This window comes from Bos indicus x Bos taurus, chromosome 5 (genome assembly GCF_003369695.1).
Source record: "Bos indicus x Bos taurus breed Angus x Brahman F1 hybrid chromosome 5, Bos_hybrid_MaternalHap_v2.0, whole genome shotgun sequence".
NCBI classification, from domain to species: domain Eukaryota; kingdom Metazoa; phylum Chordata; class Mammalia; order Artiodactyla; family Bovidae; genus Bos; species Bos indicus x Bos taurus.
In genome coordinates this window covers 109,906,972-110,483,687 of record NC_040080.1, presented here as the reverse complement: position 1 = coordinate 110,483,687, position 576,716 = coordinate 109,906,972, and the positions used below count along the sequence as shown (strand labels likewise).

The 576,716-nt window shown below is 37.9% G+C and overlaps 4 protein-coding genes, 2 long non-coding RNA genes and 1 other non-coding gene across 17 annotated transcripts; 4 read left to right on the top strand and 3 right to left on the bottom strand.

The window, feature by feature from the left end:
• The first annotated feature begins 29,866 nt into the window (after positions 1-29,866).
• On the top strand, positions 29,867-203,879 carry OTOGL (otogelin like). The gene is made up of 58 exons (XM_027543285.1): positions 29,867-30,011; positions 31,021-31,060; positions 32,003-32,051; positions 38,541-38,607; positions 40,262-40,360; positions 45,603-45,757; positions 51,138-51,259; positions 54,863-55,068; positions 61,156-61,283; positions 61,644-61,750; positions 69,415-69,521; positions 70,262-70,387; positions 71,696-71,804; positions 72,880-72,926; positions 73,404-73,549; positions 74,662-74,785; positions 78,334-78,511; positions 82,092-82,216; positions 85,449-85,658; positions 88,803-88,968; positions 89,750-89,824; positions 92,329-92,381; positions 94,508-94,670; positions 108,579-108,686; positions 109,446-109,584; positions 120,568-120,702; positions 125,906-126,055; positions 126,994-127,113; positions 132,386-132,502; positions 133,346-133,502; positions 134,159-134,185; positions 139,831-139,998; positions 141,745-142,023; positions 144,254-144,371; positions 149,309-149,388; positions 150,070-150,111; positions 154,863-154,936; positions 159,000-159,177; positions 159,405-159,547; positions 159,806-159,829; positions 159,921-160,013; positions 165,939-166,128; positions 168,421-168,635; positions 173,147-173,288; positions 175,772-175,957; positions 177,361-177,573; positions 178,048-178,152; positions 179,123-179,230; positions 182,696-182,797; positions 183,626-183,730; positions 183,816-183,856; positions 189,072-189,135; positions 190,249-190,427; positions 191,005-191,109; positions 193,351-193,470; positions 194,842-194,887; positions 201,320-201,399; positions 202,291-203,879. Exons 1-58 carry the CDS (start codon positions 29,933-29,935, stop codon positions 202,489-202,491), a joined length of 7,035 nt encoding a protein of 2,344 aa, XP_027399086.1. The 5' UTR covers positions 29,867-29,932; the 3' UTR covers positions 202,492-203,879.
• A 26,149-nt stretch (positions 203,880-230,028) lies between these two features.
• Positions 230,029-526,193, top strand: PTPRQ (protein tyrosine phosphatase, receptor type Q). Of its 10 annotated transcripts, none has more exons than XM_027543277.1 (63): positions 230,029-230,168; positions 231,909-231,956; positions 233,675-233,809; positions 234,202-234,337; positions 234,808-235,062; positions 237,274-237,488; positions 241,215-241,404; positions 241,502-241,807; positions 243,320-243,595; positions 248,669-248,938; positions 256,307-256,567; positions 261,478-261,608; positions 261,847-261,976; positions 263,199-263,349; positions 263,773-263,879; positions 270,121-270,218; positions 283,657-283,822; positions 284,792-285,052; positions 293,998-294,158; positions 294,958-295,069; positions 295,753-295,979; positions 298,640-298,709; positions 303,524-303,723; positions 304,800-305,049; positions 307,000-307,128; positions 309,566-309,712; positions 315,766-315,938; positions 326,735-326,918; positions 328,340-328,501; positions 328,600-328,779; positions 329,370-329,477; positions 329,612-329,893; positions 342,069-342,251; positions 342,601-342,702; positions 355,439-355,559; positions 366,997-367,157; positions 368,148-368,293; positions 372,476-372,641; positions 374,128-374,418; positions 374,688-374,963; positions 375,326-375,477; positions 379,607-379,748; positions 382,981-383,250; positions 417,746-418,069; positions 441,833-441,954; positions 448,637-448,823; positions 452,336-452,580; positions 456,333-456,399; positions 459,164-459,322; positions 459,859-460,081; positions 461,649-461,722; positions 473,030-473,129; positions 475,446-475,574; positions 492,232-492,313; positions 495,325-495,415; positions 500,369-500,445; positions 509,271-509,405; positions 509,838-509,963; positions 510,795-510,943; positions 514,792-514,870; positions 514,956-515,012; positions 524,560-524,683; positions 524,926-525,261. In XM_027543277.1, the coding sequence occupies exons 2-63, from the start codon at positions 231,909-231,911 to the stop codon at positions 524,961-524,963; spliced, it is 10,119 nt and encodes a 3,372-aa protein (XP_027399078.1). In that variant the 5' UTR covers positions 230,029-230,168; the 3' UTR covers positions 524,964-525,261. The 10 variants fall into 10 exon arrangements, with proteins under 10 accessions (XP_027399078.1, XP_027399076.1, XP_027399079.1 ...); XM_027543275.1 differs by having other exon boundaries at positions 230,063-230,168; positions 231,665-231,956; XM_027543278.1 differs by lacking the exon at positions 230,029-230,168 and adding an exon at positions 230,185-230,353.
• LOC113893331 lies at positions 386,154-421,378 on the bottom strand. Its single transcript, XR_003511289.1, has 3 exons — positions 421,284-421,378; positions 411,289-411,400; positions 386,154-386,568 (listed from the first exon to the last, which is right to left on the bottom strand). It is a non-coding gene; the product is annotated as an uncharacterized LOC113893331 (long non-coding RNA).
• LOC113893825 lies at positions 503,328-503,432 on the bottom strand. Its single transcript, XR_003511353.1, has one exon. It is a non-coding gene; the product is annotated as a U6 spliceosomal RNA (small nuclear RNA).
• A 6,832-nt stretch (positions 526,194-533,025) lies between the features above and the next one.
• Positions 533,026-549,294, bottom strand: LOC113893330. Of its 2 annotated transcripts, XR_003511288.1 has the most exons (3): positions 549,146-549,294; positions 541,079-541,310; positions 533,026-533,777 (listed from the first exon to the last, which is right to left on the bottom strand). It is a non-coding gene; the product is annotated as an uncharacterized LOC113893330 (long non-coding RNA). The 2 variants fall into 2 exon arrangements; XR_003511287.1 differs by lacking the exon at positions 533,026-533,777 and having other exon boundaries at positions 539,371-541,310.
• A 370-nt stretch (positions 549,295-549,664) lies between these two features.
• MYF6 (myogenic factor 6) lies at positions 549,665-551,511 on the top strand. Its single transcript, XM_027543273.1, has 3 exons — positions 549,665-550,286; positions 550,577-550,667; positions 550,883-551,511. The coding sequence occupies exons 1-3, from the start codon at positions 549,768-549,770 to the stop codon at positions 550,999-551,001; spliced, it is 729 nt and encodes a 242-aa protein (XP_027399074.1). The 5' UTR covers positions 549,665-549,767; the 3' UTR covers positions 551,002-551,511.
• Positions 551,512-558,643: 7,132 nt separating this feature from the next.
• MYF5 (myogenic factor 5) lies at positions 558,644-561,990 on the top strand. The gene is made up of 3 exons (XM_027543272.1): positions 558,644-559,411; positions 560,264-560,339; positions 560,745-561,990. Exons 1-3 carry the CDS (start codon positions 558,911-558,913, stop codon positions 560,933-560,935), a joined length of 768 nt encoding a protein of 255 aa, XP_027399073.1. The 5' UTR covers positions 558,644-558,910; the 3' UTR covers positions 560,936-561,990.
• Positions 561,991-576,716: the final 14,726 nt, after the last annotated feature.

Genomic DNA, 576,716 nt, shown 5'->3' with positions numbered 1-576,716 from the left:
AATAGTACATGGTTATACTGAAACAAAGAGCTCTTGATATAGTATATCAGTTGAAAAATAACTATATTACAGTGTGGCTGGTACCCATAGAAGTAGGATGAAGGCACAAAAGGGGGTGTAGTCATCTTTTAGGTAGAGGAGGATTTAAAGAGAAGGGGACACTTGAGTTGGTCTGGAAGGAATATTAGGAGTTTGCCATGTGGAAAACTGATGGAGTAGGGATGGGGTGGATTGGTATTATAAGCTGAAAGAATTGTACCTGCAAAGATGCACAATAGTACCTTTAAGTAATTATAAGAAGCTCAGAATGGTTGAAGCAGACCATTCACAACAGCAGTTAGGCTAAAGCAGAAAATGGAGAGCTTTATGTTCCACTGAAGGAAAATCATGTTAAAGTTTGCATTTGGAAGATCAGTACTACAGCAGTATATGAATGGCTTAGAGGAAATGTCTAGAAGCAGGGAGGCCCAAGGCTATTATTAGCCCATGTGAAACTTTTATGAAAATTAGATAATGGTATCCTGGATCACAGCAAACTGGACAATTCTTAAAGAGATGGGAATATCAAACCACCTTACCTGTCTCCTGAGAAACCTGTACGCAGGTCAAGAAGCAACAGTTAGAACTGGACATGGAACAAGGGACTGGTTCAACAAGGGAAAGGAGTACATCAAGGCTGTATATTGTCACCCTGCTTATTTCTTATTTAACATCTATGCAGAGTACATCATGTGAAATGCCAGGCTGAATGACTCACAAGCTGGAATCAAGACAGCCCAGAGAAATATCCACAACCTCAAGTATAGAGTTGACACTACTTTAATGGCGGAAAGTGAAGAGGAACTAAAGAACCTCTCGAAGAAGGTGAAAGATGAGAGTGAAAAAGTTGGCTTAAAACTCAACATTCAAAAAACTAAGATCATGGCATCCACTCCCATCACTTCATGGCAAATAGATGGGGAAAAAATGGAAACAGTGACAGATTTTATTTACTTGGGCTTCAAAATCACTGCAGACATAAAATTTAAAAACTCCTACTCCTTGGAAGAAAAGCTATGACAAACCTGAACAGCATATTAAAAAGCAAAGACATCACTTTGCTGACAAAGATCCATCTAGTCAAAGCTATGGTTTTTCCAGTATTTGTGTATGAATGTGAGAGTTGGACCATAAAGAAGGCTGAGAACTGAAGAATTGATGCTTTTGAACTGTGGTGCTGGGGAAGACTTGAGAGTCCCTTGGACAGCAAGGAGACCCCCAGTCCATCCTAAAGGAAATCAACCCTGAATATTCATTGGAAGGACTGATACTGAAGCTGAAGCTCCAATACTTTGGCCACCTGATGGGAAGAGCTGACTTGTTGGAAAAGACCCTGATGCTGGGAAAGATTGAGGGCAAGAGGAGAAAGGGATGACAGAGGATGAGATGGTTGGATGGCATCATATGCTCCATAGACATGAGTTTGAACAAACTTGGGGAGAGAGCGAAGGACAGGGAAGCCTGGAGTGCTGCAGTCCATGGGGTCAAAGAGTCAGACACAACTTAGCGACTGAACAACAACAACAATCCTGTCTCAAGCTATCTTATTTATTGGAAAATTCACATTGCTGATTACAGTGGATGTTTTACTGTCAAGTGAGAAACTTTTGTAAAAAAACATATAAATATACAATGCTCATAAAGTAAATGGTGCCTTCATCAACAATCTCAAGTGTGGTGAATGTGCAGAGCACAACCTGTGTGAGCATGCATGTCTATTATCTGTTAAAGCCAGTAGCAACACTATAAAATGATATAATCCAAGGGCTTGATGATCTATGATTATTCAGACTTGAAATTCTAGCTGTAAAATTTGAAAAAGGAGTAGGACTCTTAAGAAGGCTCCTGTCCCTTAGGAAACAGGTGGATAATGGTGTCATCTACTAAAATGGATAATAATAAAGGAAACAAAAGTGGACTAAGGGAAAAAATTAAAAAAGGAAACAGGGTGGTAGTTGGAGGAGATGTTTTAGGAAATGATTGTTTGGCTTAGTTTTAGACATACAGAATTTGTAGTGTTTTTGAATTTACCTATAGGAGAAGGCAATGGCACCCCACTCCAGAACTCTTTCCTGGAAAATCCCATGGACGGAGGAGCCTGGTGGGCTGCAGTCCATGGGGTCGCAAAGAGTCGGACACGACCGAGCGACTTCCCTTTCACTTTTCACTTTCATGCATTGGAGAAGGAAATGGCAACCCACTCCAGTGATCTTGCCAGGGATGGGGGAGCCTAGTGGGCTGCGGTCCATGGGGTCACACAGAGTTGGACACGACTGAAGCGACTTAGCAGCACCTTAGCAGCATAGGCAGTTAGGGTCTTCCTAGGTGATGCTGGGTAAGGAACCTGCCTGCCAGTGAAGGAGACGTAAGAGATGCAGGTTTGATCCCTGGTTCAGGAAGATTCCCTGGAGGAGGGCATAGTATGCTTGCTTGGAGAATCTCATGGACAGGGGAGCCTGGCGGGCTACAGTTCATCACGTTGCAGAGTCGGACACAACTAAAACAACTCAGCGCACATGGACAGGCAGTTAGATATGTTGATTTGGAACTCAAGAAGAAACAAGTAGATTTAAATCACAGACTTAATAGTCACCAACATACTGGTAGTCTTGAGAGTCCCTTGGACTGCAAGGAGATCCAACCAGTCCATTCTAAAGGAGATCAGCCCGGGGATTTCTTTGGAAGGGATGATGCTAAAGCTGAAACTCCAGTACTTTGGCCACCTCATGCGAAGACTTGACTCATTGGAAAAGACTCTGATGCTGGGAGGGATTGGGGGCAGGAGGAGAAGGGGACGACAGAGGATGAGATGGCTGGATGGCATCACTGACTCGATGGACGTGAGTCTGAGTGAACTCCGGGAGTTGGTGATGGGCAGGGAGGCCTGGCGTGCTGCGATTCATGGGATCGCAAAGAGTCGGACACGACTGAGTGACCGAACTGAACTGAAAAGACATGATAATATGTCATGCTTAATTACAGGAAGTTGCATGGCTGAAAGAATCAAAAGTAAGCATGGTTCCTTAATCTCTTTCTCCCATTTTTTCTGATACTGTCTCATGGTTCTTGTATGATTTTATCCAGGGAGAAATTGAGTCTCCCAAACAACTGGTATCGGATTGTCATTCTTCTGCCCTGACGTGTGGGAGCTTGGAGACAGATTTAATTCAGCTTTGAAGAAATGAAGCACTGTGCCTTCTCTGGAATCTACTAATTCATACTCTGTATGTAGAGGCAACAAAACCTCCTGGTTGAAGACACTGGCTCTGGAGGCCAGTGTTCCTTCAGCATGAGAATGAGGCATCCTAAAGTGGAATATGGCACATATAGAGAAGAACCAGCAAAATGGGGGTAACGCAGTGATAAGGGAAATCGGGACAGAGAAGCAGTGGGCGAAGTGGTTAGGGACCTTGACTCTGAGATCAGATTGCCTGGGTTATAATGCAAGCTCTGCCTCTTACTTGCTATATTAACATGTTAATTCATTTCATTGAGTCAATTTCCTCATCTGTAGGATGGGACAATAATGGAATGACCTCATAGAGTTGTTTTATTAATCATAGGATTCAATGAAGTGATGTGTATAAAACTTTTAATTTAGTGCCTACCAGATTTGTTTTTAGCAAATGCTAGTGATGTGCATTTTATGTAAGGAATTACGTGCTTGCTGTTGGTGGCTGTGTCTTTACAGTCTGTAAGGAAAATGTACCTATAATTAATTAATTGATACTTTTTCTAATTTATTCATAAAAGGATTTGATGTGGCATTATCATTAAATATAAAGAGATCAGAATGAAAGGACAAATAAGTTGAGTCATATAAAGCCAAGGAGACACAGAAGCACATGCCATAAAGTCCAATACTATATCTGCAAGTGGCTGTAATTCAACTTATCAAAGTAAAAAGAGTGGAGTATATGTTTTAGGCTGTTCCTTCTTTCGAAGATAGTTCCTGGGGTTATGGCATTTGTATATTTTCACTCTGCACTCCTTTCATCTTGGCAGTAACGTTTCACTCTTCTTGAAGAGAAAGTGTTTTCAGAAAGGTCTTTTCTCTGGTCTTCCCAATTGTGATTATGTGTTCTACCATATGCCCAGCTCAGAAGTAAAACTTTGGGCATATCTTGGTTCCTTTCTCCCTGTATCTCCTCCATGTCTTCCTCCTTTGCAGTGCCTCTCCCATCAGATCTCACCTTTCCATTCTCACCATCATCCCTCTGGTTTAGATCTTCATCATTTCCTGGATGTCCTTTTATTATTTCCCTGTTTTTTTCCCCTCTTCCATTTGATCTCACCCTATGTCAGTCTCTCTGATAAAAACATCCCTACCAGATGTAGCTTCCCCAAACAGTTCTAATCCTATTATCCACTTGCTCAAAAGCTTTGAGTGGCTCCCTATTGCACTCCAAGTAAAAGATAAACACCTGATGTTCAAGGGATGCTCACAATCGAATCCCACTTTTTATTTCCAGATTTATCTTTTACCGTGTTCCACTACATAGCTGTGTTCTAATTACTTCCCCCAGTGCTTTCTTCTTTCCTGTTCCTGCATGTTTAGAGCAATGTCTTAATTGTCTCTGTGTTCTGTGAAACACAGAGCAGAATGCCTTGCTTCAGGTAGAGAGTTCAGCTAAACACTGGAGTTTTGTGTTTTGTGAATTCAAAACCCATGGAGTGCTGCCCTCTTTTGGTTACAGTAGCCCAGGGTCCAAACCACCAAATAGGGCATGATGCTGAGTGACTCATCTTTTCCTTTTGGTTAGAACCCTCATGGAAACAAACAAGGCAGGGTGAAATAATTCCATCCTCTTTTCTCATTTTATCTAGCTTCACAGATTGTTTGTTTAGGAAGATAGAAAGAAGAAACAATTCTGTATAGAAAACTTGGACCTCTACTGATTCAAAATCATATATTATATGTAAACTCAGAGCTGGAGTAAAGCCAGTAGTACTTTGAACATTTCCAGAACTCCAAGAATATTCAGATTTTAACATAGACTTTTATGTAAAGATTAGGGGATGATCAAAGAACATATATTCCCTAAAGGCTTTCTAAGGTTAAGGACAGGCTCCAGATTAAAAGGATACTGAGGCGAGTAGCAAGGTGAGTTTTTCACGCTGACACTTGGTATTTGATCAAGTAAGAAATAATGTGACCTGCCCTAGAATAAAAACAGTATTTCTCCTTTATTTCTTTAAATTAATTTTTTTATTGGAGTATCGTTGATTTACAATGTGATAGTTTCTGCTGTCCAGTGAGTCAGTTACACATATACGTATATCCACTCTTTTTTAGATTCTGTTCCCATATGGGTCATTACGGAGTAGTGAGTAGAGTTCCCTGAGCTATCCAGTAGGTTCTTACTGATAATGAGTACCTCCGCAGGGCCTTGCTGGGGTCCCAGTTTGTGACCTCACCTGAGCCAGTCTTGAAGACCCAGAAGAAGTAGAGAGGGAGAATGACTCCAAGTCTAATAAGAAAGATGGTCATATTTTAAATAAGGGATGACAGGATAATAGATGCTCAGGAAAAAGATCCCAAGTGAATAAGGTCCTTGATTATGGTGTGAATGTCTAGGGCTATTAATTTTAGAGCTTTGTAAGTATGTCTTTGTGGTGAATCACATCGAACCTCACTAGGTATGAAGACGGAGAAGGCAATGGCACCCCACTCCAGTACTCCTGCCTGGAAAATCCCATGGACGGAGGAGCCTGGTGGGCTGCAGTCCATGGAGTCGCTGAGGGTCGGACACGACTGAGCGACTTCACTTTCACTTTTCACTTTAATGCATTGGAGAAGGAAATGGCAACCCACTCGAGTGTTCTTGCCTGGAGAATCCCAGGGATGGGGGAGCCTGGTGGGTTGCCGTCTGTGGGATGGCAGAGTCAGACATGACTGAAGCGACTTAGCAGCAACAGCAGCAGGTATGAAGAATACGAATAGTAGATAAGCATGCACTGTAAAGAACAGGAAATCTCAATTAAGGCAGGCCTTCTGCTTTATCTGAGATGTCAGTAAAACCAAACTTCCTTGGATCTGAAAGGGAAAGGCCTTCTAACACTGAAACTCAGTGGGTGACAGGATGCTCCACACCTCTCGGAGGAGGATGGAAAGGCTGCTGCCTAATGCAATCTTGGCACCATCTTTGATGAGGAGCTAATGTTAGCAGAAAGATCAGGTGTCAGTCATGACCAGAGTTATTCCTTACTATCTTGAGAAGGTCACCGGATTGCTGCCCCTTCTTTTTTGAAACCTGATCTGGGGACCACAAACAGCCACAATGAGTTGGATCACTGCCACGTGTTCTAAATTGGGCTGACAAGGCTGACTCAGTGCCAGGAGCAGACACAGGATGCAGCTTGAAATATTCAGATGGAAAGTGGGTCGGGTTCTTTTTCATTTTCAGGAATGCTATTTGAGGAGATAGGATTGTATAAGAACATCAAAGAGTAGATTGTTGATAAATGAGATTTGTCTTGCATTTGGGTAGAGGAGATCCCCAAACGTCTACCCCTTTTCCATGTTAAATTTTAGGTTGTGGATTACTGTGCTGTCTTGGGAGGCTGCTGTTTCTTTCCAATGTGGTGGACCTTCTCTTTAACATTGTAAATTTAAAATTTGTTGGTCTGTATGAAACAATGGAAAAATCCTTCTTGTGAACAAGGATATGTACAAAGCCATAAATACAGTTTCTTTTATTTCTGTGTGAATTTTCAAGCAGCACCTCACTAGAGTTGAACTTTTGCTATGTAAATAAAGCCATCTGGTGTATCCAAAGAATTTCAGTCTCTAGAGAACAGGATCATAAACAATTGATCCTCCCAGAAATTTCAGTATGTAAGTTTGAGTGGTGCTTTCCCACAGCACTGCTTTAATTATTTTATCTGGTTTTAATCTTCTAAGGGCTTGATAATGTGGTCTCTCTAATCTAATGTTTTATTGTGGGTATATAAGGGAAAAGTCTACCCCACCACTTTTATTAATGTAAAGAAAAATGCATCCTTTTAGGTATTTTGCTGAATGGATCACAAATAGATGCTCAGATTAAGAGAGTTTGGAAGACGGAAGTATATTATTCCATTTTTCTGATGGGAAAATGAGACATCGAAGGGATAAGTTCAAGGTCCCACGTACCACAGCTATTAACTACTAAACGTGATCCAGATTTTGTGAATTCCAGTTGAATAATCTTTTTACTTAACACTGTCTTCAACTTGATGTTTATTTTCTTTGAGGGATGAATATCAAGCATGTCTCTTAGCAAAACAAAGAAAATCCAATCTTTGACCAATTGACCAAATAAGACCCACCAGCTGGGAAACTGGTTGTCTCATAAAAGTGAAATTAGCTTTATTCTGCTTTTCTTTTTTCTTTAACCTCTCCTGCCCTCTTTAGTAGAAATTGTTTAGTATTGTTTCATTTCATGGAAGAAATGAATTTCTGGGAGGCTTCTGAAACTAGAATATGTTTGTCTAGAAGACCAAAAGGGATTGGTCACAAAAGTCTTATTCACTGAATGCTGGCCAGAGAGTGACTCAATCCACAAAGCTGTATTAGAATCTTAAAGATGAACGCTGCTGCCTGGGTCCCACACCCCAAAAGTAGCATTTCTTTGGTCAGGGTTGGGCTCTCTAAAATAGTTCTAAACATGCAGGCCAGGTGTGAGGACTACTATTTGATGCACCTTATTCCACAGAGACAGTGAGCTTGTGGATTCCAGTCTTTCTGCTAGGGTGGTCTTCTGAGGAATAATTTTAAGTGAAGCTAAGAAATCAGGTATCAATATCGAATGAGGCTCAGGAGGGATAGAAAACAGCTGAATGTAGTGAAAAGACTCAAAACCTGTTTCCACTTTTTCCCTTAGGTTTGACTAGACCTCCAGTAAAGCTTGGGTGGTTGGAAGTATGGAAGGAACATAGATTGACAGGGCCTTCTGACCGTGGCCCCTGCCAGAACTGGCCCCAGCTCCTCCGGCACCATTTTCATAGCAAGTTGAAATACTATGGACTCTGCCTTTTAAATTTGGATGTATAACAATGCTGGGGGCTTTCCAGGTGGTGGCTCAGTGGCAGAGAGTCTACCTGCGAGTGCAGGATATGAGTGTTGGATCCCTGGGTCAGGAAGATCTCCTGGAGAAGGAAATGGCAACCCACTGCAGTATTCTTGCCTGGGATATCCCATGGACAGAGGAGCCTGGCGGACTACAGTCCATGGGGTCTCAAAGAGTCGGACATGACTGAGCGATTAAATAACAACAGTGTAACAATGCTGTTGTTTTTATGATTTATTTTGGCACACAATGGCATTAATAGCAAGCATCTTCACTGAAATTATATTTGGATGTGACTTTTGCACACACTGATATCTGCTGAGCTATTTGTTTGGGAACAGAATGTGCCCTGCCTCTTAAGTGACCCACAAAAGAGCCTCCTGGGTCCAGTAGAACATATACTTCAACTAGTACAATTTTTAAATACCTTAATGCTTAGAAATAATACAAAGACATTCAAAGGAGTATAAAAAATAGTTAAAGCTGATGTGTACTTTTTCTCCTGGACAAGAAGATATCACTGGCATCAGGTCAATGTTTTCAGTTTGGTAAGAAGCTATTCAGGAGTTTATTTAATGACAAAACCATGGACAGAGTGAACCTTGTAGCTTGGTATGAGAATTCAAGTTTCGCTTAGTGTTAGTATTCTTAGTGGTTCCTCTTTAACAATAGTTCTTCCTTTACTTTCCCAAGCTGGTGTGAAGGAGTCTGGTGAGGCTACAGCAAAGAGGGAGAGGACAGCTCTCTACCTAAGGCAGCCAGTTCTCTGCTCAGAGACTCTGTTCGCGTGAGGGACTGCACTGGGAAGACTGCTCTGGGGGTAGTTTCATCCATAGGCGTGAGACCACTACCTCTTTACTTTTTAGGATAGATCCGTTCTGGCCATAAGACACACTTTAAGTTTATATTTATATTATGGCCTTATAAATATTGGATATTGCCAGATACCTATTTTAGAACAAGGCAGGGAAGTGCTAAGTGAATTTTTTTTTTTTTTCAGAAAACCACTCGATGTGTTGCTTAATACATTTAAATTTACTCAAATCTAATTCCTAAAGTTTTGTTTTGTTTGTTATCTCTCCTTCAAAATAAGAATGCCAGATCCAAACAGTTAACTTGTTATTGAGATGGCATATTAAGAACCTTTTTGACAATTGGTTCTTTAAAGACTTTGCTGTTAAACTAGTTTCTAAAGATTCATTGTAACACATAATATACAAGAGTGATGCTCAGGGCCAGCTAGTGTGAGTGAGTTCTGGTCCCAGCTCCTCTACTCACTAGGTCTGTGACATTAGCAGCAAATCATCTTGATCTCTGTTCCTAGAGCTACAGAATGCACAGGAACTGCTACACTGACTTTAAATACTATGGTGCACTTAAACACTTTGCATTTCATTGAGGAAATTCTAAAATGAAATTTCATACAGATTTGCTTTCAAAACATTCATCTCTGTGTAAATTATTACTTTATAATAATTTATATAATATATATATATAAATAATAAATATTTATATAATATATATATATAATACTATTTAAGTAGTCATCACTTAGAAGAATCACAATTTATACTCAAGAATATGTACCAAATTATTTGTGAAAGAGGTAGCAAGATATATCCCCACTGACCCCCCTGCCCAACCCTCGCTCTTTCCTTCTATGGGAAAAATCAGCTTTCCTGGCCTGTGTCTCTTGGAAGTTCTGATTTTGTCTCTCATGGATACTCTCAGGACATATGGCAAACTTTTGATGAAACTAGTGTGACAAGTCAGACTCCAGAGCCAGACTTTCTGCTTGGCGACTGTTTCCGTTCTCACAGACTTTGCTGTGCAGCTGGTTTTCTACCTCCAGCAAAACCAGCGCAGTGACGCGAGGGCCCGGCCTGCATGTGCAGTCACTGTCCGCTGCGTTGCCCTGATTGGGATGGCCTCTGTCCAAGATCAGTGGTCGCCCCCGCCCCCCCGAATTCTCTCTCAGAGCCTTACTCTTAGTCCCTCCTTCTTTGCTGAACCATATGACCTTACTTTCTCACAGAACTCTATGGGAAAATAGAGGCTACGTGTGTGCTCCATTTGGTTAAAAGTGAATTTCCATGCAGGAAATGTTGCTTTGTCTAAAATAAGGTCCTGGATTTAACATAAAAAGGGAAGTTTCTCCAAGATTCTGTGAAGCATTACCCAACTGAAACTCTTGTCGCTTAAAAATAGCCTGTTCTCTTAATAGACAGGTCTTTTTGAAGGAAAATGCTTTGTAATCCTGTGTGAAAAAGGATATGTATATTTTTGTCCAATGTATTATTACATTTTAAATGAGGGAAATAGCTGTCAAATCAAAAGCTTTGATAATTGATGAAAATAATTAAAACCTAGTAAGTGGTTGTTAGAAATTATGTTTAATAATTTTTAACCATTAAACTCCTAAAAGTAAGCACAGGGAGTGTATAGTATATATCTCAATATTTCATGAATAAAAAGAAAATTATTACTTTGATAATCAGTTGAAATTGGAGAAAATGTCCTCTTCACTGTTACACAGTATGGGCTTATTCAATATGATTTTTAAAACATATCTGTTGTTTTAGAAAATTATTGGTAGAGTTATAGCAGCAACATTTAGATAATTGGACATCTGTAATGGACCCTCTAACCCCCTTAATCTGGAAAATATAAAATGTCCTCTAGATGGAGCACCAAGACTTTCTTTGTTAAGATAAGGAAGTCTTATTTTTGTAAAAGGAACCCCAGGACTTCATTTTAAACAGAAAATAAGGAACTTTTTCTTAACTTTGGCATGTATTACCCGGAAAACCTACTATTAGATGAAGGAAATGTTATATTTCAGGCCATTTATCCTTACATGTAAAATGTGTTTGATTTTTAATTCTCTAAGTGAGATCCACTGAGTTCTGGCATATGCATAAGCCAGAAAAGCTGCACATGTTCTCTAAAGACTTGAGTGTGAGTATGAGGGGGGATGGTGAAGGCTTAGAGCCACAGAGGTCAGGAAACGGCCCTTTACTAGACAGAAGCATCTCCAAAGGTGGCTGCAATGTGTACCGAAGAAGTAAGCATGAATGTGAAATATATAAAGGAAGCTAGAAGTCACCTAATGCATTCCTCTTATTTTGCCAAAGAAGAAATTGAGACCTAGAGAAGTAGAGGTCTTTCTTTTAGCCTGATGAAAATAGATGGGGAAACAATGAAAACAGTAACAGACTTTATTTTCTTGGGCTCCAAAATCACTGCAGATGGTGACTGCAGCCATGAAATAAAAAGACACTTGCTCCTTGGAAGAAAAGCTATGACCAACCTAGACAGCATATTAAAAAGCAGAGACATTACTTTGCCAACAAAGGTCCGTCTAGTCAAAGCTATGTTTTTTCCAGTAGTCGTGTATGGATGTGAGAGTTGGACTATAAAGAAAGCTGAGCACCGAAGAATTGATGCTTTGAACTGTGGTGTTGGAGAAGACTCTTGAGAGTCCCTTGGGCTGCAAGGAGATCAAACTAGTCCATTCTAAAGGAAATCAGTCCTAAATATTCACTGGAAGGACTGATGCTGAAGCTGAACCTCCAGTACTTTGGCGACCTCATGCGAAGAACTGACTCATTGGGAAAAGATACTGATGCTGGGAAAGATTGAAGATGGGAGGAGAAGGGGACGACAGAGGATGAGACGGTTGGATGGCATCACTGACTCAATGGACATGAGTTTGAGCAAGCTCCGGGAGTTGGTGATAGATAGGGAAGCCTGGCGTACTGCAGTCCATGGGGTCGCAAAGAGTAGGACATGACTGAGTGACTGAACTGAACTGGATTAGTGATATCACAGATAAAATTGAATGAAGCTTTGTGGTTTTAGAAGTCTGAAAACACATTTTCTTCTAAAACACATTTTCCTTTGGGAATTATGTTCCCAGAAGTGTATGAACTCTCACGATGGAAACTGACATGTACCATGAAATTCCTTCTATATAGCCAAGGTTTAGTCTTATAACCTAGTCTTTGAGGAACTTAAATCTTGAATAGAGTTTTGTTTTTTTTTTAGATAGGAAACTGTGAGTTCATTTCTTAGATAGCCTTATAATCTAATATGCATTTTACTAAGCATGATTCTTTTTTCCCCTAGCTTTACTGAGATATCATTGACATCGTGTAAGCTTAAGGCGCACAGCATAAGGATTTGAAATCCATATACATTGTGAAATCTAAGCGTGATTCTTCAATCTTCATATTAGTTCTGTGAGATGTCCAGTAATCCTTTTGCTCTGGTTGCCCAGAGTTAGTTTCTGATACTTGCAACTAAAGAACCTTGTGATTCCAGCAGTTACCATCTACTCAATAATGAACTTTTAAATTTAAATCACCCAGCAAAGTTGCCTTAACTGAATAATTTAAGAGTATTTAAGACTGATTTGTATAGGAAACATTAAAGCACTCTTATCTAATTGCCTTGACCAGAAACATAATCAGAATATTATGTTCTAGATCTTTTGAACAATGGCAAAAGTTGAATTCTAGTCATTAACCTCACAACACTATTGTAGTAAATACTTCTAAGAAAAGTTTTCCCTTATGTACTATTATACTAGAGAATGCTCTAAAATTATATTTAAGATAGCATTTACATTCTTTTCTGATGATAAAAGTAATACAGATTTATTTTGCTCAGGCTTTTTCCTAAACCTAAAAATTATGTAAAATGAATATTGCCTCTTTTCCTGTTAGAAATGAGAAAAAAATCCTCCAAACTGGTAAAGTTGTACAAATAGTAAGCTATAGAAGTATGTGAGTCAGACTAAAATAACAGTGAAATATTATGGCTGTTGAGATATTTTCCTTGTTCAGATTCCTTTTGAAAAGCATTTGGCTTAACCCTGCTATGTCAAAAATGTGTATAAAAACCTCATTTTTCTTTCTAATGTAATTTCTTTTAATATACCCAGCAACTAATCACTCACTTCCACCCCACCCCCATTGGCTAGTATCTCAGAATATAATTTTTTAAAAGGAGTTTGATGTTTATAAAAGTTTCTTAAGCTATTATAACTAATCTTTGGAATGATGCAGTATGATATGAGTTATAACCTGACAAGTGTCATGTTTTAACAATGAAATCTACTGGAAACAGGCCATTCTTATCTTAATGACGTTTTAAGACAAAATTTGCAGTTTGGCTCAGGTTGTGAAACAGGGGAAAAGAATGCTCCAAAGCCGGAGAGCAGGCACACTGGCTTTCCGAAGTGCGCCAGCAGAGGGCTTTCTGGGCTTGCTGCGCGTGCCTTGTTAATGGCAGATTTATAGTGCAATTGAAGAAAAATTACCTCATAAAATATAAATTCAGATTAAAGGGAAGTCAATTTCCTAGATATAAGCTACCTAATTAGATAGAGAGGCTGGTTGTAGATTGAAATTTATATGATTTATCTCAACCTAATGTTTGACGTTTTGATGTAACATTCTTTTGAAGGTCACAGCGTGTGTTAATCCGGTAGAAGTGCAGATTGTGGGGTCCACATCTATTAGATTTGGATACTGGGGTGTCTTGCTGTGACTGACACTAGAGTGGCACTGGAGCCAGGTCCTCCTGACTCAGGAAAGACTATTGTTAAATTTGCAGGAATTTAATGAGTCAGACATGAAATTAAAAGATTCTCACTCCTTGGAAGAAAAGCTATGGCAAATCTCGACAGCATATTAAAAAGCAGAGACATCACTTGGCTGACAAAGGTCCATATGGTCAAAGCTATGGTTTTTCCAATAGTTATGTACGGATGTGAGAGCTGGACTGTAGAGAAGGCTGAGCGCTGAAGAATTGAAGCTTCTGAAGTGTGGTGCTGGAGAAGACTCTTGAGAGTTCCTTGCACTGCAAGGAGATCAAGCCAGTCAATCCTAAAGGAAATCAAACCTGGATATTCACCCTCTGCTGGCTTACTTTTGAAAGCCAATGTGCCTGCTCTCAGGCTTTGGAGCATTCTTTTCCTGTTTCACAACCTGAGCCAAACTGCAAATTTTGTCTTAAAACGTCATTAAGATAAGAATGGCCTGTTTCCAGTAGATTTCATTGTTAAAACATGACACGTCTGTTTATAAACCATATCATACTGCATTATTCCAAAGATTAGTTATAATAGCCTAAAAAACTTTTGTAAACATCAAACTCCTTTATAAAATTGTATTCTGTGATATTAGGGGTGGAAGTGGGTGATTATTTGCTGGGAAGGACTGATGCTGAAGCTGAAACTCCAACACTTTGGCCATCTGATGAGAATAGCCAACTCACTGGAAAAGATCTTGATGCTGGGAAAGACTGAAGGCAGGAGGAAAAGGGGGTGACAGAGGATGAGATAGTTGGATGGCATCATTGACTCAATAGCTTTGTGTTTGAGCAAACTCAGGGAGACAGTGAAGGAGAGGGAAACCTGGCCTGTTGCAGTCCATGGGGTTGCAAAGAATCTGACATGACGTAGCAACGCAACAACAAAAATGAGTCAGTTGGTTTCACATTTGTAGCTCAAAATTGGCGATGGTGGGAGTATTTACATGATGGAAATCTGCAAACACTCTAAATCTGGGCCCTCCTTTCCCCGCCGAACTGGTTGATAAACATTTACCAGCACATCACTGGATATATAGATTTGAAAAAGGGGGAGATTTTCTTGAGAATCATGCCATCTCAAACCATTTTCATGCCCATACATGCCGCCTCTGTCCAGCTTGGCTGAGCGCAGAGAAGATCGTTCCTGAAGATTTGGTTTCAGTGTATTCAGTATTGGGAGGTCAGTTTGGCTGGGTCTGGAGATGGCTCTGGAATACCTGTGGGGTTTGGTGGGGAGGGGGCTGGGCGGGTGAGACAGTGAGTGCAGGCCTCCGTGTATCTGTGAGCACTGGACTGCTGCCCCTCTCCCCTCATCCGTTGTTTATTTTCTCCCCTCTGATCTTTCGCAGGATGTAGTAAATGAGATTGTCCCAAGTGAGGTTAACCTGTCTTAGTTCTGTCTTGTAAAATGCTGTAGCCTTTCTGCTTCACACTTCACATGCCTTTTGGCATTGATGTAATCATATTATTTATAAATGTGATGGGGCCTCAGTTTTATGGACACCACACACAGATGTGCAATAAAAAATTAAATTCTTAGTTTTTTTCTGTTGCTGACCTTATTATGAACACCATCCAGGGCTTCTCCTTGGTTGGCTTAGGTTAATGTCCTTTAGACTTCCAGTTCCTTCCCCAGCTGGCATCTGGGTGTGGGGTTGCACTTGTCTTGGACTGTCTGTGGGACTCTGAGATTTGTGCAGCGTTCTCTGAACTAGTGCAGGTCTCTGCTAGGAGTCGCTGGTCTGGACTCCTCAGCAATCTTTGCTATATAATCAGTCTTATCCCTCATGTTTTTCTGATGTTTGCAGCTGCTTATGGAAGCTTCTGTAACTCTTGCCTTGTTCCTCTGGTTGTTTTCTCTGATGGTACTGGGCTCTGATTCAGCTCTCACTGGCTTTGTGGAATACTTTAAAGTCTGAAAGTATGGTCATGCAGTCCAACCCGCAGATTTCTGCTTCTGAGGCAGTTCAGATAACTACCGTCTTGAAGGTTCCAAAGTCAGCCTCTCAACAACCTTCTGCAGCATTCCCGTGGAGGCCTGGTCTCGTCTGTCAAGTGGCATCTGTCCAGTGGCTGGGAGAGCGCCACTCAGGTCCGCCCTTGACTTACTCCAGCTTGGCTCCTACCTTCAGCATGTCCTTTGTGGAGCCACCTTCTTTCCTACCATTGGTTCTTTCTCCTCCCCACAGTCTTTCTGGATATGTGTGATGACCTGTAACTCTTTCCTCTTGCCACATTGGGAACCCTATATAAAACTCTATGACCCAATTCCTTAGTCCTGCCTCTTAATATGTAAGAGTGGGAAATAAGTGTCTATAGTATAGAAAATCTCCTTCGTCGTTGGAAACCTTGGCTTTTAAACTTATTATCTTTTGCAGACAAAATATCCTATTTTGTAGGCTTGAAACTGAATATTACATTTTCCTCTTTTCCCTCTGAATAATATGAAATCCCAAATGTGAATGTACGCCTCCTTCTAACTTGGGAAGGGTCATACACATAAAATTGCAAAGGAGTAAAACATATTATTGATAACATATTTAAAACATTATCCCTGTTACGTACTTGTCACTTCGCTCACCCTCTGGGTTATACACTTCACGAAAGAAGGCTTTCCTTTGGCTCAAGAACGGTTCTTTCTTTTTTTTTTAATTAAAAATTTTTTTCTCTCGGCCATGCCTAATGGCTTGTGGGGTCTTAGTTCCCTGACCAGGGATTGAGCCTGGGGGCCCACAGCAGTGGGCGCCTAACCCCTGGATGCCAGGGTACTCCCCAAGAGCTGTTCTCTTCTGAGCAGCCTCTTAGGGTTTGTGTTTTTAGTAACTCCCTCTTTGTGGTTTATCCCTATCAATTCTTAAAGAAGTAAATGTATCCCTTTAAATAAGCAAACAAGAAACTCTACATGGGCTTCACATAGGGTCAAACTTGCTTTCCTTCTAGTGTTTCCTATCTCTAGAGACATCACCACCCACTCAGTCTTGCCAGATAACATCATCCTTTACACCTTCTTTCCTCTCATTCCCCATGGCTGATTAACTAGCAAATTCTATTTCTCTACTTACAAATGTTTCTCGAATTAATTTCTTTTTCTCACTTCTCACATCTTTCACCCTAGTCCAAATTACTATCATCTCTTAACCATTTCTTAACATTGGTCTTTTGCAGCTGTTTCCATGCATTTGCTTTCATTCCCAGTGAACGTAGAGTAATCTTAAAACAAACAGATAAATAAAAAATACAATTTATTGTATGCATGTGTGTATATTTATGTGTGTATATTATTATATGTGCACACATACATACATATGTATACATACATATGGTGTTTTAGTCTCTAAGTCCTGTCCGACTCTTTGCGACGCCATGGACTGTAGCCCGGCAGGCTCCTCTGTCCATGGGATTCTCCAGGCAAGAATACTGGAGTGGGTTTCCATTTCCTTCTCCAGGGGATCTTCCCAACCCAGGAATTGAACCTGGGTCTCCTGCATTGCAGGCAGATTCTTTACCAACTGAGCTATGAGGGAAGCCCACATACATACACATACATATATATATAAAATCCTGTTTATGTTACTCCTTTGCTTCAAACTCTCCACTACTTTCTATTCTTCTGAAGATAAAGTCCAAAATTCTTTATTGTTATTCAGTCACTCAGTCGTGTCCAACTCTGTGACCCCATGGACTGCAGCATGCCAAGCTTCCCTGTCCTTCACCACCTCCCAGAGTTTGCTCAAACTCATGCCCATTGAGTCGATGATGCTATCTAACCATCTCATGCTCTGTTGTCCCCTTCTCCTGCCCTCAATCTTTCTCAGCACCAGGGATTTTTCCAGTGACCTGGCTCTTCGCATCAGGTGGCCAAAGTATTGGAGCTTCAGCTTCAGCATCAGTCCTTCCAATGAATATGTAAGGTTGATTTCCTTTAGGATTGACTGCTTTGGTCTCCTAGTTGTCCAAGGGACTCTCAAGAGTTTTCTCCAGCACCACAGTTCAAAAGCGTAAAAATTCTTACTTCTTCTTCTTCCCAAAGCACTTGAATGACCTCTCTTTGCTGCTTCCAGATCTCAAATTTGTTTTCTTCTCTCCCTGGCTCACTCTGCCCAGAGGCACTAAGCCTTTTATTTCTTCAAATTTCCTGTTCTCTCTCCTTCTTAAGGTATCTACATAAGCTGTTTTTTTCTGCTTGGTAAAGCCTTGGTTCTCTCTGGTTAACTCCAGTTCTCAGTTTAAAAGTAACCTTCTCTTAGAAGTCCCTTCTGACCCTCCCCTTTCCTGCAAGTCTCTTTCAAGACATCTTGTGCTTTCTTTAAGAGCACATATTGCAATTGCATAATTTCATAATTATTTTAATGTTTTTTACCTCACTGAAGAAAGAGGCTAGCATATTCATTTTTCTTTTTTTTTTTTTGCCTAGAATTATAGTGCCCTTTTAATTATAGTGCCCATCAATGAAGAGATGCTTTGAGTGTTTTATCTTTATATGTTTTATCTTCATACTAGCTAACATAGTGGGAGAAGGCGATAGCACCCCACTCCAGTACTCTTGCCCAGAAAATCCCATGGATGGAGGAGTCTGGTGGGCTGCAGTCCATGGGGTCACGAAGAGTCGCACGTGACTGAACGACTTCCCTTTCACTTTTCACTTTCATGCATTGGAGAAGGAAATGGCAACCCACTCCAGTGTTCTTGCCTGGAGAATCCCAGGGATGGGGGAGCCTGGTGGGCTGCTGTCTATGGGAATCGGACACACACAGAATCGGACACACACAGAATTGGACATGACTGAAGTGACTTAGCAGCTAACATAGTGTTTTACCCCCAGTAAATGTCCTAAAACTTATACCAACAAATAATTATTTTCTCTATATTTTCCCCTCTGCCTCTTGCTATCTTCTCATCCATAGGAAAAGGAGAATTCTTTGTGAGATATTTCTGTGAAGATCAAAGCAATCAAATTCGAACCAAGAAGTAAGCCAGGTGTTAGATTCTGAAATATTGAATTCAACTTCATGTAGCAGTTTGCTATCAGAGACTTTTTAAGAAAATGTCCTTTGGACCTTCTAATGGATCTCAGTTGCCTCCAGGAGCAAGTCCCTTATATTTAGCATGGAACATAAGGCTTTCCATGATCTGGACTTTGCCTCCCTTCCTCGCTTTCTTTTCATCACACTTCATCCTGCCCAGCAATCCTACCTACCAGACCCACGCATCAGGAAAGGGAAATGATCATCAACATCATTGTTACCATCCCCACTAACAACATTTGTTAGGAATTAGTTTATATCAAACACTGTGTGAGGGCTTGTGGGAACATACAAAGATGTAAGTCAGAATCACAGCTCTCAATCACCTCTTAATCTAATAGAAGTGACAAATATGAAAGATAAATTGCAATATAAATTAGTTTAATAGCAAGTGCCAAATAGTGGTTGAGAACAGGAGTACAATTTCCTGAGATGCTAACGAGTGATCTGCTTTGGTTTTATCTTTCCTCAAATAAATGTGACTCTGGGAGGAGATACTTAATGTTCTGCCCATCTCTTCAAAGATAAGTCCTATGATTTATCCACTGCTTTGTGTAATCTTCCTTCTTCCTCATCTTCAAAATTATTGCAATCATAATCTGAGTTCAGGATACAAAGAAACGGATATTTGTCAGTGACCAATGGGGCCTCATCCAAGATTCCTTGAGCCCTTCGCTCACTAACTTTACAAACTCCACTTAGATGTGGAGAGCAAATGCGCGGATTCATTCACATGGTGGAGTTAACGAGATCCGTTGGATAACGGCATGCATTAAAACACAAAAGTAAAGAGCCTTTGAAAACTCTACTTCCCTAAGGGTCTTATAGCAGAGGCATATGTTAATTAACAAATAGTTTTGAGATGAGGAAAGGAAGTGATCAAACTGTGTTCCATGCCCTCAAAACCCCACAGTAGGTGGGAAAGACCAGTAAATATATAATAATATATTGTTCTGAGAGCAATGACAGTGGTGTGGACGATAGGACTGAGCACCTTATCACTGGAGAAAGGCTACACAGCAGAGGTGATGTTTAAATTTAATCCAGAAGATGAGTGAAAATTAGCTTTGGGAATTCCCTGGTGGTCCAGTGGTGAGGACTCTATAATTTCACTGCCAAGGGCCCAGATTCAATCTCTGGTTGAGGAACTACCTGTTGAGGTAGTTGAGGAACACAGAAAAGAGAAGACATATGATTCTGTAACTTGGAGAATATGAATGAAGAACTGGAAACAATAATCTACCCAGGGGTGTTCCTACCTGTTGTCTGCTTATACCACATAATTTGTAGATGAAAGCCTTCATCTCCAAGCTACAGTGCTGAAAAATGTCTCTCGAATCCCCAGTCTTGTCACAACTCCCTGTGTCATTGAAGTTGCCACGGCTCCTACCAGTGAAGTACTGTAAAAGAAGTGTAACCTAGAGGTTCCCCTGGATCTGGCCTTCAGATAGCAGGAGAATAGCCGTATTCAGCACACTGCTTGGTGAAATCTATTTCATGTTGCCTTCCTTCTGTTTCTCTTGGGCTTATCACTCATAACTCTCATCTCCCACTCTTATCTAATATTTTTCAAGAAGGCTTTTTGGGGAAAATGTAACATATTTGGGTATATATACATCCTAGTTCTCCAGTTTTCTCCTGTCTAAGCAGACAGTTTGGGAACCTTGGAATAGTACACCACACCTAATTTTAGTATCTCTTACAGTTAAGCAGAAAGTGAAGAACAGCTAAAGAGCCTCTTGATGAAAGTGAAAGAGGAGAGTGAAAAAGTTGGCTTAAAGCTCAACATTCAGAAAACTAAGATCATGGCATGAGGTCCTGTCACTTCATAGAAAATAGATGGAGAAAGGCTACACCTCTGCTGGTGTGGTGCTGCTACATCACAGCAGAGGTGATGCTACACAGCATAGAAAATAGATGGAGAAACAGTGGAAACAGGCAGACTTTATTTTTGGGGGCTCCAAAATCACTGCAGATGGTGATTGCAGCCATGAAATTAAAAGACGCTTACTCCTTGGAAGGAAAGTTATGACCAACCTAGACAGCATATTAAAAACCAGAGACATTACTTTGCCAACAAAGGTCCATATAGTCAAGGCTATGGTTTTTCCTGTGGTCATGTATGGATGTGAGAGTTGGACTATAAAGAAAGCTAAGCGCCAAAGAATTGATGCTTTTAAACTGTGGTGTTGGAGAAGACTCTTGAGAGTCCCTTGGACTGCAAGGAGATCCAACCAGTCCATTCTGAAGGAGATCAGCCCTGGGATTTCTTTGGAAGGAATGATGCTGAAGCTGAATGAAACTCCAGTACTTTGGCCACCTCATGCGAAGAGTTGACTCATTGGAAAAGACTCTGATGCTGGGAGGGATTGGGGGCAGGAGGAGAAGGGGACGACAGAGGATGAGATGGCAGGATGGCATCACCGGCTCAATGGATGTGAGTTTGAGTAAATTTTGGGAGTTGGTGATGGACAGGGAGGCCTGGTGTGCTGCAGTCCATGGGGTCTGAAAGAGTTGGACACGACTGAGCAATTGAACTGAACTGAACAGTTAATAGGAGGTCATTCCCAAGATCTGTAGTTGGCAAGCTAGAGACCTGGGAAGGCCAATGGTATACTTCTTGTCCAATTCTGAATCTGAAGGCAGAAGAGGACACATGTCCCAGTTCAAAACAGTCAGGCAGAGACAATGAATCCTTCCTTGCTTGCCTTTTTATTCTATGCAGTTCTCCAGTGGGTTGGCTTGAGGCCCACCCACACTGGGGAGGACAATCTGCTTTGTTCAGTCTACCAATTCACATGTTAATCTCATCCAGAAATACCTTCACAGACACATTCAAAATACTACTGATATTTAACTGAATATCTGGGCATCCTGTGGTTCTGTCAAGTTAACACATAAAATCAGCTATGGCCATCCTCCATTTTCTTAGTTTCTCTGTTTCAGTTATGGATCATTGCATGTCAAGGAATAAAACCCTAACCAAGTTAATTTAAGTAAAAAAGGAAGTGATCGGGTAGATGTAGTCATGGAAACTAAAAATGTGGTGAAGCATCCTCGCTATCACTTTCTCTGCTTCCTTTGGAACATCTGTTCCATTCTCCTATTTCTTTTTGCAGAATAGCTTTCTTTGCTTATGTAACAACATACATGACTGGAAAATAGCTGCCATCTCTAATTCTGTGTGAACAAAATGTTCCAGGGCCCACAGCCTTATGACAACATGTGACTTTTGTCTCTATGATTTGTGTTTCAATACCTGAGAAAGAGAACTGGATCCATTGTAGGACCACCATGTATTATTTTGCTTAGAAGGCAATGGCACCCCACTCCAGTACTCTTGCCTGGAGAATCCCATGGCCGGAGGAGCCTGGTGGGCTGCAGTCCATGGGGTCGCTAAGAGTCGGACACGACTGAGTGACTTCACTTTCACTTTTCACTTTCATGCATTGGAGAAGGAAATGGCAACCCACTCGAGTGTTCTTGCCTGGAGAATCCCAGGGACGGGGGAGCCTGGTGGGCTGCTATCTATGGGGTCGCATAGAGTCTGAGACAACTGAAGTGACTTAGCAGCAGCAGCAGCCTGTCCCCAGTGGCCAGAGAATGTAAGGGCACGTTAGTTCCTGTTGCTGCTGTAACAAATCACCACAGACTTAATAGCTAAAAACAACGCAAGTTTGTTATCTTTTGGTTCTGAAGGTCAGAAATCTGAAATGAATTTCACTGGGCTAGAATCAAGATGTTGGCAGAACTGCATTCCTTCTGGAAGCTCTAGGAGAGAATCTTTTCCATTGCCTGCTTCTAGAAGCTCCTTGAAATCCATGGCTTATGGCTGCTTCATCCCTCTTTGAATCTCTCTTGCACGCCAATTCTTTTGATTTCTGCTTTCACTGATAAGGACTCAGTGGTTACATTGGGCCCACAGGGAACTAAATTAACTAACTGCATTTCATCCATAAATCTCTTTTGCAGTGTAAGGCAAAATTCACAAGCTCTGGAAATTAGGACATGGATGTCTGGAGCCATTATTCCACCTATCCTAGTGAGAGCTGCAAAGATAAGATCCCAATGGAGCAGAAGCTATGTAGCCTCTGGAAGGAATTCCTCTGCAAAAGAAGTGTCGAAAGAGGAGGAAGCAAATTAGCAAATTAAATAACAGACCCATTTCATCTTCCCAAACAAAGGACTGTTTACTAGTAGGTGATGAGTCTGGCTCTCCACCTCCACTTAATTTTTCCAACCTCTGTTTTGTTCTCCTCCAGGGGATCTGTCAGTGTCTCCATATGTGTAATTCACTTGCATTTCTTTTTTTGGAATAGAATGGACTAGTTTGGTATTAATCTCCCCAAAGCTAGATTCCTTTTACAACACAGATGCCTAACCTCCTTAGATTCATGGATCAGAAAACACTGGATGTGATGGAGCTGGGTTTGAGAATCTGTGCTTATAATACACTCCCTAGGTGATTCTCGTGTACACCAAAGTTTGAGAACCACCTCTGTATTCTACAGTAAAGTTGATAAACTTATCTTGTCAGAAGAGAAGACTGAAAAAAACCTTCCAAGGGAACTAGTATGTTTTCACTGCAGCTTTTGGGAGAAACTGATAACAATTTTGCATGTAACTCAGTAAGACTAATTCAGGCTGGGAGCCAGAGAAGAGGTCATGTCAAGATAAGGGGGAAACACTTTTTGGGGCTGATCTGACCTTCATGTGACTCTCAAATCACAATAAAGGGCTTAGGTTTTTTTTTTTGAGTCATGTTTTCATATTGATTTGTGCTCTGCTGAAAACCACAACGATGCCATGTCTCTAAAGGCAGTTTTTCTGTGTTAACCTTGCCAGCCTAGTAAAGGTAGAAGATGATAAGCTGATGTTTGACTCTCCAGGCTGCAGACTGCAGTGGCTATTGTAAATTTTCGTCAGATGTCTGAGTTGGAATCTTGGTGTTATATGAAGCCATCTCAACCATGACATTTAGGGATCTGACAGGTTTTGATGTATTTTAAATAATTTGATCCAAGTAAGAGATGTTCTCCAAGCCAGGCTTCAGCAATATGTGAACCGTGAACTTCCTGATGTTCATGCTGGTTTTAGAAAAGGCAGAGGAACCAGAGATCAAATTGCCAACATCCGCTGGATCATGGAAAAAGCAAGAGAGTTCCAGAAAAACATCTATTTCTGCTTTATTGACTGTGCCAAAGCCTTTGACTGTGTGCATCATAATAAACTGTGGAAAATTCTGAAAGAGATGGAAATACCAGACCACCTGATCTGCCTCTTGAGAAATCTGTATGCAGGTCAGGAAGCAACAGTTAGAACTGGACATGGAACAACAGACTGGTTCCAAATAGGAAAAGGAGTTCGTCAAGGCTGTATATTGTCACCCTGCTTATTTAACTTATATGCAGAGTACATCATGAGAAACGCTGGACTGGAAGAAACACAGGCTGGAATCAAGATTGCCGGGAGAAATATCAACAACCTCAGATATGCAGATGACCCCACCCTTACGGCAGAAAGTGAAGAGGAACTAAAAAGCCTCTTGATGAAAGTGAAAGAGGAGAGTGAAAAAGTTGGCTTAAAGCTCAACATTCAGAAAACGAAGATCATGGCATCTGGTCCCATCACTTCATGGGAAATAGATGGGGAAACAGTGGAAACAGTGTCAGACTTTAATTTTTTGGGCTCCAAAATCACTGCAGATAGTGATTGCAGCCATGAAATTAAAAGACGCTTACTCCTTGGAAGGAAAGTTATGACCAACCTAGAGAGCATATTCAAAAGCAGAGACATTACTTTGCCAACAAAGGTCCATCTAGTCAAGTCTATGGTTTTTCCTGTGGTCATGTATGAATGTGAGAGTTGGACTGTGAAGAAAGCTGAGCACTGAAGAATTGATGCTTTTGAACTGTGGTGTTGGAGAAGACTCTTGAGAGTCCCTTGGACTGCAAGGAGATCCAACCAGTCCATTTTGAAGGAGATCAGCCCTGGGATTTCTTTGGAGGGAATGATGCTGAAGCTGAAACTCCAGTACTTTGGCCACCTCATGCAAAGAGCTGATTCATTGGAAAAGACTCTGATGCTGGGAGGGATTGAGGGCAGGAGGAGAAGGGGACGCCAGAGGATGATATGGCTGATGGCATCACTGACTTGATGGACTTGAGTCTGAGTGAACTCCGGGAGTTTGTGAGGGACAGGGAGGCCTGGTATGCTGTGATTCATGGGGTCGCAAAGAGTCGGACATGACTGAGCGACTGAACTGAACTGATGAGATGCTTTGATATGCTTTCTTTGTAAGTTTGTAGTTGTTTTGAATAACTTGGATATAATTAATACAAGAGTTAATGAGGTAAATATTTACCTGTGAATCATCAGTTCAGTTCAGTTCAGTCGCTCAGTCGTGTCCGACTCTTTGTGACCCTATGAACTGCAGCATACCAGGCCTCCCTGTCCATCACCAACTCCCAGAGTTCACCCAAACCCATGTCCATTGAGTTGGTGATGCCATCCAACCATCTTATCCTCTGTTGTCCCCTTCTCCTGTTGCCCTCAATCTTTCCCAGCATCAGAGTCTTTTCCAATGAGTCAGCTCTTTGTATCAGGTGGCCAAAGTACTGGAGTTTCAGCTTCAGCATCAGTCCTTCCAATGAACACCCAGGACTGATCTCCTTTAGGATGGACTGGTTGGATCTCCTTGCAGCCCAAGGGACTCTCAAGAGTCTTCTCCAACACCACAGTTCAAAAGCATCAATTCTTTGGTGCTCAGCTTTCTTTATAGTCCAACTCTCACATCTATACATGACCACTGGAAAAACCATAGCCTTGACTAGACGGACCTTTGTTGACAAAGTAGTGTCTCTGTTTTCCAATATGCTGTCTAGGTTGGTCATAACTTTTCTTCCAAGGAGTAAGTGTCTTTTAATTTCATGGCTGCAATCACCATCTGCAGTGATTTTGGAGCCCAGAAAAATAAAGTCATAGATGACTCCATATTAAAGTCTAATTCAGTTGAGAATGTATGTTGCAAATATACAGAGTAGTAGCCTAGAAAATAAGAGCATATAATTTTTGATGTTGGTGGTTCTGTTTTTGGCAGTACAGACGATTAAACAACCTAAAAATTTGTCAGCTATTAAATACTTGGGCATGCTGAATAAAAAAGTAGTCATCTATCTAAGTGATTGGATGGAAGTAGGGAATATCACCAGAGGCCAAAAACAAAGCAGAAACTAGATTTGGCATTCCCTCACTTTGAGTCTTGGATCTGAATTTATACTTAGTACATTGGGAACTCTCAAGTTGAGAAATTTGCATGAAATTCCTTACAGCAATTGGCAGAAGCAGATAGAAACTCTTTTTTGGAGGAGCACATTTTCACCCTTGGCAGTAAAGAATCATCATAGAAAATGTTGTACCATACATGGACCCCAAACTCAAAATTACAAAATCTATGAGGTAACTTACTCTAAGTTTGAGAAGCAAACACAGCCAGCAACAAGGTTAGGAACCTCCTCCCCTTGAGAAATTCAGGTAACTTTATCCCTCAGCAACTCTAAAATAAGTAAGTCCAAAATGATTGAAGATTAAAATGGAATTGAAAACATGAGAAACCAACTTAATTTATATTGTTATACATACATATAGGGTATTGTGTATTACACGATATATTATAAATGCACATGCAATGTGCTGTAGTATGTAAGTACTTTAGAAAAAAGAACTATAGGAAATACTGGTTTTATATCTTGAACTTGATGCTAAAATGTTGGCAAGATGAAACTTTAGTTGTAGGAACATTACTTCTTTCAAGATGAAAGATAGTGGCACCATAGCAACTTGAAAAGTGAATGTCCCTATAAAATAATACAGTAACTTCTGTGGGTGAGCTTTAAATTGAAATTATGGCCAACATAGATCTACTCATGACACACAGTCTGTATTTAGAAAAGTTAAGATAGATGTCATCTGCAAATTAAATTACAAGAAATACCAGCAAGTGCCAAACAACACACTTTGTGAAAGCATAAATAGAACACTGAAAAACTACTTTGTAACAAGGCAGTTACGTTCAGAGTGGTTAAAATCAAACCAAAGATATAGGATTCTTTTTGCTGCTCAATGATAACGTAATTCCGGATAAAATCACTAACCTGAAATGTGTTAGGTTTAGTAGAGCAAGGGAGGAATAATTGCATTTCACTAGTGAATGTGATATGATGGGAATCAAATGTTATCTATTTTAGATTTGATTTCAATGAATGAAAAATGAGTGCTATACGAATCACCAAAGAAGTTAATTTTTCTTAAAGATGATAAACTTAATTAGAAACGTTCCTCTATTATTGATGGATAACTGTAAGCTCAGCAATTCCCCATACCTGCCAGTTGTTTTTAATGTGATGTGTTGAAGCCAGTAGTTTGTCAGGTGTCAGCTTTCTAAAGATCATATTCCATGTGGGAAAATCAGAAAGGGAACTGCTTATCCCATGCATTATGTAGTCGCCTCAGACTTCTTATGAACTTAATATCTCTTCACAAGCAGGCGACTGACTCACTCTTTGCCAGAGTTCCTTTGTCAGGGTAGAATGAAATATAAAAGCTGTCAACTAAATTTTGACAGTAATAACTTCATGTGGCAGCAGTTATAAATTCTTCTTTTGTGTGTGGTTCTGGGTTTAATCTTTCATCTAAACTCTCTATTGTAGTTATCCATGGAAGTCTATTTTGCTTATTTCATGCAGCCTACCATTTAATGTAATGACTTCATAAAACAGTTAGTTGAAAAAGAACTTGCAATTTCTGGTATTGTTTTCTCTGCCATTGTTCATTCTACTAATCTCCCACCTCCTCTAAACCTGGATGCAGGAAGAATAGAAATCCAGCATACACTAAACCTCTAGCTATAAAAGAATGGTCACCCTGAGAAGTCCCACTATAATTTCTACTGTTTTCTTTACTAGACAATTTAATTTATAGGTTTTAAATACATAGAGTTCAAAATAGAATAAGAGTAGTAAAAATGCCAGATGATATAGCCTTGGAATTTCCAACTTTAACTCGTGAAAATAGTTGCGATGCTTTTGAATTGAACGTTTAAAGATACTGTATGAAATTTGAGATGAAAAGTTGAGAGTTCTTACATTTGAATTAAGTACGTAAAGTATCTAAGTATTATATTAGAAAGAAATGCTTTTCTCAGGCTTTATATTGCTGTTTACTTATCCTTCCTCACCAAGTTCTGGTAGTATTTAGAAATAACTGTAAACATTATCAAAATTTTTCTTTTTTGAACCATGAAATTTAACTTTGGCTGCCATTTTTATTTTTCTATAAGTATGACACTTGTGAAAAGTTTTAAGTCAAGCAGTTACCAGAGTGAGGAAAAAATAATCCTAAAATATGATTTATAGAATCTTCACATTTTAGGTTGATTTTTATAGGAAACTATGAAGCTAAGAGAAACGGTTTTAAATTAAGGTGGGAACTTAGTAATGTGTATGTTATATACATTTTCATGCTTTTCAGAAAGAGGTAATAAATATCTTGTGTAAACAAATTTGGTGCATTGAATTAAAAATTTTTTGTAGGAAAATTATTGTTCTCTAAACAAATTTCAAGCTTTAAAATTTATTCTGTATTCACATCTTAAGTGTGTAGAATATTAAGTTTAAAAGGTACATATTTTTAGACCAATAATTAGAGTGTAAATATAAATAACTAGGTCTATCTGTTTAGAATTGTATTAATTTATTGTCTAATTAGTTTGAGTAATGACCAATAACCTTTTGATAAATATTTATTAAACACATACTACACTTAAATTATTTAAAGTAATTCATCAAAATTTTAAAATGAGTGGTACATATATGTGTGTGTGTGTAGGCATAGAGCTACTTGTATTTTGAGGGAGTTTATGTGTTTCTTCATGCTTAAAATATGAAGTTAAGGGAAACATCTTCTCTTGGCTCATAGAACTGGCAATTATATAGGCAGTGGAAAGGCATTAAGATCATGTAAAACAAGAGTAAAAGATTATTAAGTTTGAGACATAGACAATAAACTGTTTATATAATAGGTGTTGGGCATGCAATGTATCAGGATATCAAGAATATTTTCACAGAAAAGACCTGAAAGTCACTGCATAAAAAGTATCTGAGTACAGCAAGATATGAAGAACTGCTGTGTATTTTTGTCTCAAAGGTAGTTCTTGTGTGGTTAGAGATTCTTTACTACTGTGACCCATCTGCTAAGTGAGTCTGATACTTGTGCAGGAAACAGGGGATCTGTTATGGAAATGTGCACCCACTGTACAATCATGGCCTTCACTCATTTATGGGCTTAGCTCCTTTCTTTGAAGTTGGTTGTGAAATATTAGAGCTGTTCTCTGATACTAATCCAGGCAATCCGTCGCTTCCAGAGAAGAGTGCACTTTCTGCTGAATTAAGAAGTCCTTCCTTGTTGTCTAATTGGGTGCATGTCATAGAGGATGGAAAAACAGGGTGTGAAGGAAGGTTTTCAGGATTAAGTGAGTTACTTATTTTCTGTTTAAAATCAAATATTAGACTATCATCTTTTTGTATTATTTTCTGCTTCAATTGAGGAATATTTAATAGAAAGATCTGTGGGCACATGAACAGATCAACTTAAACTACACTGTAATGGGACTAGAGTTGAAAATATATGCACATAATTTTAGTTTACTTATAAATCTTAAAGAAAAGTTTATGAGAACATTTAGACATTCTGGGAATGACTGATAGGATTGTATTTCATCTTCCTTCAAAGGACAGTAATTATTTCATGAATAAAACATGGAAGAGATCAACAGTTAGGAATAATGTTTATCTCTCATGACATCAGGAGATAATAGTGTTTTTTGTTTGTTTGATGCTATGTCTTTCGAAGTCATAAAAGGCTAATGATATAGGCTACAAAGGGTATGCTGTGCGGGAGTGGGGTAGGGTGTAACACACACGGGCTCAGGTAAGAAGCTGCCATGCATTGCTAATGAGAGCCTCAGCCAAAGGGCTGCCTGCAAGTCCCAAAGCTTCAGGTGCTCTATGTGGTTAGAAAGGCTGGAATTCCTTTTTTAATTCCTTTATTACAAAGCTATATTTATAAGAATTAGAGCCCTCTACAAATACTCATACTTCTAAGATGCCATCATAGTAAAGACCAACAATTTAGTTACATTTCAGGGGAAAAGGCTATACTGAAATGAACATTGTGAGAAAACTCAATTTAATGATACCTTGGAGTATATTCTTGCTTCATATACTGCTGTTTTCATTACAAGGTAAGAACTCATGTTAAACTTTTACCTTATCTTATTGTTTTTTAGTCTTTCTTGTGAATGGTGGAAACTGTCTCCTCTTATACTGTAAAACACTTTGAAGTCATTGGAATGGGTATATACTAAATGACACTCAGATCATTTTTTGGGAAACTTTTTAATAATGTGGATAATTTGGAACTTTTAGTTTTAAATTTATGAGTATCTTTTTAAAATGTTAAAATCATGATTTTATTATGCTATAAAACTGTACTCGAAGAAACTCTGATTCCCTTTCTCTTCTAAATAATGGTTTAAAATAGTTGTATAAATTAAACATTTGAAATTTTACAGTAGACAAGGAGACATTGAGTATTTAAACTTTCTTGATGTCATCAAGTCAAAGAATGGCAAAAGAATGTCTTAAGAAGGATTTAACATTTGAGACTAAGAACTGATTTTCAATTATATCAAGATATTTATAAATTAATTTTATAAAGTATTTTTATGGCAGAAAGCATTTATTCACATTTAGCCATACATTTATTTACATTTAATCACTGAAAAGGGCTGTATATTTTGGGACTTGTAGAGGAAGTGGGAAAAATTACTAAAGGTGAAAAGCTAGCATGGTTACAGACACTATCTTCCAATCCTAATAGTGACTGAAACTCCAAGAAAAAATAGTCTTAGAGTGTTGAGAGCTGGAGGGGACTTTGAAGATCAACTTGGCCCCCACCATCATTTTGTGATGCGCTTGCTGAACTTCGGTATTTGCTACGTGGTAGGATGGGACTAAAGCTTGGATCTCTGTCTTCAAGACTAGTGCTTATTCCACTGTATCATGCCCTTCTATGTGCACTGCCCATTCTTTCTGGGTTACTGGTCACCCTTATGGCTCATAAGGAACTTGCTGGTCAAAATCTCAGTCTGTATTTTAGAATTACATTTAAACTTGTTTTATAATCAGAACATGTGGCCAAGATATTTGGATAATTTTTTCATTCTTATCACATATGTTTATCTCTGGCAGGCTATATTTGTACATCATCCATCTTGACGAGAACATCAGAGTGAGTATTTCTTGTTCTTCATGTCCTCTGAAACATAAAGATAATGGGAACGAGCCAAACTCAGCAGACTGTGCATCTGCTTTCAAAAAAATTAATGCAATATTTTATAAAACAAGGGCATGAGATGTAGTTCTTTAAACATTTCCACAAATTAAAAATTATTAAGTGTTTAGTTCCTTATCAACAGAACAAAATTATTTCCTTTTATTTTAATTATAAAAGGAATTTTGGTGATATCCAATGACTGTGGATACTAAGGAGATATTATTTTCATTTCAAAAGAAGTTATTAATATATTCAGTAATTTCCTATTGTTATCATTAGTATGCATCATTGATTAGAAACGTGCAATATTCTTAACAGATTAAAGCAGTTTTTAATGATAAAAAGAATAAAATGGTTCTAGCAGTCAGTAATGAAAATTATTTTTTGGACTAGATTGATCTGTTTAATGAAAAGCAGAATTATACCTATTTATTTTGATAATGTGGTTTGATGCACTTACTCACAGTAATGTTAATCTGAACACATGGAAAAGAGAGAGAATTGAGTATTCCATTTGAAAAAAGTCGACGTGCACTTGCCGGATACTTATGAAGTATTTTATGAAGGCATGTGGAGCAATTATCGTGCATGTTGGTGCTACAGTGTTACGCTATTTTGTTTATTTCTCTATCTCAAAGTTCCTTCCTAAAATGCAGTTTACATCAGTGACTGAAGAGATCTGGGGACACTCCCGAATTTTGTAAAATGAGACAGCGCCACCACACAAATCTAACCCCTCCAAAAGGGGGAGGGGGACCTTTTCAATGTTAAACCAAGAAAGACCTCTTTGATAAAGTGATGGAAATCTGGAGGAAAACATCAGCTCTCTCTTGGGAAAGGCTTGTTCAGGTTGCCTAGGGGCCTTTGACTATACAGGTTCTTTTTGTTTTCTTCCAGAAACAGGTTTAATGAAAATCTACAGAAAAGAGCTCTTTTAGCAGCCCAGGTAGGTTATGCCTCAGATGGAGAGAGAAGCTGAGAAATAATCCATTGTGCTCTGGGCCTCTGCTGTCACTTCAACAATGAGACCTTTGTGGAGGCAAATAAAATGCTAAAAACAAGACAAGGAGGAGGAAGAGGCAAAGTAACTTCTCCAGCGCTGTTCTGTGATGCTCCAGTTCAGGCTTAGCTCACAATTACTTGTTTGTGGTCAAATGCTTTTCTGCTATTCATCTCAGTTCCCTACTGATAGGTTACCACAATTTGTGAGAGATTTAATCTCATTACTTGCCAGAACATTTTAATTGGTTTAAAAATTAAGTACAATATCAGAGGACAATGAAAATAGGACAGATACAAGCAAACAGGAGCAGAGAAAGGTGTGCATGATCTGAGTTAAGCACCACAAAAGGGCCCCAGAAGTGTCCTCCCGTCCTGACAAACAGGTTTTATATTATCTAATAAATCCAAATTATAGGCACTGATGAAGAAGTGACTTTTTTTTTTAGAGGGGTTGAGTAGCACTGAATTTGAGGACACCTTTTTGCTTGAGTCCTTTTATCTAAATGATATTCTGTGACATAATCGTAGTATCTTCAAATTATGGTTGGAATGTTTAAATGGGTGGATTTTTAAAAATAGTTCTCTGTTAAAGATGGATGGTAAGATAGAGAATCCTGACTCAAAAAGGTATTTCTTTGGAAAGTAATATGATTTGAGTATTTATGTAGCAGACAGCTTATATATTCAAGGTCTTTGTCAAATGCTGAATTGTAATCAATTTCTGTTAGCATTTTCTGATGGATGCCTAATTATTTTATATTTAAAGATATAAATATATCTGTAATATATTTTAATATTTAACTTAATTAAAGATAATTGGGAAAAAAGAGATATGATATGCTGTTGTGACAATTCAGAAGACAGAACTAATTTATCCTCAACAAGAATGAAGATCTTTCTTTGTACTAGTACAGGCAAAGAATTGTCTTTGAAAGGGAAACACTTTTTATTTCTAAAAAGTATTTTGTGTATGTAAGTACTTAATGTATCATGTGAAGTGGTTAAAATGGTTTTTCTCTGAGAAATGTTAAGTACATGTTTACCAGTAGGCCATGTTAGCCACAAAAAGACATCCACACAACTCAGTAGAAAATTTAATTTTTTTTAATTTTATTTTTAAACTTTACAATATTGTATTGGTTCTGCCATATATCGAAATGAATCCACCACAGGCATACATGTGTTCCCCATCCTGAACCCTCATCCCTCCTCCCTCCCCATACCATCCCTCTGGGTCGTCCCAGTGCACCAGCCCCAAGCATCCAGTATCATGCATCGAACCTGGACTGGCGACTCGTTTCTTACATGATATTTTACATATTTCAATGCCATTCTCCCAAATCATCTCACCCTCTCCCTCTCCCACAGAGTCCAAAAGACTGTTCTATACATCAGTGTCTCTTTTGCTGTCTCATATACAGGGTTATTGTTACCATCTTTCTAAATTCCATATATATGCATTAGTATACTGTATTGGTGTTTTTCTTTCTGGCTTACTTCACTCTGTATAATAGGCTCCAGTTTCATCCACCTCATTAGAACTGATTCAAATGTATTCTTTTTAATGGCTGAGCAATACTCCATTGTGTATATGTACCATAGCTTTCTTATCCATTCATCTGCTGATGGACATCTAGGTTGCTTCCATGTCCTGGCTATTATAAACAGTGCTGTGATGAACATTGGGGTACACGTGTCTCTTTGAATTCTGGTTTCCTCGGTGTGTATTCCCAGTACTGGGATTGCTGGATCATAAGGCAGTTCTATTTCCAGTTTTTTAAGGAATCTCCACACTGTTCTCCATAGTGGCTGTACTAGTTTGCATTCCCACCAACAGTGTAAGAGGGTTCCCTTTTCTCCACACCCTCTCCAGCATTTATTGCTTGTAGACTTTTGGATCGCAGCCATTCTGACTGGCGTGAAATGGTACCTCATAGTGGTTTTGATTTGCATTTCTCTGATAATGAGTGATGTTGAGCATCTTTTCATGTGTTTGTTAGCCATCTGTATGTCTTCTTTGGAGAAATGTCTATTTAGTTCTTTGGCCCATTGTTTGATTGAGTCATTTATTTTTCTGGAGTTGAGCTGTAGGAGTTGCTTGTATATTCTTGAGATTAGTTGTTTGTCAGTTGCTTCATTTGCTATTATTTTCTCCCAATCTGAAGGCTGTCTTTTCACCTTGCTAATAGTTTCCTTTGATGTGCAGAAGCTTTTAAGTTTAATTAGGTCCCATTTGTTTATTTTTGCTTTTATTTCCAATATTCTGGGAGGTGGGTCATAGAGGATCCTGTTGTGATGTATGTCGGAGAGTGTTTTGCCTATGTTTTCCTCTAGGAGTTTTATAGTTTCTGGTCTTACGTTTAGATCTTTAATCCATTTTGAGTTTATTTTTGTGTATGGTGTTAGAAAGTGGTCTAGTTTCATTCTATTACAAGTGGTTGACCAGTTTTCCCAGCACCACTTGTTAAAGAGATTGTCTTTAATCCATTGTATATTCTTGCCTCCTTTGTCAAAGATAAGGTGTCCATATGTGTGTGGATTCATCTCTGGGCTTTCTATTTTGTTCCATTGATCTATAAGAAAATTTAATTTTGAGATAAACTTTATTCTGGTAGAACCTACTAGATTGGAGAACCTGTGAAACATACCCCACAGCTGTCACATTAAAGCAGCCTATGGATGGGCTTATTCTATTGACCATTTGGATTTTTTAGAATTTGTATAATTTACCCCCCAGAGGTATGTTAATGCCTGCATTTTGTTTATAAGTGAGAAATGCACTTGTCTTGATTTCTTTTAGAGAGACTGAAGAGCTGGACACTTCTATTTCCTGTAGCTGGAGAACATGCACCAACATTATTTAACATCTGAACAAACTCTAAGAGAAGAAATGTTAAAGAAGGGCAATGAGGTTGCAATGATGCCTTGCACAGTTTAGGACTGAAATTTCATCTGTGACAAAGGCCATTCTTGTCCACAGATTCACTTCCCCACTCTAGGAACACGGACTGATCTGTGCACCCAAGGACTCAGGAGTACGTTGACAATGAGTTAACAGTGAGCAGAGGAGGGTAGACACACACTTCTGTGAATGTCCCTATAATTGTGCACGGTCCCTGTGCTGCCCTTGTGCAACTGTACCTGTCCGTGTGCACTGCAGTGACTTCTCTGTGCTTCTCGCCCTCCTGTGGGTTTGTAATTGGCACTGAAGAGGAATGGGCTGTCCTCTTTCGTCAGTTATGTGAATACATGCACCCACAGCTTGTAACTTTTCTTTGCATTTGTGTCGCATTTCAAGACTCTTCTCCTGAAAGCAGAGGCAAATTGTTTATTAGAGGGTACGGGCAATTTGTATGTGCAGGAGCGGGGTAGGGGGAGGAAAGGGAGCCAGGGAAGGGAGAAAATCCAGCTCATCTCTGTCAATGAGGGGTCTTCCTGCTTTAAACATCTGGGGCTCAGTCTTGCGGGCATCCCTCTGAGGAACTGTGTAGAGTGTTTTAGAATTGTTTCTCCAAGGAATCGGGTAGCTGGGATACTTATCCACCCACACCTGCCTCTCATTGATGGAGGGCAGCTTCTGGGGGCACTTAAATCTCCTGAAAGGCATTTCTCTTGTCTGTTCTGCTTGGACTCTACCCTAAGGCAGAGACGAAAAGAAGCTCGTGCTTGAGAGTTTCAATATGCTCAAAAGCCCAGATGCAGGGAAAGTTCAAGATGGGCTAAGAGGATGTGAGGAGGGGCATCAACAGAACATTTTGTAGTCATGGTTCTAAACAACTTTGGGAGGCAGATCACTCCCATTTGCGTAAGGTCTATTTTTGGTTCCGTTGGTATTTGTTGACAACATAAAAGGGGCCGTGCTAGAGATATAACCATGAACAGCAGCGCTTGTTTTCTAGAAACTCAGTGTCTAGTGGAGGCAGACCTGTAAAGAAGTCCTTTTTGTGTAACTTGTTCATTGAATCTAAGACACCACCCATTATTTGCTATTGTTTGTATAACATGAAAAATGAAAAAAAAAAAACAAACCCTCCAATTATAGACATAAGCTATGCCATTCTGAGTTCAGATCTGTTATAAAAATAAAAGCTGTGTGTCATATCTTAGCATTAGTGAAACATCATGATGCATGGAATGTCGCAGTGAATAGGATGTTGTGGTGACCAGGAGGTGGGTGTCCTAGGTAGTAACTGTGATTTCCATGGAGGAGGTGTAGCCTAAGTTGAGTGAAAAACAAATTGTGTATTTTTGTCTTGGTCTAGTGTTACCCAGTGTAATTAGTGAACTTTAATCAGTTTTTGCTTAATAATGTAAGGAGGTAACATATTTACAAAAACTTATTATGTGCCTAGCACCATTCTTGGTGATTTACTTATCTCATTTCATTTAGTTCTCACAATTCTGTGAGACAGTTATTGTTATTCCATTTTACAGATTGGGAAACTGAGACTGAGCAGGTTAAATAATTTGTTCTCATTAATGAGCCTGTAGAGCCACAGCTGAAGTCAATATATACTGTTAGTGAGCACCAGCAATGATTCATTAGCACCCACATGAGAAGAGTTTGGTGCCCGGTAATATCGGTGGTTGTGTTAGGTTTAGGCAGTCCCAGACAATATGGCTAGAGAGAGCATAAGCCTTGTCTTGGGGGAATCCAGGTCGTAGACAGTTGTGAGTCTGACTTAGTTGGAAGAGAGAGGAAAAGGTAAAAAGAGGAGGCTGAACAGTGAGGACAAAATCTTGGAAGAATGAAAGCAGACAGCAGTGAACCTGGAGCCGTGATACGGGCCAAAGACTTTAGAAAAGAGCCTTGAAGTGGTGAGTGTGGGTGTCCTTTTTTCTGCCACGGGGCAGCTTTGCCTGTTAAAATAAGATGTTACCATGTAGAAAGGAGACCAGAATCTGTTGAAAAAGGGCTTTGTACCTGAAATCACAATCTTTATCCTGCTTTCTTCTTATCCTTCACTCTTTCCAGTTTTTCTAACATCTTCTGGTAGTCAATTTAACTATTACATGCCAAATTTGGGGAATACGTATTCTTCTGGTGAATGTAAAAATCCTGTTGGAAAGGACATTGCCCCAGATCATACACTAAACTGGCATTAAATTGGAATAAAAAGCCATAATCGATTAGTTTTAATAATCCACAATTATTTACTACTACTCCTCAGTCATGTCTGACTCTTTGCGACCCCATGGACTGTAGCCTACCAGGCTCCTTTGTCCATGGGATTTCCCAGGCAAGAGTACTGGAGTGGATTGCCGTTTCCTTTTCCAACTACTCCATATTAACCTCTCTAAATCTTATAATTTTATCTGGGTTCCTTAGATTAATATAAATCTCTTTCTTGCTAATCTTCTATATGTGAGGTATTATGCTGGAGCTACATAGTGAAGTATGTATCATTGTTCCCATTTCACAGACAAGTAAAAGAAGGTGCTAAGCAGTTAAGAAATTTGCCTTGGAGTAAAAAGTGGCAGAATCAGGCCTCTAATCCAGAACCTTTTGATTCTATAATTCATGCTCTTAATGAATACCCTGATGTCCTTTGGGCTCTATAAAAAGATACATCTCTATGGGAGAGGGAGAGGGTGGGAAGATTTAGGAGAATGGCATTGAAACATGTAAAATATCATGTATGAAACGAGATGCCAGTCCAGGTTCGATGCACGATACTGGATGCTTGGGGCTAGAGCACTGGGACGACCCAGAGGGATGGTATGGGGAGGGAGGAGGGAGGAGGGTTCAGGATGGGGAACACATGTATACCGGTGGCGGATTCATTTTGATATTTGGCAAAACTAATACAATTATGTAAAGTTTAAAAATAAAATAAAATTAAAAAAAAAAAAAGCCACCACCACCACCACCACCAACAAAAAACACACACACACAAAAGATACATTTAACTGCTCTGTGAACTTTAAAGTGGCAGCTCTTTGGAGACTCAGGATGGCACACTCACACTTCAGCGGCTGAGGTTTCTGTGGATGGTATCTTGCCCAGATGGGTTGCAGATAGCGGGTACATCCCTGTCTGTTGGTCCTTCAGTCCCATGCATTTTTAAATATTTAAATATTTAGAAATATTTAAAAACTGCTACTTCTGCAGGCAAGGCAGTCAGCTAATGCAAAGATTAGATTCTAACCAGGCTCTTTTCCAAAGAGGGCAGGGAGGCAGAACTGAGGTCAGAGAGGATGAAGGACTTGTCAGATTCAGGAAACAAAACCAAACCTTGAAGTCAAATCTAACTACAACCCAAGAGGAGCCCTTTCTGCCGCTCCAAGATTTTGCCTTAATAGTCCAAGGAAAAATGGAGTCAGCTCTTTATGATTTCTGTGTTTGTAGCTGTTTTCCAGGTTTTCCAATTTGCATGTTCGCCTTGAATTAAGTAATTTAATTCTCTTGAATTCTGATTTCTTTCTTTTAAAGTTTGAAGCAACTTCTCCAAGATACTTCTTCCATGAAGCTATTAATTGGGGTGAGAGCAAAATAAAAGGTCAGTGCTAACTCTATGGTTTTGTATTTGCTTCTCAAAAGACCCCTTTGGGGCGTATAGTGAATGAACTCTATAATTTCCATATAATGCATGATGGAACTGAGCCAGGGTGGTAATAGGATCAGTTTAAGTTTACTTCACATAGAAATATGAATTATATTTGAAAACAAGCAAGGCTAAGCAGACAAAGCTCATAACTGTATGACCAGGAAAGATATCAGTGGATATCAGACTTTTTTTTTTTTTTCCTGAATGGACTCTTTGACATTGCTCTTTTTGCTTACCAATTTCTCATTTCCATTTAGCAATATGCTAATGGTAGTTTGAAATTCAATTTGATTTTTTTTTTTTTGTATTTAAAAAAACAGGGGTTTCTGACCAGTTTTGTTTTGGTATCTGTTTTCAGGAGAATAAACAGGGTTGTAAATAAATTTTTGAAAGCGATAATTATGTGTGCTTATGTAATTCCTTTGACATTTATTGATTGGAAAAATACAATATTGTGACTTAAGATAAAATTCAAAGATATATGTATATATGTACCCCCACCAGAAAAAGAGAACTGCATTTAAATTTATGACAAATGTCATTTTTATCTATATTTATGATCAAAATTAAGACAGCTCATTCCTCCTCAGTTAAGATATAATTAGAGAGTTGTATGTCTTTAAAAGTGGAGACATTTTAGATCAATGGATCTTAAGGTGTAAGGGTAATAGAGTTTTAAATTCTTGCCTTCTGCAGAACTGTGGTTAAAATACCACAGTTAGACTAGTGCCTTTCATGACCTTACCATATTCCAAAGAGAGCCAGTCTTTAGTAAACACTTTATGGTCACTCAAAGATGTTCTCTAGTTCTCTTGATGTGTTGCTTAAATCCTTCCTGTTGAGCTTTGCCAGGGTCTCTTGTCCTCTCCTTATTAGAGGAGGGATTTTCACTGTGATTCATTTGCAGCTTTCAAACTCACTCAGGAACTCATAGTTTCTTTCTTTCTCTTTCCAACATAATCCTTCGGGGTGATTTTTCTTTTCGTGAAAGAAAAAATATTTTTCATGACAACCAGCAGCAGCTTTGGCTTCTGCCCCATTAAAATTAGCTATGGGTCAGAAAGAATGCGTCATTTGCAATTAAGCCTGACGATTAATGCACAACTTCAAATAGAATGTTTAATCGTTCTCTTAAAAAATAAGAATTTCTTTTCGAATTCTATATTGTGCTTGATCCCTTGAGCTAATGATGGATGTTTTTCTTTAATACCACATTTGCTCCTGGAGAAGTAGCTGATCAGTTGTGCAGCTGGTGCCAAACTCTGTCAAGGGAATCATCTGCAGCTTGTGTGTTTCTGGTTCTCATCATCTGGGACAGGGATTCCTTACATGGGAACTTGACCTTTCAATTGCTTGAAGGAGGCTAACCTTTGCTCTCAGGGTAGTTTGAGATGTGAAAGCCTGTCTTTCTTATTTCACAGCACACATAATGAAATGAACTAGAAAGAGACTTGAGGAGCTTAATTCTTTAACTTATCAAGGCAATAGGCCCAGGGTTCTATTTGAGTTAACAGAGGTTACAGTTAGTCCAAGCTAAATCTTGACAGATTGTGTTTATAAAAACAGATGCATGCCAGAAGATAACTAATTTTTTTTTGCCCTTCAGGTTCTTGTCCTCATGAATGCCTTAACGGAGCTTTTTGTTCTAAGGCTGGTACATGTGACTGTCAAATATTTCAGGCTCTTGGGACACGGTGCCAGATTGGTAAGTTTCAGGGATACTTCTGAGAGAATTATGAGGTGCTACAGAGAGCATGAAGGCATAATTTGCTGTATTAGTGTTCATCCTTTGGGATTTGGGACAATCATATTGTGTTTTAACTAGAGTATACATAATTTATTTCCAGTAATTTTGAAACAATGTGAAAGAAAATGGATATGCCCTCTTTCATTTCTCATTGAACTCTACTAGTTCAAGTATTTTTTGTTTTTAGATTTTTTAATTTAATTTTTAAAGTATCAGTTCAGTTCAGTTCAGTCGGTCAGTCGTGTCTGACTCTTTGCGACCCCATGAATCGCAGCACGCCAGGCCTCCCTGTCCATCACCAACTCCTGGAGTTCACTCAGACTCACGTCCATCGAGTCAGTGATGCCATCCAGCCATCTCATCGTCTGTTGTCCCCTTCTCCTCCTGCCCCCAATCCCTCCCAGCATCAGAGTCTTTTCCAATGAGACAACTCTTCGCATGAGGTGGCCAAAGTACTGGAGTTTCAGCTTCAGCATCATTCCCTCCAAAGAAATCCCAGGGCTGATCTCCTTCAGAATGGACTGGTTGGATCTCCTTGCAGTCCAAGGGACTCTCAAGAGTCTTCTCCAACACCACAGTTCAAAAGCATCAATTCTTCGGTGCTCAGCCTTCTTCACGGTCCAACTCTCACATCCATACATGACCACAGGAAAAACCATAGCCTTGACTAGACAGACCTTTGTTGGCAAAGTAATGTCTCTGCTTTTCAACATGCTATTAGGTGGTCATAACTTTCCTTCCAAGGAGTAAGCGTCTTTTAATTTCATGGCTGCAGTCACCATCTGCAGTGATTTTGGAGCCCCAAAAAATAAAGTCTGACACTGTTTCCACTGTTTCCCTATCTATTTCCCATGAAGTGATGGGACCAGATGCCATGATCTTCGTCTTCTGAATGTTGAGCTTTAAGCCAACTTTTTCACTCTCCACTTTAACTTTCATCAAGAGGCTTTTTAGTTCCTCTTCACTTTCTGCCATAAGGGTGGTGTCATCTTCATATCTGAGCTTATTGATATTTCTCCCGGCAATCTTGATTCCAGCTTGTATTTCTTCCAGTCCAGCGTTTCTCATGATGTACTCTGCATATAAGTTAAATAAGCAGGATGACAATATACAGCTTTGACATACTCCTTTTCCTATTTGGAACCAGTTTGTTGTTCCATGTCCAGTTCTAACTGTTGCTTCCTGACCTGCATACAGGTTTCTCAAGAGGCAGGTCAGGTGGTCTGGTATTCCCATCTCTTGAAGAATTTTCCACAGTTTCTTGTGATCCACACAGTCAAAGGCTTTGGCATAGTCAATAAAGCAGAAATAGATGTTTTTCTGGAACTCTCTTGCTTTTTCGATGATCCAGTATTATATTGTTTTTTTTCCGTATTTTTTCTATCATGGTTCAAGGATATTGAATACAGTTCCCTGTGCTATACAATAGGACCTTTCAGTTTACCCATTCTACATGTAATAATTTTCATCCTCTAGTCCCAAACTCCCAGTCCATCCCTTCCCCATTCCCATCCACCTTGGCAGCCACAAGTCTGTTCTGTATGTCTACGAATCTATTTCTGCTTTGAAGATAGGTTCATTTGTGTCATATTTTAGATTCTACACGTGAGTGATATCATGTGATATTTGTGTTTCTCTTTCTGGCTTACTTTGCGCAGTGTGATAATCTCTGGGTCCATCCATGTAGCTGTAAATAGCATTAGTTTATTCTTTATTTTTATGCTGCTAAGTCACTTCAGTCGCGTCCGACTCTGTGCGACCCCATAGACGGAAGCCCACCAGGCTCCCCCATCCCTGGGATTCTCCAGGCAAGAACACTGGAGTGAGTTGCCATTTCCTTCTCCAATGCATGAAAATGAAAAGTGAAAGTGAAGTCACTCAGTTGTGTCCGACTCTTAGCGACCCCATGGACTACAGCCTACCAGGCTCCTCCGTCCATGGGATTTTCCAGGCAAGAGTACTGGAGTGGGGTGCCATTGCCTTCTCCATTATTTTTATGGCTGAGGAGTATTCCATTGTATATACATATCACAACTTTATCCATTCATCTGTCAATGGACGTTTAGGTTGTTCCATGTCTTGGCTATTGTGAATAGCACTGCTATGAACATAGAAGAGCATGTATCTTTTTGAATTATAGTTTTTTCCAGATATATGCCAAGGAGTGGGCTTGCTGGGTCATATGGCAACTCTATTTTTAGTTTTTGAGGAACCTCCATACTGTTTTCCATGATGGATGTACCTATTTACTTTCCCACTAGTGGAGTAGGAAGGGTCTCTTTCCCCCACATCCTCTCCAGCATATTTGTTATTTGTAGACTTTTACATGATGGCCATTCTGACCAGTGTGAGATGGTACCTCATTGTAGCTTTGATTTGCATTTCTCTGATAATTAGTGATTTTGGCCACCTGTATGCCTTCTTTAGAAAAATGTTTATTTGGGTCTTATGCTCATTTTTTTATCGTGTTGTTTGTTTTGTTTTTTGTTATTGTGCTGTGTGAGCTGATTGTACATTTTTGGAATTAAGCTTTTGTTTCTCGCATCACTTGCAAATATTTTCTCTCAGTGCACAGGTTGTCTTTTCTTTCTAAGCTTTCCTTTGCTGTGTAAAAGCTTATGTTTGGTTAGGTCCCATTTGTTTATTTTTTGCTTTAGTTTCTGTTGCCTTGGGAGACCGATCTAAGGAAATATTGGTATGATTTACATAAAATAAAGCTTTGCCTGTGTTCTTCTAGAAGTTTCATGATGTCATATCTTCTATGTAAGTCTTTAAGCCATTTTGAGCTTATTTTTGTATGTGGTATGGAGTGTTCTAGCTTCATTGATTTACATGTGGCTGTCCAGCTTTCCCAACACCATTTGCTGAACAGACTGTCTTTTCCCCATTGTATATTCTTGCCTCCTTTGTCAAAGATTAATTGACCATAGGTATATGGGTTTATTTCTGGGCTATCTATTCTGTTACATTGATCCATCTGTCTGCTTTTATTCCAGCACCACACTGATTTGATTACTGTAGCTTTGTGCTATTGTTTCAAGTCTGGGAGGGTTAGGCTTCCTGCTTCGTTATTTTTCCTCAGGATTGGTTTGTCAATCCTGGACTTTTATGGTTCATATAAATTTTAGGATTATTTGTTCTAGTTCTATGAAAAATGTCATGGGTAATTTGATAGGGATTGCATTAAATTGGTATTTCACTTTGGGTAGTATGGCTATTTTAACAATATTAATTCTTCTAACCCCAGAGCATGGGATATTTTTCCATTTCTTTAAATCGTCTTCAATTTCCTATATCAATATCTTATAGTTCTCAGGGTATGAGTCTTAAACTTCCTTAGTCAGGTTTATTCCTAAAGTACTTTTAAAAAATGTGATTCAAGTGTTTTTTTCCATTTTAAATTGTATTGCCCCATTAAAACCAGGTTTCCATTCATCTTTCTTTTGCTTTATAAATTAGATTTTTTATTTGAAGCCACTCTTTCTTTTCTGACTTTGAATTAATGGCATATTCTGTACATGGGCTTCTCTGGCAGCTCAGACAGTAAACAATCTGCCTGCAATTCCAGAGACCCAGGTTCGATTCCTGGGTCAGGAAGATCCCCTGGAGAAGGGAATGGCTACTCACTCTGATATTCTTGCCTGGAGAATCCTATGGACAGAGGAGCCTGATGGGCTGCAGTCCATAGGGTCACAAAGAGTCAGATATGACTGAGCAACTAACACTTACATTTTTTTTAAGAGAGAAATAGTATTGAGAACTCTTCAAAGCAGAGGGTTCTTAAACATTTTTTTTTATTCACAGTATCTAATATAGGAGCCTATATCAATAATAAATAATAAAATCCATTTGTTTAATGAATATTTACTGAGCATCTACTAGATCCCAGGCTGGACACTGGGAAAAGTGAATAATATAGACATGTTTCTGCCCTGATGGAGATTACAGTCTAGAGGACAGGACTAGGATATAAGATAACAGTAATTACATTTATGATGTGCTATAAAGTGCAAGATTTTATGAAAATATGCAACAGACATAAGGCATACTACCAGAAAAGACTGCCTGAATAATGAATAGCTAGCTCTGTATTTTTTCCTGAACAGGTCTAAGTTGGCGAAAGCTAATACATTTACATAAATTACAAAAAGAAAAGATACGATTGTGCCTTCTCTCTATGCTACCTATAAAGTATATTAACATACTCTAATGTCTTAATCAATGAATGCTCAGTAAATGTCACTGATTCCCATATTAATCTAGAAAGAAGGGTAGTGAAAATAAAAATGGGCCATCCACAAAGGTGTAAAGGGAGATAGACATGAAGGCACAGGAGATGAAGTTGCATGCTTTAAGACAGACACTGCTTACAATGTGACCAGTTTGAGGTCATGAATTCCAGTATGCTTTGGGTGACTAATGCTCCTCATTCCCAGGTCCTAGATTTATAAACATGACTTTTTGGCCAATGATTAGTTTTCTCTGTGGATCCTAAGTTATTTTCAAAGAATTGCAGAGACCAGAACATTCTAAAGCTGCCAGTGTTAATTTTTAGGATACTTTGTGGTGACATTTCTCTTTTTTAGAGCCATTATATTTGCTTTATCACTATCACCTTCTTTTACTGTATCATTCTTCCCTCTCTTTCTCACCTCCAAAGTCTTTGTTTGAAAGCAAAAATTAAGGAAGTTTCTAACATAAATTCTGTCTTCAACTTGAAGACCATGTTTTTCTTCAGGGGAATTTGATAGTTTTGAGAGCTTTATGTTAGGTATTTTTTCCTGTGATGTTGTCCACCAAAGAAGTAAACATTTATTTTAATGAAAATTAGAATCACCTACCATGACTGATGGAGAAGGCAATGGCACCCCTCTCTAGTACTCTTGCCTGGAGAATCCCATGGACGGAGGAGCCTGGTAGGCTGCAGTCCGTGGGGTCGCTAAGAGTCGGACACGGCTGAGCGACTTCAATTTCGTTTTTCACTTTTATGCATTGGAGAAGGAAATGGCAACCCACTCCAGTGTTCTTGCCTGGAGAATCCCAGGGACAGAGGAGCCTGGTGGGCTGCTGTCTATGGGGTCGCACAGAGTCGGACACGACTGAAGCGACTTGGCAGCAGCAACAGCAACCATGACTGAACTTAGTAAGAAACAGGTATCATTTGTTTTATTCTACTAAATATTATCCTCTTTCTTTTCAGTGCCAAACATGGGCAATGGCAGAGATGGGATTTGCAAAACCTGGGGGCAATACCACTTTGAAACTTTTGATGGCATCTACTATTATTTCCCAGGAAACTGTTCTTACATTTTTGCAAAGGACTGTGGTAATTTGGAGCCTCAGTATACTGTGTGGGTAGGTGATCCTACGACATAATTAACTTAATTATTTATGGCCAAGTCTGTATTTTTAAAGTACTAGACAGATGATGAAAAATATATAGTAATCATAGCATGAATACTTAGCGCTCTTATTAGGGAAGGAGGGGGCTGATTCTGAATGGGAAGGGCCAAATTTGCAAGTATTTTGAGCATGTTTCTATGAAGATGGGCCCTAGGATTGGGAGAAGACTGGTCTGGATCCATAAGGTAGGGACGTGTAGGCAATGCAGGAATGTCTGTATCGTGGATATCGTAATAAGAACTCCAGTTGATATACTAATTTTTCAGTTTTTATTTGATCAATTCAAAAAGAGAAGGTAGTTTCAGGCATCAATCATGTTACTCGTATATGCTTCCTTCTTGACATTTCCAGTGTGATGGTCATCTGGATTTCCTTAAAAGACATATCTCACTGTGAACTGGGGACTGGAGTTTATGAAATGGAGTGTATGAATTACATAAACACAAGCTAGAGGATAGGTAGCTAATTTCTAGGTAGATTATACTATATGATTGAACTCAGAGTTAGTTCTTAGTTGCAGCATTCTTACTTCAGAAGAATTCATAGGAGAAACATCTCAAAATGTAAGCTTCAGAGTGCCTCTGGCTGTTGTAAGGAAGTCAGGAAGGGACCTTTTTCCCTGCCTGCGTTTTCCTCTGAATTTTCTGATATCTCAGCAAAACCAGAAAACCGGAGTGCTGTCCTGTTCTAAATCTAAAACCCTCCATAACCATCATGTGTTTGAAGCTCTTTTTGAATCTCTCTGACGTGTCGGAGTTGCCTGAATCTCCTCCTCTCTTAGACGAGGGAAATATTAAAAATTCAGTCCTGATGCTTTTTAACAGTAACAAATCCCTATGACCTCAAAAGAAAATGAAGTCTATTGAAAGTTAACTTATGGGACATAGGGATAAAAAATTGGAGGTCTCTTTAGATAGGGGAGTTGATGATATGCGTTTTTAGTTCATACAGGGCTCCTGTTCTCAGTTCGCTGTTGTCCTTTACTCCTCCGCTCTGGGAAGGAGTTACTGAGTTTATCACTCAAACACCTTCTGACTCACATTGAAATGTTCTTGTCCAGTGGCCCTTTTGAGGACTAAGGTGTCAACTAGATAATTGAGAGAGAATAACACACAAAGCTCAGCTGTGCTTTCAGAGTTAATAGATATTGTTTCTACTTGGCTCTGTTTGGTTGGTAGAATTTGTTTTCACATCAACAAATCCATTTATTTTAAATGTCATCTTTTCTCTGATTGTCAAGTTGTTCACCTCTTTTGTAGAAAATTGGAAAACTTCAAAGAAGTCTAAAAATACTATTAGAATTATCAGTCAAGACTTACTAGTGTTAATGGCTTCATATATTTCCCTCTAAATTTTTCCTCTGGACTTTATACACACTTATAAAGTTGAAACTTTACTATGTATAATTTTCTTCCCCACAATTTCACCTAAGAACTAAGAACTATTTTCCACGTCCAATGTTTTTGACAAACACAAATTTTGTTAGCTGTACTTGTTCCAACTATGGAGTAATGAAATTATTTAATTATATTCTGTTTTAGACATTTAGATTTTAAAATATTTCAGTATTTTAAAAGACATGTATTTATAAATATCTTTATGCCTATATACTTTTATATTTTTGACACTTTTTCTTTAAATTCAATTTTATTTTTATGAAAATAATATATTTAGTTTAAAAGATTGCATCAAGATACATGAAGGTAGAAATAGCCCCTCTTTCCTTCACTCCTTGACCCCAGCTAAAATCTGACTCTCCAAAGGCAATTACTTCATTTTTTTAGCTATTTCTTCTTGTTTTTACCTAACACATTAAAATGTGCTATTATTTCTTTATTTTTCAAAGTTAGGACTTATTTCTTCACTTTTTAGTGTGCAAAATGGGAAGTCATCTGTCACATTATCCTTCCTGCTTCTACTATACACACACACACACACACTCACACTCACACTTTCCTTCCCTCTTGTTAATGGAATTCTATCACTGTTATTGGTTACATCATATGTGGTTTTTATATTGTCATTTACATATTTTACATATATGAACAATAGCTATATAAGTATTGTTGAGAGCCGAGCCTAATGTTATTGTGGTTTCATATCTCTTTGTACAGTTTTATGGAATTAAGTTATCTCTTTTTTTTTTTAACTGCATTTTCTATACTTTAATCATTTTTTTCCTCTAACTCTTCTCAATATGGTCAGATAAATCAGGCTGTTTTGGTTTCTCTTTCCTTCCCACGAGTTATCCCTGTCTCAGTTTTTCATTCTCCTGTGCCAGTTGGGACTGGTTGCTTTTGAGCCTACTGTACACCTAGCATTTGGAATTTCTTTTCACATTTTCCTGGTGAGTTTCATTCTTCTCTCTCCTGTATTGGATTCCTTGTTTCTTGTGCTTAGTCACTCAGGCATGTTTGACTCTCTGCGGCTCAATGGACTGTAGCCTACCAGGCTCCTCTGTCCATGGAATTTTCCAGGCAAGAATAGTGGAGCAGGTTGCCATTTCCTACACCCGGGGATCTTCCTGACCCGGGAATAGAACCCGCATCTGTTACATCTCCTGCATTGACAGGCAGATTACCCCTAGAGCCACCCTTGTTTCTTAGGTCCTGTGAAATGTCTAGCAGTTCTTGAATTTTTGTTTATAATTGAGACATAGGCTCTGACAAGCTTATTGGACGCTCTGCTCACGGGGACAGTGCTTGTTTGTAGTGCTTTCTGGAGAGGGACACTTGTGTGTGGACACTTGAAGGGGCAGGAATCCTTTCCAGTCTTAACCAGTTTAACTCAAACTAGACACCCCTGACTTGAAGTTCCTGGAAAACAACTTGGGCAGACATCTTATTGTTTAGACTACCTGCTCCTTGGAGTACATGCCTATCTTTTGCAGCAACAATTAAGATGGCCTTGATTAGTGAAGGCAAGTGATGGATTTGACTAGTGGTTACTCACATCTCAAAGTGCACAGGAGAGAAATTTTTGAAGTCTTGCAAATCACTTTCAGAATTTAAAAATTCAATTCCTTCTGATTTCTGATCATTATGTGTATGATCTTTTAAAATGTACCCTCTCTTTACAGAAATTTTTAGTTATTCTCTGTATCCCCAACATTCTGAGATGTCATGTGAGTTGCTCTTTTTTTCATACATTGTGCTGGGTACTTTATGAACCCTTTCTAGCATTTCAAACAATTCAGTTTTGGAGTAAGATTTATTTCTTAATTTCCTCTCTTTTAGTAATTTTGTAGCTCAGATATTGGAGCTCCTGTTCTGAGTGACTGATTCCTTAATTTTCTCACTGATTCATTTCTCTTTTCCATTTTTATGCTTTTTTGTTTTGATATTTCTTTCCAATTATTAGATATTTATTTTCCATAGTTATATTTCAATTATAAGTTTTTCCTATATTATCAATATCTAATCGCTTATTTTTATTCCTTGAATTTCACTTTTAGCATCATTTTTTTTGTTTGTTTCATAAATGGCATTTTCTCACTTTTCTCCCTGAAGATACCAATTATGGATTTTTGGAAGTTTATTTTTCTGAATTGTTTTTGACTCCTTTAGTCTCCTTATTTTGGTTTATTTGGCATCCGCCTTTCATGTTGAAGGCTTTCATCAAATGATCCATGAATGTTTATTCACATTTGAATATTAAGTTCTAAAAGTTGGTTAGAAGCTCTGAATATGTGGATGGGGACTTTCTTGCCTAGTGGGAGATTGAGCAGGGAACCTCTAGTTTCATTAAATAAGCCTCAGATATTGGTATCTGTGGGGCTTCCCATGTGGCTTCGATGGTAAACAATCTGCCTGCAATCAGGAAACCCAGGTTCAATCCCTGGGTTGGGAAGATCCCCTGGAGAAGGAAATGGCTTCCCACTCCAGGATTCTTACCTGGAGAATTCCATGGACAGAGGGGCCTGTACAGTCCATGGGGTCGCAAAGAGTCAGACATGACTGAGCAACTTTTACTTTCACTTCATTAGTATCTGTACATCTTTTTCCATTTTGTTTCTTTAAGGAAAATCTTCCATTATCCTGCCTGAAGTCCTGTGTCTGGATTCCTGGATACTGAGAACATTTTTGTTATACTTCTGCTTTAGACTTTTGCATTTGCTATTCCTTTTGCCTAGAATGGTCTAAATATCCATATGGCTTGCTCCTATAGCTCCTTCATCTTTACTACTAGAATTTCCTCTTCTCAGTGAAGCTTTTGTTGGCCATTCAACCTAAACTCCCCCTACCCCCACTGCCAACAACCCTTGATAGACACGCTCTTTGTCTCTTTCCTCCATTTAATATTTCTCCACGTCATTTAGCCCAGGATATATTTCAGTTACATGTAATTTTATTTTTTATTAACTGTTTTCCTCTAATGAAATTCATTTCATGAGGACAGGTATTTTTGTCTATTTTGTTTGACTAATACATTTTCCAGAATCTAGAACAGTCCTCAGTACACAAGTGATCGGTAAAATTTGCCTATTAATCACTAAATTAATATATATTACATTCTTGCAATATTAAAATTTCATATTATCATTGGTGATTTTCCTTATCACTTTTCGGCTTTGAAAGTTCTTTCCTATCTGTAGTAGTAGCTATAGATAGTACAGTAGTAGCTATATTACTATAGTATCTATCTGTAGTTATCTATATTTTTTTCAGTTATTTTCTGGTGTCATTATTTGGACCTTTAGAGGTTTATGTTGGTGGTGGAGTAAGAGAATCTAATATTCCTCTTCTCCTTTCTTCCTCTCCTCCTCTCTTTTCTTCCTTACTTAAACAGATTTTTTTTTACTAGTAAACTAATTTTCTCATCAAATTTTTGATAATTGCTCTTTCCTAAAGTGCCCACACAATTTTATTTTTAGAGAGTTTTAGTTACTTTTGCAACCTTTAAACAGTACTCTATGTAGAACTTCATTTGAAACTCTATTTCATGATTTTCTGTTTCATGAACAGGTAAAAATTATGGACATGAAAATTACAAATGTGTTTCTTGGTGGTGCCCTACTATCTTCCTATCAGAACTATTTTTTTTTTTCCGGTACATACCACTTAGTTTTAGAATATTACATCCTGCATGTAAAGATTCAGCTCATTTACATAAGTTACGCTTGTACTTTATGACGCTAATTCTGTTGTCCGATTTCTGAGGTCAGTATCTTTTTTTCTCTTGGAAATCCTAAATGTAGTCATAATTTTGTGAAGGGTCGTGGAACTAATGCCGTAACACTGTAGACATGCATTGTGGACTTAATAACACAAATGAAAGCATGTATATGTGTTGTTGTTGGTTTCTGTGCTTTCTCTTTTTTTCTCCCTTTAAGGTTCATAATAGCCCTAAATGCCTTGGTTCAGTGTATTATTGTTATCGCTCGATCAGCTTGTTCTTTTCAGACCAAGAAGAAATTCAAATTTATGGGCATGAAATAAAAAAGAATGGAATCAGGTAAGATATGATAAATGATATAGTGAAATCATCACAGATTAACAGAATTTCTAAATATCTCACTCTGGAACTGAACGTGGAGAGTAGGAAGAGAGGATTTCTTCAACAGTAACCTTTGAGTTGGGCTTCCCGGGTACTGCTGGTGATAAAGAACCCTCCTGCCAATGCAGGACACATGTGAAACACAGACTCGACCCCTGGGTTGGGAAGATCTCCTGGAGAAGGGAACTGCTACCCACTCCAGTATTCTTGCTTGGAAAATTCCATGGACAGAGGACTATGGTGGGCTCTGGTCCATGGGTCGCAAAGAGTCGAACACAACAGCAACCTTTAAGTTATAGCATTTGCTGTTGTCTTTTAGTTGCTAAGTCATGTCTTTTGCGACCCCATGGATTATAGCCTACCAGGGTGCTCCATGCATGGAATTTCCCAGGCAAGAGTACTGGAGTAGATTGCCATTTCCCTCTCTGGGGATCTTCCTGACCAGGGGTTGAACCCATGTCACCTTCAGTAGCTGGTGGCATCTTTACCACTGAGCCACCAGGGAAACCCTGAGTTAGAGCATACAGACATCAACATTTCGGTAGCTCCAAAGCCAGCCAGGTAACAAGAAATCTTAACAGTTCAGCCTCCCTAACGTGCACAAACGTGCAGGATACACATACACTTACATTGGTAGAAATAAGATTGTTACATCTACTTGTAAGAGAGATTAAGGAGAAATCCTCATAGTTCAACTCTTAAATTATTTTTTGCCATCTTTCATAAATTTTTTCTTCTTCTTTTTTAAACAGACAATCAAAATAAAACTAAACCTCTGAAAATCCTTTCCAAATTGTGTAAATGAAGTTTAGGCGTCACTTAGGATTTTCGGTTAGAGTTAGGGTCAATAAATAACTGGTCTTGAATAGATAAGAGAGGGACCCACTTCTAGAATTGAAACTTTTGGGGAAATGGATGTTAATTTATTTGATAGAAGGTTTTGTACATTTTAAAGTAGAAGTACAGTGTAATAATCTATCTTCCCAAGCTTAATAAGTATAGAAATACCCAATTTTAAGTTGCCTCTCAATCCTTGACACACTCTCTTTTCTCTGCTTAATATTTCTCCATGTCATCAAGCATAGTATATATTTTAGTTACATTTTGTCATAAATTTTATTAACTGTTTTCCTCTAATAAGGCATATTTTATGAGGGCATTTATTTATTTATTTATTTTCTGTTTGGCTGACATTACTTTGTCAAGAAAAGTAAATTATGTGATAGAACAATTCTATCCATCATTCAGAATTCACCAGCAAGTGTTTGAACCATGGGAATTCTTTCTGGTACAATAGCTGTACCAACCTATGAGCTTGCTTTCTCAATTTAGAGTCCTCAAGAGGCAGCAGGTGGCAGCAGAAAGGCTTTAGATGAAGCACCAGGGGAGGCAGGCTCTGACCCAGGGTTTGTCATAGGCGAACAACCCCAAGCAGCCCCTCCTGGGCTTATTTTCTTGATCAACTGGGTTCTGTACTTTTCAATTTCTTATAAAAGAAAGCTTATCCATTTGAATGGGAAGATAATATATTTACATATATATTTCTTAGAGCTGAATTTAAATAGTGGTTTAGGATTTTTATATGGAATTTGGGGTAGCATAGTGGGCACTTAAAATTATAGTTTTATAAAACAAAAGTGTCATTCGATTAGATTTTCAAGAATACTAATCCTTTGTTAAATCTAGGAGATCACATTTACATTTTAACTCAGAGAAAATATTTCTTTGAAGATTTCCATTTGTATAGTAAGAAGAAGATGGTTTCCTTATTATTCAGCTAAATGCTTATAATAATGCTCTTCTTGGCCTAGGGCCTATCTCATAGCAGGTGCTAGAGAAATGTTTACCAAAATGAAATGAAATGTGTAAGACTCTGCACCTCATCTTTTACCTTTCTCGATTTCAGTTGCCTCCCCTGTGAAACGAAGGGTTTTGGTACATGTGCACCTGTGGATAATTTCCAGAATGAATCTGTGCATTCATTTTAGTTTGCATTGTTATTGTCTCCTGCCTGGGTCACAAGGGGTTTTTCTTAAATTTATGGGAGATTATCAAATCTTTAGAATCACCACTCATCTCTACTAGCATCTTTTATTTTGTTTTCAAAAATTGTGTACTTAATCAAATTTACTGTGAAAGAGATCACGTGACAAATGACTAAACCAAGGAATACGCACAGCAGAACTATACCTCCCTGCAGTTAGCATCCCATGGCGATGGAATATCTTTATAAAACATGACTCACTTTTCTCAAGTATAGCTTTTGTAAACTTGCAAACTTCAAAAATATTATTCATACTAACTTTTACCTTCAATTTAAAATGAATTTCTTGTGTTTTTAATTTTAATAAGTATAGATTATGACAGGAAAGTCTTCTTATTTATTCTTCAATGTAAATTTTAGTTATTTTCTTATTCTTAAAATGAAATCTAATGACTAGATAATTATCTACAAACATACTTGTGCAAATGATTACAGACATTTGAATCGTTTCTTTGGGGACTGATACTGCTGCTGCTAAGTAGCTTCAGTCGTGTCTGACTCTGTGTGACCCCATAGACGCCTATCCCTTTAACGAGTATTCTTAATTTTATAGTTTTTATTTCATGAAGCCATGTTCACTTCCTGGAGAGGAACTCAATAATTTAAAATTTTTGAGAGAAATATTTGAGCATACCTACTCACCTCTCATCTTACTCACATTATTGTTTGTAATTTTCAGTTAGCGTGGCTATTTTAGTAAAAATGATTTTTCCCCTCATTTGCTTAATTACTAACACCTGCTCTTTCCTGTAATACTTTCTGATGGAAGGAGGACAGTGTTCTTTGCAAAGCATTCTAGGTGACTTACTGTGCTTTTACAACGCCTAACTGTTTCCTTCAGTTCTCTTATGTCTCTCGGTTCTCTTGTATGTGTATGTGTTTGTGAAAAATGGAAAGACTAGACATTGGATCAGGAGTTTAACTATTCGTGTGACCCTTGCTTAAATAGATCAAATTGTGTGCAACTTAAAAATTATGAATATAATCCCTATGCAATACTGCATGGAAAGTATCTTTATTCTTAAAGATATACTTTGCAGCATTAAAGCTGTAAATCATAATTAATCATGCCTAGACTTTTTTTGTGGGAAAATGATGATTTGTATCAAAGTGATATTTTGGGGATAGGAGCTCTTAATTCCTTATAGCCAATATTAAAACAAAGTTAAACAACATCACACTCAAGCAATGTGTTTACATACTTTGAGCATTGTTTATTCTTACTTCAAAATTGTTGAGCAGCATTTTTAGATTATCTTAAACTCTCTGGAAGTATAAAATCTAAATAAGTATGCAGAAATAGGTATAATTTTTCCTGCATTTATTTCAATATTAAAATTTCAAAAATGTTGATATTTTCTATAGGGTGGTTCCTTGGGAACTCTAATTGCATGGTTTATTCAACAATTTTGAATCATAATTATCTTTTATTTCTCAGTCACTTCAAGGAAGAAATAGATTATCTGTAATTGATGTTTCGTCATAATTCTTAGATTGCCTGTGTTCTGTTTTTCAAGTTTAACATTGCCTCAGACAATTGGACAGGTTTTCATTGAGAAACTAGCTGACTATATTCTGGTGAAAACAACCTTTGGATTTTCATTGGCTTGGGATGGAATATCTGGAGTTTACTTGAAGCTGTCTGAGGAGCATAAAGGGAAATCATGTGGTCTGTGTGCAAACTACAATGGCATTCAATCTGATGATTTCATCATTCAGCAAGGTGAGCCGGGGAGGAGAAGAAATGGGTGGGTACCTCTGCGGTCTTTCTGCACCTATCACTGTTTATATCCCCAGCAGGGTACAAAACTTGTTCTAGGTTGGGTAAAAAATGGTAGCTATTACTTGCCTGCTTACATGATTTTAAGTGACATTTGAACAGGAAAATGTTTTTGTGTCATTCTTGAAATCCATGAGCTAATTTACATTTGTTAAATTAATACAACTCAGGTCTTACTCATGTAACAAATACTAACTGAGCATTTACTTTGTGTCTGGCACTGTTGTAGGAGCTTAGGATATGTCAGGGAACAAAGCAAAAACTCCTCCCTTCTTGGGGCTTATATTTTAGTGATTCAAACCCATTTGGGGCAAACTTGTCTACTTTTGGACAAAGCATGTTTTGCTTCTAGTCTGGATAGGAATAAATTAAATGACTGACACACAATAGTTCTGTAATATAATAAAATGTAAGCAGAATTTATAAAAGTAGAAAAATAACTTGGAAAGATTTTTTTTATCATGTATGATGATGTACACATCGTTCACACAACTTCATTCTAAGTCATGAAACGAATCTTGGTGAGCTATTAAAAATAGGTTCTGTTTTAGTATGGGTACTAATGTGCAGTGGCAACAAGACAAGAGAATTACAGGACTCACTCATGATTTGCAGCCACATATAAATGTCTAATAAAAAAGAATACTGTGCTTAGTGCCAGCAGACCTGGCTTTGAATGTTGTTCTAAGTCTTACAAGTTTTATAACTTGAGGCATCTCAATTAATCTCTCTGATACTCAGTTTCTTCAGCTGTAAAATAGGGATTAAAATAATTTGGAACTCACAGTATTCTTAATAATAATAACATAAATTCATACTATTTATAGTAATAGTTAATATGAGTACATGGGCTTCTCAGATGGCTCAGTGGTAAAGAATCTACCTGCTAAGCAGAAGATGTGAGTTTGATCCCTGGATCAGGAAGATCCCCTGGAGAAGGAAATGATATCCCACTCCAATATTCCTGCCTGGGAAATCCCTTGGACATAGGAGCCTGACAGGCTACAGTCCACGCGGTCAGAAAAAATTGGACATGATTTAGTGACTAAACAACAATAACAATATGATTACATAGCTATGTTATTCCCAACTCTTACAACATCATTCATGAAAGTGAAAGTAGCTCAGTCATGTCTGACTCTGCAACTCCATGGACTATACAGTCCATGGACTTCTCCAGGCCAGAATACTGGAGTGGGTAGCCTTTCCCATCTCCAGGGGATCTTCCCAACCCAGGGATCGAACCCAGGTCTCCTGCATTGCAGGTGGATTCTTTACCAGCTGAGCCATGTAAGGTGGGTGGTATTTTCTTAATTTTACAATGAGGACACAAGGGGATGTGCCTGATGTAACATAGCTTGTAAATGGTGCTATCAGAATTGAGCTATAGCTCCAACTCACTCCCAATGCTATGCCTAGATAAACATGAGAGATATTGAATTCAATCTGTAAACTGCTATATAATACTTTTTGTTTTACATTATAAAATTAATAAGAAGAGTTGCCCATATGTTGTGTTTTAAGGGGATGAAAGTCCTACTTAGAGTGTGAGTTCTGGAATCAAATTCTGCTTTGCCACTTATTAAACTTTCTAAGTTTAATGGTATACTAGTAGTGTATACTTCATAGAGTTGCAAGGTTTAAATGAGATAATCTGTGTAAAATACTTAATACAGTGCCTGGCTTGGCAAATTGTTAATTACTGTTATTTACTGTTAATTATTATGTTAATTATTTACTGTTATTATTAATTACTGGCTAATTTATAGTCATCTCCAAGTGCTCTCAATAAGCCTATAATGGAGCTAACAGGAAAATGTTTGATTGAAGACATTGCTTTTAGAGGCCATTGTTAATATGCTAACATTTTCCCTGTATGGTTACTGCTTCATCAGTGTTAGTTTACTAGTAGCTAAAGAGCAGGGCTTCAAGGAGTCAGTTTTCTTACATAAAAAATGGAGATAATAATAATAACCCTGAGGCCTTCCCAGATTGTGAGGATCTAATGAGAAAATGTAAATGAAAGTGTTTCAAAGTGAGCACAGTACAAATATGCAGCATAGAGATCATCCTGAAATGGTGTTTTGCATCCAGTTGGGTATTTAGAAATGAGAGAGTTCACAAAGTTGGCATGTTGAGACTATATTAGGAAGTAGGGTTTTGGACCCAGGCAGAACCAATTAGATGTTAATTATTGATTTCTTTTTCTTCTGTATCAAAGCTTTATGAGTGTTACTGAGAAAAGAGTTAAAAAAGACTGCTATGGGTAACTTCCCCGGGAACATTTAGGGAGCATGGTCCAGAAACTAGGGTAGAAAATAGCATCTGCTCTTGTTAGAGGCAGAGAGATTCAGATTAGGATTTGAGTGAAAAATCAGACAGACTTTGGTAAGCTGGAACACGGAATGGTTGCTCGCAGTGACATAATTGGGCTGCATGTAGAGGACTGTCAGCAGGTTATTTGTGGGAGAAGACCAGAAGGAGGAAACTTGACTGAATTATGGCTGAGCTGGCAGTAGGCAAGGAGGATCCTGGAAAGTATGTGGAAGAAGCCTGGAGAGAGCTTTCTGCTTTTTCACAATTTTATTTAGTGTATAGTGTAAAGCAGGCTTCCCAGTGGCACTAGTGGTAAAGAACCTGCCTGCCAATGCAGGAGACACAGGAGATGAGGATTCAGTCCCTGGGTCAGGAAGATCCCCTGGAGGAGGACACAGCAACCCACTCCAGTACCCTTGCCTAGAGAATCTCATGGACAGAGGAGCCTGGCGGGCTACAGTCCATAGGGTCGCAAAGAGTTGAATATGACTGAAGCGACTTGGCACGCCGTAGTGTAAAGCAGAATTATTTAAAAAAACTAACTTGCAATAATTTATAAGGATGTGACTAGAACTTGCCTATTGATTTTCTTCCATACTGTAATAATGCAAGAAGATGTCCATTGTTGAGCTGTATTACCTTTAGCTTAAAGATGCCCAGTATTCATATATTCCCTCCCTTTTGAACCTTCCTCCCATCTCCCATATGTGTACCTAAGGCTGATTCATGTTGAGGTTTGACAGAAAACAAGAAAATTCTGTAAAGCAATTATCCTTCAATAAAAAATAAATTAAAATAAAAGATACCTAGTATTTTCTTGAAATAGTCTGTACTTTGCTGATTAGATAAATCTTTAGAGGCAGAGCGGTAGTTTGACTGAATACGATTGAATTCATCGTTTCTTAACAGTGATTAAAATTGTATTTCTCTGTGCATTCCTATGCATTCTTCAGGCATGATTTCACAAAGAAATGAGCCTTTTCAGAATTTCTGTAGATATAGAAAGATTTAAGTTTGTTGTCAGATTGAGATTCTTATTCCATAATTCATGTCTATAGCTAGGTACACATCATCATAGAACCCCTGATTTTCTCTTGTTTTTCCAGCATAATAATTAATAGTGTCTCTCTTTCACTCTCACAAGTGTCCCAATATGGACAATAAATTACTTCATTTGTAGCACATTTTATATGAAGCATTTTAATTTTAGTTTTGCAGGCTTCAAGACCACCAGTTGGTTTGGATTTAAAGTCTCATAGTAATGCAATGCAGTGTAATAAAAATAAGCTAAATATGTGGTGAAAAGTTGGAATTAAAATGACCTCTTTAGGATTGCCCAGGTTGTTTAGTTACATTAAAATTTGTGTATAAATATGGAAAAAAGTTGGTCCTAGGACGTATTTTTGATTCTTCAAACCTTTAAAAATATGCTGGAGACTTCCCTGGTTGTCTGCAATTAAGAATCCACTTTGCAAAAAAAAAAAAAAGAATCCACCGTGCAGTGCAGGGGATTCAGATTCAATCCCGAGTAGGTGAACTAAGATCCTCCATATTGAGCAACTAAGCTGGTGCATCACAACTAGAGTGTCCGTGCACTGCAACGAAAGATCTGCGTGACACAACGAAGGTCCAGACGTGAGCGTGAAGTCGCTCGGTCGTGTCCGACTCTTTGCAACCCCATGAACTGTAGCCTACCAGGCTCTTCAGTCCATGGAATTTTCCAGACAAGAGTACTGGAGTGGGTTGCCATTTCCTTCTCCAGGGGATCTTCCCAACCCAGGGATCGAACCCGGGTCTCCCTCACTGCAGGCAGACGCTTTACCGTCTGAGCCACCAGGGAAACTCCTGAGTGCAGCACAAAAAGCCAACGCAGCCAAATAAATAAATACATATTTTCAAAAAGACCTTTGAAGGAAAAACTTACGATGATGCTTTGAAATGAAATGTGACTATACATTTATTTAAAATGAACATTAGTTTTCCCTCTTAAAAATTAAGTATGTTAGATCCAACCTATACTTTGTTGAGTGTGACACATTTCCACAATATCAGAGAATGAGGTGAATCAAACATCTAGGATTCTAATAATCTATTTAATAAATATGGCAAACTTCCTCGTATTTATTTGTTCCCTTATTTCCCTCAAAATATATTTTGAGCACCCACTCTATACAAGATAGTAAACTAGGGATCCAGCAATAGGATAGCTTAGACAAGCTCTCCCCCTTAATTTAGTAGAAGGCAAAATAAATAAAGAGACAAATTAAAACACAATATTTATGAGCAATAGCAGCCGTGAAAAAAGGGGGAAAGGGGACTGATAGAACAGTGTTTGTTTAGGGGATCTAGATCACATGCCAGAGAAAGCTTCTCTGAGGAGGTCATACTGAATAGAATTCCACATGAAGTCAGGGAGACAGCAGAGGGAAAGTTGGGGGGAAGAGTAATTTTGAAGGAGGAGATGCAAGAGCAAAAGCAGAAGCAGGGTGGGAATGAGCGTAAGTGAAGAATGGTGTAAAGCCGGAAAGCTTGGAGTTGGTTGACCAAGAATAGGAGTGGAAGATGTAAGAGAGTTGGGGTGGGATAGAGTGGATGAGGAGGTAGGGAGTTGGGGGAGTGCAGAGGCCAGATCAGAAAGTCTTTCAGGCCCCAGTAAAGTTTGGGATTTTATACTAACAGAGCAAAGCTTTCTTATGGATAAACTTCCACAATCTTTCCAACAATTGGTAGTAGTAAGTAGACATCTTCCTATCTGGAAGAAACTGAGAGTAGTGAACCATTTGACTTGCTATTTTTGATTCTTGTGGTGCAGTAACTTGTATTGCATGGTAGACCTGTGGCTGTGTATATCTCAGTGGTGGAGAAGCTAACACTCAGACACGAAGGCTAGCTGTTAGATGGAACTTCAAGATGTCATCTTGTTTGGATCTGCTAAGGAATCATGGTTTCAGATTCTGCCCTTGTCTGAATGTGGGGCAGAATTCACTTTCATGTCAGGCCCTGAACTTGTCCTTTGACAGGTAGATGGCCCAGAGTGCTCTCCAGCAACTGTCTGCTTATTGCTGCTGTACATTAGCTCCTGCATCTTGCTTCAGAATAATGCTGGGAAGGCATGTGGATTCTTAATCTGTCCTGAGCATCTTTAGAAACACTATTCATCATATTCACATGAAATGAATTCACTTCTTAGTCCCCTCTTCTCCAGCTGTCTTTTCCGGTTTTTCATTGTCTGTATGACCATCCTCTGACATCTCCACGAGGGTGCTAGGTACCCCCTAAATGAAGCTACAATTTTAGTAAGGTTCCGACTAATGTCAACTAGAATGAAAGGGCTGTTTGAAAATTTTTATACCAAACTTTTACTTATGTTTTTAGTTGTATGCATACTTTTCTCCTCTTTGCAGTATACACTGCAGGCTAATTAGTACTTTACTGGTATGCATGTGGTGCCACTCACTTTCAACCCTCCCCCATGTTCCTTCAATGAAGTTTTCTTTTTCTACTCCAATGGTATTATTGGTATTTGGTACTTAAACTTTGTTCAGTGTATCTTTATGGATATTATGCTAAAGTAATTCTATAGTCTAATATCATTGGTAATTATAAAGTTACTGAGTTTAGCTTTTTGACCAGAAATTTTATGTTGGTGAACTGTGTGTTTGTGGAAAGTGATCCTATTACACATATTTTTGTGTGTGTGTTTGTGTGAAATAGAGGACTATACAGAAGACATTGCTGTGTTTGCAAATACTTGGTCGGTGCAAACTCCAGATGACACCAAATGTGTACCCACACCCTCAGATTTTCCAAATCCTTGCTCCAGTGGAATGCCAGCATTTGAGGTAAATATGATGTGAAAAAACTTGGCATGTTGGATACAGCACACGTATAATTGTATTTGTATGTTTCACACTAAACATTTTTAGTGTAAACACAACATAATTAAACACTATTAAATTCCAGAAATGTAATGCAAGAAGAATAAATTTGTGTTTACTTCCAAAACAATGAATGCAATGAGCTTCATAAAAGTGGTGCTCATTATGAAAGTAGTTAGAAAATGTTGTTTAAATTTATAAGCCTACATACCTTCTCTTTCCTAATAAGAACAGAGAATCTTGCAAATAGATCAATGGAAAAAAAATGAGAGTACATGCGTATCATTTAGTATGTTCTAGTGACTACCATCTTTTTCTGCATAGGCAATCTTCTTCAAGTGTCAGATCCTGTTGCAATTTCCCTTTTTGAGCTGCCATGAATATATTGATCCATATTTGTATATTGCCAGCTGTGTTAATGATCTTTGCAAGTAAGTGAAATAATTAGCATTTATAATGAAATTCTTTTATCCAAAAAGAAGAGCAAAAACCATTCTATAACTTTACTATCTCAACAGTTGACAGAATGTAGTGGGAAATGTAAAACATAAGCTGTACTAGAGCTATTAGAAACTTACTGGGTAATAGTCACGTTGCATTTGAAAATATGTGATGATAGTGATGATGATGGTGATGAAAGTTGCCCAGTCGTATCGGACTCTTTGCAACCCCATGGACTGTATAGTCCATGGAATTCTCCAGGCTAGAATACTGGAGTGGGTAGCCTTTCCCTTCTCCAGGGGATCTTCCCAATCCAGGGATCGAACCCAGATCTCCTGCATTGCAGGCGAATTCTTTACCAGCTGAGCCACTAGGGAAGCCTGAAAATATGTGGGTTATTTTGAAATAGCTTTTGATATTGATTTCTAACATAATTCCACAGTGATAAGAGAACATACTTGTATGATTTCAATACCTTTAGGCCGTGAAACTTTTTGCAGCTTGTTTTATGTCCCTGGATATGTTCCAGTGTCTCCTAATTTATAGTCTATGGGAACTTGAATAGAATTTGTATCCTACTGTTGTATGAAAATTGTATAAGTCTTAATTATTTTTCATTGGTTCATGATGCTTTCCAGGTCTACCATATCCTTCTACTTTTCTGTGTATTCATTCTATTAATTTTTGAGTTTGATATTGAAACTCCAACTAAAAAAAGTCTAAATAATAATGAAAATGTGAAAAAATGAGATATGAGTGAGATTGATGATAAAGTTACAGATTCTGCTAAAACCATTGCCTTATGTATTGCCTATGTGTATAACTGAAAGAAATGCTAAATATAAGCAGAAAATTAGGGAAAATAAACATATAATATTTTTCACACCAAGGTTACAGGCTCCTGCATTCACTCCTGGGGTAAGAACACCAGACAAAGGTGGTTGTCTAGGGAGTAAATTCAATGAGACTCATCATAATATATTCATCAATATAGATTACCATTATTGAAGTCTTTTTATTTTTTTCAAAAATTTAACAAGTAAAAGATACATGCACACCAATATTCATAGCAGCACTATTAACAATAGCCAAGATATGGAAACAATTTAAGTGTCCATGAACAGATAAATGGATAAAGAGGATGTGGCATAAGGGGACACATGTATATGTATGGCAGATTCATGCTGATGTATGGCAAAAACCAACACAATATTGTAAAGCAAATGTCCTTGGATTCAAACTAAATTAAGAAAAAAGGTGTGACATATCTATATATTTCATGGAATACTACTCAGTCACAAAAAGAATGAAATAATGCCATTTGCAGCAACATGGATGAACCTAGAGAATATCAGGCTAAGTCAGAAAGAGAAAGACAAATACCATATGCTATCACTTACATGTGAAACCTAAAATATTATGCAAATGAACGTGTTTATGAAATAGACAATCACAGAAGACAAGCTTAGGTTACCAAAGGCGAAAAGCTGTGGGGAGGGATAAATTAGGAGTCTGGGATTAGGAGATACAAACTACAGTATATAAAATAGATAAAGAACAAAGTCCTGCTGAATAGAGCAGGGAACTGTATCCAATATCCTGTAATAAAACATAATGGAAAAGAAAATGAAAAAGAATGTGTATATATGTAGAACTGAATCACTTTGCTATACACCAGAAACTAACACAACATTGTAAATCAATTACACTTCAATTAAAAAAAAATTACCAAATGTATGTGATTAGCTATCTTGAATGTTAGAGAGTATCTCAGGAAATGTTTAATATGCTTTTATTTTTTAAGTATTCCAAGAAGTATAAATGGTACATGGAAACATTGTTATGAAAGACCAGACTAATTTTTTGTCTGAATAAAACCTCTGAAATTAAATCCTGGTAGCTTGTTAGGAGGTTTAAGTTTACCAAAGGTGAAAACAAAGAGGAAAAGTTGAGGTAGTGTGAAATTATGTTACTTATAATCACTCTCAGAGAAGGCGATGGCACCCCACTCCAGTACTCTTGCCTGGAAAATCCCAGTGGACGGAGGGGCCTAGTAGGCTGCAGTCCATGGGGTCACTAGGAGTCAGACACAACTGAGCGGCTTCACTTTCACTTTTCACTTTCATGCATTGGAGAAGGAAATGGCAACCCATTCCAGTGTTCTTGCCCGGAGAATCCCAGGGATGGGGAGCCTGATGGGCTGCTGTCTATGGGGTCGCACAGAGTCGGATACGACTGAAGCGACTTAGCAGCAGTAGCAGCAGCAGCATAATCACTCTGCCTTTAACTAGATTAAGATAATTATAAAAATAATGAATGCAATTATATTTTCCAGATATTAAAATGAGATTGTTTGGGATGCTTGTTAATTTTGAGTTAAGTACAGTTATACCTTTATTTGTATGTATAGTCTAAATTTCAGAGATTTTTTAACTAATGCAGGAGCTTTGAAAGAATATTCCCTCTGCCCAAAATATTGAGTGCTGACCTTTCTTTATATTTAACAACATTCTGTTCTCTATTTGGTTTTACTTTTCATCTAAGTGCTGTATTGTTATCTCTGTTCTATCGGTCTGTTTTGGAGGGATCTGTAGGTAGTCCATTGCCCTGATTTCTGGCAGATCCAGAAAAGTCATTCTCCATTTATTAGTTGGGATATTGTTAGGCTGCTTCAATTGGCAGAATATCAGGGGCTTCCATTAAATTGGATGCTTGTATTTCTCTCACATGAAGTCCAGGCTGGCAAGTGGTCTTGGGTTCATAGTGTGTATCTGTTCCACGAGTTTTCCATTGACTCAGTGATACTATTGGCTATATCATCTCTCAGCGTCTAGGGTATTATTCTCAATTTCATTGTCAAAAACTGTCTCACCACTGCCATGTCCATCTTTTAGCCCTTAGGAAAGGAGAAAAGGAAATAAAGAACTGTCATAGCTTAGTCAGTAAAGAATCTGCCTGTGGTGCAGGAGACCTGGGTTCAATCCCTGGGTCGGGAAGATCACCTGGAGAAGGAAATGGCGAACCCATTCCAGTATTCCTGCCTGGAAAATCCCATGGACAGAGGAGCCTGGTGGGCTACGGTCCATGGGGTTGCAACAGTTGGACAGGACTTAGCGACTAAACCACCACCACCAGCATTTTTAAGGACAAGATCTAGACGTTTCATGCACATTTTTACTTTTAACCCTTTGGCCAGAACTTAGAAACATGGCCACTCCTAGAAGTAAGGACAGCTGGGAAATGTTGTCTTTGGCTTGGCAGCCATATGCCCAGCCAAAGCTTGCAGGTTCTAATATTAAAAAGAAGAGGGAACTGGGCACAAAATGTAGCCTATTGTACCTGCTTCATCTGAAATTTCATCATTAAGAAGTTAACGTTTTTGTCTCTTGAAATTTTGTTGTGTTTACACTTTGAATTTTGAAACCTAGTTGCTTTCTTTAGAGCAAATAAAAACAGCAGAATAGTGAAACTCCTTTACTGGTTGAAATCAACTGACATCTAAGATATGTACTTGAGCTGAAGAAGCCAGGCAAAGCAGCCATGTAAACCAAAGAAAAGACTATGCAAGTGAATAAGTGTGCATTGATAAAGTGGGAGAGGGAAGGTACCAGAGCTGGCCTTTCACTGTCCTCAATAGTCCATCCAGGACTACACCCGCCTACATTCTTTTTCCCCTAAAGGAGATTCTGTTCACTTCTTATATTAAAGGAGTGCCTCACAGGGATTCTATACCATGATTATATAATTATGAATCTGTTGAATACAAATTTCCTGCTTGGATTAGGATAGTATATTGAATTCAGTTTAATACATATTTCCTGAGTGTCTATTCTGAGCTGAGCATTATGTCAAATCTTGGCACAATAGAAACAATTTATTATGTTGATTTTTAATTTATTTTATTTTACTTTAAAATTCTTTTTGTGTGTTGATGTATGGCAAAACCAATACAATATTGTAACGTAATTAGCCTCCAATTAAAATAAATAAATTTATATTAAAAAAATTCTATTTGTGAAGTATAATTGATTTACAATATTATATTAGTTTCAGCTATATAACATAGTGATTGCATATGTTTATGGATTATTTTTATTTAGAGTTATTATAAAATATTGACTATATTCTCTACACTGTACATTACATGCTTGTATCTTGTTTATTTTATACCTAGTAGTTTGCACCTCTTAACCCCTGTTTTCTCCTATTTTGTCCCACCCCACCCCCTCTCCCTACTAGTTTGATAAGCACTAGTTTTGTTCTGTTTTTCTTTTGTTATAGGTATTCATTTTATTTTGTAAAAATCTGACCTATAAGTGAAAACACACAGTATTTTCTTTCTTACTAAGCATAATACCCTTCAGGCCCATCCATGTTTCTGCAAATGGCAAAATTGTGTTACCTGTTTTGGCTGTGTAATATTCCATTTATAATATTCCATATATAATATTGTCTTTATCCATTCACCTGCTGATGGACACTTAGGTTACTTCCATATCTTGGTTATTATAATAATGCTATGTGCTAAGTCGCTTCAGTCATGTCCGACTCTATGGGCTGAAGCCTGCCAGCTCCTTGACCATGGGATTCTCCAGGCATGATACTGGAGTGGGTTGCCGTGCCCTCCTCCAGGGAGTCTTCCCAACCCAGGGATCAAACTCTTATCTATTATGTCTCCTGTATTGTCAGGCGAGTTCTTTACTACTAACTTCCCTGATGGCTCAGACTTTAAAAAACCTGCCTGCAATACAGGAGACCTGTGTTCAATCCCTGAGTTGGGAAGATCCCCTGGAGAAGGAAATGGCAACTCGCTCCAGTATTCTTGCCAGGAAAATCCCATGGACAGAGGAGCCTGGCAGGCTCTAGTCCCTGAGGTCACAAAGTCAGACACGACTGAGCAACTAACACTTTCACTTTTAGTGCCTCCTGGGAAGTATGGCAAAACAAATTTGGAGTGTTTCCAGAACACAAAAAGTGGGGCTGGAGCATGGTGAATGGGAGAGAGAGAGAGGAGATGAAGTTAGAGAAGTAGGCACGGTCTAGATTACCTAGAGTCTTAGGGCTCATAGTAAGGAGTATGAATTGTTGCTTGATCTTATTTCATATAACCTGACTATTCTCAGGAGATCTGAATTTGCCTTTTGCCTAGTTTCTTAACTTCTGCTTATTCCAGGTAGGTGTACTGTGTTTTAGCCTGGATTATGTTAGAATGTCAGTTAATTTGTTTAGAATGTAATAAATCAAGGGGGGAGAAGTAGTACAAAATGAAAACGCAAGGCCCCTTGTTAAAAAAAATTGCTAAGCATTCAAGATAGTGACAGCAGAGCATTAAACGAGTACAGGATCCAACTAAGTGACAGCCTTTTTAAGAGCAGAGCCTGTGTGACTGATTGCACAGGTCACATTCCCATGAAGCTGGTTCTGATCTTGATAAATTTTACTTGAAAAAAATGAATGCCTTCTACTGATGAAAAATTAATGCTGCTGTGAACATTGATAAGCATGTATCTTTTCGAATTAGTGCTTTTGCTTTCTTCAGATATATACCCAAGAGTGGAACTGCTTGATCATCGGGTAATTCTATTTTTAGTTTTTTGAGGAATTTTCATTCTCTTTCCCGTAGTGGCTATACCGTTTTACATTCCCACCAGCAGTTCACTTGAGTTCCTTTTCCTCCACCTCTTCACCAACAATTTGTTATTTGTTGTTGTTGTTGTTTTGACAACAGCCGTCCTGACAGGTGTGAAGTGATGTCTAATTGTATTCCCTGATGATTAGCGACGGTGAGCATCCTTGCAGGTGTCTGTTGGCCATGGAAACAGAAACACTTAGAAATAGTCCCTGTCGTAGGAACTCAGATTCTCATGGGGCAGAAAAACAGGTTCTCAGCAATTGTACATGCTTTAAACGCAAAGTATGGTGAGTGTGGAGGAGAGAACTACTAACCTCCTCAGGGAGTGCCTAGAGAAAATGATAGCTGGGTTGGAATTTGAAGGATCATACAATACCAGTCCTTGAACTCAGGTCCTCCTCATTCTGCTTCTAATAATGCTGAACTTAGCAGCAAGGAAATGCTTCTAATCTTGCCGCACACAAGTCAATTGATTAAAAACAACCGTTACTTAATGAGTATTTTCCTTATTAACGTTAACATCCAAAATGGAAAAATAAGCTAATTTTCCCCTCAGTAAATAATTTGTTGCCCAACTGTTGTTTTTATGCAATGCCATGTGTAATGTGCTTAGTACAGTTCCTAGTGTAACACAGACACAACAAACGGTTTGGATAATAGTTGCGTTAGGTTGGAAAACCAATATTCAGTTACTTTTTTAGCCTTCAAAGCCTCCATTAATTGTAGGAAGAAATGCATATGTTTAAAGTAAATCATAAGTTTAACGTCTTTCTAAGAATTCAACGATTTTAACTTACCCTGTTTTTCAGAGACTTGTTTGGAGATTTAGAATATTTTCTGTGCTTCTGAAGTCTGCAGTCCTTTTTTTTATTCTAAAGCTTAGTTAATTGGACTAGATAATCTGCATGACTCCAGTTACAGTAACACAGGATAAGGGCAATTTGAGATCAGTGGTTTTTACAATAGAAATACTGAAAATGCTAAGGTCCACAAAATACAACATTCTTAAGGGTGTAAAGGTATTTAGCTATTTAGACTTTCAGTTGGGTTGAAAAACAAGCCCACTATCTTATAAACACTGTTGATTTTATAGATGCCTTGTTAATCTGCTTTGGGAATTGGCTGACCTCTTATATTTGTTTGGGGGAGTTTCTAAGGTGATTATAAAAAAATACTTAGAGATTATTCACTCTTGGCAGCATTAGCAAAGTAACTGGCTTTAGTAATTTAAACCTGAAAGAATTAAAAATCTTTTAAATCTCAAATGAAATGCTGTTTATTTAATCCTTCACAAGTGCTTATTATTAGTATTGATTTTATTCCAGCATGTAAACTATCAAGAGCATGGTGAATAGAAATCATTTTTCTATTTAGAAATCTATCTTAGAAATCATTTTCATATTTTATGTTTTTATTGTGATAGAATTATTAAATAGGTTAATTAAAATAATATTGATAAGATTTATTAAGTTTTGAAAGGTCTGGGATGTTTTGTGTGGGAGCAAAAAAATACAAAGATTCTAGAACAAATGTCATAATTAGAATAGAAATCTTTTTCAGTATGGTACTCCGTTGAATCCAAAGAAAAAATGGCCAAATTATTGAAAGACTTAAATGAAACAATTTACTTAGTCTTTTAAATCTGGGATCCCATGTTTATATGTTTTCTACATTATTGGGGCTTCCCTGGTGGCTCAGACGGTAAAGCGTCTGCCTACAATGCGGAAGACCTGGGTTGGATCCCTGGGTCAGGAATTTCCCCTGGAGAAGGAAATGGAAACCCACTCCAGTACTCTAACCTGGAAAATCCCATAGATGGAGGAGCCTGGTGGGCTACAGTCCATGGGGTCACTAGAGTCAGACACGACTGAGCGACTTCACTTCACTTCACTTCTAATATTAGTTGATCAACTAATATTAGAATATTCACCACATAGTCAGCTTTTCTCCAGAACAAGAGCTCAAGGGCACAGTTCCTGTCAATATTTCCTGTATGATTTTTGATATCTTTTCACTTTCCAGAACTCATGATGATGAAACCTATTGTCGAGCGGCCACCGAGTATGCTAGAGCCTGTTCCCATGCAGGCTACCCTATTCAAGATTGGAGAGATGACTTTCCAGCATGCAGTATGTTTCCTTATTTTCCAGCCATGCCTGTGTACTTCTGTTAATTTTAGGCTTATCCTGGTACTTAAAACTTACCCTACTTGTCAAAACTAGTGAACTGCAAAGACTTGTTATTGATGCAGTAATATTGGTAAACTTTTGAATACTTTTAAAACACTCTAATCTTTGTCTTTATCTGGCTTACTTCACTTATTATGATAATCTCTCACATATGTTGCTGCAAATAGCATTATTTCATTCTTTTTATGACTGAGTAATATTCTAAGATAAATACCATACAATAATGTATACATGTGGAATCTAAAAGATAAAAAGAAACACATGAACTTATTTCAGAAATAGAAAGAGACTCACAGACACAGAAAACAAACCAAGGGGAAAAGAGAGGTGGGGGGAAGAATAAATTAGGAGGCTGAGATTAAACTATACACACTACTATGTATAAAATATATAACCAATAGGGACCTACAGTATAGTACAGGGAACCATACTCAGTATTATGTGATAATGTATATGGGAAAATAATCTGAAGAAGAATTTATATATATATATAGTGTGTATAATATATATTATATATGTATAACTGAATCACTGTGTTGTATACCCAAAACCTACACAATATTGTAAATCAACTATACTTCAATAAAAAAATTTTAAAAAACAAACAAAAAAACACTGTAATCTTTCTCAAAGAGAGTTGAGTAGCATTGACTTACTGCTCACCTCTTTGCCCGTTTTAGTCGATAAGTGTGATGACAGCTTTGTCCATCGGGATTGCATCAGTTGTTGCCCACCAACCTGCACGTTTGAGAAACAGTGTCTTGGGAGCAATCTCCATTGTCTTGATGGATGTTATTGCCCAGATGGTAAGTGCTTCGTGAAAGAAACTGTGTCTGCACTCATTGTGACTAGTACCCTGTGGTCCAAGACTCATGGCTTTGTGTCCTCTCTTGGGATGTTAGGGCTATTGCAAATTTTCTCTCCTTTTAGGATTTGATCCTTAAAGTGACTATAAGGAATGGATGCTTTTCTTTAATAAAAGGCTTTGATCCCTGGATCAGGAAGATTCCCTGGAGAAGGAAATGGCAACCCACTCCAGTATTCTTGCCTGGGAAATCCCATGGACAGAGGAACCTGGTGGGCTGCAGTCCATGGGGGTCACAAAAGAGTTGGACGTGACAGCAACAATAATTTATATATTTTCATTTTTTAAAGACAAAATCAAATTCAGAAAAAAAGTCTTCATATCTTGGTAGTACAAGATTTTAGTCCTGATGTAGTTTTAATATTTGTAATTAGAAGTGACATAGCAAATGATAGAGATGGGATTTAAATCTGCAATACAAATTAATAGATATTTATAAGAACATTGAGGATTTATCCAAACTCCTTTATTTTTGCAGATTAAAAAATAGAATCCCAGAGAAGTTAAGTGATTTCCCCACTGTCATGCACTTAATATGAGTGAGGACTACTTAAAACCAGATCTATTGACCTCGGGCCGTTGTTCTGTCAATGCTACTCAAAGCCCATTGGACCAGTGCCAGGCCTGAACTGTTTGCTCCCAGTCAGCGATGTGATAAGGACTTTGCACCAGAACATAAATCCATGCACCAGAATATAATTCCTTTGACTAGAAAGTCTTACTCTGAAAAATGATGAGCTGCATCAAAGAATGTGCTTGGTAACATTGGTTCAACCACCTTTACTTGTTAGAAAGAAGTAACAAATGCAGTTCTACTGTACTAGCTCTTTGAGAAGTGTTTCCTGGCTCTTTATTATCTGTGTGATGACAGTGTATGTCTCATTTTCACATAAACAGAAATTAAACAGAATAAATTCAATACTTTCTCCCTCCTCTCCTCCCCTCTCCTCTCAAAAGCAAAGAGACATTAGTTGCCCTATTTCTGTGTTGTGAATCTTAACATTTTGATAGCAGGTAACGGGATAATAAAGTTGAAAACCTCTGAAATAGACCCTTATAAGGTAGCTACTGATTGAGTCAGAGCAACTGAGCTACTGATTGAGACAGAGCCAGGCTCCTTAAAAGTAATTTGTATTTCTAGCACCTAGTGAAAGCAAGTGTTCGATAAAAGTTGGCTGAATTATTATATTCCAAGAATATCATTCTTCTTATTTCTTTTGTGCATTTGATGTATATTTTTCTTAAATAGGCCTCATAATGGAAAATGGGACTTGTATCTCCTTGGAAAACTGCCCATGCAATTTTCATGGATTAGCTTATTCAGTTGGCTCAAAAATTGAACAAGAATGTACTGAATGGTATGTGATCAATTACAGCTAATTATTTCTGGGTACCTGACTAGGTGACAATTTTACCTTGACATATGTTTAAGGAGATATACTTTTTACTGATTTTTCTTCCAAAAATTCTCAGACTCAGTTTCATTGTATTTAAAGCCTTTGGGAGGTAGGAGGGACCATCTATATTTTCTTTTATGATGTAACTCTTCTCACTTCTGTTGGTAATTCTATAAATTTTTATATCCATGTGATACACTGTTGAATAATCACTAATTTGCACATGCTTTTACTCATAGGATTTGACGGTTCTCTTGTCCTTCTGTATTGAGTACTTTAAAAAGTGACTCTTCATATCACCAATCTTGGGCCATGATTAGAGACTTTTCAACATTCTTAAATTAGCTAACTAGTTAGCTACTATAGCCAAAGATTAAATTCCTCCAGGGCAGTCTAAAAAGAAATAGAGGTATAAATGTCATTAGGCAATTTTCCCTTTGCTGTCTGTGTATATAACGGAAATACAATTGAAAACTAACCCTGTTCTTAGATACTGATTTGAATTCCTGCCTTTCAGAGATTATTCTTTCCTCCAAAATTCATTATCTGTTTGGTGGTAGAAGGCAGAATTTATCTTACAAAGGGGACATCTTTTCTCTCTCTTTTAATGTCTGATGATCTGCAAAGCCAACTTTAAAAGGTTTTAGTAGATGACGTGACTTATTAATCTTAACTCGTTGTATGTGTTTCTCTAATGATACGGGTAAATGCTTTACTGTGTGTGGCCTTTTTTTTTGGTTTAAGCAATGAGGGAAGGACAGAAACAGAAGTTCTCCGTACTTTTGTTCTTGACTAATCTGTACTACCGTTGTATCATCTTCATTGATTTTTAAATATGGCATGCCATAAATAATAATTTAGGTACTGGCCAGTCCAAGTTTATCAGTTAATTGAACTTTTGGAGAGATATTTTTCAGGTCAGATTATTCTGAACCTAAGAAACATGATACATTCGATACGTTAACCAATACATTATTGCAAACATTCACACAATTTCTCTGTGCAGTTAGATTAATATTTTTATCATTCTATTTAGTGTGTGTGTTGGTGGAGTTTGGAACTGCACTGAGCATGACTGCCCAGGTAATCTTTTAAAATGTTTTTAGAGAAAATGTCTTGATTTTCTTGAAACTGAGGAGGAAGCTTGCACTGATGTTTTATAAGGTCTTCTTATGTGTAACAAGAGATGTAATGATCTTTAAATCCAGATATTCAGAGGATAAGTGGAAAATTGAATAAATGATAGCTCTGAGCAGACAACTTTGGTAAAAATGTATGAAAATTGTACAAGTATTATAAACTCTAAAAAAAAGTGGAATAGCCATCATTAAATACATTTAAAATTTAATCAAATAATATAATTTAGCAAGTTTGTCAAACTAGTAAATTTTAAGCACTTTAACTATTCTTTTTGATACCTGAACAGTTACACTATTGGCCTACTGCTTTTTTTTGACCTCCTGCTTTTTAAGAATAAACATAACTTCTTCCTCCTTCTCCTTTCCTCCTTTTTCCTTCCTCTTCTCTTCCTCCCCCAACCCCTGCTTCTCCTTCTTCTAGTTCAGTGCTCCATTGTAGGTGATTCCCATTTTACGACTTTTGATGGTCGACATTATTCTTTCATTGGAATGTGCCAATACATCCTTGTCAAAGGAACTGGAAAAGATAAATTCACAATTACTTTACAGAAAGCTCACTGTGAACAGGTAAGAGCATTTCAAAATGACCAGAGGAGTGTTCATTTTTTTTTTTTTTTTGGCTCAAACTTCTTATCTAGGTTAAAAATAGTAACATGAATGGGTATAGTTGTTTTCTTCAAAAATCAGACACCATTGATTGTTAAGATGCATCATTATTCTGTATACCACAATGAAAAAAACATGTTGATGATTGATCTATGTTTGCTATTAACTATATCATGTATCCTGATTTCAAAGATATCAAAATATTAAAAAGTCTTATATACTATATATTTATTGAATTTTCTTTCTTAAAAATAGTGTTTATATGTATAGATTTTTGAAACATTTCATATATGACTGCACAATAAGCAATGTTTTTTGTTGCCTCAAAACTGCTGTCTTAAAGATGATTTTTGACAGAATTTAACAAGTTTCACATCATTCTAAATAGATATGATGGCTCTTTTTTTTAGCATATGGGAATATTTATTTTAGACCTTTTCTTGAAATAAACACATCTATAATTTGTAAACAAAGAAACACAGGTCTTTCATTTCTCTTTCTAAATCAAGTAGTCAAAATTTTGCCAAAATCTTTTATTCTACTTTTATTCCAACATAAAATGGTTGTTTTCAACAAAATTCCAATCTAGTTTATGAGCTTTTTTTAGTTTGATTTTTTTTTTCCTGTGCAGTATGTCAGAGTCTTAATTAGCTTTCTACATGGAATTGTAATTCTCTTGGTTCTTTTCTGTACTGAATTTTTTACATCTAAATACCACAGACGAATTTGGAAAGGTACTTTATATTCTATGGAAAAGTAATTATTGGCACTTTATTGAAAACATTTCTATTTAATAATCTGTGAAAGGCATATATATACACAAGGTATATTTAATGTAAAAATATAGTTTATTAGTAATGGGGCTGCATGAGATTCACAATAAAATGTGTGACTACTTTATAATATTGCTTATCCTCTAGTCTTCCGTATACCAGAAATTTTTATCTGTGTGCGCTCTCTCCTTTCTTCTCTCCTTCACCTTCTCCCATTTCTCTCTTCCATTGTCCTTGTCCCTGACTAGGTCTCTCTTTTTCTCTCTCATTGCTTTAACTGATAATTTGATTTTTATGCAGAACCTTGGCTTGGTCTGCCTTCAGTCTGTAACTCTGATTCTGGAGGATGATTTTAACAAACAAGTGACCCTCAGTAGGGGAGGGCAGATCCTCACGAGTCCCAACCAAGGCTTCAGTCTGAATGGTAAGAAGCAATGCCAGTGGTATACTTTTCTTACACTAACACTAACAACAACACAACCTCAATGGAGTCTTCTCCATTAACTGACGAACCTAACATTTATGGAGTGCCTATGTGTTTCCAGGTCCTCAGCCAAACTTAGTGGAGACCACCACATTTATGGGGCTTAGTGTTTATCTCAAGTGGCATTAGTGTTTATCTCTAGTGTCATATGGGACAGTGCAGACACAGAGTATTTCCATTGTTGCATAAAGTTCTATTGGGTAATGCTGTGCCTGGATATTTTCAGTTTGGATTTGATGCTGAAACAGTGGTAGCCATCTGAAAAACACTGAAAGAGGCTAGGGAGCTTAAGTGAAAATGGAGATAACTTGAGGTTTTGAAGATTGGCTTCCCTGATAGCTCAGTTGGTAAAGAATCCTCCTGCAATGCAGGAGATCCTGGTTCAATTCCTGGGCTGGGAAGATCTGCTGGAGATGGGATAGGCTACCTATTCCAGTATTCTTGGGCTTCCCCAGTGGCTCAGCTGGTAGAGAATCTGCCTGCAATGCAGGAGACCTGGGTTCGATCCCTGGGTTGGGAAGATCTCCTGGAGAAGGGAAAGGCTACCCACTCCAGTATTCTGGCCGGGAGATTTCCATGGACTGTATAGTCCATGGGGTCACAAAGAGTCGGACATGACTGAAGAACTTTCACTTCACTTCAAGTGGCCTAGAGTTTGGAAGAGGAAACATGCAAGTAAATGACCACTTAAAGATATGATAAACTCAAAGATATGCACAGAGACTTCGGGAGTCTAAATGATTAGGTATGTCTCACCCAGCACTGGGTGTGCTGGTGTGGTCAGGAAGCTCTTCTTAAAGAAAGGATATCCAGTTGAGCTTTTACAGCTGAGGAATTGCCAGGATGAAGGAGATGGGGAAAGTGTTCTAGGCATAGCAAAGAGGAGAACTATGGAGTATGTATACTAGCTTGGCATTGCTACAGCATGAAGAAGCTAAGTATAGAATGTCCAGAGATCAGAACAGGGAAAGAGATGGGCATGAGAATGAGGATGGCCTTACTTTTTTGAGTGAAGTATAGCTGACTTAAAGTTTCAGGTGTACAACAGTGATTCAAAATTTTAATAGATCAAAGCCATTACAAACAATGGCTGTATTTCCTTTTGCTGTACAATAGACATCCTTCTTGCTTATCTAATTTATACATAGTCATTTGTATCTCTTAATCTCATGGGGAAGGCCTTATATATAGGGCATTCATACTTTGTAATTTCCTGGGAGGCTGTGTTCATGCCCATGTTTTAGTGTGGTTACTTATAACAGTCACTTTTGCTTTCAGAAGTGCTTGATTTGTATTATAAATTATACGCTCACTCAGTGTCATCCAAGGGTATTGATTGAACTTGATATGAAATTGATATGCAATTGTTATTATTTGACTTTATTCATGTACAAAGATGACAACCTCTTATGCTTCAACCAAATAAGCAAGTGAGTTTTAATGAGGAGACTGACAGTTCTTTTCTTCTTGGTAGACTACTATAACAACACTATGGACATGGATTTGAGAAATGTTAGAAAGGAGACATGGAGAGTAGTCAGGACATTATTAGAGTAGAGCATCGGAGAAGGCAATGGCACCCCACTCCAGTACTCTTGCCTGGAAAATCCCATGGATGGAGGAGCCTGGTAGGCTGAAGTCCATGGGGTTGCTAAGAGTCAGATATGACTGAGCGAATTCACTTTCACTTTTCACTTTCATACATTGGAGAAGGAAATGGCAACCTACTCCAGTGTTCTTACCTGGAGAATCCCAGGGACGGGGGAGCCTGCTGGGCTGCCGTCTATGGGATCGCACAGAGTTGGACACGACTGAAGCGACTTAGCAGCAGCAGTAGCAGCAGCAGGGTAGAGCATATAAGGATTTGAGGAGAAACTGATACAAGGCAGTGACAGTAGAGAGGGAAAGAAGAAAACAGATTGAACTTTTAGTTAGGAAAAAAAGTATTATCTGCTTGGCGATGGAAGGGCAATTAGAAAAAGGATCTGTTCAAAGAATAATCCTCAGATTTCTGGGGTTGATGACAGACTGATGACAGAAATTGTGATAGGGACTGCAGGAAGAACTTTTATGGTGGCAAAAGTCAGGTTCAGTCTTTTTTTTAAAACTGTTCATTGGAAGGACTGATGTTGAAGCTGAAACTCCAGTACTTTGGCCACCTGATGCGAAGAGGTGACTCATTGGAAAAGACCCTGATGCTGGGAAAGATTGAGGGCAGGAGGAGAAGGGGACGACAGAAGATGAGATGGTTGGATGGCATCACCCACTCAATGGACATGGGTTTGGGTGAACTCCAGGAGTTGGTGATGGACAGAGAGGCCTGGTGTGCTGCGGTTCATGGGGTCACAAAGAGTCGGTCAAGACTGAGCAACTGAACTGAACTGAATTTATTTTAATTGGAAGATAATTACTCCACAATATCGTGATGGTTTTTGCCATATATCAACATGAATCTTGAACACAAGTTTCTCTTCTGTAAAGATATCTCATAAAATGATGCTTCTGTCGTGCTGTGCTCTCTTTTTCACTGAATGTCTAGAGGGAATGGGGAATTTTTGAAAAAGTGCCACTTCCTTATTGAATCATGACCAATTTGGGGGCCATAACACACACACACACACACACACACACACACACACACACACACAAGTAAAGGGACATAGATCTGATTTTAAATGTCTGACTATTGAGTTGTGGTACGTATATACAATGGACTATTACTCAGCCATTAAAATGAATACATTTGAATCAGTTCTAATGAGGTGGATGAAACTAGAGCCTATTATACAGAGTGAAGTAAGTCAGAAAGGAAAACACCAATACAGTATACTAACACATATATATGGAATTTAGAAAGATGGTAACAATGACCCTGTATGTGAGACAGCAAAAGAGACACAGATGTATAGGACAGTCTGTTGGACTCTGTAGGAGAGGGAGAGGGTAGGATGATCTGAGAGAATAGCATTGATACATGTATATTACCATATGTGAAATAGATCACCAGTCCAGGTTCAATGCATGAGACAGGGTGCTCAGGGCTGGTACACTGGGATGACCCAGAGGGATGGGATGGGGAGGGAGGTGGGCGAGGGGTTCAGGATGGGGGACACATGTACACCCATGGCTGATTTATGTCAATGTATGGCAAAAACCACTACAATGTTGTAAAGTAATTAGCCTCCAATTAAAATACATAAATTAAAAAAAAAAAAGTCTGACTGTCTACCCTCACCCCTTATGAGATGCTTGCCAACTGAAATTACACATAAACCTGACATTCTGTTAAAATTATCTGCCCCTCCAGAAAGAAGGACAGAAGGGAAATGGAAGAAAAGAAAGCAGGCACAGGGTGGCAAAAATTGGCTCTGGGGCACAGAGAGCTGGGAAGAAGTCTTTTGGAAGCAGATCCCTGATGTTGCACATTAGCATTTCAGAGCATTGCCTGTGAATCTCAGAGCTGATTTACGTATGTTCTTTTCCTGCAGGAATTGTTGAAATTCAGACTCTGTCATCCTTATTTATTCTTCTAAAAACCACATTTGGTTTAAAGATTCTGTTCGCTGTAGATGGGGAAAGAATTTATATTCAGCTAACTAGTGCGTGGAAAAGAAGAACATTAGGTCTCTGTGGCACATTTAACGGGAACATAAGGGATGATTTTCTGTAAGTATGATCTCTGAACATGATGTGATGACTAGTAACTTAGAGGATATAAATTCTTACATTAAAAATGTTTACTTAACTAATAACAGCTTAGTCATCGCTGTTCCAAGAGCTTGACATGGATTATCATATTTAAATATTGTAGGAATCCCCTGATTAGTCACTCTGTTTTATAGATAAAGAAGCTAACTGAAACGCCAAAGTGACAAATAAATAGCTCAAAATCACTTAGCTCAAATCAGTGGAGCTGACTCTGAATTTAGTTACCAAGACTCAGAGCCTGAGGGCTACCCATGGAATAACTTCCCACTATTCTCTGTCACCTGTCAAGCTTAACAGTATTTTATTTTTCAAAAACTGCTGCCTTAAAAAAAAGCCTTAGTATCATTTGGAATGAATGACAGTAAATTATACTTTAATAATATTGATATCACTTGGTATGAGTGATATCTCTAAAGCAACATTGTGGCATCTCAGTTAATTAGATTTTGTCATAGTTGGTGTTTTATTAGGGGAAAAAAAGCAATAAAATACATTTATATCCCTTGTATTGACAAAGCACTTTCACCTACATGTAGAAAAGCCCAGAGTATAGCTTAATATAAATGCTTGGCACACCTGTTATTGTGCTAAGCACTGTGGGAAAATTAGGGTAGTAACATGTGGTCCCCATTCTCAAGGAGCTGATGTTGCAGACTGGAGGGGACAGCTGTCTTTAAGAAGTAATTCATTCAGAACTTCCCTGGTGGTCCAGTGGTTAAGACTTCACCTTCCAGTGCAGGGGGTGTGGGTTTGATCCTAAAACTGGGAGCTAATATGCCACATCCTCATAGCCAAAAAAACCAAAACATAAACCAGAAGCAATATCGTAACAAATTCAACAAAGACTTTAAAAAGGTCCAGGTAAAAAAAATCTTTAAAAAAGAAACAATTTGTTCTAGGTAAGGTATTAAACATGCATGCATGCATGCACACACACACATACAAACACATAAATCCTGAGGTAATTTCAAAAAGTTGTGTTGACCTGTGTGGCCGTGGCTAGTAGCACAGCAGAATTTTAAGTAGGCAAGTGTGGATTGGGTAGGCAGGGAATATTTCCTGAAGGAGCCATTTTCCAAATGCCATTTTTAAAAAAGCACTTCTGTGTATTTTTCCTGCTTTGGGTTCTTTTCCCTTCCTAATCTTCCTCCTTAACTCCTATTTATTTTTCAAACCAACACAGTCATTGTTTGCTTCAAAAAGTGAGTTTATATCCCATCAAAGTTAATTTTGACTTTATTATCTATGAACATCAGTCATTGATTTGTCTGATTTCCACTTAAAACTGCAAGAGCTTTGAGAATAAAGACGACATCCTCAATAAATCCTTTTATTCTTAACTAGCATAGAACCTTATATGCCCTAGACAGTTGAGCTGAATAGAGATAGGACCTTTGATATAGTACCAAGAAGAAAAATTGCATCAGCAAAGAGAAAGGGCTTTAAAATTTTTTTAATTTCAAAAGAGAGCTTCTTTTATCTTTTCTCATGTGTAATTTATTTGCTTTTAGGTCATTTAGGTTTTTGTTTCATTTATAGGTAGGTCAGAATATTGATATCTTTATCACATTTGTGAAACAGAAATATATTAAGTGACTTGGTTAAGATGTACAGAAGTGGCATTAAGCTTTCTTTCTCTTCCCGTTTGTCAGAATGGGTTAGTAGTCAATGTTTAACAGATGGTAGATATGTCTGCCTCTTTCTAAGGCACCATGTATAAACATTCAGGCCTGGTAACAGTGATGGATAATATTTCAGAGATAATTTTCAAACACTGTTTAGCTTTCCAGCATACGCAGTTAAAATTCCTTGCATCACAAAAGTTAATGTGAATCTTCAAACATAATGGAATGTGAAATATTAATTGCTTGAAAGTTTATTTTGTATGGCTTGTTTTAGTAAGTTAACCATGGTGAACTGAAAGGCTATTTTGTAAAACGAAATGCCGTAAATAAATAGGTCTACATTTTAGCTCCTATTTTTTGGTATTTATTATTTTAAGTGAATTAAGTGAAATAAAAGAGCCAAGCTCTGAGTCAGTTGCTCCTGGGAAGCCTGAGTACACCATCACCTTGACCAGTTATCTTATTGTGCTTTGTAGGGTGGAGAGGGATGGAGAGGCAAAGAAGGAGAAGACCTAGTTCAGGTTATGCGATTCCTGTGAGTTTGTGTTCTCGTTGGGAGCAAAATGAGATTTTGGATTGGGTGTTTGTTATAATTCTATATAGTTTAGAATAGTTTTATTTTGAGGGATAGGAAAAAGAAGGAAAGTGAAGTCGCTCAGTTGTGTCTGACTCTCCGACCCCTTGGACTGTAGCCTATGAGGCTCCTCCATCCATGGAATTTTCCAGGCAAGTGTACTGGAATGGGTTGCCATTCCTTCTCCAGAGGATCTTCCCCACCCAGGGATCCAACCCGGGTCTCCTGCATTGCAAGCAGATGCTTTTACCATCTGAGCCACGAGAGAAGCTAAAAAGAAGGAAAGAATGGATATAAGGAATGAGGATTGTGGAGTGGCTTGTGTGGCTCCCTTTTCTTCTCCTGTCTCAGTCACTGTGATGAGAAGCTCTGTATAGCTTTGTAATGGTGATTGAAATAAATGGTAAGCCAAGTAGTTATGCTTACTAAGACACTAAAAGGGCCAAGATAAATGCTGGTCTACTGTTTGGCCATGCTGTAGCAATTAATGCTGTTATGGCTTGCATTAGTAAAGTTTTGCTTGGTCAGATCTTCCTACAGGAAACCTAGTCCAACCTGATTCTCTAAGTGGTTCTGACGGTATTTGACACAGTTCCAGTAGGGATTGTCTCTCAGTATCTAGTGTCTGAAGAGTTAATAAATCTTGACCGCTGGAGGGAGCGTTTTAGTGTCAGACTCTTAAACATTGTTGTGGCTTATAAGCCTAAAGGGTAGATATTTCTATTCCATTTTGGTTTGTTGAGTAAACTTGGATGAAGAGTGTTACTTATACCATTTCTCCTCAATTTTCATTTTGTTTGTTTGCCCAACTTCACAATGGAACCTCAGCATTTCAGGCCTCATAATGAAAATTGAAGTATCCCAGAAGTATAGACTATGTATTGTTTAGGACATTTGTCTTTACCTTGAAAAGAATCATGTGAGCTCCCTACCCCTACCTCCCTAAACACATTGATGTTTTGGTTGTTTGCATTTTCATTAAGTTGGTGTGAATTACATTTGAATCTCCACTCTTTGACACTGAGTGTTACCAGCTGAGTGAACGTTAATATTTTCTCTAAGCTTCTGCTTTTCCTTCTCTCTAAGTGGGGATAAATGTGTTTTCTTCACAAGGCTTATTGAAGTGATTATTAAATAAAATCATATATGTCCAAGATTTGACATGGTGTAAAGTCTTAATAACAGGAAGCTAAAAGCATGTGTATTTTAAAATGTAATAAAACATTTCAAACTCTAAGATATTCTTGTAGATTAAAAAAGTAGTATTCTTTTTTCAATATCTGAAGACTCTGAAGGAAGGAAATAAGTGGGAGAGACTAAGAGAATATTTGCTTTCTAGTTCTCCATCAGGCATGATAGAAGTTACCCCACAACTTCACGCAAATGCATGGAGAGTTTCTTCAACTTGTTTTGCACCTGTTCATGTTCCTGTGGTGGACCCCTGCAACATTAATCAGCAAAACAGTAAGTCTTTCTGCATGTAAACCTAGGAAAAAGTTCTCTTTATTACTGTAATTTTGTAAAATTAGTGATTTTAAATTCTCATTTTCTTCTGATAAATCAATGCCATTCCTTATGTATTTTTGTTTAATACATATGCGTCTTGATGCAATCTAGGGTACTTTAAAAAAGAACTCCAGAAGATGACTATTTCATTTATTATTCTGCATTCATAAATTTCCTTGTTTTAGGTGCTCAGAAATCCCTCAGTCGTCCTCAAAGGTGACCTAGCGTTTTGTATGTTTCAGATTCTTTAAATGCTAAAGAAAAATCTCTGGAGTATTATAATGCTCGTATAATCTTGGGATGTTCAGTTTTGGTTCTGCAGCATGACAGTGCATGTGAATTCCTGTTTATTACTGTCACATGATGAGTTCCTACTCACAGAACATATTACTGCTTCATAAGCAGGAGGCCAGTGATCCAGAAAGGCTTTGTGCCATCAGGTGTGTGAGGATGTGAGATGCTCACATTCCAGAGTTTCCGTTTACAGCGATAGTGCAACTCACATGCCAATAATTTGGGGCTGGACTTTTTTTTTTACTAAAGCCACAGCAGACCATGGGAAAGGCTGGTTTACTATTCAATAAAATAAGGCACTTTTTTTGGTAAAATCACTTTGTGAAAAAAGTTGATGTGCATGCTTAAATAGACATTTTTATAATTTAATATTGTTCCTTTAATTATTTTGGCTAGCTTACTGTTATTTTGTGGTGGTTTTTCAGAGGGATTCTGTTTACTGTTCTGTGGTCCTTATTATTAACTTGTGGTTTTAGTGTCCTGGAAAGAACACAAGATAATCTTGATTTTGTGTGTGTGTGGGGGGTGGGGGTGGGGGTGCTCAGTCATGTCCGACTCTTGGCAATCCCATGGACTGTAGCCTGCAGAGCTCCTTAGTCCATGGAATTTTTCCAGGCAAGAATACTGGAGTGGTTTTCCATTTCCTACTCCAGGCATCTTCTTTTACTACTGGCTTTTTATCTAGGTCAACTTCTAAACTTAAAGACGTTTGTTAACATCTTGGGTCATTTTTCCTATCTATAGTAAGAGGAATAGACTAGAGTCTTTTGCTTTCTATGACTTAATGCTTTAACCTCATTTCCATTTAACAACACTTTCCTTCCCATTCTCTCCTCAACTTTTTACTAATAGATCTAGTCCTTCTCATTTCATTTTTCTTGCTCAGTTTGTTTCTAAATTTTTCAGTTCCTTCCTTGATAATTCGATAAATATATTTTTAATGTTCTTATTAGTATGTACCTTTTATTTATTTATTTATTAAGCTTATCTTTTATTCCATTACTCTGTTGCATTGCATTGATTATTTTCAAATACTAAACTAAACTTTCATTCATAGGATAAACCTTATTTGGTGATGATGGATTAGCATCATCATTAGCATTTTTATGTATTACTAGATTGCTGTTATTTTGTTAAAGATATTTTACTTATATTATGAAGGACATTTGTTTATATTTTTCTTTCAGTGTCTGTGAGATTTGTGGTATCAGGGTTATGCTAGTCTAAAATTAAGTGGCCAGCATGTTTGATTGAAATTTTGATTGAATTTACCAATGAAGCTATCTAGACTTTGATTGAATGTTTGATTGAATTTACCAAGGAAGCTATCTAGATTTCAAGTTTTCTTCATTAAATTATTTTTGATCTCTTGAAAAAAAACAGCATGTAAAACTTGGAGTAGAGTCCAGTTGATGAATTCAGTTTTTCTCTGGTTGTTTCTTTAATGACTTCCTTTATTACCTGTTATTTTGTTACATATATATATTTATCACTTTTGTCCCCGTATCATATATCTTCTATGACTTATATGTTTTAGATATTCTTTTTCTTCATGTTTGCCTTGAACTATTTTTTTTTTAATTTCAAATAGGTAAATTCAAAAACGTCCCAAGAAAGTAAAGTAAATAGACAAAAGTCAATTCTAATGTGTATTCTGAAGGATATTTTTAAACAAAGATTTTCTGAGTCACCCTTTCACTTAATGTCAGTAGGAATATTTTTTGATCTACAAATCCTTAGAGCATATGATACAAGTCTTTGCTTGGAGATCCTGGTGATTGGAAGTGTGCATGCCAATAGTACACTGTTACATAGTCTGAATCATTTGTTTTCACATGTTATGTGCTTAACAATACAAAAATATAATACTCAGGTAACTACTCATAATTAGCATGTGTTTCCAATAATATTTTTAAAATACTTCACAAAATAAGTTCAGCATAATTCCTTAATAGTGAACAAATTCTAAAACTCTAGCAGCTCATCTTGTCTCTCAAAGACAACGACAACTCCACGGCTGATTAATTTTTCTCCCATGAGGAAATCAGTGCAATTGAGATCCATTACACCAAGAAATCACACTAGGCTTTTTTCAGAAAGATGAAATCTAGATTGTTTTGTCAAACTTGGTTGCTCCCGCTGAGAATTATATCTGATCAGTCTTTCTCAAGGGAAAAAGTCAACAAATTCAAGATCTGATTACACATATCCCCTCAAAGACTTGGTAGTGGTACCTCAGAGCCTTTAGCATATGCTCCATTATCAATTTCTATTAATTATTCATTTATTCACAGATTCATTTATCAAACAGTATTGAGCTCCTAATATTTACCAGACATTGAGCACTGTGCCAGTGTGGATATTGCATTCAGTGATTATGTGCCATCCACCTCATTACCATTTACCTCAGAGTCTCCATTGGGGTGAGATGATTCCCAGTCCTTCCTGGATAATGTATCCTGGGGAGTTGCTGTAACATCCATAACCTAACACTATTTTTATTGTGTGTGGTTGTCTGGAGATAAACCTTCTAATACTCATCAATTATTTATAGCAAAATTGGGGTGATTTCCCAAGATGATCCGCAGGCAATGGGGTAATTGAGGCCACTTCTATCAGTGAACCCTTCTGATACTCAAGTTATTCAGGTATGACACAATATCTTTTTTTGCTAAAAGAATATTAAATATGGAGTAAGTGCTGTTACCAATATTACTGAAAATACCCCCGCCCCCCCAAAAAAAGTATAAGCTGAAGATACTCTTATTGAATGCGCAGTATAGTGTATTTCTAGGAAAACAAGATGCCTTGGCTAGTGCTGGAATTTGATGCTTAGGGGTATTTGATACTAGCTAGACTAGTAAATGAAGGGCTAATGGGGTTCTTTGTCTGTTAGTTGGATATGCAGCACACTGTGATGTTATCTACCAGGAGCTCTTTGCTCCTTGCCACATCTACATCAGCCCTGGGCTATACTATCAGCTGTGCCGCCACGATGCATGCAAGTGTGGAAGTGCCTGCCTGTGCAACGCTCTTGCCCACTATGCCTACCTCTGTGGCCAGCGTGGCATTCCCATCGACTTCAGAGCTCAGGTTTCATTCTGTGGTGAGTATGATGGCAGTGGCCCTGATGAAGATGATCAAATAGCACTTCAGAGATTTTTGCATTTGTAACGACTGCTATTTTTTTTAATAAAAAGTCAACATTTGCTTAAGTTATTTGAAATACTAATATAATGTGTCAACATGAAAAAAATGGGGGATTACTTTATTTCTTAAAATTGGTGCTCTGTTACATAAGAGCAAAATTAGAGTGTAGCTATCCTGGCTTCTCCTGTATTACGAGCAGATTTCTTCTCATCTAGAAGTTGGCAAATTAAACCCTTGGGCTTCCTGTATTTTGTAAATAAATTTTACTGCCCATATGTTTGCATATTTAGCTACAAGGGTAGAGCTGGGTAGTTGTAACAGAGACTGAATGGCCTGAGAAATTTTAACTATTCACCATTTCAGTTCAGTATGGCCTGAGAAATTGAAACTATTCACCATTCAGTTCAGTTCAGTTGCTCAGTTGTATCCAACTCTTTGTGACCCCATGGACTGTAGTATGCGAGGCCTCCCTGTCCATCACCAACTCTCAGAGCTTGCTCAAACTCATGTCCATTGATTTGGTGATGCCATCCAACCATCTCATTCTCTGTCGTCCCCTTCTCCTCCTGCCTTCAATCTTTCCCAGCATCAGGGTCTTTTCAAATGAGTCAGTTCTTGGCATCAGGTGGCCAAAGTATTGGAGTTTCAACTTATCCTCAGACCTTCTAATGAATATTCAGGACTGATTTCCTTTCAGATTGACTGATTTGATCTCCTGGCAGTCCAAGGGACTCTCAAGAGTCTTCTCCAACACCACAGTTCAAAAGCATTAATTCTTCGGTGCTCAGCTTTCTTTATAGTCCAGCTCTCACATCCATACATGACTACTGGAAAAACCATAGCTTTGACTAGATGGACATTTTTGTTGGCAAAGTAATGTCTGTACTTTGCTGTCTAGGTTTGTCATAGCTTTTCTTCCAAGGAGCAAGTGTCTTTTACGTTCATGCCTGCAGTCACCATTTGCAGTGATTTTGGAGCCCCAAAAAATAAAGTCTGTCATTGTTTCCATTGTTTCCCCATCTATATGCCATGAAGTGATGGGACCTGATGTCATTATCTTCATTTTTTGAGTGTTGAGTTTTAAGCCAACTTTTTGATCTTCTCTTTCACCTTCATCAAGAGGCTCTTCTGTTCTTCTTCACTTGCTGCCATACGGTGGTGTAACCTGCATATCTGAGGTTATTGATATTTCTCCTAGCAATCTTGATTCCAGCTTGTGCTTCATCCAGCCCAGCATTTCAAATGATGCACTCTATATAGAAGTTAAATAAGCAGGGTGACCATATACAACCTTGACGTACTCCTTTCCCTATTTGGAACCAGTCTGTTGTTCCATGTCCAGTTCTAACTGTTGCTTCTTGACCTGCATACAGGTTTCTCAGGAGGCAGGTCAGGTGGTCTCGTATTCCCATCTCTTGAAGAATTTTCCACAGTTGATTGTGATCCACACAGTCAAAGGCTTTGGTGTAGTCAATAACGCAGAAGTAGATGTTTTTCCAGAACTCTCTTGCTTTTTCCATGATCCAGAGGATGTTGGCAATTTGATCTCTGGTTCCTCTGCCTTTTCTAAAACCAGCTTGAACATCTGGAAGTTCATGGTTCACATATTGTTGAAGCCTGGCTTGGAGGATTTTGAGCACTACTTTGCTAGCCTGTGAAATGAGTACAATTGTGTGGTAGTTTGAACATTCTTTGGCATTGCCTTTCTTTGGGATTGGAATGAAAACTGACCTTTTCCAGTCCTGTGGCCACTGCTGAGTTTTCCAGATTTGCTGGCATATTGAATGCAGCACTTTCACAGCATCATCTTTTAGGATTTGAAGTAGCTCAACTGGAATTCCATCACCTCCGCTAGTTTTGTTCATAGTGATGCTTCCTAAGGCCCACTTGACTTTGCACTCTAGGATGTCTGCTCTAGGTGAGTAATAACACCATCATGGTTATCTTGGTCATGAAGATATTTTTTGTATAGTTTCTGTGTGTTCTTGCCACCTCTTCTTAATATCTTCTGCTTCTGTTAGGTCCATACCATTTCTGTCCTTAATTGTGCCCATCTTTATATGAATCGTTTTCTTGGTATCTCTAGTTTTCTTGAAGAGTTCTCTAATCTTTCCCATTCTATTGTTCCTCTATTTCTTTGCACTGATCAGTGAGGAAGGCTTTCTTATCTTCCTTGCTATTCTCTGGAACCATTAGCTTATTCCAAAAAAAGTTTGCTGACCTCTGCTGTAGTCCATCTTTTCAGCTGAGTTAGATGATTTTTTTGGAGGCATCGGTTAAGAGCCTATCAGTTCCTTGCCTTGAGAAGGACCAACTTTCATTTTCCATTTCCTTAAGAGTTAAATATAAAGTCAAAAATCACTGTGACCCACCCTCGCTTTCTCTACTTCAAGTTTTGGATTTTTTTTCTCTCTTTACCGCTGTCATCCAAAGAAGTTATCTTCCATTCCCCTCCACCCCGGCTTTTTTTTCTCACAAGAGCAGTTGTACGATTAACATTATTTCAGTTGTTTTACCCAGCATTTCTGAGGTGTCTGTGCAAGTGTGTTTTTAGAATATTTTAGTTTGCCTACTTTAATCAATTCAGTTTTTTTCTAAAAAGAAATTGGAAGGATTTAGCCAAAGATATAGACATGATTTAATAGGCAAAAAAACAGGATCTGTGAGCATAGATCAATAAAATCAAGTTTTGTGTTACTTGTAGATGACAAAGCTTACTTAGGATTAAATAACGTCATAAAGAAGATGATGCCAACATAGCGGTAAACAAGTTTAAAATGTGAGGACAGTAGGTTTATTTAGACGGATAAAATTCTTTAAATATATCAAGAAAATTATAGCACAGGCTGTAAAAGAATGATATGAAATGTCACACTTAAATATAGTTCACATAGAAATTTTATTCCTCTCTGGTTAAACTTCTATTGAGGCAAAGAGTTGCTTACTTATTTATTTATGTTATAGCAGTCGGTAGTGTCCTCGATTTACTGGTGTGGCAGACCTTCTGCTTTCGTGATCTGTGTCTATCGTGGACTCGTCTCCCAGCACACCGTGCTCTGGCCTGCGCGCTCTCTCTCAGTTGCTGCTTCTCCGTCCTCAGGGGTGGTGTGTCAGAAAGGCATGATGTACCATCACTGCTCTTCCTTCTGCCGCCGCTCCTGCGTCTCCCTCTCCGCCCCAGAGCAGTGCAACGATGACTGTGCGGAAGGCTGCAACTGTCCTGAAGGCAAATACTATGAAGACACGCTGAGCTTTTGTGTTCCCATGTACGTCCCAGAAATGTGTTGACAACATCCAGTTTTTAACCTCTTGTCTCCCTTACAGAATAAAGGGGCTGCCATGCCTGTTTCTTTTCTCCCCGTCTTTTTTTAAAAAAATCTAATCGACTCAGAACCATAAGTTTTTTTCCACTATTAAATGTCAGTTTTTCCGTAAAATAAGTGGACATATATGCAAGGATCTGCTTGTGAGTTGTTTCTTTAATATTTCTTAATATCCTTACTCTTATGTATTTATTTGTTAACCCTGTACGTACTCACAAATCGCTGCAGAAAGAGCTAAGGAATCTGATGAGTCACCCCGAAGTTCATTCCCACGTGCTTTTGCCGTATCAATAATAATAGCAAGGTTTATGTTTCTCTGTCATGTGGCAAATTGTAGTAGCAGGATTGTAATGTCTCTCAGCATTCAGAAATTTCTCAAATCTCACATGACATAAAGACTTTGTTGTCTACATAGAGTTACATGATAGATTGGTTGTATTTCTCTCAAGTGCCTCCAGGGACATTTTTGTGAGAGAGACAACATAGTCTGTACTGTGACGAAAACAATACAGAGTATGAGTTTTGGGAAACAAAATCTAAAGCTGCACAAGATTTCACATTTGTTTAACAGAATTGCATGGAATTTTGTGCAGTAATGTTATTGCTAGACTGTGCCTTAAAAGTACCAATACAGCATGTGGTCTGCTTCAATTTCAGTGTTGTTTTTTTTTTCTTAAATATATCCTATTTTGTTAACTTAATCTTTTTTTTTTTCCCCTTACAGATTTCACTGCCGGTGTCATTACAGAGGCAGTATTTACCAACCCGGAGAGCTCATCCCAACACCCTCAGGCTTATGGTAGATTTCAGTAACGGTGATTGTTCTTGACAAATGACATGGAGTAATGTAAATTCTTAACCAAATCCATAAATTGAAATATGACATCCGTAATTTGAAAAATACAGATAACCTTAATATATAAACTTTTAAACCATATGTGTGACATTTATATATATATATGTAACCCAAATATATACATATATACATATGTTCATTAAACCACACACTCACATATATATATATATATATTTCATTTCAACATGAATGCCTTAAACTTGTGCTCATAACTGCAGAAAAGAGCTATGAGTTAAAGTGTCAGACAGTGAAATGGAATGCCTCTGATCAGTTCTCAATAGTTAAGGGTGAGATGGCTCTCCCCTTAGTTCTCAAATAATAGTTAAGGGTGAGATGAATGGTCCGATGCTGTAAGTTACTGAGGCGTTTTAGTTTTGTGGCTTATCCATTGGCTCAGAAAATGCAGTTTCAAATTGGAATTCACCATGTCACCCTCTGGAGTCAGAGTGTTGCCTCCCAAAGGACAGCCATTCTAGTGAGAAAATGCTTATTCATAAGAAAACACTCCTTCGAGTTGTAACCTGTTAAAAATGTAGACATGTCCATGCAGCAGTCCTCGTAGATCTATATCCAACTCCTAACCTCCTTTTAGTTGCACCATAGAACCCACAGATAAGAACAGACGTAAGAGGGTAGTAATAATAAGCATTGCAATAATCATATCTGCCCTTTCCTGTGCACTTTCTGTAGTCCTGGTATCACTCTACGAGTTTTACATCTATTAAAACACCCATCACTCTAGCCCTAAGAGGCAGGTACAGTTGCTGCAGCCCCCGTGTGCAGGTGAGGAAATGAGGCACAGACAGTTAAGCACCTTGGTAACAAAGCCAGGATTCGTTCCTGGACAGCCTGGCTCTGCAGTGCTTGCTCTGTTGTCTGTTTTGCTTTGCAGCTTATTTTGTATCCTGGCAGAATATTGTTTATGCACAATTTGTATTTACTGCTATGTGCATCTCCCTTCCTTTCCCTCGGTCGAGATGCAAAGGCAACCAGCTCTTGGCTCTGTCTACAGTAGGTTGTGCTATTAGCCAGAGTTTCCCAAGCCACAAATCTGGGAGCCGTCTTGACTTTCTCCTCCTCTTCAACACCCCTACCCAGTACACTGCCAATGACTTTAGATTTTATTTTTTCCATGCAGTTGGAATCCATTTCCTCCTTTCTGTCACCACTGTCTTAGCAATGCCTCTCAACATCTCTTCCCTGGACGTTTCTACTTGATCTTCTTGTCTTTAGTTTTGTCTCCTTCCATCCTACCAAGATGCTATATTGTTCTTAAACTTAACATAATTGAATTTAAGTAAACTTGCAAAAACAAAGGAAACTTCCCACCTCAGTGAGAAAAAAAATTCCATTTGTCCCATGGTCTCATTTGCCATTCCTCTTAAAAAGCCCGTGTCCCAGAATCAGTATGATATGAAAGGCCTGGTTCTGTGACCTGAGATCCCTGTGTCTCGGTCCCTCTCTGCCGTTCGCAGTGTGAGTCATATTTCTGAGGGTCATCCTAGTGTTAGATGAGGAAGAAGCATATTTTTTGTATGACATGGCCCTTCTCTGTTAGTCAGCTTCTTCATCTGGGCTCAAATATAGAAAACATGATCTAGTCCAGAGCTCGAGGCAAAACTGTTTATGTTGGGCTTATTGAGAATTGGTGTAAAAATCTTTCCTTATCATGATAACTCCTTAAGTGATTTTCACAATTCATATTGCCTGAATTTGGTTTTTGCCTTATGCCCTGACTTTGGAACTCAGGTTTTAAGATGTGACCCCACTGTCTCTTCTGCGCTGCTGCCAGAATGACTTTCCTAGAATTCAAACCAACAATATAACATCTCTGTTTAAGGTCTTTAGTGACTCACTTCAGGGATAAAGTCTTAGTGTCCTAATGGAAGCTGGTCTTTGACACTTTGCTGAAGGCCTCTCCGGTTACGTTGCATAGAAAGCTATTCCACCCCTACATCTTCACTCAGTGTGACAACATTCCTACTTTATCTATATTGTAACCTCCATGCTGTCTTCAAAATTTTGCAGACTTTATCTTCTTTGACTGCCCTAATGTCAATTGCTAACAGATTTTGAAACATTGTTATGTGCTTTACTTGTATTAATATATCTTAAACATTTGTATGTTTCATGTCACACTGGCTCAGTTATTATTTGTACGTCTTTCTCTCCTACTGGAACGTAGTAGGCGCTTGGGTAAAGACTAAGAATTTTGGTCATTGAATTCTCCATGCTAATCACAGTGCCTCACACAGATACACAGATTTTGATAAAAATCTGTTGAACTGAAATAGCTCTCTTCAAATCAGTTCTAAACCAATAACTTATTTACAAAAACTTCTGGGAAAAAAAATCTTTTTTGTCAATTCTTGCATGTAATATTGTTTTTTAAACAGAAAAGTCTTGAGGTTTGTTTCATGAATTAACTATCTGTTTACTTCTACTAGCCAGTGTTCAAATGGGACTGTGAAATGTGATGAATTAGCAACGCCCTCTACTGGTAAGATCTAGATAGATGTTTTTCTTAGAGAGGAGGCTCTAGTACCGTCCCTACTCTTTGGGCAGAAGTTATGAATTCATCACAGCCCCCCTTGCGAATGCACATGGAGGAATAGCCTTAGGAATGCTTTTCTACATGGTGCTCTGGTGCTTCCTAACTTTTTCACCTCCAGAATTATAATATTTGTTGGACAGTGTGGGGTGAACATGTAAGGCTGCTTAGGGCAGAGCTGATCAACCAGGGAGGCTGCCTGATGCTCCCTATCCCAGCACCACCTCAGGTCTGCCAAACGCTTTCGGGATATGTATCCAGGCACCTGTTGGAAGTCACTTGTGCAACAGCAGTTGGGAAACCCTACTCCAGATCAGCAATTCTTAAATTCCGAATGTACACACAAAAAACCTAGGGATTTTGTTAAAATATTGATTCTGATTCAGTAGGTCAGGGTGATGCCTGCAACATTTCTGTTGATGGCCAAAGTGATGCTAATGATACGGGGTTCAGGGCTACATTTTAAGTAGCAAAGCTTTAGGACTAGCCATCAATTATCAATGGTATGTAAAATGACATCGACTGCCACCTCTTTTGAAAATATATTATGATTGCATATCATTCCTGAAGATCATATATGTTAGGAGACCCTTTATATTACTTATTTTTCACCACACAGAAAGCCTCAAATTTATGGTCACTGGGGAGAAATTCTAGGCAAATACTAAACAAAGCTACCTTCTGTTGATTTTAATGGGTAGCAAGAGTGTAGGCTGATAAAACCAACTGTGAACTATTGCTTTGTTATTTATTTGCACAGTTATAAATTTTCTAAATTAGCTTTGAGTTAATTATATGCCCTTGATTCAGTGTATCAGGATTCAGGCTGTCTAGGGCTTATTTACGGAGAAGACAATGGCAACCCACTCCAGTACTCTTGCCTGGAAAATCCCATGGATGGAGGAGCCTGGTGGGCTGCAGTCCATGGAGTCGCTAAGAGTCGGACACGACTGAGCGACTTCACTTTCACTTTTCACTTTCATGCATTGGAGAAGGAAATGGCAACCCACTCGAGTGTTCTTGCCTGGAGAATCCCAGGGACGGGGGAGCCTGGTGCGCTGCCATCTGTGGGGTCGCACAGAGTCGGACACAACTGAAGCAACTTAGCAGCTGCAGCAGCAGCAGGGCTTATTTACAGGGTATGTTCATGGACTGCACACATAGTTGGAAGCTGTTGGGCCCTCCCGCCCTTGACTCATTTGCATTGGGTGGCTCAATATTGAGGAAAAGGAAGCCCAGGTGGCCAGGCTTCTCGCAGAGGAATCCCCAAGTTTCCTTTTGGCCCCACATAAGAAGTGGTAATCCCTCTGAACTCAAAAGCTTTCTGGAGCAATATGTAGCCCCTGTAATTATGCCCATTTTCTGCACTTCCACATTATAGTGAAAGGAGTTAGTCACTCAGTCATGTCTGACTCCTAGTGGCCCCATGGACTGTAGCCTGCCAGGCTCCTCTGTCCATGGAATTCTCCAGGCAAGAATACTGGATAGAATACAAGGGGGTAGCCATGCCCCCTCCAGGGGATCTTGAGACCCAGGGACCCCAGGTTCGATCCCGGGCTCCCTGGGTCTCCTGCATTGCAGGCAGATCCTTTACCGTCTGAGCCACCAGGAAGGAGTTACATAAACGGTGACTCAGGGATGAAGCAAGACCTAAAAGTATCACATGTTTATTGTAAACACATAGCTTTGTAAAAGTTTAAACGTATGGTACTGTCAGTCTTCAAAAAATGATAATATATGTTTAGATTAATCACAATACCCTGTTTCTTGATTTCAGGAAGGTATATACTAGTTGTTTAGTTGTTTTCTTATGGAAGGCAGCTAAAGTTTTCAAACTCAAAATAGATTTTGGAAATTTAGGTAATTAAAGGAAATCTGGCTAGAGAATGGTTTAAGCTCATGAACCAAACATCACAGAGTAAAATCAGTTATTACTGGGGTCATCAGTAATTACTGGTAAAATATATTGTGTTCCGTAGTTAATTGAGTTTTAATGACAAACGCATGTAAATATGATTATGTGTATGGAGCAAATACAAAGTTAAACATATTTTGTCTGTGCCTTGTTCCTGAAGTTCACATCTGCCCTGAGGGAAAACAGTATTTCGACTGTAGGTTTCCTGACCCTCAATTACCAGCTGGTGGTATAAACTGTGAAACGACATGTGCAAATTTGGCTATGAACTTCACTTGCGCCCCATCGTCACCCTGCATAAGTGGCTGTGTTTGTGCTCCAGGGTAAGCACATTATTTTCCTTGATAATACAGAATGTTTAGGATTTGATAGAAAACACAAGAGCACTTAGAACATTCTTTATAGAAATAGCTAAAATTGTGTTCTGATTGGTGGTTAGCTCTGAACTGGTAACTAGATTACTGCTGTAGGTATTTGTCTGTGCTTATGGGACATATCACTTTCATGCATTGGAGAAGGCAATGGCACCCCACTCCAGTACCCTTGCCTGGAGAATCCCATGGACGGAGGAGCCTGGTGGGCTGCAGTCCATGGGGTCGCTAAAAGTCGGACACGACTGAGGGACTTCACTTTCACTTTTCACTTTCATGCATTGGAGAAGGAAATGGCAACCCACTCCAGTGTTCTTGCCTGGAGAACCCAGGGACTGGGGAGCCTGGTGGGCTGCCATTTATGGGGTCACACAGAGTTGGACACGACTGAAGTGACTTAACAGCAGCAGCAGCAGCATGGGACATATTACATATGTGTGAGATGCATGCCACATAGAACACATGACTAAATAATGTCACAATATGTTGTGTACATGATATAATTAATGCAGTGAATTGAGGGGAGCACTCATTTCAGGAGGGACTTAGCATTTATCCCCGATCCAACTGTGATTTTGGGAAAATGACAGTGAGCCACTTTGCATTCAAAATACTCGAACTGCATTTCTTTTGTATATACTTTTTTTTAATTAATTAATTAATTTATTTTAATTGGAGGCTAATTACTTTACAGTATTGTACTGGTTTTTGCCATACATTGACATGAATCAGTCACAGGTGTACATGTGTCCCCCATCCGGAACCCCCATCTCACCTCCCTCCCTATCCCATCCCTCTGGTTTGTCCCAGTGCACCGGGTTTGAGTGCCCTGTTTCATGCATCAAACTTGGACTGGTGATCTAGTTCATATATGATAATATACATGTTTCAATGCTATTCTCTTCTCTCAAATCATCCCACCCTTGCCTTTTATCACAGAGTCCAAAAGTCTGTTCTTTATATCTGTATCTCTTTTGCTGTCTCACATATAGGGTCATCATTACCATCTTTCTAAATTCCATATATATACATTAATATACTGTATTGGTGTTTTTCTTTATGACTTACTTCACTCTATATAATAGGCTCTGCTGCTGCTAAGTCACTTCAGTCGTGTCCGACTCTGTACAACCCCACAGACGGCAGCCCACCAGGCTCCCCCATCCCTGGGATTCTCCAGGCAAGAACACTGGAGTGGGTTACCATGTCCTCCAATGCATGAAAGTGAAAAGTGAAAGTGAAGTCACTCAGTCATGTCTGACTCTTAGGGACCCCATGGACTGCAGCTCACCAGGCTCCTCTGTCCATGGATTTTCCAGGCAAGAGTACTGGAGCAGGGTGCCATTGCCTTCTCCTATATAATAGGCTCTAGTTTCATCCAACTCATTAGAACTGATTCAAATGTGTTCTTTTTAATAGCTGAGTAATATTCCATAATGTATAGGTACCACAGCTTTCTTATCCATTCGTCTGCCAATGGACATCTAGGTTGTTTCCATGTCCTGGCTATTATAAACAGTGCTGCGATGAACATTGACATACACATGTCTCTTTCAGTTTTGATTTCCTCGGTGTGTGTGCCCAGCAGTGGTAGTGCTGGGTCATATGGCAGTTCTATTTCCAGTTTTTTTAAGGAATCTCCACACTGTTCTCCATAGTTTCTGTCCTAGTTTGCATTCCCACCAACAGTGTAAGAAGGTTCCCTTTTCTCCACACCCTCTCCAGCATTTATTGTTTGTAGACTTTTTGATAGCAGCCATTCTGACTGGTGTGAGATGGTACCTCATTGTGGTTTTGATTTGCATGTCTCTGATAATGAGTGATGTTGATCTTTTCATGGGTTTGTTAGCTGTATGTCTTCTTTGGAGAAATGTCTGTTTAGTTCTTTGGCCCATTTTTTGATTGGGTCATTTATTTTTCTGGTATTGAGCTGCATGAGCTGCTTGTATATTTTTGAGATTAATTCTATGTCAGTTGCTTCATTTGCTATTATTTTCTCCCATTTTGAAAGCTATCCTTTTCACCTTGCTTATAGTTTCCTTCATTGTGCAAAAACTTTTAAGTTTAATCAGGTCCCATTTGTTTATTTTTGCTTCTATTTCCATTACTCCGGGAGGTGGGTCATAGAGGATCCTGCTGTGATTTATGTCAGAGAATGTTTTACTTATGCTTTCCTCTAGGAGTTTTGTAGTTTCTGGTCTTACATTTAGATCTTTAATCCATTTTGAGTTTATTTTTGTGTATGGTGTTAGAAAGTGTTCTAGTTTCATTATTTTACACGTGGTTGACCAGTTTCCCCAGCACCACTTCTTAAAGAGATTGTCTTTTCTCCATTGTGTATTCTTGCCTCCTTTGTCAAAGATGAGGTGTCCATAGGTGCATGGATTTATCTCTGGGCTTTCTGTTTTGTTCCATTGATCTATATTTCTGTCTTTGTGCCAGTACCATACTGTCTTGATGACTGTAGCTTCGTAATATAGTCTGAAGTCAGGCAGGTTGATTCCTCCAGTTTCATTCTTCTTTCTCAAGATTGCTTTGGCTATTCGGGGTTTTTTGTATGTCCACACAAATTGTGAAATTATTTGTTCTAGTTCTCTGAAAAATACCACGGGAAGCTTGATAGGGATTGCACTGAATCTATAGATTGCTTTGGGTGGTATACTCATTTTCACTATATTGCTTCTTCTGATCCATGAACATGTTATATTTCTCCATCTATTTGTGTCATCTTTGATTTCTTTCATCAGTGTTTTATGGTTTTCTATATATAGGTTTTTTGTTTCTTTAGGTAGATTTATTCCTAATATTTTATTCTTTTTGTCACAGTGGTGAATGGAATTGTTTCCTTAATTTCTCTTTCTGTTTTCTCATTGTTAGTGTATAGGAATGCAAAGGATTTCTGTGTATCAATTTTATATCCTGAATTTACTATATTCATTGATTAGGTCTAGTAATTTTCTGGTGGTGTCTTTAGGGTTTTCTGGCCACCTCATGCGAAGTGTTGACTCATTGGAAAAGACCCTGATGCTGGGAGGGATTGGGGGCAGGAGGAGAAGGGGACGACAGAGGATGAGATGGCTGGATGGCATCACCGCCTCGATGCACATGAGTCTGGGTGAACTCCGGGAGTTGGTGATGGACAGGGAGGGCTGGTGTGCTGTGATTCATGGGGTCGCAGAGTCGGACACGACTGAGCGACTGAACTGAACTGAACTGATATAGAGGATAATGTCATCTGCAAACAGTGAGAGTTTTACTTCTTCGTTTCCAATCTGGATTCCTTTTATTTCTTTTTTTTTCTCTGACTGCTGTGGCTAAAACTTCTAAAACTATGTTGAATAGTAGTAGTGAGAATGGGCACCCTTGTCTTGTTCCTGACTTTAGGGGAAATGCTTTCAATTTTTCACCATTGAGGATAATGTTTGCTGTTGGTTTGTCATATATGGCTTTTATTATGTTGAGGTCTGTTCCTTCTATTCCTGCTTTCTGGAGGGTTTTTATCACAAATGGATGTTGAATTTTATAAAAGGCTTTCACTGCATCTATTGAGATAATCACATTATTTTTATCTTTCAATTTGTTAATGTTGTGTATCACATTGATTGATTTGTGAATACTGAAGAATCCTTGCATCCCTGGAATAAAACCCACTTGGTCATGATGAGTCAGTTCTTTGCATTAGGTGGTCAAAGTACTGGAGTTTCAGCTTCAATGTCAGTCCTTCCAAGGAATATTAAGGACTGATTTCCTTTAGGATGGACTGGTTGGATCTCCTTGCAGTCCAAGGGACTCTCAAGAGTCTTCTCCAAAACCACAGTTCGAAAGCATCAATTCTTCAGTGCTCAGCTTTCTTTATAGTTGAACTCTCACATCCATACATGACTACTGGAAAAACCATAGCTTTGACTAGACCAACCTTTGTTGGCAAAGTAATGTCTCTGCTTTTTAATACGCTGTCTATGTTTGTCATAGCTTTTCTTCCAAAGAGCAAGCGTCTTTTAATTTCATGACTTCAGTCAGCATCTGCAGTGATTTTGGAGTCCCCAAAAAGAAAGTCTGTCACTGTTTCCATTGTTTCCCCATCTGTTTGCCATGAAGTGATGGGACCAGATGCCATGATCTTAGTTTTCTGAATGTTGAGTTTTAAGCCAACTTTTACATATCCTCTTTCACTTTCATCAAGAGGCTCTTTAGTTCTTCTTCACTTTCTGCCATAAGGGTGGTGTCATCTGCATCTCTGAGGTTATTGATATTTCTCCCAGCAATCTTGATTCCAGCTTGTGCTTCATCCAGCCTGGCATTTCTCATGATATACTCTGCATGTAAGTTAAATAAGCAGGGTGACAATATACAGCTTTGATGTACTCCTTTTCCTATTTGGAACCAGTCTGTTGCTGAACATGTCCGGTTCTAACTGTTGCTTCCTGACCTGTATACAGGTTTCTCAAGAGGCAAGTCAAGTGGTCTGGTATTCCCATCTCTTGAAGAATTTTCCATAGTTTGTTGTGGTACACACAGTCAAAGGCTTTGGCATAGTCATTAAAGCAGAAGCAGATATTTTTCTGGAACTCTTTTGCTGTTTCGTTGATCCAGTGGATGTTGGCTATTTGATCTCTGGTTCCTCTGCCTTTTCTAAATCCAGCTTGAACATCTGGAAGTTCACGGTTCATGTACTGTTGAAGCCTGGCTTGGAGAATTTTGAGCATTACTTTACTAGCATGTGAGATGAGTGCAATTGTGTGGTAGTTTGAACATTCTTTGGCATTGCCTTTATTTGGGATTGGAATAAACCGACCTTTTCCAGTCCTGTGACCACTGCTGAGTTTTCCAAATTTGCTGACATATTGAGTGCAGCACTTTCACAGCATTGTCTTTTAGGATTTGAAATAGCTCAACTGGAATTCCATCACCTCCACTAGCTTTGTTCATAGTGATGCTTCCTAAGGTCCACTTGACTTCACATTCCAGGATGTCTTGCTGTAGGTTGGTGATCACACCATCATGATGATCTGGGTCATGAAGAACTTTTTGTATAGTTCTTCTGTGTATTCTGGACACCTCTTCTTAATCTCTTCTGCTTCTTTTAGGTCCATACCATTTCTGTCCTTTATTGTGCCCATCTTTGCATGAAATGTTCCCTTTGTATCTCTAATTTTCTTGAAGAGATCTCTAGTCTTTTCCATTCTATTGTTTTCCTCTATTTCTTTGCATTGATCACTGAGAAAGGCTTTCTTATCCCTCCTTGCTATTCGTTGGAACTCTGCATTCAAATGGGTATATCTTTCCCTTTCTCCTTTCCCTTTTACTTCTCTATTCACAGCTATTTGTAAGGACTTCTGAGGCAAACATTTTGCCTTTTTGTATTTCTTTTCCTTGGGATGACATCTAATCTTACCACACTGTTATCAGAAAAGATGCTTGAAATGATTTCAATTTTTTTGAATTTACCAAGGCTAGAGTTATGGCCCAGGATGTGATCTATCCTGGAGAATGCTCTGTGTGCACTTGAGAAAAAGGTGTAATTCATTGTTTTGGGGTGAAATGTCCTATAGATATCATTTAAGTCTAACTGGTCCATTGTATCATTTAAAGTTTGTGTTTCCTTGCTAATTTTCTGTTTGGATGATCTATCCATAGGTGTGACTGAGGTATTAAAGTCCCACACTATTATTGTGTTATTGTTAATTTCCCTTTCATACTTGTTAGCATTTGCCTTGCATATTACGGTGCTCCTATATTGGGTGCATATAGTTATATGTTCTTGGATTGATCCTTTGATCATTATATAGTGTCCTTCTTTGTCTCTTTTCACTGCCTTTACTTTGAAATAATTAAAATTCATTTTATCTGATGTGAGTATTGCTACTCCTGCTTTCTTTTGGTCTCCATTTGCATGAAATATCTTTTTCCAGCCCTTCACTTTCCGTCTGTATGTGTCTCTTGTTTTGAGGTGGGTCTCTTGTAGACAGCATATATTGAGGTCTTGTTTTGTATCCATTCAGCCAGTCTTTGTCTTTTGGTTGGGCAGTCAATCCATTTACATTTAAGGTAATTATTGATAAGTGTGATCCCATTGCCATTTACTTTGCTGTTTTGGGTTTGAGTTTATAAACCTTTTCTGTGTTTCATGTCTAGAGAAGATCCTTTAGCATTTGTTGAAGAGCTGATTTGGTGGTGCTAAATTCTCTCAGCTTTTGTTTGTCTGTAAAGCTTTTGGTTTCTCCTTCATATTTGATTGAGATCCTTGCTGGGTATAGTAATCTGGGTTGTAGGTTTTTCTCTTTCATCACTTTAAGTATGTCCTGCCATTCCCTTCTGGCCTGAATAGTTTCCACTGAAAGATCAGCTGTTATCCTTATGGGAATCCCCTTGTGTGTTATTTGTTGCTTTTCCCTTGCTGCTTTTAATATTTGCTGTTTGTGTTTGATTTTCATTAATTTGATTAATATGTGTCTTGGGGTGTTTTGCCTTGGGTTTATCCTGTTTGGGACTCTCTGTGTTTCTTGGATTTGTGTGGCTATTTCCTTCCTCATTTTAGGGAAGTTTTCAAATATTATCTCCTCAAGTATTTTCTCATGGCCTTTCTTTTTGTCTTCTTCTTCTGGGACTCCTATGATTTGAATGTTGGGGCATTTAACATTGTCCCAGAGATCTCTGAGGTTGTCCTCATTTCTTTTAATTCTTTTTCCTCTCTGCTTCTTTTATTTCCACCATCCTATTTTCCACCTCACTTAGCCTATCTTCTGCCTCGGTTATTCTACTGTTGGTTCTCTCCAGAGTGCTTTTGATCTCAGTTATTGCATTATTCATTATTGATTAACTCTTTTTTTAATTTCTTCTAGGTCCTTGTTAAACATTTCTTGCATCTTCTCAATCCTTGTCTCCAGTCTATTTATCTGTAACTCCATTTTGTTTTCAAGATATTGGGTCATTCTTCCTATCATTATTCTGAATTCTTTTTCAGGTAGACTCCCTATCTCCTCCTCTTGTTTGGTTTGGGTGGGCACTTATCATGTTCCTTTACCTGCTGAATATTTCTCTGCCTTTTCATTTTGTTTAGATTGCTGTGTTTGGGATGGCCTTTCTGTAGGCTGAAAATTTGTGGTTCCTCTTTATTGCCAAGGTTTTTCCCTGTGGGTGGGGTTGGACTAGTGTCTTGTCAAGGTTTCCTGGTTAGGGAAGCTTGCATCGGTGTTCTGGTGGTTGGAGTTGGATCTCTTCTCTCTGGAGTGCAATGAAGTGTCTAGTAGAGAGTTTTGAGGTGTCTGTGGGTTTGGCATGACTTTGGGCAGCCTATACTTTAATGCTCAGGGCTGTATTGCTGTGTTGCTAGAGATTAGTGTGGTATGTCTTGCTCTGGAACTTGTTGGTTCTTGGGTGGAGCTTGGTTTCAGTGTAGGTATGGAGGCTTTTGGATGAGCTCTTGTCAGTTAATGTTCCTTGGAATCAGGAGTTTTCTGGTGTTCTCAGGTTTTGGACTTAAGCCTCCTGCCTCTGGCTTTCAGTCTTATTTTTACAGTAGCCTCAAGACTTCTCCATCCATACAGCACAGATGATAAAATATCTAGGTTAATGGTGAAAAGATTCTCCACAGTGAGGGACACCCAGAGAGGTTTACAGAATTACATGGAGAAGAGAAAAGGGAGGAGGGAGATAGAGGTGACCAGGAGGAGAAGAGGGGGAATCAAAAGGGGAGAGAGCAATCTAGCCAGTAATCAATTCCCTATGTGCTCTCCACAGTCTGGAACACCCAGAGAGGTTCATGGAGTTACATAGAGAAGAGAAGAGTGAGGAGGGAGATAGAGGTGACCAGGAGGAGAATCAGATCAGATCAGATCAGTCACTCAGTCATGTCCGACTCTTTGCGACCCCATGAATCGCAGCACGCCAGGCCTCACTGTCCATCACCAACTCCCGGAGTTCACCCGTGACCCCATGAATCGCAGCACGCCAGGCCTCTCTGTCCATCACCAACTCCCGGAGTTCACCCAGAGTCATGTGCATCGAGTCAGTGATGCCATCCAGCCATCTCATCCTCTGTCATCCCCTTCTCCTCCTGCCCCTAATCCCTCCCAGCATCAGAGTCTTTTCCAATGAGTCAACTCTTCGCATGAGGTGGCCAAAGTACTGGAGTTTCAGCTTTAGCATCATTCCCTCCAAAGAAATCCCAGGGCTGATCTCCTTCAGAATGGACTGGTTGGAGGAGAATAGGGGGAGTCAAAAGGGAAGAGACCAATCTAACCAGTAATCAGTTCCCTAAGTGTTCTCCACGGCCCAGAATACTCAGAGAGATTCACAGATTTAAGTAGAGAAGATAAGGGAGAGGGAGGAGATAGAGGTGACTTGGGAGAAAGTCAAAAGGGGAGAGAGCAATCAAGCCAGTAATCACACCCCTAAGTGAAAATGGATACTGAAGATTAGATTCTTAAAGGTACAAAATTGATACCAAATACCACAAAGCAAAGATTTAAAATCTAGAGGTTAGACCCTCAAAAATATAATACTAAAAATACAAAACAAAGTCAATCACAAAAATTATAAATATATATATATGAAATTTGCTTTAAAAATAAGGCCTTTTTTTGAAAGGTAATAACAGGTTATAAAAATGAAAATTAAATGAGTAATAAAGAACTTAAAAATAAAAAAAAATTTACAAATAAAAAATGACATTGAAACATGTAAAATATCATGTAAGAAACGAGTTGCCAGTCCAGGTTCGATGCACGATACTGGATGCTTGGGGCTGGTGCACTGGGACAACCCAGAGGGATGGTATGGGGAGGGAGGAGGGAGGAGGGTTCAGGATGGGGAACACATGTATACCTGTGGCGGATTCATTTTGATATTTGGCAAAACTAATACAATTATGTAAAGTTTAAAAATAAAATAAAATAAAAAAAAATGATAATAGTAAATATATGTCTAGGAATTTCTCTGGAGCTGTTGTGGGCAGTGTGGGGTCAGTTCAGTTTCAGATAGTTCCTTTTTCCAGATTATACTTCTTCTCTAGGTTTATAAACCCTTTTTAATGCTTAGTCAATGTTAACTACAGGGCTTTAATCTGTTGCACCTGTGACTTCCAGAGCAGTTCCCTCTTCTTTGTTTATTTTGGCTTCCTCTGTTTACAAGTCTCTTCAGTGTCTAATTTCCGCCCTGACACAAGCAGGTGAAGGTGGTCACTTATTTAAGCTCACTTGTTCAGTTGTGTTGTGGGGAGGGAGGAACACTGCAAACAAATTTCACTTGCATGTATGGGGAGTGCTTGCAGTGTATGGACCATACTGGGTTTGCCCCAGCTCATGGAGCGTGTGCTCTCCGGGTCTATGTTGCTCAGGCTCCAGGTTGCTCTGCGGGGGTGCTGTCCAAAGCAGACCCAGCATTTCATGCACTTCCCAGGTCTAAGCCACTCAGGTTCAGGTTCTCGGGTACCCCACAAGGGCACAGACTTGGTTGGGTGTGCGTTTTGTGCCTTTCCCAGGTTTGAGCAGCTCAGGCGGCCAACTGCTTTGCGAGCACACTGTCCGAGGTGGTCTGTGCATCTTAATCACCTCCCTAGTCCTGGCTGCTCGGTTCCCCAGGTGCACTGCGAGAGCACTGTCTCAGCTGTGCCGTGTCTCCTCTGGGGAGCTGATGTCAGGCTTCGACCCTCCTGGCAGATGTCAACCGTCCAGGATCCCAGGAAGACTTGGTTAGCAATTGGGAGCCTGCTCACAGTTTGGTGGAGGATGCCATTTCTGAGGCTGAGATTGCCCCTTGCCTTCCGGCTCTGGCTGTTGCACGCCTGCCTCTCCACCTCTGGCAGAAGGCGTGGAGAGGAGAGGCCTGCACGCAGCCAGCTAACTCTCCTTTGGTATTCGCTCAATCCTTTGTTCTGTGAGCCGGCCAGGCTGCGTGTTAGTTTAGAGCCTTTGGCGGGAAAGTTCTCTTTCTCTGTCTGTCTCTGGCTATCCCACAGTTTGGGTTGCTATCTTACATTAGCTCCCTCAGGTTGTCCTCAGGGCATTGAGGCCCAGTCCTTACCCTAAGCACCAATGATGCAACCCGCGCCTCCCTGTCCAGTCCGCGCTCATGGGTGGCAGATGCGAGCGTCTGGGCTACTTCTCTGCCGGGAGTTGCGGTTAGGCACATATTCTCTGGATTTTGTGTTTTTTCCACACCACCTCTCCCCCTATTTATGTTGCCCTCTGAGATTCCATAACTCCTCACAGACCCAGGGTGAGAGGGTTTACCTGCTATTTGGAAACTTGTCCTCCTTCACGACTCCCTCCTCAGGATGGGTCTCTGTCCTTCTCTTTTGTCTCTCTTTTTGTCTTTTATATTTTGTCCTACCTCATTTTGAAGGGAACAGGCTGCCTTTCTGGGTGCCTGGTGTCCTCTGCCAGCGTTCAGAAGTTGTTTTGTGGAAGTTGCTTAGCATTCAAATGATCTTTTGATGAATTTGTGGGGGAGAAAGTGGTCTCCCCATCCTATTCCTCTGCCATTTTGGGACTGCCCCTCTTTTGTATATTCTGTTGGCTATTACTGTTGTTGATGTTAAGTTATATTATTAATACCAGTTTCCTTATCTAATGGATGTTACATAAAGTGGTGTGTTGAGGTTGTTTAGGGCAGTGGGCAACAGTGGGAGCTCTGGCTTCAGACACACTTGTTTCAGATCCCAGCCCTGTAGGTATTAGCTGAATGCTTTTTCTGCAAGTTCCTCTAAAGACCCAATTAAGCATTGTGAAATGTGGCATGTTTGTGTATTTGTGCACATGTGTGTATACTCAATAAATATGGGTGACTATTTTATGGCGGGCTTCTCTTGTGGCTCATCTGGTAAAGAATCCGCCTGTAATTTTGGAGACCTGGGTTTGATCCCTGGGTTGGGAAGATCCCCTGGAGAAGGGAGAGGCTACCCACTCCAGTATTCTGGCCTGGAGAATTCCATGGACTGTATAGTCCATGGGGTTGCAAAGAGTTGGACACGCCTGAGTGACTTTCACTTTCTTTCACTTTTATTTTATGGAAGCCTAATTTACTCTTACCTTTGTAAATTTCCTTTAGTAGCAGAAATCCCTAGTACTCATGGAAGGTAAATACAGAATCTGGTGGCTATTCATGTCCTCGCAGGCACACGTGGAATCTGGCCTCACTGGCCTTCCCTCTTCTGATGATGAATAGAAGCAGTGCACAGAGGGAGAGCCACCTAAAGCAAACAGGTCACCCATTCTTTCTCGATGAACATATTCACACAAAGTGATTTCTGAGCTCAATTCATATCAGCCAGGAGCAAAGAAGAGAGAGGTTTTGTGGTCTGTTTCCCAGGAGATTCACATTTGTCTAAATGGTCCCCACCTGAAATAGGTTGAAGAGACAAGTAACTTGGGACTGTACCAATCTCTTTATTAAAGAAAGGACACAGAAGGAGTGTGGAAGAACAAAACCTTGCATGGGAAAATAAAGGCAGGTAGAAATCAGACCATAGAGCAGACAAGCAAGGAAGGCATTTTAGTAAAAAGGACAAAGGAAATAAAACCTTTGTTTTATAGTAAACTAATTGAGCCCTACAACATTACTTGATTTATTTGACTTGATTATGACTCAGGGATGCATGGCTGATTAGATAAAACTACGTCCTAATTTTGTTTCATATGCTTGTGGTTGATGCTATTATTTTAGAAAATATCTATTTGCTGTCCTCTTTGACTTTTATTTCAATAATGATTAATTTATTGGTCAAATTTTATTATAAAAACTTAAAGTCATTTTCTTCCACCTTCTCTTGTTTTATTGAAATAAATAAAGTTTGAATTGATGAAGAGTCTTCTGCCTGTTTAGAAATAATTTTGTAACATAGAACTTTCTATTATAAAGTTGCTTATGGTACTATGATTTGGATTGACTTCCATGTGACTTGGGGGGCTTATTTTAGGATGATAAGCCTGGTATCACTTGTTTTTGTGGGGCTTCTTATAGTCCCAGCAGTTTTTCAAGTACAAATGAACTTTAGTTTGGAAATCACTGTGGGTTAAATAAATGTAAAGTAATATAGCAGAAAGAGACATACAAAACCGGGATAAAATGCTGACCCTCTTTCTTATTAGCTAAAGTACCTCAGGGTAAATCTTAACCACGTGGAGTCTCAACTTTGTTTGTTTTTTTTTTTTTTTAAAAACAAATGTACTATCTACTTCATAGATGGTTGAGTATATGCAGCACACCAGTCATATGGTAGGTGCTCAGCAAATGTTTATTTTATGACTAACCCCACTTCCCAAACCTGCTTAAAGCAGACAACTCATAGTGATTTACAGCTCTCTTCTTCCTTCTTCCAGTTTTGATTATGTTATGTTATGTTTGATTATGTTATGTGTTATGAAAAACTCATCAGTCATCAGCATAACCATTTAAAACCACTACTTTGGCTGGTTGTATAAGAATTGTATTTATCACATTTAATGTAGTATAATCTACAAAAATACTGAATCACTATGCTGTACACCAGAAGCTAATATAATATTACAAATCAAAGGCTAACAGAGTTTTGCTAGGAGAACACACTGGCCATAGCAAACACCCTCTTCCAACAACACAAGAGGTGACTCTACACATGGACATCACCAGATGGCCATTAAATCAGCTATACTTCAATTAACAACTGAAGTGAATGATACTTTAGGAAATAAAAGAAATGAGAATTAAAAAAAAAAAATTTGGTGCAGTTCAGTGAGGCATCCCTTATCTAAACAATTCAACATCCAGTGTTTACAAACTACCTAATGTGTGGGAAATTTGTTAAGATATAGGGAAGACAGTACTAGAACACACACATGTAAGAAAACAATAGAATCTACCTTATGGAATTGTCATTAGGATTAGATGAGTCAATGATACATGTAAAGTGAGTGAAACAATGGCTGGGCCATGGTTAACACTCAAAAATACTAGTTTTTGTTATTGTTTTCTCTATAAGACATTTAATGAATTACTTGCAGTTCGTTGGATGAACCCTCCAATAAAGGTTTGTATAGATTGCTGCATATAGGGAGTGTGGTACATAAAAGAATGCACTAAAAAGATTGCACTAAACTGGATCTTCAGTGGTGAGAAAAAAATCTTTTAGTTTTCTAGGCAGAAGATGCTGTGCTCAGGGAAAGTGACTGAAAGTTTGGGAAGGTTAAGGGGAGAAATTATGGGCTTCAGGGCATTGTTGTCTAAAGAAAGCAAACCGAATGAGATGATGCATCATTCATATAGATAGTTTCACACCTTCACCTTTACGCAACTACTGAGGGTCTGCTCTGTGCTAGACATTGGAACACAACCATTAGCAGGATATTCATGGTCTTTTGGAGTGAAACTTAAAGTCAAGTGGACAACATACACATTAAATAAAGACTCACTTTACTGTGTTAGATGAACTGTGAGTGAGGAAGCAGAGAACTAGGGGAACATAGGTGATTATTTATATTTGAGAGCGGAGGCAAGAAGTCAGGATTCCTGACTTCTGTGTTAATATTTGAAGCAAATATTGAAGAAAGGTAGCCTTCCTTCCTCTTTAATTGTCTTTTCAGAATACCTCATGTTACCCAGAAATTTAGGCTCCTGTCTCTGTTTTATTGTACTAAGCGATAGCAAAAAGTTTAAAATATTGCATCCAGTCATTTGCCTGGCCTTTATTTCTGTGATATGAAAGATACTGTGTGGTAAAATGGGGGAGAAAGCCTGGATTTGACTCTTCCACAGGTTAGACAGAACATGCTTACAGCTGTTGTAACCAATGTAGATGATTTTGAATATGGCAAGATTGCTGATTTTTTTAAAAACTGAAATTGGTAGTTGATATTAAATAGCATTTGCTTCTTCACTCGAAAGGATGGCAGAGCACAAAGGAAAGTGTTACATTCCTGAAAGCTGTCCCTGTATTTGGAAAGATTGGGAGTACCTCTCAGGAGAAGTGATTGCTACACCATGCTATACCTGGTAATGAGATCCGTTTATTTCACAACTTCTCTAAGAAATTGTGCTAGTTTCACTCATGTTGTATTTACTTAATGTGACGAATTTCATAAGAAAGCAAACCAAATCTGAGTAAATACGATTTTAAAGGCCTTCAGGAATTAATGGGAAGCTACTACCTACAGGGGGATCATTATTTTTATGCCTATTTGTTTGACCAAGAAGCAAAAAATGAACTATGATAATTTGAAAATATAATAGGAAAAACATATCTCAAATTTATAAATAATAAATGTTCCAAAGAGAAGGTCATATTTGATGGAAAATTTTGTTTGAAAATAATCCAAAAGAATACCATAAGATAAAATTAAAATACAGTATCCTTGAAATGTGGATAAAAATTCAAGCTTGTGAATAAGTCCTGTCTGTGACTGAACAATAACAACAAAAGGTATTGAAATGGACTCAAGGAAAAGAGATAACATTGTAGTCTTTTGGCGACCGGCAGGTATATCTTTAGTTTTTCATTCCATCACCTGTTTTCAAGTGACCCAGGCACAATTTCTAGGCTTGTTTGTGATGTCTTAAGACAGAGTGGTAAATATATGCCTTATCTATCCCTGTAATAAAATGTTATCAGAAAGAATTGGCCATATTTATAAGCGCTATTGACACAGTGAATACCCTTGAATACAAACCTTCCAATACTTATGCTCCCTGAGAAATACTAATTAGAGCCGCATTTCCTAGAAAGGTAACAATGTTGATGTTGTTTTCTAATAGTGTTTGTCGACGAGGAATGTTCAATTGCACATATTATCCATGCCCAGCAGTATGCACAATATATGGGGACCGGCATTATCATTCTTTTGATGGACTGGAATATGATTATATCAGTGATTGCCAGGTATTTTTGATAAAGGTATGTCACAGTTGTTACTGCTGTTTGGTCGCTAAGTCATGTCCTACTGTTTGCCACCCCATAGACCATAGCCTTCCAGGCTCCTCTATCCATGGGATTTCCCATGCAAGAATACTGGAGTAGGTTGCCATTTCCTTCTCCGGGGTATCTTCCTGACCCGGGGATCAAGCCAAGGTTTCCTGCATTGCAGGCGGTTGCTTTTACTGCTGAGCCACCTGGGAAGCCAATGTCACAATTGCTTGCTTTAGTTACAGTTATGTAGAGCGTGTAAAAAAACAAGTATGGTAGACCCATGACATAGCACATCTACATATCATTAGTAAAACTTCTAAAAGCTACAGCAATTTTAAATTAATTTCCTTAACTAATTGTTAAGTTTTATTATTTGTAAGTGATGAGCTAATTTCATAACCTTTCTGTGCCTCTGACTTCTCATTTGTAAAATGAGGATAATAATTGTCCCTATCTCCCAGGGGTAGTTCTCAGGGTTGAATGAAATAAATATATGTAAAGCTTGCATATAGTACTTACTATTTAGTAACTTCTCAGTAAATATCAACCATTTTTATTTTTCTTGGTTTAATTTGGTGAATGTAAATATAGCACATTAAATCATGTATTGGACCATGTATTTGTTTATAGTTGTAGCAATTAAAATGACATTATTCTCATTTCTAGACATGCTATTTTGTTGATATGCTTTGGTTAAACCCTGGGCTTTGTATATCTGATAGAATCCTTAAAAGTTTTAGGAAGAAGTTGCCCAAGAATAAGCAAAATAACATCTTTTCATCCAGCAAGGTAACCTGTGATTTTCTTGAATGTGTGTTTTCTTCTGGGTAAGGCTTTTATGTTTTTAGCATATGTCAGGAAAGTAGGCACATTCCCATTTTGTATTAGTTATTTTAAATAAAAAACAAACAGTAAATCATAGCCTTCCAGACTTCAGCAAATCTCCTGCTATGTTTCAAGGGAAACCACTGAGTTTCCCTTTCAGTACTATTTTTAGCCTCCTTTATGAACAGTTTTAAGTTTCTTAAAGAATAAATCCCTTGGAATGAATTTGGTAGTTAGAAAATTATAGAAGATGACAAGTTGCCTGTAGGGTGTGTGTGCGTGCGTGTGTGGTTTTATCTTGGAGCACAGGAAAGGCACAGAGAATACATATCCATTCTATGAGTATTTGTCCTCTTCAAACAAGTATTTTGCAAATAATTTTACATGAAGATTTTCTTACGTCTTGAAGTTTAGGTTGTCAATTGAGAAGCCTGGAAAAGTAAAAAGCAATTTAGAGATTTGAATGCGTAAACTGATACTTTTTTTTTCCCCCTCATAATGTTTCAGACTGATTTTATACCAAATCCTTGCTTCCCTTGATATTTAGGTGTTCTGATGTTCCTTAAGAACCCTCTTCTTTTGCATTTCTGGCTGTTACGCTCTTGTAGTCCTTCACTATCTCTTCTGGTTCCTTCTTTGTCTCTTTGTTGCCTTTTCTTTTTGCATAAGTCCTAGACCATAGATGACGGAGTTGGCCCCTTCAGGGCAAGGACCAAACCCTAGTCACCATTGTTTTAGTAGCTCTGGGCACCATGCTGGGAACACTTGTCCACTGAATGTTTACTAAACTGGATGTCTGTGCTTGGGTCTCTCTCCTTTTCTCCTAATGCTTAAGTTCATCCACCTCTTTAATCTTAACCTCACCTACAAGCTGATGAGTTCCAAATTGACATGGACAGCTTTGACCTTCAACTTCTAGGCTGTCTTCTGACTCAAGTTCATCCCTATCATAATACATATTTTTCGTTCTGTTAACCTTTCTAAGACTCACATTGCTATCATGTCATTGCTTTTTAAGAACTGCTGCTGACTCCCATTTACTGGCTTCCATAAAATTGAACTTCTCAGGAAAATCCTTCAAGGGTTTTTCTCAGGGTATTTTTCTGTACCTGATTGGCTCTACTCCCTCAAAGTGACTTTTCTAGTTCATATTTATCTGTTCTGTTCTTACTCATCCTACAATATTTGATAGTCCTCATGTCAAAAGTAAGCAATCCATTACATTCTGATTATTTTATATGCTCAGTTAGGTCATGTATCATTTTATGTCAGGGTTCAGTGTTACACTTCTTTTGGGTTCCTCACTAGGGCTAGCACAATTATGGTTGTATTATAAGAGCTAAAAAAATTACTTGCTCTGTTTTTAACCATTTTTTAAGAGGGTAGAATTCAAAAAGTTACACTTAATTAGTAATCTTATATTTGTTATACATGCATACACATGCCTTCAACATGAAGTATATAGAGCAGTGTTCTTAAACTTTATTATGTATGCATATAACTTGGAAATCTTGGTAAAATCTAGGTTCTGATTTTATGTGTTTGGAGCAGTATCTTGGAGTCTGCAATTTTAAATAAACTACTCTGATGTTTCATGTCCATTGTCCACTCTTTGAATAGGAAGAATGTAAATCATTTCCTTCTTTAAAACACCAATTGTAACTATTTTTGAAATTCTCCTCTTCTTCTGAATAGTAAACTTTGTCATATCCAGAAAAAACAAAGTATCATGGACAATACTGTATCAAATATGACCATCAATCATTGACAATACTGTATCAAACACTGAATATATCATTAAGGTTAATTAATGATGCTTTTTGTGGTTTCATTTTAAGTAGCAAAGCAAAAATTCTGCCAAATTTGTTTTCACTTTGTGTATGGAAAAATTATTTAGAAGTATTTACTAAAAGCATTTTAAACCTTGTCCATGTATTACCATCTTTGTAAACATTTTCCAATGTGTGGTCTTTGCCCATATATTATCATTTCATTCTTTAGTACGCAATTTTCAGGGCCTATTAAATGTAAACTGTGTTAGCAAAGACGTTCCTTCTCTATATATTAGGGTAGATTTCTCCAAGAAAATTCTGAAGTTTTGAAAACAGGGATCATACTCTATATTTCTTTTTTCCTTCCCCTCCATCATTTTGCAAAATGCTGGGCATTTAGCAAACCCTTAATAACTACTTATTTGATCTGCCTGGCTCTTCCTTAACTCATCTGTCTTTGCAGTAGAGAAATCATAGTATTTTCCATTGTATTTTCAAATAATGATTTTTCTTAATTGAAGTATAATTAATTCACAATATTATGTTAGTTTCAAGTACACAGAAAAGTGACTGTGCAGAAAGTAGAATATTTGTCTCAATTCTGATTCCTGACAAAATGAAATTATCTTCTTATGTCTGATGCTGAATGATGATAACAGTCATTTTTATTGGTACTGAATATAAGAGTGCCATTTTATTTGGCAGGCGAGAGCCATTAAAGTTTGGTTTTCAGGTTTGTAAACCCCATTTCCTCTCATCACTTTAATTTGCTGCTATATTCTTCTGTAAAAATACATACATCATATTCAGTCCCAAGTTTTAATGAGATATGCCTCCCTGTAAGTGAGAAGACATGTCGCAGGAAGTATCAGTCCAACATTTGGATAAAATGTTAAATATCTGGGTTAAGATCTATCATTAGGGTTCATGTAGCAAAAATTAGGTATAAAGAGTATGAAAAATCTAAAGTTGTAAGTTTTAGAATTGTATATATTTTTTTTCCTCTGCCAAGCAGAATTATGCTTTTTTATTTAATAATGTTCTTTAAAAAAATAAAATGTGCTTACAAAAAATAATCTTTGAAAATTAAGAAAAGAAAACTTATGTTAGTAATTAATTAGAATTATACTAGTGAATTATTGATTGTATTATAATGAGCATATTTATTGAAATTAATAAACCAGAACCAGGACCCCAGAATGGATGGGTTAGTTTGACCAACATATTTTTGACAAGCCAAGAAATAGTTTAGTTGACTATGGAGTAGATAATTATTTCATACCAAAGACAAATTAGTGATTAACAAATGCAGCCTAGTAGTCATGGCTTTGAAATGTTATCATGTCAGATAGTAAATTTTTCAATGCTTGAGATTTTCTACTGCAATAGTTTTATAATTTTTTTTTTCCTTATTCCATCTGCTTCTCTTTTTCATGGCAAGGTTTTTTTTTGTTTGTTTTTTTGTTTTTTTTTGAGAATCAGCATTTCCTTTGAGAAGGATAGAATGACTGCCAACACCATTCATTGACTTGCTGCTTTTTCAGAGGCAGCATTCACTTCTGTGGATAGCATATTTAATTCCTTCTTCTTTGTCAGGCAGCTCTCTTTCCTCCCTGTCTTGATTACAAATTCTAGGCTTTATCTTTGTCATTTGTAAAGCATTTTTATTTGGTAAAACTTATCATTTACTTTTTTGGGCCCTATGAAGGATATAGTAATCTAATTCATAAAAATTTCACTTTTATTTGCCAATTGGACTTTTAAAAATTAATACTTACTCAACTTTATCTTAAAGTATAATGTTACTTGACTCTGACATTCAAAGGAATAGTAAACCTGTTTTTTAATCTCTGGATTGTGGAGTCTTAGGAAACAGTTCCAAGCAAATACTTACCCTATCTTTGTTTATGTTTATCAAACTTTAAAAATTCAGGTTCTCTGCTATTTTATTCATTTTGAGGCTGTTTATGTTATACTGTACTATACTGTAAATAGCGCTTGGAATATAGCCCATTATTTTTTACGTATAGTGAAGCAGACCTATGACAAAGTCATAATTGTATTTCCTGAGGTAAGACTTTTTTAAGAGTAAAGAGAGTTGAGAAAGCAAACAGCAACTTGACCTGTGCTATAAGCTCAGAGAAAGAGAACATTGGGTGTTTTTAGCAAAAGTGAGAAATTTAATATTCCAACTCCCAGATTTCAGAGTCAAACTTTGCTTCCATTGTCTATGACAAGCCACAGCCCTGCTAGTTTTCTTCCTATAACTTGTTCTAGATTTGATTTTTCAGCATTCTGTTCAGTTGATACCACAAACGTTTGGTGCTCTCCTGGTCTCTGAAAACCCTTCTAATACTGCTCTCAAATGTTTATACCTTGCATCATTTTTCATATCACTATTTTTCTGTGTGATTTCTGTGTGTCAGGTCCTATGCTGAAAAGTGAAGGTAAAGGATGTGCAACATAGATATGAGTCTTGCCTCCTTCAAAATTTAGACTGGTGTGAGAGAGTCTAAATCACCAAATCACAAGATTCATATAAAATTGCAACTGTAAAAGTTAATGATGACATTTGCAAAATCCAGTTCAAACTTTTTAATGCTTATCTTCCTTTTTGGAAGTACTTCTTGCTTTGTATTCTCTGAGGTATTTCTTCCGCCTCTGCTGGTCTTTGTCTCTGACCCCTCCTCAGGCTCTTCTGGTGAGCTCTTTCTTAAAACACTAGGTCTCACAAGTTCCATATTTTCATGTCTATCTTCTCTATAAGATTCTTAGTTGCTTGTAATCTCATAATATCTTGAAGGGTAGACCTGTATGTATTTGTATATGTGTGTATGTATTTATCTATTCATCATCCATCCGTCTGTCTATCTAGGGAAATGAAAACAGAGAGGAAAAGAAGTCAAAGGAAATCATTACACTCTATTTAAGCAAATATAAAGATCTAGATGGAGCTTTCTCTGTCAAATAAGAGTAAAATGAAAATTAATGGCACAGTAATTATAAAACAGTGTGGCACTTCAAAAGAGAGAGAAAAAGAAGTAGCATGTAAACATTATATGAAAACTTCACTGTGAATAAAATTTATCCCCCATAAAATAAAAATATTTTCTGTCTTCCAGAGGTTATGAAAGAGATGATGGAATTAACTAGTAAAATTTTAAATGTATATTCAGGGACTATAAGTAAGTGAAAAAGAAAATGATAAAAGTAAAGAACAAATTAAAGACCAAAACACATTGTACAGTTGAGATGTAAGCATTTCTTTTAAAAAATAAGCGTATGATCTTTTGCTTCCTGTCTTTTCCTTTTGGGTGAAATGTGAGAGAGAATCTAATTGGCTAGAGTTGTCTTTGTGTGTGTGTGTGTGTGTGTGTGTGTATGCGCAATACAGTCCCTTGGCCCATCAAAGAAAGTGCTGCTTTGAGGCCATTCAGCTGTGGAACACGAAGCATGGCTGCCTGAGGCTGCTGTATCAGCAGTGACTTTCCGTGGTATAGTTATCCTTCAAAGGGGCTGGGACTATGACAAGTCTTAAACTGACATGTCAAGTAAAATAATATATTACCTTGAGAGGTACTGATGTTTTATAGTTCAGAATCAGTTGGGAGAATATTCTCTATCAATGTTTTCAGTATCTAAACATAGAAGTTTTGAGGAATCCGTGTGGCACATGGCTCTTGACCTTTTTACTCTAGTTTTGTAATCATTTCTTACTGTGTTGCTTGGCAACTCTGTAGCATTATCTTCAAACCTAATATTAGCTTGAAATATATTAGAAATGGAAATTGGAGAAACATGGCTCATAGGAATCGATATTGTTTCAAGTTACTGTCAGCATAACATGATATTACCAGGCAGACCATACAATATAGACTACTTCTTGGCATTTCTGAGTTAATATATAGACTAAAGCTAATACTGAGGCACTTTAATTAATAGTAATGGAAATGTAATGGCAATAGAAATCCTTGCAGCCAGCTTTTCAGATCCCTTAATCTAATAACTCTTGCTGACAAAGGTTCTTATAGTCAAAGCTTGATTTTTCCAGTAGTCATGTATGGATGTGAGAGTTGGAGCATAAAGAAGGCTGAGTGCCAAAGAATTGATGCTTTCAAACTGTGGTGCTGGAGAAGACTCTTGAGAGTCCCTTGGACTGCAAGGAGATCAAACCAGTCAATCCTAAAGGAAATCAATCCTGAATATTCATTGGAAGGACTGATGCTGAAGCTGAAACTCCAATACTTTGGCCACCGGTTGCAAAGAACTGACTCATTGCAAAAGACCCTGATGCTGGGAAAGACTGAAGGCAGGAGGAGAAGGGGATGACAGTGGATGAGATGATTGGATGGCATCACTGATTCAATGGACATGAGTTTGAGCAAACTCTGGGAGATGGTGAAAGATGGGGAAGCCTGGTGTGCGGAGTCCATAGGGTCACAAAGGGTCAGACATGACTGACTGACTGAATAACAACAACAGAGAGGAAGCAAAACAAAACCCTGATGATATATATGTTTCTTCTTTGAAAATCATTCATAAGGGCAGAAAAGTATGGCATTATTTATTTTTTTTGAGAAATACAATGCCATAATCATCTTAATGACCCTTATTATTCTTCTTTTCAAAATTTAGGCAATACTTTCGAAAAGAATTGTTAAGAAGAAGAAAAAGTTCTCAGTTCCTATGAAGGAAGGAAAACTGGGTCACAAAGAGACACATTAATTACTCTGTCAACAGCATTCATGTAAACCTGTCTTCTAGGCAATGTGCTATAGTAATTCCTAATAAGACAGAATTTGGCCAAACCAAGAAATATGCTGTGCTAATATTCATATTGTTGGTGATATAAAAAACTAAGTATGGAGAATTTATATCAAGACCTATATCATTTCCAGACGCTTGAGAGAATTGTCACTTTCCTTTCTATGATATCCCACCTTTCACAAGTTAGTGGAAGGACTCAGAGCATCGGGGCTTTAACTTTCATAGCGATAAGGACTTCAAAGATGTAATGAAAACCATGGCCTTTCTTCCTAGAAAATTATGCATACTCAAAACAATCTTTTACAATGAACTTCCAGGATCTATAGAACTATTGAAACCAATTCATGAAAATGGGATACAAAATCAGAAACCGTGTTTCCAGAGAGTGAGTTCTTGGTAGATTGGAGAGGGGAGTAGCTGAAGGCAGGTGAGGGTGAGGAGATGAAGAGCAGGTTAGATTTAGAGTGTGAGAGATTACATAACATTCTCTGAAACTAAACATTCCCTATAACCTACAATTGAATTTTCTCCTCAACCATTTCTAAACTCTTCCTAATTTCTCTAGAAGTTGCATTAAGAAAAAACAGGGTTTTGAACTCTGTTCTTATTTAGCTAAGTGACTTTGGACATTCATTTAATCCTTAACCTCTGTTTCTTTATCTATAAAATGGAGATAATACATAATTCAAGAACTGTGATAAGACTTAAATGAGATCATGCATGTAAAGTTCAAAGTAAGCCCTCATATCATATGCATTATTTATTTATTTTTTATTTATTTATTTATTATTATTATTTATTTACTAACACAGTATCAAAGTTTTATATTTATTTTGATTTTATCTTTAGGCAAATAATTATTTAGCCAGAGAACTCCTGAAAATACAACAAAAGATATTGTCTAAATGAAAAACATCTCTTTTAAAATTTCCTTAAGTGACATATCTTATTGGATATTTGATGGGAAGAAACTGGTTGATAAATTTGAACTGTAATGATAAATGAAAAGTATGAAAAGGCAAAAAGATATGACACTGAAAGATGAACTCCCCAGGTCAATAGGTGCCCTGTATGCTACTGGAGAAGAGAGAAGAAATAGCTCCAGAAGGAATGAAATGGTTAAGCCAAAGTGGAAACACCCAGTTGTGGATGTGTCTGATGATGAAAGTAAAGTCCAATGCTGTAAAGAACAATCTTGCGTAGGAACCCGGAATGTTAGGTCCATGAATCAAGATAAATTGGCTGTGGTCAAACAGGAGATGGCAAGAGTGAACATCAACATTTTAGGAATCAGTGAACTAAAATGGACTGGAATGGGCGAATTTAATTCAGATGACCATTATATCTACTACTGTGGGCAAGAATCCCTTAGAAGAAGTGGAGTAGCCCTCATAGTCAATAAAGAGTCCGAAATGCAGAACATGCGTGCAATCTCAAAAATGACAGAATGATCTCGGTTCGTTTCCAAGGCAAACCATTCAATATCATAGTAATCCAAGTCTATGCCCCAACCAGTAATGCTAAAAAAGCTGAAGTTGAAAAGTTCTATGAAGACCTACAAGATCTTCTAGATCTAACACCCAAAAAAGATGTCCTTTTCATTCTAGGAGACTGCAATGCAAAAGTAGGAAGTCAAGAAGTATCTGGAGTAACAAGCAAGTTTGGTCTTGGAGTACAAAATGAAGCTGGGCAAAGGCTAACAGAGTTTTGTCAAAGAACACTCTGGTCATAGCAAACACCAACACACAAGAGCTGATTCCAACAACACAAGAGCTGACTCTACACATGGACATCACCAGATGGTCAACACCGAAATCAGATCGATTATATTCATTGTAGCCAAAGAAGGAGAAGCTCTATACAGTCAGCAAAAACAAGACAGGGAGCTGACTGTGGCTGAGATCATGAACTCATTGCAAAATTCAGACTTAAATTGAAGAAAGTAGGGAAAACCACTAGGCCATTCAGGTACAATCTAATTCAAATCCATTATGATTATACAGTGAAACTGACTAATAGATTCAAAGGATTAGATCTGATAGACAGAGTGCCTGAAGAACTATGGACGGAGGTTCATAACATTGTACAGAAGGCAGTGATCAAAACCATCACCAAGAAAAGTAAATGCAAAAAGGCAAAATAGTTGTCTGAGGAGGCTTTACAAATAGCTGAGTAAAGAAGAAATGCAAAGGAGAAAAGGAAAGATATACCCATCTGGATGCAGAGTTCCAACAAATACCAAGGAGAGATAAGAAAGCCTTCCTAAGTGAACAATGCAAAGAAATAGAGGAAAACAATAGAATGAGAAAGATTAGAGATCTCTTCAAGAAAATTCGAGATACAAAGGGAACATTTTATAAAAAGATGGGCACAATAAAGGACAGAAACAGTATGGAACTAACAGAAGCAGAAGATATTAAGAAAAGGTGGCAAGAATACACAGAAGAACTATACAAACAAAGATCTTAATGACCCAGATAACCATGATGGTGTGATCACTCACTTAGAGCCAGATATCCTGGAATGTGAAGTCAAGTGGGCCTTAGGAAGCTTCACCACAAACAAAGCTAGAGGAGGTGATAGAATTCCAGCTGAGCTGTTTCAAATCCTAAAAGATGTTTCTATAAAAGTGCTGCACTCAATATGTCAGCAAATTTGGAAAACTCAGCAGTGGCTACACGATTAGAAAACATCAGTTTTCATTCCAATTCTAAAGAAAGGCAATGCCAAAGAATGTTCATACAATGGCACAATTTTCTTGGACTCCAAAATCACTGCAGATGGTGACCACCAGCCATGAAATTAAAAGACACTTGCTCCTTGGAAGAAAAGGTATGTCAAACCTAGACAGCATATTAAAAAGCAGAGACATTACTTTGTCAGCAAAGGTCCATATAGTCAAATATATGGTTTTTCCAATAGCCATTTATGGATGTGGGAGTTGGACCATAAAGAAGGCTGAGTGCTGAAGAACTGATGCTTTCAAACTGTGGTGCTGGAGTCAGCTCTTGATCTGCAAGGAGATCAAATCAGTCAATCCTAAAGGAACACAATCCTGAATATTCATTGGAAGGACTGATGCTGAAGCTGAAGCTCCAATACTTTGGCCACGTGATGTGAAGAGCTGACTCATTAGAAAAGACCCTGCTGCTGGGAAAGATTGAAGGCAGGAGGAGAAGGGGACAGCAGAGGATGAGATGGTCAGATGGCATTGCCAACTCAATGGACATGAGTTTGATCAAGCTCCAGGAGATGGTGAAGGGTAGGGAAGCTTGACGGGCTGCAGTTCATGGGGTTGCAAAGAGTTGGACATGACTAAGCAACTGAACAAGCACAACAAATAATAAAATGGAAAGAAAGCTTTCTTGGAACAACATTTTAAGAGGAGGTATTATAGATAAAAGTTTAAAGATTGAGCTAAATTGCTATATTTTTATTAAATTCTTTACATTTGAGATCAAAAATGATTTTTATTTTAGAAGTAAGTTGTATTTCATTTTCAATACAATTCATTATAAATCTCAGAATTCTTTAAGATTTAATGAAAGATAAGTAAAAATTATGTATAGTATAGATTTATATTAATATAATATTTTTGACATTTCAGAGTACAGATGATTCAGATATATCTGTCATTGCCCAGAACAAGAAATGCTTTGACAACGATATTGTTTGTTCTAAAAGTGTTTTGATTTCGGTTGGGGCCACTGAAATTTACCTGAATGATTCTCCTTACAAACAGGTTAGTGAATTGTTTTTTGTAAAATCATTTTAACTTGTCCTGAGTATACTGAAAAGGAAATAGAAGCAGTTTTAGGTACTTTTCTTTATAAGAGGTTACTGGGTTTTGATTTTTTTCTTTGTCATTTTATGTGGCTTCAGTAAATCATACTCGATTTGTCTCTTTTGTTTATACTCTACATCCCCATTTGCCAGTTCTTTCCATGCCATCAGTAACCTGGAGTATCTCAACATTATCCAAGCTATCCAAGCTAGCCTCCAGTCTTAGATTTTCCCCTCTGATCCGTCTCGCCAGACTGCAGCCAGGCTGATTTTTCTGAGATGGATATCTCATCTCCTGTCACCCTCGTGCTTTGAAACTTTCAGATGACCTCCCATTGCCCTTACAAGGCCTCCCCAACCTGGCCATGGCCACCTCTCCTGCCACGTGTCTCATCACTTTCTGCTTCAAGCCCATGTTCTAGAAATTGGAGCTTTATCAGTTCTTCAAATGCTCTATAGTTTCCTCTCCCCTCTGATCGTTCATGAATGCCATTGCTCCTACCTGGATCAACCTTTCCACTTAACCTGCTCCTGTGTGACGAATCTTATCTCCTTCAAGGAGATCCTCCTCGTGTGCTTAAGCTCCCTGTCAGCGCGTGCATCACACTTTGGTGAAATTCCTTGTGTGGTGGTCTGTCTTTTCTATTTGTCTATGAGTTCTGTGGGAATTGAGACCACTGTTTTCTTTGTTCACTCTTATATACTTGGAGCCAGTGCAATTTGAAAGAATGAATAAATTTCATTCACTCATTCATTTGTTCCAAATGTTTACTTTATACCAAAATATGTGTTAATTATCGGGGCCACAACAATGAAAAGCCACTGTGCTTTGCCATTAAGGTACTTGTACTCAGTTGAGGGAGCCATTCAAGTAAATTAGGCTGTGCGGTGTGGTATGCGATGGTAGGACTGTGCTTAGGAAAGCAGGACCATCCCTAAGAGGAAGACCTAAGCCAACTTGGCATGTTGAGGGTAGTCGTAAAGAGCGTAGCCTTTGCAGTCAGTCAGTACTCACTGAGAACCCCTGTTCTGTCACCTGTGAACTCCGTCTCTTTGGGCAACCCCTCCAGGCTGCAGCTTTCACATTTGTAAATGTGGGGTGATTATGAAACCCACTTCTTAAGTTCATATGAGAGTTAAATGAAAGATGTATTTCAGGAAATTCCTCTCCTCCTCCCCTTCATCCTCCTTATTTTTGAAGGCTCAGAAGACATGCTTTGGGGAAAATGATTGGAACTGAGTCTTTCAAGGTTCAGCAGGTGTTAGCAAGGTGAGGAGAGAGCATAGAAAGATAGCACAGAGGAACAGTCATGCCAAAAGGAGGAGAGTTGAAAGATAAAGTGGCTGTTTGGAGAACTCAAGCAGTTTAGTTTGGTGGAGGTAGATGGGGATGGTGGATGGAGGGTGAGGCAAAGAAATTCGGGGAGGAGTGTCCACACTGACTTTCACGCAGGAAGCTCAGGGACAAGGCCAGTTGATAGGATGGCTGTGTAATATATTTGAACTTACTTTACAAAGAAGACATTTTGGAATTAAGCAACATAATCTGACATGTGGCCTTTAAAAGTGGCCTATTTCTGAATTTTTAGATTAGCATTTCTAAATCTGGTTTGCAAAAATTCTGCATTCAAATCATCTAGAATATTAATTATAAGAGCTGGTTTGTGAACTCCACCCAGGTATTAGAATGGCTGGAGCTGATGACAATCGATACTTTAATGGTACCCCAAATTCTTCTGTACACTAACATTTGAGAATCGGTGCCCTACATCAGAGCTCATGTCCTAGTCAGGAATGTTGAGACCAAGCAGGCAGTGATCAAGACTTGAGTAAAACAGAGTTTGTATAAGTCATGTTGACATCTTTTTGAAATAATTACTGCAGTTTGGGGTAGCCTTCAGCTGCATATTCATTTATCTGTGAAAGTTTTCTCTAAGAAAAAGGATGCGTTTTAAAAAAAAGAAAAACTGAAAATAGTAAATGCTCTTATAAAGACTGTTTGACACATTTTTGAAGTGGTAATTGCAGCTCTGTGTAGTTTTCGTATTCCAGTTTTCACCTGAATGGAGCTGTTGATGAATCTCCTTCATATCAGTTGTGAAGTATAAAGGAAGATGAAGAAAAATCATAAAATAGTTTGACCCTAACAAATCCCTGGTTAATATTTTTTCTTGAACATCAAAAGTGAAAATAAGTACCATTTATTTTATGGCAGATGGATTGCTCATTTAGGAGAAGGAAAAAAACCTTTTATTTTTTCAATTAATACACAATTCTAATTTTATCAAGTATGTAGGATATCAATATCTTATGAGTTTATTTAAGCTGTATTTTAAAAATTTTAATTCTTCACTTTTATAACTTATTTTTCTAACATCACTAGCGTTTATTTACAGTGCTGTAATTCTCCTCTGAAGTGGAGGTCTCTATTTTGGGCAATGCATAATACTTCATTCTTATAAGAAGAAACATCTTTGCTTCCTAATCTGAAAAGAAAGAAGTATAGTATCTCCTTCTGACCAAAGAGGATTGTTCTCTTGTAGCAAACTGCCCTGTCTAATAAAAATGAAGGATTTAGCTCTACAGGCAAATATAGAGGATGTGCTTTTACATCAGGATAACTAATACAAAACCAATCTGAAGGAAGTCCAATAATCTTGTCCAAAAATTTATTTTATGTTCCAGTGATATGTCAACCAGCCTGAGGGAAGTTTAATAGGAAAATACATGACAAAGTATTTCATGGATTGAAAAGGAGCTATAAGCCACAAACATTTCACTTACTTGCTTTGATTATTGCTGCTCAGGCTGGAAGCTGAGAACTATAAGTAGGCCAATGCAAGAAGGTATTAAAAATATGTGAGTTACCCTTGATCTAGAAGGTGCAGATACTGCCATAAACTTGACAAAGTACATCTTTCTAGGAGCTAACATTCATAAAGGGAGGAAGACAGATAATAAAGCCAAAGACAAATCAGATGATGAAAAGGTCCTGAAAAGTGTAATCAAAATGATAAAAATAGATTCTATGGCAGAGAGTGATACGGCAGCCTGATATGCTACATTTTGTGGACCTAGTGAAATGAAAATGTATACCCCTTTGATGAAAACAGGGATTTTTTTTCCTTTGTTTTGTAGTCTTCTTGACCTGCCGTAGTGTTTTCTCTTTATTACTTAATGCCTTGCTTACTTGGACACAAGTATACTTCCAGGTTGAATGCAGACCCTTACAGGTACTGAGGGCATTGCCCCATAACTCCAACTTGGTACTCGGAAGCAGAAAGAAATGAGGTTAGGTAGAGTTCACTAACAAAATATATACTGTCCTATATAATATACTGAGCACTTGCAAGTATGATGTTGGTTTAGGAGACTGAAAACTTCTTGTGAATGTGAATTTGTTTAATTTCCCCTGTGAAAGATTTATAAAAATGTACACTCTAGTACAGTGTTTCCCAAACTATGCTTTTGTTATTACTTGGGAGAAAAAATAGCCAAAGGATTTCATATCTCCTTCACAATTTAAATTTTGCTTCTAGTTAAAATTTTGCTTTATTTACTTTGACTTAACCATGTATTTTAAAAATTATTATGTGAGTTAATTTCAGTGTTAGAGTCAGCATAGTCTTTTATAGGGTATAGCTCTTACCCATAAAGAACATCACATATTTTCACTTTAGGTTGAAGGTACTGTAAATTTTCCCAATGGATTCCATCTCTAGTTTCTCCCTGCTATTATCCTTTCTAGCACACACATTATTTTCTTTTAGTACGCAAACATCATCTGTCACTTTAGTATTCCAAATCCTCTGTTGAAGGCATTTTGCACATGAAATAACAGCCATTGACTGTAATGGGTAACTTGATGGCAAAGGGTCTCAGACTATGCTTGTATGGAATCCGTGCTGTAGCTCTCTGTGCTTTCTCTAGTTCTGTAAAAATCTTGAACTTCCTGCCCCCCAAGCCTTTATTCCCAATGGTTTCTTTCCTCATTCCATTTTTCATCCCTGTTTATTTTCCTATTTATGATCTCTTACAGATCATATGTCCTACCTCTTACAAGAAGCCTTCCTAGGTTCCTTTGATGGAAATTCATCTCCTCATCCTCCTTAGCAACTCTTTCTCTCTCTCTATAGACACATACACACACATTTTGTGCTTATTCTTTTCAGTTATGCAAAGTCATACATTTTTGGTTGTTGTTGTCTCTGAGTCCTGTCTGACTCTTTGTGGCCGCATGGACTACAGCACACTAGGCTTTCCTGTCCATCACTATCTTCTGGAGTTTGCTCAGATTCATGTCCATCGACATTTTTGGTACTCAATCATATTTATTAACCATCAATATAGAATTGCTGGGTCAGCAGGTATATCTGTTGCAGGAAGGGAGACCCCTTCCAGGGCCCAAAACTGGGTTCTTGTCTAACACTCGGAAATGAATTGTCCGAGGAGACACATGTGCTGACAAAGCAAGAGATTTTATTGGGAAAGGGCACCCGGGTGGAGAGCAGTAGGGTAAGGGAACCCAGGAGAACAGCTCTGCTATGTGGCTTGCAGTCTCGGGTTTTATGGTGATGGGATTAGTTTCTGGGTTGTCTTTAGCCAATCATCTGACTCCTTCCTGCTGGTGCAAGCCTTGTTCAGCCAAGATGGATGCCAGAGTGAAGGATTCTTGGAGGTGGTCGGACATGTGGTGTCTCCTTTCGACCTTTCCCGAACTCTTCCAGTTGGTGGAAGCTTATTAGTTCCATGTTCCTTACCAGGACCTCCTGTCGTAAAACAGCTCATGCAAATAGTTACTATGGTGCCCGGCCAGGGTGGGCGGTTTCAGTCAGTGTGCTTCCCCTAACAAATCCGCCTAATGTACTCTATGCCCATGCCTTGACTGCTCTTCTGTATAACTGAAATACCTTTTTCTCTTTGCCCATTTATCTATCTTGAGCCTATCTACCGGTTTGTGTCTTGTTATCAATTTTATGTTTTTCCTATTTTATTCATTTGTTTTGTCTTTTGTTATAAACTTAAGGAAAGATAGGGGTAAGCAAAAATACTAGTACATAGATATTTATTGACGGATATTAATTTAATTAATGTTTGCATTTTGGTGAGAAAATAAGAAATTCATTTTTTTCTTTATTATGTTTTTTCCCTTTTTTTTGAAGAAACGATCAGGTTTTTTTCTGGAAAATAAACCAACATATCAGCTGTGGAAGGCAGGGTACTACATGGTAGTATACTTTCCAGAGAAAGACATCACTATTCTTTGGGATAAAAAGACAACCATCCATATCAAAGTTGGACCATGGTGGAAGGTAAGTCAACCTATTTGGTAGGTCAGTCCAAATGAGATACAAGAAATGAAATTGCATTGGACTTTTTAATGTTTTATGGAAATAAAATGATTGATGAAATGAGATATTTCTCAAATGATTGAGAAATGTTATATTTTTAGAATAACTAACTCAGATCCCAGGGAAGAGTAACTTTACCTTGTGTTGCATACTCTTCTTAACTTCAACTTTACAGTGTCCAGTTTTCCAAAGTTACTTAGTTAAGCTTTTATTCCCACTCCCTACAGTACGATTATATGATATTGTTTGTAATACGGTTGGATTTATTACAATTTGTGTTCCATCTTTTCCTCCATTTTCCAGATATTTTTAAGCTTATATACAGTAAAATTCTTTAAAAATGTAAAATAATTTATTTTTATGATCTTCAATTCTATGAATTTCAACAAATGCATGGAGCTGTGTATCCACCACCACAGTTCTAGAAAGAACAGATCTGTCAGCTTCCAAATTTCTTCTGCGTTGCCCTTTTTTTGTCAGTGGCTACTTCTTACCCTTCACTCTGGGCAACCGCCGTATAGTTTTCCCTTTTCTGGATACAGTATAAATGAAATCACGCAATATATAGTCCTCTGGGACTGACTGCTTTGACTTGATGAGACCATTCAAGATTCATTAGTATTTTTGAATAAATGAATTGTTTGCCCCTGTTTACTGCTGGGCGATGCTCTTGTTGTATGGATGTACTGGTTTATTTGATCCATTAACGGTTGAACACTCAGTCTGGATTGTTTACAGTTCTTTTCAATTTATATTTGACATTGTTTTAATGATTGCTTATTATTAAATATTGTATTAAATATTATTAGATATTTTTATTATTTTAGATGTTTAAAATTTTAGTCCTTAAATGTTGAAATGAATAAAGAATATTTCATGGTAATTTTCTTTTCCTTTAGAACAAATTATCTGGATTATGTGGAAACTTTGACAAATGTACTTCAAATGATATGACCACATCCAATAACTTGGAAGTGAGAAATGCCCAGGTATTTGGAGATAGTTGGGCATTAGGACAAGTAAGTGGGATATATATATTTTAGAACAAAACAAATATTTTCTGGTGTACTTATCCACTAAAACATTTTATTCTTACAGGAAATTTATTTAGGTAATACTATTTTATGTAGTATTTGTGTAGTAATTTATAGTTGACAAAGTCAAACTGCTTTTACATTTAATTTCTCATGCAATCCTTGTTACAATCTGTTAATATAAAGGGTATTGACTCCATATTACAGATGAAGAAACTGAGGCTTAGGAAGGTTAAATTCCTTGTCTACTATTGTGTTTCCAGAAAGTCACAGAGATGATGTTCAAATTCTCATCTTCTAATCTCATGCTTTTCCTTTCTATCGCTCTTTCAATGTATTTATGTTTCTAATGATGTATTTTTATTCAACTCAAGGTAATGAATAAATGAAGAAAGAATTTCTTAACATTTGTTCTCCAGACATGGCTGTGTGTGGGGTGGGGTAAAGAGTGAATTCATAGCCAACTACCTTAGGGAGCAGTTAGGATGAATTAAGTCAGGCATATTTCTTTTTTGAAGGATTTCTTGAGGCATTATATGCCTTCAGGAGAGGGATGTGTTTGAAGGAATTCCCAAATTTACTGACACAGAGCTTATGTTTTGTATATCAGTTCTCAAAGAAATAGTTTTCTATGGGACACAATCTGAGAAACGCTGAACTAAGAAAACAGTCAAAATGGAAATTTGTTCTACTCTTTTCTTCTTCTTTTTTAAACCTATTTTTTATAACTAAAAATAGAGTCTGCAGCTACAATTTCCTGGTTGGTTACTATTTGATTAGTTGTTTTACGATTTTGCCTAGTTTACTAATATATCTAAATCTCTTTAAAAAATTAAAAGGGGATTGGGGTTAAACATTCACCCAATTTAGTAAAATTTAAGCAGTATATTTCATTGTGGTCTACATTAAAAATTATAAAGATTTTATTTTTTGATATAAAATAAATTAAGGAGTATTTAATTTATAATCATACTTAAATATTTAGACCAAAGAATTTTAAACTCATTTATACCTAATAGACAAAGCTGAAAATTTAAAAAAAAAATTCATTCAGTAAGTTCTGCTTAGCACTTAATGTTTTCCAAGAGATATGAACACATAATGTGATTAAAACAGCCACTGACCTTGGGAATTTGGTTTAGCAGATGAGGTAGAAAAGTTAACAATGGCACTATGAGACAGGTGCTTTGATATAGGTGTATACAACATGGAGTTTGTGGTCAAAGGAAGATGCCGTTGAGTTGATTCTCACAAGACTCACAGGCACTATAAAACGGAAGGTGATGGGAAAGAGGGTGGCAGCAAAGGAAGGAGCAGCCCTTTAGAAGGCATCAGGAAGACTAGAGTGAGTATGGCGCCTGTGTGCTAAGTTGCTTCTGTTGTGTGCGACTCTTTGTAAGTCCATGGACTATAGTCCATCAGGCTCCTCTCTCCATGGGATTTTCCAGGGGAGAATACAGGAGTGAGTTCTCATGCCCTCCTGCATGGGATTTTCCCAAGCCACGGACTGAACCCATGTCTCACATTTCCTACACTGGCAGGCAGGTTCTTTACCACTAGCGCCACCTGGGGAGAAGGCAATGGCAACCCACTCCATTGTTCTTGCCTGGAGAATCCCAGGGACGGGGGAGCCTGGTGGGCTGCTGTCTATGGGGGCGCACAGAGTCAGACACGACTGAAGCGACTTAGCAGCAGCAGCAGCAGTGCACCCTGGGAAGCCTGAGCATAGTGGTTGTTTTTGTTTGGTTGCTCAATCACGTCTGACTATTTGTGACCCCATGGACTGCAGCACGCCAGGCTTCCCTGTCCTTCACCATCTCCTGGAGCTTGCTCAAACTCACGTCCATTGAGTCGGTTATGCCATCTAACTATTTTGTTCTCTGTCGTCCACTTCTTCTGCTTCCAGTCTTTCCCAGCATCAGGGTTTTTTCTAAAGAGTCAGTTCTTCACATCAGGTGACCAAAGTATTGGAGCTTCAGCTTCAGCATCAGTCCTTCCAATGAATATTCAGAACTGATCTCCTTTAGAATGGACTGGTTTGATCTCTTTGCAGTCCAAGGGACTCTCAAGAGTCTTCTCCAACACCACAGTTCAAAAGCATCAATTCTTCAGCATTCAGCCTTCTTAATGGTCCAGCTCTCACATCCATACATGACTACTGGAAAAACCATAGCTTTGACTAGACAGACATTTTTGTTGGCAAAGTAATGTCTGTACTTTACTGTCTAGGTTTGTCATAGCTTTTCTTCCAAGGAGCAAGCGTCTTAATTCCATGGCTGCAGTCACCATCTGCAGTGATTTTGGAGCCCAAGAAAATAAAATCTGCCACTGTTTCCATCGTCTCCCCATCTATATGCCATGAAATGATGGGACCGGATGCCATGATCTTTGTTTTTTGAATGTTGAGTTTTAAGCCAGCTTTTTCATGCTCCTCTTTCACCTTCATCAAAAGGCTGTTTAGGTCCTCTTTGCTTTCTTCCATAAGGATGGTATCATCAGCATATCTGAGGTTATTGATATTTCTCCCCATAGTCTTGATTCCAGCTTGTGAGTCATCCAGCCTGGCATTTCGTATGCTGGACTCTGCATAGAAGTTAAATAAACAGGGTAACAACATACAGTCTTGACATACTCCTTTCCCAGTTTTGGACCAGTCCGTTGTTCCATGTCTGGTTCTGTTTCTTCTTGTTCTGCATACTGATTTCACAGGAGGCAGGTAAGGTGGTCTGGTATCCCCTTCTCTTTAAGAGTTTTCCAGTTTGTTGTGATCCACACAGTCAAAGGCTTTAGGGTAGTCAATGAAGCAGAAGTAGATGTTTTTCTGGAACTCTCTTGCTTTTTCTATGATCCAACGGATGTTGTCAATTTGATCTCTCATTCCTCTGCCTTTTCTAAATCCAGTTTGAACACCTGGAAGGCTCTTGGTTCATGTACTGTTGAAGCCTAACTTGAGAATTTTGAGCATTACTTGCTAGCATATATATGAGTAAAACTGTGTGGTAGTTTGAACATTCTTTGGCATTGCCCTTATTTGGGACTGGAATGAAAACTGACCTTTTCCAGTCCTGTGGCTGCTGCTGAGTTTTCCAAATTTGCTGGCATATTGAGTGCAGCACTTTTACAGAATCATCTTTTAGGATTTTAAATAGCTCAGCTGGAATTCCATCACCTCCACTAGCTTTGTTTGTAGTGATACTTCCTAAGTCCCACTTGACTTCACATTCCAGGATGTCTGGCTCTAGGTGAGTGGTCACATCATTGTGGTTATCTGGGTCATGAAGATTGTTTTTATACAGTTCTTCTGTGTATTCTTGCCATCTCTTCTTAATACCTTCTGCTTCTGTTAGGTTCATACTGTTTCTGTTCTTTATTGTGCCCAACTTTGCATGAAATGAGTCCTTGGTATTTCTAATTTTCTTGAAGAGATCTCTAGATCTTTCCCATTCTGTTGTTTTCCTCTATTTCTTTGCATGGATCACTTAGGAAGGCTTTCTTATGTCTCCTTGCTATTCTTTGGAACTCTGCAGTCAGATGGGTATGTCTTTCCTTTTCTCCTTTGCCTTTAGCTTCTCTTGTCTCATCTGCTCGCTGTAAGGCTTTCTCAGACAAACATTTTCCCCTTTGAATTTCTTTTTCTTGGGGATGGTTTTGATCACTGCCTCCACAAACCTCTGTCCATAGTTTTTCAGGCACTCTGTCTATCAGGTCTAATCCCCTGAATCTATTTGTCACTTCAAGTGTATAATTGTAAGGGGTTTGATTTAGGTCATACCTGAATGGTCTAGTGATTTTCCCTACTTTCTTCAATTTAAGTCTGAATTTGGCAATAAGGAGTTCATGATCTGAGTATGGTACCTTACAGGAATTTTATGTAATTCATTATGGCTGTGGTAGATGGTCTGAAGTAGGGAATGGCTGGAATGCAAATTACAGGGCTGCGATATTCGTGTGCTAGGATCTAGACACGAAGGCTGTTAACTAGGCGGTTGTAATCCAACTCAGAAATGTTACATTTTGAAGATTTAGAAAACTGTTCAAATCTGAGAGACCTTAAACATCAGACTCTGTTGAAAGGGTTGCCAAATGAAGGATTGATTTGGAGAATTCAAGGAAGTCTCCTGTCTTTCTGGATTACTGGTTAGACACTGGTGCTCTTCTACAAGACAGGGCAAAGAGGAAAGTTGGTGGTAGGGGGCAGTGGGGACAAGACAGTGGTGTAGAGAAAAATACAGGTTAGGATATGTTGAGAGAGAAGTGACAGAGATTTTATGTGGAAATGAGACTTCAGAAAAGAGACCTGGGATGGGAATATGGAAATGTCCAAGTTTGGAGATTTCAGAAAAGAGATCTGGGATTCAGCAGTTACTATTATATACAGGAAGCTTCCCTTGTGGCTCAGCTGGTAAAGAATCCACGCACAATGCAGGAAACCTGGCTTCGATCCCTGGGTTTGGAAGAATCCCTGGAGAAGGGAAAGGCTACCCACTCCAGTATTCTGGCTTGGAGAATTCCATGGACTGTATAGTTCATGGGGTCACAGAGTCTGCTGAAGGCTTGAGAAGTGTATAGAATGAAAAAAATAAAGACTTGAAGGTCAAGCCTTGCAGAGAAGGGAAGTGGAATGAGGATGGGGAATAGCAGCGAATGAATCAGGAGGAAACCCACCGGAAAATGTTGCCACCAGAAACACGTGAGCCATGTAAGAAGGATAAAGTACTAAACAGAGTCAGAGACAGGGAGAGATCAGGTGAGACGAAGACGGAGACGTTGCCTTTATATTTAGTAATGAGGAGACAATGATCACCTTTTCCAGGCCGGTTTGAGGGCGGTGGATTAGGAGAGGCAGAGACCAAATTGCTGAGTATCCGGGAGGCAAGCTGTAGCTGCTTGAATATATGTGACTCCTCAGAGGATGGCTTGTGATAGAAATGAAAGCCGTGAAAATTAAAGGAAAAAGAATAATTTGCTTATGGAAAATTTTTAGTCATGTAACACTACAGTGGAGAGTTTAAAAATTATTTAACTTCACTCTCTAATATTGTCATGGCTTTAACAGTAAATTTAGTTACTTTCAAAAATAACATATGCTATTAACATGAGCCAGCTGAGCACAGGTGCTTTCGGTAAAGTCTGTCTAAAAGAATGAGAATATATTAGATATGATTGTAGTGGTTGAAGTCAGATTAGGTTACTCTGGTTTCAGCTTCAGAAATTTCCTCGTTGGAAACTTTCTTTTCTCCCTTAACTTTTTCCACAGTGCAAAACCCCGGTTGAATCATTTAAACCCTGCGAGGCACATCAGAACAAATTTCCTTATGCCAAGAAAGAATGCTCCATTCTGTACAGCGATGCTTTTGCTTCTTGTCGCAATGTGGTGAGTGAATACTTTATTAAACTTTCCAACTTAAACAACTACTGCAGTGTCTATAATACTGAGATTAACTGGACAAATAATTTAGCTGCCCATTGGTTTTTTAGGTATACTACCTAACCCTTATTAGGAAGACCGATTTGGTCATTTGTTTTTCTGTAGAACTGGCACATTAGGTAATTTACATTCTTCCTCATGTCATCTTATTAACAGAGTACATTTGTACATAATATTTGTTAATGGTCTTTTTCAGCTTACGAAACATTTTTATGTCCATTATCAAAACTATAAATCCTTAGTTTTCTTTGGAGAACAACACCGAATGGCATTCTTCTCCTTAACCCAAAGTATAGTTTAAAATGATTATTAGTGGCACATTTAAAATAGTTTTAGAAGCACATCCCAAGATGGAATGTAATTTATTTAGACATTAACTTTCTAAATGTCTTTCCAACATAACAATTTTAGATCCCAATAGAAGTTTTTAAAAGTAGCTTAAGATGTTATTAAAAACAAAGTACGTTTGGAAGCAGAACATTCTTTTAATGCCATGCAAATATGCCAATAATGAAACAAAATATGAATCTGTTGTATTGAAGATATTGAAATTGTATTTGTCAGTCCTATTCCCTGTTTTGCTAGTTCTTTGATCTTACATTTGCCTAATAAATTCTTTTCATTTGGGCAAATAGAGGTTTGAGATATTTAGAACTCTCTAGGTGGCAGTGTTAAGCTGATTATAGCAAATTTTGAAAATCTACCAGTTAGTTTTCTTTTAGAAGGCTGAATTTTAATCAACTGTAGTTAGTACATTTTGAAATTAATTTATCTTTTACTTCATTTCAGATTGATGTCACTTCTTTTGCTAAAAATTGTCATGAAGACACATGTAACTGTAATCTTGGTGGGGATTGTGAATGCTTATGCACAAGCATAGCAGCATATGCATACAAGTGCTGTCAGGAAGGGGTTTCTGTTCACTGGAGATCACCTACTCTTTGTTGTGAGTACCCTAGTTAGAACATCATTAGGTGGGAAGCTTATAAGGAGATTCATGTTGTCTTATCTTAGAAATGATACCATGGAACTCATGGAAATCAAATTTAAGATGAGTAAATTTTATATTCTTTTGATGAGGTATATAAATTGTAGTATAGCTAAAGGACTTATAAAAGAAACTTTGAAGTAAGTTTTTCTGTTCTGTGTTTGACTTATCACTGTAACATTTGAACTATAAATTATATACCATCCTTGGAGAAATTGTTTATAACTCTCTTATGGCTATGAAATTCCACTGTTCTGGTAATAAGAAACATTGTTTTAAAAACATCATTTTGAATTTGTATTCAGATTTGACCTTTTAAACTTTTCATTTACTCCTATAGATAGTACATCATCCGATAAACAGCTTATGATTTTAACCCTTTTAGCGGACTATAGACTGGCTAATATATTTGCCTACCTATAAAATAATCTTAGGAAATTTTATAAATTATTAATAGTACTCTTAAAGAGTCCTCTTAGCTTAGAGAAAATTCCCAAATAATGATGTCATTCTGAGTTCTTTCACCTGGTTATTGGTAAATCATATTTTCCACATATTCAAGATAAGTGCTCAGATTCTTATTTAGTTTAACATTTCTTCTTTTATCTTTTTAGCACTTGATTGTGAATACTACAATGAAGGTATGTGAGAATATCAGGATACTATTTAATTAATGTATCTTTGGATTCACAGTTTTTGAACAACTTTTCTGGGAACAGAGTATAAGTAGTTCATAATTTGTCATACAGTTAATCCTTGAACAAGGCAGGGGTTGAGGGCACTAACCCTCCGCAATTGGTCACCTTCGTATTTACAGTTCTACACTCTCAGATTCAACCGACCATGGATTGTGTTGTTCAGTTGCTTAAACTGTGTATAACTCTTTTGTGACCCCATAGACTGTAGCCCGCCAGGCTCCTCTGTTCATGGAATTTTGGAGGCAAGAATGCTGGTGTGGGTTGACATTTCCTTCTCTGGAGGATCTTTCCAACCCAGGAATCAAATCCACGTCTCCTACATTGGCAGGCAGATTCTTACACTGAGCCACCAGGGAGCCCCACAGTGCTATATGCTTCCTATTGAAACAAATCTGCTTAGAAGTGGACTTGCACAGTTCAAATCATGTTGTTTGTGTCAACTGTATGACTCAGTGAAAGCCATTGCCTTCTAAAATGTATCTAAATTTCTAAGTATTTGTGTTAAAATTTATTCCCTTGAAAAATAATAGTGTTGTAACTAAGTTCTCAGCACCTAGGAAGCTCTTAGTAGTCCTAGAATGACATGAAGGGATGAATGAATGAGTAAAGTTAGCTAATTTTTTTGGTAAAAAGGATGAAGGATATACATACCTTTTAGCATTATGAATAAAAATGGACATTGTTTGACCTCTATTATGCTGTGGAAACTAAAGAAAGAAATAATAATATAGAAATTTGTTTAGCCATCATTTTACAGAAAATAATTACTTATATATTATTAGAATGAGAACTTACTGATTTAGTAATAATGAAAGTATCCCAGTCCCCCAAACATTCAAATTTGCAACTGGAAGTCTAAGAGGAGTCATTTCAGTTCAGTCTCTCAGCCGTGTCTGACTCTCTGCGACCCTGTGGACTGCAGCACACCAGGCTTCCCTGTCCATCACCAACACCCGGAGTCTACTCAAACCCATGTCCATCGAGTCGGTGATGCCATCCAGCCATCTCATCCTCTGTCGTCCCCTTCTCCTCCTGCCTTCAATCTTTCCCAGCATCAGGGTCTTTCCCAATGAGTCAATGAGTCTAAGAGGAGGTGCTGCCTAAAACCAAGACATAGATATAGGAGACTGAGCATTATATCCTCTTTGAAAATGCCAGACATTAGCAGAACCGATGCTGCTTTTTGTCAAACCTATTTGATGAGGAAGGCCTAGCCACTGAAACCTAATTCAGACAAAAAAAGATGATCCAGGGAGGTGTACATTTTATTAGTAACTGGGCAAAAACCCATGATGAACAGGTTAGATTTACAGTTATAGGAGAGCTGACCCATTACAGAAAAAACCCGAACCACCAATCCAAAGTGTTTTTGGTGATTTACTGAGCCAAGGAGAAATCTGTCAAGTATAAAAATACTTGTGTGAAAGTGCTGCACTCAATATACCAGCAAATTTGGAAAACTCAGCAGTGGCCACAGGACTGGAAAAGGTCAGTTTTCATTCCAATCCCAAAGAAAGGCAATGCCAAAGAATGCTCAAACTACTGCACAATTGCACTCATCTCACATGCTAGTAAAGTAATGCTCAAAATTCTCCAAGCCAGGCTTCAGCAATACGTGAACCGTGAACTTCCAGATGTTCAAGCTGGTTTTAGAAAAGGCAGAGGAACCAGTGATCAAATTGCCAACATCCTCTGGATCATGGAAAAAGCAAGAGAGTTCCAGAAAAACATCTATTTCTGCTTTATTGACTATGCCAAAGCCTTTGACTGTGTGGATCATAATAAACTGTGGAAAATTCTGAAAGAGATGGGAATACCAGACCACCTGACCTGCCTCTTGAGAAACCTATATGCAGATCAGGAAGCAACAGTTAGAACTGGACATGAATTAACAGACTGGTTCCAAATAGGAAAAGGAGTACGTCAAGGCTGTGTATTGTCTCCCTGCTTATTTAACTTATATGCAGAGTACATCATGAGAAATGCTGGGCTGGAAGAAGCACAAGCTGGAATCAAGATTGGAGGGAGAAATATCAATAACCTCAGATATGCAGATGACACTACCTTTATGGCAGAAAGTGAAGAGGAACTAAAAAGCCTCTTGATGAAAGTGAAAGTAGAGAGTGAAAAAGTTGGCTTAAAGCTCAACATTCAGAAAACGAAGATCATGGCATCCGGTCCCATCACTTCATGGGAAATAGATGGGGAAACAGTGGAAACAATGTCAGACTTTACTTTTTTGGGCTCCAAAATCACTGCAGATGGTGACTGCAGCCATGAAATTAAAAGATGCTTACTCCTTGGAAGAAAAGTTATGACCAACCTAGATAGCATATTCAAAAACAGAGATATTACTTTGCCAACAAAGATCTGTCTAGTCAAGGCTAGTCAAGGATACTATGTTATTAAAATACTTAAATTATTCAAAGCAAATGCAGAGATAAAAGACTGTGATTCTGTAGGAGGAAATGTTTTTAAAAGTAGGAAACTTCAGAGGTTGCTGCTGAGATGAGTTTATAACCCCTCATACAATGACTTTCTATAATATTTTCATGTTCATTTTTATGGAATTTGCTAAAAATATAAAGGTTCTGTTGCTATAAGGAGTAGAAGACTTCAATATTTTGCTAAAAATTGTTACATAAGTTTTTAAGTTCAGAGTGATTTTGTTGGATCGGATATACTTGTTGCAGCTGCTGCTAAGTCGCTTCAGTCGTGTCTGACTCTGCAGTCCCATAGACGGCAGCCCACCAAGCTCCCCCATCCCTGGGATTCTCCAGGCAAGAACACTGGAAGGGGTTCGAAAATACTTAATACTGTGTAAATAATCAATACAGGAAATGATTGCTTTTAGTATAAGAAATTATAATTCGCCCTACAGAAGATTAATGATAAAGTCAATGACTTTTGCCCTCAATTGCTAGTGAAAATGCTGGAAAATAATTCACATGCAAGATATCCATCAACTGGGAGTCGATTCAAAAGCTTTCAATTTTTATACAAATGGATTTCTCAGATGACAATTGTCTCTTCACATTGCTGTAGGAAGGCACTTGTCTTGTAGGGGAGAGAATATTTTGTTTAGTGGTCTGTCTCCTTTCTCCTATTCTCCTCTTGGACATCTGTGCCTGAGGGTGCTTGGAGCTCACAAGCTGTATTTGTATATGTCTTCTTCATTTTGAATTGTATTTCATAATTTATACATCTATGTACCCATTTGTACATTATTTACATAACACAAATCTATGTATTTATACGTTTATGTATATTTTCTTCTTAAAAGTCTAGGTTACTTCTGTCTTTCCTAGAAAATGAACTTGTAGTTGGTGGAGATGATGATGCAGTTCTCTTTGGATGTTATAGGTATTAACTCCCAGAGAAACTGTGCAGGGTATACATTTGTAACCGCTCATAAAGTCTTCACTGCATCTGATCAGTTCCATCTTGGTGTGGGAGCAAAGGTTTTCAAATCTCCATGTGTCCTCAAGGTGTCTGAAAGTGAAAGTCGCTCAGTAGTGTCTGACTGTTGCGACCCCATGGCCTGTAGCCTGTCAGGCTCCTCTGTCCATTGAGTTCTCCAGGCAAGAATACTGAAGTGGGTAGCTGTTTCTTTCTCCAAGGGATCTTTGCAACCCAGGGATTGAACGCAGGTCTCCCACACTGTAGGTGGATTTTTGACCATCTAAGCCCAACTGTGTCTGGGTCCCTACTAAAGCTCTTCCGTCATGGCTTAGAAGTGTCTCGTTGACGAGTCAGTGGATGGGACGATGCTTGAGAATGACTTGTTCTAGAACCCCTTCTCCTGGCCCTTGTGATGGAAATTTTGGGTCTTGCTCGCCTTCCTGTTTGGAAGACTTTTAAACCCTCTAATTCAATTATCTTCTCCCCTTCTCTTATGCCTGGTCTTGGTCCTGAAAGGGGAAAAACACAGGTGGTTGATTTCTTTTTTTTTCCCCTCCATCTTAAGAATAGGCTGGGAAAGGAAAACTGTCCTTGAGATAAAAACTAGAGAAAAGAGGAAAAATGAAATTCACTGAGGGCAACCAGATTGATCTTTTATGAAATCACCTACCACACCTATATTAGAATTTTATATAACCTACAACAAAAATATCTAAATATAACTGTAGAAAGTACACAGCTAATAATTATGTAATTTTGATAATTCAGCAGAAACATCAAAATTTTATAGTACCTCACTTATTTTAAAATGTTAAATGTCATAAAGATTGGGTTGAAGGTAAACTGACCTTATTGTCATGAAACAATGCATAAGTTTATTTTGAATATCAGTGAGCTTTTAAAATAAATTATATACTTTTCTTTCTAAGATGAAGTTCTTAGAAATATTACTTTGAGTTTCAGGTTTAGTTCTATACTAACTAGTTTATTTTTTACTACAGTATTTTCCACTTTATATGAAGTGATATAAGTGCATAGAAATGATAACATAAGTAAAATGACACTTGACTTCTCTATTCAGCGTCATCTTATTTTTCTTCTCTATAGACATACCTCACTGATGACATTCAATAATTCCCAAAACAGTAAAATATTATATATCATATCTGTGAATTCTGTTTTAATGCAATGAACCTACTAAGGAGAAATGATGTTTAGAAGACTAACAAAATACCTTCCATTGATAGAACTAAACTTAAGTTTATGGACAGTAGAATATTAAAATATCAAAGTGAAAGTTTACCTAGACAAATATCTTCACAGAGGTGAGAAAATGTGAGGTCTAGAAATCTTGTCAACCTTTTATTCATCACTGCTGAGTATTCGTGTATGTATACATATACACACACATTCATGTACATACATATTCTAAATTACATATTCTAGGGACTTCCCTGGTAGTCTAGTGGTTAAGACTTTGCCTTTCAATGAAGGGGGTGTGGGTTCAATCCCTGGTCAGGAAGCTAAGATCCCACATGCCTCATGGCCAAAAAACCAAAACATAAAAACAGAAGCAATATTATAATGAATTCAATAAAAAACTTTAAAAAATGGTCCACATCAAAAGAAATAAATTACACATTCTAAATACATATGTATATATTCCAGATCAATATAATGTATCCTTTTTAATAATTTTATTTACTCATTTATTTTTGGCTCTGCTGGGTCTTGGTTGCTGTGCTGGCTATTCTCTGGTGGAGAGTGAGAGTGAGTCTCGAGTGGCAATATGTGGGCTTCTTGTTGTGGTGGCACAGGCTCCAGGGGTCACGGGCTTCAGCAGTTGTGCTGTGTGAACTCAGTAATTGTGGCGCCAGGGCTCCAGAGCACAGGTTCGATAGTTGTGGCACATGGACTTAGTCGCTCTGGGTCACGTGGGAGCTTCCCCGACTAGGGATTGAACTGGAGTCTTCTGCTTTGGCAGACAGATTCTTTACCACTGAGCAACCAGGGAAGCCCCGATATGGTCTTTTTGAAAAGAGTTCAGTTATTTTGTTAATGATAAATGTTTAAATGCTCAATGATTTTGGAGTACTTTTGTTATTAAAATTTATTCCATTGAAATGATAGCTTGAAATGTAAAAATCCTATGCAAATTTATGATTCTCTCATTTGCATTTGACTAGGGCTTGGAGAAGGACCATATATGCTGGCAAGTTATGGGCAGACTGGCCTTATTCTGGGAGCCAATATAACCAGTGGAAGCATTTTCTCTCTGCCAAGAAGTAGCATTCGTGGCAGTTTATTTTTTAATTTTATGATCACTCCAGGCCTTTTCAAAGAGAAGGCATCATGTAAGTAGAAGTTGCAACTGAAAATAAGGATGTAGTTTACCATTGACTCTTTTCATTTATTCATGCAGTAAATATTAATTGGGGAATTTAATATGTTTATGACATCTTTCTAGGTGCTCTAAATGATTTGAAATAAAATAAGACACTGGCACACGAACCAGCTCTCTCTTTTGTGTATAAAATCATTTCTTTGCTTATCTATTGGCATATATATACATGCAATTAGAATTGCAATTTTTTGTTCGGGTTTATGGTCCTTGGTAAAGCACAGCTTCAATTTTCATTCTATTGGTCACAGAATTTAATTTGAAACTTTTGACTATTTTTAAAATAGTCTGCTGATAATTAACATGTGAAAGATTTTAATACCAGATTAAAGAAAAAAGTCATAATTTAATATCAAGGAAGTTAAATTAAGAGCATAAATCAAAGTCTAGACAGTCATTGAGACAGACTGTTATCCGTATGTGGCCTTGTCTCTCTTGGTACCTGGGTCTACATTTACTGGCTTGCCCCTGCAGATTTATACTGGTTGTATCCACTTGGCATCTATTCTAACTGATGATTTGTGTCTCTTTCTGATGTGTGATGTTCAGGGTACATTGTTACTATTCTAACCCTGCTTAGAACCATGCATGGTGTGTTCTATAAACAAAGGAAATATTTATTGAATGAATGAATCTGACATAACTTATACTAATGTAGAGAACTCTCCTGATTTCCCAGTTAAAATAAATTGCTCTATTCTTGTAAAAAGAGCTCCTTTAGTTCTTTGATTCTATGAAAACACCTATCACAGTCTAAGTTTTCATTTATGCGTTATATGTTTTTTCTTTTATAATTTTTAAATTCTTCTTTTCATATTCCAGTGCTCAATGGAAGGGTTTGTATATTGTAGGACACAGTGAATGCTTTTTGAATCATTTATTGGACTTGAGAGAGCTCTTTATTGTATAACTTAAAATAATTGATGTTTTTAATAGAAAAATCCTTAGGTCAAATTAAGTAAGACCTAAAGAAATTAATGCCTAAGAAATTAAATCTAAGAGCTCAATTAAGAGACTTATGCCATGGGTTTTACAAATACAGGGGAAACTTTTAAAGCACATAACAAAAAAGCATGACACTGCTCAAATGCTTTGTAGTTGTTCATTAGCTTTTTGATCATCTCTAGGGAAATAAGACAATAAGGTTGAGCAAACAGTCATTTCTTAATGCAGTAGAATCACTTGAAAGAACATTTGCTCATTAAGAATTCAGTGATATTGAAATGCAGTGACATGTCTAAATTGATCTGTTTCTCTATTTCTTTTTCTTTTCTATCATCCAATTTAGCCATTTATAGATTTTGTACATTTGAAAATGCTAAAGCTTGCAAGTGCAAATGTATGTCCAATTAGTTATTCAACTATTTGTATAGAGTTGTACATTCTGGGGTCCTAGGTTGACATTTCTTTATTTTTTTTTCTTCCTCCATGAACATGATCAATTATTTTAAAACATAGAACTTGTGAAAGCCTGATATTTTTAGAGCTGTCACTCTTATGCATTGCATGAAAATATAATTTTTTCCTTTAGAGATCTGTAATTCATTCCTAAAATCTTTGAGAATGGCATTAACTATTCATGCCAGTTGTGCATTTCTGTTTTGTTGGCCTTATACATGAATTTTACAACGCCAGTGCTGATGATCCGCCTTCTCCAGAGAACCCAGGGAGTTGTCTAACAGACTGCTCTGTTTTCCAGCATTGGCGCTCGTTTCCTTGGAATCTGCCGAAAGGCCCAACTACTTTCTCTGTGTCCACGATGACGACACTCTTAGTTTGAAACTGTGGGAAGCGAATTCAGCCTTTCATCGGAGAGCTACGTTTTTTCACCATCAGGACCTCTGGATTCCTGGGTACAGCGCTTTTGAGTTATACAGCAAGAAAGGCTTTTTCATTATATTGACAGATTCTAGTGCCAAAGCATCAAAATATGATGATTCTGAAGAATTTAAACGCTTAAGTAGCTTCAGTGTGGAAGGTATGTGTCCTGAGATGTCCATATATTAAGTAGATAATTTAAGGAGTGACAAAAAATATATTAGATTTTTAACTTAAAAATTATTTTAATGTGTATAATTAGTTGTATGACCTTAGTGAGTTTCTTAACCTCCTTATCCTTAAGTTTACACATCTGTCTCATGGAAGAAATAATACCTACTTTATAGGGTTATTTTGCTACATAAATTAATGTAGTAAATTGTTTAGAATAGCCTTAAATGACATTATTTTTTAGGATTGCCTCAATTTTTACTTTCAGTGCTGTCTGAGCTTTGGAAATAGAGCTTACCCATTTCTTCTTCTTGTAGAGTTTTGTATCTACTTTTTCTTTCATAGACGGCTACTTCTCACTTAGTCTGATTCTTTATGACGAAGACGATGTGTTTCTCTCTTTGAATACTTCGAATACTTTGAATGCTTTGAATGTGTTCTTTGAATACTTTGGAGTCCAATTGTACTGACCTCTAGATTTTTCTGGTTCAGCAGAATCCCCGTCTTATTTCTAGAGATCCTTGCAGTTCTATAGCTATTGAATTTTCTAAATTTCAGAGAGGAATCCTCACTGCCTCACCCAGTGTTTAAAAGTCATGCTTTATTTTCAAACCCTAAGAGCTCAATATTTGCCTTGGGTCTCCCAAATTTTTTCATTCTAACCAACTTTTCTAAGTCATTTCTAAGAAAGCTAATCATTTGCTTTTTTTGTTGTGGTTAAATTTCTATAAATCTGTTTGGATGTTAGAAAATTCAAAGTGAGTCACTCAGTTGTGTCCGACTCTTTGCGACCCCGCACCAGGCTCCTCCGTCCATGGGATTTTCTAGCCAGAGTACTGGAGTGGGTTGCCATTTCCTACTCCAAGGAATCTTCCTGACCCAGGGACTGAACACAGGTCTCCTGCATTGTAGACAGACGCTTTACCATCTGAGCCACCAGGGAAGTCCAAATTCAAATTGAGCTTCAAATTTTTTCAAGAAAGTTTCAAGAAAGTTCAAACTGAGCTTCAAATTTTTGCCTATTGAATGGGGTTCCTGGTCTCATGAGAGTCACTGACATGTGTATACAATATTCTGTAGAGTAAGTGTAATAGTTTTACTTGAGTTTAATTAAAAGTTGAATTTTGAGAGCCTGTATTTCCCCTCCATTACACAAATCCACTCCATCATACCCAGACCCAGTGGCCTTACCTGAGCTTTGGACAACTGCAGTCAATGGCATCATCCGCATCTCAGAAACTCATCTTTGTGGGCTTCCCGAACTTAGGAGACACTCTGGGTTTATTCTAGTCTTGGAACCAATCCTCTTTTATGACCCCTGATTCTAGTAACCCAAGCTTAACTATTATTTTAATATTGAGATGCTTAAGTGCCTTCCAGAAAGCCTCATTTTCCTTCTCATACCTTGGAATTAAATTCCATATCTTAAGTCCAAGTAACATAACCTGTTTCCTGAACTTTCTGCCTTACGGAGCTCTCTTCTTCAGAGATAATCTTGGACTGCTGCAGAAGGACTGCTCTGTGACAGGGGAAGGGGAAAGTATTAGCTGAGTTTGTAGGAGAAAAAGCTTCCATTAAGGGAAGTTTTTGTAACTACGAGCATGTATTATTCAAATCAGTTCATTCATTTATGTCATCAGATAATACTTACCATGTGCAATGAGTTAAATTCTATGAGAAGAACAAAGATGGAGTGTTCTCCTTAAGCTTCATGTCAGGCAATATGTCTTTGGTCTTGCCATTTTCCTAATTGAATTTGGCATGTCACTTGGCTCCTGTTAGCCTCAATTCCCTCATTTATAAAATGGAGATAATATTCACTCAACAGGGTTGTTGCAAGGATAAAATAGAATAATGGACAAAAAGCTATTTTACAAAAACTTAAATTCTAAACAAGTGTGTGCTATTATGATACGTAGATCACTGAACACCAGCAAAACATAAATAAAGGAAGGTGATTTAGAATTGTCCTTAGTCTCCTCCTACCTCTTGCTTTTTTAAATATTTGGAAGAAGAACTAAGATTCTGATGTTCAACCTGAGCATGAAATGCCTTCATCACCAAGCAGTTACGCTGTTTCCTCCCCCGCCCCCAACCTCTGCCGCCCTGTCTTTTCAATCAAAAAAGTTTCAAACCCTAAAGGGTTTACTATTAGAAATCACTGCATTCCAAGCTGCCCATTAAAAATATACACAATCTGAACTTCATTTTTTCCCCAGAAATCCAGGCAGCAGTGCCCTACAGGAGGATGTGTGAATGGAAATACGAGCCTTGTGCCACTCCCTGTTTTAAAACCTGCGGTGACCCTGCAGCTCTCGCGTGTAAATTTCTTCCACCGTAAGTCACGTTTAACCACTAATGAACAGATTCTAGCATTAGCAGATTCTGTTCCCAGTGATGATTTTTTTAGCTAAAAAAAATTCTCAAGAATAATTTATTCTAGTTACTCATTCATGAATTTGTTTTGTTTTATTCAAGCAGTAGTTATTGAGAGTCTGCTCTATGCCAGCAATTCTTGTAGCTGCTGGGATACAGTATTGAACAAAGTACTTACCTTTCTTTAGCTTAAACATTTTGCTGCACTGAGGCAAAGAATAGAAAATTAAAATGTAAATATATAATGTGATCTATTGTTTAGATGGATTTATAATGGACAAAAATAAAGGAAGGGAAAAGGGAGCATAAAACAGATGTGCGTGTTTGCTCATTAATATAGGGTGGTCAGGGAAGAACAGGTTGACAAGGCAAGATCTAGTAAGAGATGTGAAGGAAGTGAGGGAACTAGCCATGTGGGTGTCTGGGGAAAAACCCTTTCAACCTGAGAGAAGTATAAAGGTCCAGGGTGGGAATATGTCTGGTGTGTTTGAGGATGAGCACGGAGGCTAGTTAACTGGGGCAAAGTGAACAAAACTGAGAGACATAGGAGAAGAAACCAGAAAAAGTGGCTGGAAGTCACACAGGGCCTTGTATTCTGTCATGAGGACTTTGTCTTATTCTCTGAGTAATGCCTGGTGTACTTCGGGGCAGAGGAGTGGACTTCTTCCTTTGACAAGTTTACACTGGCTCTTGCACTGGCTTTTGCACTGGCTTTGGGGGAGGGGAAGAACAAGGGCAGAACTGGGCAGTGACACAGACAGGACATGAAGGGAATTTCACTAGGTTGGTAGCCCTGGAGGTTATGGGGAGAGTGAACAGATTCTGCCTGCATTTTGAAGTTAAGGCCATAGGGATGCTCATAGATTTAACATCAATTATGAGAGAAAGAGGCTTCCTCAGTGGCTCAGTGGTTAAGAATCCACCTGCAGTACAGGAGATGCAGGTTCGATCCCTGGGTTGGGAAGATCCCCTGGAGGAGGGCATGGAAACACACTCCAGTATTCTTGCCTGCAGAATCCCATTGACAGAGGAGCCCGGTGGGCTACAGTATATAGGGTTGCGAACATTCGGACACAACTGAAGTGACTGAGCATGCACGCATGCACACGAGAGAAAGAGGAGGTAAGGGCTCCAGGTCAGATCTCGGCATTTCATTGATTTCAGAATCATATGAAATTGCCATTTTTGTGGTCAAATCTGGTCAAATATCAACAAACTCAAATGATTCAATTTAATGGAAGGACTGAGTTGCCAGCTACTGAGATAAGGAAGATATTAGGAGGAGAAGTTTAGAGGAAAAGTCAGGAATTTGGTTTCAAGGATTTTAAACTTGAGACTGAAAATTATTCTTTGGATTTGGTAACCTGGAGAATAGGAAGAGGCAAAATGGAGATTGACAGTATAACAGCTATTTTTTTTTTTTTTAAAGCTGTTTTGTTGTAAAGGAGAACAGAGAAATGCAGCAGTAGTAGGAGGGAATATTTTTAAATGAATCATATTCCATTAGTTATTTATGAGCTTCTGCTCTACAACAAATACTGGTACTACAGAAGGTTCTGGCATATGAATAAGTGAGATGCAGTCCCTATTGCAAAGAGCTCAAAGTCTTTAGGAAGAAGACAGGAACACCAACAGATAACTGACCGTACAGGGGAAAGAGGACCAGAGGAATAAATGCCACAAGCGCAGCACATTGAAGTGTTTATATAGAACATGACGCTCACTGTGCTAAGTGCTATAAAATGGGTAATCTCATTGTTCCCGTTGTCAGAAGAGGAAAAAAACCAAGGCACGGGGAAGTTAAGCAGCTTGCCTCAGACCACACAGCTTTCAGGCAGCTGAGCCAGAGTTTGAACACCGACATCCTGTCGGGCACCATGTGCTACAGGAACAGAGGGAAGGAAATGATCAGTTCAGTTCAGTCGCTCAGTCGTGTCCAACTCTTTGCAACCCCATGGGCTGCAGCACGCCAGGCCTCCCTGTCCATCACCAACTCCTGGAGTTTACTCAAACTCATGTCCATTGAGTTGGTGATGCCATCCAATCATCTCATCCTCTGTCGTCCCCTTCTCCTCCCACCTTCCATCTTTCCCAGCATCAGGGTCTTTTAAATGAATCAGCTCTTCGCATCAGGTGGCCAAAGTATTGGAGTTTCAGCTTCAACATCAGTCTTTCCAATGAACACCCAGGACTGGTCTCCTTTAGGATGGACTGGTTGGATCTCCTTGCAGTCCAAGGGACTCTCAAGAGTCTTCTCCAACAGCACAGTTCAAAAGCATCAGTTCTTTGGTGCTCAGCTTTCTTCACAGTCCAACTCTCACATCCATACATGACCACTGGAAAAACCATAGCCTTGATTAGACGGACCTTTGTTGGCAAAGTAGTATCTCTGCTTTTTAATATGCTGTCTAGGTTACTTTTGTTTATTTTCTTAAAAATGAAAACAACCAGTTCTTTCTGAAAAGAAGCCGCCACCACTCACTTGGACCCTTCACATTCACAAACCTATTTCCTGTCTCCTCTGGAAGCCATCAGGAGGCCGGGAAATAACAGGGCCTTCATAGGGAGGAGGCCATGCTGGGGAGTGCTGGGGAGGAAGGGAGAAAGAGAGGCGGACAAGAGCAGCCCTGGAACTGGGAAGGAAATGGAGCTATATTTGAAATGGCATTAGGCTAGTTTGTTTCCTGTGGCATACACAGTCTCCAGGGTGGTTGAACCCAGATCTTCAGTGCTTCCACTGTTTGGTCTATAGATCCCCCGGAGTTTCTGTTTTGGTATGATTAGAGCACGGAGCAGAGACTCAGGATGAAACTTCACCCCTGCCAAGCCAATTCTCATCTCTGTCTTCATCACTGTTTCCTTTCTACTGCTCCCCTTTTCCTGGCTGAGGCACCTCACTATGGCTCCTCCTGGTCCTTGCTGTCCTGAGAGGAGGCTCAGGTACTGGGGTGGCATGTCAGCATCGCCCTGCCTGCCTCCTCCAAGTCCCCACCACCACGCTGGTTCTAGAGGATTTCAGTTTCTGGCACATAGCAAGTGTTGAAAATAAAAATATCTAGTGGAAATGAGAAGTTTCATAAAAGATGCCAACTAGCATACCATAGAGCCCATATGTAAGTAGAGTTATTCCTATTACATAATATACCTATTATAAGAACTGTTCTGCCTCTGAGGCGTGTTTGTCAGTCAGAAGTTGACTAAATTACCAGTTGTATGACAGAGTAAAGGGAACCCTGCTGTGTGCAACCATGAAGACATTTTAACGGAACAAGTTACTGGGTTTGGGAAGATATTTTTAAAAGAATAGCTGTGGTTTTGACTTGCATAAAGCAATTGCAAAATAATTAAGTTGCATAAAAAAGTGGTGTTTATTTAATTTGAGGATAGCCAACTGTCCCTGATATTTTCAGTAATTTAGTAGCTTTTTCTTATGTGCTTGACAAAGTTTAGAGTAGGATAAGAATATCATATACTGGTTAAAGTTTTATTATTTAAGTTCATTTTATGAAATAAATAATTGGTCTCATAAGCTAAGCTGTTAAGTATTTCTTAAAAAAATTTGTGAAGGAAGTATCCAAGAGGTGACCACACAGTCTCCTGTTAAAAGAGAAGTTAGCTTTTCTTGGGTTCGATTTCCTTCCATGAACAAGTGCCCTCTGGTGGCAACATGTGCCCAGAGTATCAAGTTAGTTCATATCCACACTGAATTGGAAAGGGGTTGTGAGTATTTGGGTCCAAACTTTTACTTTATAGTTAAGGCAATTGGAAATATTTTACAATCACTGAGAGATCTTCCTGGCTGTCCAGTGGTTAAAATTCCACTTTCAATGCAGAGTGCACCGGTTCAATCTCTGGTCAAGGAAGTAAGATTCCATATGCCGCATAGCCAAAAAAGTTTTATTTAAATAAGTAAAATATTAAAAATAGTATTATAGCCTGTTGGTGTATTTGAGAGGCAGACAAGCAAGCCTTTTAAAAACCGTATGTATGTTAATTCTCTCTAGTATGTGTGAGTCTAAGAACTGGCTGTACTTGAAGGGTATATTTCTTTTGAATCAAAATAAATTGGACTCTGAGACCCAACTGAACGAAAAGGAAGATGTAGTCTCAGTCATCATCTTGGCTTCATTCCCTTAGAGCAGAAGCATTTCAGGATGGTCTCATCTGTTTTGGGCTGATGATTCCCAAATCCATTCTTCTTGAAATTTGGGATTCTTGAAAGTGCAATGTGCCACATAAAAGACCAGATGTTTCGGAGCTTGAAATTCAGTCTGCTTAGGCTCATATGCAACCACCCCCTCTCTAAGCACTGCTGCTATTTCAGACACAGGCCCTGAGGCTCTTGGGAGAAGTGTAGCCTCGGCCATTCCCCTCCCTGTCCTCCAAGAGCAGCCATGTCCCGACTCCATGTCTGCCACCCAGAGATTTCTAATTACTTTCCAATGACTTTAGGGCTTAATAATAGGCAGAGACAGCCACTGAACATTCTGATTTGGTTCTACCAACATCCTTGTAAATATTCAAATAGTGTGTCTTATCTTCTTATATGTGAGGGAGTGTAGGAAAATAACAGTATGATGAATATAGAGTAAAATCACAATAAAGGATTCTTCTGCATTTCCAGTAATTTATGGAACATGGCCTTGGTGTGTGCCAAATTTAAGTGTATGTTTTGAATGTTCTGTGTTCAAATTCTGCCTCAATCATGAATATTTCATTATCATCCACTAACCTGTGGTTTCATACAATGAGGTATGATGGAAAATAGCAAATGGAGCAATCCTTAGTGTTTGACAAGGCAAATAGAAGAATTATAGGAAAACTGTATCTTAATTGCATATATTAAATGCCATATATTGTTATATTAAATTTTTTTCTTTAATTTTTTTCATGTGAAGGATTGAAGGATGCTTTCCCTATTGCCCTAAACATATGATCCTTGATGAAGTCACTCTTAAATGTGTTTATCCAGAAGACTGTAAGTATGAATCTTACTTAACTTATTCTGAAGTGTAAAATACATGAATATATTTATACAGTGGCAAGTAACTATAAAAACAGACATTTTAGACAAACAACAAACCTTCATAAGATTCTCCTTCATTGTCTTTTTCAAAGTGGTTTTTTTTTTTTTTTTTGGTTCTGAGTTACTTTTCGGTTTAGTTCGGTTCAGTCACTCAGTTGTGTCCGACTCTTTGCGACCCCATGAATCGCAGCACGCCAGGCCTCCCTGTCCATCACCAACTCCCGGAGTTCACTCAAACTCATGTCCATCGAGTCGGTGATGCCATCCAGCCATCTCATCCTCTGTTGTCCCTTCTCCTCCTGCCCCCAATCCTTCCCAGCATCAGAGTCTTTTCCAATGAGTCAACTCTTCACATTAGGTAGCCAAAGTACTGGAGTTTCAGCTTTAGCATCATTCCTTCCAAAGAAATCCCAGGGCTGATCTCCTTTAGGATGGACTGGTTAGACCTCTTTGCAGTCCAAGGGACTCTCAACAGTCTTCTCCAACATTAAAATTATGCAAATTTTTCTTCTAATATTCCTCTTGCATCCTCTCTCCCAAAACATTTTCCTTATATGAACATTCTTATATGAACTGTCTGGGCCTCACTTTAAGCAAAACAGATTAAAGAAGAGTATCTTTGTTTCTTTGTAGGCATACCTCTGATTCCCACAGAACCAGCATTAATTTCACCAGGTAAGCCATCTCTACCCATGTTTATAAGTATTGTAATTTTAGACATTAAACTTAGCATTATGTAACTTAGATCTTGGCATGCTTAAACAGCTGCTGGTGTTAGTTATACCCAGCCCACTGGAGAACCCAGCAGTCACTTTTGTTTCACTGAGTAACTGTTTACTGGATCAACGAGCCACATTTTCAGAATGGTTTCTGCATCTGGTCTGTCTCTGTCCCATTTCAGTTAGTATAGATAATGAGAATGCCTGTCACATTTTTGCCTAGAATTTGTTGTTGTTGAGCCTCTCAGTCGTGTCCAACTCTTTGTGACGCCATGGACTGCAACCCACCAGGTTTCCCTGTCCATCACCATCTCCCGGAGTTTGCTCAAACTCATGTCCATTGAGTCGATGATGCCATCCAACCATCTCATCCTCTGTCGCCCTCTTCTCCTGCCTTCAGTCTTGCCCAGCATCAGGGTCTTTTCCAGTGAGTGAGTTCTTCGTCTCAGGTGGCCAAAATGTTGGAGCTTCAGCGTCAGTCCTTCCAATGAATATTCAGGGTTGATTTCCTTTAGGATGGACTGGTTTGATCTCCAAGGGACTCTCAAGGGTCTTCTCCAATACCACATTGCAAAAGCATCAATTCTTCGGTGCTCAGCCTTCTGTGTGGTCCAACTCTCACATCCATCCATGACTACTGGAAAAACCATAGCTTTGACTAAATGGACCTTGTCAGCAAAGTGATAACTCTGCTTTTGAGTATGCTGTCTAGGTTTGTCATAGATTTTTTCTAAGGTGCAAGTGTCATTTAATTTTATGGCTGCAATCACCATCTGCAGTGATTTTGGAGCCCAGGAAAATAAAATCTGCTGATTTCCCACGTTTCCCCATCTATTCGCCATGAAGTGATGGGACCAGATGCCATGATCTTTGTTTTCTGAGTGTTAAAATTTAGGCCAGCTTTTTCACACTCCTCTTTCACCTTCATCAAGAGGCTCTTTAGTTCCCCCTCGCTTTCCTCCATTAAAGTAGTATCACCTGCATATCTAAGGTTGTTGATTTTTCTCCTGGAAATCTTGATTCCAGCTTATGATTCATCCACCCCAGCAATTCTCATGATGTACTCTGCATATAAGTTAAATAAGCAGGGTGACAGTATACAGGCTTGATGTGCTCCTTTCCCAGTTGTGAACCAGTCGGTTGTTCCATACATGCTAAGTTGCTTCAGTTGTGTTTGACTCTTTGTGACCCTATGGACTATAGCCCCCTAGGCTCCTGTCCATGGGACTACCCAGGGAAGAATACTGGAGTGAGTTTCCATTTTCTCCTCCAGGGGACCTTCCTGACCCAGGGATTAAACCCTCATCTCTTACGTCTCCTGCACTGGTGGGCAGGTTCTTTACCACTAGTGCCACCTGGGAAGCCCTTCATTTCCAACTATTGCTCCTTGACCTGCATACAGGTTTCTCAGGAGGCAGGTAGGGTGGTCTCTTATTCCCACGTCTCTAAGAATTTTCCAGTTTGTTGTGATCCACACAGTCAAAAGCTTTAGCGTAGACAGTGAAGTAGAAGTAGATGTTGGCATAAATCCTCTTGGATGAGGCTGCTATTAGCCCTACCATAGAGACTGTGGGCTCCAGGACTGGGCTGCCTTAGGCCAAGCAACTAAGGGGCCTCCCCCATCAGCAGAAAATTGGATTAAAGATTTACTGAGCATGGCTCTAACCACCAGAGGAAGACCCAGCTTTCCCCACAGCCAGTTCCTCCCATCAGGAAGCTTGCATAAGCCTCTCTTATTTTTTATCCATCAGAGGGCAGACAGAAGAAGCAAGAACTATAATCCCATTTTAGTCTGTAAAAATGTCATATTCTGTAGAAGTTACATCTAATAAACCATGAACCCAGCTTTTAGGACCAAGCAATAGAAGTTTTTATTCTACTTTATGATAAGTTGTTAGAATATATAAAATAAGTTATTTATAAAATTTATTTAATTCTCTGATGTCACTGTGGTAGACTGAATAATGGCTGCCCAAAGATGTCCATGTTGTCATCTCCAGAATTTGTGAAAATGGGACCTTGCATGCTGCAGATGTGATGAAGTTAAGAATTTTGAGATGGGGAGTTTTCCTGAATTATCTGTGTGAGCCCAGTGTAATCACAAAGATCCTTATAAAAGAGAAGGAGGATGGTCAGAGTCAGAGGAGATAATGCATGTGAGAAGTCAAAATTAGCAGGGAAGGACAAAGGGAGAGGGGGAAGAAGGGAGAGAGAGAGACTGAGATTTGAAAATATTTTCCTGTGGTTTTGAAGATGGAGGAAGGGGCCATGATGCATCAATATATTGATGCAATCAATAGTTGGAAAAGCAAAGAAACAAATTCTTCCATAGAGACTCTAGAAGGAATACAGCCATTGATTTTTCCAGGACTGGGCTGCCTTAGGCCAAGCACCTAAGGGGCCTCCCCCATCAGCAGAAAATTGGATTAAAGGACTTCTGACTTCCAGAACCGCAAAATAATAATTTGGTGATGTTTTAAACCACTAAACTTGTAATAATTTGTTTATAGCAGCCACAGGAAATTAATATGGTCATTTTAGATAGTATCAACAATGGATACTTCAATTACAGCTAGACAAAATTTCAGCCCTTCATTTTGGCACAAGGAGTTCATCAAAGCTATATATTGTCACCCTGCTTATTTAACTTATATGCAGAGTACATCATGTGAAATACTGGACTGGATAAAGCACAAGCTGGAATCAAGATTGCTGTGAGATTATCAATAACCTCAGATATTTGGATGACACCACCCTTATGGCAGAAAGCAAAGAGGAACTAAAGAACCTCTTGATGAAGGTGGAAGACGAGAGTGAAAAAGATGGCTTAAAACTCAACATTGAAAAAACAAGGATCATGGCATTTGGTCCCATCACTTCATGGCAATATATGGAGAAACAATGGAAACAGAGACAGACTTTATTTTCTTGGGCTCCAAAATCACTGCAGATGGTAACTGTGTGTGTGTGTGCTCAGTTGTGTCCAACTCTTTGCAACCCCATGGAATGTAGCCCATAAGGCTCCTCTGTCCATGGAATTTTCCAGGTGATAATTCTGGAATGGGTTGCCATTTCCTTCTCCAGGATGGTGAATGCAGCCATGAAGTTAAAAGATAGCTTCGGAAGTTGGTGATGGACAGGGAAGCCTGGCATTCGGCAGTCCATGGGGTAGCAAAGAGTCTGACACGAGTGAGCGACTGAACTGAACTGCTCCTTGGAAGAAAAGCTATGACCAACCTAGACAGCATATTAAAAAGCAGAGACATTACTTTGCCAAGAAAGATTCAAATAGTCAAAGCTATTATTTCTCCAGTAGTCATGTATGGATGTGAGAGTTGGGCCATTAAGAAGGCTGAGTGTGGCAGAATTGATGTTTTCAAACTGTGGTGTTGGAGAAGACTCTTGAGTGACTAAAAAACAACAGTCCTTCAGACTTTGAATATTTTGGAGACATCTTTATTACTAACAAAAAACTTTAGAAGGCATCTTACAAGTATGTTTCCGTCCAGTTCAGTCGCTCAGTCATGTCCAACTCTTTGCAACCCCATGGACTACTGCATGCCAGGCTTCCCTGTCCACCACCAACTCCCCAAACTTGCTCAAACTCATGTCCATTGAGTTGGTGATACCATCCAACCATCTCATCTTCTGTCGTCCCCTTCTCCTCCTGCCTTCAAGCTTTCCCAGCATCAGGGTCTTTTACAATGAGTCAGTTCTTTGCATCAGGTGGCCAAAATTTTGGAGTTTCAGCTTCAGCATCAGTCCTTCCAATGAATGGTCAAGACTGATTTCCTTTAGGATTGACTGGTAGGATCTCCTTGAAGTCCAGGGGACTCTCAAAAGCCTTTTCCAACACCACAGTTCAAAAGCATCAATTCTTTGGCACTCAGCTTTCTTTATAGGCCAACTCTCACATCCATACCTGACTACTGGAAAAACCATAGCTTTGACTAGATGGACCTTTGTTGGCAAAGTAATGTCTTTGCTTTTGAATATGCTCTCTAGGTTGCTCATAGCTTTTCTTCCAAGGAGAAAGCATCTTTTAATTTTATGGCTGCAGTTACCATCTGCAGTGATTTTGGAGCCCCCCTCAAATAAAGTCTCTCATTGTTTCCATTGTTTCCACATCTATTTGCCATGAAGTGTTCGAACCAGATGCCAAGATCTTCATTTTCTGAATGTTTACCCATCATATTTTCCCTTTCAATGGATACCTTCTTTACCACATCCTCAACTGGGGTCTTGATTAGTCCATAGCATCATCTATTCTGCTTGCAAGGAAAACATTCTAGAGATTCACTGGGAAATGAATCAACCTCGCTATGTATTTTAAGAATTCAACAAAATTTGTAACTCCTGAGCAGTCTTTAGTGATACTATTGATATTTCTACCAGTTCAAACAAATGTGTTGACACCATCAAGGCAGTGAAGGTGTTTTATAGAATGGTGCCTCAAAGCCAGTACTCTGGAATCAGAATTCCCAAGTTCAAATTCTGCCTTTGACACTTACCAGCTTACTTCTCTACAGCTTAGTCTCCTTATCTGTAAAATGACAATAATATTATTATCTATACTTCACAGGGTTCTTCTTAGAATTAAGTGAAATAATCTGTATAAAATTTCTGATCATGGTGTCTGTCACAAATGAATTTTATACATGATCAATACCACTTCACCAATGTTGGGGACCTCTTTATTTCCTTCAGGTCCAGAAATGATTACTCCATCAGACTTCACTGCAATTGAGATGCTAACAACAACAACAGGTTTGGAATGTGAGGTATGACTGCATAATATCTTCAGCTATCTCTCATTTCCTGATTGTGTCTATTAATGTTTCTGTATCACTATCCAAACGCTATTAAAATTCTTTTGGTATGCTCTCAAGTCTTTCTTTGTTAAATTAAGTATGCCTTCAGTTCAGTTCAGTTCAGTCGCTCAGTCATGTTCAACTCTTTGCGACCCCATGAATCACAGCACGCCAGGCCTCCCTGTCCATCACCAACTCCTGGAGTTCACTCAAACTCATGTCCATCGAGTCAGTGATGCCATCCAACCATCTCATCCTCTGCCATCCAACCATCTCATCCTCTGCCATCCCTTTCTCTTCATGCCCGCAATCCGTCCCAGCATCAGGATCTTTTCCAATAAGTCAACTCTTCACATGAGGTGGCCAAAGTATTGCAGTTTCAGTTTCAGCTTCAGCATCAGTCCCTCCAATGAACACCCAGGACTGATCTCCTTTAGGATGTCTTCAGTTCAGTTCAGTTGCTCAGTCGTGTCCGACTCTTTGCAACCCCATGAACTGCAGCACGCCAGGCCTCCCTGTCCATCACCAACTCCTGGAGTTCACTCAGACTCACGTCCATCGAGTCAGTGATGCCATCCAGCCATCTCATCCTCTGTCGTCCCCTTCTCCTCTTGCCCACAATCCCTCCCAGCATCAGGGTCTTTTCCAATGAGTCAACTCTTCGCATGAGGTGGCCAAAGTACTGGAGTTTCAGCTTTAGCATCATTCCTTCCAAAGAAATCCCAGGGCTGATCTCCTTCAGAATGGACTGGTTGGATCTCCTTACAGTCCAAAGGACTCTCAAGAGTCTTCTCCAACACCACAGTTCAAAAGCATCAATTCTTCGGTGCTCAGTCTTCTTCACAGTCCAACTCTCACATCCATACATGACCACAGGAAAAACCATAGCCTTGACTAGATGAACCTTTGTTGACAAAGTAATGTCTCTGCTTTTGAATATGCTATCTAGGTTGGTCATAACTTTCCTTCCAAGGAGTAAGCATCTTTTAATTTCATGGCTGCAGTCACCATCTGCAGTGATTTTGGAGCCCCAAAAAATAAAGTCTGACACTGTTTCCACTGTTTCTCCATCTATTTCCCATGAAGTGATGGGACCAGATGCCATGATCTTCATTTTCTGAATGTTGAACTTTAAGCCAACTTTTTCACTCTCCTCTTTCACTTTCATCAAGAGGCTTTTTAGTTCCTCTTCACTTTCTGCCATAAGGGTGGTGTCATCTGCATATCTGAGGTTATTGATATTTCTCCCGGAAATCTTGATTCCAGCTTGTGCTTCTTCCAGTCCAGCGTTTCTCATGATGTACTCTGCATATAAGTTAAATAAGCAGGGTGACGATATACAGCCTTGACGTACTCCTTTTCCTATTTGGAACCAGTCTGTGGTTCCATGTCCAGTTCTAACTGTTGCTTCCTGACCTGCATGTAGGTTTCTCAAGAGGCAGGTCAGGTGGTCTGGTATTCCCATCTCTTTCAGAATTTTCCAGTTTACTCTGATCCACACAGTCAAAGGCTTTGGCATAGTCAATAAAGCAGAAATAGATGTTTTTCTTTAACTCTCTTGCTTTTTCCATGATCCAGCAGATGTTGGCAATTTGATCTCTGGTTTCTCTGCCTTTTCTAACTGTCAAATATTTCTTAATAATTAGATTCTGGTTACACTAAGAAAAACAAAGTGAAATGCAAATGACCTCTTAAAGATGAGTCCTTAATAACAATAATTTTTGTGATAATTAGGTAGAATAATAATTACATGTGTTAATTTAATTAGATAATTTATTAATTTACAATAATAATTAAATGTGATTCTTTAATAATTCTTTAATGATGATAATTCTTTATAATAATAGGGTATATTTTGGGTTTCTCTATAAACTGGGCATTCAAAAATATTTATCAAGCAGGTACTATATACCATCTGTTGATCTGTGCACATGTTCAGTCATGTCCGACTCTGTGCAACCCTTTGAACTGTAGCCCACCAGGCTCCTCTGTCCATGGGATTATCCAGGCAAGAATACTGGAGTGGGTTGCCATTTTCTCCTCCAAGGGATCATCCATCCTGACCCAGAGCTCAAACTCACATCTCCTGCGTCTCCTGCATTGCAGGCAAATTCTTCACCTGCTGAACCACTGGGGCACTGTGCAAAATGACGAAGATATACGAGTACAAGATAATGTCACTGAATCCCAGAGCTAGTAATTGTCTTGGCTGAGACTTTAGAAATTATCTCCTTACTCCAAATATGCCACTTGTTCTGATAAACCAGTTATTTATCCAACTAACATTTATTCAGCACTATTGCTGGCTAGGAGCTGTTCAGGTAAATTACTGCTTTTACAGAGTGTACATTGTATTGGATTCTAAAGTAGACAATAAGCAAAATTAATTTGCCAAGTTATATAAAACATTGTAGAGATTGGTGCTCAGGAGAAAAATAAAACTATTTTTGATGAAATGATTTTCACTGAGCCTCATTAATAGAGTAACTGTTACTTTAAAGAAAAATCTGAAAAAGTTGAGAGAGTTAACCATGCAAAGAACCATGCAAAGCAATCCAAGCAGAGGGATCAGCAAATGCAAAGGCCCTGAGCTGAGAATGTACCTAACAACCTAAAAAAATGAAAGAATAGCAAGGAGGTCATGCAGTGAGTCCAGAGTGAAATAATAGGAAATAGATTATGTAAGGCCTTGTGGATGATTGTAAAGACTGTGGCTTTCATTCTAAGTGACTTCGAAAGAGCAAAGGGAGATTTTTGAGCAGATGAATTATATGATCTGCATATGTCATCTGCAGATCTGAGGTTATTGATATTTCTCCTGGAAATCTTGATTCCAGCCTGTGCTTCCTCCAGCCCAGCGTTTCTCATGATGTACTCTGCATATAAGTTAAATAAGCCGGGGGACTATATACAGCCTTGACATACTCCTTTTCCTATTTGGAACCAGTCTGTGGTTCCACGTCCAGTTCTAACTGTTGCTTCCTGACCTGCATGTAGGTTTCTCAAGAGGCAGGTCAGGTGGTCTGGTATTCCCATCTCTTGAAGAATTTTCCACAGTTTATTGTGATCCACACAGTCAAAGGCTTTGGCATAGTCAATAAAGCAGAAGTAGATGTTTTTTCTGGAACTCTCTTGCTTTTTCCATGATCCAGCGGATGTTGGCAATTTGATCTCTGGTTCCTCTGCCTTTTCTAAAACCAGCTTGAGCATCTGGAAGTTCATGGTTCATGTATTGCTGAAGCCCGGCTTGGAGAATTTTGAGCATTACTTTACTAGCGTGTGAGATGAGTGCAATTGTGCGGTGGTTTGAGCATTCTTTGGCACTGCCTTTCTTCGGGATTTAGTTTGACCTTAAACCTGATTTTCTGTCTACGAAATAGGGAAAAATTTTAATACCTACCTCAGAGGGTGTTTTTGTGGAAATAAAATGGACTAATTAGAATGATGTCTGGAGCATAGTAAGTAGATGATATTTATCATTGCTACAGTTATTAGTATAATTTATATAGAATATAATTTATAAGCTTTGAAAAATCTGCAACTTTATCTAGAAGTCTGTAAGCTATATGTAAAAAAATAAATTTTAATGATTCTATCCAGACATGCCCAACTGATATTTGATTTTTAATGAAATATTTGGATAATATTAAGTTGTTATTTTTAAACTGACATTAACAGAAGTCTTAATCATACTAGCTTTATACAGCATAATATGAAGGGTCACCTGCCACTGTTTTAAGTCTGCTTGCAGAACACTGATCTAGACAATTTGGGACAAGACTTCAGTTTTCTCAGAAGTTGAGTATGTGGGCAGTTCTGATATCAAATCAATATTAAGGTAAAATTAAATGAATCATACTGCTGAGTATTTTAGAGAAGATACCTCAACAAAAGCCACTGTGAAATTTTCATTGTTCATCTTTCAAAAGATTCTGTATTTAGGAAGTGTATACTATAGGCAATGTGAATGAGAAATTTAAAACATTAGTTGAAAATGGAAAAAAATGCATTAATTTTTCTTTTTTATTAACAGCCTCAACAATTTGATCCTGTTTATAACTGTAGCCAATATATATGTCTTAACATGGAATGGAAGTTGTACAACTGGTCTCTTAATTGCCCAAAGGACTTGGAAATGCCTGACTGTGGTTTCCGGGGAAGACCTGTTCAAGTGAATAGTGATATCTGCTGCCCTGAGTGGGAATGTCCATGTGAGTTTTATCAGTTTTAAATCAGGGGGAGATGGTTATTTTTTTGAAGCTATCACTTCATCAAGTCAAAGTTCATTTGACTTATGATTTTGGCTTCCAATAACTTTTAAAGTTGCTTTTTGTCAAACATAATAAAACCAATTTGAAAGATGTTTTTAAAGGAGAAGTTATTACTGTAATACAAATAATTAGTTAATAGACTAAATCTACTCTCTATCACTTTTTAGGTCGGTGTTCCATGTTGTCAGAACTCAGCATTATTACTTTTGATGGAAATAATGCAGCATTATATAGTATGGCTTCTTATATCTTAGTAAGAATTCCTGGGGAAGTTATAGTTGCTCATATTGAAAAATGTTCCATGAATCAGGTAAGTCATAATTTATTCTTGTGTCATTTATTCATAAATCTAGCAGCTGAAGTATGTTGCAACATTAGGTATTCCCACAATAAGAAGGGACTCAAGAATTCACTGAGATTTATCTTCTGGTACTTAAAACATGAATATATTTCAAGTGAATATATTTAGAAGCATATAATATTAATCCAAATAATGTTTTTAAAAGTCAAGTAGTGTATTTTTTTTTAAGTGTTTTATCTTTATATCTTTTTTTTTTTTTTTTCCCAGGATGGAAACTCATTTAAAAAGCTAGTGAGTATTTGGAAAATGTTTAGTAAATTACTTCTATTTATTGCTAAAATTATGTTTAACTCCATAAAGTTTCAATTTTTTTTCAATGAAGGCTTCCTCTGGAAGAGTCTCTGGACTTTGTTTTAAGAAGTTAAATTTGACCACATCTCTACATAAAGTACTTGTCAATCGGGTAGCAAGAAAGGTAGGAACACAAAGTTAAAACATGTCTTCACCTTAGATGAAACTGAGAAATTATGTAAGTACAGTTATTTCCTAAAAGAGGGGAATTAAGCATATCAGTGGATTTCCATTGCTACGATGTCTAATCATTCTTTTTACGGACAGTATAAAAATGTGTTTCATAATCTTATATGTCTCCTACCATAACCTCCCAACTGTTGCAAATGTTTCTCCTTTTGTGAGGTTAACTAAAACTGCCATGTTAAACATTCTAAAGCTCTCTCGAGAATGTGAGTTGCTGAGCTTCCTAGTGTTAGAGTTAATGTTAGTGTTTCAAATTAGACAAAGTGGAAATGAGGTGAAAGAGGGGATCATAAGGTTGCAAAGAGTAGCAGGCAGCCAAGAATACCAGAATGAAGACCATGGAGAGAACAAATGGAAAGAGTAGTTTTGAAATATTGATACTGTTGACTGATAGCTAAAATAAGAAAAAAAAATGAAGGAATATTTAAATTTATTGAAATAAATGGGAGAAGAGCAATGCATCATTAAAAAGCTGGAAAGGAGCCTTTTGATTTTACAGAGAAAACCTTTATCCCAAGGAATTATGCTTCCCCAGTAGGAGTGTTGAGAGCTGGATGACTCACTCAGACATATAGTGCAGTGCGTGCTCAGTCATGTCTGACTCTTTGCAACCCCGTGGTCTGTAGCCCACCAGGCTACTCTGCCCATGGGGTTCTCCAGGCAAGAATATTGGAATACGGTACCATTTCCTCCTCCAGGGGTCTTCCCAACCCACAGATCAAACCCAATCTCCTGCATTGGCAGGCAGATTCTTTACCACTAGCGCCACCTGGGAAGCCCTCAGATAACACATGGTGCTCTCAAAAATAGAAGAAAGCAATATGTAAAGATTTAGCTCAAAATGGCTGAGATGTTATGTGTTTTTCAGAAATAATTCTGTTAGCACAGGCCATAGATTCTGAACTTGAAACAGTGTTAAAGCAAGTCTATATTCAGTAAAATGTCAGAAAGTTTAGGAGCAGTGACCCCATAGGAGACTGACCCAGCCTTGCCTATGAGTGTCCAGGAGTCTACGGCAGAGGCATGGGTTGGTGGGGGCCTGCTGCAGGGTGAGGGGCACTGAGGTCGGCAGTGTGTGCATTGGGATCTTCTGAAGGAGGTTGCCATTATCTTCATTACCTCCACCATAGTTTGGTCTCAGGTCAAACAACAGGGAGGGAACACAGCCCTCCCTGCCCATCAACAGAAAATTGGATTAAAGATTTACTGAGCATGGCCCCACCCATCAGAACAAGACCCAATTTTCAGTCAGTCTCTCCCATCAGAAAGCTTCCATAAGCCTCTTATCCTTCTCCATCAGAGGGCAGACAGAATGAAAACCACAATCACAGAAAACTAATCAATCTGATCACATGGACCACAGCCTTGTCTAACTCAATGAAACTACGAGCCATGCCATGTAGGGCCACCCAAGACAGACGGGTCATAATGGAGAGTTCTGACAAATCGTGGTCCACTGGAGAAGGGAATGGCAAACCACTTCAGTATTATTGCCTTGAGAACCCCATGAAAAGGCAAAAAGATAGGACACTGAAAAATGAACTCCCCAGGTCAGTAGGGGAAGAGTAGAGAATTATGCTACTGGATAAGAGTAGAGAAATACTCCAGAAAGAATGAAGAGACGGAGCCAAAGCAAAAAACAACCCCCAGTTGTGGACATGACTAGTGATGAAAGTAAAGTCCGATGCTGTAAAGAACAATCTTGCGTAGGAACCCGGGATGTTAGGTCCATGAACCAAGGTAAATTGGAAGTGGTCAAACAGGGGATGGCAACAGTGAACATTGACATTTTAGGAATCAGTGAACTAAAATGGACTGGAATGTGCAAATTTAACTCAGATGACCATTATATCTACTACTGTGGGCAAGAATCCCTTAGAAGAAATGGAGTAGCCCTCATAGTCAATAAAGAGTCTGAAATGCAGAACATGTGTGCAATCTCAAAAATGACAGAATGATCTTGGTTTGTTTCCAAGGCAAACCATTCAATATTATAGTAATCCAAGTCTATGCTCCAACCAGTAATGCTAAAAAAGCTGAAGTTGAAATGTTCTACGAAGACTTACAAGATCTTCTAGATCTAATACCCAAAAAAAGATGTCCTTTTCATTATAGAGGACTGGAATGCAAAAATAGGAAGTCAAGAGGTATCTGGAGTAACAAGCAAGTTTGGTCTTGGAGTACAAAATGAAGCAGGGCAAAGGCCAACAGAGTTTTGTCAAACAAAGCACTGGACATAGCAAAAACCTTCTTGCAACAACACAAGAGACATGTGTTAGACATCCCATGGACATCACCAGATGGTCAATACTGAAATCAGATTGACTTTGTTCTTTGTAGCCAAAGATGGAGAAACTGTATACAGTCAGCAAAAACAAGACGGGGAGCTGACTGTGGCTGAGATCATGAACTCCTTATTGCAAAATTCAGACAAAAATTGAAAAAAGTAGGGAAAACAATGACACCATTCAGGTATGACCTAAATCAAATCCCTTACGGTTATACAGTGCAAGTGACAAATAGATTCAAGGGATTAGACCTGACAGAGTGCCTGAAGAACTGTGGATGGAGGTTCCTGACATTGTACAGCGGGCAGTGATCAAGATCATGCCCAAGAAAAAGAAATGCAAAGAGGCAAAATGGTTGTCTGAGGGGCCCTTAAAAAGAGCTGAGAAAAGAAAAGAAGTGAAAGGCAAAGGAGAAAATGAAAGATATACATATTTGAAGGCAGAGTTCCAAAGAATAGCAAGGAGAGATAAGAAAACCTTCCTCAGTGACCAAAGCAAAAAAATAGAGGAAAACAAGAATGGGAAAGACTAGAGATCTCGTCAAGAAAATTAGAGATACCAAGGGGACATTTCATGCAAAGATGGGCACAATAAATGAAGGAAACAATATGGACCTAACAGAAGCAGGAGATATTAAGAAGAGGTGGCAAGAATACACAGAACCATGCAAAAAACTTTCATGACCCATATAACCGTGATGGTGTGATCACTTACTTAGAGCCAGACATCCTGGAATGTAAAGTCAAGTAGGCCTTAGGAAGCATCACTGTGAAAAAAACTAATGGAGGTGATCAAATTCCAGTTGAGCTATTTCAAATCCTAAAAGATGATGCTGTGAAAGGGCTGCACTCAATATGCCAGCAAATTTGTAAAACTCAGCAGTGGCCACAGGACTGGAAAAATGCAGTTTTCATTCCAATCCCAAAGAAAGGCAACGCCAAAGAATGTTCAAACTACCACACAATTGCACTCATCTCACACACTAGCAAAGTAATGCTCAAAATTCTCCAAACCAGGCTTCAACAGTACGTGAACCATGAACTTCGAGATGTTCAAGCTGGATTTAGAAAAGGCAGAGGAACTAGAGATCAAATTGCCAACATCTGTTGGATCATTGAAAAAGTAAGAGAATTCCAGAAAAGCATCAACTTCTGCTTTATTGACTATGCCAAAGCCTTCAACTGTGTGGATCACTACAAATTGTGGAAAATTCTTAGAGATGGTAATACCAGACCACCTTACCTGCCTCCTGAGAAATCTTTGTGCAGGTCAAGAAGCAATAGTTAGAACTGGACATGGAAAACAGACTTGTTCCAAATTGGGAAGGGAGCACATCAAAGCTGTATATTGTCACCCTGCTTATTTAACTTACATGCAGAGTACATCATGAGAAACGCTGGGCTGCAAGAAGCACAAGCTGGAATCAAGATTGCCGGGAGAAACATCAATAACCTCAGATATGCAGATGACACCACACTTACGGCAGAAAGTGAAGAAGAACTAAAGAGCCTCTTGATAAAAGTGAAAGAGGAGAGTGAAAAAGTTGGCTTAAAACTCAACATTCAGAAAACTAAGATCATGGCATCTGGTCCCATCACTTTATGGAAAATAGATGGGGAGACAATGGAAACAATGAGAGACTTTATTTTTTGGGGCTCCAAAATCACTGCAGATGGTGACTGCACCCATGAAATTAAAAGATGCTTGCTCCTTGGAAGAAAAGCTATGACCAACCTAGATGGCGTTTTAAAAAACAGAGATGTTACTTTGCCAACAAAAGTCCATCTAGTCAAAGCTGTGGTTTTTCCAATAGTCCTGTATGGGTGTGAGAGTTGGGCTCTAAAGGAAGCTGAACGTCAAAGAATTGATGCTTTTCAACAGTAGTGTTGGAGAACTCTTGAGAGTCCCTTGGACTGCAAGGAGATCCAACCAGTCAATCCTAAAGGAAATCAGTCCTGAAATTTCATTGGAAGGACTGACGCTGAAGCTGAAAATCCAATACTTTGGCCATATGATGTGAAGAACTAACTCATTGGAAAAGACGCTGATGCTTGGAAAAATTTAAAGCAGGAAGAGAAGGGGACGAGAGAGGATGAGATGCTTGGATGGCATCACTCACTCAATGGCCATGAGTTTGAACAAGCTCTGGGAGTTGGTGATGGACAGGGAAGCCTGCTGTGCTGCAGTCCAGGGGGTCACAAAGAGTCAGACATGATTGAGCTACTGAACTGAACTGAAACTTACAATTGAATGCATGGCTTTTTTGGATGCTAGAATATCTATATATATCTTTGGCTTTCATAAGGTTGGTATATAATAGTGGGTGGGAAATAAGCTTGAACCTGGTCAGCACTATGGTTGTGAGCATTTGGGTGGAAGGGCTTATTTTCAGCTTCAGCTGAACTGCTGATTGGTCATGTATTCAGTTGAAAACTTACTAACTTAAAAAAATCATTTAGTGAGAGTATGTGATAAAATGAAACAGTTCCTGATCTCAAGTAACTTGCAGTTGTGTGTGGGGTGCGTACATGTAATTTTTTTGCCAACTAAAGGCAGCAGTAGCCAAAATGATAAGAGTCATGACCAAGATATCATGGAAACAGAGATAAGGCTCATTTAAATGCTGTGTATAGGAGGGTCAAATAGATATTTTTGGAGAAGTGACACCTGAGATAAATCTTAAAGAATGAGTAGAAATTCAGCAGGCAAAGGATGTTTCAGCTTGAGGGTAGCAGTATGAGGAAGATTTAAAGATTAGAAATTGGATGGTTAGTTAGGTATAAATTTGAGAATTTTACTGATAGTTATATAGCTCGTGGTTCATTGTCATCACTGTTATTTAAAGCACTGTTTTCAAAGTAAAATCCTTAGATTGCTTGTAGTAGTATTACAAAGAAAGCATGTTAAAAATATAAAATCTAGAATCCAGCTGAAACTTGGAAAGTAGAATTTCTGAAAATCCTAATCTTTACCAAGCCTCACAGGTGGTTGTTATGAGCATTATAAGTAAAGAAACACTTATTTAGATCAAAGAGAGAACCCAGATTAAAGACCTCAGACAGACGCTCTACCGTCTGAGCCACCACGGAAGTCCGATAAAAAGCTTTATCTTAAATTTATATTAGGAAGTAATAGTGTAATCAACATATATTGAGGGAAGCAAATTAAAATAGTATAGAACTTAGAGGAAGGCTTGGTTTTGTAGAAAGCAAAGGTCACTGTTGCCGTTTACTCGCTGAGTAGTGTCTGACTCTTCCGTGGCCCCATGGACTGTAGCCCACTGAGATCCTCTGTTCATGGGGTTTTCCAGGCAGGGATACTGGAGTGGGTTACCATTTCCTTCTCCAGGGCATCTTCTCGACCCAGGGATTGAACCCGAGGCTCCCGCCACATCCCCTGCATTGGCAGGCAGATTCTTTACCACTGAGCCACCTGGGACGCCCCCAGATATTGAATATAACAAGACACGAAAGAACAATACAAGAATTTAGGAGTTCTGAGGAACTGACACCACAGGGTGTATATTAAAGCGTAAACATCGCTCTGACAGGTGTACATGCATTATGTCATTTTAGGTAGAGGTGGATTCTGCTGTTGTGCCTTTGCCCTTTTCAAATCAAGATCTGTCCATAGAGGATTCTGGTTCAATGTATGTGATTACTACTCCAGCTGGACTAATCATAAAGTGGACTCATCTGACGGGGATCGTAGACATTCATTTTGGCTCTCAATTTAATTTGTCATCCTACACAGAAGGACTTTGTGGTGAGCACTGCTTTTCAAATATCTGTTTCTTCTTCTTTTTTTTTTTTCTGTTCACATTACACAGCTTTGGCCGCTCATTCCCTGCTTTATTTGGACTGAAGAGATATTACTAACTTTCAGTACCTCATGTGAATACTGAAGGAAACAATGTCTTTCTATAAATGGAAAGGAAGAAGCAAGATAATACAGTTCAATTTGGGTGTTTTTTAGAGATACATTCTTACCACTGTTGCTACAATACTGTTTGCATTCCTACTATCTCATCTTTATTAAGCATTAATGAAATCTCAGGCATTATTTTACAAACTTTATCTCATTCAATTCTAGCAGTAACCCTAATAAGTAGGCACCAGTGTTAATTTATAAGTGATAAAAATGAGGCATAGAATGATGAAAAACTTTGTTTCTTACTTACTTTTTAAAGTTTGACATCAAAGAAAGCTTAGTTAAGTCATCTTGAAAGGTATATTCAGGGAGCACAATGTTCTGAATATTAGTCCCAGTTTTGTTATGAAGTGTAAAGCCTAGATGTGCCTTTATGCTTAGGTTTCATATCACAATATGTTATATAGATACATAGTTACAAGCCAAAGGAAACAAATTAGAAATATCTCTAGGTACATAAAAAAAAAAATTCTGACTGGTGTCTGCTAGGCGATATCCCCTTTACAGATGTTTAAGTGAACATCAGTTTCCTTATCTTTCAGATGGGAATAGTAAAATCCACCTTCAAGATTGTTGTTAGAATTGAATGTGAAAGTTAATGTAACACTCTGAAAACATTGTTTAATGCAGTCAATAAATATTAGCTTAGCACAAATATACCTATTTTAAGCTCACTGAATATTAATTGAGTAAAAGTTTATGGATGAGTTTCTGAGCATCTGACCTTATGCTTCATACCAACGACTCAAAAGAAATAGACCAGGTCCTCGCTCTCAACAAACTGCCTGAAATACCCAAATTTCTTCTTAAAAAATGTAAAGCCTTTAGTGGAAAATTTGGCTAAAGTGGTTGATAATTTTCTTGCCTGCTTAGAGCATGCTAAACATAGCACAACCTTCTCTGGTGACTTAAGTCATCGTTGCGGAAATAGTTATTGAGTATGCACTGAATTGTGTGTGCATAAAAATTGAATAGGTATCACTGAATAATAACTCAGAGACATTGGGAATGCATATGTTTTCTGGTTTATCACTTCTGTGTGCTATGACTTCTGTTTGCTTTTCATGCTTGTTTTCTTCTTTTACTGTCACCTTGTCTTTTATGGAGACAGCGTGCTAACTGGATTCTTAGCTAATCATTACAGAGAAGGGGCTAGGGTCACCTTTTTGCTAACAAAGATCACCCTCTAAACTTCTACAGTGGGAGAGAGGTGGTTTCTTTAAAGAAAAGCAGGGTGCTGGCTGATAGAGTTGTCGTGACCCAAATTGAGCCTGGACACCAGAATGGGAGGTCTATATTGACAACTTGTTCTACAAAGAACTGTGAAGTCTGCAGGAGTGGTGGCTGGAGGTGCAATGAAACATATTTTGACTAGCAATTACCTTTCCCCAGGAGAGTTTAGACTTTTAAAATAGCTGTTTTACAGTATAGTTGGCTTAACTTGAGGTATTTTTATTTTTGTTTGTTTGCTTTGGTTATTTATTTTTTTCCACTGTATTCAGTCTCCTGTATATTTACAGGTATGGCGCAACTATGGCAGCTGAAACCCTTATTGATCTTGATATAACTGCTTGAGGATTAAGATTTGATACTTGAAAAAAATGTTTAATTCATGTTTTTTATAGCTAGGAGTCTTAGGAATTAAGAAAAAATTATATCTTAGAGTAGAGTGGAATTCAGGTAAGGTATGATCAGGATCTAGGTTCACTTCTTTCTACTTTCCTTGGCTCTGCACTTGACTAGATAAAAAGTAAGTTATGCCCACTAGGCTGGGGAATACCTTGTCAGATTTAAGAACTACTTCTTAAATTAGGAGATAGTGGTAATAGTGAAAGAGCACTGAGACAGAATCAATCTTCTCTTTCTTCTCCTATGATCTTTTCACAAATCTTAACTTCTAGGATCATGGTTTCTTTCTTATCTGGCTAAGAAAGGTCTACACTATATAATCCATGTGTAATTTTTAAAAAAAATCCATCAACATTAGAGTCAAAGGACATAAATTTGGTACTTGATTCAGTAAATTATTTATTCATTTTAAAGCAGTTATTGAGTTGATTTATTTCTGCTGGCTATACTAGGTTAAAGTTAAAAGCATTTTCTTCTAAATGTCACACATCTTTTTAGGAATTTGCAATGAAGATCCAGATGATGATCTAAGGATGCAAAATGGCACAATCATTACAAATATGGAAGACATAGAATTGTTTATTGAGAGCTGGGAAATTGAGAAATCATTTAAAGTAACAACAAGAAGGCCTGCTAGGAATTGTACTGAGCAAGACTGCAGTCACTGCATTGAGTTATTAAATAGAAGAGTTTTCACCCCATGTCATGATGCAGTAAGTTGAAAGCAACCATAAATCAGAACTGTTGTGTCAGATATGTTGAGAGTAAAAGCCAATAAATTCTTGTTCTTGCCATGATGTTCTTCCACTAAGAATAGTTTATCCCCAGGGGAATTCAAAATCATTCACTGTTTATTGACTTACAGAACAGGAAGAATAACTATCTTTTCCCTTATGTATTTTAATGACCTGTGTCTCCAGCTTTCAAGAAAAATGAAACATTGTCCTATGAATAAATTCCTACAGAGGAGAGAGATGAATGCCACTCAATAACTCAGTATAAAACCCAAGACAGTGAGGCGTTAGTCAACTCTGAGGTGTAGACTTATAACAGAATCTGCCACATATTTAATTTAATTGTTCTTTGTTAGTCTCTAACTTCCTGACTTTAGGTGACTCAATTCAGTTCAGTTCAGTCGCTCAGTCATGTCTGACTCTTTGTGACCCCATGAATTGCAGCATGCCAGGCCTTCCTGTCCATCACCAACTCCCAGAGTTCACTCAGACTCCCGTCCTTTGAGTAAGTGATGCCATCCAGCCATCTCATCCTCTGTTGTCTCTTCTCCTCCTGCCCCCAATCCCTCCCAGCATCAGAGTCTTTTCCAATGAGTCAACTCTTCGCATGAGGTGGCCAAAGTACTGGAGTTTCAGCTTTAGCATCATTCCTTCCAAGAATACCCAGGACTGATGTCCTTTAGAATAGTGGATATTTAAACAACCTGTATTGTTTTTTAAAAAAGGATTCATTGTTAGAAACAAAGGACAAGCAAATACAGCATTTCATGAATCATTAAATGAAAAGTTGGTGAGTATCAAGCACCTACTAGGAACCGTGTTCCTACTATAACTCCTATGATACAAAGATGAGTAAGACCCTCTCCTTGCTCTCAAAAAGTTTAGAAGGAAGGCAAGTCCGTGAACAGATTCATCACAGTATACACTGTGAAGATGAATAGGAGCCCACATTAGAAGACTTCCCAGAGTTTCAGACATTTGAATTATTTGGAAGGATGTTTGCCAGGAGAGAAGAGGGAGGAAGGGAGACCGAGGCAAAGAAAACAGTATGACAGGAGCTGGGTTGCTAGAAATGACTGTGTTAGGAAAACATTGAAATAGCTTAATGCAAGACTACGGGGAGGAGTCTGGGAAGGAGAGCGAGTGAACTGTCAAAGCAGAAGGACTCCACTCTGCAGGATCTTCTGTGTTCCTCTGCTGACTGTGGACGCCATAGATCTCAGCCTGTGCTATGAGTTTCCTGAGGGAAAGTCATGGGATAAAAATGGTGCATCTTTCTGGGGCTTCAGTTTTACTCAGAGATTGGCAGGCAAATACATTTTAAATGTTTATGTTTTAAAGTGCATGTGTATAAAAATGAAAAAAATTGCAAATAATTTTAAACTCATCTCAGTGCCATTGTAATCTATCTTTTTAAAGCATAACAACTTTAAAAAATTGCTTTTTTAACTGGGAACTTATAAGATTGATTATTAAATCAGGAGACTTTTCAGCTTGACTATTCAAGGCATAGTGAAGCAACCCAAGATATTATTTAATCTCTGATAGTCCCAGCTTTCCCTTCAGATCGTCCCAGTGAATTTGACAGCAAAAGAAGGGGTACTGTTTATTTAGTTTTCCTACTTCTAATATTCATCTTCGTTTGCAAATGTCCACATAGTAGGCAGATGATCTTTTGAAAATGGAAACACAATTGGATTATTTCTCTACCTAAAATCCTTCGGGGTCTTTCACTTACTCTTAGAATTCATTCTTAACTTCTTATCAGGGCTTATAATTTCCTTTGTGCTTTGGCCTGCCTGCTTTTCCAGCTTCCCCTTGTGCTACACTTTTCTGGTTGTCTAAGGTCCAGGCATTTCAGTCTCCTTTCAACTGTTTCACTATTTCAAGATTTTCCTGTGCATGGGCTTTTATGCCTGCAGTGTCCTAAGCTGGAACACTGCCCGCCTCTGATCTCTTTAAGCATGGTGACGCCTCTTGCTTCTATATATAGGCTTTAACTATGAGATCCATCTGCCAGTACAGGAGATGTAAGAGACATGGGTTCAACTGCTGGATCAGGAAGATCCCCTGGAGAAGGGCATGGCAATCCACTCCAGTATCCTTTCCTGGAGAATCCCATGGACAGAGGACCCTTGTGGGCTACAGTCCCTAGGGTCTCAAAGAGTCAGACATGACTGAAGCGACTTAGCATGCACAGATAACATTTATCTTATCTAAACTGTGTGTTTAAACAATTATAAATTCAGAAGTTACATCTAATATTATGCAACTTTAAAGATCTAAGGTCAAAGAGGAACTGTTACAAATATTGACTTGCTACTACCTTTTGATTCTCCAAATAGTTTTAGTCTTGGAGAATCAAAAATCAATCTAGCTTAGGGCCTTCAGTTCAGTTCAGTTCAGTCGCTCAATCATGTCTCAGTCTTTACAACCCCATGGATGGCAGCACACAAGGCTTTCCTGTCCGTCCCCAACTCCCGGAGCCTACTCAAACTCATGTGCATCATGTCGGTGATGCCATGCAACAGTCTCATTCTCTGTTGTCCCCTTCTCCTCCTGCCCTCAATCTTTCCCAGCATCAGGGTCTTTTCCAATGAGTCAGTTCTTCTCATCAGGTGGCCAAAGTATTGGATTTTCAGCTTCAGCATCAGTCCTTCCAATGAATATTCAAGACTGATTTCCTTTAGGATTGACTGGTTGGATCTCCTTGCAGTCCAAAGGACTGTCAAGAGTCTTCTCCAATACCACAGTTCAAAAGCATCAATTCTTTGGAACTCAGCTTTCTTTATAGTCCAATTCTCACATCCATACATGACTACTGGAAAAACCAAGGCTTTGACTAGACGGACCTTTGTTGGTAAAGTACTGTCTCTGCTTTTTAATACACACTCTAGCTTTTTCTTTTTCTTTTCTTTTCTTCCAAGTAACAAGCATCTTTTAATTTCATGGCTGCAATCACTATCTGCAGTGATTTTGGAGCCCCCCAAAATAAAGTCTCTCATTGTTTCCATTGTCCCCCCATCTATCTGCCATGAGATGATGGGACCAGATGCCATGATCTTAGTTTTCTGAATGTTGAATTTTTCACTCTCCTCTTTCATTTCATCAAGAGGGTCTTTGGTTCTTCTTCTGCCATAAGTGTGGTGTCATCTGCATATCTGAGGTTATTGATATTTCTCCCAGAAATCTTGATTCCAGCTTGTGCTTTATTCACCTCAGGGTTTCTCATGATGTACTCTGCATATAAGTTAAATAAGCAGGGTGACAATATACAGCCTTGACGTATTCCTTTCCCAATTTGGAACAAGTCTGTTGTTACATGTCCAGATCTAACTGTTGCTTCTTGACCTGCACAAAGATTTCTCAGGAGACAGGTAAGGTGGTCTGGTATTCCATCTCTTTAAGAATTTTCCACAGTTTGTTGTGATCCACACAGCCAAAGGCTTTGGCATAGTCAATAAAGCAGAAATAGATGCTTTTCTGGAACTCTCTTGTGTTTTTGATGATCCAACAGATGTTGGCAATGTGATCTCTGGTTCCTCTGCGTTTTCTAAATCTAGCTTGAACATCTTGAAGTTCATGGTTCACGTAACACTGAAGCTTGGGTTGGAGAATTTTGAGCATTACTTTGCTAGAGTGTGAGATGAGTGCAATTGTGTGGTAGTTTGAGCATTCTTTGGCATTGCCTTTCTTTGGGACTGGAATGAAAACTGACCTTTTCCAGTCCTGTGGCCACTGCCAAGTTTTCCAAATTTGTTGGTATGTTGAGTACAACACTTTCACAGCATCATCTTTCAGGATTTGAAGTAGCTCAACTGGAATTTCATCACCTCCACTAGCTTTGTTCGTAGTGATGCTTTCTAAGGCCCACTTGACTTCACATTCCAGGATGTCTGGCTCTAGGTGATTGAGCACACCATCATGGGTATCTGGGTCATAAAGATCTTTTTTGTATAGTTCTGTGTGTTTTTGCCACCTCTTCTTAATATCTTCTGCTTCTGTTTGATCCGTACCATTTCAGTTCTTTACTGAGCCCATCTTTGCATGAAATGTTCCCTTGGTATCTCTACTTTTCTTGAAGAGATCTCTAGTCTTTCCCACTTTATTGTTTTCCTCTATTTCTTTGCATTGATCACTGAGGAAGGTTTTCTTATCTCTCTTTGCTATTCTTTGGAACTCTGCATTCAAATGGATATATCTTTCCTTTTCTCTTTTGCATTTAGCTTCTCTTCTTTTCTGAGCTATTTGTAAATCCTCCTCAGTATACTATTTTGCTTTTTGCATTTCTTTTTCTTAGGGATGGTCTTGATCACTACCTCATGTACAATGTCATGAACCTCTGTCCATAGTTCTTCAGGCACTCTGTCTATCAGACATAATCCCTTGAATCTATTTGTCACTTCCACTGTATAATCATAAGGGATTTGATTTAGGTCATCAGATACCTAAAATAACATAACTTATCCCAGGGCACAATGTGTCTCTAGGTTTCACCACGAGACTTTTGTGAAAAGATGTGGATCAATTATACCTATTTTTGGAACCATGAATGTGATGCCCTTTCTGCATATGTGGCTGTATGCAACAAGTTTGGCATTTGTATTCCATGGAGAACACCTGATTACTGCTGTAAGTAGTACAACTGCAAACTGTATTTTCCAACAATCTAACATTTCAGTTTTTTTGCATTCATATCTCTTTTTATTTTCATCACAAAATAATTTTGTAAGAATAAAATGAATGTAAATGTAAACTATAGTTAGAGGTCATCGCTCCCCCTTAAGCAACTTCTGTTTTTATCCTGGTATAAATTTAAAGTAAGGGGGAGGGTCAAGAAGATGGAGTAGCAAGACCCTGAATTCCCCTCCTTCAACAGACGTACCAAAATTACAATTACTTACAGATGAACTATCTATGCAACTGACCAGAACACTAGCCGAAAAGATATTTTACAGATAAAGAGATAAGAAAAGAACAACATCAGAATGGGTGGGAGAGGCAGAGATACAGTATAGTCAGGACCCATACCCCTTGGTCTGTGACCCACAAACAGAAGGTATACACAGTTGTAGACCTCCTTCCTAAGACGTGAGAAGTCTAAGCCCCACTTTGGCCTCCCCAGCCTAGAAGTTCTGCACCAGGAAGAGGGGTCCCCAGAACTTCTGGCTTTGAAAACCAGTAGGGCTTATGCTTGAGAAAGCTGGAGAGCTATAGGAAATAGAGACTTTGCCCTTAAAGCAAATGCAAAAATTGCCTGTGCTCGCAGTCCCAGAGCAGAGGAAGTAGTTTGAAAGGGCCCTGGGGAGGAACGACTTGCTGATGTTGGAGAGCCTCCAGGAAAGGCAGGAGGCACCTAGGACTCCCCTGGGGGTGGAGATGCTGACAGCATCCATTTTGGGAGCTGATTCTGTGATCACACTGGCACTGGCAAAAGACTGTTTTGGAATCCTCCCCTTGTCTGTTAGTTCCAGAAGCTTATCTGCCCTCCAGTGAGCCAGAGCCAGCCTCAAGCCTTTCAGGATCTGCAGACAACCATGCAGAAAGCCTGCCCCAGCCTCCAGTGTCCCCCAGACACTGTGGCATTGCAGCCTCCTGGCCAAGGGCCAGCCTGGCCTACCAGGGCACCCACAGTAGTGGGCGCTGCCACAGCTAAGGCGTGCACATAGGCTGTGTAAGGGGCACTCCTAGAGCTCTAAAGACCAGAGAGAAGTGTGCCCTGATAACAAAAACCAGAAAAAGACACCAAAGAAAAGAAAATTACAGCTCAATATCACGATGAACATAGATACAAAAGCCCTCAATAAAACAGCAAACTGAACTCAACAAAACGTTAAAAGAATCATGCATTCTGATGAAGGGATTTACCCCTAGGGATGCCAGTGATGGTTCAGTATCTGCAATCAATCATTGTGATAAGCCACATTACCCAACTGAAGAGTAAAAATCATCTCAATAGTTTTTTTAAAAAAAAGCTTTTGACAAAATTCAGCATCCACTGATGATAAAACTCTCTCAACAAGCTGCATACAGAGGGAACACAGCTCAACAGAATAAAGACCATATTTGACAAAACTACAGCCAGCACCATACTCAACAGTGAAACATTTTCATCTCTTGCCTCCCCAAGTAGAATACATAGAAAAATAATATATTGGAGACTCTAGTTACATGATTCCACTTCGGAAATAAAGCAGCTCCTGGTGTGCTCTCTCCAGTCCTCTCCTCTCCCCACAGCCCCAGGTGTTGTTGTTCAGTTGCTCAGTTGTGCCAGACTCTTTCTGACCCCATGAACTGCAGCATGCCAGGCTTCCCTGTCCATCAGCAACTCCAGGAGCTTGCTCAGACTCATGTCCATCCAGTCGGTGATGCCATCCAACCATCTTGTCCTCTGTCATCCCCTTCTCCTTCCTTCAGTTTTCCCCAGGATCAGGGTATTTTCCCCCAAAGGTAATCACTATTCAAGAGTGGGGTTGCTTGATTCACTGGGAACATATGACATCTTCAATATCACTAGATTGTGAAATTTTTCTCCACTAATATCTTACTGGTTTACACCCCTGCCATCTGCATGTTCATTTTTTTTGTGAGTATGACTTTTTAAGATCATGTAAAAGCAACACGAATTCTCTGAAACATCATTTAGAAACTGCTCAGCAACAGTAGATTCTTTTGACAGTGAAGGATTAAGCCTAAATATGCGGCATTTTTCTTTTTTAGGACTTGGTTGAGTTGCATAGTTAAAACATATTTCTGTGCTTATTCTGAGTGGACTGTTGGATCTCCTCCCACTGCACAGAGCCATAACTTCATAATAGTTGACTCTATATTTATGCCAGCCAAACTTGGGCTGCCTGTTGGTAGTATTTATTTGATATAAATCAGATGAACTTTCCCTACTGTAACTTAATACTAGCTGGACACCTGGAAGATGCTCAAAAATACTCATTGATTGTTTCTAATTTACGGATACGTAATACTGAAAAATGGATTTGGAAGAGGCTGAAAGTGTGCAAAAATTTACTTTCAGAGAGAAAACTGACATTTCTTCCTCTTACTAGAATTCAAATAGGTCACTTTTATCATTAGCAAATTCTGTCCTCGGTTATTCTTAGCTCTGACTTGTCCAGAGGGGAAGGAATATCAACCCTGTGTGCGACCTTGTGAAGCAAGAACATGTCTGAACAGATGGTTCTATGGACATTCTTCATGTTTGAATTTAAGAGAAGACTGTGTGTGCAAAAATGGAACCATTCTTCACAGGCCAGATTCAACTCAATGTATTCCAGAGAAAGAATGTGGTAAGCAGAAAAGTAAAAACAACACCTTAGGGACCCAGGAAATAAACAAATAAGACTTTTTTTAAATCTTGGAGAAAAGTGCTGAAAGGATTAATTAAAGTTCGCCTAAGTGTTGGAAAGGAAACAAGTATGTTGTTCGATTGTAATATGATTTCAATCAAAGTTGCCCAAACTGGGAGCTTCAGTGGTAATATGTTTTATTTTTACTTATGCCTATAATAACTGGAAAAGAATATGGCAAATTAAGAATGAAGAGAATAGTATGTGGACTGAATTGAAATTCCAGTTATTTCATGTATTAATGACTCTGCTTTACATGAGCCTGAAGTTGTGCATCTGCAAAATGTGGAAAGTAATAGGACTTATACCACAAGGTTAGTGCGAGGATACACAAAAAAATAGAAAGGATTTTACAACAGTGCCTAGGGAAAAATAAGCACTCAAGAAGTTTCAGAAAGTGTTAGTATCTGGGAGAAAACATTGAGTATTTCTGCTTTCATTTTCAACCCATTTTGACACATAGTCTCCATGGTGGTTGTGGATTTGAAAAAGTGCAAAACTGAGAAAATTGCCATACAGCGCTTTTTATCTATCACAGGGGTCTTTGTTATGGTCAAAAGTAAAGATTATAATTAAAGGGGAAGGCAAGCAGCAGCAAATGCATATATAGTTTCAGAAACAAGTTTGTATTTGCCATTGAGAAAATATTTGTGGAAGAATTTGAGACTACACAGGCATGCTTATATTTGTTTTTAGGGACCTGAGAGATTGGTTTGGTAGTAAATAAAGAAAAGTCCATTGGAAGCTTGGAATATGGTGATCACTTCATTTATCTTTATTATCCTTAAAGAACTACTAGAGGGCTATATTTGTCATAAAGTAAAATGTTTATAATAAAATGAACAGAGTCATTAAACAATATTTGCTTGACTGCCTACTTTTCACATGTAGATTTTAAAGCTGGAATTTTTTGAATTGTGCTATGACAAACATGTTAATGTGAGGTAGAGACTACCTTGTTTTCTAATACTACTTAGTTTTTATAGTTAATATTTTAAAACTAATTTAAATTTATGTTACTGAGTTTGTTTAAGCTAAATAAATTGTACTAGCGAGACTTGAATACAAAATAATTAGCAGATCATCTTATTTATAGAAGAGGTCATGCAAATTTACAGACAGTTGTAGAAGGGAAAAATATTTTCCATGGACTACAAAAAGTTCATTCAAGAAAAATGTAAGCTAGCAGTTGATGAACAAAAAGAAGAAGCTGCGAAAAGGTAGATAACATGACGGGTTCCCTGTGCCCATGGACCAAGTCACAGTCTGAAGTCAAAACATCGCAGCTTGATTTATTTTCGTGCCCAAGTTCTAAGTGATATAACATTGACTGTCTTTTTAAGCATGCACTGATAGTGAAGACCAGCCTCGAACTGCTGGTGAAGTTTGGAATGGGGGCACTGACGAATGTGCCCTGTACAAATGTTTCGCGAATGGAAGCATCATTCCCATAGAACCTGAATGCGATGAACAGCCCTCGCCAGTTTGTGAACGAGAAGCTGAAGTCATCCTGGGCTTCACTGATAGGTGGACCTGCTGTTCAAAGGAAGTTTGCAGTATGTATGCAGGCTGAAGCCTTACAGTCTATTAATGCCACAAAATATGTTGATATTCTTTGAGAAAAAACGGGGCATGTATGATGCTTGGTGTTAAAAAAAAAATGTACACGGTTAAAGTAACTATTGCCATAAATGTCACTTACACTTTCTCAAAGCAAGTTTTACCTCATTATAGTTTTGTTGATTTTGCAAACAGACATGCAAAACTCTAGCTATTATAAATTAATAACATTCTGAAAGACATGACAAGATAAAGGGTCTGGGAGTCTTTGACTTAGGATAACCAAGAGTCAAAGACAGCAATCAGTAACCTTAAATCTGCTGCCTTTTCACATATGACCATTCTGTGAGCTGAATGGGTTTAATTGCAGTGTAAAAACATGCATATTGAGAATCCTTTTCTTTCTTTAAGTTAGAACCTCAGGATTTTAGTTGTGCACATAATTTTTTTATATTTCTGATTATTTCCAGGATGTGACATGACTTTGTGTGAAACTGCCATTCCAACATGTACAAATAGTCAAAAACTGGTTGTTGGCCATAGCCCCGTTTCTTGCTGTCCACAGTACCAATGTGGTGAGTAATGAACTAGGAAAAGTGAGATGCATTGTTCACTCAGAGTAGTGGATTAGGTTCTCATTTTTGTGTCTACAAATAAATTTATCAGATTGTAGAACTGTCTTGTAGTTTTCTTTTTAAACCTATGACTTCTTTGTAAATATGTATGTATATGAACTTTAATTATATTTATTATATAGATTATCAGTTCAGTTCAGTTCAGTCGTGTCCGACTCTTTGTGACCCCATGAATTGCAGCACGCCAGGCCTCTCTGTCCATCACCAATTCCTGGAGTTCACTCAAATTCACGTCCATCCAGTTGGTGATGCTATCAAGCCATCTCATCCTCTGTCGTCCCCTTCTCCTCCTGCCCCCAATCCCTCCCAGCATCAGAGTCTTTTCCAATGAGTCAACTCTTCACATGAGGTGGCCAAAGAATTGGAGTTTCAGTCTCAGCATCAGTCCTTCCAACGAACACCCAGGACTGATCTCCTTTAGGATGGACTGGTTGGATCTCCTTGCAGTCCAAGGGACTCTCAAGAGTCTTCTCCAACACCACAGTTCAAAAGCATCAATATAATTAGTTCATTTTAAAGATCTTAATTTTAGTAGAAATATGTATTTTAACTGTGTACATTTGTATGTTTTAAATATAAAAAATCTGCTATTTTCTATATATTTCTTCTGAGATTTTATAGCAGTATATATACATATATATACACAAACATATACATGTATATAGATGATTAATCATGTATATATGATTAAGATAAAGTATATATATATTTTAAATGTCTATTTACATATATTTTTATGTAAAATACTTATTTTTTATATTAATAACCTGCTATTGCCTATATATTTCTTCTAAGATTAAGATTTTTTAAATGAACTAATTATTACTAAATTCAAAGAGAAATGAACCACACTATTTCATTTATTCATTTTACTCTATATAAATTTCCAAATATCTTTGCATTTTTGCAGAATGTGACCCATTCAAATGCCCCAAAATTTCAATACCAGAATGCAGAGAAGATCAATTCATGATTCAGGTTCAAGAGGAAGAGACTTGCTGCTTTTCTCCTTTCTGTGGTAAGTGTTTTGTGAGATCATTTCTTGGAAGAAGAGGAAAGATCAAAGGAAAATCTCTTATTTGGTGTGAATTTCATGGAACTCATGGTAACCAAATAAAATTCAACTAGAGTGGTAGAAAAAAAGATATAGCATTTAAAATGATTATTGATAATTATTACAATTAGTACTACTTTTCCCTATTGACAGAGACTATGTATATAAGTCAAAACCTAATCAAAGATAAAATAATCAATTAAAAGATAAAGCTAGCACATAGTTCTTTTTAGAGAAAAATTTTAGTCCTGACTTTCCTGAAGAACTAAGTAAATAAAGGACTCTACTAAGCAGAGTAACTCTTTAAAACTTCATCTGCTGTATAGGATATGTACGGGATGTGTAAGCACAGTGATCTCGAAAGAGAAATGAAAGGTGTCTAGAAAATGACTATATTTGGTGCTGTATATTCTGTCTGATGAACTGGACTTTCAAAAATAAACAGTTCTCTCTTTTCCATTCCATTGGGGAATTATCATATCAAAGACTGGTGATGAATGTAGGTTTCAGATAAACCCATATAGATCACAGCACTTCTTTTTGTATAATTTAAGTTTCTTTGACTGCAATGGCAACAACTGATTGATTCTACATAGCCTGCTGCTGCTGCTGCTGTTAAGTCTCTTTAGTCGTGTCTGACTCTGTGCGACCCCATAGACAGCAGCCCACCAGGCTCCCCCGTCCCTGGGATTCTCCAGGCAAGAACAATGGAGTGGGTTGCTATTTCCTTCTCCAATGTATGAACGTGAAATCGCTCAGTCGTGTGCGACGCTTAGCGACCCCATGGACTGCAGCCTACCAGGCTCCTCCATCCATAGGATTTTCCAGGCCAGAGTACTGGAGTAGGTTGCCGTTTCCTTCTCCAATGCATGAAAGTGAAAAGTGAAAGTGAAGTTGCTCAGTTGTGTCCGACTCTTAGCCAACCCATGGACTGCAGCCTACCAGGCTCCTCCATCCATGGGAGTTTCCAGGCAAGAGTACTGGAGTGGGGTGCCATTTCCTTCTCCGCTGCATAGCCTATACACAGCCAATTATTGGGAGAATTGGGGGATCAAGATTTTGTAGGATTGAGATGAAGCAGAACAGCCAAACCCTGGGAAGGAGAGAAACCAGCTTCTCTAGGTGGCAGTCACTAATGATTGAGTCAGCCACATCCATTTATTTCCTGTCTTGATGTGCCTCTATGACTCAAAGGCTATAGAAAGATATTCTGACTCATCTAAAGTGGGTTTTTCCTACACAAAGACTGATAAGAGTGAGGCACCTTTACTAAGAGTCACTCTAAGACTGTGTGGGTGGGGCATTTCCTCAAATTCACTGAGAGTTATTATCAAAGTATAATAAGAAGAGATGGCAAGAATACACAGAAGAACTGTACAAAAAAGATCTTCACGACCCAGATAATCACGATGGTGTGATCACTGACCTAGAGCCAGACATCCTGGAATGTGAAGTCAAGTGGGCCTTGGAAAGCATCACTACAAACAAAGCTAGTGGAGGTGATGGAATTCCAGTTGAGCTATTCCAAATCCTGAAAGATGATGCTGTGAAAGTGCTGCACTCAATATGCCAGCAAATTTGGAAAACGCAGCAGTGGCCACAGGACTGGAAAAGGTCAGTTTTCATTCCAATCCCAAAGAAAGGCAATGCCAAAGAGTGCTCAAACTACCACACAATTGCACTCATCTCACACGCTAGTAAAGTAATGCTCAAAATTCTCCAAGCCAGGCTTCAGCAATATGTGAACCGTGAACTTCCTGATGTTCAAGCTGGTTTTAGAAAAGGCAGAGGAACCAGAGATCAAATTGCCAACAGCCTCTGGATCATGGAAAAAGCAAGAGAGTTCCAGAAAAACATCTATTTCTGCTTTCTTGACTATGCCAAAGCCTTTGACTGTGTGGATCACAAGAAACTGGAAAATTCTTCAAGAGATGGGAATACCAGACCACCTGATCTGCCTCTTGAGAAATTTGTATTCAGATCAGGAAGCAACAGTTAGAACTGGACATGAATTAACAGACTGGTTCCAAATAGGAAAAGGAGTACCTCAAGGCTGTGTATTGTCTCCCTGTTTATTTAACTTATATGCAGAGTACATCATGAGAAATGCTGGACTGGAAGAAACACAAGCTGGAATCAAGGTTGCTGGAAGAAATATCAATAATCTCAGATATGCAGATGACACCACCCTTATGGCAGAAAGTGAAGAGGAACTCAAAGGCCTCTTGATGAAAGTGAAAGTGGAGAGTGAAAAAGTTGGCTTAAAGCTCAACATTCAGAAAATGAAGATCATGGCATCTGGTCCCATCACTTCATGGGAAATAGATGGGGAAACAGTGCAAACAGTGTCAGACTTTATTTTTCTGGGCTCCAAAATCACTACAGATGGTGACTACAGCCATGAAATTAAAAGACGCTTACTCCTTGGAAGGAAGGTTATGACCAACCTAGATAGCATATTCAAAAGCAGAGACATTACTTTGCCAACAAAGGTTCGTCTAGTCAAGGCTATGGTTTTTCCTGTGGTCATGTATGGATGTGAGAGTTGGACTGTGAAGAAGGCTGAGTGCCGAAGAATTGATGCTTTAGAACTGTGGTGTTGGAGAAGACTCTTGTGAGTCCCTTGGACTGCAAGGAGATCCAACCAGTCCATTCTGGAGGAGATCAGCCCTGGGATTTCTTTGGAAGGAATGATGCTAAAGCTGAAACTCCAGTACTTTGGCCACCTCATGCGAAGAGTTGACTCATTGGAAAAGTCTCTGATGCTGGGAGGGATTGGGAGCAGGAGGAGAAGGGGACAACAGAGGATGAGATGGCTGGATGGCATCACTGACTCGATGGATGTGAGTCTGAGTGAACTCCGGGAGTTGGTGATGGACAGGGAGGCCTGGTGTGCTGCGATTCATGGGGTCGCAAAGAGTCGGACAGGACTGAGCGACTGATCTGATCTGATCTGATCTGATCTATTATCAAAGTTGGAAGAAGGATACTAAGGGTTCAGAAGAACATGTGCCTACTATATTGTTCATCCATAAATTGGAGCAATCAAGAGTAGTGAATTAAGAAAACTTTAGTAAATGAATGGTATTTTGATCCATTGAGATACCATCAGTTGATGGTATCAATCAATACCACTGATTGAGATCCATCAGTAAGAACAAATTATTCCTGAAATCTCAATGTCCTATACTTCTGGTAAGATGGTTCTTTTATATCACTGTGCTTGGGAAAGTATAAAATAATACATTCAGATAGTATTGTTTTTATGACCAAATAAGGAGATCTGTTTTTAAAATGCGTGTTTTCCTTGTTTCCTGTTTTGTTTTTATAATGTACTTCATTTTGATTTTATATGTGTACAGTAATTTGAACTTATAACTAGCTTGTTTTTAACTCAGCCATGACTTGGCCTTTTTGTTTCATCTTTAGTGTGCAAACCTTGCACTGAACCTGTTCCACTGTGTACTGACGGAGAATTTCTCACTGTGGATCTTAATACTACACACTTCTGTTGTCCTCAGTATTACTGTGGTAAGTATATTTTAATTAATTACAAATATTGAGATATGTTTGGCATTTAAGAAGTCCAGCGCCTCTTTTAAAAATTTTTTAAAGCTACTTTTTAATTATTTGATTTAGTTAGTCTTGGAGGCATTTGGTCTTCATTGCTGCCTGCGGCTTTCTCTAGTGGTGGTGAGCAAGGGCTGCTCTGCAGTGCAGTGCTCAGGCTTCCCATTGGGGTGGCTTCTGTTACAGAGCATGGGTTGTAGGCACGTAGGCTACATTCATTGTGGCGCATGGGCTCTCGAGTGTGGGCTCAATAGTTGATGCTCAAGCTTAGTTGCCCAAGGGCATATGCGATCGTCTCAGACCAGGCATCAAACCCATGTCCCCTTCATTGTCAGGCAGATTCTTAACCACGGGATCACCAGGGAAGCCTCAGGCCAGTGCATGTTAGTCGTTCGGTTATATCAGACCTTAGTTGATTTCTAGCATATTAAATATAGCATGCTTCTTGGACAATTTTGTACCTCCCCAAAATAGATTAGCTATGACGTTTCTCCTCATTCTAGACTTTCCAGATTTCCAAGTGATTCCGTACCCTTTTCATTCCTTTCTCTTCTTGCGCCCCTGCCATTTCTCAGGGCTCCTGAGCAAAGGAGCATGTCCTAGCTGTACTAGTATTGTTGTATCTGCTTGTGAGTCCTTTGTTCTGTCCTTATCGACACATTGCAAATGGGTGGTGGGTGGGCAGCTCTGGGGAGATCCCACTACATCAGTAATGGCAGTGAATGATAGCTAGTGAAAACTAGCATTTAAATGAAATTAATCTTTACCCATGTTATTTTTTTAATTTAGTGTGTGAGCCAAATCTTTGTCCTATGCCTCTATTCAACTGTGCAGAAGATATGAATCTTGTGAAAGAAAATGTATCTGGTCAATGTTGTCCAACATGGCATTGTGGTAACTAATATTTATATTTTAAAATCTTATTACATTGTATTAGTATGTTATGATCAATATAAACATGTTGATTTTTGCCTTTTAGAATGTAGCTGTGAAAATCTTGTTATGCCATCTTGTGAAGTGGTAAGAGCACATATTTTGACTACATTTTAATATAATATAAATCAAATTTTTCTTCCTTTATTTCTGTATTTTCTGATTTCTTCTCAGAGTAAATGGAATTATTCTCTTTAAGTTGTAGTTAAGTGAATTAAAAGAAATCTGCTTTGATATAGGGAGCAGTCAACTTTATATTTTGCTAGAGATAGGAAGTTCAGTTCAGTTCAATCGCTCAGTTGTGTCTGACTCTTTGCCACCCCATGGACTACAGCATGCCAGGCTTCTCTGTCCATTACCAACTCCCAGAGCTTACTCAAACTCATGTCCATTGAGTCAGTGATGCCATCCAACAATCTCATCATCCATCTTCCCCTTCTCCTCCCACCTTCAGTCTTTCCCAGGATCAGGGTCTTTTCCATTGAATCAGTTCTTCACATCAGGTGGCCAAAGTATTGGGGTTTCAGCTTCAGTATCAGTCCTTCCAATGAATATTCAGGATTGATTTCCTTTTGGATGGACTGGTTGGATCTCCTTACAGTCCAAGGGACTCTCAAGAGTCTTCTCCAGCACCACAGTTCAAAAGCATCAATTCTTCAGCACTCAGCTTTCTTTATAGTCCAACTCTCATATTCATACATGATTACTGGAAAAACCATAGCTTTGACTAGATGGACCTTTGTTGGCAAAGTAATGTCTCTGCTTCTTAATATGCTGTCTATGTTGGTCATAGCTTTCCTTCCAAGGTGCAAGCATCTTTTAATTTCATGGCTGCAATCACCATCTGCAGTGCTTTTGGAGCCCAAAAATAAAGTCTGCCACTCTTTTCCTTGTTTCCCCATCTATTTGCCGTGAAGTGATGGGACCAGATGTCATGATTTTAGTTTTCTGAATGTTGAGTTTTAAGCCAGCTTTTTCACTCTCCTCTTTCACTTTCATCAAGAGGCTGTTTAGTTCTTCTTCACTTTCTGCCGTAAGTGTGGTGTCATCTGCATATCTGAGGTAATTGATATTTCTCCTACTGCTGCTACTGCTAAATCACTTCAGTCGTGTCTGACTCTGTGCGACCCCATAGACGGTAGCTACCAGGCTCCCCCGTCCCTGGGATTCTCCAGGCAAGAACACTGGAGTGTGTTGCCGTTTCCTTCTCCAATGCATGAAAGTGAAAAGTGAAAGTGAAGTCGCTCAGTCGTGTCCGACTCTATCGACCCCATGGACTGCAGCCCACCAGGCTCCTCCATCCATGGGATTTTCCAGGCAAGAGTACTGGAGTGGGGTGCCATTTCCTTCTCTGGATATTTCTCCTAGCAATCTTGATTCCAGCTTGTGCTTCATCCTGCCCAGTGTTTCTCATGATGTACTCTGCATATAAGTTAAATAAACAGGGAGACAATACACAGCCTTGAGGTACTCCTTTTCCTATTTGGAACCAGTCTGTTGTTCCATGTTCAGTTCTAACTGTTGCTTCTTGACCTGCATATAGGTTTCTCAAGAGGCAGGTCAGGTGGTCTGGTATTCCCATCTCTTGAAGAATTTTCCACAGTTTATTGTGATCCACACAGTCAAAGGCTTTGGCATAGTCAATAAAGCAGAAATAGATGTTTTTCTGGAACTCCCTTGCTTTTTTGATGATCCAACAGATGTTGGCAATTTTATCTCTGGTTCCTCTGCCTTTTCTAAATCCAGCTTGAATATCTGGAAGTTCATGGTTCATGTACTGTTGAAGCCTGGCTTGGAGAATTTTGAGCATCACTTTGCTAGCATGTGAGATGAGGGCAGTTGTGCAGTAGTTTGAGCACTCTTTGGCATTGCCTTTCTTTGGGATTGGAATGAGAACTGACCTTTTCCAGTCCTGTGGCCACTGCTGCGTTTTCCAAATTTGCTGGCATATTGAGTGCAGCACTTTCACAGCATGATCTTTCAGGATTTGGAATAGCTCAGCTGGAATTCCATCACCTCCACTAGCTTTGTTCATAGTGATGCTTCCTAAGGCCCATTTGACGTCACATTCCAGGATGTCTGGTTCTTGGTAAGTGATCACACAATGTTATTTTTTCCACTGGTGACTGAATCTACCAGTCTTATATCTACATAAGTTCACTGGTCTAAAATGAAGCACAATTTTGAAAATATATTATCTCAACATTGAAAGTGTTCCCAGTGAGTCTTTAAGAAAGTGTACTAACAGTGCATTTGTTTCAGAGGAGGAGGAGGTATAAATAGGTAACTAGCTGTCTGTACCTTCTTAGGAGTTGTCTATGAATGTGCAAATCTTCTAGGAATTACAAAAATGCAACTTATAGAAATAATAATTATAACTCTGGTATCACTTATTTAACTATTTTAGATGGACACTTACTATACGGATAACCATTGGATATGACACTTTGCAAGTCCTTTTTTTTTCTTTAAATATTTACCTCTATGATATGCCTCTAAGACTTGAGAAAGATAATATATTTTTGGCCTTATCTATCAAAGAAGACATATTTGGGCTTCCCTCATAGCTCAGTCAATAAAGAATCTGCCTGCAATGCAGGAGACCCCAGTTCAATTCCTGGGTTGGGAAGATCCCCTGAAGAAGGAAATGGCAACCCACTCCAGTATTCTTGCCTGGAGAATGCCATGGACAAAGAAGCCTGGCAGGCTACAGTGCACAGTGTTGTTTTTTTTTTTTTTAAGTACATTATCTAAGACACTGAAACAAATACTTAATAATATATTTCTTTTTTAGTAACAGCTTTATTGAAATATAATTCACATACCATACAATTCAGCCATTTAGAGTGTGAAATTAAATGGTTTTTATTTTCCTTACAGATTGTGCAACCATCAGTACAATCAATTTAGAAAGCTGATCCTCTGCCCCAAGAAACTCTGTACCTCTTAGGAGTTACTTGTGTCCCTCAAAATCCCTCAACCTAGGAAATCACAATATACTCTCTATCTCCATAGATTTTCTTATTCTTAATATTTCATGTAAATGAAATCATATAAGACGTGGTCTTTTGTGATTCCTTTCACTTAGCATAAGGTTGTCAAGATTCATCTGTGTTGTAGCATGTATCAGTACTTCATTTCCTTTTTCACTCTTAAATAATATTCCATTTTATGGATATAACCAGACATTTGTCCAAATAAAATATGTAGTGGATAATAGCTAATAATAATCATTAACTATTAGTTAGTAACTCAGATGGTAAAGAATCTGCCTGTAATGTGGAAAGAATTTGATCCCTGAATCAGAAAGATCCCTTGGAGAAGGGGGTGGCTACCCACTCCAGTATTCTTGCCTGGAGAATACCATGGACAGAGGAGGCTTGCAGCTCAGTCCATGGAGTTGAAAGAGTCAGACACGACGGAGTGACCAACCCTTTCACTTTTTCAAATGCAAATCAGAACTACAGTGAGAGATCACTTCATACTCACTGAAATGACAGATATTAATACATGTTGGCAAGGATGTGGAGAAATTGGAACCCTCATGCTCTGCTGTGGGAATACACAACTAGCTGCTTTGGGAGCAGCCTGGTAATTACTCAAAAGGTTAAATATATAGCCACCATATGACTCAGCAATTCCACTAGTAGATATACATCCATAAGAAATGAAAACATACGTCGCCACAGAGCTTCAGTGTTCATAGCAGCACTATGCATAATCCCTAAAAAGTGGAAACATCTTGAGGTGACTTTCCTACTAACTGTAAAGGAGAGGGATGCTTGCTTGAGAATAAAAACAAAATACTATCATACTTGATTAATATTAAGTACTGGTAGAACAATGAAGGAGCTATTTCCTCTGATTGACATTGGGTACTTATGAGAATAAAAGTGCAACCAAATCCGTGACTAAGATCTCAGAGGAAACAAGTTAGGAAGGAAGATGAGAAGATTTAAGCCTAAGCTTGAGAGGACACTCTGGGTGTTGTGCTCTAACTATTGAAAAACAGGTAAGTGACTTCAAAGAGTTAGTGAGAGCCTACTTCCTTATCTAATCTTCTGGAAAAGTGTATGCAGTGAGAGAGCTTGATTTATTACTATTTTAAACTGTATATTTCTAATATTTTATTTCCAGTCCCACTGGAATTGTATAATGGCTAAAAGTCATAAAACATCAAATGTGTTAATGTTTATGAAATTACTTTGCAACCCATAAAGCACTATAAAAAGTAGAATATTAATAATTATGGAGGAAGTGCCTTTTATATATTACTATGAATTTATCTGAATTATTTTTTGTGTTGATAATCAAATTAGTGTTTTTACTGTCATATGAAAATTAAAGATACCCGGGAAAAGTTGATGTTTAAATACATTCTTGAAACTTTAGGCCTGAGTCCTACTTGAGAAGAACCAATACAATTTTCCTAGTAAAGAAAAGTTTAAGCGTTACTTGTGACAGCAATTTACTTAGTATCTTGCCTGGAAAATGTTATGGACAGAGGAGCCTGACAGGCTCTAGTCCATGGGGTTGCAAAGAGTCACACATAACTGAGCAGAGAGCAGAGCAGAGAGAGAGAGAAAGATTATAGCACTTTCTGCACATCAGCTTATTTGAAGCCCTTATACATATTGATCCATTTGTTTCTTTCAACAGTTCTAAGAGGCAGACAGTATTATTATCGCCATTTTTTAAATGAGGAAGGTGAAGAGGAGACTGGTTAAGTAACCTGCCCTAGATCACACAGCTAGTAAGTAGCAGAGCAAGATTGGCAGAAGGGCGGTTTTGTTCCTGAGCCTGTGTTATTAATCGTTCACTCTTCTGCTCTTGTTTTATATGCTATAGCAGCATTGCTCTGTGCATACATCAGAGTTCTGGACCACCTCTGTAGAGCAGATCAAGAACATTTTCCTCAAGAGAAGTTTCTAGGATTAGCAAGCATTCTCTTTATCTTGAATTGCCCACTAGAAGCTCGGAGTCAAACAGTATAATTTTAAAGTTAGGACAATCCATAAAGATCATCTTATCCATCTTCACTCATTTAATAGATAAGGAAATTAAAGTTTAGACAGACTGTGTGATCTATGATCATGTTGCTTATTGTGAGTTTTTTTCCTTAGGCTACTAATTAAATGACTGCTGGGTTAATCAAAGCTTGTTTCCTATCAAATATTTACTATGAAGTTGCTATGTGGTTGTGGGGTAGGATACTTATTAGATGTTATATTGTGTATTTTTTTCAATGGTAATACAATAAACTATGTTGGTAAGTCATATAATAATAATATCTTTCTAATAGGGAGAATTTACTGCAATAGACTACAACTTTCAGAGTGACTGTGGATGTGTACAGTATCTCTGTGGTAACTATGTCTTTGAAACTTTTAAATGATAATCATATTATTGGTATATGTTATTCACTATTAAAATTAAAAATTAAATTAATTTTCATTTTTAAGAATTAAAAATTATTTTGAGATATATTATACATTTTAAGCCATTTGCCAGTTTTTGAGTATAAAAACTGTAGTTTTTAATTTTTTAATTTTCTCTTGTGTAATATTCCTAAATGTTCTGAGAAACTTCATAAGTGAAGTTGCTCAGAAACTGCATAACAAGACATAAAAATGATTCTTTGTCCAAGGCTTAACAGAATTTAAAGTTGATGCCAATATTCTTTTTTGTGTATATAATTTAATTTAAAAATAGATAACAGCTAAAAGTGAGAGATTTTTGTTCACTCTTTTATAATTATTGATGTTAACACTGTATGGCATAAGGTTGATTTTTCTATGAAATAACAAATCTTCATATTAAGTAGGTTAATAGAAAATAAACAGTTGTTCAATATCTTGAAACTCTGGTATTTTTATATGAGAGAAGAATTAAATCCAGCATTGGCAAGGCACAAAGAGTTACTCCAGCCTACCTAAAGCCACTTTCAAAGATGTGATAGTACAGTGTATCAGCTGCCTTCATCGTAAAGGATGACTTATATAATTATATATTTTGCAGCACAATAAAATTGAAAATTTTTCTCTCAAAATACCAAACATGAAATGTTACACAATACTTTCATGAAGAGGCCTTCTGTTATTGATTAATATTTTTGCCTTCATTTATATCCATTCCCCAAAATTGTCATGTTATGTTTCCAGAAGAGGGAACAGCAAGTAGCTTGATGATTACTTTAAGTTAATTCTAGAATCTGCTATATATTATAGCTTTTAGAGAAAGTTCAAACAGTAAATAGTAATTGAGTTTATATGTAATTTCTTACTGTATATTAAGGAATAAATGTCACACTCATTATTAAGTGAACTCTTGAGCTATTAACAATATATAAAGTTAAAGATCTTTATTGGTTTTTAAAAAATTGCACATCACAATAAAAACATAGTCTTAAATAAAAGTTCTATTGATTAATAAAAAACCTGAATATTGTACTTTTTGTTGACTTTTTAATCTTTTCTTAGAAAAGGATGATGTGTGTGTATTTCAAGAAATATCAGTATTGAATCCTGGCCAATCTATGATAAGGTATTTGGAAGGGGATTTTTGTTACATGGTAGAGTGTCTCGAAGAAAAAGATAACCACACAGGCTTCCACACTTTGAACTTTACAATGGTGAATTGTTCAAAAGAATGTGATATTGTAAGTATTTTTTCTAAGTCATTCTGGTACAAGTTCATTAATCTTAAAATGGCAGCTGTAGAATTTGAACAATACTCTGTAATTTAAAAATATACACTTGAATAGTGCTTTAATAATCTATTAATTTGTAATGTATCTATATAATACAGTATCCTTTTCCTGGGTATAACCTTGAATTTCAGAAGTCTTATTTTCTATACAGCTTATTTGACCTGAGCTTTTTACATCTGCTTGATGAATCTTGTCTGCGAGATGTAAAGGTTAACAACTACTTCACTTCTAATACAGCTGTATAAAGTTATTTGATGTGCCTCAAATTCAACCTTAAATATGTTTACAGATATTCTAAGAGAGCATAATTTTTAAAATTTATTTTTAACTGGAGGATAATCACTTTACAATGTTGTGTTGGTTTCTGTCATACATCAGCATGAATCAACCATAGTCTGCATGTGTCCTCTTCCTCTTGACCCTCCCTCTGAGAGCTTATGTTATAATGGGAAGCACTTTCAGAACTAATTCATTAAAAATATCAGTACTGTTGTTGGCTAATCCAAATTATTATTACTCTGCACAGCACCAGGTATATACTCCACCTCCAAGTGACTATGATTGTTGTGGTACCTGCAAAAATATATCCTGCAAATTTCAAATGGAAAACGGAACAACAGTTATATATGAGGTATGAATTACTTCGTTCCTAAAATGTATTCCTCTGCAGGGTAGCTCTCTGTGCTATTTTCTGAATAAGGTGTTCACATAAATTTGAAAAATCTCTCTCTCACACACACAGTATTCTACATACAAGAAGCACACCCACATAGAGCACACTTGCAAGACATAGATAGACGCAAGACATAGTTAACAGTTTAAAGTCCATGACTCCTTTTGCGAAGGAGCATATTTAACTGGTTTCTCAAACTTATTTTATCAGAGATCCTTACTTTTCCCCCAGATGTTAGGAATGGGCTTCGAGAAATGCTGATTTCTAATCATTAGAACAAAGGAAAAGAGTGTTATTCACTCATTTGAAATGAAGCATTTTAACAAAACTCTGAAACTCAAGATGTTACTTTATTATTTTAGGTATTGAAGATTTCAGTAGGTAAATATAAGAAAATATTTAAGATATTTGAAAAATTTTAAAAGATTTCAAGAGTAATGAATGCCGTATCACATCTTTCCACAATATAATAATTATTCAGAATTCTTCCATTATCTCATAATAAATAACTCTATGGAGGTTTGCAGACTGACCTACTTTTTCCCTTTTTTAGAACAGAAGAAGGGAACCATGTAATTTTAGTACAGTTATTAGTGATGTCATCAGATTTGGGAGGGTCACAAATTCTGATTATAATTTGCATTACCTGAGGATAGTTCCAATTTATTATTGCTATTCTTAAGTTTTTTCCATTAATAGTTTAATTATATGGAGGTCTTATTTATGGTATTCTTAATTACATGGAATTAACAATATACCCAAAAGAAAAACAGATTTTTCCAACCCTGTGCATTTTACTAAGTAAGAAAAAGTTAACAATTATCTTATTTTATAACAATATAACATATGCTTGTATTGTCCATTTGTTTTATAATTATGTGAAAATAGTGTTATTGATTTAAATAATGTTGATATTACTTATCTGTTTAATCATAGCAATATTTCTGCTTCATATTATATTTTTTAAAGAGGGAGTCTTGAAAAAGCAAGCTTATAAAAATGATGAGGAGACAGGTGTCAGTGAGAGAAAATGAATCAGAAGTTACTTGAAAATATATAGCAATGTGGGGATTTTAGTAGAGTAACATGAACTCTATAGATGTCAATAAGCCAGGAACTATTGGTGTATATAATCAGTATTCACAGTGATAACCCTGATATTTAAATAAAATATTACATTATGTTTAGAGTATTTATTGTGAACACAAGTAATATAGGTAAATATTCATCAAGATTGTTATAATAACTCTTAGTTCTTTCAAAGATAAGTTTTATTTATCTAGAAATCTAATTCCTATGGAACAACTAATTTTTGATTCCAGATAAATTAGAACATACTATTTGAATTGAATATTAGAATTAATATTTGATTTTGAACGTTTTATCTTATTTTAGACCTGGACTTGTAGATCTTTTCCAATTGAGGTTCGTAAGGACCTGAAGACATTTATGAATTAAAATAGAATCTACAGAAAAGGAAGCTTGTCAGAATTTTTGCTGGTCCACAAAGAATCTTCAAGTCAGAGATTGATTAACATTTTAAAATTCAGATTATAAAAATATATAGATTAACAATTACAGCCTAACAGTTATATTATAATTAGTTTCAGCTGATTTTATTTGTAAATAGGAATTCTGAAATCAGGAGTGAAATAAACAGTTACTATCTTAAAAATTTGTTAAAGAATAGGGATACATTTTAAAATAACCAGAAGGTATAGAAAACTAGAACTATGGGTGAATAATCACTATCATCCAAAGATTTTTAAATTTTTTGTTGATAAGGGAGTAGAAGAAAAAACAAACAAGCCTCAAGTGAGGAGTCATACTAACTAATATGATTTGTTGTTTTATAATTAGTGAGGGAATATTAGAGCAAGACCTTTGACACTTGGCCAAATTAGATAATTAATTTTGTAGTAGAAAAAGACACTGAGTTGCTTCTTCCCTCTCTATTGTTTTGTTCCACATTGACATCTCAGTTCTAGTATGAAATCAAACACACCCACCCACCTGCCACATACATGTATTTTTAATCATTTTAGATAAGTTTAGGTACAGTTCCAGACAGACATTTTATGTCACAAGAAGCTCTCTAAATCTTGACTAGACTTTTGATTCAGTAAGATAGGAAACATTCTACTTATGAAATATGGCAGATTTTAAGAAGCAAACAGAATCTTTCTCTTTTATTTTTAGGAGGGGAGCACCTGGCACTATAATTGTACAACATTTGAATGTGTTAAGACTGATGAAGGGGCAATGATTCTTAACTACAGTATGGTCTGTCCACCTTTTAATGAGACTGAATGCAAAATGGTTTGTACTTTGTTATAGCCAAGAAAATTTAGCATTAACTATAATTTTTAAAATGCACATTAATATGTTTTCCTAGGTCATACATACATGCTTTATTTATTTTGGTAGATGTTTATTTTCATGTATACATAAAAGTTTGATTATATTTCCTCTTTGGCAGTTTGAGTTGTATATGGCACTCCAAATAATTTTGACTCTCTCTGAATGCGCATGATACTATCTCTGGGTTTTTAATATGCAGACCAAGGGATTATTGAAAAATCTTTTGATTAGCCGACTTAGCCTCTCTTTCAATATGGATTAATAAACTAATTGATCTGAACTTGGTCAAGTTTCTCTTTCTTAAACCCACAGCAGACTTTTGATGTCATTTGCTTTTCGATGCATGCTGGCCTAAGGGAGGCCAGAGTTTCTCTGAGCATGGACCACTGTGAAGCTCAGCTTATGCTGGAGCACAGCTGATCCTTCAGTTTTGCTCTTCCAATTCCTTATTCTTCCAGAGAAGAGCCCGCTGGGACAATAGATTTTTGAAAGTCACATAGTTTTTTAAAAGATTCTTTGTAGCCTTAATTATTTAGGAAATAATAATCCCTAATGAAAAGTAAACTTTACTCTGTTGTGTGAGGCAATATTTTTCTTTCAGTGTAAAGAAATAGCATGATTTCACTGACTTTTTTCAACATGTGCCCTTTTAGTGATGATGGTTAGCTAGCTGGCTGAATAACAAGATACAGTATGTACCAAGGTAATAGAATTTTAGCTCTTTAAAGAATCTTAGGCATCGTCTTATTTCACAAATCCATTTTTATAGAATAAATTATTTAAATTATAATTAGTGAGTTACTAAAAGCAATCAGGCAATTATGGTAAGAATTCCAAAAGATAATCAATGAAATTTTCTTAATTTAGCCTTTGGCAAGAGACATTCAGAAGTAGAAGATTTGTTTAAAATCATAAAATATTAAAGAAAAAGAGATATCATTTTAACATTCAGTTCTATCAGGAACTCAGTCTAGTCTTGAAAAGTAGTTTATTTCAAGGAGTCTAAAAAACACACTGATCTCTGTTTAGAGTACCTCTCGACTTGGTAAGAAAATCTTTTGTTTTATTTTAAATGTGTTCTTTTAATTAAGTTAATCTTTTTGCACACTTTTTCATAGTACTTATAAAGAAATAACAATTAAAAAAATTTAAAATATCTGCTCCTGATTTTAAAAATAAAAATTGTTATTAGATATAGTTGTTTCAATCTTTTTCCTATAAAAGTCTTTGTGATACTTAGTAAATATATTGAAAAGTCAGTTTTTTATTTCTAATCTAGGAGGAAATGAATAAACATTGAGTTTTAACACTGTTCCTCTCTCATCCTAGAATGAAGGGATTGTGAAGCTTTATAATGAAGGCTGTTGCAGGATCTGTAAGTGAGGACAAATTATATATATTAATTTGATTAGTTTTAATTGTTCATGACTATGATTTTTCTCATAAGATTCACTTCTTACATTGCAATGAGGGAAATGTATTTTTTAATGTATATTATTTAAATGTTTTTATGGCAAGTGGTTGATTATTTTGTAACTTAGTCTTTATCTTCTGGAACATAAATACAGTTTTTAATGTAGGTGAATTTTAATCTAAATTTAATTTAAATATTAGAAATGTCTTTCTTGCTGCATTTCTCCAAAGGTATTGCACAGAATTTCAGTAGGGTTTAAGTTTAAAAAGTACTCTATGACCAAATGTGCTTTAAACTACACAAAATTGTTATAAGACTCCAATAAGGACATAGAGAGTATGATATTTTCCAAACCTATTTGAACAAACCTATGGTTCTATATAATTAATACATTTGAGAAATACCAATTTAGTGAGTTATATTTAAATAATATGTATATAAAATATCCCATAAATATAAATAAACATATTTATTTGAATTATATGGTTTATTTCATGGTGCTTTATAGCACCCTTTGAAGAGTGTTCAAAGTAGAGGAAATGGCAAAGCGCAGTCATAGCACAGGGATGAAAGTGATAAAAGAGGATTAAGGACATTAAAGGTCATGTTAAAGATGAAATAGAATAGAGTGGTATTTGTGCAATTTTTATTTGTATGCTTATGAATTTATTTTTCAACTACTTGTGAGTTTATGTCAAGATGAAAATAGAAGTGTTAGAAAAGTTGGCATAAACAGTAATTTTAATATTGTTTAGAGAAGTTTTTGGGAAAAAGACTTCAACATGATTCAGGTTAATAATGCCATTGTGGAGCACTGGATTCTTAGTCACAAGAATTCTATAACCCCATGTTTTATTATTAGAGAAGTGAGTGTATTTATGTTATCTGAGGGCAGACAAGGGACTATCTGTTTGACTGACCATATTACTACTATTGGTTGTCAGCCACACGCCAACAGTCTATCAAACCCATTGCAGATAACACTGCAACCAGTCTTCACCACAGTTCTGGGAGGTGTGTGGGGAAATAGGTATGATTTCCCTTTCAGTTGAGGAAATGAAGGTTCAGAAAAGTGGATTACACTCATAATCAGTGATAGACTTAAGTCTATCCAGTGCCTGGCATCAGGATTGTTCAGTTTGGCCCAGCTCCTTGAAGTTGCAGAATCGTGACAAGCTGCCTTGTTTTCTCTAATCTGATGTGTAAGGACCTGTGAAGTAGTTTCTGCTTTGGCATTAGAGAACCCCTGTCTGTAGTCTTTGCTTTTGGGTGACCAGGCTTTATCAGAAAGACTGCAGATGTTGGCTATTATCATAGGTATATGCTAAACAACATGTGTTACAATTATAACGACACTGAGGAATGAATAGAAAATGGCTCTTGGCACAAACAAATTCAGTCAACTAGGATGTCCCAGTTTCATTTATTGAATGAATGAACATAAACAAATTTTTGTTGAGTGCCTCTCATGTAGCAGACACTCTTTTAGGTACTGGTACTATGATAAAGGATGAAACAACCTCTGCCTGCTTAGTGCATGTTATCAAGAAGGGGCGGAAACAATAACTGGTAAATATACACCATTACGTCAGTACTGATGAATGGCATAAAGAACAACAGTGCAGAATACAAGGGATGGAGAGGGAGGGGAATTGGGTTGTTCATTAAGTGGGTGATTAGAGAATGCCTCTTTGATGACGTGTCAATTGAGTAGGGACTGAATGTCCTTGGGAGCCAGCCAGGAAGAGTGAAGGGTGTTCAAAGAGGAGGAAGTGGCCAAGTGCAGTCATAGCATAGGACTTAGAGTGATAGAAGAGGATAAAGACTTATAGGTCATGTTAAAGAGGTTTCTTTCTTGACTAGTCTTTCTTTTAAAACTTGTATGACAATAAAAGTGTTAATGAAGTAACCAATGTGTGAAAGCATCGTAAGACACGAAACAGCTTGCCCTCTGTCACCAGCACTGAGTCTCAGGCCATGCTGTAGTTGGGAGGTCCAAGAATGAGAATGACCAAGTATAAGAGACTGTTGTTCTTCAGAAGCTCAGTCATGTTGGACCCTTTGAAATCCCATGAACTGCAGCACGCCAGGCTTCCCTGTCCTTCACCATCTCCTGGAGCTTGCTCAAACTCATGTCCGTTGAGTCAGTGATGCCATCCCACATACATCTCATCCTCTGTCATCCCCTTCTCTTCCTGCCTTCAATCTTTCCTAGCATCAGGGTCTTTTATAATGAAGCAGCTCTTCCCATTAGGTGGCCAAAGTTTTGGAGCTTCAGCTTCAGCATCAGTCCTTCCAATGAATATTCAGGACTGATTTCCTTTAGGATGGACTGGTTTGATCTTCTTGAGGTCCAAGGGACTCTCAAGAATTTTCTCTAACACCACAGTTCAAAAGCATCAATTCTTCGGTGCTTGGCCTTCTTTAGGGTCCAACTCTCACATCCATACATGATTACTGGAAAAACCATAGCTTTGACTAGACTGACATTTGTCAGCAAAGTAATGTCTCTGCTTTTTAATATGCTGTCTAGGTTTGTCATAGCTTTTCTTCCAAGAAGCAAGCATCTTTTAATTTCATGGCTGCAGTCACCATCTGCAGTAATTTTGGAGCATAAGAAAATAAAGTCTGTCACTGTTTCCCTTATTTCCCCATCTGTTTGCCATGAAGTGATGGGACCAGATGCCATGATCTTAGTTTTCTGAACGTTGAGTTTTAGGCCAGCTTTTTTCACTCTCCTCTTTCACCTTCATCAAAAGGCTCTTTCCATTCCTCTTTGCTTTCTGCCATAAGGGTGGTGTCATCTGCATATTTGAGGTTATTGATATTTCTCCCAGCAAACTGGATTTCAGTCTGTGTTTCATCCAGCCTGGCATTTCACTGATGTATTCTAGATGTAAGTTAAATAAACAGGATGACAATCAATATACAGCCTTGACGTACTCCTTTCCCAATTTGGAACCATCCATTGTTCCATATCTGTGTCTAGCTGGTGCTTCTTGACCAGCATACAGGTTTCGCAGCAAGTAGGTAAGGTAGTCTGGCATTCCCATCTCTTGAAGATTTTTCCACAGTTTTTGTGATCCACACAGTCAAAAGCTTTAGCATAATCAATGAAGCAGACATATATGTTTTTCTGGAATTCTCTTGTTTTTTCTATGATCCAGTGGATGTTGGCAATTTGATCTCTGGTTCCTCTGGCTTTTCTAAATCCAGCTTGTACATCTGGAAGTTCTCAGTTCACATACTCTTGAAGCCTGGCATGGAAAACTTTGCTAGCATGTGAAATGGGTGCAATTGTGCAGTAGTTTGTACATTCTTTGGCATTGCCCTTCTTTTGGACTGGAATGAAAACTGACCTGTCCCAGTCCTATGGCCACTGCTGAGTTTTCCAGATTTGCTAGCATATTGAGTGCAGCACTTTCACAGCATTGTCTTTCCGAATTTGAAATAGCTCAACGGGAATTCCATCACCTCCATTAGCTTTGTTCATAGTGATGCTTCCTAAGGCCCACTTGACTTCACATTCCAGGATGTCTGGCTCTAGGTGAGTGATCACACCATCGTGATTGACTGGGTCGTGAAGATCTTTTTTGTGTAGCTCTTCTTGCCACCTCTTCTTAATATCTTCTGCTTCTGTTAGGTCCATATCATTTGTGTCCTTTATTGTGCCCATCTTTGCATGAAGCATCCCTCTGCTCCCTTGGTATCTCCAATTTTCTTGAAGAGATCTCTAGTCTTTCCCATTCTGTTGTTTTCCTCTGTTTCTTTGTGTTGGTCATTTAGGAAGTTCCTTGTGTGCACCAGGACTGAGGGAAAGAAGCAGTGATCCCCACAAGAGACTGAGCCAGACCTGCCTTTGAGTGTTTGAGTGTCTCCTGCAGAGACACAGCTCAGCAATGACCTGCTGCAGGGACAGGGGCTCTGGCTTCAACAGACCTGGGAGACACTGCATGTGGCAAAAGTCCTCTTGGAGATGGTTGCCATTAGCACCACTGTAGAGCTGCTGAGCAGACGACCCATAAACTGGAGAACAATTACACCAAAAAAGTTCTCACACTGTTTCAAAAGTTGTAGGGCCTACAAGAGATTTCCCAACCTGGGGATCTGGCAAAGGATTGAGAACCTCCAGGGAAACAGACTCTTGGAGGGCACAAACAAAACCTTGTGCACACCAGGACCCAAGATGAAGGACCAGTGTCCTCATTAGAGACTGAGCCAGACTTGCCTATGAGTGCCTGGGAGTCTCCAGCAGAGGTGTGGGTTGACAGTGGCCTGCCATGGGGTCAAGGGTACTGACTACTACAGTCTTAGGAGCAGCAGCATGCTGACATAAGTGCTTTTGAAGGAAATCACCATTACCTCCATTACCCCATCAGCAGAAAATTGGATTAAAGATTTATTGAGCATAGCTTTGCTCACCAGAGCAAGACCCAGTTTTCCCCACAGCCAGTCCCTCCCATCAGGAAGCTTCCACAAGCCTCTTATCCTCATCCATCAGAGGGTAGACAGAATGAAAAATCACAATCACAGAAAGCTAACTAACTGATCACATGGACCACAGCCTTGTCTAACTCAATGCAACTATGAACCATGTTATGTAGGGCCACCCAAGATGAACAGGTCATGGTGGAGAGTTCTGAAAAGGGACTGGAGAAGGGACTGGAGATGGGACTGGCAAACCACTTCAGCATTCTTGCCTTGAGAACCCCATGAACAGCATGAAAATGCAAAAATAGGAGACTGAGGAGGAGACATAAAGAGACTGGGGGAAAACCAGAGTGTGCTCTTGGAGCCAAGAGCAGAAATTGTATCCAGGAGGAAAGACTGATGGATTGACACAAATGTTGCTGAGAAGTCAAGTAGGAAGAGAACAGACATAACCTTTGAATACAGCAACTGAATGAAGGTCCTGGATGATAAGAACAGCTTAATCTCAGGCAATCTTGCTACCCATCTAGACTTTAACCAGAGTAGCTTAACTTTTATATACTTCACATCTTGGGATTTCATACAAGCATTTATTTTAAATAAAGATATTGTGACTAAACTCACTTAAAGATTGGAGCTCTAACTCCAGTCTTTTGCAAATAAGGAAATTCAGCAGAATGGTTTAATGGCATTCCTAAAGTGACAAAGCAAATTCTTAATAGTAACAGGGTGAGATAAGAACCTTGGTTGTTTTGCATCCTGATTCAGGGATTACATCCACTATCATACAGCGTTCAGTTCAGTTCAGTTCAGTGGCTCAGTCGTGTCTGACTCTGAGATCCCATGAATCGCAGCATGCCAGGCCTCCCTGTCCATCACCAACTCCCGGAGTTCACTCCAACTCACGTCCATCGAGTCAGTGATGCCATCCAGCCATCTCGTCCTCTGTTGCTCCGTTTTCCTCCTGCCCCCAGTCCCTCCCAGCATCAGAGTCTTTTCCAATGAGTCAACTCTTCGCATGAGGTGGCCAAAGTACTGGAGTTTCAGCTTTAGCATCATTCCTTCCAAAGAACACCCAGGGCTGATCTCCTTTAGAATGGACTGGTTGGATCTCCTTGCAGTCCAAGGGACTCACAAGAGTCTTCTCCAACACCACAGTTCTAAAGCATCAATTCTTCGGTGCTCAGCCTTCTTCACAGTCCAACTCTTACATCCATACATGACCACAGGAAAAACCACAGCCTTGACTAGACTGACCTTTGTTGGCAAAGTAATGTCTCTGCTTTTCAATATGCTGTACAGCATTAAATATATATTATTGGGTATATTATCAAGTGATAATCCATCATGCACACAGAGGCATAATAATATATTACTTAATATAAGGCATTTTCATTAGAAATTGTGACATCATTTCAGAGCCATAGAATCAAGTATGAGTCATCCATACATTTCAACATGGTTGGTAACAATTCAGTTACATTTATGCATAGTTTTACATTAATATCCATTAAGATAAAGTGGTCTTAAATCTATCAATTTATATTTTAAAAGAGATTTATATATGTATGTATGCCTTATTATGTACATGTATATTTACCTATATATAACATGGTTGATTTTTTAATATATAATATTAAAATATACCCTGCACACACAGATTGATGTTAGCATTACTCCATGTGTAGAATATGTTTGATTTATGATCACAATAATTATTGAAGACAATAAGGCAAAGAGATAAATATAAGGCTAGAAAATATGTGAGAAAATATATGTAGAAATTGAAAATAAATATTGAACATAAACTACATAAGAGTAAAATTTCAACTATCTCATTATAGAAATACATTTCATATCAATATATGTTTTCAATTATAAATATATTCATATGTTTAATTGAATTAAGAAACAATTTGACATGAACGTTTGGATGAATAAATACATTCTATGTTTTATCAGGTAAACGAGAAGAAAGAATATGCCAGAAAGTGATTATCAAGTCAGTTATAAGGAAGCAGGACTGTATAAGTCAAAGCTCTGTAAGTGGATAAATATAATTTGTTATGTAAAAGGTCGATGTCTTTCCAGAAGTATATGTGTGTCAGCACTGGTAAGCAAACAAAATGCCAACACTTAAAATATTTAACTTTGAGATTATCCCTACATTCTAAGAGTAAAATATTCTGTTTGTGAAGAAGTGTGAATTTATTCTTGGAATAAATAATCAACAGTTTATTTCAATGATAATTTCAATCCAGAGAAATGGAAATTTAAATCTAAATATACTTGACCACATATTGTCTTAGGTATGCAATTTTAATTAGCAAAAATAGTCTTGTGTCTAAGTTTGCCCACTTTTATAAGACCTATATGATTCTGTAGTCTACTTAGTTGTGATATAATACAACTTAAATAGAATCATTAGATTGTGATTAATACATTCCATAGATCTGTCTAGTTATGTGTGCACATTTCATACTTTGAGTTATGTCAGATTGCCATCTTGGACAATCAGTATGCTACCTTCAGTTCAGTTCAGTTTCTCAGTCATGTCCAACTCTTTGCAACCCCATGGACTGCAGCATGGGAGGCCTCACTGTCCGTCACCAACTCCTGGAGTTTACTCAAACTCATGTCCATTGAGTCGGTGATGCCATCCAACCATCTCATCCTCTGTCATCCCCTTCTCTTCCCGCCTTCCATCTCTCCCAGCATCAGGGTCTTTTCAAATGAGATAGTTCTTCTCATCAGGTGGCCAAAGTATTGGAGTTTCAGCTTCAGCATTAGTCCTTCCAATGAATATTCAGAACTGATTTCCTTTAGGATGGACTGGTTGGATCTCCTTGCTGTCCAAGGGACTCTACCTTAGTGGAATCAATATCACCGTTTTAAAAGTTTTAAGACATTTTTCTCATTGTCTCTCCTTACAGATAAACGTTGCATCTTGCGATGGAAAATGCCCATCAGCCACCATATATAACATCAATATTGAGAGCCATCTAAGATTCTGTAAGTGTTGCCGCGAAAACGGGGTGCGCAACTTGACGGTGCCACTCTACTGCTCAGGCAACGGCACCGAAGTCCTGCACACCCTCCAGGAGCCTATAGACTGCACGTGCCAGTGGAACTAAGCTCTTGGGTTCCAGGAACTCTATGCAGCAGCATAAGGTCAAATGCAGTTAACTTTATCAGCTCTTTTTAAGGCGCCTGGCAGATTTATACGGTTGAATAATAATACGTATTTTTCAGACTATTGGATATGCCAGTTTAACACTTGCTGCAAAATCTATACAATTTCCAAGAAAAATTAGGTTTATCGATTTAGTCTATTTTACAGAATCAAATGAACTTAAGGTGTTCAGCTGAAATTCTGTTATGTATACAACTGCAACATGAAGTTATATTCTCATCTATTAGAAAGTTGTTTTGTAGGTTTCTTTCAGTTCGTTCAATTTTTATTTTATTTTATTTTAAAGTCTTCCATAGATATTAAAATTAAGATACCCTTTTATTGCTAGTGTTTATTCTGGCAAATGTAATCAGCTAATCGTGACAACTTTAATTTAGATAGTCATAAAGAGCGGTCTGCTTAGAGACAGATCATAGAACAATAGGATATTATATTATTTAAATTCTGAGTGGACATTAAGGATGTAATTGCAAATTTCCCTTAGTTTGCAAGTTTATCACATAACCAGAGAAGCTGTATGACTTGTACAAATTCATTTGGTATAATAACGTAATGAATGCATGTTAACAGTTGGATTAAGTCTACATCTTTTGCCTTCCAGTAATGTGTTCTTTTCTTTTGAACAGTATGGTAAGGTGTGTATCACAGAACCTTTTATTCCTAAAGAGTTTGCTTTGCCTAGAATTAATAACTTTAAATTCAGTGCCTTTAAAAAAAGGAAAAATGCCACATGTACATATGTATATACATCCATATAATAGTTAGCTGGATAATAAGGAATAGGGAAACAGAGTATCAGTTGCTAAATAGAGGAGAGAGATCTTGGGGTTTTATTTTTATTTTTTACCATTAAAACTGTTTTAAAATAGGTTGTTATTATTTAATGTTCAGTTAGCTATTTACTAACTCTTAGATGTCTGGTTTTTGAGATGTATTCAATATTTGCCTAATTATTGAAGCTGCATGCTATTTTTCTGTTCATGTTGCTGTTTTGCCAATGAAGGATGAAATAAAGTTGTTTGAATGTATTAATAATTCTACAATGGAATTCTGTACTTTTTAAATACAGTAGATTATTGACATTTACAACGAATATATTCTGAGTTTTTTACAAATCTCCCAATTCTTTGCCACTCCTAATGTATAGTTATAGATTTTATCTGTAAAGAGGAGAGAATGCCCCACTTAGTATGATTGCTGTGAGGATCAAATGAAGTCAAACATCAGTGAGAGAACAGTAAAACTGTACTGAAAAGCAGATGTGGGAGCCTGGTGGACTAGGCTGAGCTAGGTGATTTGTTTCTATTACAAAATCATGCTACCCAGAAAAATTGCAACAGGTTAGATATTTGGGGCCTCCAAGGTTACTTAGAAATGGATAAAAGAATGAAATGAATATTTCATCTTCAAAGCCCCAGTGTCTACTGTATATAAAAATTGATTTTATCTTATTTGTGCATAATAACACTTGGAAGTATTCTAAGACATTAACATTTCAATATTTGTTGACTCCTATTAACATCCAGACTGAATCAAATGCTTTTGGTTAAAATATGTTCACACTTTGCTGAAGGGAAACTGTATGGACCTCAAAGGAGGCACATAATATTGTATATCGTCTACCATGATTTCTTTATTTTCATGTTCTGTTAAATATTTACTATTATATTAAAGTACTTAATTATCTCTAAACACATTTGTGGGGAAAAAGGGAAACCTTTTCCTAGGACTGCATAAACATTCTAAATACAACACACATATATTGAGCACCTCCTATGTGCCAGGCACTGTTCTAAGCTCTGAGAATATGGGCAATATAAATAGACACAGTGCTTACCCTCATGTCACTCACAGTCTAGTGAGAAGGTAGGTATTGGATAAATAAGCACACCTATGGAGAAAGTGCATGAAGGTGAACCCAAATTCTAGTTCAAGGTGGCCATCAAATCAGCAGAGGGGGTACAAATAGACTTTCCATAAATGGTGCTGGGACAACTGAATAGTAATCTGAATAAAGAGATGTTAACTCAGGGTCGATACAGTCTGAGATATGAACTTCTCCATGCAGAACAATATATTTTTTGACTTTTGAACTATATCTGTATCATATATTCCTCATTTTAAGTTAGCTATAAGTATAAAGGATCTTAGAAAAAAAACAGTCAGGAAAGGAGACTGAGAAAGAATAGTCATTGAGTTTGGAGTTAAGCTCAGAGCCTCAGTGAAGCAACCACAGAATCCAAGGAAATAGAAGGTTGTACAAAGGATTGGAGTTATGATCTGTCAAATGTTGATGAGTCATTTGATTTATAGAAATGGAATTCATTTGTGTTTCTTTTTACGAACAAAAGCCAAAATGAAGTGGCATCTGAGTCTGGGCTGGTATAATAAAACAGCATAAACTGAACAACTTAAAAACAACAGACATTTATTTCTTACAGTTCTAGAGGCTGGGAAGTCCAAGATCAAGGTGGCAGCAGATTTGGCATCTGGTAATGGACCAGCCTCTTGAGAAACCTAATATGCAGGTCAGGAAGCAACAGTTAGAACTGGACATGGAACAACAGACTGGTTCCAAACAGGAAAAGGAGTATGTCAAGGCTGTATACTGTCACCCTGCTTATTTAACTTATATGCAGAGTACATCATGAGAAACGCTGGGCTGGAAGAAGCACAAGCTGGAATCACGATTGCTGGGAGAAATATCAATAACCTCAGATATGCAGATGATACCACCCTTATGGCAGAAAGTGAAGAAGAACTAAAAAGCCTCTTGATGAAAGTGAAAGAGGAGAGTGAAAAAGTTGGCTTAAAGCTCAACATTCAGAAAACGAATATCATGGCCTCTGGTCCCATCACTTCATGGGAAATAATGTGGAAACAGTGTCAGACTTTATTTTTTTGGGCTCTATAATCAGTGCAGATGGTGATTGCAGCCATGAAATTAAAAGACGCTTACTCCTTGGAAGGAAAGTTATGACCAACCTAGATAGCATATTCAAAAGCAGAGACATTCCTTTGCCAACAAAGGTCCGTCTAGTCAAGGCTATGGTTTTTCCTGTGGTCATGTATGGATGTGAGAGTTGGACTGTGAAGAGAGCTGAGCATCGAAGAACTGATGCTTTTGAACTGTGGTGTTGGAGAAGACTCTTGAGAGTCCTTTGGACTGCAAGGAGATCCAACCAGTCCATTCTGAAGGCGATCAGCCCTGGGTGTTCTTTGGAAGGAATGATGCTAAAGCTGAAACTCTAGTACTTTGGCCACCTCATGCGAAGAGTTGACTCATTGAAAAAGACTCTGATGCTGGGAGGGATTGGGGGCAGGAGGAGAAGGGGACGACGGAGGATGAGATGGCTGGATGGCATCACCGACTCGATGGACGTGAATTTGAGTGAACTCCGGGAGTTGGTGATGGACAGGGAGGCCTGGTGTGCTGTGATTCATGGGGTCGCAAAGTCGGACACGACTGAGCAACTGAACTAAACTGAACTGAACTGAATGGTCTGCTTCTTGGTTCAAAGACAGCAGTCTTCTTGCTATATCCTTTCATGACAGAAGGGTTAAAGGACTTTCTGGTGTCTTATAAAAGGACACGAATCCCATTCATGGGGGCTCCACTTCGTGTTCCATTCACTGCCCAAAGGGCTCACCTTCTAATACCATCATATGAAAGGTCAGTATTTCAACATATGAATTTTGAGGGAACATAAACACTCAGCCCATTGCAAATGAGTTGAAAGGTGATGAGTAGATGATTAATTGGATCAGTATGTGCACTGTTCGTGATGTACTCATACCTAGATTTGGTCAGATACATGCTTATGTTTCTGCAGCTGAACCCACTCCCATCTCCATGGTAGTTTCTCCTCCCAGACAGCCTGAGGCACCTAGGCAGCAACAGCACAGCACATGTGCCGTGGGTCCAGACTCACCCATCCGCCTCCTTGCCTTATTCTGACCACTGTCTCAGTCTTCTAGAGAGAAAGGACTGCATCCTTTCCCCATGCCTTCCATAGGGGATCTGGTTTTTCCCACCACTTATGAGCCCAGGAAAAGCACCACACCCCCTGATCACCCTGAAGAACTGAGAAATGCAGCCTGGGAAAAAAAGGGGGGGAGGAATTAATACTCTGTGGGATAAACTTTGAACAATGAAGGACAGGTCCAGGAACCAGAAGGTAAACTGCTCACTGTCACTCCTCATCCTCAATGACTATTCCAAGATGTGTGGTTCCATTTGGCCTTTCCAGATATATCTGTGTTTTTTGTAAGCAGTGGCCTGCTCTGTAACAATTGGACTGGTATTAGCTTTTGCTCCTCTTCTGTCTCGCTCTCCTTAAATCAGTTCCTTCAAGAGTCTTCTTCACCTCAGTAAATAACAATTGTCAAACAGCTGTCAAACTACATTAAAACTACAAGTTGTGATTTATAGCTCTTTAAATCAACAGAGTTTGATTTACTGTCATGTTGGAAAGAAGAGTAAATAACAAACTCTCTTGTATTGTTTGTAGGAAAAAAATATAAAACATGCATATGAATAATTTCTATTGTTATTTTGCTGGTTTTTCTCCCTGCCTCTCCTGATCTGATATTAAATTAAGCATAATTTTAAATTTCTTTAAGGATTTGTAGTGAAAGCAATCTTGAGAAAAAAGAACAAAGCTGGAGTTAGCATGCTGCCTTACTTCAGACTACACGACAAAGCTACAGTAATTAAAATAATATGGTACTGGCACAGAAACAGATACACGTATCAGAATAGAGAGCCCAGAAATAAACCCGCACACCTATGATCAATTAATTTATGACAAAGGAGGCATTAAAATACAGTGGAGAAAAGACAGTCTATTCAATAAATGGTACTGGGAAAATTGGACTGTTGCTGCTGCTGCTGCTAAGTCACTTCAGTCGTGTCCGACTCTGTGTGACCCCATAGACGGCAGCCCACCAGGCTCCCCCGTCCCTGGGATTCTCCAGGCAAGAACATTGAAGTGGGTTGCCATTTCCTCCTCCAATGCATGAAAGTGAAAAGTAAAAGTGAAGTCGCTCAGTCATGTCCGACTCTTTGCGACCCCATGGACTGCAGCCTACCAGGCTCCTCCATCTATGCAAAAGAATAAAATTAGAACATTTTTACACAGCATATACAAAAATAACCAAAATGGATTAAAGACCTAAATGGAAGATCAAAAACCATAGAACTCCTAGAAGAAAATATAGGCAGAACACTATGACATAAATCATAGCAATATTTTTTTTTTAATCTGTCTCACAAGGCAAAGGAAACAAAGGCAAAAATAAATGGGACTTAATTAAACTTAAAAGCTTTTGCATAGCAAAAGAAAGCATCAACAACAGAGAAAGACAAGCTACTGAAGGGGAGAAAATATTTGCAAATGATATGACCTATAAGGGGTTGATATCCAAAACATATAGACAGCGCATACAATTCAATGTAAAAAAAAAAAAAAATTGAACAACCCAATTTAAAAATGGGCAGAAGACCTGAATAGACGTTTTTTTCCCAAGAAGACATACAGAAGGCTAACAGGCATATTAGCCTTGAGAAAAAAGTGCTCAACATCGCTAATCATCAGAGCAATGCAAATCAAAACCATAATGAGATATTACCTCAAACCCATCAGAATGACTATCATCAGGAAGTCTACAAATAAGAAATGTTGGCAAAGGTGTGGAGAAAAGGATCCCTAGTACACTGTGGGTGGGAATGTAAATTGGTGCAACCACTATGGAAAACAAGATGGAAAGTCCTCAAAAAACTAAAAATAGAACTACCATATGAACCAGCAATGCCACTGTTGGCTATATATCCTAAGAAAATGAAAACACACCAGAAAAAATAAACAATCTAATCAAAAAGTGGGGAAAAGACCTAAAACAGACATTTCTCCAAAGAAGACATACGGATCACTAATAAACACATGAAAAGATGCTCAACATCACTCATTATTAGAGAAATGCCAACCAAAACCACAATGAAATATCATCTCACATTGGTCAGATTGGACACAATCAAAAAGTCTACCAGCAATAAATGCTGGAGAGGGTGTGGAGAAAAGAGAATCGTCTTACGCTGTTGGGAATGCAAACTGGTACAGTCACTATGGAGAACAGTGTGGAGATTCCTTTAAAAGCTGGAACTAGAACTGCCATACAACCCAGCAATCCCACTGCTGTTTATACATGCGGAGGAAACCAGGATTGAAAGAGACACATGTACCCTGATGTTCATTGCAGCACTGTTTACAATAGCCAGGACATGGAAGCAACCTAGATGTCCATCAGCAGATGAATGGATAAGGAAGTTGTGGTTCATATACACAGTGGAATATTACTTGGCTATAAAAAGGAATGCATTTGAGTCAGTTCTAACGAGGTAGATGAAACTGGAGCCTATTATAAAGAGTGAAGTAAGCCAAAAAGAGAAACACCAATACAGTATATTAATGTATATATGTGTGTATATATATACATATATATGGAATTTAGAAAGACGGCAATGACAATCCTATATGGAAAGCAGCAAAAGAGACACAAATGTAAAAACAGACTTTTGAACTTTGTGGGAGAAGGTGAGGGTGGGATGATTTGAGAGAATAGCATTGAAACATGTATATTACCACATGTAAAACAGATGACCAATGCAAGTTCAATGCATGAAGCAGGGCACTCAAAGTCAGTGCTCTGGGCCAACCCAGAGGGATAGGATGTGATGGGAGGTGGGAGGGGACTTCAGGATTGGGCAACACATGTGCACCCATGGCTGATTCATGTAGATGTATGGCAAAAAACATCACAATATTGTAATTATCATCCAATTAAAATAAATTAATTTAAAAAAGGAAATGAAAACACAAATTTGGAAAGATGCATGCATTCCAATGTTCACAGCAGTGTTATTTACAATTGCCAAGTTATGGGAACAATCTAAGTTTCCATCAACAGTTGACTAGATAAAGATGTGATATATACATGCAATGGAATACTGTTGTTGTTGTTTAGTCACTCAGTCATGTCCAACTATCTTGTGACCCCATGGACTGTGGCTTGCCAGGCTCCTCTGTCCATAGGATTTCCCAGGCAAGAATGCTGAAGTGGGCTGCCATTTCCTTCTCCAGGGTATCTTTCTGATCCAAGAATCAAACTTGAGTCTCCTGCATTGCACGTGGGATTCTTTACTACTGAGCTACTTGGGAAGCCCAAAATGAAGTATTACTCAGCCACATGAAATTCTGCCATTTGCAACAATATGCATGGACCTGGATGGTATTATGCTTATTAAATGTTGGACAGAGAAACACAAACACTGTATATTATCACTTATAGGTGGAATCTAAAGAATAAAAGAAATGAGCAAAGATAACAAAACAGAGACAGACTCATGGATATAGAAATCAAACTAGCAGTTACCAATGAGGAAAGGAGAAGAATGAGGAAAAAGATAATGGTAGGGGTTAAGAGGTACACACTGCTGCTACTGCTGCTAAGTCACTTCAGTCGTGTCTGACTCTGTGCGACCCCATAGACGGCAGCCCACCAGCCTCCCCCATCCCTGGGATTCTCCAGGCAAGAACACTGGAGGGGGTTGCCATTTCCTTCTCCAAGAGGTACAGACTACTATGTATAAAATAAATAAGAAACAGGATGTAATATGCAGCACAGGGAATATAGCCAATATTTTATAATAAAACTTTAAATGAAGTTTAAAATATAAAAGTATTGAATCACTATGATGTACACCTAAAACTAATAGCAGTTCAGTTCAGTTGCTCAGTTGTGTCCAACTCTTTGCGACCACATAGACTGCAGCATGCCAGGATTCCCTGTCCATAACCAATGCCCAGAGCTTGCTCAAACTCATGTCCATCGAGTCAGTGATGCCATCCAACCGTCTCATCCTCTGTCGTCCCTTCTCCTCCCACCTTTGTTCTTTCCAAGCATCAGGGTTTTTTCCAAGGAGTCAGTTCTTCACATCAGGTGGCCAAAGTATTGGAGCTTCAGCTTCAGCATCAGTCCTTCCAATGAAAACTCAGGACTGATCTCCTTTAGGATGGACTGGTTGGATCTCCTTGCAGTCCAAGGGACTCTCAAGCATCTTCTTCAACACCACAGTTCAAAAGCATCAACTCTTCAGCACTCAGCTTTCTTTATAGTCCAACTCTCACATCCATACATGACTACTGGAAAAACCATAGCTTTGATTAGACAGACCTTAATTGGCAAAGTAATGTCTCTGCTTTTTAATATGCTGTCTAGGTTGGTTATAGCTTTTCTTCCAAGGAGCAAGTGTCTTTTAATTTCATGGCTGCATTCACAATCTGCAGTGATTTTGGAGCCCCCCAAAATAAAGTATGCCACTGTTTCCACTGTTTCCCCATCTATTTGCCATGAAGTGATGGGACCAGAAGCCATGATCTTCATTTTCTAAATGTTGAGTTTTAAGCCAACTTTTTCACTCTCCTCTTTCACTTTCATCAAGAGGCTCTTTAGTTCTTCTTTGCTTTCTGCTGTAAAGATGGTGTCATCTGCATATCTGAGGTTATTGATATTTCTCCCACCAATCTTGATTCCAGCTTGTGCTTCATCCAGCCTGGCATTTTGCATGATGTACTCTGCATAGAAGTTAAATAAGCAAGGTGACAACATACAGCCTTGATGTACTCCTTTCCCGATTTGGAACCAATCTGTTGTACCATTTTCGGTTCTAACTGTTGCTTCTTGACCTGAATACAGATTTCTCAGGAGGCAGGTAAGGTAGTCTTGTATTCCCATCTTTTGAAGAATTTTCCACAGTTTGCTGTGATCCACACAATCAAAGGCATGGTGTAGTCAATAAAGCAGATGTTTTTCTGGACCTCCGTTGCTTTTGCGATGATCCTTCAGATGTTGGCAATTTGATCTCTGGTTCCTCTGCCTATTCTAAATCCAGCTTGAGTATCTGGAAGTTCATGATTCTCCAAGCCTGGCTTGAAGAATTTTGAGCATTACTTTGCTAGCATGTGAAATGAGTGCAATTGTGCAGTAGTTTGAACATTCTTTGGCATTGCCTTTCTTTGGGATTGGAATGAAAACTGCCCTTTTCCAGTCCTGTGGCCATTGTTGAGTTTCCAAATTTGCTGGCATATTGAGTACAGCCCTTTCACAGCATCATCTTTTAGGATTTGAAATAGCTCAACTGGAATTCCATCACCTCCACTAGCTTTGTTTGTAGTGATGCTTCCTGAGGTCCACTTGACTTCTCATTCTAGGGTGTCTGACTCTAGGTGAGTGATTACACCATTGTGGTTATCTGAGTCATAAAGATCTTTTTTGTATAGTTCTTCTGTGTATTCTTGCCACCTCTTCTTAATATCTCCTGCTTCTGTTAGGTCTATATTGTTTCTGTCCTTTATTATGCCCATCTTTGTATGAAATGTTCCCTTGGTATCTCTAATTTTCTTGAAGAGATTTCTAGTCTTTCGCATTCTATTGTTTTCCTGTATTTCTTTGCATTGATCACTGAGGAAGGCTTTCTTATTTCTCTTTGCTGTTCTTTGAAACTCTGCTTTCAAATGGGTATATCTTTCCTTTTCTTTTTTGCCTTTAGCTTCTCTTCTATTCTGAGCTTTTTGTAAGGCCTCCTCAGACAACCATTTTGCTTTTTGCATTTCTTTTTCTTGGGAATGGTCTTGATCACTGTCTTCTCTACAATGTCACGAACCTCTGTCCACAGTTCTTCAGGCACTCACTCTATCAGATCTATTCCCTTGAATCTATTTGTCATTTCCACTGTATAATTGTAAGGGATTTTATTTAGGTCATATCTGAATGGTCTAGTGGTTTTCCCTACTTTCTTCAATTTAAGTCTGAATTTTGCAATAAGGAGTTTGTGCTCTGAGCCACAGTCAGCTCCCGGTCTTATTTTTGCTGACTGTATAGAAACTAATATAATATTGTAAATAAGCTATACTTCAATAAAAAAGAAATTTTATATTCTTGAACTTTTTCTGCAGTTAAAATTATATATGCTGTATAGTATCATATTCCATTAAGTAAATATTACAATTTGTTTAACCAGTCTATAATAGGTACTAAATTTGTTTCTAATTTTCTATATTTTAAATCCTTATGCATGAAGTGGAACTGAGGGATCAAATAGGATCAATGTGCTGATGAATTTTCCACATGTCTTTCCTTATTTGTCTTTCACAACTGCTGAATCAACTTATTCCTCCCACAAGAAGGTTATAAGACTTTTTTTTTACTAATCCTTTATCATCATCAACATTAGATAGGCATAGAAATTTGTCCTTGTTGATACAGTAAGCAGAATACGTCTGTTCACATTAGTATATATGTCTGCGTGTGCTGCTCAATTCAAATATTTTTCTTATTTTATTTCTTATCTTGTCTATTTTTTTCTTTTTGCATTTTCTTAGTGGTACTTTCACAGTGTGCCTATCAGGAGAAATAATTTGACAAGCTTTAACTTACCTGTCCCTACCTTTAAGGTTGTAGTATAATTAATATACTCTGGGATTTGGGGTTCCATTTAAAAAATTAAGTTTTCATTAATAAAACAAACCTCTTATTCATGTCGGTTTTAAGAGATGAATCTGAATAAACTGCTTATATATTCTATTCAATGAAGTTGGAAAAAAAAAGAAACAAACCTGTCCCCTAAGGCTCTGGTACCCAAAAGGAGAACAGAGGCTCTGAATGGGAGTTGGGAGGTCACCAAGCTTTTGCTATGCTGTTAATTACCGTACAGTGTTTCAAGATTACCATTCACAGTACACAGAAAATAACACTAGTGAAATCTAGATATCTCCACAATTTCTTCAAATTAAGCTACTGAGAACATGTGTGGTTATAATATATAGAGTCAAAAGACTCCAAGATATACAATAAGGAGGACTCTGATCAGAGGGTCTGGAGCCCAAGTGGATTAGGATCCACATTTATGCTAATATTGCCAAGTAGGATCTCTGTCGATCATTTTACATTTTGGTCCCTGTATTAAAGTGCTCATCTGACGGGCGAGGATATGCTGAAATCTGACTCAGGTTCCTCAAGCCGGGTCATGAACCCTGCATGATAGATGCTGTTTCTGCGCAGAAGATGAAATTCCTTTTTCTTTGCACAAAGGCACTGGCCTCTTGCCAAACCACACACCCATCTTTAGGACTGCATCTTTCCAGAGGGAGGAGCCTGTTCTAATAACTCCTGAGGTAAGAAAGGGGAGGCATTTTCTAATTCATCCATCAGACACTGTGCCTTCTTCTAATATACCTGCCATTCAGTTCAGTTCAGTTCAGTCGTTCAGTCGTGCCCGACTCTGTGACCTCATGAATCTCAGCATACCAGGCCTCCCTGTCCATCACCAACTCCCGGAGTCCACCCAGACCCATGTCCATCGAGTCAGTGATGCCATCCAACCATCTTATCCTCTGTCGTCCACTTCTCCTGCCCTCAATCTTTCCCAGCATCAGAGTCTTTTCAAATGAATCAGTTCTTTGCATCAGGTGGCCAAAGTATTGGAGTTTAAGCTTCAGCATCAGTCCTTCCAATGAACACCCAGGGCTGATCTCCTTTAGGAGGGACTGGTTGGATCTCCTTGCAGTCCAAGGGACTCTCAAGAGTCTTCTCCAATACCACAGTTCAAAAGCATCAATTCTTCAGTGCTCAGCCTTCTTTATAGTCCAATTCTACCTGCCATTAGTAGGCACTTATTGATAATTTGCACAAAGGTTAGCTTCTCTCTGTTCCCAGCTTTCATTTCTTTCTAATTAAGTCTTAAAAATGGCTATATTGCTTGAAATGAAATCTCGCCTCTAGATGTGTGGGGGGAAAAAAATTTCAGAGTTTTTCACTAATGACTGCTAATTTGAAGGCTTGAAGTTCTGGCTAAAATATTATATTATTAGTTTATCAAAAATGTTATCTACTACCAGAAAATACAGAGATTAGCAATCCTTGAGAAGATGTAAAGAAAATTATGTCTACTGAAAAGTATGGAATTTAAGTTTCCTGCCTTCTCAATCAAATTTATTTTGTGTCAAAATTATGTGTCTGTTTTTTCTATTAAAACTATAAACATATATAAATACATTTTAGCTTTGTAACCCAATTTAATAGTTTTACATGTGAGTAAACTATAATGCTTACCATCAGTGTCAGTGGCTCCATTATTTAATTCTTATGTTTGATTTATTTCTTGGCTGTTTAATTTCAATCTCCAAGTTATTTTTCTCAAGAAAAGTACATGGATTGTATATCTTCCAAGTTTTTACTCACAGTGTATCATGACAGCTAAGATCTTGGGCTCTCAGACCAAGGAAGTACAAATTCCAATACTAACACCTTCTTTTCCTATGATTCTAAGTAAATTTAACAATTTTGCACTTCATAGTTTTCAAATTTCTCACTGGGCTAGTGTAAGGCTAATGGAACTAATGCTCGCAAAGCACTTATTATCTTTTAAAAAGAATTTGTATATTATTTTACAAGGAGATCTTCTGAAGGAGATCAGCCCTGGGATTTCTTTGGAAGGAATGATGCTAAAGCTGAAACTCCAGTACTTTGGCCACCTCATGCAAATAGTTTACTCATTGGAAAAGACTCTGATGCCAGGAGGGATTGGGGGCAGGAGGAGAAGGGGACGACAGAGGATGAGATGGCTGGATGGCATCACTGACTCGATGGACGTGAGTCTGAGTGAACTCCGGGAATTGGTAATGGACAGGGAGGCCTGGCGTGCTGCGATTCATGGGGTTGCAAAGAGTCGGACACGACTGAGCGACTGAACTGAACTGTATATTATTTTATACAAATAACTTTATATAAAAGTTAGAGGTTATAGTTTGCTTTCAAAACTGTAAGTATGGTTTTACTGCATTTAGACATTGAGTGTTGCAAAAGAAACATTTGGTTCTAGCTGATATTTGGTTCTGTCATGTTTCTTTCCCTTTTTCTTTTGAATGATTGCATATTAAAATTTTCCTTCAAGTTTTGAATTTTGATAATGTGAAAATGTACATAGGCATGCTTCGTTGGTATTCTTTTGATGTTTGAGATCCTCCAATCTTCACAGAATCCGCTTCTAAAATTCACAAGAAGTATTTCTTCTACTGCTGGTATATTTTTATTTGTTATGCTTAACTTTAACCTGGTTTTATATTCGGGAATATGAATTATGTGCATGCTGTTTCTCCTTACGCTTGTGACATTTCTCTCATATGCCATAATCTACTTGTGTTTTTGCTCTACATCACTGTAGAGGTTTTCAGGCTTTTCTTCCATAGTAGTTATTCATACTTGCTGTGCTTCCATCACCGTGGATTATAATTCTATGAATACATATTTAGTTTCCTTGCATTTATTCTTATCAAATTCCCTTTTTAACCATCTTTAAACTTCAGGTCATTTTCTATGTATACCACACCATTTTTTCCCTCTCAATACTTTTCTCTATACCTCTATGAAAATCATGTCTTTTTGCAAGCTTTAGAGAAAACCCAAAACTTTCCTGATTTTTTTTTCCCTGAATTTTGCAACAGGGTGCTTGCATTCACCAGGCTGTTCTTCCTGTCATTATTTTTTACAATGATATTCTTTGAAGTATTTTTCATAGGTCTCACAGCTTATTTTCATGTCACTTTTGTTTATTAATAAATTATATGGGTTGCCCTTTGTTGTTGTTTAGTCACCAAGTCATGTCCGACTCTTGCAACCCCATGGACTGTAGCCCGCCAGGCTCCTCTGTCCATGGGATTTTTCCAGGCAAGAATACTCCAGTGGGTTGCCATTTCCTTCTCCAGAGGATCTTCCCAGCCCAGGGATAGAACTTGTGGTTCCTGCATTGGCAGGCAGATTCTTTACCACTGGGCTACCAGGGAAGCCCCAGGGATTGCTCTTGGTTATACTCTATTACCGGAGAAGGCTATGGCACCCCACTCCAGTACTCTTGCCTGGAAACTCCCATGGACAGAGGAGCCTGGTAGGCTGCAGTCCATGGGGTAGCTGAGGGTCGGACACGACTGAGCGACTTCCCTTTCACTTTTCACTTTCATGCATTGGAGAAAGAAATGGCAACCCGCTCCAGTGTTCTTGCCTGGAGAATCCCAGGGATGGGGGAGCCTGGTGGGCTGCCGTCTATGGGGTCACACAGAGTCGGACACGACTGAAGTAACTTAGCAGCGGTAGCAGCAGCATACTCTATTACCACTTGAGGAATAGTGAAAATTTTCTTCTCCTATTTCCAGCTAAAGTCAAATCCTATTTCACTTCCCATGTTCTAGCTGGTATTTTCTAATATTTCTCAACTGTGCAGAAGTGATAGCTCTTCCTTATATACTTTCATGCTTCTCTGATTGCTCAAAATTCGTGAAAAGCTACAATTTTCTTCCTTCACAACAGTTGTTTTTTTTGTTGGCCATCGTTCTTCATCTATGCTGTTTATTTTGTGATGGCCACTCATAAAATACTGTGGGGTACTGATAGAATCTGTTGTTTCCTGGGAGCTACTATGTCTGAACAGGTATAGAAAGACCAGAGACAGTTAAAGGAACTTTAGCTACTTTTGAAAGGTGCAGTTTTGTAATAATATGGTTTCTGAACAGTGTTTGGTATTTACAGATCTCAAAACCCTAAGTTTAGGCATAGGAAATGGGAGAGATGTAAGTTATTTCCTTTCCTTTCTCCTGGGAGACGTTGGTCTATCTATAACAGAATTTCTTCTGAAATCAATTTTGTTCTGTTAAACAATTTCAATTTGTGAATTTCTGTTTTTATATTTTTGTTTCTTCACTGTTTAGAGAAACATTAGCTAGGGATACATTAAAGTGCTGATGATACACCATTTTAAACTTGAAGATCCATTTTAATATTTTTTATAGTGCCCCAAATTTGGAAACACCTTAAATAATCTACAATTCTAAAGTTTGGATTTTGTTTTATAAGTTATGTGATATCCATAAATTGGATTATTATGCATAATTCAAGGCTATATTTTCAAAAATTCTTTATTGAAGCAGCATGTTCTGTGAACAAACGCAATATATAAAAGTAGATAATTTCAATCTTGCTGAAAAGATATATATGCACAAACAGTATCTTGGGAAGAAACAGATAAATATTTTCAACACTCATTATCTTGGGCTGATGGGATTATGGGTAAATTTATGGAAAATTATGGTAAATTTTCCATGTATACAGTGATATATACATCTTTTGTACACATCTGCATACCAAAGATGTATACAAAATATGTACTTCTCTTTAAAAGCAAGTGTTTCTTTGGGGATTTAAAAAAATAGATTTATTTTTAAAAGAAAAAGTGAAGTCCTTAGAGAAACAACTTTGGTAGATAGGATGAAAAAATAAAAATTACCCTGAAGAATAAATTTTATTACTTAAGCAGTACATAAAGAATTCTACTCATTCTTTGCGCTTTTCTTTAGAATTAGGCATTTTGAATAATATAAACCTCAAACAAACATTGTAACACTTAATAGAAGAGAAAAATAGCAAACTGGTTGGTTAAGGGAGTAAAGGAGTCTCTATTCTAATTTAGGTGGAATTTGTGGCCCATATTTTAAAAGAATGATGTTTATTTATATTAAAAGAGAAACTCCCACCAGACTTTCAAGATTTACTAACATGGTAATTGCTTCTCTTCACTTAAGAATTAAAAAACACTGAGGAGGACCACTGCCTGGATCTATCATTGTCAAAAAATGACCATATTCAGCAGCTTGATTTTGGCTAAAATGGCAGCATATCCTGTGTGTTTATGTGCCACATGAAATTGGAATAGAATGCATTTTCTTCTCATCTGTGATGAACACTTATTTTTTGTGTCCTTCCTTTCCTGAATTGGAACTATATATTCCATAATCCGTATACAATACTTTTTGCACTCAGATCTTATCACTGATTGTGCTTTAGCACAGTACAAACTCAGAACGCAAACAGCAACTTTGCACAAAATGTTTATACAATTTTGAAAAGATGTCTTAAGGAAATAAACTGACTATAATATTAAGTTAAAAAACACTTAGCCAAATATGTAATTATTCAATTAGGAGAAGAATACAATAAAGTCAACATTTAGAAAATGATTTCTTGACTTTAGAAAGTACATAGGATATACATGTATTGGACTTGTGCTAAAGGTAGTACCTAAATATCTGTACTTTTTAAGTTATATTCATCTCCTTGGCCTAGCCACAGCTGCTCTAAACTATAACAAATAAGGCAAAATTAATTATTTAGTCAGTGAGCAAAGTGAAGTGAAGTCGCTCAGTCGTGTCCGACTCTTAGCGACCCCATGGACTGCAGCCTACCAGGCTCTTCCGTCCATGGGATTTTCCAGGCAAGAGTACTGGAGTCGGTTGCCATTGCCTTCTCCAGTGAGTCAATGAGCAAGGAGATCCTAAAGCTCTTTTTGTGATTAATGGTCAGGAGAACAGACTCCGGCGCTAGACTGCGTAAATCCCAGTGATGCTGTTTACTAGTCTGGGAGGAGGAGCGATGGCACGAGTGCCAATCCAGGGGATGCCTTCAAAGAACTTAAGATGACCAGACTCTGAGGCGGGCAAGAGAGAATGAAATCTGGGACTTGAACGCACTGATCTCTGCTTCCCTTGTTCTGCTGGCTTCATCTCCCAGGGTGCGCCCAAGGCTGTTCCATGTTCAACTTTGATAACTGCATATGCAGCCTTGACCACGCAGCTTTGGTGAAACGGTCTTTATTATGTTTGTTGACAAAGACAAATGGGCATCTGCCTCCGAGCTCTTGCTTATCAGCCCATTGATTACACTGACTACTGGGTGTGAATTAGCTTTCTATTGCCAAGAAATGAATTACCAGAAATTTTGTGGCTTGGAGCAGAATGTTTATTAACTGACAGTTTCTGAGGGTCTAGGGTCTGGATTCTGGACAGGGTTTACCTGGGCATTCTGCTCAGGATCTCACCAGGCTGAAATTAACTTGTTAGTTGGAGCTGTGATCCATCTTGTGAGGTTTAGGGGCCCCTTCTTCCAGGCTCATTCAGGCTGTTGGCAGAAATTAAGTTCCTTGTGATTGCAGAAAACTGAGGCCTGTTTTTTTGCTGGCTGAGGCCTGGGGCACACTCTCAGCTATTGGAGGTGACACTTAGGCCCCACCACTTGGCCTTCTCACATCACGGCTGCTTACCTAAGAGCCAGCAGGAGACTCCCTCTTTGTTCTGCTAAAATCAAGTCTTGTATAATGCAACACAGTCATGGAACTGACTACTGTTTTTACAGGTCCCATCAACCTTCAGGTGAGGGGACAGTAGAAGACGTGACTACCTGGGTCTGAGAATATTAGATGTCATTCTAGAATTCTGCTTACAGTAAGGCTTAGAGTAATATGCTTGGACCAGCCAGGATGGTTGGTCATCTCTATGAACTTACAGAGCTCTGTCATCCTCTACTCTCCTATAAAGAGGGGCTAATTTATCCAGCTTAGAAGATTTAAGTAAGATTTAAGTAAGCTTTTATGTTGGTCATTAATTTTTTTCTCAACTTTTTCAAAGTGTAAGGATAATGGACCTTCTCCTTTGGATAAAAAGCCCTTGCAGTAAGTCAGGATTTTACTCTGTGTCCTTTCCTTTCCCTCCATCTAAGATACTTTCTTCATCAAAGCTTCTCAGTAAAAGTTTACTGAACTGAATTCATTACATATATTAAATGTGTTGATAATCTCATTTGGAAGTAAATTCTCACCCATCCTGGCATGCTTGTTAACAAATCTAGTAGGAAAGCCATAAACGTCATGAACCAGCCTTCTGAACGACTTCACAACTACCCTGTCCTAGAGATGAAGATCCTTGTTTAGTCCCAGTTCTCAACATGACATTTTCATTGTTTAGTCCACACAATGGATATAGAGAAATACAAATTTTAATCTTGGATTCTGAAGCATAGCCAAAAACTCTTTGTTGAACATAACATTTTCATTCAAAGTAAATTAATTTGGATTGTTTTGGATAATTAAATATTTTCATAAAAAAGAAAAATAATGACTTTTCATATTATATAAGTGAATATGCTAAAAGAGAATACCATATATTTTAAGGAAATTTTATAATGTAGAAAAGACCAATCCTAAGTGTAGAACTAAAAAGCTGATTTTTTTGGCATCACATTTAAGAAATCAAATACAGATGAAAAATGCTACTAATCCGTCTTTTATTTTCTTTCTCTTTTAACTCATGCCAGCAAAATAAAGCTTAGGAATTCTATATCAACAATGTCTTTCCATTAAATAGTGGTATAAATATGGCTCACTTTGATTACATATCAGCTTATTAAAAGTGTTATTTTTGTGAGGAAATTTTAGTAAAATATCTTCTTTGAAAGAGGAAATTTTTAAAAATCTGTTAAGAACAGGAGACATGAGATAAGGAAAGACAAAAAATAGTGCCAATAGTACTCATTTTTCCAGTTCAGAAGATTTAAAGGAAAATGTTTCTTTATGTTGATCTTTAATTTTTAAGTACGGTTCTATTTAAATATTAACACAGTACACATTTCTACACTCAGGAATGGAATAGATTTTGGCCACTCTAAAGGTTAACACATAGTTTAAAAAACAAAATTCAACTGAGCAAATTTTAAAGGTCTTATTGGCTTTATTTATGAACGCATGAAAGGAGCAGCACCCAATCTAGCAGAAAGGAGCTCCAAGAAGCTACATAAAATGAAAGATTCTTCTGGACAAAAGGAATCAGGAACAAGGAAGTTATACTAGACAAAAAAGCAGATGGTTATGACAAGCTCCCTTTCCTTTAGGTAATGGCAGGGGTCTAGATTACGTAACTAGTGCTGATCAGGTGATTCCTGATTGATGGATTTAAGATTCCATTTCTGGGGAAGCTGAAACCACAATTAAGCATCAATTTGGTGATGTGGAGCTTAACATAAGTGACTCCATTTGGGGCCTGTTGTTTTGTTTTTAACAACATTAAGAAAGATTCTCATGAACATTGCAAAGGTTTCAGAAAGACAGAGTTCAAGACAAAACCAGAAGTTTACAGTAATATTATAAATCGTGCATGAGTTTTTTCCAGAGTGTCATGACTCATGTCAAAATTTCTATTTGCTTTTTCCAAAAAACATTTTTAATCCTTACAATGTAGTAAATCCCAAGTGCCACCTAGAAAAGGGAGATAGTAGAGTTTCATAATATTACTTCAACATGTATTTATTCAAAAAATATATATTGAGTATCAACCATATAAGGTATTATGATTGACTCCATAGATAATATGAAGATCAATGAAATATAAATCTTACCTTCAGGGAGATTATAGTTTGTAGAGGTGCCAAGATGTCCACAGATAACTGTATAAAAATATAATTCAGTGAATCATCCATTAGAGGCATTAAGTGCCAAAGAAGCATAGAGAAGGGGATAGGACTCTTGTAAAGAGTACCTAGGAAAAGTTGCATGAAAAAGGTAAAGTAGAAGGGAAATTTTAAGGGAAAATACAGAGAACTGAAAGTGCTTATAAAGTGAACTGAAAATGTTTCTGAAAGACTTCAGTGGGCCGAGTAAGGAATGAGGAATGCTGAGGAGCCATCACAGCCATTTTGATATGAAATTAATATTAGAACTGACTTTTAGGAAGATTAATCTTAAGACAGTTGAAAATGGATTAAAGTAGGGATGTAAAGAATCTGCTTGCAATGCAGGAGAGCTGGGTTCAATCCCCAGGTCGGGAAGATCCCCTGGAGAAGGGAATGGGCTTGGAGAATCCCATAAACAGAGGAGCCTGGTGGACTACAGTCCATGGGGTAACAAAGAGTCAGATAAGACTGAGCTACCAAAAAGATAAGAGGCATGTTAAAACTGTCTCTTGTTATGTTAATAAGGTAATTTGGGGACCTAAGAATGGGACTGTCAGAAAATCAGTCATGTGATTAGACGGTTTGCTGACTTTCAAGCTTGCCCCCAACTTCTGGAGAGGGGAGGAGAGCTGGAGGTTAAATCAATTACCGATGGCCAATGATGTAATCAATCATGCCTATGTAATGGAGCCGCCATAAAAACCTCAAAAGACAGGGCGTGCAGAGCTTCTGGATTGGTGAACACATGGAGATTTGGGGAGACTAGGTGACTTCAAGATTGCATGGAAGCTCCACTCCCCTTCCCACATGCTTCACCCCATGCATCTCTTCAATCTGGTTTCTCCTAAATTATACCCTTTTACAGGCTCAGACGGTAGAGTCTGTCTGCAATGAAGGAGACCCGAGTTTGATCCCTGGGTTGGGAAGATCCTCTGGAGAAGGAAATGGCAACCCATTCCAGTATTTTGCCTGGATAATCCCATGGATGGAGGAGCCTGCCAGGCTACAGTCCATGGGGTTTCAAGGAGTCAGATACGACTGACTTAGCTTTCACGTTCAGTAATATAACAGGTTTCCTGAGTTCTGTGAGCCACTCTAGCAAATCAATTAAACTCAAGGAAGGGTCTGTGTCAACCTCCAATCTGTAGTTGGTTGGTCAGAGCGCAGTTAACAGCCTGGGCTTATGACTGACATCTGGGGGTGGGGGTCAGTCTTACAGGACCGAACCCTCAACCTGTGGAATCTGATGCTATCTCTGGGTAGGTAGTGTCAGAATGGGTTGAATTGTAGGACACCCAGCTGGTATCCCAAGGTTTGCTTGGTGTTATGGGGATGTGTCCACATCACCGCTGCTAACACATACACATACACACCTCACATGTTGGAATTCAGTTCAGGAACCCGAAAGATTAGATGAATTTAGATAGAGCAACTTAGAAGCAGCAGCAGCAGCACCCAAGAGGAGTAAGTTTATGCCCAGAGTCAGAGTACACAACACTCAGCAACTCCTTCAGTAGAACTGAAGCTCCACGTAGGAAGGAGTAACCACATCTGTTGCTGGTCCTCAGTGCTTAGCACTCAGTATTTTTGACTAAATGAATCACTGGAATTTAAACATGAGGAAGGGGAGGGTATCTTGTTTACTTATATGTGTGTCCTGTTTCTTTCTCTATACCTAAGTTCCTAGGCCAAATGAAAAGATAAGGCAGGAAAAAGGCCACACTACTTGATAGGATAACCCTTTAGGAAGGAGAACTTTTTAGGAAAGCCCTTTGGTTAACTTGCTACCAAGTTTATTGACCTACTGGAGTTGTTGTTGTCAGGTGGTGTTGTTAAGTTGCTTAGTCGTGTCTGACTCTTTGCGACCCCATGGACTGCAGCACGCCAGGCTTCCCTGTCCATCACCAACTCCCGGAGTTTACTCAAACTCACGTCCATTGAGTCGGTGATGTCATCCAACCATCTCATCCTCCGTTTTCCCTTTCTTCTGCCCTAAATCTTTCCCAGCATCAGGGTCTTTTCTAATGAGTCAGCTCTTAACATCAGGTGGCCAAAGTATTGGAGCTTCAGCTTCAGTCCTTCCAATGAATATTCAGGACTGATTTCTTTAGGATGGACTGGTTGGATCTCCTTGCAGTACAAGGGACTCTCAAGAGTCTCCTCCAACACCATGGTTCAAAAGCATCAATTCTTCGGTGCTCAGCCTTCTTTATGGTCCAACTCTCACATCCAAACACGACCACAGGAAAAACCATAGCCTTGACTAGACGGACCTTTGTCCGCAAAGCAATGTCTATGCTTTTTAATACACTGCCTAGGTTTGTCATAGCTTTTCTTCCAAGGAGCAAGCATCTTTTAATTTCATGATTGCAGTCACCATATGCAGTGATTTCGGAGCCCAAGAAAATAAACTCTGTCACTCTTTCCCTCGTTTCCCCATCTATTTGCCATTAAGTGATGGGACTGGATGCCATGATCTTAGTTTTTTGAGTGTTGAGTTTTAAGCCAGCTTTTTCACTCTGCTCTTTCACCTTCATCAAGAGGCTATTTCATTCCTCTTTGCTTTCTGCCATAAGGGTGGTGTCATCTGCATATCTGAGGTAATTGATATTTCTCCTGGCAATCTTGATTCCAGCTTGTGCTTCATCCAACCTAGCATTTTGCATGATGTGCTCTGCATATAAATTAAATAAGCAGGGTGACAATATATAGCCTTTATGTACTCCTTTCCCAATTTTGAATCAGTCTGTTGTTCCATGTATGATTCTAACTGCTGCTTCTTTACCTGCATACAGGTTTCTCAGGAGGCAGGTGAGGAGGTCTAGTATTCCCATCTGTTTAGGAATCTTCCACAGTTTGTGGTGATCCACATAGTCAAAGACCTAGTGGAGAGACTGATGTAGCTACAAAAGGCGATGGTGTTTTTGATGGCTGCTTATTTAAAATGCAATTGTTTGCCTAGCAAATGTGTGACAAAAAAAATATTGAAATATATACACTTTATTTAATTCACTTGATGGGTTTTTATGTATTTTTAGCAATTTCCTGATTTTTCTATCCCCCAAGACTTATAAGTTTAAACTTAAACTGTATAAGTTTAAGATGCGCAGCACAATGATTTGATATATGCATATACTGTGAGGTGATTACCACAAGTTTAGTTAATGTCCTTGATGGCTTTTTAATTTGATCATATTTCTCAAAGACTAAAAGCTAACTCATTGGCAAGGGAATCCTTTTGTTATATATTGCCTTGACACGTTCCACTTTTAGAGACTAAATATATGTAGGGCCCCCAGGAATTAAAACAATATAAGTATAGTTCACATTTATAACTGCCTGAATTAAGACATAGTCTGTGTCATCATGAAGTTCCTAATCTGGCTAAGAACATGAATACATAAAAAGGAAACGTTTATGTTAAAGTATAAACAAAGTTCTATAGGAAAACACAGATGCAAAGGTTTATGGCCTGTTATTTCATTGAGGGTATAAATTAGGATGCCAAGGAGGAGTGGAAAGAGATGAAGTTGTTAAGTGAATTTGGCCAGAGGTAACTCCTGGTGGCCGGAGAAGGCAATGGCACCCCACTCCAGTACTCTTGCCTGGAAAATCCCATGGGCAGAGGAGCCTGGTAGGCTGCAGTCCATGGGGTCGCTAAAAGTCAGACAGGACTGAGCGACTTCACTTTCACTTTTCACTTTCATGCACTGGAGAAGGAAATGGCAACCCACTCCAGTGTTCTTGCCTGGAGAATCCCAGGGACGGGGGAGCCTGGTGGGCTTCCGTCTATGGGGTCGCACAGAGTTGGACATGACTGAAGTGACTTAGTAGCAGCAGCAGCACTCCCGATGGTTCAGCAGTAAAGAATACACCTGCAACACAGGAGATGCAGGTTTGAGCCTTGCGTTGGGGAGATCCCCTGGAGGAGGAAATGGCAACCTGTTGCAGTATTCTTGCTGGGAAAATCCCATGGACAGAGGACCCTGATGGGCTACAGTCCATAGGGTCACAAAGAGTCAGACACGACTGAGTGACTGAGCACCCACATTGTAAGAGGCCAAGAATCAGAAAAGACTTTTAAGTAGGCACCTAAAAGAAGCTTTTCCGTTTGCTCATGTGTTTATTTCAGAAAGATCACAGTAGGTAACATGTGGAGGAAAGACTGGGTATATCAGATAAACGGAAGTCCAAGTATGAGTTTACCTGCTGTAATGCCAGTGAACTTCATTAACTGTCACTCTATTAAGTATTTATACTTGACTAAACACTTTACAAGCTTACTATTGGCCACAATAAATTTTTAGAGATATGTTGTTTAGTCACTCATTCATGTCTGACTCTGCAACCACAAGTTCTTCACTATCTCCAGGATCCCCTGTCCTTCACTATCTCTTGGAGTTTACTGAGATTCATAGTGGTTGATGCTATCTAACCATCTTTACCTGCAGGGAGCGAGCTCCGCCCGTGGCAAAGGTCATGAGGAAGGAGGCGTGGCATACGCAAAGGCGGGATCGAGCCTCAGGGGAAATTCTCGAGCATCTACCCCCAAAACCAGAGTCTGCCTACTTTCTGCTTGTGCTTTCACCTACACCTCTGACTTTACGGGGGGCTGTCCCCCACTACCTCTCTGACAAGAGTTAGCTTACAGCTCCAGTTAATAATTCCTGGGTGTGACAGTGTTTAACCTACAAACTCCTTTGGAAATCCTCTAGCCTGCCTGAATAGGTTTTTCCAGCCACATGTGATTGTTCAGAGCCTCCCAACTGTGAGAGGCAGGAGATGTTCTAATCTGTCTAAACACAGATTCCTTTGAGTAGTTAAAAGATTGATTAGAAATTGTATTGGTGAAGGGTTTTTCACTTATTGGGCCAATGTTTGCTGCTAAGTCTCCATACTCCTTACCTACTGTGTCCTTGGCAGTGTATTGATTGATATAATGGGAGTATAGAAATGTAAGTAGTAGCATAATGTTTGTAACCTTGAACCCTTGAGTGAGCCCACCTCACCTTTGCCCTATAGGAATGCAGCTTTGTCCAGTGCTTTTTTGGAGGCTGGTGCCTGACTTTGGAATAATCACCTTTAGAGAAAGATAAGTTTCTTAAAATGTTAACAGGCCTCCTGGCCAGAAGATGATGTAATTCACCTGAACTTTTGCATATGATAAGTTTGAAAGCCTGGCTTCGATTAGGACCAGGAACTGCTGTCCATGCATGACTCCACCCCTTCCCCCATTATCCTCTATGCACAACTTAAGGTATAAAAACTACTTTGGAAAATAAAGTGCGGGCCTTGTTCACCGAAACTTGGTCTCCCCATGTCACTCTCTCTCCCAAATTCTGGCTGAGTCTCCATCTGGAGCGCAGAACCCGCCATGCTTGCTAATTATGTCTGGGCTTCTAAGATCCGACCGGGGAGGCCTCAGTGTCTCCTCTCCTTCGGGAGAACGGAAGGACGCCTGCGGCCTATGCAAGTGGTGCAAACTTCTTGTCTTGAAGTTTTATTGGTCTCCCGGGTAAACCAAGCTACTCAGCCTCTTTTCTCCACTGAATTTTCCTACTGACCTATCCTCATCCTATTACTCTTTATATCTTTGATAAAATATTTAAATATATAGGTCGCCGACACCGTCCCCGCTTCGAATACCCTGGATCAGCCGGGGCTGGTCCCCAGCATTTACCTAGTTTTTAATTAGTGACTTTCCATAGCTGTTATGTTTGTGAGTAGACAGATCTTCTCGAAGTCTTTGGTTCTGTGTTCCTTGAAGACTGAGGTACAATATTGGCAGGGCTGGAATTACAGGGAGGGGAGAGACAGTAGTGGAGGGAGGAAATAAACCACAGATACAGTGCTACCTCAGAGAAGGCAATGGCACCCCACTCTAGTACTCTTGCCTGGAAAATCCCATGGACCGAGGAGCCTGGTAGGCTGCAGTCCATGGGGTCGCACAGAGTCAGACACGACTGAAGCGACTTAGCAGCAGTAGCAGCAGCAGCAACCATCTCATCCTCTGCCACCCCCTTATCCTTTTGCCTTCAATCTTTCCCAGCATCAAGTTCTTTTCAGAGAGATTACCAGCTAGTAAATGGAGCCATAGGATCTGAACTGAGGTTCAGCTATCTTAAACATGGCAGAGAGAAAAATAATTTGATTTTCAATTAAGCCTTTGATTGCAGGAATAGAGAGGATGTTATCATCCTAAAAATGTTTTAGAAGAAGAACCAAAAGGATTTTTGAGTTCTTGGGTAGTAAGGGAAAGAATCTGAGCATGTAGAGTTGGTGATTTTTTTGGGGTGGGGGGGGTGGCTTCTCTCTGTAGGAAAGGCTGGGAGAAGGAAGATCATGAATTTAGTTTTGGAAAGATGGTTCTGAGTTGCCTATGGTGGACAGCCAGGTGTAAATGGTCAATGCAGACCAGTATATAGTGCTCTGAAGCGCTGGAAAGAAATGAGATCCAAGATGGAATGACTGGGAGTCTGAATATGGCTGAAAATCATGGAAGGGAATGAAATAACTCCAACTCTCGGAAGGTGAGGCAGGGTGGGAACTGGGAGTGCTGGCACATGCACTTAGACCAACATCTTTTAGAGAAACAATACAAAGATGCTGTAAGGGTCTAAATTAATTGCATAAATGCAGGGATGGGGCAAATATTAACAATAAGACACAAAAGGGCCACAAATCAACGGCCATTTCTGAGGTGCCAAGAGCAAAATCAGGATACTGTATGTAATCCTTGCACACACAGCCACTGAGGGTGTGCACAGACCACCAACGCCACCCCTCAATCGGCCGCACCGACCTGCCCTCACCTCCTTTTATGAAACCGACTCTTCCCACTCCCCCTCCAGGAATGGGCAAGGGCACCTGTTTCTTGCTCTCACTTCTTCCAGGTGCAGCAAGAGTCCCAGTAAAGCCATGTCTGAATTCTTCATCTGGCCTCTTAACAATTTCTGATTAGGAGACAGGCTGGGACCGGAAATCTGGGACCTGAGACCCTTTGCTGCAGTGCTTGCACATGGACAAATGTCTCGTTGTGCAACAAAATACAAAAAAAAAAACTCATAAGGACCTAAAAATAACCACGTGCATGTGCAGTTGGGAAAAAACATAAAGAACAAGGTGTACACACACACAATTCCACTTCTGAGGACTCAGGAGCAAAAGCAGGGCATCCCCAGGGCACTACATATGCACCCAGCAAAGGGAGGAGCAGACCACCTAAGCCACCCTGTCCTGACCCCAGACCCTCACCCCATGTAGGGAACCAGCTCGCCTGACTTAGGGAGGGAGCAAGCAAGGACACCTGTTACTTGTTTTCGCTCCCTCCTGTTGCAACCCAGGTGCCAATAAAGCCTTGTCTGAATTTCTTATCTGGCTTTTTATCAGTTTTTACTGATTAAGAAGTCCAAGAACCCTGGCTGGTGACAATCATAGAGTTTAAGGACCCTAGTAGTAACAAATGCATCTTGTTGTGTTTTAGTCACTTTCGAGCTGGACTCTTCGCAACCCTATGGACCCTAGGCCGCCAGGCTCCTCTGTCCCTGGGATGTTCCAGGCAAGAATACTGGAGTGGGTAACTATTCCCTTCTCCAGGGGATCTTCTCCACCTAGGGATGGAACCCAGATCTCCCACATTGTGGGCAGATTCTTTACCATCTGAGCCACCAGGGAAGCCCGAAGACATCATGAGTCAAAACAATTTTTAAGTTGCCAATGTCAAGGGTGACTTGGCTAAGATGATAGAGGAACCAGGAGAGAGTGATGTCAGGAAAGCTAACTGAGAAGACCTGAGGATAGAGGAAGGGCTCCAGCAACATTGTCAAACACTGCAAAAACCAAACAAGCAAACAGCCCACACAGCTGTTAACAATGAAGGAAGGTGGCTTCATACGAAGCCCAAGGATGAACTTAAAACTGGGATTTTTTTTTCACAGTCAAGGCCAGTCGACTTGTTTTTCCTAAGAGGCCAATTCATGTTCTCCTTCACCGCCCTATCCTTTACTCCCTTCTTCTACGTAGTGTAAGTCTCCTTCAAAAATCGCTGATTTGAGGGACTCACTTCCCACTCCTTTCCCCCTCCCCCCTACTTGCCATTTCCTTGGCGACCATCACTTAATTAACCCAGGGAGAGAGAGGGCGTTGCCGGAGGGAACAGAATCCACCCGAGCAGCTGCTGAAAGAGCCGGAGAGGAGCGAGGGCTGGCTGAGCGGAGAGAAGCACGGAGCAGGCGCGAGGTGGGGGCGATGGGCGGCTCCCCACCTCCGGGACCCGGTCTCTGGGGCGCAGCACGTGTCGCGCGAAACTTGCAAAGCGCGGGCTACGCGACGGGGGCTCAAGGTCTGGGTGGTGTCGGGGCTGCGGGGACGCATTGGCACCCGCAGGTTCCTCCTCTGAGCACCCATCGCGCCTTGGCTCTCAGGTCTCTGATCTTTCTTCTTTCTCCACCAGTCTAACCATTCTTAAAATCCCCGTCTTTTCCTTTAAACTCTGTTCTTTCCTCCTTTGTTCAAAAGTGGACTATTGCTAAAACGGCGCGCCTCGGGGCTGCTGCTATTTTTTTCCTTCACTTTGGGAGCAACGGCTGAAACTTAAGAGCTGAATTTGAGTGGGGTTGGGGCTTCTGTTCTGGAGAAGGAAACGGCAACACACTCCAGTATTCATGCTTGGAGAATTCCATGGACAGAGGAGTCTGGTGGGCTACAGTCCATGGAGTCGCAAAGAGTCGGATACGACTGTACAATTAACAGTGGGGCTTCTGTGGTGGCTCAGACGGTAAAGAATCCGTTTGCAGTCCAGGAGACCCAGGTTGGATCCCCGGGTCAGGTAGATAGATCCCCTGGAGAAGGAACTGGCAACCCACTCTAGTACTCTTTCCTGGAGAATCCCATGGACAGAGGAGCCTGGCGGGCTGCAGTCCATGGGGTAGCAAAAAAGCCCGACGTGACTACCAACGTACTTTTTGGACTTGAACAGGCAGCTGGGAGCGATATTTGCATTTTGGTGTTTTTGTATAGCACACAAACCTTCGAAATTCTACTTGACTGCTTAGATTTGGGGGAGAGGGGAGTTAATAACACAGCCCCGCCAAGGGAACGCTCGTAACAGGTTGCTGAGAAAAATGAAGAGGGTTAAAGCTTTGCAGTTTTGTGGAGGAGCCTGTGAATTGAATGATTAGGTATTTTTTAACCAGGCTGCATTTTATCTGAGGTGAACACCTGCTTAAGGTTTAAGAACACCTACAGAGGATTTTGTAGGAAGAAACGTGCTTTAAAAGAACGGGCTTTACAAAGCTTTAAGGTTGATCCTGGGGACCTATTTGCTATTAATGGTATTTCTCAGTTTTAGACATATGTATTTCTTGGGGGGAAAAAGTTTTTTTTTTCTTTATACCTCAAGTTGAATGTGAGAGTTGAGTCCCCAGCGATTAAGATTCCTGGGACAAGTTACACAAGCTTTTTGAATCAATGCATTTTTAAAACAAAAGAAATTGAATACTGAATTGTTTTTCCCATTTAAGTTTCAATTTCATCCACAGTATTTGAAATATTTTTCAGAAAGATGGTATAATTTTAAAATGTGAGGAATTACTTCCAGCAAAGTAGCACTGTGTAGGTGTTCTAGATTTTCATTAATTAAGCTTAAATACTTTCACACAATGCAATGTAATTTTGTATAAATGCCTGATAATTCATTTGATTGCTAACACTTCCTTTGTATTTAATTATGGCAGCTCCTAGAAGAAAATTGTTTGGCTGTTTGTCATCTGTTGAAAAGTATTGATGTATCCAGTTTTATTGGGTGGACAATATCACGAAGCACTTACTTATCAATGCCTTCATGTTTGGTTGGATGAGCAGTCTAAATCGTAAAGACCTGATTTTAAAGTGATACATGCACAACCTAAGGAATGTTCAATAGTTTAATTTTGAAGCTAAAAATATACATGTTTAATTGAGCTGAATATACTTTTGCAGATGGAGAAATCAATTATTCTACTGCTCTGCATACAATATGTTGCTAAGGTAAGATATTTTTTAATGTACCCTTTTTGGAAAAACGAATGGGCAAGAAGTTATTGCATTGAGTCTATTTTGGAAAATAGAGTATAAGAGAAATAACACTAAATATTAGATTTAGCATCTAAGAAAAAATGTCTGCTAGGTTGCTTTGCAAATATATGCATATTGGTGGCAGCTGTTTTCACTGCTTGCAGATTGTTTGGGGGGATAATCACTGGAGAAGGAGGGATCAGAACTTGGTAAAAGACCAGGTAATAGTGAACCATTTTAAAGTTGTTTTTGGTAGGAAGTTTGATGAATATATCATTCTCTTGAGAGTTGAATTCTTATTTGTCGTCTAGGGAACATAAAAGTCTCTGATAATGTGGTCTGGCTGTTTTGCCTCAAATGCTAATATTTTCTTTACCTACAAATGAACCAAGGTTTTAAAATTAGAGTCAAGTGAGTGTTTTGCACTCAAACGTAGGTTCATTCTGAGTGTTGTCAAGCATCTGTTATCATCAAGGCACACAGTCTGGCGTGCTAGGACGGTGTGCTGGGATCTTGTTTCTTTATCCCCGTTGACCCCAGAATCACCGAGTTTCCTACTGTGCTGTGTGTGGTAGTTGCTCAGTTGCGTCCAACTCTTTGCAGCCCCGTGGACTGTAGCCCACCAGGCTCCTCTGTCCATGAAAATTTCCAGGCAAGACCACTGGAGTAGGTTGCCATTTGTTATGCTATGGGATCTTCCTAACCCCAGGATCGAGTACGCATCTCCTCCTTCAGCAGGCGGATTCTTTACTACCAAGCCACCTGGGAGACCATGGTGTTTCCTGCTGCTGCTGCTGCTAAGTCGCTTCAGTCGTGTCCGACTCTGTGCGACCCCAGAGACGGCAGCCCACCAGGCTCCGCAGTCCCTGAGATTCTCCAGGCAAGAACACTAAAGTGGGTTGCCATTTCCTTCTCCAATGCATGAAAGTGAAAAGTGGAAGTGAAGTCGCTCAGTCACGTCTGACTCTTAGCGACCCCATGGACTGCAGCCCACATGCATCTAAAGTTTGCCTGCTTTCATTTTACTTGCCTTTCTTTTACTCATTATTATAGTTGATTTACAGAGTTGTGTTAGTTCCTTCTGTACAGCAAAGTGAATTGTTTCTACATATATCCACTCTTTTTGTAAGATTCTTTTCCCATATAGGTCTTTACAGTGTTGAGCAGTTTCATGTGCTGTATAGTAGGACCTTGTTAGTTACCTCTTTTGTATATAATGATGTATATATGTCAGTCTCAACCTTCCAGTTTGTCCCTCCTCAGCCTTTCCCCCTTGTAACCATAAACTTGTTTTCTGTATCTGTGACTCTTATTACTGTTTTGTAGATAAGTTCATTTATATCATTCTTTTTTTGATTCCACATATAAGCGATATTCGTACAATATTTGTCTTTCTCTGACTTCCTTAACTTAGTATGATAATCTCTAAATCTATCCATGTTGCTGCAAATGGCATTATTTTGTTCTTTTTTTTATGTTTACTGGCCTTTAAGTTTTTTCCCAAACTGTGCTTATAAATAGTGTATCCAATGGATGTTATTTAATTCATGTGTGGAAATTAATGTTTCTAAAATATTTTAAAATTATAATTTGGTATAGTCTAGGTTTCATTTTTGTAAATTTGCTTATGAAACATTAACCAAGAATGCATTTTAACTTTTCTTCAGCATTAGTTGTCTTTCTCATTTCAGATCTCAAGAAGTTTCCACTATACACCAAAGAATAAACAAACAGCAGTTTTTATTGAATGGGATGAATTTCCTAAGGGAGGAAGTCCTGAATTTTATTTTTTAAAATACCAACTTGTTAATAATTTTGCTCAAAAAGTAAGGCATCTTTTATTTTATGGCTCTGATAAAAGTGAGCATAGTAAATCTGTTATAAATAGGAATTTATAGGAATTTAATAGCTATTGCAATTTCTTACTTAATTTTACTAATATATATAATTCTAGCATTTTATGAACTATCTTTAATAACTAGATCAGAATAGTATTTGACTATTTCATCATTAGAATGTTTATGAATTTTCCTTTATAGAATTTACATACTACACAATATTTAAAAAAGTAATATTTTATGTAAAAATAATTTATGTATGTTTGGATTTCATATTGGAAAAACTGCTATGAAGATATACAGCAGTCAAACTTCTAATTATAGTGTATCTTACATGGTTAATAAACATTTCTTAGGCAAATGAACCTCCTTATTTACAGAATGTTCAAAAGATTCTTGCAGAACCACCAAAGTTTCCAAAATCAATACTAACACTAGAAGAAAATGAAGATTATGACATCATTATACAGTCTGTAAAATATGGACAAATTTTAAGTGAAAAGTCATTTCAAACTCGTAAGTAGTGTGTGTTGTTCAGCTATCTTACCTAATCTTAAAAGGAAAAATGTTTTATTACCAGATAATTTGAATTTTACAATGATGAACAGATATGTAACGGTAATCAAAAATCACATCATGATAGTATTTTGTTTGATTATAATTTAGTTTTCAAAATTTACAGGAACTTGAAGCTAAAGTAAGAATACAGTTTTCAGTTTTGGCATTTAATGTGTGCCAGTATGGTAGATAGGTTTAGTGAAGATTTACATATAATCCAGATTACCCTTAACAAACTATAATGTGGATTGTAATCTGCTGTAATTCATTCATTCTAAATAGAGTACCAGAAACTCCCATATAATCCAGGAAAGATTTTGTAGTTAGATCAAGTTTTTCCATCATGGTGAATCTTTGGTAATCAATATCCTTTGTGTTTCATTCCGTTTTATTTGAAACTGTGCTAATTATTTGCCCTGATCTTTTAGGTGGAGTATCAGCTAGAAATATTAAAACAGTAGCAACAAGTACGAGTGTTTCTTTTAACTGGAGTGTGCTATCTTCCAATGATATTTTGGTGTCAATATCGCTTAATAATTCTTCACAAATTATGCATAATGTCATGTTTTATGAGTGGGATGACTTGAAACCTGCCACCTTATATGTTTTTACACTTGAATTTAAACAGTTGCATTTGGATTTTATAAATATACTTCAGAGATTGGATATTCAAATTGAAACAGGTATGTAGATATTTATTAATGTATGTATTATGTATCTTGTAGATAAATTGGTAGCCTTTAAAAAGTGATTCAGCCAAGTATTAACCAGTGTAAACTACTTGTAAATGAATTAGCATAGTCCTCTTTTTCTAACTATATTATTCCGATATTTGACTGATTTATTGAACAAGCCGGATTTAGCCGGTAAAGATAATTTTTCTTCCATCATTTCTTTTAAACTGAACCAAGTGGGTGCTCTTTCCTTTAACTCTGACAGTGGTTCATATAGATTTTCCAGGAGATACTGGAGGACAGAGGAGCCTGGCATGTTGTAGTCCATGGGGTTGCAAAGAGTTGGACATGACTTAGTGACTGAACAACATATAGAGTCCATGAATTTTTAGGTAACTTCAATATATCAATGAATGGTCTCATTTTCAGATATTAAAGTATCATTAAAATGTAGTATAACATAGAAATATTTCATGAGCACACCCAGAATGCAGTGGACCCTCATAAATAATACAAGGTGAGAAGTACAGCTCAGCAGACTTAGAGTGCTAACTACCAACTCTGGTCTCAAGTTATTTTTCAGAAACATAGCATCAAATTGGATGCTAGGACATTTAGAGAGATTCTAGTCCAGAATGGTTGCTTTATGGTATGTCAATGGATTGTATCTCTAAGAGGGAAATTCGTTTAAGAATCTGTGTCAAATAAATCTATCTTTCCTGAAGGAGGAAAAAAATATATAAATTTTTCATTCTATTTGAAGTTTCTCCATTACTCATCCCCCATCAGTCCTGACCTAAATTTAAAATACTGCAAGGGGGAGCTGAATGTGTTCAATTCCTGTTTGGTGTCTTCCTATTTCCTGTTCCTTCTCACACATAGATTTGAGGACAGAGTCCTAGATGGCTGATAGGGGCAATGCACTTTCTGTGATGGGCTCAGAGTCCCATTTCAATACCCTGTACAGGAACAATAAATGAATCACAATATCTTTTATAATAAATTTTGTTAATAAAAAGACAATAAGGTAGTTAAGGCATTTCCTCTCATACTTCTTCCCCAAGGAAAATAAGACAACCGTTCAAAATATTCTTTACAGAGTGAACTAAGTCAGAAAAAGAAAAAAATATATGTAACACATATATATGAAATCTAGAAAAATGGTTCTGATGACGAACCTATTTGTAGGGTAGGAATAAAGATGCAGACATAGAGACTGGATTTGTGGACATGGAGGGAGAGTAGCACTGACCTATATACATAACCATGTGTAAATAGACGGTGGGAAGCTGCTGTATAGCACGGGGAGCTCAGCTCAGTGCTCTGCCGTGACCTAGAGGGGTGAACTGAGGGGGATGGGAGGGAGCTAAGAGAGGGAGGGGATATGTGTGTGTGTGTGTGTGTGTGTGTGTATCTGATTCAGATTGTTGTACAGTAGAAACTAACACAGCATTGCAAAACAATTATACTCCAATTAAAAAAAAATCCTTCTTACATCTTCCTAATATGTTGGGTTGGTCACTGATGCTTTGTTAGCATCAGCATGTTTTTACTCTGAACACGCTGATATTTTCCTGTCTTTCTATGGTGTGTAATCTTGGAGAAAGGACTAAATGGCCAGCCATTCCAGTTTTTTTTTTTTTTTTTCTAGGAAGTGAACCCATTTGAAATCAAATGACAAAGAGCAGAATTCATAGCAAGCATGGTGTCTTGTGTATGTGTGCATGTATGCTAAGTCATATCTGACTCTCTGCGACCCCATGGACCATAGCCTGCCAGGCTCCTCCGTTCCATGGAATTTCCTAGGCAAGATTACTGGAGTGGGTTGCCATTTCCTACTCCAGGAGAGCCCTCTAAATTAAAAAAAAAAAAGCCTGAAATTTACTTTAAAAGTTCTCTAGCAGTATAAGAGTAAGGGAAAGGAAGGGTAACCTAAGGTAATTTAGAAAGAAAAATATTTGTGGTTTTGTGTTAAATTGTAATTGGGCGATAATTCTGTATAATTAATTCTTAAAGCTACTTAAAACTATTTTAGTTGGTAGTAATTCACTTACTACTAGAATAAAGCAGCTTTAGCGCTTTTATTGGTTTGGGAGAAATATAAGGAAAGTGTACAGTTAATTCCATGAGGTTTTTAGAGTTAACCTCTGTAGATGTTAAGAAATTATGAAATGTTATATTGCTGAATCCATCTTTAACAAAAGCATTTTCTTTTGGTAGGTTCATGTTCACAAGGATGGGTAGCATTAAAAAATAGCTGTTATAGAATTAGCAAAGAGAGTAAGCCATGGAATATAGCCCAGCAATATTGTAAGCTGTCCTTAAGTTCTGCACACCTGGTGGATATAAAAAATGAGGAGGAAAAAAAATTTGTATTTTCACATCTCAGGTCAAAGAATCAAATAATAATATGGACTGGTCTTAACGACTTTAAGGTCAGTAGATATAAAGAATATGTATTGTGATAAAACTGTTTTTAACCTATGTTTGTTCATTCATCTGTTCCTTCTTACCGTAATTCAGTAAATATTTAATGAGTACTTCTTATAAGCAGGGGATTCCCTGGTGGCTCAGACAGTAAAGAATACACCTGCAATGTGGGAGACCTTGGTTCAATCCCTGGGTTGGGAGATCCCTTGGAGAAGGGAACGGCTATCCACTCCAGTATTCTGGCCTGGAGAATTCCGTGGACTGTATAGTCCATGGGGTCGCAAAGAGTTGGACACGACTGAGCGACTTTCACTTCACTTCCTATAAGCCAGACACTGTCTCTCTTTATTTTTCCAGTATCTCTCTTTCTTAGAGTATTTATAGGTTCACAGCAAAATTGAAGGAAAGACAGAGATTACACATGTACCCTCCACCTCCAGACACACATTGCCTCCCCCATTAGCAGTATCACTAACCAGAATAGTAATCTGTTACAACCCAGGAGCCTGTGTTGATACATCATCATCACTCAAAGCCTAGGGTTTCCATCATGGTTCAGTCTTGGTTTCATTCGTTCTATGGGTTTGGACAAATATAATATATATCCCTCATTTTAGTATGGTACAGAGTATTTTCATTGTCCTAAAAACCCTCTTCCCTGTCTATTCATTCCTTCCCCACCTCCTCCAATCTCTTTTGTAGGCATTCATTTCTTTACCTAATTTTGCTTTAATTTTGGTTTTCCCCAGACCCCTCTTAAATATGAGTGAACTTATCCATTTCTTATTTTTATTCCACCTGAACCAGTTCTCAAATGTTTATCTAGCCCACTTTCCTCTTATGAGTTTCAGTTCAGTTCAGTTTAGTCACTTAGTCGTGTCCGACTCTTTGCGGCTCCATGGACTGCAGCACACCAGGCCTCCCTGTCCATCACCAACTCCCGGAGTTTACCCAAACTCATGTCCATTGAGCCGGTGATGCCATTCAACCATCTCATCCTCTGTCATCCCCTTCTCCTCCTGCCTTCAATCTTTCCCAGCATCAGGGTCTTTTCACATGAGTCAGCTCTTCACACCAGGTGGACCAAGTATTGGAGTTTCAGCTTCAGCATCAACCCTTCTGATGAATATTCAGGACTGATCTCCTTTAGGATGGACTGGTTGGATTTCCTTGCAGTCCAAGGGACTCTCAAGAGTCTTCTCCAACACCACAGTTCAAAAAGTTTCAGACATCTAATTTTCTTCTGCTTATTTCTTTTGAAATTTTCCACAGACACTTAAATATTACCAAAACTGACTTGACACATCCTTCCCATCAAACCTGCTCCACTTCCTCTATTTCTTACCTCTGTGAACAATACAATAATATGAACCTGAAAGCTTGGAGGTCTCCATTTCACTTCTTTCACTGTAGACATCCAGGTTTTAGAGTTCAGTTTTACTGAAAGAGATGCAGAACAATCTGAAGATTTTGGTCAATACCAGTGAGATAAGGAGTGAGTGACATTTTTCTCCAAACATTCCTACCCCTGTGGAATAGCTCATGAAATCTCATTTTGGTTAAAGTTTTGTAGGAAAGCTTGAGACATAACACTACCTTTGTCTAATCTGTGTTTTCTTCCTGGTGTTCCATTTATTTTTATTTCCTGCCACTCTGTTCTCCATGAGACACCCTGAGCTCTCGTGACCCAAGGCAAATTCTATCAGTTTTGATACCAGTTTTTCTTTCGAACTTTGTGTATGCTTGGGTGAAACTGTTGGCAATCTTTAACTGTATTTTCATCATTCCCTTAATGAGATTTATTCATCTTTTAATGGGCAGTGAAGGAAATTCTAATGAAGATTCCTCAAACCACAGTTCATCTCAGAAGTCCCCCTTCCAGTGTGCTAGTCTTTCCAGTAGGCCAGTTATATACATCTATTTCTTTCCTGCTTCTGGCATGGTGGTTCTGAACTGTTTAAATTAGAATGCTGTCTTCCAATAGTTATGGTTACTGGTTTTTGTTATGAAGTTAGATCATATGCTAATGCGAAGCAAAGTGAGGCTCTCAAGGCATCCTTGTGGTGGTTATGAATTTTTCTAAAGCGTCTAAGATACAGATTCTGCTTTAAGGTACTTAAAAATAATTTGAAAAGTAAGTGAAACATCAAAGTAACAATTAAAAAACTTCCTTTGTAATAATAGCTGAGTCCTATAATATCTTCTAAGTGCTAAGTGTAGTTCTATATGATTTACTTGTATGACAGAGGAAATTAGCACACCTGTGGACAGGCATCAGAGTCTGACCTTAACCACTATATTCTATGACCTTTAAAGCTGGTCTCTTGAGGTTGACATCAGAGTTAACTTCTGGGTCAATCCTTGTGGTAGACTGAGAAAGTCATCACCCCTTTAAGTAAACCCATGCTGAGTAAGTGTGAGTTTGTTACTGGATGTCATAGAAAAAGACTGATTCGTCATTACATCCTAGCTTCCAAATGGGACTTGGCCACTCAATAGGAACTTAATGAAAGATTAATAATTTCTATATTCTACTTTTGGAAGGGTTACATAGGTAATTCTCATTGAGTTCTCGCAACAGCCTTATGAATAGGCAATGTAATTATTCTCATTTTATAGATAAGGAAAATGAGCTCAGAAATATCCTGGGTCACATAGCTAATAAATGGCCATGCCAGACCTCAAACCTGTGTCTTGACTAACACTTATGCCCTAATCGTTTGACCATACTGCCTCTGAGCCTCTGTCTGTTTTCAAAATGGCAGAACAGTATATGCAATACAGCAGGCTCTTTAAGGAAATTATATTCCTCCATTCTACTTGATGGAGTTGGAGTGTACTGTTTTAAAATCTCTTTAGAATATCTGCAGGGAGCAGATCTTTTTCGTTTTCATCCATGCCTCTAGCTTGGCACTGTGCTTGATGCTGGGGATGGCGTCATAAACACAGTATGGACATAGTCTCAGTTTTCATAGAACTCATTGTCTCTAAGAATTATATTTGATTTTGAGGCACTGTGATGTGCCTGGTCTCTTGCATTCATACTCTAAACCTGTTGACTGCCACGCAGAGTGGTCCTGATGAGCTCCACTACACTGGTGAAAATATTTCATTTCTGAGAGGTTAGCAGTTGTCTGTTACTTAGATAGTAAGTGGCAAAACTGTTGATTAGAATCCAGCTGTCTAAGCTTGTCAAAGCTTCCACTTTTCCTACTACCCCTTTCAAGGAGAGTATCCACTACCTAGAGGGAGATTTATTACCTTTGAAAGTTGAGGTTGATGATTCTCACTACTGACATCCTTAGCAGAATGGTAATTGAAACCTCTTCTGATGCTTACGACTTATTGATGACTTGACTCAAAATAACCTCTGAAGAATAAAGGGTCTGTGCCTGGCATTGTTTTGAGCACTTCACATGCACTGCTTGTAATGCTCACAACAAATTAGATGTAGTTTCTATCACTACACCTGTTTTACAGATGAGAAAACAGAGGTTTAATGTGAAAATTTACTCTCCTGACGACATGGCTAATGAATGGATGAAAATGAACTCTGCCTCCAGCTCAGAATCTTTATCATGAAAGAAATCTACATGAAATATGAAACTGGTTGATGATTTAACCATCTTAGAAAATTTTATAATATAGATATCTAATAAAAATCTTTAAATACACATATTTGAAATGTGACTTTTCCTTTAAATTGGCTTAATTTGTACCTCTTATTACAGAAAGAAGGTCATCTCACATGGACAGATGGATCATCTTTTGACCTTAAGGAAAATGAAATACTTTCTTTCCCACTACTACCCAAGAATGAAACAGATTGCTACATTTTACAGCAAAACTCAACTGGATCAAACTATTTCTTTACAGGATTTTTCTGTTATATTCCGTTGCCATATATTTGTGAATATGAATGTAATTATTTTTTTAGTATTTGTCTATTCATGCATCTTATTCTTTTATTACTTTAAAGACAGAATTATAATTTCTAATAAAAATAATTCTATTTTAGCACCTTCTCTGCAAGAAGACCTTTTGTTCTATATAAAGGATGTTGGAACAACTGAAGTTGTATTTAGTTGGAATAATTTGAGTGCTTGGAATAATTTGAATAAGTGGCTGAAACTTGGGTATAAAATTATCATTAAGTATTATTTAGATTGTACAGAAGAGCAACATTTTGAAAGCATGCCCCCAGATACTACAGAGAAAGCAATTACACAGTTGTATCCTGGCCGTGTTTACAGATTTTTATTCTCTGCAATAAATGAATGGGAGGCAAAAACTACTTTAAGTCCAGTATTCGTTGTTGAAACACGTAAGTTACAAGATATATGAAAGTATAATTTTTCAAATATTTAATATCATCATTAGCATGTAATTCCTGAGGGTCTGCTATTTTCTTATAAGATTCTGAGAAATCTCTAACCATTTAAAATTACAATGAATCTGTTTATGTGTTTGGCTTTCCTATTAAACTGTATACCCAGAAGGGCAGGAACTATATCTTATTTACAGTAATGAGACCGGTTCCCAGTTCACAGTAGGTAATAAGTTTGGGGGAAGCTGAATTTTTGATGTGCTAAAGCAGGAGATAAACAGACATGCATCCTGGATTATAAGGGACTTACAATGGAGAGAATTAGTAAGGAATAAAATTAAATGCAAACAAAATTGTATAGAAAAGTGTAATTACCCAAATTCCCAGTCCATGGTACATTTAATAAATGCTTTTTAGAATTCAGAGGGTGAGTGATAGGGGCAGAATTATGGAAAGGATAGGTTTAGATTTAAACTTGAAGGAAGAAAAGCACATCGTGAGCAAAAGTGTGGTGATGTGAATTTGTAGGAAAAGAACAGTGTGGATCGACTGGAGATCTTCAGGCATAAGGGTAGCAGTGGTTTGAGCAGTAGGTGGCATCAGATTTGGGCATGCCAGCAGTTTCCTTTTAGATGGTTGGACTTGACCCTAGAAATGAAGGAAGTCCATGAAGACTATGGTTTCTAAGCCTTGTTTTACCTTTTCCAAGTACTTTAATGCATTATTCTACAGTCTGTCTCCCAGCGTTTGGAATAGCTTTAGAGAAGTGAGAACTGAGCTTCAGAAAGAAGTAAACTGACGAGACTAACATGGCTTGTTAAGCCAGGCAGGAATTTGGGCATCCAGATGGTCTTATTTTAACTGTTGAATTATTGCTTCTAAAGAAAGAATCAAAAAGAATGTGTGTGCATGTCTGTGTGTTGGGAGGGTAGGGAACGGATACAGGTTTGAGGCTGATAATTGCAAGGTGCTGTTTTAGGAAAACTAATACGGAGGGATTAACTGGGGAAATAACTGGCACCAGATGAAACAATTTGGAGTTGGGAAATATTTCTGTAAGAGGATGAATGCCTGAGTTCCAGTGATGCTAGGGATGAAGAATGAATAATATGAAGTCCCCGCCCTCTTGTCGCAAGGCAGAAAGAAAAGACACATATAACATGATGACTGAGTGCCAGAAGTAGCATTTTGGTGACGCTTATAATAAAATTGAACAGTAGTATGTGTCAAACACTTTGACAAGTGCTTTACCCTCCACATTTTATTTAATCTTCATAATTACTACTGTAATACCTATTTTATATTCAAAAAACCTGAGGCTCAGAAAGAACAAGTAATTCACTCAGGAAGTTGGAGATATAAATTGGAAGGGTCAGGGCTCAAATCTAATTTTCCTTTTCTCTGCGAATGTAGAGGATCATGGAAGTACTGAGAAGTAAGAGGTTACTCTGCCAAACCGTATCACTAGTATAACGTCTTGTTTTTGTTTGGTTTCTTCTTATCTACTAGGTCCATTATCACCCCAAAATGGCACAGTTACTTATGTGACCCCAACGGAAATATTTTTACACTGGGATGCTCCAGATCCTGTATCTTTTGACCATTATCTTGTGGTTATTTTGGATGCTGAAAATGCTAAATCAGAAGAAGTGTTTGTTGAAAAACCCAAGACATCCACAACAATTGGAAATCTCAAATTTTTCCATCATTATCTGATCTATCTATTCAGTGTGGCAGAAAGAGGAACTCTAAGCTACTTTGAGAAACCTATTTCAGCCATTACAGGTATGGGCACATTTTGCCTTTTGATCAGTACAAACTGCATACTTTGAAATACTGTTTTGCTGAAATTTAATTGTGTTGATCCTTCATTAGTAAAAAATGATCACAGTTGAACATTTGTCTAGATGTTGAATCATGACTCTAAGCATGGATTCTAAATACTAAATTAATTTAGATTTACACGAACTTCTTAAATATCTGCATTTTTCCTACCAGAGTTCCTGGAAGGAATATTTCTTACCATAGCCTTTGTTGGAAAATAAATTATCCTAAAAGATGAGGATTAGTTACCCAGTTGTCTTTGATAGCTTCAGACCCAGCAAGTAGGTCTGCACATTTAATCATGCTCTTTTCCTGTGCAATGTTATGCGTTGACCTCTAGGGGGCAGTGTCACCTTTTGGCAAAGACGGTTCTAAACTACACTCACCTCCGCATAGCAGTTTTTGAATCACTGTCTAACATAATCATTAAAGTAACCTCTCTTTTAATTAAGCATTCTATTTACCCCCTAAAGTCAGTCTTTTTGGAAAGGAGAAAACTCGATTCATGAAAGCACATAACTCAGCACATTGTATCGTTTGTGCAATGTGTAGTTAACACGGTTACCTGCAAGGTTCTTTGAAATTTCACCAGCTAAAATTTAAACACGAGAACTGAGGGAGGAGGAATGGAAAGCCTGCATGTGCACAGCCACAGATTAATTAACCTTCTCATACTTGGGAATACTTGGGATTCTTTGACAATGACGATGATGATTATTTGTAAAACAAATAACAAAATACATCATTTCATGCTTACTGAATGCAAATACTTAAGATACATGTATTCAGTGTTGCAAATCCTAATCAGAAGTATTTTTCCAGTTGGATACTAGAGAGCAGATGTTTTCTTATCCCCAGGCTCAGACAAAGCATGTCAACTGATACATGCTTGATTGAGTTCCTGACACTTTAGGAAGATGCTTTCATTTTTAACTGACAGGCAGACTAGGAGGATTTCTCACAGATTTAATTTTTAAATCAGATTAAAATCTTCCGTGGGATGTACCTATTTGTGTAGCAGAGGGACAGGAGAAAGGTATATGTGAGTCTCCACATTTAATTGTGTGACTTGCTATGTATGTTGACTCTAAACTGACGAAGCAGTGCGTGTTTAAGGATTTAGTAATCCAGTCCTCTTACTTTCCTATGGTTGAAGCAATATTTCTTTTTTCCCTCCAATCATTGTTTACTCAATAGATTATGTTTTAGTGTCAGGAATTGCATTGGAGACTAGAAATGCAAAGATGAATAAGACTAGGATCTACCTTCAGAGGACTTAACATCTTAATGGAGTGAGACAAACTTTTAAAAATAATGATTGTGTTTTGTAATTGTTATGAAAGCTTCTGCTGTTGATACCATAGGAGCATAGGGAGGAATCGGTTAACTCAGACCGGGGTACAAGGATAGCTGTGAGAATCTTTGTGGAGGGTGATACACTGAGTCCTGAGGGGAGGTGAGAGTGAGCCGAGCAGAAGTGGGGGTGCACAGGCACGCCGCGAGGAGGCAAGCAGCGTGTGAGCAGGAGAGGACCGGAGTAGAGGCATCCACCTGGCTCTCGCTGGGAAAGCCAGAGGAGGCTTTTTGGAGACTGACAACTGAACATTAGGAAATGATGAGTGGATTGGCCTGGCGGGAGTACAGGGGGCATATATTGAGGGTCTGGAAAATGTAAGCTAAGCACTCAACAGGAAGAGACTTGATGGAGTACATTTTATTCATTAAAATTTAACTGTTTTGGGTTAATGGAGTCTTTGAAAATGTGGAAAAAATAATGGACTTTCTCCCATAAAAATGCACAGGCATGTATAGAAAATTCTTTGAGTAACTATAGGACTATAACAGACTCCTTAGTTTTGTAGGTGTGTGTGTAAGAAAATATATCTGAAATTGTTTCACCATGGAATCTTTTGAACAGTGTTTCTAATGGAACTATTCTGAAATTTCCTGATAATTTTATATAATCGATGTCAACACCTAGAGTCAAGCTAGCTTCAGTTTTGTGAAATGAAGTTACTATGAAATGAATAGACCCAGAATATTTTCCTAAGAAGTTAAAATGTAGTGTTTGATTTTGTTGATTAGGAAATTAACTTCAAAACATATTGAAAATCAACTTATAGTTTCTGAAAACAAAATGACTATGAAAATCATGGAGAGTTCTTTTTTAAATTATTTTTTAATTGAAGGACAATTGTTTTACAGAATTTTGTTGTTTTCTGCCAGACATCAACATGAATCAGCCATAGGTGTACATATGTTCCCTCCCTCTTGAACCTCCCTCATATTTCCCTCCCATCCCACCCCTCTAGGTTGATACAGAGCCCAGGTTTGAGTTCCCTGAGACATACAGCAAATTCCCATTGGCTATCCATTTTACATATGGTAATGTAAATTTCCATACTCTACCCATACATCTCACCCCTCCTTCCTTCTTCCTGTGTCCATAAGTCTGTTCTCTATGTCTGTTTCTCCACTGTTGCCTTGCAAATAAATTCATCAGTACCATATTCCTAGATTCCATATATATGCGTTAGTATATGATATTTATCTTCTCTTTCTGACTTCTCTCTGTATAATAGGCTGTAGGTTCATCCACCTCATTAGAACGGACTCAAATGTGTTCCTTTTTATGGCTGAGTAATATTCCATTGTGTGTATGTACCACAAATTCTTTATCCATTCATCCGTTGATGGACATCTAGATTGCTTCCATGTTCTAGCTATTGTAAATAGTGCTACAGTGAACATTGGGGTACATGTGTCTTTTTCAATTTTGATTTCCTCAGGGTATATGCCTAGGAGTGGGATTGCTTGGTCATATGGTGGTTTTATTCCTAGTTTTTTAAGGAATCTCCATATCGTCTTCCATAGTGGCAGCATCAATTTACATTCTCACCAACAGTGCAAGAGGGTTCCCTTTTCTCCACATCCTCTTCACCATTTATTGTTTGTAGACTTTTTGATGATGGCCATTCTGACCGATGTGAGGTGATATCTCATTGTAGTTTTGATTTGCATTTCTCTAGTAATGAGCATGAAAAAGGCAATGGCACCCCACTCCAGTACTCTTGCCTGGAAAATCCCATGGATGGAGGAGCCTGGTAGGCTGCAGTCCATGGGGTCGCTAAGAGTCGGATACAACTGAGCGACTTCACTTTCACTTTTCACTTTCCTGCATTGGAGAAGGAAATGGCAACCCACTCCAGTGTTCTTGCCTGGAGAATCCCAGGGATGGGGGAGCCTGGTGGGCTGCCGTCTATGGGGTCGCACAGAGTCGGACATGACTGAAGTGACTTAGCATCAGTAATGAGCAATATTGCGCATCTTTTCCTGTGTTTGTTAGCCATCTGTATGTTTTCTTTGGAGAAATTTCTGTTTAGGTCTTTTTCCCACTTTTTGATTGGGTTGTTTGTTTTTCTGGTATTGAGTTGTTTGAGCTGCTTTTATATTTTGGAAATTAATCCTTCATCAGTGGTTTCATTTGCTATTATTTTCTCCCATTCTGAGGGTTATCTTTTCACCTTATTTATAGTTTCCTTTGCTGTGCAAAAGCTTTTAACTAGGTCCCACTTGTTTACTGTTGTTTTTTATTTCCATTACTCTAGGAGGTGGGTCATAGAGGATCTTGCTTTGATTTATGTCATTGAGTGTTCTGCCTATGTTTTCCTCTAAAAGTTTTATAGTTTCTGGTCTTACATTTAGGTCTTTAATCCATTTTGAATTTATCTTTGTGTATGGTGTTAGAAAGTGTTCTATTTCATTCTTTTACATATAGCTGTCCAATTTTTCCATCACCATTTACTGAAAAGACTATCTTTGCCCCATTGTATATTCTTGCCTCTTTTGTCAAAAATAAGGTAACAATAGAGGTGTGGGTTTATTTCTGGACTTTCTATTTGTTCCATTGGTTTATATTTCTGTTTTTGTGTCAGTACCGCACTGTCTTGATGACTGTAGCTTTGTAGTATAATCTGAAGTCGGGAAGGATGATTCCTCCAGCTCCATTCTTTCTCAAGACTGCTTTGGCTATTTGGGGTCTTTTGTGTATGAATTGTGAACTTTTTTGTTCTAGTTCTGTGAAGAATGCCATTGGTAATTTGATAGGGGTCACAATGAATCTGTAGATTGCATTTGGTAGTATTTTCATTTTCACAATATTGATACTTCCTACTCAGGAACATGGAATATCTCTCCATCTGTTTATGTCATCTTTGATTTCTTTCATCAGTGTCTTATAATTTTCTGTATACAGTTCTTGTGTCTCCTTAAGTAGGTCTATTCCTATATCTTTTATTCTTTTTGTTGCAATGCTGAATGGGATTGGAAAATCATGGGGAATTCTTTAAAGATTATTTAAGGTACAGCTTCTCTGATAGCTCAGTCAGTAAAGAATCTGCCTGCAGTGCAGGAGACCTGGGTTGAATCCCTGGGTTGAGAAGATCCCCTGGAGAAGGAAATGGCAACCCACTCCAGTATTCTCGAGTGGGTTGTACATGTACAACCCCATGTACAGAGGGTACAAAATCCCATGTACAGAGGAGCCTGGTGGGCTACAGTCCATGGGGTTGCAAGAGTCAGACTAAACCACCAAACCAAGGTAAAGTTATTGAACAGTTTAAAATTGCATAATTATCCTTACAAATGTGAACTAATTATTGATCATTGTGCCTTAGAACTATCAAAAGTTTAGGGGAGGTTTGTAACATAAGACAATGTGATTAAAAGGAAGGCATTACAATTTCCAGAGAATAGTAGTGAAATTGTAAGGCATGATATTCAAATAAATTGTGTAAGAAGAAAAACTAGTGTCTTTTGTTCGGTTATTACAAAAATAGTCAAGAACATTCTCCAATACTTGAATAGTAATAACAACAACACATTTTTTCCCCTAAAATTTAGTCCTTTTCAAGACATGGTGACATGAGGATTTGTTTACTTTAAACATGAATTAATACTAAATTGAGATATTTTTACTCAACAGCATGAGTAATAACAGACAATAAAATGTATGTATTTATGTATTTCTCAAAGGTATTAATCCACCTCAGAAAATTTGTGTAAAACCTGAAGATGTGGATGAAGACAGTATAATTCTCCAGTGGGAGCCCCCACAAGATAGCCATGAGGTCTACATTCAAATCAAATCCATAGCAGATACACGAGAAATCAGGAAGCTTTTTGTAAAGGATGCTAATAGATGCAAGATTGATCACTTAATCCCTGGAATGACATACGACATTGGAATGGCAACAGTAATGAATGGGAACTTGAGCGAGCTGGTAACTATTCAACAAACTCTAAGTGAGAATCAGATACTTTTCATTTCTTAATAGATATTTCCTGACTTGGGGGTATTATAAAATAGTTTCTGATAGATTTCTCTGGTAGCAGGTTTTACCTTTTTAAATAGATTGTTGGTGTATTTCAGGATCTGGAGCAATTTCCATCCATTGTATCTTGCAAGTGTCCTATGTTTGAATAAAGACAGCACTGTTTATGTTTAGGAACTTCTTCCCAAAGTCACACTGTCTAGGTTTGAATCTGAGTTCAGCTATTTCACTAACCCTGGGCAATGCAGTCAACCTGTTTATGCTTCGGTTTCCAAATTTGTAAAGTGAAAATAATAGTGTATGTTTCATGGGTTGTCCTGAGAATAACTGATTTAATAAATATAAAGACATAGAACAATGCCTGCCATATAGGCACTGTTTGTAATTTTTATTGTCTCCACAGAGGCATGGTGTAGCATACCAGAAGGAAATATTGACTGTATAAAAGGTTTAGGGCCAAAACATTTTTCATTTCTCAGACAAAATTAATTCAGTGAACAATAATTATTAAAAATGTAAAAAGAAGAAAGAAAAGGAAAAAAAGTAAATACATTAAATAATATTCATAGATATTTATAAATTGTGATAAACCTTAAGGAAAGCAGAAAAATTATGTCAATGAGGGTGTTAACTGAAAAAAAACCACAGCATAAGAGCAGTGAGTTGCAGTTTTATTCAGGGATCTTGGTGAGGACTGTAGCCTAGGAGACAGCCTCTCAGAGAGCTTTGAGGAACTTGCTCCAAAGAAGCAGGGGAGAGGCCAGTATGCAGGTGATTTTGGCTAAGGGACCTATGCAGTCAAGCATATGTCATGGTGGAAGATTACTACTAGTCACACGGAACAAGTATCTCAGTTAATGATTTCAGTGCTTTTCCAAGTATGGGAAGATGTAAGGATATGGGGTCATTAACATTTTTCCTGAAGCATATCCAACTGTTTAAGGGCCTGTTCTGCCTGTTTTCACAAAGCATAGTGTGCTTCATTCTGCTGTTCATCCTGAGTTCCTTTCTGGGGGTGTTGTAGGTCAGCAAGGGCAGTGACTAATGATTTACTGTTCCCTTGCTAGAAGAGTGTGGCCATGACACACCTGGTTTACAAGAGTAATTGAAGAGGGATGGAGATGCTCCTGTAGATGGACTGTAATAGGAGTTGCATTTGATGGAAGCTTAAATGATGAGGAGGAGCCAGAGCAGAACAAGATGGAGGAAGGGTACTTTAGAAATGAACAACTGTCATGAAGAATGTAAGACGAGGACAGACTTGGTGTCTGAGAACAGAAAGGCCAGGATAAGGAAGAGGGAGAAGGGTAGTAGGAAATGATATGGCATGAGGATTCGGGGTCAGAGCACAGGGAGCCTGCAGGCTGTGCTTTTGAGTTTGTTCTGAGGGCAGTGGAAAGTCATTGAAGGGTTTATGCAGGAGAGGTGACAGGGTGAGCTCACCTTGTCACAAAAATGTCCTCCTGATTTGGGCAAAGAATGATTTGTTTAGGGGCGAGAAAGGAACTGGGAAACTGGTTCCAGGGTGTTGTAGAGTCGAGGCAAAAGGTTATGGTGAGCGAGATAGGGAAGTGCAGCTGGAAAGTAGTGGCCACGTTTTACAATATGAAAGTCTAAGCTTTCATGTTGGAGTGCTTATGATGAGTAAGTGAAAGTCGCTCAATCATGTCAGAGTCTTTGCCACCCCGTGGATGGTAGCCCGCCAGCCTCCTCTGTCCTTGGAATTAATTCTCCAGGCAAGAATATTGGAGTGGGTAGCCATTCCCTTCTCCAGGGGATCTTCCCAACCTAGAGATCGAACCCTGATCTCCTGCATTGCAGGTGGATTCTTTACCATGAGTTACCAGGGAAGCTCCTGATCATGAGCAGAGGAAGGGAGAAACTGGGTGTTTGACTTGACTAATTTAGGTGAATAGTGATGACTCTGAGGAAGGAAAGACCATTGGACCTCACAGGCCTTTTAGGTAACAATAAGGGTAATCTGCTGGGAAAAATGAATTAATTAAAAAAAAATTTATGTGTTAGCAGTGTCTACCTTCAGCCAGCATGAAATCTTCCTGTTTTATCTTTCAAAGACTAAACTGAAATTTATTTCCATAGTTCCATACTTAAATTTTTGAGAAAAAACTACCTAAAGATAATTATCATAGAAAACAGTTGTGAAAAATAAGACAATTTGATAATTAAGATATATTGCTAAAAAATCTATTTTATATCTGCTAAACAACCCAACATAAATTTATATGCAGGATGGAAGTATAAAACTCAAATGTGTAGATGAGAAATGAACTGTTGTCTCAGAGCCACAATCATTACCAGAATGGGGTTAGATTTTCCCCATATTGTCTCTGGGTCTAATTTTTTGCTCCATGAGATTTAGATCACTGAATATATTTTTAAACTGATTTTCACCTGTAAAGTCCTATTCTTGTTTGACTCTGATTTACCGATATGAGTCAGATAAGACTGAGCGACTTCACTTTCACTTTTCACTTTCATGCATTGGAGAAGGAAATGGCAAGCCACTCCAGTGTTCTTGCCTGGAGAATCCCAGGGACGGGGAAGCCTGATGGGCTGCCGTCTACGGGGTCGCACAGTGTCAGACACGACTGAAGCGACTTAGCAGCAGCAGCAGCAGCAACCATCTAAAAACACAGCTTACCATCCTTTCTAGATAGTCAGTTCCTTTGAAATCTTATGCAGATGTCTGTCTTCAGGTGCAAACATAGATCTAAACTCTGCTTAATTCAGATACTTATTGATAAAGTCATTATCTAACATGAATGCTGAAACGTGCATTAACATATATAAATCTGAGGAAAGCTAATAGAATTTTAGGGCTTAAAGTTCTATTTAACGTTTTAAAAGTTTTTTCTTTTTGAACTGTTTTAAAGTTCAAAAACAGAGACCTTCTGGCCAGTGAAGCAAGGATATACCATGCTTCTGATCATTGTGTAATGCACCTCTATCATTTCCGTCTAGCTTGGAGCTGTGTCTGTTACTCCAGAGTGTCACAAAGCCTATCTGCGCATTGATCCATGTGAAAGGACCTCATGTTTGGAAACGCCCATTAGGTGCTCCTGGTGTCTATATTTCCTCTCCTTCAAATACTCCACTATTTCTTCCTTTTTTAAAAAAAAAAAAAGTTATTTATCTTTGGCTCTTCTGGGCCTTCACTGCTGGGGACTCTTTTCTTTGTGATGGGTGTGGACTACTGTCGAGTTTCAGTGCTCGGGCTTCTCACTGTGGTGGCTTCTCTTGTGAGGAGCGCTGGTTCTAGAGCGCTCAGGCTTCAGTAGTTGCGGTTCCCCAGCTCCTGAGAAGGCGATGGCACCCCACTCCAGTACTGTCGCCTGGAAAATCCCATGGATGGAGGAACCTGGTGGGCTGCAGTCCATGGGGTCGCTAAGAGTCGGACACGACTGAGCGACTTCCCTTTCACTTCTCACTTTCATGCATTGGAGAAGGAAATGGCAACCCACTCCAGTGTTCTTGCCTGGAGAATCCCAGGGATGGGGAGCCTGGTGGGCCGCCGTCTATGGGGTCACACAGAGCCGGACACGACTGAAGCGACTTAGCAGCAGCAGCAGCAGCAGCAGCTCTAGAGCACAGCCTCAATAGTTGGGCAGCACAGGCTTAGCTGCTCCATGGCATGTGCGATCTTCTCAGCCCAGGATTGATCCCTTGTCCTCCTGCATTTGCAGGCAGATTCTTAACCTCTGAGCCACCAGGGAAGCCCTCCACTGTTTCATATAATCCTGTCGGTCTTTCTATTCAGTTCTTAAACTTTATAATAACTTTTGGCATCACCCTATTATTTATCATTCATCATTTTCACTTGCGTCAAGATGATTAAGCAAATATTAGCCTATCCCAAGGTGCATAGGTAGACATTCTCTCCTTGTATTCATTTAACAAATAATTACTGTTAATTACCCTTCATTGAATTGGCCAAAAATGTTCTTTTGGGTGCTCTCAATCTTATGGAAAAACCCAAATGAACTTTTTGGCCAGCCCAATATTATATCCTGTCTCTCTTCCATACACTTTGAGGCAGTCAAGCATAGAGGGACTTTTACCTTTTAATGAGCTTCTACGTGTTACAGACATGTAGGAAAAAAATTAATTTGGACATTGCTTTTTCCTTTGAACCTTCTCTCTCCATCTGTCTGTGTTATCTCAAAAGTAACTATTGGTAATGAAACTTGATCTCGGGTTATTAGTGTGCACCTGATCTATAAAATGTGCCCTTTGGGAGAAGGTGGTGCTTACGACAACGGACCTTGGAACCAGATTACCTGGGTTACAGTCAAAGCTCCACAATGACCAGTTCATGTCCTTTGGAAAGTCATTCAATCTTTTTGGTCGTCAGTTTTCTTCTCCCTAAAATGGGAGTGATGATCATCTTACCTGTGTTATGCAGTTACTATAATCTTAAGGCTCAGACACCAAGCAGACACTCTGAGAGTCTTGGTGATTGCCGTCACTTTTCTCTCCACAGGAGCAGGGCGGCGGCACTGAGGAGCTTTGGCCGTCTTTAATGGGAAGCGAAGTTGGCCTAGCTGTGTATGTGTCTCTCTTTGTCAGAGGAATTAGTGAACCCATTTTTCTTGACAGGAGGAGAGCTGTAAGAGAGTGTTTGAGTTTTCTTTATTTCCTTTCACAAAAGAATAAATTTTAAGATAGACTGGGCATCCCTGAGGGTTTATTCTAACAAACCTATGATAAAAGCCTTTGAATTTGGCCTGGTTTAGTTTATCTCATATTGAAAAAACCTCACTCAGCCCTCAGGTTGCCACTTCCTCTGAAGATTTTGCAGGAAAATAGGTAAGGATGGAGGTCCTGGTCACAGAGGTGGAGACTCGTTGGAATCCAACAGAAATGGCAATGCCTTTCTTTTTGTTTTTTTAAAGTGTAACCTTCTCCCACTTGAGGTTTCAGAACTTTGCGGTATAGTTCTGAAGAGAAGGAATAGCTTTATCCTGTTCTACACCTTTCCAGCCTTGGTGCCCCTCTGCTCTAACATATCACTCGTTAATACTGTTGGCTACCTCTGCCTGGACAAGTGGAATTGATGTAAAGCTTCACATTTACCCACTGGAGGGAATGTTTCCAGCTGTATCCTTTCAGAGCCTACAGTAAACGAGGCCTATTTAAAGCACTGACCCTCCCTAGAAAATGTTTTCAGTACCCAAGAAGCTGGAAGTGATTATTTCCATGAGTGTATCAGTCAGTCATTTCCAAACCCCAGATGTTTACTTTCTGTTCAAAGTATCTTTAGACGCGTTCACAGATCATTGCCCATAGATTCAGATGGGCTGGATACTTGTGGGATATCATGCTAGTCTTGGAAAAGTCCCTACTTACTGTGAGAGCTTACTAAGCTGTATGGAATTTAGAGAGGAAACCCACGAAAGATGTTAGTAATGACAGAAGAAAAAAGTAAATACAACTGGAAAAAGAAAAATATGGTAAAGGTACCTTGAAACCCAGTAATATACTATATGGAGTATATTATGGTTAGTATAGTGAACATTTCCTGATAAATGTTCTAAGAACAGAAGAGGAAACTTCTATTATTACAGCTGAATGAATTGATGGAGATAGTGCACAGGTTTTATGTTCTATATTTCTAATTATAGATGTGTGTTTAAATCCTTTTAGATAGTACTGTCTCTGGGTAAAATCAGATATTTAACAGTGGCTTAGAACAAGTTCCATTGTCTCAAACCAGATGTCACCAAAAAAAAAAAAAAAAAAAGAAAACTGAAAAGAGAAGGCCATCTACTTATTCTCTGGAGAGGAAAAACAAAAACTTTTTTAGAATGTATATTTGAGAAGATAATCTGTTTGGAAGAAAGACAGACCTAAGGATATACTGGACAGCATCCCAATAATCTAAAAATAGAATTGAAATTAAAATTGATCTGAGGAAAAAATAATGTGGATAGAAATTGTCTAAAATTTTAATCTGCTGTAAGTAGCGCAATAAGGCTCTTTAACAGACGTCAGGGAGAAAATAAAATGTGAATGAATCCTTCCACCAAATGTTTGCCAGAACCACGTTCCTATCTGCTCAAAATCCCTGTGTGGACAGAATAGTCTGACCTCCAGAGCATGGGCTTCCCAGGTGGCTCAGCTGGTAAAGAATCCGCCTGCAATGCGGGAGACTTGGGTTCAGTCTCTGGGTTGGGAAGATCCCCTGGAGAAGGGAAAGGCTACCCACTCTAGTATTCTGGCCTGGAGAATTCCATGGACTGTATAGTTCATGGGGTCCCATAGAGTCAGACACGACTGAGTCACTTTCACCAGAGCATGGCAGGCAGAGCCTCTCTTGGACAGTGATCAGCCTCGGACCTTGCCTGCCCCCTGTTGCTCAAACACACCCCGTGCTTGAACCACCCTGAGTGCCTGCCTGTGCCTGAGCAGTTTAGAAAAAGCCAAGGCACAGCATGACTAAGAGACTTGCTAAAGACTAGTAACTGGAAACTAGTTGCCAAGGACTAGTGACTAGCCCTGCTAGTAAAGAGCTGGAAGAGCTTGGTGTTCCCTGGATACACGGTGATGCGGTTTTCCCAGGCCTTGCTGATGCTTTGTTCTTGGTCTGGGATTCCCTCCTGACTGCCTCCCTGTGCCCTGCACATTCCTTCCGGGAGACTTGTTCCGTCCCGTAAGAGAGAAAACGTTGTCCTCGGCTCTGGAAAGCCCTCCCCAGTGTTGTTACTTCTGCTAGAATTCTCTCTCTGTTCTCAACAGCCTTTGTTCATGTCCCTCTAACCATGTGGGACTCTAGTTAGGGATCTGCTCGTATGTTTTTTTTTTTAAATAATGACAAATTTCATTATATTTGGGTGATTCTTTTAGAACTGGACAAACACCATCCTAAGGATGAAACTGGATCTATGAATCACATAGCACACAAATGAATAGTAGACGTAGGCATCATCTGTAGGTGCATAGGAGCACACAAGTTCCGAGTTTGAGAATTTTATGAAAGCAGGAATCTGGCCTTATTTACTTTCTTTGAGCATTCCTTCTGGTATGTAGGTTTTCAAAAGTATTTTCTTAATAAACAGATAAGGTAAAAAACAGGTAGATCTCAGATCTTTATGTTTTTTAGACTATTAATGAGAATCAAAAAAATGAAAATTAGGCCCTTTCAATATATATGTATATATGATCTGTCAGAATGTCCTCTTTGTTTCTCTGTCCAATGCTAGCCTAGTAAATGTAAGTTGACTACATAAGCATTTAATTGTTTCACAAATTCTAGAACATGTTAGAAAATGTGAAAGTTTTAAGACCATTTTAATTACAAATATCTCTCTCTATCTTTCAGAGCCCAAACCAGTTCAGATTGTTATCCCTTATGAAAGCCATAGTACCTCTGTAATCTTATTTGTTCAGATGCCTGATATTGGAGTGTTTGATGGCATACATATTGCAAGTGACCGAGGCCCAAACGTAACCAGGCTTTGGAAACAAGACAACAAAATAACTGTTGACAATTTAACCCCAGGCACAGAATATAATTTCTTTGTTTCTACCATCAGTGGGACTAAATTAAGTAATATATATTATGTACCTGCAGTAAAAACATGTAAGTATTTTAGGAGTTGCCTAAGGTGCTTCTCGATTTTGCTTTTGTGTGTCATTTCAAATTAGTATTCTGTGTTCACTGTACTGCAATCAATTTCAAAGATCCTTTAAAACAATTGCAAAAACCTCATTACTGAGCCTGATCTGTAATTGCCGAGTATACAGTTAGAGCTAACCTTGTTTAAAATTGAGAAGTCACAAAGTTTTTCTTATCTATCACCAAAAAACCACATGTGCATATTAATTGGAACTTTCAGTGGCTTAATTCAAGAGTGAGGAATGTGAGTAATTTTTAGGCAAATTATGAAAACTAGACCATACTTTGGGAGTCTGGGAGCCCTGATGGTGTCTCTTAAAGCACATGATAAGTATACATTATAAATGTACACTTTTATAGTGTATACTCCTCATGCTGCCATTTGTCTAGAAAAAACTAGTGTATATTTTCTTCGTCTCTTTGAATATTTTAAATTATTATGTATAATATGTGTGCATACGAATACTTTACATTTTGAGATTCACATTGATTTTAAGTCACTTAAAAATTCTACAGATATTAATTTTGAACATTTGGAATACTTGAAATTTGACCCCACCATAGTCTAATCTTGGGACCCAAGCCTGCTCAGGCTCCAGGGATGGGATGGCAGCCCAGCTCAGGGAGGCTGGAGGGATAAACATGGCTTTTTTTCCTTTTCTTTAACTTTATGCCGATAGTATGTTGGAGCAGTATTGTGCTTGTTTTCAGTATACAGCCTCCTGGTTCAGTGATGATACGTATGGGTATATCATAGCTATTCTCTTTTGGATTCTTTTGCCTTGGAAGTTATTGCAGAAGCTTGAGCAAAGTGCCAAGTGCTGAACATTAGTTCTTTGTGGATGGATGGATGATGGATGGGTGGAAGGAACAAAAATAATCCTTGTGGATTATATATTACAGGTACACAGATTTCTGTGTATATGTTAGTCCACACACACCTAATTCATTCTTGGCCCTTCCGTTTTTTTCTTTTTTTTTTTTGAACTTTATGTTTGAATTCTCAGAGTTTCTTTTTGTGTTATAAATTAGTTCATATGTATCTTTTTTTGTTTTGCCTAGAGGGGACATCATATGCTATTGTCTTCCTCTGTGTGGCTGACTTCACTTAGTGTCACCCTCGGAGGTCCATCCCTGTGGCTACCAGTGGCGGAAGCTCATGTGTGTTTGTGGCTGAGTAATAGTCCACTGCATGCACACACCACATCTTCTCTGAGCTTGAATGGGGTGGTGGGCATTCTGCTGGTTCTGTGTTTTGGCTGTTGTAAGTAGTGCTGCAGTGAATGTTGGGGTGCATGTGTCTTACTGAATTATGGTTTTCTTGGGATATAGGCCCAGGTGTGGGAATGTCAAATTCTAGGCTTAGCTCTCTTGTTTTTTTTTTTTTTTATTTATTTTCCTGGCATTCGGAGATTGTCTTTTATAGTGACTGTGCCAATATATATACCCACCAACAGTGTATGTGGGTTCCCTTCCCTCCAGGCTTTCTCCTTCATTTATTGTTTGTAGACTTGTGAGGATGGCTATTCTGACTGGTGGGATTTGATTTCTCATTGTAATTTTGATTGGCATTCCTGTAATCATTAAGGATGCTGAGCATCTTGTCCTTTGGTAGTTTGGGTTGTTTTTCTTTTTCCCTTAAATGGAGTGAGGAACTTTTGCCTGTTGCAATTGGCTTTGTAAAAGTCGGTGGTGTTTGGAATTTATTTCTGTAATATCTGCTCCAGGACGTTTCCTGAGGGCAGCTGTCCTTAGCAGCCACCCAGGCCCCGTAGATTGGAAGTAGAAATGTTAGTCTCTTCAGTTCAGTTCATTTCAGTCACTCAGTCGTGTCCGACTCTTTGTGACCCCATGAATTGCAGCACGCCAGGCCTCCCTGTTCATCACCAACTCCCATAGTTTAGTCATGTCCAGTTCTTTGCGACCCTATGGATTGTAGCCTGCCAGGCTCCCCTCTCCATGAAATTCTCCAGGCAAGAATACTGGAGTGGGCTGTTGTTCCCTTCTCCAGGGGATCTTCCCAACTGAGGGATCACACTCTTGGTCTCCTGAATTGCAGCCAGATTGTTTATCATCTGAGCCGCCAGGGATTGGAGGTTCCAGTAAGCTCTTGTTGTCAAGTTGTAGTTACAGAGAGTGCCCACATGGCGACAGCAGAGCCTCGGGGAAAGTCCTGGGCTGTAAATTAGAGCCAACACCCAAGGGCTTGTGACTCACTACTTCCTTCTTCTAAAGCTTCAAACCCTTATCTGGACTAATCCCAACCTGGACCACATCACCCTGCAGAGGATGCTTAGCTACCTGAGCTTAGGAGGCTGCACTCTCAGGAAGGAAGCTTGAGCTGGGAACCCAAGCACCAAGAGATGTAGAGGCTGGGTGACTTTTCCAAGGTCCCCAAAGCCAGAGGGTCAGGCCGCCATCCTTTGGGTGTGCTATGGACTCTGGTCCCAGCCAGAGCAAATCATCCAGGTTTAAGAGAAGACTGAATTAAAGACACCCTGACTGACTGTCTTGACCTCCCCTAGTCCAGCCTTGGGATACAAGCCTGCTCAGGCTCCAGGGTATAGGATAGCAACCCAAGTCAGGGAGGTCAGAGGGGATAAACTAGGCATGGATTTTTTTTCTTTTCCTTTTCTTTAATTTCAGGCTGATGGTATGTTGGAGTATAGTTGATTTCTAATGTGCTTCTTGTTAGTGTACAACCGCCTGGTTCAGTTATGGTGTGTGAACACATACAAACACCAGACCTATTCTTTTGGATTCTGTTGCCATAGAAGTTATTGCAGAAGGTCGAGCAGAGTTCCCTGTGCTGAACATCAGGTCCTTGGGGATAGAAGGAAAGCCGATAATCCTTGCGGATTATCTGTTACAGATACAGATTTCCGTGTACGTGTTAGTCGTGCGTGTGTATGTGTGTGCGTGCTCACTTGCTTCAGCCATGTCCAACTCTTTGCGATCCTGTGGCTATAGCCCTCCAGGCTCCTCTGTCCATGGGATTTTCCAGGGAAGAATACTGGAGTGAGTTGCCATGCCTTCCTCCAGGGTATCTTCCCGACCCAGGGAATGAACCCACATCTCCTGCTTTGGCACTTGGATTCTTTACCACTGAGCCACTGGGGACCTCCATATATTAGTCCTGACCTCCTAATTCATCCCTGGCCCTTTACTTTTTTTTGAATCCTATGTTGAGTTCTCAGAATCTCTTGAAATTAGTTTATTTGTGTCTCCTTTTCCATTTTGCCTAGATGGAACGTCGTATGCCTCCCGATGTGGCTGACTTCTCTTAGTGTCATCCTCCGAGGGCCATCCCTGTGGCTACCAGTGGCATAATTTCATGTGTTTTTTTTTGTGGCTGAGTAATAGTCCACACCACATCTTCTTTGAGCTTGAGTGGGTTGGTGGGCATTTTGCTGGTTCTCTGTGTTGGCTATCGTAAGTAGTGCTGTAGTAAAAGTTGGGGTTAATGTGTCTTTTCAACTATGGTTTTGTTGGGATATAGACCCAGGTGTAGGAATGTCACATCCTAGGCTTAGCTTTGTTCAGTATTTTTTTTTTTGGCTTTCAGAGACTTTTCTTTATAGTGACTGCCAATGTATTTTCCCATGGACAGTGTATGTGGGTCCCTTTCCTCCAGGGCTTCCACGGTGGCTCAGTGGTAAAGATTCCATCTGCTGATACAGGAGACACAGGTTTGATCTCTGGGTGGGGAAGATCCCCTGGAAGAGCAAATGGCAACCCACTCCAGTATTCTTATCTGGAAAATCCTTTGGAGAGAGGAGCCTGGTGGGCTACGGTTCATAAGGTCACAAAGAGTTGGACATGACTGAGCACACACGTGTCGACTTTATGTAGAAATTGATGGCAAGCAGTAATAAACGCCATACAAAAATTGCGTGGTGTCCTAAAATCATTGTATTTCTGACTGTAAATGTAAATAAGTGTCAAGGTTCTTAATGATTTGCTTTTCCTGATTACACATCTTCGCATATGTTATTATACCATATTGCATTATGTATCTTTTTCCCCCAAGTTGTAATCCTTCCATTATTGTTTAAACTCAATTTTTGCACAAAATAATCCCAAGCTGATGTCATAAATCATGTATTCTAATAGCCTTTTAACATATTTTAACATATCTATAATCAGGTCAGATATATGTTTATATTTTACTTTAGCTTGTAATTTTTATGTACTTCTAATATTTATATTCTCTGCCTCTTATATTATGAACCATTGTGGGCAACATTCTGTTTTACAGTTCTTATCTTTAAAAATAAGTAATACTTGATCCTCTAACTATATCAATATCATTATATCAGTAGCAGAAATACCAGTATATAAGACAATACTCTAAAGCTGACATTTTTCAGTTTTTTAAAAATAATAGTTTTCCTTTATGCTGGATGAAATCTTTAAATTGGGAAAATGAAACACTAAAACTCATCAGATAAAATTTGTTTTTAACTTCAGCCAATATTTGGGACAAAGGAATTCTTTTACTTCTTTGTCTAGCCTTCATATTTCTGTCTCTGTTGTGTTTTAGTAGTTTCAGAAAGCTTTAATTTCATTTTCCTCCTTTGAATATTGTGCATTTGCTCCTATGAATTTGCTCTCACCTAGTTTTTGCTGTAGCATCAGAGTGAGCTGCATGCAATGGTGTTTCCAGTGACTCTGAGTACAATTGAGTATCATATTTTATAAGTTATTAAATGTATAGACACTGTTTTTAATTAGGATAGAGATAATTCATTACTAAACTACATTGTCCTTTTTTTGTGTGCTGTGCTTTTTACTCTCTTTGAAGGGACAAATAAAAGAAAAAGCTGGTTAGAAAACATCCAGGAGCAATTTAGTGTTTTATGTGTTTTGCGTAGGTCTGGAAGCACCATCAAATCTCCACGAGGGCAAAGTTACGGACTCTTCCATTGAAATTCTCTGGAATCGAGCTGATGGGAATTTTCAGCGTTATGAAATCACATGCGTAAACTGTGCTGCTGCTTTCATGGTATGTTATAAGGGACTCTCAGAGGAATTAAACTTGCATGCTGAAACCAAGATTACTCATGCTTCCATCAGATCAGATGGTCTGGCGTGCTACGGTCCATGAGGTCACAGAGTCGGACACGACAACATGTTGGATAGTAAAATTAAATAACCCCCAATCTTTTCTCTTTTTTGCTTTTGTTTGATTGTGGAATGTTTCTTAAATGAACACTTGGTAAGTTATTCTTTTGGATTGTCAGGTCCAGAAGGTATCTCAAGAAGCTGCAATCTTCTCTAACCTGGATCCTGCCACCGTGTACACCTTTTCAATTCGCACTGAAAAAGAAGGTTTTAAAGACAGTTCTCCCTACATAAAAGAAATACAGACAGGTACAGCTTGTGTAATCATTTTTGATATTATTTTAATGTTCAATTTTTTAAAACATTTCCACTTTTCAAAAATACTTTATTAATATAATCAGAAGGATTCCATAAAAATGCTTTGTTTTATATATTATTTTCTTTTTTTTAAAAAAAATTTATTTAGCCAGGTTTCATTGACTTCATTTTATAAGTTTCAATGTTCAAATATTCATTTGGTTCTTATAGAGAAGAATTAGTAAACAGTTCATTCTTTACAAATTTTCTTTATGGGCAGGCAGTATTGCCTCTGTCTCTTTTTCTACTTCCCCTTGTATGAATTAGCACAGCCTCTTTTGTTATGTGTATTTCCAGACAATAGAGTTGCTAACTGCCGGGGTTCTGGCCAGAGTCTCCCTTTGTGATTTAATGTTTCCACTGTTCAGTTAAACAGACAATGGAGTGTGCCATTTCCCCAGTGTTAGCAACTTATTCCCAATGGCAGATGGTGACTTATTCCTGGTAGTCAAATGAAATAAAGGATAATTGGAAAGGGTGTATGCAAAATGTGTACATTTTCAAATCTAGGTTAAGTAAAATTGTCAACTGTTCAACTAAAATAACTATTTTAGTTATTCTTGACACTGATGGCATGGGAAGATTGATTTATATATTTAGAAACTGGTCATGTCTGGTGTTCTTTTATTGTAATAATAAAGAACAGACATGAGAGAGAATATCTTGGCAGCTTTTTCACTTTCCCATACATGGAAGAATTTTAAAGGAGAAATAAAACATATATACTATATTAACATTTTTCTTCAGAAAAATAAGGGAAGTATTTCATATTTAGATGGCAATGAACTTTCCTGTTGACTGACCTTGTTACTATTTGGTATTTAACTGGAATGATGCCTTGAAAATCTTTATAAGCATTTCTGAGGTGGGTGGTTACGCTAAACCCAGATATCACCTCTTTCTACATTATAGAGGCAGGGTAAATGCTGAATACAGCGCTGCTGGGGTACACATAAGTTCTGTTTCAATGTTTAAAATGATTCTTGCTGGGTTGTTTGTTTTTTTTTTTTTGCACTCTCTTGACTTTTAACTTCTCATATCTACCAGGAGGAATAAAAGGAATATCTTGGTTACCCTCAGAGTTTGCAGAGTCAAAGAAGTCCAAAGCAGTTTTAAAATAGGTGCTTTGTATGGTAGAAAATGTTATTTTATGTGTATGTTTTAAATGATACAGCCCCCAGTGCGGTTGAATTTCTGAATCATAGTAGGACTTCAAATGCAGTAACCATTAGTTGGCCTCCAGCCAGAAGTCTTCTGGATGGATATGTTGTTTCAATATCCAGTGAAAGCTTAATGAAAGAAGAAATCCTGCCTTCCACAAAAAGGTATGAAAGCATTAAAAAGATTAAAACATATCATGTTAAGTTACATGAAACACAAAATTAATATTTTATATGTGCTTTTAGAAAGTTGTTTTAGTAGCGTAGTATAAATAGAATTTATAAGAGTTTTCAGGACAACTTTTTGGACTGTAGTGTGATTAGAATAACTAAATCTGATGTACAGTGCCAAATTATGTATGTGGATAGATAGTAATGAATTAATTCAGGATACCATCATGCTTGTCTGCATGACATATACACTTTTTGACTTAAATTTATCCACTTAAGAAGCTATGATTTCCAAATAGCCATTCGTGTTTAAGCATAGAAAATTGTGTCCATAATAGAAATTTTTAAAAAAATACATAAAATTCCAAATGTTTCTGAGCTAAATATCTTAATGGGTGATTTTTCTTTAATGTGTAGGACATTCACATTTAACAGACTTTCTCCGGGGACTGATTTTTTAATTAGCATTGTAGCTACTAAGGGACTGAAGAGAAGCCAGCCTACTGTCCTCATGGTTAGCACTTGTAAGTCCATTTTATATTTGATTAACTTTTCATGGGTTAAGGGAAAATAAGGGAAATTGTTGCGTTTAAAGTCAATAACTAGTTGTGTGTGTGTGTGTGCAGGCTCAGTTGTGTCTGACTCTGCGACTCCATGGGCTGCAGCCCACCAGGCTCCTGTCCATGGCATTTTTTAGGCAAGAATACTGGAGTGGGTTGCCATTTCCTTCTCCAGAGGGTCTTCCCAATCCAGGAATCAAACCTATGGCTCTTGCATCTTCTATATTGGAAGACAGATTCTTTACCACTGGCACCACCTGGGAAACCCCAATATCTAGTTAACCATCAATTAAAATAGAAGTGGTTTATGACACTATGGCTTGAAGAGATGGGGCATTTCACTTGGAGAATGCCTGAATTATAGTCCTTTCTCTGTCATTTATTGTGACCTTGGGCAAAACTATGAAGTTCTCACCTAAACAGTGAGAATAATTATTCCTGCCTGGGTATAAACTCTTGTTACTAAAATCACATGCAAAGCTTTTTGTGAAAAGTTCAGAGTACTGTAAAACCCTAAGGTATTGTCATCATGAACAACTTAATATTTTTCTAATATTTTGACTATTAATATTTTATGAAAAATGAAACTCTGAAACTAGAAAAAATAGATGGTGTTGTCTTTTCAATTGCATTTATTGGGTTCAGTTTGCATCCTCTGACCTTGTTAGCATCGCTTACATGTCTGCCTGCCCTGAACACACGCGGATGTTCCAAAGCTCCCTGTTACTTGTGGGTCACAGTCACACAAATGTATGCTCAAGTACCCATGCCCTAAGTGTGAAAGGAGGCTTCGTATCAGGGTTTGCAGTGTGGAGGAAGAGAAAACACTGGAAAATGCAGCAACAGTCAAAACAATTCTGGAAAATAAACTAAAAAAGTCTGAGCACTGTCGTACCCCAGCATGGTGACTGTGCTGTGTTAAGTTGCTTTAGTCGTGTCTGACTCTATGCAACCCTATGAACCCTAGCCCACCAGTTTCCCTGTCCATGGGATTCTCTAGGCAAGAATCCTGGCATGGATTGCCCTTCCCTTCTCCAGGGGATCTTCCTGACTTAGGAATCGAACTGGCATGTCTTACATCTAACCTGAATTGGTAGGCGGGTTCTTTACCACTAGTGCTACCTGGGAAGCCCAGGTGCTTAAGTTCAGTTCAGTCCCTCGGTCGTGTCCGACTCTTTGCGACCCCATGAATCGCAGCATGCCAGGCCTCCCTGTCCATCACCAACTCCCAGAGTTCACTCAGACTCATGTCCATCGAGTCGGTGATGCCATCCAGCCATCTCATCCTCTGTCGTCCCCTTCTCCTCCTGCCCCCAATCCCTCCCAGCATCAGGGTCTTTTCCAGTGAGTCAACTCTTTGCATGAGGTGGCCAAAGTACTGGAGTTTCAGCTTTAGCATCATTCCCTCCAAAGAAATCCCAGGGCTGATCTCCTTCAGAATGGACTGGTTGGATCTCCTTGCAGTCCAAGGGACTCTCAAGAGTCTTCTCCAACCCCACAGTTCAAAAGCATCAATTCTTTGGTGCTCAGCTTTCTTCACAGTCCAACTCTCACATCCATACATGACCACTGGAAAAACCATAGCCTTGACTAGATGGACCTTTGTTGGCAAAGTAATGTCTCTGCTTTTGAATATGCTATCTAGGTTGGTCATAACTTTCCTTCCAAGGACTAAGCGTCTTTTAATATCGTGGCTGCAGTCACAATCTGCACTGATTTTGGAGCCCCCAAAAATAAAGTCTGACACTGTTTCCACTGTTTCCCCATCTATTTCCCATGAAGTGATGGGACCAGAATGCCATGATCTTCGTATTCTGAATGTTGAGCTTTAAACCAACTTTTTCACTCTCCTCTTTCACTTTCATCAAGAGGCTTTAGAGTTCCTCTTCACTTTCTGTCATAAGGGTGGTGTCATCTGCATATCTAAGGTTATTGATATTTCTTCCGGCAAACTTGATTCCAGCTTGTGCTTCTTTAAGCCCGGTGTTTCTCATGATTTACTCTGCATATAAGTTAAATAAGCAGGGTGACAATATACAGTCTTGATGTACTCCTTTTCCTATTTGGAACTGGTCTGTTGTTCCATGTCCAGTTCTAACTGTTGCTTCCTGACCTGCATACAGATTTCTCAAGAGGCAGGTCAGGTGGTCTGATATTCCCATCTCTTTCAGAATTTCCCACAGTTTATTGTGATCCACACAGTAAAATGCTTTGGCATAGTCAATAAAGCAGAAATAGATTTTTTTCTGGAACTCTCTTGCTTTTTCCATGATCCAGCAGATGTTGGCAATTTGATCTCTGGTTGCTCTGCAGTGTTGGAGAAGACTCTTGAGAGTCCCTTGTACTGCTAGGAGATCCAACCAGTCCGTTCTGAAGGAGATCAGCCCTGCGATTTCTTTGGAAGGAATGATGTTAAAGCTGAAACTCCAGTACTTTGGCCACCTCATGTAAAGAGTTGACTCATTGGAAAAGACTCTGATGCTGGGAGGGATTGGGGGCAGGAGGAGAAGGGGACGACAGAGGATGAGATGGCTGGATGGCATCACTGACTCGATGGACGTGAGTCTGAGTGAACTCCGGGAGTTGGTGATGGACAGGGAGGCCTGGCGTGCTGCGATTCATGGGGTCGCAAAGAGTCGGACACGACTGAGCGACTGATCTGATCTGATCTGATCCTCTGCCTTTTCTAAAACCAGCTTGAACATCAGGAAGTTCACGGTTCACGTATTGCTAAAGCCTGGCTTGGAGAATTTTGAGCATTACTTGACTAGCATATGAGATGAGTGCAATTGTGTGGTAGTTTGAGCATTCTTTGGCATTGCCTTTCTTTGGGATTGGAATGAAAACTGACCTTTTCCAGTCCTGTGGCCACTGCTGAGTTTTCCAAATTTGCTGGCATATTGAGTGCAGCACTTTCACAGCATCATCTTTCAGGACTTGAAAGAGCTCAACTGGAATTCCATCACCTCCACTAGCTTTGTTCGTAGTGATGCTTTCTAAGGCCCACTTGACTTCACATTCCAGGATGTCTGGCTCTAGGTCAGTGACCACACCATCGTGATTATCTGGGTCGTGAAGATCTTTTTTGTACAGTTCTTCTGTGTATTCTTGCCACCTTTTCTTAATATCTTCTGCTTCTGTTAGGTCCATACCATTTCTGTCCTTTATCGAGCCCATCTTTGCATGAAATGTCCCCTTGGTATCTCTAATTTTCTTGAAGAGATCTCTAGTCTTTCCCATTCTATTGTTTTCCTCTATTTCTTTGCATTGGTCACTGAGGAAGCCTTTCTTATCTCTTCTTGCTATTCTTTGGAACTCTGCATTCAGATGCTTATATCTTTCCTTTTCTCATTTGCTTTTCACTTCTCTTCTTTTCACAGCTGTTTGTAAAGCCTCCTCAGACAGCCATTTTGCTTTTTTGCATTTCTTTTCCATGGGGATGGTCTTGATCCCTGTCTCCTGTACAATGTCACGAACCTCAGTCCATAGTTCATCAGGCACTCTATCTATCAGATCTAGGCCCTTAAATCTATTTCTCACTTCCATTGTATAATCATAAGGGATTTGATTTAGGTCATACCTGAATGGTCTAGTAGTTTTCCCTACTTTTCTTCAATTTCAGTCTGAATTTGGTAATAAGGAGTTCATGATCTGAGCCACAGTCAGCTCCTGGTCTTGTTTTTGTTGACTGTGTAGAGCTTCTCCATCTTTGGCTGCAAAGAATATAATCAATCTGATTTCGGTGTTGAGCATCTGGTGATGTCCATGTATAGAGTCTTCTCTTGTGTTGTTGGAAGAGGGTGTTTGCTATGACCAGTGCATTTTCTTGGCAAAACTCTTATTAGTCTTTGCCCTGCTTCATTCCATATTCCCAGGCCAAATTTGCCTGTTACTCCAGGTGTTTCTTGACTTCCTACTTTTGCACTCCAGTCCCCTATAATGAAAAGGACATCTTTTTTGGGTGTTAGTTCTAAAAGGTCTTGTAGGTCTTCATAGAACCGTTCAACTTCAGCTTCTTCAGCATTACTGGTTGGGGCATAGACTTGGATTACTGTGATACTGAATGGTTTGCCTTGGAAACGAACAGAGATCATTCTGTCATTTTTGAGATTGCATCCAAGTACTGCATTTCAGAGTCTTTTGTTGACCATGATGGCTACTCCATTTCTTCTGAGGGATTCCTGCCCGCAGTAGTAGATATAATGGTCATCTGAGTTAAATTCACCCATTCTAGTCCATTTTAATTCGCTGATTCCTAGAATGTCTACATTCACTCTTGCCATCTCTTGTTTGACCACTTCCAATTTGCCTTGATTCATGGACCTGACATTCCAGGTTCCTATGCAGTATTGCTCTTTACAGTATCGGACCTTGCTTCTATCACCAGTCACATCCACAGTTGAGTATTCTTTTTGCTTTGGCTCCATCCCTTCATTCTTTCTGGAGTTATTTCTCCACTGATCTCCAGTAGCATATTGGGCCCCTACTGATCTGAGGAGTTTCTCTTTCATTATCCTATCATTTTGCCTTTTCATACTGTTCATGCGGTTCTGAAGGCAAGAATACTGAAGTGGTTTGCCATTTCCTTCTCCAGTGGACCACATTCTGTCAGATCTCTCCACCACTGTGTTTAATCTCCCTGGGTGCCCTAAACTGTAGGTTAAGGCTCAGGGTGTGAGGTTTAACCCAGGTATCTAACTCTCAGACTGAGACGACACTCTGCTGCCTCTCACAAAGATCATCCTAAAACATCAGAAATAGATGGGAAAAGGCATTTAAAAAAAAAGCCTTGTATTGTTTTGTCTTGGAGAAAGCATCTTAGATCGCTGCTTAGATTTGTTTGTGTTATTGTTACTGTCGTCATTGCCATTGTCACCTTGTCATCACTCTGGTTATCACAGAGTGCTTGTTCTTTGTCAGGAGCTTTGCTAAGCAGTCTCCGTGCTATTTGTCATCTAGTTCTCAACCACAACCTTCACAACCTTCATTCTACCAGTCATGTTGAGATGCATTTTTCTTTCTTTTTTTTTTTTTTTTTTTACAGATGAGGAAACTGAGGTTTAGAGAATTTCAGTAGCTTTTATAGGATGATAGAGCTTCAAACCCACATTTGCCTGACATCACATCCTGTCCTTGTAACCATTCTGCTTTAGTGGAAAGGCCACTATGACATAGGAAGGACTCTGACCCTCCCATTCTTGGCTCTTTGGCTTTGTATCACGATTCTACTTGGACCCCAAGCTCATTGTTTCTACCCTGGGATTAACAGTACATTCTGCGTTTTAAGAGGTTTTTGCTTTGGCTGTGTTTTCCCAAACAAATCTGGCAACCTTCCCCCCGTCCCCGCACTCTCTCCACTTTACAATTTGACTTTTGTCTTTCACTGTCAATTAATATTTTTTGGTCTTTTTATGCCTCTCATTTTTTGCAAGCCACCTCAAATCCATTTGGAAGCAGATGGGATATTAATAATGATATGAAATAAACCTAGATATATCACAGGAATATGGGGGGATGGTAAGCAGTTATTAATAATTCCAGCTGAAAGGGAATATGCATAAAAGAAAAATAGAGTAAAAAGGTCTGTCAATCAGTGACACAGGTTTAAATTTACCACTGATTGAATTCATATAAACTTAAATCTTTAAGTAAGAAAAATAATTCTTATAAAATTTGAATTTTAGAGATGAGATTATTCCAATAAAATTTTAGCATTATATTTCTTCCAGTTAAGGAAAGAAATGCCACACTTCAGTTTGAAATATAAATTAGAAGTAGGGATATACTACTGATTTGAAAAATAAGTTTCTAGAACCTCCTCAGATAAAATGTTTAAAGGAAAAAGGAGTTTGGAAACTTAAGGGGGTTAGATATATCTCTTAATTTATGCAGTGCATAAAATTCTCAGTTAAAAATCTCACTTCTAATAATTTCATACTGAATTCTGCTATGCAAAAAATAAATATGAAATCCATGTAATTTTATTGTGAAAAAAGGCTTTCTAGAAAAATTTTTTTCCTCTTCCACCATTGTAGAGATGAGAAGACCGAGACTCTCACATGGTGCTAAAGCTGATTAGAAAAACCTGATTACCCTGCCTCTCTTCCATAGTGTGAGGGCCAAGGTTAGATACCATGATGATAGAAATGTTCGCTTGTTTCTTTGTTTTTAAGATTTCTTTTCATATTTTATTTCCTTGTCCTAGATCCAGACCCACCATCAGATTTACTGATTTTGGGGCAGGAAGAAAACACAATATATTTGTCTTGGAAACTCCCACAAGGAGGTTTTGAGAAGTTTCAGGTGAAGTTGCTGTCATGCATGATTTCACTCTTTTTTTGTCCTTCATTTTACATTAATAGCTTAAGAAATTATGACGCCTCTCCTTTACTGTAAGGTTTTCCTCCAAAATAAGTTTTCTATGTGTTGCTTTATAAGTACAAAATTGTCATGGGAGTTTTTCGAATTTGAGCAAAAGCTGGTACTTGACTTTAAATGTACATTGGAAAACTTTGGGTTTTCCAGTGGAGACAGATGTGTGCATGTGTAGTACAAAGTTGTGAATAAAGGAATGATGGTGCTGAAGGACAGTGCTTCTGTGACAGCACCAGTCACAGCAAAGATTCCATAAGTTAAAGCTGGGTGATGTGCTACGATCTTCCTTTCAGCTCCACCCTACAGATGTAGTTGAGTGGAGACTTGCAACCCAGAGGGTAGGAGAGAAAGAGGTACAAAGAAGCTGCTTTTTAATTGTCTGTGATATAAATGCATGCATTTTTTTGTTGCTCTTTGTGGTTAATAATGTAACCTGGCATCAAGTGAGAATATATTATATACACCCAACATCCTGCATTGTATGGTTTTCAGGGTGAGTAAGCTTCTGGAGATAGCATTATTTTTTTGTTTTAAAATTATGTATTTATTTAAAAAATTATTTATGTGACTACTCCAGGTCTTTAATCTTCATTATGGCATGTGGGATCTTTAGAGGCAGCTCGTGGACTCTCAGCTGCAGCGTGTGAATTCCTGTGGCACCCTGTGGAATCCAGTCCCTTGACCAGGAATTGAACCCAGCCCCCACCTTGCACTGGGGGCTCAGTGTCTTAGCCATTGGACCACCAGGGAAGTCCTTGGGGATAGCACTGTTGCTTTGTAATCTATGGGGGCAAACAAGTTTTCCACACTTTGGTAGTAGTAGGAGATGGTGGTTTTAGTTATAAAGAAAAGAAAACAACCTAAAATAGTTAAGAAATTTATCATATTAATGAAAGAGTGCCTCATGGAGACGAAGGCAAAGACTGGGTGTTTGGAAAAATCAGAATCAGATATTTAAGGCCATTGAGACCACAGGGATTGTTTTCTTAATGTCTGTCTACTTCTTTCTGCTCATTAGCCTTAATTTATTTTTACTCATTTTTCCTGATGACCAACTTTCTCTGCTAAGCAAACCATGGGATGAGTGGAAGAATGCCATGCACAACTTCTAAGCATAAATGGTATATTATGAGCCACAGAAAAGACAGGTGCTCCCTAAATTCCCAAGGAAGGGACTGTGATTATTCCAAATATTAGACACCCAGTCCAGTTTCAGTCAACTGTTGCAGGCCCCATGTCGTATGAAAATGGTAGCTCTGGATCTATGGATGGTGGGGGTTATAGAGTCATTAGAATTTGAGCAGATACAACAAAAGGTGTTTCCTGAAAGTGAAAAGCAATATAGAATTTAATAATTTATAGAATCAATACATCTAAAAGGAACCAGAGCAGTAAAATTGCCAGACACTTGAAATGAACTAATTAGTACATCTGAGTTTTATATCCAAGTTTGATTTCTTAACAATTACAGTTCAGAATGAGAAACAAGATAATAGTTATTATATGATAGACATAAAAAGAATCCACATTTATTTATTTATAGTAGCTGGTACTAAAGACAAAGAGGGTTGTGTAGTGGGCAGAATAATGACCTTCCAAAGATCCAGCCTAATTCACAGAACCTGAAATATGTTATATTACATGGTAAAGGGGAAGCAGATGGAATTAAATTGGCTAATTAGCAGGTTTTAAAATAGAGAGATTATGAGAGTCTGCATCCAGATGGTGGAGTAGGAAGACCCTGAGCTCACCTCCTCCCATAGACACGCGAAAACTACAGCTACATATAGAATAACTATCTCTGAGAGTCACGTAATGACTAGCAGAACAGATTTTCTACAATTAAGGATATAAAGAGTAGGCCACATTGAGATGGGTAGGAGGGCCAGAGATGCAGTCTAGTTAGAACCCACACGCCCTGTGTGGTAACCCACAAGTGGGGAGTACTGTCCCAACAGAGGTCCCCCTTGAGGAGTAAGGGGCCTGAGCCCCATGGAAGGCTCCCCAGCCTGGGGGACCTGCATGGGTAGAAGAGCCACATGACATCTGGCTTTGAAAACCAGCAGGGCTTCTATCTGGGAAATCCAGAAGGCTGTGGAATATCGAGACCCTCCTCTTGAAGAGCTCTCACACAAACTCACTGATTCTGAGTCCCAGGGAAGAGGCAGTAGCTTGAAAAACAGCTAGGTCATAAGAGAAGATTCATTGACTAGTATTAGGGTGTGTTCTGGAAGGGCAGGGATCTGGTGGAACTTTCTTTGGGAATGGAAGTACTGGTAGGTGCAGCTTTTTTTTTTCTAAACTGTCCTTCCACCTAGCTGGGCAGGTGCTGGCAGACACCATTTCTATCACTCTCAGTCAACCTAACCAACACCATATGCCCTGCCCCAGTGTTCCCTGAGGGTCAGTCCTGCTCACCCATCCACCATGGCTAGATTCTCCAACGTGACTCCTAACCTGTTCCATACAGCAGGTGGATTTGGACGGCCCCAGTGCCCTCCTAAGCAACCCCTCCTGGGGGATCAGTTTTGTACAACAGTATACTTGCAGTAGTTGCCACTGGGCCTCACAGCCAGTCACACTGGGAACTGGTCCCACCCCCAGTGGACCTGCAGTGAGCATGGCCCACGGAGGGCACACACCGCTCACACGGAAGACACTCCAGGGGCATCTGGCTCTGGTGACCTGGGAGGACTGTGCCACTGAGCATCACAGAAAACCTTCTAAATAAAGCCACTCTTTCAAGACTGGGAGATATAACTGATATATCTGATTGTTGTTGTTCAGTCACTAAGTCGTGTCCAGCTCTTTGCTACCCCATGAACTGCAGCACACCAGACTTCCCTGTCCTTTACTGTCTCCAGAAGTTTGCTCAAACTCATGTCCATTGAGTCAGTGATACCATCCAACCATCTCATCCTCTGTTGCCCTCTTCTCCTCTTGCCCTCAATCTTTCCCAGATTAGGGTCTTTTCCAGTGAGTGGGCTCTTGGCTTCAGGTAGCCAAAGTATTAGAGCTTTAGCATTGGTCTTTCCAATGAATATTTAGAGTTGATTTCCTTTAGGATTGACTAGTTTGATCTTTTTGCTGTCCAAGGGATTCTCAAGGCTCTCTTCTCTAGCACCACAATTCAGAAGCATCGATTCTTTGATGCTTTGAAAGCATCAATTCTATTTGTTAGGTAAAACTAATAAATAGAAATAAACACAGGAAAACTTGGGGGACAGTGGCAAACCTTTCAAATGAAGGAACAAGACAAAACTTCAGAAAAATAATTCAATGAAATGGAGACAAACAATTTGACAAAAGGACATTGAAAGTAATAGTCATAAAGATCTGCACTGAACTGAGGAGAAGAACTGATGGGTACAGTGATAAATTGAAGAAAGAGGTAGAAAATATAAAGAACTGGTAAGAATTAAAGACTGCAATAACTGAAATTTAAAATACACTGGGAGAGTCAACAGTGCATTAGAGGATACAGAAGAATGGATCAGCAGTCTGAAAGACAGGGTAGCAGAAATCACCCAGTAAGGACATAAACGGAATTTTTAAAAATGAGGGTAACTTAAGGAATGTCTGCAACAACATTCGGAGAAGGCAATGGCACCCCACTCCAGTACTCTTAAGCATACCAATATTTACTTTTTTCAAGGGGTCCCAGTAGGAGAAAGAAAGTTCCAGTTGACCTATTGGAAGAAGTTAGGGCTGAGAAAAATTTCAACCTGGTAAAGGAACCAAGTCCAGAAAACACAGACATCCAAACAAGATGAACTTGAGGAGACTCACATCAAGACACATCACAATTAACGTGTCAGAAGTGAGAAATTTAAAAGCAGCAAGAGAAAACTTAGAAGGGAACCCTCCTTTCAACTGATTAACTTTTAGCAGAAACTTTATAGGCCAAAAGGGACTGGCATGATATATTAAAATTACCGAAAGTAAAAAAAGAAAAAACCTACAACCAATAATACATTATTTGGCAAGGTTATTAATCAGAAATTACGAAAGATAAAAAGTTTCCCAAACAAGCAAAAGCTAAATAAATTTATCACCGCTAAAGTAGCCTTTAAAGGCACTAAGCGAGGCTGAGAGGAGCTACCCCACGTCCGAGGTCAGAGGCAGAAGCCGGGAGAACCGCATGCCCGAAGAGCAGTGGCCAAGAGGAGTTACCCCATGTCCGAGGTCAGGGGCAGTGGCCAAGAGTGCCAGGCTGCGATGGCGCAGGAACAGCCGAGAGGAGCTACCTGGTGTCTGAGGCCAGGGGCGGCGGCCAGGAGGACCAACCCCATGTCCAAGGAGCCATGGCTGCGTGGGCGCAGGACGGCCTAGAGGAGCTATCCCACGTTGAAGGTCAGGAAGGGCGGCGGTGAGGATATACCCCTCGTCCAAGGTAAGGAGCAGCGGCTGTGCTTTGCTGGAGTAGCCGTGAAGAGATACCCCACGCCCAAGGTAAGAGAAACCCAAGTAAGACGGTAGGTGTTGCAAGAGGGCATCAGAGGGCAGACACACTGAAACCATACTCACAGAAAATTAGTCAATCTAATCACACTAGGACCACAGCCTTGTCTAACTCAGTGAAACTAAGCCATGCCCGTGGGGCAACCCAAGATGGGAGGGTCATGGTGGAGAGATCTGACAGAATGTGGTCCACTGGAGAAGGAAATGGCAAACCACTTCAGTATTCTTGCCTTGAGAACCCCATGAACAGTATGAAAAGGCAAAATGATAGGATACTGAAAGAGAAAATCCCCAGGTCAGGAGGTGCCCAATATGCTACTGAAGATCAGTGGAGAAATAACTCCAGAAAGAATGAAGGGATGGAGCCAAAGCAGAAACAATACCCAGCTGTGGATGTGACTGGTGATAGAAGCAAGGTCCGATGCTGTAAAGAGCAATATTGCATAGGAACCTGGAATGTCAGGTCCATGAATCAAGGCAAATTGGAAGTGGTCAAACAAGAGATAGCAAGAGTGAATGTAGACATTCTAGGAATCAGTGAACTAAAATGGACTGGAGTGGGTGAATTTAACTCAGATGACCATTACATCTACTACTGCGGGCAGGAATCCCTCAGAAGAAATGGAGTAGCCATCATGGTCAACAAGAGAGTTTGAAATGCAGTTCCTGGATGCAATCTCAAAAATGACAGAATAATCTCTGTTCGTTTCCAAGGCAAACCATTCAGTATCACAGTAATCCAAGTCTATGCCCCGACCAGTAACGCTGAAGAAGCTGAAGTTGAACAGTTCTATGAAGACCTACAAGACCTTTTAGAACTAACACCCCAAAAAGATGTCCTTTTCATTATAGGGGACTGGAATGCAAAAGTAGGAAGTCAAGAAACCTGGAGTAACAGGCAAATTTGGCCTTGGAATACGGAATGAAGCAGGGCAAAGACTAATAGAGTTTTGCCAAGAGAACGCACTGGTCATAACAAACACCCTCTTCCAACAACACAAGAGAAGACTACACGTGGACATCACCAGACGGTCAGCTCTGACATCAGATTGATTATATTCTTTGCAGCCAAAGATGGAGAAGCTCTATACAGTCAACAAAAACAAGACTAGGAGCTGACTGTGGCTCAGATCATGAACTCCTTATTGCCAAATTCAGACTGAAATTGAAGAAAGTAGGGAAAACCACTAGACCATTCAGGTATGACCTAAATCAAATCCCTTATGATTATCCAGTGGAAGTGAGAAATAGATTTAAGGGCCTAGATCTGATAGATAGAGTGCCTGATGAACTATGGACTGAGGTTCGTGACATTGTACAGGAGACAGGGATCAAGACCATCCCTATGGAAAAGAAATGCAAAAAAGCAAAATGGCTGTCTGGGGAGGCCTTACAAACAGCTGTGAAAAGAAGAGAGGTGAAAAGCAAAGGAGAAAAGGAAAGATATAAGCATCTGAATGCAGGTTTCCAAAGAATAGCAAGAAGAGATAAGAAAGCCTTCCTCAGTGATCAATGCAAAGAAATAGAGGAAAACAACAGAATGGGAAAGACTAGAGATCTCTTCAAGAAAATTAGAGATACCAAGGGAACATTTCATGTAAAGATGGGCTCGATAAAGGACAGAAATGGTATGGGCCTAACAGAAGCAGAAGATATCAAGAAGAGGTGGCAAGAATACACAGAAGAACTGTACAAAAAAGATTTTCATGTCCCAGATAATCACGATGGTGTGATCACTGACCTAGAGCCAGACATCCTGGAATGTGAAGTCAAGTGGGCCTTAGAAAGCATCACTACGAACAAAGCTAGTGGAGGTGATGGAATTCCAGTTGAGCTATTCCAAATCCTGAAAGATGATGCTGTGAAAGTGCTGCACTCAATATGCCAGCAAATTTGGAAAACTCAGCAGTGGCCACAGGACTGGAAAAGGTCAGTTTTCATTCCAATCCCAAAGAAAGGCAATGCCAAAGAATCCTCAAATTGTGCAAATACCGCACAATTGCACTCATCTCACATGCTAGTAAAGTAATGCTCAAAATTCTCCAAGCCAGGCTTTAGCAATATGTGAACCGTGAACTTCCAGATGTTCAAGCTGGTTTTAGAAAAGGCAGAGGAACCAGAGATCAAATTGCCAACATCCCCTGGATCATGGAAAAAGCAAGAGAGTTCCAGAAAAATATCTATTTCTGCTTTATTGACTACGCCAAAGCCTTTGACTGTGTGGATCACAATAAACTGTGGGAAATTCTGAAAGAGATGGGATACCAGACCACCTGACCTGCCTCTTGAGAAATCTGTATGCAGGTCAGGAAGCAACAGTTAGAACTGGACATGGAACAACAGACTGGTTCCAAATAGGAAAAGGAGTACGTCAAGGCTGTATCATGTCACCCTGCTTATTTTTATATGCAGAGTACATCATGAGAAACGCTGGACTGGAAGAAACACAAACTGGAATCAAGATTGTCGGGAGAAATATCAATAACCTCAGATATGCAGATGACACTACCATTATGGCAGAAATTGAAGAGGAACTAAAAAGCCTCTTGATGAAAGTGAAAGTGGAGAGTGAAAAAGTTGGCTTAAAGCTCAACATTCAGAAAATGTAGATCATCGCATCTGGTCCTATCATTTCATGGTAAATAGTTGGAGAAACAGTGGAAACAGTGTCAGACTTTATTTTTTTGGGCTCCAAAATCAGATGGTGACTGCAGCCATGAAATTAAAAGATGCTTACTCCTTGGAAGGAAAGTTATGTCCAACCTAGATTGCATATTGAAAAGCAGAGACATTACTTTGCCAACAAAGGTCCGTCTAATTAAGGCTATGGTTTTTCCAGTGGTCATGTATGGATGTGAGAGTTGGACTATGAAGAAGGCTGAGTGCTGAAGAATTGATGCTTTTTAACTGTGATGTTGGAGAAGACTCTTGAGAGTCCCTTGGACTGCAAGGAGATCAGCCCTGGGATTTCATTGGAAGGACTGATGCTAAAGCTGAAGCTCCAGTACTTTGGCCACCTCATGTGAAGAGTTGACTCATTGGAAAAGTCTGTGATGCTGGGAGGGATTGGGGGCAGGAGGAGAAGGGGACGACAGAGGATGAGATGGCTGGATGGCATCACTGACTCGATAGACGTGAGTCTGGGTGAAGTCCGGGAGTTGGTGATGCACAGGGAGGCCTGGCGCCCTGCGATTCATGGAGTCGTGAAGAGTCGGACATGACTGAGCGACTGAACTGAACAGGTGCTTGGCGAGTGCACTCTCCCCAGGTGGGCGGTGGGTCTTATCACCTCCCTGGCCCCAGCCACTTGGTTTCCTGGGTGCAGAGTGGGAGCACTGTCTCAAGTGTGCTGTGTGTCTCCTTGGGGAGCTGATCTCTTCCTGCGACCCTCCTGGGGGATGTCAACCATCTTGATTGAAGGAAAACTTGGTTAGCAGCTGGGAGCCTGCTCACAGTTTAGTGGAGGATGACGTCTCTGGGGCCGAGATTGCCCCTTCTGGCTCTGGCTGTCGCCCGCCTGCCTCTCTGTTTCCAGTGTGGAAAGGAGCCAGTCCGTAGCCGGCTGGATCTCCTTTGGTATTTGCTCAGTCCTTTGTTCTGTGAGCGGGCTGTCAGTGCCTTAGGATAAAGCTTTCCATGGGAAAGTTCTCTCTGTCTTTTTCTCTTTAATTTTTTTATCTCTCTCTCTGGCTATCCCACAGTTTGGGGTGCTGTCTCGTGTTAGCTCCCTCAGATTGTCCTCAGGGCATTCAGGCTCTGTCCTTACCCTAAGCATGCAACCAATATCTCCCTGTTCAGCCCCCACTTGCTGGTGCCAGACACGGGCATCTGGGCTACTTCTCTGGGAGTTGCGGTTAGGCACGTAATCTGTGGGGTTTTGTTTATTTATTTATTTTTCCTCCTGGTTATGTTGCCCTCTGAGATTCCAAAACTCCCCACAGACCCTCCAGTTAGAGGGTTTCCTAGAGTTTGGAAACTTCTCTTTCACAACTCCCTCTCTGTGATGGGTCTCCGTCCCTAACTCTTTTGTCTCTCTCTTTATCTTTTATATTTTGTCCTATCCCTTTTGAAGACAATGGGCTGCCTTTCTGGGTGCCTGGTGTCCTTCACCAGCGTTCAGAAGTTGTTTTTTGGAATTTGCTTACCATTCAAATGATCTTTCGATGAATTTGTGGGGAAGATAATGGTGGTCTCCCCATCCTATTCCTCCTCCATCTTAGGACTGTGCCCCCACCTTTTTTAATAAAGATACATGTTTTTAATTAAAAATTAATTATTTTTGGATGTGCTGGGTCTGTCTTCACTGCTTCAGGTGGGGGCTACTCTAGTTGCAGTCTGCGGGCTCCTCATTGCGGTGGCTTCTCTTGTGGAGCATGGGGCATGAGCTCTAGGTGCATGGGCTGAGGAGTTGTGGGTTGCAGGCTCTAGAGCATAGGCTCAGTAGTTTTGACACACAGGCTCAGTTGTTCTAACACATGGTCTCAGTTGGTCCATGGCATGTGGAATCTCCCAGGACTAGGGATCGAACCCATGTCCCCTGCATTGGCAGGCAAATGCTTAACCTCTAGACCCCAGGGAAGTCCTCGGTCTCTGTTCTTGATTTCCATATTATCTACTTAGCATATAGTGGCCAGAGAGAATGCAGGTGACAGAGATATAGTGTCTCTCATTGATTTAACAACCTCCTTTAGATTTCCATTGCCCATCACTTAAAGTCTAAACTTTATGTGTTTATGTAACCTTAAAGTGGAGAAGGCAATGGCAACCCACTCCAGTACTCTTGCCTGGAAAATCCTATGGACAGAGGAACCTGGTAGGCTGCAGTCCATGGGGTCGCACAGAGTCGGACACGACTGAAGCGACTTAGCAGCAACCTTAAAGTGGTCTCCAAGAGCTCACCTGATTGGACCTTCATCTAATTATGCTGTCTGCTTGGTTTCTATGCTGCTAGCATGTTGGGCTCTCTTTCTAGTTCCTTTAGCATGCCATGCGCATCCCTGCTGCAGAATTTTTGTACTTGATATTCATTTTGCATGGGTATTTCGCCTTCAGTTTTGGTCGACTCTTTTCTATCATTGGATTCTCAGCTCCAGAATCATTTTTTGACTATAAGAAAAATACACAATGTTAGAGTTGTGAGTTTCAGTTTTATTCAGAGAATTTATGAGAGCTATAGCCTAGGAAATAGCCTCTCCATAGGTCTGAGGGAACTGTTGTGGGGAAGTAGGGGAGAAGCCCTAATATATAATTTAGGGCTGAGAAATACATGCAGTCAAGCATACATCTCAGTAAAAGGTCACGGTTAGTCACAAGACACAGATAAATCAGTTAATGATTTTAGAATGATTTCTATGTATGGGAAAATGTAAGCATCTGGGTTCATAAAAATTCTTCCTGAGATATACATCTAACTTTCTGATGGGCTTGTTTATCCAAAGCACAGAATGCCTCACCTTGTTTTGCATCCTGAATTCCTTTCAGGGTGCGCTGCAGGTTAATAGCTGCAGTGGCTAATGACTTAATCCTTGTGAGCAATTCTTTGTTTTATATTCTCATCTCCTTGCTTTTTTACCTACTCTAAATAAAACCATTCTTTGTTTCCTCTGAGATGTAGCTGATTATTTCATTCATTTGTTTATTGAGTTGATTGTTGTTAGGCGTCACCCTTAGAGTGTAACTCCCCTACAATGGGAAGCCTTTTTTGTCTTGTTTACTGTAAAATACCTGCTGCTGCTGGGTCATGTCAGTCGTGTCCGACTCTGTGCAACCCCACAGACGGCAGCCCACCAGGCTCCCCCATCCCTGGGATTCTCCAGGCAAGAACACTGGAGTGGGTTGCCATTTCCTTCTCCAATGCATGAAAGTGAAAAGTGAAAGTGAAGTCACTCAGTCATGTCCAACCCTCAGCGATACCTAGTACTGAGAATAATGCTTTCCATGTAATAGATGATCAATAAATATTTAGTAAGTAAATAAAACTTTATATAATAGTGTTCCCATATATCAGTGGTCCCCAGTCTTTTTGACACCAGGGACCAATTTCACAGAAGACAATTTTTCCACTGACTGGGGATAGGGGGGTGGTCTTAGGATGATGCATGTAATTATGTATGTATTATGCACATAATACATGCAATAAAGGCATTATATTTATTGTGCACTTTATTTCTAATTACTGCTGCCCCTAATCTAGCAGGAGGTACTGGTCCGTGGCCTGGAGGTTGGGGACCCCTGCCATGTATGATTGGGGTGCTGGAGGGAGGGTATCAATCCTGAACATGGTTATCAGCAAAGGGTAGAGCTTGAGATGAACTTTTGGGAACGGGTAAGACTCAGACTCACTGAAAAGAGAAGAGGATATTTTACATGAGCAAGTCTAGGGGGAGCATTCTGTTTGTCATTTGTAAACATCATTCAATGATTGGGGCGTCTTGAGTTATAAATGATTCATGAAAAATTCTATCCTTTCTAGAATGATTTAATTCATTCCTATACTTAGTATGGGTATTTCCTAGAGAAAATTCTAGGTATTTATAATATTAATTGTAGAAGATGCACATTTTTTACCCTTATCTGTTTGTCCTAATTCTCATATTTCAAGGCAAATGGCTAAAAAGATGATCTTTTCTTGGGTTGGCTGAGGCCATAAAATTATTTGTTGTCAGATGAAATGTATACTCCTAGAATTACTTTTTCCTATTTTTATATGAACACTTTTTTTGAGATTGTAATTTATGTATGAAGTAAAACTTATTTCAAGAAATCATGTTAATCTTTTGGATTCAGGTTATATTTATTAACTATATTAACTATCTCTAATAATTATTCTAGTCTTTCTCTACCAATGAGATTATTTGTTAAATTTTAATGCATTAAGCAACAGTATCCTGGTTGCTTAGCAAAGTGTACATGCATAATTGGGATCATTTTCCTAATCATCTAAAATTAATCATTTCAGGTCTTCAAATTCTGCTTTAAAAGTAGAAATAAAAGAACAAATTGCATTTTCTTCAGTTGGTTTCTATTAGATACATGGAGTCCACATAGTTGGAACTTGACAAACCTCTAGTTTACAAATTTATTTTAAAAATTTTCATAATTTTATCTTGAGATCACTGCAATTGATTTCTTTTCCCTTCAGTCCTTCATTAATGCCTTGCTATGATTCTTTGTATGTCTGAGTTTACCATTTCATTAAGGTTATATTCTTCCTCTGCTACATGGTACTTTCTCATACCATCCTTTTTCATATCAGAAGTTCTCAGCATTCTGTTCACTTTTCCTGTCTTACCATATGCCAGACAAACAAGGTAATTGCCAGTGACACCTTATAAATCAATAAGCAGTGATATGCTTCTCCTCATGATTATCTTTCTTCAGTAACAAAATACTCTTCCCACAAGACAGCGATAAACATGTCTGCCCAGGAAATTTGTTTCTCTGACTCTCACCACATAACGAGTGGTTTTTAAAGGATCATATAATTAAAATTATAAAATGAATGTGATTACTTTCATTTAGATGTATGTTTCTTTTTCTTTTACACCTTGAAATATGGACTAAAGAAGAGTAAAGATTGTGATAAGTAGATTTTAATGAATTAAAAAAAAAATCCCCAAAGTATTGGGACTATCAGATCAGTCCACTGAAAATTTCTAAAGGCAGTGCCAATTCTGAAGTTTTAATGAATAATTGGCCGTAATGGAAGATGCTTATAATGAAAGATAAACTGACATGGATGTGACACATCATTCATTGAGTCAACAAAAACTGAAGTGCCTCCTCTCTGCCAGGTGTTCATTTTTGTTGTTTTCTCTCTTGCTGTTTTTTTACTACTCCCTTGACTGACACTGACTGGCTTCCACTGATACCTATTTAGCAGCCCTTAAAATACAGTCTCTCTGCTGGGACACATATGTGAGTTCTTTGTGAGAGAGGTGGGGGTTTCCCACACTACCCACGTCCTTGACATGACAGACCCAGGTCCAGCTCTATCTTTTCCAGACTTTCTCACTTCTTCCCTCTTGTATTATATCCCACTACTTTTTGCTGCTTGGGTGTGTTTGCACAGAGGTCAGACTTCTTGGGTGAGGTACTGGTAAGTTGGTTCAAGTCTGATCACTCTGTGTGGTCATACGTGACCCACGGGAGATTGTGGCATCTTTGTCAGGGCAAAGGTGGGTACATAGATTACTCTTAGCTCTTCCCAGTTTCCTTTTTCTCTGGTCAACCAGACACATTAGTGGGAACTGGCTGCCTCTTACCTTCCAACTAGAATGTGTCAGTCTCTCCAGCAGACATCCTCCATGCATGGTTATGATACCCACAGGGCCCTCCTCATTTAGCTGGACTGTGGGCAGAAGCAACCCCTTTCCATCCCTTAGGCAGCCAGGTGAAAGCCATGGCATCTTCCACAGGGTCAGAAACTTGGGACTTCAGCAATATCTGCCTTCACTTCCTCTAGTCTTCTGCTTACCTGGAGTTGGAGAACAGGCATGCATGAAATGTTACAGAACAGTTTTTGTTTTCAGGTGGACCAACAGGTAAAGTCTCACTCACATCTATTATATTATGCATATATATATATATGTATATATATAAATAAATCATGTGTTTGTATACACACACACACATACACACACACCCCGCTATATGTGAAATTTAGAAACATTTGGAGACTGTTGGTCTTTTAGTATATAAACTCCTATGTTGGTTCACTAAACTTATTGCTGTGTGAATGTCACTAAGTTATCCAGCCTCAACTACCTCCAAATTACTTCTTGGTGAAGGTAGGAAGTATTACAACCCCTATCTTGCAGTATTAATTTATGTGATGTGACTAGTATGGAGTTCATGACAGATCCTTTCTAAATCATGAAAAATATGAATTTATCTCTTTCTCTAGATATCCTATTGTATGACACCTAGAAGGGAAAAACTATTCCAAGTAATTGTATATACCAACAAAGCCAAAGTAAGGAATCTGACCCCAGGTATGGACTACGTGTTCTGTGTGAAGACGGTTAGAGGCAAAGATTACAGCGTATCTGTAATGAAAAACGTGGCTACAAGTAAGAAAATATCATAAATAAAATTTTTACTTTATAGTTTTATAAGAACTGAAAGTATTTTGATCCGATATAATTAAAGCTATTTTTAAACATAAAGCTTGATAATTAAGGAATAATGATGATCTTGATATGATTAAGAAACTCTTAAAAATATGTGAACTTAAAGTCTTTGTCTAAATTTATTGGGAACTACATAGAGTTTTTTTAATAATCTGAAGCAAACATGTATATATATGTATCATGTATGCCACATATATGGAACATATGTACATATATATACACGTGTGCTATATAACATGTCATAATGTTATACAGTTCATTTTCTATTGAGGTAGGGGTTTGATAAAGAGGAAAACTATTTTTTCCTTCCTTGATGTTTGTAAATTCATTGTAAATCAGTTTCATATTGTTTTTGAGTGGGGAGGAGTGGTAGTATACGTCACCAACAGTTCTTGTGAAAATCTGTGATGCTTACAGGATCTCTTCTCAGTGAACAAATGATAGTGCCAGAAACAATATTACTTTACCAGATGAAGTGATTAAAAATGCAGCAATATAGAAATGCTGAAAACTTTGGAAGAACCACATTTGAAAATGCCCTTACTTCTGGCCCTCACTGCCTCTCTAAGTTACTCTATTTTAGCTATCTGCTAGGTGGTAGCTAACAAACCTGTATCATATAAGGATACTTTTGGTTATGAACGCACAGGAGGCATAATTCTAGAGGAATGTCTATTGGCAGTGATTCATGATTTGATTAAGGAAAGATATTTGGGAACTAGAGTCACTTAAAACTCATGTTTATATAGTAGCCTATTTCTCTATTTGCAGAGCTGAGCATGTAAGACATTATACTTGAATAAATTCAAGGATTATTACATAGATTTGTAAATTATACTATTTATGTTTGCTTTATTTTTTTCATATATGTGTGCAGTTTTTACTTATAGGTATTTACCTTTTCAATAGAACCATCCAGGATTTGTGGCTTAACCTTGAAAGCTGTGAATACTTCTTCTGCACATTTAAGGTGGAATCCAACAAAGACCAATTTCACTCATTACAAGATTTATATATCAAACAGAACATTTGCAGAAGAATATCTTATTTGGGGCGTGATGACTGAGCACACAGTTACAGATCTGACTCCTGGTGGAATATATAACATCACAGTATACAGAGTGAGAGGAAGTGTTGAAGGGTCTGGCACATTTATCAGAGTCATTGCAGGTATATTTACAAATTTCTTTTGATATTTAAAAACTTCACATTTTGCATATTGTGCTGCTTAAGATAAAATTTCATTTTTTTGAAATTTGAAATTTTACAATGTATAGAATATTTCAGAGGGTAAAAATACTCATTGTATTCTAAGGATTTGGGGGATAATATATGTTAAGATATAAATTGGATAACAGAGTTTTGGCACATAGTCAGTACTCAGTAAATATGCCTAATACTATATACAATATCTCATCGAATGAGAGGTCCAGCTAGTAGAATTAGGTGATTGATTTGGGGATCATCCATTCTCCTACAACTGTATTCTTTGTCTTTAATATTCTACTATGTACTATACATATGAAAAAGCACAGTCTTAGGGTGTGTGGAGCAGAGTAAAGATTATGAGTATGGAAATACATATACTATAAGTCAAATTAAGAGGTGAAGCAATGGAAGTATTTCAGTCTTATTGTGGTTGCACAGCAAGGGAATGATTACCTTTATTGAACGGATGGAAAAGTCTCTTCAGGGCTGCAAAAAGATAAGGAGTTTCCTAATCAAACTAGGGGGCATGTGGGGTGTGTGGAAAGGAGGATTCTGAGAGAGGGAATAGTCTGTGCAAAATTATGGAGGTGTAAATGATATGGTGTGTTTGTGGAATTTTAAGCAATTCAGCATTGCAAGATTTTGTTTCTATGTGAGAAGAGAACAAAATCCTATTCTGAGTAATTTAAAGCATCATTTTTTATATCCAAATGAAGTTGTTAAACCTATTAATATTTAAATTCTTGTGGCTGTAGGACTGAGGTTATACACAGGTTAAACCTTGCTGGCTGTCAGCTGAGATCTGATCCCCCTCTAGTGAATATCTCATTCCTTGGCTTGTGACCTTCTTCCTCTATCTTCAAAGACAATAAAACAGAATTGGATTGCACTCGTGTTTCAACTCTCTTTCCATTTTTACTGTTACATCAGACTCTTCTGCCTTTCTCTTCTACTTTTAAGGGCCTTATGATTAGATTGGGCCCACTTAGATAATCTAGATTGCTCTCCTTGTTTTAAGGTTCACATTCTTAATTCCATCTGCAAAGTCCGTTTTGCCTGTAATGTAATATATTCACAAGTTCCAGGGTTTAGGTTGTGGGCATCCTTGAAGGGGGCATTATTCTATGTATCTTATATACTATTCTCCTAAATGTGATATTTGTATGATAATGAAAACAGGCAGATTTTGCAATTCATATACCAACCGCATTCCTGTATTTGACACTTGCTGGCAACCCACTCCAGTGTTCTTGCCTGGAGAATCCCAGAGACGGGGAGCCTGGTGGGCTGCTGTCTATGGGGTTGCACAGAGTCGGACACGACTGAAGCGACTTAGCAGCAGCAGCGGAGTAATATTGGGCAAGTTACCTAGAATTAAAGTTGATGATCTCTGAATTCCTTATGACTTTTAAATTTTTTATTGCATTTTATATTATATATGTAATAATATTTCTTAAAAAGTGCATGTGTTAAATGATGTACTGAAGGTCTTTTTCTTCAAGATTTTATGATAGGTAAAGTATATAATCAAACACATTAAAACTGGACCCACTGTAGAAGTTTTAGTTAGTCTATGACAAGGTTTCTTAATTGCTGTACTGTTGACATTTTGGGCTGGGTAATTCTGTCTTATGGGAATCTGTCCTGTACATTTTAGGATGTTTAGAAGCATCCCTGACCTCTACCCACTAGATACCAGTTCAGTTCAGCTGCTCAGTCGTGTCCAACTCTTTGCAACCCCATGAATCACAGCATGCCAGGCCTCCCTGTCCATCACCAACTCCTGGAGTTCACTCAAACTCATTTCCATCGAGTCGGTGATGCCATCCAGCCATCTCATCTTCTGTCATCCCCTTCTCCTCCTGCCCCCGATCCCTCCCAGCATCAGAGTCTTTTCCAATGAGTCAACTCTTCACATGAGGCAGCCAAAGTATTGGAGTTTCAGCTTTAGCATCAGTCCTTCCAATGAACGCCAGAATGGACTGGTTGGATCTCTCTGCAGTCCAAGGGACTCTCACGAGTCTTCTCCAACACCACAGTTCAAAAGCATCAATTCTTCGGCACTCAGCTTTCTTCACAGTCCAACTCTTACATCCATACATGACCACTGGAAAAACCATAGCCTTGACTAGATGGACCTTAGTTGGCAAAGTAATGTCTCTGCTTTTGAATATGCTATCTAGGTTGGTCATAACTTTCCTTCCAAGGAGTAAGCATCTTTTAATTTCATGGCTGGGGTCACCATCTGCAGTGATTTTGGAGCCCCCCAAAATAAAGTCTGACACTGTTTCCACTGTTTCCCCATCTATTTCCCATGAAGTGATGGGCCCAGATGCCATGATATTCGTTTTCTGAATGTTGAGCTTTAAGCCAACTTTTTCAGTCTCCACTTTCACTTTCATTAAGAGGCTTTTTAGTTCCTCTTCACTTTCTGCCATAAGGGTGGTGTCATCTGCATATCTGAGATTATTGATATTTCTCCCAGCAATCTTGATTCCAGCTTGTGTTTCTTCCAGCCCAGCGTTTCTCATGATGTACTCTGCGTATAAGTTAAATAAGCAGGGAGACAATATACAGCCTTGATGTACTCCTTTTCCTATTTGGAACCAGTCTGTTGTTCCATGTCCAGTTCTAACTGTGGCTTCCTGACCTGCATACAGGTTTCTCAAGAGGCAGGTCAGATGGTCTGGTATTCCCATCTCTTGAAGAATTTTCCACAGTTTATTGTGATCCACATGGTCAAAGGCTTTGGCATAGTCAATAAAGCGGAAATAGATATTTTTCTGGAACTCTCTTGCTTTTTCCATGATCCAGCAGATGTTGGCAATTTGATCTCTGGTTTCTCTGCCTTTTATAAAACCAGCTTGAACATCTGGAAGTTCACGGTTCACATATTGCTGAAGGCTGGCTTGGAGAATTTTGAGCATTACTTTACTAGCATGTGAGACGAGTGCAATTGTGCAGTAGTTTGAACATTCTTTGGTATTACCTTTCTTTGGGATTGGAATGAAAACTGACCTTTTGCAGTCCTGTGGCCACTGCTGAGTTTTCCAGATTTGCTGGCATATTGAGTGCAGCACTTTCACGGCATCATCTTTCAGGATTTGAAATAGCTCGCCTCTTAATTGTGATAATTAAGGAATTAATTATTAATAATTAAGGAATTCATAATTAACTGTGACAACCAAATATTTTTCCTAGCAATCCCCAGAAGTCCAGAAATTGCCAGAAATTGGCAAAAGCACAGTAGGTCTGTGTGAAGCACTGAGCAAATGTTGAGCAAAGATATGATAAATAAAATGTTTTATTTATTCACAAGTCAAGGAGATAGGGTGGTTAGTGTGAGTGACAGGATTTGCTCACTTAGAATTTGGTCAGAGGAAAAACTGAGCAAGATAATGCCCAAATAGGAAAGTTTTGTGGAAGATACGGAATATCAGTAGCCATTTTAATGAAAGATGAAAGCACTTTGTGAAATAGGAACTTTATGTTGTGGTTGGATCATGTAGTTTAGGTGATGGTTTTGAGAGATTAGAGGTAGGTATTGGAGAGCAGTGGTTTGGGAGCTGAGCAGATAAGAGGAAATGGAAGAGGAAGGTACCTAGGTGTGCTGACAGACCTCTGGCACAAAAGTGGTGATAAAGATGCAGAGCTGGGCAGAGCACTGAGCAGATATGAGCAGAGAGCTGCAACTGAGAAGTGAAAAAGCAGCAAAGCGTGGTTTTACTGAGAGATGACGAGGTTTGTGAGGAAAAGCAGCAGAAAGAACAATAGCTATTAATCATAGCTTGCCTTTACTAAGCTCCTGCTGCGTTCAGACCACTCTTCTAGGCATTTTACATGTGTTAACTTTATTCCCACATAAATGTGTAGCAAAGAGGGTTATTATCATTAGATGAGGCCAGAGAGGAACAGACAGGTTAAGGATTTTGCTCAAATTCTTAATCTATGTGGCAAAGCTAGAATTTGAGCCTAGTTACCCAGTAATAGGGGAGCTCCCAGGTGGCTTAGTGGTAAAGAATTGAGCTGCCAATGCAGGAGACTCAGGTTTGATCCCTGGGATGGGAAGATGCCCTGGAGAAGGAAATGGCAACTCACTCCAGTATTCTTGCCTGGGAAATCTCATGGACAAAGGAGCCTGGTGGGTTACAGGCCATGGGGTCACAAAGAGTAGGACATGGCTTAGTGACTAAGCACAGCATACATCCAGTTATAGGGCCTGTGACCAGTGAATGGATTTTTTTAGACACCTGTTGCACCTAATTTGATGCTGATTTAGTAGAGGATATATGTTATTTTATCAATGTTTTTAAAAAGATTTTTTGATACAGACCATTTTAAAATTCTTTATTGAATTTGTTACTATATTGCTTCTATTTTGTCTTTGTTTTTTGGCCACAAGTTATGGGGGATCTTAACTCCCCAACCAGAGATCAAACTTGCATTGAAAGGTGAAGTGTTAGTTACTGGACTGCCAGGCAAGTCTCAGATGTTTGTTTCATTTACAGTTTATACCTAGCCCGTTTTCACAGTATGAGGGAACTACAGCAACTTGATAAATATATGTTGCCTTGATGTAGGACGTATTTTGACAGTTGAGGCCACCTCAACTAATCATCTAAATTTGAAAGAAAAATTGTAGGTCATCCTATTTAATGCTTAAATCCTTTCTAAAATGCTAATACGTTTAGAATTTTTTCATCTGCTATTTGTTGTTCATAAGCCACTTTGTGAGGGCTACAAGAGTGGAGTTCTCGTGATGACTGAAACTCGAGCTCTGAAGATGTTGCTTCTGGGTCCAAGTCCTGGACCTACTATTTCCCTATTTCCCTGAGACCTCAGTGAAGTTACCTACATTCTTTGTTCCTCAACTCTCTGCTTTTTAACTGGCAGTAATCACAGTATCTCCTTATGATTTGTTACAGCTGTTCCATAACAATTAGAGAACTCGTTTAGAACAGTGCAGAGTATGCTGTGAACTGGATAGGATTTACTTCTTACTATTCTGCATGGCTGATATTTCCTTGGTCAGAACATATGTCATGCCTGTGTTGTGTTAGTCACTCAGTCATGTCTGACTCTTTGCGACCCCACAGACTGTAGCCCACCAGGCTTCTCTGTCCATGGAATTCTCCAGGTGAGAATACTGGAGTGGATTGCCATTCCCTTCTCCAGAGGAACTTCCCAAGCCAGGGACTGAACCCTGGTCTCCTGCCTCACAGGCAGATTCTTTACCATTTGAGCTATATTATGCCCAACCTATGATAAATCATTAGAAGACTTAAATGTGATGTTGAAAGTTTATCATATACAGTGTTGGTACATGGGAAGTATAAATAAAAGTTAATAATAATGGTGTGTTTTTAAGTCTCCACTTTTTCTTTTAAAATATCTGTCCACTGTAGGCTTTGTTTCCTTAGCGCTGTTCTGATAGGCTTGTGTGATTCTTTACGGGTATCTCAAGGTATGTACCCTCGTGCTCTCATTTCGTATGCACTCTTTTAAGAACCAGAATCTACTGAGGAGCTGCCTAAGAAGCTTGCTTTTCTATTCGGAACCTCTTCTTACTCTCCGTCTCAGAGGTTAATCCACCATAGTTTGTATCAGAACTTAGTATGTATGGTCCTTTTAACTCTTTTGAACTCTTTTCCTGTATAGACATCATAGGATCATACTTGTGTTTTTTCTCAGCTTCTCAAAATGCAGTGGAGGTAAATTTACTGAAATACCAAGGGGAAGAGTTGAGAAATTCTTTAGAACTGCACTGTCCAGTATGCAGTGATTAGCAACACATAACGATTGAGCCTTGAAATGAGACTAGTCCAAATTCAGATGGGCTCTAAGTGTGAGAGACACATGGGATTTCAAAGACTTAGTATGAAAAAAAGTGACTATCTCATTAATAATTTCCTATTGATTATATGTGAAATGATATTTTTTGAAATTTTGTGTTAGATAAAATATATTTTAAAAATTCACTTTACGTTTTTCTTTTTACTTGTTTAATGTGGTTTATCTTATATTTTTATCAGATAGTGCTGCTTTAGAGAAGCACAAGTCACATATCTAAACTTATTTAAGGTTGAGTTAACCTGCAATAAAGGAAGCTGTTTCATGTAAAAAAGGAATTATTTGACAAAATGGTTTGATCACTGACATCTATTAAATTCTAGGGATTTAGGGTTCTAAGGATTAATTTTTGGAAAATTCTGGTCTAAAAAATTAACTAGGTCTACAATTACTCTTGCTAGCCCTAATTAAGTTGAACACAATGTGAGATATACATATATATATGTAAAACTCAAAGATATATATATGGTATATATATATAAGATACATATATATAAGATATATATATATATATTAATTAAATTGAACACAATGTGAGATATATATATATAACTCAAAGATATATATAAGATATATATATATATATAAGATACATATATATAACTCAAAGCTCCACACAATTTGATTTTATTGGTTAGTAACAATTAAATTGAGAATGATATTTTTGCTTCATATTTTTCTACCTTTTCAGAGGTTAAATTCCATGGAATACAAGTGATGTACTTATATCTGTTTCGTTAATTATCTTTCTGTTCTTATCCAGAAAGCTCTCACAATGACTTAGGTATCACCTCGTGTCTACTCCCTTTTCCTGAGGGCAGGCCTCCCTCCTCTCAGTTCAGAACCACAGTGTCCTACTAATTGGCCTCATGTTGCCACTTTTGCCTCTCACCAGTTTATCTCCCATCTTCCAGGGTAATCTTTTAAAATTAAAAATAAGTCAGATTGACTTTCTGCTTAAACATTTTCAATGTTTTCCATTCCATTTAGGGGGGAAAAAAATCTAAAATTTTATTGCGGCATGCATGACCATCAGGCTGTTCTTTTCTAAATAATCCCACAACTCAGGCTGGTTTTCCTGTCATTTTATTTTCTGCCCATTTGCAGGGCTTCTATTCACTTTGCTTTGAGAGGCCTTTACCAAACAAACTGTCCTGAAGCTTTCAGGCCTTCCCTTTTTTATCAGATTGGAAGATATCCAGACAAATATATTCTTCCTCCTCTTAGTGAGACAGACGTCATCCTTGGCCAAGAGTTCTTCAGTGTGTAATCATAGACCTTCCAGGAAACGACATCCTCTCTCCGTCACCACCGTCTTAGTAAACAGCCCTTTACTTCTATATGCATTTTTCTTTCGAAGTCTCATCCCAGCTCTAGTTTCTTAAGTCTCCTTGAATGTTAAATACATTTTTAGGACTCTTGAAGAAATAGTATTAGCCCTCACAATCAGTAAGTGTAAGCAGTGGTTGGACTTGTGTCACGTTAAACTTTTGTGTGTTTTAATGTGGACTGGTGAGGAGAATAAAGGCCTTTTCTCTCAAGCATGAGAACACAGGGGACACAGGTCTGTGTGCAGAATCATCCAGGAAAAATGCCAGCAGCTGTGCCCAACGAAGAAATTATACCCATCACAAGCTGGGTATTTCTCTGATCACCTTAGAAAGCACATCTTTCACCTTAGATGTGCCGTATTTCTAAAGAATTATTATGAAACTGTGGTGCTCACTGCATAGGCAGCTTGGAGATGATGCCTAGAGAATGTTTGTGTCTTTGAGGATGTCATGTGAAAATTAATTGATCAATATTATCTTCAGTCACTGGGCTTCCCATGTGGCATTAGTGATAAAGAACCCGCCTGCCAATTCAGGTAGAAGAGACACAGGTTCGATCCCTGGGTCGAGAAGATCCCCTGGGGGAGGGCACAGCAATCTGCTCCAGTATTCTTGCCTGGGGAATCCCACGGACGGAGGAGCCTGGGGGGCTATGGTCCATAAGGTCACACAGAGTTGGACATGACTGAAGCGACTTAGCACGTACTAGCGAGATGGTTATATTATAACCATTAAAGGAATTTTTCAGAGGAGATAAAAACCATTCTAAGAAAAATCCCCCCCAAATATACTAGGAGATTGCCTGTTAAGATATGTATTTTATGCAATGTACCTTATCAGTTATGTTAGGAAATGTACCATTCATTTTTTAAATATATAGATTTTCAAATCACTTCTGGTGGAAAACAGAGTGTTAAAATGATACACGGAGTTCAAGGACTAATTCCAGACTCCTTTCTTTTGGAAATGGTTGTTAGAGTGGATCTGTATCAGGATTTTTTCACATGCTTGGCTTCATAATCTCCCTCCCCTTATATTGTTGAACTGGAATCTGCACTAAAGATAAGAGTGCAAACCTGACTCACTGGCAACCAATCCAAAGAACTTTATGTGGAAAACTCCCTGCAAGTAGGTACAGGCAGCATAAACAAAGCGTTGGAAATAGTGAAAGAAAAGGTAGAAAAAAATATAGTTGCAATGGCCAGGACAATTACTAATTATTGTTTAAAAATTATCTTGTTTTCATTTCCAATCTGAAAACTTCTCTTTTAAAGAAACACCTAACTAAATATTCATCAGAAATGCTCATCTTTTAAAATGTTTGGCATATTTTGTTATTTTTTTCAAATTATTTTCTGTTTGATAAATATCCAGGTAATTGCATAAGAATTTTGTACCTACTTGTTTTTAAAATGATTTGATTTTTTAGTTAGAACATAAGCTTTAAAAAACAATCTGGTCAACCAACAGATTTTAGTAGATAAGGAATATCCAGAAACAGATACATAAATTGATATATTATATCTGATAATTAAACTTAAAACTAGATATTTTAAAAGATACATGTGCCTAACACCTACAAAGAGTTAGTGATAATGTAAAGGCTCTGACACTTTCTAACAATGTGGTTGTTTTGAAACTTGGCCCTTAAACCTTTGATTTTCTTTTTTCATTTGAAAGTTTAGGAGAATAACTCTATTCTAAACCTCTATTTTTCAATACCAGAACCGGAAAAACCCAAGAAACTTAAAGCTTTCAATATTTCTGCACATTCCTTTTCTCTGCACTGGAGCCTACCCTCTGGCCACGTGGACAGGTTTCATGTGGATCTTGTTCCTGACGGTGGCTTTGTTACTATCAGAGATCTTGGAGGTGGAGAATATCAGGTATTGTTTTCATTATCATACTTGGCCAAGCCAACTTATATTTTATATTTAGTCCAAATAGGAGAGTTCTTTATGAAACTCATCCACCATGAAAATTTCCTTCTTTGAACCTCTTTAAAAGCATAAGATGAAGACAAAAACACTGATGCCGAATTGATGAGTGTAAGTTTCAGTACTGGTGGACTGTTACCTTAGCAATGTCTGTTTTTTTTTTTAAGTCTACCCTGAACCTACAGCCAACCATCCAAGGGTTCATGAATAGTTTAACAAAGAAAGGGCAGAGCTATTGAGTAATCCAGGCTCATTAATTGTGTACTTGCCAGGAGGATCAGTCTTTAAATCATTAATGCAGGCAACATTTCTCTCTAGAGCCATCAATGTGATTCTACTGCCTGAAAAATGTGATAATGATGGATTTTCTTATCATTTTTCTTTTACTTTTTATTGGAACTTCAGAGACACAGGTATTTTACACACACTGTTAAATACCAGGGCTAATCAATGGACTATAGATTTCTTAGGACTCTTAAAGAGTTGTGACAATGAACTGGGATTGATAGAAATACTGATTGAGTCTTTGATAATGTATGTTTTGTAAGTTTTTATTGCATGTTGTTTGGTAAATATTTCTGCTATAACAAATGTATATTTTTACAATAATAGGAAACACATTGTGATAAATAACACAGAGTTATGCAGTAAAGTGCTAACTTTACTTTTTTGATTGTGATAGATTTATGGTTTTAGCTTTCCTACATTTCAGAATTTTTAATACAGTCATCTATTTTTGGTGTTTTAGGCTGATGTTTCTAATGCTGTTCCTGGTACTCGGTACGAGGTAACCATCTCTTCCATTTCTGCTACAACATATAGCTCACCTGTTAGCAGAACAGTGGCAACAAATGTGACAAGTAAGTATATGTTTTCCATTTTCTTTCTTTCCTTTTTCTTTTCTTACAAAGTATTTGGACCCTTTATAAATCTATTGGATGGGACTATTTACATTGGCAATATGTGCATTGAATGCATGAAAACAGTTGAGTAATTAAAGCAAAATGGAAACTTAAGAAAGTGATCTGTTTAGAACCTGCATGCTACTGGTTCTTTCTCTACCTTTACTTTCAAAGAGCAAGGATAATTTTTCCATACTTGTTTGTGAAATGGATCGGAGACACTGTTAATGGTGATATTTAAATAATACAAAGCCATGAAAATAAACTCACTATACTTGCTCCAAAAGAATCACTCAGTTTGTAAGGCTGGTTCTTGTTTCTTTAGTGTTTGTGTATAAGCCTTGCATTAAGTGAGTGTTTATAAAAAATGATTTGGCATTAAAACTGTATTTGGCATGTAGTATTTAGTAACATTCCATTTTTCACATTCTTATAAAAGAATGTTTTTGGTATTCCCCATAGCATTTAATCATTTTTTCTCTTGGTAGCAAAGCTCTAGGGAAGATAAACTTACACTTACGAGACACTTAGTCTTTGGGAACTTTAAAAGTCTACAGTTTGTAAATATTTTTCTTACATTTGTTTGTGAAAATACAATAATTGATTGACCCTTATAACAACATGCATTTTTGGAAAAATAGAACCAGGGCCTCCAGTCTTCCTGGCAGGGGAAAGAGTCGGATCTGCTGGGATTCTTCTGTCTTGGAATACACCACCTAATCCAAATGGGAGAATTATATCTTACATTGTAAAATATAAGGAAGTTTGTCCATGGATGCAGGCAACGTATACACAAGTTAGAACAAAACCAGACAGTCTGGAAGTTCTTCTTACTAATCTTAATCCTGGAACAACATATGAAATCAAGGTAATTATTTTGTAAATAGTATTAAAATATTTCATTCATTTTAAAAGTAAAGGAGTTTTGTTCCAACAGGTCAAGCTTTTGCCAGCAAGAGACTTGAAGAATGATCATCTGAATCATGTCCTCATTGCCCATCTGGGCTTTTAAAATTTGAACAAATGTCATAAGCTTTTCGTGTGTGTGTGTGTGTTTATATAATGTATCTATTTTAGAAAGCATTAGTTTGGTGACTTAAAAAAATTAAGTTTAATAAATTTTACAAGCACACATATTCTACTTTTTAATCAAATTTGAAGTTAGCTTTGTTATTTTTCTCTTAACCCACTTATATTTCCATGTAATTGTAATTTTGGATAATGGTTTGAAGGTTTCTGAAGAACCAGTTTCTCAAAGAACAAGGAATTCAAATTGGTTCCATTCAACAAATACTTCCTGGATGCGTATGACCTCTTTTATGTTTACAAAAAATTTATGCCTTTACAGCAATAATATACAAAATCTAAGAACACTTTATTAAAATATTAAAGAAGAGCATGCGAAAAGCAGTCTTATGTTAGTTAGGCCATGTGAAAATGTTTAGAGTTAAGAGACGTGGTGACGCTGCTGCTGCTGTTGCTAAGTTACTTCAGTCGTGTCCGACTCTCTGTGACCCCACAGACAGCAGCCCACCAGGCCCTGCCGTCCCTGGGATTCTCCAGGCAAGAACACTGGAGTGGGTTGCCATTTCCTTCTCCAATGCATGAAAGTGAAAAGTGAAAGGGAAGTCGCTCAGTCGTATCCAACTCTTAGCGACCCCATGGACTGCAGCCTACCAGGCTCCTCCATCCATGGGATTTGCCAGGCAAGAGGACTGGAGTGGGGTGCCATCGCCTTCTCCGGTGATGCTAGTGGTCAAAAAATCCGCCTGCCTATGTAGGAGACACAAGGTGGACTGCAGTCCATGGGATCGCCAAGAGTTGGATATGACAGAGCAATGCACACACACACACAATATTTCCAGGGGATAGTAAAGAATACAGGCATTTTCTCATTCCTCCCTATTTTCAGTATAATGTCAATATGTTCTCTAGTCTTGACTCAAGAGAAAAAGCTGTGTAAATATGTGATCATACATAACTGAGATGACCATCTGAATGGAAGAAATGATAAGAAAGAGACACTTGCCTGTTTCTAAAATCTAATTTTAAGTATGCCCATTTGCAGAATCAAATATAACAGGAGAGTAGGCATACCAAGAGTAGGCACCCCCCAAATGATAAAAGAAAAATATAGGCTTTTACTTATACAGTGGTAAAAATCAAAGATTTGATGGTTATTTCTCTGCAGAAACATAACTTAAAAGAGTAGGCAACCTTTTTCTGACACCTGAAAATTATTTGGCACAGATATTTTCTATCATAAGCTCACATATTAATTCAAATTACTTTATATGTTAAGATATACTATTCAAAATAATAAAGATTATCTTTTAATGTGATATAAGAAGCTTTTACTGATAGAAAGGTAATTTAGCCAACCTCATTCTGCTTAGATATATTTTTACAGAATTTAAATTTTTATTCCTTTGAATTCTCTTATTTCAGGACTATAGGGAAGCCCCTATTCTCTTTTTTTACCCCACACTTTATTAACCACTGTTGTAACTTTTCTTCTGTTCAAATATATGTTAGCCATTGCAGAATTTCAAAGGGCATTTGACATGGTGCATTTGATATCTTCAGATGTCAATATCAAATCTACATGATATGGGGACAATCCTGTTTAGTATTTAACATGTGTTATTTCATTTAGTATTCAGAATAATCTTATGACATAGATATATTGTTTCCATTTTAAAGTAAAGGAAAATAAGATAACCTTTTTATCTGAGAATTGGTAGAGCTGCAATTAAACCAAGGCTGTCTGATTCCAGTTATGGCATTTGTAAAAGCTCAAGAGTTCTCATTTATGACACTTTCTCTGTCTGTTCTAGTGTATTTGACTAGATGTTTCAAGCCAAAATAGTTTCTATCTTTTAAATTCTAGAATATTTAGTCTAAATGATTACCTATTTATTTTTAAAATTTGCCTAATTAGATTGTAAACTCTAAAGTCAGACACTGTGTTTATGGTCTCATGTTCATTACAGAAATAATTGTGGTGTCTTAGAGTGAATATAGTAGAAAGAAACTGAACTTTAGAAATAAACACAACTTCAACTGAATTCTGATTCTGCCACTTATTCCTGTGATATGGGGCAAGTTACTTGACCTCTCTCAACCAGTTTTCTCATATGTAAAATATTGACAATAATTCCTTGTATTTTGATTATGTGGATAAAATAAGATGTGTAAAATCCCTAGTCAATTTCTGAGTGTACAGAAGTTGCTTAATAAATAGTAACTGAAATTCTTACTGCTACTAATAGACATTAAACTTGATTATTAATTTCTCTATCAGGAATCTGAGAACTCTGTTGATTCAGGCTATGTTGCAAATATTCACTTTAGGGAAATGGAAATACTGGACAGCTCTATATTTGCTTCTGCTTCGAGAGTATTGTTAGGAATTAGAGGGGAAAGTATCTTTATTATGTATCTAATGGACAAATCAAAGTTTTATTATTTCAGACTCTGTTTAATTAGAGTATAAAGCTTGAATGTAATTTTTGTGGTCTGTTGTAGGTTGCTGCAGAAAACAGTGCTGGCATTGGAGTGTTTAGTGACCCATTTCTCTTCCAAACTGCAGAAAGTGGTAATTTTCTTAAATCATTTATTCTGAATTAACTTAGTTAAGAGTTTTCATCATTTAAAATAAATAGGGATATAAACAAAATCTGGCACTAAAATGCATAAAATTTTCAACAGCATGGTAATTAAATTACTTTTAGAGTCTTCTTGGATAGGGAATTTATTCATTAAAATATAAATTATTCTTTCTGATGGTAAAAACACTGTTATCTAGAAAACTTAAAAATACCCCAAAATACAAAAAAAAAAATGAAAGTTATCCATGGCCCTGTTATATAAAAACATACATTTCTGGCTGATCTTTTTCCTCCTATGAATATATGTCTTTGTGACTATATGTTAGTGAAAATAGGCTTGTGCCATTTGTACAAATTTGCATCCTGCATTGTAAAATCAAATCATAAGTATTTTTATGACATTAGAGTTTTGGAAATATGGATTGTAATGGTTATCATATTATTCCATACCTTGCAGTCATTACCAAACCAACTGAAGCTATCTCCATTTTCCCAGTGACTGAGAAGAAAAATTTGACGTCATCCTTGATTGTAATCAATCAATAGTCCTGTATAATCTATCAAGAAATCCTGCCAGCATTATATCAAAATAGATCCTGAATCTCACCCCTGTTGTTACTCACCCTGTGTAATCTATCATCATTTCTTGCCTGATCATTTGAAAGCCTCTTCTTTGGTTTTCCTGTTTCTAGTTTACCTGCCAATAGTGTACTCTTTGCACAAGAGTCACATCATCTTTTGAAGCAGAAGCTAGACCATCGTTACTTCTCTCTTCCTAACATGGCTCCTGTCTCATTCAGAGCAAGAACCTAAGTCCTTCCCATGACCTACAGTGCTCTGGGTGCCCTTAACCCTCGCTGAATCATCTCTTTCTATTCTCCATCTCCCTCCATCCACTCCAGTCACACTGATCTTCCACCTTAGGGTCTTTTCTCTTGCTGTTCCTCCTGCCTGGAGTACTCCTTCATTAAATTATCCACAGGGGCTTCCTCAACGGCTCAGCAGATAAAGAATCTGCCTGCGGTTCAGGAGACACAGGTTTAATCCCTGGGTCAGGAAGATTCCCTGGAGGAGGAAGATGGCAACCCATTTTGCAAAGAGTCAGACGTGACTAAGCAGATATCCATAGAACTCTCTCCCCAGTTGATGTAAATCTCAATTTACCTTTCCTGACTACACCTTCTAAAATAACCCCTATTTCCTTCTATCCATCTTTATTGCCAACAAATTAATTTTTCTCCACTTGAATAGCTTGACATATAACTCATTTACTTGCTTTTTATTGTATATATTAGCCTAGTAGAATATAACATTTGTGATAAAAATAAGCTGTTATGGAATGGAGGTAATTTATTTAGTTAGTAATTTGGCTGTTTATTCATAACAGCAAACAGAACCGATAAATAGAAAAACAGTAAATAATGGCATCTCCAAGCAATAGCAAATATTTTTAGTGAAGTTTATCTTCTAGTGGGATAAGATAAACAGATGGGTTACTAAGTAATAGATCGAAGTGTTACTTGCTCAGTAGTGTACTACTCTGCAACTCCAGGGACTGTAGCCACCAGGCTCCTCTGTCCATGAAATTCTCCAGGCAAGAATATTGGAGTGGATTGCCATTCCCTTCTCCAGAGGATCTTCCCAACCGAGGGATAGAACCCAGGTCTCCTGCATTGCAGGCAGATTCTTTAAACCATCTGAGCCACCAGGGAAGCCCAAGTAATAGACTAGAGAAGTGCTACAAAAAAGTTTCTATAATTTTATATAACTATAAATATTTTATATATTTAAACATAAAAATCTTCCAGCAGTTCATTGCCAGAGGGATAAACTGAAATGGACCCTGTGTATCTCGAGGGGATTATGCAGTTGTCAGTGTTAAAAGAAGCATGTGACAAGCTTTATGGCCAGTTCTTATTTGAGACCCCATTGAGAGAAGCAGGTGAATACATGCTCTATGCCATAGGAAGAATGAAGAGAAAATTCTAGAGTTTTTTTAAAATTAGAAAGTAATGATTCTTGAAATCTTTTACTGATATTGAACCTACTTATATTCAGATTATTAGCACAACTGAAAATTGAGAAAATTATTATTTTTAAGATTAAATATTCATTAGGAAATGAAAGGCAATTTATGACTTACACTTTTAGGGAAAATAATTGGAATAATTTTTGGATGACTTAACAAATAGTTTGGTCTTTTTTAAAAACACTCATCTTGGTAAAGCCTGGTACATTATGAGGTCAGATTATTATTTCAACTTGACAGTATTTTGAACTTTATATATTTTATATTCTGCTAACTGACATAATTTCTAGAGTCATTCTCTCTCTTGGCAAATTATGATTGGGACAAACTAAAACTCTAGGTTGGCATGGAAATAATCCTGGAACAGGCGTTTCATTCTGTTTCTGACTTGCTGTGTTTTCTTGGAAAAATTACATAATCACTTAATCACTCTTACCTTATCATTTAAAAAAAATGTTGAGATTAAAATGTAAATCTAAGTTTAGTTAGATAGTTTTGTCCAATTTTTTTCCCCAAAGACTCCTTTTTATTATTTATGTTATGCAGAACTCGAATTTAATGAAAATTTCTGTGGAATAAATAAATTGCCTTTATAATGATTAAGCCAGAAATAACTTCTCTCTCCATGAATAAAAATACTCCTGAAGTATTCAAACAGAGTTAGCCCATTATACCATTCTAAGCTGATATTACATCCACAAGTGCAAAATCTCAGCTTTTTTAACTTCCCATGCAGCATTATTTCAGACAAATGTAGAATTTATTTTAGCTTTAAAATATTAGAAATATCCCTTGTAGCTTCCTTTTTAACTTGATGGATCCTTAGTAATATAGGAAAATTCTTTATAGAAGTCCCTGTATTTTATTTAGAAAGATTTTTTTCTGGTTCAAGAAAATGTATGTTTTGTATAGTGAACATTTTGAAAAGTTTTAGTTTCACATACTTGTATATTTACTTGTTTAGCTATGACCTCAAAGTGTGTGAAAGGCTTACCTGAAATATGTGACTTTATAAATAGAATTTTTTGATACTTTAGTATCATATCTTTACTTGGAGCAAGATAGATAAATTCCCTCTATAAAAATCAAAAGATGATGGGATTTTGGTACCTAAAAGTCCAGAGGTAGAAACTAGAGTATTTAAAGTACAGGAAGACCTGTCAGCTATGAAAAAGAGCCAGAATTAGTCTTCAGACACCATCAAGTCAAAAAAAGAAAACATAGATTTTACTGGGGCAAAAATAATGTAAAGTTAATAAGAAAACCTCTTTTTCACTAAATGTTGTTTAACAGATTTAATTAATTTTTATCTATTATATTGAGTTTGCTTTAAAAGATATTTTGAAATCATACTTTGGAATTTATAAAGTTTGGTTACCTTATAAATTCGAATTTCTCTGCACTTGAGCAGATTCTCATGATTGCTAAGGTTGATGTGGAAATGGCCAGCTTGTATGCAGTCTGTTATTAATAAAAACTTCAGGCATTTTTACAAAATTTACATACATTAGACAAAGAAATTTAAAACAATGATTAATATTAATGGCAAAAGCTGTGGTTCTTATAATTCTGTAGTATCAGATATTTGTCAAACTTTTTGTTTTATTATATTTTATCTGCCCAAAATGAATTTTAGTGCTAAATCTTTAGTATTAGAGACTTATCATATTGTCATTGTCCTTCTTAAGCTTTAATTCCATTGATAAATTCCCTTGAAGAAAAAAATTTCTATCCATTATGTTATCCATTATTAATGATTAGTCATCATCCCAAATTGTTATTTTTTTGTTGTTGTTAAAATGCAGCTATTGTTAAGTTTCTTATTTACTACTCTTTAATTCATATCATTCCATACACCTCTCCTTCCCAGGGCCTAACTTTCTTATATAATTTATATGGCTTTCATTTTCAGATCACATCTTCATATTCCTCTCTACAGTGTACACCTAAACTCTAGTTATTCGATTTCTTAATACTAGGCATGTTTTATCTCAAACGTCTTGTAATTTTTTTTTCTTTCAACAGTGACTTGTCATGGTTGTTTTATATTCTAAAGGACATTGATTATTTACTTTGTCAGTTTTCCACAGCTAACCTTGAGTTAACAGTCATCCCAATTAAAATAGCCCACAGCTTATTATGCAGATTACTAATATTTAATAACAAGGTATCATGAGTTCTGATGAAAGTTGATTTTGAGGGTGTATAAAGGTTAAAATATAATAATCACAACCAACTGGTGCTATCCACTTTATATTAGACACTGGTTATTTACTTACACTCCAGAAATGTGATTTTTGTGCAAATGGTTGGATAATTCTTTGAATTTGCCACTTCTTCATTATCTAAGAATTAGCTACTTCTTCATTATCTAAGGAATTTACATAATTCCAAAGTATATCAGATGGTAAGATAGTCATTATTCAAATTTGTATAACCACAAACAACTATTGATTGAATATTTTTCAGACTTATTTGAAATAGTTTATTGATGGATTTATTGACCTATTAATCCTGAAAAAAGCTTATTTGCCTCTTAAACACAAGTCTGTGGGCCCAATTTCTGATTTGTTATTTTAGGCAAAATCAATTCAGAAAGTATACCCGAATATATATTTTAAGAAGTACTACCCAAATAGATTTTATTCAATGTGTTACATATTTAATTTTATATAACATGGGAATTGTAACATCCCCGAATTATATAAATGTCATTCTAAGTTTTATAACAATATTTTTCTTTTCCTTCAAAAATCCCTTGCACGTCCCCAGCTCCAGGAAAAGTCGTGAATCTCACCGTCGAGGCCTTTAACTATTCAGCAGTAAACCTGATTTGGTATTTACCTCGGCAACCAAATGGCAAAATTACTAGCTTCAAGATCAGTGTTAAACATGCCAGAAGTGGGATAGTTGTGAAGGATGTTTCAATCAGAGTAGAGGACATTTTGACTGGGAAGCTGCCAGAATGTAATGTAAGTCTCATGGAACGTTTTCTGTGTCTCAGAATTTTAGGTAAATTACATCGTGAAACGCCCTGCATCTGGATACTATGTATTTTTACCAAAGTGATTTATTAGCTATTTGATTACTTATAGTATCATATTATATACACTTGACTATAGTCAAGGTAAAGTAAGAGAAGAGTTTCAGAATTCAACAGTGAGATATAAAAAATCCCTTAGGGAGCTCTGGAAAGGCTTGATAGGTATAGAGTTTGTGATAGGCCTTGGAATAAGTAGGTGATGGTGTGAGGGTGGAGGATACTTTGTAAGCCTTAAAGTAGGAAAGCATAGGGTATCACTGGGAAAAAGAGAATACTTCCATGTGACAGGATGGGAAGGGAACAAAATAGTAAAGTTTACACTTGTGGAATAAGATTGTTTTTGTTGTATCTTATCTTTAGTGAAGAATTTGTTACTATTCTAAGCACTGATGTGAAATCCTTGGAAGTACTGTAATTATGCTTTTTAAAAATTAATTTTGGTGATCACTGTGATACTATTGATGAAAAGACAAGCAAAATTACTTTTTTTAAAAAAATGCTTTAAGTTAATGGAAGCCACAAATATTTTTAATTTAGATATATTTCTAATATACATAAACACACACCCATATGTTCTTTGGTGTTATCTTTTGAATGTTTATGCGGAAAAATGATCATAATATTAAGACAGTGATGTATATTAGAAATTTCACCAAAGGGAAAAAAAATTTATCTTTTTGGCTCTTAAATTTTTAATGTGGATTTAAAAAATTTTTAATAATCATTTTGCTGTAGTTATACCTTTATTCAAAGTCACATGAAATCCTATTCATAAGAAAGATTAAGGTATAAATAAACATTCTATTCTGAAACTGTGGACAATGGTATTAACCATGTAACTATAGATAATAAATGGGTATAATTAAAATCTAGCAGATTTATCTGTAGCTGTAACAAGTAGTACACGCACAAAATAATATTTGTAATATAAAGAAAAAAATGAATCACACTTATCTTTACCAAGTGTTACATTATTTTCCCATTTATGCTTGTTTTATTCATTAGGAGAATAATGAATCTTTTTTATGGAGTACAACCAGCCCTTCGCCAACCCTGGGGAGAGTCACGCCTCCACCACGTACGACGTATTTATCTAGCATGTTGTCACAGAGTAAGATTAGCTCTGTGTGGAAAGAGCCTATCAGTTTTGTAGTGACACATTTGAGACCTTACACGACGTATCTTTTTGAAGTTTCTGCGGTTACAACTGAAGCAGGTTATATTGATAGTACGATTGTCAGAACACCGGAATCAGGTATGGGGTTTTTTTTGGTAGGAAAAAAAGTTAAATTATTCATAGAATAATCTTTTTTTTTTTTTTTATTCATGTAGATCTTTTTGTTAAAGATCTTCCTTCTCTTTCAGTAACTTTTTTCTCCCTAATAATGGATAATAGTCATGCCATTTGGAGCATCTTCAATTTCAATACTCTTCTAAGATACTGACATAAGCATCTAAAAGGAGAAAGGAGATTTGAAAGAAAAGATTCTTGAGCTAATAACCATGCTCCTAAGATCAGCTCTTATCATTCTGTGATCTCAGGAATTTTTAATAATAGTCTCTGTTTGTCTACATTTTACATTATCATCTGATGATGACTTATCTCACTGATATTGCTGTTACCAGATATGGAGATCACACCTGCAGTAGCAGAAATATCATATGATTAAAATTCAGTATTAGATAAAAACATCAGTTAGAAAATGCCTACCTACCTGTATCTTCTCTGTACTGCAGTTTCTTTTTGTGATGAATGGAGACATCTTCATTGTGGATATGGTGTTAGCACTAAATGAGCATTATTAGATATTACTACTACTAAATTCTAAGTACATATTTCTAGGTATAGTATTTGTATATTTAATTATATTATGTAGGCCGTGCTGTGCTTAGCGGCCCAGTTGTGTCCGACTCTCGGCAACCCCATGGACTGTAGCCTGCCAGGCTCCTCTGCCCGTGGGGATTCTCCAGGCAAGAATACTGGAGTGGGTTGCCATGCCCTCTTCCAGGGAATCTTCCCAACTCAGGGATCCAACCCAGGTCTCCCACATTGTGGGTGGATTCTTTACCATCTGAGCCACCAAAGAAGCTGAAGAATACTGGAGAGGGTAGCCTATCCTTTCTGGAGGGGATCTTCCTGACCCAAGAGTGAAACTGGGGTCTCCTGCATTGCAGGTGGATTCTTACCACCTGAGATACTGTTATGTCACTGTATTACACACTACAAGACAAAATATATAGTAGCAGACATTCAGTTATGATTGATAATTTTTAGGTTACTGGGCATTATTCCTGGTAGGGTAATTTCACTAAAGCATAGTATTTTTTTTCTGATGACGTAGGTGTTAGGTCTTGTCATTTCATTACATGTAAGTGTGAAGGTTTTTTTACCTTAATTTAAATAAAAATCTCTGAAGAAGACCATTTCCTCTTCCATACTCCTTACTTCTTATTAAGAAAAAAAGAAATAATTTCATGAGAGTCACACAAAGTGAAATTTGGTTGACAAGAAGTTTGTTTTTAAAAATATTTAGAATGTTTTATTTCAATTAAAGATGTTTTAAAATATTAGATACACGTATGAAAAATAGACCTCAATGGACGTGAATTGGAGCAAACTCCGGAAGATAGTGAAGGACAGGGAAGCCTGGTGTGCTGCAGTCCATGGGGTCGCAAAGAGTCCGATATGACTGAGTGACTGAACAACAACAAATGAAAAACAGACTTTTAAACAGCATTATTATTTTTATGTCACCAATATTACATTGGAATGCAGGTTATAAATTTCCTTTCAGAACCAAATACAGATATTGATAGAAAAAGTAAAATCACTGCCGATAGATTCCGAGGGTTGAGTTACTACTTTGGCCCTTCCACCTGTGTACAGCAGAGGGAAAGGGTTTATCAAGCCAGATGCTCAGGGCTTGTTGATGCAATACTTATTAATATATATGCTTCAGGACAACGTAACTGTACAAAGAATTGCATAGCAATGAAACACCCTGTGCAGTCATGCACAACATTAAATAAAAATAGTAATGGTTACAAATAAGGAGTTTAATGATCCACCATTTATTCGCATTCTTCAATTATAGCCTATTTTTTAAGTTGAAAAAATGCTTTACTGTGTGATATTTTTTCTCTGACTTTGTATTTTCTGTATTTAATAAGGTGCTTTTAATTCATTGTTTCCCTATAATTTTAGTGCCTGAAGGACCACCACAAAACTGTTTAACAGGCAACATTACAGGGAGGTCCTTTGCAATATCATGGGACCCACCAACTGTAGTAACAGGAAAATTTAGTTACAGAGTTGAATTATATGGGCCATCAGGTAAGTCTTAATCAATTTTATGTTTATATTTTGGAGTAAGAATTGTATAAAATATTTTACTATTTTCAAACTTTTTAAAACGTACTGAACTGTTTTTAAAAGACCCTTAGCAATGTTGAAACTCTTAAAACTTTTGTTTATAGCCATAAATAAGGATGGTAAAGCCTTGTCCATGTTCCATATTTCATGACAAAGGGCTGAAACAATGAGAGAGAATCCTTCAAGAAGAGAAACATTAGAGGAGATACATTTTTTCAAATATTTGATCAGGAGGACCTTGACTTGCTCTGATTGCAAATGTATTTATGAAGAAAAATGGGCTTCAGTTATATTAAATCAGATTTCTGCTTAGAACAAAGAAACCATTTCAAATAATTGGAGGTCTCTAAAAATAATATGAGCAACTTTATAGTGTAGTGAGGTCACATCTTTATGAAGAAGCAAGAGCAGGACATCTACTTGTCAGATATTTTGAGGGCTTCAAAAACTATACTAGTGGAAGTTAAGTAAGCTCTATAATTCTTAATCCAAGATTTTATGGTTCTATGAAAGAAATTTATTTCAAATAGTAATGAAATAACATAAATGCACATATTGACATTTATTTGAAAGAATGGAAAAATAGACAAAGGTCCAAATTAATCATTTTGAAATTTCTAGGAATCTGTCATGAATCACATGAGTAACCTTTATTTCTCATCCCTGAGTACCTTCAGTTCAGTTCAGTTGCTCAGTCGTGTCTGACTCTTTGTGATCTCATGGACTGCAGCACGCCAGGCCTACCTGTCCATCACCAACTCATGAGTTTACTCAAACTCATGTCCATTGAGTCAGTGATGCCATCCAACCATCTCATCCTCTGTTGTCCCCTTCTCCTCCCACCTTCAATCTTTCCTAGCATCAGGGTCTTTTCCAATGAGTCAATTCTTTGCATCAGGTGGCCAAACTATTGGAGCTTGAGCTTCAGCATCAGTCCTTCCAATGAATATTCAGGTTGATTTCCTTTAGGATTGACTGGTTTGATCTTCTTGAAGTCCAAGGAACTCTCAAGAGTATTTCCAACACCACAGTTCAAAGACATCAATTCTTCGGCCCTCAGCTTTCTTTATGGTCCAACTCTCACATCCATATGTGACTATTGGAAAAACCATAGCTTTGACTAGATGGACCTTTGTTGGCAAAGTTCTGCTTTTCAATATGCTGTCTAGGTTTGTCAGAGCTTTTCTTCCAAGGAGCAAGTGTCTTTTAATTTCATGGCTGTAATGATTTTGCAATGATTTTGGAGCCCAAGAAAATAAAGTCTGTCACTGTTTCCATTGTTTCCCCATCTATTTGCCATAAAGTGATGGGACTGGATGCCATGATCTTAGTTTTTTGAATGTTGAGTTTTAAGTGAGCTTTTTAACTCTCCGCTTTCACATTCATCAAGAGGCTCTTTAGTTCCTCTTCACTTTCTGTCATAAGAGTGGTGTCGTCTGCATATCTGAGGTTATTGATATTTCTCCTGGCAATCTTGATTCCAGCTTGTGCTGCATCCAGTCCAGCATTTTGCATGATGTACTGTGCATATAACTTAAATAAGCAGCGTGATAATGTACAGTATTTAGGCTCCTAAAGTTCTGAAATGTTTTCAGACCTAAAAATATGATAGTCCTTTTCTCCCCTCCCTGCCCAATACACAGACACACATGGATACCCAGATACACCTCTTCTATTTGGTGTCATTTTTGAAAATTTTGACAAGGTACTCTCATCTGTGAGGCTAAAAACTCAAGAAGGTGTATCTACTAATTATTGACTTTAGTAACGTAGAAGTCATTAGCAATAGTCTCAGAGCAAGGAGGAACAAGGAGAACATATATCATACCTGACCACCTAGTCTCTTGAGGGCTCTGGGGAAAAAGTAATCAATCTGTCCCCACCCTTGAGGAAGATCTGCAGGGAACAGAATCAATGGTCTCAAGGGAGAGCTAGGTTTCAGTTACAGCAAGAAGGGGGAAAAGCTATGCAGAAATAAAGTTGAGGATTTAAGGAATTTTGATGATGACCCAGTTAAGAAATTTTGCTCAGAAACTAAACTACAGAACATTTCTAAATATATCTTTTTCAATATGAGTATGAAACGCTGTCACTGTTTTTATATTGGTAAAACCTAACATATTCCTTTAAAATATGCCAAAAAATAACATGACCGTTCAATAGGGCTTTATATTAATATAAAAGTAATTTTAAACATGAAATATTTCTGGTTTTTTTCCATCTTGGTAAAATTGACACCGGTGCAATTCTAAGCGAAATGTTTAACATATATTCACTTTTAAAATTGTAATAGTGCATGTCAGTGCATATGTTAACACTTCAATTACTCTATACTTAATTAAGAATGATTACATGCTTGAAGAATACATAATCCACAGTTATGTTTTGCTTTTTGTAGGTCGGATTTTAGATAACAGCACTAAGGACCTTAAGTTTGCTTTCACTAATCTAACACCGTTTACGGTATATGACGCTTATGTTGCGGCTGAAACCAGTGCGGGGATCGGACCTAAGTCAAATATTTCAGTATTCACTCCTCCAGAAGGTGAGAACATCTCCTCTAGTGTGTGAATGGGAACTTTACTGAGTCAGTTAAACTTTGTATTAGAAACTGTTTGGTTGATATTTATCTAATTCATGTTATTTCCTTATCGGATGACTCCCTAGTACATTCTGAACATGTGTTCCTCAGAACACTAAACCCATAGCAGGCCTCTTGATAAGAGGGGCCAAAGAGCAAGTGGACATCACAGCAAACGTTACATGCTGTGTCAGCCTGCGTCTTCACAATGAGTACTACTGGCACAATCTCAAGACTACATACATTTAACATGGCTTAAACCCCATTATTTACTGTATATTCTGTTTTTCCACAAAATAGTGTTCAGAGAAATCCACATATCCCGCAATGCCTGTGGTGGTGTTGCTGCTCAGTCACTGAGTCGTGTCCAGCTCTTTGCGACCCCAGGGACTGCATGCAGCTCCTCCGTCCTTCACTGTCTCCCGGAGTGTGCTCAAATTCATGTCTGTTGCGTCAGTGATGCTATTTATAATCAAAAGGATATTCTAAGCAATTGAGGGTTCCTGGAAGGTGCATAATATAAATTTACCAGAATAGGCTGAAATTATTTTCAAAATTTCTCCTGAAGAAACTATTTGTATATGTTAACTACCACAGTCTAAGGCTAACTGTAGTGTTTAAAAAATATTACCATGCCATTTCACAACCTGTTTTCTGGGCCCACACCAAATTTGCTCAATGTCTTTCTTTATATATTGTACTTATTTAGGAGAATTCAACAATTTTTTTTTTTTACAATCACACTAACACTTGATAAAACAGATTTTGTTTATGTGATAGCTAACATTCAGTGAGTTGTGAGTTAAACACACATGTGTGCACACGAACACATGCATGCACACACACAGACAAGGTTGGGCATACCTTCATCAGATAAATCATTCAAGTATTTGACCATGAGAGGGCAGCAACTGTTAGGGAATTTTGTACTTCTCCCCCATTTCAAAGAATGACCCTTGAGATTATCTTGCTATTGAAAGAATGTAAAATTTATGTTACATCGATTTCAAATGAAAATAGTAATGTGTACATGGTTTCAATACACAGATTAAAGAGAAGCACCATATATAAAATAGACAAAAAAAAAAAAAGTGTTTTTATTTTTTTCATACCAGAATTTCTCTTTTGCATTTATATCAGAAGAGTCTTAGCATGTATGTCTTCTCCCTTAGACCTGAAATTTCTCCCACTTCTACCTAAACCTGCTCTTAGGAATTTTCAAGAAATCTAGACAGATTTATGTATGCTTGCCAAACACAAGATGCCAGCAACGTGGCCTTTATCAGACTTAGAGCCCTTGAATCTGGTCTTTTCTCGACCAACCCAATTGACCAATTTCTATTCTCATGTTGTACAATTAAATAAATTCAACCTTATTTCAAATCAAGCTGATTTTGGTGCTCCTAACTGAATCCACAATTTAAAATAATTGTTTTATTGTCATGATTCTTGGCCTACAGCATTTGACCAAAACAGTGAACTAGATAATATAATGTGTGTGTGTGTGTTAGATGTGAAGTCATGTCCAATTCTGTGCAACCCCAAAGACTGTAGCCCACCAGGATCCTGTGTCCATGGGATTTCCCAGGCAGGAATACTGGAGTGGGTTGCTATTCCTTTCTCCAGGGGATCTTCCTGACCCAGGGATGGAACCTGAGTCTCCTGTACTGCAGGCAGATTCTTTGCTATCTGAGTCACAAGGGAAGCCCAGATAATACACTACCACATACAATTCCATTTTATTTAGGATATCACTTAAACATTTATTTCCCTTTCTTATGTCTTTATTATTTAATTTACAAAATAATAAATAGAATATTTAAGGACATTGTTCAACGTACTTCACATGGGTTATTTTTGATGCCAAGTCATCTTGAATAGATGACTCTATTTGCCCTGTATGCCCGGTGATTTACCTCAGTTTTGTCTTACTGCCTCCTGAACTGCTCGTCACCTGCTCACCACATCCAAGTGGCTCTCAGAACCCACTGGAAACTAAGGTGGCCTTCGTAGCTGTAAGGGCAAGCGTGGCATGGTTCTTTTCTCTGCATGCCTGCTTCCTCCATGAAGTTCTCAAGGAATAGTTCAGCCAAGGGGTCTCAGTGATATACTGGGGCAAATGCAGTGAATGTAGACTCTGACACATTAATTAATCCTGGTCCCACTGATTAAAAATTTGCCATAAAGGAATCTTTAAGCTGTATGAGAACAATCAAATAACTCATTAGAACATACACACTTTGAGTTATAATTGATACTTTAATTTTCTAGTATTCTTTTTATTCATTAATATAACAGGTTCTTCGTATTCTAATTAGTTTCTCAATTTTATTCTTCATATTTTAAAAATAGTCTGTAGTCTAATTAGGAAATCAATTAGAGCCAGCTTTTAAATTAATATATTTTAAAACAACCAAGGTTCTAACAAATCTCCAGATATTCATAGAAAAATATTGAATTTATTTCTTATAGAAAATATGTGTTATCACATTATAACAGGGCTGATTTCATTAATACTGAGAATGATATGGTCCATTGTCAAAGAAAATCAACATGATGTTGTGAAAGCAGTTATCCTATGTTTTTCATAATTTTTCTGCATTTCCCTTAATATTTTACTGAGCAGATTTCTACTTAGGCATGAAGAAGAGATGGTTTTGGAAAAAATGATGATAATCTCCAGTGTTACAAAATGTCATAGTTGCCATTCCAGAATGAAACAACCTGCTGAATATAGCAATGACAACAGATTTTTGCTTGTTATTTTTATGTGGGTTAAAAAAGTCTTAAGTAAATTTTGCTGCTTCAAATCCCCTAAAACTTCTCTATGACTAGTGTCGAATATCTTTTAAGAAAGTTTACATCATGTCTTAAAAGCAAAAAAAGTATTGAAATCCATCTTTGCTCCCCCATAAATAGACTATTGAAGTGAAGACTTGTCCTCAGTAATTTCAATTTGCTATTTTCTGCAAATAGTAGTAACATCTTTGTAGGGAGATCACTGAGAAACTGTCAACTTTGTATTTTTCAGGATTCTCCATGATTTTTATTTTTCAAATTTTCAGATTCAGTAGATTTTTACAAAATTCACTTCCAATGGGAGTTTAATTTGCTAGATAAGGGCAAAAATTATTTTAATGTATTTTCTTTACCCCAATACCACTTGTCTCCATTGTTTTCTAGGAGTTGACTTTTTTTAAATTGGAGATAATTGCTTTACAAAATTGAGATGGTTTTTGCCATACATCAACATAAATAAGCCACAGGTATACTACTAATCATTCTGAATTTTTTTTTTTTACCAATTATATGTATACTCTGTTTCCTATTTATTAGTAAAATTTATAGATGTATTGACCTGAGAATGATTCATAGGTCATCCTCATAGACAACACCTTCAGAATTAATGCTGAACCATGAATAATTGCCTGTGTGTTTGATTTTCTTTAGTTAATTTGGTATCAATATTAAAGGAGTTTGATCTAATCCACACTTCTCTGGTTTCTCCATGAGAATTTTTGGTGTAACATATCAAGTGTCTTTCCAAAGACAAGATACAATGCTGTGTCCTTCATTTCCTTTATCCCCTAAGCTTTTTCTTCTTTCATAAAAAAGAGATAGCCTTACAGTTGTTCTTACACAAGTTTGGGGTACATTTTTAGGGTAATAGAGAACCACTTAACTTTGGATTGTGATTGTTAAGCATTAGTGTTATGGGGCAATACTTTTTAAGTTGTATTGAAAACTATAAATTAGAAGATAAACAATGTCTATTTTTAGGTTTGGCTAACAGAATAAGAGACAATACAATTTAAATATACTGTTGTGGGTAATTTTTGTTGCACCAAATGGTACTGACCATTTCAGGTATTTTATAGTAGGTGGGATTTAGTTATCTGATGACTCTGATCAATATAGTTATTAAACTGCTTCTTCAATTGAGATTCTACATGAGTTCAAATTAGGTGGGAAAATGCCAGATCTCTTCTCTGATTTATATTATGCAGTACTGACTAAGACTTCATCCACATAGCAACCCCAGAAATGTCAAAGAAAGGTGGAATGGAGCTTTGCCAGTTAAATAGCTGTGTTGTTTTCATACTCTGTGGTTAATTGGAAAGGTTCTCTACTCCTGAATGATGTCAATATGATAAATATGAAAGAAACATAAGTTTAGCAACAATGTATGGTAATGAAAGAAATCTTATATAAGAGGTGACCTATGCAAAGGCTTTTTATCTGTCTTCTTACTCCCTCTATCCTTAAGTGCCTAGAACGTGACCATATGATGAGTCCTCAGTCTGTTGAATGACAAATGAATAAATCATTTATTGTGGGGTTCTAATTTAGAACTCTTCCTCCATCTTTCAAAAATTAAATTGTTTTTCCTTCAGATTAGAATACCTGTGGGGAAATCAAGGTAAAGAATTATCCTCTGTATAGAGACACAGAAATGTTTTTAGCAAAGGAGATTGAAAGAATTGACAAGTTATGAGTGTACCCATGTAACATTTATCTCTTAATTTTGAGCACAGGTTTTACCCATACTGGACTCTGGAGACTTGACTGCAATAATCAAATAATAGGCTTCTAATTTCAGAGTTCAGAGTATTTTCTAAAATCACTCTTGTCTCAGAAACTAATACTGTCACTTGATATTGGTTAATGATTCCATTGGGTTGTCATGGTTTTGAGATTCAGAGTTCAGCTATCTAGTCATTCATTAGTCAACAAACATTGAGAAATATTTACACTATTAAAATATCTAAGGAGTTGTTTTGTACTGATTACTTTATAGGGACCAAAAAACCCAACTCTTAATCTCTAAGATGAAATACTACATGATTATGCTAACTTCATGTTTAACTTCAGCTTAATTAGGTTCATTAATTATAAATAATATTTACGGGAGTTGTGACATTAATTCCTTTCTGTTATCTTAAAGAAGAATAGAATCATTCTTCGTTTGTATTTTATCCTTAATATGTCTTTCTTCCAACTGGAATTTGCTAACTGTGTGTAATATTTTACCTTAGGGAAAGAAATGTAATGTATGACCACATCCTAATCATAAAGAACAGTGCTTTTATGTCACATTTTCTCTTTCTTCAGCCAGCATACTATAAAGTCTTTTGAACCATTTATTCCTTATTGTAATCTTGTATAGTGATAGGAAAGATTTAATGACACCCATTTTAGAGATAGGGAGACTAAATGTGAAGGGAGGAATTGGCTATTAATAATCACATAATGAAATATAAACTAAAAGTGGACAAGTGCCCAAAGTAGAATTTTTCTTGGTTGATTGGTCCTGTTGTACTGGGAGGTTTCCTAGTAGTTGCCCTTGATGACATACATACATTTATTTTATGTATTTAATAATTTGATGCATTTATTCATTACAAAATGATCACCACTTGGTGACTTTCTAACTGGAATTTAAGTAGTTGGTACCTTATCTAAAACCAATTGTTTTTCCTTCTTTTTCTTTACTTCTGCAAAGAGTAAGGGCATCTGAAATTTGAGATTCACATAATTTATAAAATCAGCAGATAAAAATCCATTAATTTTTCAAACAAATTAAAAGTTGCCTAATAGAGTTTACCAGCTACATGTAATTGCATTCAGAGTATTCCAGATATTATCTGTTGGTATGTTTTAATTTTTGTAGAGCCTTCAAGATTTCTACTAGGAATTCATCAGTCATAAACAACTTTCCCTGGAAAGTTATTTTTATAAATTAATATGTTCTGAACAAATGTTATGGCATTTTGATTTGGGAAAATTATGTTACTCTGTTTCTTGTGTACATGTGGAGAGCAATGTATAGAAATTTAACATTAGTTATCTGTGTTTTTAAAGGGTCTAATACAAATCCAATTGTTCATAAATTAGTAAATTGTTTTAGTCTGTTTTCTAACAGAATTGCTTATATGCCTTCAGTCATGAGCTGCCTTCTGGAATTTTTAGAAATCTGAGAAGGTATTTTTAAAGCTCCCTCCTCTTCTCTTTTTTAGCTCCAGGTGCAGTATTTGATTTGCAGGTTGCAGAAGTAGAAGCCACAGAAATAAGAATTACCTGGAAGAAACCACGACAACCCAATGGCATCATTAACCAATATCGAGTGAGAGTATTAGTTTCCGAGACAAGAGTGATTTTAGAAGATACTCTGCTGATCGGAAAAGATGAGGTACTGCCCTTGAATTTCCTATTGTGTTGAGCCCTTTCTACCCGGTTTTAGCCCAGATAACTTGGGAGATTTGCCAACATGCAAACATAAAATATTTGACAAGCTTCAAAGTACAAAGTGAAGTAAATTTAGCTATGCTGATAATCTAGCTCATCATATTTCAATTCAAGACATTTATTATTAGTTAAGTGCTATTATTCTTTTTCAGCATATGAAAAATGTTAATTGGGCAATTAAGCAGGACTAAAGGTATTTCCATAAGTGAATGCTATTATGGTAATAAAGTTAATGAATTGTTTGGAAACTCCTGTTAAGATTTAAATACTCCTCCTAAGGTTGTGCTTGCAATTTGGAATAGTTGCCAAAGAAAGACACAATAACTTTAGTAACTGTTGTTGACAAACGGTTTTGTCCCCCTTAGTCTTAGGAACCCAGATTTCTCAAAGCTACCTCATTTAAAAACAAGCAATATACATTTGACTAAAGAAATCAAATAAATAAGAGATGAAATCACTTCATAAATATAAAATAAGAGGACAGTGTTTGCTTCTAGTCACACTGGAAGCCTTCTTTCCCTGCTTTGTTTCTATTTGAAAGTGTTGTGTTGGCCAAAAAGTTTGTTTGGGATTTTCTGTAAGACGCTATGGAAAAATCGAAATGAACATTTTTGCCAACCCAATATAGGCAGCACTAATTTTTCCTTCACTGTCTTCATTAACCTCATCCAGACAGCTGTTCACCTGGGAAATCCTTCTAAGACTTTAAACTGGTTGTATCCAGATATTGGTGGTTCCCGGGGCTCACAAAAAATACGTCTATTTAAGACCAGTGAGTGTAGCACACTGTAACTTGGAGGCCCTGCCTGCTGGTTATTCAGCAATTAGGTTCCACTTGTTTGGTCCAGAATCATTACTTCTTCTAGCTGTGCTCTTGTTTTTCTCCACGTATATTATCCATTCTATTCCTAGTCCCAGATTTCCTCCATTTCTGATACGCACCTGGAAGTTACCTTCAGTTCAGTTCAGCCGCTGTCATGTCTGACTCTTTGCAACCCCATGAATCGCAGCACGCTGGGCCTCCCTGTCCATCACCAACTCCCGGAGTTCACTCAGACTCATGTCCATAGAGTCAGTGATGCCATCCAGCCATCTCATCCTCTGTCGTCCTCTTCTCCTCCTGCCCCCAATCCCTCCCAGCATCAGACTCTTTTCCATTGAGTCAACCCTTTGCATGAGGTGGCCAAAGTACTGGAGTTTTAGCTTTAGCATCATCCCTCCAAAGAAATCCCAGGGCTGATCTCCTTGTAAGGAGACTCTAAGGGACTCTCAAGAGTCTTCTCCAACACCACAGTTCAAAAGCATCAATTCTTCGCCGCTCAGCTTTCTTCACAGTCCAACTCTCACATGCATACATGACCACAGGAAAAACCATAGCCTTGATTAGATGGACCTTTGTTGGCAAAGGAATGTCTCTGCTTTTGAGTATGCTATCTAGGTTGGTCACAACTTTCCTCCCAAGGAGTAAGCGTCATTTAATTTCATGGCTGCAGTCACCATCTGCAGTGATTTTGCAGCCCCCCAAAATAAAGTCTGACACTCTTTCCACTGTTTCCCCATCTATTTGCCATGAAGTGATGGGACCAGAGGCCATGATCTTAGTTTTCTGAATGTTGAGCTTTAAGCCAACTTTTTCACTACTTTACTATGTGCTTAGTGCATTCTGGCCAACCAGGACTCATTAGTACAAGTTGTTTGACCTCTGGCCCAGGGTTATAGTTTAATCCAATATTGACTCCATTCCTCTTGTGTAAAAGATGTTGAGTTATGCTTTCTCTGATACTTTAGTCGACAGCTCAGGGACAGGGCAAAAGCTTAACCCTCTGCTCCTGCTGAGAAGGCCTTAAATTAGATACTTCACTCTTTTAGGATTGTGTGGCAGGTCTCCCACTTCTGCTAATGATATCTATTGAATGATAAGCCATGCCTCTTTTTCTCTTGAAACTAAGAGACTCAGGAAAGACTTCTTGTGATCTGATCCACAATCCCTGTGACATAATAGAGATCACATGAGCTTTGGTATATACAAATCTGGGTTTATATTTGTAATTTGGTCATATAGTGTGTTTTACTGGAGAAGGAAATGGCAGCCCACTCCAGTGCTCTTGCCTGGAGAATCCCAGGGACGGGGGAGCCTGGTGGGCTACTGTCTATGGGGTCGCACAGAGGTGGACACGACTGAAGTGACTTAGCAGCAGCAGCAGCAGCAGCAGTGTGTTTTACAGTAGAGAGGTTAAGTCATGGAACTAGGAGAGAGAATGCTGGGTTTAAACCTTGGTTTTGGCCTTACTGATGGTTTAACCTTGGAAGAGTAGACCTGACCTCTCTAAACTTGTTTCCTCTTTAAGATAGGGACTCTAAGAGTCTGTGTAACACAGAGTTGTTAGTGAGGATTTAATGGATTAATGTGTGAAGAGCTTAGAACTCCACCTTGTGTATGGTAAGTCTGGTGACCTAGATAATTGTGACCTGTTGTAATTATTCATCATGGCATTGGACCTTTCACCCTCATTGGGACACAATATTCGTTTCCTTCAGTTTCAATAAAAGGAGACATTATACTTTCTTTCTGTGGTTGTATATTTCTTCATTAGATCAGGCCCATTGTTGATGTTTCTGCTTTCCTGTGTGATTGGTGTCTGGGTTTGCCTTTCAGAGGTTGGCGTGGGGAGACATGTGGCAGGAGCTCTAAGTCCAGTGAGCCAGTGTCCTACCCCAACTCTGTCTTTTCCTCCTTTTCTATGACTTTGAGTCAACTTTTGGAGACTTGCTGCCCTCATTTTTAGAGTAGAGCTTATATGCCGGCCTTCTGTTGAAGGGTATGATGAGGAGTAAAGGAGATAACAGATAAAACGTCTGGCTTAGTATGTATCCTTTTCCTTGACCTTGGTGTAGGATAAGGAATTTTCTATTCACTCGTTAACTTCTCAGAGTATAGCCTCCACACTGTGTCCTAAGAATTTTTGAAATCCTTCAAGTCTTGTTAGAAGTTGGGGAAGGCACTGGCGACCCACTCCAGTACTCTTGCCTGGAAAATCCCATGGGCAGAGGATCCTGGTAGGCTGCAGTCCATGGGGTCGCTAAGAGTCAGGCACAACTGAGCGACTTCACTTTCACTTTTCACTTTCATGCATTGGAGAAGGAAATGGCAACCCACTCCAGTGTTCTTGCCCGGAGAATCCCAGGGACGGGAGCCTCGTGGGCTGCCGTCTACGGGGTCGCACAGAGTCGGACACGACTGAAGCGACTTAGCAGCAGCAGCAGCAGCAGTGACCTCCTACACGTCAAATAAAGCATATATACGTTTGTTTTTTTTTTTGAATGTTGAGTTTTTTTTTTTTTTAATATTTAATTTTATTTTATTTTTAAACTTTACATAATTGTATTAGTTTTGCCAAATATCAAAATGAATCCATCACAGGTATACATGTGCTCCCAACCCTGAACCCTCGGATATACGTTTTTAACTGTCCTCATCTTCCCTGTGTCCTCCAAAACCCATTCCTTTACCTCCACCTCCCCAGCTTTTGACACAACCGTTTTCTCCCTAGTACTTGCTCCACTGTCATATACTGCAACTTTGCAAAACAATTTGGCCTTGTACTATGAAAAAGAATAAATTAAGAAAGCTAGCTCTTTTACTGTTTTCTAATTCCTTCCTTATAAGGGTATTCCGGAGAGTTCTGTCTTCAGCCATGTTAGAGTGTCAGTCACTGCTTCCTATTTGCATGTCTCTTTCACCTCGTTTTCCATGATGATTTTTCTGACACTCTGCATCCCTAATTACAATCATTTCTGGGGAAATTCTGCCAGGACTCATCACATTTAAACTCATCTACCCCATAAAACAACAAAACAAGCATCTTTTTTTGAGAAAATAGGACTTGGTTCTTGATTGGAAGGAGGAGCCTATTAGTGGTAGGGACCTATTAGTTTTCCTATGGGACAGAAGAAGAAAGTCTGTAAGGGTAATTGATAGTTTTAATGATCGATAACAAGGTCAGGAGAGAGACTGAGTTGAAACCCAGATATGAAATAACAGGCTTAGAATTCCCTGTCCCCTTGGATTGGTCACACCACAGATCTTTGATCTGTAAGTCATTGTTGAAGAATTCGGGAGGCTTTTGTGGCATTTTTATATGTCTGATGTCTCTCTTTCTGGATGATGGCACCATTATCTTGTCTTCATGAGGGCTTAGAATCTTGGGATTACCTCTGACCTTGGTTATACTTAGCATTTAATAGCCACTCAATGTTAAGGCCAGTTCAAAGTGTAACCTTCATACCTCTGTATTCCATTCTTGTGTCCTCACTCCAGCTCAGGATTGCCTGGACTATTTTTGTTAGCTTACTACACTAGTAGTTTTCCATTGTATAACAGTTTGCCGCAAGCTTAAAACAATTCACATTTATCATCTCGCAGTTTCTGTGGGTCAGGAATCCAGACAGCTTGTGTAGGTTCCCTGCTAAGGGTCTCATAGGGCTTCAGTTAAGGGTCTTTCCTTCCTGTGTTCCCATATGGATGCTTAACTGGGGAAGAATCTACTTCTTGGCTGACTTAGATTTTTGACTCAAATTAAATCTGAGTCTTGGCTGACTCAGATTTAATTTCCTTTTGATTATAAAACTGAGGGCCTTGGATCCTTGCTGGCCCCTTGACTAGAGACTGTCCTTAGCTCCAGCTCATAGGGGTCCCCCACAGTTTCTTGCCACAGAACTTTCCCAACATGGCCATCCACTTCATCAAGCCAGCAAGGACAGTCTGTATGATGTAACCATGGGAGTGACATCCCATCGCCTTTCCCTTAGTCCATTGGTTGGATGAAAATCACATTTCCCATGCAAGAGTAAGGGATTATACAAAAGCATGAACAGCATGGGTTAGGGATAGTAGAAGGATCATGAGAGAGGCATTGCTCTGCAGTTTCTGGGTTACAATCCATCCAGATTAAAGTATTAATGCATTTAAACTATAAAAGTAAATAAAAAATGAGAATGGACTTGGAATATGAATATGCATCTATTTTAGTAATTAATGCTTTCCTATTGTAGCAGAAAGTCAATTGATACTGTCCAAAGTAAGTGAAAACTTACATAAGAAAACTGGTTAGAGTCAACCAGGTCCAAGATGGCGGAGCTGACTTTCACTAGCCCTTGAGCCTTGGTATTTAGGCCTATTGTGACATATCAACAAGCTAAATGATACACCCATCAACATTGACTAAATCTGACCAAATGTTCTAAAAGCTTTTAATTGATTTTTTTTATAAAACTTCCTAAATCGAATTCTTTTGAAGTTCCTTTGACCTCTAGCCAACTTTGGGGTGCTTCAGAGGGCCCCTGAAACATCCCAAAGAGAGATATTAAACTGTGTTTATTTGGTTGGTTAAATTACATGAAAAAGTTATCAAATGAGTAATAAATCCTCTCATGTTATAATGTCTGGTAAAATTACTAATACAGATATCCTAGAAATTATATGGAGAAGGCAATGGCAACCCACTCCAGTGTTCTTGCCTGGAGAATCCCAGGGATGGGGGAGCCTAGTGGGCTGCCGTCTATGGGGTCACACAGAGTCGGACACTACTGAAGCGACTTAGCAGCAGCAGCAAAGTAAGTGACTCTTTGCGACACCATGGACTATATACAGTCCATGGATTCTCCAGGCCAGAATACTGGAGTGGGTAGCCTTTCCCTTCTCTAGGAGATCTTCCCAACCCAGGGATCAAACCCAGGTCTCCCACATTGCAGGCAGATTCTTTACCAGCTGAGCCGCAAGGGAAGCCCAGTGACCCTTAACGGAAAAGTAAAATATATTATCTAGTGGTTTTAGAAGTAACACCGTAAGAACTGAAACTGAAATGATTAAAGGCGTTGCTTCCAACAAATATACAAATATTGAATCATTGTGTTGCACACTGAAAAGTAATTTGATGTTATATGTTGATTATATCTTAATTAAAAATAATTGATTTCAAAATCTCAAAAAAATGTTTCTTCTAGAGAGTAAGACTTGCAGTTGTAAAGCTACAGACAGGAAAATATTATTTTCATTGAAAATCCTTCATCATCTCCTGTATTTTTAGCTACCTGCATACATCATGATCATGACATTTTTTAAAAAGTATTAAAATATAATCATCCGATGCTAGATTTGCTCTGATTTCATCACCCTTATTGAAATTTTTCCAGTGACTTCTCATGACTTGTTTGTTTCTTAACAGACAGGAGTTATTTAAGCATGCTGAAATATGCACAGGATTTTATTCTCACTGTTTAAACACATCTTTGAAAAAAAAATTGAAAATTTAATCTCAGGGTTTGAGGACTTTTATTTCAACTTCCAAGCTTATATATGAAGGTAATCAATAACATGACTAATAAATGATTGGAAATCCAGCCTCTGCTAAAATATTTGATCAACTCTGACAATAGGGTATCCACAAGCATGTAATCAGCTCCTGTTCTATAAGCTTTAAACCATGCTTCTTTGTGGTCTCACAGGCATGCATTTATTAGGTAACTATCAAGTTCCAGGCACTACGACAGGTCCAGAACATATATAAATAAGAAACTACCATGTTCTTTAACAGTTTTGAACTGAAGTATTTGTTCTCTAGTGTTTACCAGTTTATCCCATTTCTTCTCTCCAGACCCACACGGTAGCTTAGAGTAGCTTAGAGTCTGGGATTTGCAACCAGGGAAATGTATGACTAGTTTTATGAACATGAACAGCTGACTGTAGAATGGAGATAATAATACCTTTTTCTTTGGGATATAATTAAGTGATTACACGGGCAAAAATATTTATCACTGTACTTGACACAAAGTAGCTTTAAATGTTGGTGTCTCCATTAGTAATAACAATATACAATGATTTAACTTTTTATCATTTGAAAATAATGGTCATGGTTTCCCTACGGCTTAATATCCTCAGTTTCTTAACAGTCATTCATATTATTGATTACTCTCTTGTGTATTTATTGTCCAGTTTATCAATGAGCCTCTTCCTCAGCTGAACACCATATTCCATATATGGTTTGACTAGAGCCAAATTGAGCAGAATTATTTTCTCCTTTAGCATGAATTTTCTGCTTCTGTCAATGCAAAGAATAAAATTAATTTATTTGGGAGACTTATTCCACCTATGGAGAAGGCAATGGCACCCCACTCCAGTACTCTTGCCTGGAAAATCCCATGGACGGAGGAGCCTGGTAGGCTGCAGACCATGGGGTCGTGAAGAGTCGGACACGACTGAGCGACTTCACTTTCACTTTTCCCTTTCATGCATTGGAGAAGGAAATGGCAACCAACTCCAGTGTTCTTGCCTGGAGAATCCCAGGCATGGGGGAGCCTTGTGGGCCACCATCTATGGGGTTGCACAGAGTCGGACACGACTGAAGCGACTTAGCATTCCATCTAGATGCAAGTATAAAAAATCCTAAAGTCCACTCTTCATTAATTGATCTCTAGTTGAATTTCACACTCAGATCTCATTCTGTACTTCTGTACTTGTTTTTCACATCAAATCCTGAGGGGTTTTCTCCCCAAAGACATCTTGCTATGTAGCGTCACAAATTTCTGAGATTTGTATAGATACATCGTTTCATCCAACATATTTCCCAAGTATATAAATGTTTGTCAGTGGTGAACATAAGAACACAAGCCAAATGCTTGTCCAGTGGCTCAAGAATGAGGCTGAGGACAAGGCTCGAAAGTAGTATAGGAATTCTAAAAATGTTTACTTTATTGAGCATTAAGAACATAGACAGAATCAGGCGTTAAGGATTTGTCACTCAAGTGCAGAATGATACAGTTTCCATTAGAAGGCTTCCAAACATATACTAATTATAAAATTCTTTGTACCACTGGTTGAAAATAGTACAAATCATGTTATAGTTTATAAGAAAATATGGAAGCATTTCTTAAGAATAAGTCAACGTTTTCATTAAACCAATTGAGTAGACTTCCAGAAAGTATAAATTGATAGATATAGTAAAGTTTTTGAAAATACAATCATATTAGCTATAATGAAGACTGTTACATGTAGAATCAGGTTGGTTTATTCAGGTGCATTAGGAACTGAACTCTGAAGACTTCTTTCATATCAATTCCAAGGATTCCTAGGTAGCATATGAGAAGGTTTTCGTGTTGATGAATTGCAACATTGCCTAACTCAGTTTTTACTCAATCAAGGGCAGTTTTGCTATCCAGGAGACATTTCACGATCTCTGAAGTTTTCATTGTCACCACAGGGAGTATGTTTCTAGTGGGTAGGGACCAGGGAGGCTGGTCCCTACAATGCCCTGCACAGCTCCCTATAACAAAAAAATTCTCAAACGTGGAATGTCATTAGTGCTGGGGTTGAGAATACTAGACTAATTCAATGAGGCCAACCTTGGGGGAGTTGTGATAGGCCTTTATTTCCTTCTCTCTCACTCATTTCCACTCCTGTTTCTTAGCCACTTCTCATTACTTTCTTAAGTTCTGATTCTTTCCTATCATTTTTACTCTTAAAATTATTTCTTTTTCATCCTTTGAAAAACCTAATCCCCGTTTTAAAGAGGCAAAGTGTGAGAAATATTCACAAAATGACACACTTGGTGATAATTAGTAATTCTGGATTTTTACAAAACCAGTTCAAATCACTTATAGTTAGGGTTGTTCCAGTGTATTTGGAAGAAGTTCAGATAGTCAAAATCACTCAGTCACCTCTTAGGCTGGAACAGTAATTTGTCAACAGAGATGCTTAACTTAGTTAATTGATGGGATACTATGGCTTAACTCTCAAAAATGTATCTGACGGTATAAAATATTGTGAGATTTAACACAAAATCATAGTTCAGGGGAAATTCTTTGTATTACCCCGTTGTACCCTCTGTAGTGCACACTGGATTCTCAAAGGGTGGTTGATTGATAGTGGAAACAGCTGTGTGGTTCAGGCATAAACTATTGACTGGAATACCAGAGCATCTCTGAGTTATGTGTTTGTTATTCATGCCTTCTCTGACTTCCCAGTGGAGGTAAAGTTGAAGTGTGCCTTGGAAGGTGGAAGATCTTTAGTTTGTTCCAAGTATGGTTCCTTATCCAGAGTGATTTATCATAATATTTTTGGAATAAATATTATTGATATCTCCCTGCTTTTCATCACAATACTTCCCTGGGTAAAGAAATAAGATTTAGGTAATTTTATCTTATAAATATCATTTGGAGAATTAGATATACCTTTGCATCTTTTCTCAATTTTATTTCTCAGAAAAGTTAATATTCAAATGATCTGCCTTTGTAACTAGTTAAATAACTAAGCAGCCTTAAAATTCCTTGCCTTCCAGATATTTTTCTGAGCATCTGCTTTAAAAAAAAAAAATACTAAGTGCTTTATGTTCATAAGGAATTAAAAGCCTGTGTTGGGCTCAACTCCAAAAATAATTAAAAGATAGGTGTATCAAAATTTATAAATAAATAAAATCTATATTATGAATTAGAAATTCTGAAGGTGCAAGAACATGGATTTGGAAGGAATAGAGTGATTTTCTTCTTTGAAAAAAATATTCTTAAAAAAAAAAAAAGGTTTGGAGGTGAGTCTTGAAGAAATTGACAAAAAAAGAGTAGTTCTTAAAACATTGTCTATTTTTCCCCAATACTTCATTTTGAAAAATTTTAACTGGTATAAATGAAAGAAAAAAGAGTATAATGTGCATCCATTAACCTATCACCTGGATTCCATAATTATCAACATGCTGTCTTTGTTGCCATCTCTCATTTTTGCTGTTGATGCAGGTATATTTTAAAATAAATTCCAGAGTTTGCCATCTCTCATTTTTGCTGTTGATGCAGGTATATTTTAAAATAAATTCCAGAGTTCATATCTTTTTGCTCTTACATGCCTAACTAAGTATGGATTCCTAAAAAATACTGAAATTCTAATTCATTATGTAATTCCATTATCACAATCGACACAATTACTAATATTGTCTTGGTATCATCTAAACCTAGATTATTTTCAGATTTTTTCATTTTGTTTCAATCTGTTATACTGTGTGGGAAGAATGGAGAGAGTTCTCTTGCCGTCCTAACATAAAGCTCTACTGTATATACTTGTAATATGCTCATGATGTTTTATTTCATGTCATTATTTGCTACTTTGGTGCATCTTGGAACAATCACAATTACCTAAAATATTCCTTACACCCATAGCCTTACGTAGGTCTGTCTTGAACTGTTTGAAAATTATTGCCATGTAATTTTGTTCATGTCTGTAACTTCACTCGATTATAGGTTATTATTATTGACATATACCCAGTAGGCATGCAGGCTGCTCACACCTGGTGTACAAATGAGGACATAAATTGGCAAAGCAAAACACATTTTAATAAGGCAGTAGGCCTAGACAACTTATTATTGGGTGGTAAGCAGCTAAAATATTTTAGTCATGAAACTTTGCATGAGGATGGCTATTTTTTTTTTTAACCATTTTTGAGTCAGAAATAAATTATTTTCTTTTTTGCACAATGCAGTATGGAGTTTTAAGATACAGAATTGATCATAATGGGCTACAATGATGCAGGATTTTAATAGTTTCAGAATGAAAATTTGGAGTGTAAGGGAGACAGTAGTCCTGGAAATAACATTATCTTTAAAAAATTTATCATTCCAAAATTACTAGTTGTTGAAACTAGTACTTGATTGAAGCCATTATTAAATGTAACCATCACTGTCTTTGCAAATATCTGTTTTCAGGTGCAATATATAAACCCCATGGCTCCAGAAACTGTGAGCATAGTAGAGTCAATGGCAGGATTATTTGAGGGTTCAGCAGAGATGTCTTCTGACCTGTATTCACTTGCTTCAGTTATATATAACAGTCATCCACGTAATTACTTTCCTGTGAGGGGCAGAGCTGAAGACCAGCCTTCAACATTTGGTAGGTACATTTTTTTGTTCTGTGTGAAATGTATTTAAACCACCAGTACTACCTAGCACAGATATGAACCTTAGCTCAGAGTTCAACCCAATTATTAATGGTCCATGGGCTGGAGTCAGATTTTTTTTCTTTAACTGTTGGATAACCTCATGTGGCAAATGGAAATGCCACACAGGCAGGAGCTGGCCCCTCCTAACCCATCTGACCTTCCTCCAGAGAAAGTAGCACCCTAGAGTCTGCAGCCAAGCTGCAGAGACAATCAGTTATTACAGTTGCCAAAGCAGGTGTGATGGGAAAGGATTAACATATCTTCAAATCATTCACAGGCCTCACACTCTCTGCAGCTTTTGACTAATAGGTTTTCAAATGTCACTGAAGGTAAATAGGTCAGAAAGTTACAACTCGAGTGCATGGGGTGATCAACAGGTGGAGGTGACCCCAGTGACGTGGTGATGTCATTAGTGTGTACACTGACTACTCAGGGTCAAGGGATCTTATTGTTTCTATAAGGAGAATGTCATATACAGTGAATTAAAAATATTTGGTTAGAAGAAACAGATCTAAATTATCTCTGTTTTTTCTAAAATGCTAAGTGAGAAAAAAGGGTTTCTCTTGTTGCTTTTTTCTCTAATCTGGTATTTGTTCCCTTCCAAATTAAAATTTCTTATATTGATGGTGGAATTTGGCAAAAGTATCACATTGCATTCAATATATGCTTATTTCATTTACTGACATGTTTTTCCTGGGCAAAGAAGACAACTTTTAGAAGACACTAAAAATTAAGAGGCCCATGATTTCTGATACAGATTTTTTTTTTTAATACTTTGTTTGGCCTAAGCACTAATTATCACTGTTGGAAGTGCACAGTCCAAATAAGTTTTTTTTTTTTTAAAAAAAAAAACTAGCTTATTTTTTGAAATAGGGATTTTTTGAAATCCTTGTCCAGATATATTTACGTGGCAGTTTTATAAGCATACTTGCTTTAAATCATTAATGGATTTAGCAAATGTGTGGTGATTTTGAGTCCAAATAAAATCTTATTTCCATGATTTTTATATCATAATGCAGCACTGACTTATAATATTTCAATTTGATATATTGCCCAGTTGTTTTTTAGGAAAAGAATTCCTAACTTGTCTTTTTTAGAAAGTTATATTTTCTCAAAACACTAATCTCTTATTCTGGGATAGTGTATAACAACTAGCAAGATTATATTATGAGCACAAAATGTCTGTATATGTTATTGGAGTACATTCAGTATATTTATTTTTAATTATGTATCTACCTTTCATATAAGGGATTACATGGAGAGATTAATGGATAGTGTGAAATTGGGTTTAAAATTTCACTGTGGAAGCAAAAATGATTTTGATCACAAAGCCAAATACTTGTAAAATTTTTAAAAAACTGATTTCAAATAGGAACTTCAAGGAATCAGTATATCACTGACATTGCTGCTGAACAGCTGTCCTATGTTATCAGGAGACTTGTACCCTTCACTGAGCATATGATTAGTGTATCTGCTTTCACCATCATGGGAGAAGGACCACCAACGGTTCTCAGTGTTAGGACGCTTGAGCAAGGTAAGAATATACTTCCTTTGAAATAGTTACCTGCAGATATTGCTCTGGTACATTGTAATACTTTTCATTCATATTAATTTTTCATTCTTCTTCTCAAGTGCCAAGCTCCATTCAAGTTATAAACTATAAAAATATTAGTTCTTCATCTATTTTGTTATATTGGGATCCTCCAGAATATCCTAATGGAAAAATAACTCATTATACAATTTATGCAATGGAACTGGATACAAACAGAGCATTCCAGATGACTACTATAGATAACAACTTTCTCATAACAGGTAGAACAGAATTTTGTTTTGACATTCTTATTCTGATGGAAAACGCACATCTCTCTATGCCATTAAACACTGCGGAGTACATGTTTCATCACTGCAGACTTAGTTGTGCTATGCTCCCCATGGATATCTTTAAAAATACTTGCAGAAATAACTTCATTAAATGTTGTTTTTCTTTCACTATATTTATCTGCAAATAAAGTCATCAGACCACAGGTATCCTAAGAATATACTTGACCTACGGAATTTTATGCCTGGTGCGTCAAAATAACTCTGTATTGACTGAATGTGACCATCAGCTGAAGTAATTGAGCTGACGTGGTGTTTGTGCCAAATCAGCTACATTCCTTGCAGTGTGCCAAAAATTGTTTCTTCAGTCTCAGACCACTGCCTTGATATTTTAGGAGAGAACTAAAACCTCATCAAGATGGAAGTCTCCCATACCAAGGAAGTTTGGGAGATTGGGATTATAGGAGGCTGATTTAAAGAACCAGTCTCCCGGATAAGTTATTTTCACTAGTCTTGTGTTAAATGGCACTAATCCAGGAATAGTATTCTGGGGACTTTGAACAAATGGCCTATTTTCCTTACAGGGTTAAAGAAATACACAAGATATAAAATGAGAGTGGCTGCCTCAACCACTGTTGGAGAAAGTTCTTTGTCCGAAGCAAATGACATCTTCGTGAGAACTCCAGAAGATGGTAAGAATGTTAGGTGCAGTTTTAATAAGAAGAAGCAAGTGGTGTTGCATGCTTACTGTCATCTACCTCATGCTGCCTTTAGTGTCTGAAGCGATAAACATGAAAAAATATACACATTGGTTTTTTTCCCCCAGAACCAGAGTCGTCACCTCAAGATGTTGAAGTTACCGATGTTACCGCTAGTGAAATAAGTTTGAAGTGGTCACCACCTGAGAAACCCAATGGGATTATTGTTGCCTATGAAGTGCTCTACAGAAATGTAAATTCCTTATTCATGAAGAACACCTCAACAACAAACATAATTTTAAGAGACTTAAAACCTTACTCGCTCTATAACGTTTCTGTAAGGTCATATACCAGATTTGGCCATGGCGAGCAGTTATCTTCTGTACTTTCTGTGAGAACTTCTGAGACTGGTAAGTTTTTTCCCCATACATATTAATGAAGTAAACATGGCCGATAATTGTCATATTGTTTTATATTTTACATAACCTGAAGTCTGTCATTCTGTTCTGTATAATCCAGGAATTTATATGATCTTTGTGGGAAGGCGTGGGAAAAGACTTGTGTAAGTTTTTAAAATCTGATTTACATATAAGGGAACTCCAGAATAAATGTCAGTGTTCTTTTTTTCAAAGAAAGTATCTTGAGAAATCAGAAGTCCTTTTAGTGTACCTATAAATTAGGTTGCTTTGAAACTAGGAAATAGCAGAGACACATTCATAAGAATAGAATCCTATACTATATATAATCTATATAAATTCTGTATACATCCATAGGCATCTATCTATAGATATATCTAAATTTATACATATATATGTATAAATGTGTGTGTGTGTGCGTGTGTTAGTCGCTCAGTCGTGTCCCACTCTGCGACCCCATGGACTGTAGCCCACCACTGGAGTGGGTTGCCATTTCCTTCTCCAGGGGATCTTCCCGACCCAGGGATCAAACCCATTCTTTACTGTCTGAGCCACATATGTAAAGATGTAAGTAGATATATATCTATAGATGTATAATCCAGGTATCCTGCATTTCAGGCAGCTTCTTTACCATCTGAGCCACCTGGGAAGCCCATAGATGTATATAGACTTAATACGTGTAAACTCTATACATCTGTCTATGTATGTGTGTATATCTATATACATTCTTGAGTGTATATATATAGCCAGAGGTGTAGAGTCGGAGCACAGAAAGGACATGCCTGGGAAGCCTTACAAAGGAGGTAGCATTTGACCTTAATCTTAAAGAATCAGGTGGAATGGACATTATATAGGTTTGTTGTGGCCAGGGTGTGTATCCCATATAAATAAAATAATGTAAGCAGAGAATTAATAGTGTTTCAGTTTCAGTGTACAAGAGCAAATAGCACAATGTAAGACATTTGCCTGATGATCTTAGTGCATTGTTTATATTATGCTTATAAACATATATTGGAGCATCACTTTTAGGCCAACTCTGTAGCACATGCCTAGAATTAAAACTAAATGTAAAGTTACTATTTTATCCCTACATTTAAAAAAATAAATATTTGTTGACTAGCTACTGGCTGACGACTGGAGTCACTGTTCCTATACATCATAATTAGCTAAATATCAGCAATTTCTTATGGTTCATCCGGATGCTGTAGGTGAGGCCCTGTCTCTGACCTTGAGGAATCAGGGATCTAGTAAACCAGCTTACCTTTGGGCAAAAATACTCTCTTGAGACTGGTCACAGAGATTAATAAAATAAATTGATATAAAATTGACCATAGAGGATGACACAGATGGTAAAGAATCCATCTGCAATGCAGGAGATCTGGGTTCGATCCCTGGGTTGGGAAGATCCCCTGGTGAAGGGAATGGCAACCCACTCCAGCATTTTTGCCTGGAGAATTTCACAGACAGAGGAGTCTGAGGCAGGGCTACAGTCCATGGGGTCACAAAGAGTCGGACACAACTGAGCGACTGACACTTTTTTTTCACTTTTCATCCTCTTGAGACTGTCACATAAATTAATAAAATGAAATGATATAAAACGGTCCATAGGGATGACAACAGTTGTAATGGCAGGAATGAGTAATGAAAAGAGCGTTTTTTTAAAATTATCATAAATTGTATATTATGGTGCAAAATAATTGTTATTATATGTATTAGCATGCTTCATTGCTTTTATAAATATATGGAAAATAAGTATTTTTGAGAAAAGTCTCTACCTGGTTTCATTTTGCACCATGTCAAGGAAAGAAGCATATTTTAAGTACCTGCAACATACTTCTTGACTTTCACAAAAGTTGCCTTTTTAATTCTAAAATAAAGCAATAAGGTATTATTATCTGCATTCCTAATAAAAAACTGAGGTCTGCGAGGTTCATCCTTTCAAGAAATATTCAGCAAATAATTTATACTATAGCAACCTTTCCCTGGGCTCTATTAGCACTGTACAAGAAAATGAATTTCCACCTTCCTAAAGTTAATATTAATTACTGGGTGTTTCACAGGCAGTGGAATCTGCATCAGTGACTTTTCCTCTAGATCATGTCTAATACAATTGAACCACCAATTTGAGTTCTTTTTGCAACAGAGGTAGCTAGAATTTTAAACACAATCTCAAGGTGTCATTTGAAGCAGAATGTACTCAGGAGCAACTGTTTACTCCCAGGGATCAATGTTCTTGTTAAATACAATAAATACACTCTCTACTCTTACTCTAAAAATCAAGATCCCACTTTTCAATACTGTTTCATGAGAAATTGAGAGCTGTGCTAACTCAGCTAACTAAAAAAGCCAACTACAGCTAATTAATAGTGTTAATGCTGCTAGTTACAAATAGGAGTAAATTATTTGTTCAGATGTTTTATCTTGATTGGAGAATTAGAGTTTATAATGCTTGAAAGTAAAATCCTCATGTGTCAAGCAGGAAAAATCAATATGTGATTGATCTTGTGTGTGTGTTTTAAGTATAGAATGTGCACTTAATAAACAAACTTGAGATTAGTTTATATTTTCTCATACTTAGGGCACAATAACCACATAAAGAACTTTAAGTTCCCATACAGATTACCCTTTGATGATCTATATATGTATATTTTCTTCCCTTTCTTTTTTTAAGATATAATTTTCTTTACAGTAAGCCTTAACCACTGCCTTGAGTAAGTCTGAATTGGGGCAATAATACTAGGGGATTGTAATTTAGTTGTTGATCAAAACTTTGTGTGGGACTGTATAAATGTATTCATGTTAATGAAAGGCATTTTATTACTTTCTGTATGTGACATTAAAGCTATCTATGCCAAACAATAATCTTCTGGCATACCCAAGATAACATCCCACTATTTTAGGATGATCATGAACTAAATTATTCTTTATTTTTAGTTTTTAATAGCTCTAGCTTATTCCAACTGATATAATAATTACTTGTCATTCATGAGTTATCCATTTTATGTGGTACTTCTACAATTGGAAGCACCATGCTATTTCAGAAAAATTTAAATATGTGATTACGCTCCAAAATCACCAAGTGATTAAATCTATCTTGCTTTATTTTCCCTGAAGATCCAGCATGGGTGTAAGGAGAAATGAATAAAAACGCATAGGATGTCAGCCTGGGGTCAGGGCTGCATATTTAGATCCTGACTACTGGTGGTAGGCAGGTAGATCCACAGGGACAAGTTAGCGAAATCCAATGAAAATTTTTCAAAATCCCAAGTTATACTGATTTATAAAGTTCAAGCATAGCATCACTAATTCCTTTTTTCCCTTGCAATTAAAGAGCTATTCAATTCAATCTTACTTTCCTTAGATGTAAATTTCTCCTTTGTTTTAAATATGTTCTATACCACCTTGAGCACAGGTTTTCATTCACTGAACAGACTTTTTATGGGTTCCATATCACGTACTACCACTGAACTAGGCACTATAATTACAGCAGTAAATAAGGCAGGATTTCTGTCTTTCTGGAACTTAACATTCTAGAAGGGTCAGAGAAGATAAAGCAGTAAACAAATAATATATATGATTTTTGATACTGGAAAATTCCTTGAAAAAAAATATCAGGGAAAGAAAAGAGAGTTATGGAAGAATGAGCAGGCAATTTGAGATGGAAGACTGAGAAAAGGCCTCTCTGAGGAGGTTATATTTGCCTAGAGATATTAATAATGTGTGAGATTTACTTAGATGAGGATAAGGAAGAAAATGTTCCAGAGGAAGAATAGCAATTACCAAGTTCCTGAAGAGGGAAAGCTCTTGATATGTCTGAGGAAGAGGAGACCATTTCTCTCATGTGAGCAGTGTGAGCTATGGGGTAGAATTAGCAGATGAGAGAGAGAGAGAGAGGCAAAGGTGGATCATACCTTCGTGGGTGCCATACTGAGGAATGTGGTGTTTAATTTCAATGTGAAGCTATTGGAGAATTAGGTGATGAGAATTTGGTATGTTTTGCAGTTTTAGAAGATTGCTTCTGAATATATTGGATGTGGGAATAAAGAGGAAACTCAAGATTTCCTATCAGGTTTTGGCCTAAGCATCTTGGTCAATGAGGTGCCATTTACTGAAATGAGGAAGTCTGGGGAGGAGATCAGGTTGGAGAAATCTTAGGAGTTCATGTTTTGAACATGTTTGAAATACTCAAGTGCCTGTCGTGAAGGCAACTGGGCAATAAGTTTTAAACTCATGGAAAGGATCCAGGGTTGAATATACAATCTATAAGCATCACCATATGTTGGGTGTTCAAAGTCAAGGTTGAGATAAAGTCATGTCAGGGTAAGTGCAGATAGAGTTGAACAGAAGCGTACAGCTACGTACTCAGGTAATAGGACATGGAGACTTTGGGAAGTCAAGGAGGAGCCAATCAAGGACTAAGCAGGAGTGGCCAGTGAGGTCGGAGGAAAGTCAGGAGAAGGTCATGTCTTGGAAGTCAAATGAGTAGATATTTTAAATTAGAAGCAATTTGTTTCCTACGTCAAGTGCTACTGACAGTGAAGTGATGGTGGTTTAGTCACTAAGTCGTGTATGACTCTTGCTACCCCATGGACTGTAGCCTGACAGGCTCCTCTGTCCATGAGATTTCCCAGCCAAGAATGTTGGAGTGGGCGGCCATTTCATTCTCCAGAGGCTCTTCCTGATCCAGGGATTGAACTTGCGTCTCCTGCATCGCAAGCAGATTCTTTACCACTGAGTCACCAGGGAAGCCCCTGCCAGTAGAGCAATGGCACACAATTGATTAGTGGTTTGGCAAGATGAAGATCATTGATGACACCATGAGAGTATGCTTCATGGTTAAAAATGAGGAGAAAATGCCTAATTGAAGTGGGGCTAAAAGAGCATGATGGTTAAGAAAGGGGAGAAAATGGGTAAAGGGAAGATTTGAGAAATGTGGATATAGAGTGGAGGACAGAACAGAGCAATAACTGATGTGTGTTCACGTGTGTATGATGTGTGTGTGTGTGCTGTGCTTAGTCACCCAGTCCTGTATGACTTTTTGCGACCCCATAGACTATAGCCCACCAGGCTCCTCAGTCCATGGGATTCTCCAGGCAACAATACCGGAGTGGGTTGCCATGCCCTCCTCCAGGGGATCTTCCCAACCTAGGGATCGAACCAGCGTCTGCTTGCAGGTGGATTCTTTACCTGATGAGCTACCAGGGAAGCCCCATACAATGTATATATCATGATAGAAATAATTCAGTGAAGAGAGAAAAACTAAAAGTACAACAGAGAGGAAAAAACGTCAAGTCTAAAGTCTAACTAGGTAGATGGAATGGAATTTAGTGCAGAAATGGACTAGGTTTTAGATAAGAAGGCAGTTGAAGATGAGTGGTAGGAAAATATACAGTCCTCTTTGAGTGTTTTTATTTTCTCGATGAAATTAGAAGCAGGCTTCTCAGGTTTGAATAAAGAGAGGGAGGAGATACTGGATGTTTGTGGAGAAAGAAGATGGTGAAAACAAGCATAACAGAGTAGAAGACTGATTAACTGAAAAATAGGCTGCCAAGTGATGGAAAAAGATTGAGATTTGAGGTTATAAATTAAAGTAAGACTAGTCAGCACGAGTGGAATTTTATTCAGACATGGTCACCTGTTGCATTGAGGATGTAGACTAGCCCTGAGTTCAGTTTAACCAACGTTGAAATTTTGCCAGAAAAGTAAGATATAAAAAGGAGTTGATGGAGATTGCTAGGGAGTGATTTTAGTGATAGACTGTCTGACCTGAGTAAGCAGGGAGATGAGGACGTTAAGAGTGGTGATGGACAGTAAAGACTTGATGAGGGTCAGTGACTTGTTGAATTGACAATATAGTGGTCAGTCAGCTGGAGACGTAGATAGTTGCCAAAGAGAGGAATATTGGCAGTTTTTGGTAATGAAGGCCTCAGGTGTTGCCATGAAGGCTGCTGATTAGAGTGAGGCAGAGGAAAAAAATATTGGAATGTGGAGCTCAAGGAATTCAGAGTCTAGGGAGTTACAGGGTTATTTCCATCTATTTGACATCTCACAGAGAGGAGGTCAATTGTCAGGAGACTGCATTTTTAAGATGTTTAGAGAAATGGCAGAGATCCACTGGATGATTGTCTTAAAGGAAGGGTCAGGAAGAGGAAAGAACAGATCTCGATACGGAAAGGGTTCTAGGCCCTATGGTTACAGAGATGATGAGAAAAAAACAAATAGCTGACAACCCGAGTGCTATGTTGTATTCTCAAGCAGTTTTAAGATTTCACTAAGAGCCAGAAGGTTAAGGAGCCAGAGTACTTGTTGAAGATTTTTCTCAATTTAATGTGTTGGTTAGGAAGATACTAGGGAAGATTTTGAATATTTGGGGAAGGATTGTAGGATTATATTGTTATATCAAGCTGTATTAAAGTTCTTCCCAAAGTTTTAGAAATGTCTGCATTTTTATGGAAGTTTTTCCTGGTAAGTCTGCCTTAGATGCAATACACTCCGTAACAGGTAACAGTGGGGGTGAGGGGTACTTTTCTATATTTTCAAGGCTTCTGAATTTTCTTTACTAAATTTATTAGTAGCATATTTATATCCATTGTATTTAGAATACCAATAAAAAGGTTGAATTCTTAATCTTGAAGGAAAAGAACTTGTAATGGCATTATGAGTATTGGCAATGAAAAAATATATATCTAGTTTATATTGTTTAAACCACAAGTTAATCATTATTGTTCTATGAAGGCAATTTTAAACCATTATCTTTCCAACTACGGTCTTTCATCTCCTGGTATGTTTCTGTGTAAATGTATTGCTTACAGTTTCAGCTAGTGAGATTATACTGATGGCTTTCTCTCTGTTTCTGATTGGCTGACTGTGTTTGTATTTTGCTCTTGTTAATTTTTCTGGGTAGAGAATTCCAGTAGTTTTTCAATTGGTATCACTTTTCTAATTGTGACCTAAGTTAAAGTTGAGTTTCTTCAGAGAGAATGTGTGTTTGCTTCTGCTAATTGTTTTTAAGTAATGGTGACTGTGTGGATCACAATAAACTGTGGAAAATTCTGAAAGAGATGGGAATACCAGACCACCTGACCTGCCTCTTGAGAAACCTATATTCAGGTCAGGAAGCAACAGTTAGAACTGGACATGGAACAACAGACTGGTTCCAAATAGGAAAAGGAGTACGTCAAGGCTGTATATTGTCACCCTGCTTATTTAACTTCTATGCAGAGTACATCATGAGAAACGCTGGACTGGAAGAAGCACAAGCTGGAATCAAGATTGCCGGGAGACATACCAATAACCTCAGATATACAGAGGACACCAATCTTATGGCAGAAAGTGAAGAGGAACCAAAGAGCCTCTTGATGAAAGTGAAAGAGGAGAGTGAAAAAGTTGGCTTAAAGCTTAACATTCAGAAAATGAAGATCATGGCATCTTATCCCATCACTTCCTGGGAAATAGATGGGGAAACAGTGGAAACAGTGTCAGACTTTATTTTTTGGGGCTCCAAAATTATTGCAGATGGTGACTGCAGCCATGAAATTAAAAGACACTTACTCCTTGGAAGGAAAGTTATGACCAACCTAGATAGCATATTGGAGAAGGCAGTGGCAACCCACTCCAGTACTCTTGCCTGGAAAATCCCATGGATGGAGAAGCCTGGTAGGCTGCAGTCCATGGGGTCGCTAAGGGTCTGACACGGCTGAGTGACTTCACTTTCACTTTTCACTTTCACACATTGGAGAAGGAAATGGCAACCCACTCCAGTGCTCTTGCCTGGTGAATCCCAGGAACGGGGGAGCCTGGTGGGCTGCCGTCTACGGGGTCGCACAGAGTCGGACATGACTGAAGTGACTTAACAGCAGCAGCAGATAGCATATTGAAAAGTAGAGACATTACTTTGCCAACAAAGGTCCATCTAGTCAAAGCTATGGTTTTTCCTGTGATCATGTATGGATGTGAGAGTTGGACTGTGAAGAAAGCTGAGTGCCAAAGAATTGATGCTTTTGAACTGTGGTGATGGAGAAGACTCTTGAGAGTCCCTTGGACTGCAAGGAGATCCAACCAGTACATTCTGAAGGACATCAGCCCTGGGATTTCTTTGGAAGGAATGATGCTAAAGCTGAAACTCCAGTACTTTGGCCACCTCATGTGAAGAGTTGACTCATTGGAAAAGACTCTGATCCTGGGAGGGATTGGGGGCAGGAAGAAAAGGGGACGACAGAGGATGAGATGGCTGGTTGGCTTCACCAACTCCATGGACGTGAGTTTGAGTGAACTCCGGGAGATGGTGATGGACAGGGAGGCCTGGCGTGCTGTGATTCATGGAGTTGCAAAGAGTTGGACCCGACTGAGTGACTGAACTGAACTGAATGGCAACTCAGTATTACAAATTCATTTTAATTTCTATTCTAAAGTAGAGGTCTTTTCAGGCTATATTTGTTGTTCAGTCGCTCAGTCGTGTCCGATTCTTTGCGACCCCATGGGCTGCAGCACACCAGGCTTCCCTGTCCATCACCAACTCCTGGAGCTTATTTAAACTCATGTTCATTGAGTTGGTGATGCTATCCAACTGTCTCATCCTCTGTTGTCCCCTTTCTTCCTGTCTTCAATCTTTCCCAGCATCAGGATCTTTTCCAACAAGTTATCTCTTCCCATCAGGTGGCCAAAGTATTGGATCTTCAGCATCAGTCCTTCAAATGGTATGGGGAGGGAGGAGGGAGGAGGGTTCAGGATGGGGAACACATGTATACCTTTGGCAGATTCATTTTGATATATGGCAAAACCAATACAATATTGTAAAGTGAAATAAAATAAAATTTAAAAAAAAGAATATTCAGGGTTGATTTCCTTTGCAATTTACTGGTTCGATCTCCTCGCTGTCCAAGGGACTCTCAAGAGTCTCTTCCAGCACTTCAGTTTGAAGGCCTCAATTTTTTGGCCCTCATCCTTTCTTGGTCTTCACTTGTAGCTTAGTTGGTAAAGCGTCTGCAATGGTAAATGTAAACAGTCTGCAGTAGGTAAAGAATCTCCTGCAATGCAGGAGACCTGGGTTTGATTCCTGGGTCAGGAAGATCCCCTGAAGAAGGAAATGGCAAGCCCCTCCAGTATTCTTGCCCGGAGAATCCCATGGACAGAGGAACCTGGCAGGCTACAGTCCATGGGGTCGCAAGAATCAGACATGACCTAGAAGCTAAATCCCACCACCATCCTTTTTTATTGTATAGCTCTCGCACCTATACACGACTATTGGAAAAACCATAGCTTTGACTATATAGATGTTTGTCGGCAAAGTAATGTCTCTGCTTTTTAATATGCTGTCTAGATTTGTCATAACTTTTCTTCCAAAAACCAAGCATCTTTCCATTTCATGGCTGCAGTCACCGTCCGCAGTGATTTTGGAGCCCAAGAAAATAAAGTCTATCACTGTTTCCATTGTTTCCCCATCTATTTGCCATGAAGTGATGGGACCAGATGCCATGATCTTCATATTTTGAATGCCGAGTTGTAAGCCAGCTTTTTCACTCTCTTCTTTCACCTTCATCAAGAGTATCTTTAATTCTTCTTTGCTTTCTGCCATTAGGGTGGTGTCAAATGGCTATCTGAGATTATTAATATTTCTCCTTGCAGTCTTGGTTCCAGCTTGTGTTCATCCAGCCCAGCATCTCACACAATGTACTCTGCATCTAGGTTAAATAAGCAGGGTGACACTATACAACTTTGACATACTCTGTTCCCAATTTTGAATCAGTCCATTGTTCCATGTTGGTTGTAAGTGATTATATATGTTCCATGGATTTGAGCCACGTATGCTCATAGGGATAGGCTTACAGTTCCAACAATGCATAGTTTTTTTTTTTTCTTTTTTCCTATTCCACCTCTCATCCAGAGGCATGGTAAGAGGAAAAAAGTTACTTTTCTGTCCTCTTTTTCTTGGTAGGTTTCCTTCTCACTCCTTGTTCTGTGAGAGAGAACATACCACATTGCACAAGTCTAGGAAGAACCGCTCAGGTTCTCTTCAACTCTTCTGAAGAATTCAAAGTGCCCCAGAATTGGCCTGTGTCATGGGTCTTGTTGAAATTGCATTCTTTGGGGATTCAAAACTTGATGCAGGGATATTTTTTACCCTTCTTCTGGCCCAGGGTTTTATCTTCTTTTTCTGGCTCTCCACACAGCAGTTAATACAGAAACTCAAAGTCACCAGGATTGACCATTACCCTGTAAGTCAGAGCAGGCTTTAGTTCCAGCATATCAGGACTCCTATTTTTACTTTTGTTTGTTTGTTTGTTTGTTTTTTGTGTTTGTTTTTGGTCCACCATAGATTTCTTACTTCTTTGCCAGCTCTGCAATTCCTTACAAGAAAAAGGTTAATTTTTATGTAAAGTTTTACTTCTTTTAATTATAATGATCATTCATTTAGTGTAGCTTTTCCAATATCCAGTTTTCTAGACTTGGAATCCCACATGTAATATTAATAGTTGATTATATGTAGAGAACCATTTTGTGTTCATTACATTCAATATAATAAAAGCATTAATAGATACAGGAAACTGGTATTTTATTTATTGATAAATTGTATCCTTGGGCTTCCCTGAGGGCTCAATGGGTAAAGAAACCACCTGCAATGCAAGAGAAACAAGAAATGCAGGTTTGATCCCTGGGTCATGTAGATCTCCTAGAGAAGAAAATGGCAATCCATCCAGTATTCTTGCCCGGAAAATCCCATGAACAGAGAAGCCTGGCAGGCTACGGTTTAGGAGGTCACAAAGAGTCGGACAAGAACGAGTGACTAAGCACACACATCCTTAGGAGACTGTTTTGTTACCAGGTTATTATATCCTTTCCTTTTATCTAGCAGAGGATCCTTGCCTTGTCATAGATCATATTGTATATCAAAACTAATCTATTAACCATTTATATGTTGTTATTAATGAAAGACAGATCAATTTTTAAGTGTTTTCAAGTTCTCCTTCTTGTACAGTTAGCCTGTACCTGGGGGCCCTGAATCCACAGATTCAACCAATTGTTCATTGAAAGTATTTGAAAAAAAGTTGCAGAAAAAATGTTCTAAAAAGCAAAACTTAAATTTCCTGCATGCTGGCAGGCAACTATTTACATAGCATTTCCATTGTATTTACAATTATTTACCTAATCCATTGTATTAGGTATTATAAATAATCTAGAGACGATTTAAAGTATACAGGAGGATGTTGTTAGGTTCTATGCAAATACTGTGCAATTATATATAAGGGACTTGAGCATCCTTGGAGCTTGGTATCCATGAAAGGGGTGGGGGCATGGGGGCCCTGGAACCATTTCCCTGCATGTACCATGGGACCACTGTATCTGCATGTTCTGCTCAGTAAGACAGTTTAGTATAGTCTCAAGTATTTTGATAAAAAATACGAGAAAGCAATGGCAACCCACTCCAGTACTCTTGCCTGGAAAACCCCATGGACAGAGGAGCCTGGTAGGCTGCAGTCCATGGGGTCGCTAAGAGTCGGACACGGCTGAGCGACTTCACTTTCACTTTTCACTTTCATGCACTGGAGGAGGAAATGGCAACCCACTCCAGTGTTCTTGCCTGGAGAATCCCAGGGACGGGGGAGCCTGGTGGGCTGCCGTCTATGGAGTTGCATAGAGTCGGACACGACTGAAGCGACTTAGCAGCAGCAGCAGCAGCAGCAACATTCAATAAACTTTATTCTGTAGAGTTGTAGTATGAATTTTCTTTGAGATGAAAATTTTCTTGCACAGTTGCAAGTGCTATAATATACCCATATTTTTCTACATTTAGGATATTTATTATAATTGCATTCTAGTGAAACTTCTGATGTGTGTGTGGGGGGGTGGGGGGGGCTTTCCTGCTGGGTCAGTGGTAAGAATCCCCCTGAAATGCAGGAGCCACAGGAGATGCAGGTTCGATCCCTGGGTTGGGAAGATCCCCTGGAGGAGGGCATGGCTACCAACTCTAGTATTCTTGCCTGGAGTATCCCCTTGGACAGAGGAGCCTGGTGGGCTACAGTCCCTGGGCCACAAAGAGTAAGACATGACTGAAGTGACTTGACAAGTGTGTATATGTGTGTGTATCCTAGACCTTTGGGGTGAAAACATCAGCAGAATACATTATTAGCATAGAATTGTTTATGCTGTATATATAATTTTTTTTTTTTAGTGCCTGATAGTGCACCAGAAAATATTACTTACAAAAATATTTCCTCTGGAGAGATTGAGCTGTCATTCTTCCCTCCAAGTAGTCCCAATGGAATTATACAAAAATATACGATTTATCTAATGAAAAGTAATGGAAATGAGGAAAGAACGATAAATACAACTTCTTTGGTCCAGAATATTAAAGGTAAAAAAATATAATGTTGGATATTTATGTTTGTTTTGACCGAGTGACCACAAATCATCAGCTTGTTGTTGTAAGTGAGAAGTGTAGTTAGTTTTATACAGAGTGTGACAGTTCCGGCTCTTTGGTTCAATAAGGTAGGAGTTTATTGCAGATCACGTGAAAGAAGACTCAGTTCTTTTCCACATTTTTCTACATTGTTCTGTCTTCATAATAGGAGTTACTGTTCCAAGAACTACATTTTCACTTAGTTTTTACTTTTGGAAGGTTGTGAAGAAACATTTCATAGTTTTTTTTCCTGCATATAATTAAAGGTTATTTTGTAAGTCTTATCTATCTTATTTCTATTTAGGACTGAAGAAGTACACGCAGTATACAATTGAGGTGTCAGCTAGTACCCTCAAAGGTGAAGGAATTCGGAGTGCACCCGTAAATGTGCTTACTGAAGAAGATGGTAAATATAGCAGTGAAGACTTGATAAATTTTTAATCTGTCACGTTTCAAAAAACATGTATATAAAATGAAGATATAGTATAAGAATTCTCCTTGCCTTGAGTAGCATGTATGTGCTGCTACTCCTGCTAAGTCGCTTCAGTCGTGTCCGACTCTGTGCGACCCCATAGACGGCAGCCCACCAGGCTCCGCCATCCCTGGGATTCTCCAGGCAAGAACACTGGAGTGGGTTGCCATTTCCTTCTCCAATTTATGTGCTGCATCAGCTTTATATTGATATTTCATTGTCATGGTTTAAAAGAAGCTTGCAAAGTCATATTTATGTTCAGTAACATCAGGTGTAAAATGCATTTTTTTATTCTTAACTCATTCATACTCTGTGAAAAAATCAGTAATTTTTTTCCCATGGGAATTTTTAAGGCTAAAATTTTTGGTGCACATAGCTTGAACATCAATCTGGGTATGTTATGACCACATTTTTCACTTTTAACATTCATAAGAATAGACATTTAATAAGTTTTGTAGTAGATTCTGTTATGTCAACCTTCAGCATTTTTAAAATTTATTTTTTATTGCAGGATAATTGCTTTACAGAATGTTGTCGTTTTCTGTCAAACCTCAACATGAATCAGCCATAAGTATACAGATATCCCCTCCCTTTTGAACCTCCCTCCCATCTCCATCCCCATCCCACCCTCTAGGTTGATACAGAGCCCCTTTGAGTTTCCTGAGCCATACAGCCAACTCCCGTTGGCTATCTATTTTACATGTGGTAATGTAAGTTTCCGTGTTACTCTCTCCATACATCCCACCCTCTGCTCCCCTCTCCCCATGGCCATAAGTCTATTCTCTGTCTGTTTCTCCATTGCTGCCCTGTAAATAAGTTCGTCAGTACCATTCTTCTAAATTCCATATATACGTGTTAGAATATTTACCTTTCTCTATCTGACTCATTTCTCTCTGTATAATAGGTTCTAGGTTCATCCACTTCATCAGAACTAACTCAAATGCATTCCTTTTTATGGCTGAATAATATATACCACAACTTCTTTATCCAGTCATCTGTCGATGGAAATCTAGGCTGCCTCCATGTTCTAGTTATTGTAAATAGTGCTGCAAGGAACAATGGGATACTTGTGTCTTTCTCAGTTTTGGTTTCCTCAGGGTGTATGCCCAGGAATGGGATTGCTGGGTCATATGGTGGTTTTATTCCTAGTTTTTAAAGGAACCTTGTACCATCTTCCATACTGGCTGTATCAATTTACATTCCCACCAGCAGTGCAAGAGCGTTCCCTTTTCTCCACACCCTCTCCAGCATTTATTGTTTGTAGACTTTTTGATAATGGCCATTCTGACCAGTGTGAGTTGATTTTGTAGTTTGTAGTTTTGATTTGCATTTCTCTAATAATGAGTGGTGCTAAGTATCTTTTCATGTGTTTGTTAGCCATGTTTGTGTGTTTGTTTCATATGTTTTCTTTGGAGAAAAGTCTGTTTAGGTCTTTTCCCCACTTTTTGATTGGGTTGGTTGTTTTTCTGGCATTGAGTTGTATGAGCTGCTTGTATATTTTGGAAATTAATCCTTTGTCAGCTGTTTCATTTGCTGTTATTTTCTCCTATGCTTAGGGTTGTCTTTTCACCTTGCTTATAGTTTCCTTTTTATCAGGTCTCACTTGTTTACTTTTGTTTTTTTTTTTTTTTAAATTTTATTTTATTTTTAGACTTTACAATATTGTATTAATTTTGCCAAATATCGAAATGAATCTGCCACAGGTATATAGAGGATCTTGCTTTGATTTATGTTGTTGAGTGTTCTGCTTATGTTTTCCTCTAAGAGTTTTATAGTTTCTGGTCTTACATTTAGGTTTTTCATCTATTTTGAGTTTATCTTTGTGTATGGTGTTAGGAAGTGTTCTATTTCATTCTTTTACATGTAACTGTCCAGTTTTCCCAGCATCATTTATCGAAGAGGCTGTCTTTGCCACATTGTATATTCTTGCCCCCTTTGTCAAAAATAAGGTACCCATAGGTCATGGGTTTATTTCTGGGCTTTCTATCTTGTTCCATTGGTCTGTATTTCTGTTTTTGTATCAGTGCCGCACTGTCTTCATGACTGTAGCTTTGTAGTATAACCTGAAGTCAGGAAGGTTGATTACCTCAGCTTGATTCTTCTTTCTCAAGACTGCTTTGGCTATTTGGGGTCTTTTGTGTTTCCATATGAATTGTGAAAATTTTTGTTCTAGTTCTATGAAAAATGCCATTGATAATTTGATAGGGATTGCATTGAATCTGTAGATTGTGTTTGGTAGTGTAGTTATTTTCACAGTATTGATTCTTCCTACCCAGGAACATGGAATATCTCTCCATCTGTTTACATCATCTTTGGTTTCTTTCATTAGTGTCTTATAATTTTCTGTGTACATTTCTTTTTTCTCCTTAGATAAGTTTATTCCTACATATTTAATTCTTCTTGTTGCAATGGTGAAGGTTCTTGATTCCTTAATTTCTCTGCCTTATTTTTCAATGTTAGTGTATCGAAATGCAAGCGATTTCTGTGTATTGATTTTGTATCCTGCAACTTTGCCAAATTCAATGAATAGCTCTAGTAATTTTCTAATACTATCTTTAGGGTTTTCTATGTATAGTATCATGTCATCCGCAAACAGTGAGAGCTGTACTTCTTCTTTTCCGATCTGGATTCTTTTTATTTCTTTTTCTTTTCTGAGTGCTGTAGCTAGGACTTCCAAAACTATGTTGAATAATAGTGGTGCAAGCGGACACCCTTGTCTTGTTCCTGATCTTAGAGGGAATGCTTTTGGTTTTTCGCCATTGAGAATAATGCTTGCTGTAGGCTTATCATTTATGGCCTTTACTATGTTGAGGTAGGTTCCTTCTATGCACATTTTTGAAGAGTTTTAATAATAAATGAGTGCTGAATTTTGTCAAAGACTTTTTCTGCATCTATTGAGATTACTATATGATTTTTCTCTTTCAATTTGTTAATATGGTGTATCACATTGATTTGCATATATTGAAGAATTCTTGCATCCCTGGAATAAACCCAACTTGATCATGGTGTATGAGCTTTTTGATGCGTTGCTGAATTCTCTTTGCTAAAATTTTGTTGAGGATTTTTGCATCTATGTTCATCAGTGATATTGACCTGTAGTTTTCTTTTTTTGTGTTGTCTTTGTCTGGGTTTGGTATCAGGGTGATGGTGGCCTTGTAGAATGAATTTGGTAGTGTTGCTCCCTCTGCTATTTTTTGAGAGAGTTTTAAAAGGATAGGCATTAGCTCTTCTCTGAATGTTTGATAGAAGTCTCCTGTTAAGCCATCTGGTCCTGGGCTTGTTTTTTCAGAGATTTTGGATCACAGCTTCAATTTCAGTGCTTGTAATTGGATTGCTCATAATTTCTTCTTCCTGGTTCAATCTTGGAATATTGAACTTTTCTAAGAATCTGTCCATTTCTTCCAGGTTATCCATTTTATTGCCTTATAGATGTTCATAATAGTCTCTTATAATCCTTTGTATTTCTGCGTTGTCTGTGGTAACCTCTTCTTTTTCATTTCTAATTTTGTTGATTCTTCTCTCTTTTCTTGATGAGTCTGGCTAGAGGTTTGTCAATTTTGTTTATCTTTTCAAAGAACCAGCCTTTATTTTTATTTATCTTTACTATTGTTTCTTTCATTTCATTTTCGTTTATTTCTGCTCAGAAATAAATTTCTCTTTCCTCCTATTAAATTTTTGTTGTGGTTCTTCTTTTTCCGGTTGTTTTAGCTGTAAAGTTAGGTTGTCTGTTCTATGTTTTTCTTGTTTCTTGAGGTGGGATTGTATTGCTATAAACATCCTCTTAGAACTGCTTTTGCTGCATCCCATAGGTTTTGAGTTGTCATGTTTTCATCGTCATTTGTTTCTAGAAATTTTTTGATTTCTTCAGTAACCTGTTGGTGATTATGTGTTGAAATGTCTTGTTTAATCTCCACGTGTTTGTGTTTCTTACACTTTTTTTCTTGTAATTGATATCTAGTCTCATAGCGTTGTGGTTGGAGAAGATGCTTGATAACGATTTCAATTTTCTTAAATAACGATTTCAATTTTCTTAAATTTATTGAGGTTTGATTTATGACCCAAGATGTGGTCTATCTTGGGGAATAGTCCATGTGCACTTGAGAAGGTGTATTCTTCTGCATTTGGATGGAATGCCCTGAAGATATCAATCAGATCCATCTCATCTAATGTATCATTTAAGACTTGTGTTTCCTTATTAACTTTCTGTTTTGATGATCTGTCCATTGGTGTGAGTGGGGTGTTTAAGTCTCCTACTATCATTGTGTTGCTGTCAATTTCTCCTTTTATGTCTGTCAGAGTTTGTCTTATGTATTGAGGTGCTTCTGTATTGGGTGCATAGATATTTACAATTTTTATGTCTTCCTCTTGGACTGATCCCTTGATCATTATGTAGTGTCCTTCCTTATCTCTTGTAATATTCTTTATTTTAAGATCTATTTTGTCTGATATGAGGATTGCTACTCCAGCTTTCTTTTGCTTCCCATTTGCATGGAATATATTTTTCCATCCTCTCACTTTCAGTCTCTATGTGTCTTTAGGTCTGAAGTGGGTTTCTTGTAGACAGTTCATATATATGGGTCTTGTTTTTAAATCCATTCAGCCAGTCTGTGTCTTTTTGTTGGAGCATTAATCCATTTACATTTAAAGTAATTATTGATATATATGTTCCTATTGCCATTTTCTTGTTTGGAGTTGATTTTGTAGATCTTTTTTCTTCTCTTGTACTTCTTGACTATATAGGTCCCTTTAACATTTGTTGTAAACCTGGTTTGGTGGTAGTGAATTCTCTTGCTTGTCTGAAAAGCTTTTTATATTTCCATCAATTTTGAATGAGATCCTTGCTGGGTAGATTTTTCCCTTTCAGTACTCTAAATATATCCTGCTATTCCCTTCTGGCCTGCAGAGTTTCTGCTGAAAGATCAGCTGTTAAGCATATTGGGTTTCCTTTGTATGTTACTTGTTGCTTCTCCCTTGCTGCTTTTAATATTCTTTCTTTGTATTTAGTCTTTGTTAGTTTGATTAGTATGTGTCTTGGCGTGTTTCTCCTTGGGTTTATCCTGTATGTGCCTCTTGGACTTGAGTGACTATTTCCTTTTCCATGTTGAGGAAACTTTCAACTATAATCTCTTCAAAATTTTTCCATATCCTTTCTTTTTCTCTTCTTCTGGGACCCCTGTAGTTTGAAAGTTGGTGCATTTGATATACTCCCAGAGGTCTCTGGGCTATCCTCAGTCCTTTTCATTCTTTTTACTTTGTCCTGCTCTTTAGAAGTTATTTCCAACATTTTATCTTCCAGTTCACTGATTCGTTCTTCTGCTTCAGATATTCTGCTGTTGATTCCTTCTAGAGTATTTTTAATTTCAGTAATTGTGTTGTTTGTCTCTGTATGTTTATTCTTTAATTCTTCTAGGTCTTTGTTAATTGATTCTTGCATTTTCCACATTTTATTTTCAGAGTTTTTGATCATCTTACTATAATTATTCTGAATTCTTTTTCAGGTAGTTTGTCTATTTCCTCTTTATTTGGACTTCTGTGTTTCTAGTTTGTTCCTTCATTTGTGTAGTATTTCTCTGCCTTTTCATTATTTTTTTTAACTTTTTGTGTTTGAGGTCTCCTTTTCCCAGTCTTCAAGGTTGACTTCTTTCTTCCTTTTGGTTTCTGCCCTCCCAAGGTTGGTCCAGTGGTTTGTGTAGGGTGAGATTTGTGCTGAGATTTTGTTTGTTTGTTTGTTTTTCCTCTGGTGGGCAAGGCTGAGTGAGGTGGTAATCCTGTCTTCTAATGATTGGGTTTGTATTTTTGTTTTGTTTGTCCTTTAGATGAGGTGCCCTGCACAGGGTGCTACTGGTGGTTGGGTAATGCCGGGTCTTGTATTCAAGTGGTTTCCTTTGTGTGAGTTCTCACTATTTGATACTCCTTAGGGTTAGTTCCGGAGAAGGCAATGGCACCCCACTCCAGTACTCTTGCCTGGAAAATCCCATGGACGGAGGACCCTGGTGGGCTGCAGTCCATGGGGTCGCTAAGAGTTGGACACAACTGAGCGACTTCACTTTCACTTTTCACTTGCATGCATTGAAGGAAATGGCAACCCACTCCAGTGTTCTTGCCTGGAAAATCCCAGGGACGGGGGAGCCTGGTGGGCTGCTGTCTATGGGGTCACACAGAGTCGGACACGACTGAAGCAACTTAGCAGCAGCAGCAGGGTTAGTTCTCTGGTAGTCTAGGGTCTTGGAGTCAGTGCTCCCACTCCAAAGGCTCAGGGCTTGATCTCTGGTCAGGAACGAAGATCCCACAAGTGGTTTGTTATGGCATTAAGTGAGATTAAAACAAATATCCAAAAATGAGAAACCAAAGTGAACCCCAGGAAAATGACAGTTACAAAATCAGCCAAATAATACTTAAAATAATGGAATATACACATAAACCCAAGTCAAATAGTAGATTGACCCAGCGAACAAAGGAAATAAAAAATTATATTTACCTGTTAAGAACAAAACTAACTAAAGCACAAACTGGAAAACAAAACTAAAGCAAGGTGTCAAGTGGGGAATAAAGCAATGAAAACAAAACTAACAAATATGTTGAGAGGAAAGGAAAGAAAGAAAAGAAAGAATAGATATGCAAAGTTAAATAGAGGGACATAAAGAAGATTTATATACATTAAAGATTAACTGCAAGGGGAAAAGAGCAGTAGGAAAGGCAAACAAAGAAAGAAATGTAGAAAAAATAGGTTTAAAAAATTAAAAATTAAAATTATAAAAAAGAAGAAGAAAGAAAAAAGAAAAATTCCATAGAACTGCAAAAGTCCAACGTGGAGGCAGAAGTTTATAACAACAATAAGAAGTGTGACTGAATATACACATATACATATATACCCATAAGCAAAATCAAAACAGTCCAACAAAAATAAAGTACAATAGATTGACCTGGCGAACAAATGAAAGCAAAAGTTATATCTACCAGAACAAAACTAACTGAAGCACAAACTGGAAAACAAAACTAAAGCAAGGTGCCAATTGAGGAATAAAGCAATGAAAATAAAACTAACAAATATGAGAGGAAAGGAAAGAAAGAATAGATATGAAAAGTTAAATAGAGATAGATAAAGATTTGTATACATTAAAGATTAACTGCAAGGGGAAAAGAACAGTAGAAAAAGCAAACAAAGGAATAAATGTAGAAAAAATAAAATAGGTTTAAAAAATTAAAAATTAAAATTAAAAAAGAGAAAAAAATTCCACAGAACTGCAAAAGCCCAATGTAGGGGCAGAGGTTTATAACAACTAAAAAATGTGTCTGAGAAGAAAAAAAAAAGCTCAAAAGCTTAATTAGATTTCATATTGCCAATAAAATCAACAACTACAACGGGGGGGGGGGGGAGGAAAAAAAAAAGAAAAATTCCAAAAGAATCTACAGAACAAGTCAAAACATAAGAATAATAAATGCTTTTCTTGAGTCACTGCTGTCAGAGTCCTTCACCTCGCTGGGAGTCACAGTTCATCTTACCTCCCTAGGATGCCCTCCAATACTGTGCTGATCTCTGGACTTGCTATGGGGGCAGCTCAGATTCTAATCTGGTCCGACTTCTGTGTGTTCTTGCCTCCAGTGTCCACAGCTATCAGAGCTAGCGTGTTTTCTTTTGTGGGAGCTCTCAGTGACCTTTTATATATTCCGTAGACACAGAGTTTGCCAGTTGACCATGTGGATTTAGTCTGCACCTTGTATAGCTGTTGGGAACGTTTTGGGTCTTCTTCCTTAGCCACACTGCCCCTGGGTTTCAATTGTGGTTTTATTTCCACCTCTACATGTGGGTCGTCTACAAGGGTTTAGCTCCTGAGGCTTTCCTGGAGAGCTTGGGTTTGCCCCGTGAGGGCCAGGTGTGGAGGTGGTGCAGCTGCTTGGGTCGCAGGGGCTCTGGCAGCACCAGATACTCAGGGGGTTGGCGGCTAAGGCAGCAGGGAATACAGTGCTCTAGAAGGGTATGGCAACCAGTATTGGCCAATACGCTCCAGTTTTCCTGCCTGGAGAACCCCCTCTCTGACAGAAGAGCCTGGCAGGCCACAGCCTACAGTGTTGCAAAGCGTCGGACATGAATGAAGCAACCCTGTGTGCATAGAGGCAAGACTCTTTTTTTGCCTGTGGCAGCTTTGCCCAAGTGAGAGTTGAGTGTGAAGGTGGTGCAGCTGCTTGGCTTGCAGGGACCCAGGTGATGCCACGTGTGCAGGGACACAGACTGCCTCTGCTGCAGGAGTTATGGCCCTGTCAGCATCTTTTTTCAAGCTTCTTGTAGCCGGTGATCAGAAGGCCTCTTTGGTCAGTGTTTCTCCGTACCTCCACCTGTTCAGGCACTTGGAGGGTTCCCTTGCCTGGGGTCCTTCTCTGTTGTTAGACGTGCCGGGCACATAGAGAGGCCCCCCTGGCTGGGGTCCTACTCTGTAGATCAGTGCATCAGGCACTTAAAGGAGCACACTTGGTGGGGTCCTACTCCATAGTTCAGGGGATCAGGCGTTTGATGGGCCAGCCTCTCTATTGTTCAGCTGCTGATGCTGTTGTGTGGGGGGAGAGGCCATGGTGATGACTCCACCTCCTACATGTGACTCAGCAGTATTGCTTTGCTTCCAAAGCTGCCTGGCTTTCCTCCACAGACATTTCCCACCACGGTCTTCTCCCTCACATCCCCTCGATCCGTCTCTCTGCAGTCAACAGCAGCCCTCGTCCTGGGATTGCTCCACAGTCCCTAAACTCCAACTCCCAGCCGCTGTGCCTTCCAGGAGACCAGCATTCCTATAAGGGGTGTATGGCTGCCACAGATCAGCTGTTTCACTCTCAGCCTTAAATGTTTCTCCTCTGACTCAGACAGTTGTCCTGCTGTGGGGATTGGACCCTGTCTTCAGTTCCCCCACCAGCTGAGGGTAGATCCAGTCCTTCTCACACTCCTGCTTTTCCCCCTAGTTCCTTCTCCCTACCAAGTTTTGCATGGTTCTATATGTTTTTTTCCACTGGTCGGGTACTCCTGTCCGCTCTCTGCTGGTGTTCTACATGGACTTCTGTGTCTGACCGTGTGTTCCTGATGTATCCATGGAGAGAGTTGTACTCCACGTCCACCTACTCCTCCGCCATCTTGTTCTCTCCTTAAGTTGCTTTTTAATCTGTTGCTTTTAAAAGCAAAAACATCCCAGGAGAACAGAACTCATAACCTTCATCCTGAGCCAGGTATATTACATACATGTGTCATTTCATGCCCAGGGAGACCTTTACAGAGTCCAAGCTCGTTCTGCTCGCCACACAATAAGTCAATGAATCCGAAACAAGGTGTTGGGATCAGGAAGGGCCTGTAGCATTTTTTTATGTTATTAAGATTAGCTTGCTAATGAGTTCAGGCTATTTACCAGACTTCTCTCCATAATTTGCCAAGATGCTATTCCTGAATGTTAATAGCCTTCATTTTCAACTTTTAAGCTCACCTTTCCTCACTTGGATAAAACCAACTTTACTATTGAGACCACTTTACAATGCTACTTCACCAAGTTGTAGGCATATTATCATGCTAAAAAGAAAATTACTTTTGAGAGATGCATTTTGGATTTGGAGTTGCCTTTTATGTTTTCTACATTGTATATTTTGAGAATATTCTTCTTCTTCTGCAAAAGTCAGTCCCATTGCCAGGAGGAGGAGTTCTGGATGTAACATGTGTTCGTAGAATATCTTTTTTCACCCTCTCAAGCTTTCCCCATCTTCCCATTGAACTGTGCTTTATGGATGTTCAGATTACAGTCATTCACCAGGCGCCCCAGTTTCTGTCTTCTCATGGGTTAGTCTTCCTTAGTTATTGCCTCTGCTTCCTATGCTTGTTTCTTCAGCAGAACTTACCTGTCCAAATTTTCATTTTTTCATAATTAGATTTTTCTTGCTCTCAAAGTGAAAATTTACCAAATAAATGAATTTTCCCCATGGGACAGTGGTTAAAGGCTAGGGTAGAAGGTTAGATCGTCTTCTGTCTTAGATAATGTCTCAGAAAGATGTACTAGATCATTTTAGCAATGCCCTACTAGATACAGTACCCACTTCTTAATGTCTAATCTAAATAGCCCATGTAGTAAGAATTTGAGGTTGTTTCTGAAGGAACCTAGACCAGTAGACAACATATGTTATTATTTTGAGCAGTCAGAGTTTATTACTGCTCATGTCAATAGTTTCAAATTATACCTGGGCTATTCAAAATATGAAGTTATGGTAAACATCCATCTAAGTCCTTGGCTCAGTCATTGACATAATTGCTAACAAACAGGGTAAAGAACAAAACCCCCTTATAGAAAAATTACAGCAAACCTAAAATGGATAAAGGCCTCAGAAGTTTTGCTTTTTGTTGGGTATTAGGAACTCCTTATCTTCTTTAGAAGAGATCTAAATTTGACAAATATGTAGACAAATAATTTTGATAATTATAATTACTGGTAGAAGTGTTCATCAGGACAAAAATAAGAATTTTAGCTACTCTGAGTGTCCAGGAAAATGTAGCAGATTAAGTTATGTTTAAGCTCTGACCTGAAGCAAGATGAGTAGAGGGAGGGTTAGGGATAGGAATGATCATGCCAAGCAGAGAAAGTAAAAGCCTTATGAAGACCCTTCTTATCTATACTCATATCTCTGTCATGATGAGTTGGATAGATTGCAAAAGACATTGCATTTATTTATTCTAGTTTTTCCAATTTCACTTTTTAAAACTGCAGTTCTGAAGTGAAAGTGAAAGTCACTCAGTTGTGTCCAACTTTCCATGGTATTCTCCAGACCAGAATACTGGAGTGGGTAGCCTGTCCCTTTTCCAGGGAATCTTCCTAACCCAGTGTTTGAACCCAGGTCTCCCACATTGCAGGCAGATTCTTTAACAGCTGAGCCACAAGGGAAGCCCAAGAATACTGGAGTGGATAGCCTATCCCTTCTCCAGCATATCTTCCCAACCCAGGAATTGAACCGGGGTCTCCTGCATTGCAGGCAGATTCTTCACCAACTGAGCTATTTCTGAAGAGTGTAAAAGTAATTTTGACAAATGTTAAAATGGTTTAAACTTTGTCTGATATAGTAGATATGCAGTATTTTACTTAAAAAGGCATTTAATCACACTTTTTTAGTAATAAAAAGTTTGACATAAAAAAGAAACTACTCAAGAATATATTGAAGATTAAATATAAAACACCAAGAGCTGATATTCCACTTAAACATCCTAAAGCATAAAGCATATTATCAAAGAGAAATGCTTAGTTACAACATACAGTGTTCTGTATAAGTGCTAGTTTTGATTAAAATTCTTTTTTCCCAATAATAAACAAAAGTTTTGCAGTGATATTTAGAAAAATATCACAGTTTTTTGTTTTCACAAATGAAAGAATTTCCTCAGTTAGAGGTAATTCATATCTTGGGAAACAAACACCTCCAATGTGATATATGGATTCTGTGATAATCAGGTTTGATAGCATTTTTATTGTGGTGCCAGTGAGAATATCAACGGAAAATATAAATACAGCTGCTACTGTTATTTTGTGGAACTTATTTCATAAAGCTTTTCTCTGCTCAATAAACTCTTTTTTGAAGAATTGTTATTATCAGAATAACAATATCAAACAATATCAAAACACACATGTATGTGTACACATGCACTATAGTTGCGATTATCCCAAAAGTTAGAAGGAAAATATAATAATAATTCAAGCAGCATCTTCAAATCACTGGAAAAAAGTGATCTGCACAATACTAGTCTATAAATTAAAACTGTTTAAAGAAATCTGAACTAATCCTCAGAATTCTACTAGGTGTGAGTTCAGTTTCCATGTATAACTAAAACAGTGATCAAAATTGTAGTAATTTATACCCCTTTACATGCAAAAAGTGTTAATATTTTAAAATATTACTCTGCTATTATGTAGCAACTGAGAACTTGCATTCTAAATGTTTTATCTAAGTTGAAATATATACTTGATAATTAGTTTACAGTATTTTTTAGTGTTTAATGTATTTTTTTAATGCAGAATGGCTGAAATATTTGAATCCTTACACTATGATAGCACAATTAGAAATAGACCCTAAAATGTCTATATACTTGTTTATGTGCTACATTGGCATTTCCTTTGTCAACCATTCAATTTTGAAGATTTAGTGAACAGATTTTGATGCTATTTTGCAGTTTAATGACACACATGAAATTGAGGAGTATAGTTTTCATTGTGAGGTCGGTCAGTTGCTTTCACAATGCTATGCTTATCACTTTACCACTTCTTGGATGTGTGATTTTTTCCCCCTGATTCTTTTTATTGTTTGGGGAGCTCTTTTATTGTATATTTACTCACCCCAGTAGTTTTATTTTTATTAGAGGATGATAATTTACCAAGATGTCCTTGAATGGTAGGTGAATCACAGTGTCATAACCCTTGCTCTTTTTTTCTCATGAAATATTTTTTTCCATTGAATCACAGAAACAGATGTTCTAACACCACCATGCAAAATCTTTTATCATCTCATTTTGAAAGTAAACAGCCTCTCCAGCCCATGGAGAAAGGCCCTGTACCCAATTCATTTACCAGAAAGTTCAAAATAAAAATTTTGTGCATTTCTATTTTAGCTGCTTCTTATGTATGTTTAATAAAATATTAATTCATTATCTTATACCCTAACTTTTCAGCTCCTGATTCTCCCCCACAAGACTTCTCTGTAAAACAGTTGTCTGGTGTCATGGTGAAGTTGTCATGGCAACCACCCCTGGAGCCAAATGGAATTATCCTCTATTACACAGTTTATGTCTGGTAAGAATTTTTTTTTCTTTTCTGGAAATAGTTCTGAGAACAAGTATTAATCTGTAACATAATAGGAATGCAGTTTTAAAATTTCAGATTGTGAAGCTACATTAGAAATCTGATTATTAATAGGCTAGTTTATATGCTTTTATTAAGAAACAACTTTTTCCCATATTATGTGGAGGTCCAAGCATAGTCAAATAATGTGAATTTTGTAATCAAAACAAAATAAATGTATTATGTATAATTACATTAGAATCCTGCTCTTCAGCATCATGGACTGCTCATGTGACTCCAACTGTAATTATATGTGAAAAGCTTAGAATATTACTCCAGTATTCTCTATGCCACTCTCCTTTTAAGTTTCCTTGAGCAGAATATTTTAAACTAAAATTTAACTAAAAGATATTTCTCCAGAACTCTATTATTTAAGGTCAATTGTCCATTGAAATGTAAGCAGTGTATTTATTTTTTACTGATCACCTTTACCCTACTTGCCTATTTATGAGTCAGTTGTGAAAAAAGACATAATCCTATAGTGCTTCTCATCGATTAACAACATGGTATTAATATATTGCTTCATGGAAACTCAATAGATTAGAAGCCTCACTTTGATCTACTATAAATCCTGGTAAAAGGATTCACAAGTGATATAACATATTTCCTAATGTGTTAAATATTTCAACTTTGAAAATGCAATTTACATAATGCTTTATATAGACATTTCTTTTATATTTCTTACTCAGAAGGTCCAGCATTGAGTGAAAGGCTACGTATGATGTTTTTAAGAAGTCTACTCTTCTCTTTCCTAAATGAAGACTTCCCCCCACCCCAGTCCCTCTTTAAACCCTTTGCATACTGCTCCTTAGGATTACCCTTCCTGTATTCTTCATTGCCTGATTCCAAGTCCCTTTGCTTTGGCAAAATTAGGAGTGGCATGAGGGATGATAATGGGAGGAGAGCAGTGAGACAAGGTAACCATTCCCCTCTATTACCCGACTCCATTTATCAGTTCAGGGTTTCATTTCTTCATTCAGTAACATTGATAGAGGAGCTCTGTACCTGTGAACAAGACACACATAAGACCCCTGCCCTCAAGGAGCTTACATTCTAAAGAGATAATTGGGTTATATACCCATAAATAAACAAAAGAGAAGGAATCAGGGGAAAGAGGGTTACTTTTGATAGGATGCTTCCAAAAGAATATATGGCCAAAGAAAAGGCCAAAAGAATAGATGGCCTTTACTTGTGATCTGAACGAGAAGGAGCTTCTTGTCAGGTCAGGATCTGCAGGAGGAAGGAATATCAAGTGCATAGGCTCTGTGAGGAAACGCATATGTTTTGAAAACCATAGAGAAGGTGAGTGTTGCCACAGATGGAGAGACAGAGGAGAGTTATACTGGAGAGTAGGAGGCTGGCAAAGGTCAGGAGCTAAGCCATCATAAGGATTTGTTTTCATTTCAGTTGTAATGGGAATTATTAAAGTACAGTTATTAAAGCATTATTCAAGCACTTTGGGTACTTTATGCAGAAAGAATTGTAGGGGGGAAAATGCTAGCAGGAATATTAGGTGGGAGCTTATTTTAGTAATCTGGGCTATAGATGATCCTGGGATGGAGGAGAGAAGTGGCAGCTTTTTATTACACTTAGGAAGAAAAGTTGCTTGGACCCAGTGGTGGATTGATTGGCTTTGGGAATGAAAAGAAAGAGAAATCAATGGAATCAATGATGACTTCTGGATTTTTGAATCAAAGGTAATGACTCAGAGATTTATGACACTGTTTTGCTGAGTTAGAAAAAAAATTGACAGTGAAAAAAGTTAATGAGAATCAAGACTTTTCTGGTTGGGTTTCCGGTCCTACTCTGATAAATGGTATCATTACTCTGTATAGTGATCATGCCGTGTGAGTTCAACTCCCCAGCAGTCCTTTTTTCTCTCTTTCAGGCGGTGTCTCACTTCCTAAAATGGACTGTAGGTATAGGAGAGACCGCGGAAAGTAGCATGAGGGGATCTCAAGTTTGGGATATCATGACTCATCTCATTTGACTGTTGGGAACCATTCTGGGACTCCCTTCCCACCCCCCCTGCCATCATAGCTTCCAGTTTCAAGGTTTTTATTTTCTGTTTTAGCCTTGATCCAACCTCAGATTTATTCTAGTGCTCTGGATCTCTCAGCATGTCTGTCTCAACCCTCAGGTAGCTATATGCTCTCTGTTGTTTTCTCTGAACCGATCCACAGTGTGCAGGACTGGAAGGTGGCTTCCACACCACTCCTTAGCTCCAGTGGTCTGCTGGAAGAGCCCTTAGATCTTACCGGACATAAGTATTAATAATCACTGGACCTAACTACTTAACTAGACATGAGTAATGCCATACTGAAGACAGATTTTCTAAGAGGTTTACCATTTTCCTCTCCATTCTAAGAAGGAGAAGCTCTATGCTGCCACTTCCTTCACAAACTATTCATTTGTCTTCACCACCTACCCTCAACTTATCTTCCCTGGTGGTTCAGATAGTAAAGAATCTGCCTGCAATGCAGGAGATCCACGTTCAATCCTGGGTCAGGAAGATCCCCTGGAGAATGGAATGGCTACCCACTCCAGTATTCTTGCCTGGAAAATCCCCATGGACAGAGGAACCTGGTGGGCTATAGCCCATGGAGTCACAGAGTCGGACATGACTAAGCGACTAACATTTTCACTTTCTCATCCTTAACTTAAGATCCCAGGACAGCTTTGTCCTGTTATTCTCTCACCTTTTCTTAGTAGTGCAAAACTTTTTCTTTTTGACTGCTGAAAGCTTTCTTTTTGCATGTAATTCTTCCTTTCTACACCATGAATTATTATAAAACTTTATGGCCTATATTCGTGCTGGACTGACTCTTACTGTGGAAAGAGAACATAGGAAACGCTTTTTCCTCAATAGAACTTGGCTATATTTCTCTTTCTCTCTCTCACACACACCACACATAGGGAGGAGGCGAGTGTGAAAGAAGAGGCAGAGAGATGAAGATCCTATCTGCTCCAAGATCTGGTTTGTTCCTGTTCCTGGAACAGGAAACTACCTGGCTCATAATTGAAACTAAATCATCTGCTGAATGGATGACTGAATGCAGAGTATATTTTAAGAGTTAAAAATTTAGTAGAGACTTATTATCTTTTAATTCTGGCATAAAAGCAGTGATGCTTTTCCAAACAGTGGACACCTTCTGTTGACTAGAGTTAGGTCTTATAAAGAAACAACAAAAAAGGAAAAACATCTTAACATGTTTAAGAATATCATCTGTAATAGACTGACAGATATAAATGGTAATGAAGTATATAAGAGATATTTTTAAATTTCCAGCATCTTCTTACCTAAGCTGGAAGCTTTAGCCTCTGTAGTTAAAGGGATATCATGATCCAGGGTCCTTTTTTATCACTATTACTAATCAGTAATGGTTTTGGGGGGCTTACGTGATGGCTCAGACAGTAAAGCGTCTGCCTGCAGTGTGGGAGACCCGGGTTCCAATCTCTGGATTGGGAAGATCCCTTGGAGAAGGAAATGGCAACCCACTCCAGTATTCTTGGCTGAAAAATCCCATGGATGGAGGAGCCTGGTAGGCAACAGACCATGGTTTTGCAAAGAATCAGACATGACTGAACGACTTCACTTTCTTTCTTTAATGGTTTTTTGGAACTCTTGCCATATCAGTTTAATTGGGGAGAATAGGAGGCATGTATCATGATACCATGCAGCACATTCTGAGTGGAGAGACATAGGTCTGAATGGTAACTCTGCCACTAAGTTATCTGTGGGGTTCTCTTAAAGCACTGTGTAAGTGGTCTCTATTTTTATTAGCAGAGTTCCTGTTTCAGGGGTTCACGTTTCTCTCACAACACTCAATTTCCATTATTTTCGTTCTTTCACTAACTACCAAATTCTTTTTAAAAAACAATATCTTTCTGAAGGAAGCAAGCTGTTCCATCTCATGAGTTATGAAGAATGTTCAAGTAGATTTTTGTGTTGAAGCATATGATGAAGACTGAGGAGCCAATTGGAAGGCAGTGATATAGTCCCCACATGAGCAGGTGAAAGCCTGGTTTAGGACAATGTTGAAAAGCGCTAATACAAATGCGGAGATTGATGCTTCACAGAAATCTCTAATGACAGCACTCAGAGACCATTACAGAATCTGACAAGTGATTATGGAAGAAAACAGGAAGAGGCTGAACGCCCTAAGAGGCTTTAGCCTGGATAACTGGGAACTTGCTCCAACACTAGGGCTTCCCAGGCGGCGCTGGTGGTAAAGAATCCACCTGCCAATGCAGGAAACTCAGGAGAAGTTCAGCCCCTGGGTTGGGAAGATCCCCTAGAGTAGAAAATGGCACCCCGCTCCAGTATTCTTGCCTGGAAAATTAAAAAACATCATCTTTGGATATTTGCTATTTTCAGTGTGTCTGCAAATTGCAGGTTACCTACTCTATTTGTTATACTGGTGACTTCTTTCTTTGTCATGAGTATGTCTTTACAAAATAGCTCATGAGGGTTATTGTGCAATCATTTTATAACCGCTACTATGTGAGCCATATTTGATTTGTAGATGGTGTGTTCAGAAATCTTCTTTAACACATTACATTTAAAAATAATGTGTTCTTCTAGAGTTTGCTTTGTAAAATAATTTTTGTCACCTAAGTAACACTTTTCCCTCAGTTATACTGGTAAATTATGTTTATACATTTTCAAATGAGAAACAGTCCTTTCATTCCTAGGGCAGCCACCACTAGATAAACGCATTTCTACTAGAGCCCTCTGCTGCTGCTGCTGCTGCTAAGTCGCTTCAGTTGTGTCCGACTCTGTGCAACCCCATAGATGGCAGCCCGCCAGGCTCTGCCATCCCTGGGATTCTCCAGGCAAGAACACTGGAGTGGGTTGCCATTTCCTTCTCCAATGTATGAAAGTGAAAAGAGAAAGTGAAGTCGCTCAGTCGTGTCCAACTCTAGCGACCCCATGGACTGCAGCCCACCAGGCTCCACCACCCATGGGATTTTCCAGGCAAGAGTACTGGAGTGGGGTGCCGTTGCCTTCTCCGAGACCCCTCTAAGTGTATTCTTTTAATATACTTTGGATTGAAGTGTGGTGTTATAGTAAACTGATTTATACAACGTGTTTATTTTATAGTTGAATTCAACTTGGGTTTGTTTAGCAATTTTATTTCTATAATGTCAGTAAATTTTAACAGTAGTTTTCTTCCTTGTTCATAAAACTTTTAAGTGAATGGTCCATAAGATACAGCTAAAAGACTGGAATGTAAATGATGTTGAAAATTCTAGCTTATACACAGACCTTGGCTTTTAAACTCTGTGGGGAGATAAAAAATATATAGAACCTTAAAATGGTTGTAGACTAATTAGAGATAAAATAAGCCCATGTGAAATAATTTAAAAATACTTGCTGAGCAATATATAAGGAAGTCAAAACAGTTTTACTGTAGATTTTTATTAAATGTTACTGGTGATTTCCCCTGTAACATAAAAGCTTACTTTTGGAAATGGCTTTTGTTACGCTAAAAAGGTATGTTTAGCCCTATTTCTTCCAGTTTTCGGAAAGATTTTCACTCTATTAAAACTGCCTAATGGTTTCAATGTGTGATATAGATCAATAATCAGAGTGGGAAGGGGGCCATTTCAAATTTCCTGAGTTTATCTTACATTTGAAATGAAGGTGGTAAAGACAGATTAGTTTAGGGGAACATCTCAGAGTGGGAAGGGTCTATGGAGGCGTGGAGGTAGCGTGAGTAGGCTGTGTCAAGAGGTAGGTACGTGGCATTGTAAAAATGAAACAGTGGAGCTGGATTAGGGTGGTGGGAGATACAGAGATGGAGGGAGTGGTTAGCACAAGGGTGCTTTTGATCATTTGACTTCTTGAGTTTTTTAGTGGGATGTTAAGAGCTCTGTCTTAGTTCTTTTTTATTAATCATTTTCATGAATGAATGAGATGAAGCTTGGTTACCAAGGTGACAAGCAGGCTAGCAGTAGGCCACTCGTGCTTCGCTGGACCAACAAACTGTTAATAAATTCTAAACAGAATTGTGTAGTATTTTTAAATGAGTAGGTATCTAGTGAAACTTCAGCTTCCTTTGTTTCTTACAAAAGTCAGAATACTTTTGCCATGTTCCTCATGAAAAAAAATCAGCTGGAGTTGAAGAAAGGCTGTCTTTAGGTGGAGCATTTGCTCTGCAGTTTAACTTAGTTCCCATCACACTCTCTCTTTTTTTTTTTTTTTCCAATTTATTTATTTTAATTGGAGGCTAATTACTTTACAATATTGTGGTGGTTTTTGCCATACATTGACATGAATCAGCCGTGGTTGTACATGCGTCCCCCATCCTGGACCCCCTCCCACCTCCCTCCCCATCCGGGTCCCAGTGCACTGGCTTTGAGTGCCCTGTCTCATGCATGGAACCTGGACTGGTGATCTGTTTCACATATGGTAATAGACATGTTTCAATGCTACTCTCTCAAGTCATCCCACCCTCACCTTCTCCCACAGAGTCCGAAAGTCTGTTCTTTACATCTGTGTCTCTTTTGCTGTCTAACATACAGTGTCATCATTAACATCTTTCTAAATTCCTTATATATACATTAATATACCCTATCGGTGTTTGTCTTTCTGACCACAATCTTTTACTCTCTTTTAAATTCATTTAGTCATTTATTTCACCTGTGTGGATCTTGAGTTTTAATACCTTCAGGGCTCTTTTCATCACATTGGTGAAATGTACAAAGCTAGGAAAGCTTGTGATTGGGGAACAAAACATCTTGGAGAGCTAAAGAGAAGGACTTGAGGGATACTGAAGTAGTTAATGTTTGGGGACAAATGTTGTGTTTTGTATCTTCCCTATATATCCTTATTTGTTTTTCACAACAGTTGGGAAAATAGGAAATTTTGTTTAAATCTTTCCATATGGTGTTGGTGTTCGTGATTTCTCATAGGTAATTGTTTGGCATAGTCTTGATGTGATAAGAAATGAGCAAAGGAATTGGTAAAGCAGAGCAAAGAAACTGCTCTTAAGCTCTAGAATTTCCTTTATGCCCTGATGTTAAAATGTGGCCTGTCTTTTGAAAAGAAGTGTAAATTAACTAGGAAATAACTTTGTCTTAAATCTCCATTAATTTCATCTCAAGACATTTTCTTGTTACCAATGAGTGCAGATGAATATAAATTTATTCAGAATAATTTTATATTTATTCAGAATAATTTCAGTCATTAAAGTCTTTTGATTTCTCATTCAAAAAGGCTTTAAAAATGTTCTAATTTATATTCTAGTTTATAGAATTAAATCAGTAAAACGATAGCACTCAACACTCTCAAGAGTTTGTTTTTGTTTTTGTTTTTTTTCCTCAGTGTGATAATCTGCACTGTGTGAGAGGTTTGGCTGATTTTCTGAGTATTGTGTGCCATTTATGTTCCTTCCATCTCCATGCAGTTTATGACTTTGGATACCTAAGAGTTAGACCTGCTCTGTCAAAGGGCCTTTTCCTCTCCCCATCTCACTCAACTCCCTCTTCTCTCAAATCTTACAAACTCGCTCTCTAGTGAACATTTTCTGCAGCTCTGGAAGCTATGATTTATTCTCCTTTTCTACTCTTTGTTCCCAATTAATTTCTTCACTCATCCCTTTCTCTTTTTTATTTGCTTTTAGCTAATAGGGGGAAAACTATTGTTATTAATGAATTTGTTGTTTAATTATTTACTGCTTTGTCTATTTGGAGGGTAGGGCCTGTGCCTTTCTCATTTGCACATAACATCTTTCCTGACATAAAATAGGTGCTCAGTAAATTTTGTTGAATGTTGATTGTATATACACCATTACTAAATATAGAAAGGATAGGGAATATGTGATTCCCCTTATGAAGATATCTCTTCTTTGGGAACACTATCTAAAAGAAAAATGTCTCCCTAACTCCTCAACATATGCTGTTTTCCATTTAAGGGACTAAAAGTATATAAAAGGAAATTGTAAATAAATTATTCCAAAATTAGGACTGTAAATAACCAATAAGAAGATAATTCTTTTTCACTCATGGTCACAGATGTTCAAATTAAATGTTTCTGGTAAATTGAACTTGCAGAAATTAAGATTACTAGCCAGACTAGTGGTGAGTTTGCACACTTGTTGCTGTGACTCCAAATCATAATGATTTATCATTAAAAATTAAAAAAAAAAACACCCATCTGGTTCAATCACATATTTGGAATTTAGCCTGTAGAAATAAAAGTACTGTTATGGAAAGATAATAATGATTGCTGCATCATTGTTAGTAATAACTAAAGAAAAAAGGAGAGAAACAGCCTAAATGTTAACTTATAGAGGGAAGGCTGAAGAACTATGATATATCCAAATTAAGCAACTTAGAAAAAAGTAATGATGTAGATTATTGTTCTTAACATAAGTGAAAAGTCAAGATATAAAATGCTGTTGTTTAGTCACTAAATTGACTCTTTGCAACCCCATGGACTATAGCCCATCAGGCTCCTCTGTCCATGGTATTTCCCAGGAAAGTATACTGGAGTGGGCTGACATTTGCTTCTCCAGTGGATCTTCCTAACCCAGGGATTGAACCCACGTCTCCTGCATTGGCAGGCAGATTCTTTACCACTGAGCCACCAGGAAAGCCTTATATAAAACATACTTTTATAAATGGAAATAAAATATTTTTAAACTAATAAGAAGAAAACAGATTTTTTAAACTAAACCAGTTAAAACCAGGAGAAAAAACTGATTGTAGCAGCATCAAAGTTGCGTTTCTCATGCATGGGAGGGAGTGACCCTCTGAACTGTAAGATCGCCCATGAGATGGCTGTTCAGAGAGCAGAGAGCTCAGGCTTCGGCCCAGAGGTTTCTGTGTGTTTCCTCCAGTCTGGCAACAGCCTAAGAGCAAAGAGGGTGAAGTCAGATCCTCGGGGAACAGTGTCAATTTTCTCTCCTTTTCCTACTTCTGGTTCTCAGTTTAATAGCAAGCCATTTCTTATGAACTTAAGATGCATTCTGAACTTGTATCAGAAGTTGAAGCTCCCGTTGAAGTTTATGCTCAGATATTTTTCTACCATAGTTATTCAAATATCAGCCACAATTAACTCCAAAAGGAAACAAACAAGCCCCAAACAGACAAGACTTATCAGTACATGAAACATTTTTGTTAGCATGGTTTTGTCTCTGGAGATAAATTAGAGTAGTTGTGTATACTATATTTGTATATGCTAACTGAGATGGACTATTGACTTTGTTATTCAGATAATTTATAAAGACTGCCTTCTTTTTGCTGAAATACCCAGATATTTAAGACAAAATGTATGTTTGACCTGCATTTTCCAAGTGATTGCCTTGATTCTGTATTATCTATGGAACAAAATTGGGTTTTCCTTATTGTGGTGGTTTAGTTGCCAAGTTGTGTCCAACTCTTGAGACCCCATGGACCATAGGCCACCAGACTCCTCTGCCCATGGGATTTCCCAGGCCAGAATATGGGAATGGGTTGCCATTTCTTTCTCCAGGGGATCTCCCCAACCCAGGGATCAAACCCAAATCTCCTGCATTGCTGGAGGATTCTTTACTGATGGAGCCACCAGGGAAGTCCTTTATATATTATAGGCAGATACTTATCTAAAATGTTTTGCTGTGAAGATCAGTGCAAGAAGATAGTCACACAGGGCAGCAGATATTATTAAAAATATGCTGGAAGAGAAATTTTTGAAATAGACAATGCAATTAGGTTGCTTTAGCTAATTTCATAGCTTTAGAGATCTGAACTGGATTAGCTATATCGTGATTTTCTAATGATCCAAGAGTCTGGAATTGGGTAAAGTTTCTATAACAAGGCATCTTTCTCAGACTAATAGCCTAACAGCTATAGCATTAAGTTTTAAAAGATATTCTGTAGTCTCAGCAAAGTCAAAGAGAGAACTCAGTTCTCCCTATGGCTTCTGGAAAAGGATGATGAAACTGTTTCAAATCACTGAATAGCCTGGCTAATCCTGCCTGTCTCCAGTTGCATATTCTGAATCCATAATTCTCACTATGGTAAGCTTTCCAACTATTTTCAGATAACCATACTTGTATCGAGAGTGAGTTGATGCTTTTGTAATGGTAAAACTATGGCTGAAATATATCTCTTTGTGTATACCCTTAATTCACTTAAAATCTTTTATTCCACTTAATGATTCAGGATTCATATATTTTAGTGGTAGAGAAACAAAAGACTTTTATGTTCAGAGGGAATATCCATTTACCTCTTGGATGCCATGTGTTTCTAAAGAAGAAAAAAGACATTACATTACATGAGATATGTATCTTTTCTGTGATGTTAATCATATTTCTTTATCTAAATCCTTTAGTAATTAATTGTATTGCTCTTAAAAATATGAATTTGTTTTTAAAGTGCACAGTTTTCAGTACTGTTACATACGTATTCTTTAGCTTAGATTCTAATCTGCACCCAGTTCTATGGAATCTGAAGTAACATATCTGAAATGAACTGTAGTACCATGTTGCTTAGCAACAGTATGCTCTTTAGACATTTCCCCCTCTCCTGGGACTTTGGTACTTACTTGAAGAGTGTGAATCAGTATTTACTTTCTTTACCAAAGTAATATTTGAGATACATTTAAGATTTTAGCTGAGTAAGAGATAGAAGCTCTACTTTTTTGTTTTCTTGTTATGTTTTACATCCATTATTTTAAATCTTGCTTCTAATTAAAGAATAACCCATACTCATTATTTTAGATATAGCTATTCAGATATTTTTAATTTGTTTATTTGAATTGGGTCTGAAATCAATGTTATTGTTATATAATATTTATAAAATGGATTTGATAAATATGCTGTATGAATAAGATTATGCCTACACTTCAAAAGAACAAATATTTGAACACTAAAACACTGGTATGAAAAGGATGCTATAATTACTTTGAATATACAAAATTCCTAGAGATCTATTAAAATCAGTCTAAGCTGAATATACTTGAAAGCAAAAGAAGCTTATGTATTGAATTATTCTGAAATTCAGTTCTTTTCAGCATTTCAGGATAAGTACTCTTGCCTGGAAAATCCCGTGGATGGAGGAACCTGGTAGGCTCCAGTCCATGGGGTCACTAAGAGTTGGGCATGACTGAGCGAATTCACTTTCACTTTTCACTTTCATGCATTGAAGAAGGAAATGGCAACCCACTCCAGTGTTCTTGCCTGGAGAATCCCAGGGACAGAGCCTAGTGGGCTGCATCTATGGAGTTGCACAGAGTCAGACATGACTGAAGCGACTTAGCTGCAGCAGCAGCATCTTTATTCTATCAGTCTGGATTAATAAATATGCATAAATATTGCTTATTTTTAATGTACTTGTGCTGAAAATGTATATATAATGTTTAAAGGTCCATTGTACAGATAATTTTTTTTTTTCCTTTTAGGGACAGATCATCATTAAAAACTGTTAATGTAACTGAAACATCATTAGAGTTTTCAGATTTGGACCACAATGTTGAATATAATGCTTATGTAACAGCTAGTACCAGATTTGGTGATGGGGAAAAGAGAAGCAATATCATCAACTTCCGAACACCCGAGGGAGGTGAGTTCTTATGAATATAGCCCAAGTAAAAGAATATTCTATTCAGAAAAAACGCATTAAATATAAAGATGTCTTATTAAGCCTAATATCTGTCATAAGTTACACACAAAATTGCTTTGTGGTCCCTCTAGCTGTGTGAGGTTGGGAAAGTTAGTTATCTCTCTGTGCCTCAACTTCCCATTTGTATGGATACGGTGTATCACCTACCTTAGGGTCCTTTTGAGGAGTAAATGAATTTATATTTGTGAATGCGCTCAGCACAAAACCCAATACTTAGCATGTAGTGTGCTTTTTATTTTTTTATTAATTTCTTATTTACTTTATCTTCGGCCGTGCAGGGTCTTCACTGCTGTGCCCGGGCTTTCTCTAGTTGCAGGGAGTGGAGGCTCCTCTCTGGTTGTGGTGTGTGGGCTGCTCATTGTTCTCAGTGTGGAGCTTGGATTCTAGGGCACAGGCTCCGCAGACGTGGTGCATGGTCTTAGTTACCCCGCAACGCGTGGAAGCTTCCTGGACCAGGGATTGAACCATGTTCTCTGCATTGGCAGGCAAATTCTTAACCACTGGACCACCAGGGAGGTCCTAGGGTTTTGTTTTTTTTTTCATGAAGCAAAATAAAATGCATGAAGTCAGCTCTGTGCCTTTGTCCTCTATTATTCAGCTTCAAAATGCTGAGTTAAATTAGAATTTCATAGTATGCATTCTGCATTGGAAACTTGTCATATGTTTTTTTCAAATCCAAAGCACTGGCCTGATTTAGAACTGGGATACTGTTTTACAAATAAGAAATCCATTTGTCCTCTGCTTGGATATTCCTGTGGTAGAGTGTTAATGGGGATGGCCCAATGAGCCTTACAGATTTCATTTCTGACTTCTAATTAGATATTCTTAATTTTTAACAGTCATAACTTAGGCACAGGTAACATTTAGAACAGTTCAGACATTATTTGGAGACACAGGTACACTTTTGTGTTCAACTGTTTGTTTTTTTAGCACCAAGTGATCCTCCCAAAGATGTTCAGTATTCAAACCTCAGTTCTTCATCAATACTTCTTTTTTGGACACCTCCTTCAAAACCTAATGGGATTATACAATATTATTCTGTTTATTACAGAAATACTTCAGGTACTTTCATCCAGGTAAGACCTGAGTTTTCTCCTGTTTCTTTATTTACATCTCTCAGCTCTGTTGATAAAGACTTGGCATAGTAGAAAACGTCTCTTATCTTACGTTGACAATTATATATAGACATTTTATAAAATTCCTATTGATGTAGAAAAATGTGGTGGAGAAATAAATACATTTTAATCTGTCTGTCTATGCGTGCAGACATGCACTCCAAACACACACATGTCTCTGGATCAGCTTCAAATGTGTTACCGACAATGAAGCTGACACATTTTAAGCATTCTGTATATAAATGTGGCTCTCAGTGCTATTTCTCCAGAGAATTGATGGTTTCACTTACCCTCAGTTGTTTTTCAGCTAAAAAAATTTCCCTTTGTTTGAATATAATAGTTTTCATGCTTGGATGTGTTTGTGTATTTTTCTTCACGTCTAAAATTTTTCCATTGTTAGTAGGAGGGGGTCATCCTCATCATCATCATTGTTATCACTTAGTATCAGATGTAATGAAAGTACCAAAATGTGCTTATTAAACTTGTGATATGCAAGGTTATAGGATTGCATAATTTTAGATGGATACGTTCTGAAATATGAACAACAATAGTTATTAAAATAGCTAAAGTGCCTTTCATTTAGAGAAATATTTTTAGTTCTTCAACTAGATTCCTTTACTTCTCCAAACTATTTCACAGAACTCTAACATTTGACAAGAATAAAACGCTGGACAGTTGTGATTGAATCAGGAATTGGAGAGTTGGAATATAATTTGGAAAACACTGATATAGAAGAAATAATGGCCATTTAGAGAATATGTACCTTAATACTAGGAACTGTTGACTGAATGTTAATTATTACTCTGACCACTATTAAGTCATTGTATCCTTTTTAGTAGAAGAATAGAGAGGAGTCTTATTAATTCTAAGTTGCCTAATTCAATTTGTGATTAATAACCCAAGTTTAGCCACTAGAGTTAGTTCTTGTGAGCAGAAGCCTCTCTAAAGTATAACTTGCTTTAGTGCAGTTTAGGCTAGTGAAGAGTCAGAGCAGAATTCTGCACGCTGTCTTAGGCCTTACCCAGCAGTGAGTAAAAGACAGTCCAGAGGTTGATTGAATTTTAATATTCTGCTCCAGGCCCTGTAAGAGTGAGGTTGCATAAGAAAGGACAATCTGTTTATTTAACTCTGTACATCAAACAATTTTTGCTGCTTCTTTTTGTTCTGCTCTATTTGGGGAAGGAAAATGGAAATTTAAAGTGCATTTTTACCCAGTTTGTTTATAAATTTAATAATTTGTCATTATGTCATCAGGCTATTCAAATTGCAGATTTTTTTTCATGCATTTAACCAATATTCAGTATTCAAAATTCAGAGGTTCTGAACCTTTAGCAAAGGTTTTGTCTCCACTACAGTTCACTTCACGCTCGTGTCTGATTCTGTTTTGGCTCTCTTTGTCCACATCCTAAGTAATCAAGGGCAAAAGTTTAACTATAATTTCAAGGTGATTTTATGAACTTTCTTATTCAAACCTGAGCATATAATATGATCCCATTTGCAGTTCATCTGTCTTAGAAAATGTAATTTTTTATTAAGTTATCTTAAGAATGCTTTTAAGTATGACAGCTGCAAGAAGGCACAGGCTAATGATGTTAAAACATTTCTCATATTCCTTGAAGTTCATCTGTGCTTTATTTCTAAAATTAGTTAAATATAGTATAAAAATCTTCACTACTTAATTTTCTATTTTGGATTGGTAGTAGAAGAAATCATCAAAATGAAAATTATATAGCAGGATAGATGTATGGCTATTTTCTTCCTTCTCTTTCTTCTTCCCATAGACCTTTGTAGTATCCCTTATGCATGACACATCATAGTACTTCCTATTCCTGGTGTCTGCTACTTGTCTTAGCTCCCTCATCCCATAGCAGATAATGTGAAGAAAAGGATTGTGTGTGACTCTTGTCTTTCCATCCCCTGATATCCTCTGCTACTATATCATAATGCTCAATAAACATTTAATCAGAGAACATAAAAATAATTATAGCAGATCAACGTTATTTTCAGTAATTAGTTATGATTTGGAGCATGTAAGTTGGTTGTGATCTGTCCTTCAGACTTTGTGGAGTTTAAGCTCCTTGCTACTACATGGCAATCCATCTTGTACCTCCTCCAGTTGTGGCCCATTGGGTTTCATATTAACTCTTATCCATTTTAACATTTACCCACTTTTGTCCCCTCAGTGTGCCTGACACAGTGTCTTTTATTAAAAAGTGTTAAATAAGTACTGATTTGATTAATCAACTTTGAGAAGTTTTTACTAAATACCTTCTGACTGTATTTATATTCTCAAAGAATAAGCCTTAATTAGATAATTTGAACCACAAGACTTTTTTTTCCCCCTCAAAATAAATAGATGAATGGGATAATCATTTGGATAACTGATCTGGTTCTAAATGTGTTTACATGTCTGTGCATGTTTACTCACACTCAGCATGAATAAATTCTGGGTGATTCAGAGTAATTTGTTACTTAATTGTCATCAGGCTCATATGTAATCAGAGTAAATTTTATAGCAAAAAAAATAGAAAGGCTCCATTAGTATTTTAAGAGATAAATTATATAAGCCAGTTATGCCATCTGTAAAGTATATGTGTTGGAAGATATTAAAGTTCCCAGATCACATTTTTTGTGAGATTAATAATGTCTTATCTTGTCTATTCGGAGAAGGCAATGGCACCCCACTCCAGTACTCTTGCCCGGAAAATCCATGGACGGAGGAGCCTAGTAGGCTGCAGTCCATGGGGTCGCTAAGAGTCGGACACGACTGAGCGACTTCACTTTCACTTTTTACTTTCATGCATTGGAGAAGGAAATGGCAACCCACTCCAGTATTCTTGTCTGGAGAATCTCAGGGATAGAGAAGCCTAATGGGCTGCTGTCTATGGAGTCACACAGAGTCGGACACGACTGAAGCAACGTAGCAGCAGCAGCAGCATCTTGTCTATTACTTAATAAGTCACCACAAAATTGAAGTAGATTTCATGACACTCACTGCCCCACATACTGTCAAAGAACCACAAAATTTTGCAGAATTTAGTTTGTTGATACATCACAGAACCATGCTAACTATAAATTTTAGTCAAATTGATTATCCTATGTTATTAGTTCAAATTAGCCTTTTACTATTTATTACTTTTCTTTTATCATGTGCCAGAGATGGTGTTGCTTTATTTGCCTCATATAGTCTAATCTTCAGAAGCCCTCTGTGAAGGCTTTTGAAGAGGTTCTTCCCATTTTACAGTTAGAGGATGAGAAGTTTTGTGATCAGATGATTTATCCAGGACTTCTGTCCAAATTGAATACAGGTCTTTGGACTCTAAGGACTTTGTGCAGATTGGAATGATTCAGATTTCTCTGTATATAAATATATTATTATAAAATTATTCATACTTAATTCATATTTAATTACATGACTTTTTAAAAAGTCTATTTTTCTTTATTTAGAATTGATTTTGACCATGTTTTGTATTTAAAATTTGGTGAAGGAGGCAATGATTACAATTCCTTGATTATCATAAAATGGCTTGGAACAAATATAACTAGGAGTCAGGCAAGAGAATTAAAAATTTTTTTTTTTAGCTCATGTGAGAGTGTATCCAGTGCTTTCCTATTTCTCTACATGAGAGTAGAAAAAGAAAGGAAAGGAAAAAGAAAAGAAAAGGAAATGAAAAAGAAAAGAAAAAGAAATTGTAACCATTTGAACTCATAGAGGTGAAGACTTTCATAATTCCTACATTGTTGATAGGAAGGAAAAAAAGAAAATTTTTATAGTATCCCCAAACTTGCATAAAAATATGTAGCCAAATTTTGAAAAATACTTGACTGTTTTGTAACCGACTATACTGATCAGCACACTGTAGCATTTTCGGTTCACTACTGGACCTTCCCCACTGCCAGCTAAGCTTGGAGTTTTAACTCTTTGCTAATCTGTGTATCATTTTAATAAAACTGCTACCACTGATTCCTCTTTTAGTACAAATATATTTCCAGTTTAATTATTGCAATAAAAAATTCTATGTTGATTTTCCTCAAAAATTAACATATTAAAATAATGAAGCAACCGATCTATGATACTTTGAAATGCTTATGTATACTAAAAATATATTCTGAACAATTAAAAACAATATGTTTATTTTTCAGAATTTTACACTCCATGAAGTAAATGACTTTGACAATATGACCGTATCTGCAATAATAGATAAACTGGCAATATTCAGCTACTATACATTTTGGGTAACAGCAAGTACTTCAGTTGGAAATGGGAATAAAAGCAGTGGCATAGTTCACGTATATACAGATCAAGACAGTATGTAAATGAAAAGCATTTCTTAATCTTTAATAGGATTAATTTAAAACTTTATAATTTTTCAGAATCTTTTTCTATTTGTATGTATTGGTGATAAAATCTATATTTTATTTAGGCACATTTAACTAGTCAGAGAAATTTGAAAATGCATTAATATAGCTGTAAACCTATTACAACAGTAACAACCTTTTCTATTCAAGGAAACTGCTACCATCCATTTATAAAAATTCTGTCACCTTTATTCAAAAGATATCACAGCCATAGGTTAATGAAATATACGGTTAATGAAAAATACTGACGTGAAAAATACTGTTGCATGTGTAGACAGATTTTCCAATACTTCATTTGCTCTAGAAATGACATTGTTCCTCTCTCTAGCAACTTGTTTCCTTTTCAGTCTTTGAACTCACGAAGGACTTTATGCAGCATTTTGTTCCTATTGTGTTTATGACTAAATGACCCAAATACCTTTTTTTTTTTTTTTAACTCTGGCAGTTTCCTCTTATGTGGATGCTGCATCATCCTGTTTGTGCGGAGTATTCAGAAAACTATAATGACTGAAGCTCTTGTGTTTTAGGTTTCCGTTTCGAGAATACAGTGATGCGTGGGTCACTGCCTACTTCTTCTTGTGGTTGCTTCTATGGTCCATTTATTTTTAAAAGGCTCATCTCTTATTGAGAAACAATATTGACCTAAATTGCTGCTGAGAGTAAAATTGCATGTTTAGTATTTGAAGATTATAAATCGACAGACACTTCAAGTATGAAGAGTGAATGCTTTCCCCATTGTTGGGATAATCTTTCAAATTGTTTACTCACTGATGAGCAGTGTAGCTAGGATAGAATATGCAGAATTTATAAGTTTGGGGGAGTTTTAGCTAAAAAGTTTAGAGCAGTATGTGGTCAACATCATTTCAGGCATTCTTTAAATGGAGATCTCTCCCAAGATTTTCACCAACCTATAATGTTTTATCAGTCAATATTACAGCACCATAAATAATAAACCCTGTGCACTATTCCTGGTGAGAGGTCCTAGGTGACTTCATATGTACAATAAGGATAATCTCCAGAAGAAAGAAATTAAAAATCTGAGTATACATGTATATATCCATACTTGCACACTCATAGTCTCATATACATAATTTCCATCACATACTCAAAATCTACACAGACTCATAATACCCATTTTGTAGGAAAGAAAAGCCAAGAGGGTATTGTATAAAACAATTCACACATATTAGAGATGAAAAGGTTTACCTTGAATGATTTGAACATAATTTTAATGTAATTTTTTAGATTTTAATTTTAATGTAATTATTTAGAAGGTATTTTGTAGTAGATGATGTTACCACGTGTGGATCTAAACACCGTAGAAGCTGGTGAGGTAGTAGGTGCCCTTTCAACAATGAGCCTCTGGTTTGTGAATTTACTTCAAGTTTACCTAGGGTGACTGATGATTTTTATATTTTGCACGTTACCTATCATAGTACCTGAAGGAGTTGTGGGAAACCTGACTTACGAGTCCATTTCGTCAACTGCAGTAAATGTCAGCTGGGGCCCTCCGTCTCAACCCAATGGTCTAGTCTTCTACTATGTTTCTCTGAGCTCACAGCAGACTCCGCGCCACGTGAGACCACCTCTAGTTACGTATGAGAGAAGCATGTATTTTGATAATCTGGACAAATATACTGACTATATCTTAAAAGTCACTCCATCAACAGAAAAGGGATTCTCTGACGCATATACGGCCCAACTACACATCAGAACTGAAGAAGATGGTAGGCTGGACCCTTGTATTGCCTATTACGCAGATAGTTGGTGTTCTCTTATTTAGATTGCTTTCTGCTAGAAAACGTTATTCTTATCACTACATAGATTCTGTTTGTTCTTAAGTAATTAGCCTTTCAATAAACACAATAAGGTTTACAGTTTCTTAAAATTAAAATAATTACCTGTTGATAAAATTAAGTCCCATTATTAATGAAGCCTCTTCTTTTTGATACTAATTCACTTTTGTTTCATTTAATATTCTTTTTTTCTTTTATAGTCCCAGAAACTTCACCAATAATCAACACTTTTAAAAACCTTTCCTCTACCTCAGTTCTTTTATCATGGGATCCCCCAGTAAAACCAAATGGTGCAATAATAAGTTATGATTTAACTTTACAAGGACCAAGTGAGAATTATTCTTTCGTTACTTCTGATAACTATGTAATACTGGAAGAGCTTTCACCATTTACATTATATAGTTTTTTTGCTGCAGCAAGAACTATAAAAGGACTCGGTCCTTCCAGTGTTCTTTTCTTTTACACAGATGAGTCAGGTAAGCCAGAATCCATGTTTCTTCCAATGATTTTACTGTTGCAGCACTTGCTCTTTTTAAGGAAAAGCATGGAAAATGAAAGGATATTTGATTGTCTATTTGTAACAGGCTGACAACTATTGATTTGCTTTGCTGAACATTTTAACATTGAGTTTCAGAACAAATTGTTCTGTTTAAAGCTACTTTGGAACTTCTGAGTTCCAAGTACAAAGCCTCACGACTTATGCTCTTTATTTCTGCAATTAAAATATGACCCGTTTATAAATCTTTCTTAACTAGTGTCTTCCAGAAGCTAGAGTCACGATGATGTTTTTCTGCTAAAAATGTTATGAATGTAAGTTTTGTAATGTGTTTTCCTGCAGTGCCTTTAGCACCTCCTCAAAATTTGACTTTAGTCAACTACACTTCAGACCTTGTATGGCTGAAATGGAGCCCAAGTCCTGTTCCAGGCGGTATTGTTAAAATATATAGTTTAAAAATTCATGAACATGAAACTGATACTATATTTTATAAGGTAGGTCGATTATAACACCGTATGTTTATTTCAAAAACTTAGACATTCTTGTAAAATATTTTGACATGCGGGGGGAAATGGACTGTTTTAAATAACACAAAACCCATCTTTAAAAAAAAAAAATCTCTTTGGTTTCCCACAATTTAAGGATGCTTGAGGAAAACACAGCAAACATTTGTCAGGTGTGGAAGTAAAGTGCTTTGTAGAGCATTTTAATAGAATTTAAAGTTTTTAGATATCTGTAAGTTAAGAAATCATTACACCATTTTGTTAATGCTGCAAAAGTATACAGTAAATTTTTTCAGACTGTTTATAACCTGTTATTGTCTTAAGTGTAATATATTTCTGCAGTCATCCCCCTAAGCTGCAAGGGTTACATTCCAGGACCGCCAGTGCATGTCTGAGACCAAGGATAGTACTAAACCTATGTTCTGTTTTTTCTTATACATCCATAGCTGTGATAAAGTTTACTTTATACGTTAGGCACAGTAAGAGATTAACAACCATAACAACAAAATTTAAAAAATTAAAATAAACTGTAAAGAGTTAGATGAATGCTGTCTCTCTCTCTCAAAACATCTTCTTTTACAAATTTAACACCTTTCCCATCTTAAGGGAGCATTTATCACACACTATCGCCATAACTTTTGCAGTTTGAGATACAACAGCAAAACTTGTACAGTTTTTTCCCTTCTTCCCCAATTCACAGCATTTCACAGAAGCTTCGTTTTTACCCCAGATCTTGGCAGCCTCAGCATACGATTTTTTTTTCTCTCCTTATTAAGTTGAGAACTTTCATCTTTTCACTTAAAGGAAGCACTGATGGCTTCTCTTTGGCATCTCTGAATTGCCAGCATCACTACGCTTGTACTTTGGGATCATTATTAAGTAAAATAAGGGTGTCCTGAATACAAGACTGTGCTACCCCACAGTTGATCGGATAACCAAAAAGCCCGTGGACTAGCAGGCAGGCAATGCTGGACGCAGGGATAATTCACACCCAGGGCAAGATGAAGCAGGACGCCTGGAGACTGCATCACGCAACTTAGACCAGCTCACAGTGTACAAGTTATGAATTGTCTGTCTCTCGAATTTTCCATTTAGTATCTTGAATTGAGCTTGACTGCAGGTAACTGAAACTGTGGAAAATGAAACCATAACTAAGGGAAAACTACCAAGTGTTCAAGGAAGTACCAAGTGAATATTTTTAACCTTTTCAGAGATGTGTTTATCCTGGACTTCTAGTAACCTTCCCAGATATAGTATAATTTCACACTAATTGGTCTTTTAAGATATATCATTATTCTTTTTCCTTCAGTGCTAATTAGTTTCCATTTTAAACACTCTTTTACTCCTCCATTTTTAGGTTTCAGAATCAATGAAACATACCCAAAGAACTAATGTAACAAAGGATCTCAAATATACCTGTATGATTTATAGCACTTAATTGCCAAAATATACTGTAATAGACTAGCATTTATTTGAGTATTTTTTTCCCCAAAGGCAAATGAAGTACTGGAATGCTTTTCAGTTACAGCATGGAGGATGCAAAAATTCTGCATAAACATTGTCCCCAGTATTATATGCATTATAATTTATTGTTGATGGTAAATTATTTTTATAGCATGTGTAGCTTACAAAGTGAGTAATGCTATGGCATAAGTAATAATGATTTTTATTATCTTTAAATAATATGGAATGTGGCCATTCCTAGGATAAACATGTATGAATATTGAAGCATGGATGTATTTGTGTGATCTTTCCCTCAGAGCAGAGATGTCTACCATCAACAGCATTAGCATAGTCATGAACTAAGGACTCTGGCATCAAATTATTGGTTGGAATAATTTGCAATAATTTCCAAATGGTTGCAACCCTGCCTTCAAGACTTACTATGCTCCCTTAGGGCAGTTCCTTAACTTCTTATGACTCAAGTTTCCTCAAGTGCAAAATGGGATTTGTAAATATGCAGCCATTAAAAAGTGAAGCTTGTAAGAGGAAAATCTATATCAAACATTTATTTGTTTTTCAAGAAAAACATTTATTACTCTTATTTTTTGACTGTTTTATAGATTCTTTTGGATTTTCCCTTTTTTCCCCATTCTGTTGTCTTTCTCCGTTTTATAGGACTATAAAGTCCAATTAAGCCTTCGAGTTTTTTTTTTTTCAGTCACATTTTTTATTGTTGTTATAAACCTCTGCCCCTGTGCTGGGCATTGGCAGTTCTGTGGAGTTTTCCTTTTTCGTTTTCTTTTCTCTTTTAATTTTTTAATCTATTATTATTTTATCTACATGTATTTCTTTGTTTAGTTTTCCTACTGTTCTTACACCCTTGCAATTAATCTTTAACATATATATCTTCTTTATCTACCTAATGCTACCATTGAAATTTCACTATAAGTATTTTTATATTATTAACATAATATGCATACCATAAAGTATTAAATATATCCTTTTTGAGGTGGAAAGAGTAGTTTTCCTTTAAAATCTGCTACTGCTTTTAGTTACTCCTTTCTACGTCTACTTTGTCTTCTACGAACGCTCATCGCCCTACTATCTTTCCGATTCCGTTGTGTGTGCCCGATGCCGTCGTCTTTCCTCTCTCAGTGTCTGGAGCGTCTGCTTTCCTCTCACTGTGTGGCTTTCTTTCTGAGTGTGGTGTCCTGTTTTCCCTTCTGTTTTCAGCTCCCTCTGTGTCCCACACAGCACTTTCTTCTCTCTCTTACCTTCCCAGCGATATGTGCGTCTGTGGAGGCATAGTAACTCTTGGGCCGCTCCAAATGTTCCCGCCGTCCCAGTCAGGTCACTCACACGTACTGAAAGAGAAAGTTCTGCTAAAAATATGTTTGAAAATATTCCTTACTCATGTCTCCCTTTTACAGTTTACTTTGTCAGTCTGTCTACTATCCAATAAGCTACTCACACTTTTTTATTATAATATCTTGAGTTCAGTAATTTCTCTGTGTACTCACTCACCCCTCCTAACCCAAGTCAAAATTTATCTGCTTGTATTTAATTTTTTTCTCCGTATACAGTTATTGGTAGATTTTTCTAATGAATATAACAGTTGCTGGATGACAGGGACCAGGTCTTATATATCTTTATAATCTCCTGGTTATCTAACCATGTGCGTTGTGAATAGTAATTAAGAAAGAATGAAAGAAAATTGTATAACACAGTGAATTCATAAAGGATATCAATAGCTTGTAAGAGATTAATTTAAAATATGATTCTAACTATGAGTGCCCTGAGAGTTAGTATTCTTGCTAAATTTCTGCCACTGAAATGTTTAATTTATAAGTCAAACTGGTTTATATTTTGGATCAGATATAATACAGTATTCTTAAAATTATACCACATAAGAGGTTGTCTTTTTTTCCCCATAGGATAACTATTAATCTTAAGTGCTCTTTCTGTTAGGACAGTCCTCTTTGAATGAAGTCCTTGTATTTGATGGTAAAATTTTCTGTGAGACACCATATCCTTTTTGGTATATCTGTGATAACTGTTTTGTTTGTTTTTTCATTTTCCTAAGAGATTGAATAAAATTAGAAATTTAGGAATTGTGTGGGAAAATCTCATAATTTCTGAAGCTTAGCTTCATAGGAGCAGAGGTTGTTTCATGCACTGCTGTGTTCCCAGGTCCTCGCATATAACAGCTGATGAATAAATTAATTTACAAAGAGAATGTTACTGAGAACTAAAAAATGAATTTTGATGAATTCAAGAAAAATAAAGTACCACTGACTGCTCATAAGTTGGATTCCAATTGAGGACTTTAATTTTAGCAAATTTAAAGGAAGTAATCATATGTAATTCTAAGTAAAAATCAGAGAGACAAAATAAAAACAAAATACTTCAGCTTTAAAAACCAATGGCAATTATGATTTTCTTCAGTGTTGATGGGTGTCCAGTTCAACCTTGTGCCTGAGCATACCCTGGGGCACACACAAAAACTGTTTAATTTTTGAATTTTTAATTAAAAATACCCATGCTTATTAAATCATAGGTTAAACACAGAAGACATAATTTTTATGTATTAAAAATATTTCTTCCAATTATAAATAAGTTTTTTGATGATGCACTGTGACTAAGAGGTTTGGTTTGTTTTTTTTTTTCTGCTTTTCAGAATATTTCAGGTTTTCAAACTGAAGCCAAGCTTGTTGGACTGGAACCAGTCAGCACCTATTCCATCAGTATAACTGCCTTTACTAAAGTTGGAAATGGCAATCAATTTAGTAACGTAGTAAAATTCACAACCCAAGAATCAGGTTAGATGTGGTTTTTGGATCCTAAAATGTTTGATTTTGTATTTAACACTTTTCCCTTTGCTTTCTCAGTTTATGTGACTAAGTATCAATATTTAATTGTTCACTCAAAGAAGCTGAATTTTAGTGCTTTCAGGCTAGACTGGATCTTGTCGTCTGCAATCAAATAGATATATATTTATGCATGTTTTTTCATTTTGGACCAAGGAAGTTGAAATAAAAGACTAGTTTAGGAGCAAAGTACACTACTAGATATATATGAAAATTAGCCAATTCCTAGTACTACCTGAGATTGCTGGGGGGGGAAAAAGAGAAAAGCCATTAATCACCTTTAACTGGTTGATTCATATTTTCATGAAAAAAATCTATGATTTTTTTTGTATATTGTACAAAATATTGTTACTATATATACAATAATGTATATTGTGACATTTGAAGAGTACTTTTGTGCATTGGAGAAGGAAATGGCAACCCACTCCAGTGTTCTTGCCTGGAGAATCCCAAGGATGGAGGAGCCTGGTGGGCTGCCGTCTATGGGGTCGCACAGAGTCGGACACGACTGAAGCGACTTAGCAGCAGCAGCAGCAGTCAGGATGTAAGCTTGTATTTCTCCCTAGTTCATCTGTGACATGTGGTGGGGACTGTGAAGACTATGAAATACCATTGGTCTAATTAAACAACTTACCTGTGTGTCGTGACATGCCATAGCTCAATTTTGTGTGTCAAATAGTTTTCATGTAGAACTGATTTAAAAATTTAATACTTTTCCTTCTCAACTGGAAGCACATGTTTTTTAAAGGCATCTCTTCCTCACTCTCTCTTTTTTTTCCTTAATTGATTAAGCACTTGATTCTGTGCTAGTCATTTCTTCCCTGTAGGTCTGGATGCATTTAGTGAATCCCTAAATTAAAATTGTAGACCACTGACTGATAATCATTTCACATTAATTTGTGAATACCTGATACTTTGTTTTCATGGCATGCCCCTAAGATATGCTTAGTAAATAGTATTTATAGTGGATACAAGTGCACCCTCTGAAATCAGTGTCTGGATTTGAATCCAAGCTCTGCGACTTACTAGTAAAACCTTGGCAAAGGCACATGACTCCTCTGAGCCTCTATATCTTTAACCAAAAAGAAACATATTTTATCAGTAGCCATCCATAGCTGTTATGAAAAAATATTTGAAGAGATCTATATAAAGCACTTTTAATTAGAGTATTGGACACACAAGTACTCAAAAAATATTACTGATGCCCTGTTCCCATAATTCAGATGAAGAAGCCGTGATTCAGGCAGTGAGATGAAAAGGGCTGAGAAAATTAGTGGAAAAACTGAACTGAAACCTCAGTCTCTGACCTCTAGTGACAAGTGGACATGACTGCAGGAAATGTGTATCATAAATTAGTGATACTATGGAAAAATGCTGAACCCATAAAGAAAAAAGAAACATTTAAACCATTTACACGCATATTACACTGATAAAGATTAAGGCTAATCTTGTAGACAGTGTTCTAAAAACCTATAAATATATTTTACCAGTGAAATAAAATAATTCCATAAAACCCTATGCCCTGATTAGTTAAATAAAATTTTTGACTTGAAGTGTTATAATATCTGCTGGTTAATTAATTGTTTTTAGGTTTATAGAGTCAGTAAAACGGATGTTCACAAAATCTAGGTTTATAATCTACACTTAAGCACATTATCAACTATCTCTTGTTCATTTATTTTTGAAAATAATGGTATATGTTTTTGAAAATAAGAAAGCAAATAATTAAACATATGTAACTGCCAGAACCTTGGATCAACAGAGGAATCATCTTTTCTTTAAATGCCACACACCCTCCCTAAGTTATTCTCCTTTAGTTCTGATGCCTTTGTGTTACAGAGGATGAAGGATTTGTAAAGATAGAAATTTAGGCCAGAGGAGAGAACTGTAGGCAAGTTAAATATGACTTGAATTGTTCTTTAAATAACTCTGCTTCCCCATAATGACAGGATTTTTCTTTTTACTGCTTGTTTATAATCCACAAACTGACAATATGCAAATTTTCTTTACAGCATCCTCTTTTTATTGTAACAAGATAAGCTATGCCAGCATGAGGGGACATTTAGATAATCAGATATTTCCCTAGAAGTACCTACTCTTAGGGTCACTTTGGTGGGCCTGGGGTAGTTCTCTTTAACTAGATCTGCCAAATATAGTGCCTACTTCCAAGTAAATTCAGGGAAGTTCTAGAAAAAACTGGGACTGAATTAAAAACTGGGGCTGGTTTCCATCTTCAGTCTTTTTTTTTTTTGTAAGTACTGAGGGATCAGGTCTTCACGATTTTTACAAAAAAGTCATCTGAATATATAAGCAAAGTCCCACATTTAGTTACATGTTTCCTAGTGCTGTTAGGCCACATGGGTGAGGCGCCTGCATCTATATCTGTGTGTGCGTGCTTAGTCGTTCAGTCATGTCCGGCTCTTTGAGACCCTATGGACTATAGCCCACCAGGCCCCGCTGTCTGTGGGATTTTCCCATGGCAAGAATACTGGAGTGGGTTGCCATTTCTTTCTCTAAGGGATCTTCTTGACCCAAGGATGGAATTCACATCTCCTGCCTTGCAGGCAGATTCTTTACCCATTTAAGCCACCTCAGGTGTTTTGCATTAGAAAGTTCCATCATAAAGTATGGCTAAGACTGCTCCTTCCCATTAAAAGATGAATAGGGCAGGCTTCAACCACTGCCTGAACTTGAAGCTGGCTACCCAGTTGCTTCTGAGTATTTGAGGTTGTGTTGATGTTGCGCCTAGGAGAATATTCAGTGGTGGATTCAGTATTGTAAGGATTGACATGGTTACATAGAAAATGGCCCATTTGATTCAGTCCATGTTAAGAAATTTCTGAGCACATGTTGAAGGGCCCAGATGGTAAAGAATGTGCCTGCAAAGTGGGAGACCTGGGTCGATCCCTGGGTGGGGAAGATCCCCTGGAAAAAGGAATGGCTATCCACTCCAGTATTCTTGCCTGGAGAATTCCATGGACAGAGGAGCCTGGTGGGCCACAGTCCATAGGGTTGCAAAGAGTTGGACATGACTGAGTGGCTAACACACTTGAAAGGTTGATATGTTACATTTTTATTCTGTGTCTACTCCTAAACATGATTTTGTCTAGCAATCACATAATTAAATCACTTATCTGTTACATGTGTATAAATTTTAACTTTGGGCATTTGCTTATCTCTTAAGTTCCAGATGTTGTACAGAACATACAGTGTATGGCAACTAGCTGGCAGTCAGCTTCAGTGAAGTGGGATCCACCCAAAAAAGCAAACGGAATAATTACACATTATACGATAACGGTTGAAAGGAATGCTACAAACATCTCTCCCCAAGATCACACGTATACCTTCATGAAACTTCTTGCCAATACCTCTTATGTCTTTGAAATAAGAGCTTCAACCTCCGCTGGTGAAGGTAATGAAATGACCTGCAACGTCAGCACGCTACCTGAGACAGGTAACTAATGTGTAACAGGTAACTGACCTGAAGCCAGTGATTTACCTGCAAAAGGGAACTAGCCTGCAACACATAACTGTTCCTGGACTGTGTCTTACGTTTGTCAATAACATTTGTCATCTTTAGAGCATATTTGCCCAAAACTATATAAGAAATATTAAAAAATAGAACACATACTTTTTTTTTAATTTTATTTTTAAACTTTACAATATTGTATTGGTTTTGCCAAATATCAAAATGAATCCGCCACAGGTATACATGTGTTCCCCATCCTGAACCCTCATCCCTCCTCCCTCCCCATACCATCCCTCTGGGTCGTCCCAGTGCACCAGCCCCAAGCATCCAGTATCGTGCATCAAACCTGGACTGGTGACTCGTTTCATATATGATATTATACATATTTCAATGCCATTCTCCCAAATCATCCCACCTTCTCCCTCTCCCACAGAGTCCAAAAGACTGTTCTGTACATCAGTGTCTCTTTTGCTGTCTCGTACACGGGGTTATTGTTACCATCTTTATATATTCCATATATATGCGTTAGTATACTGTATTGGTGTTTTTCTTTCTGGCTTACTTCACTCTGTATAATAGGCTCCAGTTTCATCCACCTCATTAGAACTGATTCAAATGTATTCTTTTTAATGGCTGAGTAATACTCCATTGTGTATATGTACCATAGCTTTCTTATCCATTCATCTGCTGATGGGCATCTAGGTTGCTTCCATGTCCTGGCTATTATAAACAGTGCTGTGATGAACATTTGGGTACATGTGTCTCTTTCCCTTCTGGTTTCCTCAGTGTGTATGCCCAGCAGTGGGATTGCTGGATCATAAGGCAGTTCTATCCCACATGTTACGTAAGGACCAGCTCGTGGTACATTGAACCACCTCCACAGCAATGGGAGACTGAAAGGAGGGAAAAAGAGAAAATCTTTTGTGTTTTACAAGTATGTATTTCTTATTATATAAACACCAAACACTGAATTATGTCTTATCATAATTTAAAATAGGGGATAAATATATAATATCTTTTTAAAGTTGATTTTTGTGGCATTGTTAATGCTTCCCTGAATTCCATAGTTGCAGTGTCAGCTCATTTTTTTCTATTTCCTTCTCTTTATAATGGTCTTCATCTTTATATTGTTGGGATAAGGATATCCAGGTCACTAAGCTCTAGTTTTCAAAGAAGAAAACTCTCACCCTCCCTAACAGTGATCCGTCCTACATCATAATCTCTTTCATCTTCTACCATCTCTAATGATTATACTTCTTCGTGTCAATGAAAACCTGATTCCTTCCTGGTAATACCACTTCCCTGGAGGTCCTCTCTAGTGGGGACTGTGGGGTTGACATAATTGTTTACCTCTGGCACCTCTAGATCCTTATCTTGGAAACGTCTTTTAGCCCTTTCCTCCTTTTGAAATCAGCATCACCCAGTTTTCTCGACTTTTCTGTCTTCGAGGCTGTACACCACAGAGCTTCAGGACACAGTGTGACTTCTCTCTGATTTCAGCATCCAAGTCAGCATCCTTTAAGGCAACATTTCTTGAGACTTCAGGGTTTTCCTGTTCATCTGGAATGGATGCATCTCAAAATATGTCATCGTGACTCATCTTCCAGGAGATTCCCTACTCTGAATGGACCTCACTGTTTGTTTTCACTAGATGCTGACTGATGAACAGTGCTAGAGAAAAATGTAAATGGTTCTACCTTGTTGAGCTATTTTCTAACTCTCCCAACTGCCCTACAATCTGCTATACAGTGTACATCCCTGGTTTACACTTCATCAATTTTCCACAGGAAAATTCTGCTCTTACTCAGAACATAATCTACCCCCAGTATCATCCATCTTTGATGTTCTTATCCATTTTACTAATAGCATCAAAGATATTGATTTGCTTTCCTTCAAAATTTACCCATATCTTTATTTATCTCTCAAAATATCCTCCCTTGGGGATGTCACCCACCGCCTTTCTGTTTGCAGGAATCTCACTGCTCATTTTTGTTTCAAACTCATGTCGCCTCTAAAACATAGCTCCATCAATTTGATCTACTTTCTCATACACTTTATTTTCTTTCTCACTCTTTTGTGTGCATACTCACACACAAACAATCCCACCAGCTGTTAGAAAATTTCAACTGAGGCCCTGGTTGGTATATCAGCCCTAACTATATTCAAAGTGGAATTCATGAAATGTGGATTCTCCTTTTCTTCCTCACTTTTCTGTACCTGTTCTTTATAATCAGTTGGGGACAAAGCCTTATATTTTTAATGTGATTCTTCCTCCCACCTCTCCTACATATAATCAGGGCTTATCAATTCAATCTCTGCCGTTTGCCACTTCTTCAACTTGACTGTCCCCATTTAATTTCAGACTTGCTGCTTCCTATAATAATACCCTAAAGTGGCCTTATCACCTATACTTATCCAGCCTGCCCATCAGTACCATCGTTCCACCCACTTACTTAGATTGAATTGGCTCTAATATTCAATCTAGAACCTTTATGTGTTGGCTGTTGAATTTTATTTCCTGAAGGATAAGAATTAAATGTACAGATTTTAAGTATCTGAAGCACAGAGGTGATAATGAAAGTTGATGTGTGTAAGAGAGGGCTCAGAATGCTCCAGAAGTTTTACTTACTCTTCTATACAAGTCTTTAATGATATGCTAAGTATTAAAACGCAGAGAAGGCAATGGCACCCCACTCCAGTACTCTTGCCTGGAAAATCCCATGGACGGAGGAGCCTGGTGGGCTGCAGTCCATGGGTTCGAGAAGAGTCGGACACGACTGAGCAACTTCACTTTCACTTTTCACTTTCATGCATTGGAGAAGGAAATGGCAACCCACTCCAGTGTTCTTGCCTGAAGAACCCCAGGGAGGGAAGAGCCTGGTGGGCTGCCGTCTATGGGGTTGCACAGACTCGGACACAACTGAAGCGATTCAGCAGCAGCAGCAGCAGCATTAAAACTACAGATTCCTGGACATCACCCTAGACTTGGCTGAATCTCCCAAGAGATGAAGCCTAACAATCTATACTCTGAAGCATCTCTCTGATGACTTTGTAAATTTGGGGAATGACTGGACTAGAAGACCTAGGGATTTTGATGGCAGGTGATATGTAGCAGAGAGGACAGGCAAACAGTGTCAGAGAGATCCAGAAAGGGGTGGCAGGTGTTTCCTCAGTGGGTGGGCAGCAGATCATCACCATGCAGAGTCTGAGAGAGGGATATATGTTCACATCCAGGCAGGTGGTCTCCACCAGGGTGGTCTAGTACCAGGTACAATGGTCCTGATCACTGGGCGGGAGCTGGGTCTGAGAAAAAGGGCAACAAAAGTCAGGACAGAAATTCTGAGACAAATGAGAGCTTTGAGACTCAGAAAACAAGACAGAGGACTCATTATTATTATTGATCCCAGTGGTACTCCAGGTGGCTGCGCAGGCACAGGAATGAAGCGGGAGTTCAATGGAAAGAGACACATAATCAAAGTATGCACACTTGAGGTAGAGCCACCTGAACTTAAGGATGGGTCTTTGTAAAAAAAGAAATCCTGTAATTAAAGACTTGAATTAGATTTTAACTCAGGATTAAAAGACCACAGGAATGGAGGTTGCCGGAATTCTAAACCAATGAATTAGGCAGGTATTAGACATATTGTTCTGAGTATTCTGTGCTCCCTTGTCAGTAAAGACAGTGTTTCTCAAAGTTTGGACTTCCAACTCCCTGCATCAGAACATACCTGTACATCCCTGAGGCCCCTACTCTAGACCTATGGGATCAGAGTTTAGAAAATAAAACTCACAAATCTTCATTTAAACAAGATAGGTGGGTGAGACAGTGCTGAAATTTGAGTACCATTCTATCCCACTGTTATGTATACTCTTTGCTGGTGGAGACTGTCTTACTTGTCTCTGTTTTTACCAACAGTTCATAGCAGAGAGACATGGGCATTCTAGGCACTCAGATTTTTGTAAAAGAAAGAAATGAATTGTGTTCTCATGGAATTCATGATTTTTTATAAGGGTTTTACTCCAGTCTGATACATTATGTCCACATTTCCATCAGGCAAAAGTATAGATATTTTCTCTACAGTAAATGTAAAAGTTTTTTTTTTTTTTCAATTAAGGAGAGTCATTCATGTGAAATATGAGTATTGCTGCTTCAAAAATATTTAAATAATTTGTCTTTGAAATTAATTTCCAGATCTAATATGTAATTGTATTTATGATTACAGTTTTTAGGAGGTAAATAATTTGCTTTTATCTGGGTTCACATGAATTGTTTGTAGATGAGACGTTAGTAAGAACTAGAGATTCATTGTTCAGAATGGAAGCAGTTTTATAGCTGTTGCAAACTTCTAATTTATGGTGGTCTAAGATTAGTCACAGTGTAAAATCAGCTCTGAGTCACTGACTTTGTACTTATTTTTGACATGAAGTAAAGTCAAATTTGCCTCATGCCCTTGTTGCCTAGTGTTTGACCTTAACATTCCTTCCAGAGATCATTGGGTATTTTGCTCAGTGTAAACTTGGTGATATCTGGGCACAGTTAAACACGCTTCACGATGACTGTATTTATGAGGAGATTAGTGTTCAGTGTCTAAACTGGCTGCATTGTCACAGTCAAACATGTTGAAATAGGGCATATATAGACGAAGGCAGCCAAACCTGGTGATTTTAACAGTATTTTGTGTCCAAGTGTATTATATTTACCAATAAAAATATTATAGCAAGTTCATGTGGATACAAGACTTAACTTTTAAAATCTCAAATTGCTTCAAAATGCGTACTCTTCTCCATATTATTTTCAAATCTTAGTAAATATGGTTATTTACTATTGAGTTTGAAAAGTTCTTTTTGCTGGAAGTTAGTTTTTCAGTTTGGATTTATTCAAAGGTCTCCCAGGTTCAGTAATTTAGAATCCAAAGAGGAAAAGAAGTTATATTCCTTGGATGCCCAAAACTTAGGAGAAGGAAAGTGAAATATGCAGTTGTGGTTTTTAGGGTGTTCTTTTCAGCAGTGATTTATTTTTTTGTTTCCCCTTTAAAATTGTGTTTGTTTATTTTGGGCTGTGCTGTCCCTGGCTTTCTCTAGTGGCAGCGCGTGAGGACTTCTCTTGGGGAGACAGGCTCTAGGACGTGTCGGCTTCAGTATTTTCCATGCATGGGCTTAGTTGGCCCACAGCATGTGGGATCTTCCTGGACCAGGGATCAAACCCGTGTCCCCTCTGTTGGCAGGTGGATTTTTTACCCCCGGGCCACCAACAAAGTCTTGGCAGTGATTTCTTTACTAGTTTTTAATAGTAGGTATTAGGTACCTAGAGGAAGTCCACTGAGCTTTCACATATATAAGTGGATCAGCATTGAATAGGAAAGTTTAATTTCCCTGTTTTCCCCCTTGTATTCTTCGTTCTTTCAAATGTCCCTGTACTGCTTAATAGCATACATGTGAACTGTCCGTCCCCTTACGCAATGCCATGACCACCATTCCCCAAGATCTCTTTAAGAAATGTGTTTTTATGTACTTTCTTTGGTAGCTTATTTTGTGGATTTCTCTGAGCAGTGTCAAGATGACTGGGAAAAGTGTGATTATGACTAAATCTGACTTCCATTTACCAGCTTTTTTAAAAAGTGAAATATTTATACAATATAGAAGAAATCAGACCATGCTTAAGTACCAGTTAATAGAGTGAATGTGGGTGGTGAAAGTGTTGCAAATTAATGTACGAATTCAAAAGTTTACTTTTTCCATTGTCTGCATCCCACTGACATCACTCTCCTCAGTTGAGGTGAGAAGTCAAACATGCAGGCAAGTTGTGTAATCCTGTTTGTTCTTAAGCAAGTGAATTGCCACATTCTAGTTACCAGTCAGTAATTGCAGAAAGCACAAAAGCCATTATAATTGCTTGTCACAGATCAAAGAGAAATAGCTACTAGTATTGGTACTTTAATTGAAGTTCAAATGCTTTACAATGTATTTCATACAGACTTAAATGGGATTCAGTTCAGTTCAGTCGCTCAGTCGTGTCCGACTCTTTGCAACCCCATGAACCGCAGCATGCCAGGCCTCCCTGTCCACCACCAACTCCCGGAGTCCGCCCAAACTCATGTCCATTGAGTCGGTGATGCCATCCAACCATCTCATCCTCTATCGTCCCCTTCTCCTCCTGCCCTCAGTCTTTCCCAGCATCAGGGTCTTTTCCAATGAGTCAGCTCTTCACATGAGGTGGCCAGAGTATCGGAGTTTCAGCTTCAGCATCAGTCCTTCCAATGAACACCCAGGACTGATCTTCTTTAGGATGGATTGGTTGGATCCCCTTACAGTCCTAGGGACTCTCAAGAGTCTTCTCCAACACCACAGTTCAAAAGCATCAATTCTTTGGTGCTCAGCTTTCTTTATGTTCCAACTCTTGTATCCATACATGACCACTGGAAAAACCATAGCCTTGACTAGATGGACCTTTGTTGGCAAAGTAATGTCTCTGCTTTTTAATATGCTGTCTAGGTTGGTCATAACTTTCCTTCCAAGGAGTAAGCGTCTTTTAATTTCATGGCTGCAGTCACCATACGCAGTGATTTTGGAGCCCAGAAAAATAAAGTCAGGCACTGTTTCTACTATTTCCTGATCTATTTGCCATGAAGTGATGGGATCTGATGCTGCCATGATCTTAGTTTTCTGAATGTTGAGCTTTAAGCCAACTTTTTCACTTTCCTCTTTCACTTTCATCAAGAGGCTCTTTAGTTCTTCTTCACTTTCTGCCTTAAGTGTGGTGTTATCTGCATATTTGAGGTTATTGATATTTATCCCGGCAATCTTGATTCCAGCTTGTGCTTCTTCCAGCCTAGCGTTTCTCATGATGTATTCTGCATATAAGTTAAATAAGCAGAGTGACAATATACAGCCTTGACATACTCCTTTTCCTATTTGGAACCAGAGTCGGACACAACTGATGTGACTTAGCAGCAGCAGCAGCAGAGTTATTTGGACCTGCAGATTTGAGATCACCAATTCCATTTGGGATTCAAACAGGTCTTGAACCCCAAACACAGAGCCTGGGCATGGTGGTGGTGGTTTAGTTGCTAAGTCATGTCTGACTCTTGCAACCCCATGGACTGTAGCCTGCCAGGCTCCTCTATCCATGGGATTCTCCAGGCAAGAAATCATGTCCAGTTCTAATTGTTGCTTCCTGACCTGCATACAGGTTTCTCGAGGCAGGTCAGGTGGTCTGGTATGCCCATCTCTTTCAGAATTGTCCACAGTTCATTGTGATTCACACAGTCAAAGGCTTTGGCATAGTCAGTAAAGCAGAAATGGAATTTTTTCTGGAACTCTCTTGCTTTATCCATGATCCAGCAGATGTTGGCAATTTGATCTCTGGTTCCTCTGCCTTTTCTAAATAGGATACTTTCCTTAAAAGTGAGCATGAGATGAAAAGTATCCTTTATACTTGTGGTGTGTTGGATATTTGACCAATATATTACTGATTTAATGCTTGCTATGCCCAGGCTTCCCTCATAGCTCAGTCGATAAAGAATCTGAAGCAGTGCAGGAGACCCCGGTTTGATTTCTGGGTTAGGAAGATCCCCTGGAGAAGGAAATGACAACCCACTCCATATTCTTACCTGGAGAATCCCATGGATAGAGGAGCCTGGCAGGCTACAGTCCATGGGGTTGCAAGAGTCAGACATGACTTAGCAACTAAACCACCACCACCATGCCCAGGCTCTGTGTTTGGGGTTCAAGACCTGTTTGAATCCCAAATGGAATTGGTTATCTCAAATCTGTAGGTCCAAATAACTCTGCTGCTGCTGCTGCTGCTAAGTCATATCAGTCATGTCCAACTCTGTGTGACCCCATAGATGGCAGCCCACCAGACTACCCCGTCCCTGGGATTCTCCAGGCAAGAACACTGGAGTGGGTTGCCATTTCCTTCTCCAGTGCAGGAAAGTGAAAAGTGAAAGTGAAGTTGCTCAGTTGTGTCTGACTCTTCATGACCCCATGGACTGCAGCCTACCAGGCTCCTCCGTCCATAGCAGTTTCCAGGCAAGAGTACTGGAGTGGGTCACCAATGCCTTCTCCACCAAATAACTCTACCATATTGTAAAAACACATTTAGTAAATATAAAGCAATTAAACACAAACCTTCAATTGTATGGATTGAATTGTGTGGACTGAAGAATCAAATAGGAATTCAGGAGAAATACATTTTATTGAGGGTTGTAATGAAAAAGTGGAACAGCAATTGGATATTACTCATTGGTAGCTTCAAAACTGCTTTATAGGAGAAGTTTAGATGCTATAACCTAGTTAGAAGCTGATGATATGTTTTTGAATTTTAGAATTTCATAATCAGGTACTAATCTAATGTTTACTTAGGTTGCCTGATATAGATCAATAAACTAGCTAACTTTTCTAAATATTCTTTATTGTTGCTCCTCAATATGCTTGAGAAAATGTCAGTTGTACATATCAAAAAAACATTCTTCTTTTTATTTCAGCAGTCTTAGATGGTGGAGTTTGGGAAGATCTGAAGTAGAATAAAGGGTTGTAATACAAGGGATCAGGCTGAGATGGAAGCCTATATAGACAGTGTTGTATTGAAGAGGATAAGAAGCAAGATAGAATAACTCAAGTGGACCTTACTCTGCTTTGTAATCGTACCAGAAGTTTGAATTCAATATTGTGGAAAAATGGGAACTTAACTAAATTTAGAGTAGGAAGCAACATACATTGACTCTGAAAACAATGATGCTTTTTTGGCCATTTTCCTAAACACTGCAGTAATCTCTTTAGATGGAGAAAGATTTGTTCATTACAAATAACTTACTGAATCTCAAAAATCATGAAGAATAACATTCACAGTCATTTTAATGGCCCATAAGGTCCTTTTACAACCCAGTATTCTCTTCCTTTTGAACTGTGGTGTTGGAGAAGACTCTTGAGAGTCCCTTGGACTGCAAGGAGTTCCAACCAGTCCATGCTAAAGGAGATCAGTCCTTGGGTGTTCACTGGAAGGACTGATGATGAAGCTGAAACTCCAATACTTTGGCCACCTCATGTGAAGAGTTGACCCATTGGAAAAGGCCCTGATACTGGGAGGGATTGGGGGCAAGAGGAAAAGGGGAGGACAGAAGGTGAGATGTTTGGATGGCATCACCGACTCGATGGACATGAGTTTGGGTAAACTCCGGGAGTTGGTGATGGACAGGGAGGCCTGGTGTGCTGCCATTCATGGGGTTGCAGAGTCGGACACGACTGAGTAACTGAACTGAACGGATTCTCTTCCTAAGTAATGTATGTGTCTCCCCCTTCATCTTTTGAAAGTGAAAGTGAAAGTCACTCAGTCATGTCCAACTCTTTGCGACCCCATGGACTATATAGTCCATGGAATTCTCCAGGCCAGAATACTGGAGTGGGTAGCCTTTCCCTTCTTCAGAGGATCTTCCCAACCCAAGGATCGAACCTAGGTCTCCCACAATGCAGGCAGATTTATTACCAGCTGAGCCACAAGGGAAGCCCAAGAATACTGGAGTGGGTAGCCTATCCCTTCTCCAGCAGATCTTCCTGGGATCAAACCAGGGTCTCCTGCATTGCAGGCGGATTCTTTACCAACTGAGCTATGAGGGAAGCCCCTCATCTTTTGAAATTTACCCTCAAGTGCTACAACTTCAAAGAGGACCTGACTTATTTATGATTGAACCTCCTCCCAGCTAGAATTTTCTACCCTTCTCTCCTGCTTTACTTTGTATGTGCCATTGTCTATGGATATCTGTCCTCATTACATTGCATGCTCCATGAGAACAGGAATTTTCCTTGTGCAGTTCACATGTATTTTCAGTGCCCAGAAATCTGTCTGGCATATAGGGATACTCAATAATTATGTATTATGAAATAATGAATGAAACAATCAATTTATAGGCCTAGAAGAGAGATAGAGACACGGTGAATACTCAATGTCCATACTTCAGGTGCCTTAAGTAGAAAATTTCAGCCACAAAATATTTTTAGAAAATTATGTGGTAGATCTTTAAGAAAGGCATGTCTTCTGTGATATATTTTTAGTTTAACTTTTAATTTTGAGATATAGATTCACATGCATATATAAGAAATAATACAGAGAAATCCCATGTTTCCTTTATTTGGTTTCCCCCAGTGGAAAAATCTCATAAAACTATAGTGCAGTATCAAAGTTACCTTATTTATATCAATGCAGTCAATATAGGGAATATTTCACTGAGGATAATTTTTCCTGTTGTGTTTTTATGGCCGCATTCAACTCCTGCCTAACTTCCTTGTACTTCTCATCTTAACCCTCTGACAACTACTAATTTCTTCTTTATTTTCTGTAATATTGTCATTTCAAGAATGCTATATAAAGTTATTTTGTAATGATTCATATGTTTATGTAATTTTCTTTGTCAGATTGTTAATATGGTGGATTACATTGATTGATTTTCTAATACCGAACAATCCTTTGGTCTTTGAAGTAAACCCCACTTGATCATGGTGTAGTTTTTAAAATTTATTACTAATTTCTTTTTGCTAATAGTTTAATATTTTTGCATCTATATTCAAGAGGGATATTGATCTATAGTATTGTGGAGGTTTTTGGTTTTTTTTTCCACCGTCTTTGTCTAGTTTTGGTATCAGGCAGTATCAGGTAGCCTCATGGAATGAGTTTGGGAATATTGCCTCCTCTGCAGCTTTTTGGAATAAGTGTTAACTCTTCCCTAAATATTTGATAGAATTCTCCTGTGAAGTCATCTGATCCTGGACTTTTATTTGTTGGGAATTTTTTTAAAATTACAGTTTCCATTTCAATATTTGTAGTTTAAAAAGTTTTAGTCACTCTATTGTGTCCGACTTAGTTGCTCAGTCGTGTCTGACTCTTTGAGAACCCATCAGCTGTACCCGCCAGGCTCCTCTGTCTATGGAAATCTCCAGGCAAGAACACTGGAGTGGGTAGTATTTCCTTCTCCAGGGGATCTTCCTGACTGAGGAACTGAACCCAGGTCTCCTGCATTGCAGGCATTTACCATTTCAATACACCAGGGAAGCCCACCTGTGATTAGTCTGTTCTTATTTTCTGTTTCTTCTTGATTCAGTCTTGAAAGATTATAGCTTTCTAAGAATTTGTGCATTTCTTCTAGGTTGACCATTAATTGCTTGTAGTAGTCTGTCGTGATCCTTTGTATTTCTGTGTTGTCTGTTGTAACTTCTCCTTTTTTGTTTCTAATTTTATTGATCTGAGCCCTCTCCCTTTTTTCCGTGATGCATCTCACTGTCTTTGTCTAGTTTCAGTATCAGGGAATTCTAGCTTAATAATACAAATCTCTTCTAATTTCTGGAACAGACTGTGTGGTGTGTAGTCACTTCAGTCATGTCCAACTCTTTGTGACTCTATTCTCACCAGGCTCCTCTGTCCATGAAATTCTCCAGACAAGAATAATGGAGTAGGTGGCCATTTCCTTCTCCATGGGATCTTCCCAACTCAGGGGTCAAACCCTCGTCTCTTAAGTCTCCTGCATTGGCAGGCGGGTTCTTAACCACTAGCGCCCCCTGGGAATTTTTCTTTAAACGTTTGGCAGAGTTGTTTAGTGGAACCATCTAGTCATGGAGATATCTTTTTGAGGAGTTTTAAAATTAAGTTTAAGGCTCTCAGGATGCAAAATGGGAGGTGAAATGTACATCAAATCAGTTGTAAAAAGTGGCACTTCTAAATAATACATTTGTCAAAAAGAAAAGAGAAATAAAAAATACAGTAAACTAAAATGTGTTGAATTGATATGAAATGAAAACACAATATATCAAAATGTGTGAAACAGTTAAAGCAGTGAAGAGAGGGAAATTTCTATCACTAAATGCATACATTGGAAAAGAAGAAACACCTCAGGTTAATAATCTAACTCCTCCCCCACCCGCCCCCCCCCCCCCCCCGCCCCGCCACGGCCCAACTAGAGTCTAGAAAAAGAAAAGGAAGATCTACTGAAGGATGTGAATAATAAAACCAAAAACAAAATCAATGAAATAAAAAACAGAAAGCAAGAGGAAAAATCAGGTAAACAAAGAACTGGTTCTTTGAAAGGATGAAATTGACAGGCTTCTAGTGAGCCCAAGAAAGGAAAAAAGAAGTCACAGATTTACCAGTATTTAGGAATGAGATCATTACGGACACTGCAGATATCAAAAGGATAATAAGGGGATAATACCAACAATGTTGCACCTTGGATGAAATGAACTTACTCTTTAAAATCACAGTGACCACAGCTCAGCTAATATGAATTATTAATAGATGCTTTGAATAGTCCTATAACTCCTAGGGATATTAAATTTGTGATGGTTTCCTTTGATAGCACTCTAGTAGAGAAAATGAGAGCACATCTCCATTACTGCCAGATGTGGGGAGAAATCCAAGTTTCCCATTTGGCCTTTTGTTGACACCCAAGGGGAGGATGCTGGGTGAGCATGAGAAAGAAGGCTGCCCATGAGGCTTCCACCAAGAAGAGTGCCTCATAACTGCTTTCCCCATATCCTCCACTGACGTGGTGGACAGATCTTAATCCCTCTGGAAAGGGTGGAAGTTCTGGCTTGCTATTTTGCCTCACTCTATCAAAGATGGTGGGGATTACTGCCTAGTGAAGGCAGAAGACTAGTTTCTTCATTTGGCCTTTGTTGTCATGGGAGGAAGAGGGACCACAGCCTTTTTTCTGTAGCTTTTGGGTAGAGCTGTTATTGTCTAAACGTTTTCTATCTTGCCCAGGCTGCACTGTTTTGTTTTTTGTTTGTTTTTTCTGTTAGAGGGAGCAAGCTTTTACTGAGGCTTTTTCAGTCTGAGCTGGGTGCAGCTGGGGATTGCTGGCTTTGGGGATATACGCGGCAAAAAGGAAAACCCAGGGAGCTCACTGCTGCGCTGTTCCCTGGGTCCTGAGTTCCCTAGTTGCTTTGTCTTCTCACCACCTTTCAGAAGTTTATGTTTGTTTTATATTTAATGTCCATGGGTTTAGTTGTACTTTGTGGAGGGAACTGGGTGAATATATCTACTCCATCTTGAAAGCCTGAAGTTCATTTGTGAGGATTTGTTGAATATCAAGCGTAGTACCCTTTTTATCCATATATTCAAGAATAAGTTATTTAATGTGTACGAAGTACTCTGTCAGGGGCTACTAGGAAAACTATTACAAAACAATTATTTTCTTATGCTTTTAAAATTTATATAATCTTAGGTCTTCATTAGATTTCAGAGATAATCCCATCAGTCATTTCATTTTGCAAATTTGGGAAATGAAGCATAGAGGCTTACTATCTACTGAGTTTGCTTTAGCTAATTATTAGCAGAACTCTTGCAAATCCAGGACTCTTTCTACTATATTATGATACTTCACTTACCTTAGAAATTTACCTGATCATTTGTACTTATTGGAATGAAAATATTTTTTCTCATTATTTCACAGTATCTAAATAGAGTCATTATGGAGTAGGGAAATTCAGGAATATAATATGAATTTCATTAATTTGTGCAGGGATGTTTATGTTGTAAGTATATTTACATACTTCTGTCCAAATATGGATTTAAAGTTTAGGAAAACTAATTTTCTATGATCATATATATGCTTAACCTATAATATTAAAAATACTATGAGTTAATAAGATCTATGAAATACTGAAGCCATTCTAGGAAATTTTATAGTTTCTAGACACATATCACATTTTTTATCCTGGATCAATTCCAAAGGTGTAATGTTTGCCATTATGAATTTGTGTCATAAGTATCAAATTCTAAATTATAAGTTTAAAAGTCCTTTTAAATGTAATTCCTTTTTGTAAAAAAAAAAAAAAAAATGAATCTGAGTTACTCTGCATAATTCTCCTTGACCCCACTGATGTTCTAATACCTTTCATTAAGTGGACTCCAGGCAACCACTGTTTTCTTCATTCCAGCTCCAGCTAAAGCCAGCTGTTCTTCAAGCAACATTTTTATTAACTTATTTAGGAATTGGGGCATATCTTATTACCCTATTTTCCATTCCTGTTCTATGCAGCTGTAGTTGATACTTTTCATAACAGCCTTTACATATCAACCTCCTCCTCAATTTCACCTCATTTTTTTCTTATTTTCTTTTACTTCCCTTTTGAAGTAAATTATGCATGTGCGTGTACATGCAAAAACCCCTCTTCTTTCTTTTTGGTAACCTTTTGACTTAAAGGCTCAGGAATGTGCTCCTTATATTTATGAGATTATAAACTTCAGGGAAAAACATTTACTAATGGTGAAAAAACTCTGAAATGTAGGATAAATGGGTTTTAATGATAGCACAATTTCATTAATAATATTACATTAATTTAGACAATTAAAATCAGTGCAGTATGAATATAAAGAAAAGGCTTTAAGCAAATAGTAGGTTGTACAAATTATTGTTAACCTCAACTTAGTGAATTTCAAATATTTTTCATGGTATATAAGAAAACAACTTTTGAGGAAGAAGCCATTTTATAAATATAAAATGTGCATAAATAGGAGCCACTCTATGATGAAACACTTTCAGAATTCAGATCAAGTAACATTTCTTAGTATATTAATTTTATTATTGTAATTTAAATATTCACTACCTCCTATTCACCACATCCTTGAATCACCCATTAATTCAGTGCCTGGATACCTTATTATGAATTATTACTTTAGAAACAATTTGCAGGGTTAGAAAGATAGTATAAATCCATATGGATCACAATAATGAAATCTATACCAATTAAAGGCTATGGTAAAATCCAGTAGCTCAATTTTCTGACATTTTTGCATGTGTGAAAGTCGCTCAGTCATGTCTGACTCTTTGCAACCCCATGGAGTGTAGCCTGACAGGCCCCTCTCTCCATGGGATTCTCCAGGCCAGGAGCAGATTGCCATTTCTTCCATCTGGGGATCTTCCCAACCCAGGGATCGAACCCAGGTCTCCCACATTGCAGGCAGATTCTTTAACGTCTGAGCCTCCAGGGCAGCCCTTCTGACATTTATTACTAATTAAATTGGTCTACTTTAGATAAGATTTTTTTTAAGTTTATTATTTTATTTACTTTTGGCTATCCTGGGTCTTTGTTGCTGCACAGGCTTTTCTCTAGTTACAGTGCATGAGCTTCTCATTGCAATGGTTTCTCTTATTGTAGAGCACAGACTATAGTTGTGGTGTGTGGGCTCAACAGTTGTGGCTCATGGGTTCTAGAGCACAGGCTCAATAGTTGTGATGCGCAAGCTCTGTTGCCCCATGGCATGTGGAATTTTCCTGGATCAGGGATCGAACCCTTGTCTTCTGCATTAGCAGGCAGATTCTTTACCACTGAGCTACCACAGAAGCTCTAGATAAGATTTTTTTTTAAAGCCAAGATTCTATTAGTAACGTATTAAATGTAACAAATATTAATGCTATTAATATTAATATTTAATATTAATGCTACTATTAATATTAATAATACATTAATATTTGTTATGTATGGCAGCCTAACATTTTTAGACTTGAAATTAAAAACTAATTTTGTATTTAGGACATTATTACAGAGAAATTATTAACTGTGTGAGACATACTCCTTAGAAACTGGATAGAATGCTATTATTATAAGTACTATTAGGAAATCTTCCTGAAGATTGAACAGTTACCAAAAGAGAATTGAAAGTAATTGTTGGCATTCTTGGACTAATCTGTAAGGCTTCTTTTCTAGTATGGACATATGAGAAATACAATAAAGCTCACAATTTTTTCCATAATATCTAGGTTTATAAAATATTAGTGTATCAGTATCTAGTATTTTAATTTTCTATATTTCTTACTTTGAATTTAGAATTCTTATTCTAAATTTCTTATTTTGAAATTATTGTTATGTTCTAATGGGAAAGCTTTTTTCTTTTTTTTAAACATTTTCTAATTATGGGAAATTATATACAGTGAGATGCACAGAACTTAATTGTACAATTAAATGAGTTTCCACACAGGCGTACAGCCATTTTTAACCACCACCATTCAACACCATATAGAACATTTCCATCTTCCACAGAAAGTTCCCTTGGACACCCACTATCCTGATTTCAGTCAACACAGATTAGTTTCACTTGTTCTTCACCTATTGTACTCTTTTATATTTGGCCTATTTCTTTCAACATAATTGTGAAATTCATGTTGTTGAGGGTTCAGCAATTTGTTTCTTTTATTATTGAGTCAATTTCCATCATTTGAATACTCCCTTATTTGTATGTTTAGTGGCTTAGAGGGTAAAAAAATCTGTGTGTAATGCAGGAGATCTGCGTGTGATCCCTGGGTCAGGAAGACCCCCTGGAGAAGGAAATGGTAACCCCCTCCAGTATTCTTGCCTGGATAATTCCATGGACAGAGGAACCTGGCAGGCTATGGTCCACAGGGCTGCAAAGAGCAGGACACGACTGAGCGACTGACACTTTCACTTTCTTTTGACTGATGCATGAACTGTTCCAAACTGTTATGAATAAAAATGCTATCGATATTTTTATATAAAACTTTTTTTTGGACTTCCTGGGTCATAGTCTAGATCCATGTTTTAACTGTTCACAAAACTAACAAGTGCTTGTATGATTTTAAATACTCACCCAACGTCATACTTCTCAGTGTCAGCACAATTTGGCATTATCAGTCTTTATAATTTTAGACAGTCTAGCTGGTATAAAAGAACTTCTCTCTTATTATGAGTTCAATTTTCATCTCAGTGATGTTTAATGATGTTAATTCCTTTAACATGGTTATTGATCCTTCATATAAAGGCAGTTTTTGCTTTGCCTGGTGGTGTGGGGCCATAAAGATGAGTGCAAAGCTGTCTGTATAATGTGTGCAAGCAACCTTAATAATCAATGGGGAAAGTGATGCTCATTCCCTAACCTTCAAAAATGTTTGCCACTACATTAAAAACTCTGTTCCTGTCAGTTACAAATACATAGGAAATGAAAAAACTATAAAAGCAATATTTAATACACTGTAATTTAAAACATTAGAAATAATGAGAGTGAAAGTATTCACTTTCTTTATTAAAAACATATCAAGAGTGCTTGCATTCTTTTTCTCACTGTTCAGCTTATGATATAAAGAGAGCATCTTTTCTATGACTTGGCAAATTTTTATACTCCTTTCAGAGTTCAGATTAGCTTCCAACATGCGTATGGGCATGTGACATATGCACAGGAAAGACAGGAATCAATGTAACTACACACTTTGCTGCCTGTGCATGAACTAAGTAACAGATGCACAGTGACCAATCAAGGATAAGTTTCGAAAGAAAGGATATGTTGGGCCTCACGTTATAATGTATATCTGTCTTTTTTTTTTTAATATTTATTTATTTGGCTGTGCCAAGTCTTAGCTGCGTCACTTAGAATCTTCAGTCTTCATTGCAGCATGCAGAATCTTTTAGTTGCTGCAAGCAAACTCTTGGTTGTGGGATATGAGATCTACTTCCCTGACCAGGGATCAAACCCAGGCCCACTGCACTGGGAGCTGAGTCTTAGCCACTGGACCATCGGGAAAGTCCCTCCATCTACTATTTATGTAACGATTTTGTGGACGGAACCAATAGCAGTGAAGCACTTTATGCAAGTACTCATAGTTAATATATAAAGGTAACAAAGTTTAACCCTTGTTTTGGGCAGTCAGGTGTTATTTAATTAAACCATAAAAGCAGAAATTCAGACATATTAGAACATGCAAAGTGAGGACTGGTCTGTCATTCTGGGGAGCTTTCTGTTCAACACTTTAGCCTATATTTTATTGAGTGGCTTTTCTTTTTAGTGCTGAGTTATAGGAATTCTTTATATATTTTGAATACACATCCTTTATTAGATGTATGTATAACAAATATCTCTTAGTCAACGACTTGACTATTTCCTTAATGGTACCTTTGGATGAGCAGATTATTTTAATATTAATGAAATCCAAATCAGCAGTTTTTAATTTCACATTAGTACATTTTGTGTCCTGAGAAATAATTGCCTACTTCAAGATCATGAAAGTATTATCCTTTTATTCTAGAAAGTTTATCGTTTTAGCTTTAATATTTATATCCATAAATCACCTAGAATTTTGTATATATACATAGCATGAGGTATGATTTAAAGTTCCTTTTTAATATTTTTGCTCAATTTTTACAAAACTCTTTGTTAAAAAGTTTCTTTTTCCTTATTTAATTACCTTGGTAGCTTTGTCAAAAAGCAAATATTGGACCGTGTGCACGTCACTGTCTTTCTGAAATATATCCTCGTCTATTGTTTGTCCGCCTTCATGAATTCCACATTGTGTTTATTAGTTTTGTAGGAAACAAGTCATGAAATGAGGTAGTGTGACTTCCATAAATGTGTTCTTTTCCAAGTTGTTTTAGCTATTTAGTTCTTTGTATTTCCATACAAATTTTATAATTAGAATCACCTTGTTAATGTTTACCAAAACACCCTGTGGCATTTTCATTGGGATTGCATTTAATCTGCTCATGTATTTAGGGAGAAGTGTCATTTTAATAGTAAGTAATCCATGAACATGGTATATGTCTCCATTTTTAGACTCTAATTTCAGCAGCGCTTTGTAGTTCACAGCAAATGAATTTTACATCTTTTGTTTAAATTATTCCTATCTAATATTTTATGATATTGGAAGTAGAGTTATTTTAATTTTAGTCACCAGTTGTTTGAGGTAGAATCTAGAAATACAGGTGATTTTTGTTTTTTTGATATTGTATCCTATAACTGCTAAATATGTTTATTGGACATAGAAGATTGTATATATTGCTTTAGAATTTTCTGCATTTAAAAATATCATTGCATCTACAATTAAAGTAATTTTTAATCTCTTTCTTTCTAAAACCTATGATTTATTTTCCCTTACCACATTGCACTGGCTAGACTCTGATACTATATCAAAGGATGTAATAAAAGGATATCCTTGCATTGTTCCCAGTTGAAAGAGGAAGCATCTGTCCCTCACTGTTTTGTATGATGTGTACTGTAGGATGTCTGTAGATGCCCTTGACATATGCTTTTTTCTCTTGTATTCTGTTACTATGGTAAATTATTATTTACTGTGGTATATGATTAATTTTTAAAATATTAAGTAAACTTTACCTTCCTGAGGGCTTCCCTGATAGCTCAGTTGAAAAAGAATCCGCCTGCAGCACAGGAGTCCCCAGTTTGATTCCTCGGTCGGGAAGATACCCTGGAGAAGGGATAGGCTACCCACTCCAGTATTCTTGGGTTTCCCTTGTAGCTCAGCTGTTAAAGAATCCACCTGCAATGTGGGAGACCTGGGTTCAATCCCTGGGTTGGGAAGATCCCCTAGAGAAGGGATAAGGCTACCTACTCCAGTATTCTGGCCTGGAGAATTCCGTGGACTGTATAGTCCATGGGGAGAAGGCAATGGCACCCCACTCCAGTACTCTTGCCTGGAAAATCCCATGGATGGAGGAGCCTGGAAGGCTGCAGTCCATGGGGTCGCTAAGAGTCGGACACGACTGAACGACTTCACTTTCACTTTTCACTTTCATGCATTGGAGAAGGAAATGGCAACCCACTCCAGTGTTCTTGCCTGGAGAATCCCAGGGATGGGGGAGCCTGGTGGGCTGCTGTCTATGGGGTCGCACAGAGTCAGACATGACTGAAGAGACTTAGCAGCAGCAGCAGTATAGTCCATGAGGTTGCAAAGAGCTGGACATGACTGAGCGACTTTCACTTTACCTTCCTGGGATGGACCACATTTGATCAGATGCATTATCATTTTGTATATGGCTTGACAAGTGTTTGTGAGTTTTATTAACTTATCTAAAGAACTAACTTTTGCATTTTTTAATATGCTCTTATTAATTTTTATTTTATTGAGTCTTGATCTCTGTTACTTTCTTCCTTCTAAATATTTTACTTTTAATATGCTCTTCTTTTTTCTCTATTTTTATGGTGAGGATATAGATCATAGTTTTTTTCTTTACTTTCTTTTTTCTTCAGCTTTATTGAGGTATGATTGATGAACAAATATTGGATATATTTAAGGTATTCAGTGCAGTGCATTGATATATGTATCCATTATGAAATGATTCCCCCATCACACTATCCATCACCTCACATATTTACCTTTTATTTGTGTGTAGTGAGAACACTTAAGATCTACTCTCTTAACCATTTTCAAGTATACAGTACATCATAATTAACTATAGTCACCATGCTGTGCATTAGTTTCTTATAACTTATCCATATAACTAAAATTTGTACCGTTTGACCAATATCCTCCGTCACCTCTCTCTCCCCAGTCCCTGGCAAGCATTGCTCCACTTTGTTTCCATGAACTTGCCTTTTGTATAGCCCACACATAATACAATCTTGTAGTATTTATCTTTTTGTGTCTAGCATATTTTTCTTAACATAATGATTTTAAGCCTCCCTTTTTTCTAAATATAAACATTTATAGCTATAAATCTCCTTTTATATAAAAAATTATATATCAAAATTTTTGACTCTTTAAATAAAGATATTCTCTAATTTCCTTGGAAATTTCTTCTTTGAGCCATAGTTATTTAAAAATGTATTTAATTTCAAATTTTTGGTACTTTTCTAGATATCTACATATTATCAAATTTTAATTTTTTGCCATTGTTAGAGAATATGTCTATAACATTAATTTTTAAAAATTAGTTGGGACAGTTTCTATGGCTCTGCATTTAATTTATCTTGTTGAATATTCTTCCATGCATATTTGAAAATAAGGTCTATTTTTCAGTTGTTGTCCATAAAAGTTGTAGGTATTAGTTCAATATGATAATGTTTTACAAATCTATATTCTTATCACTTTTCAGTAAAAATTATACTATCAGTTATTGATAAGCAAATATAAAATATCCAGATGTATTGTGGATTTGTCTATTTCTTCTTTAAGTCTGTCAGTAGTTTGTTCATGTACTTTAGAGTTTTATTTATTAAACGCATACACAGTTATAATTGTTATAACTTCCTAACTGACCCTTTAATCATTATAAATTATCTTTTATTTTTTTATTTTTTATTTTTTTAATTTTATTTTATTTTTAAACTTTACAATATTGTATTAGTTTTGCCAAATATTGAAATGAATCCGCCACAGGTATACCTGTGTTCCCCATCCTGAACCCTCCTCCCTCCTCCCTCCCCATACCCTCCCTCTGGGTTGTCCCAGTGCACCAGCCCCAAGCATCCAGTATCGTGCATCGAACCTGGACTGGTGACTCGTTTCATACACGATATTATACATGTTTCAATGCCATTCTCCCAAATCTCCCCACCCTCTCCCTCTCCCACAGAGTCCATAAGACTGATCTATACATCAGTGTCTCTTTTGCTGTCTCGTACACAGGGTTATTGTTACCATCTTTCTAAATTCCATATATATGCGTTAGTATACTGTATTGGTGTTTTTCTTTCTGGCTTACTTCACTCTGTATAATAGGCTCCAGGTATAAAACCCTCCTTGCCTTAAAGATTCTTTAGTCTAATATTAATATTGGCACATGCTCTACTGTTTTGTTTTGTATGTTTTTTTTTATCTTTTGAATTATTTGTATCATATTTAAACTGTATGTCTGGTGTACAAATTTTCTCTTGTGGGTAGCAGATAATTGGGTCTTTCATTTTTATCTTATTTGACAATCACTGTCTTCTAAATGGAGCATTTAATCTATTTATATTTAAAGTAATTAAGTAAGTTGGAGTGAAAATGTTACTCGCTCAGTCATGCCCTTCTCTTTGTGACCCCATGGACTGTAGCCCACCAGGCTCCTCTGTCCATGGGATTCTCCAGGCACGGATACTCGAGCGCATTGCCATTCCCTTCTCCACGGGATCTTCCCGACCCAGGGATCAAACCTGGGTCTCCTGCATTGCAGGCAGATTCTTTACCATCTGAGACACCCTCGGGAAGTCCATTAAAGAAAGAACAGAGGAAAAAAGAGCTAGAAAACAAATAGCGAATAGAACTAAACTAAATTGAATTAGTTGAGGTTAGTTCTATTTGCTATTTGTTTTCTAGCTCCTCTGTTCTTTATTGCCTCCTTAATTGGAGGTTTTAGCTTTGTGTTTTAATTTCTCTATAAGATTTTTATCTATACTTCTTTGTCATTATTTTTAGTGGTTGATCAAGGGGTTACAATATAATTCCTGAGTTTATTGTAGTTAAATTAATATTGTACAACTTCACATAAAATATATGAACTTTGTAAAAGTACAATTACATATATATTGTCATACATTTGACATCTATATATTTTAAGTGATTTACATATATTTACATTTTAAACCTCACAATTTTTGGTATTACTTTTACTTGTATAGCCAGTAGACATTAAAATAAATGAAGACCATATGTTTCCCATATAATTATCAGTATTGGTATCTTCTATGCCAGTAGTTATAAGTTATATGTGACATCATTTCTCCTTCAACTAAAGAACTCCATTTAGAATTTCTGCTATTGCAGGTATGCTGAAATGAAATTCAGATTTTACTTCATTGAAAATATATTTATTTTGTTTTCACTTTTGAGGAACTTTTTCTGTGGATTATATAATTCTGGGTTGATAGTTGCCCCAACCCAATATTTTTCTCTTTAAAGATGTATTTCCTTTGTCTTCTGGTTCTTATTATTTCTGATGAGATGTTAACTACTATTTATATCACTATCTATTATGTATGAAAGGTTATTTAAGGGGCAATTTTCAAGATTTTTTCTTTTAAGCAATTTTATAATAATATGGTTAGTGTGGTTTCTGTTGCATATATTTTGCTGTGAGTTCATTTAGTTTTCTGTATTGGTAAATTAATAATTTTCTAAAATTTGAGAAATTTGGGGCCATCATTTTTAAATTCTTTTTCTGCCCTTTACTATTCTTTTCTTCTGGGATTCTAATTCCGTACCTCTTAAAGGACAGGGCTTTATTAAAATTTCTAGCTTTTTTTCCCTTTATTCTGTAGATCAGGTTTGTATTGATGTGCCATAATGTTCATTGACTATATTCTGCCATCTTTAATCTGGTATTAAACAAATTCAGTATCATGTCAGGTATTATAGTTATAAACTCTATAATTTCCATTTAGTTCTGTTTCCTTATCTCCATTTCTCTGCTGAAATTCCTCATTTGCTTTGTTTTCCATTAAGTCAAATAAAATATTTATCATAGCTTCTTTAAATTAGTTTTCTGTTAATTCCCACACCTGTGTTATTCCATGATCTTTCTGTTGAATACTTTTTCCTCCTGACTATGAGATACATTTTTTTTATGTCAGTAGAAATTTTCCTGTCTGCATAGTAGTTTTTAAACCTAAATTTTATGTTGTTGGTGATGTTGTGCAGAAACTCTGGATTTTGTTATCTTCTTTTGAAGAGTGTTGACTTTTCATTCTAACAACCCATTAAATTACTGTATTATAGTTCTGTGAATGTGTGATTATGGTTTCAACCATATCTGTGGAGAGAATTCCTTAATTCTGGGACAATAGAGCAAAAAAGTAAATGTATGATCCTTTTGGGATTTTGAAATGAGGCTTGCTACTTAATTCCTTAATTTGGTGTGATTCAAATTCTGAATTTTACCTCGTCCGCAATGGGAAGCAACTAAAATTTCTAGTAAGGTTTTCATCTGTTTCTTTCCACTTTTCTTCTTGGCATGCCCTATATACTTTCACAATTATGAGAATGGCCGAGGATTTCTAGGGAGTTCAGACCCAGAGTTTGGGTCTGACCCCTTAGTGACTTCTTCCTTTTGCAACTACTCTGGCAATCCTGCATCCCTGACACCATAAGCCAGAAGCTGTCCCTCCCTGCCCACAGAGGTCATAGTTGTTATCTGCAGAAGGATCAGTGTGACACTAGCTATTCTGGCATGATCAGAAGAGATCTCTCAAACTCATTAGGTTGGGATAATAGAATGTGCTTATATAACTTTTTGACTACTTCAGGAAATTTTTGCATGGTTTTGACAATTCTAGTCACACCATGCACTTTTATATATAATAGCCTTACTGAACATGTGAATACATAAAGGAAGGGTTTACATTGCAATAATATACATGACTTTAAATGGTATTTTTGTTCTTAAATATTTTGGCAATCCAAAATGTAACCGATTTTTCTATTGGCTACATTATTTCATGGGCTTCCCAGGTGACTAAGTGGTAAAGAATCTGCCTGCCAGTGCAGGAAACACAGGTTCGATCCATGGGTCTGGAAGATGCCCTAGAGAAGGAAATGGCAACTCACTCCGGTAATCTTGCCTAGGTAATCCCATGGACAGAGGAACCTGGTGGGTTACAATCCATGGGGTTGCCAAAGAGTTGGACATGACTTAGGGACTAAACAACACAAACATTATTTCAGTGTCTCCAGTCTCACTCAGTCCTTTGATCCTTTCTCCTCTTGACTTTTTTCCCTACTTCTCTCCTTTTATTCTTTCTCTCTCATAATCCTTGAACAACCCAAATCCGTCTAACTTATAGAACTTTCCCCAAACTTTTGATCCAGGAGTCTTTTTATATTTTACTCTATCAAGGTTTTCCATACAGCCAGTCTTTAAAAAAGAATGGTTTTAAGTAGCACTTGATCCAACCAGTCCATTCTAAAGGAGATCAGCCCTGGGTGTTCTTTGGAAGGAATGATGCTAAAGCTGAAACTCCAGTACTTTGGCCACCTCATGCAAAGAGTTGACTCATTGGAAAAGACTCTGATGCTGGGAGGGATTGGGGGCAGGAGGAGAAGGGGACGACAGAGGATGAGATGGCTGGATGGCATCACGGACTCGATGGACGTGAGTCTGAGTGAACTCCGGGAGTTGGTGATGGACAGGGAGGCCTGGCGTGCTGAGATTCATGGGGTCGCAAAGAGCTGGACACGACTGAGCAACTGAACTGAACTGATTGTAATCAGCATTGGTGACACTTGTTCATCAGTCAATATTGGTGATGGCATTGGTGATATTTTCTTCTTGAAATCCACGTATTCACCCACGCATCCATGTATCCATCCACTAGTTTGTTCACATATTCATTTATTTGTTAAATATTTCTTATGTACCAATGTGTGCCTGACATTATTGGCTTACATGAGTTTTTTTTTTAATTTTTGTAATTTAGTTTTCCTATTCTAATTTACCCTGGATTAAATATTGACTTGACTGAGACTCAATTTTTTTTTTTTTTAGGTCATCTGCTATTCTGATACTATAAATATCATCCCCCTTAAATGTTTATTCACCCTCATGGATTCAAAGCCAAATTGTTTCTTCCTACCTCTTACTCCTTTGTGGCTTAGCTGGTAAAGACTCCACCTGCAATATGGGAGACCTGGGTTTGATCCCTGGGTTGGGAAGATTCCCCTGGAAAAGGGAAAGGCTGCCCACTCTAGTATTCTGGTGTGGAGAATTCCATGGACTGAATAGTCTATGGTGTCGCAGAGTTGGACACGACTGAGTGAATTTCATTTCACAACTCTTCAAGATTTGAGTAGAATTCCTTAATTGCTTCTTTCTGTTAAAATACGTTCTTTTCTCTTGGTTTTTGGTGGTCTCAGAATTTCTTTCTTTCACCTCTTACTCTAAGCTTTTCCTCTCAAGACAATTCTATATATTCATGCTAGCAAGATTTGAAACTAGCATTTTATTTATTCAAATTCCATCCTCAAGCAAATCAGCACTAACCAGTACATCATTCTCATTTCTTCTTCAGTGTCAGTAGTTCAGCTTAGTCTCCAGGTGGTATTAACATGAGTGGTCTTAATAGACAATTAATTCTGCTATATAATTACTCCCCTAAGAACTGCTTCTGATAAACTACTTCAAATCGAGGTTGTCATTTTGATAGATATTCTCGTGAGATGACCTGCTATATAGAGCTTTCAAACTAATGACTCTATAAAACAAATCAAGTCACTTTGCCTCCAAATAGAATGTGTCATCATTTTTCTTGTTGAGTTCTCCCCAAGAAAGTGACATTTTCACCCTGAAGTTTTACTGAGATATTTTTCTGAATCTTATGTTTTTAATAATATTTGGTTTAAAAACTATTATAGCTGTGGTCCATAGAATTTTGGATCCCTAATTGTCTACCTATGGGTGCACCGTGACAGACACTTAAATTTTTTTTAGAAAACCTTAGTCCTGTTTATGGATAGTTTCTCAGTTCTTTGATGAAAATGACAGTTTTATGATTTAATTTGGCATACTAATAAGAGTTCATCATTCCATATTCTCAGCTTTGTACATATTTACATAACAAATGTTGGGAAATTTTGTTTCACCTACTGCAGAATCTATCTCTGGTTTCAGCAAGACTGCCAGAGAGAAGTGTACTTAAAACTGAGTAATTAGAATCTCTGAAGAAATAGGTTTACATAAATGTGTTTGATAATTATTCCACCCACCTACATTGAGAGACAAAAGAAAGAGCCAAGTTAAACATACTAAGTATTTCCTATGTAAGGACGTTATTGATGACATTGTTTGTTAAATTATATGGTATTGTTTGTGTGATTTGGTGGGGGTCAGGGAGAGGAGGGAGAGCAATACCTTTGATCTCAATACCAGAGTTTATTGCATGTTTCCTGTTCATTTAATTTGCCTTTATTTATGGTCACAGAGATTTACCATCTTAATTTTTTCCTTTGTATTATTTTCTGTTGCATGAGAGCCAAGTCATAGCCTACTTCTAGGAAGTGTACAATGTACATTTGATCTATTAACTTAATGCTTGGGTTTATTCCACTTGTTTACCCCTGTTTTTTCTCTGCCTACTATATCATCACATTTTGGGCCAATATTCTTTTGCCTCTTTCTTTTAGCTCTGTTCTTAATTATTCTTTGTTATCATTGTAACTTATATTGTCTTGGATATATGTGGTATCTAACCAGTTTCTATTAAGTTTACCTTACATAACTTATTATACAGAGGCTCAGGATTGTCTTTAAGTTTATACTTTACCAGTTAATCTCTGTCCCTTGTTCTCTGCATTCTGCAATAGTCATATAAGCTCATCTCTCAAAGTTGCAGTGCCTTTCAATAACACCACACTTAATACCACCACCCTCCCCCACCTCCGCCCCCCCATTTTTTTCTTATAACTTCCTTACAATTTCTTTTCTCCAATCTGGTATATTTCCCAGCCCGTGACAGACATCTTGTTGCTACGTAATGTATCTCTCTCCTTATTAATCTACTTAAACGTTATTTCTCCCTCATCTCTACCAGTCATCAATTGTTCTTTCAGGTTATACCTCCCAGACCTTCTCTTTCCTTGGAATCTTCCTTTTGGCATCACCTGTATGTGATAGTTTCTATTGGCTAAATTACTTTCATATATATTTATATCCTAAGACTTGGCACACCACTCAATCTGAATGCCTAGTAAATGATATTGATTAAATTCAAGTTAGTGCAAAATTTATCTGGTATGAGGAAATTTTTTTGCACTTAATTTTGCAGGCATTTCTATGTTTATATTGAGCCATATTATTTTGGTGTTAGCAAACTGTATTTTTGTTTGTTTATGCTCAGATCATATATTTGTACCTTGTGTTTTATAGTTTATCTAAAATAAGTACAGACAAAAATATTCCTAAACTAGGAAAGATTGTGTTGATACTTTGGTAAGTTTTATAGATATTTATAAATATAAATTTTTCAGACATTTGTTTTGCTTAAAAGAGAGTGTATCTGTGCTTGAAGATAAATGTATGCAGTCATGACTAAGAATTAAGGAAACTTGGTCTCCATATTACCACAGTTAACCAGGTTAATGCTACCATCCTAAGAGTGTAGCAACTTCTAATAACTGATATTCAGACATTTAGAGAGTAATTATATTTTATACACATTTTCACCTTCTAAGTGGGATATACTAAGTAATCACTAAAAGCTGATATGCATTTAAACCGTTAACAAATTTTACTTGTATAGATCTGTAGACTTCATTTCAACCGTGATAAAAGTATTTCTCTGATAAGAATAATTTATGAATAAAAATATAATTTACGGAATACCTTGGCAGAGAATGTTGATCGCTTCATCACAGTTCAGTCATGTTCAGAAAATCTAAGCAAGCTGCGTGATTATTCCAGGAAGCATGGAATGATGTGTTCAAATGAGTACCATCTGTGAATAGAAAAAGTTTGAGGTTTTTAGTCATTCTTAAAGAATGGAAATCTGATTCTCCATGCTAAAATGAGTGTAATCCTTTTTGTATCTGTAATTCAATAGGGCAGTTGCCTTGAAATAGTCTAGTTCAACACACAGTTCATCAAAAGAGAAGATGCTGGATATAAATGAAGTTTACTGCTAGTTATTTATATGCACATCAGGTAGCTTTGTTAAGAAAAAAAAACTGTCTATGAAGTTATACTATATATTTGGCCTCAGATTAGATTTATTTCTGGTTCATCTTTCTAAATACATTTGAGTGAAAAGTGTGGACAAATTTTTGTAGCACATGAAAACCAAAGGACTGTGTTATGAACCATAATTTAGTCAAATATCAACACTTACTGAGTGGCGCATCCATGCCAGACTCTGGGTGTCTTGTGCAAGGCCCATGCCTGTGCTGTCATAAGGAAGGCAATTGCATTTATTGTTACTCTTCCTTTAGTTAGGTTAGAATAACTTGTATAGATCTTGCTTCTTTGCCAAGTTAAAGTACTGTCCTATCTAGACCTTTACTTCTCTGCAAAACTTAATTACAGAATGTAGAGCCTGTGGACCAATATTAATCTGCTGAATTTTTTTTTTTTTTTACTGTGCCACAGACTTTGCCATTAAAGTCTTCTTTCCTGAAATCTGAGGGAATAAAAAAGTTGATCAGAGAGCCATGTGCATCTCATCATCCCTTCTGCTGAAATACAAGGAAAGGGTAGCCTCTTTTGCCTTCTCCAGCTCCTAAATAGAGAATGCATCCTTTTTTCCTCCCACCTCTAGCTGCTTAGTAAACCCTCGGTAAAGGAAACAGGAAAGGAGTAGTTGGTGATGGACTAGAAAGAAAGGAAATTTCTGATCATACACACTGGATCTTATGGGACAAAAGCAGTCAATGGTTTTAATGCAAATTAAAAGGCAATATAATACTTATCAAGTAGTCCCACTGCACTTAGGATAAAACTAAAAATCTTGAATCTAGCCTACAAGGCTCAACATTATCTGATTCTGGCTTACACCTATAACTTTCTGTCTTCCCATTCACCTCCTGGTATACCCAGTAGCCTTCACGTGTTTCCACTGTGCTATGTTTTCTTATTCAAGCATCTTAACATGATGTTTTTCACCAGGGAGGCTACATCTTGTCTGTCAGATCTCCTATTAAATTATAATTCATCAGAAACAGTCTGGTGGTTGTCTATCTAAATAAAATCTCCTGTAATACCCTCTTATTTATTTGTTCATACTTTCAGAAATATTTTTTAAATGCCTGTTTTGTTCCAAGAATTAGTCTAGACCTTCAGAGACACAATCTAACATGTAGGTTGGCATTTATGTATATATATATAATATATAAATAAATTTGGAGTAATTGCTCAATCTTTTTTTATTGATATGAAGGCAGAACAAAAACCTTTATAGATCTTTGGTATAAATGTTGATGTAAAGTGTAAATGAAAATAGAATTAGGCCTGCTTATGGTGGATTTTCAGTGTCAAACTAGGATTTATAGGAGATATCAGTTTAAAATAAGGAAGGCTGTACAAACTAATAGAGTGCTCTGGAATCAATTTCTTAAAAAGCCCCTCAAGATTTTGAGTTTGCCTTTGTGTGTTTAAGAACAGGTTAGATAAGTAGAGACTGGTCATTTGTTAGTGGAAAGTTGTATTACTTTTCTATTGTAGGTCATGAATGATCACAAACTTAGTGATTTAAAAAACAACACCCACCCATTTATTAGAGAACAGTTCTGTAGGTCAGAGTCCTACTGGTGTGCTATGCCTGGATTCTCAGAGTCTCACGAAGTCTCACAAGGTCAAATCAAGCTTCCATGGGGTAAGTGCTCATGTGGGGTGAAGGTTCTCTTCCAAGCTACTATGGTTGTGGCAGAATACGCTTTCTTACAGTTGTGGAACTAAGATCCCCAATTCCTGGCTGGCTTTTGGCCAAGGACTGTCTTTAACTCCTAGAGAGGTCCTGAATTCTTTGTCAGGTGGTCCCTTCCTTCTTCAAAGCCAGTAGTTGAGAAATATTCATACATTGAATCTAATCTCTTGCTTAAAATACTTCCTCTTTGGTAACTAGCCCTGCCCCGCCCCACCCCCCCAAAAAAAAACACCTCTCTGCTTTTAAAGGATTCGTTATAAAATCAGGGCCCTTGGATAATCTCTATTTTAATACATATTGTTTTAGTCTTTATTTTTAGAGTATTTATTTACTTATTTGCCTATTCCAGGTCTTAGTTGTGACATGTGGGGTCTAGTTTCCCGACCAGGGATTGAACCCAAGTCGTTTGCATTGGGAAAGCAGGGTCTTAGCCACTGGGCCACCAGGGAAGTCCCCTCTCCTTATTTTAAAGTAAACCGATTTGGATTCTTAATTGTAGCTGGAAATTTTTTTTTGCATCAGCGCCTATATCAGTGTTTGGTTGAAAAACTGGAAGAAGGCATAGAAGAAGGAGAAAGTGAAGTCACTCAGTCGTGTCCGACTCTTTGCCACCCCATGGACTGCAGCCTACCAGGCTCCTCCATCCATGGGATTTTCCAGGCAAGAATACTGAAGTGGGCTTCCATTTCCTTCTCCAGGGGATCTTCCCCACTCAGGGATCAAACCTGGGTCTCCTGCATTGCAGGCAGATGCTTTGCTGTCTGAGCTACCAGGGAAGCCTGGAAGAAGGCATATATACTGAAATTCTTAGGGAGATCTGCCTCCATAAAGGTCAGACGTAAAAAGACAGGTTGACAGAGATCATCTCTGAGCTGCCGTCAAATTCTGATTCTGTGATCTTCTGATTCATCTGCCTGTTCTATGGATTCTACCACCAAAATAGATCTAAAAATTCACTTCTTTCCTATTGCTACCATCTTATTTCTTCTTTGCTGAACAAATCAAATGGTCTATGAATTTGTCCCTTTACCTATTTGCGAGTATGACTGGATTTGAAAAGATGTACTTCTGAACGTCTCATTCTGACAGCTTGATACAGCTTTCTATTGCTTGACAAACGATCTATAATCATGATGTAGTATGTCCCCAGACTCTCTTTGTTATTGCCAATGTGAATTATAAGCCATAGTGAACTTGATTTGGGTCACATTACCCTCCTCTTCTTGAATCTCTGCCTTTATAGTTAGTGAAATCTTCTCTGTTCTTATGCAGTCTTTCCTTTTAAAATTTTTTCTGAACCCCCAAATCAGTCAGGTTTCTCTGGTCTGTGTTAGATTAGTTTGAAATGTATCTTATCATGAAGTACTCTGAATTAAAATTTAGTGGCTGAAGGATTTCAATAAATAATGGAAATTCTACTTTTTAGCCAATTATGAACTTCTTTTTTCCTTATTTTTAAGGAAAAGGTACATTTTCCTTAAAAATAACTTTTTCTCTAATTGCTTTTATACATAACTAAACATACAAGAGGGAGTGTGCTATAAGTAGTCTAGTAAGTGTTCTGTTTGTAAGGCTACTTTTTTAGAGGTTAATGTTTGATTAAATACAGCAAGATATGATAAAACATGTTAAATATTTGAAAACAGGCTAATTGTATATGATCATATAGCTTTAAGTAATCTACTATTTGTTTTCTATTGCATTAGACTTTTTCTTCTCTTCCAGTTTCGTGTGTGTATACTCAGTTGCTCAGTCACGTCCAACTCTGCTATCCCATGGACTCTAGCCTGCCAGGATCCTCTGTCCATGGGATTTCCAAGGCAAGAATCCTGGAGTTGGTTGCCATATCCTTCTCCAGGAGATCTTCCTGATCCAGAGCTGAAACTCATGTCTCCTGTGTCTCCTGCATTGGCGGGTGGATTCTTTTCTACTGAACCGCCTGGGAAACCCCTTTTCAGATTTAGGCAATATTAAGATATAATCTATAGGTCTGTAAAACAAATAGAAATAAATATCAAATTTTAGGCTATGCCTGTACAGGATGATAATATCAACTATTCCAGTTTGTATCTTTAAAAAAAAAACAAACTTTTTTGACTTTTATTTGACTCGACCAAATTGATTTGCTGTTTTTGAGCCATGGAAATAGAGTTGTGATGTACTATTATTGGATGAGACAATTCAATCCAGATTGATTTGGCCATTTATTAAATTTTTTAATGTTGATATAGCTATTTGTGGGATTGACTTGTGTAATACAATTAATATTCATATTAAAAAATTGTCTGTAGATAATGCTGTAAAAATTTAAGAGAACATTCAAATTTTTTAACTCAAGTCCAGACCTCTCTACAGAACTCCAGACTCATGCATACATCTATTATTTGACCTCTTCTGGGTATCTGATAGGCAATTCAAAGTTAACAAGCTCAAAAGAAATCTTTAGTCTTGCTCTGCACCGTCTACTTCTTGTATAGTCATCCCTTTCTTGGTGAATAATGACTTTATCTTTCTTTTTGCACCTGAGGACCTTAGAGCTTTCCTCTACTCCTCTTTCTCTCTTCTACCTCATATGTCACATGTCAGCAAATCGTCAGCTGTCCTTCAAAATATATTCAGAATCTGAATACTTCATTTCTGCTGCTTCAGTTCTGCTGCAGGCCATCATGATGTCTTATGCTGACACTGCAATTGCTAACTAATTACTCTGTTTTCACCCTCTCTCCCTTGTCCATTCTAAACAAAACAGCTAGAGTGATTCTGTGAAAATGTATGTTAGAACTCATAATTACTCCTGCTCAAGTGAGTCATACCAGTGTTCTACACTTGGTCATATACAATCAAGTCTTCAGTGTTTCTTTTCAGATCTCACCTCCTACTAGCCCACTGGCCTCTTTTTTATTCTTCAAATATTACCAGGCATGATTCCAGCCTAGGAGTGTCATCATGCATTTGCCTCTGCTGGGAATGTTCTTCCTCAAAATAGTCACATGGTTAGCTTCCCTACCTGCATCAGGAACTTCATGTCTCCTCATCAGTGAGGCTTTCTCTCTGACTACTCAGCTTAAAATTTCGCTATCCTTGGGAACTCTTCTTCCCTTTCTTATTTTTTTCCGTAACAGTAATCATCATGCGGGCTTCCCTGGTGACTCAGTGGTAAAGAATCCTCCTGCCAATGCAGGAGATATGGGTTTGATCTCTGGGTCAGGAAGATCTCCTGGAGAAGGACACGGCAACCCACTCTAGTATTCTTCCCTGGGAAATCCCATGGGCAGAGGAGCCTGGTGGGCTGCAGTCCATGGGGTCGCAAAGAGTTGGATACAACTTAGAGACTGAGCACACACTCATGCAATCATCATGTAAAATGCTGTATGTTTTGTTGGGCTTCTTTGGTGGGGGTATTTACTGAAATCGGAATATGCTATGTTTAGGAATGAATGAGTTTTTAATGAATAATTTTCTAACTCATTTATTTTTTAATTTTATCTTTAATGCATACATTAACATAATGTTTTATGAATAGTGTAATTTTCATACAAATCATTGGTATCATTCCTATCTCAGCCTTCTGAGCGAAGTCCTTGCACACATGCAAGGGCAGGCATGGCTGAAGAAAGTGCCGCATCACTGAAGTCATTGTTCTTTTATATTTCCCACTATAATACACTTAAATTTATTGTCAAATAAGTGGCTACTTCTTGAAAACAAAACATAAGCCTGGGTATTTTGATTTCCTAACACTAACCCCAGAGCCTAACACGTAGTATGCATATAGCAAACCTGTAGATAATGTGAAATCTGATAATGATCCCAAGTAGGACAATATGATTGTAGATGATACCTTATTCTGTGTGTAAATGTCAGTGTGGTTGATGGTGTTCTAGAAAGAGTTTTACTAATTTTAAATATGTGCAACATAAAATAAAAATTACCCAATTGTATAAATTATTAATTCAGTCACTAATGTTTCTTTATTTTATCATCAGCGTTTACTGTAAGATGTGCTTATCTCTATCTAGTCATTTAAATATAAGAATGTCTTTCTTGGGAATTGAATAGCAAAACTCAGACCATACCTCTGGAAATACATAGGATTATATAAGCATACAATTTTCCTTTGTACCAGTGTTTATATAAGGAACTAAAGTAAGTTTTTATAAGCAACTTGTGAGTAAATTTGGGAGCAAAGTTAGGAATAAAAATATCACAATTGTTTTGTCCCCTAACCCTTAGAATCATTGCTCTCTGAAGCCTCACTGTAAGTTTCTGCTCATTAAATGTGGGCGTATTAATCTAAGGGCAGTTGTAATAAGAGATCACCACTACGTGCATAGTAAAAAAATATTTGTAAAGCCTGTTTCTTCCTCCCATTTACACAGTGTTCAGTAATTCTAATTGTTTTCATTTTTCCCCTTTAATTTGTAGTTCCCAGTGTTCCCATGAATATTGCCTTTTCTAATGTTCAGTCAACTAGTGCAACATTGACATGGATGAGACCTGACAGTATCTTTGGCTACTTCCAAAACTACAAGATTACCACTCAACTTCGAGCTAAAAAATGCAGAGAATGGGACTCTGAAGACTGTGTTGAACATCAAAAAATTCAGTACCTCTATGAAGCTGACCTAACTGAAGAGACAGTATATGGATTGAAGAAATTTAGATGGTATAGATTCCAAGTGGCTGCCAGCACCAATGCTGGCTATGGCAATGCTTCAAATTGGATATCTACCCAAACCCTGCCTGGTCGTAAGTATTGTCCTGTGTATGTATGTATATATTAATTTTGGATTCAAGAAAAAGCTCTTTAAGTGTTTTTCCATAGGAGTCATTCAGAATATAGGTAAAGATTGCTCTTGTTACTTTAGTTTTATATTTTAAAATTAACTGGTTGCCCTACTTGCTTAAATAACATCATCACCATCATAGCATTTAATTTTTATTGAATTGAATGCTAATGGGAAGTTCAATTTCAGCCATTATTAGGGCTTTTCTCAAACTTCAGAATTGTATCAAGGTCATAAAGAGTCTTAAATTGCAACAAAGCATTATGGTCTTCTCTGTGGTCTCTCATCAGGCTGTACTGATGGCCACTGAGTACCCTTTGGCTTGGCTTACATTTTCCCTTCATATCTGGAAGCTCTGCTGCTCTTAAGTCAGGCTTTACCACCTTGTCAGTGATTGTAGGCTTATGCGTGCACACACATGCACACACACACACACACACACATTTATACACATGCACATGGAGTTCCATTGATGCTATTGTAGATCTTTATAAATAGTGAAATAAACTTTGATCCAGAGCTTTTATTTTTTTTTTTGGGGGGGTGGTCACTAAATGTGTCTCTTGTTACTATTCCCAAGGGTACCTAGAATAATGTTTGTATAGTAAATATTCAATGAATGTTTGTTAATGCAATTAAGCATTTGTGATAGAATCCAGACAACTCAGCCTTCAGTACGATTGTCCACCCTCTCCTCTGTGGCACTCGGACTCCGTTTCTGTAAGGTCTGCCCACTGGCTTTTCTCTTACCTCCCTGATAGCTCTTTCTCAGTTTCCTTTGCTTATTCTCTCTCTTTCTCATTTTTCTAATCTAAATGTTGGAGTATTCAAAGATACATAGTTTTGGCCCTTTTCTTTATCAGTGCATAATACCTAGGAGATCCTACCTTAAGAGACTTTATCCTGTCCTATGGCTTTAAAGTCTCCTTATATAGTGATCATTCTCCAATATCTATTTTTAGGTCTGACTGCTCCCTAGAACCCAATCAGTATATGTACCTGATGAACTGACATCATTGGGCAGATGTGTGTAATATCCTCTCAAAATTAACGTGATCTAAACACTAAGCCTTCTCAGCATCCAAATGTAGAAAATGAGAATCTTGCACTGTTCTTTTCCCCCTCTACTCTGCTAATGACTTATTTTTACCATACTGTCTAAACACATCCCTCCTTTTGCATTGCTGTTAGTCCTGTCCTTCTTTACTGCTCCCACTGCCTTAACCTAACTGACCTCCTTGGCTTTCATACTCATCTTTTAAAATGTAAATCAGATGATGTCACTTCCTTATATAAAGCTTTTCAATGAATCTCCATTGCTCTTGGAATTCAATTCAAATTTCTTAATATGTTTAACAAAGCCCTTATGTGACTTGACTCTTACCTAACTCTCTAACCTCATCCATTATCATTTCCCCATTACTCATTATCCTCCACTTATACTGGATAATTTTTGTTGCTTGAACACACTGAAGTCCTAGAACTTGGGGCTTTGCATGCCCTGTTCCTTTGCTTCAGAATGCTTTTCTGTGTCCATCTTTGCATGAGCAGCTTTTTATAATGTATACTTCTGCTGAATGATTCCTACTCAGAATGAATTTCCCTGACCACCCAATCTAAAACAGCCACACAGTGTATTTCAAGAATATCATCTTAATGAAAATTTATAATTACCTGATCATTTTTATGTATTTGCTTATTTTTAGATTTTTTTCTTGATCATTACTATTTCCTTGTTGCCTAGAATGGTACCTGGCAACAGGAGGCACTCCATAAATATCTCCTGAAGGAGTTAAACTTGACTGAATAAGCTAAAATGGATGAGGGAGCATGAACTGTTTTCCAAAGCAGGGAATAGAGAGGATGACAGAGCCATAACAAAGAAAAGGAAAATATGGGAAAAAATCAAGTTCAAGCTGGTTTAGTCAATAAGTATAGTTATGTTTACTCTGTTAACTTTGAAAAGAAATAACTCTTACAATCTAAGTGACTAGAATACAGAAAGAAACAGGTGCTTAGAGATTAGAACATAGGTAAAGTGAGGCATTTTAGTTGTTTCAGCCAATAACAATAATTAGAATTACAAGTGAGAGAAGAATGGGACAATGAATTAATACATGTTAAAATCACAGGGACAACTGTTACTGAAGACATCATACAGGTACCATAATGAATGAAGCAGACTGCTGATGTAAGGTGATTGAGAGAGGTGACTGCTGCTGCTGCTGCTAAGTCGCTTCAGTCGTGTCCAACTCTGTGCGACCCCATAGACGGCAGCCCACCAGGCTCCCCTGTCCCTGGGATTCTCCAGGCAAGAACACTGGAGTGGATTGCCATTTCCTTCTCCAATGCATGAAAGTGAAAAGTGAAAGTGAAGTCGCTCAGTCGTGTCCGACTCCTAGCAACCCCATGGACTGCAGCCTACCAGGCTCCTCCGTCCATGGGATTTTCCAGGCAAGAGTACTGGAGTGGGGTGCCATTGCCTTCTCTGAGAGAGGTGAACCCCACGGCAAATTAACAAAAGGTGCTGTATATGGGGCAACCTCTACTCAGCCCTGGCTGATTACTGTCTTACAGAGAAGTCATGCTATTAGGATGTAAGATGTGTTCAGAGAAATAGGAAAGCTAAATTTTTTATGGTGAAAATACTCAACTTCTTGCTGTAACAAGTTGTTTTAAATTTAAAAACTTTAAGTTTTTCAAACCAGACATGTCAGTAGTCCAAATCTAGCCTGTGGGCAACTAATTTGCTACCTTTGGTTAAAATGGGCTTCCCTGGTGGCTCAGATAGTAAAGGATCTGCCTGCAATGCAGGAGACCTGAATTCGATCCCTGGGCTGGGAAGATTCCCTGGAGAAGGGAATGGCTACCCACTCCAGTATTCTTGTCTGGAGAATCCCATGGACAGAGGAGCCTGGTGGGCTCCATAGGTTGCAAAGAGTCGGGCATGACTGGGTGACTCACACTTCACGTTACTTACTTGGGTTAAAATAGACTGTATCCCTGTACATCTGCTGCCCCTGAGGCTTCCAGCCCTCCTCCTCCTGAGCATCTCCCTTGGATAGTAGCTGCTGCTTCCTCCTACAGCAAGCCAGGAATTGGAGTTTGGAAATGCCTCATCTTGAGCACTGTAGACAGGGTGGTGGTAGATGTTCAGTTAGCACTAAATGACTTACCTGATCAATTCAAAAGCTGGCAAAGGAAACTAGGAAGTTGAATTTTTACAGAATCCCACATTCTTTTTTTTTTTTAAGTTACACACTTAAAAATTTTTTTTAATTTTTTCAATTTTATGTATTTATTTTTGGCTGTGCTGGGTCTTCACTGCCATGCAGGTTTTTTACTCTAGTTGCAGCAAGCAGGGCCTGCTCTCTGGTTGTGGTGCGGGGGCTTCTCGTTGCGGCGGCTCCTCTGTTGTGCAGCACAGGCTCTGGGGCATAAGGGCTTCGGTGGTTGTGGCGTACGGGCTCAGTAGTTGCGGCTCCTGGGCGCTAGAGCACATTCAAGAGTTGTGACGAATGGGCTGGGTTGCTCTGTGGGATTTTCCTGGATCAGGGATCGAACCTGTGTCTCCTGCATTGACAGATGAGAATCCCACATTCTTAATTCTGAAAATTTGGGAGTCTTTCCACTTGAGTGTCATTGCTTCTACCAGAATCCTTTCTCTCCCTCTCCACCCTTAAGGTCTATGCCCACTCACTAGAATTTGGTCATTTTCAGCTCTCTGCTATGCTACTTTGCTCATTCTGGCCTACTTCAAATATTTCATGATTAGTGTGAGCTTTTTTTTTTTTTTTTTTTTTTTTCGAATAGAATTATTTTTCTCATTTTATTGGGAGGTATTCCTTTGCCATTGGTGGTTGGTTGATTAGTTTCTTGGTTCTTGATGCAATGGAGAGGATAATCTTGACTTTTTTCACTCCAACTCCCAGATCTTTACTAGATGACTAATCCAAAGAGTACCTTTGTGTGGAGTACCAATGTGAATTTTATCTGACACTTTTCCTCTCTCTTAGTCTAGTATCTTATCACCACAATTTAAATTATCCATCAGAAAATAACTGGTTGTGAAAAATATTAATAGTTAAGTAGACTTTCTATACTACTTTTATCCCCTTTTCTTTTTCTTTATCCTTAAGAACTCATTTTCTACTCAGTTTATCAATAAAATAGAAAAGAGAATACAGTTGCATTTTTACCACTGTGATTAAGAGAGAAAAGTGAAAATATTAATATATTTCAGAATTTGTGACAACAGACATATTATTTTTCCTGGCATTCTCAAACTTACTAGCTTTTCAGCTGAGTATTCATATGGGGGTAGGAATAATAAATTAATTTTGAAAGTTATAAGAATGAGTTGGACACTTTTCATTTAGTTTCATAAATGAAGTTGACATTTTTCTAATCATAAATGAATTTTATAAATGTACAGTAAAAAATGTGTTATTATATTAAGCCAAGGAGAGATACTCTGAGGTGGCATTTGATATGAAAGATGAAAACACACCATATATATTGTTACAAGACAGTATATATAGCGAGCTAACATACTGTATAAGAATAAGAGAAATTAGAATAGTCAAGCAACAAAAATCTTGAAGAGCAGTAATATTTTTAAGACTAAATAAAGTAAATAAGGATTAGATGTTGATTCTGCATACCAAAGTTGAAAAGCATTACAGATATTTTGCAAACAAAAGGTAATCTGAATGAAGAAACTTATTAAGTATCTTTATCTGTTATTGATTCAAAAAAGTATTATGTCATTTTATAATATAAGAAAATAAAATGATGAAAATGAGTCATTTCTGTGAATTAAAGAAAACACTAAATAATATAAAATCAGTATTTAAAATTAATGCAGTTTATTCTAATGGCATCAAGTTGTGTCTAAGCACTTACTACCAGAACCTCTTAATCAAAACCTGGAGCTTCTTTGATAAGGAGATAGTAATTGACGGCTAGTTTCAGGTCAAATGATTCAACATTTGAATAGCTCAAATAAAAAGACCACCCACTTGGAATAATATTGTAAAATATTCTAAAATGGCTTTGTAAAATATTCTGAAATGGCTTATAGAATAAGAATATATATTGTATTAACTTTCTCTGAGCTCATAAAGAAGAGCACTCAAATTGAAGATGCAGGGAACAATGTTAGAATGCAAACTGAGAATTAAATTGGGTTATTTTCTGAATCTGGATCTACCTCTGTACACTGAAATGAATAAAAGTAACAATATTCAGCCAACCCAAGCAAACATTTCTTTCTCCCACCTACTCTGATCTAGATAATTGAAGCCAAATTCCTTTTCTCCTTAAATCATCTGTATAATAGCCATTGCTCTCTTCTTCACACTGAGTATGCATAGCTACACACATAAGCACAGAAATTACAAATGGCAGAAATATTTAACTTGAAACATGAAAGTCTTCCAGATTATTTTACTCATCTCTTCTCTTGATTGTCCTTAGACTTGAAAGGGATATAAGTTGTGTGTGTGGGAGGAATAGAGAATGGAAATTTGTTAAATTTCTCTGTGGTCCGCAATAGGTACTTATAATGCTGAGGAAATGTACAATTTTAAAAGAGTGTGGGTGTGAAATTAGTATGGAATGAAATGGGACTCTCATAATGTGCGTCTCCTATAGACCACCAAGACTGGAAACCAGCAAGAAAGGAAAATTCCTGGGGTAGCACTTAGGTTGTGAAAACCACGGGATACCATACTCATGAGGAATTTTAACTACCCAAACATCTGTTAGGTTAAAAAAAAAATTCAGGAAAACATGCCTCATCAAAGAAGCTTCCAAGGAATGCAACTTTTATGATTTAAAAAGAAGAAAGCCAAATAGAGGGCAAAGCACTCTTTAACATCTTAAAAAATGAGACATTGTTGATGAATTGTTATATATTCAATTGTTTTTCTTAATACCTTCTAAATAGTGTAATGAACTTACAATGTGAATGCTATCATAATAGAGGAAGATATTCTACTTTCTATAAAGAAGCAATTATGGCTGATAAGAGATGTCAGCCATAAATAGGAAAATACAATTCATGACATGAAGAAGCCCAATTGGTGGCAGTGGGTTTTTACAATAGGCTCTATCCTGTTGCCAGTAGAGGAAGCGAATATAATTTATTCTAGACATGATGGTTGTACTTCTGCAAAATTAATTAGTTGGTGTCAAAAGTCTTCTAAGTTAGTTACCCGAGGCTCCCGAATGTGTAATTCAAGATGACATTTCTCTCCCCTAGACTATAGATTGAAGTTACTAATATGACCAGTTAGGCTTCCACAGGCATCTTGAACCCCATATTACTACTCTTTCTGCCCCACTGCACGCCTTCTCCGATTTAGATGTTCCCTGTTTCAGTGTATTATATATTGTTCATCTAAGTGTTCAAGTCAGGGATCTAGGAATCATTCTTAATTCTTTTTAGCCATCCCCACCCCTCAGTCCATACCTGAACCAAATTTCCCTTCTAAATATTTCTTGAATTTTTTAGGTTTCTCTGTGACAGGTCTCTAAATTCATACTGTTAAAATACACTTCATAGATTATTACAAAAAATATCTAAATGGTCTTTCTGTTCTCATTTTCTCCACCCTCCACCTAAACCTAGATTTTGAATACACCTATTTGTTATTTCTCTGTCTAAAATCTTTGGTAGTTTTCTGTTTCCTTTTGATACGCTCTATAAGATTACCAAAATCACTGCAGATGGTGACTGCAGCCATGAAATTAAACTTTTCTTCTCCTTGGAAGAAAAGTTATGACCAACCTAGACAGCTTATTAAAAAGCAGAGACATTACTTTGCCAACAAAGGTCTGTCTAGTTAAAGCTACGGTTTTTCCAGTAGTCATGTATGTATGTGAGACTTGGACTATAAAGAAAGCTGATCACTGAAGAATTGATGCTTGTGAATTGTGTTGAAGAAGACTCTTGAGAGCCCTTGGACTGCAAGGAGATCCAGTCTATCCTAAAGGAAATCAGTCCTGAATATTCATTGGAAGGACTGATGCTAAAGCTGAAACTTCAGTACTTTGGCCACCTGATGTGAAGAACTGACTCATTTGAAAAGATTCTGATGCTGGGAAAGATTGAGGGTGGGAGGAGAAGGGGATGACAGAGGATGAGATAGTTGGATGGCATCATGGACTCAATGGACATGAGTTTGAGTAAGCTCCGGGAGTTGGTGATGGACAGGGAGGCCTGGCGTGCTGCAGTCCATGGGGTCGCAAAGAGTTGGACACACCTGAGCGACTGAACTGAACTGATAAGATTACCTATGATTTTTGCTTATATTCCCCACACACCCCTCGCTGTTTCCCCTTTGTGCTCCGGAATCTTTGCTGCTCTTTCTTACTGTCCTTCCTGTCCTCTTTTGGAGACCAAAAGGCCTTTTCTTTATGTTTCACACCAAATATCTCTTCTGCAAAGCCTTCTGTCAATTCCTCTTTCTACTCCCAGCTTCCAAAAGTTGTTTCTAAACACTGAACCTATTACAACATAATTATTAATCTCTTCTGTGGAACTCTGAGCTCCTTAAAGGCAGAGTTGACCAGTGATCATGTCTTATGTATGTTTCTACTCTTTATGCCTACTCAGTATTTAAGACTGAATGAATGTGGCATTTGGACTCAAGGAAGGCATTGACTTTAATGTGAAAGTATTTCAGTGTCAAAATTCTCCATTGCAAAATCATTCATACTCATTTTCTTCAAATTTTCTTTTTGTCAAATTGTCTTTCAAATATTTGCATGGTGCCTGTCAAAATTAAAATTCTTCCAGTCAGTTTCTATTCATGTGTGACATGTTCAGCTTCTTTTTCACAAAACCAGTATATTTTATATTGTTGATAATGTATTTTTTCATTAACATAAGTATGAATTACTGCTTACAAGGAAGAAGTATGGACATAAATTTAGGATTTCAAATCATGAAAGAAATAATTTATTCATAAATTTCAGAGTGAATTGACATTTTAACAGTATCTAAATAATTAACTGAGATAATAAATTCTTAATGACTTTATGAAGTGGAATATAATAGGTTGATAGTTCATTAAGAAGGCAAAGGAGAACAATGTCTAAATTTGGGCTACTAAGTATGTTTAGAAAGAAAGGATATTTAGGTGAAATCATAGTTTAAAGAACTATGGCAGTGATTATATAAAATTATTTTTAAAGGATTCAACTGTATATTTAATTTAAAAGAACATTTGCCAGGTTATTAACAGTTTTCCAGAATATAAATAAAAATATTTTGGAATCCTATTATTTAAGCATGTAGAATATGTTTTTCAGTAAAATCACTAAAAATCAAAGGATAAGAATGATTATTATATTGTTTTTCTAAATCATAAGTATTATAGAAAATCTGATTTATCAAAAGGATAAAAGGAGAAAAAAATGTTTCTCTCAATAATGGTTAGCAGTATTTTATCTTTTATTAATTTGATGAATTCTCTCACTTTCTCATCTCAAGCTTCAAATCTCATGTTGAACTTATTTTGACTTTTCTGAGACTCTTCTTTCTCTTGGTTTATAAAGAATTGTGAAGTAAGTTCAATTCTTTGTGATTGCTGGTCATTAACCTCAGTTTGGGCCTGCCTTAGTATTAGGGCCTGAGTTAACAAATTTTCAGCTCTCTTTTCTTCTGCATTTATAGAGAAGTGGGGATTTGACTACAGAAAACTCCCATTTCTGAAGAAAGTATAGCATTGCTATGTCTGGTATGGTAGGGCACTTTTTGGTTGGGCCCAGTAACTGAGCTGAGACCCCTTGGCTGGATAGTTAATAATGACAGCAATAACTGAGCTTAGCAAGGGTTTACTATGTGCTGGTATTAGTCTAAGATCTTTATACACATCAGTTTATTCATGAGCCTCATTCATTTCTAGGATAGAGCTTGTGCTCTTAGATCTTGACTAGCAAAGCCTCATGGTGGTGTGAAAGTACTAAGAGGTGGAAGATGTTAAGTAGGATTACAAAGGGAAGATAGGTAAAATCATAATTTAAAGGAAATGATAGAGCACTGAAGAATTGATGCTTTTGAACGGTGGTGTTGGAGAAGACTCTTGAGAGTCCCTTGGACTGCAAGGAGATCCAACCAGTCCATTCTGAAGGAGATCAGCCCTGGGATTTCTTTGGAAGGAATGATGCTAGAGCTGAAACTCCAGTACTTTGGCCACCTCATGTGAAGAGTTGACTCATTGGAAAAGACCCTGATGCTGGGAGGGATTGGGGGCAGGAGGAAAAGGGGATGACAGAGGATGAGATGGCTGGATGGCATCACTGACTCAATGGACGTGAGTCTCAGTGAACTCTGGGAGTTGGTGATGGACAGGGAGGCCTGGCGTGCTGCGATTCATGGGGTCGCAAAGAGTCGGACTTGACTGAGCGACTGAACTGAACTGAACTGATAGCATGCATATAAAATTAAACCATATAATAAAGCTATATAAATAATAAAATTAAAGCTATATATAATAAATTAAACTAATATAATAAAAATACAGAGTATTTTTATTTTTTAATTAAAAAAATTAAATATCACTGTATTTTTAAATTTTTTATTGATGTATAGTTGGTTTGCAATGTTGCATTAGTTTCTGCCATACAAGACACAGAGCATAGACTTGTGGAAACAGTGGGGGAAAGAGAGGGTAGGACAAATTGAGAGAGTAGCATTAAAACATATATATTACCATATGTAAAATTAGACAGCCAGTGGAAATTTGCTGTATGATATAGGGAGCTCAAATCTGGTGCTCTGTGACAACCTAGAAGGGTGGGATGGAGTGAGAGGGAGGTTCAAATGGGAGGGGATATGTGTATACCTATGGCTGATTCATGTTGATATATGGCAGAAACCAACACAATATTATAAAACAATTATCCAATTAAAAGTAAATTTTAAAAATGTCTGCTGTACAGCAAAGTGACTCAGTTCTGCATGTATGTATGTATTTTTCATATTCTTTTCTATTATTTATCATATGGTATTTAATATAGTTATCTGTGCTATACAGTAGGTCCTTGTTGTTTATCTGTTCTGTATATAATAGCTCACATCTGCTCACCCCCACCTCCCACTTCGTCCCTCCGCCAGTCTCCTCGCACTTGGTAACCACAAGTCTGTCTGTGTCTGTAAATCTGTTTCATAGGTTCATTTGTGCATATTTTCGATTCCACATATAAGCGGTATTGTATAGTATTTGACTTTCTCTTTCTTGCTTACATAAGTGTGATACTCTCTAGATGCATCCGTGTTGCTGCAGATGGCATTCATTCATCCTTTTTATGGCTGAGTAATATTCTACAGTATACATATACCATAGCTTCCTTATCCATTCATATGTCAGTGGACATTTAGGTTTTTTCCATATTTTGGCTATTGTGAATAGTGTTGCTATGAATATAGTGATGCATGTATCTTTTTGAATTATAGGGTTTTGTCTGTATATGCCCAGGAGTAAGATTGCTGGATGTTATGGCAACTCTATTTTTAGGTGAGGAACCTCCCTACTGTTTTCCAATGTGACTTACATTCCCACTAACAGTGTAGAAAGGTTCCCTTTTTTCTACATCCGTTCCAGCATTTCTTGTTCATAGAGTTTTTAATGACGGCCACACTGACCAGTGTGAGGTGGTACCTGACTGAAGTTTTGATTTGTATTTCTCATTAATTAGTGATATTGAGCATCATTTCTAATGCTTTTTGCCATGTGTGTTTCTTCTTTGGAGAAATGGCTATTTAGGTCTTCTGCCCAGTTTTCAATTGAGTTATTTGGTTTTCTGTTGTTGAATTGTATGAGCTGCTTATATATTTTGAAAATTAAGTCCTTGTTGGTCACATTATTTACAAATATTTTCTCCCATTCTGTAGGTTGTCTTTTTGTTTGTAATTTCTTTACCATGCAAAAGCTTATACATCTGATGAAACCAATTCCATATTTAATGTCAAAAAACTTTTCCCAGGGTGTTAAGCCAGTTAGGTTGTTAAAGCAAGTTTTCTAGAATATAAATAAAAATAATTAGAAGTCTGCATTTGCATGACTAACTGGATGTCTTTCAGCAAGTAACTAAAAACCAAACAGTTAAAGGAAATTTAAAGGATAATCAGTATGTGATATTATTAGCTTTGAAAACCAAATCTAAGAAAGACCTAGAGATACTATGCAAGTTTCTAATCATAATCCACCCGTCTCCATTCTCAAACAAATTGAGTGGGACTTGCCCTAGTACACATGACCTCTAATTATATTTTTGGTTTCTTTTCTCTTTAGTTATACCCTTGGTAGCTATTATACACTGATTACACCTACATGTAATGCATGGGAGAATGAAGTACAACACTTTTCTCAGTCCTACCTCTTTGCTCTGGTGATGGCCTTATCTAAATTATTCCATCTTGTTCCTGCATGTAGCTTCAAGGTACCTTAGAACTGATGTTGTCTTATGTTCTTAAGGAACATGATGACCTCTAACTACTCTAGAAACTTTAGAAATAGAAGGGAGTGATGGTAGGGAGAATTCTGTATATAGTTCAGCCAGAATTCAAATACATGAAAGGTACAAGGAGCCAGTGTGTGGAGTGTCTGTTGGCTGGATGCACATTTCCATGTTCATCACCAGCTCCCAAGCCCTTCACCTCTAACTACATCCCTAGTCTTCACAGAAGCAATAGTTTAATCTGCCTTTCCATCCTTGTTATCAAGAGTTCTAATCTGAAGGGCCCATGCCACAGCTTTTTCCAGTTGTACATTGATATTATAGAGCAGTGGCTCTTAAACTTATACCCCAGGCATTAGAATTGTTAGGAGGACTTGTTAAAGCATGGAGTGCTGAGCCCTCCCCACATCTGATTCAGTAGGTAAGGGATGTGATCTCAGAATCTGCTTTCCTGACAACTTCCCAGGTAATCTTGATGCTGCTATTGTGGAGACCACATTTTGAGAACCACTGTTATAAACAGTTGTTTTGTAAACATAATGCAATTCTAGAAAAACTCATATTATCTGATTAGAAAAGCAATGGAAATAATGTGAGAATATTTTCATTCTTACCTGGCATGGCTAATATTGGAAGTAAGGGTTTTTTGGTATTTTCTTTTTTCCCCACTTAAGCCAGTGTGAAATGATTCAGAAAATTACTCATTCAGCATCAAAGAAAATAGTCCTACAATGCGGTCTAATACTGTAGGCATCCACGAATCATCCTCAGTACTCATCAGTCTAATAGGTCAGATTCTTATGCTTGTAATATTTGCCCTTTTTTGCTACCATCTTGCTGTTGGGAAATCTAGCTCCTCCTGGAACAAAATTAGTCTTGTAAAATGGTAGGAAATATTTCACACAGCAGCAGCAGTGCCTCGTACTGGGCAGTGAAGTCACTTGGCTCTAGGGAAACATTCATCACCAGGAAGGACAGCCAGCTAGGGCAGTATTGTAACCAGTGAAATATGTCCTGAGATGCTCTTGGCCCACATCAATATGGTCAGTTTCACTGCTCAACTCTTTCAGGGCTCTTGATGCCCTGAGTTGTTTAAGATGTAAGGAATCTACCCAAACCACCCAGCCAGTGAGATTCCCCTTAGCCCTGAGAGGCATGTAAAACTTAAAGCAAATTCTATCAGGTATGGCAACTTACAGTCTTAGAGGCTGTGAATACCTGTATAAGCTAAGAAAGAATGGGAGTCCTTCATTTACTGATGACAGCAGCTAGGACTCTGGTGGTCCAGGGTACCAAATCCTGAAACTAAAATACCCTGGAGTGAAGGACCTTTAAATAAACTTAAATTGAACTTAAATAGACGTGTGGGTAGTTTGAATCATACTGTGTATGGAACTCAAGATTTTTTGTCTTGTGAGCTGCTGTCGTTTATTTATGTTTATTCTTTAGGAAGGTCACTGCAGCATGCATTTAAAACCATAGAGAATTTTCTACAACATTTTCATCATTAAATTTACAGGGATCTGCTGCAGGCAAAGTTACTAATAAGTTTTGGAATGTGCTTATTGTGAAAGCACAGTATTAGACACACCAAAGCTTGATGGTTCTTAATCAAAGTGGCATAGACCTGGGGGCACTCAAACTTTTATATGAACTAAGCAAAATGATGGTGTATCCAGACTCCCCTTTCAGCTAACACACTTAACGTGGGGACACAGATGGATGGGAGAGGTGACCCTGACCCATAGAGGACCCACATTCCTGTGCAAGGATAGAAGCATGGTAATCAGGAAATGATGGTTGTTAGTTACAGAAAATGCATTATTGTGAAAACCAGGGGGAAAGTGCTTATGAGAGGAAGTGATTGGATTATGGGGAATGAGAGAATAAGGATAGATCATTCCTACTGAGTAAATTGCTGTGATTTATAAGAGAAAGGGTATAGTGATATCTTGGCCCATTACTGACTAGATTCATTTCACAAACAATCTTAAATCAGAATGTGACAGTTTATGGGGAGACAAACAAAGTCTCCCAAAGATGCTTATATATTACTCAGCTTTTAAACGGGCATATTTTCAACTCCCCATACCTTTATTGCTTTTAGTTGCCTTTATTTTGGTAGCTGACATTCATAATGATAATTCTGTATTCCCCCATTATGCATTTTTGGAATTTTGATAAGTTCCAAGAGAAAACTGTCTAAAAGAAACTTGAAAATGTTATTTGCTTAAAAGTACACTATAATGTTTGTACAATATTAAAATAATTAGATGCTCTTCTATAATATACTTTGAGCATTTTGGTGTTCTAAATATTTCTCTTAAAATATCCATGAATTAATCTGATGTTTATCTTTCAGTGCTCTACAAACATGAAATATATATTCAGTTATATACTACATACATATAGTATATTCATATTTAAGTTTAGATAGGTATGTTTATTTTTTATTTCAGATTCAGAAGGTCTTTTTCCATCATATTGTAATTCTTCAAGAATATAGATTAATATGTTCTAAGAGAAATATTTCATAAAAGATTTAACACAGGGAGCACTAATGTAACAAAACAGGAAATGTCATCAAGTTTGCTGAAAATGCAAATATTATTAACAGTGATTATTCCTTAAAAAGAAAAAAAAGACTTTAGGCAAGTTCAAGAATTAAAGCACAGTTCAGCCAGGGGGTAAATGCCTTGCCTTTCTATAATGATTGATTTGTGTACAGAACTTAAAATATTTAGTAGTTCAAGTACAAGTAGTTAGTGTGTTCCATGAATGATCCCTGAATGTCATTTTCCTCTCAGCTCTGCTTGGGGTAGCAGACACTCCCTGACGAGGGCTTTGATTGCTATTAAAGAATGGGTGCAGGGTTGACATTTTACTATGAAAGATGAGAAGTTGAAGCAAGGCATCACACTGTTTTCTGAGCTGGTCTACAGACACACTTGCAAGACTAGCTGTAAGTTTCCCTTACAGCTAGGGAAATGTTTTGGATCTGTCCTCATTCAAGACCTCAAAGATCTAAAGTGCAGAGCAAAGACAACACAGACAGAGAAGAATTATTTCCTGAAAATATTTCTAAAAACATGTTACCATCAACTTAATCACAGAAAAAACCTTCCTCAACTTTCTTATCACAGGAAATTTTCAGTAAGCTGTCCGTGTTATCAGGGCAACAGTAATGTACCACCTTGTCTGTCTGCTACAGTGAGTGAGGTTTAACTACAGTCCCGACAGTCACTGAGTTGATATATGTTGTAAAGCTGTAGGAATCAGATTTCTGGAGATAATCTGTCCTCTTGATATAATGACTTTTTGTCCATCATCCTGATAGGAGTTAGATACCGAACATCAAAACCTTTAGAGGCTTCTTCTAGTTCATGGTGTTACTTTATTAAACTATGGCTTTTGTCTTTCTTGTCTGTGAAGGCAATTCTTACAGAGACTTTAGCCATGGTATTAAAGACCCTGAACAAGCTGGCCCCATTTCTTCTCTCTCATTCTGATTTGCTTGGCTCCAGCCTCACTGGAATCTCTGTTTTTCTAGAACACACCGGGCACAATCCTGTCTCAGAGATTGTGCAGTGGCCACTCTCCTCCCTGTGACACTCTTTCTTCAAATATTCCCATGCTCTTTCACCTCCTTCACATCTTTGCTTAAATGTCACCAGTTTAGAGAGGCATTGCCTGACCACCATATTTTTTAAAATAGTAACTCCTATCCACCTTCCCATTCCAATTATCCTGATTCATTTTTTGTCATGGTACATATCAATTCCCAACAGTATATAATTTAATTGTTACATATTTAAATTTTTATATTTTTCTCCCTCTCCTGAAATAGAGGTCCTGTGACCTTTGTAATTTTGTTTTTTCCCCTCTAACTCAGACCTCAAAAATGGCTGCCTTGAGTATCAGATCAGATCAGTAGCTCAGTCGTGTCTGACTCTTTGTGACCCCATGAACCGCAGCACGCCAGGCCTCCCTGTCCATCACCAACTCCTGGAGTTCACCCAAACCCATGTCCATCAAGTCGGTGATGCCATCCAGCCATCTCATCCTCTTTCATCCCCTTCTCCTCCCGCCTTCAGTTTTTCCCAGCTTTGGGGTCTTTTCAAATGAGTCAGCTCTTCACATCAGGTGGCCAAAGTATTGGAGCTTGAGCTTCAGCAACAATCCTTCCAGTGTATATTCAGGACTGATTTCCTTTAGGATGGACTGGTTTGATCTCCTTGCAGTCCAAGGGACTCTCAAGAGTCTTCTCCAACACCACAGTTCAAAAGCATCAATTCTTCAGGGCTCAGCTTTCTTTATGTTCCAACTCGCACATCCATACATGACCACTGGAAAAACGATAGCCTTGACTAGATGGACCTTTGTTGGCAAGGTTGTTTCTGCTTTTTAATATGCTGTCTATGTTGGTCATAACTTTTCTTCCAAGGAGTGAGCTTCTTTTAATTTCATGGCTGCAGTCACCATCTGCAGTGATTTTGGAACCCAAGAAAATAAAGTCTGTCACTGTTTCCTATGTTTCCCCATCTATTTGCCATGAAGTGATGAGACTGGATGCCATGACCTTGGTTTCTCTTGTGTGTGTGTGATGTTACAGTCTTTTAAATTTATTTTTTAATTGAAGGATAATTGCTTTACAGAATTTTGCTGTTTTCTGTCCAACCTCAACATGAATCAGCCATAGGTATACATATATCCCCTCCCTCTTGAACCTCCCTCCCATCTCCCTCCCCATCCCACCCCTCTAGGTTGATACAGAGCCCCTGGTCTTAGTTTTTTGAATGTTGAGTTTTAGGCCAATGTTTTCACTCTTCCTCTTTCACCATCATCAAGAGGCTCTTCAGTTCTTTTTCACTTTCTGCCATAAGGGTGGTGTCATTTGTGTATCTGAGGTTATTGGTATTTCTCCTGGAAATCTTGATTCCAGCTTGTGCTTTATCCAGCCTGGCATTTCCCACAATGTACTCTGAATTTAAGTTAAATAAGCAGGGTGACAATATACATCCTTGATATACTCCTTACCCTGTTTGGAACCAGTCCATTGTTCCATGTCCAGTTCTAACTGTTGTTTCTTGACCTGCATAGAGATTTCTCAAGAGGCAGGTAAGGTGGTCTGCTATTCTTATGTATTGAAGAATTTTCCACAGTTGTGATCCATACAGTCAAAGGCTTTGATGTAGTCAATAAAGCAGAAGTAGATGTTTTTCTGGAATTTTCTTGCTTTTTTGATGATCCAACGGATGTTGGAAATTTGATCTCTGGTTCTTCTGCCCTTTCTAAATCCAGCTTGAATATCTGGAAGTTCTCGGTTCACGTACTGTTGAAGCTTGGAGAATTTTGAGCATTATTTGGCTGGTGTGTGAGATGAATGCAATTGTGCAGTAGTTTGAGCATTCTTTGGCATTGCCTTTCTTTGGGATTGGAATGAAAACTGACCCTTTCCAGTCTGGTGGCCACTGCTGAGTTTTCCAAATTTCCTGGTGTATTGAGTGCAGCACTTTCACAGCATCATCTTTCAGGATTTGAAATAGCTCAACTGGAATTCCATCACCTTCACTGTATTTGTTCGTAGTGATGCTTCCTAAGGCCCACTTGACTTCACACTCCAGGATGTCTGTCTCTAGATGAGTGATCACACCATCATGGTTATCTGGTTCATGAAGATCTTTTTTGTACAGTTCTTCTGTGTGTTCTTGCCACCTCTTCTTAGTATCTTCTGCATCTGTTAGGTCCATACCATTTCTGTATTTTATTGAGCCCATCTTTGCATGAAATGTTCCCTGGTATCTCTAATTTTCTCGAAGAGATCTTTAGTCTTTCCCATTCTGTTGTTTTCCTCTATTTCTTTGCATTTATTGCTAAAGAAGGCTTTCTTATCTCTCCTTGCTATTTTTTGGAACTCTGCATTCAGATGGGTATATCTTTCCTTTTCTCCTTTGCTTTTAGCTTCTCTTCATTTCTCAGCTATTTATAAGACCTCGTCAGTATACCATTTGGCCTTTTTGCTTTTTTTTTTTCTTGGGGATGGTCTTGATCACTGCCTCCTGAACAATGTCATGAACCTCCATCCATAGTTTTCAGGCACTCTATCAGATCTAATCCCCTGAATCTATTTGTCACTTCCATTGTATTTGTCACTTCCACTTAAGGGATTTGATTTAGGTCATACCCGAATGGTCTAGTGGTTTTCTCTACTTTCTTCAATTTAAGTCTGAATTTGGCAATAAGGAGTTCATGATGTGAGCCACAGCCAGCTCCTGGTCTTATTTTTGCTGACTGTATAGAGCTTCTCTATCTAAGGCTGCAAAGAATATAATCAGTCTGATTTTCGTGTTGACAATCTGGTGATGTCCATGTGTAGAGTCGTCTCTTGCGTTGTTGGAGGAGGGTGTTTGCTATGACCAGTATGTTCTCTTGGCAAAACTCTGTTAGCCTTTGCCCTGCTTCATTCTGTACTCCAAGGCCAAACTTGCCTGTTGCTCCAGGTATCTCTTGACTTTCTACTTTTGCATTCCAGTCCCCAATGATGGAAGGACATCTTTTTTGGGTGTTAGTTCTAGAAGGTCTTGTAGGTCTTCATAGAACTATTCAACTTCAGCTTCTTCAGCATTAGTGGTTGGGCCATAGACTTGAATTACTAGGATAATGAATAGTTTTCCTCGGAAATGAACAAGTATCATTCTGTCATTTTTGAGACTGCACCCAAGTACTGCATTTCAGACTTGTGTTGACTATGAGGGCTACTCCATTTCTTCTGTGGGATTCTTGCCCACAGTAATAGATATAATGGTAATCTGAATTAAAGCCACCCATTCCAGTCCATTTTAGTTCATTGATTCCTAAAATGTCATTGTTCATTCTTGTTGTCTCTTGTTTGACCATTTCCAATTAGCCTTGTTCGTACAGCATTGGATTTTGCTTCCATCACCAGTCACATCCACAACTGGGTGTTGTTTTCACTTTGGCTCTGTCTCTTCATTCTTTCTGGAGATATTTCTCCACTCTTCTCTAGTAGCATACTGAGCACCTACTGACCTGGGAATTCATCTTTCAGTGTTATTTCTTTTTGCTTTTTCATACTGTTCATGTAATTCTCAAGGCAAGAATACTGAAGTGGTTAGTCATTCCCTTCTCCAGTGGACCCCGTTTTGTCAGAACTCTCCACCATGACCCGCCCGTCTTGGGTGGCCCTGCACAGCATGGCTCCTATTTCATTGAGTTAGACAAGGCAGAAACTGCAGAATAATTATACGAAATAAATTCTCACTGTTAAAGTTTCACTGAGTTAGATGACCCACAAACTGCAGAACATTTATACCAAATAAATTCTCACACTGTTAAGAAAGTTCTAGGACCCACAACAGATTTCCCAACCTGGGGATCTGGCAAAGGGCCTGAGAACCCCCAGGGAATTTGACTGTGGAGGCCAGTGGGATTTGATTACAGAATTTACAAAGGACAGGGGAAACAGACTCTTGGAGGCCACAAACAAAACCTTGTGTACACCAGGACCCAGGAGAAGGGAGCAGTGACCCCAGAGGAGACTGACCCAGCCTTGCCTGTGAATGTCCAGAATTCTCTGGCAGAGGCATGGGTTGACAGTGGCCTGTGGCAGGGTCAGGGGCACTGAATACAACTAGACCTTTTGAAGGAGGTCCATTATCTTCATTACCCCACCATAGTTTGGTCTCAGGTCAAACAACAGGGAGGGAATACAGCCCCATCAACAGGAAATTGGGTTAAAGATTTACTGAACATGACCCTGCCCATCAGACCAAGACCCGAGTTTCCCTCATAGTCAGTGTCTCACAACAGGAAGCTTCCATAAGCCTCTTATCCATCACAGGGCAGACAGACTGAAAACCACAATGACAGAAAATTAATCAAACTGAGCGCATGGACCACAGCCTTGTCTAACTCAATGAAACTATGAGCCATGCCATGTAGGGCTACCCAAGGACAGGTCATGGTGGAGAGTTCTGACAAAACGTGGTCCACTGGAGAAGGGAATGGCAAACCACTTCAGTATTCTTGCCTCGAGAACCCCATGAACAGTATGAAAATGCCTTCAGTATAGATGTTCAGTACTAGAAGCTCTAAATGTTAGGTCCACAACTACCCTGATCTCTTCTGTAGGCTTGGTGTCCTCCCAGTCCTTGGCACGTAGAAGATGTGCAATAAATATTTATTGTTTCAATAAATATATAAATTTCATCTAAAAACCAACAGAACATTTGAGCAGAAATGAAAAGGTAGGCTAAAATATTTTCCAGTCTCATACCACTTAAAATATGCAACCTGTCATAATATTCGTCTTTTCCACAATGGTTCTTACAGAACTAGAGGGCAGGTCTGAGGAAAACATTAATAAAGGGTAAATAATTGATATTAATTATTAATTAATAAACACCTTAATAAAGTTTTACTTAGCTTCTGACCCATCCTCTTTTAGAGTCAAAGGCAGGAGTTAGGCCTTTGCAACCCACTTTTCAAAGCAGGTTTCTCCATGAGGAAAATATATAATGATGATGAGTAATGGAGTACCTGATCCTAAAGCCTGTCCACTCCTCACTTAACAGTTAAATACAGAGATTCAGAGCTGCTCTTTGTTAAGCTACTACTTGTTAAGGTGGGTATGACATTTCTAAGCAATATCCAGAAAGGAAAGAAGTGGCCACTCTTTTTTTCTAAACATATATTTATTTTTTGGCTGCGCTGTGTCTTCATTCTTTGTGGTATACATGGACTTTGTCTAGTTATGGTGGACCGAAGCCCCTCTGATTTGGTGCGCGGGCTGCTCCCTCGTGGCTCTCTGGGTGCCGAGCACCAGCACGGGCTCTCGGCGCACTTCAGTAGTCGCAGCACGTGAGCTCGGCAGCTGCCACGTGTGGGCTCAGGAGTTGTGGCACGTTAGCCCGGTGGCTCTGCAGAATGTGAGATCCTCCTAGAGCAGGGACTGAACCTGTGTCCCCTACATTGGCAGGTGGATTCCCAACCACCGGACCTCCAGGAGAGCCCAGGATTGCCACTCTTGAATATGGAGAGCATTATCCCGTGAGGCATAATCCAAAAGCAATTAGTTATGCTGGTGGCAGAGCCCTCTCATCACTATCATTTGTTATGTCCAGGTATCTAAATGAATTATACTACAATTTGAGGCGGTGTTCCTAAATCTAGGACCCTAAAATTAGAATATGACTGAAGATGTCAGTATATGCAGCATGTGTTTAAGTGCTGAGATTCCATGATCTCTTCTACACTAATCACTGGAGAAATCATGTACCGTATTCTGTCATTATTATTAGCACCTCTGCTCATCACACCTTGGAATCCTGGAGCATCCCTTCCTCCCTCTCTCCCCTCGGTGTCATATAGACTGCATCTTGAGTCAGTGTTCAGAGTATTGCACAAAATTCAGTAAAGGTACAAATAGAAGGATGTGTTTGTCATCCACAAACCATTCTCCCACATAATATTTCTTATACATCCTCTGTAGTAACATCTGACATAATGTTACTTTAAATTGACATAATTTAAAGAAGTAACAACTTCTTTAAATTATGTCAATGCTACTATTAAAAAGTACTTTATGGACTGAGTTGAGAGATTCCCTGGTGGCTCAGATGGTTAAGAATCCAGGCTGAGTTGGGCACCTAAATTCCAAACACATAATATCATTTCTCTTGGAAATGTTCTAAGTACCAAGAACTCATTAATAGTCCAAAGACTGTCATTACTATGAGCATCTTAAATACTTACCTAGTGTTGGAGGCGATGACACCCCACTCCAGTATTCTTGCCTGGAAAATCCCGTGGATGGAGGAGCCTGGTGGGCTACAGTCCATGGGTTGCGAAGAGTCAGACATAACTGAGCGACTTCACTTTCCCTTTTCACTTTCATGCATTGGAGGAGGAAATGGCAACCCACTCCAGTGTTCTTGCCTGGAGAATCCCAGGGACGGGGGAGCCTGGTGGGCTGCCATCTATGGGGTCACACAGAGTCAGACACGACTGAAGTGACTTAGCAGCAGCAGTGTTGAAATAAACCTTCTGGCTTTCTTCAGAGCCCGTGAGTCACCTGAACCAGATATACTTGCCATACTGATACTATCTCAATTTGTAAGGAATTACTTTTAATTTGTTAACAAACTCTTTTCATCTTGGTCCCATCTCCCATGTTCTAGACTCCGTTTTACAGTTGCCAGGTAGGCATCTCAATCCTTGTGAGTATCTCAGGCTTAATGAGTACAGATGCAAATTTAGCATCCCCTGCCAAGGTCTTATCCCTATCAAAACTAGTATCTGTTCTTGAAGGTGCTGTTGTGAATTCTATCAGCCCTCCCCCAGTATTAATACATGAATTAGCTTTTTACTACACCCTCTGTCTCACAGCTAGTCAGCCCTTAAGTTCTTTTTGTTAAATTTTCTCAGGACTCTGGGGTTCATCTCCTCCTTTCTCTACCTACTGTCGCTCTTCTACTTTCGGCTCTCATCAGATCTTACCTGACGTTTTGGAAATAACCTGTCTGAACTCACTGCTTCAGAGCACTTATCTTTTTCATAGCTGCCTGAGATTTCCTCCTAAATCATTAGAAAAGTACTTGCCTTTTCAAAGCTTTCAGTGACATCCCATTGTTTAAAGAGTGAACGTCAAACCCTTTAACATAATCGAGTGCTGCCTAACTTAGTTCCCCAGTGACTAGTTGGCTTGCTCCCTACCCCGCCCCTTCATGAACACTGGTCTTTCTGTGATACCTCTATTCCTTGAATATAGGGATTCTGAAATGTTTTTGCACCGTGGGTTCCTTTGACAGTCTGGTGAAGTGTGTGGACCCCTTCCTAGAGTAATATTTTTCAGTGTATAGAATAATAAACATAAGATTACCATGGAAAGCCATGCTGCAGAAGTAAAATTCTATCTGTCTGTGGACCCCATTGTTTATATCTTTGTGGCTTTATTATGACCCTCTTAGCAAAGAAGTGCCCCTGAGCCTGCCCTTCTGATTATTGAAATCCTTCTCATGTTTCAAAGTCCCTTCAATCCCCATCTCTGCAACTTTACCTTGACTCCCTGCCCTTCTGTACTCACCACAGTGTCCTCTGCCCTCTCAGAGCAGATTATTTGTATTTCTAATTAGTTCTTATCTTTCCTTTGCCCTTTGTGATACTATTTTGTATTAATTGACAAAAAGGACCAGACGCTAACGGGCTACTTTCGCACATTTTGTGCTCACTGGCTTGTAACTCTTTTTAAAGCACTGTGGAATCTGCATATGAAGAGGACACCGAGGTCCAGGGGTTTTATTGTTGGACCAAGATTATACAGCTTGTTGCTGTTACAAATTTATTTCAGGAAGGGAATATTTTATCTTCTTCTTTACGCCTTCTCAGGATCTGAGGAATGATATTGTTCAGTAATGTCTGTTTATGTCGATTTAAAAATCAGAAGTGCTGGGAAATACTCATCTCCCTAGTATTGACGAGGAGCCATACTAGGAGAGAGATGTGTACAGCAGTGTTTCTAGGTTAATGTCTATGTCAAACTAACTGTGACTAATTCCTTCTTAACAAACTGAGAACTCTTGTAGTTCCTAGTCGTTTCACAAATTAAAATTTAAACAAGAGTTTTCAGCAGTCAACTCATTAAAATGTTATCCCTTGTTCTGCACTCCTGATGAAGACAGTAATATTAAAAGTAGGACAAATTAAAGAATTTGTTTGGAATCAAAATGAATTCAGGAAATATTTACATTTGTAATGATAAGATCAGTTGTATAACCTATTTCCTATGTTATCCCCTCAGTGAAGACAATAAACCAGTCCAACTTACATTTGTAAGAAAATACATTTTAAATATAATTCACTTGAACAAGTTGCATTTTTCTGTAGTCAAATGCATTCCTGCAAGTTTCTTAAAACAACATTATTAGGCTATTTAAAAATAAAACTTTATTTATTCAAATAGATTTTAGCAATTAGTAATGCTTTCTTTTCAAAATGTTGTTTTGAGATTAAAAATCATGTATTTATGATCAGTAATTTCTCACGTGGAAGTTCTTTATGTATAGTAATTATTTTTAAAGGAATTACATCTTTTGATCTGGCAATGCATTTTAGTATGCTGTGAACTATAATATATAATTCATTATCATTATCCTTCTTTTGTTTTTTTCTGTCGTCATATTGTGGCAAATACTAGCTGAAATGTAGAAAGGTAACTGAATTTTTTCTATTTTCGTAGCTCCAGACGGTCCTCCTGAAAATGTGCATGTAGTAGCAACATCACCTTTCAGCATCAACATCAGCTGGAGTGAACCTACTGTCATTACCGGACCAACCTTCTATTTGATAGACGTCAAATCAGTAAGACCTGTCTTGTCTTCTCTGAAAGGCAGTATAGAGCATGGTTAGGAATCCAGGTTTTGCAACCAGACTGAATTTTACTCTTAGCTCTGTTAGACCTTAGGCAGCTTCCTTTACTTGTTTATGTTTGTGTCCACATCTGTAAAATAAAGATAGATAATACTACCCAGGGTACAGCATTTTTGTGAGGACTAAGTTAGTCAACATACATAAATAACTTAAAACATTGCCTGATACCTAGTAAATATTCAAGAAGTGCAAACAAAATATTGTCATCACGCTTATTGTTATTTATCTTCAGGGTATAGATGATATAGATAAATGAGGTTAAGTTCAAGTTGACAGTAATATATCGGTTTAAAATACAGTGAAAAAGAACTTAAAATACAAAAGAACGGCCAAGGCATTAGGAGACATAGCTCCAAAATAAGACAGTATCAGGGCTTAACTTTGAAAATGATTGAAGCAGAACATGGAAAGGTAGTGTAAATATAAGTGTAAAAAGTTAGCTTCATTCAAGAAAAAGAAAGTAGTTAGGGCATCCTTAATGGAACATTTGAAAAGAAAAGGCCTGAGAGATGAGGCTTGATTCGGGGGCCGACTTAAAACCTATTGTGGAGTGTGGGTCATGGTAAGTTCAGTGGGGTGCCAATTGTGGAAATAAAGCAGTGTTGGGATACAGATTTCTATTTTACAGAATCAGTATGATCATATTGTAAAGCATAGTTTTAGACCAGTCCTGGGGGTACAAAATTAAAGGAGGCAGGAAACCATAAGAGTAAAACTGGGCAAGAAAAGGAAATGAGTGAGGGTAACAGAATAAAAAAATAATTTAAATATGCAGGATCTGGAGGAAAAAAATCCATGGATGGTGAGTGAAAATAAAAATCAAGGGTGACTTTTTAAGAGATATGATTTGGAAACTTGTGAGGAGGAATGGATTTGTAGAGAAAAGGCATGGATTCAGAACTAGATGTGCTAAGATGCCTGGGAGTCCCCAGGTGAAGATGCCCATTGACAGGATCATTCATGGATCTGTAGCTCAGGAGAGGAAGTTTGTATTTCCAGATTTGGGAAGCGTTGGTATTGGATGGATGAAATAATATGAATAGATGAGATTAACTATGAAACATTTAGGGTAAGAAACTCTTCTGTAAGGACTAACCTGAAGAAAGTGTCCTGGGGAATACAAACATTTGAGTAAAAGGGACCTGAAAACACTGAATTGGAGTAGCCATTCAGACAGTAGGAAACGCAAGCATGGGAGTCAAGCCTCTTGCCTACAGCAGGGTGCTCCACAGTGTGAATAATGCAGAGTTGTTAGCTAGGGTTAGAATTGGAAATTTCTCCTGGCATCCTGCTTGGGTTTTACTGGAGCTGAAGAGCAATCCCTTCTGGTGGCGTCTGAAGCATTAAATTAGGCAATCCATGGTGAATTCTCCTCCTCCTCTTGCTGTATTTATTCATCTCTTCTTTAACTTTTATGATTTTTTAAAATGCTTTTATATTATTTCTTAAGTGGAAATAATTCTATCTCAAAAGACCCGTCATGATTAAAGGAAAACTTAAAGGATTATTGGTACATTTTTTTCTCCCAGTCTTCAGTTTATGATCCTCCTTTTTTAGAGCACATTTGTGAAGACTTTTAGTTCATAATTAGCCAAAAACAATCAACATGAATGACAAATGCTCCAGGAATATCATTAAAAGCAAATTATAAAATGTTAACACTGTGCTCTATTAACTAGAAGATACTTTATTAGGGAAAATAGCTCTCTCATGGAGTTTGGTTGTGTTGAAAGGAGGGAAAAGTAAACCATTTAAAAAAAGGTGATTTATCATCTAATTCTCTCAGTATTCTTACTGAGATTAAAACTGAGTAAGGGAAAGAGAGAAGGATGGAAAGAGAACTATTGTAATTGCTTAGTTCGTTTCAGCTACATATTAGCCTCTTCATATGCATTGTATTATTGTATCTTATAACATTTTGATGTAAGTATTATAATCTTACTTTTGCGTATAGGAGAACTGAGGCACAGAGATGATAAAAAAAAAAACAAAAAAAACTTCTCAAACAGTTAAGACCTGGCTAAAACCAGCACAATAGTGTGATGGAAATAGGAAAAACTATCAAAAAAGCAAATAAAATTTGCCAAATTGAAATATGTGCTCACCAAAACACATTTGGATCAAAGACAGCAAAAATTCAGATAGATTCTAACACTTCACAGTTTCCCTAGGATTCTTGGAACTAAAGCGGTCTTCCCTTCATTCTTTCAACACACTTCTAGTTTATTTTTTAAAATTTTGTTTTATATTGGAGCATAGTTGATTAATAATGTTGTGTTAGCTTCAGGGATATAGCAAAGTGTTTCAGTTATCCATATAATGTACCTGTTCTTTTTCAAATCATTTTCCCATTTAGATTATTATAGAATATTGACTGGAGTTCCCTGTGCTGTATAGTAGGTCCTTGTTGGTTATCTATTTTAAATATAGTAATCTGTACATGTCAATCTCAAACTTCCAGTACAACTTTAAATACATTCAGATGCCAGCACTGTGCTGGGTCCTGGGTCAAACGCACATCTTTTATGGCTCCTACACTGGCAGGCAGGTTCTTTACCACTAGTACCACCTGAGAAGCCCAGAAGTCATTGGCTCCCAGGCCAAAGAATACGTGCCCTTGAATTTAAGATTTATGCTGCACCCTGGCCTCTGCCAAATACCAGCCACAAGGGCATATTGCTCTTCCCTTAAAAGACTTGAAGCAAAAATTGACACTCTTTAATAAAGACATATGGGCTTCCCTGGTGGCTCAGGTGGTAAAGAATCCACCTGTAATGCAGGAGACCTGGGTTCGATCCCTGGTTCGGGAAGATCCCCTGGAGAAGGGCATGGCAACCCACTCCAGTATTCTTGCCTGGAAAATCCCCAGGGACAGAGGAACCTGGCGGGCTACAGTCCATGGGGTCACAAAGAGTTGGACAGGATTGAGTGACTAAGCACAGCACAATAAAGATATATGGGCTCAGATATCACCTGGGATGATTCTACTGGGAATTGCATTTTCTGGCCTTTTGTTGTTCCTTTTATTTTAAATTTATTATTTAATTGAAAGATAATTGCTTTACAGAATTGTGTTTTCTGCCAAACATCTACATAAATCAGCCATAGGTATACACATATCCCCTCCCTCTTGAACCTCCCTCCCATCTCCCTTCCCATCCCACCCCTCTAGGTTGATACAGAGCCCTGGTTTGAGTTCCCTGAGCCATACAGCAGATTCCAGTTGGCTGTCTATTTTACATATGGTGATGTAATCTTCCATGTTACTCTCTCCATACATCCCACCCTCTCCTTCCTCCCCCACCCCCTCCGCCGAGTCTGTAAGTCTGTTCTCTGTGTCTATATCTCCATTGCTGCCCTGCAAATAATTTCATCAGTACCATCTTTCTACACTCCATATATATGCGTTAGTATACGGTATTTGTTTTTCTCTTTCTGACTTACTTCACTGTATAATAAGCTCTAGGTTCATCCACCTCATTAGAACGGACTCAAATGCATGCCATTTTATGACTGAGTAATATTCCGTTGAGTACATGTACCACAGCTCCTTTATCCATTCATCTGTCAGTGGACATCTAGGTTGCTTTCTTGTTCTAGCTATTGTAAGTAGTGCTGCAATGAACATTGGAGTACATGTGTCTTTTTCAATTTTGAGTTCCTCAGGGTATATGCCTAGGAGTGGGATTGCTGGGTCATATGGTGGTTTTATTCCTAGTTTTTTAAGGAATCTCCATACCATCTTCCATACTGGCTGTATCAATTTACATTCCCACCAACAGTGCAAGAGGGTTCCTTTTTCTCCACACCCTCTCCAGCATTTACTGTTTGTAGACTTTTTTGATGATGGCATTCTGACCGGTGTAAGGTGATATCTCATTGTAGTTTTTATTTGCATTTCTCTAATAATGAGTGATGTTGAGCATCTTTTCATGTGTTTGTTACACATCTGTATGTCTTCTTTGGAGAAATGTCTGTTTAGGCCTTTTTCCTACTTTTTGATTGAGCTGTTTGTTTTTCTGGTATTGACTTGAATGAGCCGTTTGTATATTTTGGAAATTAATCCTTTGTCAGTTGTTTCATTTGCTATTATTTTCTCCCATTCTGAGGGTTGTCTTTTTGTCCTTTTTATAGTGTCCTTTGTTGTGCAAAAGCTTGGAAGTGTAATTAGGTCCCACTTGTTTATTTTTGTTTTTATTTCCATTACTCTAGGAGGTGGATCATAGAGGGTCTTGCTGTGATTTATGTCATAGAGTATTCTGCCTGTGTTTTCCTCTAAGAGTTTTATGTTCCTTTTATTTTTTTAACTTAGCAAATACTTAGTAGCTTCTTTTCACCAAGACAAAGATGGAAAACATAAAGTTCTGCTTCCAAGTAACTCACAGTCTAGAACACCAGAATGTAGATAATTATAGAGTATGAGGTATCCAGTCTTTTTGGCATATAATGTTACAATTAAAGTTTCTGTTATAGGGTACATAATATATAGAGGAGACTGTACAGAGAAGGTTAAATTTAGTAGGCTTAGTGAAGACAGAAAATGAATTTTTGTGCTGTTTTTTGAGGGCACAGCATTCTTTGGGAATTTTACTATATATTTTATAAGATATGGTACATCACATGCATTTTATTTCCTACTTTACTAACTGGGATCTGTTACCATTTTTTAATGAAGGCATTGGAATAATTTAATTTTACTTTATAAGATCAGGTCTCATGACCTTGTGGTAGTGTAGAGAGGTCTGACGGAGAAGGCAATGGCACCCCACTCCAGTACTCTTGCCTGGAAAACCCCATGGACGGAGGAGCCTGGTGGGCTGCCGTCTATGGGGTAGCACAGAGTCGGACACGACTGAGCGACTTCACTTTCACTTTTCACTTTCATGCACTGGAGAAGGAAATGGCAACCCACTCCAGTGTTCTTGCCTGGAGAATCCCAGGACGGGGGAGCCTGGTGGGCTGCCGTCTATGAGGTCACACAGAGTCGGACACGACTGAAGCGAGTTAAGCAGCAGCAGCAGAGAGGTCTGAACTCTTCAAAGACCTGGGATCAAATCCTATCGCAGTTACCAAGCAGCTATGGAATCTTGAGAAATTCAGCCCAACTCTATAAAACCAGAACTGAAATAGCTCTAGTAGTCAGCTAAGGAACGTGAAGCTAAGTGGTGAGCAGTAATGAGCTGGAGACCCCTACCCCGTTATAAGAGTTACCCATCATTCATCTTTAGATAATTGTTAGCTAGCATACATTTAAGTCTAGTCTTAGGGGAACTTTAAAAAGCCTGATTTGTATGTGATATTTAAATGTTGACAACCAATTAAACACACACTTTCTGCGCAAGGATACATGAAGCTGATCAGTTGGATTCCTACGCTGATCTGTTTTCCTGCCAGTGGAGTATCTTCCCCTACTGCTCTCTCTCAAGATGGTTCGATCTGTTTGATTTTTTTTTTCAATACTGATATTGTATCTGCTTTTCCTGTGCTTCTTATAGCAATATCTTTTTCAGTTAAGAAACTTAGAAAAGAGAATTTGAACAAATTGAACAAAATTGAACATATTGAACAAAAATACATCTTTCAAAGTTATAAGAAAGGTTCAAGTTGAAAATGAACTTGTTAGTGAGGACAGTGTATCCAACTTATTTTTAAGTGTTTCAAGTCAAGTACCTGATAGAAGCAGGCATAAGGGGATTTTGAATTATTTGTTCATCTCAGGAAAAGTCCTTCTCTTCAGTGCTAGATACGTTAGCTATGTTTAGTCCCTACAGTGAGTAGGCCAGATTCTCTATCAAAGACAGACTGTTTTAATAAATAGTACAACTGTATTTATTGTACCTAAGCATACTCATTTGCACACATTTAATAACTGCATCTATATTAATTGATTCCTTATTTAGTACCATGCATGGTGCTAGATCAGGTTTTCAAACTTCAGTTATGACCACCATTTTAAAAATGAATCGGAATAAAATTTAAAAGAGCAGAAAATATCAAAGTGCATTTTAGAAGCTGTATTTCTCAAAAGCAGTTTGCAGTTATAAAGAATACACATTCACACACATACAGCCTGAATGTGTATGGACATTATGTTGCCAAATGTGTTTCACTTTTGTGGGTCACGATAAAAAAAAAAACCCACAAATTTCTTTGCTAACTACTTCAGATCAGTTTTTTTCTAAATCATCAAAATACTATAATTATTTAGATATTATTACCCTGATCTTACATACATAGAAAATTAGACCCAGGGCATAAATGACTTATAGAATGGAAGTTGCTAAGTGACCAGGTTGGGATCTGAACCCTTGATGACTAAATTCATTCCTCTGTAAAACACTGGAGTAGAAGTTTCATTGACTACAGAGATGGTTTTTGCTTTTTCTGATTATTGTGGTTGATTTTTTTCTTTTACTTTCAACTGTTGAAATAACTGCTAGGTAGTAGACTCTTAAAGTAGCACTTTGGATTTCCCAGGACCATCTGACTGTAAATAAAAGAAATTTTAAATCTTGCCTAGAAAGATATACCACTTGTAGCTTTCTATTAATATGTTTTAGTGATTTGTAACTCAAGTGCTGCTTCCTCTATTAGCTATTTTTTTTTCTTATAGGTAGATAGTGATGAATTTAATATTTCCTTAATCAAGTCAAATGAAGAAAATAAAACCATAGAAGTTAAAGATTTGGAAATCTTCACAAGGTATTCCGTGGTGATCACTGCATTCACTGGAAATATCAGTGCTGCATATGTGGACGGAAAGTCAAGTGCTGAAATAATTGTTACCACTTTAGAATCAGGTAAGGTATATTTTTCATCATTGCTAAAAATTGACTAAGTGTCTTTCTTACAGTTTCTCACACTCTACCCTACAAAGCATATGTGTTACAAGAAAATTTTAAGCATATAAGCATAAAATTCAATGACTCACTGGGGCTGACAAAAGTGAAGCTTTCTATTTGTATTTTTGAGGCAAAATGGAATTACATAGTATAGTCAATACTTGTAAATACAGAAATAAATTAGTTCATAATAAGGTATCCAAATGTATTTTTTGTGTGTTTATTTCAACACTAAGTATTTTAAAAGTTGGACAACCTTGCCTAAGAAATGATTTTTCCAACTGTCTATAGCCAATAAAGCTTCACCTTAAATTCTGTTTTAATTATTTATGTCCCATTGTTTAAATGTACATTAAAATAATGATACTCTATTATTGAGGGCTCAGTCAGTAAAGAATCTGCCTGCAATGCAGGAGACCCAGGTTCAATTCATGGGTTGGGAAGATCCCCTGGAGAAGGAAATGGCAACCCACTTCAGTATTCTTGCCTGGAGAATCCCAAGGACAGAGGAGGCTGGCCCAGGCTACTGTCCATGGGGTTGCAAGAGTCAGACACGACTTAGCGACTAAACCACCACCACTCTATTATTAAATTATCTGGGCTTTCCAGGTGCCAAGAACATGCTTGCCAATGCAGGAGACGTGAGAGACATGGGTTTGGTTTTAATCCCTGGGTCAGGAAGATCCCCTGGAGGAAGGCAGGGCAACCTACTCCAGTATTCTTGCCTGGAGAATCCTATGGACAGAAGAGCCAATTAACCCCCTAGCTATGTTTACCATATCTGTTCTCTTCACTTAGTCAAGTGGCATGTTTTATTATATAATCTAAGCATTAATGTCAGAATCTGTACAGATTGCCTCAAGTTGGTATGAACAGGGTCTGAGTGGATAGTAAGATTGTAACCTGTGAGAAATTACCGTGGAAAGTCAACTTCCCAGAACTCGCTTGCCCCATCCTCCTTCAGACTCCTGATGTTCTTTGCCAGCAGATATATCTCTGGAAAGAGCACATGAAGGATGTGTTGCTATAGTTTATTTGTTGCTATCTGTAAGGTAAGTATAGGAGGTAAAAAAAAAAAAATTAGTCTTTTCATTATGCTGTATATTTTATTATCTATAGACTTACCATTCTAAATTGAAAGGTACATCTTATCCTCAGCACCATAAAATTCTACTTGTTTCCATTTAATTGCCATGTATAGTTCAGGTACTTATTTTACTTTTTGCACTTCTCCCTTATCCTGCCCATCTGTGAGAAAAGTTGCTGCTAAACTTGTTCATGTTCATACCCTAAAACTTTGATCAACAATCTTAATGTGACACCTTTTCCAAGGGTATTGTAGTTTCATAAATTTTTATTAAACCTCTAAGAATAGATTTTAGATATGAAAACAAAGATATCTGGAGGATAGGAAGTTCTTTCTAACACTCAGATAATTTTTTCATGTATTCAACTTTAAAGCTGATCCTAATTTTAGGAAATCATCTTTCATAAAAAGAAATATATATATTCTTATATATTATAAAAATGGATAATAGCAATTGTGAAAATGTGTGTTGAACCAATTTAACTTTTATATCAGCTATGCATTTCTTCACATTGTGATATTTGCACAATAACATATTTATCTGCTTCTCTCTTTTTTTCTATTTATTTACTTATGTTTTGCTTGCCATAGGGAACTATCTCTAGATATCTCTACAAGTGTATATGAATATCTGAGCTATTCATAGTCAAATATGAACAGCCTTCTTCATGGAAATTTGTTACCTAGAATGGAAGAATATATACATTTCAATGTGATTAAAATAAATATGTTCATGCAACCATTAAATTTTATTTTTTTTTCTTTTAAATTTTATTTTATTTTTAAACTTTACATAATTGTATTAGTTTTGCCAAATATCAAAATGAATCCGCCACAGGCATACATGTGTGAAAAATACTAATTATATAGTTTGATAAGAACTAGTTCTCACATTTATAAAATAATTTTATCCTGTGTTATTTTTCATAACAATTTATTGATATTTGGCTAGTTATATGTTAGGGCAACTTTTATTTATCAAAAATAAACAGGAATATCTAGAATATATAAAGAAATATTAAAATTCAACACTTAAAAAGAATCTAATCAGACAATTGCAGAGGGGACTTCCCTGGCAGTTCAGTATTTAGGACTCCAAGCTGCCACTGCTGGGTGCATGGGTTCAATCCCTGGTCAGGGAACTAAGACCCCACATGCCACATGGCCAAAAATATGCAAAGAAAACTGACAAAGAACATGAACTGATATTTCACCAGAGAGGAAATATGATTGGCAAATAAACTCAAGATATGTTTTTTCAACACTATTATCTGTTAAGAAAATGTAAATTAAAACCACAATGATACATCATTATGCATCTACTAGAACAGAAAAAATAATTTTTAAAATAGTAATAATACCAAATGCTGGAAAAAGTCCAAAAAGACTGTATCTGTCATACATTGCTAGTGGGAATATAAAAGGGTATAACTACTGATACAATATAAAAATATTTTGGTAATCTGTAAAACTGAACATGCACTCACGATAGATCCACAAGTTACAATCTTAGGCAGCTATCACAGACAATTGAAAACTTAGTGTTCATACAAATATCTTTATATGAATGTTAATAGGCTTATTAGGAATAACGACAAAATAACTGGAAACAACCCAAATGCTTTTATCATTAAACAAATTCTAGTACAGTGGAACACTACTCAGCAATGAAGACAGAATAAACTGTTGCTATACGCAGCAGCTCTGATCTCAAGGTCATTGTGCAGATGTCTTTGGCAACTAATAAAACTATGCAGGTGGAGACTGACCAGTGTCGAGGAGTCACGGAGTGCCAATATAAGGGGAGAGCAAGAGGACTTTTCTTTACGGTGACGGAAGAGTTTTGTATCTTGTTTCTGGTGACGGTTACAGTAGTCTATACGTGGAATTAAATTGCATAGAACCATACAAAAATACAGGAAAGCATGAAAAATGGTGAAAATTGAATAAGACCTATAGTCAAGTTAATATGATTGTGCCAGTTCTGTTTCCAGGTTTGATATTTAACTACAGTTATATGAGATGTCACCACTGGGGAAAGCTGGGGGAAGGTAACAGGGAATTGAATGTATGATTTTTGCAACTTCCTGTGAGTCTACATTATTTTTAAGTTCAGTGTCATAGGAGTTCATTCTGTGTAAGACACATACATATAAAAGGCTAAATATATAAGCAAATAAATTGGATCACTGTTACGGTTTCTGTGATCTATAAATGTCAGTGATTCTATAATGAACCAGCCATTTTGCTTTTCATAATTACATGATTTGTGTAATACTCTTTGTAAAGAGAAATTTGAGAAAAGTTTGAAGCAAATCAGTTTTATATGGAGATCAAAACAAACACAAATTTTTAAATAATTTTAACTTCTAAATACTTTTAGTCCCTAAGGATCCACCTAACAACATGACATTTCAGAAGATACCAGATGAAGTTACAAAATTTCAGTTAACATTTCTTCCTCCTTCTCAACCAAATGGAAATATCCAAGTGTATCAAGCTTTGGTTTACAGAGAAGATGATCCTACTGCTGTCCAGATTCACAACCTCAGTATCATCCAGAAAACTGACACATCTGTCATTGCGATGTTAGAAGGGCTAAAAGGTGGACATACGTACAACATCAGTGTAAGTGTACACAGTTTCTAATTATTCATCTGTTTTACAAAACTGATAGAAAAACTCAGCATTCAAAAATACTGCAGCTTATGCAATACTACATTTTCCTTATCTCTTGGTGGAATTGCTTAAGACATGCCAAATGAAAAAGATTTGGGGAAACAGAATTGCTGATTTCCTATTTTAATACAGAAAGTCATATGAAAATATGTAAATAACAGAAAAGTGTGCACAATTATAGTGGAAATCCAAAAATAAAGCATAAAGAAAACCAACACTAAAAGTTAAAGAGCAGTGATATATAGATAGTTTTGCCTAAAGGGAGACTGTTTCTGTGTGATTATAAATGGAAAATGGAAAAGGAAATAGCAAAAGCAAAGGGCAGAAATAACTATTTGTATGATTGAAATTCACATGTATTTCACACAACTATTGCTAAAAGCATTTTATATCTTAATTCTAAATTATCCATTTTGGAAAGTAAATATATATGTGAGTTCATATACAAACACACAGACATAATACACATACAATTTGTTTCACCCTTTCACTATTTTTATAGCATGTCTTGGAATTTTCAAAAAGAACTATATAATTCAGAAAATAATCTATTAAGCATCATAGAACCAACCTAGCTGCTGCTGCTGCTGAGTCGCTTCAGTCGTGTCCGACACTGTGTGACCCCATAGATGGCAGCCCACCAGGCTCTGCCATCCCTGGGATTCTCCAGGCAAGAACACTGGAGTGGGTTGCCATTTCCTTCTCCAATGCATGAAAGTGAAAAGTGAAAGGGAAGTCACTCAGTCGTGTCCGACTCTTTGTGACCCCATGGACTGCAGCCTACCAGGCTCCTCTGTCCATGGGATTTTCCAGGCAAGAGTACTGGAGTGGGTTGCCATTGCCTTCTCTGAGAACCAACCTAGACAGCATATTAAAAAGCAGAGACATTACTTTGCCAACAAAGGTCTGTCTAGTCAAGGCTATGGTTTTTCCAGTGGTCATGTATGGATGTGAGAGTTGGACTATAAGAAAGCTGAGCACCAAAGAACTGATGCTTTTGAACTGTGGTGTTGGAGAAGATTCTTGAGAGTCCCTTGGACTGCAAAGAGATCCAACCAGTCCATCCTAAAGGAGATCAGTCCTGGATGTTCATTGGAAGGACTGATGCTAAAGCCAAAACTCCAATACTTTGGCCACCTGATGGGAAGAGCTGACTCATAGCCTATTATACAGAGTGAAGTAAGCCAGAAAGAATAATACCAATACAGTATACTAATCCATATATATGGAATTTAGAAAGACGGTAACGATGACCCTGTATGCGAGACAGCAAAAGAGACACAGATGTATAGAACAGTCTTTTGGACTCTGTGGGAGAGGGAGAGGGTGGGATGATTTGGGAGAATGGCATTGAAACATGTATAATATCATATATGAAACGAATCGCCAGTCCAGGTTCGATGCAGGATACAGGATGCTTGGGGCTGGTGCACTGGGATGACCCAGAGGGATGGTACAGGGAGGGAGGTGGGAGGGGGATACGGGATGGGGAACACATGTACACCCGGTGGTGGGATTGTGTTGATGTATGGCAAAACCAATACAATATTGTAAAAAATAATAATAATAATTAATTAATGATTAAAAAAAATCTGAGAAAAAAAATGAAAAGACCCTGATGCTGGGAAAGATTGAGGGCAGGAGGAGAAGGGGACAACAGAGGATGAGATAGTTGGATGGCATCACCGACTCAATAGACATGGGTTTGGGTGAACTCTGGGCATTGGTGATGGACAGGGAGGCCAGGCATGCCGCGGTTCATGGGGTCGCAGAGTCGGACACGAATGAGCAACTGAACTGAACTGAAATTCACCCTAAGCGTTCAAGTAGCTCAAGTAACCACACAGTCAAGTAACTAATCTTCAACAAACTCTTTATATCAGAAAACTGTCATTAGTAATTTGTGTTATTTCCCCCACTCACTGTATATCTGACTTGCTAGGACTCTTGTTACACATACCATTAAATGGACCCCCATTCTAAAAGATCTGTTAGAGAGAAGGTGGTAGTTAAGAGAAGGAACTGACCTAGATTCAAATTCTGGCCCTGCTAGCTTCTTTCAGGGCAGTGTCTGCAAATCTGTGCCTCTTTTTCCTTATCTGAAAAATCAGTAATAGGAATAGTAATTTCTATATAGGATATTAATAGTGATGGGAGGAAACAAATGTTTTGGCTCTCACAAATAAAAGAAAAATAAGAAATAAAGTACAACTAATTCATAATTTTTGAATTATGAGTGGGTCTTCGTTGCAGTGCACGAGCTTCTCATTGCAGTGGCTCCTCTTGCTGCAGAGCACGGGCTCTAGCTGTGTGAGCATCAGCAGCTGCAGCTCACAGCCTCTAGAGCCCAGGCTCAGTAGTTGTGGCACAGCTTAGCTGCCCTGTGGCATGTAGAATCTTCTCAGACCAGGCATCAAACCTATGTCCCCTGCTCTGGCGTGTGGCCTGTCATTCACTGTACCACCAGGGAAATCGACTAGTTCATAATTTAAAGAAAAATCAATCTTTGGATTATTTGCAAGGTGCAATTTTCATTGTCCTTAACACCTGAGAATTTACTAGAAATGTGTAACTTTCACATGGGTCCTAACCTAATGAGTCAAAACCTATAGATTTTCATTTTCCAGGGTTTGTGAGTGACTTCTTTCCTCACTACAACTTGAGAAGCACTGCCCAACTGTATTATTCCACTTAAATGTTAGGTTGTAAAGAAATATAAATAATTAAACACATTTAGCATCTCTTTTCATTTTAAATACTTTCTTTTTGAAGTTTACATACGCCAGTAAATATTTCCTTTATATATTTTTTAAGCGACATTTTATAGGCTTGGTTTATTTACTATACCTGCCACATCATATATGTTACTTTAATTCAATCAAAATACTTCTAAACTGTGCATAGGGTGGAGGGTGGACCACTAATGTATGAAACAAATTTATTAATTCCAGTCAAGATGCATTCTGAATTGTGTTTATTGAATATAATGAAATTGGCAAGAACACAGTCATTATTTTATTAATATATAGCAAGATACAGTGAATTAAAAAAAGAGCCTGTGTCTGCAGCTTCCTAAGCACAAAGTTGATTGAAAGGATTCACATTTGTGTAAATCACCCTCTGCAGATACAAACAGAAATGCTTTATGTGTATATGCTGCATTATGCAGGTTATAGCGTCAGATACTTAGGGGCAGGGGTGAAGCAGGGCAGAGAGGCCAACTTTCAGAGGGATGATTTAATACAGGAAAACTGGGAGGCTGAGGGAATAGGGTTTCATCTCAGAAGGAAAAAAAAAGAGAATCTTCAATATGGATTTAAAGAAAGCTGGAGTTACCTAGCTACACAGAAAAGGAACAGATGTTAGAGTAGATGAAGAGAGAGTGTAGACACAGTGACTCTTCTGCTCTCTCCTCCTACGGGTTCAAACAGAAGCCACATCTTTCTTAGTCTCTGTGAGGGGCTGTTAGGTCACTGAGCCTTTGTTCTCAGGGCTTAGGACCATAGTATCAGTTGTAAGAACTAGTTTACTGCTAACATTCTTCCTCCATATATTACATAAATTTGAGTGCAAGAAAATATAATAGACTATATGAATTGTTTTTTAAAAATAGAATAATTTTTAAATGACGTATAATCATAATTGCTTATACATACACCTGTGCAATAATTTGAAAATAATAAGATGCTTTTTTGTTTTAGGTTTATGCAATCAATAGTGCTGGTGCAGGGCCAAAGGTTCAAATGAGAATAACCATGGATATTAAAGGTACATGAACTGCCTTCCCATGAAATGCTATTGTCTTAAAAGTAATTATAATTTATATTCTGTATTAGAGTTATGGATGTAGGTAAGCTTTTAAATGATGTGTATACATACAGTAAGTATACATTAAGTAATAAGTAGTAATATATGCTTAATAAAGCTATAATTAAAATACCTAAATCATGAGGCAAATTACCATGTTAATTACAGAGGCTGTCTGCTATATTTCTTTTCCACTAAATTGAAATTTTGCTGAGACAAACTTTATAATTGTATTTTATGTTTTTTAAATTTTATTGAAAAGAAAACTTCTTTAAATTGCCCATGACTGGACTTTGACTAGTTCTAAGTAGATTCTCTGACTGATCTTTTTTTGAAAGTCAGATTCTTCTAAGTTAATAAAATGGTGTTTACTGAACTACCATATAATCAACTTTATGATTCTGGCTATAAAGTAGATCTATCAGTTCATCATTGACAGGGATTTTTTTCATAGAAAATATATAAAACTTTAGAGACTCCCTTCCCTCACCAAATTCCACAAAACCCACAGAAGATTATTAAAAGGACTTTAGGGCCACTCAGTTATTCAGGGCGCCTTCTCAAGAATGAAAACAGGCACACAATTTTGTCACTGCTCTAAAAACCTGTGTAAAACCTGCAGAGAGATTAAAAAAAAAAAAAAAGAGTGAGAGAGCTTCAATAGAATTCTACCTGATCCTCTTTCTAAAATGAAAACCATCTTCTCTCAGTCTTCGGTAACTACAGGCAGCACAGTGATTAAAACGCCATCTTTAGGCTGGTCGAGGGTCGAGTCCCCGAGGTTGAATCCTGGGTTGGCCACTTGCTACCTTGTTTGGCCTTAGACAAGTTTCTTAACACCTCTAAGCTTGTGTAATAGAGATAATACTAGTTCCTACCTCGTGTTGTGAGGGTTAAGAGAGAATCTGAAAAACCCACAGTGTCTAGAAACTTGCTTTGATAAGGATAAGAAATATTCACTGTAAGATGAAGCTGATAAATTTTATTTTTTCACCATTGGGTAATTTATGTAACTGTAATACTATTTGTTATTCAGTGGCAGACTTACTCATATATTCAACATGTAACAATAGATGCATTATATTTAGTAAAACTTCCCATTTCAGATACTTTGCTCATCCTCCAGTAAAGATGTCTAATTCTGACTTCCCACACCTTACATAGAGCAGATAGACTCATGACCAGTTATCTAGAGAAGATGGGTGAGTACTGGTAGCAGTGATGGGGTCTAAAAAGTTGAATTTTTCTCCAGTAATATGCCTAATTTTATTAATGACATGGAGTAACATTGGATTAACAATTGTATCAATTTGGACAGTACTCCTATGACTAGAGAAACCTTGTCTCGGGGGCTCCCCAGTGGGCTCCCTAGAACCTGGAGGCTGTTCCTGCCACATCCTTTCTTCCTTCCTTCTCGTCATTTACACATGTCAGAATTGTGATCTTGCCACCTACTATTGCTCCCTCCTCCCCTATTCTTCACAAATATTTCCCCCAGTAAACTTCCTGCATATCTAATATCATCACTCTGACATCTCAGAGGAGTGAGCTAAAGAATTGAGTCAAAAAGATTTGGTTCATGTCCTGATACTTCCCTTTCACAGCTATGTGGCATAAAGCTGTTTTCCTCATTTATCAAATGGAAATGATATTGCCAAGATTATGACATGGTTAAAAGGCTTTTAAAAAAGATTTTATAAATATGGGAATTGAAGTTTGATTAAGCAACTTTACTGATGCTCAAACAGCTAGTGTGTGGAGCTCTAAGATGAAACAAGCAGAACTTCTACAAATATTATTTTTGAAGATACTTGTATGCATTGATGGTAAAATGTGAATTATGACACTTGTAGAAATTATTCTGGAAATATGTGTTAAAGTTAAAAGTACATATATCATTTGCTCCAGAAATCCTGCCCTTGGGAGTATATTCTATAGAAATAAAAGAATCAGTGAGTAAGACTTAAGATATAAGGCAGATTAGTGAAGCAAATGTTCAAAGACTGAAGGAAAAGTGAATTCCCATCACTCGGTAAATGATTGAATAAATGTGACACAGTTGTACCATGACATATAATATAGTTATTAAGAAGAATGAATTAACCCAGAACTTGGTGACTTGAAAAGATTTACACAGTCATTGTAATAAAAAGCAATATGTGGTGTAATTATAATACTTAACAGAGCCCCATTAAAACGTATCAGTGAGAAAAATCCATTATGTATGACTTTATGTATTTCTATATGATTATGTGAGCATAAAGAAAAATGAGAGGATATCATCTAGTTGTTTGGTATGGATAATTGTGGGGTTGGAGGACAGGGCTCCTGGTATGCCTAGAACAGAAATTAGTGAACCAGCTAAAGGAAGTAAGAGAAAAAAAAAAAAACACTAAAATAGTATGATTTAATACATTTGTGAAAATTTTACATATATATGTATATATAGTTTGAATTTCTTTAATACATGAAGAGGAATCAGATGGTTGAAAATCACACCTGGGCTCCATTATCTCAGACAAGTCTCAAATATATAATTATATCATTAGGAGGTAATAATTGCCAAATATCTGCTGTATCCAAACAAAAATGTTTCATGTTGTTTAGGTTTGTCATCACTTTATCTGTAAATTACCTGCATGAAAGGAGAATTTAAAATGATTTTCTCTTTTCTGTTAAGAACAAAAAATCAACAGGTAGTGATATTTCGTCTTCATGTTTACAGCTCCAGCACGACCAAAGACCAAACCAACCCCTATTTATGATGCCACAGGAAAACTTCTTGTGACTTCAACAACGATTACAATCAGAATGCCAATATGTTACTACAGTGACGACCACGGGCCAATCAAAAATGTCCAAGTGCTTGTAGCAGAAGCAGGAGGTATCATCACATGCCAGGTTATCTTGTTAAATTGTGGAGTGTGGACTGCTGAATGCTAAAGACATTTCCATTCAAAATTAGTAATATAAGATAGACTCTTGATTATTACACATCTTTTGAGTTTAGTAGATTGTCAATAGTATCATTAATTTTACTGATCATTAATTTATGCCTAAATAGTTTACCAAAATTAAAAGACATGTGCTTAAAATATTTATGTATTCTATATGCTGGTAGGATTTTGGCAGGATGCAGTCTTGATAGCTTCTTTGAAGGTGGGAAAGAGTCACTCTTGACTGAAGAATGCTTTTTCTCTGAGACGTCATTCTCCACAACAGTGTCTATGGATTCATGTGTGATGGGATGGATAGGGTTACCTGCTTATCCAGGTAGATCAGTTGAATCATCCCTGGTGGTTCAGAAAGTAAAAGATGTTGCATCCAGATTTTCCTCATGCAATTATAGAAATGCCTTTTATAAATGTGAAAATACATTTGGATATGACTTGTAATAATTCTTCTTTTTTCTGAAAATAGCTCAGCATGATGGAAATGTAACAAAGTGGTATGATGCATACTTTAATAAACCAAGGCCATATTTTACAAATGAAGGCTTTCCTAACCCCCCATGTACAGAGGGAAAGGCAAAGTTTAGTGGCAGTGAAGAAATTTACATCATAGGTGCTGATCATGCGTGTATGATTCCTGGTAATGAAGACAAAATCTGCAATGGACCTCTGAAACCAAAAAAGCAATACTTGTAAGTATAGTTTATGCTTACTATGCATCACGATAGCAAGCTAGTTGACATTTTTAACCCATCCATCTACTCCTCCTTTTATTTTTTCCAGTAAGTACTGGATATCCATAATGTATTGTGACCTGATGCATGATAAAGATCAACAAGGCATTGTCCTTTTGTTCAGTAAAAGTACAGTTCTAGGGAAAGCAGGCAAACTTATATTGTGGTTTGAAATAAGTAACTAAGAGCAATATGAATATTGTGCAAACTGGAGAACTCAGGAGAATTTAATTCTTTTTGTAAAGGGCTATGTGACTAATGTGTGATTTTTTGTCTTACTATTCTGCCATGCATGCTGATGTATGTACAGTTTTAGAAACACTATCCTTGTCTTCCAGTTAATTGTGGCTTCCCTTTACTTCAGTCATAACAATCATTTTCAGCTCTTCATATTATCAAACATCTAGATGATGTATTAAAATATTTATAATTCACTTTAGTATTTGGTATTCTGTAGATTATAATACTCAAATATAAAAACAGATGTTGATATTTTAGCTCTATTAAATGCTTTGCTAAATTTGGCTTTTTTCCTACTAAGTTGACTATTATATCATGACTATACTTTTTAAAAATTTAATTTCCAAAATATAATTTTAATACTAAATTTGAAAAATACAGCTAATTTCACTTTTGCCTACTAGTTAAAGCGTTATTAAATTCTTCATAAACATCCTAGGGCAACTTAACATTAGAAAGAAAAGTCAGAGCGTTTTTTTTTTTACAAATGCCTATTATCTATTATTAAGAACACTTACTTGGTTACTAAATTATGCCCTGAGATTAATCATCATACAATAATAGTTACAGATATGATATACTACAAAGTTTTATATCCAAGAATTATTGATTTTGCATAATTTTACCAAATCATTTCATATAAACCATAAAATCATAAGAATTTGAGAACAGCAGAGATTATTAATGTAGATTGATGTTATGTTTTAAAATAAGGTAAATTTTGGTTGTCTCTGTGGTGATAGAATTATCCAGCAATTTTTAAGGTTGATTTTCTTCTGTACCCATTTTCTATGTTGTATGTCATGGAAGCATATAAAGTGAAAATATAGCTATGCACACTCAGAATTAATAAGCATTATTCTTTATCTACATGTGAACAAGGTAAGTTTTATATGATCATTCTAAATCTGACTTACTGGTATTTTCAAAGGTGGCTAAAGTGTAGTAGTTATGTTTAATTTAAATTGTGCTTGTGCTGACATTAATTAATTTCATCTGAACAAATCTATGAGAGAGATGATCTACTTAATCTGATTAACTGCTGACTATTCATGAATCTGGTCAAATTTTTCATCACACTCTGATGAAGTTGAAAAGGTCTGTGTCCAGGATAATTATTCATCTCACATAAAGATACTATTTGTTCTGATGGTGGCAGATTTCTAAGTTTATACTTTGTAAATTCATGTTCTCTGAACAAAAATGTCTTTTTCCACAGCTATTTGTTTAAATTATACATGGGAAAAAAAAAAGTCATATGTAAATTGTTTTTCTTCTTCCACAGATTTAAATTTAGAGCCACAAACATCATGGGACAATTTACTGACTCTGATTACTCTGATCCTGTTAAGACTTTAAGTAAGACATTTTTGTAGTTTAATTTCATTTATAATCTCAACATGCTAATCATAGCTGTAATGTTCCTTAGTAAATGTATTCCATGACTGAATGTTCTCAAGTATAAAGTCACTTCAAGGTTAATTATGTTGACTAAGACAGAAGCAGTATTTATAATACTCTTTTTAAGTGATGGACTCCATCTATTCAAATTTGGACATAGGTTTCAATATGGTGTTCAGTCTAGGCTGATGTGTATGGACATTACACTAAGAAAATATTTGGTTTTTTAATACGCAGTCTTCTAAGTAAAACATTTTTACTTCATAAAAATGAAAAAGGATTAAGGAAATTTTTCTGAAATAATCCTAAAAGTTAGAAGCTTATCAGTCTTTGTAAGTTTTCTGTCTGATCAGTGCTTTCCTGAGTTTTTCAATTGTATCCACCCAGTCAGGCCTGGATAAGTACCCTTCAGTCAGATGCAAGTATACTTCTTCCTTTTCTCTTTCTCCCCCTTCCTCCCCTTCTTACTGCTACTTCTTTCTCTCCTCCGCCTCCTTCACCATCAACGTATCTAACATTAAATATTCTGCTCCAGACATACTCTGAGGTCCTTAGTATGTGTTAACTGATGGATTCTTCACAACGATCCTTAATTTAGGTCAGTGGTTCTCAACAGACTGATTTTACTATCTGGGGATTTGGCAATGTCTGGAGCCATTTTCGGTTGGGTTGTCCTCTAAGTGTGGGGATTGAGCTCGTGGCATCCCGTGGGCAGAGAGGTCAGAGGTGCGGCTGCCTGTCCTCCAGGGCGTAGGCAGGCCCCTCCAGCAAGGAATTATCTAACCCCTAATCAATGTGCTGAGGTTCAGAAACCCTGTTAGGTTGCTAATGTTAGTTCCATTTTGCAGATGAGGAACCCGTGGCCCAGATTCAGTAATTAAGTGGCTCTACCAGCACAAATTTTATAACCATCCTGCAAATGCAGGATTTAGATCTGGATTCAAATCTTGACTCTCTTTTCTCAAGTGGTAATTTCTATTACCCTCAGAGTTTCCTTATTTGGAAAATGGTGATATTATCTGCCTTGAAAGATTTATGTAAAACAACACGGGTAAATATATTAACCTTTTATAGTTAATAAAAATGCTGAATGCCTAATAGCTTCTTTTTGATAGGTTATAATGAAAGATTTTAAATTATACTTCCTTGGGAGCAATTCTTTACCTCGGATTTCTCTGAGTAATTCACGACTTTGTGTGTCCTGTGTATCAGTCTCTGAGCCTGTGGAACTCTGTGTTGTTCAGATCCACAGTATATATCACCAGTGCAATAGATTTCAGTGAGAGTTATGGTTGAGAGAAGATAGAAAATGTTCCAGCATTTTTAGTTAGAAATTCTCATCTGGTTCTGGACCATTAATTGTATAAAAAGCCAGTTTCTGCTCATATGGCTTAGAGAAATGACATTCTGTAGATACAGTGCTAAAAAGAGATTACTCTGTTGTATTGTTTGCTGTGTATTATTCATCTCACAGCTTCTTGGGTTTGTATAGATTATTGATATGAGGACAGCATATTCAACTGGTTATCTGGAGTATAAAGTTGACACATCTGGGTTAGTAGGAATGAAAGAAGAGGGAAAGTCAAGCATTAGGAACCATAGTGCACAGGGACGTGAGTGAGTCCTCAGGTACTACAAAACAGCATCCTTGTGGCCACGGATGTACCCCATTCAGCACTGGCCACAGGTGGTCTCGAGACGTTTCTCAGCGATGGTCTCTTCTTTTTCTTCCTGTCTCTCACAGCCAAGGCAGTGGCATACAATAAGTAATTCTAGAAGGCAGGAGAAATACGCTTGTTAAGTTCTCGGATTCCTCTCCTGGAATCACCACCACCGCCCGAGTCACCCAGGTGCTAATGTGTGTGTACCCTGGTAACAGCAGGAGTGTCAGAGGATGTGATATATAGAAGGAAGGGCAGAGCACCAGATCTTACCAAGGTTAGAGAAGGAGGGACTGGGGAGCCAGACTGGACTCGGCAGGTGGAATGCCATTGGGGTGGTAAGGGGTAGTGACCGGGAAGGCTCATATGTATCTACAATCAGTTTTTCAGGGTTAATGTTATTTGTTGGAGAAGGAAATAGCAACCCACTCCAGTGTTCTTGCCTGGGAAATCTCATGGACAGAAAGCCTGGCAGGCCACAGTCCATGGGGTCACAGAGAGTCAGACGTGACTGAGCATGCATAGACCCGTGACATAAGGACAGCCTTTCAGGTTCCTCCTTAGAGTGGCCTTCAGTGGGCTCTCTCCTGGCGGATAGCAGCTCGATAGTAGGCTTTTGTTCTGTAATGCTCACTCTGACCGCATGGAATTCTGCTACCTAGATAGATAGTTATCTGTAGCTAGTAAAACAGTACTGGGCAGGAGTAGATGGAGTTTAAAGGATCCAAGCCTCAGTTATGGTGAAATGAAATGTTCAGATTTGTAATGTGTCATGTACCACTGGAGCAGAATTCTTTGATCTAGAACAAAGTAGCTCAGTCATTCTGCTGGTGAATGGATGTAACATCATCAATTTCTGGCCTCACGTCATTATTATTTTTACCTAGCTATTGGATATTGTGGTTCTGGGTCTGTCCGGTTCACTCTGATGAGTCAGGCACTAAAGTGCACCCTCCAGAAAAGATGCTGGCCTCAGTTGATATTCATAAAATGCCATGAAGTCATAGTTTTTGGAAAAATAACATTGCTGGGGAGGATATAGTAGAAGGACTCAAAAAAAGAAATAAAGTTGACCATTTCTATAGTGGGCAGTGGTCAATGGCAATAATGATTTCACAGCTGTGAGAGTAGGGGCCAGCAAACAGTAAATGCATTGGTATAATATCCCTGGGGTCATAAGAGTACAAAGGATGCACTTTGAGTCCTCTGTCTCTAATATGTCATGTATAGGATACAGGACTAGTGGCTCCCAGCATTTCTCACAAGCCTGCCCAATACTTGGGTGTATCTCACACTTTAGCCAAAAAAGTCTAGGTCCCCTCTAGGTCATCAAACCCCCATGGATGTACAGTCACTCACTGGTATTTTGCACCCCACAGGCAAGGAGCTTCAAGTTGAGTTACCCATCAGTACAGTCTTCAGGATTTAAGCACCTTTTGAAGGCTGTGTTTTGAAGTTAGTATAGGACAGGCACTTATAACACTGGCCATTTTGATAGTGGCTGCGACTGTAGAGATATTATTATTGGGATGTTAAATTAGGGGCATGAATCACTGGTGAACTAAAAGGCTTAAGATTAGTGAAAAGGCTAGCAGCGGGACAAGCGAGAAGGGGCCAGACAGGGCTTTGCTAAATAAAGACGAATAAGGTGAAAGAGGAATCACACCTGGGGAAGTCTTGATGACCTGTAGGAATAATGCAAAATGACACATGCCATCATTTTAATACTAAAGATATACTTACAACTTGCTTTTATTTGCATTCAGGACTGAGCCTTAGAATTTTTATTAACCAAATTCACAAGAATTCTTAAATTCATTTGTAAAAACTCCTCCTTAGGTATATAAGTTTATGGAAACTGCTTGCAGGCAATGTTTTGATTACAAGGTTTCATTATAGAGGAGTCCTGTGATTTGAACAGCAGACACTCCTTTATGTACCTCACAGGGCTTCATTAAAGCTGAACAAGAGGAAACAAACTCCATGGCAAAGGCACTCTGTGATTGGTTTTTTTGTTTGTTTGTTTTTTGTCATAACATTCCTCATTTAATTACTGTACTAACGATGAAAAGTTCCAGTATTCTCACTTGGGAAGAAAAAGGAGTCACTATATATTTTTTTGTGACAAAAGGAACGGGGGGAAGTTTTATGATGTTCACAGGCAGTAGTGATGTGATAGTGAAGCTCGTAAACTCTGCAGCCAGACAAGCATGTTTCAGGCCATTTTGGCATATGGAACTTGTGACTTTGAATTAGTCACTTAACAAATTAACCTCTGCAAGTCTCATTTCCAGAAGTAGAATAATACCCAATTCATAAACTAACTGGGCTTCCCTGGTGGCTCAGACAGTAAAGAATCTGCCTGCAGTGCACAAAACTCAGGTTCAATTCTTGGGTTGGGAAAGATCCCCTGGAGAAGGAAATGGAAACCCACTCCAGTATTCTTGCCTGGAGAATCCCATGGACAGAGGAGCCTGGCGGGCTACAGTCCATGGGGCAGCAAAGAGTCAGACACGACTGAGCAACCTACACTTTCACTTCACACTTTCATAACTGGGAGATTAAATCAGATGAATGTACAGATTAATGCTGCTGCTGCTGCTAAGTCACTTCAGTCGTGTCCGACTCTTAGTGACCCCATGGACTGCAGCCCACCAGGCTCCTCCATCCATGGGATTTTCCAGGCAAGAGTACTGGAGTGGGGTGCCATTGCCTTCTCTGACAGATTAATGAATAAGGTTATTAATAAATATATGAAACATTTTTTACTTATGTGCCAAGCCCTTCATGAGTGTTTTTCTCTATATAGCCTCATGTATTTTTTCACTACAAGACTATAATGTGATTTCCTATTTATGGGTATCCCTAATACATTGCTAAGAAATCTGAAGCTGGGTCTTTAAGCAGCTTGCCCAGGGTTACAGAGCTGGGGAAGTACAACACCAGCTTTTAGACCCAGGCAACCTGACTTCAGGCAATGTTGTGTTGCCTAGAAATTACTAAATGCCCAGGTAGCTTTCATTACTATTGCTAATTTTTCTGCTCCTGCATACTTCCTATCCTTGCTGTACCATTTTCTCCTCTCAATATTTTGAACTATTTCTAGCTGTTCTCTTTTCACCTTCTCAGCGTTTTAAGGCTAACATTAATACATGAGTATGCTTTATTTTTACACATAAAAATGCAGTAATTCCTTTTGTTTTTTTGTAAACAATAAGTGTGACTTTTCTCTACATCCTGGAAACAATAGTATCTACTTCTAATATTTTACATAGCTGATATATGAAAGTAACATTTATTTAGGGTATTTTAATAGATATTTCTTGAATTACAACATAGAATGACTTCTGGTAAGCTCTTTGTACAGTATTTAAATATTCTGGATGGCTAGTACAGGGCTGAAAGAAAACTTTTTTAACTGAAGTTCTGTCATAATAAATGAGTTAAAAGCTCAAATTCACATACTCTTATGTGATATGTATCTGTAACAAGAGATAGACATTGTCCTAGGAGCTATATAACCCATTTAAATTCAAGCTTCTTCTTAGAAATATAAATGTAGCTTAAAAAGTCAGATCCATAGGCTGAGTTTAAGTAATGATAATTTTAATCAAAAGATAATACTTGTGAAAAATTAGTGCTTTATAATTATGATTTGATTAATTACAGTAGAACATTCTGTTATGCAAATAAAATGATTTGACCTTTCATAAGATTTTAAGTCTTGTCAGGAAATGACTTGTATGAATTACAAAAAGAATGCTCATACTTTCAAGCAGAAGAGTTCCATTTTCTGTGAGAGGACTTAGAGAACAATTTCATTCTGTACTGGTAATGCTATGGGTACCATAAAGAGCAGTGAGTCAGCATCTGTCCTGGACAACCACAGTGCATTGTGTCCTTTCCTAGTAGTACACTTGTAATGCACGTGCCAAAAGGATTACCTACTGTTTATTAATACAGTATTTGTCATTTCTTCACTTCACTTGGCTGGTGCTTTGAAATGGTAATTGAATCGGAAAATTCCTATGGTCTATGAAATCATTTTTTTCCCACTGGATTACAGAAGGGAAGCAAAAAGCAAAGGAGAAAAGGAAAGATATACCCATTTGAATGCAGAGTTCCAAAAAATAGCAAGGAGAGGTTAAGAAAGCCTTCCTCAGCGATAAATAAGAGGAAAACAATAGAATGGGAAAGACTACAGATCTCTTCAAGAAAGTTAGAGATACCAAGGGAACATTTCATGCAAAGATGGGCTCAGAAATGGTAGGGACCTAACAGAAGCAGAAGATATTAAGAAGAGGTGGCAAGAATACACAGAAGAACTGTACAACAAAGATCTTCACGACCCAGATGATCATGATGGTGTGATCACTCACCTAGAGCCAGACATCCTGGAATGTGAAGTCGAGTGGGCCTTAGAAAGCATCACTACAAACAAAGCTAGTGGAAGTGATAAAATTCCAGTTGAGCTCTTTCAAATCCTGAAAGATGATGTTGTGAAAGTGCTGTATTCAATATGCCAGCAAATTTGGAAAATTCAGCAGTGGCCACAGGACTGGGAAAGGTGAGTGTTCATTCCAATCCCAAAGAAAGGCATGCAAAAAAAATGCTCAAACTACTGCACAATTGCACTCATCTCACATGCTAGTAAAGTAATGCTCAAAATTCTCCAAGCCAGGCTTCAGCAATACGTGAACCGTGAACTTCCAGAGAACTTTTAAAACCAGCTGGTTTTAGAAAAGGCAGAGGAACCAGAGATCAAACTGCCAACATCCTCTGGATCATGGAAAAACCAAGAGAGTTCCAGAAAAACATCTATTTCTGCTCTATTGACTATGCCAAAGCCTTTGACTGTGTGGATCACAATAAACTGTGGAAAATTCTGAAAGAGATGGGAATACCAGACCACCTGACCTGCCTCTTCAGAAACCACAGGTCAGGAAGCAACAGTTAGAACTGGACATGGAACAACAGACTGGTTCCAAAGAGGAAAAGGAGTACGTCAAGGCTGTATATTGTCACCCTGCTTATTTAGCTTATATGCAGGATACATCATGAGAAATGCTGGGCTGGAGGAAGCACAAGCTGGAATCAAGATTGCCAGGAGAAACATCAATAACCTCAGATATGCAGATAATACCACCCTTATGGCAGAAAGTGAAGAACTAAAGAGCCTCTTGATGAAAGTGAAAGAGGAGACTGAAGAGGTTGGTTTAAAGCTCAACATTCAGAAAACAAAAGATCATGGCATCTGGTCCCATCACTTCATGTGGGGAAACAATAGCTAACTTTATTTTTCTGGGCTCCAAAATCACTGCAGATGGGGACTGCAGCCATGAAATTAAAAGACACTTACTCCTTGGAAGGAAAGTTATGACCAACCTAGATAGCATATTAAAAAGCAGAGACATTACTTTGCCAACAAAGGTCCGTCTAGTCAAGGCTATGGTTTTTCCAGTGGTCATGTATGGATGTGAGAGTCAGACTATAAAGAAAGCTGAGCACTGAAGAATTGATGCTTTTGAACTATGGTGTTGGAGAAGACTCTTGAGAGTCCCTTGGATTACAAGGAGATCCAACCAGTCTATCCTAAAGGAGATCAGTCCTGGGTGTTCATTGGAAGGACTGATGTTGAAGCTGAAAATCCAATACTTTAGCCACCTGATGCGAAGAGCTGACTCATTGGAAAAGACTCTGATGCTGGGAAAGATTGAGGGCAGGAGGAGAAAGGGACAACAGAGGATGAGATGGTTGGATGGCATCACTGACTCAATGGACATGGGTTTGGGTGGACTCTGGGAGTTGGTGATAGACAGGGAGGCCTGGCGTGCTGCGGTTCATGGGGTCACAAAGAGTCGGACAGGACTGAGCGACTGAACTGAACCGAGACTCCAAGGTCTAGTGACTCAGTGCTACCTGATAAAGATGATTCTTTATTCATCTTCATGTTTCCTTTCTCAAGCATATCCAATTAGGAATGAGCATGTTAAAATATATGAAACAAGCCATTTATATTTTAATGTGCAAAAAATGTGTATCTAAAATACTTTATGAGCTCTTATATGCTCATTTAGTGTCTTCTAAATTTAGGTGAAGATTCTAGGTGACCATGAAACTCTGATAAATGTTTAAGATTCACTATTTATTCAAATCCACCATGCAGAGGAGCCATAGAAACTCTCTTAGATTGTTAACATTCATAAGCACCAAGCCACGGGAATAAAGGTAAAAGATTAATCCCTGTGTATTTTACACACAGTTAACCTATGTTGTCACTTGTTTTTAATACTTTTTACAGTAAAATTATATAACTTAAAATTGATAATTACTAATTATATTAAAAAACAAACACTTATAGTTATTTGGCTTAATGCCTAATCTTCAACCTGAAAACTTTTAATTTCTACTTCAAAACTGAATTTTTAATCAGTAAATTTAGAAAGTATTTATTGAATATTTGCTATGTGCCTGATATTATTCTCAGACTTTGCATACAGTTGTGAATAAAATAAAGACACCTGTCTTCAGGAATCCTACTTCTGGACTGGTAATAGGATAATAAATAAATGAATTTTAAGATATGTTAAGAGTGTTATGGAGAGGAAAAAAGAGTAGAACAGAGTGCAGAAGAGGCAGGAGGGGTAAGACAGGAGGTGGAGGAGCTGTAACTTTCCATTCTAATAGGGTAATGTCTGAGTCCGCTTGGGCTGCCATTACAAACACCATAGACATAGCGTAAACAACACGGTTACTTTCTCACAGTCCTGGAGGCAGGCAGTCCAGCACAGAGCTCCAGCCGGTTCCGGATGTGCTGAGCGCTCTCTTCCTTTTCACTGTGTCCTCCTGTGGCCTTTCCTCAGCATGTGCACGCAGAGGGAGAGAATAGGCTTCTGGTGTTCTCTTTTTAAAAGGACACTAATTCTGCTCAACCCTTAAGACCTCAAATAACTTTAATTTCATCCCTACTCAAATACGTGTTAGGGTTTCGGCACATGCGTTTTGGAGGGACACACACACTCAGTTTGTAAGACGCTTCATTGACTAGCTGATATTTGAGAAAATTCTTGAAGGTAATGACATGGCTCCCCAGGAAGATCTACAAGAGAAATCCCTTTCCAGGCACAGGAAGAAGCTGGACAAAGCCCTATGTCAAAAGTGACCTGGCGTATCCCATGAACAATAAGGAGACAGTCTGGCTCCAAAGCAGTAAGCTAGATGGCGACTGGAAGGGAAGTCAAGAGATAACAGGGAACCAGTGTGTTAAGGAGGGACCAGAGACCATTAACCTATGGACATAGGCCATTGGAAGGACTTTGGATTTTGTCTGTGAGAGATGAGGAGGATTTTAAGTAGAGAAGTAATATTTTAAAAGCATTATTCTTGCTTAACTATGCTGAGAATACATAGAAGACAAGGATAGATACAGGAAGACTTGTTAGGTGTCCATATTTAGGAACACTTGTTAGGTGTCCAATAATTCATGCAAAACAGGATGATGGCCTTGATCAGGTTACTTGCAGAAGAGGTAGTAAAAGGTGTATAGAGAGTACACAAAAGGTTTGAATAGTATAATGAACCCCAAGTACCTGTTAAATTTGCCACATCTCTATTTGTGCATTTGTCATTTTATCTCTGAAGCGTTATCTTCCACTCCAAATACTTTAGCTTATTTCTCTAATAAGTCTGTTTTTATTATATTGTTGCAGTTAAACAAAATTAATGTTAAATCCTTGATATCATGTAAAACTACCTACTTTCAAAACATCCTCTTTTTTTTTTCTTTATAACTTTTTTGAAACAGGATCAAATGAGAGGTTCACACAGTATTTTTGACTTTTGTTTCTCTTAATCTGGGCTTCCCTGGTGGCTCAGATGGTAAAGAATCCACCTGCAATGCAGGAGATGCAGGTTAGATCCCTGGGTTGGGAAGATACCCTGGAGAAGGAAATGGCAACCCACTCCAGTATTCTTCCCTGGAAAATCCCATGGACAGAGGATCCTGACGGGCTATAGTCCATGGGGTTGCAAATAATCACACACAACTGAGTGACTAACATTTTCAGTTTTTACCCTTTCTCAGTCTATTTTCATCTAGAAGAGACTTCTTCCTCCCACCTCCCCACTCCTACGCCAAACACTCATTTAGGCAACTAGATGAGCTGTCCTGTAAGTGGTTCCATGTTCTGCATTTGTCTCATTGCTCTTTATTGATGTCATTTTATTCTTGAACTACTTTTCCTACTTTCTTATAAATTAGAGATAAGATCTAAAGGTCTGAATATGCACAATGAACATTTTGGCAGGAATACTTTACAAGTGTGGCTGTGTAGATCAAAATACCTCATGTCAGAAGGTATATAATATCTCATCTCGCCACATTTTCAGTGACATTAAAATTGATCAGTTAATTTAGTGATAGTGACAGCATGATTCTTCACTGGAAGTTTTTTTTCCCATGTTGTAACCAGCAAATAATCTGTGAGGTGATAGTCTGACATTCCCTAAATGTTTAAGTCCCTATCAACCTCCTAGTCATTTAAAGATGCATTTGTAATTGTTACCTGAGTCAGTTATTTCATTAGGAATGCGAAATTAATTTCCAATTTTATTATTTCTTCCACATTTATTAAACAGAATTTTCCTCTAAAAAGGAGCTTTTTCTCCTTAACTAGGGCTTTTTTTTAATTCATAAAAATAGGAAGCCAGAGGGGAAAATGTTTAATTTTTTCCTTTAATTTCAAAGTTTTAGAGTGAAAGAAAAGCAGTTTAGCTAAAACCAGAGGTTACAAAGTAGTATTTTTTAAATTTTCATTTCTATTTCATTGAATAATATTAGAACTCATGGATTTTTATACTGATGTTGAATATATTTTTATCAGTTTCAGTTTTTATTCATCATAAAGTTTAAAATGTTCCATCTTTGGCCAGTAGGACCTCTTAAAGATGACCTTTTGTTCTTTCTATACCATTTGCCTTTGACAGTTTCTTAGCTTTCTTGCCCCATTAGATGTCCCAAATTCCTTCTCTACCCTAATCACAATTTGGGATTACTATCTCTCCAATTTTCCCTAGTTTCTTTTAGTGAAAAGTGTGTATACTTAGAAGATAGAGTCGACAGGATTTCCTCAGAGATTTTGGATGTGTTCTGAGAATGAGAAAGTCAAGTATGACTGCAAGATTTGGGGACTGGGCAACTAGTACAAATGAAGTTGCCATCAACCAAGAAGAAGAAGGATGCAGTTGAAAGGAGGGACAAACAGGAGTTCAGTCTGGGACATTCTGATTTTTAAAATTTAATTACATTTCTATATAAGATATGTAGTAGGCAACTGAATATACAAATTGGGAGTTCCTTAGATTACAGTTAAGTAGACATCATATAGATGAAAATTAAAACCCTGAGGCTGCATGAGTGCACCAGGGGTATAAGAAAGAGGACCAAGGATTTAGCCCCAAAGTTAAAAGATCTAGAAGATAAACACATGTGTACATTTTGTTAAGGTTATTGAGAAATAGGCCAAAGTATATCTTTCTGTATTGTAGACCCAACAAAGTATCCCATATAATAATCATTAATGATTATGTTACACTTTCTCTTCAGGTGAAGGACTTTCAGAACGAACTGTAGAGATTATACTTTCGGTCACTTTGTGTATCCTTTCCATCATTCTTCTTGGAACAGCTGTGTTTGCGTTTGCAAGGTAAGACTATTTGCATTAGACTTATTCCTAAGATGCTTTATGGACAGTTACGGTTTAATTAGGAGACAGAAGCCCACAGTGGTTACTAGGATAGGAAGCATTTAATAATAACAACTTAACAAATACAAATAGTTTACTATTAAAAGGAGTAAAATAAAACACTAAGGGATCCAAAAGTAGCAACTGCAACCAAGCTGCTCTCTCTAGTCTAAGGGCAAGTGGACAGTAGGTGAACAAACTAGAAGTTGTCTCGCTCCCAAGAATGGAATGGCCACCACAGGCACATGCATCCTATTACAGTGAGCAAAGAAATATGACAGAGAAAGCAGCTGGAGCTGGTCTGGAGAAGCTGCCTGTCATTACTGGAGGGTAGGCAGCCTGGAATTAGTGAGAGCAGTCCATGCTCCCCGATCGTGGATGGGCTAAAGCTACTTAGCATCATTCACTGATGGGATGGTGACAGCATGAACTCTAGAAGCAGCTAGAACTCATTTAGGTGGACTACTGGCCTTCCACAATGAATCATAATAATGTAGCTCTAGAACACACAAGGGCAGTATCTCCCCATCCCTACTGCCTTGCAGGATGACTAGTGTCCTCTATTAAGAAGGCTCAACATCCCACCAGCTGGCCAAGGAGTCTAGCTCCAATATCTCAAAGTGAGACAAAGTAGATAGAGGACTGAGAGAGAAGTTTACACAAAAGAGGAAGGTGCCCGGCTTTCTACATCTTTGAATATTTATAACTCTGATAGGTTTAATTTAAAAGATTTTAATCAGGTTTGATCTTTGGGTTGGAAAGATCCCCGGGAGGAGGGCATGGCAACCCACTCCAGTATTCTTGCCTGGAGAATCCCCATGAACAGAGGCCTGGCGGGCTACAGTCCATAGGGTCGCAGAGTCGGACACGACTGAGCAAGTGCACACAGCACACCACACAGGGGAAATCTTAGTTGTGATTCTAAAATCCAGTTTCATAAGATAGATTGCCAAGTTAAAGGGACCTTCCATTTGTAAAAATAACCATTATACTAATTTCCTAAGTAGCTCAGTAGGCTCTGTTTTATCTGAAGTATGTTTTCCTGTATTGCGTTTGCCAAGCATCCTCTGTTTCATCTTGAATCATTTAAATTATCATTTTGATAGAAAATTTGAAGGGCTCTTGATATTTTTCTTCCACTAGATAGTGTTCTCAGATTCAGCCAGAAGACGGTGAGAGTTATATTGTGCAAGCTATGGTCCTTGTCCCCAAGGGACATGCAACCCCTGTATTCACAATGTTGTTCTGCTCCCAGATCATTTCTTTATAGGATGAGCTCCTCTAGTGGGCGGGAAATGGCCCCCTCTTACTCCCTGCAACTTTCCTTCATGTGGCTGTTCAGCCACCGGAGTTTAATCTCACCTGAGCATCCCCTAGGCTTTCACACACTGCTGCTTTTTTTCAGTCCACTGTAAATGTGCTTCCTCCACCTTCTGCAACACCAAAGTCAAACTCTACTTTTTATTTCTTCTAAGTGCCAATAGTTGTAATCACATATCATTTCATAACCGATCAATTACTGTTTTACAAGTTGCAATTTGAATATTTTTCCTCTGTATGCTTTTTCTACATTCCAATCCTTCTCAACTAAATTATATCCTTGAGGATAAGGACCATATGTTCTACTTTCTGTATCATCCTTAACACATAAATCATAATAAGTATTAAATATTTGCAGTACAAGATAGAAAAGCTAAATATTACTTTATATTTAACATCAATATGATTTGCAGATTCATGTGACTTCTATTTTTGAACCTGAGTTTTCTGGTTCTATTTTATACTCTTTGATTATATAAAGAATATATAATTAGATATACATACTTGGCAATATTTTTATAAAACTTGTGTATCTGGTCATATGTGTTTTACGTATGTAAAAACAGTGGAAGGTTGTCTATTTGAACCGGTGCTGATAGCAATGAGCTGTGTCCACATTGGCATATTCCTTTTTATGATAAATCTATGGGACAGCTTGAGGGAGGAGAAACAAGCTCACAACATCCGTCTCATTCACTCTATACTTTAAATGTGTCAGTGACTCAGGCCTTGAAGAACTAATTCTCATTAAAAATAGGATGTTAAAAAATTATAGTAGAATATATTCTGTGGAATTAAAACAGGGAGAAGAATTTGAGTAGCTATAAATTTGCAATGTGTTCACAGAAGTGATCCCAACAAGGAAATTATTTGACTAATGTCTTAAAAAGAAATCTAAATACAAATGCATGCTTTCTATGCTAGTTCCTCCTTGGACTTTACTACACTTACTTTTAGAATTCGACAGAAGCAGAAAGAAGGTGGGACATACTCTCCTCGGGATGCAGAAATTATTGACACTAAATTCAAGCTGGATCAGCTCATCACTGTGGCGGACTTGGAACTGAAGGACGAGAGATTAACGCGGTGAGCACACTCCTCTGGGCGAACAGTGGTCCAGAGGGCCCGGAGCCATGACCCTATTGTGACCTGTACTTGTTGGAAGTGTTTGTGGGGCTTCTATTTACACAGGTCACAGAGATTCTCTTTCAAAGGGTGACCTCCATCTTCCACACACTTCTCACTGGTGTTCAGAGAATCACTTAATCTTCCTAATACTTTGAGTTCAATATGAACCCGGGTCTATAATGTTCGGCAAAGCTTTTTTTTTCTTCCTGAAACAATATTTATATACATTAAATCTTTAAAATTATGTCTAATAATTCACTACATATGATAGGATTTTTCCTGTCCACATTTTAAATTACATATTTATTCAAATTTGTAACTGCTTGATATTCTTATCATTTTTTATAAAAGCCTTAAGCTCTTTATTTAATGTAAAGTTACATTAAAGTCAAAATTATATATTAACACTTCATTTTTTAAATTGCTTAGTATTTAGGATTAAATAGAAAGTAAAATTTATCTTTGAAAGGAAAAATTTTAAAGTATGCACTAAGTATGTGCCATCAATGTGTTTTGGAAATAAGAGTACTTAATTGTAAATGTTAAGTAATTTTATATTCTTTTAAAATCGTAAGTTTTTCAAAATGTTGGCACATTTGAAAAACTTCCATTAAGATAATTTACCAAATTCTTAATAAAACTATCATCAGAAAGTTTTAGATTCTTATGAGATTCAGTATTTTATGATGCTCATAGCATGTGAAAATATGGCACCAAAGGTCTTAAACTTAAAAAGGAATTAATCATTTATAGCTGGTCTTTACCTAATAGACTGACTTTGCACAAATATTTCCAGCATGTCTAAAAACATCTAATAAGTGCTATAGATGGAAGTGTCATCTGATAAGCAGAGTCCTTCCGAATACTACAAAATGAAAGTTATTTGGTGTTATCAGTAAATTACAAAGTAATTTCACTGGATATGAAAATTCCTTTAATATTTATCTACATTTGTTTATGTTCTAATACAGGTTGTTCCTATCTAAAATGGATAGTGCTCCAAAGACTGTGTGTAAGATAGTTATATTTTTAAACCACATAAAAGATCAATAGACCTGCAGGGTAACCTGCCCAAGCTAAAGCCTATCATAGCAACAATAGGACATCAGTAGTATTAGGCTATGCCTCAGTTCTTTAAGGGTCCTGCTGCATGGAAAAAGGAAGTTTCTTCTCCTTTACACCTGTGGGCCCAACTCCCTTTCCACACCCCTTTCTCAACTAAGGCCTGGAATCTCCATCTTTATTCTACATGTGAAGTGTAAAAGGAATGAAACTTCAAATCTCTGAGTGTAATTAATTTTAGTTTTTTGAACAATTTAGTTGAATCTGTTCATGTGAATTTCTAAGCACCCAAACGTGTTTACAGTATTTTTTTAAAGTGATAGTTGCTCAGTCATGTCCGACTCTTTGTGACCCTGGACTTCACAGCCCATGGAATTCTCCAGGCCAGGATAATGGTTGGGTAGCCTTTCCCTTCTCCAGGGGAATCTTCCCAGCCCAAGGACTGAACCCAGGTCTCCTGCATTGCAGGTGGATTCTTTACCAGCTGAACTGCCAGGGAAGCCCAAGAATACTGGAGTGGGTAGCCTATCCCTTCTCCAGTGGCTCTTCCCAACCCAGGAATCAAACCAAAGAATGTTTATTAATCCCCCAAAAGTCTCTAGTATGTGGATCCTCAGGAGTTATAATACAGTGAAAAAAGCCAGTCAGTATTGGAGAAAGTATTCTTTTTCAAGAAGGTTACCATTCTATAGAGGCTATGTGAGGTCAGATCCTCTAAGCTCTGTGTTTTCACAGCTTGCCCCCTACTCCACTGAACATAGCCATTATCAAAAAGGGTTAAGATATATATTTTAAATATCTGTCATGACAGCTAATGGAAAAGGTGGGCAAAGACTGTATAGATTGTTTATTATCGGGTACTTAAAATTCAAGGACAGCCTCATTTAACATTAACTCATTGTTTTCCTGCTTCCATGTTTGTTTATATATGTTACTTTATTTGTAAATAGATGTAGAATTGTCTTTAAAGTATATTTCAAATAATTTTTATCTACTTTTACACACAGAAAACTGGTATATATTACTGCTAGTCATATCAAAGTTAGAAATTTTAGTTTTCAATGCTTTTTGCTACCTTGTTAAGACTCTAGTAATCATAACTGTAATACTTATTGGTAATTCCAGTGTCACATACTAATATGATATGCTTTGCTTGATTACAGGAATTTATTAAAATAACTGTCTCCAGCTTTTTTATTGAAGGTTTTTCATGTTTTTAAAGTCACATACATTAGATGGTAAGACTAGAAAAAATAGTAACAGATTCTTAAGTAGCCATGTGCACATATGCATGCATGCCGTGAGGCTCTAAAGCTCTTTACCTGTATTTCAGGTACGGGAAAGTCTAAAGCTATCAAAAGCCACACATGTCTGATGAGGACTGAGCCACAGAGACTGATGGTAGATTCTGAGAGTGAAGAATCAAGGAGTTTGAGTTAGCTTCCAAATTGCTGAGTAACTTATGCCATGTGTCTGTCATTTACAAGAAGGAACTTAGACCATTTCCTTTAAATCTACCCAACTACCATATGCTCTTTCCACTTGAGGTTTAGGCCAATTCTTTTCCTTCCAAACTGCCCACTTTCTTCATGCTAATTGGACTGCCAGTTTTCCTCAGTGTTATATGTTGTCGCGTGTCCGTAACAGAAATGATAAAGTATCTAATGAGCAGTTAAAATATTAATTTTAATGGAGTTATCTAATTGACCAAAAATGGTCATTACAGTAATTGATATTAAATCAATTTTAGGACGTAGGGTCTTATAATTAAGAAATTATATTATATCTGCATATATAGCTATATACATTTTTTAAGATTCTTCTTATAAGTTCCATATATGTGAACTCATATCATTTGATTATATTATACCTTGTTTCATAAAGGACCTGAAGACAAATTCTCTCATTCTTTTTCTTCTTGAAAACTAATGAAATTCAAAGATTTAGTACTCTATAGATCCAAGAGAACATTCAGTGATATGCAAAGAAAATGTTTTAAATTCTTGTTTGGAATGATAATGGTATCATTTCATTATTCCATTTTCTATATATTTTTAGTGAACACAAGCTATATATATATTAGGAAGAATATTTAATATTTGTGTTCCTCTATTCTACATTCACCAGATTGGAAGATAACACTGAGATTTTCTATTTGATAAACAAATTCACAAGACAATGTTTTGTGATGGCTCTTTCGTCATTAAAACATTAAAGTGAGAAATGTTTCTAGGAGAAAATATTAGCAACTGGTAGCACAGACCTGTCTCTTTAAAACTGCTGAGCCTGGATCACAGAAGAAATCATGAGGAAATCAAAAAATAGAAAGACAAATGAAAATGAAAACACGATGATCCAAAACCTATGGGACACAACAAAAGCAATTCTAAGAGGGAAGTTTAATGATACAAACTTACTTGAGGAAATAAGAAAAATCTCAAACAACCTAACCTTATATCTAAAGCAACTAGAGAAAGAACAGGCAAAATCCAAAGTTAGTAGAAGAAAAGAAATCACAAAGATTAGAGAAGAAATAGAGATGAAGAAAACAATAGAAAAGACCAATGAAACTAAAAGCTGATTCTTTGAAAATATAAACAAATTTAATAAAACTTTCACCATATTCATCAAGAAAAAAATAAGAGGACCCATAATAATAAAATGAAAAGTGAAAAAAGAAAAGTTACAATGGACAGCACAAGTGTACAAAGGACCATATGAAATTACTACAGGCAACTATATGTCAATAAAATGGACCACCTAGAAGGAATGGACACATTCTTAGGTACAGCCACGACTAAACCAGGAAGAAACAGAAGGTATGACCAGACCAGTTACAAGTACTGAAATTAAATCTGTTATTTAAAAATTCCCAACAAACAAAAGTCCAGGATCAGATGGCTTCACAGATGCATTCTACCACACATTTAGAGAAGAATTAACACCTATCCTTCTGAAACTCTTCCAAAAATTGCACAGAAAGGAACACTTCTGAACTCATTCTATGAGACCACCATCACCCTGACGCCAAAACCAGACAAAGATGGCACACACACACAAACTACAGACCAATATCACTAAGTCCACAACAAAATACCAGCAACCTGAGTTCAACAGTATACCAGAAGAATCATATACCATGATCCAGTGGGATTTATCCCAGAGATGCAAGGATTTTTCAGTATCTGAAAAGCAATCGGCGTGATACACCATATTAACAAAGTGAAGAATAAAAATTAAATGATCATCTCAATAAATGCAGAAAAATATTTTTATAAAATTCAACATCCATTTATGACAAGAAAAATTTTTTAGAAACTGGGCATACAAGGAACATACCTCAACATACTAAAGGCCAAATATGACAAATCCACAGTTAACATCATACTCAATGGTGAGACACTAAACATTTCCTCTAAGATCAGGAATAAGACAAGGATGTCTTTTAGTCAACATAGTTTTAGAAGTCCTAGCCACAGCAATCAGAAAAAAAAAGACACAAATGGAATCTAAATTGGAAAAGTGAAACTGTCACTGTTCACAGATGACATGATACTATACACAGAAAATCCTAAAGATTCTACCAGAAAACTACTAGAGCTCATCAATGAATTCAGCAAGGTTGCAGGATACAAAATGATGTACACAAATCTGTTACACTTCTATATATTAACAGTGGAAGATGAGAAAGAGAAATTAAGGAAGCTATCCCATTTGCCATCACATCAAAAAGAATACAATACCTAGGAATAAACCTAAATAAGAAGGCAAAGATGCCTGTACTCCAAAAACTATAAGATGCCGATGAAAGAAATCATAGACAACACAAAGAGATGCAAAGATATACTATGTTTGTGGATTGGGAGAATCAATATTGTGAATATGACTGTACTATCCAAGGCAATCTACAGACTCAATGCAGTCCCTATCAAATCCCTAAGAAATTTTTCATAGAACTAGATAAAAAAAATTTTACAATTTGTACAGAAACACAGAAGCCCCTGAATAGCCAAAGCAATCTTGAGAAAGAAAAATGGAGCTGGAGGAATCAGCCTCCCTGACTTCTGACTATTCTACAGTCATCGGGACAGTATAGTACTGGCAGAAAAACTGAACTATAGGTCAGTGGAACAGGGTAGAAAGTAGAGATAAATGCATACATCTATGCTCAACTAATCTATGACAAAGGAGGCAAGAATACATAATGGAGAAAAGACAGCCTCTTCAATAAGTAGTGCCAGGAAACTAGACAGCTACATATAACAGAATGAAATTAGAACGCTTTCTAACACCAAACACACACACACACACACCTCAAAATGGATCGAAGACCCAAATGTAAAGCCAGATACTATAAAACTCTAACAGTAAAATATAGGCAGAACACTCTCTGACATAAATCACAGCAATATTTTTTTGATCCATCTCCTTGAGAGATGGAAATAAAATGGAAATAAAAATAAACAAATGGGACCTAATTAAACTCAAAATCTTTTGCACAGCAAAGGAAACCATAAACAAAACAAAAAGTGCACAGAATAGAAGAAAATATTTGCAAATCAAGTGACTGACAAGGTATTAATCTTCAGACTATACAAACAACTCATGCAGCTCAATATCAACAAAATAAACAAAAAAACCCAATCCAAAAATGGGCAGAAGATCTATATAGACATTTCTTCAAAGACGACATACAGATGGCTAAAAAGCACATGAAAAGATGCTCAACATCACTGTTAGAGAAATGCAAATAGAAACAACAATGAAGTATCACTTCACACCAGTCAGAATGGCCATCATCAAAAAACCTACTAACAATAAATGCCAGAGATGGTGGAGAAAAGGGAACACTGTTGGTGGGAATGTAAATTGGTACAGCCACCTTATGGAGAACAGTATGGAGGGTTCCATAAAAACTAAAAAGAGTACCCATATGATCCTACAATCCCACACCTGGGCATATATCCTGAGAAATCTCTAATTAAAAAAGATAACATGCACCCCAATGTTGACTGAAGCACCATTTACAATAGCCAAGACACAGAAGCACTCTAAATGCCCATCAGCAGATAAAGATGTGATACATACATACAATGGACTATTTAAAAGAATGAAGCGACGCCATTCGCAGCAACATGGATGGACCTAGAAATTATCAGACTAAGTGAAGTAAGCCAGACAGATGTCATAGGATATCACTTATATATGGAATCTTAAAAAAAAGATGCAAAATGAACTTATTTACAAAACAGAAATAGACTCACTGACATAGAAAACAAACTCATGGTTACCAAAGGGAAAAGGGAAAGGTGAGGGATAAATTAGGAGTTTGAGATGAACACATACAGACTACTATATGTAAGGCCCTGGCACCCCACTCCAGTACTCCTGCCTGGAAAATCCCATGGATGGGGGAGCCTGGAAGGCTGCAGTCCATGGGGTCGCTGAGGGTCGGACACGACTGAGCGACTTCACGTTCACTTTTCACTTTCATGCATTGGAGAAGGAAATGGCAACCCACTCCAGTGTTCTTGCCTGGAGAATCCCAGGGACGGGGGAGCCTGGTGGGCTGCCATCTATGGGGTGGCACAGAGTCAGACACGACTGAAGCGACTTAGCAGCAGCAGCATGTGTAAAATAGATAACCAACAAGAACCTACTATATAGCACAGGGAACTAAGTATTTGTAATAATCTCTAAGGAAAAAGAATCTGAAAAAAGTATAATATATGTATATAATGGAAATGTATATAATGGAATCACTGTGCTGTACACTTGAAACTAATACAACATTGTAATTTAACTACGTTTCAGTTTTTTTTTAAAGTTCCAATGAAGTTGAAAAAAATGCAATATTTTAATTGTATAGATTATCTATATTCCTGGAAAAAAAAATCTATGTTAAATCTAGGATTAAATTCTTGGGAAAGTTTAAAGGAATAAAGATATAATTTTAAAGAGAAAAAAACACTGCTCAGCCTAACTGGCCCTGTGGTTTGCTTTGAACTAATTTAACTGTAACACAGATTGGCTTTCCAAAAGAGTTATAACACAAAATTAAATAAGCCAACAGAATTTTGAAAAAGATACTACTGGCTAATAATTTTTAATTTTCACTGTCTCCTTTCTAAACTGAATTTAGAAGCTGTGTTTCTTTTGGTGACTAAGTCAGAAAAAATAGAAAATATTAATCAGTGTCATTAATATTCTTATTTGACAAATACTCCTTTTCTTCCAGTCCTCAACTTTTCCCCTCAAATTCTGGGCATCATTCCATACTAATTATCTTGCCTATTTTAGTTGAGTGAATGTAATGGTGCATCCTCTTGAAGACCAAGGCCCAATCTAGTAATCATGAGTGGAATTAAAATTCTAACAAAATGAAGCAAACAACTGAATGGCTATTTTAAGAGTATCTTTCATGAATAACTTGAGAAGTTTGCATGCTGAATTTTTATTAAATATATATTATGCCTTCAGAAGTTTACCGTGTAAAAGAATCCTATGAATGTGTTTTGTAAACTGTAAATCAGAATACATTCAGTATTATTATTTATAATATTTGTAAAATTAAAAATGACCCAGTCTACTTTCACATATAGGATTTGCTAACATAATACTTGCTACTGTTTGAGAGCAACTACTGAACTGAACTGAACTGTGTGGTAAATTTTGTATGTAATGATCTCAGCCAAGTCATTTAATCTTTTGTGGTTGGTACTCCTTATCTCCATTTTACAAATGAAAAATAAAAGATGCCTGGAGAATTTAAGTAACTGTCCCAGGGCATGCATCTAGTTAACAGGACAGCCAAGATGACAGGAGCAGGTCAGTTTGATTCTGAAGCATCAGCATACACCTCTAATTGTGTGCATGTATTTGCCTCTGAAGCATGCTACATGGGATCAACACACACACACCTGACAAGACCCGTGATATCCTTCTTCAAGTAGGATTTTCTATGCAGAGTATTTTCTTCTTTCAAGTAGTATTTTCTTTTCTATTCTAAGAACTGCTTCTTTTGTGATTCTCCAGCGATACGGGGAAAAGAATGATAGCATTTTAGTACAGGTTCAATCTTACAGAAACCGAAAAGTATTTAGTTGTGCAATTCCTGTGACTTCACTAATAATACACAAAATTTGACCAATATATGAAATACTTTGTAAAATTGTTAGCATTTTAATTTCCAGCAGTTCTCTGACAGATTCTGGTCATTAATTTTACTTCTGTCTTAAACTATTTTGCAAGCAAGGGCAAAAATATATGAATCCAGATAAGGAATGTCTGAATAAAATGTGAATTTGGGACAAGAAATGTCCAGCAGTAGAATGAAACTCAAGATATTTCATGCTCATGTTCTTCCAGCAGCAAGTAAAAGACAATGCAGTATGTGCTTTTATACTAAAAAATTAATCTTTACTTCCAGATACTCCTCATTTTTCTTTAGACGAAAGGAGATTTTTGTCATCCAGTAAGTTACTGTGGTAATGCAGAGCTCTGCTGTGATTAATCTTTTCAGATGGTGTGCTCTATATTTTAAAATACATGATAAGAAGTGTTTTGTTGTTTAATATGCTATTTTTTTCCAAAGACAAAAAACAGTTAAAGGTACTCTAAACTTTCTACTTCCTACGTGTCCTCTATGATACTGCATGCTAGTGTAAATTAACCTTATCAAAATGCGCATTGACTCACAATGTGCATGGCCCGAGAAATTTGCTGTGTTATCATGTTGTGTTAACTTTGATTGTAAAATAAGTTTTTACCTAGATTTCTTCACAAGTTTCCTGACCTATTATTACGATGACACAAGAGTTCTCTGTCTGATGGGTGGTGTCTGGGCTCACATTCCACACAAGCTCATTTCAACTACTACAGGCAGTAATCTGTGAGAGCCAAGACGATCACATTCCCTGTTTCATAAAATTTTGACTTCTACCCTACCCAATGGACAGCCAACTGTGCATGCTTTCAGACATCCCCCTAATGCCCAGAAGTGCCACTTTTATCCTAGGATAAAAATTGCTGTATACATTCTGAGGGGAGCATAGCAAAATGACTGCATTAGCAGGGACCCAGCAATTGAGTGTGGCAGAGATACTCAATTTCTTCAGTAAAGGATATGAATGGAGGTAGAGAAGGAAAATGCATTTGATTTCAGAATCCCAGATCTATCTCTGACAAAGGACTCAATTTCCATGAGCCCACAAGGCTGGATGGAGCCAAGACTCCTGACATTCTCTTGACTGTGAACAGTACTCAGAGTAATAATTCAAACAGAGGAAGGCAGACCCATGGCTACTCTAACCACATTTCACATTTTGGAATCATAGCTAACCCCTGTTTTATTTATTAACTAATTGCCACGTTCCCATTGACAGAATTAAAATAGTTTCATGAAGATACATTTTCCTCAAAGGACCTACTTGATCAGATTAATACATCTGCCAAAAACACTCCTGAGCTAAAGATTTCAGTGATCACATCACACAGAAAATACCATTTCCAACCAGCACTCAAAGCTGACCTCTCAGTGTTCCAGACTCACAAATGGTCTGGTTGAGAAACTCTGCCAAATGCCTTTCTGCGTCATCATTAAACAAAATCCTTTTCCTTTTCCTTTTTGGCTTTATGCCATTAGTGGTGATGGCTTAGTCACTAAGTTGCGTCCAACTCTTGTGACTCCAGGGACGTATAGCCCTCCAGGCTCCTCTGTTCATGGGACTTTCCAAGCAAGAATACTGGAGTGGGTAGCCATTCCCTTCTCCAGGGGATCTTCCTGACTCAGGGACTGAATCTGGGTACCCTGCATTGCAGACAGATTCTTTACCAGATATGCCATTAGTAGCTCAGAGAAAAATGCTTCCATTTTTATCGAACCCTCACTCTCTCACCTCTATAACCACATTTTCTTCTCCTAGAATCAGTCAACAGTCCTCTGGTCAGAGCTCCTACTCTGATAGAACTATATAGTTTGGGTTAATCAGAATCTTTAAACACCTCTACGTAAATCAACACAGTTAAAATATAGTCGCCTTTCAAATCTGGTTTTTTGAGGTTACCTGCTAACCCCTGAGAGAGTAATTTCTGTGCTTACCTGCCTGCCTGTCCTTTTAGATGCTGTTATGTCATCTGTCTGCTCTTCATTAAGTCCTCTCCCCGAGAACCTCTGCCGACCTCCCCACAAAGCTGTCGGCAGTTTCTTCATCCTCTTTGCTGCGTCTGCCCTCTTGCCCCTGAGGTAACCAGGTTTAGGACTACAATTTTAATTTAGAATACATGGTTTACAAAATAAGAATCTGTCAAGAGTTTGCTTTCACATGTGCTTAGTAGTAAGGAAAATTCAACTCTTGCCACCCTGGAAATCTGACATCACCTCTTTGACGACAGCAAGAACGTTGCTTTCCTGTATGTATCTAGAATCCATTTCACCTTGTTTGCATGAAAGAAATATCAGTTGGGCCTCTACAAGTGCCAGGGTCTGAATACTGTGATAAAAAATTACATTACTCACTTATTAACGTGGCATGTGTACCTTATAAAGTGAAGTTCTAGAGTCAGCTGTACAGTCCTAGCCATTGGTTGGAATAATATTTTTAATTTGTACTAAAGACCAGAGAAAAGTCACTGGTGATTTGATAAGAGTCTGAAAGAATACTAAAGCCTATAATGAATAAAAACAATAGGAAAAAATAAAAATTAAGATCCTTTTGAAAGCATTACAGTAAATGCTTTGGATAAGTAACACAGTCATTGTAGAAATAAATGTGGACATTGGAAAAATTAATGAATTGAAATACATAAACTAAAAACCTCACACTCAATATTTTACGAAACTTAGAAAAATCAATTAACATGTTTTACCAGATTATTCAAAAATTTTCGTTGAAAATGAAGTACATATTAGTGTGAGAAGTACTTATTTTTACAGTAAAGGCAGTAAAATTTTGAACCTAACTTAAAACTGGTTAAGTAGAAAACACAGCTTCTCGCCACTGCTAATGCTGAGTTAAGCTGCCCATCTATAGGCTATCATCTGTAGCTCTCTATTTGGACTATATTTTAATTCCCTATAGATTTCAACTAATTGACCTTGAGGGAAAGCTGAGTCTCTGTGACAATATGGTCTTCAATCACCACTGCCAACATAAATAAATGGTTCCTCTCTGGATCTATCAAGAGTAATCTGAGTGGAATTTAAGTTTTTGATAGACTTTGAAAAAAAAATGAGCCCAGACATGAAATAATACCCTTTTCAACAAAAGGGCATAGGATTTAAGCTAAGATTCATGTAATAAAACGTGTTTAGCCCTTTATATTAGACATTGGTCAGTTATCTTACTGAAATCTGGACAATCCCCAAATTGATTTACACACTAATGAATATGATTTGACAGTATCCTTCACTATTGTGAGTGAATAAGTACTCTTATTCACCAAAGTGTCTAAAACACTCTCCATGTACCCAGTTTTTAAGTTTTTTTAAATGTTAATAAAAAGTATTTTTGAGTCTCTGAGTATGTCTATAGATCACTTTATTTGAAATAGCACTCCTGAAATGACATTGTTGATTTTCATACACATTAATTTCTGTGAGTTTTTTTATGCTTATCTAACCAAATAATTTTCCATAAAGGAATTTAATTTCTTCATCAGTGCATTTTCTTCATAGTATATGCCATCTCCTTTTCCACTTCCCTGCATAATTGTCCAAATTACTATTTTTCCCTGTTTACAAGTAAAACTTTAAAACTTCAAAGAAAAATAAAATTTAGAATGCAGTCAGTACTTGAGAAAAATACACTTGTTCAATATGAGGCTAAGAATCAAGGCAATGACAAGGAGACTACAAACAAAAATAAGGGAAAAAAAAACTAATTGTTATTTGAAACAGGTAATTTATGCCAAAATATCTTCTCAATTTTAAGCTGTCTAGGTAGGTATTTATTTCAGTTCACACATAATTGTGAGATAAGCACAGACTGGAAAATTTCGTAAAAACGGTCTATGTGACGCCTTGTTTCTCACATTATGTAAAAACAGATGTGAAGAACGGCATATGTAAAATGACTGGGTTTAAGGGAGAGATACTGAAAAGTAAACAAAGCCAAAACAGATCTTGTTGTATTAAATCTATTATCTAAATGACTTGTGCAGACAAGAGCAATTTTATTGTTCATGTAACTTCCTGAGTATCTAGCACCTGTTAACTTCTGTTGTGAGAGGATTTGATACGGCTTTGTTTAGACCTGTATACTGTTTACTGATGCATCTGTTGATCATATTTAAGCCCTTGAGTAGCATCTCATGAGAATTCTCAATTAATATCTTTGTGGAAAATTCATTTAATTCAGATATTCTCTCATAATAATCAGAGCACTTGTATTTAGTTTACTATGTATCTTTAGTCTAAATTCATCCACAGTTGTATATTTAACAATGACTTATTCACTGTCTACTACAAATAAGTTTATGAGCGGCTTGCAGTAAGCCAGATGTTAACCCTGCCCCTGCCTTCAAGTAATACATGAACCTCAATGCATGGGTCCTTAATACATGTACTTATATAGCCATGATAGAAGATGGAAGGTGATTTGTCCATAGAAGTTTAGTTTCATAGAAGGAAGAAATTATGTTCTCTGTAATAGAATAGGGTAAGGTCCTTAGAGGAGTTAACATCTGAATTAGCTATTAAGCAATCAGCAGCATCTGGTTGTGGTAAGACACCTGGAATGGAGAAACTAACAGAAAATATCTGTGGTGTAAACAGGGTAATGTGAGGGGTAGCTATAAAGAATAATGTAAAAAATGCAGGCACAGTTAGAAGCGCTTTCACATGATAATATGAAAAGAGAATTATTACAGCCTTTATACTATTAGGGATTAATTTATAATTTGAGTTGAGAACTAGGAAACCGACCTTTTGATCACTCTTTATTCTGGGACTCTGATTAGGAAGAATAGGAAATCTCCCTGCTTAAATTAGCACAATCTAGTCTTCCCAGTTTTGAGTAAAATTTAGGATATTCTTTTAGAAACAAAAAAAAACTCATTCTTTTTATCAGTTTAGAAACAAAAAAAAATTCATCCTTTTTATCAGTATCAATTGTAGAATAGATCTGTAGAAGGAACTTGAGTTTCACAATAAAACTAGAACTAGTAATTATAATAGCAATGATAGCAAACAACATTTACATATTGCTTCCAAAGTCAGGGGTAGAAATTTCCTAGCATTTTACATATATGAGCTTGATTTACATATATTTGCCTTATTGTCTAAACTAGGAACTAAGAAAGGTTGAGGTAACTTACTCAAAATAATATAGCTGGTAATTGTTGGAACAGGTATTTGAAGCCAAAAGGGACACTGTATTTTGTAAGAATTCACAAATATTCACCCAAATCTAGTAGCCAGGTATAGTTTAAAATCACTATCTCTATACACCTAAAACTGACATTACATTGTAAATCAACTATACTCCAAAAAAGAAAACAAAAACAAAAAAATCGGTAATCTCTAAAGAGATCTTTCAAATGTAAAATAATAAAATCAACCTTCTGTAGAGTTCTTCACTGAAAAGACTATAAAGATAAAATATTAATAATTTTTAAATAAGAACAGATCATTAGTGAAAATAGAACAAGGATTTGAGTAATAATTATCTGGTGCTTCAGCTATTTCTTGCTCTACAAACTAGCTCTATTTCAGGTTCTAGATAGCCCAGAAAAAATATTTTTGCCAGTACTACCTCAAATAACCCTGGATCCTCTGGAAACAGAAAATCTCCCCACCACAGCATGGCTATCTGACAGTCCTTAAAAAGATGAATCACAAGCTTGTCACTAAAGCAGGTGTGATGTTTGAATTCCACCATTCATAAACTGAATAATGTTCCCTGATATTAGAAAAGTGATCTCTACACAAGAATTTCCAGTTCTGCATGGTAACAGAGACATCGATCTTGTTAATTCAAGTATCTCGTTCATTTCTATCTTAAGCTCAGTTCTGAAGATTTGCCCAGCCTGACCCCCATTCCTTTCCTGTTTCTGAAGAGTATTGTGGCATCAGAACATTAGGGTACCAAGCACCTTAAAGAGCTTGGGTAGTGTGGGTCTTTTTTGTTCTTCAGTCGCCAAATCATGTCCGACTCTGCGATCCATGGACCGCACTACACCAGGCTTCCCTGTTCCTCACCATCTCCCGGAGTTTGCCCAAATTCATGGCCATTGAATTGGTGTGGATCTAGCTCATGGTTGCCTTTTCTTGCTGGTCTTTGCTGAGGGGTAATTATTTTCTATGGGGACTGATATGCTGCCCGAGTTCCCACTGCGTGTGTCGGAAGTCAGGACCTCCAATTCATATACTTCGTCTTCCTATCCTCAAATTAAGGAATTTTCTGATTCAATATCTCATTCAGTCATCTCCATATCCATCCTTCTCCAGGGGATCTTCCCCACCCAGGGATTGAACCTAGGTCTCCCGCATTGTAGACAGATTCTTTACCATCTGAGCCAACAGGGAAGCCCATCTATCTAGTCAGGATTTCTCTGTTGCCTCCTTAGAATCACTCTAAGGTGTTGTGAGAAGCCCACTAGCTCATCCACCAAGACACTGCTCTGAAAGTGAAAGTGAAGTCGCTCAGTCTTGTCCGACTCTTTGCGACCCCATGGACTGTAGCCTACTAGGCTCCTCCATCCATAGGATTATCCAGGCAAGAGTACTGGAGTGGGTTGCCATTGCCTTCTCCAGGAGATCTTCCCAACCCAGGGATTGAACAGGGGTCTCCTGCATTGTAGGCAGACGCTTTAGCATCTGAGCCACCAGGGAAGTCTTTGCTCTAGTAATGCTATATATCACTGTGATGCCATGCTGATGATGAGTTGCTCTACTAGGTTATACCCTGTGGAGCTGAGAGATACTTCCTTCTGCCCGGGGACACCTACAGCATTAATGAAGAATTCCTTCTTTCTTCTTGATAACAGTTACTACAGCACTCCTATATTTTTCACCAATTCCTGTACTGTAATAAAATATACTCTGACTCATGTTTTCTTCACTGAACAAACCCCTTTGTGACCATTTTCATAGTATTTATTAAGCCACATTCTTCCATCTATTTTTTCATTTGTCCTTTACTTCAAAATCCACATCCTCTTAGATTTGTCACTTAAGAAATCTGGTAAAATTATCCCTGATATTTAAAATTATAAACTTTGATAAAGGTGTATGTTCATTTTATTTCATACTTTGTGCCTTTTGTGTTTTTTTGCAGTGCTAATTTGTTGCGCATGACAAATGTGTTACTAAAGATACACCCATCTCTGAATTTGGGCATTGCACAGTCTATTTAGCTGTTTAAAATTATTTCAATTTTTAGAGTATAAATAACTGGACTAATGAACTGTCACAAAAATGTATAAAGTAACTGAAATGACTGTCATTTTTTATGGTTATATATTCACAAAGACTCAGGAAACAAGATTTAGTCAATTTGATGTCATTTTTCAATCACCTTCCTTTATTCAGCATTCTTCATGGACAAAGAAAAAAGTTTCACTCACATTTACATTTTTAGGGCAATAAATACTATGCAATATATTAAAAAGTGACCTGTACCAATGTAATGCCCCAAATGCCCAGCAATATAAAACATTACCTTCTTAGCTTGAGAGAAAAGCCAAATTATTATTTGGCCATATTTGGGTCCAAATAATATAATTTCAAAAATGATGTAGAATTTAAAATAATGATCACGTATCAGTTAAAGGTACAGCATGTTATAATTGCTGGTTTACCATGTTTTTCTAATTTTAATCCAGAACTCAAGAGCTGTATCCTCAACTCATAATGCATTTAACACAATCTCTGTTGCAGGTTACTTAGTTATAGAAAATCCATCAAGTAAGTTTGTTAAGTATCTTTTCTTCTTTTTGAATACCAACTCTAGATTCCCTGATTCAATGAATCTTAATGTGTGGTTCCTTTTTTGTATGTTTGGTAGAAAAACCTCCAAGCTGGATATAAATCATAAAAGCATGACTAATTGCATGGTAACTGGAGAAATGCTTTCTCTCTCTCTGGGGTGAAGCCTGCATGTCTGTATTTTAGCTTGGGAAGTAATACAGGGATATCTAAACTACTTAGGGTTTAGAAACCATGTCATTATGAGAATGAGGTCACTGCAATATTTTATATCTTCTAAAACCTTGTAATGTATAAAATGTTCTCTGTATGACAAAGAGGTATTATATGCATTAGGATTCAATGATAACTTTATGCCCTTACATTTACTTGAAAAACTTTCTTCATTAAAATGTGCAATCATTCATTTAAAGTCACTTAAAATTTGAAGGATTTCTGTACCATGAAATACAGGGAAAGTGAACTCAAAGAGGGAAAGCTAATTTTGTAAATATGACAGGGTGACTTTAAAGGGCTGTGTGGTTTTGAAATGTCCTGTGTCCTCTTAACTGGTCAACTATAAAGGCAGATTAAAGGGAAAGAACTGAACCTAACCTAACTCCATTTTATACCTTTCTTTGCTTGGAGGCCGATAAGCAAGAAATCCTTCCTGCAACATGTTGAAGAGCTTTGCACAAACAACAACCTAAAGTTTCAAGAGGAATTTTCGGTATGTTTCCAGCAGTTGTCACAACATTGCCAGACCTCCAGTCGTTTCATGTGTCACATTTCATGTCCCGTTTAAGCTTGCAAGGCCATGCAGGACTCTGGCCGTGATAATCAATACCCAATTACCAGGTTGATTGTTTGGATAGTAACACTACACTGAGCAGCCTCTGGTGCAACCTGAACAGAATTATTCACCTACTGTGTCAGAAAAAGGTGCTGCTCCTCAGACTTCCCCCAGCAAGGGCAACCCGGCCCCGTTTGCTCTCTGCTCATCACCCAGATGTAGAGGCAACCCTAGAATGCTGGACGCATTGGTTTTTGTGTGTGTGCAAGGTTTGGGTGGTACCATATATTTCAATAACTTTTATATTTAGAAACTAAATAAGTTCATTTCATATTTGCCTGCTTAGTTTATGTTAGTGGTATAGAAGAGCCTGAGAACAGAATTTGATGTTTCCAGAAATTATAAAAAACAGTGTTTTTCAGAACTGTACAAAAATAGATAAATAACACCTGTGCTTTACAGGCTTATTTTTAAATCATGGAATAAGTGCTCTATCACATTAAAGAGAATATATGAAGTTAAGAACTTGTCACTTTAAGACTATTTGAAAGTTAGAGCATTTTATTGCTTTTAGCATTTTATATATCTACAAAATTGAAATTACATTAAAAACGTAAGGCGTGTCTTAGATCTACAAGCTATCTTAAAATCTGTGAGCCCCTTTCCTGACTTATTTTGTATGAGAAAAATAAAAACAGATTTATAAATGTTACCAAATATTACTGTTTTTTCATGAACGTTTTAGTGTGTGAACAAAACTCAAACAATTGGCTTGGATAATTCAGGACTGTAATATTTCAGTCTCTCAGGGAGTAATAACAAAAATGTGAGAAGATTAATGGTATTTCCTACAGCTTTTTGGTTATGCTTCTTAAATATTGATCTGGACTTAACAAAATCAGTGGTACCATAAAACTCTTCATAGCATTTATACAGCAAGAGCTTTCAAGTTTTCAGGAACCAAAGGGTAGTTTCATTAGAATGTAGCAAATATAGTTCCATCATACATGACTGAGTATCTGAAAAGTTTTATTAGCAATAACATTTTCACATATACTGAGAAGGTTTAACTGTTTTGGAGATCATGGTTTTAAGTACTTGGGTTTTATATATGTTGTGTGTATATACTAAGTAAATATATATAAATATGTAAGGACATGCCTTTTTTAAATTGCTTTCAATCCTACTGCTGTGTCAATTTTTAAAGCAAAACTTTTTAACAAATGCATCTTTGATGCATATATTTGATAAACCTTGTAACTCAGGTCATATTCACTTACACCTTAAATATCAATAAGCTCCTATTTGCACTGATATATGTCAATTCAGCATTTGATAGCTAGGTGACCTAAACTCTCTGTTCTTCAGTGTCCTCCATCTGTACCTATCTTACTGAGTTGTGAATACTAAACTGATTGAACGATGTGTAATACTAAGAACAGTGGCTGGCACAATAAGCATTTGCTATTACAATGATGATTTCTACCATAAAGAAGTTCATATTTATGATAAGAACTGCAGACGTGTCTAAGAAATCACAAATACAGAGTCCTGATAGAGATACGCAGAAAGAAGTGAGCCTCAACTCTGTCTGCAGAGCAATCAGAAAAGACTTTACAAAAAAGTGACCGGCCAGATGAACTTTAAGACAGAGCAGTAGTCCAATGAGTAGAGAAAGTGGAAAAGGTATTCTAGAGAGAAAGAGGGAATGCAAAAGCGTAAGGATGCAAAACAGTCTCACTCAGCTGTGATCCACTAACAAGCAGAAACAGAAGGAGAAAGAGCTAAGTATTAAGGAGGGTTGGTTGAAGCCCCATGTGCCCTGATAAGAAGGCCACTGAGTGTAATATTACTAACCAAACAATCGACCTGGTAACTGAATATTGATTATCAAGGCCAGAGTCATTTCAATCTATAAATGGAAACTTCTGTAAACACAGAATAGAAGGTGATTCCAATTCACCTTTCTTTTCCCCTCTATTTGCCTCATATAAACATGCTGATATATAATCTCAAAACCTAACACAAGGAAGCTGTTCTAGGATTCCTCAATTGGTTAAAAATTTTTTGAAGCCTTTGGTGCCAGAACACCAGAATTCAGATGCTTAACCTTGTCCCTCTTCTCTAACACACATACATGCAAAAGACTGTCCAGAATTCTCGGAGGAAAAATAAGGGAGAAGGGAAAATTATCCAATTAAAACAATAATTTTTAACAATGCTGAAAAATTGCAAACCCCCCAGTTTTAGCACTTTTAAGGGAATCTGGTAAACTGAGACATTTCTAATATGGAAAACTATAAATTTCATAAATGTAAATCATCAGCTCGATAAAATAACCTATTTTCTTGCACAGCTTTTTAAATGATCAACGGATATCATCATTTTCCACCAAAATATCAATAACAGAGCTCCTTGACACTCCCTCAGTGTCTGATATTTCTTAATCACACCTTTGCATTCTGTTATCGATTTAACAATGCCCACTGAGAACAGGAATTGACCTTTGGCATCTTCTCAAACTGACCAATGTTGTACCAATTAATAGGCATGAAATCACACTGCCCAAGGAGAAAAAACAAAAAATAAATCACCAGCTCCCTTCCCCTACTAAGTAGATGTTGAAATATTAAATAATACACAGGGAATATTTGATGAAACCATCAGTAAAGTAGGAAGGGAGTCGCTAACATGGTTGCCGCACCTCAGACTTGACAGAGGAGAGAAATCATGCCAGAGAAAGCAGGAGCCCAGAGGACCAGCTCTATGCAGGGTATTTTCAGTGTAAGTTCATCTAAGTTCTTTACTGTTCACTTGACCTCACTTCTGCAGTTATGAGAAGTGTTTTCATTTTAAAAATAAAATGACTTAGAATAGTCTTTTACTAAGTGGAACTTCGTGTTGACTTCTGAAATAAATCTAAACTTTGCAATGACTTCAATCCACAGGAATTACCAAAATTTCTTCAGGATCTCTCTTCAACTGACGCTGATCTGCCTTGGAACAGAGCAAAAAACCGCTTTCCAAACATAAAACCATGTATGTGTACATACTGTTTCTGCTTTTGGATACTGAAAGCTTTTCAAATGAGCACAAAATGCACTTTAGCATTCTTCTTAAATATGTGTTACATATTAATTGAATTATAATAATGCATTTTATTAGCAGCAACTTATAAATTGTATTTCTTTGGCTTTGTTAATATTGACTAAAGTTAATGAACGTGGGTTTCAGCTTGTTCACACAAGGTTTATTCATGCAGGTGTAAGAAACTGTAGCCCCAGTACTTTCTGAGCTTTGTAATTTAACCCCAGGAACAAACCTTTATCATATCTTCCTATAGACCTAGTTCTCAAATGAAGAGAGAAAGTTCATGTGTAACTGTGCGCATTACTTTCCTTAAGAGCATGGCAGTGCTTTGTAAAGGAATATAAAAAAGTGCATTGCAAAATATTTGTTGAAGATCAGAGTAAATGTGTGATTACCAGGGTTGGTTTTTACAAAGGAAGCAGGCTTATGCTTTACCACAGTCAACATTTTTCAATCAGTAAGAAACTGTAGTACATGCCACGCTGTTATTATGTCCTTAAATGTCATTAAAACGAATGTGTATACTGATGTGGAAAAAGCAAACCATATTATTGATGTAAGAATTAGTAGTAATATGAAAGAAAAAACATAGCATTCCTCTTTAAATGCTGTGTTTGCTATATTTTTCAACATGTTATCCTACTAAGTATATTCTGATTCAATACATTTTTATATTATAAAATTAAAAAGTGATATGTTAAGTTCTGAAATGCTGTCAATATTGTTTCAAAGTCTAGAGTTTTAAAATATTCCTAATTTTAGAGTTAGTGTATATATATTTTTCTATGTTCTATGCCTTTTCGAAACTGTATTGGGGAAAATTCCATACATATAAAAATTGAACTCTTCTGTCTAGAAAGATACAGACTTTGAGAAATATGTAATCACAGAAGGTAAAATCATAAGGATATGGATAGTCCCCCCAAAAAATGGACCATATTGTGTTATTCTAGAACTAGAGGATAACTGAGGCATGAAGTAAACAAATTTAGGGAAACATGATCTAGAAGTCAGTAACCTAATGGAATCTGTTAATTCCCAAGAATTAGAAAAGGATGAAAATACAAATAGCTTTAATCACCTAAAATCCTTCCCGGAACAAAACAAATCATAGGTAAATGGCTTTAAGAGTAAGTTGACAAATAAGGCATCTTTGTAGGAAATAAGGAATGTTAGTATTATATCCCTAAATTCCTCTGGCATGACCTTTCTTAATAAGTCGTTTTGTTTTCCCTTTTAGAGAGTTAACCTGGATGGGATACATCCTAAGATTAAGAGAGATGGAAAGTCTCAGGTTTTTATATTCATCCATATCTAAATGTCCTTCAGATTCTCTGCTTCATGCTTAATGATATCCTGTGAAAATAAATATACAATCAAACTGTCTGATTGAAGGACAATTACTATGGAATATTTAATATTTATTTACAATAGTGTATGCGGCTAAAGTAATGTATATCACTGTATATCATTGTATATAGGTAGATGAAACATATCTAGCTTATTTCCAAAGATGGAAGCATATCTGACTTTATATAAAAATTTGGTATGTGAGGTTTTTTATATGTAACATTTTGATCTTTTGTTGTTAAGATTTCAGTGCATTATTTTCTGGGTTCACATAATGGCCATTAAAGTCATACAGTGCTAGCTTGCTAGCACTTACAGCATAAGGAGAATATAACTAAACAAACATCCTTAAAATAAGGAGAACTGAGGAGTAAGACAATCCCAATATCTGAGGCTAAGACAAAAATAACTAGTGATGGCTAAGACAATAAATAACTGTAAATCAAGGATGTTTGGGAATATCATAAGCATTGCATACATTTTTTTCCACCTTTGCTAGAGCCAAAGGGATAATATCCAATTATTTTCTGTTTTTTCTTGATTTCAGTAAAGAAAACTTAGTAATTTTTCAAATAATATTCTACATCCACATCCGATATCCTTTAATGGGTTTTGGGGGTAAAGTTTTTTCTTAACTGTCCTCTTAAAGAACTGGAAGTTCTATAAGAAATAATTTTATTAGGCATAATTTTATACTTTTCAATAATTTTATTAAGAATTTATTAATTCAACTAGTACATACTACTTGCTGTATAGTAAAATGACTAAAAACGTGGGCTCTAGTCAAACTTCCTGGGTTGCGTTTCTGTTTACCTAACAACTACTTTAGTTGCTGGATATTATTTAGTAATGTCGACCGCATAACTTTAAGGATTAGATAAAATAATCATGCAAATCACTTTATCCAATATAGAACACAGGAAGCTCTCAATCAGTATTAGTTCTTATGGTTGTTAGTAATCAGTAAATTGCTTATTTTTAAAAGCCTCTAAGTTTCTGGGTGACTAAAATTTAGTTACAGGCCCTTAGGGTCTATGGTCTGGAGATAACAAACCCACTTCCCTAATCTGGGTCAGAAGACAAGCTGTAAACTCACATCCTCTCATACGGGCAAACAGACCCATATGATCCCAGCTCCCTCCCACCATGACACATACACACACACAGAAAATGCAATACTTAAACTAATATATTCTCCCATTGTGTTTGCAGAGAAGCCATAAAGTTGAAGAGATGTTTTTTTTCTCCCATAGAGAATGAATTCATTTTAGTAGAGTCTGAATTTTAGCTTGAGCCAGCTAAGAGAGATCCACTGTTTCCCCTGAGTAATGTAGAAAGAAGGATTTCAAATATCACAGTGCATTTTAGAACATATTAGCTTACAGGGCTTTAAGATACTAGAATTAGCAGCAAATGTGTGCAGAAGAGATTTCCAAATCTCTGTTTGACAGGACACTGTGACCTTGAGAAGCGTTCCAACACCATGAAGAAAAGTTTAGCTTGCTGTTGACTCAGTTCAGTTGACTCGGATAGTTCACTCAGATATTTAGTGAATAGAAAACTGATGGCTTCCCTTTCTTAGTTGCATGACTGGCCACAGCGTCATTAAGATTGGAACATCATACAAAATTCAAAATCTTTGGGACAGAAATTGTTTGCGTAATCTGCTTGAATGATCCCCCTTCTTTGGATTCAAACACGTTGGTTGGGTCATTATACTTAACCTAAAAATACAGCAAAGTCATTTAACATATAACATGTGCTTAATTCTAAGAACTTGAGAGTGTGTTCTGTGTTCCATACAGAGCTATACGTTTTATAAACTTTCATATGTCTTCCTCAGAGGATTCTACAAAATAAATATTATAACTATATGTTATAGCTGAGGTAACAAAGAAACAGAGAAGGGAAACAATTCGCCCAGGGCCATAAACGGCAGATAGGCAGAGCGTCTGGATTCCCACTCAAACCCACTTTCCCATTTTTGCTCCACTGCTCACTGCCTTCCCAGGAAGGTTTGTTTTAAAACCTCAGAAGAATTTAGTGACAGATAACTTTGTATCATTTCTTTGTCTCGTGAAAGTTAGCACTGAACATTTCAACTATAATACCAATTTGGCAAAGATTCTCAGGGAAAAATAATTTTTGATACTTTTCTTTGAAGAAAAATAATGGGAAAACGGTTATCTAATTTTGCTAGACTGTAAAACAGTCTAAATAACAGTAATTCAAAGTTTGGTGTGAAAAAAAGAATAGGCATCTAAATTAAAGAACTCCAGAAACAGACCTAAACACAGAGAAAACCAGTGTATGATACAGTGGTATTTTGAATAAGGGGTAAGGGTGCACTGTTTATTGTTCTAAATGGCAACAAACAATAAAACATAGATTTTCCCTCATTCTGTCCCCAAATAAAAGAAGCCCAATGGATCAAAAATCAAAATATTTAAAACAAGCAATAAAACCTATTAAAGCTCTGGAAGACACTATGAATGAATCTGTGAAGAATATTGGTGTGACAAAGCCTTTTGTATGTATCACGCAGAAAGCCACAGTGAAAAATGAGAACTTTGACTACAATACATATAAATTTTATGTATGGCAAGATAGCTAACAGATAAATTAAGTGAGTCAAAGACAAATGACAAAAAAATTTTCAATACATGTAACATTTTTAGTATAAAAATATTTTAAAAAATAAAAATAGTATAATATGAAAAGGCAATTACAGAAAAGATATTTAAAATGGCCAATACACAAGCAAAGCAGCTCACTTTCACTCATAGTTAAGGCAATCAAAACAAATACTAAATCAATCTGTATCTCTCAGAAGGTCATAAATTAAAATCTTTAAGTAGTATCTCATGGTGGTGTTCAAACTGTTCAAACACTTTTGTTCAGAGTGAACTGATATAATTTGAGAACAATTCATCAGTCTTTCAAAATTTGATTTTGAAATATTTGATTTCAAAATATGATTTGGGGATTTTACTGCTGGTAATGTATTCTACAAATAGACTCCAACAGATATGCAAAATTTCAGTTATTTATTCAGCATTTTACAATAACAAAATGATATGATTTTCAATCATCCTGAAGAGCTAAATAAGTATGTTATATTCACAATGAAATACTATACGATCTTTTAAAGTAATGAACTATTAGATCGGTAAAGGTATTTGTTCAGGCTTTTCCATAACATGTTATGAGCAAATTTGAGCAAACTTTATGGCCAACCCAAAAGATATTATTATTTGCACTAACATGGAAAGATATAGTTAAATAAAATTTTTTGCAGAATAGAGGGACTAGCACCCCATTTGTGGTTAATTTTATATGACTATGTATAGAAAATCCTGGGAATAAATATGAGAACATATTAATAGTTATTGTCTTTAGGTTGTGGAAATATAGAATAAGAGAGAACTTCTACTTTAAAATTTTACAGCCATCTGTAATTTTCAAATATCAGAAACTTCTTTGTATTTTATAGAAAAAAGTAATGGTAATTTAAAAAGTAAATTAATATTAATATCTTATCTTTCCTTCTAGATAACAATAACAGAGTGAAGCTGATAGCTGATGCTAGTATTCCAGGATCAGATTATATTAATGCCAGCTATGTTTCTGTAAGTTGCTATTTTATATACATTTTTTATAAAACATGAATACTGCAATAATGTTACTCTTCCAACTACTGAAAACAAGAAATTCACTACAACCTGTATAGATTTAATGTACCAGTTCCATACAACATTAAGTATATATACGATGTTTTATACATGGGGAAGTGGAAGCTCCAAATAGAGATTGCAATTTACCCAACAATCATTTCGCTAATAAGCAGCAGATGTCCAACTTCAAACTACATATCCCCTGGACTGTCCACTGTTTCCAGTGTTTGTCAGAAGATCCTTTAAGGTCAGCCAATTTTTCAAAGAAAATTAGTCAAATGGATAGTCATGTCCATATTATATAAAAACCCATTGTGCTCTTCTTCCCTTCGAGATTTTCAGTCCCTCAAGGGGACTATGATGTCATGTTCTTTCCACCCTCTGTTACTTAGATAACGTGTACTCTTTTGCAGCCACTCAATAAACATATCTTAAGTGAACCAATGTGGGGTAAACTGTGATAAACATCACAGATAATAAATGCTTGCCACATAAGATCAAAAATGGAACACAACCAGAGTGTTCCAAGGAGCTCCTTCTCCATGAATCTTGCTCTCTCAATGCTCACCGCTATCTTAGGAACACAGAAACCTTATATGCACCCAAGACCTCCACTTGGGTTGACACAACCATGAAATCTCAGAGGAGGAATTGCTCCTGTGGTTATTTAATCCAGTCACTTAGAAAATCTTTCTGAAAAACTACTGATAATTAGAGATTACCCTCTCTTGGCACAGATCACCTACTTCCTCCCTAAGGCAGATGATTCTATCTCTGAACTAATCAAATATACAGTTGTGGTTTGTTTTTAGAAAATTACAAATAAAAAGCTTAATTTCAGAAACTGAGTGCACCATGTACAAATACACTAAAACATAGTCAATGCAAATTCAGGTTAATAATAAGTACAGTATCTTAACAAAATGACAACTTTTCTAAAAGGTAATAGACAAATCAGTGACTTGGTTCACCCAGAATATTTAACTAGTTTGAGTTAAGAAAATGAACTCTTCTCTAGATGGGAAAGGAAAGGATGGAGCAACACGTAAGCAAAGCCCCAGTGGGACCAAATGAAACGGCAGGCTTGGGCCAGACGTTGAGGCAAAAAGTTTGAAGACGTTTTATTGTTAAAAGAAAAAAAAAAAAACAAATGATTACTGATCCTCCATCCTGATCCCTGGGATTCTAAACTACCCCACTGATGGCTATGGTACTGGCACAAACACAGAAATATAGATCAATGGAACAAAATAGAAAGCCCAGAGATAAATCCACGCACATATGGACACCTTATCTTTGACAAAGGAGGCAAGAATATACAATGGATTAAAGACAATCTCTTTAACAAGTGGTGCTGGGAAATCTGGTCAACCACTTGAAAAAGAATGAAACTAGAACACTTTCTAACACCATACACAAAAATAAACTCAAAATGGATTAAAGATCTAAACGTAAGACCAGAAACTATAAAACTCCTAGAAGAGAACATAGGCCAAACACTCTCTGACATACATCACAGCAGGATCCTCTATGACCCACCTCCCAGAATATTGGAAATAAAAGCAAAAATAAACAAATGGGACCTAATTAACCTTAAAAGCTTCTGCACATCAAAGGAAACTATTAGCAAGGTGAAAAGGCAGCCTTCAGAATGGGAGAAAATAATAGCAAATGAAGCAACTGACAAACAACTAATCTCAAAAATATACAAGCAACTCCTACAGCTCAACTCCAGAAAAATAAATGACCCAATCAAAAAATGGGCCAAAGAACTAAATAGACATTTCTCCAAAGAAGACATACAGATGGCTAACAAACACATGAAAAGATGCTCAACATCACTCATTATCAGAGAAATGCAAATCAAAACCACTATGAGGTACCATTTCACGCCAGTCAGAATGACTGCGATCCAAAAGTCTACAAGCAATAAATGCTGGAGAGGGTGTGGAGAAAAGGGAACCCTCTTACACTGTTGGTGGGAATGCAAACTAGTACAGCCACTATGGAGAACAGTGTGGAGATTCCTTAAAAAACTGGAAATAGAACTGCCTTATGATCCAGCAATCCCACTGCTGGGCATACACACTGAGGAAACCAGAAGGGAAAGAGACACGTGTACCCCAATGTTCATCGCAGCACTGTTTATAATAGCCAGGACATGGAAGCAACCTAGATGTCCACCAGCAGATGAATGGATAAGAAAGCGGTGGTACATATACACAATGGAGTATTACTCAGCCATTAAAAAGAATACATTTGAATCAGTTCTAATGAGGTGGATGAAACTGGAGCCTATTATACAGAGTGAAGTAAGCCAGAAAGAAAAACACCAATACAGTATACTAACGCATATATATGGAATTTAGAAAGATGGTAACAATAACCCTGTGTACGAGACAGCAAAAGAGACACTGATGTATAGAACAGTCTTATGGACTCTGTTGGAGAGGGAGAGGGTGGGAAGATTTGGGAGAATGGCATTGAAACATGTATAATATCATGTATGAAACGAGTTGCCAGTCTAGGTCCGATGCATGATACTGGATGCTTGGGGCTGGTGCATTGGGACAACCCAGAGGGATGGTATGGGGAGGGAGGAGGGAGGAGGGTTCAGGATGGGGAACACATGTATACCTGTGGCAGATTCATTTTGATATTTGGCAAAACTAATACAATATTGTAAAGTTTAAAAATAAAATAAAATTAAAAAAACAAACAAACAAAAGAAAACCTAAAATACCTAACGCTATTCTTATAACTGTAATATAGCAATCTTCTTCACTGTTAATAAGCCACCTCTTCTAGAAAGAACTGTATGCATAATTTGATCAAATACAAATACGGAACACTTCATGAATTTGCCTGTCATTCCTGTGCAGCACCCACGCTAATCTTCTCTGCATCTTTCCAAGTTTAGTGTATGTGCTTGCTTATAGTATATGTGCTGCCGAAGCAAGCAGATACAGTTTTTTTAAAAACAAGATGTGTACTCTTAAATCTTGAGTGGTGGTGAAGTACCTACTTCAATTCTAATAGGTAGCAAGGTTAACTATGGTTCTCATTATGATTCTACAGATACCTGAAGCTTTCCTATACTGCCCATACTCCCATTTAAAAAAATTTTTTTTCTTATTCATCATCTTCTCACCTAGGCCTGCCATTTTATTTGGTCCCACTGGGGCTCTGCTTCTGTATTGCTCCATCCTTTCCCCAACATCAAACATAACCTGTCCTGTGTCCCACTCCCCACAAGCCTCTGTTAAGAGGGAAAAGAATTCATTCATTCCAAATTTTACTTTGGTTAGTAATTACTCCAAAATGACAATTGTCAGTTCAGTTCAGTCGCTCAGTCATGTCCGACTCTTTGAGACCCCATGAATCGCAGCACGCCAGGCCTCCCTGTCCATCACCAACTCCCGGAGTTCACTCAAACTCATGTCCATAGAGTCAGTGATGCCATCCAGCCATCTCATCCTCTGTCGTCCCCTTCTCCTCCTGCCCCCAATCCCTCCCAGCATCAGAGTCTTTTCCAATGAGTCAACTCTTCGCATGAGGTGGCCAAAGTACTGGAGTTTCAGCTTTAGCATCATTCCTTCCAAAGAAATCCCAGGGCTGATCTCCTTCAGAATGGACTGGTTGGATCTTTTTGCAGTCCAAGGACTCTCAAGAGTCTTCTCCAACACCACAGTTCAAAAGCATCAATTCTTCAGCGCTCAGCTTTCTTCACAGTCCAACTCTCACATCCATACATGACCACAGGAAAAACCATAGCCTTGACTAGATGGACCTTTGCCGGCAAAGTACTGTCTCTGCTTTTTAATATGCTCTCTAGGTTGGTCATAACTTTCCTTCCAAGGAGTAAGTGTCTTTTAATTTCATGGCTGCAGTCACCATCTGCAGTGATTTTGGAGCCCAAAAAATAAAGTCTGACACTGTTTCCCCACCTATTTCCCATGAAGTGATGGGATCAGATGCCATGATCTTAGTTTTCTGAATGTTTAGCTTTAAGCCAACTTTTTCACTCTCCTCTTTTGCTTTCATCAAGAGGCTTTTTGGTTCGACTCTTATCTACCAATTAAGTAGACACAAATGAATACTTCATAGCGTAAAAGGTTCATCTAGCTATGGGATGACAGTATAGGATATGAACATGATTAGGAAGGCAACCAGACAGTTTTAGGAGGTATAACTGAACCACACAGATTACATAAACAAAGGAATATTAATGAACCCCCAGTGTTCCCTCTACATAAACAAAGGAATATTAATGAAGTCCCAGTGTTCCCTCTAAATATTACCAGTTATCGGGAGACAATCATAATAGGAAGATACTGCAGAATGAACAATAAACTAAGCCTGAATATATACAGAATATACACATTCTTCTGTGGTCAAGTGATGTTGTAATGTAATAAACCTTACAACAAAGTCACCATGACCCACATGTAATGATATGCATCATCCTTACTGAGCTGCATAGTAAGCAGGTGCGGATGGAAAGCACTTTACATTAAGGCAAGTTCCAGGGAGATCCAGACCGCTGTGCGCTTGCTGCCACTTGGGGAGCTGGCCAAGCACGCCGTGTCCGAGGGCACTAAGGCTGTCACCAAGTATACCAGCTCCAAGTAAATATAATATGCCTAGCCGCTGTTAACGGAGAAGGCAATGGCACCCCACTCCAGTACTCTTGCCTGGAAAATCCCATGGACGGAGGGCCTGGTGGGCTGTAGTCCATGGGGTCGCTAAGAGTCGGACACGAGTGAGCGACTTCACTTTCACTTTCAGTATTAAAGTGGGCAATATGCTTATTGCTTTTACTTTCAGGGCAATCTCCTTTGTCTGGGATGTCGGGAGAAGTTGGAAATAAACTCATAATACTGTAGTGGCCTCTCACTTTTCCATCCCCAAGGTTAGGCCGTCTTCACTTCACAAACAGTAAAGACTTCTCAGAGTGAAGGACACCGCAGCTTCTCCCCACTCCCCGGTTTTCTTCCATGGCACCTCCATGTGAAAGTTCATGAACACTTGCTCCAGAAGCCAAAGATAGAGGCCATCTACAAATGGATTCTAGATTCCTATTTCTTTGGATGCTAGAAGAAAAAGGGAGAAGAACTATAGAGCGAGAGAAGAAAGCAAGATAAGTAGTGTTTAGATGGGGGGAAGAAATGAAATCTGAGGAAGGGAAAAGGGAATACCAGTAGGTGGTCTGAAGTATGTGCTTTGAGACTAGGAAACACCAGGCCAGGATCTGTAATTAGATTACTATTTGTTTACCTCTCAGGCCTTGGCTGTTCTTGGGAATTATACTCCTAAAGCTAGGAGTCAACGAGAAGCTGGAAATTTTTGATTAAGGATGGATCATGGGAGAGAGGTAGAGAGGAAAATAAGTACTGCATCCTTGTAAATAGCCAATAGTTGTACAAGTGAGTTTAGAAATGTTTTCAAGAGAGCGAACAAGAACATTATGTAATGAGACAAGAGGAAGACTCCAACCTGCTAACCCAAATTATCTCCCCTGTCAACCTAAGATGCCTGAAATTACTTCAATTTGAGCATAGCTTTTACTATAGTTAGACTGAAGATTAAAGGCTATGATGCATATGAGCCATAATCATATCAGAAACATCAAATCTGATCTACGCTGATAGATTATAGTACCAAAGGATGTCGGATCCCTGAAACAGGGAAATGCAAATGACTAGGAGACATATTTTATAAATTGATAAATTACACTTAATTGTCCTCACCCTTAAGACACTTTCTTCATTCGGCTTTTAGGACAACATTCCCTTGATTTTCCATCTACAGCTTTGACTCTTTCATCTCAGTCTCTCTGGTTCTCTCTTATCTCCTTGACTACCAAACACTGAAATTATCTAGAGCCCATTCCTTGAATTTGCTGCTTCTTTTCAAACTCATTTCCTTGATGATCTCAACCATTCTTGTGATTTTTAAGTAAGATCTACTCGCTGACTACTTTAATTTTTTTTAAATTTTATTTAATTTTTAAACTTTACATAATTGTATTAGTTTTGCCAAATATCAAAATGAATCCATCACAGGTATACATGTGCTCCCCATCCTGAACCTTCCTCCCTCCTCCCTCCCCATACCATCCCTCTGGGTCGTCCAGTGCACTAGCCCCAAGCATCCAGTAAAATTATGTTTCTATTTGGACTTCTTTCTGAACTCCAAACTCATATACCCAATTGCCATGATGATGTTCCCACTTGAATATCCAAATAGGATTTCAAGTTTAATATGTCCATTGTGAATTCTTGATTTTCCTTTTAAGTCTGCTTATGCTAGGTGTGGGGAAAAAGGAACCTACCTGCCTACACTGTCGGTGGGAATGTAAATTAGTACAGCCAGTATGGAAAACAGTATGGAGCCTCCTTAAGACTAGAGTTAAATTCGAGTTACAAAATGATCCAGAAATCCCACTCCTGAGCATGTATCTGGAGAAAACTCGAATTTGAAAGGATAAATGCACCCCAGTGTTCACTGTCCACTGGTCGAGGAATGGATAAAGGAGATGTGATGAGTGTGTATTTATATATCACATATATGGTATATATGTGTGTATATATAAGTACACACAGAATATTGGCCATAAAAAAGAATGAAATATGATATTTGCAGCAACATGGATGGACCTAGATATTGTCACACTAAGTAGAATTTCTCAGAAAGAGAAATACCATGTCATATTACTTATATGTGTAACTTAAAATATGATACAAATGAACTTATTTACAAAACAGAAATAGACCCCCAGATTTATGGTTATCTAAGGGGAAAGTGGGTGGGGAGGGATAAATTAGGGCTTTGAGATTAGCAGATACAATGTACTATATAAATAAAACAACAAACTCTACTGCATAGCACAGGGAATGATTTTCCATAAACTGCAATAAACTGTAACAAAAAAGAATATATACTATACATGTATAACTGAATCACTTTGCTTTACACCAGAAACACAACACTGTAAATCAACTAGATTTTAATTAAACAAATTTTTTAAAGTATGCTCATACTGAAGTTTTTTTTTTTCCCCCCATCTTTATTTGGAATCATTACTGACTCCTATCTTTCTTATACCCAGTATCTAATCCATAAGCAAATTCTCTTGGCTCTGTCTTCAAAATACACCAGATTTTATTACTTCTCACAATACCCACTCCTATCACCCAAACTGCATCCCTTGGTTGGATTGTTGCAATATTCCAACTACTCTCCCTCCTTTCCCTTTTTATACCACTATCAGCTTGTTGTATAGAAACTAGAGTGGAACTATTAAACACACTCTATATATGTTTGGAATCTTTCAATGGCTTTCTGTATCACCCAGAGTAAAAACCAAACTCTTAAAACTACCTGCCCCAGGGCCTAAAGCACTGCTCCCTCCCGTCTCTTGTTCTCTCCAATGTCACCTTCTACTACCGTCCCCATTTGCAGTTCCTACAACACTCCAGACACACACCTGACTTTCCACCTGGAATACTTTTTCTCCAAATCTTGAAGGGCTACCTCTTTCTGTTTCAGGTCTTTCCTCAGATTTCACCAATGAGCCTTTTCTGAACACCCTGTTTTCTGAAATTCTCTCTCATAGCATTTATCACTTTAAAAAAGCTATGTAAATCACTCATTTAATAGACCTGTTAACAGATTTAATGTCTATTTCCCATAACTGGTATATAAGACAAATCAGGGTAGGAATTTTCGTCAATGATGAATCCTCAGTTCCTAGACTAGTGCCTGGCACACAGTAAGCACTCATAAATATTATTTGAATGGAGGAGTGTGCATTTTAAAAGCTGTAAAGAAATTAAAATATTAATGGTGCTTCACTCTGGATAGTGAGATTACAGAGAAAGTCCATATTTTTTAATACATACTTCTGAATTTTCCTAACATTCTACACTGATTGTACAGTACTATTTAAACTAAAAAATAAAAAAACCCTTTACAATGTAAATTACATACTCAAGTATTTCAACTTAGACTAGAAACACAGAAATGCTTTAGCACATAGTTTTTTTTGTTTGTTTTCCACAGACTGAAGGTTTTGTTCCAGAAACTGTCATTGACTAGCACTGTGATTTGGGAAAAATCACCTGAAGTAGCTCATCATTCTTTAAAGTAAAACAAACTGGTTGGATTAGATTTTAGGACCACTTGAACTTTAAAATGTATACTATTCTGTATAATACTATATTCTCTGGCTACTGAGACAATTCAATTTAAAAATAAAATTCACCCTTAAACCTCATTCTTCAAAATATTTTGATGTTTGAAATAGATGTAATTCCATCACTTTTTAAAAATTTACACATAAACTTTAAGAAAAATCCATAGATGCTACTCATGTGGCATGCTTACATTTCAGGTGAATAGACCGAGTTTTAGAACGACTTGATAAAATGTACAAGAGCTGTCATAACAGGGTGGAGACAAGTCTCAGGTCCTACAATAGTTAAATGAATCTTCTTACTATCTCCACATTATTCTTGGTTTTAAGCTCTGGAGAATAATTACTAATACCATCATTTATGTAGATACTTTCTTGCAGGGATAGAACAGCTAGTTGTATACTACATTATGAGGTTTAAATTAATGTTGGAAATTTTGAGTATCTTTTAGCATTCAAAAATATGCAGTATTTTAGAATATTAGGTAATCTTACAACTAGTATGTTTTTCATGTCTCAAAAGTTAAAAAAATATATATATATATGTAAATATTGATGCAATGTTGTAATTATATCATTCTAGGGCTACTTATGTCCAAATGAATTTATTGCTACTCAAGGTCCATTACCAGGAACAGTTGGGGACTTTTGGAGAATGGTGTGGGAAACCAGAGCAAAAACATTAGTAATGCTAACACAGTGTTTTGAAAAAGGACGGGTAAGTTATTTGAAAAGCTCTTCACAAAACCTTTACTTTACGTTTGTGTTAATTTATGTGTGATGTTGGGTTTCCCAGGTAGCCCTAATGGTAAAGAACATGCCTCCTAAAGCAGGAGATGCAAGAAATGAGAGTCCAATCCCTGGACCAGGAAGATCCCCTGGGCATGGCAACCCACTCCAGTATTCTTGCCTGGAGAATCCCTTGGATAGAGGAGCCTGGTGGCCTACAGTCCATAGTGCTGCAGAGAGTCAGACACGACTGAAGTGTCGTCACATGTGTGACGATTTTAGCTAATACTCTGACATATCAATGACTGGGGCATGTATAAGGCAGTTGTACCTTAGTAGCAATAACTTTGAACTATATATATATATATATATATATATATAAAATGGTTCTTGTAACTGGTGAATTTTCTCTTGACTGCAGATCAGATGTCATCAATATTGGCCAGAGGACAACAAACCAGTTACTGTCTTCGGAGATATAGTGATTACAAAACTAATGGAGGATGTTCAAATAGACTGGACCATCAGAGATCTGAAAATTGAAAGGGTAAAAAAAAAAAAGGAGGAGGGGAAGTCAAACATGATAAAAATATGAATGATCTAAATGTCTAAAGTAAAATTAATTTCTAGACATATTTCTGTATATTCAGTAATGCTTTTCTATTATCTTCAAAAGAGAAGTTTTGAATTGGCATTTGCCTTCAATATCTATGTCATTATGTTTAATTCCAAATTCCTTAAAGTTTATATTAAACAAGGAAGGCAACAGGAGGAAACAACTAGATCACTAGGTTTATCTTATTTTATGATGAAACTGTAAAATTTTATTTAAAACAGGAATTTCTGAAATCACGTGTCTCTATCTGTATCTTAATCGTTGGATTTTCTATTTAATCCAGAACGTATACAGAATCAATAACATAAAGATCCCACCTTTTTTATGTAAATACCTATACACATAGAAAATGATATAAGGACCTTTATACTTTCTAATATTATCAGATACCCAATACCAGTGTTATGAATAATTTGTGAGTGTGTTTATTTAAGTTGTTAGGTCAAAACTGTTCAAAATCTACTATTCTGGTGTTACAACACGTTACACTACATTGAATATAAATACCCTGCATAATCATCTGTTTTCAAGATTTGAAACAATCATGCTCATCGTCTGCATTCATACTGAAAGGTAATTTTCTGTAGTGTAGCAATAGCAGAAGACTTCTCTTATAGGAAATCAAGAAACCACAGCTTCTTTGTTTTGTAAACTATCATTTTAAAAGATCACCTTGAAAACCTGGGGAGTCAGCTACATTCAGACTTTGCTGTGATACTTAAATAACTTCATCATGTTTCTTTAATATGTCATTCTGTCTAGCATGGGGATTGCATGACCATTCGACAGTGCAACTTTACTGCGTGGCCTGAGCACGGGGTTCCTGAGAACAGCGCCCCTCTAGTCCACTTTGTGAAGCTGGTTCGAGCAAGCAGGGCACATGATACCACACCCATGATTGTTCACTGCAGGTAAGAAAGGTTTTCAGAACCTTTTATGAAATACTCGAAACGGGATTTAAACCCAACGTGACCTTTATGTTATCATGACACTATTGATTTTCTAGTAGAATATTAATGGAGATTCAATCCAGCTTTTAGTTGTAAGATATTTTACTGGCTATAACAAATCAAGATGTAGTTTTATAAAAGGTTAGATGCAGAGATCAAATGAGTAATGACTGTGGCTAAAAGGAAGACAAAATATATATCCTGGTTTAAGAATTTTTATGACATCTTTACTGGATTATACCTCTCAAAATCCTTAAAATATATAAAAAACTGTAGCCCACTACTGATGTGAATGAGTCTAGGAGTGTAGAATCTTTTGAGTTTTATGAATAAACTCTTGATCCTTCATTATTTCAATTGAGATTAGTCTACTATAATAACTTAAACTTTTTTGTAAAAACAACTTCTGAGATTTGAGTTACAAAGAATAAAGAAAATGAACTTTAAAGTAAAGATCAAATTAAGTGACCAACCCAAGCATGATTCCAAACTTTTGCAAACTATTCAAATATCTTTCTTTGACCTAGCTCTTTGAACATGATAAATATAATAAATTAAGGTTTTCACTTTTATTTTCATTGGTATTTTATACCACTGAAACACCAGTAGTCCCCCTCAAAAATTAATAAAGCTCACAATTGTTTAGAATTCAGAATTCTGGACATACTGATGATTTATGCTTTCTAACATGTTATCTAAATTAATCTCAGCATGAGTCTCTTCCAACAGTTGTAGTTTGCAAATGAGAGAAAAAGTGGGTGATAGTACTGATTCTGCTTACATGAGGTACCTAAAAAAGGGGTAAATTCATACAGACAGAAAGTGGTTTCCAGGGACTTAGAGAAATTGAGAGTTACTGTTTAATGGGTATAGAGATTCTGTTTGGGATTATGAAAATAGTGTAGAAACAGATATTGGTAATGGTTGCAATGTGCTTAATGCCACTAAACTGTGCATTTAAAAACAGTTAAAATGGTAAATTTTGTCATGTATCTTTTGCTACAATAAACATCTAAGTAATGATTTCAACCACATTAATAAAGTAATTATTACTTATAGTAACTCCAAAATCAATTGATGGATAAATATTCTAATGGGGATATACTATAATTAATGTAGTTAATATTTAGGAAAATATTAATCCATCCAGTTTTTAAACTTTATTTAGATGAAGAAACTCAACACATAATTTAAATGAGTCTACATTTTGTTTTCCAGGAATATTTTAGATTTTTTAAGTAAGAGTAATACATACATTATGAGATATCTTTTCACATTTAAAAACATATAAAATTAAAAGTAAAAGCCTCATTCTTACCTTCCCAATTCCATATACTCTCCATACACAGAAAAATTTTAACAGACTGGTATATAGTATAAATACAGTAACATTTTGCTTTTAAAGTCAGTGATTGATTTTTTTTAATTTTATTTAATTTTTAAACTTTACATAATTGTATTAGTTTTGCCAAATATCAAAATGAATCCGCCACAGGTATACATGTGTTCCCCATCCTGAACCCTCCTCCCTCCTCCCTCCCCATACCTTCCCTCTGGGTCGTCCCAGTGCACTAGCCCCAAGCATCCAGTATCGTGCATCGAACCTGGACTGGCATCTCGTTTCATACATGATATTTTACATGTTTCAATGCCATTCTCCCAAATCTTCCCACCCTCTCCCTCTCCCACAGAGTCCATAAGACTGTTCTATACATCACTGTCTCTTTTGCTGTCTCGTTCACAGGGTTATTGTTACCATCTTTCTAAATTCCATATATATGCGTTAGTATACTGTATTGGTGTTTGATTTTAAATTGGCATTACTGATGATTAAAGTGGATAGTAAGCTGCCTGTAATGTCTTCCTATTTTACATATACACTGCCACTGGATTATAATCGTGGATTTAAAAATTCACTAGAAAAGTAAAGGACCTTCTCTCTTTTAGACTCAAAAAGTGTAGCCTCATCCTTTGTGACTTAAACATGCAGGAAAAAGTATGCTTATATTAATAATCTTTAAGTATCATTTCAAAACTTTCTCCTAAATGATCATGTCCAACCCCAACTTCTCACCTTAGCTTTTGACCTATACTTTTAGCTTCCAGTTCAACATGACAACCTATTAATAAATGACCACAATATTCTAAAAATGTGTCCAAAACAGAATGCTTGGGCCCATCTCCAAACTCACTCCTTCTCATCCCATCTTGGTCAACAGCAGTCCATTCTGCTTGGCCCAGAAACCCAACACTCATCCTCGACTCTCTACTTCCTCTCACATGCTACATCCATTCCAATAGCAAATACTCTGATCCCTGTGCCCCATCACCTCTCCACACACTCGCCCCACCCTGGTCTCCTTGCTTTTCTTTGAACATGCAGAACACCCTCCCACTCGGATCTGTTCTCTTCCCTCACCTTCTGGCCACAATGCTCCTCTCCCATGTACCAACATGGTGCACTTCTAACCCCACTGAAGTTTCATTGTCAGAGAATCTTTCTCTGATGACCCTGTCCTACCTTATCACCTTTTATCTCCTTAATTTTTATCTCTCACCATAGCACTTATTGGGCATATCCCATGTGACGCAAGTGGTTAAGGATCTGCCTGCCAATGCAGGAGATGCAAGAGATGCAGGTTCGATCTCTGGGTTGGGAATATCCCCTGGATTATGAAATGGCAACCCATTCCAATATTCTTGCTTGGAAAATTTCATGGCCAGAGGAGCCTGGCAGGCTACAGTCCATGGAGCTCCTAAGAGTCGGACGTGACTGAGCACATACACACAGCACTTATCGCCACTGGGCATACCTTATGCATGTTTCTCTTTTGTGTGGATTCCCATCATCCCTCCTCTAGAATCTAAACTCCATAAGTATTGGAGACTCTGTGTGGTTCGCTCCTGTACCCCAGATGCCTAGGGCAGTGTCTGACACTCAAAGTATACTGAACAATGTAATGACTGATTACTCTGCTGGGGCATATTATGTGTTATCGTGTTCAGAGTTATGTTGTGATGCTATTTCTTAGGTTGACTTATAGGCACTGTACACAGACAACTATTCTTAACCTACAGAAGTAGTTTCTGTATTGTTTCGTATTTTTCAAAGTGACATTTGTAAGACTAGGTGACCTTTCAAATGCCCTTTTTTCCACATTTACTTCCTATATTAACCATTTAAGTACATAGGAGTCTTGTCTTTCTAATTGGAATTTCTGAATAAATCTTGTCAGGTTTATCAATTAACAGTTTATATGGAGCACATACTGTCCTTCAGTATTAAACTAAATTCTTAAAAGGAAACCACTTTCCAATGTCATTATCTATGGAAGGAAAAGGAAATTCTAGGGAAAGTGAATAAGAACACACAAGAGTCTATTTGTCAATATGATGTAGAAGAAGTGCTATCTGGGCTAAATAGTTGACATTTTCTATGTTTAGCATCCCTACTTGTAACCAAAAATATATTCAAAGTTTCTGGTGTTAAGACTTTTCAGTGATTTTTAAAAATATTTCCCGTACTTCTCCAACTACACCTCTTAAAATGTTATGAAAGAAGAGGAAAAGTTCAACTGGTTTAAAAAAATACTCCAATATTTGATAGCGTGTTAAAGATAATCATCTTACTCCTTCTAAACAGTCTTGGGAACAATATATGTACAAAGAAACTCCAAAGAAAATCCACTTCCAAATAAGAAAAGAAACTATATGTAATTTATTGCTACCATAGTTTATCTTCTTCATCACCATCCACATGAACAACCTTTTTGCTGAATAATTTGCATGTAATTTCACTCTTCCTACAGTGCTGGAGTTGGAAGAACTGGAGTTTTTATTGCTCTGGACCACTTAACACAACATATAAATGATCACGATTTTGTGGATATATATGGATTAGTAGCTGAACTAAGAAGTGAAAGAATGTGTATGGTACAAAACCTGGTAAGACAATCTAAACGATTTTGTGGATATATATGGATTAGTAGCTGAACTAAGAAGTGAAAGAATGTGTATGGTACAAAACCTGGTAAGACAATCTAAAACTGCAAGCAGAGTCAGCTCGAGAATTTCTCCTGGGAGGACCTTAGTGGCACCAGTCCCATGGACGGAGGAGCCTGGTAGGCTGCAGTCCATGGGGTCGCTAAGAGTAGGACACAACTAGGCAACTTCACTTTCACTTTTCCCTTTCATGCACTGGAGAAGGAAATGGCAACCCACTCCAGTGTTCTTGCCTGGAGAATCCCAGGGATGGGGGAGCCTGGTGGGCTGCCGTCTATGGGGTCACACAGAGTCAGACACGACTGAAGTGACTTAGCGTAGCATAGCATAGCATAGCATAGCATGGCTACAAAGCAGACACTCTTTTCTTATGTTATAAACCTCTGGGGTGGGGGCGAGGGCTTGGGGCTGGCAGCTGATGGAGATCATAGGAGAACTGACCCGCATGTCCCAGTCATCCTTCAGCACCGTTACTGACGACTCAATCTAACTTGTTTATGCTGATAGGCATGTAGAAAATAATTCATAAGAGAGATCTGTCTTTAGTGTTTGGGAAGCACAGAAAATGAACCAGATTAATTTCTTTCGTAAACATGCTAGAAGCTGTAATTGGGAAAAGTTTAAAATATTAACTATGATGTTGGTCTATGTATTTCACTTGTCCGTATTTATCCCTTTTGTATATCAGTACTAATAATGTTTGTTACAGAATATCATCAACTATCTGGGAGTCTTTGTTTGGTTGTTTCGGTTTGGAAGCAAAAGTATTTTTAAAATCTAGATTTCGGTCATAAAAGAAATGTATAGTATAATGGTAATGAAACTGAGGCTCCTCTGCTGAGTGTCTAGTAGGAGGTACTATACTAGATCATTTTCATGTATTATCTCATTTAATTATTTGTAAAGCAGGTCCAATGAAACTAATTAATAGGCTGGGTATTACCTGCTCTTCTTTACAGATACGGAAGCAGATGTTCCAAAAATTTAAATGATATTCAAAGGTTATAAGTGTCAGAGCCAAAATTCACACCCTATTCTGTCTAATTATACGAAGATGTTCTTCTCATATCTTTGGATTGATATTTTTATACTATACAGATTTTTCTTACAGTAAATATGCAGATCTTCTATAATGATATTTTCTAGGGTACCAACTAGAAAACATAAGTGGCTATATAGCCGTTTGAGGTGGGAGAAAACCAGCTCTTTGCTAAAATAAGTTTGAGAAAATTTCTTACAGCCTCTATGCTAATGTGCGTTAACATTTATAAATACAGAGCCCTTGTGAACAACATTTCCCGAACTTATATGACTATGGCCTCCTTGAACCCTTTTGACCCCAAAACATGTAACGCCAAGTCATGGAACATTAATGCTCTTAGGAAGATATGGCCCTAGACCAGAGACAACCAAACTTTTCAAAATGTACATCCCTTTGAGGAGAAAAGTTTAAGCATTCAATTCCTGGGCTTCTCTGGTGGCTCAGATGGTAAAGAATCTGTCTACAATGTAGGAGACCTAGGTTCGATCCCTGGGTGGGGAAGATTCCCTGAAAAAGGAAATAGCAACCCACTCCAGTATTCTTGCCTGGGAAATCCCATAGACAAGGGAGCCTGGGAGACTATAGTCTGTGGAGGTGGCAAAAAGTTAGATGTGACTGAGCGACATACACGTACACACATAAAAATACATATATATATATTTTTAAATTTTATTTTATTTTTTTCTTTTTTCTTTTTTTTCTAATTTTATTTTTAAACTTTACATAATTGTATTAGTTTTGCCAAATATCAAAATGCACACATAAAAATACATATATATTTTTTTAAAATTTTATTTTATTTTTAAACTTTACAATATTGTATTAGTTTTGCCAAATATAGAAATGAATCCGCCACAGGTATACATGTGTTCCCCATATATATTTTAAAAATGTAGTTTGAGCCATTATGTATATTATAAAGTATACACAAATAAATTGAAAACCATGAGTTAAAGGTCAAATAAGAAATTTTGACAACTTTGCTAATAGTGATGGCATGGCTCAGTCCATAATCTGTCTGCAATGCAGGAGACCTGGGCTCGATCCCTGGGTTGGGAAGATCCCCTGGAGAAAGAAATGGCTACCCACTCTGATATTCTTGCCTGGGGAATTCTACGGACAGAGAAGCCTGGCAGGCTATGTTCAGTGGGGTTGAAAGAGCTGCATATGACTGAGGACTGGAATGCCAAAGTGGGAAGTCAAGGGATACCTGGAGTAATAGGCAAGTTTGGCATGGTGTAAAAAATGAAGCAACGCAAAGGCTAACATAGTTTTGCTAAGAGAACACACTGGTCATAGCAAACACCCTCTTCCAACAACACAAGAGACTACTCTATACATGGACATCACCAGATGGTCAATACCAAAATCATATTTATTATATTCTTTGCAGCCAAAGATGTAGAAGCTCTATACAGTCAGCAAAAATAAGACCGGGAGCTGACTGTGGCTCAGGTCATGAACTCCATACTGCCAAATTCAGACTTAAATCGAAGAAAGTAGGGGAAACCACTAGACCATTCAGGTATAACCTAAATCAAATCCCTTATGATTATAAAGTGGAAGTGACAAAGATTCAAGGGATTAGATCTGATCGACAGAGTGCTTGAAGAACTATTGGACGGAGGTTTGTAACATTATACAGGAGGTGTTGATCAAAACCATCCCTAAGAAAAAGAAATGCAAAAAGGCAAAATGGCTGTCTGAGGAGGCCTTACAAATAGCTGAGAAGAGAATAGAAATGAAAGCCAAAGGAGAAAAGGAAAGGTATACCCAACTGAATGGAGCGTTCCAAAGCATAGCAAGGGAGAGACAAGAAAGCCTCCCAAAGAGAACAATACAGAGAAATAGATGAAAAACAATGGAATGGTAAAGACTACACATCTCTTCAAGAAAATCAGAGATACCAAGGGAACATTTCATGCAAAGACAGGCACAATAAAGGACAGAAATGGTATGGACCTAACAGAAGCAAAGGAGATTAAGAAGAGGTGGCAAGAATACACAGAACTGTACAAAAAAGATCTTCATGAGTTAGATAGATAACAATGATGGTGTCACCATTCACCTGGAGCCAGATATCCTGGAATGAGAAGTCAAGTGGACCTTAGGAAGCATCACTGCAAACAAATACAGTGGAGGTGATGGAATTCCAGCTGAGCTATTTCCAATCCTGAAAGATGATGCTGTGAGAGTGCTACACTCAATATGCCAGCAAATTTGGAAAACTCAGCAGTGACCACAGGACTGGAAAAGGTCAGTCTTCATTCCAATCCCAAAGAAAGGCAATGCCAAAGAATATTCAAACTACCGCACAATTGCACTCATCTCACACGCTAGTAAGGTAATGCTCAAAATTCTCCAAGCCAGGCTTCAACAGTACATGAACCATGAACTAACAGATGTTCAAGCTGGATTTAGAAAAGACAGAGGAACCAGAGATCAAATTGCCAACATCCACTGGATCACAGAAAAAGCAAGAGAGTTCCAGAAAAACATCTACTTCTGCTTTATTGACTATGCCAAAGCCTTTAACTGTGTGGATCACAACAAACTGTAGAAAATTCTTCAAGAAATTGGAATACCAGGCCACCTTACCTGCCTCCTGAGAAATCTGTATGCAGGTCAAGAAGCAGCAGTTAGAAGCAGACATGGAACAATGGACTGGTTGCAAATTGGGAAAGGAGTACGTCAAGGCTGTATATTGTCACCCTGCTTATTTAACTTATATGCAGTGTACATATAAAATGTACATGCAAAATGCCGGGCTGGATGAAGCACAAGCTGGAATCAAGACTGCCAGGAGAAATATCAATAACCTCAGATATGCAGATGACACCACCCTTATGGCAGAAAGTGAAGAGGAACTCAAAAGCCTCTTGATGAAAGTGAAAGTGGACAGTGAAAAAGTTGGCTTAAAGCTCAACATTCAGAAAAGGAAGATCATGGCATCTGGTCCTATCACTTCATGGCAAATAGATGGGGAAACAGTGGAAACAGTGACAGAGCTTATTTGGGGGGGGGGGGCTCCAAAATCACTGCAGATGGTGATTGCAGCCATGACATTAAAAGACAACGCTTGCTCCTTGGAAGAAAAGCTATGACCAACCTAGCCAGCATATACATTACCATATGTAAAATAGCCAACGGGAATTTGCTGTATGGCTCAGGAAACTCAAACAGGGGCTCTGTAAAAACCTAGAGGGGTGGGATGCAGAGGAAGATGTGAGGGAGGCTCAAAAGGGAGGGGCTATATATATATATCTATGGCTGATTCATGTTGAATTTGACAAAGAACAACAAAAGTCTGTAAAGCAATTATCCTTCAATTAAAAAATAAATTTAAAAAAGAATCAGAAAAAAAAAAAAAGACATTACTTTGCCAACAAAGGTCCATATAGTCAAAGCTATGGATTTTCCAGTAGTCATGTCACATGATGGATGTGAGAGTTGGACTGTAAAAACTCTCAGTTTGGCTGAGAGCCAAAGAAATGATGCTTTTGAACTGTGGTGTTGGAGAAGACTCTTGAGAGTCCCTTGAACTGAAAGGAGATCCAACCAGTCCATCCTAAAGGAGATCAGTCCTGGGTGTTCATTGGAAGGACTGATGGTGAAGCTGAAACTCCAATACTTTTACTACCTGATGTGAAGAACTGACTCCTTAGAAAAGACCCTGATGCTGGGAAAGACTGACGGTGGGAGGAGAAGGGGATGACAGAGGATGAGATGGTTGGATGGCATCACTGACTCGATGGACATGAGTTTAAACTTGCTCCAGGAGTTGGTGATGGACAGGGAGGCCTGGTGGGCTGCAGTCCATGGGGTCACAAAGAGTCGGCCACGACTGAGTGACTGAACAACAAGAAAGTGACTAATACTTATGTTATCATTAGGTATTTTCAAAAGATAAAATATATAATTAGCAGAAAATAATTGTTTCAATAGTGGTCTTAAAATATATATTTTAAATTATTTATAGTTTTTATAAGTGATCTAGCTCACTGAGAGATCTGATTACATTGTTGTAATCACCTCATAGTATGGCTATAAGATGGTTATTCTAGGGGTATGAAAAATGTCAGTCCTGCCATTTTCTTGTCATTCATTTGTATTTTGCTGATAAATAATATCTATGACCCCGAGTCTTTTTGTAGGAATCTTTTAAAGCCACTTTCATTATGTAATGGCTAGGTAAAGCTAGGTCCTGTCATCCATATGCATTCCTTTAAATGCTGAAAGGGAACACATGAGAGAAGTAACACTCTTCCCTTACAGAACTTTAGAAATGGACTGTGACTTGTGGCCAGGCTCCGTTTCATGAGTATGCAATCTATTCAAACTCATAGGTCCCCACCCTCAAAAGGGCCTTGCACTTGATTTGATGCCTGCTGTCACTATTTTGAAAGTCTTTTATTAATTTTGAGGAAAAGTGTTAGTCAACTCTTTGCAACCTCATGGACTGTAGCCCACCAGGCCCCTCTGTCCTTGGAACTCTCCAGGCAAGAATACTGGAGTGGGTAGCCATTCCCTTCTCCAGGGGATCTTCCTGACTTAGGGACCAAACCCTGGTCTCCTGCATTGCAGGAGGATCCTTTACCATCTGAGCCACCAGGAAAGCCCCAGTTTTGACGAAGGAAGCTCACATCTTCACTTTGTAGTGAGCCCCACAAATTTTGTAGCGGGTTCTTATCCAGGGATCTTTTAAGGGCTTCGATATCAATACAACTATTAGTGATTATTAAAACATGAGAACAGGATAAATAGCTAACATTTTCCTCCATGTTCTTAGGTGTACACATGTACATGATGAGCAATGTTCTGGGCACTGATCAAGATGGGTTGACTTTCCTGGATGAGTTAAAGGATGGGAATGAGTGAGATTTCTTTCACTCTAGAGAGTAGATTCAGTCTTCAAATAATAAAAGTTGGATTTTGTCTTGCTGTACAGCTTCGTAGAACCAAACTTTGTAACAAGTGTGTTCAAGAATGCCTGTGAATAATTTCACACAATTTAGTACTCCATATACTCTTCATACCGGAGAAGGCAATGGCACCCACTCCAGTACTCTTGCCTGGAAAACCCCATGGATGGAGGAGCCTGGTAGGCTGCAGTCCATGGGGTCGCGAAGAGTCAGACATGACTGAGCAACTTCTGTTTTACTTTTCACTTTCATGCATTGGAGAAGGAAATGGCAACCCACTCCAGTGTTCTTGCCTGGAGAATCCCAGGGACGGGGGAATGTGGCGGGCTTCCGTCTATGGGGTCGTGCAGAGTCGGACACGGCTGAAGCGACTTAGCAGCAGCAGCAGCATACACTTCATACATAAACTTCATACGTTGTGCTGGAATAACCAACCAGAGGAAACTGTTGTAGGTTGGGTAGGGGAATGGAAAGAGCGTGAATTTTGGAGTCAGAGAATTGAGTTCAGATTCCAGTCCTGCTAATTTCTGGCTTTGTGACTTTAACTTCCCTAAGCTATTTCTCTTTCATAAAATAGCTGTGTTACACAATTTTATTGTCAGTATTAAATAAAAGAAAGTATCTGAAAGCACCAAGCATGCAGTAAATGCCCAGCATGCAGTAAATGTCTGACAACATAGTTGTGCCAAGTGCTTTTTGGCATAAAAAGGTGGCGGGTCATTAAAATCCTGATAAAAGTCACTGAATCAATAGGTAGAAGTCATGAATATTAGTTGGGATATTTGAGATTAATACATCTTCATCTTCCCTGATGGCTCAGCAGGTAAAGATTGTGCCTGCAATGCAGGAGACACAGGCTCAATCCCTGGATGGGGAAGATCCCCTGGAGAAGGAGATGGCAACCCACTCCAGTATTTGATACAAGAGCCTGGCTGGCATCACAAACAGTCAGACACAACTGGGCACAAGGCACATCTTCATCAGTATCCATAAAAAGTATAGGTAACCTTCCCCTGGTGGCTCAGATGGTAAAGAGTCTGCCTGCAATGTGGGAGACCCAGGTTCGATCCATGGCTCAGGAAGATCCCATGGAGAAGGGAAAGGCTACGCACTCCAGTATTCTTGACTGGAGAATCCCATGAACAGAGCAGCCTGGTGGGCTACAGTCCATGGAGTTGCAAAGAGTTGGACACAACTAAGCGATTAACACTTTCACTTCCACCCTTTCCGTAAGAAGTTATAAAATTAAGATAGATCCATGTTTACTAAATAATTAGCCTCCACTTTGTAAACCGTGTAAATCACAATTCTCAGATCCTTGCTTAAAACATGGTATGCACAGCTAGCTGTCTTTCACCTGACTTTGTTCCCAGAAGCGAAGCTGTCTACTGTCTTTTCTCTGTGATGGAAAAAAAAGGGAAATGACCACACCTTGGCTCCAGTCCTTACAAATCAGCATTGCCCTTGCACAAGAGTGGTTTCTTATTTTCTCCTATTGCACTTGGGAATGATCCCAACGTCTGTGAAGAACGCTGTCTCAGCACAGACTGCAGTAGCCACGGCCAGGGGTGGGGAGCTGGGAACCTCGGCAACATAGCACCATGAAAAGACGCCCGAGGGCTTTAAGCAAGGAGAACCAAGAGTTCTTTCACTGTGTACCAAGCCGCAGTTCACAGCAGCCCCAAGAGGTCTGAAAGAGCCTTGTCAGAGAATACTCTGCAGTGAGATAATATCCTGAGATACTATTCCTGCCTCAAATAAGGTTAGTCTGGATGAAATCCCTTTCCTGCTCTGGATCTCTTGAAAATTGACTGATGTAAACTCGTGAAGAAGAAGAAAAAAAGATTTTTGGTGCCTAGTTTTTCTTTTTGCTGCCAGATCCATTGATCAATTGATCTATCATCTATCTATCTGGCTGGCCTTCAATCTTATAGCCTTTCTGATCCCCCAGATGAGGAAACCGAACATCAGAAAAACTTAATTCTTATGGTAACAGGACTATCTAGGGTAGAAACTGGAACTGAATTCTTCACTGACTCTTTGGCAATAACACACCACTGGAGAGATCCTGGAACATGTAGCACTGCCCCATGGAGCTCAGCCTGCCCTGCTGGCAGAGTTTACGCCCATCATTCTTTCCAGTGGAGAAGATGAGATCTGGACAGTCAGAACATATCAAATGTGACTTCAAGTTCAAATGTGTTTTTTCAAGTAACGGAAATGATAAATTTACATGAATGCTGTTTTCAAAGAAACTATATCATGTCAACATATTTCTGCTAATAGTATTTTAAAATGTACTGTGTGATGTATATTTTAAAATACTCTTTTAGAATTATCTTGAGAAGAATGTTAACAGCAATTTTAATAGAATTTTTATTCCCTTATAACCCTTCCTTTCTCACCAAAATTGAATTATGTAACTTGATCATCCCTCTTACATACAAACTTGATCTCTAATGACTTCTGTATGCTCTCCAAATCAAGCCTGTCCTTAAATGGTAAAGATCGACTAACTGTGAGAATTACATGAGGCTAAGTCAACAAACATTCATTACGCAACTACCACATTCCAGCCACTATTACAAGCAATGGGAATATAGCAGCGAATATGACAGAGTTCTGTCCTCACAGAACCAACATTCCACCGATGAGACGTCTGTGGAAACATTTTGTAATCCACAAAGAAATAGGTATTCCTGATAATGACCAGCGATTTCTGAAGAGTGTCTCAACTAGTGTAATTCCAAAAAGGTTTTGAGGTATAGTTAGCAATAGATATAGCTTCTTAAGATGGTCACTTAGAGGACATTCTATTTAAATCAGTTGTCAGTATGTATGTGTGTTATCTTAAACATTTGGTTATATTCCTTTAAATTCAGGTACCTTTCCTATGTGAAAATGAGGGTGCTTTACTATGATTGCAACCTTAAATAACCTTTGGAAAAGTCCAAACCCAGAAATGCTAACAGGTCATTGAATTATATTGAATAAACTTAAAGAATTCAGGTGGTACTGAATCTATTCCAAACTTTAGACGAAATGTTACGCGTCTTTGGATATCTCAACGGTCAACTGCATTGTATTTAGAGACCAGATCCTTGACATTAAGTAGGCCAAATGCTGGGTGAGTAACAGAATTGTTAACCATACTCTACATGTGCCTTTGGTGTGTAGATATGCTCAGTCACAGCTTTTGAAACTAAATTTAGTATCTACATTCCAAAAGCCATTCTAACGAGAAAAGTATAAGAAAAATTACTCAATCATGCCCCAAAAGAAAAACATAAACAAATTTAAATAATTTTTTTTTTTAGTTTTTATAATCACAGCAAGAAAGAACATATTAACAGTTGGGTATTTAATAACAAGTACTAAGAAAAAAAAAAACACAACTGGAAGCTACAAAAAACCCCACAGGAGTTCAGCAAACCTTATGTTTGAAATGATAGAAAATCATTTATATACTTGGTAAATTCTGTGCCTTTAACTTAGCTGTTGAACATTTGTTGAATTCATTATTACTTTTAAATGTAAAAAGTACAGCCCCTCCTTGTAAGAAAAATCCCCACCCCATTTATTTATTTAACCACCCTTTCTTTGGTGTCTAGGCACAGTATATCTTTTTACATCAGTGCGTTCTGGATCTCTTATCAAGTAAAGGAAATAATCAGCTCATCTGTTTTGTTAACTATTCAGCACTTCAGAAGATGGACTCTTTGGATGCCATGGAAGGTAAACAGAGGCACTGTATATCAACTTACGAGTTTACCACCTATAACAGGAGCATTAATTCAATAATCACCATTTACTGAAAATGGTTTAGAAGCTTGGCTAGCAAACATATCAATTTTTTAATTTCTAATCCAAGTTAGGATAATAGCCTTTCCATGTACATTATATTTTTATCATGAAACATTTAAATCTTTTGAACTGTTAATATCAATTCTCTCTTATGGCATGTTTTTATGTTATAGGTGATGTTGAGCTTGAATGGGAAGAAACCACCATGTAAATATTCAGACCAAAGATTACAACTGGAAGATATTTTCAAACCCCAGGGGCCAAAATTATCCCCTTATTCTTCTGATTTGAAATATATAGCCTTAAGTAAATCTCTATGCTGCCCTTACTGTGCCTTACTAAACTTATATTTTATGAATAGTCCTAGGAAATAGCTAATTCAAGATAGTTGTCTGTTTTGTACAGAATATTATAAACTTAAATTGTTTAAGAAGAGATATCCCAGAGATTTCTGAAGCATTCTGTATTTGGGGAATGAGCCAAATATAAAATTATATTTAATGTTTCAATGTGGATTTTCCCTACATATTGGATTCGATCTTGAACAGAAGTTGTAAATGTTGATTCAGTAGTGTTATTCTGGCCTCTAGGGTGTTGACTTTTCTCGTGGATAACTTCCAGGACTGTCATAATGATCTGTACTTCCATGTATGCTCCTGTGTTTTGAATCCTCTGTTTTATGAGTGCTGAGATACCATCTCATGATCTCGAACAGCTGACAGTAACCCCCCTGACACTCCCCGGATTACTTAGCCTTTATACAACACACAGAAGCTCTTCGGGTACACTTAGGGCTATTTCAGTTGCACTGTAATATTTAGCTTGAAAAAACAGAAGGAAAAATTAGACAGTGCGATTGATCATATGAAGTTGTCTGGTACTTTTCTAGCCTGTCTATATCTGTATGTTTTCAGGAACAAGCTGTACTACTACATTGTTGGGTTAAATGTATCAGTATTTGTCCATAGATGTGTATTCAACCTAATAACAGTTTTGAAGGATTTTTTCAGTAGAAATGTATGAAAACAGTAATAAAAAGGTAATGTGTCTCAAGTTTGAAAACCCATGATGTGCTGCTGTGGTGCCAACAGACACTTCTGAATAGACTACATAAAATGGTCTTTATTTCATTTCCTAAGGCTGATTATTAAGGAGTATATTTGGTGGAACTGAACACAAAAAATTAACTAGACCATAGCAAATTAGAGAGTTTTTTAAAGAAAATAACTCACCCTCCTTTTGTTAGATAGTAACTAAGTTTTGAACTATATGTGCTAAGTTTTGAACTATATGAAATTATTGTCATAGATTCAATTAAGGGTCATAAAATAGTATTATTTTATTTCTTCTATGGTAAGAATCATAGTATGTTTATTTCTGCTGGAATACACATATAGAAAATGTAATGGCCAATAAAATTGAATTTTAAGGAATTGAGTTACTTTGCAGCATGATTTCAGAGGTCCTTATAAACAAAAATTTGATTTTGTATCACATATTAAGATATAATTAGTGATTATCTTAACGTGAAGTATATATGATTACAATAATGTAATGTAGTATAAGTAATATACGATCATTTCCCAAGGTACTCAAAAATGGTAAATAATTTTAAAAATTGAATTTATCACCCAAGAAATTAAATCCTTTAGTTTTCCCAGCAATTCTACTTTCTGCTTTTAATGGCAAGAGTGTGTAAATAAATATATTAATGCTCCAACCAGAAAGTAAACCAGAAAGTTTACTCTATAGAAAGTTAGAGAAAACAGTAAGAAATGAGGAGAACTCTAAAATACTCAAATTGGAGTAAGAAGTTCTTCAATTTGCTTCATGTGTCACTCATTGAAAACGTGTGGTAAGCCAGTACTTATGAATGTGAACTTTTGTATTCATGGAAGACAGACCTGTGGAACGTACTGGAAGTCTACTTTTAAATGTATTAAATAAGAAATAGTTCAATCCACAAGCAAGTCCATTTTCAATAGTATCTATATAAAGCAGAGTGCAGAATAGAGTTGGCCCATGTGTATATGCATATGTGCATATAAAACAAAGTTTTGAAACAAAGCCTCCTCTAAAAGAGTGCTTACCAGTCTTCACTGTGCATACAAATCACCTGGGGATTGTGTTCAACTGTAGATTCTACTTCAGCAGGTCTAGGATAAGACCTAAGACTCATCACTTTGAAAGTACTCAAGTTATATTGCTGCTTGATTTCAGGCCGTACGATGAATAATGAATCTCTAAAAGACAGGATTAGAATAACTATTTCCACCTGAAATTATTTGAAACATGTCTAAAAAAATTCATCTTCATTATATATAACACACCTGTAACAGAGCACCTGTTAAGTGTATAGTTCACTAGTTGCATCACAAAACTAACTGAAACTAAATTGAAATTCACATATTAAAGGTAGCTAAATTTTCTCTTAATCATACTGTGAAAAAGGCTGGTTTACAGCCAAGTGTTATAGGTGGCTACTAAGTGCAAATTAAAATAATGAGGGACATCTGTAACATTTTTAGATCAGATTTGTCAAAATACATTGAAGCATATGTACAATAAATGAGCAACATGTGTTTCATCTGAACCAAATGAAACTGGAGCCTCTCAGAATTGTTTGTCAGAAATGAGAGCAGCTGTGGGTATCACCTCTACTTTCATGCTGCTTTAAAACGCATAATTTTCTTCTTTCACTTTATAGGTGAAATGTATAAGTCTTTTGAAAAAGCTAATGAAACCTTGCCCTCTTCGTAGAGATGGCGATTCACTCTTCACATCTGGTATCAAACACTAGATTTTAAAAATGAAATTGAAGTTCAGCACTCTCTACGTCATGACATTATTGTGATAGGTCCATTTCTGTATGCTAACTTTTTAGAAAACTCATAATAAAAATTTTGATGATGCCAGTAACACAAAATGATCTGAAATTCCCAACTGCCTGATACTAAAAAGTGAAAATGTGGAATAAAAATGTTTATGAAGCATAATCTTGGCTTGCCTTCTTAGGATCACTGTGTGGTAAATGACATCATAAACATGCATAAAGATACCATTTGGAATCAAAACTCATATACCCATCAGTTCATGAAGATGTTCTATGGAACAGATGAGACCACACATATCAAAGTGTTTCAAAAAGTACAAGAAATCGCACAAAGATAATTTTTTACAATATTTAATCCTGGCTGGACAGTGTGTATGCTTATCAGTAAGATAACACACCCTGCTTTACGATTGTATTGTACCTTGCGATATTAGTTCCACATTTGTATGTCTGTGTCACATGCACACGTTAAAGAGAAAATTATAGCAGATTTATTGACTTCTGCTAAATAAGACCAGTGATACTTTCTTTTCATGAATGACTAAGAGCATTCCCAAGGAATGTTTGGACTAAAGTGAACAGATAAACATGTATACAAATGACAAAATATGATTTGGAAAACAAATGAAGACAATTTCCATTTCAGATGTTTCAAATGGACATACCAAATCAGTGTCTGCAATACAGTCATTTGAAAATAAAATTAACTCAACAGAGAGTGAAAGTGAAAGTGAAATTGCTCAGTCGTGTCCAACTCTTTGCGACCCCATGGACTGTAAGCTACCAGGTTCCTCCATCCATAGGATTCTCCAGGCAAGAGTACTGGCTGCTGCTGCTGCTAAGTCGCTTCAGTCCAACTCTGTGCGACCCCATAGACAGCAGCCCACCCGGGCTCCCCCATCCCTGGGATTCTCCAGGCAAGAGTACTGGGTTGCCATTTCCTTCTCCAGATGAAAAGCATTATTCTCCCTTGTTAATGGGATTGTTTCTTTAGAATTGCAAGCTTGAATTATTTTCATTTTTACTGAAAGTATTAGATTGAGAAGTCATTTTAGTAAATTAGAAACTTTTAATACTTTTATACCTGATTAATCCTTATAAATTCCTCTAAGATTCTAGATTCTTCTACTGTGTCCATTATCACAGATAAACATAATAAAAGCTTACTAGATGCACCCGAGACCACATTTAGTAACGATGGACGCTGCATATCATAATCATGTCACTGAAAGCCAATGAAAAAGATAAAATTTGTAAACCTCACAAAGAAAATAGACCTATTGAGGAGTTCAAGATAAGATAATATCCTGGCTTCTATTTAGAAACAATGCAAGCCAACTGATAATGAAACAACATATTCAAAGTGCTCAAAGCACCACCTAAATTTGATTAAAGGCAAATACAAAAAGCTACAGCTAGTGTCATGAAAGTGAAAGTCGCTCAGTTTATCCAACTCTTTATGATCTCATAGACTGTAGCCCACCAGTCTCCATCCATGGGTTTCTCCAGGCAAGAATCCTGGAATGGGTTGCCATTTCTTACTCCAGGGGATCTTCCTGACCCAGGGATCAAACCCAGGTTTCCTGCATTGCAGGCAGACTTTTAACTGCCTGAGTCACCAGGTGAAATATTAGAGGCCTTCACCCTAAGGGCAAAAAAAGGCAAAAATGCCCACTTTCACAACTTCAGGGAAGATCTCAAATGTCAACCCACTCCAGTATTCTTGGCTTAAAAATTCCATGGACAGAAGAGCCTGGCACACTATGGTCCATGGGGTTGCAAAGGGTCAGACATGACTGAGCAACTGAGTATGTGCTCACAACTTCTATTCCACATTGATGTTCCTAGTCATTACACTAAGGCAAGAAAAAGGTTTGTAAATGAAGAGACAAAACTGTCTATATGAGTGTAATTATTTATGAGGAAATTCCTGAGGAAACTACAAAAATCACTAGGTATAATAAATAGCTTTAAAACATATTACAGAATATGAGATCAAGATACAAAAAAAATCAATTTTATCTTGACAACTGTAACAACTGGAAATGGTAATTTAAAATGCCATTAAGGATAGCATGAAATGCTTAGAATAAGTTTAACAAAGTATCTGCAAGAAACACACTAGAAACAATACTGATATGAATTGAAGCAGGCTTAAATAAAAATTTTATAATGCATGTCCATGAACTCAGAACATCAATTCTCCTCATACTGATCTATGGATTAAATGGAATATCAATCCCATAAGGCTTTTTTTCTAGAAATCAATAAACTTGCTTATAATTTATATAGAAATGATGCAAAAAAATCTAGAATAGCCAAAGTATTCAAATAGAATACTGCTGAATTCTGTCATCAACAAAGGTGACAAAGTAATTCAATGGAGAAGACTGTCTTCCCAATAAATAGTGCTGGAATGACTGGATGCCCATTTGGAAAAACATGAATCTTCATCTTTAGCCTCATCCCTAGCCTATAACACACACACAAATATTAACTTGAAATTCAACACAGACCTAAATGTAAAGCTTAAACTATAAAGCTTATAGAAAAAAAGTTAATAAAATCCTCATGACTTTGGGACATGCGAAGATGTCTTAGAGTACAAAGAAATATAAAAGAAAAAATTGATATATTGTACTTCAGAATTATAACATTCTGCTCTTTAAAAGACTATGAAGAAAATGAAAATCCAGGCCACTGGCTGGGAGAATAGGAGAAAATATTCACAAATGTGACAAGATGCAAGTCCTGGGATTGGTATTCAGAATGCATGTATATTTACAGAATAGCACACACACAAATGGACAATACATGAAAAGATGCTCAACACCATTAGTCCTCAAGAAAATGCAAATGCAAATCAGAATGAAGTAACCATGCTAACAAATGATTAAAGTTAAAAATGACAGGTAATATCAAGTCATGCCAGCACAAATTTGGAGAAGCTGGAACTGCTGTGGTATATGGTGCAACCACTCTGAAACAGACTGTTTCTTACAAAGATAATACCCTATGGCCATATTACTCAGTATTGCCACTCCTACTCACTTATCCAAGGGAAGTTAAAATATATTTCCAGAAATGGACTTGTATTAATAGTGCTCTTAGCAACTTTATTTACAATGGCCAAAAATGGAAAGAATCCAAATACCCACCAGCAGGAATGAGCAAATAAGTTGTGGCATTTTTTGACAAGAAAGTGAAATATTGATACACATGAGAAGAGGAAAAATATTCAAAACCATTATACTGAGTGAAAAGAAGACATATAGGGGAATACATACTGGAAGAGTCCATTTAGATGTAGTTCTTGAGAGGGTGAAATTAATCTATAGTGATGGAGATCAACTCAGTGGTACCTGGAGTAGAGTTTATGTGGGGAATTGACTGCAATGGACAAAAAGGAACTTCTGGAGGGTGCTGAAAGTTCTATATCTTGAGTAGGAGAGTTATTTATACAGGTATATTTATTTGTTAATATGTTTAAGTTGTATACATACAATGAATGCTTTTTTCATGTAAATTATAATTCAATATTTGATTAAAAATAGAACAATGAAAAATTATTAAGATATTTACAGTAAGCTACTCATACATTTTTAAAATACAAGCAGTGCATATTTAATGGATTCACTGATTATAGTACGTATGTAAAATCATAAATAGTAATGTAAGGGCATCAGAATCGTGATTTCCTCTGACATGGGAGGAACTCAGGGAGGAAGATGAACTGCCATGAAATCAAGGGGCCCACAAGGGTTTCAAATGCATTTGTAAATTTTGTTTTAAAGTCTAAAGCTTATACGGCCACATAGATTTGTTAAAATTAAGTAATGAATAAAAAACATTATTCTTTAAAGTTTTGTGTTTGAAATATTTCATAATTTTAAAAGTGAGTATAATTTAAACTTTAGTAACTTATTACAATGATGTAAATGTTTATGTACTGTTTTCACTAATCTATCAAAGTATCCTGCTCATCTGCTTGAATGAGGGCAATATGAAGCAAAATGTTTACTTTATTATTTACTCCATTCCCAAAGGACTAGCAATCAGTGTTTTAACATTAAAAATAAAACCTGACATACTGCAAGTGCTTTCCACAGGATTCACTAGTTCTTATTCACCTAGTATTTATAGTTCACTAAAAACTATATTCGTATTCACTTAGTATTTATAGTTTCGGGTGAACTGCCATGGAAGATGTGAATCCACTTGCTGGACTCTTATACTGGAAAACAGAGCTTCATCAGTCTAAGGGCACCACATTCATAAAGTTGGTGCATACTAACAGGATCAACATCTATTTCTCAGAGTTGTTATTTATATTTTAAAGAATACACTTACAATTGTGATATGAATCATTTGCATGAAATAGACTTATAATTCCATTTACCATGAATAATAATAGCTTTCTCTAATGAATCATTATGTGCCAAGCATTCTTCTAAGGATTTTATAAATATTAATCTCCTGACAATTCATGGAAGTAGGTATCATGATTTGCCTTTTACAAATGAGAAAACAAAAGCAAAAAAAATGGTTAAATAACCTGCCCAGGTTTACACATCAAATAGGTGAAACTGCCCAGAACTGAAACTGGAACTCTGACGTTAGAGGCTACAGCATCAGCTACCACACATCACTGCATCACCTAGAGACCATCAGATACACAGTGGCTTTGATCTCACCTATTTGGACACAGAACATACATGTGAACACTCATTACTCTCATCCTTAAGAACAGACGTTTCTGAATATCATCTAAAATAAGCCCTTTTATGCAAGTTTTTCATGCGATATAGTCAGCCAGTGGTAGTGCTACCCTCTGAATTAAAGTATCACGTTTGATATTCTTCCTGCAATTTGCTGCCTCCTCCAATATGTATTGATTCAAACCAAGATGTACTGTTTTCCCAAATCTCAGGAACTCGTTGCCAGATTTCTCTCCCTAGCTCTCAGCTCTATTATTTTACCCATCCAATTTGGCAGCCTGACATTGCCTATTAAGTTAAACTCAGAAAGTGTTTTTCCCAGTCTTACTCCAATTTTCCAGACCTAAGCCAAACTATGATACTTCCTGCCTTAACACACCCTACACGTTATCAATACCCTGCTTTAGCTCCGGTATTCTCAACAGATCTTATCCTCCACTCACGTTCCCCCTCTTACTAGATAGTCCTTATTCACAAGCAGCTGACAAACTTTTTCTCACAATTTGAACCTCATTGCATTTTGTATAACATCATCTTCTGCATGAGATGTACCTGAACTAATACGTGCAATTGGAAAGTTTCCCTTAGAAGAAGTAAAATAATGTGGCCTACGCAGCAGTGTATTTTCTTACCAATCTCCACTTGCTAAAATATCTTCTCAAGGAGCAAACAAGCACTACTGGGTCAAAGATAAATGAAAGTAGGGGAGCAGGGACACTGAGCAGACAGTAATTTGTCATTTATTCAGGATCACCAGTTACCCAGAATGAAACTAAGATCTTAACAGTATGCAGACAAAAATCCTTTGAACAACTGAAAGTACAAAAAGGAATTCTGTACAATCGGACGACATACTAAAAACTAGTTCAATAGTACTTTTTGTCTTATAGACACTTCAGCAAACATGATTTCCCCGTACACAGCAGTTTGTAAACAGAGTTAATGGCCAATATCCTTATATTGTGTGCATACCAACACACATCTCACTTCCTAAAAGCATGTAAGCCTTCAAAACATAAAACTTGGGGATCACTTATAGAAATTCGACATATTTCAACAGCCACTGAAATATTACAGCCAAAGTACTCAAAACATTTTTTTAATTACATTATATTTACTCCATAAGGAGAAAGGTAGGGGTTTAACATGTTTTTTTTCCCCCCCCTCAAAGACTCCATCAAAACTAATTAGACTATAAAAGCAGGGAGGCACAGTTTCAAAAGAAACTTGGAACCAAATATCCCACGAGGTGAGACAGGTGCTGAGATGTAGAGGCGGGTCTGGCCTCGGCTGCCAATCTGTACACACACAGAGGCAGCCACCAGGGCCAGAGAGGACAGTAAGCAACAGCAGGTGGTGAGTCCGGCAGGCAGGACACACGCGGGTGGGCCAGGAGGAGGCATCGCATCACAGCGGGCAGGTGGGGCAAGGCTGAAGAGAAGCCAGGAGCTGGCACCGCTCAGATCCAGGAAAGCTGGAGGAAGGGAAGCGGGTCACGAGGAGTCAGGGTCCTACTGGCCAGCCAGGCTTAGAAGCATCGCCCTTCCTCGGGGGCAGACACAAAGTAGACAGACTCAGGCTGGCTTCAATAACCCCTCACTTTCTGAAGACAGATAGACAGAGATACACAAACACATGTATTTCTAGATCACTCCTTAGTGTGGCTTAACAGTACTAAATAAATGGGAATTGCATGAAAAATACATACAGGCTTTAAATAACTAAGGCACTAAAGATTTGAGAGACAAAGATTTTATCAAAATCAGGTACCAAAAATACATCCTGCTTATCTAACCAAAGCAATAAGAAAAATAAAAATAACAAGTCAAAATTGTCATTATTTGATTCAAAAATATTGCATACCTAGGAAATACAAATAAGCAGACTGAAAGGCTTTAATAAAGGTTCTCGAATACAAGTGACCACAAAATAAATATTCCAAAATGATAACCAATTAATGAATGATAAGAAATAATGGGAAAAATTAGTTTACTGATAACACCCAAAATATAAAGTACCAAGAGGCTAACCTCAGAGGGTACTTCTGAAGAAAACTATAGAACAGAGAAACCTAAGACATGATCAGATTTTTCAGTAAGGGAAGCCTATTATAAAAAACAAGGTTATTTTCAAATTACTTCATAAGTTTAACATGGTAACTTAAAAATCTTTAATAGTGTTAGATTATTTTATATTTATGAAAACATCTTAAGTTCACATTATGAAAACATCTGGAAAAATAAATGAGAAACTTTTATGTGATTACGAGTGATGAGAAAACTTTCCTTTCATATGTTAAAATATTTTATTATAAAAATAAAGTTGAAGTGTGTAACTAATATAAGAAGCAATACCTAATAAAACAGACAAGTTTTCAAATACAGGCCACATAAGATTTTAATATATCAGAAAGTATCGCCCACCAAGGAAGAAAAGATATGTTGCTATTCAGAAATGATGCAGGGAAATTGGCTGCCAGGGGGGGAAAAAATGCAATCATGTCAAATTTAACCCCCTCGTGATAAACCAAGATGGATGTTGGAGTGAATAAATCTTAGTATGTTCCATGCCTTATTTCCTTTGGTCTTAATTTTCTTTAAAAAATCATAAACAATTTCACCTTTTCAGGATAAACACCAACTTTTAATGCCAAGTGGGTCATATTAACCAAATGCGAAACATTTACATTTTCTCCAAAATTTATAAGAATTCTAACAAGTATGTCCCTGAAACAAAATAAAAGGTATCCAAGAGGAAATAGCTCAATTCAGTTCAGTCGCTCAGTCGTGTCCAACTCTTTGCGACCCCATAAATCGCAGCACACCAGGCCTCCCTGTCCATCACCAATTTCTGGAGTTTACTCAAACTCATGTCCATGGAGTCAGTGATGCCAGAAATAAGAGGTATCCAAATTGAAAGGGAAGATGTAAAATTGTCATTATATGCAGATAACACAATACTTTAAATAGGAAACTCTGTAAGACTTCACGCAAAAACTACTAGAAGTGATAAATACAGCAAAGTAGCAGGATATAAGATTAACACAGAGAAATCTGTTGCATTTCTTTACACTAATAACGAAATATCAGAAAGTAAAATAAAAATCACTTTTAAAACAAAATATTTGAGGGCAGATTTTTTTTCTTTATACCATATTCTAGCTAATAAATAAATAACAGACCATCACAACCTCTCATTCCGTAATGTATCTAGGCAAATATCATGAATGGCTGCTAATAGTAAAAAAAAAAAAAAAGTGAGAGAGACACGTTTGTAGAATAAAAAAAAAAGTACAATGTGATCTTGCCAGCCCTCTCTCCTCCCATCGAGTCTGAATCCAATCAAGCATCTACATCCAGCTACCAATTGATGAAATTATAGACATTAGAAAAACATGTTAAATTATGCCCAAAAATGCAATCAACAAAATTCAGAGTTTGGAAAACCATACAGGACCAATGAATCAATTCTTTAAAAAATCTGGAAAAGATATAAAGCTGTAGCGGAGGAACCACAGAGACTTAAAAGATTTATCAACTAACCACATCCTGGAGGCTTTCTTATGGTACCAGTTCAAACAAACTAAATGTGGCTCCACACAAACAATCACACATTTAAGTTTCTACTGCAACATTATTCATAATAGCAAAAAAAAAAAAAAAAAACAGATAAATAAATGTGGTACATACATACAATGGAATATTATTCAGCCACAAAAAGGAATGGAGTACTTATTCAAACATCAACCTTGAAAACTTTACACTAAGTGAAGGTGTTACTTACCGGTTTGTTTTACCCAACTCGCAGCAAGCCAAAACGGTGAGATGCTGAGGTTTGCAGCAAAGCAAGGAGATGGGCAAATAGGTGTCAAATCATCTCGGAGAAGCCAAGACAATCTTTGTACAGCACTGGCATAACTAAGCTTCAGGCCTCTGCACATTTTAAAGGTCACAAGTGCGCATGCCTACGCATGCCCAGACCAGCGGTCAGGGGTCCTTTCTAGCCCTAAGGCGCGCAGCTCGAACTAGACACAGCTGACTCTTGGCTCAGCCTTAACTACGTGCAGCTGACTCCAAGTTCCTGGAAAACAACTCAGGCAGGCATCTTATTGTTCAGGCTGCATGCTGCCTGGAGGACGTGAAAATCTTAAAACCTTGTTCAGAGAAGGTAAGTGAAGTGCCATTTCACCCATGGTTTCTAAAGAAGCCAGACATATTGCAATGATTCCACTTAAACTAAATATCCAAAATAGGCATATCCGTAGAAAGTTCATTAGTGGTTGCCAGGAACGGAGTGGGAAATGGGATGTGACTGCTAATGGGTACAAGGGTTCTTCTTGGGATGATGGAAATAGTGGTGACGATTGTACAACTTTGTGAAAATACTATAAACCGCTGACCGACACATTTTAAAACGGTGAACTTTAGGGCTTCCCTGATGGCTCAGTGGTAGAGAACCTGCCTGCCAATGGAGGAAACGCGGGTTTGATCCCTGGACTGGGAAGATTCCACACGCCTCACAGCAACTATGCCTGTGCCCTGCAGCTACTGAGCCCCGTGCTAGAGCCGACAAGCCACCACTATTGAAGCCCAAATGCTCTAGAGCCTGTGCTCTGCAACAAGAGAAGCCACTGCAGTGAGAAGTCTGGGAACCAGAACAGAGTAACCGCCCAGTTACAGCAACTAGAGAAAGCCCACGAGCAAAAATGAAGACCCAGCTCAACCATAAATAAATATGTTTTCATGAAGCTATTTAATAAGACAATTGGGGAGTTAATGGCATTGGCTAGAAGTACGACCATTTCACTCTCAGAGTTTAGGCCTGAATTACATGTAATTTACAAAAAAAATATTTAATAAGTGAGTTCATCAAAAGATCTTAATTAAGTCACATGAAAGGAGAGGTCTGCTCTACTAAGTGTTCCACTATTACATGTTCTGTTCTAAGAAGTTTATTGAGGCCTGATTATTTCAACAGCACCTTAGACAGACTACTGTGATCATTTCAAAGTTGTCATAAATGTATTGAAAAGAAAGTGAAAGTCAAAGTGTTAGTCAGTCGCGTCCAACTCCAGGCTCCTCTGTCCATGGAATTCTGCAGGCAAGAATATGGGAGTGGATTGCCATTCCTTTATCCAGAGGATCTTCCTGACCCAGGGATCAAACTCAGATCTCCTGAATTGCAGGCAGATTCTTTACTGTCTTGAGCCACCTTACATGGGTTACATGATATGAAACATTTAAGATACCACTTTTTAAAAATAAGTATTAATATTAGACTAAAAAATGTTGTGCAAAATTAAGTTATTTCAAGGTAAATTAGAATATTTTTATTATTATAAAGCTAAGACTTTATTAAGAAGGAAGTTGAAGGATACAAAGAGGGGGGTTAAGGATTACTGGTTCCAGTGCTGGGTTCTGTACTATTCTACCTCAGGAACCCAGTCAACTCTGAACAAGTAAAGTTCAGGAAGTGAAATGGTGGCAACTGGAGAGTGTCCAGAAGAATGGCCACACTAAGATACCATATGTCCCAAGGCCTTCACTCTCAGGGTCAGCTGGCAGACTCTCATGACATGGAAGCCAGGAACTACGAGGATGACCAGGTACTCAGGAGCTGGGTGACTAGGAACAAGCAACCCACCAACATAGCACGAGTGCCTGAACACAAATTGATGTACTCTAATTGTGTTGTGACAGCCAGACTAAGCAATTAATTACTTAGATTTAGTATCCAAGGCTTAGCAATTTCAGCTCCAAAAATAAAGCTTGCTATATAATTTTTTTTTTTTTTTAAGCAGAGTGCCTATTATCCCATAAAGTTTCCAGGAAGTTCTACTAAAATAAGATGAGCATTGTATCGTTCACTGATCTGGATGCACAGTGTTTTGGGCAAAGCACCAAATCACAAACAGAAATAGAAATAAAAGAATAAGTATCTGATAAGGAAAGATGCTACTTCATCTCAGGGAAGACGATGAGGGTTTTGACAGTTCTCACTCAGCAGATCTTACACAGTCCCTGCTTTCCACCAAGTAGTCTTCTAAGCACTGGTGATTACATAGTTCCTGCTCTCCAGGGTGGACTACATGAGCAAATAAGCACTAGAGGGCAATGTGATAAGAGCTTGGTTATGAATAACCACAGGAGCAAATGCTGTAATCAATATGAGACATAGGAAAAGAGGCAGTTGAGAAAAATAGAAATCGCCTGATGATCCACACTCCATAAATAATCCCTTGTGAGTATTTTCTTACAGTCATAAACTTTGAAATAGGAACATACTAGACAAAATCAAGTGCTCCCAAGCTTCCTGTGATTCTGTGCTTTTTCACCAGATTCTACTACCAAGGAAGCATACTATTAAAAAGACGTGATTTAGGCTAACGCCTTTGATTTTCAAAACGTTGTGAGTTGTTTTATAAAAAGAGTAGATTCTGATAGAAGCCAAGTGGTCAATTCTGAACTCAGAATGATTTTATAACCCTACATTTCCCCTTCTAGCTTTTCCTTTCCCTCTCTCCTCTCTCCTTCCTCTCCCCCTCTCCTCTCCTCTGGCTCCATTATTTGTCTTTATTCTAGATAGACTATTAAAAACCCCAGAGCCCCAGAAAAGTCTTGCTGCCCACTTCTGAAAGTAGAGCTAAATTACTGCACCCTCAGGAAATCTCACACTAATCTTATAAGATCGTGCTTCATTTTTTCCTGTGGTTGAAGTTATTGCTAAGATAATGCATTTATAAAACATTTTAAGTAACACACCACTGCCAAAAATAGTATTATAGTATTATCATATGTCCTAAAGCTGATTTTAATCATCACTTTAATCTTCAAAAGATAACTTATTCCATAGAGAAGACTGGGATTTTCTTCAAAGTCAGAAAAAAAGCTTTTTAGTGAATTGAAATGAATAAGATTAAAGAAAAAATTCTGCTATGGGAGCTTTAGAAAGCTATATAAAATACCAAACACTCCAAGAAGTAAAAATAAAGTTTGAAACATAAGAAGTCTAGCTGTTGTAGAATCATGTAGGGAACATTAACGAATGAATAGCTTGAAATTACTTAGTTAAAGCGGCATATGTTCTTAGTTTTATTATATCGTAAGATGAAACAAATTCTGAAGGATTAAACCATGTTCACTGATTTGAATACAAAGGTAAAATAAAACAGTCAAATATCACATTACACTTATCTTTAAGCATAGCAGCCACACACACACAAATTTGCTACCTTCTGGAAAACATCAAATACAAACATTTCCAGGAACAGCACAACAGATTGGTAAAGTGTAACGTAGCCCGCGGTTCCTGCATTCTTTGTTGGTGACGTGCTGTTTCTCACTAACCCAAAACAAAACTGGACACACAGAAAAAGAACCTGCGCCACGGAAAAGTCATACAGTCAGTCCCACTTCATTTTATTGCAAAACAAATACTGTACTCTTCTACAGCCATTCCTTCTGTTATTCATTTTTATGTTCTTTAATCCTCAAAGTTCTGGGGGTTTCCCAATCACGAATAGAAATGAGCAAGGTCGTTCATATTTCACAAGGGGCTACAAAAGTCATTCTCTGTCCCCTGGGTTCTGTGAGTGCTTCCAGTCATGGCAGGGAAGTGACCTCCCTCACACAATGTGTGCACACACACCTCCCAACTGGGGAAAAAAAAATCTGTGAACTAGAGATCTACTGGACCCAGTCAGGTTGGGTGTGTGGAACAGTGCAAGTTAGGGAAGAAAGCACTGGCATGGATCTACCTGATATCAAGCCCATTCAGTCTTGCTGGAGAGAACTAATTGATTCTGTTCTTTTGACTTTTTAAGGGCTCCGCTGAAGTCTCCCTCGGGGAGAGTGGAAATGAAACAAATGGTAAACTACACTAATGACTCTGTGACACACTTGCAGGCCTCTGGTGGTGTACCGTCTCCTGAACACAGAAAGGATAGTCAACAAAGAGCCGTACCAGAAAAGTCTGTAAAACCGTAAATTGCCACAACAGCTGAGAGAATCGTCCTATTGAAAGGAAATTAATGAGCGAGTGTCAAAATGGGCAGTTGGTGTCAATTCCTAGAGGATTTGAAAGTGAGAAGTGGACTTGAGGAAACCATGTTAATAGAGACCTGGTTTGTATGAAAAGAAAATCATACTTCACCAAATATCCATCATAAGAGTCATGCTTGTCACAATTCACATTAGTCTGTGTTTTGAGAAAAAGAATGCTTTCTTAAGGGCTATGTAGGCACCTTACCTTGTTGAGCTCCAAAAGCATATGATCGTCTGTTTTCTTGAAAACAAATTTAGAAAGAAATTCTACACTCAGCTGATGTGGTAATTCTTGGAACAAAACATACCCACCATTTTTTTTTTTTAAAGAACCTTTCAAGCCCAAACTATTTTTTTTTAACAACTTTCAAAAAGAAGCAAAAAACAAGAGATGGTAAATGGCAAATAGAAATTAGAGATTATGAAACTTTTATAAAGAGAGATTTATGTTAAAGAATTCAAAGAAATTAGGCAAGATACTAGAAAATATCAAGCAACAGCAATTCTATTAATATTTGAAAACATGTAAAGAACTATTCTGAAAGGAGCTATAATATATACTTGCTGTTACTTAAGAATATTCAATCCTACTATAGAGTATAAGAGAGTAGATGAAACTATATATAAAAGCAAATGATTGGGAAAACGGGTTACAGACAAAGTGAGTTCACCCTATGCTTGTCAACACAGAAAGGGCTGGAGGGCCAATTAAGCATCAAACAACCAAATATACCTGAGAAACCCCATTTCAAGAAGTCTTAAAATGACTACTTATTGGTGAAGTCCAGTTTGGTCCACATAATCTGCTAGCCACCCCGTAGATATAGTAGATACAGCTCCCTATAGGTGAGCTGTAGTTTTGACTAGGTATACAGAGCATCCGTGTATTTATTCAGACACCTTCTGTCTGGTGAGATTCCTTGCTCATCCTCAGTTCTGGTCCTTGTACTGGTCTCCTGGGCAGACTGAAGAGGAAGGAAGAAATACAGGACATAAATGCATTGTGTAGGCTTCCCAGGTCGCTAGTGGTCAAGAACCCACCTGCCAATGCAGACGGAAGAGATGTGGGTTCAATCTCCAGGTGGAGCAGATCCCCTGGAGGAGGGCATGGCAACCCACTCCAGTATTATTGCCTGGGAAATCCCATGGACAGAGGAGTCTGGTGGGGTTGCAAGGAATCAGACATGACTGAAGCGACTTCGCATACACGCACATACGCATTGTGTAACTCAAGACTTGGATAGTAAGGTCTCTCCACTCCACCTTTACCCTGTCGTAAGTGTGCTAAACTACACTGTCTTTCTCTTTCCTTCTTACTGTGTATTTTAAAGTAACAATAGACCATGGGTTTCAAGCATTTGAATTTGAGAAGCAATTTCATGACCTCTGGGACAGGATGGCACTGTACATGGAAAATACCATTGCATCATTATTTCCCAATGGGTCAACACAGGTCCAAATCTCAGCCAACAGCTATCAACAGTACCTCTTTTGGTCACTAGAAAAACGGAAGTTATCCTACGCGTGGCCAGATAAACACTGAAAGGTCCCCTAAGTTAACTTGCCCTTAAGACTTTTCCATTGCAGACTACTCTTCTATTGGGCACTGTAAGGAGACTCAGAATAAGGACTTCTTTTTGATTATGTAAATCAATTTATGAGCTGTAAGAGATGCTCTAAGAGCCAGAATTTAGTTAATAAGCGTGTGATTTGGGGAGAGTAGATTAATTTCTCATTGTTTTATTCCCTTTTTAAAATGGAGATAAATCATATTGGCAAAACATTGTGAAATGAAGTGAAAGTCACTCGGTTGTCTCTGACTCTTTGTGACCTCATGGACTATACATACAGTCCATGGAATTCTCCAGGCCAGAATACTGGAGTGGGTAGCCTTTCCCTTCTCCAGGGAATTTTCCCAATCCAGGGATCGAACTCAGGTCTCCCGCATTGCAGGCGGATTCTTTACCAGCTGAGCCACACAAGTGAAGCCCAAGAATACTGGAGTGGGTAGCCTATCCCTTCTCCAGGGCATATTTCCAACCCAGGAATCAAACTGGGGTCTCCTGAATTGCAGGTGGATTCTTTACCAACCGAGCTATCTGGGAAGCCCAAAACATTGTGATATATAATGAAATCATTTATCTAAAGTACTTCAACACAGGAATTGCCACTTTTTTTTTTTTTCAAAATTGACTAATGGCTACAACTTTACAAAATAAATTAATATAGCTACTCTTTATGCTATACTCTAAAAGTACAAATCCTGGAATCTTACAGTGTCAAACAGCTTTTAATCTCATATAGTTTATACTTAAACAGAAAAAAAAAATACTTAATAAAAAGATTGTGCTTACATTGTGAAATTATATAGCATGGCTTTTCCAATCACAACACCTAGCCCAGATCTTGAAATTAGAGAAGACAAAACTTAACATGATTAATTTTTATGTGACTAGCAACACACTGAAATAATTCCTGTACTTAAAAAGCACCAGGATATATACAATTTAAACATTTTCTCACTTTTGGCATGCTTCTGCCACTTACCATCCTAAAAGCTAACATGTATTTATCTCAAGGTGAAATGTCTGAAGTTCTGAAAAAGTGTGAAATGTGTGTGTACGTCTGATTAAACAACTGTTTTTTTCCAAACCGGTAGAGAAACTTTATGGGATAAATGTGTTTGTACAGTGGTGACTATTTGTCACAGTAGGCTCTGACATAGGCTTTAAAGCACCAACTATTTTGGACAATATGTCATAACCAGCCAGTTGGAGGGCAGTAACAAAATACTTGGCTAACCATTCTATACTAGAGACATCTGTTTAGCTTAGCAAGCTGGTAACACCAGACCCTACTATAATTTGGATCATCTGAAGATCACAATCATTTAGTTTTTAAAAGATGTAAACAACATTGAAAGGCCATTCCATATATCTTAGACATTTTAAACAGTTATTATGGAGCATCATGAATAAAGTTTATGATTACATAAATATTATGTTTAAGTGAAAAAGACCATAAATACATGATACTATATTTATATTCTTAAAATTATTTAATATAAAATTTACATTATATAATATTACATAATATAAAATTTTTGGTCATATGTAGGACAAAAAAACCAAAGTATGATTTATTGAGGCAAGAGGTAGATGGGTGATTTTTCTTTTCTTCTATCAATTGAAATAATACCAGTTTGTATTGTTTCCTGTGTGCTGGATACTGTATATTAGGTGCTTATTAACATTGTTTTAATCATTAAAACCACTTTATAAGGTAATATTATTTCCATCTTATGGACTAGCTGAGACTTAAGTTAAAATTACTTGCCCAAGGTCAGATATTAGCAAGTGGCAGAGCTGAGTCTAGAACTTATGTCTAACATCAAATCCCATACTTGTAATCACTGTAATTCTCTTTAAAGAAAAAAGCCTATACATCCTGTACTCTGTCCATTGCTCATATCTATGAATAGATTCTACCCATCTATCCTGGATAGATGCTTACAGCTTGTTCTGATTTGCCTGGGGATTTCCCAAGCTTAGTCCCGAAAGCAGGACCTTCAGTGTACTTGTCCTAAGCAAACCTTCCCCAGTTGGCAACCCACAGGGTAGGAACACTTAACCTAGAAACATTGTAATGTTTCACAAATGATGCTCTAAAATCCCTCAATCTGAGTGAAGACAGGGAGTGCGCAGAATTTTAAAGGGAATTTCATTTTCTAAGCACCAAGGAATGAGTGTTTCTGGGGTAGAGGAGAAACACTCCTATTTATTGTCTCTTTCCCTAGATGTTGTGCCTAGAAAATAAATGAGCTGCAGCTTCCTTCAGTAGCCCTCTGTATCTAGCGCATGAACTGAACACAGGTTATATGGGGGTTGAGAGCAAAGAGTAAAAAAATAAATTTCTTGAAACATCTGAAGAGCAGCCTCTCTGGTTCGTCTCTGCTTGTCTTAGACACACTTCTTCAGAGCTGCTTGAAAAAGGCCGCTGCCCAGCCCAGCTTTTCTCTGCCCAGCTTCTCACTGCCGCTATCTGGAGGTTGCAGGGGATTTGCCTCTGGGACAAATGGAGAAAAGTGGCGTCAACACAGACACACTGTCATGTGTGGAGCAGTCAGCTCTGAGAAGTTGTCTGTAACACAGGGAGCCCAGCCTGGTGCTCTGTGATGACTTAGATGAGTGAGATAGGGACAGGGAGAGAGGCTGACCAGAGAGGGAATGTCCATACAGCTAATTCACATTGTTGTACAGCAGAAACCAACACACTGTAAAGCAATTTTCCTCCAATTAAAAAAAAAAAAATGTTTATAACTACAAATAAAATCCTTATTGAATTAAAAAAAAAAAAGCTTCCCTTCTCCTCTGCGTGGTTGGGCCCCTCCCCCTTGTCCTCAGCAGTAACTCGAACATTCTGTCAGTCTAAACGCAAGCTATATTTACCATGGTGTTTGGGAATCTCTGGGCACAAACTGTCTGAAGATTAGGTAAATTACAGGTGCCCGGGCTCATGTTACTCATTTAGCAGCCACAAATTGAGAGCATTAATCTGCCTCTTCTGAATTTTCCCTTTCAGTCAGCGGCCCTTCCTTCACCTTCTATTCTTTAGGGCCACTCCCTGGCCTTGCTAGCTGACCCTTCTTCTCCCCACAGGCTGGACTTCATGCCGTTCATTTTCTTCCTCTCCTGCTCCTCCTCCTCCAGCCCCTCTTTCTTTTATTCCCTTTCCTCCTCTTTCTTTCCGCTGCTGAAAAAGTATAACTATTTTCTATCTGGCCCTCAGTTCTGCTTTTTCAGCTATGACAGAATCTGCTTTTTTGAACCCGGTTTCACTGACTCAACGGACATGAGTTTGAGCAAACTAGGGGAGACGGTGACAGACAGGGGAGCCTGGTGTGTCATAGGCCAGGGGGTCGCCACGAGTCTGACAGGGTTTAGTCACTGAGCAACAAATGCAACAATCTAGCCAAAGTCCCTAGGTATAGCCCACGAAAACCTCTTCATCAGTTCCTGACTGATGCTGTGTCTACTTCTTCCCTGAACTTCCTCCTATGGTCACCACTACCCTAATTGTCAGGTCTGTTAAAAATCTTCAAATCTGCTCCCTAGAAATCCCAACCCAACATCTTAGGAACTTCCCAGACCATTCCATCCATTCGTGACAGATTGTTCATTGTTACACACTCATAAGAAACCACATTCTCTTCCTCCAATTTCCTAGTCACTTGTGTAATTTTTTTTTAATTAGAGTAAACAGAAATTTGCTGAGGGCATAAACACACGAAACAATTACTGGAGTCCCTAGTGCTAATATTCCCTGGTGGCTCAGACGGTACAGTATCTGCCAGCAATACAGGAGACCTGGGTTGGATCCCTGGGTCAAGAAGATTCCCTGGTGAAGGAAACAGCAACCCACTCCAGTATTCTTGCCTGGAGAACCCCATGGACGGAGGAGCCTGGCTGGCTACAGTCCATGGGGTCACCAAGAGTTGGAGACAACTGAGCAACTAATACTAGTGTTAATATTTTCACTTCTGTAACACAATTAACACAAATAAATCCCTAAATTTATCCTAAACATCTGTCTTAACAGATCTGCATACTTCAATTAATTCCCTTTGGCTATTTCAATCAGAAGCCGTATGAATTGGGAAGCAAGGAAATTAACATTTTTGAGTGCCCACTCCATAATATGGATTCAACATATATTTTTCCATTTTATGCTAACAACAAATCTATGATGTATGTATTATATATGCCATTTGATCTCTTTTAAAATAAGCCTGGAATGTATAATTATGAATAGCTAGAACTTAGTTTCTGACTTATCCAAGACTGCTTTGCCACCAGATACAACACCTTCCCAAAAGCTCACAGTGGAAACCCACTGTTGGCTGGACTAACTATAATCCTTTTCCTCCTACACTTTTTCACAGAGAGGAAAAGCTGGACATATTCAAGATTTTGTGGAGATGATGGGAAGAAAATACATTTACAAATAACTAAGCATGAAGTAAGAATAATTTGAAAACTATTTGAAAACTCTCAATTCTATCACTAACTTACTTTCACATTTTGTTATGAACTCTAGGCCCCTGAAGTGACTTATTGATATTTAATTTTATTATTCTCTTATTAGTTACTTTTTTCATAATTAAAAAATGCACTTGAACTATCTAAAGCTTGGAGGATAAACCCGTTTTGACCACTTGTTGAGATCTGTGTCTCCCATGTTGTACTGAGAAATAATGTAATTGCAATTACAGGCATCTCACATTCTGTAAACAGTTTGAGTTCCAAGAGTTCACTAGTTAGTTGTTTGGAATCACTGTGTATTTTCCCATTACCTAATCTAATAAAAAATGGTTATTTCCCAAGTTGGCATTTCCTTTTTTCTCTCTTCCCATCCCTACCTCAGCCCTCAAAACAACAAAAAAGGGAAAAATCTGTTTGAACAAGGTGAATAACAAGACTAATATTATTGGCCTGAATTGTAGAGAATGTTGTTAAAGGGGTTTTGTAATTTAATAAGAAATGACAATTCAGTAGTGATAGCTGAATTCACACAAAGAAATGCCACCCCTGTCTGGGAAGTTTGCTCTTGATTGGCACCCCAAAGCTTTTTCCTCTTCTTTCTAGAATCTTCTCTATGTTTTGAACTCATTGTTTCTCCAGTGGTGATATTTAAATAAGGGAAAAATAAAGGAGAAAGTGCACTTCCATATTCTTTAGCAGGTTCATGATGCATAAACTGTCTCAGATCTGCCCGAAACGTCTTAAAATCAGAGGTGAGTCTGAGAATCGTTATCACCTTACACGTTACTTCTATCATCCAAGCAACAAAATTCTGAGAAGCAATATTTTTCTAACCTCATTTTTTCTGTAAACCTAATTGCAGTAATTAAAATACTTTTCTTTTTGGGTATGCAACATTTTTGAAGTGACTTTGCATTTTTAAAAACTTTATCATGACCTTTGAGAATATGGTATCTTTGTCATTATGTACTTTATGGGTGAAAAACTGAGAATTTGAGATATTAGGGTTGACTAAGTTCTCAGAGGCCCAAAGTAATTGTGATGTAGGCCTTTGATACCCCAATTCAAGTGCTATTTCTCCCATTTTTTTAAATTGCTTAGTCAATCTCACTCACCCTTCTAGATTCCATCTCCATAAGAAAAGGGATCATTTTTCACTGCTTTATTCTTGGCACCCAAGACACTATCTGGCACTCAGTAACTCAAAAATGTTGAATAAATGAATTTCAGATATCATTTTCTTAATAATCTTAGTAATAATGCTATATAATTTTACTGCTTAAAATGACTTTTCAAATTGCCTTCTCGTTAGAAGATGCAGCACAGAGTGAAATTAAGAGCACAGGGTAATTTTCCATAATATATTCAAGACTATTCCATGAATTCTTGGAGCCTCCAATCTGTAGTCGCTACTGCTGATACTAGCAACCAGGGGACTGGCAGAAATAGGAGAAACTGCACAAAAGTATTAGATTCTTATTATTCCCTATAGTTCCTACTTTTTTAAAAACTGAAAAATGGTTCGCATACTTCATAAGGAATATACAGCTGCACAATAACAAAAATGTAAAAATAGCACAAAATGGCAAAACTTAACATCTCAGGTCTATGGCTTGATCAGAAAATAATGAAGATTTATCTTATGGAGTAAGCGACTTAACTCAAAAATGTAACTAGTTTCTACATTGTCTGACCATTGAGTCCAAGGACATTGTTTTCAGCCTATTCATTTTAAAAAATGAAATCATATTGAGTGTAGCCTATAATTATCACTGCTTGGGGTAGAAGAAGAAGATATTATGTTTCCATCTGGTTTTTCAGGCACTGACTCTAATGGCCAAAACCAGAGGTGACTGTCATCCCAAAGGCAATTTATAGTTGGAAAGAGTCTTCCAGAGCTCTGGGAAAGAAAGGAAAGGGAAGGGAAAAGGAAAGGGTATAACAAAATAAAACAATTTCAATAGGAGGAAAAATTATCTGCTACAGCTGTGCTTCACTTCCTTCATAAGAAATGGTCTTAGCCTTGACATAGCCTTATGCTTTCCATGATAACTAATGTTCATCAAGCAGCTAATGTAAGGTTATATGCTTCACAGGCATGGGATCAGTTAATCGAATTGTCCCCAAAATTCCATAAGGCAACCATTGTTATCTTAAGAGAAATCAAAACCTAGTATTACCTAGGCACACAGAAACAGAAATTAACTTAGCTAGGACTTGAAGGGACTTCTTTGGAACTTAGGGTCCTTGCACTTCATCCTTCTCTTATACCTCCCCAACCACCATACCTATGTGCACTGAACCACAGGCAAGCTGCAGGTAAACACACTCTTCCTTGGTTTGCGTCTTCGCTGCTACCTTTCTCAGCTGAATCCTAAGAAACAACTTATCTGGCATCAAAGGGTGCCAAGAAAGAGAATAAAAAAGCCGTGAGCACACACTGTAGAATAGGAGCCTTAACAGAGGAACCTTAGAGTGCCACACTGAATCCTGGAATATTAAATAGCTATGAGTCTTATTTCCACTAAAACTATTACTCAAGAGACATTATTACATTCATTGCATCCCCATCCTCAGTCCCACCCCTCATCTTATAGGTACTACTGGTCCACCATGGAGGGGTATGGAATTCGGGTGGATCTTACGTTGCCACCCTCCAGAAAAAGATAGCCAAGGAAGGAATCTGAGCACCCTCTAGCCACCCCTTCCAGCTCCCAAACTGTCATACAACCTTAGTAAAAGAGAGGAAAGAGATTTACCTGCTGCTATGGAGGCTGAAGCCTGAAAGTCATGTATAACCTTGGAAGGACTGTAATGGTTTTATCACAGGAATAGCATCTTTTTGAGAGGCAGGAGAGAGAAAAGAGCTGAACCACTCTGCAAATATTAAACAAGCTATTTTGGAGCAATGGCTATTGCCTTTGAAATCTTTCATCATGGGTCTATACTTAGAATTCAGATGAGCCTGGGGGAGGGGAACAGTGCAGTGTTAATCCCCAGTTGTTTTGAACTTGTCCTGTAAGCAGGTTAGCCTCTAAAGTGTCCCAAATTGAAGTGTTCGATGCTTTGTTTAAATTTAGGAGTCCATATATTTTGTTTTAACCTGTCCTGCATATAGGTTGTCACATCATTCTAAAGGTGACACTTTTCAGTTTTCTTTCAAACTAGATGTTCTAGAGAGCACTGGCTGTAATCACATTGAGAGACTGATGCTCCATGACAGCTAAAAGTTGGATTGAGTTTCAGGAGCTACTATATATAAAGCTGGGGCGACTTATGTCACCGCACTAATTAAATGCCATCTGGGTAACCACCCAGAACCTTCTGGGTTTTTGAGCCCATCACCCTGTTCAGACCAAGTCAGAGGCCAAGGAAGAGAACATGATGATGGACCTTTTTGAAACTGGCTCCTATTTTTTCTACTTGGACGGGGAAAATGTTACCCTGCAGCCCTTAGAAGTGGCAGAGGGCTCTCCTCTGTATCCAGGGAGTGATGGTACCCTGTCGCCCTGCCAGGACCAAATGCCCCCAGAAGCCGGGAGCGACAGCAGCGGAGAGGAACATGTCCTGGCGCCCCCAGGCCTGCAGCCTCCCCACTGTCCCGGCCAATGTCTGATCTGGGCTTGCAAGACCTGCAAGAGAAAATCTGCCCCCACCGACCGGCGAAAGGCCGCCACCCTGCGCGAGAGGCGGCGGCTCAAGAAAATCAACGAGGCCTTCGAGGCACTGAAGCGACGGACTGTGGCCAACCCCAACCAGAGGCTGCCCAAGGTGGAGATTCTGCGGAGCGCCATTAACTACATCGAGCGGTTGCAGGACCTGCTGCACCGGCTGGATCAGCAGGACAAAATGCAGGAGTTAGGGGTGGACCCCTTCAGCTACAGACCCAAGCAAGAAAATGTGAGCCCAGATGCTGCCGCCGGGCGGGGAATGGATAGGCTGATTAGGTGCCTTCCTCGGGGCCTTAACCTCCAGCTGCTCGGTCTCCGTTCCCGGTCCCCTTCCTCGCCCTCCCCTCCCGCTGCCTCTCTAATGAACCCCCGGTGACCCGTGAACACGGGGTGCCTGCAGGAGGCAGGAAATTCGTACCCGGCCTGAGGAAACAGGGGAGACACCCCCACCAACGGCCCCCTAACCCACCCCCGGAACCCATGTTTCTTGACTAATCTGCTGCCTCGGTTTTCCTCCAGCTTGAGGGTGCGGATTTCCTGCGCACCTGCAGCTCCCAGTGGCCAAGTGTTTCGGATCATTCCAGGGGGCTCGTGATAACTGCCAAGGAAGGTAAAGTAAAAGGGCACAGGGCTACTAGAGAAACTCCCGGGAGGGGGCTGGGAAGCTCTCTGGGGGCAGAAAACAATGCTCGGAGCCGAGCGGGAACCGGGATGTGCCCTGCGAGCTGGCGCTCCCAACGCGGCGACCGCGCCTGGCGCGGGGAGCAGAGCTGCCTTCCTTCCATGGGAAGTATGTTTATGTGTCTGTGTATTTTCTGCTCCCAGGAGGGACAAGCATTGATTCATCGGCCTCGAGTAGCCTTCGATGCCTCTCTTCCATCGTGGACAGCATTTCCTCGGAGGAACACAAACTCCCCTGCGTGGAGGAGGTGGTGGAGAAGTAACTCAGTGGTCCGGACGTTCTCCACGGAGCAGGAAGATCCCACCCTCCCTGCTTCGCCTAATCCTTTAGATCACGTTACGTTAATATTTAGGAAGCCAGACCCAGGAGTTTATGATAGGGAAGGAGACATATTCACAAAGAAACTTTTTGGAAACTGCTGTGCACGCTCGGATGAAAAAGCCTTTCGGCTTTGGGCTTGTATCTTGGGAACCGCGAGTGGCTTAGATCAGCGGTTTTACTTTTTGTTTGGTTGGTTTTGTAATATATTTACTTTTATTACGGTGATCCTTTTGTGCCATGTTCAGAAGAAGTTCATTCCTGTTTAAAGCAAAGTGGGAACGTTGCATCTAAATGTTAGTGGTATTGAATGTATTTTTGTAAATAACATTAGTACTTCCATTTTTTATGTAAACCTAAGAAATATATTTTAAATGTGGAGTGACATTGTATATAAAATGTGCGAGGATCCTGGTATTGTAATATTAAAAGATAAGTTTCTATATGAACAAAAGTTGGTCTAATTTGATTCAACTGAAAAAAAAATATGTTTAGAGGGCATAAATAAAGGTGAACCACATTTTAATTTAGACACCACCCAAACCCATTTATTTGACCTATGGGTCGATTTAAAAGGAGGAAAATGGGTTGTTTTCCTGTGCCTGAATTAAACTTTTCATTTTTTTGTCTCATGTAGATCTCACATTTGTGGTTAGAAGTGAAGACCATTCGGAAGGAATCCGTCCTTTTCCCTTTTATCAACATCCCGTTTCTTCTTTAACTAAAAGAAAGTTCTTTAACTAAAAACACAGAGCCCTTTACCTGGAGATCTGGGTGAGATTTACTTTATCAAAATTAACAACTGAATCCTTCAATCCAAGAAAGTCTCATCCTTACAAGAAATAACCACACACACCAAAAAAAAATCCAGCTAATTTTGCCCCAGTTACTTTCCCTCTTTGACGCTACAGGCAGCGCCCTTCCTGAGGAAGCATTCATATGGTGTACCAAGGACTGCCCTGGCCTCTAAGCAAGGTCTCTGGTCCCTGCCTGGTTTTCTTGAACTAGACTGGTGGCTTGAAGACTGGAATATCCTCTAGGCCTCTTGTGGTTTGGGTTTGTTTTCCAAATAGAAAGATAAAAGAAGGGGGACGATCTGTCTCCTGAGGTGGGGGAGGCGTCTTTGATGGAAGGTTGCCTCCAGAGAGGTAAGGGTTAACTGGCTGAGGGCAAAAGACCACAGCACACATGAAACCTCTTAGCTGGACTAAACAGCGAAGCCGCAGAGAGGCCTGAAGCCCCAGGAGCCCCTCACGGTGAGGGTTTTACAACGTGTGCCAGGTTTGTTTACCCTGTAACCTCAGGAAGAAGCGACCACCAAGAATCGCGGTGGGAAGCAAAGCCTAGGAGGAGGGCAAGGCATTGCTTTGGAATGGCTACTTCTCTCTCTCATTCTGTAGATGGCACTTTCACTCCCTCCCCCTCCTCCTTTAACTGCTTCCTTTCCTCTTTTTCTCCACAGCTATTGTCCAGTTCAAAAACGTGAAAAATCAAATCGAACCCAGCATCCCCTAGCCCAACCTTGCTACCCAATGCCCCAGCCTGGACCTGACGCCCACCACTCAAGTCCCAGATGCCGCCACAGACCGCGCCCCCTGCAGGCGAGAAGCAGTATCTTGCCCTTTCAGCATTTCAAAAGGCCTCTGCCTGCGTGTAACAGTTACGCAAATTTCTGGGCGCATGAATAATTCGTTTCTCCTAAAATACTCTTAAAATGTAGAAAGCTACATAGAGGAAACTGATCTGGACATATGATCCCTCTCAAAAGTGTGAAAGCAGCAGGTGGGAGGGTGAGTTCAGCAAACTGCTGAACGTCTGTGGGCTGATAACTAGATTGAATCGTTGCCGCTCCTCTTTGTCCTGTTTCCTCATTATATAATTCCTCGGGTTGTGAAGGTTCACTGTGAAGTCTTTAACCAAAATGGGACACAAAATAAACATTAAATGTTAGCTGTTTTTATGTTTCATTAGTGACTAGATTTACCATCAAGCAGCTTTTCTTCCACTAAAAGTCCCAGTTCCTTCAGATTTAGTTGTCTAACTTTTCAGGCTCTGGCTGGGATAGTATTAATAACAATGAGACCAACAGCCAGATGAATGAGCCATTCCTAACACTTTACCTATTAACTCATATAATCCTACAAAGATCTGTGAGAGAAGTCCTGCTGTTATTTCTTATTATGAGAAAAGGATACTTTGGAGCAGAGAGCCAGGATTTTAAGCCAGTCGACAACAATGGCTTCCAACTTCCTCCCTTAATCGTTTATGTATCATGAAAGAGAAGCCTTGAGAAAGGAGAAGATACATTTATGGTCTGTAGGATAATTGGACTGAATTTGACAACTTTTTCAAAAGCTCTTTCTCGAGAGTAATTAGCTAGTAAACTCCAAATTAGAGAAGTCATTTAATTAAAATGTATGTGGTCAAGCATTGCAAATTATCTAATCTGAATACATGTGAATGAAAATGTCTTGATTGTATGTATACCTCTTAATCATGCTTTTTATGTATCTGTGATTTTTTCTGAGAATCAATAGTGATTTCCTAATATATATATATATAGAATATATACATATATATATATACATGCACACATACACACACCTCTATATTTTAGAAAATCAGATTCATGCCTCAACTGAAATAAGATATCATAACCGAGCAGGTAAACTCATTTAACTTTATAATTGCACATATATTTATAATAAGATTTGTGTTATAAGCTGCTCAGCAGCAGAATGTTTTTTATCAATTCATGGACTTTACTTGCTGATAGATTTTATTTGGTCTTTGCAAACCAAATCCTCTTTATCTTTCTTAGTTGAGTAACCTGAGAAATTGTTTGGAATAAGTTTGCCCATAGAAAGTCTCTTCATTAAATAGAGCAAATATTTCCCAAAGACTTCATGTGACCTCCACTGCTACAACTGACATGGTAGGCTTCCCAGTGAATCCTTGGTGTGTTTGCAATTAAAATGTTTTTATTTGATATTAATGATGGTAATCTTGACTAAGGCCAAAGCCAAAACAAACAGGGCTGTGGAAACAGAAAATCAAGATGTTAATGACTCGGTAAAGATAAGCAATTTGAGATTTAAACTGGAGCCTCATTTCAGAGGTTATTAAGTATAAAATAACAAGTGATTTTCTCTTGTATGTTACCGAAGAAATAATCTGTAGAACATCAAATGTTAGCTTTCTTAAACTAACTTTAATCATCACACCTGGATCATTGAATTTCAAGCCTGAAAATAGTGGAAATACCCTTTGTCTAAAGGACTCTTTTTTTTTTTTTTTCAGACTCTTTCATATGATTTGGGGGTGGAGGTATGATGCTAAAAATCAGTGATCCCAACTCCTCTTGAGATTGGTAGAGAAGTCTTGGGTTGCTATAGTGACCTTCACCCTTATTAAGACATTTAAATTCAAAGCTAGAATTTACCCATCTGTGCTTTTCTCTTAGTAATATTTTGTCCCCTTTATTCATCTCAAAACTTTGCTCCTACAACACCTTATCTGGAAAAAATATTTTAAAAAATTTTAGTTCAAACTTTGAATATCCCATCTCCAAATCTAATGCATTTGTAAATTAGCTATAACATGGCATTTCGTTAAAGAGCCAAGCTATCAAGGCATTTCTCCAGCAGACTCCTCCAGCCACTCCCTTAGAGTCAGCAGTGTTACAAAAGATGACCCTCCTTCCTAGAGGTTTCATTCTGAAAAAGCAATTTTTTGCAAGCCTAGTTCAGAGTCAGCCTGTGAGATGGAATGCCTATGCCATGTGCTGGAACAAAGACAATGCTGCGAGGACTGCCTACTTTCTCTACTCTCAAGGCTGCTTAAAGTCCTTACTTAGGCCTTTGATCTCTCCTGGGAGTCTTCGAACTAGGCAGAGGCCGATGTCTTCCTCAGCTGTCTTCTCCACAAATTCTTCCAGCAGCTTTGGCAGGTACTAATGTGTTTACTTAGGTGTGCCTGGTTCCCGGAACTAATAGTGGTTTGAAATTGTTCAGCACATTGTTATGTCAAATATAATGAGCAAAATTTCAAGAACAACTTCCATTATCCAGGAGTTGATAAGGTCTCAGGTAGGGGCAGAAGTGAATTGAAATGAACTTATCTTCCTATGTATATTTAATTTCTCCTGCTGAGAGAAACACGGAGAATTTTCAATCATGCAGAATTTCTAGGGTGGGCAACTTTTACTAGAAAAGGAAGCTCTGAGCATCATTTTGCTGGTGTGGTCTGTCCGTCAACACTAGGATTGTTGCCATAATGCTCAAACTAAAATAGGCTCTCAAAAAAAAAAAAAAAAAAGTTGATGATTACTTAAAGGTCTTTGCAATTAAAACCTGCTCGTAAGTCTAAATTGTAAGAAAAGTATGTGTTTATTTTGCTTCCGAGTGTAAAATAACTCAAAAATTTAAAAACCATTATATCTGCTTCATCAGAATCTTAGTGAGCATTTATTTATATGACCCAGCTGGGCTGACTTTTCCTCTCATCTTCTGCCTACTGTGATATTTTCCTAGCAGAGTCAGTGGTGGAACATGGAAGACATCCACGTCCCTGGAGAAATAGGGTAAAACAGATTGTATTTTCATTCTTTTCTATGAGAAGCAAAAGCCAATATGGTCTGATTTTGAGAAGAGGCCACCCTCTTCTCTTGAGAAGAAGAGCAATGGAAAAGATCTTTTTTAAAAAGTCAATTTTAACTTTTTTGTTATACTTCTCTGTTCAATTTCCCCCCTCAAAAAAAAACACAAAAACTGTTTTTCTCTTACTCAGTTTCCCATTTTCCCCTCCCATGGTCTCTCCTGGGAAAAGAACAAGGGTGTTATCTCCTGATTTGGGGGGCCCAGGCATCTCTGAACGCATTGGCTTCCTACCTTCTTTGTAGCCTGCTTCCCATTTTTGATCTCTTTCTCCTCTAGCCCCTGACAGAGGTCTCAAAGTTTTGTCTCGGTTTTTAACTTTGGTGCTCTGAGATCCTCTTTTCAGCGCTTAGGTCCCAAGGGTCCTCAACCCTGGACCCTGTTTCCCCCCGCCCCGCAGCAAGTTCCATTAAGCCGCCGGGCGCTTGTGTTTTCTCGGCTTCTTTAGTTCCACTGGCCCGCGGCACTCTGGTAAATTTGTTTTGAGATCACCTTACCAAAGACAGCCTTAACCTCTGGTTCCTGACAGGGCCTCCTGAGTGACAGCGTCTTCTCAAGCCGGGAGCGGAGGGAAAGCTCCCCGGACCTGCGTTTGCGAGTGTCTGCTCTGGAGCGCTAAGGGCGCGCACGGAGCCCGAACTGATTGGAGAAGGAAACAAATGGAATTCACCTCTAGGAGCTCAAGCCCTCCAGAAGCGATGCCTAGTTTCCAATTCTGAGTGACCTGGGGCAAATGACTTACTCCCGAGCTTGGCTACCTTCTTTTAATAATGGGTCCAGTTACAGTTGCCACAGAATTGTTGGAAGTCATAACTGAGTGCATACATAGCAAGCGCTGGGAACAGTGCTTCCCAAGAGAAAACTCTTCTAATTGTTTGCTTACAAATATCCCATGCTTAACAACTTTGGGGACAAAGCACGTTAAGTGCCTTGTGGAAAGAAATCGCCTGAAAGACAAGCCAGAAGCATAACTTCTATCTTCCACTTAAACTTGAAGGAGCAAATTTATTTGTGCCCGAATCTTCAATTTGAACACAGGTCTGATTTGCTTTGACCAGTGTGTGACAGTCTGGATTACAGAGCCAAAGAAAGTGCTACTATCGCTGCTGACCAGAAGCTGTGGTCCCTGGCTGAGAATTTCTGGATGAGAATATCTACCCACTACTGTGCTTCTGAGGTGGCAACATGCACACTTTGGAATGTTTCCACTCCCCTGGATGGGTCCTTTAGGAACTCAATTCTTTTATCTGGTGTAGCCCTGGGTACCTATTCATTTCAAATGCATCTACTTGTTAACAGTTCTAAAAATAAGGTGCAGATGAATTCCCACTGCCCAATTAAGCTGTCCATTGGTATGAAAAGGAGCCAGATTTTCAAGGGGTGGGTGGTGATGGTGGTGGTGGAGGTAGTGTCTTTGTCTTGGAGATGACAGAGCTTGGGAAAGGGGACAGCAGCAGGCACGTTTGTAGCAAACTTTGGTGACTGACATTCTCCTACCCCTGATTTTTTGGGGCCTTCACTTTGGAGAGCAGATTCCACCCTGAGAAAGTTAATATTTCTTTGGCCCCTGAAGATGGGGGAATCTGCCTGTCAGGGTTGCTTTCGGGAAATAATTTTAGAAAAATGTAATAGAAAAGAAGGCCCCTCAGCCCCTGTTAATTCAGAGTCACAACAGTTTACTGGACTGTGACCCAAGATCAAGGTGCGAACTCGCTTCTTGAGTCCACAAGCCTGGTCCAAAACTTCAGAATATTCAAGTCTATTTGTGTAGACCTTGAAGTAATAGTTTTTTCCCATATATAAAAACTATCCTCTCCCCACCCCCTACCGCAAGTGATTTTGATAGTGAGTTAAGTCAGGGTGGAGGAGGATTGACGAAAGCTGATTAATAGGGTCATTGTCACTTAAATGGAAGCCCTCCCCTCCCGCCTTCTAGCCAAGAAGTTTCAAAGACCCTGCTGTGATTGCTTTTCTGTAAGGCTTTTGTCGCCAAAGTGTGTGAAGTTACTCTGGTTGAAGGAGTTGGAAATTTTACACGAGCCAAGAAAGATTGCCCTGCCGGCAGCTGGGACGCATCTGTAACGGTGTTAGTTTGCCTGAAAGCAGAAAATTAGCAACCCCGAAGCCCAGCTTGGCTGTTTAGACTGTGGAAATGACAGGGCGGGGCAGAAAGAGGGAGAAGGGAGACAAGCCCCTGGGAAGGAGTTCATCATCTAAAACCTGGTTTCTTAGAATACAAATCTTAGAGACGCAGTCAGGGTGGATCTTCCGCCTGCTCAGGTCCATCACAGGAGGAGGCGCTCAGCAAACAGGCACATAAGCGGGAAGGAGAGGAAGCCAGGTGTGTTCCTGGTCACCTGGCCCTCCTGTGCCCACGCCCTTCAGATGAGCAGAGAGAAAACTCAGAGCAAGCTGTTTTTGGAGAAAAGGAACCTGCCAGGTTACCCCCAATAACATAGAGCCTACATAATTGCAATCTGATGAGAAACAAAACAGATTAAAAAAAAAAAATCTAGAGCCACTTCATTATTGAAAGTGCCACTTGAAGTTTTTAGCAACTGTTATTTGGCCTAATGGCTGAAAAAATTCCTGACACAACTAAAGTTCACGAAAAAGAGAAATACCTGAAAATAAAGTTGGTCCCTCATGTCTCATATTGGGAAGACGGGTCCGCTTTTGGTGTCAACTAAAATGGGTAGCTGTATTTACCGATTTTCTTTTTAAATGTGAGAGCAATTGTACGAAGTTGGATTTCCTTCGTTGCTTTTGTCTGTGACACCCTCTAAGTGTCCCTTGGTTTAGGTAATCTAAAGAGTGCAAGTAAGCGGATTGGGGAGCCATCACCTCCGCCCCAGCAGAAACGCAGTAAAACCATTAGCGTCAAAAGGGGCAGTAAACAGCGAACTGTCTCTAGAGAAAAGGCGGAGGTTTGCCCAGACAGCCCTGGCGGGGGTTGCGGTGGGATATGCTAATAGTGCGGGGCCACAGGGGCCGGCCTCCCTCCCCCAAGAATATATAAAGAGCCCCAGCCCCAGCGCGGCAGACCCAGGCCGCCAGGCGTCTGCCCTTGTTAATTACCAGAGACACCGACCAGGGAGCTCGGCCCGGGATTTCCCTGCCCTCAGCGGCGCCAGGCTCCGGTTTCTCCCCTATCTATCTCTCTGCTGTCCAGGCCCACCCCTTGCCTCTCTGCAGACGATGGACATGATGGACGGCTGCCAGTTCTCGCCCTCTGAGTACTTCTACGAGGGCTCCTGCATCCCATCCCCCGAGGGCGAGTTCGGGGACGAGTTTGAGCCGCGAGTGGCTGCTTTCGGGGCTCACAAGGCAGACCTGCAAGGCTCAGACGAGGACGAGCACGTGCGAGCACCCACGGGCCACCACCAGGCCGGCCACTGCCTCATGTGGGCCTGCAAAGCATGCAAAAGGAAGTCCACCACCATGGATCGGCGGAAGGCGGCCACCATGCGCGAGCGGAGACGCCTGAAGAAGGTCAACCAGGCTTTCGACACGCTCAAGCGGTGCACCACGACCAACCCTAACCAGAGGCTGCCCAAGGTGGAGATCCTCAGGAATGCCATCCGCTACATTGAGAGTCTGCAGGAGCTGCTAAGGGAACAGGTGGAAAACTACTATAGCCTGCCGGGGCAGAGCTGCTCTGAGCCCACCAGCCCCACCTCAAGTTGCTCTGATGGCATGGTAAGAGATGGCTCTGTACCTGCTAGGACCTTCCCAACTTTTACAAAAATCCTTACATCTCATTTAGACCAGGTGTAGCAACCAGATATTCAGTGGTTACTGGTGGATAGTTGGCTATTGGGGGGCGGGGTTGGGCTCTCCACATCTAGATGAGAAGAGAGATGCCACATTTAGACAGATGCCAGCACACAGACAGCTGTTGAACAGGATTTTGTCCTGACTTCCTACCTACTCTAGGTGCACACTGAAGGAGCAGGTTGTCACTTGAGATAGCTGGCTGTGAATGATCAGTCAGATGTTTTCTCCATTACTCAGTTTATTTCCAGTGTATACTACCAGTGGACCTTGACATACACTAACATCTAAAGGCAACTGTCTGAGGCCTCCACTGTCCCACGGTTTGTAACTGAAGGGAGAAACAAAGAAATGCCTGCATGGCCCCAGCCCCTACTCTGCTGATGCCTGGCTGAAAGATGTTCATGCATTCTTTTCAGAGGGCGTTTGCTCCAACGCTGCCAGGTTTTAATGTGTTTCTGCCTTGGGAAAGTGTTCTCTCTCTGAATTAGTGTGGCTTCCTTCTACTCCAATCCATTTTGCATGGTTAACCCAGTGTACACTGCTGCTGAATTCCACCCTCTTCTTTCTGCTGCCTCTCTCCTCTTCTCCAAGCACAGAGATTGACCTCAGTGCCCTTGCGATTGGTGAGGCTAGCCCTTCCTAAATCAAGGCAATAAAGGTGATTGAGAGTGGTCAGTTTATGGAGCTGGTGGGCAAGCACTGCCTCACCCGAGATTGGAGCACCTTTTGCCAAGACCTGAAAACAAACGCCTTCTTCTGTGTCTTTTATTATAGCCTGAATGTAACAGCCCTATCTGGTCCAGAAAGAGCAGCAGTTTTGACAGCGTCTACTGTCCTGATGTACCAAATGGTAAGAACCAATGACTTCAGAGGAGTTTAAAGACCAGTTCAACTTCAGAATTTAGCCTATCAAAGTAGAGTCTGTTCTTCCATGCAGTACTGGGAAGAGAACAGAATGGTATTTATGGGGGTTTTGGCAGGGCAAAATAAACACACATCTTCTACTCAAAATCCTCCTAATAGATACATCCATGCATATACACACAGACGTGAGCTTTTGCTTGAAATATTACCCAGGTGCTTCTCCACTCCCCAACTTCATCCCCATGAATTGCTAGATATTTGTTGCAAATTTCTACCAGGCTTTCTGTGACCACCTGACCTTTGGGTTTCGAAGGTGCTGACCTGCAGTTTAAGCGGCAGCATAAGCAAGGATTTTTTTTTTTTTTTAATGGTTTTCTCCTTGTGTCCTTAGTATATGCCACGGATAAAAGCTCCTTATCCAGCTTGGATTGCTTATCCAGCATAGTGGATCGGATCACCAACTCAGAGCAACCTGGATTGCCTCTCCAGGATCCAGCCTCTCTCTCCCCAGTTGCCAGCACCGATTCTCAACCTGCAACTCCAGGGGCCTCTAGTTCCAGGCTCATCTATCATGTGCTATGAACTAAAAATCTAGATCAGTTCTGCCAGAAGGCCTATTACACAGGAGGAAGGAGGTACCAAAAACCCCAAAGCAAGACAACCTGTAAATAAACATTTCTTTTCTGTTGTAAATTTGTAAATAGTTATCTTGCCACTTTATAAGAAAGTGTATTTAAAAAGTCATTATTGCAATTTATACTTTCTTTTTTTCTTCTTTTCCTTCATCTTTGCTTTAGATATATAGTTCCAATGATATTATTTCTTATAGGGGCCGTTCATCAAAGGTAGTTTGTTGCAATGCTTAACTTATATATTTTTATAAATATTGCTTATCAAAATATTACCTCTGATGTTTAGTGCTTTTTTTTCTTTAAAACATTAGAATAGATGTAAATCAGTTATAGGGAGTTTTAAATATATTTAACTGTCTTGCTTTTCTCTTTAATCTTTTGATTTATATTGTGTTAAATAAAATATAACAATACTGCCTAATGGTATATATTTTAACATTTCTTATAAGAAATACATTTTTAATCTAAGCACAAAATAGTACTTTGTGGATGATTTCAAGATATAAGAGATTTTTGGAAACTCCACCATAAATAAAATTGTTTAAGTGAGGAAATATTCTGGTTTATGATTTTGTTAAAAGAACCCCCTAATGGAATCGGCAGTCACTGATATGGTGTCTTTAAGGTGGGGCTGAAAGTACTGAGACAGTGGGTTTTGAAGATAAATCTGAATAGCATCTCGCGGACTCAGTTTAGGTCCTGTTGGTGTCACAGATGAAAATACCACATTTCTACTTCAAGCATATTTCAAAGGTGTCTGCTAACTAAAATTTTTCTTTTATCTTAATGTTGTACCATATAACATAAAGTTGTGTGTATGTGGAGCAAAAGTAGAAGGTATTCAGGACAATAACAGATTTTTAAACAAAAAGAATGTACAATATTACATCATTATAATATCTATAGTACATTAGAAATCATGAGTTAAGGTGATATATATCTATTTTCCCAAAAATACCTTGATACATTAGTATATTAATATTGTCAATAAAGTATTTAAAGGTATCGAGTTGTTTTTTCCTATCACTAAAGTGCTGGCATAAGAAAATTTACACAATGTATAGTAAAGTGAAGCAGACTCTAAATTACTTTCTTCCTTTTCACAGCCTTTTTTATTTTATTAATTATATTTTATGATTCTGTGTTGTGTGTGCATGATGGACATGTACCTTTTTGTTTATCACTTAAAAAAATCTCCTTTAGAAATTGAGATGAAAATACAACAATTAAGTGGAAAATTAGGTAGTCAATCATTGGAAGAATTCTCACAAGATTTATTACCTTTGAGAGAGATGAAAAGGAAATATCATTGAAGCATCTGAGTTGGTTGTTCATCTCTATGAGCAGATAAAGATAATTGTCTTCTCCTCTAATCGGTTCAAAATTTCTAAGGGTTTGCAGTTACGTGTAATCATCAGCCAAAGCATATGAACTCTGCTGGAGTTTGGCAGTTGTACTGTTCTCAGGGAGGTTTGCCCTTATTTTTGATATGCTTTTTCTCCTGCTCGTCCAGTCACCAGAGTTAAAAGAATAGACGTTATTCCATAAAGAAAAGGAGAGAAGACAGGATGGGTTCAAAAAATACTGTAGCCACTGTCACTCTGTTAGCAGCATGCCCTGATATGGGATGCTGACTTTTAGCACGCAGATAAGTCTTTCTTTATCCATGATTTGATAATGTGAGGATTTGAAGTAGAAAGAATCCAAGAGGGCATTATAAAGATTCACATATAATTTCAACTTCAGTTTGAGTGATTCATTTCTGTTAAACAGTGTCTCGTACTTCTATGAAGAAATTGGAAGTTTGTTGTTCCTAGTAGAACTAGAAAAAAAGGAACTATCTAAAGACTTTTTTTTAAGTTCAATTTTAAAACACATGACCATATTGTTGCATTTTAAAAAAGTAAGCAGAAAAGCTATGTAATTTTTAATTCAAGTGAATAAAAATTAATTTTACTACCAAACCCCAGTTGCTTGCAAATGTACTTGATATTCTCAGTTAATATAATAATGCCTCAAAGTATTTAGTTTTTCAGTGCTCTGGATTCAGTACAGATGGTGATCAATGTATGATTAAAGACAATACTTTCCATGATAGCTTTGCTTAATTAATCTCATTTCCAGTGGACTAACGGTGAAGGCTGGTATCTGCTCAGTAAACAGCTCAGCACAACACACATCACATCCAGTCATATATACTTTTTGACAAGGGCCTTTGGGAGTTCGTTACAGTAATCCAGACCCAGAAAAATCTTCCCTTCTCCAACAAAGTAGGGGAGAAGAGCAGAGAAACAGTGATAGTGACAAAATATTCAAGTAAGGACAGGATTTTGCCATCTTACAAATTCCTTGGAGTGAACAGGTGGGCTGCCACTAAGACTACATCAGACCCACCTCCATTGGTGGAAAACATGCCACTGACAGTCAATTTATAGGAAAACAAGGAAAATATTCCCTTTCCCATTTGTAGTCTGATTGGGAGGGGGTTCTCTGGAAATGAGAGTCAAAAGAGATTGCTTTCTCCTTATGCCTATGAAATGCAAGTTCACTGGGCTACATAGTAAAACTGAGTCCAGTGAGGTTATGGAAATTGGGAAGTACTATTTGGAAGCAAGCTGTTATATAGATCAAGGTGTCTTGATTGCTCCTATTTTTTTTTTCATCTGAAAAATGCAAGTCAGATAAAATTATTGGCTCTATTATGGCCCTAAATTCTTCATTAAGGTGGCATTCCTAATCTGAGAGTGGTATTTCCTGAAATTCTCTATTTGAGGTTACAACAGTTACTAGATTAATGAAGTAATTCAATTCTCTGACTTTCAGAGGTGGTATTTCTGGGAATGGTATTAGAGTACAGCTATTTGTAACTTCAGAAAAGCCCTGCTCAAATGGCAAAGTATCCCTGAAAATATCACCACTGAATATTCCCACACTGTCACAAAAAGCACAGAACATCAAATCTATTTCTTTAAGAATTCTGGTTTGATTTTAGTAGACTAATGATTTAATTGTTTAACACAGCACATTTGCTGAGCAAAGGATCTAAAATTTAATGCAAAGTCTAAACTGGGTCTAAAATTATTAACGTATTGCTCTCCTTTTAATTTTACTTGCCACGATGATAGCTTATGATAACACTAATAGTTGTCACTAAAATTGTTATAGCATTAAAATCTTATAAAAATAATCCATTGTAAAGGGAAAGCCAAATCTTACCTCCTTTTATGCTACTTAATTCCCTTCTTTACAGATTAAGCAAACACTAATGATAAACCAGCAACTAAAAATTACTGAGTGTGTATTACTATGCAAGTAAAGAAATAGAGGCTTATGGATTTTAATGTTTTCCCAAGAAGACTCTATTTGGGCCTCTTCATAGAACATACTCTAGGAGGCTCAGGTGGAAATCACAAGGCACCTTAAGATCTAGCATGGAAAGTCCCAGAAAATTATGTCTATTGCATTCTTCTGGTCAAGAAAGTTACTAAAGTCAACCAAGAATCACTGAGAAGCAAACTAAACTCCACTTTCAATGGATGAAGTGGTAATGAATCTGTGTCCATATTTAATCTACCATAATGACTAGGATATACTTGCAGTCACAATTTTGTTACCATTCTCCCATTCTACTGATGGGAATCTGGCTCTGCCTCTATCACTCTCCATTGTCGTTACAACCTTCAAAATAATTAGACTGTTCCAACCCTGGGCAAGCTTATCCTTCAGCCCCGATGTCTTCCCTCATCTTTAGACCTGTATATCCAACTACATATCCAACTGATCTTTAGATTCTTAATATCTCTTGAATGTCTCAATGTTACCTCCAGGTAAACACATTCCAAATTAAGCTCATGCTGTTCTACTCTGTCTCTACATCTTAACCTGGTGCCCTGTCAGTGGTGATTCTCTCAGTGAATGACAGATATCACCAGTCATACAAACATGGAACTTAGGACATACTCCTGATATTTCAATCTCCCTTCAGTTCAGTTCAGTTCAGTCGCTCAGCCGTGTCCGACTCTTTGCGACCTCATGAATCGCAGCACGCCAGGCCTCCCTGTCCATCACCAACTCCCAGAGTTCACCCAGACTCATGTCCATCGAGTCGGTGATGGCATCCAGCCATCTCATCCTCTGTCGTCCCCTTCTCCTCCTGCCCCCAATCCCTCCCAGCATCAGAGTCTTTTCCAATGAGTCAACTCTTCGCATGAGATGGCCAAAGTACTGGAGTTTCAGCTTTAGAATCATTCCTTCCAAAGAACGCCCGGGACTGATCTCCTTTAGAATGGACTGGTTGGATCTCCTTGCAGTCCAAGGGACTCTTAAGAGTCTTCTCCAACACCGCAGTTCAAAAGCATCAATTCTTTGGCACTCAGCTTTCTTCACGGTCCAACTCTCACATCCATACATGACCACTGGAAAAACCATAGCCTTGACTAGATGAAACTTTGTTGGCAATGTAATGTCTCTGCTTTTGAATATGCTATCTAAGTTGGTCATAACTTTCCTTCCAAGGAGCAATCTCCCTTACCTCTTGTCTAATTCATTACAAAATCCTGTAAAATTATTCTCCTTAAATACCTCTCAAATCTCTCTCCTCAATCCAAAGTATGGCTATTTTGATCCAGGAATATCATAAGACTTTAACCTGTCCCCCATAACTTCCCTGGATCCCTCATTTCTGGGGACAGCATGCGAGTCTGTCCTTGGGGACTATCCCTTTCCTCTCCTCAGGCCATGTAGTTCAGGTGGGATTGATTGTACCTAGTGAGCCTGACCATGAGTGTGTCCTTGACCATACGATTATTCCATGAATGGATGTGTGACCAAGTTGTTCAGTAAGTGTCAGTCCTGAAATATTTGCTGGAACTGTAGGGGGAAAGTCCTATTTTTGCTAGGGAAATAATATGAGAGTTTTTTTCTCTAGGCTGAAGTTTCCATGTCACTCCAGTAGAAGAGATGCTGCCTAAAAATAAAGTCAAGGCAACAGAAATCAGACCTATGATGTAAAGTGATATACTCCTGAAAACATTATTAAGTATATGGATTGCAAAATGCCTGAATATCTGCTGGTGATCATGCTTTAAAAGTTTGGTGCCAACAAAAATCTTTTTTTTAAAAAAAAGTATGAGTAGGAGCTTTGTTAACTGAAACAAAAAATCTTGCATAATGTCATTCTTTGATCTTTGACTACATACTGCAGTCTTGGAAGAAAAGCAACGACAAGCCTAAGACAGGGTATTAAAAAGAAGAGACATCATTTTGACGACAAAGATCCATATAGTCAAAGCTGTGGTTTTTCCAGGAGTCATGTACAGATGTGAATTGGGCCATAAAGAAGGCTGAGCACTGAAGAATTGATGCTTTCAAACAGGTGCTGGAGAAGACTCTTGAGAGTCCCTTGGACTGCAAGGAGATCAAACCAGTCAATCCTAAAAGGAAATCAACCCTGAGTATTCACTAGAAGGACTGATGCTGAAGCTTAAGCTCCAATACTTTGGCCACCTGATGCAAAGAGCTAACTCACTGGAAAAGACCCTGATGCTGGGAAAGATTGAGCCAAGAGGAGAAGGGGGCCACAAAGGATGGGATGGTTGGATGGCATCATTGACTTAATAGACATGAGTTTGAACAAACTCTGGGAGATGGTGAAGTACAGGGAAGCCTGGGTGCTGCAGTCTGTGGTGTTACAAAGCGTCGGACAGGACTGCATGACTGAACAACATACTGCAGCCAGAGCAACCATCTCAGAATACTCATCCGATCATGTCCAGCATCCCCCTTCCCCTCCCAGCTTACCGAATTTAGGATTTGCACAGAACATGCTCGTTAACATGACCCTCAAGCTTGCATGTGTCCATATTCTGTTTACCTCTCTAGCACTACCTTTTTCTGGTCAACTCCTTGCTGTCTCTACTCCAGCCACACAGGAGACTTCTCAGTCACTACATTCCCTCTTGCCAAAGCCACTCTGCACACTGTCTGCAGGGCTCCTTTCACTTCCACTTCTAGCCCATTCCCACTCCTTTCAGATCTCAACTCAGGCATCAAGTCTAAGCAAGATCTTCTTGAATTCTTTCACGGTATCAAGTCCTCTTGCTCTAGGATCTCAAAATACTATATACCTCTTCTCTGTCACATGTTTCAGAACTGCAATTGTATATTAATTTCTGTGATTACTACCATTTGTTTCCTCCACCTTAAGAGCAAGGACCTGTTCTTGCTCAACCCTGAACTATGTGAGATTGATGTTGGTGAAGGTTTTGTTGCTGTGCAATGCATCCTTAATTTTCGAACTCTCTTTGCAATTCCTTAACATTATTCTCTATTTTTCTGCTGTTCTTTTAGTTTTCTGTTTTATGTCAGTTTCTTATACTGACCTCTCTTATGCTGGCCAGTCTTCAGATATTTATTTCTTATGGTTCTATTGCGTGTCCTCTTTTCTTTTGGTTCACTGTGGACCTTTCCTACCTACCTGTTCTTTTGGTAGAGATGCTTCTACAATTGCTTCAGCCATTCATCTCCTAAGGGAAGCTGCCCCACATGCATCCTGCTTGTCCTAGTTATCCTTATTAGTAATTGTCAGTCAGGGATGTGGATCTTATGCGAGGGTAACCAAGCAAAAGACTGACCAGCATTTATGAAGTGCATAGTTTGATCTCAATACCGCACTGAGATAAACAAATACTTATTGTCCTGAGTTCAGACTAAGAAAAATAAATCACCATTTAATAGTGGGAACTAAACTGAAAGGTCATGGTGTTGATGGGACTGGAGAGTTTCTGACAGGCCATTCTCAGGATGAAATTATGGGACAATCTGAGTTAAGTAAACCAGAGAAGCCAAGTGGTAGTGGGATACAGTGAACACAGAAACAGAACTATTTCTGACCTTCATGAGGCCTGGGCAACAGTTGAAGTTGATTCCCACCTAATTAGCTGAGGGGACTTAAGTAAGTTACTTAGATTCTCAAAAGCTGTTTACTTGCTTATAAGTGAAGTCGCTCAGTCGTGTCCAGCTCTTTGTGACCCCATTGACTATAGCCTACCAGGCTCCTCCGTCCATGGGATTTTCCAGGCAAGAATACTGGAGTGGGTTAACATTTCCTTCTCCAGGGGATCTGCCCAACCCAGGGATCGAACCTGGGTCTCCCGCATTGTAGGCAGACACTTTTACCATCTGAGACACCAGGGAAGTCCCGTACTCACTTATAGATATGTATAATAATAGAATAAATCACAAGAATTTTTGTGAGAATTACATGACATAAGGCATACAAATGCAGTAGGAAATGGCAACCCACTTCACTATCCGTGCCAGGAAAATTCAATAGACAGAGGAGCCAGGTGGGCTACAGTCCCCGGGATTGCAAAGAGTTGGACACAACTGAGCGACTGGAAAAGATTGAAGGAAGGAGAAGGGGACAACAGAGGATGAGATGGTTGGATGGCGTCATCGACTCAATGGACATGAGTTTAAGTAAGCTCCAGGAGTTGTTGATGGACAGGGAAGCCTGGCGTGCTGCAATCCATGGGGTTGCAAAGAGTCAGACATGACTGAGCAACTGAAATTAACTGAGCAACTGACCATGCAAAAGGCATACAAAATGCTTAGTTGAGTGCCTAACACATAACACAAACTCAAAAAAATGGTAATAAAATAAAAAGTATAATGATTGAGACTTAGCATGAAGACTCATAAATGCTTAATGTGGGGATCTTTAGAATTATCTTGATTCCAGAGAAGTCCTCCTGCTTTAGTGACCATTGGCTCAAGAGAAAGTGAAAGTCACTCAGTCATGTCCGACTCTTTGCAACCCCATAGACTATACAGTACATGGAATTCTCCAGGTGAGAACACGGAGTGGGTAGCCTGTGCCTTCTCCAGGGAATCTTCCCAATCCAGGGATCAAACCCAGGTTTCCCACATTGCAGGTGGATTCTTTACCAGCTGAGCCACTAGCCATCATAGTCAACAAGATTCTGAAATGCAGTACTTGGATGCAATCTCAAAAACAACAGAATGATCTCTGTTCATTTCCAAGGCAAACCATTCAATATCACAGTAATCCAAGTCTATGACGCAACCAGTAACACTGAAGAAGCTGGAGTCGAACAGTTCTATGAAGAACTATAAGACCTTCTAGAAGTAATGCCCAAAACAGGTGTCCTTTTCATTATAGGGGACTGGAATGCAAAAGTAGGAAATCAAGAGATACCTGAAATAACAGGCAAATTTGGCCTTGTAGTACAAAACAAAGCAGGGCAAAGCTAACAAAGTTTTGCCAAGAGAATGCACTGGTCATAGCAAACACCCTCTTCCAACAACACAAGAGACGACTCTGGGATTTCCCTGGTGGTCCAGTGGTTGAGACTTCACCTTCCAATGCAGGGGGTGCAGGTTCGTTCCCTGATTGGGAAGCTAAGATCCCACATGCCTCATGGCCAAAAACCAAAGCATAAAACAAGAAATATTGTAACAATTTCAATAAAAACTTTAAAAAAAAAAAAAAAGAGACGACTCTACACATGGACATCACCAGATGGTTAACACTGAAATCAGATTGATTACATTCTTTGCAGCCAAAGATTTAGAAGCTCTATACAGTCAGCAAAAACAAGACCAGGAGCTAACTGTGGCCAGATCATGAACTCCTTATTGCCAAATTCAGACTTAAATTGAAGAAAGTAGGGAAAACCACCAGACCATTCAGATATGACCTAAATCAAATCCCTTACGATTATACAGTGGAAGTGAGAAATAGATTCAAGGGGTTAGATCTGATAAGAGTGCCTGAAGAACTATGGACGGAGGTTCGTGACACTACAGGAGGCAGTGATAAAGACCATCCCCAAGAAAAAGATGCAAAAAGGCAAAATGGTTGTCTGAGGAGGCCTTAAAAATAGCTGAGAAAAGAACAGAAGTGAAAGCCAAAGGAGAAAAGGAGAGATATACCCATTTGAATGCAGAGTTCCAAAGAATAGCAAGGAGAGATAAGATAGCCTTCCTCAGTGATCATTGCAAAGAAATAGAGGAAAACAATAGAATGGGAAAGACTAGAGATCTCTTCAAGAAAATGAGAGATACCAAGGGAACATTTCATGCAAAAATGGGCTGAATAAAGGACAGAAATGGTATGGACCTAACAGAAGCAGAAGATACTAAGAAGGGTGGTAAGAATACACAGAAGAGCTATACAAAAAAAGATCTTCATGACCCAGATAACCATGGTGGTGGGATCACCCACCTAAAGCCAGACATCCTGGAATGCAAAGTCAAGTGGGCCTTAGGAAGCATCACTACAAAGCAAGTGGAGGTGATGGAATTCCAGTTAAGCTACTTCAAAGCCTAAAAGATGATGCTGTGAAAGTGTTGCACTCAATATGCCAGCAAATTTGGAAAACTCAGCAGTGGCCACAGGACTGGAAAAGGTCAGTTTTCATTCCAATCCCAAAGAAAGGCAATGCCAAAGAATAATCAAGTGAAGTCGCTCAGTCATGTCCAATTCTTTGTGACCCCACATACTGTAGCCCACCAGGCTCCTCCACCCATGGAATTTTCCAGGCAAGAGTACTAGGGTGGGTTGCCATTGAAAGAATGTTCAAACTAAAGCACAACTGCACTCATCTCACATGCTAGCAAAGCAATGCTCAAAATTCTCCAAGCCAGGCTTCAATAGGATGTGAACCGTGAACTTCCAGATGTTCAAGCTGGATTTAGAAAAGGCAGAGGAACCAGAGATCAAATTGCCAACATCCATTGGATCATCAAAAAAGCAAGAAAGTTCTAGAAAAACAACTCCTGTTTTATTGACTATGCCAAAGCCTTTGACTGTGTGGATCACAACAAACTGTGGAAAATTCTGAAAGAGATGGGAATACCAGACCACTTGACCTGCCTCTTGAAAAATCTGTATTCAGGTCAAGAAGCAACAGTTAGAACTGGACATGGAACAACAGACTGGTTCCAAATAGGAAAAGGAGTATGTCAAGGCTGTATATTGTCACCCTGCTTATTTAACTTATAGGCAGAGTACAGCATGCGAAATGCTGGGCTGGATGAAGCATAGGCTGGGATCAAGACTGCTGGGAGAAATATCAATAACCTCAGATATGCAGATGACATACTTATGGCAGAAAGTGAAGAAGAATTAAAGAGCCTCTTGCAGAAAGTGAAACAGGAGGGTGGAAAAAGTTGGTTAAAATTCAACATTCAAAAAATTAAGATCATAGAATCTGGCCCCATCACTTCATGTCAAATAGATGGGGAAACAATGGAAACAGTGACAGACTTTATTTTTTTGAGGGGGGGTCCAAAATCACTGCAGATGGTGACTGCAGCCATGAAATTAAAAGACGCTTCCTCCTTGGAAGGAAAGCTATGACCAACCTAAACAGCATATTAAAAAGCAGAGATGTTACTTTGCCAACAAAGGTCCATCTAGTCAAAGCCATAGTTTTTCCAGTAGTCATGTATGGATGTGAGAATTGGACTATGAAGAAAGCTGAGTGCTGAAAAATTGATGCTTTTGAACTGTGGTGTTGGAGAAGACCCTTGAGAATCACTTGAACTGTAAGGAGATTCAACCAGTCCATCCTAAAGGAAATCAGTCCTGAATATTCACTGGAAGGACTGATGTTGAAGCTGAAACTCCAATCCTTTGGCCACCTGATTCAAAGAACTGACTCACTAGAAAAGACTCTGATGCTGGGAAAGATTGAAGGCAGCAGGAGATGGGGCCAACAGAGGATGAAATGGTTGGATGCCATCACTGACTCTATGGACATTAGTTTGAGTAAGCTCCGGGAGTTGGTGATGGACAGGGAAGCCTGGCGTGCTGCCATCAATGGGGTCGCAAAGTCGGAGTCGACTGAGCGACTGAACTAACTAGCTGAAGTGATTCCTTTACTTTTCATGTGCCATATATGTGCTACATTGAGTGGATCTGCAAATGAAAGAATCAATAAAACATTCTCCATGTATTAATCTACAAATTTTTCTTCAGAAGGCCATTCATATATTCAGTGAACAACAGACTCTCTCTCAATGGCAATCTCAACATGGACAAAACTGAACTTCTCTTTTACGCCTGCATATCCTATTTCATTTTATGGTACCACATGCATAAGAAAGTGTGCCAGAAATTTTAGAATTTTTTTGTTTCCTCCAGTCCCCTCAAAACAATTAATTTAGTTTCTCTAGATCATAATGCAAAAAGAAATTGTTAAAATTATAGTAGTGGCAGTAGAAACAATAATGTATTTCCATAATAATAAGCATAATTTCCCACACTATACTTTATTAAAGTAGTTGCCTACACATAGTGGAACAGGATTCCTTTTCTCCTCAAAAAGTTACAAACTGGACAGTTTATAATCAACATATTTTAGGGTAAGTATTAAATGTAAATGAAGTTTAAGAAGGAACATTTATTCATTACTTTTTTCCTACTAGAAATTGAATTTTACATGGATTTTTGATGTTGATCATGAGTAGATAAAAAATAATTACCTCCATTAGATATATTAACAGATATCTAAGTCTGATGCACAAAATATATAACTAAGCATAAAAACAGCTCACAGAGTTGAGTATTATCCACTCAAGGCTACAGATGAGGGAGGGCTTACACACAGAGAGGTAAATAACATGATAATTTATAAGCAGAGTTGTTGGAAATTATTACATTCCTATGAAGCAACTAGAATTCAGTGAAAACCTGAGGCAAGGCAAAAGGCTCTTGAACAAGTTACTAAGATCTTGAAACTGGTGTTTTAGTATTCTGGTTTGTTTGGAATGAACAGACTGTAAAGTTAAGAGAACTAATTAACAGGATACTGTAATAGCCCAGGCATGAGGGAACATTTCCTTTAGCCCTTGCTGAGTTGTCCAGCACAAGGGTGGTGGTGGGGTTCTCAATGAAAACTGTCGACTGATTGAACCACTGAGGTTGTGTCTGCATGATGCCAAACATCTGGATATAAAGACTAAAATCCAGTCATCCAGATGGTAAGGTTACATGATACATCACCATCAAACATTTAGAACTTTTAACTGATCGACCGCCCTTCTTATTTTTCATCCAGACAAACAGCATTGAGTTAACTCAGCTTGAGCATTTACCAATCATTATTCCTTGCTTTTTTTTTTTTTTTTTTAATTAGGGAATGGTTACTCAGGTTGCCAATGCTGATGAATCATTAAAATAGGAATAGTGGTAAACAGGTGAACACCGAACTAAATGAGAACTAGTAAACAGTGAAGAAAGTAAAAGCTTCATATGATCAGAGATGCATTTTAAATACTATTTGTTGTGGATGTGCTCTTTTTATTTGAAAAATTTTCATTGGGGTGGGTGTCTCAGGCTTACAGCATTTCAGCTAAGTAACTATTATTTTTTCACATCAAAGCTAACTCCTTGAAAATATTTCACAGACAATTAAACGTTAACACTCTCCTTCTGTGCACAGTTAAAATGATATAAAAACGAAGCACTGCAGTATCATATTCAGTTCACTAAAAGTAGATTTTATCCTCCTAAATAACTAATTTGAATATAATAATGTATTATAATAATAATGTATAATATATTTTTGAAAGATAATAATGTATTTTTGAAATGCCAACTTTGATAAAATCATTTCTGTAATTAAGTAATGATAACAGAAACATACCTTTGTTCTTTGAAAACTGTCCCCAAACTAAATATAACTTGAAAATAAAGATGTTAGTTTATCATTGAAGACAGTGACTTTGAAAAATATTCATTCTATGTCCAAATGCTAACCTGACTTGTAAGTCAAAGTTTGAGTAAAACAACTGGCAAGCTGTGTGTTTTGTGTGGTGATAAAGAAACTGATTGATATGGAGTTGGCCATTTTTTCTTTCTTGAAGAAATTACTGATTTTAAAGTTACTTTTTCAATCACTTGGTTGGCTTTACATTTTGTGAACAGGGGTAATACTATCTTGGAAGATAAAACTTTCTACACAGGAAAGTGACAAAGAATTGAGATGACTTCCTGGATAACAATACCCACAACTCCACTGATTTAAGCTGTCAATACTTTGTGGAAGGAATGTGAGTTTGTGGCTAAAGAATACTAAAAGTATGTGGGTTTTGAATTTTTTGCTACTAGGTTATGAGTTCTCCCAGTGCAGAACTATTCTGTTTATCCCCAGCACTTGGACTAGCTTCAGGCATATAAAGAGTATAAAATAAAAGCTCATTAAAGTTCTGTATTCTCATATTAATCTGTATTCTTGTGCAGAACCTCTACTGGAGGAATTCAAACTTCTTCCCGTATCTAATTGTAGATCAGAACATCTATCCTGTTTTACGTGTTATAATCTCTTTCAGAAAGACAGGATATATGACACGAATAGTCTCATACAAATTTAGAATCAACTCAACATGAAGAAATGAGTATCTGCTACAAAGACATCTCTTTACAATCACAGGCTTAATAACAGAGCAAGAAATAATTGCATAAGAACAGTCTGCCAACATTTAAATGGCAGAAAGAAACGTTTATAAAGTTACATGAAGAGTTTTGAAAGTCTTCAGGCTTGCTATGCTGGAAGGATAAATGTCTTTTATATTGACAAACTGGCAACTCAAAGCATCTAAAAGCCCTTTCAGAATTACATATAAACACGAATCATTTCACCCACCTCTAGGCTGGAATGTGACAGCTGGTTTAAGTAAGCATAGCAACACCACACAACAATGTCAAACAGGATGAATGGCTTAACCAATCAAAAATAGAGCATCAAAGTAAAACTGCTCAAATTAGACTTCTGGCCAGGCAAAAAGGTTAAGTGTTCTGTACTGGTATAAAGTCTCCAGTTGATGACCACGAAAGGCATCTTGGTATAACCAACTCAATTCATGATGTGATTCAACAGCTCAAGAAGTCTTTAGTACTATCACATGGAAACTCTTTGTGGTTTTCTGATCCCACATAAAGAATGTAGAAAGATATGTGTATGGTAGTTAAGGGAATGACCTGTGAAGTAAGAGTGACTTTGGATGAGTCACAAGTTGCTAGCTTATAAGTTGATCAAGCTACATTCCCTGTGTTTTATACTCCTCAGTCATAACAGAGTTCTTAACACCCATTTCTACAAGCTGTTTTTAAGGTTAGTTATAGATATACATGGAGAAGGCAATGGCACCCCACTCTAGTACAATCCCATGGATGGAGGATCCTGGTAGGCTGTGGTCCATGGGGTCACGAACAGTCTGACACTGAGCGACTTCGCTTTCACTTTTCACTTTCACACATTGGAGAAGGAAATGGCAACCCACTCCAGTGTTCTTGCCTGGAGAAACCCAGGGACGGGGGAGCCTGGTGGGCTGCCGTCTAAGGGGTCGCACAGAGTCGGACATGACTGAAGCGACTTAGCAGCAGCACCAGCATAGATATACGTGTATTAGCTCTGAAATCAATTCTTAGTATATAGAACACATACCATACATGGAAAAGATTGTTTTGCCTGTTAATACTCAGCAAAATTCATACAAAATGCCTGGGATTTTGAAAATTATTTCCTAATACACTAAATTATTCTTAACCTAGGGATCTGACAAGTTGTTGGTAGCTTGATTTAACTTAAGACATTACAGCACTAGAGATAGATTAAAATAAATACCATAGCCAGAAGTTATATTTATGTGGAACCAGAGAAAATATAAGCATACTGATTTTTTTCCTTTTTTTTCCTGCCTAGCAACAAATATTTAATCAAAATTCCAAGGTAAATTGTTTCAAGCTCAGTTTGACAAACTCTAGAGTTTTCAAACAGATACTACTGTTTAAATAGGAAGTTACATAATGTTATATAAGTTACTTAAATAAACTAACCAAAATCACTGTTCCTTTTATTTTGATTAGTTTACAAATTCTAATTAAATCTTATTTTCATAACTCCAGAGACTATATCTCCTCCATTCCATCTTCTTTCTAAACTTTGGCCTTCATTCTTCAAGTGAATAACTGAAGATAGAATTTTAAAATGTTTTCACAGTATAAATTCTGAAATATGAACAAATATGTGAGCATATGATACAAAAGTGCTAAAAAACTAGTTCCTAATAATCCTTAGAGAAAAATATCTGAGTTATATACGGAAATAATATACCAGTGATTGGTATATTGCAGTCACAGTTTTCTTCAATCCACCTATGTTAATATGGCTATTTCACCATACGTGGAAATATCAATCTTAACTCTTCTTGCTCAAGTATGGTAGGCAAAATCACCCCTTCTGAAGTCAAGGTATAACAAAAGTAGAGTGGCAAGACTTAGAGCTTGCTGAAACGAAAATGCATAGGATTCTAACTATTAGTATAATCCTCTCCGGAGGTTAATTCATAAAATCATGGCTATCAAGTTTCCTGTGTTATATTTACTGTGGCATTTGGGAACACTGACAAAGGGTTGAGTATCTCCGGTATGCCCATTCTAGCTTTACTCACTGAGCCATATCACTTGCTGGTCAGTTATATAAAAGATTTCTATTTTTATGGGTGGTATTTTTTTCAATTACTTTATGTATTAGCTCCCAGTAAATGTTCAGTCAAAAGGAATGGCAGTTTATAGAATGTTACAAACTCCTCCATGCCATACTTGTACTATATATTCTAAGTATTAATGTACAAAGAATGACATATGTTCTGATGAAGGAACTATGAATTTAATTGCTTCGTTATTTTTTACTTATTAGTTT

Coding starts and splice junctions, on each gene's coding strand:
- OTOGL (XM_027543285.1), top strand. CDS start 29,933: ATGAACATTGTGAGAAAACTCAATTTAATGATACCTTGGAGTATATTC. Junction 73,550..74,661: donor AGAAAGCTCACTGTGAACAG/GTAAGAGCATTT, acceptor ATTTTTATGCAG/AACCTTGGCTTGGTCTGCCT. Junction 159,548..159,805: donor AAAAATGTTCCATGAATCAG/GTAAGTCATAAT, acceptor TTTTTTTCCCAG/GATGGAAACTCATTTAAAAA.
- PTPRQ (XM_027543274.1), top strand. CDS start 231,909: ATGGAGAAATCAATTATTCTACTGCTCTGCATACAATATGTTGCTAAG. Junction 263,350..263,772: donor ATCCTGCCTTCCACAAAAAG/GTATGAAAGCAT, acceptor TTTAATGTGTAG/GACATTCACATTTAACAGAC. Junction 372,642..374,127: donor CGTATATACAGATCAAGACA/GTATGTAAATGA, acceptor TACCTATCATAG/TACCTGAAGGAGTTGTGGGA.
- MYF6 (XM_027543273.1), top strand. CDS start 549,768: ATGATGATGGACCTTTTTGAAACTGGCTCCTATTTTTTCTACTTGGAC. Junction 550,287..550,576: donor ACAGACCCAAGCAAGAAAAT/GTGAGCCCAGAT, acceptor GTTTTCCTCCAG/CTTGAGGGTGCGGATTTCCT. Junction 550,668..550,882: donor CGTGATAACTGCCAAGGAAG/GTAAAGTAAAAG, acceptor TTCTGCTCCCAG/GAGGGACAAGCATTGATTCA.
- MYF5 (XM_027543272.1), top strand. CDS start 558,911: ATGGACATGATGGACGGCTGCCAGTTCTCGCCCTCTGAGTACTTCTAC. Junction 559,412..560,263: donor CAAGTTGCTCTGATGGCATG/GTAAGAGATGGC, acceptor CTTTTATTATAG/CCTGAATGTAACAGCCCTAT. Junction 560,340..560,744: donor CTGTCCTGATGTACCAAATG/GTAAGAACCAAT, acceptor TTGTGTCCTTAG/TATATGCCACGGATAAAAGC.